The sequence below is a fragment of the Aotus nancymaae genome, unplaced genomic scaffold (genome assembly GCF_030222135.1).
Source record: "Aotus nancymaae isolate 86718 unplaced genomic scaffold, 86718_ANA_hifiasm-v0.15.2.pri h1tg000033l, whole genome shotgun sequence".
NCBI lineage: Eukaryota > Metazoa > Chordata > Mammalia > Primates > Aotidae > Aotus > Aotus nancymaae.
The window spans coordinates 62946417-63523132 of record NW_026988447.1 but is presented as its reverse complement, the minus strand read 5'-3'; the positions used below and the strand labels follow the sequence as shown (position 1 = coordinate 63523132).

The 576716-nt window shown below is 36.1% G+C and overlaps 1 protein-coding gene and 2 pseudogenes across 5 annotated transcripts; 2 read left to right on the top strand and 1 right to left on the bottom strand.

Moving 5' to 3' along the window:
- Positions 1–111050: 111050 nt before the first annotated feature.
- LOC135277770 (uncharacterized) lies at positions 111051–142667 on the bottom strand (annotated as a pseudogene).
- A 68517-nt stretch (positions 142668–211184) lies between these two features.
- LOC135277846 (U6 spliceosomal RNA) lies at positions 211185–211285 on the top strand (annotated as a pseudogene).
- A 50840-nt stretch (positions 211286–262125) lies between these two features.
- BANK1 (B cell scaffold protein with ankyrin repeats 1) lies at positions 262126–563662 on the top strand. Of its 5 annotated transcripts, none has more exons than XM_012436540.3 (18): positions 262126–262244; positions 295776–296174; positions 318502–318659; positions 327162–327300; positions 336777–336916; positions 360285–360390; positions 380272–380468; positions 381396–381428; positions 505835–505913; positions 509640–509948; positions 514902–515207; positions 534140–534208; positions 548932–549110; positions 551809–551872; positions 560047–560076; positions 561110–561165; positions 562459–562523; positions 562779–563662. In XM_012436540.3, the coding sequence occupies exons 1-17, from the start codon at positions 262175–262177 to the stop codon at positions 562516–562518; spliced, it is 2394 nt and encodes a 797-aa protein (XP_012291963.2). In that variant the 5' UTR covers positions 262126–262174; the 3' UTR covers positions 562519–562523; positions 562779–563662. The 5 variants fall into 5 exon arrangements, with proteins under 5 accessions (XP_012291963.2, XP_012291962.2, XP_012291964.2 ...); XM_012436539.3 differs by having other exon boundaries at positions 360282–360390; XM_012436543.3 differs by lacking the exon at positions 262126–262244 and adding an exon at positions 263879–263894 and having other exon boundaries at positions 360282–360390.
- Positions 563663–576716: the final 13054 nt, after the last annotated feature.

Genomic DNA, 576716 nt, shown 5'->3' with positions numbered 1-576716 from the left:
CTGTGTCTATTTTCAACCCAGCATCCACAGCAGTCTTAAAAACGAGGTCACCCTTTGCTCAAAATTCTTCAGTGTTTCCTTACTTTGCTTATAGAAAAAGCTAAAGTCTGTGCCTCTGCCTGAAGAGCCTGGAAGGCCCTATGTGACCTGGTTGCTCACCATCACCAGCTCTCCTCTCCTCCTCGTCTCCCTGCCCCACCCACTCTTCCACCCACCCACATCATCTTCCTTGTTCTTTAAACTGGCAGGCAAGATCTGACACCAGTGCCTTTGCACTAGCTTTTCTCTTGCCAGAAATCTTCACATTACTGTCTCATCTCTTTTTTTTTTTTTTTTGAGACGGAGTTTCGCTCTTGATACTCAGGCTGGAGTGCAATGGCGCGATCTCGGCTCACCGCAACCTCCGCCTCCTGGGTTCAGGCAATTCTCCTGCCTCAGCCTCCTAAGTAGCTGGGATTACAGGCACGCGCCACCGTGCCCAGCTAATTTTTTTGTATTAGTAGAGACGGGGTTTCACCATGTTGACCAAGATGGTCTCGATCTCTTGACCTCGTGATCCACCCGCCTCGGCCTCCCAAAGTGCTGGGATTACAGGCTTGAGCCACCGCGCCCGGCCTCATCTCTTAAGCATTTGTCAAATGTGCTTTAAAAAAATATTAACCTGGCTGCCTTAAAGTGCAACCTACCACACATAATTTCTTATCCCCTTTATCATTTCCCTTTTCCCTTTATGACAATTTTAGCTTCTAAGTTGCTATATAATATTATTATGTATTGTTTTAATGGTTTATTGCATTTCTCCTCTGCTGGATAAGTAACTTAAACTGTTTTGTTCATTGATGTATCCTAAACCCTTTAGAACCAGGCTCAACACGTACAGTGAAGTTTTTGTTGGAAAGACAGCTTGTTTACACTGAGAGCAGGTTTGGCAGGTACTCTATCAGTTCATATAATGCTATAACATGATTTGAGTAAGTCAGAACTCAACCAACGGATTCCTTTAGCCGGTCCATCAATAACACCTCATGATTCCCACACTACCAGGGCTTGTCTTTCACAGCCCACCAGGAGGGAGTATGATATACTGACAAAGGTTTGGAGTCTAGCACTCTCCAAATTTTAACTCTACTAGCTACTGACTGAATGGTCTGCAGGAAATTAGCCTTTTTTATACATAATTTTTCTCATCAATAAATGAAGATTCTATTAATTGGGTCTCCCTCATAAAGCGATTGTGAAAATTAAATGAGACAATGCGGGTAAGATGCTGAGCATTCAGTACATTGCTTTAGATAAATGGAATTATAAACCACTTAGGACAATGCATTTAGAATGTCATTCGTTCCTCTATAATTTTAGCTGTAGTTTTAATTTGCTTAGTAAACTTTGATTAACATGGGTGGTACAAAGATAAACTTTATCCAAGCTCTGATCTGAATTATCAAGGATACTAATATTAGTATATGAATTATTTTATTGTACTGTGAACTCTTAGAAGTAAAATCGCTCACGCCTGTAATTCCAGCACTTTGTGAGGCCGAGGCGGGTGGATCACGAGGTCAAGAGATGGAGACCATCCTGGTCAACATGGTGAAACTCCGTCTCTACTAAAAATACAAAAAATTAGCTGGGCATGGTGGTGTGTGCCTGTAATCCCAGCTACTGAGGAGGCTGAGGCAGGAGAATTGCCTGAACCCAGGAGGCGGAGGTTGCAGTGAGCCGAGATCGCGCCATTGCACTCCAGCCTGGGTAACAAGAGCGAAACCCCGTCTCAAAAAAAAAAAAGAAGTAAAATCCATATTCAAGTGAAAGTATACAATGTAATATATAATTACATATGAATGAATTTGGATGATCTATTTAGCTTTTCCATATTATCAAGATATGACTTAACTATATTTCTAACTGAATCATATTTTCTTAAAAAATTATAGATAGATAATTAGCCTTTCACAATTTTATCTTTCAAATACTAATTTATTGTTTGGTATTTCTATTTTTAATAAAGTTATTCTCTTAGACCATTTGGATTGTGCCAGTTTAACTTTTAAAATTTTTCTTTTTGATAGAAATGATGAAAATGCTTTATTTTCTTTCTATACTTTTAGATATATTTTTTTAACTGCATTTTAGGTTTTGGGGTACATGTGAAGAACATGCAAGATTGTTGCACAGGTGCATACATGGCAGTGTGATTTGCTGCCTTCCTCCCCTTCACCTATATCTGGCATTTCTCCCCATGCTATCTCTCCCCAACTCCCCATCCCCCGCTGTCCCTCCCCTATTTCCCCCCAACAGACCCCAGTGTGTAGTGCTCCCCTCCCTGTGTCCATGCGTTCTCATTGTTCAACACCCGTCTATGAGTGAGAACATGCAGTGTTTGATTTTGTGTTCTTGTGTCGGTTTGCTGAGAATGATAGTTTCCAGGTTCATCCATTTCCCTACAAAGGACGCAAACTCATCGCTTTCGATGGCTGCATAATATTCTATGGTGTATATGTGCCACATTTTCCCTGTCCAGTCTATCATCGATGGGCATTTGGGTTGGTTCCAGGTCTTTGCTATTGTAAACTGTGCTGCAATGAACATTCGTGTGCATGTGTTCTTATAGTAGAACGATTTATAATTTTTTGGATATATACCCAGTAATGGGATTGCTGGGTCAAATGGAATTTCTATTTCTAGGTCCTTGAGGAAGCACCACACTGTCTTCCACAATGGTTGAACTAATTTACACTCCCACCAACAGTGTAAAAGTGTTCCTATTTCTCCACATCCTCTCCAGCATCTGTTGTCTCCAGATTTTTTAATGATCGCCGTTCTAACTGGCATGAGATGGTATCTCAATGTAGTTTTGATTTGCATTTCTCTAATGACAGTGATGATGAGCATTTTTTCATGTTTGTTGGCCTCATGTATGTCTTCTTTTGTAAAGTATCTGTTCATATCCTTCACTCACTTTTGAATGGGCTTGTTTGTTTTTTTCTTGTAAACCTGTTTTAGTTCTTTGTAGATTCTGGATATCAGCCCTTTGTCAGATGGGTAAGCTGCAAAAATTTTTTCCCATTCTGTTGGTTGCCGATTCACTCTAATGACTGTTTCTTTTGCCGTGCAGAAGCTGTGGAATTTGATTAGGTCCCATTTGTCTATTTTGTCTTTTGTTGCCAATGCTTTTGGTGTTTTGGTCATGAAGTCCTTGCCTACGCCTATGTCCTGAATGGTTTTGCCTAGATTTTCTTCTATGGTTTTTATGGTGTTAGGTCTTATGTTTAAGTCATTAATCCATCTGGAGTTAATTTTAGTGTGAAGTGTCAGGAAGGGGTCCAGTTTCTGCTTTCTGCATATGGCTAGCCAGTTTTCCCAATATCACTTAATAAACAGGAATCCTTTCCCCATTGCTTGTTTTTGTCAGGTTTGTCAAAGATGGGATGGTTGTAGATATGTTGTGTTGCCTCCGAGGCCTCTGTTCTGTTCCATTGGTCTATATCTCTGTTTTGGTACCAGTACCATGCTGTTTTGATTACTGTAGCCCTGTAGTATAGTTTGATGTCCGATACTGTGATATCTCCCACTTTGTTCTTTTTTGCGAAGAATTGACTTGGCTATGTGGGCTCTCTTTTGGTTCCATATGAAGTTTAAGGTGGTTTTGTCCAGTTCTGTGAAGAAAGTCTTTGGTAGCTTGATGGGGATAGCACTGAATCTGTAAATTACTTTGGGCAGTATGGCCATTTTCACGATATTGATTCTTCCTAACCATGAACATGGAATGTTTCTCCATCTGTTTGTGTCCTCTCTTATTTCATTGAGCAGTGGTTTGGAGTTCTCCTTGAAGAGGTCCTTTACGTTCCTTGTTAGTTGTATTCCTAGGTATTTTCGTCTATTTGTAGCAATTGTGAATGGCAGTTCATTCTTGATTTGGCTCTCTTTAAGTCTGTTATTGGTGTATAGGAATGCTTGTGATTTTTTCACATTGATTTTGTATCCTGAGACTTTGCTGAAGTTGCTTATCAGTTTCAGGAGATTTTGGGCTGAGACAATGGGGTCTTCTAGATATACAATCATGTCATCTGCAAATAGAGACAATTTGACTTCCTCCTTTCCTAATTGAATACCCTTTATTTCTTTTTCTTGCCTGATTGCTCTGGCTAGAACTTCCAGTACTATATTGGATAGGAGTGGTGAGAGAGGGCATCCTTGTCTAGTGCCAGATTTCAAAGGGAATGCTTCCAGTTTTTGCCCATTCAGTATGATATTGGCTGTTAGTTTGCTGCAAATAGCTTTTATGTGGAGATATGTTCCATCAATACCTAGTTTATTGAGGGTTTTTAGCATAAAGGGCTGTTGAATTTTGTTGAAGGCCTTCTCTGCATCAATTGAGATAATCATGTGGTTTTTGTCTTTGGTTCTGTTTATGTGGTGAATTACATTTATAGACTTGGGTATGTTGAACAAGCCTTGCATCCCTGGGATGAAGCCTACTTGATCATGGTGGATAAGCTTTTTGATGTGCTGTTGCAGTTGGCTTGCCAGTATTTTATTGAATATTTCTGCATTTATGTTCATCATGGATATTGGCCTGTAGTTTTCTTTTCTTGTTGAGTCTCTGCTAGGTTTTGGTATCAGGATGATGTTGGTCTCATAAAATGGTTTGGGAAGGATTCCCTCTTATTGGATTATTTGGGATAGTTTCAGAAGGAATGGTACCAGCTCCTCTTTGTATGTCTGGTAGAATTCGGCTGTGAACCCATCTGGACCTGGGCTTTTTTTGTGTGATAGGCTCTTAATTGCTGCCTCAACTTCAGACCTTGTTATTGGTCTATTCAGGATTTCGACTACTTCCTGGTTTAGGCTTGGGAGGAGGCAAGTGTCCAGGAATTTATCCATTTCTTCCAGGTTTCCTAGTTTATGTGCATAGAGTTGTTTGTAATAATCTCTGATGATGGTTTGAATTTCTGTGGAATCTGTGGTGATATCCCCTTTATCGTTTTTTATTGCATCTATTTGGTTATTCTCTCTTTTCTTTTTTATTAATCTGGCTAGTGGTCTGTCTATTTTCTTGATCTTTTCAAAAAACCAGCTCCTGGATTTATTGATTTTTTGAAGGGTTTTTTATGTCTCCATCTCCTTCAGTTCTGCACTGATCTTAGTTATTTCTTGTCTTCTGCTAGGTTTTGAGTTTTTTTGATCTTGCTCCTCTAGCTCTTTCAATTTTGATGATAGGGTGTCAATTTTCAATCTCTCCTTGCTTCTCATGTGGGCACTTATTGCTATATATTTTCCTCTAGAGACTGCCTTAAATGTGTCCCAGAGATTCTGGTATGTTGTGTCTTCGTTCTCGTTGGTTTTGAAGAACATCTTTATTTCTGCCTTCATTGTTCATCCAGTCAACATTCAAGAGCCAGTTGTTCAGTTTCCATGAAGCTGTGCAGTTCTGGGTTGGTTTCTCAATTCTGAGTTCTAACTTGATTGCATTGTGGTCTGAGAGACTGTTTGTTATGATTTCCATTCTTTTGCATTTGCTGAGGAGTGATTTACTTCCAATTATGTGGTGTATTTTAGAGTAAGTGTGATGTGGTGCTGAGAAGAATGTATATTCTGTGGATTTGGGGTGGAGAGTTATGCAAATGTCTATTAGGTTTGCTTGGTCCAGGTCTGAGTTCAAGTCCTGGATATCCTTGTTAATTTTCTGTCTCGTTGATTAGTCTGATATTGACAATGGAGTGTTAACATCTTCTACTGTTGTTGTGTGGGAGTCTGAGTCTCTTTGTAAGCATTAAGAACTTGCCTTATGTATCTAGGTGCTCCTGTATTAGGTGCATATATATTTAGGATCGTTAGCTATTCTTGTGGCATTGTTCCTTTTAACATTATGTAATGTCCTTCTTTGTCTCTTTTGATCTTTGTTGCTTTAAAGTCTATTTTATCAGAGATGAGAATTGCCACTCCTGCTTTTTTTTGTTCTCCATTTGCTTGGTAAATCTTCCTCTATCCCTTTATTTTGAGCCTTCATGTATTCTTGCATGTGAGATGGGTTTCCTGGATACAGCACACCGATGAGTTTTGGCTTTTTATCCAATTTACCAGTCTGTGTCTTTTGATTGGGGCATTTAGTCCATTTATGTTTAGAGCTAATATTGTTATGTGTGAATTTGATACTGCCATTTTGATGCTAGCTGGCTGTTTTGCCCATTAGTTGATACAGATTCTTCATTGTGTTGCTGCTCTTTACCATTTGGTATGTTTTTGGAGTGGCTGGTACTGGTTGTTCTTTTCTATGTGTAGTGCCTCTTTCAGGAGCTCTTGTAAAGCAGGCCTGGTGGTGATGAAATCTCTGAGTATTTGCTTGTTCACAAAGGATTTTATTTTTCCTTCACTTATGAAGCTTAGTTTGGCTGGATATGAAATTCTGGGTTGAAAGTTCTTTTCTTTAAGGATGTTGAATATTGGCCCCCACTCTCTTCTGGCTTGTTGAGTTTCTGCTGAGAGATCTGCTGTGAGTTTGATGGGCTTCCCTTTGTGGGTAACCCGACCTTTCTCTCTGGCTGCCCTTAGCATTTTCTCCTTCATTTCAACCCTGGTGAATCTGACGATTATGTGCCTTGGGGTTGCTCTTCTGGAGGAATATCTTTGTGGTGTTCTCTGTATTTCCTGGACTTGAATATTGGCCTGCCTTGCTAGGTTGGGGAAGTTTTCCTGGATAATATCCTGAAGAGTATTTTCCAGCTTGGATTCATTCTCTTCGTCACATTCAGGTACCCCTATCAAACGTAGATTAGGTCTTTTCACATAGTCCTATATTTCTTGTTGACTTTGTTCATTCCTTTTTACCCTGTTTTCTCTAATCTTGCCTTCTCGTTTTATTTCATTGAGTTGATCTTCTACCTCTGATATCCTTTCTTCTCCTTGGTCAATTCGGCTGTTGAAACTTGTGCATGCTTCACGAAGGTCTGGTGTTGTGTTTTTCAGCTCCATCAATTCACTTATATTCCTCTCTAAGTTGTCCATTCTCGTTAGCATTTCATCAAATCTTTTTTCAAGGTTCTTAGTTTCTTTGCATTGGGTTAGAACATGTTCTTTTAGCTCACGGAAGTTTCTTATTATCCACTTTCTGAAGGCTGATTCTGTCATTTCATCACACTCATTCTCCATCCAGTCTTGTTCTCTTGCTGGTGAGGAGTTGTGATCCCTTGTAGGAGGAGAGGTGTTCTGGTTTCGGGTGTTTTCATCCTTTTTGCACTGGTTTCTTCCCATCTTTGTGGATTTATCCACCTGTCGTCTTTGTAGTTGCTGACTTTCTGATTGGGTCTCTGAGTGGACATCCTGTTTGTTGATGATGAAGTTATTTCTGTTTCTTAGTTTTCCTTCTAACAATCAGGCCCCTCTGCTGTAGGACTGCTGAGGTCCACTCCAGGCCCTGCTTGCCTGGAGATCACCTGCAGCAGCTGCAGAACAGTAAGGGTTGCTATGTTTCTTCTTCTGCTTTGTCCCAGAAGGATACCCGCCAAATGTCAGTCTGAGCTCTCCTTTATGAGGTGACTCTTTGGATATATGGGGGTCAGGGAGCTGCTTGAGGAGACAGTCTGTCCTTTATAGGAGCTCAGGTGCTGAGCTGTGAGCTCTGTTGTTCATTCAGAGCTGCTGGGCAGGTACGTTTTAGTCTGCTGCAGCAGAACTCATAAACCCCTTTTTTCTTCCCAGGTGTTCTGTTGCAGGGAGTTAGGGCTTTATTTATGAGTATCCGCTATGCTGCTGCCTTTTCTTTTTTCAGGGCTGCCCTGCCCAGCAAGGAGGCAGCCTAGTCACTGTCTGCCTGCAGAGGCTTCACTGAGTTGCTGTGGGCTCTGCCCAGCTGCCGTGTGAACTTCCCTGCAGTCCTGTTTATATGAGTGTAGTTAGAACTGCCTCAGCAGTGGTGGCCCACCTCTGTAATGACGGACTCTCTCTGTAATAGTGGGTTGCCTCAGCAATGGTAGACCGCCTTCGTAGTGGTGGAGTGCCTCAGTAATGGCAGATGCCCCTCCCCCACAGAGCTGGACTCTCCCGGGTTCAGCTGTGCTTGCTGTGAAACTCTCAACCCAGAGCGTTTCCAATTGCTGTTTTTGTGTGTGTGTGTGTGGGGGGGTGGGACCAGCCAGGCCTGATCACTTGGCTCCCTGCCTCAGAGCCTTTTTTTTTTTTTCAGTTGAATGGTCAGCTCTCTCCCAGGTGTTCTGGTTGCCTGTTGAAAAGGCGCCGGGATCTGTGTGATTTCCCGTGCAGTGACCCACTGTGCCGGCTGAAACAGTGGCGCTGAGATTCGTGGCACTTTTTTGCCCAGGAATCTCCTGGCCTGGCTCCCTGTTTCAGTCCCCCCTCCTTTTTTTTTAATCAGATGAATGAGTGACTCTGCATTCCTGGAGCTTCCCGGAGCTCCCCTTGCTGGCTAACAGGGGACCCAGTTCCGTTTACTCTGCACTGGGAACCGCCGTGCTGGGGCGCCAGCAAAACAGCCGCACTGGTGACCCGTGGGCCAAAACAGCTGTGCTGGTGACCCATGGGGCTCCTCTGCCTGGGAATCTCCTGGTCTGTGGGCAATAAAAATCCATCTGGAAATGCGGCGTCCACTCACCCTCTGCGCTTTCACTGGGAGCTGCAATCCTGAGCTGCTCCTAACCAGCCATCTTGGATCTTCCTCTAACTTTTAAAATTTGATATTTTCAATTAGCTTCAATTTGTCAGTCACACATCTGAATTAAATAGCTATCTAAATTTTAATCACCGTTGGATAAATATTTGCATAATTGATTAGCAACTCTTGATGTTGTAGTTAATTTTTTAAGAATATCCTTTCATGAAATGTGACTTTTAAATCCATTGGAAATGATCTCTTTTGTTATATAAATCTGGCTTTCAGTTTTCGAACCCATTACCTTAATGTTCAATGCTATTTCCTGTTCTGAAAACTCATTTTGTGTGTGGGTATTTGAAATGATCAGAGATATTATCAAGAACATGACCAATAAGCCATAAAACTGCTCAATTCATTACTAGTACACTTTGTTACTTAGAAAATTTCATTTCGGATTACTTTGGAAGAGAGAGTGAGTATATATGTAGCAGTTCTTTGAGCATAAGGTTGTATTTTCCCATGCATAATTTATTTATGCTGTTAGGTAAGTATGAAACTAAGGCCATTGTGTTTAGAAAATGTATGACAGGAAGCTGAGCATTCAGTGGATCAGATAAGAAGCTGGAGAAATGTGCCCAACGGGCTAAGTGTTCATTTCATTCTCCTGACTTGCAGTCCACCTCAGGGTAAGACATTCGCATCCACAACAGCTTCATCAGCATTGGAATAGCATGGAAAAACACCAAGAACAGCCTTCTGAAAATAGGCTTTCCTAAATAGGGTATACTAAATTTCTCTTCCAAGACTGAAGGAATTAAACCAAAACCAAGAACTTAAATTAAGGCTAACTAGGGTGATTTAAATCTGAATTTCAACTTTTCATCATTTTTTGATTCCTGTAGTGAATTTTGAATCAGTTACAGGAGATTGTAGTCAAAGTCTGCTGTATAAAAAACTCCTTTAAAGTTGTCAATCAAGGACAAAACAGGCACATGGCAGAGTAGTGCTCTATGACCTTCTATTGGCTAGAAAGGAAGAGCTTGTCTCTTAATCTTTAGAAGGCTTCAGACAATTACTGAAACAGATTTCAGGTACACTTCAAAGGACATTTACTTTTCACCTCTGCCAGTAAGTGGCATGATGGTATAGCCTATTTTTCTTTGGTTTTCAGTGGGATTAAAAGCTCACCTTGAATGTTTTAAAACCTTGCAAGAAGGTGCTTTGGAGCAGGTTGTAAGATATATGAGAATATAGGAAAGCTTAGTTTGTTGTCTTTTATAAACACTTTAAAGATCTTTGGATTAAAGGAATAACCTGTGGAGAACATTTTTAGTTGCTAAAATAAAATGTGTGTTCATAGCTGGATAGTCTTTATTTTAGACCATCACTACTCTTTGTGGTGAATAAGAGAAAAGCAAAAGATGAATGTGGAGATGTTCCTTTCCTGGAAAGCAAGTGTTGAGGGTAGAAGCAGTTTCTAGAAATGAGGAAGTTAAGGTGGAAGCAGCAGGCTTTTGAATGATTTAAGCCGTAAGCAGACAACAGTTGTCATTGTTAACTGTGAATTCACAGGGCCCAATCAAATACGATATGGCTGTTAATCATGTATGAAAAGGTTACAGATTTGGATGGTAAAAAACTCAACCCATAATGTCCAGAAAAAGAGGACACAAAATAGTTTCTTTCTCCAGGGAAGTTTCATAATGATACATAGGAAGTAGCAATGCTTCCAAGTGTTTCCTAAAGTGAGAACTATTCTCAGCTTTTACTCCTATCAATAAGTTATTCTTCCTGACAAAATGAGTGGAATACCATCTATTCCCTCACTGTGACACAGAATAACATAGCAGAAAAGACAAAGGAAACAGGATTTTTCAGTTCACAGTGGCGAGAGAAGCACAGAAGTGTGACTTCAAAGTGAAAACAGAAAAAGCGTTTCCAAGTAATAGGTTGCATATTTCTTTGGAAGAAGGGGGCAGAATATAAGGGCCAAGAATGATGGGTCAACTAAAAACAAGATGAAACTTTTTTTAAAAAAAGAACGATGACTTTAGGAAGAGTCAGACTTGCATTTTTATGTTTTTATTCCAACTTGTGGATATAGGCAGGAGCCCTAAGCCTCAATTTTGTCATGTATAAATCGGAAATAATAAAAAGGTAATAAACTAACTCAGATAGTTGTGAGAGTTCAGTATTTAATGTAGTTAATGGAATGCTAGGCATGTAAGTGCTCAAGAGTTTGCTACGGCCATCATTCACCCCCAGAAAATCATCGATGAAGTTTATTGGAGCAAATACATGCGTAGGACCTGAAAGAAAAAGGCTTTATGTGAGAAAACAACACGTAAGTATCAATCAGTAAGAGGAAAGAAGTGTGTGGTAAACAAGTGTCATCAGGTTTAGAAGGAAAAACAACATGGACTGAACTGGAGACAGGCTTAAAAGTTGTCACAACGTTCTTTACAGTTGATGTAAGATTTGTCCTATTTGTTGTCTATATTTATGACAAGTAATTGCAGAGTAACCTACAGATGATTAATTCCAGTCATTACTTGACATCTGTCTTAAATTAATAAACCTCTCCAGATCTGGAAGATCCAATTCTGTTTCTTTTGTTTTGTTTTTCCCTGTATGCTTGCAGCAGTCTAGATTTTGGTGCCCAGAGAAAGGAAGGGCTAAAAAGTGACACTCCTGGCCGGGTGTGGTGGCTCATGCCTGTAATCCCAACACTTTGGGAGGCTGAGGTCAGGAGATTGAGACCATCCTGGCCAACATGCTGAAACCCTGTCTCAACTAAAAATACAACAACAAAAAAAATTAATTGGGTGTGGTGGCACACGCCTGTAGTCCCAGCTACTCGGGAGGCTGAGGCAGCAGAATTGCTTGAACCCAGGAGGCGGAGATTGCAGTGAGCTGGGATCGTGCCACTGCACTACAGCCTTGGCGACAGTGTGAGGCTCCATCTCAAAAAAAAGAAAAAAAAGTGACACTCCTTTATAAAAATTTTGCTTTAACAAGCCTCTATTCTGTCTGTGTTAAATACACATATTTACATGTATTTATCTTAACATGCTACAGTCTTACATATGGCTGAATGTTGTTGCAGATGCCTCATGAGCTTTCATTCAATACCATGAGTCTCCAAGGAAGCAAAAGAAAAACGCTTTCTTTCTCTGTTCAGCTCTCATTTTTCTAATAAGAGGAACTGTAAAAAGATATGTTGAATTTGTTTCTCTCTGAACACTTACTTTTTGGCTATAGTGCTCCTTTTAAGGGAGGTGCTGTTCTTGGATCAGTCTGATTTGGTCAGGAAAGTGGAAGCCATTTTAGGTATATTAGTGGAAAGAAAATTAATATAAAGAATTTGAGGCTTAGACAAACACTGGAAGAGCTGCAAAAGGAAAGATCAGAAAGTCCTCTTCCAAGGAATCTGGAAGTGTGAGGATTTCATGGAAGCCACCAGTAATGATTTTAGTTGCCAGCAGAGCTGAAATAGGAGCACAGGAGAATTTCCATAATAGGAGTGAGCCAGACCTCATCTCTTTTCCTCTCCAGATCTTGTCTTTACTTTCTCCTTCCCTGCCTTCTATCCCAGGAAGCTGACCATATGGACTAAATCGGTGGTCCACCTTGGCCTCTAGCTTCCAGCTGAGCTTGGCCAGTGGGGAGCACCAACAAGGTGATGAGAAGTTGTGGTTAGTGCAGTTATTCTCCTGTCTTCCTCCCTTCAAGTTTACTTCAGGAAGTCTGTGTTCCTTGATCGCAAGTGCTGTAAAGTTAGCCCTTTCTCTCAACATCTTCCTTCTTGGTATTGGTGACTGTTCCTTCCTCTTATCCTTTCAAGCTAACAGATGATAACAGCTTTTACCAACCCCACCATTCTGCACTATGCTTTGGAGTTCCACTACAAGTTCTTCCTGCAAGATCTTTGTATTGTAAATACTCCAGTTTCCTGCTGGGAACGAGACTGATATTATCATTTGTACCATGAGCTTCCCTAAGAAATGCATCTTTAAGATGGATGACTGGAACTCAGGAGTAACCTGTTTACCAGGATGAAAGGGACATGCATAATGCACGGCATGTTCTGGAATCTCCTTCTCACATGATCATGCTTGATAGCATAAGGTAAAGTAGAGGTGAGGGGCAAGACCTGATTGGAATGGCTGAGGAACTGAGTTATTTTATAAATAATAGAGAAAAATATAAGAACTATGGAATCAGTTATTTATCAATTTAAGCAGCAGAGAGCATATACAGAAATTAAGAGCCATAATCATATAATTAAGAATACATGTGAGAGATTGGAACCTCTCCTGAGGTTGCATATCTAGAAGCGTAAATGTGAGCACTGTATAGTTGCAGCTCTAGTTAAATGTTCAGTCCTGACAGATCTCTCATTTTAGAGCAAGGACACTGATGGAAATAAGTGGGACCTTGAGATTTGGGTCAGAGCTACTTGGGAAAATGGTGGACTGATGTTAGGATCTTTGATCTCCAACTTCCTCTAAAGTCTCCTTGTTTGGGAGGCAGCCTTGTCCCTCTGTCAGCCCTCCTCTGAATTACAGCCTTCAGTTATTACACCACAGGTAATTGTCTCAGGACCTAATTATGATCTCTTCCACACCCACCCTGATTTCTTGTTGCCTTTGCATCCTCATTAATTACATATGAACATAGCTCTAAGAAGTAAAAAGCCTGCTTTGTAGAGAGAGGTCTTTAAACCAATTGCCACAAGACCTCAACATCTGTATTGTCAGGGTCATTGGGCATATGAGTAGGAATATGTTTGAAAAATGATAAACCAAAAGTGAGGAAGTATGCTCAATTGGGCCAAAATTAATAAAGGTAAATTCATCAATAAAGGTAAATTTATAAGGTATTTAGGATTTAATATGTGTTTTTAAGCCTCATAGAATCATCTAAATATTCTGATTCCTTGGGTCATTGAATCCTGGAACTGAAAGGTAACTTTAAAGTTACTAAGATAAAGTGCAAGAAATTTCCCAGCACCATACAGGAAGGAATCTGAAGACTCAGGGAGGAACATTAGATGGATATATATATATATGTGTGTGTGTGTGTGTGTGTGTGTGTGTGTGTGTGTGTATTTTTAATTTATACTTCAAGTTCTGGGGCACATGTGCAGAACCTGCAGGTTTGTCCCATAGGAATATACATGCAATGGTGGTTTGCTGCATCCATCACCCTGTCATCTACATTAGGTATTTCTCCTAATGCTATCCCTCCCCAATCCCCACCACCCCCTGCTATCCCTCCCCTAGCCCCCCACTCCCTGACAGGCCCCAGTATATGATGTTCCCCTTCCTGTGTCCATGTGTTCTCATTGTTAAACTCCCACTTATGAGTGAGAACATGCAGTGTTTGGTTTTCTCTTCTTGTGTCAGTTTGCTGAGAATGATGGTTTCCAGCTTCATCCATGTCCCTGCAAAGGACATGAACTCATCCTTTTTATGGCTGCATAGTATTCCATGGTGTATATGTGCCATGGTTTCTTTATCTAGTCTATCATTGATGGACATTTGGGTTGGTTCCTACTCTTTGCTATTGTGAACAGTGCCACTATAAACATATGTGTGCATGTGTCTTTGTAATAGAATGATATATAATCCTTTGGATATATACCCAGTAATGGGATTGCTGGGTCAAATGGTAATTCTAGTTCTAGATCCTTGAGGAATCGCCACACTGTCTTCCACAATGGTTGAACTAGTTTACACTCCCACCAACAGTGCAAAAGTGTTCCTACTTCTCCACATCCTCTACAGCATCTGTTATCTGCTGATTTTTTAATGATTGCCATTCTAGCTGGTGTGAGATGGTATCTCAATGTGGTTTTGATTTGCATTTCTCTAATGACCAGTGATGAGGAGCTTTTATTTATGTTTGTTGGCCACATAAATGTCTTCTTTTGAAAAGTGTCTGTTCATATCCTTTGCCCACTTTTTGATGGGGTCATAAATTTGTTTAAATTCTTTGTAGATCTGGATATTAGCTGTTTGTCAGATGGGTAGATTGCAAAATTTTTTTCCCATTCTGTTGGTTGCTGATTCACTCTAATGATAATTTATTTTGCTGTGCAGGAGCTCTTAAGTTTAATTAGATCCAATTTGTCTGTTTTGGCTTTTGTTGCTATTGGTTTTGGTGGTTTAGTCATGAAGTCCTTGCCTATGCCTGTGTCCTGAATGGTATTGCCTAGGTTTTCTTCTAGGATTTTTATGGTGTTAGGTCTTACATTTGAATCTTTAATCCTTTTGGAGTTAATATTTGTGTAAGGTATAAGGAAGGAATCCAGTTTCAGCTTTCTGCATATGGCTGGCAAGTTTTCCCAACACCATTTATTAAATAGGGAATCCTTTCCCCATTGCTTGTTTTTGTTAGCTTTGTTTCTGAGACCTCTGTTCTGTTCCATTGGTGTATATCTCTGTTTTGGTACCAGTATCATGCTGTTTTGAATACTGTAGCCTTGTAGTATAGTTTGAAGTTGGGTAGCATTTTTTTTTTTTTTTTTTTTGCTTAGGATTATCTTGGCTATATGGGCTCTTTTTTGGTTCCATATGAAGTTTAAGGTTTTTTTTTTTTGTTGTTTTTGTTTTTAAATCAGTTCTGTGAAGAAAGTTAATGTTAGCTTGATTGGGATAGCATTGAATCTATAAATTACTTTGGGCAGTATGGCCATTTTCATGATATTGATTCTTCCTAACTATGAGCATGGAATGTTTTTCCAACTGTTTGTGTCCTCTCTTATTTCCTTCAGCAGTGGTTTATAGTTCTCCTTGAAGAGGTCCTTCACATCCCTTGTTAGTTGTATTCCTAGGTATTTTATTCTCTTTGTAGCAATTGGGAATGGGAGTTCACTCATGATTTGGCCCTCTTTAAGTCTGTTATGGGTGTATAGCAATGCTTGTGATTTTTGCACCCTGATTTTGTATACTGAGGCTTTTCTGAAATTGGTTATCAACTTAAGGAGCTTTGGGGCTGAGACAATCGGGTCTTCTAAATATACAATCATGTCATATGCGAATACAGACAATTTGACTTCCTCTTTTCCCTTTTGAATACATTTTATTTCTTTTTCTTGCCTGATTGCCCTGGCCAGAACTTCCAATACTGTGTTGATTAAGAGTGGTAAGAGAGGGCATCCTTGTCTTGTGCCGGTTTTCAAAGGGAATGCTTCCAGTTTTTGCCCATTCAGTATGATATTCTCATACTGATTTATGGGTTTGTCATAAATAGCTATTACTATTTTGAGATATATTCCATCAATACCTATTTTGTTGAGAGCTTTTAGCACAAAGAGCTGTTGAATTTCGTCAAAGGCCTTCTCTGCTTGTATTGAGATAATCATGTGGTTTTTGCCTTTGGTTCTGTTTATGTGATGGATTACATTTATAGATTTGTGTACCTTGAACAAGCCTTGCATCCCAAAGATGAAGCCAACTTGATCATGATGGATAAAGTTTTTGATGTGCTGTTAGATTCAGTTTGTCAGTATTTTATTGAGGATATTCACATCAAGGTTCATCACGGATATTGGCCTGAAATTTTCTTTTTCAGTTGTGTCTCTGCCAGGTTTTGGTATCAAGATGATGTTGGTAGGGAGGATTCCCTCTTGTTGTATTGTCTGAAATAGTTTCAGAAGAAATGGTACCAGCTCCTCTCTGTACCTCTGGTAGAATTCGGCTGTGAACCTGTCTGGTCCTGGACTTTTTTTGGTTGGTAGGATATTAATTGCTGCCTCAATTTCAGACCTTGTTTTTGGTCTACTCAGGGATTCAATTTCTTGGTTTAATCTTGGGAGGCTGTAAGTGTCCAGGAATTTATCCATCCTTTTAGATTTACTGGATTATTTGCATAGAGGTGTTTGTAGTAATCTTCGATGGTAGTTTGTATTTCTGTGGGATTGGTGATGAAAAAATTGCATCTCTTTGATTCTTCTCTCTTTTCTTTTTTATTAGTCTGACTAGAGGTCTATCTATTTTGTTGATCTTTTCAAAACACCAGCTCTTGGATTTATTGATTTTTTAAAAGTTTTTTTGTGTGTTTCTATCACCTTCAGTTCTGCTCTGATCTTAGTTATTTCTTGTCTTCTGCTAGATTTTGAATTTGTTTGATCTTGTTCCTCTAGTTCTTTTAATCATCACGTTAGGGTGTTAGATCTTTCCTCACTTCTCATGTGGGTGTTTAATGCTATAAATTTCCCTCTAGACACTCTTTAAATGTGTCCCAGAGATTCTGGTACATTGTGTCTTCATTCTCATTGGTTTGGAAGAACATCTTTATTTCTGCCTTCATTTCATGATTTATCCAGTAGTCATTCAGGAGCAGGTTGTTCAGTTTCCATGTAGTTGTGTGGTTCTGAGTGAGTTTCTTAATCCTGAGTTCTAATCTGTTTGCACTGTGGTCTGAGAGACTGTTTTTTTTTTTTTTTTTTCTTATGATTTCTGTTGCTGAGGAGTGTTTTCCTTCCCATTATGTGGTCAATTTTAGAATAAGTGTGATGTGGTGTTGAGAAGAATGTATATTCTGTTGATTTGGGGTGGAGAGTTCTGTAGATATCTACTAAGTCCACTTGGTCCAGGTCTGAGTTCAAGTTCTGGATATCCTTGTTAATTTCCTGTCTCATTGATCTGTCTATTGACAGTGGGGTGTTAGAGTCTCCCACTATCATTGTGTGGGAGTATAAGTATTTTTGTAGGTCATTAAAAACTTGCTTTATGTGTCTGGGTGCTCCTGTATAGGGTGCATATATATTTAGGATAGTTAGCTTTTCTTGTTGCGTTGATCTCTTTATCATTATGTAATGCCCTTCTTTGTCTCTTTTTGTCTTTGTTGTTTTAAAGTCTGTTTTATCAGAGACTAGGATTGCAATCCCTGTCTTTTTTGATTATTTTGCTCTCCATTTGCATGGCAAATCATCCTCCATCTTTTTATTTTGAGCCTATATGTGTTTTTGCATGTGAAATGGGTTTGATGGATACATTACACAAAATGTATGCAATATCTCCCAATCATAAAATTCCAAGAGGTTTGGAACTGTGAGATGCCACCTATGAACTTACACTGATCTCTGGAGATCTGAAACATTACTGTAATTTTCTGGTCAGAATGACAGCTTATAATTGTCAGGTGATAATGAAGTCTTGGCTTAATTCTAGGTAAAATAAGTCCTGTAATTACTGTATTTCTCAAGTCTTGGAATATATAGTTAAAACATATATACTTTATTTGAACCCGTGATCCATGAGATGAAGGCTAAATGGTAGGACTGTCTACACAAAAGTCCTGACACTGATTCTTCCAACAAAGATAATAAACCCACAACATAAACCTATCTTTTGTGAAATTGCTGAGATTGATATCACCATCAAATACTTAACTAATACAGTGGTACTGATTTCTACTACATCCATATTTAAACTTACCATTTGGCTAGTGCCAAAGCCAGATGGGTTGTGGGAAAGGAAAGCTAATTATCCCACACTTATTCAGTGATGATGCCAACTGCAGCTGCAGTTCCAGATGTGCTACTTATACTAGAGCAAGTAAACACAGCTTCTTGTAGCGATTAATCTACAACCTTTTTTTTCCCCCAGTTCAATCAGTGGGGAAAATCAGAAGCAATTTTCCTTTGCTGGCAGGGATAACAGTATATTTTCATAATTATGAGCTCCTACTCTATGTTGAGTTATGTTATGACCATCCTACTGTCTAGCATCTCTATCATATGAAGGGACCTTGATCATCTTAATATCCCATAGAATGTCATAGTGATCTGTGACATTGATAGGATTATGCCACCTAAAATTGCTGAACAAGATATAGCAAATTCTCTGAATGCCTTAATCAGACATATTTGAACGAGAAAGTGGAAGTGACTTCAGAGGCTTGTCACATTACTTGTTTCTAGGAGGAGTCCATGATTTGTGTTATAGTTTAGCTATTCCATTTAAAGTCGAGAAGTGGTATTTTTGCTGCTCATTGTAAAAAGAAATGCTTGATGAGCTTCTGTAGATTTTGGAGAAGATACATAGCTCAACAATATGTTCTTCACCTCACCAAGGCTGAGCTGCTGCTTATTCTTCTGTGTTGCCCATCTGTCAAAAGTGGAGGTCAATGCTGAGTCTTTAATATGGCATTATTCCTCAGTGGGGACAGCCAGCAAAATGGTGGCTATTGCATTATATTGTACCACTTCCATCATCAAGGAGTTATGCTTTGTACCACATGAATAGATTAACATGCTGGGATGAGTTCACCTTCTCTGTCAACAGCACCATGTGTATACTCATGGAATCCCTTATCTATCAATATCACTTCCAAGAAGAGGGCTGATTTTAGGTTAAAGAACATGCATTAATAAGTCTAACCCTCAAAATTATTCGATAGCACATTATACAGAAGCAGCTAGCTTGATAGTGTAATAAAATGGCCTGTAGTCGGCTCAGTTACATTGCTCACTAGTACGTAACTCCTCACTAGTACGTAACACGCATATGCACATTTGTGTATATATGTATTGTGTATATACATTTGTATACATGTGTGTGTGTTTGTATTCCCATAGTTAGAATGTATAGGTCTGGGATCCAATGGGTAAAAGTACAATCATCTTTGAAGATTGTTTTTGAAAAAATGATTAATATTAATCATTAATAAGCACCTTAATCATCATCAAGTTATGATTGAATAACTCTATTGAGTTTAATTAGCATAATACCATCAATGTCACAGACCAGCATGACATTCTGTGGGATATTAAGGTGATCAAGGTCCCTCCAGATGACTGAGATGCTAGAGTGTAGGAGGGTCAACATAATTCATCTGTTAAGTTTTAAACAATCCGCCTGTATTTTTTCTTGTCTTTAGATAATTATGAATTATATATTATCTTTTCTAATAACTATTTTTAAGTTTACAGCTAGCATATATATAATTTAGCACAAGAGGTAAACCAATTTCTTTTCCTCAAGATAAATAAATTCCTTGAGTGAAGTTAAAGAGCTCCTGAAAAGCACATTGAGTGTGTCTCAAGAAAACAAGCTACTGTAGCAAAGAAAACTTTAACTTAGATCCCATTGATGAAATGGGTTGTAAAAACCTTGGCAGAAGCATTTTGTTGACATGAAGTCAAAGTCTCATTTTTATCAGATTGAAGTTTGTAATATATGAAGTGATTCTCATTGTCTATTCTGTAGACCTTTTGTTTCCCCTCTTGTGTTATCAAATGTGATCCTCTCTATTGATGGCAAATCCTTCCGGTAGGCACTGGGTAGCATGTCCACCTCTATCACTCATGTACTTAATAAGCTTGCTCCAGAGTGGATGCAGTGGCTCATGCCTGTATCCCAGCAGTTTGGGAGGCCGAGGTGAGGAGATCACCTGAGGTCAGGAGTTTGAGACCAGCCTCGCCAACATGGTGAAACTCTGTCTCTTCTAAAAATACAAAAAATAGCTGATTGTGGTGGCGGGCGCCTTTAATCCCAGATACTCAGGATGCTGAGGCGGGAGAATCACTATTGCACTCCAGACTGGGTGACAAGAGCAAGACTCCATCTCAAATAAAAAATGTAACAAATGAGCTTGCTGTATTGATTTTTCCACCGTTCTCCCACTGCGTCACTCTCTCTCTCAGCCTTGGGCATACAAATGTGTTAGTCTCTCCCAAATATGAAGAATGTTACCAGATATTAAACCGTTTCTAGATTTTTCTGTATCTCTCACATTCCTTTAAAATGACACTTTCTGACTCTTCAGTGACTCCTCAAACCATGGCACCCTAGTTTCAGTCCTCATCACATCAAGCAAAAGTATCTTCATCAATAATTATTTGTTTCTCTTACTCTACCAGCTTCAGATATAATATGATTACCTTTCTTCTCCTACAAAATTGCTGAATCCAATATGACTCCTTGTAAAAAATAGTGTCAGTTAAGGGCAAAATTATAAAACTCAGCCTATAAATTATAAAAACATGTTTCAGAATCTAACTGGGTCTATTTCAAAGAAACCTAGTGGCTTTTTTTGATACTGTTTTTTGTAAGCTAATCATTCACTATTCAACTTGACCTCTAGCAGTTTAGGTGCAACAAGAAATATTTGCTATAGCACACATTTTTTTCTTTGGCTAAGAAGTGATCAATTCCCATGTAATTAACCATAACTCTAAGTAAGAAATGTAACTTTAAAATGGTTTGTTGGGCATCCACACAAAATGTGTGTCATTTGTTATATCTGCCACTTTCTGAATACGCTTTCCAGTTGTCCTGTCTTACTGTATTCTTTGAGAGAGGGCTGGCTATTCCTTCTAGAAGTTTCTCCCAAGTAGCCTATGTTTGCCTCTTTTGGAAGGTTTTTGAGTGTTATTTTTAAGGAAAAATGATCTACAGGAGGTTGGTGATTTAAACACTAGAAAATCGGGCAGTTATCCTGAATGCACAGGATAAGTTAGTTTGTGGCAGGTCAAGGTAACCTTGATGTCCACAAAATCTTGTGGAACAACTAGCTGAAGAGTGCTAAGGGTATTTTGCCAATAGAAGAATTTTTATGGCAGGGGAAACCACTAAGTTTAGTGGGTACTTTAAATCAATCACAGATTTCACAAGTTTTTTCTTGATGCTATCATTCTTAAACATGATGGATATGGCTTGGCTACCGAATTTAAAGTAACACTGAAATAAGTTGTAGATCTCTAATTACATACATACTATTGGCTTATACCCCTAATAACTTTTCAGACTTTAAATGAGCAAAAAAGAAGTTTTGTGAATCTAGAGTCATAGAAGTAAATCCTGTCAGTGACAGTTATTGTACTTATATTTAAGGTGAAATTAAAATATGCTTTTTTTATTTGAAAAGTTTTTCAATCACTAAAAGATATATTTACATATTTACTAGAAAGATAAACTCTTCTTGATTTTTTTCAGATTAAAAAATATGTGTTAAGTTTGGTAGACAAGAGCTTTTATAACTATTTTGAATTAAATAAAATTTAGAGCATTTTGAGATAAATCTATTTCAATGATTTCTTTTATAAGGTGAAGGAGGAAATTTTGTGTTATCTTATGCCCATTTTAGGAAACCCATAAGGTAGGTCTAAAAGATAATAGTTTTGTTTACTGAATTTGGTACCTACATTTGGGAAAGGTAAAACCTATTCATTTCAGTCTTGCCATCTGATAAAAAGACTGAATATTTATATTTATCGAAGTTATATTATGTGGGGTTAGTCTGTGACTTAGAAATATTCTGGTTACAAAGATTTCCTTACTACTACAGGACTCCTATAAAGTGGATGACTAATTAAAGAAATTTGAGCTTCTTTGCAATTTTCTAAGGAGATTGCCCTAATAAAAGTAGAATTTACAAAAAAAATGCTTCATGATATTAAGCACAATAGAAGAAATAAACTAACCTTTGTGGAGTTTGTGAGGGACTGTTGAGGATGTTTCCAACACGTTACCTGCTAATATAACCTGACTTTGGGAAGCCATAAAAGTAGGATGTGGACAGGAATGTGAACTTCTGGATTATCTCTTCAGTTTGTCACCAATAGAAACCTAAAGTTAAGTGTGACAGTTGATCTGGAAATTATAAACTTAAAATTTAGATGACAGGAGCCAGTCATGGTGGCTCATATCTGTAATCCAAGCACTTTGGGAGGCTGAGGTGGGAGAATCACTTGAATCCAGGAGTTTGAGACCAACCTGGGCAATATAGTAAGACCTCATCTGTACAGATAATCAAAACTTAGCTGGATATGGTGGTATGCACCTGCTAATCCTAGCTACTCAGGAGGCTGAGATAGGAGAATTGCTTGAGCCCAGGAAGTTGGGCTACAGTGAGCCATAATCACGCCATAACACTCAGCTTGAGTAACAGAGTAACCCTGTCTCAAAAAAAAAAAAAAAAAAGTAGATGCCAAAATCAGGAATAATTTAATTAACTTACTTAATTTACATAACTAAATTAAGTATGGCACTTTTGAGGTAGGAGACTAGGATGACTTGTTTTCTGGTCACAATGAGGCTGACCAAAACAGGATCTTGTCCAGAGATGGCAAAGTGAAGAAACCTGCAGAAACCAGCAGATGGTAATGAAAGCTTTCCCTAGCTTCCCTCATTGCTCATTACCATAAGACAGTCCCACCCACACCAGGACAGTTTGAAAATGCCATGGCAACAACCTGAAAGTAACTGCCCCTTTCCTGTACACTTCTAAGCAACCTGCCTCTCAATTTACATTGGCCCACCTTTTAATTTGCATGTAATCAAAAGAGTGTTTACATGAGTATAAAGAGCTCAGTGCACCCATATCTTGCCAACTCTGGGAGCACTGCCTATGAGTTATCTCTGTCTTGCAAGGAGCAGTACCATTTGATAAAAGATTATGATCTAACACCACAGGTTTGCCCTTGAATTTTTTCCTTGGAAAAGTCAGGAACCCTCCCAGACTAAGCCCCAGTTCTGCCTGAAGCAAACAGGTAGGCATCTGCTTCCTGAATTCTTACAAGTTTTGTATCCCTCCTTTACTCTAGGCAAAGAAGTTGTGTGATTATGCCTAAGTGTCTAGGTCAGAGCTTTAGAGGGCTTGGGTTTAACTAACATGTTATAGGCTGATAATTTTCAGGCTACACACTCAGCACTCAGCCTTAATCTTACTTCTCAAGTGCTTGCTGCACTTCCCAACCTGGATGCATCTGTATGGATATTTGATGTTGTCCAGAAACAAATTCAAGCCAAAGCATGCTTCTCAGCCTACATTTCTTCCTGCTTTTAGGAAAAACACCATACATTTAGGTACCCCAAGCAAAAACATCTCAATTTTGTTCTTCAATTTTTCTCCATCACAATATATATCCAATCACTTAAGTCCTCCTAAATCTTTCCTAGTTTGATCCCCACCATTTTATCTGTACACCAATACTTTTTAACTTTGGTCCTCAGAATCTCTCACTTGGACTATTGCAAATCTTTGCTGCTCCAAAACCTCAACTTTAATGTATATCCATGAACATGTGTTCTCCTTCATCACGCTGTAAATTTTATATGCAGAGAACTAACAAAGTGCATGGTACATGGTTAGCACCCAATAAACATTTGTCAAACAGAATTGAGGAAAAATGAGTGATCTCTAGCTGAGGAGACTCAGAGCTACCCTCACAGGTGAAAACTTGTCTTGTTAGACTGATATCAGTCAGCCTTATTTTCAACCTTATTTCTCACTCCTCTCCTAAACTGATTCTAATTGGACTTGTGCTCCAGAAATACCCATGATAGCATACATTCCCACCGAGCATAGCAGAATAGAATAATTACTGTACTTGTTTTAGAGTAAGACACCTGGAATGCTAGCCCACTTTAACCAATTTCTACCTTTATGTGCTTGAGAAAACTCTGCAAACCAATTTAATAGGTAAAATAATAACTATCTCCTTTATAGTATAAATGTGAAGATTGAGATTATATATATATATATATAATTATTGGCAAAAATTACTGTTTCATAAACTTTATTATTGCTCTAAACTTGATGGCCCTGCCCTACCTGCTCCTCTTTGTTTCTCTGAATCCTGTGTGCTCTTCCTATTCTTCTTGGAAAGTTCATTCCTCCTTTACAATGCAGTCTTCCCTGTTGGAAATTACTTTTTCCTCATTTATTCTGTTAATAATTGCTTGAATAATTATATTAGCTACTTAATGTTTTAAGGACACTTTATATATTATTTTATTTAAAGAAGTAGATATTATCTGTATTTGACAAAAAAACTAAGAGTAAAGCAAAGTTGATTGCCCAAAGTCACACAAAAAAAAGGAAAGAGTGAAATGATGATTGGAATTCATGAATAGCCACTCACAGGCAGTGTTACAGGCTTTTTCAAAACCAAACAGACTTCATCGCCTAAAACTATTCTACTTATTTTATACTCATGTATTCTATTATATTGTTGATCATCAAATGTGGAAGATTAAATATGGCCACACATTTTCTGCAGCTCTTCCTACAAGGAGGAGTCTATTTCTATACACATCTTGAATCTGTATTTGCCTTGTGACTTGCTTAGCCAATATACTGTAGTGTAAGTAAAGATGTATAAGTCGTGGAGCACAGGCCTCAAGAGACCTTGCAGATTTAGGTTTTACCCTCTTTAACTGCTTCCACCACTATCTAAGGAAACCAAGGATACCCTCCTGAATAATGAGAGAACTCATGAAGAGAGCTCAGCCAACAGCCAACACCATTCTCTTATTCCCTGGAATCTGCTAGCACACTGTAACCACATGATAGCCCAACAGAGAACTTTGCAGATAATTCAAGAATCATGGTAAAATAAATTTCATTTTAAGCCACTGAATATTGATGTGATTTATAAAATTTATAAATAGTTAGCTGATAGCAAAATTGGTACCTAGAGGTAGATTTCAGCTGTGATATTGACATGAAAATATGGCATTCATTTTAAGACCAGGTGGTGGGGCAATGGCAGAAAATGAGTTATGAGACTATTAGAGGGGGCAGGAAAAGTAGTGTAGACATTGCTATGGGAGGCTGGAGAATGGACATCCCTGTTATATAATTTCTGTACAATTAGCATAACTGTTGCCTGTGGTAACTTAGAAGATAGAGAATGTACCTGCCTAGTCAGTTCAGGCTGTTACAATGAAAATGCCGTGGACCAAGTAGCTTGAACAACAGAAACTTATTTCTCTCTCTTCTGGAGGATGGAAAGTCCAAGATCTTGATACCAGCTTATTTGGCTCCTGGTGGGAATCCTCTTCCTGGTTTGCAGATGAATACATTTTTATTGTATTCTCACATGGCAGAAAGAGATGATCTCTTTTGTGTTTCTTCTTGTAAGGGCACTCATCCTATTCATGAGGGATCCACCCTCATAACTTAATACCTCCCACCTCCAAATACATCACATTGGGAATTAAGGATTGAATATGTTAATTTTGTGGGGGATACAAACATTCAATCCATGGCAATACCTGAAGAATATATAGCTCTGGCAAAAGAGATCTAAAGGCAGAATACTGAATGTGACAGGTTGCTTCTCTTAGTATATGACAATATACAAGAAGAAAGAAAGAAACTATTAAGAGACTGTTCAATTTGCAAGCCAAAACTGTGAAGAGTATAGAAGCACCAGGACTTGCTGGGTTGGAAGACAAACCACATTTCACCCAGTCTCCTAGCTGGCAAAAAAAAAAAAAATTAAATGAGATCATTAAAAAATTATCAATAAAATGATATATATATATATATATATATATATATATATTTTTTTTTTTTTTTTTTTTTTTTTTTGAAACGGAGTTTCACTCTTGTTACCCAGGCTGGAGTGCAATGGCACGATCTCGGCTCACCGCAACCTCCGCCTCCCGGGTTCAAGCAATTCTCCTGCCTCAGCCTCCCGAGTAGCTGGGATTACAGGCACGTGCCACCATGCCCAGCTAATTTTTTGTATTTTTAGTAGAGATGGGGTTTCACCATGTTGACCAGGATGGTCTCGATCTCTTGACCTCGTGATCCACCCGCCTCGGCCTCCCAAAGTGCTGGGATTACAGGTGTGAGCCACTGCGCCCGGCCGTAAAATGATATTTTTAAAAAATTATATCAATTTAATTGATAATTTAAAAAATTATCAAATATATACATATATATGTGTATGCGTATATACATATATGTATATATGTGTATATATGTATGTATATACACATACATATGTATATACACACGTATATACACATACGTATGTATATACACACGTATATACACATACGTATGTATATACACACGTATATACATACGTATGTATATACACACATATATATACATACGTATGTATATACACATATATATACATACGTATGTATATACACATACATATGTATATACACACATATATACATATGTGTATATATGTATATACATGCATATATGTATATATGTGTGTATATATGTATGTGTATATCTATACACACATATACACCCATATATGTATGTATATATGTGTATATACACATATATGTGTGTATATATATCAGAGTTTCTTTATCCACTCATTCATTGATAGCTTTTAGGTTGGTTCCATGATTTTGCTATTGTGAATTGTGCTGCTATAAACGTGTATGCAAGTATCATTTACAAATAATGACTTCTTTTTCCCTGAGTAGATAGATACCCAGTAGTGGGATTGCTGGATCAAATGGTAGTTCTACTTTTGGTTATTTAAGGAATCTCCACACTGTTTTCCACAGTGGCTGTACTAGTTTACATTTCCAACAGCAATGTAGAAGTGTTTCCTGATCACCACATCCACCTCAACATCTACTATTTTTTTGATTCTTTGATTATGGCCTTTCTTACATGAGTAAGGTGGTATCGCACTGTGGTTTTGATTTGCATTTCCCTGATCATTAGTGATGTTGAGCATCTTTTCATATGTTTGTTGACCATTTGTATATCTTTTTTCGAAAATTGTCTGTTCGTGTCCTTTGTCTATTTTTTGATGGTATTGTTTTTTTCTTACTGATTTGAGTTCATTGTAGATTCTGGATATTAGTCCTTTGTCAGATGTATAGATTGTGAAGATTTTCTTCCACTTTGTGGGTTGTCTGTTTACTGACTATTCCTTTTGTCCTGCAAAAGCTCTGTAGTTTAATTAGGTCCCAGTTATTTATCTTTTTTAATTGCAATTGCTTTTTTTTTTCCAGTCATAAAATCATTGCCTAAGGATTTTTGTTCATAACATCCTTACCAGTGTCATCTTCTAGAATTTTTATAGTTTTAGGTCTTAGGTTTAAGTCTTTAATACATCTTGAGATGATTTTTGTATAAGGTGAGGTTTGAGGATCCAGTCTCATTCTCCTGAAAGTGGCTAGCCAATTATCCCAGCACCATTTGTTGAAAAGAGAGTCCTTTCACTACTTTTTGTTTTGTTTGCTTTGTTGAAGATCAGTTGGCTGTGAGTATTTAGGTTTATTTCTGAGTTCTCTATTCTGTTCTATTGGTCTATGTGCTAAGTTTTATACCAGTGCCATGCTGTTCATGTGGCTATGACCTTACAGTATAGTTTGAAATCAGGTAGTATGCTGCCTCCATATTTGTTCTTTTTGCTTAGTGTTGTTTTGGCTATGTGGGCTCTTTCTTGGTTTCATATGAATTTTAGGATTTTTTTTTTTTTAACTCTGTGAAGAATGATGGCAGTATTTTGATGGGGATTGCAAAGCCAAAAGAATAATAAAATAGACTTTGGGGATTCAGAGGTAAGACTGGCGGGGAGTGAGGGATAAAATATTACATATCAGGTACAATGTATGCTGATCAGGCAATGGGTGTACTAAAATCTCATAAATCACCATTAAGAAATTGTTCATGTAGCTAAACACTATCTGTTCCCCCAAAACCTACTGAAACATATCCTCTTGGATAATGTGCACAAAACTACTGCCTCCTCAATTCTCCTGCCTATGTGTTCTTGACAGCCTCCTTTTTAAGATTCCCCCTCTAATACTGTTTTGCTTCTCAGTTTTAATTTTAAGCAGAGGAAACCAAGAAAAGTGTTTGTATGGTTACAATAAACAGGATCGTAAAAGAGACTTGACTTTTCAGTGTCAGATGAGATGGGTTGTCATAGATAAAAGCAGGTATTTAAACGGCCTGGTGTTTCAGCCACATGTGGCACACTTCTGAGGCTGTTGGTACCATCTCACTGCAAATGAGCTGCACAGGCTTTAGTCAACTGAGACAAAGATGAGTATTCAATGATATTAGACCATTTTTATCATTATCTGTCTCTCTCTTCTTATTTTCCCCCACCTGTCTCTCCTCTCCCTAACCCATGCTCTTTCACACACATACACTTCTGTGTTACACTAGCATTTTTAAATCTTAGAGAAGAAAGAGTGCTAAGAAAAACACTTGCTGAATGATACTGTCTCTTAATTAATGTTTAAAATGCCACAATTGAAGTGATTCTTCCATGGTAGGCAATTTTACTGCCGGTTCTTCCTTAAAGTATTAAATTAATAGAACAAAACATGATGCATTATCATAATAAAAATAACAAAAAGTAGCTAAGTTACTGCATAATGAAAGTGACAACAAATGCCTTCTCTGGCAATAAGAAAATTAAATTTATAATTAACTCTGCATTAACCAATCATATTTTCTTTCTTGACATACCTCAGAAGCTAGAATTTTTTTCCTATGTCATTTTGAACATCTCTTATGCTGAATGATAATGAATTTTTGTTGCTTTCAAATAAATCAATATGTTCTTTAGATCTTATGTACTATTGACTTTGTTTTCTGACTAATCTCCACAAGACATGAAATGATATTTTCTTTACAACCAGAGTTTAATATTCCACTTTATAACCAGAGTGGCGCAAACATAGCTACAGCAACCAACACCAACATAACAATTTTTGTAAAAATTAGAAAAGAGGAAGTTCCTTTTTTACACTATCAAAACATCATGCTTTCTTCATTTCTTTGTGTGTGTGTATACATGTGTATTTCAATTTTATTTATTATTTCTTAATTTTTTTACTCTCCAGACTACAAGTCATTCAAAAAAGGGGCCGTATCTGTCTTGTTCATTGCTATGTCCCCATATATCCAGAATTGCTCATCAAATCAGAGAATGACATAATTCCTGCAATTCTGCCTAAATCCATGCACACACATACACTCCCACACACACACAATCTATCCATATATTTATTTGTTGCAACTACAAATTTAAATTTTTTCATGGAGTACATCCTCTATCCCAATGAAAGTATATAAATGTTATATTTAAGAGTTACAGGAGAGAAGGTAATGACGTAAAGGTGTGAAGGTAGGAATAGTTCAAGCCTGGGTATAACATGGTTTAATGAAATTCACAGCTACTTTACAATCTTTCTGTAAGCAATAGTTGCAGCATTTTTAAATATTTAAACCTCCACTTAGAATATTAAAAATAACTTATTTTCTAAATATTTCCACGTTTTCTCAGAAGAGGGCAATCCATTTACATGTACTATTGGTAAATCAGGGAGGGAAGGGAAGAACAAATAACTCTGTGCACGGCATGCAGTAGATTATCATCCCACTGGGGAACCTTAGCCAAGTAAACAGGAAAATACATAGAGTCTGATTTACATGTTGGCTATAATATACTTTCTAGTTGAAGAGTCTTGGTCAAATCACTCTGAGCTTCGGCATCCTCTTTGGCAAAAGAGGGATTATAATACCTTCTCAAGGGATGTTGTAAGGATTAAATGGGATGGAGGAAAAGCCCCGAGCAAAATTCATAACATATGGTAGAAAATTAATAATTATTCCTTTTTTGTCTCTTACCTTTGTCAAGGAGGAAGTTCTTTTCCAAATGTATTCAGTTAAGTGCATTGCTCATATTTTCTGATAAGTCTTTGAACACAAAGACTTACGTTTAGCAGTTTGTGTTACCTCTGTTATAGTGAGCATCACCTTCCATTGTAATTGTTTATTTGAGGACCCGCTGCACGGTCCACACTCTGAATGTCTCCAGGGCCACTTTCTGTATCCCACTAGCTGCATGCCTGCCCATGGTGGGTACCCTAAATGTACTTTAGGAAACTTTATTATAAAGAGAACTTAGGGGATATGAGACAAAATACATCCTTATAATACAGTGGTTTAGAAAGTTAGTTACATGTCAAAATGACATGAACTTCTGAAGAATAGAAATGGCATCCACATACAGTCCCCCGAACTCAACCAGGTAAACAGAATTTAAAACTCAAGGTTATGAGGCAAAATTATTTGTATTTTTAAAAACACCCAGGGTAATTCTGATGATCTTCTAGGTTTAGAAACCACTGCCCAGGGATTGATGATTATCAAATCATGCTCTTTAGACTAGCTGCTTAAAAACCATTGAGGGGATTTGCAGGTAGGAGGATGTTTTGTGAAATGTGGAATCGCGAGACAAGAGAACCAAAATCTCTGGGAATGAAGCCCAAGGATCTGCATTTTTGTGTGCTCAAGAAATTTGAAATACACATCAGGAATTTGGAGACCTATGTGCCAAACAATCAGAAGAGCTCTTAATTTCAGAGATTAATTATTCAATGAAGAGGAGGTATATTAGAATCTCCTGAAGAGGTTATCTTCAAAATAACCCCCTCCCAAATTTTAATGTGCCTTGAAAAGGAGGGGAGAGTCTCTATGTTGAATCGTAGAAGCCATTTAGAAGATTCTGATGACCTGCCCCACACTACTTTAGGAGATACTGGTTTTCAGTATCTTAATAAGTCTAGGAAGAAATCATATGACATGCCATTTTAAAAGTTTAGTCTTTCCTAATAACCACTTTACTGAAAAACTGTTCCTCTATATTTTAGTTAGCAGCTAGGATATAAATGGGATAAATCATTAGTGAAATTTGTTCTGCAGAGACAAATACTTTACATCTTTTAGAAATACTATCTATCCTAATAAACAATGTAAAAAATAAAGCTTCTACTGATTGATTGAAAAGGGATCTACAATTCTCTACATCAACTGAATTTCAACCTAAGTGTTCATCAATGGACAAATGGATAAAGAAAATGTAGTCTATGTAGATGGGAAATACTGTTTGGTCATAAGAATAATAAAATCCCATCATTTGCAGCAACATGGAAGGAACTAGAGGTCATTAAGTTAAGTGAAATAAGCCAGACACAGAAAGAGACATATAGCATGTTCTCACTCACATGTAGGAGTCAAAAAAGTTAATCTCATGGAGGTAGAGAGTCGAATGATAAATACCAGAGGCTGGGAAGGGCGTGAGTTAAGGGCAGAGGGATGAAGACAGCTTGATCAACGTGTACAAACGTAGTTAAATAGAGTAAGTTCCAATGTTCAGTAGCAGAGTAGGGTAACTATAGATATCAAAAAAGTATTGTGTATTTCAAAATAGCTAGAAGTACAGACTTGAAATGTTCCCAATATGTAGACATTGAATACTTGAGGTGATAGATACCCTAAATACCCTAATTTGACCATTACAGATTCTACACATGCAACAAAATACCAAATGTACCCCATAAAATTGTGCAAATATTAGTACATCAATATTTTAAAAAAAGACTTATGCTTAGAAATGAACCAACTGGCTGCGTTTGCAATGAAAACTGTCATTCCTAAGCTTGTAGATAACAGTGGAGCAACCAAACACTGTGCATTACTTATTAAACTCGTTATGATATAAAAGAAGTGACTGCCTTTTTCTCAAACACAATTTTAAGGAGGATCTGAAAGTGCCTCAAAGTAGCCACTAGAGGTAAGTGAATATAATGTTGGGTATTTTTCACCAGTAAAGTCAGTATAGATATACTGTTACAAAACTCTAAGCTCCTAATGCAAAATTCTCTGAAGCTGGATACAGTGGCTCACACCTGTAATCCAACCACTTTGGGAGGACGAGGCAGATGGATCACTTGAAGTCAGGGGTTGGAGACCAGCCTGGCCAACATGGCAAAACCCCATCTCTACTAAAAGTATCCAAATTAGTTGGACGTGTTGGTGGACATCTGCAGTCTCTGCTACTCATGAGGCTGAGGCAGGAGAATCCCTTGAACCTGAGTGGTGGAGGTGGCAGTGAGCTGCGATTACACTACTGCACTCCAGCCTGGGTGACAGACCAAGACTGCATCTCAAAAAAAACCCCAAAACCCAAAAATAAAACAAAACAAAACTCTCTGAGAACAATTCTTTTTCTTTTAATTTTTCTCTAAAAAAGATGAGAAATGAAATATATATTATAAACAAAAATATTAGTGATGATACATTATCATGGCAAATAATTTTAAATTTACATAGTATTTCTTCTTGAAAGTATGTATTTCCATGTCATTGACTTGTGTATATGTGAATATTTAAATTCATGTAAATATATGTACCGTCTATCTGGGTAAATATCTGTTTAGATTCATGTAAATATATCTACAGTCTATCTATCTGTCTGTCTGTCTGTCTATCTGGTCTTACCAATGTTTTTGGAATTTTGACACTCCATGGCCATTCCTGCATACAAATTCAGAATGTATCACAAGGCATTTATATATACTAAAGTAATTTAAAGTTGTTTTTGTTTTTTGAGAATGTGACGTTTGAAGATGATCTAAAATAATTGGAAATATCGAAGAATATTAAAGACTAAGCAAGAACCACACGGGGAGAATTCTGCATTGGGAATTGTTCCTTGATTCAACATACAAATGGGCTTCTCTTTTTAGTTACATTATCTGGCCTGCTAATGGGATAACGATCAATGTTGCAGTGAAGTCCATGCAGTAAAACCTCGCTGGGCTTCATACCTGCAGCTTTTTTGAATGCCTCCTATATTAGTAGAAATGTATTTGACGAATATTTATTTCCAAATCTAGGGTAAAAGTTACTAACTGGCGTTTGAGTGTGAAAGATGTAAAGCTGGATGATCTCTTAGGGACCCATCAAGTACTTTCCCCAGTCTTCTCTTTCTTTCTTTCTGGGTAGATGATATTGTTAGGCAAAGAAGAGTGTATGTTGCATTTCAGGATCTGGGAAATGGGAGGCAGAGAGGAAAGAACTTGATGTTGGATTGTTAATATGAAGATGCCTTTTCTTCCAGTCTGTAGCTTGTCTTGTCATCTCCTTAACAGGGACTTTCACAGAGCAAAAGTTTTTAGTTTTGACGAAGTCTAATTTATTGATGATTTTTCTTTTATGGGTATACTTTTCATGTGACATCTGAGAAGTCTTCACCAAGCACTATTTTCCAAATATTTTTTCCAATAATTTGTTCCAAAGGTTTTATGGTTTTACATTTTATGTTTTAATCTGTGATGTATTTTTCATTAATTTTTGCATAAACTGAGTTTTGGGTTAGGTTCGATTATTATTTTTTTCGCCAACGCATGTCCAATTCTTCTAGCAGTCTAGATGGCTAAAAAGACTAAACTCCATTGAATTGCTTTTGCATCTTTGTCTGAAATCAGTTGGTCATCATATTACTTTCCTACTGTTGCTGTAAAAAACCACCACTTTACAGCAGTGACTTAAAATAACACAAACTTATCTCATATTTCTGGAGATGCAAAATACAAAATGGACCTCTATGGGCTAAATAAAGGTATTAGCAAGGGTGGATTCTTTCCGGAGGCTCTATAGAAGAATCTCTTGCTTTTTCTAGCTTTAAGAGGCTGCCTGCATTCCTCGGCTGATGGTCCCTTCCTCCATTGTCAAATCCAACAACATAGCATCTCAATATTTTCTCTGACTCTGAACCTCCTGCCTCCTCTTTTCACTTATAAGAATACTTGTGATTACATTGGCCTTCCCTGACTAATCTAAGGTAAACTCATTCTTTTAATATCCTTAATTTAAGCACACCTACAAAGTCCCTTCTGCCATGTAACCTAACTTAATCACAGGTTCTAGGAATTGTATGTGGCTGCTGCAGAGGGAGGGGGCATTATTCTGATTACAATAGTTATACTTTTGTGACACTATTTCTGGGTTCTCTATTCTTTCCATTCATCTATGTGTTTATCCCTCTGCCAATACCACATAGTCTTGATTACTGTAGCTATATAATAAGTCTTGAAATCAGGTAGGCTGATTCCTACTACCTTAATTTTATAATTCTCTTTGAAATAATAATTTCAAAATTATTTTAGTTATCCCAGTTGCTTTGCCATTTCATATAAATTTTAAAATAATCTTGCATAAATATACCACTTGTTAAGATGTTGACAGAAATTGCTAATTCTGCGTTTCAGTTTGGGGGAGAATGCCATCTTTACTATGTTGAGTCCCCTGATCGATGAAGAAGATATGTCTCTCTGTTTATTTAGAGCTTTTTTTGATGTTTTACATCAGCATTTTATAGTTTCAGCATTCATATGTTTATATATCTTTTTGGGTTGACGTCTAAGGATTTCATTATTTTTGAACAATTGTAAATGGCTGTGTGTGTGTTATACACACACATGTATATTATACTTTAAGTTCTGAGGTATCTGCGCAGAATGTACAGGTTTGTTACACAGGTATACATATGTCATGGTGGTTTGCTGTACCCATCAACCTGTCATTTACATTAAGTATTTCTTCTAATGCTATCCCTCTTCCTCCCTCTCTGCCTCTGACAGGCCCCAGTGTAAGATGTTCCCATCCCTGTGTCCATGTGTTCTCATTGTTCAACTCCTACCTATGAGTGAAAGCATGTGGTGTTTGGTTTTTTGTTCTTGTGTTAGTTTGCTGAGAATGATGGTTTCCAGCTTCATCCATGTCCCTGCAAAGGACATGAACTCATCCTTTTTTATGGCTGCATAGTACTCCATGGTGCATATGTGCCTCAGTTTCTTTATCCAGTCTATCATTGATGGGCGTGTGGGTGGGTTCCAAGTCTTTGCTATTGTAAACAGTGCCACAATAAACATACATGTGCATGTGTCGTTATAGTACAAATGATTAATAATCCTTTGGGTGTATATTCAGTAATGAGATTGCTGGGTCAAATGGTATTTCTAGTTCTAGATCCTTGAGGAATCACCACACTGACTTCCACAATGGTTGAACTAATTTAGACTCCACTAATATTGTAAAAGCATTCCTATTTCTTCACATCCTCTCCAGCATCTGTTGTTTCCTGACTTTTTAATGATTGCCATTCTAACTAGTGTGAGATGATAGCTCATTGTGGTTTTGATTTGCATTTCTCTAGTGACCAGAGATGACGAGCTTTTTTTCATGTTTGTTGGCTGCATAAATTTCTTCTTTTGAGAAGTGTCTGTTCATATCCTTTGCCCACTTTTTGGTGGGGTTGTTTGTTTTTGGCTTGTAAATTTGTTTAAGTTCTTTGTAGATTCTAGATATTAGCCCTTTGCCGATTCTAGATATTAGCCCTTTGCCAGATGAATAGATTGCAAAAATTTTCTTCCATTCTGTAGGTTGCTTGTTAACTCTAACAGTAGTTTCTTTCACTGTGCAGAAGCTCTTTAGTTTAATTAGATCCCATTTTTCAATTTTGGCTTTTGTTGCCATTGCCTTTGGTGTTTTAGTCATGAAGTTCTTGCCCACGCCTACGTCCTGAATGGTATTGCCTAGGTTTTCTTCTCAGGTTTTTATGGTGTAAGGTTTTACATTTAAGTCTATAATCCATCTTGAGTTATTTTTTTGTATAAGGTGTAAAGAAGGGATCCAGTTTCAGTTGTCTGCATATGGCTCGCCAGTTTTCCCAACAACAACACTAATTATTAAATAGGAAATCATTTCTCCATTGCTTGTTTTTGTCATCTTTGTCAAAGATCAAATGGTTCTAGTTGTGTGGTGTTATTTCTGAGGCCTCTGTTCTGTTCCATTGGTCTGTATGTCTGTTTTGGTACCAGTACCATGCTGTTTTGGTTACCTGGCCTTTTAATATAGTTTGAAGTCAGGTAGCGTGATGCCTTCAGCTTTGTTTTTTTTGCTTAGGATTTTCTTGTCTATGTGGGCTCTTTTTTGGTTCCATATGAAATTTAAAGTAGATTTTTCCAATTCTGTGAAGAAAGTCAATGGTAGTTTGATGGGGATAGCATTGAATGTATAAATTACTTAGGGCAGTATGGCCATTTTCATGATATTGATTCTTCCTAACCATGAGCATGGAATGTTTTTTCATTTGTGTCCTCTCTTATTTCCTCGAGCAGTGGTTTGTAGTTCTCCTTTAAGAGGTCCTTCACCTCCCTTGTTAGTTGTATTCCTAGGTATTGTATTCTCTTTGTAGCAATTGTGAATGGGAGTTGACTCATGATTTGGCTCTCTGTTCATCTGTTATTGGTGTATAGGAGTGCTTGTGACTTTTGCACATTGATTTTGTATACTGAGACTTTGCTGAAGTTGCTTATCAGCTTAAGGAGATTTGGGGCTGAGATGATGGGGTCTTCTAAATATACAATCATGTCATCTGCAAATAGAAACTCTTCAACTTCCTCTTTTCTTCTTTGAATACCTTTTATTGCTTTCTCTTGCCTGATTGCCCTGGCCAGAAGTTCCAATACTATGTTGAATAGGAGTGGTGAGAGAGGGCATCTTTGTCTTGTGCTGGTTTTCAAAGGGAACGCTTCCAGATTTTGCCTATTTAGTATGATATTCACTGTGGGTTTGTCATAAATAGCTCTTACTATTTTGAGATATGTTCCATCAATAACGAGTTTATTGAGAGTTTTTAGCATGAACAGCTGTTGAATTTTGTTCAAGACCTTCTCTGCATCTATTGAAATAATCATTGGTTTTTGTCTTTGGTTCTGTTTATGTAATGGACTACATTTATTGATTTGTGTATGTTGAACCAGCCTTGCATTCCAGTGATGAAGCTGACTTGATCATAGTGGATAAGCTTTTTGATGTGCTGCTGGATTTGGTTTGCCAGTATTTTATTGAGGATTTTTGCACTGATGTTCGTCATGAATATTGGCCTGAAATTTTGTTTTTTGGTTGTGCCTCTGCCAGGTTTTGGTATCAGGATGATGTTGGCCTCATAAAATGGGTTAGGGAGGATTCTCTCTTTTTCTCTTATTTGGAATAGTTTCAGAAGGAATGGAACCAGCTCCTCTTTGTACCTCTGGTAGAATTCGGCTGTGAACCTGTCTGATCCTGGGCTTTTTTTGGTTAGTAGGCTATTAATTGCATAGTCAATTTCAGAACGTGTTATTGGTCTATTCAGGGATTCGACTTCTTCTTGGTTTAGTATTGGGAGAGTGTAAGTATCCAGGAATTTATCCATTTCTTCTTGATTTTCTGGTTTATTTGTGTAGAGGTGTTTTAGTATTCTCTTATGGTAGATTTTATTTCTCTGGGATCAGTAGTGGTATCCCCTTTACCATTGTTTTTATTGCATCTATCTGATTCTTCTCTCTTTTCTTCTTTATTAGTCTGAATAGCTGTCTATCTATTTTATTGATCTTTTCAAAAAACCAGCTCCTGGATTCATTGATTTTTTTGAAGGGTCTTTCATGTCTCTATCTCCTTTAGTTCTGCTCTGATCTTAGTTATTTCTTGTTTTCTGCTAGATTTTGAATTTGTTTGCTCTAGCTTTTCTAGTTCTTTTAATTGTGACATTAGGGTATTGATTTTAGATTTTTCCTGCTTTCTCTTGTGGGCATTTAGTGCTATAAATTTCCCTCTACACACAGCTTTAAATGTGTCCCAGAGATTCTGGTAAGTTGTATCTTCATTCTCATTGTTTTCAAAGAACATCTTTATTTCTGCCTTATTTTTGTTATGTACCCAGTAGTCATTCAGGAGCATGTTGTTCAGTTTCCATGTAGCTATGCAGTTTTGAATGTGTTTCTTAATCCTGAGTTCTAATTTGATTGCACTGTAGTCTGAGAGATTTTTTGTTATGATTTCCATTCTTTTGCATTTGCTGAGGAGTGTTTTACTCCTAATTATTTGATCAATTTAGAATAAGTGTGATGTGTTGCTGAGAATAATGAATATTCTGTTGATTTGGGGTGGAGAGTTCTGTAGATGTCTATTTGGTCTGCTTGGTCCAGAGCTGAGTTCAAGTTCTGGATATCCTTGTTAATTTTCTGTTTTGTTGATCTGTCTAATATTGACAGTGGGGTTTTAAAGTCTCCCACTATTATTGTGTGGGAGTTTAAGTCTCTTTGTTATATTTTTAGTTTTGATTTTCACATGTACATTGCTACTATACAGAAATACAACTATTTTTTACATGTTGATTTTGTACCTTGTGACCTTACTGAACTCACTTACTACCTTTAGGAAATTATTGTTGTTGTTTCCTTGGGATATTCACATCATTTGCATATGGGAACAGATCTTTTTAAAAAGCTGGGAGGCCTTTTATTTCTTTTCTTGCCTTTTTGCACTGGCTAGGTATCCTAGTATTATATTTGATAACTGTGGTGAGAGTGGAAGTTCTTTCCTTCTTCCTGATCTTAGGAGGAAAGTTCCCCGGTATTCCTAGTTTTTTGATAGTTTTCATCATGAATTGGTGTTTTTATCTTGAATCACAAATGTGTGTTTTATGATGAATTTTGTAAAATGCTGCTTCTGCACCAATTGATATGGTTATGTAATTCTCCTTTAGCCATTAATATGGTGGAGTACATTAATTAATTTTTGCTTATTGAACCATTTTTGCTTTTCAAGGAACTGGTCCATTTCATCTAGATTGAAAATTAGTATGTGCAGAATTATTGGTAGTTATTCCCTTACATCCTCATTTTATAGATTTATGCCTATCACATTTAACAAAATAGTATATATTACTCTATCATAAATATCCCATTGAAGTAACTGAACTGTGCAGGGTTTATATGATCTTTCCAACATAGTTGCCACGGAGCACTCAGTGGTGATTAGGAAAATGAAAAACCATGTTTTTATGTCTGGTATAGACAATACTAGATATAGCAAAAAAATTGTTACAAATACTGATGGCCAGAAGCATTTTGCAAAGACAAAATTCTTATGTATAAATTTGCTTTTTACGCTTGTATTCCAAATATCCCAAATATATTAATTTAATATCCCCCTTCCAAAAAGTTAAACCCTATCTTATTCAAGATGAAAATTTATTTAGTATTAAACACGATTAGGCAGAATGTATATATTTGGCTCTACAGAAATTATAAAAAATCACAGGGTGACATTGTTCTATGTTCTGCAGAATTTTGATTTTTATTATCATTTACAGTTATTTTCAGAATTGCCTAAGGGAAAATTGCTACCTTGGCAGCACAAAGAGTGTACACTTTTATTCAAGACCAGAAAAGTTGAAATTCTTTTTGTTATATACCATCCTTATCTTGGTGAGTATCTTAGAATGGAGGTGGTAGATTCATGGTATTTGGGCTTTCATTTCCCACTTTTGCACCCATTGGAAACATCATTATTCAGCTGTTCCCAAATAGTAAGGCAAAAGATTGTTATTCTTTTTAAAATAATCTTTCAGGCAAATGTTTTCTATCTAGCAATATAACACACAAGATGTAACCCATCACCCTTGCCTATCTTAAATGTTCTAAGAGGAAATTATTTAAAAATAAAATAAAAATCGTGACACAGTCTCCATCTGAAACTTATAGCTGGTCATTCATTGGAAGCATTTAATCAAAAGATTATTAGAAATTATATATTAAAATAATATAAAATTATTAAAAATATGTAGCAGAGAAACATCAGAAAAACATTGTTGCAGTAATCATTATTTTTATAGCCACATTATAAAAATGTGCTAAAAAATTTATGGTGCTACCTTCCAGGTTAATCTCTGGCTGTCTGTGGTTCAAAAATTGATTGATTATTATTATTTTTTGCTTTTCTAAATTCTTAAACAGCAAAAGTATTGTCTCTTTAACGTTAAAAGATTTTATTGTATTTAGGATATTTGGTAATCATTCATTTATTAATTCACCCATTCCACAAATATTTATGGAATACTTAATAAGTGTTGGCCACTGTTTTCAACTCTAAGGGTAAGTGGTGGAAAGTCATAATTATGCTCCCACAGAGGGAGGATACAGAGAGACAGAAATGGTTTACAGAAAACCATTCTTACACAACTTTACAGAGAATACTGATAGGATGTTTTTCCAGAGAGCACTTGGTGACAAATTTAGATTGATGGGTGACAGGTGACTTCTCAAAGAAGCTGGTAATTGATAAAAGACATAAATTACATGAGGGAGTCATCTTGGTAAGGTTATGGGCAGAGGAAGAACACTCCATACAAGCAGAGCTGGGTACATAATTTGCCTGGCCCAATGCGAAATGAAAATGTGAGATCTCTGCTTCCAAAGCCAGAAAAAAAGTACTATTAAGGTACTAAAATATAGAGTTTTCTCCTTTCTTCTCTCTACTCACGGTGTTTTGTTATTTGATATTTAAAGTCATTCTAAGCAAAGAAGATTAAAATTTCAAATTATCAGCCTAAATGTTACCATTTATCTTTATAGTGAGCACTGTACCAATTTTAATAAGAAACAAGAAACTTTTAAAGAGCATTTAACTCATATGTGTCATCACAAAAATGATTTTTAATTTTGTAACTTGTACATACGTAGGTATTTCATTCTTACCATGACAGTAGAAACATTATTCAAAATTAACAGATTTTTCTTTCACTCCTTGATAGACATACATTTGTTCCACACTCTCTACCTTTAGCTTACTTATGAGCAAGGAGAAACTAAAGGAAAATAAATTATAAACTGCCTTATCTTTCTTTTTCCTACTATGCCATTATTTTCACAATAGGTAGTTATTTAATACTGATAAGTTACATGAGTAAGAAAGGTTATAATAGGTTTCTTTGGTCATTCATGTTTCTTGGAATGCAATTTTCTCCTTTCTGTAGAAAGGAGAAATTATTGAAGAAAGTTCTGGTTCTTAACAGAAGCATGACCTTTCAGAGCTGTCAGTGTCCCTGCTTACCCAGTTCTAGACATAATAACATGATTACCTTGTATTCATTTTGCGTCATGATGAACTCCCCCATATTGTAGGTCCATCAGAATTCCTTGTATTTGGAATTGTAAATGCTGTATGCAAATGAGCTGGCAAAAAAAAATGCTAGAAATCTTGCATATATTTCCTCTGCTCACCTATGTGATCCATTGTCCCATTAGATTTCATTTAAAAATACAAATTAAAAACTAAAATTCTTAAACATCTTGAGACAGCAATGGCAGAGCATTAAACTAGGCCTGGGGCTCTTCTGAGCCCAGTGCACTTCTGTGAGTTCACAGGTCACACAGCCATAAAGCTGACCCTACAGGTAGGTCAAGACCTGGTGTAAAGGCCTTAAAGTAGAAATAAACTTGGCACTTTTGAGAATGAGAAAAAACTGCCATTTAAGCTTGATGGATGGAAAAAAGAATGGAAGAGTTGATGTCAGTGAGGAAGGAGAGAGCAGATGACAAGGCTTGATAGGTAAGAAGTCTAATTTTATTTTAATTTTGATGGGAAGCTTTTGAAATATCATAATCTAGGAGCAGTATAATCTGGTTTATATTTTTTAAAATTGGCTCTCATGTGGACTGCTATGGTTTTAATGTTTGTTCCCTACAAAACTCATGCTGAAATGTAATTGCCATTGTAGCAGTATTAAGAGGTGGGACCTTAAGACGTGATTAGGCGATGAGGGCTACATCCTCATGATGGGATTAATACTATCCTGAAAGAGCAAGTTTAGATCTCTCTGTCTCTCTGTTTTTACACCATATAATGATGCAGTAAGAAGATCCATTTCACATGCCAACATCTTGATATTAGACTTCCCAGCCTCCAGAATATGGGCCACTAAATTTCTGTTCATTATAAATTACCCAGTCTGAGGTATACTGTTATAGCATCACAAAACAAACAAAGACATGGAGTATGAAGTAGAGAAAAGTGTGGTGGTTTGAATTATGTTGGAAATAGTATAGGTGGAGCGATGTCCAAAATTTGGGATAAGATTTAGAATGAATGAACAGAGCTTCTGTTGAGTTGGATGTAGGGTGTGAGGGAAAGAGAGTAATAAGAGATGCCTGTGTGTTTTGTTTTGTTTTTTTCTTTGAGCAATGAGGTGGGGAGGACTAGTGGTAGGGCATGTTTGCTGAAGAGAGAAAAATAGTAGTTCTTTTTTGGCCATGGTGAGTCTGATTTGTCTGCTAAACCTATAAGTGATTTTGCCAAGTTGCCTATTTAGGATTAAAGGTATAACAGCCAATGAATAAATATAAATTATAGCAACATATAGAACAAACCTACAAGAAATACAGGCCATTTTCCATTTTTCTCTGCATAAAGAATGATTGCTTTTTCAGATGTTCAGGATCAGTGCACAATATAGGAAGATCAAAAATAAACTTCTTTTTTTCATCTTCCTAATGACAGGTCACTGTACACACCAAGGACTATCTGTTGGCTCATCCATTAGAGAAAAAATGCAATCTTAGTAGCAAATCACATACGTTCTTGAATTCATGAGTATGGTCTAAAACTTCATTTTAATAATCGCCAGCAGCTCATATACGATTCCTATGAACCTGTCCTCAGATGAGGTCCCAGAGCTGCTTTACCTTTCTTAGTCTTTTACCGTTCTTTCTGTTTTATCTCTCTGCTTTTTATATTTCATTTACGTGGTAAAAACCAATGGGTAAATGCTGACCTGCAAGATCACAGCCAGAAGACTATTATCCTGACTCCATCCCTAGCCCCTCGTGTTATGGATACTCAACCTCAATACGAGGTTGCTTGGAATTCACAGGAGTGAAATCTAGACCAAGAATGTTTCTTTTACTAATATTCACTACTTCTCATTCTACAGCATCTGTGAACCATTATGTGAAAAAATAGTTTGCTTACATAGGTGAAGATGTGAAGGAATGAAGAAGTGATGGAGAAGAGCATCATGTCATGCCCCAAATAGCTACAATTATAGAGCATCTATTATTATGAGCACTTTCAACACTCTCTTTTGTAAAACCTTACGGAACCCATGAAGAACAAATGATTTATTTCCTCATTTTATGGTGAAATCAAAATAATATTGACAGAGATAGGAGGCAGGGAAATTTGGGGCAGAAGAGTGTGGGTCTATGGTAAGGGCTGCACCCATCCTCAAAAGCCAGGAATCATGGTCCAAAGTGAGAACTGACATCCCTGTTTTCCCACTCGAACGTTGCCTTTTCCAAAACCAACAATGGCCCACCCTGCCCCAATCCTGTGCCCATAATATCTACAGGCTCAGCTGGCAGAGAGATGAGAAGCAGGTGACTGTCAGAGAATATGGTTGAACATAGGAGAGAAGTGGCTTGACTTCAGAGGAACAGCTTGACAGCATAGCTTCATGGAGAAATCTGGCTGGAGATAGCTGGACTCCAAGGAAAGATTACCTTCCTGCTTCATCCCCTTTTTAGCTCCTCCTCCCGCTGAGAGCTACCTTCACTGGCAATAAAATCCCACACATTTACCACCTTCAATTCATTTCTGAGATCTCTTTCTTTCCGGATGCCAGACAAGAACTCACGTGTGCATGTAAAACTCTGTCACATTGAACTGTTAACACTTAAGCTATCTGCAGATGGCAAAGCTAAGAGGGCGCTATAATACTCCTTCTGGGGCTTCAGGGGTTGCAGGCACTCCCCAGACATTGTTGGGGCCCTGCACAATTCAGCTCCTGCTGGTGCCCAAAAGCACTCTCCCTGGCTCCTGTACCTGCTCACCTGCACTCCCGCTCCTGAGAGGGGTGGAACACAGCAGAACAGGGTGAGTGGAGTCTACCCCTGCTAGCACCAAAGTGGCCAGCTAGTTCCAGCACCTGTGCACTCCATTGTCCACCCATAAAGGGGTGAGGGAAATATCCTGCTTCAATATTGCTAAAAAATTTCATTTTGGTGAATAAAATTCATATACTCAAGCTACAAAATCTGTCCTATTTCCGTTACACAACACTGCTTCTCCAAAGAAAACTTTACTATTTGAAAACTGCCTTTTTACGCCTCAAATATCCATTTACTTTTGAGTTCTAATGGGAATCGCTAGAATGCTACTTTTAAAGACTAATTCAGTATTCAATTTTACAGATGAGAAAACCAAAGCACAGAGAGGTATTTTCTTACATATATTAGACACTGACAGGTCTAAGAAAAGACCAAAGGTTACATTTAGTTTTCCTCCAGTCCCCCATATAAAATGCAAAGCTTATTTTACATAGTTTAAATGAATCTTGACAGGTGAAAGTGATCATAGATAGGTTTAGATTGTAGTGTGTCTTCTACTTAGCAGAACTGCATCTTGGAACAAATACAATTTGGCCTCTTATTTATGAAAACTAGTTAGACTGTAACCTCATTATGTAAATGGAGGCAAACATCAGAAAGTACACATCAAACATACAAAAGCCATTTTCTTTTTAACACAAAAACAGAAAAGAACATTATCTAACTCTCCTGTAACACAAATTAAACTGATATAATTTACTTGGGACCATAACTAGATACATGAGGATTTATATGTTCTTTTGTATCTGCAGTTAGGTATAATGTTAACCATGGATAATGAGGAACAGCAAGCGGAGGGTATTTGAAATGTTGTACAGCTTGGAATAAACTTAGAACATGCTTCTTAAGAAATCAGACTTAAAATTACTTTTATTATTTTTCAATGTCTCTAAATATTTCTGAGACATTGTTAGCACTGTTTTCAAAGCTTTGTAATTTTTAGGTGTCAGCTCTACAGGATGGGGACTTCTTGGCTAGAAAGTTAGAAAGAAGAAAGCAATATTTTGCAGCATTGTAAAATTCATCCAGAACAAAAGTGGATGAAAACAGCTAAGTATAGCACAATTTTAGTGGTTTATGTAAAATATAAAGTGAATAAAGTAGTATGTATGCTTCCAAAGCAGAGACATAAATGATGTATCTGAGACTGTTACCGAAACACCAATGCTTCAGTCTAGGTCCTGCTGCTCACCACAGAGAAAGCCAGTCGCTATGACAAGTATTGGAAAGAAAGAAGGCTTTTATCAGGTGCTGCAGCCAAGAAGATGGGAGTTCATTTTCAAATCCATCTCCCTGACTGATTAAAACTAAGGGTTTATACAGTAGGCAAGAAATGCAACAATGTGTAGGAAAACAGGAACTAGAAAGGGGCAAGAAAGCAATCATGATGAATTTAAGCCACATTTGGACAACAGTAGCCAAACATTGTCTTTGTTGTCTATATCATCCAAAAGCCTTTTCAGGCTATTGCAGCATACCCTCCCTATTGTCTGGATATGGTAATCTGGTGAGTTTTCAGTTCTTTGATACTTCTTTTGAGAGATGTGAAAGTCTTTCCTGAGGTAGAAACTCAGATAAAACAAATATAATTTTGAAGCTTTAAGATCAGAAAGGTCAATTTTTATGTTTATCAAAAAAAAGTATCTGTGTTTATCCCAAAAAAAAAAAAAGTATGTTTATCCAAAAAAGTATCTACTGGCTTGTCTTCAAGAACTCCATTAAAACAATCTACAAATAAACAATTAGGCAACAAGTATATCTCAAGAATCTGTGTGCTTACAATTGTGTTAAGTCCAGTGGGGAAGAAAATGGCTCATGAATGTTTCCTGCTCTCAAGGGGTACACAGTGTAGTCACAAATAAAAGATGCCAGCGGGTCACAGTGGCTGACGCCTCTAATCCCAGAATTTTGGGAGGCTAAGGCAGGTGGATCACCTGAGGTTTGGAGTTAGAGACCAGCCTGGCTAACATTGTGAAAGCTCATCTCTACTAAAAATACAAAAATTAGCCAGGCATGGTGGCAGACAGCTGTAATCCCAGCTACCCAAGAGACTGAGGAAGGAGAATTGCTTGAACCTGGGAGGCAGAGATTGCCATGAGCCAAGATTGCACCATTGCATTCCAGCCTGGGCAACAAGAGCAAAACTCCATCTCAAAAAAAAAAAAAAAAAAAAAAGAAAGAAAAGAAAAAGAAAAAAGATACTGCAACAGTTAGCCTGAAAAGGCTTTTGGATGATACAGACAATAAATACAATGTTTGTCTACTATTGTCCAAATGTGGCTTAAAGAGCTAGTTTGTAGTCAGTGTTGTAATCTCCACCATAGGAACTGTTTTGGAAAAATGCTCTGAAAAATGTCTAGAGTACATTGTATGGATGCAGTGGTTGTGTGATTGGGGAAAATAATGTCTCTGATCCTAAGCCATGCAAAAATGAGAATAATAACAGTACTTGCCAATATCGTTATGGGATTCAAAATATATATGTATGTTAATTCTTAGCTGTGACTGGATAATAATAGTTTATTATTAGATTAGGAACCTTCTGTTGAGATTTTGTTGATAGCTTGAGTTGATTGGGAATGAAAATAGAATTTTTCTCCTTTTTGTAGCAGTATTTATTTCTTCTGAGAGAAGACTGTGACTGTGTAAGTATCTTAATAGCGAGCACCAGTACCTGACCTTGTAATTGCATTCACTCCTTTTTTTAAAAAAAAAAAAACAAACCTATTTACAACCAGTTCAATAAACAATGGTGGAGCATGAGAATATGTCAGGCAGAGTGACATTATAATGAAAGGAAGATTACAGTAGGAACAGGCAGAAGGCTGCACAGTGAGATGACTTGACTAAATCTAAGCAAGAGCAATGGATACTGAACTAGGCAGCTGCAGTGGATGTGGAATGCAGATGACCCTGAGAAAAAACACTTATGAGACTAATCATCAGGACTTCATGACTGATGGAACGTACAGAGTGCAGAAGAGAGATGATAGGTTTTACATACATTGACTTGTTTCTGATCTTCTGAGTGTACCAGAAATTCCAGTACCAATTACCTTAATCATCTAGGATCAGGTTCATCTTTTTAATGTTAAGGTAGGTTCTAGATGCATTTTTGGACCGTACAACATTTCTCTTAAGGATTCATGTTATAAGAATCATGCCAACCAGGCATGTGGCTCACACCTGTAATCCTAATCCTAGCACTTTGGGAGGCTGAGGCAGGTGGGTAATCTGAAGTCAGGCATTGGAGACCAGCCTGGCCAACATGGTGAAACTCCATCTTTGCTAAAAATACAAAACAACCTGGCATGGTGTCGCATGCCTGTAATCCTAGCACTCAACAGGCTGAGGCAGGTGAATTGCTTGAATCCATGAGGTGGAGGTTGCAGTGAGCCAATATCAGGCCACTGGACTCCAGACTCTGTCTCCAAAAATAAAAAATAAAATAGGCTGGGTGAGGTGGCTCACGCCTATAATCCCAGCACTTTGGGAGGCCGAGGTGGGTGGGTCACGAGGTCAAGAGATGGAGACCATCCTGGTCAACATGGTGAAACCCCGTCTCTACTAAAAATACAAAAATTAGCTGGGCATGGTGGCGCGCGCCTGTAGTCCCAGCTACTCGGGAGACTGAGGCAGGAGAATTGCTTGAACCCAGGAGGGGGAGGTTGCAGTGAGCCGAGATCATGCCATTGCACTCCAGCCTGGGTAACAAGAGCAAAACTCTATCTCAAAAAATAAAATAAAATAAATAAATAAATAAATAATGTCTTCCTGCACTGGGCTTTGAGAATCTGTGTCAGGGCTATGCAATAGCTGAGTGTATTCTCTATTGTATACTGGTTTTTTTTTTCCTTTATATTAGTTTCCTTTCTCCATTCTTATTCATTTAGAGATGCAGTCTTGCCCTGTCATCCAAGCTGGAATGCAATGGCACTGTCTCGGCTCACTACAACCTCCCTCTCCTGAGTTTAAGAGATTCTACTGCCTCAGCCTCCTGAGTAGCTGGGACTACAGGTGTGTGCTACCATGCCTGGCTAATTTTTTGTAGTTTTAGTAGAGATGGGGTTTCACTGTGTTGGCCAGGCTGGTCTCAAACTCCTGACCTCTGGTGATCTGCATGCATCGGCCTCCTAAAGTGCTGGGATTACAGATGTGAGTCACCATGCCCCACCCATTCTTTATTTTGTGTAAGTCTTTTAGTCATAAAGAAGAACACATATTCTTGTGCATGTACACACATATATATGTGTATGAGTATGTGATAAACTCATGATAGACTTGAAAACGGTTGAAAATCACCCACACAGTACTAAAAGAGTCCAAATATATAGAGTCCAAATATTGTAATATCTAAATGCTGATATTAAGCACATTATTACCATCTGGTCAGATCCCTGTACAGTGTTATATGTTTCCACATAATTCATATTCAGTATGAAATTCCATTACAAGGTGTATTAGTTCATTCTCGTGCTGCTGTAAGGACACACCCAAGACTGAGTAATTTATAAAGGAAAGAGGTTTAATTGACTCACAGTTATGCATGTCTGAAGAGGCCTCAGGAAACTTACATTAATGATGAAAGAGGAAGTAAACACATCCTTCTTCACATGGCAGCAGGAGAGAGAGGTACATAATTAAGGGGGAAAGTCCCTTATAAAACCATCAGCTCTCATCAGCTCTCAGCACTCTGGGGGATGATGCTAAATCTATTTATGAGAACTATGCCCACATGATCCAGTCACCTCCCACCAGGCCCCACCTCCAATACTGGGGATTACAATTCGCCATGAGATTTTGGGGGGACACAGATCCAAACCCTATCAGCATACTATTGTGGGCATTTCCGTGAATATTAAAATACAGGCTGCCCACGGTGACTCATGCCTGTAATCCCAGCACTTTGGAAGGACGAGGCGGGAGGATCGCTATCACAAGAACAGCATGGGGGACCACCAGCATTTCTAATCACCTCCCAGGAGGTCCCTCCCACAATACATTGAGATAGCAATTTGGATTACAATTCATGATGAGATTTGGGTGAGGACACATAGTCAGATCATATAACAGGGCTTTCAAAATTAGCTTCTTATTAAAGCTCCTCAGATTGTTTTAATAGCAACCAGATAAGGAAGAATGTTTCCTGGATAAAGTCTGAATTCTTTATTATGACATGTAAGGCCCTCTACAATCTGACTCTTGCCTACCATCCTAACCCCAATCCCCAGTGTTGTCTGATTTCCACTTGCACCAAGTAACTTGCAAGTTTTCAGATACATCCAATGGGGTTGTGCCTACCTGAAACATTTGCCTGCTAAATTCATATTTCAAGAACCCAGGTTAGAATTGATACTAACTCCTCTCAGTTTCTCCTCTACCCTGTATGTACTCCTCTTACAGCTATCATAGGAACATTTTATATCAGAATATGCCATCTGAACATTGCCTGCAGGCTGTACCTATTGCACAATGACTGTTGGTAAAATGTGTCACTCAGGAAAACTACTCTTTTATTTGAGGAAAATATTTTAGTGGAACTTCTGGTTTTGCAAAAGATCCATATCCTGAATGGTTTTACGTAGGTTTTCTTCTAGGGTTTTTATGGTTTTGGATGTTACATTTAAGTCTTTAATCCATCTTGAGTTAATTTTTGCTTAAGGTGTAAGGAAGGGGTCCAGTTTCAGTTATCTGCACATGGCTAGCCAGTTTTCCCAGCACCATTTATTAAATGGGGAATCCTTTCCCCACTGCTTGTTATTGTCAGGTTTGTTGAAGATCAGATGGTTGTAGATGTGTGGTGTTATTTCTGAGGTCTCTGTTCTGTTTCATTGGTCTATATGTCTGTTTTGGTACCAGTGCCATGCTGTTTTGTTTACTGTAGCCCTATAGTAAAGTCTGAAGTCAGGTGGCATGATGTCTCCAGCTTTGCTCTTTTTGCTTAGGACTGTCTTGGCCATATGGGCCCTTTTTTGGTTCCATATGAAATTTAAAGTAGTTTTTTTTTCTTATTTTGTGAAGAAAGTCAATAGTAGTTTCATGAGAATAGCACTGAATCTATAAATTATTTTGGGCTGTATGGCCATTTACATGATATTGATTCTTTCTATCCATGAGCATGGAATGTTTATGCATTTGACCATTCAGGACATAGGCATGGGCCAAGACTTCATGATGAAAACACCAAAAATAATTGCAACAAAAGCCAAAATTGACAAATGGGATCTAATTAAACTAAAGAGCTTCTGCACAGCAAAACAAACAAACAAAAAACTAGCATCAGAGTGAACAAGTGACCTACAGAATGGAAGAAAATTTTTGCAATATACCTATCTGACAAAGGTCTAATATACAGAATTTACAAGGAACTTACATAAATTTACAAGAAAAACCCCATCAGAAAGTGAGCAAAGGATATAAACAAACACTTCTCAAAAGAAGACATTTATGCAACCAACAAACAGATGAAGAAAAGCTCATCATCACTGATTATTATAGAAATGCAAATCAAAGCCACAATGAGATACCATCTTACACAAGTCAGAATGGCAATTATTAAAAAGATGGGAAATAATAGATGCTGGTGAGGCTGTGAAGAAATAGGAATTCTTTTATACTGTCAGTGGGAATGTAAATTAGTTCAACAATGGTGTAAGACAGTGTGGTGATTCTTTAAATATCTAGAACTAGAAATGCCACTTGCCACAGCAATCCCATTACTGTGTATTTACACAAAGGATTATATAAAGACACATACATACGTATTTTCATTGCAGCATTATTTAAAATAGCAAAGACTTGGAACCAACCCAAATGCCCATCAATGATAGACTGAACAAAGAAAATGTGGCACATATACACCATGGAATACTATGCAGCCATAAAAAAGGAGATCATGTCCTTTGCAAGGAGATGGATAAAGCTGGAATCCATCGTTCTTATCAAACTAACACAGGCATAGAAAACCAAACACTGCATGTTCTCACTTACAAGTGGGAGCTGAACAATGAGAACATATGGACACAGGGAGAGGAACAACACACATTGGGGCCTGTTGGGGGTAGGGGTCAAGAGGAGGGAGAGCATTAGGACAAATACCTAATGCATGCAGGGCCTGTAACCTAGATGATGGGTTGATAGGTGCAGCAAAGCACCATGGCATGTGTATACCTATGTTACAAACCTGCACATTCTACGTATGTATCCCAGAACTTAAAGTAAATAAACAAAACAAAAAACTCTAGCCTCTGACTTTCGATGGGAGGCTGATTTGAGTAATAATAGAACTCTAATCTCCCCCACCAAAACAACAACAAGAAAAGAAAGATCCAGATTTTACTCCATGGGAAAATGGAGAAGAGGAGCAAAAGGTTTCAGGATAATAGGTCTGGCAGGACTCATGATTTTCTGGGGCAGCAGATGCTCTCTGCCATGGCAAGGGCAAGTTCAGAGTGACAGAGGGCATGCAGAGTCCTGAATTTCAAAGAGTTGTTAGAGTGTTTTGAAGCAGCAGGCTGAATTCTGATACCAGAGAAGAGGCTCTTAGTACTGCAGTCTGACTCTATGCTGACTGATGAGTTCAAACCCACAGGGATTTATTGGAGACAGAAGGAAATTAGAGACTTCCAAATGCCTCTTGTTTCTGGAGTCATAGACAACAGTACTAGAAAATGCTAAATTAACCATCAACTTTCTCTCTCTCTTTAAAAAAAAAAAAGCAAACCTATAAAAGACGATTCTTACCAGGTTATCTAAAACCTCTATAAGTCCCTGGTATGAGAGGCAGAGGAGGACCTGTAATCACACAGTGAATCAAAGCAGAGATATGTCATGGCATGGGGTTTGGTTGCATTAAAAATTAATATCCTTTATTAAGTGCTAACAATATACACTAAGGACTTAATGTGTCTTACCTCCTTTAATCTTCACCACAACCTATGTATTTTGTGCAATTACTATCTTAGAGTAGAATAAGGATGGGGAAATTGAGGCACAGAGACTGTAGAGACAAAACATCTATCAAGTGGCAGATTGAGTTTTGATCCTTGCTCTAAGTCTAGCCACGGCCCTCTCTTTTAAATACTATGCGACTTCAAACAATACAGTCTGCAATGACAAAGGACAGCCAAACCTGCTGAAAATGTTTATTCTGAATTGAAGGGAAAAAATTAGAATAGAAATTTTTACTAATTACAAATTTAAGTACCCCACTAGCCACTTACAAACTGGAAGAAAAAAAAACACCTTATTTAGGACCTGTCTCAAAGTCAGGAACTTCTGACCATTTTTTTCTTTGTGGCTAAGATTTTCTTATTCTAATAAATTTAGTTTCTGTTGAGTTAAATTACCTAGTAGTTTACCTGTACTGATACAGATTTTTATCTTGTTGAAATGTACCTTCTTTTGTGAAGATACATTCTTTTCCATTTAATGATGTTTACCAGCTTTAAGTATATTTTAAAAATTCTCTATTAAGTTAAACTTGGAGTTTACAAAAGAAATTCCTTTTCGATGCTAAGTAATTGATTTTTCTATTTTTAGGGAAGAAAATATTTCAGAAATTTTTTTGAAAAGAATCTACAATGTGATAGAATTCCTTTTAACTCAGGAAAGGTAGTTTTCACACTGAAAATACAAATTCCCATAATTATGATACAGTACAGATAAATTCTACTCACAGACCCCAGGCTTACATAAGTAACTTTTAAGAGACATTCATCATGTAATACTTATAAAATGACCTTTCTGAAGAAGCAAGGATTTTTGTCTTTTGGGTTGTACAAAATGAATTAAATTTGAATATTGTCTATTTAGGTTATTTGTGAGTGTCCATGGCTGAAACTAAGTACACAGTGATTTTGACAAAGCAGTAAGCTGTAGAGTTCCGATGGTGGTTCTGGTGAAAAAAAGCTCTTAGAAGGTACAGCGCTATCCATGGGTTTCAACTGATAAAATCAATAAAAATCATCTGTGGTCCACTCAGAACTGCTGGTGAATGGTGTGTAGAGTACTAAAGGGTAGGATAAAGAAAAATTGTCTTATTTCTTTACAGATCACACTCTTTAGCTAGCACAATACTCCAAGAGTTGGCTTTGGTAATTAAAACCATTCCCCCTTATTATTAAACTTTATCTTTATTTAAAATCTCAAGTCAGCCAACAGGAAGAGCTGAAATCATAATTAGTTTAATAAAACAATCATTAGCTGAGATATAGAAGAAAACAGCTCTAAACAGAACGTCAACAAGATGGTTTGGTCACAGCTTTGTAACTGAGACCTATGCTTTACTTTATGCCTCAATTTACCCTCAATATAATGAAGGCATTAGATTTCCCTTCATCAGAGGATGGGCAGGATATTCCGCGTTGACATCTTCACTGATGATTCTCCCTGACAGTTGATGTATGGTGGGAAGAGTGTTAAGGTTTTTCTTCTGTTTGTCCTAAGGCTGGTTTTCCATTTTTCCCCTTGCATACATCACCTCCCTGACACTCCTACTACATCACATTCACATATAGGCCTTATTCAAATGACTTGACATAAATTATTTTACTGTTGGAAAAAAAATATTTTATTTACCTTTAAAGATTTTTACATGGTTAATGTGTGGTCTAATACATTGTCAATGTACGTCAGTGTTTGGTTAATATGCTTGTCCTTGCGTCCCAGAGCCTGCCATATATTAATGCTTTTTGAGAAGCAGAACATTCTTTGGTACAGATGTGTAGTTAAGAATTCATTTTACTTTTATTTACTCTTTGCACACACACATGCACACACACACGCACGTGCGCTTAGATTAACATCGAAATAGATTGGTAAGTGATTATATTTATGAATATCCAACTGCTGGACAGATGGAGAAGGCAGTGGAGATTACATTGAGTAAACGAGTGGCAAATTAAATGCTGACATGAAAAAAGTGCCTGATTGAGAATAGACTTCAATGCTCAGATGAGTAAATAATAAATCAGTTAAAAAACCTGTCTTTTAAAAAATTTTTTTCCACTTTTAACAAACTTGGATATTACCTGTTAAGCCACACTTGTGGAAAATTCTTTGATTTTGGAGTCAGAAAGACTTGATTTTGAATCTCAGTTTTGCTTTTTTAGTAGCCATGAGACTTGGACAACCTACTTTTAATAATTCTCCTTCCTGTCACTGGGGAAATGAGAGTAATAGAAGGCTGCAAAATACAGTGATGCCATATAAAGTGTCTAGCACACGACAACCATTACACAAGTTGCTGCCCCACTCCCTTTCTACTCCTTACCCACCCACCACGCATACAAAGGTGTTGGGAATACAGAAATGATTATGACAACAGCCACCAGACTGTAGGTTTCTACAGGGCAGATATTGTTTCCTATTCACTTTTGTTTTTCCAGTCCTTAGCTTGGTGCCTTGCATATTATATACTCAATAAATGTTTGCTGAATGAATATACCATGTTTGTCTACAGGACTCACAATCTATGCTGGCTATAAATAGATATTCCTTCAAAAATGTAGAAATATTACACTAAAAGTCAGGCAGTTAGTGACAAATATGAATACTTAGGAAAGTGAAGTAGACTATTGGAAGCTAAGCTTCTTGAGAAGGCATGGGACCCAGATGAAGAGGTTACAGGAAGGTTAGGAGTTAATGTGAAAGAAATAAAGAATATGTGTCTTAACGATCTCTGTCATATCTTGATGAGGCGTCAGTAGAAGAAAACATTTTTATTTTATTTTTAAATTATACTCTAAGTTCTGTGGTACGTGTGCAGAATGTGCAGGTTTGTTACATAGGTGTACACGTGTCATGGTGGTGGTTTGCTGCATCCATCACCCCGTCATCTATATTAGGTATTTCTCCTAATGCTCTCTGTCCCCTAGTCCCCCACCCCCTGACGGACCCCGGTCTGTGATGTTCTCCTCCCTGTGTCCATGTGTTCTCATTGTTCAGCTCCCAATTACGAGTGAGAAAATGCATTGTTTGGTTTTCTGTTCCTGTGTTAGTTTGCTGAGAATGATGGTTTCCAGCTTCATCCATGTCCCTGCAAAGTACATCAACTCATCCTTTTTTATGGCTGCATAGTATTCCATGGTGTATATGTGCCACATTTTCTTTATCCAGTCTATTATTGATGGGCATTTGGGTTGGTTCCAAGTTTTTGCTATGGTAGATAGTGCTGCAATAAACATGTGTGCATGTGTCTTTAAAATAGAGTGATTTATAATTCTTTGTGTATACATCCAGTAATGGGATTGCTGTATCAAATGGTATTTCTGGTTCTAGGTACTTGAGGAATTACCACACTGTCTTCCACAATGGTTGAACTAATTTAAACTCCCACCAACAGTGTAAAATTGTTCCTATTTCTCCACATCCTCTCCAGCATCTGTTGTCTCCTGACTTTTTAGTGATCGCCATTCTAACTGGTGTGAGATGGTATCACATTGTGGTTTTGATTTGCATTTCTCTAATGACCAGTGATGATAAACTTTTTTCATGTTTGTTGGCTGCATAAATGTCTCCTTTTGAGAAGTGTCTGTTCATATCCTTTGTCCACTGTTTGATGGGGTGGTTTTTTTTCTGTAAATTTGTTGAAGTTCTTTGTAGATTCTGGATATTAGCTGTTTGTCAATTGGGTAAATTGCAAAAATTTTCTCCCATTCTGTAAGTTTCCTGTTCACTCTGCTGCTAGTTTTACTCTTCAGAAGCTCTTTAGTTTAATTAGATCACATTTGTCTATTTTGGCTTTTGTTGCCATTGCTTTTGGTGCTTTAGTCATGAAGTCTTTGCCCATGCCTATGTCCTGAATGGTATTGCCTAGATTTTCTTCTGGAGTTGTCATGGTTTTGGGTCTTACATTTAAATCTTTACTCCATCTTGAGTTAAATTTTGTATAAGGTGTAAGGGATCCAGTTTCAGCTTTCTGCATATGGCTAGCAAGTTTTCCCAACACCACTTATTAAATAGGGAATCCTTTCCCCATTGCTTGTTTTTGTCAGATTTGTCATAAATTAGATGGTTGTAGGTGTGTGGTATTATCTCTCAGGCCTCTGTTCTTTTCCATTGGTCTATATATCTGTTTTGGTACCAGTACCATGCTGTTTTGATTACTGTAGACTTGTAGTATAGTTTGAAGTCAGGTAGTGTGATGCCTCCAGTTTTTTTTTTGTTTGTTTTTGCTTAGAATTGTCTTGGCTATGTGGGCTCTTTTTTGGTTTCGTATGAAATTTAAAGTAGTTTTCTCCAATTCTGTGAAGAAAGTCAATGGTAGTTTGATGGGGATAGCATTAAATCTATAGTTTTGGACAGTATGGCCATTTTCACAATATTGATTCTTCCTAACCATGAGCATGGAATGTTTGTCCATTTGTTTGTGTCCTCTCTTATTTCCTTGAGCAGTGGTTTTTAGTTCTTCTTGATAAGGTCCTTCACATGCCTTGTAAGTTGTATTTCTAGGTATTTAATTCTCTTTGTAGCAATTCTGAATGGGAATTAACTCATGATTGGCTCTCTCTTAGTCTATTCTTGATGTGTAGGAATGCTTGTGATTTTTGCACATTGATTTTGTATCCTGAGACTTTGCTAAAATTGTTTATCAGCTAAAGGAGATTTTGGGCTGAGACAATGGGGCTTCTAAATATACAATCATGTCATCTGCAAATGGAGACAATTTGACTTCCTCTTTTCCTATTTTAATACCCTTTATTTCTTTTTCTTGCCTGATTGCCCTGGCCAGAACTTCCAATACTATGTGGAATACGAGTGCTGAGAGAGGGCATTTTCAAAGGGAATGCTTCCAGTTTTTGCCCATTCAGTATATTGGCTGTGGGTTTGTCATAAATAGCTCTTATTAGTTTGAGATACGTTCCATCAATACCTAGTTTATTGAGAGTTTTTAGCATGAAGAGCTGTTGAATTTTATTGACGGACTTCTCTGCATCTACTGAGATAATAAGGTGGTTTTGTCTTTGGTTCTGTTTATGTGATGGATTACATTTATTGATTTGAGTATGTTGAACCAGTCTTGCATCCTATGGATGAAGCCAACTTGTCCTGATAGATGAGCTTTTTGATGTACTGCTGGATTCAGTTTGCCAGTATTTTATTGAGGACTTTTGTATGGATGTTCATCAGGGATATTGGTCTGAAATTTTGTTTTTTTGGTTGTGTCTCTGCCAGGTTTTGGTATCAGGATGATGTTGGCCTCATAAAATGAGTTAGGGAGGATTCCCTCTTTTCGTATTGTTTTGAATAGTTTCAGAAGGAATGGGACCAATTCTTCTTTGTACCTATGATAGAATTCAGCTGTGAATCAGTCTTGTTCTGCCCTTTTTTTTGGTTGGTAGGGTATTGATTGCTGTGTTAATTTCAGAAAATGTTTTTGGTCTATTCAGGGATTCAAAGTCTTCCTGGTTTAGTCTTGGGAGGGTGTAAGTGTCCAGGAATTCATCCATTTCTTCTAGATTTTCTGACTTATTTGCATACAGGTGTTTATAGTATTCTCTGATGGTAGTTTCTATGGGATTGGTGGTGATACTGCCTTTATCTTTTTTTATTGCATCTATTTGATTCTTCTATCTTCTTTATTAGTCTGTCTGGCAGTCTATTTGGTTGATCTTTTCAAAAAAGCTCTTGGATGCATTGAATTTTTTTTTTTTGAAGGGTTCTTTGTGTCTCTTTCTCCTTCACTTCTGCTCTGAACTTAGTTATTTCTTGTCTTTTGCTGCCTCTTGAATTTGTTTGTTCTTGCTTCTCTAGTTCTTTTAACTGTGATGTTAGAGTGTCGATTTTAGATCTTTCCTGCTTTCTTCTGTGGGCATTTAGTGCTATTAATTTCCCTCTACACACTGCTTTAAATGTGTCCCAGAGATTCTGGTACATTGTGATTTCATTCTCATTGGTTTAAAAGAATATCTTTATTTCTGCCTTCAGTTCATTATTTACCCAGTAGTCATTCAGGAGTAGGTTTTTTAGTTACCACGTAGTTGTATGGTTTTGAGTGAGTTCCTTAATTCTGAATTCTAAATCGATTGCATTGTGGTCTGAGAGACTGTTATGATTTCTGTCCTTTTGAATTTGCTGAAGAGTGTTTTACTTTCAATTCTGTGGTCAATTTTAGAGTAAGTGCAATGTGGTACTAAGAAGAATGTATAGTCTGTTGATTTGGGGTGGAGAGTTCTATAGATGTCTATTAGGTCTGCTTGGTCCAGAATGCGTTCAACTCCTGTATATCCTTGTTAAGTTTCTGTCCCATTGATCTAATACCGACAGTGGGGTGTTAAAGTCTTCCACTGTTACTGTGTGGGAGTTTAAGTCTCTTTGTAGGTCTCTAAGAACTTGTTTTATGTATCTGGGTGCTCATGCATTGGGTGTGTATATATTCAGGATAGTTAGCTCTTCTTGTTGCATTAATCCCTTTACCATTATGTAATGCTCTTTTTGTCTCTTTTGATCTTTGTTGGTTTAAAGTGTGTGTATCAGGGACTAGGATTGGATACGCTGCCTTTTTTTTTTTTAACTTTCTATTTGCTTGGTAAATATTCCTCCATCTTTTTATTTTGAGCCTGTGTGTGTCTTTGCACGAGAGATGGGTCTCCAGAATACAGCACATGGATGGAACTTGGCTCTTTATCCAATTTGCCAGTTTGTGTCTTTTAATTGTGGCATTTGGCCCAATTACATTTAAGGTTAATATTGTTATATGTGAATTTGTTCCTGCCATTAAGATGCTAGCTGGTTATTTTGCCCATTAGTTTCTTCATAGCATCAATGCCTTTACAATTTGGTATGTTTTTGCAGTGACTGGTACCCATTTTCCTTTCCATGTTCAGTTCTTCCTTCAGGAACTGTTGTAAAGCAGGCCTGGTGGTGACAAAATCACTCAGCATTTGCTTGTCCCTAAAGGGCTTTATTTCTCCTTCACTTATGAAGCTAAGCTTGGCTGGATATGAAGTGCTGGGTGAAAATTCTTTTCTATATGAATGTTGAATATTGGATATCACTGTCTTCTGGCTTGTAGGGTTTCTGTTGAAAGATCCACTGTTAGTCTGATTGGCTTCCCTTTGTGGATAACCCAACCTTTCTCTCTGGCTTGTCCTTACCATTTTTTCCTTCATTTCAACCTTTGTGAATCTGACGATTATGTGTCTTGGGGTTGCTCTTCTTGAGGAGTATCTTTGTGGTATTCTCTGTATTTCCTGAATTTGAAGGTTGGCTTTCCTTGCTAGGTTGGGGAAGTTCTCCTGGATCATATCCTAGAGTGTTTTCCAACTTGGTTTCATTCTCCCTGTCACTTTCAGGTACACCAATCAAACATAGATTTGGTCTTTTCACATAATCTCATATTTCTTGGAGGTATTGTTAATTTATTTTCACACTTTTTTCTCTAATATTGTCTTCTCACTTTATTTCATTGAGTTGATCTTCAAACTCTCATATCATTTCTTCCGCTTGATCAATTCAGCTGTTGAAACTTGTGTATGCTTCATGAAGTTCTCGTGCTGTGGTTTTCAGCTTCATCAAGCTGTTTATGTTCTTCTCTAAACTGGTTATTCTAGTTAGCATTTCATCTAACCTTTTTTCAAGGTTCTTAGCTTCCTTGCATTGGGTTAGAACATGTTCCTTTAGCTTGGAGAAGTTTGTTATTACCCACCTTCTGAAGCCTGCTTTGTCAATTCATCAAACTCATTCTCCATCCAGTTTTGTTACTTTGCTGGTGAAGAGTTGTGATCCCTTGAAGGAGAAGAGGCATTCTGGTTTTTGGAATTTTCAGCCTTTTTTGCTGGTTTCTCCCCATCTTCATGGATTTATCTACCTTTGGCCTTCATGCCTGGATTTATCAGTGACCTTTGAAGGGGATCTCTGAGTGGACATCCTTTTTGTTGATGTTGAAACTATTTCTTTCTGTTTGTTAGTTTTCCTTTTAACAGGCCTCTCTGCTACAAGTCTGCTGGAGTTTGCTAGAGGTCTGCTTCAGACTCTGCTTACCAATGAATCATTAGTGGAGGCTGCAGATCAGCAAAGATTGCTGCCTGTTTCTTCCTCTGTTGGCTTCGTCCCAGAGGGGTACCTGCCAGATGCCGACCAGAGCTCTCCTGTATGAGGTATCTGTTGGCCCCTACTGGGAGGTGTCTTCCCGTCAGGATACACTAGGGTTAAGCAGTCACTTGAGGAGGCATTCTGTCCCTTATCAGAGCTTGAGGAGACCAGATCCACTGATCTCCTCAGAACTGCCATGCAGGGACATTTTAGTCTGCTGAAGACATACCCACAATGGCCCTTTCCCCTCGGTGCTCTGTCCCAGGAAGGCGGGGCTTTGTTTATAAGTCCCTGATGGGCTGCTGCCTTTTTTGAGAGGTGCTCTACCCAGCAAGGACATCTAGTGAGACAGTCTGCCTGCAGCTGAGCTGTGTTAGGCTCCACCCAGTTCGACCTTTTTGGCAGCTTTCTTTACACCGTGAGGTTGAAACTCCCTAGTGGAGCTTCACTAATGATGGACGCCCCTCCCCCCGCCAAGCTCCAATGTCCCAGGTCAAGCTCAGGCTGCTGTGCTGGCTTTGAGAATTTCAAGCCAGTGGATCTTAGCTTGCTGGTCTCCATGGGGATGGGACCCGCTGAACCAGACCACTTGGCTCCCTGGCTTCAGACCCCTTTCCAGGGGAGTAAATGGTTCTGTCTTGCTGGCATTCTAGGCAGCACTGGGATACAAAAAACCAAAACAAAACAAAACAAAACTGCTGTGGCTGGTTTGGTTTCTGCCCAAATGGCCACCCAGTTTTGTGCTGGTAACCCAGGGCCCTGGTGGCTGTGTAGGTAGTGGAGGGAATCTCCTGGTCTGCAGGTTGTGACGACCATAAGGAACGCACAGTATTTGGGCTGGAGTTCAGGGAACAGTCCCTACTGGCTTCCCATGGCCATGAGGGGGAATTCCCCAGCCCCTTGTACTTTCCTGGTGAGGCGATGAACCAACCTGCTTTGGCTTACCCTCCTTGGGCTCCACCCACCGTCCAACCAGTCCCAGTAAGATGAACCAGGTACCTCAGTTGGAAATGTGGAAATCACCTGCCTTCGGTGCCGGTCTCACTGGGAGCTGTGCACTGAAGCTCTTCCTATTTGGCCATCGTGCCCGGCTCCAGAAAACTTTTATTTTCAATTAAAACTTTGGCTTGTGTGGAGGAGATCTTTTTTTTATTTTTTTGAGACAGAGTTTTCCTCTGTTGCCCAGGTTAGAGTGCAGTGGCAAGATCTTGGCTCACTGCAACCTCTGTCTCCAGTGTTCAAGGAATTCTCCTGTCAGCCTCCCAAGTAGCTGGGACTACAGGTGCCCACCAACACACCCAGCTAATTTTTGTATTTTTAGTAGAGACAGGGTTTCACCATATTGGCCAGGTGGTCTTGAACTCCTGACCTTGCAATTTGTCCACCACCGCCTCCCAAAGTGCTGGGATTATGGGTATAAGCCACTGTGCCTGGCCAGAAATCTTTTATTATGAATTTTTGGCCACTGTTAATAAAGATCTTTAGACTAAATAACCTCAGACTAGACACAGAATCTAGGAAACGTGTGGCCTGATCTGGTCCTGAAGAAGCCATGATGTGTTGTAGAAATGTTCATAATCTGAAGCCTCATTTTGCTGTCTGTAAGTAGAGATTAATCGTTAGGCTTGTACATTCAAAGTTGTTTTATTGGTTGGGTGTGGTGGCTCATGCCTATAATCCCAGCACTTTGGAAAGCCAAGGTGGGCAGATCACTTGAGCCTATGAATTCAAGACCAGCCGGTCGAAGCAATATGAAGGAGCCCTGTATCTACAAAAAAAAATGTTAAAAAAAATCAGCTGAACATGATGGTGTCTCTTATAATTCCAGCTACTGGGGAAGCTGAGGTGGGAAAATCACTTGAGACTGGGATGTTGAGGCTGCCGTGAGCTGAGATTGTGTCACTGCACTCCAGCCTGGATGACCGAGTGAGACACTGTCTCAAAAAAAAAAAAAAAAAATTTTTTTATTCACTATAGCAATTTTTCTCTAAGGGCCCAAAGTGCTTATCTGCTCAGAGATTTTCTGAGAGGGATGGAGTTATTCTTCCAGCTATTAAGGGACTCTTAAAGCACTACAGTAACAAGAATAAAGACATTACTATTTCAACTGTACTATAATTTTTACCAGGACAGAGTTTATTCAATGTGTTAAATAATGTTTCGAATGGATTCTGTTGTTGTAAAATGAAAACAAGGATTCTTTTCCAATATGATCTCAGAATCTAAGCATAATTACTAAAGATATCACTATTACTAAATTGCTCAAGAATAAAAATACGGGATGGTTAAATCTGGGAGATATTTTACTCCCTCCGTGCTTTCTATTATCTATTTTAAAATAATTCTGCAGTGGTTTGACTTGATAATTTAATCAGTTAAAAGGCATTGATGGCCGGGCACAGTGACTCACACCTGTAATCCAGCACTTTGGGAGGCCGAGCTGGGTGGATCACTGGCGGTCAGGAGTTTGAGACCAGCCTGGCCAACATGGTGAAACACCATCTCTACTAAAAATATAAAAAAATTAGCTGGGCGTGTAATTACCCACACCTCTAATCCCAGCTACATGGGAGGCTGAGGCAGGAGAATTGCTTGAACCCAGAAGGTGGAGGTGGCAGTGAGCTGAGATTGTGCCACTGCCCTTTGGCCTGGGAAACACAGTAAGACTCTGTCTCAAAAAAAAAAAAAAACCAGGCACTGACTAGAGTATTTGCATAGAGGTTGACCATGTCTCTTCACCTTCACTGCTACTATTGTTGGTTAAGACACCACCACTTTTCCCCTAGACTGCTGAAAAAAATCTCCTTAACTGGTCTTTTCTTAATGCTTGCCTCATTCTCCTGCCTTTACTCTCTTTTTTTCTTTATAGTACACAGAGAAATAATAATATATTGTGCCATATCATGTCACTCCTTTGCTCAAAACCTACAACAGCTCCCCATTTCATTCTCTGTATAAAGCCAAAGGTCTTACAGGGTTTTATAAAAGAACATACATAATCTGCCCCCTAGTCATTTCTGGTTTTTCCTCCATTCCAGCCACACTGGATTGCTTGATGTGTCATGAGAACATCAGGAATTTTCTCACCTAAAGGTGTAGTGTTGACTGTTTCTTCTGTCTGGGATTCTCATTTCTTAGATATACACATTGTTTTTTACCTTCACTTCCTTCATGTTCTTGTTCAAATGTCATTTTCTGTTTGGTAAACCCTAACTATTTACAATTGGAAGCCTTTATCCTTGAGACTCTCCATTCCTTTTACTATGCTTTTCTTCATTTCATAGCATTTATTACCTTCTAACAAACCACAGTTGATTTTATTAATTATAATTTTTATAACTAATTATTATAATACTATAACCATATATAAGCTCATTGATGGCAGGGCTTAGTTCACTATTAAATCTTCACTGCCTATAACAGTTCCTGGCACAGAGTAGGTTATCAATGAATATTTTTAAACAAATTAATATTTTAATATTATATACAGATTTAATAAAATTCCAAACCATGAAATGTCAGTAATTAAAGAAAAGGGAGTTAGGAAAAGATGGCAGCTAAAAGACAAGGCTAACACTCAGCTCTCAGTTGCATGGACAGAACAGCATGTGGAGACTCACATTGTAAACATTTTCTCCAAGAACCACCACAAGATTGTACCAGGGAAACCAAAGAAGTCACAGATTATGTGAAAGAAGTGGCATGTCACTACAAATTCTGCAAGACAGCCAAAAATACTGTGAGTTCCCAAAGTATGAGTGGGGGAGCCTGCTTCCAGCCATACATCCCCACTGGGGAATCTAAAAATCCAGATCTTGGGAGAAGGATTTAACCTTACCTGGAACTGAAATGGATTTAGGCAGCTGTGCAAAATAGAAAAGTAGAAGTGGCAGTGGGGAATGTCTTGTCGGCACGCCCAGCCTCCAGCTTGAGCCTAGGGTAGCCATCCCTGACTATATCTCACAGAGCCCCTCGGGGAAGCAGCCAGTAAAATATTTAAGGAGGTGTCACAGGGATAAAGAAGCTTCCAACAGAAATTAGTAATAATTCTGACTGGGCACAGGCATTCTTGAGCAGAATCCATGGGGTGAATGGGAACTGTTGCAGATACAAGTGCAGGAGCTATGACTGAAAGAGTGAGTAGCTGGGGAGGGCAAGGTCAGAAAGCCATGCTTGCTTTCTCAATTTCCGTAAGTTGTCTAGGGTAAGTATTCTGGTTTCTTAGGCAGTAGGTAGGGTCATAAACCTCCCAAGAGTTTCGATCGTTTGTGTTCAGCTACCTGGATGAGTAGAGAGATACCATCAGGTGCGGGCAGGGTTAGCTGGGTTGGGGCTTGCTACAGCTACAATTGGGGTGGTTTTCAGGCACCAAATCAAGGGAGCACCCTGTGGGACAAAGGAATCTGAACAGTAGGCCTTGAGTTCTAGACCTTTCCAATGAAATAGTCTACCCAAATGGGAAGGAACCAGAAAAGCAATTCTGGTAATATGACCAAACAGGACTTAATAACATCTCCCAAAACATCACACTAGCTCCCCAGCAATGGATCAAAAACAAGAGAAATCTCTGAATTGCCAGATAAAGAATTCACAAGGTTGATTATTAAGCTAATCAAGAAGATACTAGAGAAAGGTAAAAACCCACCTAAAGAAATGTTTTTAAAAATACAGATACGGATGAAAAATTCTTCAGAGAAATAGATTATCATAAAAAACAATAAAAACTTCTGGAAATGAAAGATAAACTTGGAGAAATACAAAAATCACTGGAAAGTTTCAAGAATAGACTAGAGCAAGTAGAAAAAAGAACTTTAGTGCTTGAAAACAAGACTTTTAAACTAATCCAATCAGACAAACACAAAAAAAATTAATAATCAACAGGCTGGGTGCAGTGGCTCATTTTTGTAATCCCAGCACCTTGGGAGTCTGAGGTGGGCAGATCACCTCAGCTCAGGAGTTCGAGACCAGCCTGGCCAACATGGTGAAACCCTGCCTCTATTAAAACTACAAAAGAATTGGCCAGGCATGGCCTGTAATCACAGCTACTCAGGCAGCTGAGGCAGGAGAATCACTTGAACCCAAGAGGCAGAGGTTGTGGTGAGCCCAGATCACACCACCACACTCTAGCTGGGTCAACAAAGCAAGACTCTGTCTCAAATAATAATTGTTAAATTATTAATAATATATAATAACATAATTATTATGAACAAAACTGTAAGGGTTATTGCCGAGTTTAAAATGAAGAAACTGAGGCCAGCACAAGAAGATCCAATATGAATTTATTCAGCTCCCGGGCGAGGTTCTGCAGTCCGACAGGAGGGGCCGCAGAAGTTGCGTGGACTCCTCTCAGAGTGGGGTTTTATAGGGAGTGCAGGCGTTCCGATTGGCTATGGGAGAGCAGGACGTGGGCGGGGCAAGCTGCCATTGGCAGGTAAGCGGGATGCACAATGCTATTGGGCAGATTTACAAGGCTTCTTTTGCATTTTAGCAGGGTTTTCCAACGGCTGGCTAGGTGCTGAGTGCAGAGCCTAGTGCCGAGTGCAAAAGTGGGCGTGGGGTGATGATGTAGTTTCTAGGCTCAGAGAGGGATGGGCGTGTCCGAGCTTCTGGGGGTGGGGGGGCGTGTCCGAGCTCCCATCAAGGCAACCGGCCTTACAAAAGCCTCCAAGAAATTTGTGATTATGTTAAATGGCCAAACCTAAGAATAGTTGGTGTTCTTGAGGAAGAAGGCAAATCTGAAAGTTTGGAAAAATTATTTGAGGGAATAATTGAGGAATACTTCCCTGTTCTTACTGGCGATCTAGACATCCAAGTACAAGAAGTTCAAAGAACACCTAAGAAATTCATCGCAAAAAGATAATCACCTAAGCACATAATCGTCAGGTTATCTAAAGTCAAGATGAAGGAAAGAATCTTAAGAGCTGTGGGGCAAAAGCATCAGCTAACCTCTAAAGAAAAACCTACCAGGTTAACGGCAGATTTCTCCAGCAGAAAACCTACGAGGTTGAAGAGACTGGAGTCCTATCTTTAGCCTCCTCAAAGAAAATAATTGCCAGTAAAGACTTTTGTGTCCAGCAAAACTAAACTTTATAGATGAAGGAGAAATAAAGTCTTTTTCAGACAAAGAAAACTCTTACCACATGATATGATAGTATGCCTAGAAAATTCTAAAATCTCATCCAAAAAGCTTCTGGGTCTGATAAACGAATTCAGTAAAGTTTCAAGATACAAATTCAATGTATACAAAACAGTAGCACTGCTATATATCAATAGCAACCTAGCTGAGACTCAAATCAAGAACTCTATCCCCTTTAAAATAGCTGCAGAAAAACAAAATATATAGTTAGGAATATGCGTACCAAATAGGTAAAAGATCTCTACGTGGAATTCTACAAAATACTGCTGAAAGATATCATAGATGACACAAAGAAATGGAAATCCCTCCCATGCTCATAGATGAGTGGAATCAATATTGTAAAAAATGAGCATATTGTCAAAAGCAATCTACAGATTCAATGCAATACCCATCATGTTACCACCATCAGAACTAGAAAAAAGTAATCTTAAGATTCTATGGAACCAAAAAGGAGTCTACATAGCCAAACACTACAGAAAAAGAGCAAATCTGGAGGCATCACATTACCTGACTTGAAACTATAGTACAAGGCTATAGTTTCCAAAACAGCATGGCACTGGTGTAAAAATAGACACATAGTACAGTTAAACACAATAGAGAACCCAGAAATAAAGCCACATACTTACAGGCAGCTGATCTTTGACAAAACAAACAAAAATATAAAGTGGGGAAAGTACGCCTTATTCAACAAATGGTGTTGGGATAATTGGCTAGCCACATGTAGAAGAATAAAACTGGTGCCTTGTGTCTCATCTTATATAAAAATCAACTCATGATAAACCAAAGACTTCAATCTAAGACCTGAAACCATAAAAATCCTAGAAGATAACATCAGAAAAACCCTTTTAGACACTGGCTTAAGCAAAGAATTCATGACCAGGAACCAAAAAACAAATGCAACAAAATCAAAACTAAATAGATGGGACCTAGTTAAACTAAAAAGCTTCTACACAGCAAAAGAAATAATCAGGAGAGTAAGAAGACAAGCCACAGAGTTGGAGAAAATACTTGCAAGCTATGCATGCCACAAAGGACTGATACCCAGAATCTACAAGAGACTCAAACAAAACAGCAAGAAAAAAAAATCCCATCAAAAAGTGGGCAAAGGACATGAACAGAAAATTCTCAAAAGAAGATATACAAATGGCCAAGAAACATATCAAAAAAATGTTCAACATCACTAATTATCAGGGAAAGGCAAATTAAAACCACAATGAGATAAACCTGCAAGAATGGCCATAGTTAAAAAAATAAAAAAAATTATATACGTTGGTGTGGATGCAGTGAAAAGGGAAGACTTTACACTGCTGGTGGGAATGTAAAACTAATATAACCACTATGTAAAATAGTACAGAGCTTCCTTAAAGAGCTAGAAGTAGAACTACCATTTGACCTAGCAATCCCACTACTGGGTATATACTTTGGGGAAAAGAAGTCATTATATAAAAAAGACACTTGCACATGCATGTTATAGCAGAACAATTTGCAGTTACAGAATTATGGAACCAGCCTAAATGCCCATGAACCAATGAATGGATAAAGAAAATGTGGTATATATACTCCATGAAATATGTGGTAAAAAGAAATAATGGCATTCACAGCAATCTGGTTGGAGATCATTATTTTATTTTATTATTTTTTTGAGATGGAGTCTCACTCTGTTGACCAGGCTGAAGTGCAATGGCATGATCTTGGCTCACTGCAACCTCCGCCTTCCGGGTTCAACAATTCTCCTGCCTCAGCCTCCCGAGTAGCTGAGATTACAGGCATAGGCCACTGCACCCATGTAATTTTTGTGTTTTTAGTAGAGATGGGGTTTCACCATCTTGGCCAGGCTGGTCTCGAGCTCCTGACCTCGTGATCCACCTGCCTCAGCCTCCCAAAGTGCTGGGATTACAGGCATGAGCCACCACACCTGGCAGAGACCATTATTTTAAATGAAGTAACTCAGGATTGGAAAACCAAATATTGTTACATTTTCACTTATAAGTAGGAGCTAAGCTATGAAGACACAAACACTTAAGAATGATATAATGAGCTTATGTTTTCAGGGGGAAGGGTGGGAAGGGGTAAGGGATAAAGACTACTACACATTGGGTACAGTGTACACTGCTTGGGTGATGGGGTACACCAAAATCTCAGAAATTACTTATCCATATAACTGAAAACCCTCTTTCCCAGTACTGTTGAAACTAAAAAATAAAATAATTTATTTTAAAAATAGGACTGTATGTCACTTAACAGTTGCATGAGATCATACATGCTTTGCATTCTGTTCACTGATTCATGTCTGATATCTTGAGTTTTAAAGATTCTGTGTAGTTGGTGGGGACCAGTGGCTCACACCTGAAATCCCAGCACTTTGGGAGGCCAAGACAGGTCGATCACCTGAGATCAGGAGTTAGAGACCAGCCTGACCAACATGGAGACTAATTTAGTCTCCACTAAAAATACAAAATTAGCCAGGTGTGGTGGCGCATGGTTATAATCCCAGCTACTTGGGAGGCTGAGGCAGGAGACTTGCTTGAACCCAGGAGGCAGAGGTTGCAGTGAGCCGAGATCGCACCATTGCACTTTAGTCTGGGCAACAAGAGTGAAACTCAATCTCAAAAAAAAAAGGAGTTCTTGTGATACATAGGTGATCAAGGAGTGCACACCAGGAAAGTATAGAGTTAGAGCCAAAATCCCAATTAGCAATAGGATGCGATTGTTTGCCTGTAGTCTCCGTGTTATAACCAAGCACGTATATAGAAAAAGCACTTCTGGCCATAGTAGGTGGCTGATAAAAAAATCCAAGGACTTCAGAACATTGGCTGTCTTTTTGTTATTTTCCATTAATACTTTCCTTGCTTTTCCTAATAGAATTCATGGAAAGGGATAGGGCTAGAAATGGAGAAGGTGTCTGAAAATGAACATTGGGAATTGGTAAAAAATGTGGTCTGCAGATTATAATCAGATTTTAAAAAGGAGTTTGGATATAATATAGTAGGAAGCAGAGAAGTTCCTAAGAAAGGAGAGAATACAATATTGTTTTAGGAAGACTAATCTGGCAGTCAGTGGCATTTGCTTTAGCACTCATAAGACTTCAGCAAAATTAAATAGAATTGGTAGCATTATCTCAATTTATATTAAGCAACTTTCTAGTAACTTTTGTATCAAATGCAGGGAGAGAAATTTCAAAGACAAAGATAAACCAGTCTTTTACTTTCATCATAGATCTTTTTTTGTAAAACATTATGGATTCATTTTGTATCACACTGTAGTTTAATATTTTGGTAGTAACTTGAGGTCAGGTACCTCATGGTGTATCCTAGGAAAAATTTACGGGTATTCCAGATTATTACGGAGTTCATGTAGCGCACAAGGTGAGCTTTTCAAATAGTGCGTGTGTGTGTGTGTGTGTGTGTATGAGAGAGAGTGTGTGTGTGTGTGAGATTATGTGGCTAATTGTGTGTGTGTGCGTGTGTGTGTGTGTGTGTGGCTTAAAAAGAAATAGTTTTGGGGCTGGGCGCCGTGGCTCATGCCTGTAATCCCAGCACTTTGGGAGGCCGAGGAGGGTGGATCATAAGGTGAGACTGAGACCATTCTGGCTGACGTTGTGAAACCTCATCTCTAGTAAAAATACAACAATTAGCTGGTCATGGTGGCACTTGCCTGTAATTCCAGCTACTTGGGGGCCTGAGGCAGAAGAATCACTTGAACCAGGGAGTTAGAGATTGCAGTGAGCTGAGATCGTGCGACTGCACCCCAGCCTGGTGACAGAGTGAGACTCAGTCTCAAAAAAAAAAAAAAAAAAAAAAAGAAAAAAGAAAGAAATAGTTTCAAATTTGGAAAAAAATTAAAGCCTACTATATCCTTTTATATACATTTATTAAATGTATATATAACTGAATTAACTGAATTACAGGGTCTTTATTCATATTTTAAAGCTACATTTTAATGGCAAATAGAGAGAAGAGCTTGCTAAATGACTTAAATCTAATTGCATTAAAATTCGAAGTTAGATTCAAAAGATAATTCTTTTACAGGTGATGATTAATAACTATATTCATAAGCACATCAGAAAGTCAACCCAGATAACTTCTTTTTATAAACTCTTTCTAGAGATACTGTTATATAAAGGAACATTGATTTTTTAATCTACTGTAGTTGGTTTTCAGATATTAAATTGCTGTTCTGAGCTTTTGGGCTCCTGGTATTCAAAAAATGAAGAACTGCAAACAACAGCATTCTCTTGGTTCAAAAACACTAGCAGCTCCTCTATGACTGAGAGAAGTATTTAAGTCACATTTTTTGGGATTCATGGTTGGATTGAGTTTCATAAAAACATTTTAATAATAAAGATTTATTATAATGTGAATTTCTTAGGAAATTTTATGTGTGGTATAGGGCTACTGAAAAGTATATATAATATATCTATTTACGGGTTACATGTGATATTTTGATACATGAATACAATCTGTAATGATCAAATCAGGGTTTTTAGGGTATCCATTACCTCAAATATTTATAATTTCTTAGTGTTAGGAGCATTTCAAATGCTCACTTCTAGCTATCTTGCGATATACAATAAATCGTTATTAACTATAGTCACCCTAATGGTATCGAACACTAGAACTTATTTCTTCTATAAAACTTATTTCTTCTATCTAAGTTATTTTTGTATCCATTAAGCAACCTTTCTTCATCCCCTCCTCCTACCCTTTCTAGGCTCTGCTAACCATAATTCTGCTCTCTACCTTCATGAGATCAACTATTATAGCCCTCACATATGAGTGAAAACGTGGTATTTGTCTTTCTGTGCCTGGCTTATTTCATTTAACACAATGACCTCCAGTTCTATCCATTTTGCTGCAAATGACAGAATTTCATGCATTTTTTATGGCTAGATAATATTCCATCATGCATATTTATCACATTTTCTTTTTCCAGTTGTCCATTGATGGACACTTAAGTTGATTCCTTCTCTTGGCTGTTTTGAAAACTGCTGCAGTAAACATGGGGGCGCAGGTATACCTTTGATATACCCATTTATTTTCCTTTGAATAAATATTCAGTAGAGGATTGCTGGATTCTATAATTATTGATTTCTTTCTCAGCTAGTTCTTTATTAATGTATAAAAACACTAGTGATTTTTGTGTGTTTGTGTTAGACTTTTGAGAAACCTCCATACTGTTTTTCATGATGACTGAACAACTTTACATTCTCACCAACAGTATATAGGAGTTCTTCTTTCTCCATATCCTCACCAGCATTTATTTTTTGCCTTTTTGATAATAACCATTCTAGCTTGGATGAGCTGATACCTCATTGTGGCTTTTGTTTGCATTTCCCTGATAATTAATGATGCTGAACTTTTTTTTCCCTATACCAGTTGGCCATTTGTACATCTAACTTTGAGAAATGTCTATTCAACTTGTTTGTCTACTTTTAGATGGGATTTTTTCTTTCAGTTTGAGTTTTTTTTCATATTCAGGATATTGGTCCTTTGTTGGATGAATAGCTCACAACTATTTGTTCCCCTTTTACAGGTTGTCTTTTTTACTCTGTTAATTGTTTCCTTTGCTGTGGAGAAACTTGTTAGTTTAATGTAGTTTCTATTTTTTGCCTGTGATTTTGAAGTCTTGGTCATAAAATCATTGCCTAGACCAACGTCCTGAAGCATTTCTCCTACGTTTTCTTCTAGTGGTTTTATTGTTTCAGGTCTTACATTTAGGTTTTCAGTCACTTTTGAGTTGATTTTTATACGCAGAAAGAGTTAGGGTTGACTTTTAGTGTTCTGCATGTGAATATAGTTTTCCCAGCAGATAGCCAGATGACTCTAGCTTTGTTCTTTTATCCAGTATCGGTTTAGCTGAGTTTTTTTGTGTGTTTCCGTATGAATTTTAGGATTGATTGATCAGTTTCTGTGAAGAATGTGATTGACATTTTGATAAGGATTGCAATTGAATCTGTAGATTCTTCTGGATAATATGGTCATTTAAAAAATAATTATCTTGATCCATGAGCATAAAGTTCTTTCCATCTGTTTGTTTCCTCCTCAATTTCTTAACTAGTTTTTTGTAGAGATCTTTAACCACCTTGGTTACATTTATTCATAGGTATTTAATTTTTGAAGTTATTGTAAACAAAATTTTTAAATATCTTTTTCAGCTAGGGCTTATAAGCATATAGAAATACTAATGATTCTTGTGTGTTGATTTTGTATTCTGCAACTTTACTGAATTCATTGATCATTTCTAATAGTTTTTTGATAAAGTCTTTAGGTTTTCTGTATGTAGGATCACGTCATCTGTAAGGAGGAACAATTTAGTTAGTTTTTTTCTTTTTCAGTGTGAAAGCCTTTTATTTCCTTCTCTTCTTAGATTGCTCTGGCTACAACTTCTAGTACTATGTTGAATAAGACTGGTGAAAGTGGGCATCTTTGTTTTGTTCCACTTTTTTTGTTCACTTATTAGAAGAAAAACATTTAGCTCTTCCCCATTCAGTGTGATGTTAGCTATGGGTTTGTCATACGTGGCTTTTATTCTGCTGAGGAATATTTTTTCTGTACCAATTTCTTAAGCATTGTTAGCATGAAAGCATGTTGATTTTATCAAATTCTTTTCTCCATCTATTAAGAGAACATATTAATTCTGTTTATGTGATATATCACATTTGTTGGTGTGCACATTTTGAATTATCTTTGTATTTTGGAGACATGTGATCATGTGTATTGTTTTCGATGTGTTGGTGGATTCAATTTGAGGTAGCTTGTTGACAATCTGCACATCTAGGCTCATCAGAAATAGAGGCCTGTGGTTTTCTTTCTTCCTTGTGTTCTTGTCTGGTTTTGGTATCAGGAATTCTGGCTTTGTAGAATGAGTTAGAAAAAAATTCTTTTTCTTTTTTTCAAATTTTTTAAAAATAAATTGCAAAGAATTGGTATTAGTTATTCTTAAGTTTGATAGAATTCCGTGGTAAACCATCAGTTTTGGGGCTTTTCTTTATTGGGAGTTTTTTTTTTTTTTTATTACTGAGTCAATCTTATTACGTATTGGTATATTTCTTCTTGGTTCAATCTAGGTGAGGTGTATGTGTCCAGGAATTTATTCATTTTCTCTAGGTTTTCCAATTAGTTAGAGTATATTTGTTCATAATATTCTCTAATTATTTTTTAAAATTTCTGTGGCATCAGTTGCAATGTCTCCTTTTTCAGTTTTGCATTTATTTATTTGAATCTCACCTTTATTTTCTTGTTTAGTGTAACAGGCAGTTTATCAATTTTATTTATATTTTCAAAAACCAACTTTTTATTTTATTGATCCTTTGTATTCTTTTTAGTCTCTATGTTACCTAGTTTTGCTCTGATCTTTATTATTCCACTAATTTGGGGTTTGGTTTGCTATTCTAGTTCCTTGAGTTGCACTGTTGCATTTTTTATTTTAAATCTTTTGATGTAGGTGTTTATTACAATAAACTTCCTTCTTAGTACTGTTTTTGTTATATCTCATAAGTTTTGATATTCATTTGCTTAAAAAATTAATCAATTTCCTTTTTAATTTCACCATTGATCCAATGATTGTTCAGGAGCATGTTTTAAAATTTCCATGTGTTTATACCTTTCCAAATTTCTGCTTGTTACTGATTTCCTGTTTAATTCCACTCTGGTCTGAGAAGATACTTGATATAATTCTTATTTTTAAATTTAATGAGACTTGTTTTGTGATCTAACATATGCTCCATACTGTGGAATGTTCTATGTACTGACCAGGAAAATCTGTATTCTGTAGCTCTTGGGTGAAATGTTCTGCAAACATCTATTAGGTCCATTTGGTCTATAGTGCAGTTTGAATCTAATTTTTTGTTGGCTCTCTGTCTAGATTATCTGTCCAATGCTGAGAATGAGGTGTCAAAGTCCCTGACTATTGTTTTTATTGGAGTCTCTCTCTCCCATTAGATGTAGCAATATTTGCTTTATATATTTTGGTGCTTGGGTCTTGGGTGCATATTCAGAATTGTTATAACCTCTTCATGAATCGATCTTTTTAATCATTACATAATAACATATTTTGTCTGTTTTTATAGTTTTTGATTTGAAGTATGTTTTATTTGATATAGGTATAACTACTCCAGCTTGCGTTTGGTTTCTGTTTTTGTGCAATTTTTTTTTCTATTTCTTCACTTTACATCTTTTCAGGAGAGGTGAGTTTCATGTAGGCAGAATATAGTTGGGCCATTTTTTATTTCCTGTGCAGCTCGTCTTTATGTTTTGAGTGGAGAATGTAATTCTTTTACATTCAAAGTTTTTATTGTTAGGTGAGGACTTATTCCTGCCATTTTGTTAAGTATTTTCTGGTTGTTTGGTATATCTTTTATTTGTTTATTCCTCACTCATTGTTTATCATTGTATTTTGGTAATTATTTTTGTAGTGGCAACATTTGACTTCTTTCTTTTTATTACTTGTGTCTGTTCTACCAGTAATTTTTGTATATTTGCATGTTTTCTTGACGGTAGATATCATCCTTTCACTTCCAGATACAGGACTATGTTAAGCATTTCTTGTAAGTTCAGTGTAGTCATGATAAATTCCTTTAGTTTTTGCTTGTCTGCAAAATACTTTATTTCTCTTTTATTTCTGAAGGATAACTTGGCTAGATATAGTACTCTTGGTTGTCAATTTTTTTTTCTTTCAACATTTTGAATATATTATCTTATTTGCTCCTAGTCTATAAGGTTTCTGCTAAGAAATCTGCTATAAGTCTGATGGGGATTCCCTTTTTTCTGACTTGACATTTTTCTCTTGTTATTTTTGAAGTTATCCTTGTGTTTGAATTTTGACAGTTTGACTATAATGTATCTTAGAAAAAAATTTGGGGATTGAATCTATTGGGAAATGTTTAAACTTCCTGTGTCTGAATGTCTACATCTCTTGCAAGACTTGGGAGTTTTTCAGCAATTATTTCATTGAATTGCTTTACTATGCTTTTGTCCATCTTTTCTCCTTTTGGAACTCCCTAAATTCAAATATTTGGTTCATTTATGGTCTCTCATATGTTACAAAGACATTTTGATTGATTGATTGATTGATTGATTGAGATGAAGTCTTGCTCAGTAGCCCAGGCTGGAATGCAGTGGTGTGATCATGGCTCCCTGCAACCTCTGCCTCCTAGGTTCAAGTGATTCTTCTGCCTCAGCCTCCTGAGTAGCTGGAATTACAGGTATGCGCCACCATGCCTGGCTAATTTTGGTATATTTAGTAGAAATGAGGTTTCACTATATTGGTCAGGCTGGTCTCAAACTTCTGACCTCGTGATCTGCCTGCCTCGGCTCCCAAAGTGCTGGGGTTACAGGCATGAGCCACTGTGCCTGCAACATAGACATTATTCATTCTTTTTTATTCTTTATTCTTTTTTTTGACTGAGTTCTTTCAAAAGACCTGTTTTAAGACTGGAAATTATTTCTTTTTTTAAATCTAGTTTATTCTTGGAGTTCTCGGTTTTATTTTTTACTTCATTTACCGAATTGTTCAGTTCCAGGATGTCTGTTGGGTTGTTTTAAAATATATATATATAATTAATATATGTATAATTAATATATGTATATTAGTATATATAATTATATACATATAATTAATATATAATTATATATAATTAATAGATATATAATTAATATATATTTAATTATACATAATTAAAAATATATTTTTTCATTGACTTGCTTATTAGATCATGTATTGTTTACCTCTGCTCTTTTATATCTCACTGAATTTCTTTGGTATTATTATTTTGAATTTTTTTTCAGATGATTGTCTTTTTGTTAGAAACCTCTATTAGAGAATTACTGTATTTCTTTTGATCTGTCATGTTTCCTTGCTTTTTTATATTTTTATTACTTTTTTAACATTGATATCTGCACATCTGGGATGGCCACTGCTTACTCTTATTTTTGGATTGGCAATTTTGGGGAAAGAATTTTTCCTTCACATGTATTTACAGTGTTTTTTGGGTAGGGTATTTTGACTTTGATTCTGGGTGGGTAAAGTAATGCAGTCTTTGTATGACTTCTTCAGACATCATCAGCATCAGGAGTGTCTGTGAGTTCCTCAGTGGCTTAGGCTGTGGTTGTTAGTGGAGACTGTGGTGAGGCTTTGCTTGGGATGGAGCCATGAGATGGGTCAGTCCTTGGGCAACAGTGGTGGTGTTGGCAGACCCAGAATGCCAGTCCTTGATCTCCTGTGGGCATACATGGATTCTGGCAGTAGCAGATTTGGGCAAGCTGATCCTTGGACCTTCCGGTGGGCTGGCTTGTGTGCCAGCAGTGGATCAGATGAGCAGGCAAATCCTTTAGTCTCCGGGTGTTGTGTGTGGCATTGGCAGTGTCAATAGTCATGACAGGCCACCTTTGTGCTCCCAAGTAGCATGCATGGGAATACAATCTAAATTTTATTTTTACTTAGCATTTCCTACATATTTAAGCAAATGTTACACCTTTCTGTGAATTCATGATGAAAATAAATAGGTTGGAACTAAAGCATCTCACCTTCGGCTATGTGACCCTGATTATATTACCTCCCTTTTTTGTGCTTACTTGTTCTTTAAAGGTAAGAACTGGCTGGGTGCAGTGGCTCACTCCTATAATCCCACCAGTTTGGGAGGCTGAGGTGGGTAGATCACAAGGGCAAGAGATCGAGACCATCCTGGCTAACATGGTGAAACCCTGTCTCTACTAAAATATAAAAGCTGGCTGGGCATGGTGGTTCATGCCTGTAGTCCCAGCTACTTGAGAGGCTGAGGCAGGAGAATCTCTTGAACCTGGTAGGCAGAGGTTGTAGTGAGCCGAGACCATGCCATTGCACTCCAGCCTGGCTACAGAGCAAGACTCTGTCTCAAAAAGAAAAAAAAAAAAGAAAATGTAAAAACTATCACCCCAGACAGTGGTATACATGAACGAAAGCATCTGGTATATAATAGGGTCTTTGTGTATGAGTTAAATAGAATAAATAATATGAAAATCTGAATAAAAGAATGAACTAGCAAAATAAATCTTTTGCAATGAAGACAGATAAAGTGCCATTCTCCCTTACTTTGTGACCAGGTTTGCTGACACCACTTAAGAACCTCACAGTAGAGTTTAGTAGAGAACACAGTCTTAGAACTCTGATGATTGAGAGATTTAGGATCAAATCATTTTATAGCTATGAAAACATGAACACATTCTTAAAAATCTAACTATGTTTCAGTTCCCTCATATTAAAATAAGGACAATGAAAGAGTGTGTGTGTGTGTGTGTATATATATATATATATACACACACACACACACACAAACACAATTTTGTTGTAAGAATTACCTAAAATAATGTGTGTAAAGCACATAATACCATTCCTTTCTGGGTTATGATATTCCCCAAATAAATGGGTTATGGCATTTATCAAATAAATGTTAGCAGAGACTCTCAACTCTGTAGCCTGGGCTCATAGTGTCCTGGTTTTACTAATGGTCAACCTCAATTTAAAAAATATCAACTCCCCAGTTCTAAGCTTTCTTATTTTTCCTAATTTTTTTAAAATAAAAATGCACATATTTTTAAAAATAATTTTTCTGAAATTGGTAAAAATCATGCCAATTATTCTTTATCATATTCCTTTATAAAAATTACCCTTTTTATTCTTTATGAAAGAAAAGTATGTCTTTAATTTAAAACTTAGAAAGAAACATCTGAGATAGCTGAGCAGAGAGCATCGATAAATGTTTCACCCAGACATCCAATCTGTGTCTGCCTTCCTGATCTATCTTTCTCAGAGATGGAATTTGAAGTGATTCATTTTCATGGGGATTTTTATTAAAATGTTATTTTACTTGAAAAATGAAGTTATACTTTACATAATTGAAAACAAGTTTTATTGGTTTGACAGTGAGGACTGCATTTGTCCATTATATTTATTGGGAACATTTTATAATTCAGTGATCTAAATCTGTAATTCCACCTTTTTGAAAAATACAGATTTAAGTTGCAAGTTAAGTAATTTCTTAATATGTAATACACTGGAAAGTGTGTATTTAAAAGTAACAACTTTTTGATATTTCCAACCCTTTCATGATAATATAGCAATTTTAGAAAATGAGTTAGAAATAGAATCAGTAGTTATTTGGTAAGGTGTTTTTTTTTTTAATTTTAGTTTTGGTATATTTCCCAGAAATTGAAAAAGTGAATGATTCACAATGACTAAGAAATCATTTGGTGAGTCAGATGGTTTCTATTTTCCTTTAAAAGCAAGAATTGGTTGTCTACTGGTAAATCATTAAAAATATCTTTTGTTGAATGTTCACTATGTGATTTGTGATATATAACTCTGAAAGTGTTCAATAAATTATGCAAAACTGCTATAACAAACTTCTCCCATTTTCATTGACTTATTTATGTAAATATCTAAATATTAAAAATATCTAGCAATAGTCACAAACCTATAAACAAACTGAAAAAATCTTCATTTTAGTTACATTTACAATAAAAACTTACTATGCATATTTCAGATTTTTCAAACTCATAATCTGATTTTATATTAATGGCAATTTTATTCAATTAGAAGATTTAATATTGCATTATGCTGAAAAATAAAACATTTTAAACCTTTTAAATTTTGAAAAATAACTTCAGATGTATGTACGGGGAAGTTTGAAGACCACTGATCTGTAGAAACTACTCCTGCCCCACTTTTTTCTAATATTTCTCCCTAACAATATACAGGTATTATTATTTTTATTAGTTTTTATTGTATATTATTTAAGGTATACAGTATAGCTTTGGTTGTTGTTGTTTAGAGACAAGGTCTTGATCTATTACCCAGGCTGGAGTGCAATGGCACTAACCTTGCCCAGGCTGGAGTGCAATGGCACTATCCTTACCCAGGCTGGAGTGCAATGCACTAACCTTACCCAGGCTGGAGTGCGATGGCACTAACCTTGCCCAGGCTGGAGTGCAATGCACTATCCTTACCCAGGCTGGAGTGCGATGGCACTAACCTTGCTCACTTGTGCCTTGCACTCTTGAGCTCAAGCAAACCTTCCACCTCAGCCCCCTGGGCTGGGACTACAGGTACTTGCCATCAAGCCAGTCAATTTTTGTATTTTTTTTTAAAATAGAGATGGAGTGTTGCTATGTTGCAGAGGCTGATCTTGAACTCCTGGACTCAAATGATCCTCCTTTGTCAGTCTCCCAAAGTGCTGGGATTACAGGTGTGAGCCACCATGACTGGTCAACATGATGTTATAATATACATTATAAATAGGTGAAAGGATCAGTATAATCAGGCAAATTAACATATCCATCATTATATATATAGTAAGGGATATCTCGGGTATCATTTTTAAAGAACATAAAATATTTCTAATTCATGTAGGATATTTTTATTTGTAAAAGTGTATGTAGATTAAGTGTATTGTAAATTTAGCAATTATAATACCTACAGAACCTGCAAGAACAGTTATCAACTCTTCAGCATGGTATTTATGATATCCCCAGTTCTATTCCAGTTGTTTAAAAACTTTTCTTTTATTGTTTTCCAATGCAAATGCCGGGGGACCACTTAAATATGCTCTAGCTTTTGCTCTCCCACCGATATTTATTAAAATGCTCTTTTTTTTGCCTCTTGCTCTTTCCAAAGCCTCCTCTCATTAGAACATAGCCCAAACTTTAAACTTCTCAACCAATAGTGCTGATATCTCCTGTGGGTCTTTCATCTTATCTTCAAACGCCTTTGACTCTTGAATCCACAATTACACTCTGACATAAAAGTTCCACTGTCTCTCCTATCATGCTTCATAAGCACATCATGTCTTACCCGTGTGCATATACTCCCCATTTCTCTAATATCAAGCACATTTTCTCCCCCTAAAATGCCTTTTCTCTTTGCTTTCTATTTCTCCAGCTCTCAGAATTTCCATTCACCCTTTAAGATCTAGCTTGAAATATTTCCTCATTTGGGAAGACCTCCCAGATTATCTGAGATTTAGTTAGTCCCACCTTTGAGATTTCATTGAGTGAACTTACATTTATATCACTTATAACAGATATTATATGTATTCATTTATATTATTTGACTTTCCATTGTAAAACCAGACAAACATTTTAAATACATCTTTAGGGAATAAAAGATCTTATGCCCCTATCATTGAGTGTAGTCTGAATCATATAGTGGAAATTCAATGAATGTTAATTGAATTAATATCTCACAGGTAAATAGTAATTCACTGAATAAATGAAAATTTTTTGTTTTGCATTTATCTCAGGTATAATAACTCAGAAAATAAGAGCAACAAAAATGTCAAGGTTTGTGCAATGGACATATATGCAAATCTATATCTGCAGAATATACACAGCTTCTACAAAATTGTCTCAATATTTTTAAATAATTTTAGCACACAAACCACATCTTACTACCACGTTGCAATTGATTAAGGAAGAACAATAAAACATAACCAGAAAATAATTTGTCTTAAAAATCTAAAAATGTTTTTATCCTAGGAGTAAAAATCACCATGTAAGTTAGAGAATATTTGTAAGTAAATAATAATGAAAAAAATTATACATAAAAAGTTATGAGATACAACCAAAGCAGAACTTATCGGAAATTTAAAGTATTAATACTTGTAATAGAAAAAAGGAAAGTTTGAAATTAATGAGTCAAATATCCAACCCAAGGAGCAAAAAAATTAAGAAAGGAAATGATGAATAAAAGATTTGAAATTACTAAAGTAAAAAACAGAAAGAATCAGCAAAGCCAAAAAGAATTAAATTTATAATTTTTCTAGGAGGATATATAAACAAAAAGACAAAGGCAGAAAAAATTAAAAAGTATTATTAAGAATAAAATGAACAAAAATGTTTAGACTCTGAAAAGATTAGGGACACTGTCAGCACTTTGTGTCAATACATTTGAAATCTTATATAAAATATATACCTTTCTAGAAAGAGATATCTGCTAAAACTGACTCAAGAAATGAATGTCTGAATGGTTCCATACCTTTAAAAGAATTAATTCACCAGCTAACAGCATTCCAAAGCAAACTCAAGGACGTTTGGTTTTGCAAGAGTTCTGCCAAAGATTATTTTTAAATTCTGAAATTAAAAAAATTTTGCCAGAAAAGTGAAAAATAATTTTGCAAAATATTATAGTTGATAAAGGCAAGATATATATAACTTATGTATATTACATAGCATAGTAGTAAATATCTATGAACATATTTACAACCTTAGAAAGTTCCAGTATTGGCCAGTGAATAGTCCTTTTCTAGCCTATTCTGCTACCTCTCTCAGAGGTAAAATGTATCCTGAGTTTTATATTTTCTATAATAGACTATTTAAAAATAAAAATTGAGGTTTACTTTACATTTAATAAAAGGCATAGATATTCATACATTTTGACAAAAGAACTATATCTATGATAAAAAATTTTTATTACCCTCAATAATTCCCCCTCATCCCAGAAAGACAAGCAATGTACTCTACTTTTCTGATTTCTATCACCATAGGTTTGTTTTGCCTTTCTTGAGTTTTATATGTGTGTGTGTTTCTTTTGCAATTTATCCATGTCACATTAGTAATTTGTTTCTTTTTACTGTCAAGCAGTTTCCCACTGTATAAATATACCACAGGTTGTTCACTCATTTTTCTATTGATGGAATCCCAGGATGTCTCCAATTTAGTGTTTTTATGACTAAACTGATGCAGACATTTTTAGTTATTTTATTTTGTTTTGTTTTAACATTCTTGTGTACATATTTTGAAGCAGAAATACTGTATCAATTTGTAGGTGTACCTTTTATATAAGAAGCTGATGAACTGTTTACTAAGATGGTGGTACCATGGTACACTCACACTAGACATTTATCGGCGTTTCAGTTACATCACTTGCAACAGCAACTTAATTTTAGCCATTCTAGTGTGTGAGAAGTGGTATCTCATCAGAGCTTTAATATGCACTTCCCTGAAATAACGTGTTTGAACAACTTTTCATATGCCTGAATGGCTTGGGAAAGAAAGGGTATCTGGAAGAGGGCTTTGCATGTTTTCTACATAATATTAAAAAGTTAATCTGAGTGTGTTCAGATTTTAAAAATGGCTTCTAGCTTTCTGTAGCTCCAATACTCATAGAAATCTAGATTTCTGAGTATATGACAGTTCTCTCTTCTCTCTTACAAATAAAGAAGTCCTATAAAAATATGTGAATGCTTCACATCAAGTTGCGAGGGAAAGTTTTACATGCCACCAAGTTAATAAACTTTCAGCTGCACTCCTAGCAGGACCACTCAGTCTGACTGAACAGATGACACCAAAAACAGCATATAGTATCAGGGAAAAATAAAACTGTAAATTTCCACAGAGTTCTTTAGTTTGCCTGAGAGTTTGACAACAATACTTCATTATGTGATGGAAAATATTTTGTAAACAAATAGAATAATGTATAATAACCTATCTCCAAGGACAAATGGATGAATTAGATTATAAATGTTTAAACTTAACAGAGCTCATGTTTTCACTGGTCTTTTGAGACTAGATAAATTTAGAATGAGAGAATTCATAAATTTCCAGGAACATAAAAGATCTTTAAAATACTTGTTGGGCTATAACTCGAGGGAAATAGAGAACTTTAAAAACATGACTTTGATTGCTAAGTTGTAGGATGAGAGGCACAGAATGCGATTGATATCAGAAAAAACAGCAGGAAAGAAACCCAAAACTAAAAACTTCACTTCTTAAAAATAAACATTAAAGGATTTAAAAAATATATTTTTGGCATAAATGTAAAATAATTAAGGCAATATTACTTATCCAGGTGAATAACTGGATAATTTATACTGGTTTAATACTTTTGATTTAAAACAATATATTGCCATTGCTTTGTTTTCATTACAGTGTGAAGAAAATTACATTAGCATGTTCTATTTTTTATCAGTGTTTTATTTTATATAAAACATGTTTATTTGCTCTCACCTACAAAGGTTAATTTTTCTGAAACTTCTAACTTTCTACACTGATTATATGGGTCAAATTATGTGCCAGTGATATGTCTAAGTAAGATTTAAATGTAAAAGTAAACTAAAATTTAAAAAGATATTTTCCAAAATGTTTTAAACTTCTTATGATGCTACAAATCAATCAAACAAATTATTTAAAATATACTAATGCCATAGAAATTTTGCATAATAGAAAGTGGCCATCAGCTAGTAAATTAAAAATATATAAATAAAAAATATATTTTGTATTAGCTTGTATTAGTTGTACATGTTTGTTATTAACCTTCGCAAATGAGAAAAGCATGTAAATGACTGTACCATGATTCAGTCAAGTATCACCATAAAAATGCTGCATGTCTAACTCAAAACTCAGTAGATTAAAGGATTAAATATTTGTTTCCATGATCATATGTCTGCAGGTAGCCTGTACACAAGCTGAGTTAGGCTGGGTTCTCAGCTCTGGGATTCACGCTCCAAGCTCCATGATGCAATCGTTTTGTTCTGGGGTGTAGACTGAAGGGGTGTTGGCTACCTGGGGCATGTTTTTCCAATAGTGAATCATTGGAGTGTAAGAGAGCATGCTCAACTCTGAAAGAATACTTCAAGCTTCTGCTTATCTCATGCATACTAACCTTTTTTAAGATTTATTTTTTAGTAAGTTTTGTGGATACATAGTAGGTTTGTATATTTATGGGATACATGAAATGTTTTGATACAAGCATGCAATGGGAAATAAGCACATCATGGGGAATGGGGTATCCTTCCCCTCAAACGTTTATCCTTTGAGTTAGCACACTAACGCTTCAGTGGCCAAAGCTATGTGGTGCAGTCAATCCCAAATGAGAGGATGAAAAAATGCACTTTGCCTCACCATGAAGATGTGGCAAGGATGTAAAAGTAAATGATTACAACAAAGTAGTGAAGAAATGGGACCAATAATTTAGTCTGCCCTACACAGATGTGTATAGTGGTGTGCCGTTATTTCCATAACTTTGTTCTGCTAATGTGCTTCCATGTGACAGACAACTCTCTGTTTATTTTGTAGTATTTTCTGGCCTGTGACAGAAGTTAGTAACTTCAATTAATAGTTGAACTAATATTGGTGATGGCTCCCAGTTTCATTCATGTCCCTGAAAAGGAGAGGATTTCATTCTTTTTTATGGCTGCGTAGTATTCCATGGTGTATATGTACCATGTTTTCTTTATCCAGTCTATCATTGATGGACATTTATTCTTAGCAAATGAATGCAGGAACAGAAAAGCAAATACCACGTCATTACTTATAAGTGAGAGCTAAAATGAGAACACATGGACACATAAAGGGAAAGACCACATACTGGCCTATCAGAGGTTGGAGGGTGGGAGAGGGGAGAGGATCAGGAAAAATAATTGATAGGTACTAGGCTTAATACCTGGGTAATGAAATAACTTGCATGACAAACCCCCATACACATGTTTACCTATGTAACAAACCTGCATATGTACCCCCGAACTTAAAATAAAATGTGTGTGTGTGTGTGTGTGTGTGTGTGTAAATGAACCTCAAAAAAAGGAAAGTATGTCTTACAAATAATGGTCTCTTTGAAGCAAGAAAATGTATCAGCTTTCAACTAAAACGAAACTAATATTGGTAATAAAGACTTTAGTAAATTCAATACATGCAAAGATATAAATGCAGGGAGGATAATGGGTTTGGTTTTCATCTATAAAGGGGAAGAAGAAAGTAAAGTGGTTGGTGTGCTATATGAAAGACGATGGACTAGGACAAGTGAAGGCTTTACAGCAAAATTTAGAATATTCGAGGCAGTACGAATTACATTTGTCTTAGTTTATAGTACCTGTAATCATCAGTTTAAAAATAATAAAAGGTATTCAATTTTGACAAAGTTGGCTCATTGTTAATAAGTTTATTTTTAAGAAATTTTTGGTTCCCACCCACAACTGGTATCATTGTTCCCTTCTATTCTCACCCTTCAGGCTTCCTTCCCCCGCTTGCCTGTCCCAGGGTGAATGATCCTCTCTGTTGATTCCCTTAATCCTGACTACACTTTCATACATGAGCGCTTTATTTAATTTTTTATAGGTTAAGCCTTTGGAGGGTGACATCTGTATCCTGCTGGGACCTTGACTGCCACATATTTTTCTGTTTGTTTTGTTTACTTTTAATGTTGTCACACTTTCATGTTTGGATTTACTTTACATCCACTATTGCTAGATGTTGAGATTGGAGGGCAAAAGTCTAATCTTACAGTGTACACTTTTAAATTTTAAAAAGAGCTTCTGCACAGCAAAAGAAACTATCATCAGAGTGAACAGGCAACCTACAGAATGGGAGAAAATTTTTGCAATGTATCCATCTGACAAAGGGCTAATATCCAGAAACTACAAAGAACTTAAACAACAAGAAAAAAGCAACCCCATAAAAAGTGGGTAAAGGATATGAACAGATACTTCTCAAAAAAAAGACATTTATGCAGCTAACAAACATATAAAAAAAAGCTCATCATCACTGGTCATTACAGAAATGCAAATCAAAACCACGTTGAGATACTATCTCATACCAGTTAGAAAGGCGATCATTAAAAAGTCAGGAAACAAGGCCGGGCGTGGTGGCTCACACCTGTAATCCCAGCACTTTGGGAGGCCAAGGTGGGCAGATCATGAGGTCAGGAGATTGAGACCACCCTGGTCATGGTGAAACCCCATGTCTACTAAAATACAAAACATTAGCTGGGTGTGGTGGTACGTGCCTGTAGTCCCAGCTACTCAGGAGGCTGAGGCAGGGGAATCACTTGAACCCAGGAGACAGAGTTTGCAGTGAGCCAAGATCATTCCACTTCACTCCAGCCTGGTGACAAATCAAGACTCCATCTCAAAAAATAAAGTCAGGAAACAAGATGCTGGAGAGAATATGGGGAAATAGGAAAGCTTTTACACTGTTGAGAGGAGTGTAAATTAGTTAAACTATAGTGGAAGACTGTGGAGATTCCTCAAGGATCTAGAACTAGAAATAACATTTGACCTAGCAATCCCATTACTGGGTATATATCCAAAGAATTATAAATCATTCTACTATAAAGACACATGCACATCTATGTTTATTGTGTCACTGTTCACAATAAGAAAGACTTGGAACCAACCAAATCCCCATCAATGAATAATAGACTGGATAAAGAAAATGGAATGTGTATATGTGCCACATTTTCTTTATCCAGTCTATCATTCATTGATGGGCATGGAATATTATGCTGCCATCAAAAATGATGAGTTCATGTCCTTTGTAAAGACATGGATGAAGCTGGAAACCACCATTCTCAGCAAACTAACACAGGAACAGAAAACCAAACGCTGCATGTTCTCATTCATGAGTGGGAGTTGAACAATAAGAACATATAGACATAAGGAGGGGAACATCACACACTGGGACGTGTAGTGGGGGGCTAGAGGAGAGACAGCATTAGGAGAAATACCTAATATAGATGGTGGGTTGATGGATGCTCCGAACAACCATGGCACATGTCTACCTGTGCATTCTGCACATATACCCCAAAACTTAAAGTATTTTTTTAAAAAAAAGATGTTCTGGGTAATTATTCTGAAAAAAAGTATATATTTCACTGGGAGCTATTCAGTGACTTATGTTTTTCATTTTGTCATTTAAGACATGGAAAGTAGTTTCTGAGATTGAAATAGAAATAAACTCATTAAAGATACATCTGTCTTTTTTCAGAACAACAAAATACCTGCCAATTTCCTTGCAACATAGGTTCTTTTAATCAATGTTTTACTTACCTCATCCCTTTCTTTTCCTCCCAAGCATCTCTGTTCTGGTATAAAACTGTATCTGATAAGAAGTCCCATGCAGATATTTCCAAACCTGGATGAAAAGAGAGATCATATTTGGTTTTGCAGCTTCAAGCATTTTGTGATGGGTCTCAAACTTAGAGCTAGCACGAATTACTTAGGCTTCAGGATCTGTGGTGAAAGGAAATATTTCTTCATGTCCTGGGAGTTGATTTGATAGCCCTTTACTTCTTTGCCCTGAAGAAAGTAAGAAACAAATCCTTTAAGTAAAGGGATTTTTTTTCTCAAATTATTGATATATATCCATTAGAAATGTGAGAAAATAATGAATGTCTCATAATTTTGGGATATTAATATTTTTGCTATTATTGGAGAGTTATATATGAGTAACATTATTGAAACAGTGAAGAAAGAGAGGCCCTAAGAATTAATCCTGAGAAAAACTCATGCATAAAATGATCCCAAGAAGAAATATTTAGAAAACAAGATAATGCATTTTTTCCTGTGTAATTATTTTTCTCCATTAAGATTCCATTGTGCTACCTTAAAACTGGGCTCACCTCGATAAAACACCTACGAGGTGGGATCTGCCTGCCCTCTAAATGCCTGAAGATAAGCCTGTACTGGAGAGTTAACGAGAAAAGGAAAAGTCATTTTACCTTGGCAAGATAATTGCGTTCTTATATTCATTCTTAGTCTCCTGGATAATAGAATTACAACATTTATTTACCTCATAAAGATGCTGACAAAATAAATTAACTTATTTCTTCTGAGAAATACATATTAAAAATATAAGTTCTTACAATTGTTCATTACAACAAAAACAATCAATCTCTTCGGCTGCACACAGAAAAAAACATTCTCCTGAATCTCTTGACAGTGATTTTGGGGTTTTCATGAACTTCGGAAGTCTATGAATAAAGAAAAGGGTGTAATCACAGCAGTGAGTGGGAATTTTATGATGAAGGATGACATATAGATGGATGTCAGCAAGTATCAAGAAAGTTCAGGCAGAGATAAAGGAAGACAGTGTGTGAAAGCGGCTGGTTCAGCTCTCTTCGGAGATAGACCATGTTAAGCGTCAACCCAAGCCCTGGATCCTGCTGTATATTTTTTATCTATTAACTTTGATTTTAAAAAATCCCTTGGGGATCTTTAAAATATTTTTTATGTAATAAATGGAATCTCCTCCCTTCAAGTGACAGGATTTTAGAGCTTCTTTGAATAATAAAACAGCAGCAAAAAAATGAGTTAATACTGTCAGCTCGATACATTGCCCTTTTGTGCCAGGCTCTAGTCATGTCACTGAATATCATAGCATACTTGTGGGAAAGATACTGTTACCCTTATCCTATCCCTACCCATGTGTCGTAATGGAGACTCATGGAGGTCAAGACATCTTAGCATGGTCACAGAGATTGCAGAATATAAAACTAGCATCCAAACCCAGATCTGCATCCTTTCAAAGTGAAATTTTAAACCACTCTAGATGCCATTCATATACAACGGATTTATAGTTTCCATTTATTTATCAAACAATAATTTTATAGTGCTTTATATAGGTAGCAGCCCAGATGGTCTAGCTGTAATAAGAACAATGTACATAAAACTCATGTACTCTATTGGTTTTGATTGCTACTGCTTATTAATCCTGTTAGAAAATGTTGCAAGAAAATTTGCCAAAAAGATAAGCTGCAAAAGAAATAATTTATACAGTATAGAATATTGGCTAAATGTGATTATAAAGCATTTATCTTTCATAATAAACAAGTCCTAGTTATTTTGTTGATGTTGCGGCAGTCTCCCTTAATTCTTTTCTTTCTTGTTTTCCTCGTAGTCCCTAAGTTTTAGACTTTCATTTCTAAAATACTTGTTACTAACTTTGCTTGATGTAGAAAGGCAGGCTATAGTGGCAAGTATTTAGTTTAGAGCCTTAAATATGTCAAGTACATATAAGCATAAGTGTGGTGAGTGAGTTTTCATGAACATCTATGGTGTCTTTATTATCAGCCTCAGAAATCCTTCTAGGCTATAAGGATGGTTAACATAGAAAGAACCAAATGATTTAATATATACCCTCCTTATTTGACTTACTGAAGCCTAGGAACAAAGATTATGAATATTGATTTATTCTCAATTGAAATTATAGGCCTAAAAGAGAACAGCCTTTATTTGATACCTTTTAATTTTCCTTTTTAATTTTGAAAAAGACCATTATCTCCATAAGTATGTGTGCAGAATAACCTTCCCTTTAAAAAATTATCCCTTAAAATAGTCCAATATTTGGCCTCTGTCTTCAGGCTTTCTGCAAACATCTCAGAAGAGATGTTCCCTTAGGGTATTTATTTTCTCCTAAAATAAGTTTTTAAAATTATCTAAAATGAGCTTTAATCAACTGAACACACTTGTTTTTGATTGTTGAACCACTTAGTGAATCTGCCTCTGAGTGCAAGCAAAATAAAAAGTGAAATAAATTTGAATAGCAATAGGTGAGGCTGCTCTTAAAATGTCAGTCTTTAAGGTAAAAGTCACACGTTTAAGCTGTTTTTATTGTTCTTGAAGGCCCAAAACTATCAGGAGAAAGAAGGCAAGGAATTATATAAATAATACAGCCCATTCTATATTTGTTAATAGTTAGGATTGAATGTGCCAGTTTCAAAAATGGCATGTATTAATGACTGCTTTGTTAAAAAATTCTAGGCAAATTATATTCATTTTTGACAAAAATAACTTATGTATGTAAACACAAATGTAAACTATTTTGACCTAAAAAAGGTCAGCAATTGCATGGTAATGCCAGGTAGAAGGAGGATGGTTGGCAAAGTGGCATGAAGAAAATTTGGGGTAATGGAAATGTTTGCAATGATGATTATGCCTCATATATGTGTATATATGTATGTGTGATATATGTGTATATATATATGTGATATATATGTGTATATATTTATGTGTGATATATATGTGTGTATACATATATATACATATGTATGTATATATTTCCCACAGTGGCAATTCTAGAATTGTGGTAGAAAATGTGCTGAATAAATGTTGTGCATTCCAGCCATAGGGCAGAAAAAATTGAGGCAAACTTTGTGTGCTGAGAGTTCGGAGGTCCAGCTGCCCAGAACATTAGACAGCTTGATAACATACCTCTCTACTGGTTTTCCTTCTTTCCCTTTACATTCTTTCCTATTTGCTACTTCTCTTCCATGGGATCACTTTCAGAAATAAACTACGTACATGTAAGCCTTTTTTTCTAAGGGTCTCCTTTCTGCGAGGTCCCCAGGGTAACAAATACATCTTTTCTTCAAAGTATCTCTATACTCTAAATATGGCTGATACTATAAATGGTGAAGGTCTGGCAAGATCTTAATGATGCCTTCAGGGAAAAAAGATCTGTTTTCTGCAGATGTCTGCATATGTTCAATTGAATTATTCATTTGAAACTTTTCCAACTTCAGGTTGTTGCTAAACTTTATTTTGTGTAAATTTAGTGTGATGTTAAGACAAATATTGCTAGCCAATCTGAATGAAAGGACTCACTTAAGCTCCTGTGTTGAATGAGAATTTGCAAACTTGCAACCTACTTTAGCAGGAAGTGAAACTGAGATTTGTTTTGTGCATTTCATTTACGGATATTAGTTTGCACTTTTATTTCCCCCAGGCCAAAACAAATGGGTACTGTGTATCTTTTCATCCAAATAGGAAACTGTTTCTCAGCAAAGATTTGGCTTGGTTTGTTGTTACGGCATCCTTTTAAACTGATACAAATATTTTTCATTTGTAGCTTAAGACTAAGACTGGGATGTCGAACATGGAGTCACAGGTGTTCTGGGAATGTGGTCATACCAGTTCCTGAGAATTGAATTTGTAGATATCTTCTGAACTTTGTGTTCATTCACATCACATAGGCAGCTTGAAACTGGCAATGATGGGAATATTTACACCATTGAAACTGGCAAATATCACAGATGAGGGTTTCCCTCCTCTCCCTGGCGGTGAGTTTACCAGCTCATCAATGCTATAATCCACCAGAAGGCAAATGATACACACTGTCAACCATTGTCAGTTTATTTTCTCCAACTGGCTAATTACTGAACTACCTATATGGAGTCCGTAGTTTAGAGGTTAAGGGGAATGAAAACCTCCTTTAAAATATTCTTATGTTGTGGATGAGATAATGAATATCTGGAGAGGTTAGATGATTTACTTAGCACACAATTAGTTGCAGGGTTTGGGTTAGAATCAGCTCCTTATTCTTAGCTACTCGGTGGGAAAACAACTCTGTAATTATCCAGAATTGTAAGGTACCCTTGTAGTTGGGTGAATTCAACTTGACTTGAACATTCCAACAAAAGCCATATACGTATTTGCATCTAAACCAAAATAAATAGTGAGAGAGAGAGAGAGAGAGAGAGTGTGTGTGTGTGTGCGTGCGTGCGTGTGTATTTTTCGTGCTATTTTTTATGGCAAACCCTAAACAAGCCTGTGGAGATTTGTGCTCATTTGTTTCACTGGCAATTTTAAGTCTCGTGAGAGTTAAAGAACTCCAAGTTCACTTTCTTAAGCACTAACATAATGCAGACTCTAGGATTGAAAATTGCGGTGCTGGTCTATGTATATTTCTTGAATTAGCTGTTTTTAAACTCATGCAACATATTAGATCTAATGATAAGAGAGCTATAAAATAGATCTGAACTTTAAACATCATAATGCTTAAACAAGTGATATATGACATAAAGTATCTTATACTAGAAAAACACATTTGTAAATATGTAGAGGCAAAATGTAAACCAAATATTCTCAGAATCTTGGACTCATAGCAAAAAAAAGAATTTTGAGAAAACACTTGGTACAACTTTATTAGTGATTCACAAAATAGATATTTCTTAAATTTAATTGAACCCCAGAGGACAAAATTTAACTGTAGCAACTTTGTTAGCACATTCTGTTGTTTCCAAATGTTTATACACTATGGGGAAAGCTTGCAGGCTGGAATGAGAATGTTAATTCCCATGACAGGGTTATAGAAAGAATAGCAGTTAGTCAGGGGAAGGCTTCTTGGAGGGAGTAGTGTGTTTCTTCTCCTTATCTATGGACTATGTAAGTTCTTATCAGTGTTGCTTGGATGGGCTTTAGATCTATGTCCCTTATCCCACTAGTAAAATTTTGAGCTGCAAATGCTGCCGGGTACATTTTTGGGGGAGAATATCTACATCTTTCACTGGATTTCTAAATAATTATGTTAACCTCCATAAGGTAAACCTTAGGGAAAAGATAATTAACTACTTCTCAGCATCTGTGTTCAGCACTGTACATTCCTACATTTCCATACATGTATTTACATCCATGATTGTATGTATTCAATCTTCACAGTTTGAAGAAAGAGCTTTATCTGACCGAGATTGGTTTGAACTGTTTTCCTCCAGCATACTCTTATCCTCTTATCAGTTTATGCTGATTCTAGAGCTAATTGGGTGGATTAATATGTAGGATGATAAATAGTTGCTTTTTCAAATCCTTATTATCCCGTTTGCTTCCTTGGGTTTGTCATTATTTCCTGCATTAGTCAAGGTTCCCTAGAGAGAGAGTACCAATATTATATATAGATATACAGAAAGATGTTCATTATGAGGGATTAGTGCACGTGATTATGGAAGCTGAGAAGTCCGGCAGTCTGTTCCCTGCAAACTGGGGGTCCAGAAAAGCCAGTGGTGTAATTTCAGTGGTGTAATTTAAGTCCTGAGAACCAGGGGAGTCAGTGGTGTAAGTCCTGGTCAGAGTCCAAAGGCCCAAGAACCAAGAGCACTGATGTCTCAGGGCAGCAGAAGGTGGATGGCCCAGCTCTAACAGAGAAAGCAAACTCACCCGTTTTTTTTTTTGCTGTATTTGGGCCTTCAATGGATTAGAATCGTACGCACCCAAGTTGCTGAGGGTGATCTTCTTTACTCAGTCTACTTTCTTCAGGAAACACCTTCTCAGGCATACACTAAAGTAATATTTTAGCCCTATTTGGGCATCACTTAGATTAGTCAAGGTGACATAAATTTAATGATCACATTATCCAAAGTGTTTTATAGAATAATGTCATCTTCTATCAGGAGCTCTCCTGAGCAAAAATATATATTCAACTAAAGAAGGGAAGCATCTAACTGTTTATACAGATAAAATTTTCTGTAAACTTTTTGTAACCAGTCTATGAAATGAACTTGTAAAATTCTAATATTTACGTGGCCAGTTGTCCCTTGAATATTGGAACTTTTGTGTTTATGGGCAAAATAGGTGGCAATAGTTTTCCAACATTCATTTGAAGGCTTTTGTTTGGCCACAAAAATCAGTAAAAACCTACTTTGTAGTTTCACTTGAAGTTTTCATCAATTGAGCTGATGAGAAAAGCAGGTGGTTACAATGAAGCAAGACAAGCCTTGGATTGCTGCAGGTATGACTCACTATGAAATACAAGTGAGCAATATATAAAAGCAGCAAAGAATTGAAAGGATGGAATAATTTCATATTTCAACACAAAAGATTGCCTAGGATTTTTTTCCTATTCAAAAAGGGAAATATGACCTTCTGTCCTGGCTCATAAACAAATCTATTCAACATTTTCAGCATGCCTACTTCTTCCTGCCTTGCTGAAAATGTATCCTCCAGCCTCAGGAGAGCACAGTGAGCTTAGGCCTGATAAATACTCTAATCCCTCCCTAACCATTTGAGAAGAATCTAAGATCCCCACATTCTACTTCTGTTACTGCAACAGTTTTCAAAACTCAGTGAAAAGCAACTGGTTTTCTTTTTTTTGTTGTTAGAAGGGAAGTGGAAGGTCTACTGAGTGAGATATGGGCACAGAGGGGGTTTTCATGTTGCAGGTGTGCCTGACAAACTGTGAGGCAGAACGTAGAAATAAACATCTATCATGAATTGAGTCAGAATGCTGAATGTCAGGCTGCTGCAACCTTCATGGTAGTTAAGTCCCTTTATAATAAGTTAGATCATTGGAGAATCATGCTACCTTGATAATCTTAATGACTTTTAGAGATTTACTGGCACATCACCATCAGCATGAGGAAATCACCATTAGCATGAGGAAATCCTCATGTGATCAGGCATAGGACAGTGCTTTAAGGCAAGTGCTTCTGAGTCAGAAATACCTGAATTCAAATGTGGCTCTGCAGCTTGTTAGTTGTGACTTCTTAGGCAAAACCTGGTGACTTGGAACTGGTGTAGGTCCTAGTTTCTTCATGGATAAGATTAGAATCATAAAAGGTTATTTGTTGGGATCGTGTGAACTAATGGATGCAAAGTTCTCAGCATGGGACCTTGCGTCTAGTAAGATCTCTTGCTACTAGCTGTTCTCTTGGTGTTAGGAAGAGACAGTACTGAGAAAAGTCCTGGCATTCTGGTTCTGCTAGTAACATTGTCAAATTGTCAAGGCAGTTATACTCTTCGAGCTTCATGTTTCTCATCTGCATAATTAAGGAATTAATAGTTCATATGACAAACAGTAAGGAAATGTGTAGTAGATTGTAGTATAATTGAATACTGTTTTGCTGGGTGTGGTGGCTTAGCCTGTAATCTCAGCACTTTGGGAAGTTGAGGCGAGCACTCACCTGAAGTCAGGAGTTCAAGACCAGCCTGGGCAACATGGTGAAACCCTGTCTCTACTAAAAATATTAAAAAAAGAAAAGAAAAGAAAAGAAAAGAATTAGCTACTTGGGAGGCTGAGGCAGGAGAATCTCTTGAACCTGGGAGGCAGAGGTTGCAGTGAGCTGAAATCGCATCACTGCACTCCAGCCTGGGTGACAGAGCGAGGCTCCATGTCCAAAAGGAAAAGAAAAATACTATTTTAAGCATTCCACATACATCTACTCATTTAATCCTCATAACAGCCCTGTGAGATAAGGACTATTGTTAAAGTCCATGTTACAGATGAAGAAGTTAAGACAGCAATTAACTAATTTGACACACAGTTAGTAGTGGCAGATCTCAGATTAAGTGGGCCAAAAAGTAGAAGTATAATATGATCCCATTTTTGGTAAAAGAAACTATCATATACATTCATATATACAGTCATGCACTGCATAATGATGCTTTGCTCAACAATGGACCAACCAAATGTACAACAGTGGTCTCATAAGACTCTAATAGAGCTAAAAATTCCCGTCACCCAGTGATGCTATGGCTGTTGTAACATCATAGTGCAATATTGTAGTGTCATTATTGTAGTGAGGCCGGTAGAAACCAACCTGTGCCACAGTCCACATACAATTGTGTACTATGCGTGATACTTGATAATGATGATAAATGACTATGTTACTGGTCTATGTATTCACTATATTATATGTTTTATAGGTCTTTTAAGAGTGTATTCCTAATACTTATATGTAAAAAAGTTAATTGTAAAATAGCCTCAAGCAGGTCCTTCAGGAGATATTTTAGAAGACAGCATTGTTGTAACAGGAGATGACAGCTCCATGCATGTTATTGGCTCTAAAGACCTTTCAGTGGAACAAGATATGGATGTGGGAGACAGTGACATTGATGATAGTTACCATCTGTAGGTATAGGCTAATAAGTGCTGGTGACTTATTTTTGTGACAAAAAAAGTTTAAAAAGAAAAAGTAGAAAAGAGCTTACGGAATGAGCATATAAAGAAAGAAAATATATTTGTGTCTCTGCACAATGTGTTTTTGTTTTAAGCTAAGCATCACCACAAAAGAACCCAAAAGTTAAAATTTAAGTTTATGAAGTCAAACAGTTACAGTAAGCTAAGGCTAACATTCTTCAGGAAAGAAAAATGATATAGCCTAATCATTTATGAAGTTTAGAGTAGTGTACAACAATGGTCTGGGCCTTGATAATCACTCACCACTCACTCACTGACTTCCAGAGCAGTTTCTAGTCCTACAAGCTCCATTTGTGATAAGTGCCTGATATAAGTGTACCATTTTAAATTTTTTATACTGTGTTTTTACTGAATTCAATGTTTAGATACACAGATGCTTGCCATTATGTTTCAGCTGCCTACAGTATTCAATACAGTGACATACGTGTAAGTTTGCAGTCAAGATGCAATAGGCTAAACCACATAGCTGAGCTGTATAGTACATTATACTAGCTGGGTTTTTGTAAGTACATGCTGATGTTTACACGATGACATAATCGCCTAATGATACATTTCTTACAACACATTCCTTTTGTTAAGCAACACATGATTGTGTGTGTGTATTAGTCCATTCTCACACTGCTATAAAGATACTGCCTGCAGCTGTGTGTGGTGGCTCACACCTGTAATCCCAGCACTTTGGGAGGCTGAGGCAGGTGGATTACCTGAGGTCAGGAGTTTGAGACCGGCCTGGCCAACAGAGTAAAGCCCAATCTCTACTAAAAATACAAAAATTAGCCAGGTGTGGTAGCATGCACCTGTAGTCCCAGCTACATGGGAGGCTGAGGCAGGAGAATCGCATGAACCTGGGAGGCAGAGGTTGCAGTGAGCCCAGATCATGCCACTGCACTCCAGTCTGGGTGAAAAAGCAAGACTCCCTCTCAAAAAGAAAAAAAGATACTACCCATGACTGGGAAAGAAGTTTAATTGACTCACAGTTCCACGTGGCTCAGGAGGCCTCAGGAAACTTACAATCATGGCAGAAGGCAAAGCAAGCACATCTTACATGGTGGCAGAGAGCATGTGAGAGCACAGGATAGATACCATTTATAAAACCATCAGATCTCGTGAGAATTCGCTCACTATCCTGAGAACAGCATGGAGAAAACCTCCCTCATAATCTAATCACTTCCCTCCCTCCACATGTGGGGATTACAATTCAAGATGAGATCTGGGTGAGGACACAAAGCTAACCATATCAGTTACATATATATGGACACACATATATAAAATGGTTGGAGATATTTTTCTCCAAAAAGTTAAGTGAAATATTTTTAAGGGGTAAAATTTAGGATTACCTTATGTTTCTTTTCTTTGATTGTTGATATTTCTAATCTTTCTATAGTATAAATACTTTGAACTATAAAATAATTTTATACCAAAATAAATAGGATGGGCTAGATGAGCTTTTAGCTTCTTCCAGAAAATTATGTTTTATGATTCTACATATAAAATAAAGAAGTAGGGCATTTTTGTTGTAGGAGGGTAGACCTCCCTACCACCTGTCTATGGGAGACTCCAGGGATATAACCATAAGGTGTTACTGTTGCCCATGCTGTTGGCATCAGGAGAATTGCTGATATGAAAAGACTGTTAACTCTTTTGTGACTTCATTGCAACCTGAGGCTCGCTCTGCCTCTTTGTGGGTTTGCAAAGCAGCAGTGGAATGACAGGAAAGGGTTGGGAGCAGTTCACACAGTGTGTTTCAGAGAATTATTATTCAGTGGCACATAGTTCCATCTCACATAAATAGCCAAGTATGCTTTAAATTATTCTTTTAAAGCTTAAGTCTTAAAAGGCATTTGGAAGCAGGAGTATAAGGAAGAATAGGATCCTTAGGTTAGAAGAAAAAGAAATGTATTCAGTTTTCCTGTGTCTTTCCTCTTGTCTAAAATGTGAAGAGACAAAAAGGGAAGCAACAAGTACTAGCAATCGATAGCTGCTCTAATGGATGAAAAGATATGTACAAGGAGAAACAGGCTTGCTACAGACAATCGAGATTTTAAGTGAAGCATTTGACAAATCTTTAAGGGTTAATAAAGAATGATAAAAGTGGAATAAATTAACTTTGTTTTACTTTTACCATGGTAAATGATTTGTATACACTTTGAAGGAAAAGACTGAGTTCAGTATTCTCCTGGGCTTCCCTTCATTTTCACTCCTTGGAATAGCAGCTGAGTCAAAGTAGCTGAGCATGGAAATCTTGCCTGCTTGAGAGAGAAAGTGAATTCTTTTCATAGCATCATAACCCCAAAAGAATTTGGAAAGAATACATTTAAAACTATTTAAATGGAGACAGAAAGAATTGACAGAGGAAAGATGATTATGGTAAAATGGGCTTGCTCTGTCAATGGTGCCAATGACTGTTTATTTCATAATGAAATGAGGCCCTAGCATGGCAATACCAGAGCATCAGGGCCTTACCTTTTAGATGATAGCACTGAGGTCTCAACCTCTGTTGTTAGTAATTCTTTTGCCCTGCCTAATTGAAAACACAGCTTCTTAAAATTTCAATCAAATATCATTCATTTCATAAGTATTTATGGATACTTCTTATACGGTAATAAACCAGTTTGATAAGTATTAAAAGTAAAATAAGTGAGATTAATAGGTCTTCAAACATGGGGACATGCGTTCTTCCCTTTATGTAATTCTGAAGAACGTTTCTGATTAGACTTTTTGTATGCCCAATTAAATAATCATAGAATAATTTTTGTCAATTTTGACATAGATATAACACAGGAATCCCAAAGTTTCAATTTTCTCAAGTAGCCATTTTTGATTCAATATGATTGTGATTTTTTTCTGAGAAATTCACTAAGTGAATATCCCAGAAATAGGATGTTACACAGTTGGTTCACAAAGTAAGATTAATGAAACCATGTAGTTGGTGATGACAAGGTCATGCTGAGCAGTCATTGGAGATTAGGCTGTTACCATCTGTTTTTCATGTGATGTCTTAATAAACACATTGAGGAGTTATTACAGTAAGCCTCCTGAATATTTGTAGATCGGATGACTTAGGCACAAGGAAGGAATTTTTGATACCCTTGAGTTATCACAAGGAATGTCTGTGGCCTACATTTTAAAAAGTGGTCCCATGTTAAGGTTCTTGGGGTTTTGTTTTGTTTTCAGTTTTAAGGAACATTTGGTTAAGGGACTCTGACCATGAAAAAGAAAGAATGAAGAGGTTACTTAGAAAGTAGAGCTGAGAATTCAGAAAAAAAAAAAGTAGACAAAAGAAAAGATATCTTTAATCTTTGATAGGAAGACATTGACTAGAGAAAATCATAGTTATGTATTATGCTGGATATAAATGCCTTAATAATAACAAGGAATTCTTATGATGACATTCTAGTTCAAACTGCTCACCCACATTAAAAATATGTATAGACATATACAGGTAAACACAAAATATCAGCATATCATGCATCCATTCAGTGAGTATTTATGGAAACCTATATGCCATGTAAAAGTTTTTTCTAAAAGATCTCTCTCCACTGACTTTTAATTTAAGAGAGATTTAACTTCTATATCTAGGTCCTTGAGGTATCACCACACTGTCTTCCACAATGGTTGAACTAATTTACACTCCCACCAACAATATAAAAGTGTTCCTATTTCTCCACATCCTCTCCAGCATGTTGTGTCCAGATTTTTTGATGATCGCCATTCTAACTGGCATGAGATGATACCTCAATGTAGTTTTGATTTGCATTTCTCTAATGTCCAGTGATGATGAGCATTTTTTCATGTTTGTTGGCCTCATGTATGTCTTCTTTTGAGAAGTGTCTGTTCATATCCTTCTCCCACTTTTGAATGGGTTTGTTTTTTTCTTGTATATACCCAAAGGATTAGAAACCATTCATTATAAAGACACATGCATACATATGTTAATTGTGGCATTGTGTACAATAGCAAAGACCTGGAACCAACCCAAATGCCCATCGATTATAGACTGGACAAAGAAAATGTGGCACATATACACCATGGAATACTATGCAGCCATAAAAAAAACGATGAGTTTTGTCCTTTGTAGGGACATGGATGAGTCTGGAAACCATCATTCTCGGCAAACTGACACAAGAACGGAAAATCAAACACCGCATATTCTTACTCATAATTGGGAGTTGAACGGTGAGAACATGTGGACTCAGGGAGAGGAGCATCACACACTGGTGTCAATTGAGGGAGCTCAGGAGAGACAGTGGGGGGTGGGGAGGGTGAGGAGGGATAATGTGGGGAGAAATGCTGGATATAGATGAAGGGGGAATGGCGGCAGCAAACCACCTGGTTACGTGTGCACCTATGCAACAACCCTGCATGATCTGCACACGTACCTCAGAACCTAAAGTACAATAAAAAGAAGAGAGATTTAACTTGTCATAGAAATATACATTATAACATACAAAATGCAATGACTTTGTCAGAGTCTGCTTTTTAAAAAAATAGAGATAATAACGCATGTGTCTGAAAGTCACTTACCCAAAACATCACTTAACTAATGAATGCAGATGAAAAACCAGGCTGAATTAAAAAGAAGACGACCTGCATGTGATAAAAGATACACACTTGAGTTTAAGTTTATGGACCTTTTTACTTTACTGTAGAGGAACTCTCAGCCCTTCACTCATAACATTTTTTTAAACTACAGACATGATGACAGCTTTGATTACTAGCAGATTGTAAATGGGCAATCTCAGATGGAAAAAGTTAGTGTGAGACTAGTAATTGAGAGGCAACCAATGACAAAAGGGAGAGAAAATTATTAAAAGCATCACAGTAAGACAAAATACATTAATTTGACCCATCTAGTTTAGGGATAATGACCTTGTCTACTGAAGAAGTGCTAGTAGTAGTAGAATTTTTCCAGTACTGTATTATAACTTCTGCTTTAAATAATAGATTTGAGCCACCTAGGAAAGGTTGTTAGGTTTATTTGTGTAGTAAGACAGAAAATATATAATTACTTTATATGTATTTCTAATTAAAATTTGAAGAAAAGTTAAACGTTTACTAAATAATATTTTTGAAATTGAAACCAACTCAATAATCCTATAAAAAGATTTTTTGGATAAATATAGAAATTGACCCTTAAAGCTTGAAAATTACATTTGTTTTCTTTGAGTTCCTTCCTCAAAAAAGGCTCCTCAAGACTCTTAAAAAAGTATTAGATAACTGATATTTACCAGATCATTTCATCCAGTGAAACTTTTTGCCCCTCATTCATCATGGTTACTTCCTCAACCCTCCCAAGTTCCTGTTTTCTCACATGTAGTTACATTTCTTCTCTGCTTTATAAATCTCAAATTTTAGTCAGGGAGATGGATTTTAGACTGATAGCCCATCTCCTTGGCTGCAGCACCCGATTAAAGCTTTCTTCCTTGGCAATAATCATTGTCTCAGTGATTTGCTTTCTGTGCAGTGAGCAACAGGACCTAGACTGAACCCATGGTGTTTCCTCTAACTGGGAATGTGTTGTTCCTGGCTCAGTGGTGTGGGCCAGAAGTCTTAGAAACTCTCCTAAGCAGCTGCCTGCCCAATTTTGGCTGGAGATGAGTTTGGATTTCTCTCTGGCTCTGCAGAACCTGGCCCCTACTGTGTTCCTAATTGCCTAGGAAAAACTGCCTTTGAAATTAGATCTGCCTTGAGGGTGAGTGTCTTTGTGGTTCTAGACAGCAAGATCTCCTCTGCTCAGTTTGGAAAATTTTTAAAGGAATTTTCATTTGTAGGTTGAACAAGTCTAATCAACTAAGAGAGGGAAGCAAGCACCCTGTTTTAGTATGGACACTCTTGGGGACTTGTTTATAATTATGTGTTGTGGTGGGTCTGGGTAAGTGAGTGTCTTTTGTGGGAACCAGATGGAATCAGCTCCTCTCAGTGTGGGAAATTCCTAAGGGATTACTGTTTGCAGGTTGATGAAGCCCAACACACAGAGATAGGAAGCACCCTGACTGTTAAAGTTTGAACGCTCTTGGGGCTTGTTTGGCACTGTAACAGTTGGATTGTGTTTTGGTGATTGTGAGTGTTTGACATAATTATGGTAAATTAGAATTTGGTAAACTGAGCCAGGTGCAGTGGCTCACACCTGTAATCCCAGCACTTTGGGTGGCCTAAGCGGGCAGATCACTTGAGGTCGGGAGTTTGAGACCAGTCTGGCCAACATGGCAAAACCCTGTCTCTACTAAAACTATAAAATTTAGCCAGGAGTAGTGGCACACACCTGTAGTTCCAGCTACTCAGGAGGCTGAGACATGAGAATTCCTTGAAACCAAGAAGAAGAAGTAGCTGAGTTGGGATCAGGCCACTGCACTCCAGCCTGGGTGACACAGCAAGACTGTTTCAAAACAAAGAAAAACCAAACAAAACAAATAAAAACTGATATGGTATGGCCCAAATCTCATATTGAATTCCCATGTGTTGGGGGAGGGACCTGATGGGAGTTAATTGAATCATTGGAGTGCTTCTTTCTGGCTCTGTTCTCATAATAGTGAATGAGTCTTATGAGATCTGATGGCTTTAAAAATGGGAGTTTCCCTGTACAAGTTCTCTTTCTGCCTGCCACCATCCATGTAAGATGTGGCTTGCTCCTACCTGCTTTTCACCTTCCTCCGTAATTGTGAGACCTTAGAAGCCACATGAAACTCTAAATCAAATAAGCCCCTTTCTTTTGTAAATTACCCAAACTCAGGTATGTCTTTATCAGAAGCACAAAAACAGATTAATACAGTAAGTTGGTACCAGGACTGAGGTGCTGCTGAAAAGATACCTGAAAATATGGAAGCAACTTTGGAACTGGGTAACAGGCAGTGGTTGGAACAGTTTACAGGGCTCGGAAGAAGACAGAAAAATGTGGGAAAGTTTGGAACTTCCTAGAGACTTGTTCAATGGCTTTGACCAAACTGCTGATAATGATATGGACAATGGAATCCAGGCTGAGGTGGTCTCAGATGGAGATGAGGAACTTATTGGGAACTGGAGCAGAGATGACTCTTGTTTTGTTTTAGCAAAGAGACTGGTGGCGTTTTGCCCCTGCCCTAGAGATTTGTGGAACTTTGAACTTGAGAGCAATTATTTAGGGTATTTGGTAGAAAAAATTTCTATGCAGCAAAGCATTCAACAGGTGACTTTGGCACTGGTAAAAGCATTGCATTTTAAAAGGGAAACAGAGCATAAAAGTTCAGAAATTTGCAGCCTATATGATAGAAAAGAAATTCCCATTTTGAGGAGAAATTCATGTAGGCTACACAAATTTGCATAAGTAATGAGGAGCCAAATGTTAGTCACCAAGACAGTGGAGAAAATGTGTACAGGGCATGTCAGAGACCTCTGTGGCAGGTCCTCCCATCACAGGCCCAGAGGTTTAGGAAGAAAAAATGGTTTTATGGGCCAGGCCCAGGAATTCTCTGCTGTGTACAGTCTAGGGACTTGGTGCCCTTCATCACAGCCACTCTAGCCATGACTAAAAGGGGCTAAGGTACAGCTCAGACTGTTGCTTCAGAGAGTGGAAGCCCCAAGCATTGGCAGCATCCATGTGATGTTGAGTCTGCACATGCACTGAGGTCAATAATTGAGGTTTGGGAACCTCCACCCACATTTCAGGGGATGTATGGAAATGCCTGGATGCCCAAGCAGAAGTTTGCTGCAGGAGTAGAACCCTGATGGAGAACCTCTGTTAAGGTGGTGCAGAAGGTGCAGAAGGGAAATGTGGGGTCAGAGCCCTCACACAGAGTTTGTACTGGGGTACTGCCTAGTGGAGCTGTGAGAAGAGGGCCAGGGACCTCCAGTCCCCAGAATGGTAGAGCCACTGATAGCTTACACCATGCACCTGGAAAAGCTGCCTGCACTCAATACTAACCTGTGAAAGCAGCCAGAAGGGAAGCAATACCCTGCAAAGCCACAGGGGTGGAGCTTCCCAGGACCTTTTGGAACCTAACTCTTGGATCAGTGTGGCCTAGATGTGAGACATGGAGTTAAAGAAGTTCATTTTGGAGCTTTAAGATTTGACTGCCCTCCTGGATTTTGGACTTTTATGGGGCCTGTAGCCCCTTTGTTTTGGCAAATTTCTCCCATTTGGAACAGCTGTATTTACCCATTGCCTGTACCCCTGTTGTGTCTAGGAAATAACTAACTTTCTTTTGATTTTACAGACTCACAGGCAGAAGGGATTTGCTTAGTCTCAGATTAAACCTTAAACTGTGGACTTTTGAAATAATGTTGAATGAGTTAAGACTTTGGGGGACTGTTGGGAAGGCACGATTAGTTTTGAGCTGTGAAGACATGAGATTTGGGAGGGGCCAGGGTTAGAATGATATGGTTTGGCCATGTCCCCACCCAAATCTCATCTTGAATTCCCACATATTGTGGGAGAGACATGGTGGGAGGTAACTGAGTCATGGGGGCAAATATTTCCTGCACTGTTTTTATGATAGTGAATGAGTCTCATGAGAACTGATGGGTTTTAAAATGGGAATTTCCCTGCACAAGCTCTGTCTCCTCTTGCCTGCCACCTTCCGTGTAGGATGTGACTTGCTTCTCCTTCCCTTCACCTTCCACCATGATTGTGAGGCCTCCCAGCAATGTGGAACTGTAAGGCCAAAAAACCTCTTTCTTTTATAAATTGCCCAATCTTGGGTATGTCTTTATCAGCAGCATGAAAATAGACTAATACACCGACTGAACAAAAATAATTTGGTAAGTTTATATTCTTTTATAATACTCTTTGGCCCCAATATTCTTTAGAATCTGAAGTTTGCTGTTGAATGGGAAAGCAAGATGTAGGTCATGCTGTCAGAGTATTCAGGGTTTTATTTTGCTGTTTTAAGCAGGGATGGACTTGGTTAGTAGGTTCGAGGTGGTTCTCTGTTATGCTCTTTGGCCCTAATGCTCTTTGGAGTCTGGGGAAATTGGGCCTTTAAAAATCAAACTGTAATGGAAACCACTTTACTCAAAATTTTGGGTCAGCCATATGAACAAGTGTGTATACTGGTGAGTATGTATTGTTATACCATGGCTAGGGTTTCAAGGTAAAAGCTATTGGGTCTTTGTCTGTGTGCTTGTATACGTTTCTAGATGTGTTTATGTGGATGTACATATATTATACGTTGTCTCTACCAAATTGACTTGTAAATAAAAGAGCATTCATAAATTAAGTAAATAAGTCCAAGAAATTTTCACATTCACTTAAGTAAATCTTGACTAAATAAGCTGGCTTTAAAATTATTGGTAAAATAAAAAATAGAACTGTCTTGAGAATTGTTGGCATACATTTTTGTCTGTGTTTTATATCTCTGCTAGATATTTTGAGGAATTAGGGTTTGGCACAGAAAGTTATAAAACTATAAACTCAACCAAAATAAAATGATCTTTCTGTGAATTTTTTGATATGCAAGACTAATTTAATGTTATTGGTTTAATGAAAACAGCTGAATCTTCTGAGTTATTGGTGAAAATAACTTTAATGTTAACTTTAAGGTTCTTATTTAGATGAGCACCTCATATCTACAGGTTATAAAAATGTTTAACAAGAAAATAAATGATAAATAATAGTGATAAACTGCTAAAATAATTAAAATATAAGTGGATAAATGCCATAGGTGAGTTTTTAATAAAATTTAAAATTTTTAAATTATTTTTGATGCTCATTAGATGTATGAAGCATTCCCATTAAGAAAGGGTTATGATATGGGAAAATAAGTTTCAAAAATTGTATAATTGTTCTCATCTTTAAAATTCTAATATCTAATAGTTTAAAATGTCTTGCTTCCTGCGGTTTCACTAAAATTTAAGGTTACTATGGATAAGAATTATAGTTACTATATAATTCTGTACTATATAAAATGTACCAATTAGATATGTTCTCCGTAACAAAGAATAGTTTTTTATAATCCAGAAGTTATCTAAAGGTTAATTCAAATTACATGCCTGAAAACATTATTTCTGAAACAAGATAGAAAGAAACGAGTAAATCAGGGAGAGAGATGTGAATAAAGTTTTGGATATGAAGATATATTTTTGGTAATTAAGATTATGAAGAAAAGAATACTTTTGTATGAGAAATGATCTTGTATGGTGTATTTGTGTCTTAAAATAAAATGACAGGTTATTGAAAAAAAGAAAAGAAAATTTAGGACAAAACAAAGTTAAAGCATATCACAGATGGTCTGTCTAAGTCATGTAGTTTTTTCCCCTGTTTCTCTGTGTTTGTCATAATGCACATACAGAGAAAATAGAAAGTTAAACTGTTTAGATAGTAAAATATTCTTAAAACCTGATAAAAGCCTGGAGAAATTTGGTGAATGAACACTGCTCATAGTTAAAGCTTTTAGTGTTGATGAAATTAAATTAAGAAATGTAATAAAATACTCTGGCAGTTTGGCAAGTCTTTTTTAATATAATTAAGCATGAACCCAGATTTAACATAGAGTCAAATTTTACATAAATGTTTGCATCACTTCGTTTCACACTGTATTTGCTCTCCTGCATTAATCATACTAGCACTAAAGTAGTTACTGGTCATGTGCCTGAGGTGAATTTCTTAATTGCACAAAATGTGTGGTGATGTCTTTAAGTCTATTGCTAGACTTCAAGACATTAATTTGTGTACCAAGAACAAAAATATCTATCATGTGTATTTTAGGCTATGGGTAAAACTTTAGTCCCAAGGTTAACTGAATAGGAAAATTTGGGGTCGGTTCTCTATTTGTTTTTGTTTTAATTTGTATTTATTTGCTGTTTGTTCTTTTTGGGTTTTACTTTATATATACATATAAAACCACTGTTGGTTTTAGTTTCAAATGAAAAGCATTTATTTGGTTCTGTGAATAGCCATTTTGTTTCCTATGTATTTCTAACAAGTCATCATTTGTTCTATTTATCTTGAATTCCTAACTTAGCTTTGTCAAACCTGCAAAAATTGAGAGAGCCACACCAGCATTTAAAATCTGGTTGATTTTTCTTACCTCTGATTTAGAAAACTACCAGAGCTTTAAGGTTCATGTTCAAAGAAAAAAAAGCTTTTCCTAAAAAATTATTATTATTATTTTTTAAATTTCTGACCAGAAACAATACCTTATTTGTTTTGTGATTTGAAAATGTAGATAAGAATAAAAATCTTTAAATGGTGTTTATTTCCAAGGAAATTTAATTCAATCAACAATTTGAGTTGGTTTCAGATCTTTTCCTTTAGGTAATAAAGAAAAACTGTAATATTGGTATAAACATTTAATGTTTAGGAAAGATGGCCTTGTCCTTAAATTATATTGCTTGGGATTTCTCACAAACAAATTTAGTTGATGTTTACCATTATTAGAATAAGGTGACATTCACTTGGATTTAGTGATAGAAAAGTGACACTTCACATGTGTACTTGGCAACAATATGTATTAAATGTTGCACTGGTTTGATGATTTTAGTGATCAAAATTTCATAATTAGTTGTCAGTAGTGTATCCAGAAAACAATCGTGGAGATATTTGATGATGCTCTTTAAAATATTAATAGCTGAAAAGAAATTACTGTGTGTGTGTTCTTACTTTGTCCCTGTTTCATTGTATAACATTTAAGTGAAAGGAATTTATCCTCATATTGAATTTCCAAAACTGATATTTTCATTTACCATTTTTTAAAAATAATGGAGACAAAAGCTAGTTGTCTTACTTTGATAATTTGGAATAAGACTTAACACATTTCAATGTTTTTGGTCACAGTTCTGTCATTAGAATGCTAGCAATTAGATATATGCAGTGAGTTACCTACCTACTGAAATAATGGTTTGAAGTGCTGCAGGTAGGAATTTTTAGACACCAAATAACCATGTTTTAATTTGTGACAATGTTAGAGAGAATAATATCTTTCTTTAATATATGTATTCTATTGAATAATCTTTGTGCTGTTAAGTTACAGGGCTTTGACTCTTTGGTCTGAAAAAGGCACTGACCTTTGCTGAGTCTTGAGCATTGATGCCATTTGAAGCCTCATCTTTAGACCTGGGAGAAAAGGACAATCAATATGATTTGCTTTTGTAAGACACGGGGCCTTAGATTGTAAGAGTCAATTTTGAGAGATAAGATTAGTTTAGAGTGTTTCCATGAATACTAATATCAAAAGTACACTGATGCAAGACCAGCATCTGGACCCATGTGTCGGAATAACAGAGTTCTCCTGGTGTAGTGATCTGCTTTTTAATAGAAAATTGTAAAAAGTTATTAAAATTTTATGAAATCTTACCTTATGGTCAAACTGATTAAAATTTGATAGATTTGGGCCAGGCATGATGGCTCACACCTGTAATCCCAGCACTTTGTGAGGCCAAGGTGGGCAGATCACTTGAGGTCAAGAGTTCAAGACCAGCCTGGCCAACGTGGTGAAACCCCATCTCTACTAAAAAATACAAAAATTAGCCAGGCATGGTGGCACATGCCTATAATTCCAGCTACTAGGAAGGCTGAGGCAGGAGAATCACTTGAACCCAGGAGGCAAAGGTTTCAGTGAGCCAAGACCATGCCACAGTACTCCAGCCTGGATGACAGAGCAACATTCCATTTCAAAAAAAAAAAAAAGATTTTTTTTTAATAATGTTTCATTTCAATTAGCTTTAACATTAATAATACATCATACAAAGGTAAAATATGGAACAAAATTTTCACATAAGAGATAATAAAATATTTTTGTTTATATCGTGAGTAAAACTACAGAAGAAAAAAATGGAGGTAGAGACAGATTTAGTTAGTCTCATGCTGTCTTTATTAGATCTTTGTTATTTAAAAAACTGAGTCTCCACTCTATCAAAAAGAAAATGATTTTTTTGAGAGGAAGTCTCTATCACCTAGGCTGGAGTGCAGTGGCACAATCTTGGCTCACTGTAACCTCTGCCTTCCAGGTTAAACTGATTCTCCTGCCTCAGTCTCCCTAGTAGCTGGGATTATAGGTGTGTGACAGCATGCCCAGCTAATTTTTGTATTTTTAGTAGAGATGGGTTTTCGCCATGTTGGTCAGGCTGGTCTCGAACTCCTGACCTCAAGTGATCCACCCACCTCAGCCTCCCAAAGTGCTGGGATTACAGGCATGAGCCACTGCACCAGGCTGATGATTTTGTATATGTTGGCTAAATGAAGGAGTGTTTCATAGTAACTTATGATCATATTTTGTGATATCAAGTGTCTTAAACCTTTGATATTTGACATACTTTCTAACAGTACAATTTCAGGTTCAAAATTCAGTCTTTTTCACCTTAAACTTTTTTGGATATTAGGTTTCCTTAAGTCCAAGAGAGACATATTCGGCTTATTAGTGATGTTAAAATTATACAAGAAGCATTGTCAATTGTGAGATGGTATTTAACTTTCTTTGAATTGTATTTACATAGTATGTTCTTAATATGTGTTCCAGGATTGTATGACATTTTGGAAATTCTGATTATGTCTTAATATATGTTGTCAATAATGATTATAATGTTAAATTATTGTATGCCACAGAAATAACCAAATTTCTTGGTCAATTATGTCTTTGATTATGGCTACCCTAAGACTTTTGTCAGCCACAATTGTTGTTTTGCTTTAATTCTTCTCAAAAAGTGATTTATAATCAGCTAAAATCCAGTGTTTGTGTCTTTGGGGAGGTTCAGGGAAAGAACTCTTGAATGCAGGTTTCTCATAACTTCAGGTTGTGCCACTGGATTAGAGAAATCTTCCACAACTTTAATTAAAAGGCTAATATGGGCTAGGCATGGTGGTTGATGCTTGAAATTACAGAACTTTAGGAATCTGAGGCAGGTGATCACTTGAGGTCAGGAGCTCGAGAACAGCCTGGCCAACATGGCAAGACCCTGTCTCACTAAAAATATAAAAATTAGCCAGATATGGTGGCACATGTGTGTAATCCCAGCTACTCAAAAGGCTGAGGCATGAGAGTCACTTGAACCTGGGAGGCAGAGGTTGCAGTGAGCCAAGATTGCACACTGCACTCTGGCCTGAGTGACAGAGGGAGAATTCATCTCAAAAAAAAAAATGTTGCTGAGATGTTCATAAAGATTGCTAACCCCATATGAAGAAGAGCAGGAGCTGACTGCATGGACTGAACTAATAGAGGACTAAACTAATTTTTATGACTAATTTTGTTTGAAGTATTGCTGATTCTTTTTTGTTTTTCAGTGTTTGGAGGGTTTTGTTCTTTTGAGCTACTTATAGTCTTGAAATATACTTTAAGTGTATCAAGTAGAATATACTTTGGTAAACAGAATTTAAGTAATATTTCTCTCTCTTTGATTTCTTCAGAATTTGTGAACTATTTGTGAATATTCTTAATTCATGGCAATGTGTTTGTTTGCATATGGGACACAGTTAGAGGAACTGGTTATTTTTCCAGGTGCATCAATCAGGGTTCTCTAGGGGGACAGAACTAATGGAATAGATATACATATATAGAGAGGGTATTTTATTAAGTATTAATTCACACAATTACAAGGTCCTACAATAGGTTGCCTGCAGGCTGAGAAGCAAGGAGACTCAGTCTGAGTTTCAAAACTGAAAAACTTGGAGTCTGACGTTTAAGAGCAGGAAGCATCCAGTACAGGAGAAAGATGTAGGATGAGAGGCTAGGACATTCTCTCTTTTCACATTTTTCCGCCTGCTTATATTCTAGCCATCCTGGCAGCTGATTAGATTGTTCCCCCTTAGTTCAGGGGTGAGTCTTCCTTTCCCAGCCCACTGACTCAAATATTAATCTCCTTTGGCAATACCTCCACAGACACACCCAGGATTAATGCTTTGTATCCTTTATTCCAATCAAGTTGACACTCAGTATTAACCATCATAAGTCCACCCCTTCAACTTGAACCCATACACATCTCCTGAGAGAATACATAATCTTCAAATAAAGACAATAATTATGCTTAACATAATACAACTATCCTTTGTACAACCAGAAACGCACCAATCCCCAACCCAAATACTATTACATAAAGTTAACAATACTTACATACTGATGTGAAGTCAATAAATATTATGTCGCATGATAAAGGAGAAAGGAAATAAAATGAAGATATTTTCTTAATACAAGTGTATACATGTACAAACATGTTTTAACAAAAGAAGGAAATACTCATGAAAATTACTGTCCCATTTCTGTGATCACGTGGTCATAGCAGGTATTGATGACTACCTTTTTCCACTACACATTCTGTATTCCCTTTGCCTTCAGCAAGCACCTCGGCAGGTTGTGGGTTGTTTTTTTTTTTTTCCTGGTGGAGTGACCCAAACCTTCATTCTTGAAGAGTCTGGGTCATTTGTAGTCCTTTCTGGATCAATCACAGGGCATGGTAATAATAAGATACCCTAATGGATCTCCTGTATTCCATGCATATTCTTCCTTACATCTTTGTGGAGTAACAGGCTGATTTCATCTTTATAGTCCAGGTCAATCACTCCAGCCAACATTGTCACTCCCTTTTTAGCCTGTTGACATAAAGGTACAAGGATCCCAAAGTGTCCAGGTTGCAATCTTCTACTTTAATGGAATTGTTGTATCTTCTGGTGGTAGCATTCCTTCCTCTGGAACTAAGACCTCTAGGCCATCAGACTGTAATGTCATGGGAACAGAAAGCAAAAATTTTGCTAGTGGATCACTAGGTGTGATGGTGAGTGGTGCCATTCCCACTTCCAACACTTGATTCCTGGATCTATGAATCTTGGATATGAGAGAAACTATACCATATATTGGAGGCTGATTCAGAGCATACATGGCCTTCTGGAGAACTTTGCCCCAGCCCTGCAAAGTATTGCCATCTAGTTGGCATTGTAATTGTGACTTCAAAAGGCTATTCCACTGTTCTATCAATCCAGCTGCTTCTGGATGATGGGGAACATTGTAAGACCAGTGAATTCCATGAACCCGAGCCCACTGCCACACTTCTTCGGCCATAAAGTGAGTGTCTTGGTCAGAGGCAATGCTGTGTGGAATACCATAATGGTGGCTAAGGTATTCTGTGACTCCACAGATGGTAGTCTTGGCAGAAGAATTGCATGCAGGAGGATAGGAAAACCCATATCTAGAATAAGTGTCTATTCTGGTAAGGACAAACTTCTGCCCTTTCCATGATGGAAGAGGTCCAATATAATTAACCTGCCACCAGATAGCTGCCTGATCACTCCCAGGAATAGGTGCCATATTGAGGGCTCAGTGGCTCAGTGTTGTTCTCTGCTGCTGGCAAATTGAGTAATCCATAGCCAGGTCAGCCTTGGTAAGTGGACGACCATGTTGCTGGGCCCATGTGTAACACCCATCCCTGCCACCATGGCCATTTTGTCCATGGGCCCATTGGGCGATGACTGGGGTGGCTGGGGAAAGACTCAGTGGTGTCCACAGAATGAATTATCCTATCCATTTGATTATTAAAATCCTCCTCTGCTGAGATCACCCATTGGTGAGCACTCACATGGGATACAAATATATTCACAGCTTTTGACCACTCAAAGACGTCCATCCACATACCTCTTCCCCAAATACCTTTGTCACCAATTGCCAATCGTGCTTCTTCCAAATCTCTGACCATCCAGCCAAACCATTGGCTACAGCCCATGAATCAGAACATAATCTCACATCTGACCATCTCTGCCTTCCATGCAAAGTGCACAACCAGAGGCACTGCTCAAAGTTTTGCCCACTGGGAAGACTTTCCTTCACTGCTGTCCTTCAGGGATGTCCTAGAAAGAGGCTATAGTGCTGCAGCTGTACACTTTCAGGTGGTTCCTGCATATCATGGAGAACCATCTATGAACCAAGCCCCAGTCTTCTCTTCCTCTGTCAATTGATCATAGGGAATTCCCCATGGGGTCTTCAGTGCAGTCTGTGGGAGAGAGGGCAGGGTGGAAGGGGTGGAGGTCAAGTACAATTGAGCCACTTCCTCATGTAACTTGTGCCTTCAGGACCTGCTTGAGCCTGATCGCATATATACCACTTCCATTTGATGATGGAATGCTGCTGTGCCTGACCCACTTTATGGCTAGATGGGTCAGAAGGCATCCAATTCATGATAGGCAGTTCTGGTTGCATGGTGATTTGATGACTCATAGTCAAATGTTCAGTTTTCACCAAAGCCCAGTAACAGGCCAAGAGCTGTCTTTCCAAAGGAGAGTAGTTATCTATAAAAGACGGCAGAAGTTTGCTCCAAAATCTTAGAGGACTTCAGTATGATTCACCTATGGGGGCCTGCCAAAGGCTGCAAATAGCATACATATCTGCCACCGACACCTCAAGCACTATCAGATCTGCTGGGTCATATGGCCCAAGTGGCAGAGCAGCTTGCACAGCAGTCTGGATCTGTTGAAGAGCCTTCTCTTGTTCTGGACCCCACTCAAAACTGGCAGACTTTTGGGTCATTTGATAAATGGACCAGAGTAACACATCCAAATGAGGAATGTGTTACCTCCAGAATCTAAATAGGCCCAATAGACAGTGTGCCTCTTTCTTGGTTGTAGGAGGGGCCAAATGCAACAACTTATCCTTCACCTTAGAAGGAATACCTCAACAGGCCTCACACCACTGGACTCCTAGAAATTTTACTGAGGTAGAAGGTCTCTGAATTTTATTCAGATTTATTTCCCATTTTCTGGCATACAAATGTCTCACCAATAAGTCCAGTGTGTTTGCTACTTCTTGCTCACTGGATCCAATAAGCATAATGTCATCAATATAATGGACCAGCATGATATCTTGCAGAAGCAAAAACTGAAAAATATCTCTCAGAATAAGATTATGACACAAAGCTGGAGAGTTTGTATGCCCCTGAGTTAGGACAGTAAAGGTATATTGTTGGCCTTGCCAGCTGAAAGCAAATTCCTTCTGGTTAGCCTTATGGACAGGAATGGAACAAAAGGCATTTGCCAAGTCAATGGCTGTATGCCAGGTACCAGGAGAGGTGTTAATTTGCTCAAGCAATGAAATCACATTTGATACAGCAGCTGCAATCGGAGTCACCACTTGGTTAAGCTTACGGTAATCCACTGTCATTTTCCAAGATCCAGCTCTCTTCCACACAGGCCAAATGGGAGAGTTGAACAGGGATGTGGTGGGAATCACCACACTTCTGTCTTTCAAGTCTTCGATGATGGCACTAATTTCCACAGCTTCTCCAGGGATATGATACTGTTTTAGATTTACTATTTTTCTAAGTAGAGGCAGCTCTAATGGCTTCCACTTGGCCTTTCCCACCATACAAGTCCTCACTCTACCAGTCAGGGAACCAATGTGGGGGTTCTGCCAGCTGCTAAGTATGTCTGTGCCAATTATGCACTCTGGCACTGAGGAAATGACCACAGGATGAATCTGGAGACCCACTGGACCCACCATAAGTCAGACATGAGCTAAAAGTCCATTGATTATCTGACTTCCATAAGCCCCTACTTTAACTGAAGGACCACAATTATATTTTGGGTCCCCCAGAATCAATGTCAGCTCACAGTCAGTGTCCAGTAGTCCCTGAAATATACAATTATTTCCCTTTCCCCAGTGCACAGTTACTCTGGTAAAAGGGCGGAGGTCTCCTTGGAGAAGAATGGGAGAAAGATTCACTTCATAAATCATCAGTAGTGTAGTGGGGTCCTTCTTCAAGGGGACCCAGCCTGCCCTTTATTGAAGGAGTTCTGAGTCTGTAAACTGGCTGAAGTCTGGAAATTGATTGAGGGGCTGTGATTCTCTGTTTTTATAATTCAAATTAGTCTTTTGTCCATTTAACATAGACTTCTTTTCTGCTTGTACAAATTAAATAGGAATGAGGTAGGGTTCCCATCAGTTTCACTTCTAAAAACGCTGTGATTAGCCAATGCCAGAGTTCTACAGAAGTCAGATTATTCTGATTGCTGCTTTGTCTCTGCTGTCCATTACAATAGCTACGCCCACCTTGCCTTTGACAGTTGAGTGCCACCATTTAGCCTCTGCCACCTCACCATCCAATTATTCCCATTGTATTTAAATTTTGTAGTTCAGTGACTGTGGTTTCCACCATTAGATCTGACATACAGAGAAGAGTAATCACTGTCTCTTCAAAGATGCAGGTGCTGCCCTCACAAATCTATCTTTCAAAGCATTGGTCAAGGGTATATGTTCTGGGCCCTCCTAGCCTGAATGAATAGGTTTAAAGTGACTAATCCACTCCATCATCCCAATCTCCCTAAGTCTTTGGATCACTTCCTCTAACATTAAACCAAGGGAGATCTGGCATTTCCAGCTCGCTCACAGTGGGCCAACTTTTAACCCACCTTTCAGCTAACCAAGCAAATAAACTATTGGAACCTTCTTAAACTCCCCAAGCTGCAACATTAAATGCAATGTCCCTACTTAGTGGGCCCAAATTAATAAATTCAGCCTGATCCAACTCTATGTTCCTTCCACACCCTTAGTTATCTTCTATGTGATCCTACACCCTTAGTATCTCTTTCCATGCCTGTTCTCCAGATTTCTATTTATATAAATTAGAAAACTCAAGCAGTTCTCTTCAAGTGGAGTGCACCTCCTCAAGGAACACACTCTCAGTCTCACATATAGGGGTCTGCCAGGACTTTAGTTATAGGTCTAGAAGCAAACAGGGTGTTGTGGGTGGCTACCGGGGAGAATCAATCAATATTACCTTGCCTGGTGGCAGCCTCAGGGAAATCCATCACTGTCACCTCAGGTAGTGCAGAGTTTATTTCCTCAGACAAAGGTGGAAAGGCTGATGGCAGCATGGGTTGGGGAGAGGATGTTGTCACTACTACGGATGGAGAAGCTCTTTCTTCTGGCAAAAAACTTTCATTGGAGTTTACAAATTCAGTGTCTCCAGCTTCATCAGAGTCCTCCTGTATGTTCCCGTTCCAAGTTGCTGGGTCCCATTCTTTTCCAATCTGTGCCTTCATTTTAACAGTAGACAGCTGGGGAGGCTGTGCGTGCACCTTTCATTGCAGGTCAGCTCAGATGATGAGGGCTTGTGTCTGTTTTTCCATATTTTTAGCTGTTTCTCTATAGGAGTGAAGACTTTCACTCAGGGCAATCTTAGCAGAGGCTTAGTATCTTCTTCTGAAGTTGGGAGATAGAATCTCTGAGTTCATCATTTTCTTCCATCACTTTGTCCACTGAACTTAAGAGCAACCAACCAGCTTCATTATGTTTCCTGGTTCTCCACATATGGTCAGAGTTATGTATAGAGTGACTAAACCCTTTGCCTCTCATGAGCAATGAATCAGGAGTGTTAAATGCATTTGTTTTGCATAACTCTCTAAACAGTTTATGCCAAGGGCTATCAGTGTTCTCCATACTATTAGAAGTAGAGTCCTTATCATTTTTTATTCTAATTATATTAAGCAGTCAACTCCAGAAGCCCCAAAATCAACAAAAGAACTCTGTCCTTTATATTCTGTCCCTCTAGAACAATTTCTGGTAGCAAAATCTGTATTAGGGTTCTCTAGAGGTACAGAACTAATGGAAATATATACATATATATGAGTTTATTATTTATTACATATATATGAGTTTATTAAGGATTAACTCATAATCACAAGGTCCAACAATAGGCTGTCTGCAGGATGAGGAGCAAGGAGAGTCAGTCTGAGTTCCAAAACTGAAGAACTTGGAGTCCAGTGTTTGAGGACAGGAAGCAACCAGTACAGGAGATAGATGTAGGCTGGGAGGCTAGGCCAGTCTCTCTTTTCACATTTTTCTGCCTGCTTATATTGTAGCCAGGCTGGCAGCTGATTAGATTGTACCCACCCAGATCAAGGGTGGGTCTGCCTTTCCCAGTCCACTGACTCAAATGTTAATCTCCTTTAGCAACACCCTCATAGACACACACAAGATCAATACTTCAAATCCTTCAATCCAGTCAAGTTGACACTCAGTATTAACTGTCACACTAGGGCTTAGACTGAAATGGCCTTGTGTGAGTTTTCAGCAAAGCCAATTTAGGAGAGTCAAGTATATGAGACTGAAGCATATTTTGCAGGTAGGGTGGTCCTGCTATAATTTTTCTTTTGTGGAAGTGGGGGCTGGAGACAGAAATACAGTGTTTTAGAAGAAAACTATAGTGTTAGATGAACCTTTGGTTCCTGGGTGGCCATGTGGTCACACATGGTATGGAGCTGCTCATAATGCCCCTCCTCAGCAGGAGGTAGCCAGAAAGATTTCCAGATTCCCCATGATTGAGGAATTGATAAAGAGAAAGTGAGGACTGCAACAAATCCAGTAGTCCCGTGTGTGTGTGTGTGTGTGTGTGTGTGTGTGTATGTGTGTACGTATGTGTGTGTGTATATATGTGTCTGCGTGTGTATATATATATATACACACACATTAAACATAGAAACGGATACTTCTGGTCTTAAAGCTGGAAACTTACATTTGTTTAGTCTGAGTTCCTTCCTTAGGAAAGGACTTCCAGGACTCTCAAAGGTACCAAATAACTGAAACTCACCAGATCATCCCATCCAGATAATGAAACTCCAGGCCCCTTATTCTCATTGCTTCCTTAGCACTCCCAAATTCCTTTTCTCTCATGCATAGTTATATGTCTTCCATGCTACATAAACCCCTAATTTTAGTCAGAGAGGTGGATTTGAGACTGATCTCTCATCTCCTTGGCTACAGCACTCAATTAAAGCTTTCTTCCTTGGTAATAATCATTGTCTCAGTAATTGGCTTTCAGTGTAGCAAGCAGTAAGATCTAGACTGTTTCAGTAACAAAATTTGCTTATTTAGAAAATTTTGTCTATGGCCATGTAAGATAAGTGATTTTTTTTTTTTACTATTCAATACCCAATCATTAAAAACAAAGTTTAAAAAACTTTTTATTAATAACCTGTTTTAGTCTTCCAAATTAAAGGTATTTTAGATATGAATTCAGACAGTGTTCTCGCTAGCACACATTTTCTCACACTGAGTCAATAGAATGCAGGTCCACTTTTGGAGCAAATTTTAAGAAAGCCTATAGTTGCAAGGTCCTAGATTTGGCGGTGTTACAGTTTCATGTCAAGTGGCCATTGACACTGACCACTTTCTGTTCTAAAAATCCGTTTCAAATGAGAATACAGGGAAGGCAACTGAGAAGTAGAAATTTTGCTGTATTATTACCTATATTTAGACATTCTGTATGTCTTGCAAGTTCTTTTGTTTAACCCTTTCACATGTATGCACCCCTCAATTTTTTTCCCCTGCTCAATTGAATATTTTTTGGCTGTTGCTCTAACTTGGTACAGTGTTCTTTTTTTTTTTTTTTTTAGGATGTAAAGAGAGGTGAGGTGTGATCAGAGTAGGTGGTGTCTGCCTCTCATGCAAAGTTGGGACGATTGAGGAGTAACATGGCTTGAGATGGAGGAGAGGGGAAGGAGGCTTTTATAGGGAGAGTGGTGCCAACTCGTGTCCCCTTTGACAGATTCTGGTGCTTTCACACTTTCCAGGTAGTTATCATGTCAGAATATGTTTTTAACACTTTAACTTCCAAAATCAATTTGGTGGTTTTGAAAGATATAAATACATGTTGATCGCTTCTCGACCTTTTGGCTAAGATCAAGTATAAATACATGTCGAAGGACATTATCCAGATTCAGAAGTAACTCTTTAAATCACAACAAATAAAGATTATTATAAGAAAATGGCTGAAACTTTTATTTAACTACTGTGTTAGATTTTTATTGTCTCCATCCATTTTTTTAAATGAAAAATAAATTCTGTTTGACTTGAGCAAGACCGTTTACCAAGCTCTTATTTTGAAATGGATAGACACTGATTTTGATTATTTGGGCAGAGATAAACAACTTAACTTTTTAATACTGTATGAGGTACAGATTAAGGTGACTCATAAGAGAAGACTGTGAAATGAATATGTAAAACTTAAAATATTACATCAGTTTCTTAAAATTTTTATGGTATTATGATATTTTTTTTTTTGAAAGAAAGAAAGAAAAAGAATAAAGAAGAGGAGGAAAAAGGAAGAGAAAGAGGGAGAGAGAATGGGAGTATTGCTTTCTTGCCCAGGCTAGAATGCAGTTTAGTGATGGGTATTGAAAACCTCTTTTATACCAATAATTATACTTGATGTAAACAGGAAGGAATAAGGGAAGAAAATAACAAACGAGCAGCCAACCAATATTTCATTTAAACCTATGAAATGCTATGCGATTACTGAGGAGTGATTTACTTCCAATTATGTAGTCACTTATGGAATAGGTGTGAGGTGGTAATGTATGTTTTATGTATTTGAAGTGGAGAGTTCTATAAATGTTTATTAAGTTTACTTGTTCCGGGTCTGAGTTCAAGTCCTGGATGTCCTTGTTAATTTTCTGTCTCGTTGATCTATAAAATCGTTAGCTCTTCTTGTTACATTGATCCTTTTGCCATTATGTAATGTCCTTCTTTGCCTGTTGCTCTAACTTGGTACAGTGTTCTTATAATAATGTTTTAACTCCATTGTTTTAAAGGACATTTCAGTACTAAATTGATTCATGTCCCAGTAAGAAAATGCTAAGTGCTCTGCTGCCTTTCTGGGCCTTGCCTTCCACATTTCTTTTTTTTTTTTTGTCTGAGACAGAGTCTTACTCTGTCACCCAGAGTGGAGTCCAGTGGTGTGATCTTGTGATCTTGGTTCACTGCAAACCCTACCTCCTGGGTTTGAGTGATTCTCCTGCCTCAGCCTCCCAAGTAGCTGGGACTACAGGCACCTGCCACCCAGCCCCACAATTTTTTTGTTTTTGTATTTTCAGTAGAGACGGGGTTTCACCAAGTTGGTCAGGCTAGTCTGGAACTCCTGATCTTGTGATCCGTTCACTTCAGCCTCCCCAAATGCTGGGATTACAGGCATGAGACACCACACCTGGCCCACATTTCTTTAGAGGTGAGAAAACAGAGCCTAAAACATAAAGCCCACTTAGGAGATTGAAAGAATGAGGCCTTTATTCTGATGAACAATTGACTGATTATGGACTGCTGTTACACCTGAAGAAATTGGTCACTGTTTTCACTTTCATAAACTCTGAAGTGTCTATGTGTCTTTTGAAAAACCCTCAGCCAAATTCCAGTGAAATCTCTTAGTCATGGCCCAGATTAATTCAAATGGGAAAAGGAGAAAGTAAAACTAAGTCAGCCAACTGGGAAAATATCAGTGGGTGTCTTGAGGCTCTGAGATAAGCTAGAAACAGATGTACAACCTGCAATTCATGTGTAGGGTACAAAAGAAAGAGTTAGAAAGTTTTCAGATTTTTTTTCCTTTGTATATTTAATTTGTATTCACAGTTGATATGGCAAGATAAATGCAGGGAAGGTAGGGGGAGTGTGTGTGCGTGTGTGATTTTTTTTTTTTAACATGTAGTTTCTTGTAGGTATCTGGAAATAACTAGTTTCCTTTGTTCTTTGTGTCGTGCATGACTGCCTCCTTGGAAAGATAAGCCCAAAGTTCTTTTGGGAAATGGGTAGCAATGTTTTCAGCACTTACGAGGAAGCTGCTGTAAAGACATTGGTAACCTGAGCTGAACAAGCTGACTTTTGTATGGAATGCAGTGCTGTCATTGAGGTCCAAGGAATTGCCTCCAGTCTTTGCTAAGATATCAGCTCCTTCTGTTGATAATTTTTACCCTATTAATCTTGAGTACAATTCGTAGTGCTTGGAGAGCATTATAATATTACCTCTCTCTGAAAAAATAGAACTCTTATTATCCTTATGAAACTACTTCACTAAACAAGGATTACTGTGCTTTTTTATGGATAATTCAAAGTACTTCATTTATGGTATTTTGTGAAAACATGTTCAGGGAATGTTTTTGAAGTTAAGAGATCAATACCTCAGCATATCTAAAATCTAGAATAATGTTTTAAAAGATTTAAAATATCCCTACTTGTTTTGATATTCTATAGACTAACAAATAAGAGCTATCATTCCAATTTTATTTTAAAATTACTGAGAATCATTAGAAATTATTGTAGTGTTGCTAAAGGCCTTTTAAAGCCAAGCCAGGAACTCACCACCAGACTTTGCCTTCAGTACTTGTGTGTTTCGATGAATTACTCTCTTCTCAGTCTCAAAGATATCTCCAGATTCCTGCACCTGCTGGGAAGTGGTCCTCCTCACTCACCTGTAAGAATGGAAACACTGAGCTAGATACCGGGCTGGTTTTCCAAGAGGGCTTTGTATATACTGGTTCAATAAAGTCAACCTTAGTTTGTTGGAGCAATTTGGTCATATCCAATTCTATGCACATCATTCTCAAATATGGTTGTCCAGTCATGGTAAGCAAAGTTTCCAATTTTGTCCTATTATAAGAAGAATGGATTCTTATTAAAATTATATTCTTATTGAGTTCAGAGGTATGATTTTACAGTTATCAGAAACATACTCTGGAGTATTTATGTGGCATACAACATTTAAAAATAGTAATTGGAATTAGGACCGATTATACAGACAGTAAGAACATTGATAAATTACTGGTAATTTTATATAATTTCTGAACTATTTATATTAATAATTATCTACACAAAGACAGTTTACTTATTTGATAGTGCTTTCTATATATCTTAATATATTAAATAAACTTAATAAGTTTAAATTTTTCTTTTTACATGGCAAGAAAATTATTTTGAGATTTTTCAGGGGGCCTGTAAAAAAATATGAAAGTCAATTTGTTGTCAGAAAGACTCTTTTAGAATTTGATTTAGGGAAATAGTAAAAGATATCAAAAGATTTGAACAGTTGATTAAATAGGTTTGAATTTATTGTTATGTATTTAGAGTATATTCTTGGTTCCAGGTCAATTACTTTTTAAAACAAACATAACAGATGAGCATTTAAGTAAACTTTATGTGTATGGTAATAGAAACTTTGTGTCTGTGACTCTCTGCTCACATTATCACAAAAATAAGAAGATGTTTGAGATTTATTTTCCTCCAAATGTTATGTTGAGTCCAGTTCTATAGGATATATTAAATGTTATAAAAATTAAAAGTTCCACAATCTGAGTTTTGAAAATGCTGTGTAAAATTGAAACTGAGTATTTAATATAAAACTTCACAGTTCTATTCATGTGTTGATGTGAATGGTGAATCCACAGGAGAATGACTGTCTATGAAATTTGTTTGATGATACTTTTCTTATGATATATTCATGGAATCTCATGGATATTCTTCATAAGTTGCTGGCATATGCCCCTACCCCCAAATTATGAAGGAGCTAAAATTTGCCATTAAAGTGATGGAAGTATTTCAATTATAACATTTTAGATAACTAAATAAAATAATATATATCTCCTTTTTAATAAGACATTTTGATTACATTTTATGTCGCATCTTTTTTTCAGCAATTGTTTGTTGATCACCTAATCACCTATTTAAATTTAGCATTTACCTGTATGTCAAAGTATATTTTTCTACACATTAAAAACGTAACTTCTGTTAAGTGTTTACTACTCCAAGACTAAAAGAAATAATCTGTTGAGCTCGGGAAGCTAAACTTACTAGATTTATTGCAGTTAAGGAAAATACCAAGTTGACAGAATCTTAGAGAGAAATGACAGCCCCTACGTCAAGACGTGGCACTGAGCTGTCATGGGTAAACACATGACTTTGGCCCAGGGAATCTTCACTCAGGAAACATAAGACAGCAAACAATAAGTACTTTTACTGATTGCTTCAGAAAATTCATGTAAATGATATTTTTTCCTGAAACAGTCTGCTCATTTGGCTAAACAGCTCACTTATCAAATGCCAATTTACTTATGAAGATTCACTTCAAGATCCTTATCTCACTGCATCTAACTACTCCACATTACCATGTTAAAAAAATGCCCATTCTCAATAATTTCTTCTCCGTAACAAACCTTTAAAACACCAACCTTAAACCACTTGAGCTTAGACGTCCAAGCTATCAATATCTCCACCTATATGCAGTCTGCTGAGACACTACTAACACCAGGTGTTCTGCTTTACTGTAGTGCATTCTAATAAACTTAGCTTCATTAATGATTGTTTGGTGATATTTAGGAAAATTTAAGTGGTGTCTCAAAACAGGCAATGTAAGAGTAGTTCTAGGGTTTTAAGTCCTGGGCTGGGTGATTTTAAGATGAGATTTGTAAGGCATGGATTGGACAGAGTTTGTATATACGGCTTTGAATTGGTTAGCACGCAAATCGAGGGTTTTGAAACAATCTTGATAAGTTATTAGTCTTAATAAGATGCTCTTTTTATTGGTTTCTAGTCTTTTAGGAGTGAATACATATTTCATTGAGCTGACAGATGATAGGTTTTTTAAAAAACTGGTATTGACATAGGGACAGAAGAGCATCCTTACTCTTATGGGCAGGTTTTAGTTCTCACTCTCACATACATATGGAATGAACACATGTTTGGACTAATTCATTACAAGAATATTTAAGGAACAGAGTTTTAATAGGCATTTACAGAAATTTAAGTTAAAAGAATATTTCTAGGTTAGCTATAAAAATTGGATAATGTTTTATGGAATAATAAAATTGTGACTTTTCTACTAGACAGAAATCTTGTAACTTCATAATAACTGATTTTTAAATTAACAAGTAAATACCAAGTTAAAGGCATATTAACCTAGATAATTAGATAATCCTAAATTTGGCCTTTAAAAAATGTTTTAGTATGGCATTAGAAGCACATGCTGCCATCTGATTTATTTCAAGTTTTAGATAATTTAAAAAATATTGATGTGTAATCTCAAAAATCCCTCTTTTGACTATCAGTTCTACGAAGTCTTTTTTATCATTGAATGGTTTAGACTACTGCACATAGTAAATGCTCAAGGAATTACTACTGAATTGCCTTCCCTTTGAGCTCTAAAATTCAATGGTCCTATGTATTTGAATGCAGGCCTTTTGATTTTGAGATTTATGATTCAAGGTACTTACTATTTACTGTCTCATTTTATGCTTCACTTTTTGTCTTCTCAGTGACTGCTACAATAGCTAGTATAAAAACAATTCTTTAGCATGAAGTTATAAAGAGAGAGATATGAATGAATACTAATGGACCTTAAATTAGTCAAATTTTAGAATTAAATCTGAATAACTAAAATAAAATTTCAATAGTGAAGACTGTAAATTAAGTGGATAGTAATCTGAATATTTTAAGTTAGAAGAAATACTCAGGCATTAACTGTCACTGGTATGGGTACCAAAGTGTATGGTAGGGTTAACAATGATTAAATGGACTGGAAAGAGAGTGAAGTAATAGAGGTAAAAATTGTCTTAAAGAAAAGAGATTTTTTGTTCTATAAGATGTGGATACATAGTTTTAGTCTGAAAGAAATACTGAAAACTTGAAGACAAGATTGAGCATTGAATGTATATGATTGTGGCGGGAAGGAAATATTAGGTAAAAATTAGGAGAAGTGAGAAAACATAACTGGAGAAAATTTTACGTTTCAAAACAATGGAAGTTTGGAGAAGTAAGTGAAACTACCTTTTTATAAGCTCAAAAACCAGGATTAAAAACTTGATTTGATTTTATAAGTGTTGAAAATAGGACTGTCATATATTAGAAAACTAAATAGGACACAAAGTTCAGAATGTAGATAAAATTAGATTGACGAGTTGAGAAGCCATTGCAATAACTCAAAAAAGAAGGTATGAGAGTTTGAATTAAAATGAAAGGACACATCTTAGACATTTTGATGAATATGTTTACAAGATATGATGACTGATTGGATCTAAGAAATGAAAAGAAGATAAGAATCAAAGATAAATCTAAGATTTTTAATATAAGTCCCTGAAATGAGGAGTTTGGTATGTGGAGATAGAATAGGGGCAGAATTTTGAATTTAATTTATACACACCGAGTTCATGGTTTGGAGCATCAAATTGTCAGGTGGATGATTGGAAAAAGGCTCTAAGCTGACAAATCTGAGCTTAAGATACAGATTTGAGAATTAGGCATCATTCAACCTGTGAAAGTGTGAGATGTTTCTATGATGGAAATAACACAGAGCAATAGGATCCGACAGCAAAGTTCAAGCCACAGGAGAAGATGAAAGATCAAAAACAGGTATCAGTTACTATATGGAGGAAGAGAAGGAAAGGACCTGGGGAAAGAATTTAGATTTGATGAGAAGAAAGCTATTCTTGGCCACAGAGATAGAGGTTTCATTCAGGGAAAATAGAATGCAAATAAATTAAGAAGAAATGAAAAGGTGAGGAAGTAAAAGCAATAGATACAGATATAGGCAACTCATTCAAGAAACCTGACAGAGAAGTAATGATGAGGGTATGGGTGTGCATATGGGAGGTGATGTTGAACGAGTATATTATGAAAAGTGTCAACAAGGACAAGATAGTTGAAAGAGAGCATTAAGTTAGAGAAGGAATGAGCTAGTTTCCTCAGCAGTTAGAAAATAATGGGATCTAGATAGTAGGATTAATTTTAGAGAAAATATTCTTTCAAATGGGATGGAAACTGATATATTGATGAAAAATCAGTATATGGATATTAGTCCTTTGTCGGATGCGTAGTTTGCAAAAATATGTGTTCCCGCTTCGTGGGCTGTCCATTCACTCTGCTGATTATTGCTGTGCGGAAACCTTTTAATTAGGTCCCATCTGTTTATATTTTTGTTGCATTTGTTTTGGAGTTCTTCGTCATGAGCTCTTTGCCTAAGCCAATGACTAGAAGAGTTTTTCTGATGTTACCTTCTAGAATTTTTATGGTTTCAGGTCTTAGATTTTAAGTCTTTGATCCATCTTGAGTTGATTTTTGTATAAGGTGAGAGATGAGGATTCAGTTTCATACTTCTGCATGTGGCTTGCCAATTATCCCAGCACCATTTGTTCAATAAGATGTCCTTTCTCACTTTGTTTTTGCTTGTTTTGTCAAAGATCAGTTGGTGGTAAGTATGTGGCTTTACTTCTGGATTTTCTATTGTGTTCAACTATTTATGTGCCTGTTTTTATGCCAGTACCATGTTGTTTGGTAACTATAGCCTTATAGTATAGTTTGAAGTTGGGTAATTGATGCTTTCAGATTTGTCCTTTTTGCTTAGTCTTCTCTTGTTTTGCCTGTGTGGGCTCTTTTTTGATTCTTTATGAATTTTAGGGTATTTTTAGTTCTGTTAAAAATGACGATGGTATTTTGATGGAAATTGAATTGAATTTGTAGATTGCTTTTGGCAATATGTGATAATTTTCACAATATTGATTCTACTTATCCATGAGCATGACATGTGTTTTCATTTGTTTGTGTCATCTCTAATCTCTTTCAATGGTATTTTGTAGTTTTCTTTGTAGCGATCTTTCACCTCCTTGGTTAGGCATATTCCTAAGTGTTTCGTTATTATCATTACTGCAACTGTTGTAAAAGGGATTGAGTTCTTGATTTGATTCTGGTCTTGGTCATTGTTGGTGGATAGCAGTGCTACGGATTACATTGATTTTGTGTCCTGAAACTTTACTGAATTCATTTACCACTTCTAGGAGCTTCTTGGGTGACTCTTTCAGGTTTTCTAAGTGTTCAATCGTATAATTGGCAAACAGAAACAGTTTGATTTTCTCTTTACGAACTTGGATGCTTTTTCTTCCCTTCCGTTGTCTGATTGCTCTGGCTAGGACTTAACAGTACTATGTTAAATAGAAATGATGAACGTGGGCATCCTTGGCTTGTTCCCGTTCTCAGGGGGAGTACTTTCAACTTTTCTTCATAGTATAATGTTGGCTGTGGGTCTGTCATAAACGGCTTTTATTTCCTTCTGGAATCTCAAACAAATCAGCAAGTAAAAAACCAAATATTCCCATCAAAAAGTGGGCAAAGGACATGAATAGACAATTCTTAAAAGAAGATATGCAAATGGCCAAGAAACATATACAAAATGCTCAACATCACTAATTTTCAGGGAAATGCATGTTAAAACCACATGAGATACTACCTTACTCTGCAAAAATGGCCGTAATTTAAAAATAAAAAATAATGGATCTTGGTGTGGATGTTGTGAAAAGGGAACACTGTTACACTGCTGGTGGGAATGTAAACTAGTACAACCCCTGTGGAAAACAATGTGGAGATTCCTTAAATAACTAAAGTAGAACTACCATTTGATTCAGCAATCCTACTACTAGGTATCTGCCCAAAAGACAAGAAGTCATTATATGAAAAATAGACTTGCACACACATATTTATAGCAGCACAATTTGCAATTACAAAAATATGGAATCAGCCTAAATGCTCATGAACCAGTGAGTGGATTAAGAAAAGGTGGTATATATACACCATGGAATGCTTGTCAGCCGTAAAAAAGAATGAATAGTGGCATTCTCAGCAACCTGATGGAGTTGGAGACCATTATTCTAAGTGAAGTAACTGAGGAATGGAAAACCAGTTATTACATGTTTTCACTTGCAAGTAGGAGCTAAGCTATGAGGACACAAATGCATGAGAATGATATAATGGAATTTGAGGACCTGGGGGAAGTGGTGTGAGGGATAGAAGACTACACATTGGATAAAATGTACACTGCTCAGATGACTTGTGCACCAAAATCTCAGAAATCACCACTGAAGAAATTGTCCATGTAATCCCAAATCACCTGTTCCTTGAAAACTATTGAAATAAAAAGAAAATAAATCAGAATATGGTTTCAGAGAAAAATTATGTAGACTTCATTTAGGTTGGCAAGCTGTTCATTTATTATGGAGTAATGTGATGTTTGGGAAGTCAAAAGAGATGGGAAGTAAAAGAGAGTTTTTACATAGTGACAATGTATCTGGCCATGGTTTGTAAATCAGCCTGGAGAGATAACCCAACGCCCTTTCTTTCTGCTCATTGCTATGGTGAACTGAATGTTCTTGGTGAAAACTTACAAAGATTTGTTCTGTGAGCAAAAATTTTTGGGGGGCAGAAATAGATTAAGACCTGAAGCACCTTTGTTACCATTTTAAATTTATAATGAATCTTTTGACAAGATTGGATGGTAAAGAAAGCAACAAGGCTGCTGAAAGTAGAGAGAGAAAGAGGAACAAAGGGCTGGTGCCTGAGCTGAGAGTTGGGAAGTTGGAGGTCTCTTAAGTGGCTTCCACTGTCACATGGGTTGACCCAGCAGTCTTTCGGTTACCTTATGTGCTAAGGAGGAACCATGCAGATGAATAAATAAAAAAGGTAAAACCCAAGTTATAAAGACACTGAGGTTAGACCCACGGGACACTTGTTGTTGAGCATAAAATTGAAGACAGATATGTTCTTTGATACACTGAGAAAACACTGCAAGACCATCAGTTGCGCTGAAAGGGCTTTGTGCCAAACTTCTGTACTGTCCTAGTTTTAGAAATGACATTAGGCCCTATTCTTTACAAGTATCAGAGCTACACTGGACTAAACCAAGGTAAGCCAGCAAGGGGTGATGTGTACATTTCAGATCTGATAGAGATTGTCTATAATGGGCACAAGAAATTTGGTGCGATAGAGAAGCCCTAGAAGACTCTATGCAAATGATTACTTTGGGAGTAGGTTTTATGAATCCTCAGCAGAAAAACCTAGCAAAAGATTGTTTTTTTCCTGCCTGATTGAACATGTAGAAACTGAGTTTTTATATATTGAGCATCAGGAAAATTGTGACCTTTTTGGTTATGTTTTGTTTTGAGACAGGGTTTGACTGCGTCGCCCAGGCTGGAGTGTGGTGGGTGATGAAGCTCACTGCAGCCTAAACCTCCTGGGCTCAAATGATCCTCCCACTTCAGCCTCGCCAATAGCTAGACTACAGGTGTGCGCCACTACACCTGGCTTATTTTTTTATTTTTTATTTTTTGTGGAGACGGGATCTTGCTTTGTTGCCTAGGTTGGTCTCAAACTCCTGGCCTCAAACGATCCTCTCATCTCAGCCTTCCCAAGTCCTGGGATTACAGGTGTGAGTCTGTGGGCCACTGTGTCTTGTGAGTGACCTGATTTTGTATTTCACAATGGAGAAGTGAAACGAAGGTATGGGGAGTTTGTGTTATTACAGCAAAAAGCTTGTGTGTGTATATACAGTTCATATTAGTGACATTTGTTTACTTAAATCTGATAGTAACTTCAGAGTTCATTGCAATTCCACTTCTAATTTTTATACACATCAAAGAATAGAATGCTCAAATATCTTCATTTTTTCAGCTGATAACTTTGCTCTGCATAAATCACAGTGCTGAGCACAACAAATCTGGGGATCAAAAGAATTTTAAATTCTACATACTGTAAAAATTCATGTTCTTTTAACCTGCTAGTGTCATTCATGCAGTTAGTTGCATGACTACTTAAGTACAGCAGACTGCTTTAAGTTGTAAAGGCTACAGTAGGCCCTCAAAAAGGTGGGAGAGCTATTCATTACGAATAAATTATTTTCTAATCACTTAGATCAAAGGCTTTGTTTTGACAGATGATGATTTAAGTTTTGGCTGGACTCTGTACTAGTTGTGTGGTTTTCTGTGAATTATTTAAACTTTATGGAGATTTAATGAGAAAAATAATACTTTTTCCCTAAGATTTTCTACTAAGTAATATAGGAAGAAGATATATCCTGGTGACTGGTACAATATATGGTAATGGTGATTGTCACGATGCCGACTATTCTTATCGTTAATTCTAACACCGTGTCAACTATCTACCACATTGAATAAGTCTGTTTCAGCTAGGGTGTCAATTTTGGAATTAAGTGAGGGAATTTTTAAATGTAAACTCGTCTAGGTTCTTCAGTTAAAATGTATGCCAACAAGCGGCTCGTCAATTTATTACTGTTGGGTGGGGGAGTACTTCTTCCCTACTCTTGATGTCTCCTTTCATGCAGAGATAATCTTTAATAATGGAATTCTGGCCGCTCTCTACCTCCTCGCACACTTTGTCCTATGGAGAATGTGTGACTTAATTTGATGGGCGAGTTTGGTAGCAGGAATTACGTATGCGTATCTCCTCCTTGGAAAGTGGGCTGCATGCAAGGATTACGCGTTTTCATTTCTCCACCTGTGTTGTTCATCCTATGAGGCACCCCTGCAGGTAGGGAGGTCTAGTCAGGACCAGTACTGATACGCTGGTGTGTACATGTCTGTCTTGTTCTGGGTGTCTATTTTAGGTAGCCCACTTGCCCACACATTTAAACCACATTTTTCAGTTTTTATCTCACTCATATAAATTATAATATACTTTTTGAAGTATTCACCCTTATGTGGGAGACAAATAACAGGTGGTCAGTAATCAAAGATTCACATATTAAGGAAATTAGAACATTTTTTAAAAGCCACAGATGAGTGAGAAAGCTTGGACTATGAAAGCATACCAGCTTTCATACTGAGAAACATACCATTGATGTTCTTCCAATGGAAAGTACTTTATACTCCACTGTGTGTCTCATGTAAACGTGGTTAAAACCTCCAGCCGTGGCAATCTTGTGCTGCCATTTTGGCCACGGTTTAGAAAGTACAAAGTTGGTCTGTAACTGCTGATGTCTTTTGGTATTAACTATATTTCTTCTAAAAAGGCACAACAAAGGTAAGTGAATTGATAGGTGACTTAATCAGCTGTAGTTCTATTTCTCTGGTTTCTATAAGATTCTGCAACTTGGAGAGTGTGAATCCCATTTTACAGACACTGAAGCTAAGGCCTGGACTGGTTAAATAACTTTAATAAGGAGATAAGTCGAATTTCAGGTTAGGATTTTTTAAAAACTTAGACCTGACCTGTGTTGTTTTGCTATTTCCATGCTCATCTTCTTTGTATCGTACTTTCTCTTTAGAATTAATATGCCGTGAATTCAAATCCCATTCTATTTTCATTTTGGATTAGGGCATTGAATTTATTTTCATATTCATGACATTTCTTTACTTTGCTCTGATAGTAACTTCAGAGTTAATTGTAATTCCATTTCAAATTTCTATACACATCAAAGAATAGTAACATAGAATGCTCAAATATCTTCATTTTCTCACCTATTAACTTTGCTTTGCACAGACCACAGTGCCGAGCACAACAAATCTGAATATCAAAAGAATTTCAAATCCTACATGCATTAAAAATGCATGTTGTTTTAACCTGCTAGTGTCATTCGAGCAGTTAGTAACATGACTAGTTTAGTACAGAGGACTCTTTTAAGTTGTAAAGGCTTCAGTGGGCCTTCGATAAGGTGGGATAGGTTTGCATGACAGAGAAATTATTTTCCAAGAGGGTTATCAAAAGAGGGATACAAACTAATGGTTCACAAATAAAAGCTGTGATGAATTTAGGATCTAAGGCTGCCCACATACGAGTGAATTTCTTAAGAGGAGTGTATAGGCTAAATACAACCATAGTTCTGAATTCTAAATATATACTCCATTCAAGAAGTAATAAATACAAGTAATATCCCTTTCATTTAACCTTTTAGAATGCTTTCATTTCTATTATCTTATAGAAAATAAATGAAAAATACCTCTTCCGGTTTGGTGAAATATTTTGAAAAATGTGATAGGGAGAAATGTGATAGTTTTATCATTCTTTCTCTTATCAATTTTGCTGTTCCCCGAAAGGGAACAGCAAAGCTGCCTCTGGGTGGGAGAGTCTTGAACAGCTAACAAAACAGGTTTAAATCATCTTTATTTTTCATAAAATGAGTGTTTCCTTCCTTTGCAAATGTATGTTGAGCCAGTAAGTTGAACATAAGCAGGGATACCAGGGAGTATAGCTTCCAAGAGGACAGGGAATGGCACAGTTTGGGCGCCTGCTCTCTCCTTAGTGATTACGCAGCCCAAGACAAATTCCTTCTGTTCTCTGAAGCTTGTTCCTCAACTGTAGAATGAAAGTCATGGTATTGCTTATTTAATATTTATGTAGTTATTATCAAGAATGAATGGAAAGCATCTAAAATCTCAAATACATTGCAATGACTTCAAAACATCTTGGATATTACGATGGTAGTTTTAGGCTATATTGTTCAAAACTGCCTTAAAACTGTTATGATTTATGAAAGCTTTAAAGAAAACTATAAAATTCAGTATCTCTCAAAGTAATCATTAACTTTCATCAACTTATCATCATTGATATTGTTATTTATAATCCTTGACTAGGATTTATGTTTACCAACCACACTTAGATGTCTATATCTGACTGTTTCCAGCTAACACAGGAAATATTTTCACGTGAATCAACTTCACAGCTTTCCTTTGGCCTCTTCCCCAAGTGTATAAGACTTGCAGAATATAACAAACCCTAGGACAATCTTCCCTAACACAAATTTCTTGGCTCCTTTACCTTGTTGGAATATAAATGACAGACCACATTGTATTCTCACTTTAGCTTTATCTCCTTTAGCTAGAAATTTGCATATGACGAGGAAACTCATTAGAATTGGCTCATTTGTCCAAATTTCTTCCATTTAAAGATCAGAAAAGAAGGACTGGAGCACTAAGAGGCTTTGCCAAGGCCATGCAGCCAGTTAGTGAGGGAGCTGAGGTTAGGCCCAAACCTTCCCGACTGTCAATCCAGTACAGCTCCCAGGAATTCCCTGATGCCACTCAGCTGGCTTCCAAGCTGCGTTTTACTACTAGATATGGCGTAGACACATTTTTGTTAAAACTAGACAAACAAAAGCAAAAATGTTGTCTTATCCACAACAGTATTTGCCACCTGTCCCTCTCTCTTCATACCATTGTCTGCTGGATATGAGCATAAATTAAGTTGTAGATCTTGAAGGTAGAGCTAACGTTTGCTCTTCCAAAAACTTAGGAATTCTAAGGATGCAAATATAGATGTTTGCTATGGCTCTGAGAAAGCTGCTGGCACATTAAGTTGGTCTCTATACCTGATAAGATCCCGTACAGCCTTGACTCTCTTCATCCCCTTTCCTTACTATAAAATCCTCTCAAATCACTGATCAGGACAAATTCTCCCAGACTAATTAATTAAAAGAAATCTCTGTCCATGTATTTAGAACAAATGCATACAAAATTTATCTTTGGGCTTTGGATCCTAATATATTTTTAAAGGCAAAATAATTTATGGAAGGAGCCTCTGGTCCTCCCAGCCTTAAACATTTCTTGGGGAAGACATTTTACATTTTTGTAGTCTGTGTAAAAATTAATTAGAAAAATCAAATTGTTCAAAGTTAATAAAAACATTGCATTCAACTTTTAAATGTTGGTATGGGTTGTTGAATTTCCTCAGCCAGGTTTCTGAGTCAAAACTGAAGGACATCATTTCCCAGTTAAGGTTTATAACACCTCTTCCTCATAAGGTCTTCCTTCAAGAAGAGAAGCTACCCAAAATGAGAAGGGAGGAGTATTTAGTAGAAATGATGATTCATTACTGCAACTCCCAGAAATAGAATAATCCATTCACACAGTTCTGTTTTTCTATGCCATCGTGCTAATGAATCACTGCTGTTTACTGGTTGGGGAGTAGCACCTTTCAACACCTGTAAGAAAGAAATGCTGTTTGAAAGTTTGCTTCTTGGGTAGAATGCCAAGATGTTTTGTGACATGCCCTACTTCCAAAAAACCTCATAGCAGAAAGGACTACATTCATATTCTCCACTTGCAGACTTCTCTTAGAGAGGGACTGTGTTCCTCCTGGAAGTGTCTTACTGGAGTGGGGTCTGAACGTGTTTGCGTCACTGTCACTGTCAAGCAAAACAGACTTGATTGGGAATGAATTTGTCCATATTGAATCTGGCCTTTAAAAAATAAGTACAAATAAGGAGGTATAACATTAATGGTTTTTCATCTTAAAGAGAATTTATTATGTTTTGAATTTATTCTCTTGGCAATATTTGTCATTCATTCTTTGAATTTTCCAAGAAGTTTTGGACCAAGGTAGTAGTTATCTCTTTCCTAGCTAATCTTCGTCTGCAAATTTGCACATCTGAAATTAATTCTAGAAGCATCAAATTTAAAAAAACAAGTTGAAAAATAAAATGATTTGATATCTGGGAACATCACATTTAGCTATATTAACCTAGAATTGCTTGGTTTTGCTCAGATACTTTGTTCCATCATTTTGTTTCCTGTGATTATATGAAAAAAATAGCAAACGCTGTCAGATTCTTTGGAACTGATGAACAGGGTGTTTTGCTTCACACTTTGACAGTTGATCAGAGGATGGTAATTCATTATGATGTTTCTCTAATAATGTGTATTATTATCTCAATAGAGCTTTTGGTAAGGAAACAGGTCATCAGCATATAGATATTTGAGAATTCTATCTATGTGAAAGTAAATATGAGTTAAGATATCCTCTTTGAGAGTAGGATGTGATCTCCTCAAAAGAAATACATAAGTTTGGAATACAAAATGGGAGATCAGCACAAAACTGTGTTTCCTTAATGATGCTGGGGCAGTCTAGTAGCCCTAGAATCCTGACCTCCCGAGTCCCACAACTGGCAGAAACAATTCTCCTAGAGAAAGGCAGTATCTCCAGTTGGACAAGAAAAAGAGTTAATAATACAATGAAATCATTGGGGATTAAATGGCAGCTCAAATAATCTCTTTCCTTTTAGGTTGAGTACTTTTGTTTTCTAAACAAACAAATGGAAAATTGGTCTTAGAAATATTATTTTATCTAGTGGGGTGTTTCTACTTAGAAACCATTTTAAGCCTAGTCATAGTTCCAGATGGCCATGATGGAAATCATTCAACTAAATCAAGAGGTAAAAATAAAATATACAGCTGGGCGTTTGCCAGGATTTTGTTGTTTTCTGGAAATTCTGAATGTTTTGCGAGCTCTAATACGTGTGGATGTGGTGTGGAGATATAGTACATAGGGATGATGTGGCTATGTTATGACAAAAACAGCTACATGGACACTTGGTCACTCCTAAACCAAGCGGATCGATGGAAACGTAACATAGTCTCCATTCGTGCGCCATGGGTGGACTCATTCTATGAGGGACTGCTGGCAACAGCAGCAACAAAAGACTGAAATATGACCATTTCCATGGAACCGTTCTTAGTTCATTGCTGTAGCCCCGGTGCTCTGGGGATAATGAAAATAGATGGATTTTTGTGGCTCTTGTTCACTGGAAATCTGTGATAACACAGTGGCACATCTAAAATTAGAATAGTTTAAATCTTGCTTCTTCATGTGCTGGCCGGAGACTAATTCATGTCTAAATTTTCCATAATCACGTGTCATTCCAAGACACATTAAGGCATCTCATATACTACCTTTGAAGATTACATCTGGTCAAAATATAATGTTCCTCCATAGTCCGGAGTTCGATTTTTTCACTGAATTTAATATTTATTTAAAATAAATACATACCAGGTATTTGTCAGGTACTAAAGCCACAACATAGGTCTCTGTATTGTGAATGCACTAGAGCGTAGAGTGAGTGAGGAGGAGAAGCTTTTTGTCTTCAGAATAGATGTCTTCGTAGGAGTTGCAGGGGCACACAAAACCTCTAAGACATTTTTGAGCTACAGGATCCTTAGTTTTGTAAACTGTGGAATATTCTTTCCTTTCTCTTGACCTCATGTTTCTTTGTAAAATGGAGATAACACCTATGTTACATGGTGGTTCTTAAGATTAAATTTAATGTACATAAACCACCCAGTGCCATAATTAACAGAAAATGCTCAATGGAAGATATTTATTTCTATTGTTACTCTGTTTTTAGAGAGGAACATGCTTATCTAGAAACTGTAGGATGTTTTTAATAGCGTGTCAAGATTTTGATTTGGTTGGAAGTCTTTGGGCTTATTAAGTCAGATGTGAAAATTCTGTGGGGCAGCAAGGACCCTGACACCAGCCCAAGTCCCTCAGAAAAGGAAAGGGGGAGAATTATTTTAGAGACTGCCTTATTTAACAGAGGGACTCCTGCTGAGTAGAGGAGATACAAAAAGATACGTTCCCCTTTGCGGAAATCAAGTGAAGAAGTGCTGCTGATACCAAATGGAAGAGTGACACATCTTTTGCTCCTGTTCCAGCTCCTGGGGTCTCATGCATCATTTATTCAGTCCACAAATCTTTGTTGTATGAATGCTACCTACTAGGCATGGTTCTTGGTGCTGAAAGAAGTAAAAAGACAATTGAAAAAAATCACTGTCCTCATGAAGCTTACATTGTAGTGAAGGGAGATATAAACATGATAAATAAATAATAATGTATGAGGCTGGGCACAGTGGCTCACACCTGTAATCTCAGCACTTTGTGAGGCTGAGGCAGGTGGATCACTTGAGCGCACGAGTTTGAGACCAGCCCGGGCATCATAGCAAAACCCCCATCTCTACCAAAAATACAAAAAATTAGCCAGGCATGGTAGTGCGGCCCGTGGTCCCAGATACTTGGGTGGCTGAGGTGGGAGAATCACTTGAATTGGGGAGGCAAAGGCTGCAGTGACTGGAAATCGCACCACTGCACTTCACCCTGGGCAACAGAGGGAGACCTGTCTCAATAACAATAATAACAATAATGTATGAGGCATATTAAATGTTATAATTACTGCTTAGAATAAAATTTGAGAAGGGAGTAAGGAGTGCTGGCTTCCAGCTTTAAGTGGAGTGGCCAGGGTGAGCTTCAGTGAAAATGTCTCCTCTGAGCCAGAATTTGAAAGAAACAAGAGGATGAGCCAGGCAGATGATCAGAGTGAAGAGTATTCCAGGAAAAGAAAATGGTCTGGATGTGAAAACCTTGGGGGGTAGGCATGCTAGAGTATTCCAGGAACAGGGCTGAGAGAAACAACTGTAGGGTGAGCAAAAAGGAAGATCGTTGGAAGAGGTGATAAGAAGCCAGAACACAGGAACCTGTGGACCCTCGTAACGATTTGAATTTTCCTCTCCATCATGTGGGGAGCCATTGAAGGGAACAGTTGGGCGTCATGCTTTGACATTTGTTTAAGTGTTGCACTAACTACTGTATGGGAACAGACTTAGGTGAGGGTGCGTTAATGGGATGAAGAGCAGAAGTAGGGAGATCTCTTGGGAAGATATCGTTTCTTCTATAGAAGAAATTGTCACCCGCAGTCGCCAAGCTATCTTGATATTGTATTATAGGTCAGACCATCTGATGTTGGTAGAAAACCTATCCCACTCGAGCAAAATAGTTGTGGCTTGCAGGAAACATTGAGAATTAAAATTAAATTCTTGAGGGCCATGATGTTTGGAGTCCTGGAGGACCACGCTGAGCAACAGCGGTTGCAGTGCCTCCGTGCTGAACAGCCACTGGCGCGGTGCTAGAGAGCGAGCAGTGGAACGGGAGGGTGATGGTGACTTTGCAGGGAAGCAGAGCCAGCAGTGTGACAGCAGCCTTGAGCTGTGCACTATCTGGCCCAGGCTGTGGGTGAAGCTCAGATCAGCATCCTGTTTGGATGTATCAGTGTGGTTAGTTTTAGAGTAAATGGAAACAGACATTGTGGCAGGATGGCATTTTGTAGTACTAACAAGTCATTTGGGTATCTAGGATGTGCAGCATCAGTTGCCTTAGGGAAGGAATGTTACAGCAGAAGCTCAGTGGAATTTCAAAAGCCCTGTACTCCAGGAGAGCAGAGAGAGTACTGGGTGAGTCAGAACAAGATTTGCCACTCACTGAGGGTGTGTGTGTGTGTGTGTGGTGTGTGTGTGTGTGTGTGTGTGGTGGGGGAGAGTGAGAAGAGGCATAGGTGAAGCAAGGGGGGCCACAGTGTGGGTATCTGAGAAAGGGAAGACCTGTTCCCTGCTCCACAGCAGTGTGCTGAGATTCAGCAGGCATGACCAAACCCTGGGGAAATTCGGGGAGGAATGTGATAGCAGTTTGTGTCTCTGCCAGATAGTGCCCAAGGAGATGAGAAGACCGCTGAGAGGAAAGACTTGAGCAGTGTGTTTAGGCTGACGGGGTGGTGGGGGGTAGGAATAGGGAGAGACTCAGGGAAAGGGAGAGACAGAGACAGAAAGGAAGGGAAGAGAAGGGAAGGACCGCGAGAAAGGGAGAGGGACAAACAGAGGAAATGAGGAGGGTAGTAAGAGAGAAATTCAGAGGGAGAGAGCTCTGAGCCCTGCCATGCCTCCTGGGTAGAGAAAAGGAAAAATGCATGTGTGACTTTGTGAGACAGTCACTGAAGTCCTGGATGGTGGCATCTCAGAAAGTTGTAATCAATGGTCTGATGTCTCTCATCTCCCAGAATATAGATCCTCCTCCTCCCTCTGCCCTGGCCTGTCTGCCCTGCCCCACTTCCCCCTCAAAACAGGAATCCCATGGGGCTGGGATGAGTGTCAGATTTTCCCCTCCCTGAGGTGAAAGGGCTTCACCTAGACAAAGAATTTCTTGTACAATTAAGTTTTTAAATTAAGACTTAAATTTGTGATACACTTGTAGAACTCAATTGCATTTTAACCCTCAGGACTAATAAATATGGAAATAGAAAATATCTTTTTCCTAACTATTCACATTTACCACATAGAACCTCAAACCAGCCACTACTAAAAATAAACAATAGAATTGGGTGGATGCTTCAGGCAGAGACTTCATAGATTATAATTTAGGCTTTGATTTTTTTTTTCCCAGAAGTGGGAGAAGAGGGTGGGGGTGGTGGAAAGAAAGTGTGACTCAGTTAAAGGTAGAAAGCACATGGATAAGGGAAGTCTGGAGATGCCATCGGGGAAGGGTAAAACCGGGGCGCTCTTGTCTGTGGGGTGCGCTGCCTTTCCCCCTCACCTGGCCCAGTACATCGCTTTTGTCTCGTTTTGAGCAGATTCTAGGAAAATGTGACTTATCTGCACCTACATTTTTAAGAGTGGCGGAAGAGAGCTTTAATACCGGTTTGTACTTCCTCTTTGAATCACAGTTATCTTAGGAGTCCAACATTCCCCACTTGCTCATACACGCCCTTCCTCTGCTCACTTCACAGACCTGCCAAGTCCTGGTCTTTATGCAGCTTGCTTTCATTTGAAGGCAAAGTAACATTGAAGCTCAGCCTGTAGCAGCTCATGACTACACAGAGGAAGCCTTTGGACTGGCAAATCTATTACCCTCAGTTAGTTTCCAAAAGTCACCGGAACTGACAGGGAAGACCGAAAGCCTCTAAAAGCTTTATTAGAAACAAAACAGTTTTTTATTAGAGCTGTTGCTGTTTGATGAAGAGAATTCTGCAAAATGCCTTGTGAGTACATACTAATAATGTCTACTATGTAAATAAATTTTACCTAATAAGTTCTCAGAGGACTATTTGCTTCTCTCCAATCTAATCAAAGTTGCCTATACTTGCACTGGGCACAAATGATGATGTTCCTTGGAAATTTTCCAGGTAAAATAGTTTGGAATTATGGAAAGGGCTCTCATGGCATTGATAATGCCTCCCATTAATTCTGGGAAATTCTTGTTTTACAGCCACCTCTCTCTTGACTAATTAAATTTTTTTTTTCTGAAAATACATTGAACGTAAGTCAGATATCTAAATAACAGCACATAAAAATGTTTATGATATAGTAAGTGCAAGAAAAATAAAATTCTTCTATGCCATCATTACAACTATTTAAAATTCTGCATGGATAAGGAAAAGGATTAGAAGAAAGCATTACAGGTCACCAGGGACATAGAAGGTTGTCAATAAATATTGATGAGTGAATTCTTAATGTACATAAAAAAAGTATTTGAGCTGATAAAATTCAGTTTTCTCTTGAATATTACATTTATAAAATGAGTAAGTTCTTAAAAACTGGTAAGAAGCAGTTGTTGTTAAAACACTCTATCTTCTTTATAACTTCCATTTTTTCCCTATCTGAAGTTTTCCCTACCTATTCATCTTATAGTTATTCTCCAGCAATAGAAAAGTAGATCTGAGCATTGTAAAATTGTCATGATTGTTGAGCTGATGCAAGGCAGAATAGCAGATATTATCACTGTCCTCTCAAATCCAACACTGGCCAATAAGATGACCTGATTCGGGGGCTGTGATTTCAAAGAATGTCGTTCCCCTAACTACCTACCAGTAATTTAATAGTTATGCTTAAATTTAAACTTCTGTAGATACATTCCATTTTTAGGGTTTGGTCCCCCATAAATGCAATTACCTGGAGAAATAATACTTCAAAGAATCTTGGTTATTTGTACCTGAGCTTAAAAAAGATTGCTAGATACTCTTGACATTAAGTTTTGGTCGGGGGGATGAAAGACAGCATAATTCTGAAGGGGGAGGTGGGTTTCGGAGAGGGCTTTTAGAAGGGAGAAAGTGGCAAAGAAAGGAGAGATGACCAACGTGCCACTTGCTGAGGCCTGCACAAAGCTGACCCTGCTGTCTAAGGGTGGGTGTCATGACTGAGGGGCAGCTGGGACTGTTCAAGTGGCTGCCACAGTAGTCAGTTGTTGAAAACGGGAAATCAGGTTTGGCTGCAGCTGTGACAATGGGTGAGGGCAGTCATATCCAAGCTGCCATGTGGTCTGCGAGATTCCTGAGCCAATAGTGAGTCTATTTAGGGATTAGGACCTTGCATTCTCATATGAGATTTAGTAATCATAATACACAGCCAGGATCATGGCACATTTAACAGCTATTAAGGGAGTACTAGGAGAATATGAAGATCAAATGTCAGAGCCTTTAATCCTTTTTTTTTTTTTTTTTTGCTGTAGATAGTGAATATATAGATTCCAACTTTTCACTCTTGATAACAGAAAAAATATCTTTGATATAAATTACAGAGTTTGACTGCATTATTAACCAGTCTCCAAACAATCCAAATTGTATCCTTCTAGTAATCCTTCATCTGTACTTTTTTAAAAATTAAATGAACATTTTCTGTTGAACAGAAACAATCTGTTGTCTTTACTTGCAAGCAATTCATACTTACAGCTGGGCGCGGTGGCTCACGCCTGTAATCCCAGCACTTTGGGAGGCCGAGGTGGGTGGATCACCTGAGGTCAGGAGTTCGAGACCATCCTGGCCAACATGGTGAAACCCCCACATCTACTAAAAATACAAAAATTAGCTGAGTGTGGTGGTGTGCGCCTATAGTCCCAGCTACTTGGGAGGCTGAGGCAGAAGAATTAATTGAACCCAGGAGGTGGAGGTTGCTGTGAGCCAAGATCACACCCCTGCACTTTAGCCTGTTGACAGAGCAAGACTCTGTTTCAAAAAAAAAGAAAGAAAGAAAGAAAGACTTACCTGCTTAATTAATGATGTAACTGGCCCTTGTTTGAAGTAATCAAGAATGAGATATGGGGAAAGCTCACGTATCAAGGAGCCTGTTAAGAGTTGTGTTCCTTGGTTTAAAGAAAGTGAACGTATATTCAGGTCTATGTGAATGCACACATATACACTCAAAAATGTGGGCGTTAAGATGAGAACACAAGACAGATGTAATATGTGGTAATATTTTCAGTGCTTACCATTTGCAAGATGTTTTAAGGGCTTTTATCATTAAATTTTTAGATTATCACCACAAGTAAATACTATTTCATAAGTTATCAAAGTGAATAGTTAAATCATGTGAGTATTTTTTTTTTTTAATTACAGAAAAGGAGAGAGAAAAACAAGAGAAATTAGAAGGGAAAGAGAGAAAAAAACTGTTATTTTCTGTCTTTCAGACCTGTTTCTAATCATGAGAAAAAGACAGCAGATTTTCTCGGAGCAGCAGCCCATCTCATGGTCAATATTGAAAAACTAGCTGAGTTCTACATGGCTTCTGAGTTTCAAGTTGATTTTCTTATCCATTTTATTTAAATGCCACTGAAAATAGCTCAATAGTTGTTTTATTTCTTTTGTGGTAGATGATACTGCTTATGACATGACATTAATCCATACCAACTGAGAATGTTGCCATACTCATAATGTTGCTTTTGATAGAAACGTCCTATATGGCTCTGAAATAAGTGAAGTATTGCTTTCAGAAAAACAAAACACCTTGTATTAATGTAGTGCTACATAAAAAATTGTGTCCCAAGACTTCGCTTCAGGTCTGTAAATGTGGCATTTAGTGAATATGTTTTGCTATTTATTGTCAGACAAGCAAGCATATATATAATCAATAAATATATACTGTTTGATTCCATTTAACACACAGCACATACACGTATACACATATGTGTGTGTGAGTGTGTGTGCCTCTGTGTGTGTTTACCTACAAAAAAAGACTACACCATCCAAAACACTGAGTGGTTATTGCTAGGTGGTGAATTTGATTTTTTTTCCTCTTTCTGATTGACTTGCTAAAACTGTCCACAGCAAACAGGCCCCAATTTTGTAATAAGACATCTTATTGAAGTCAGTCAACCAATATTGATCATATGGCCACCAAATAAATGATACTGTGCTAGGATTTTAATAGATGACACAATAACATATTAGGTAAACTTCCTGTTCTAGAAATTGTTTATATATTGTGAAGTTAGGCATGACAATTGAAGGCATTACGTGAGTGTCATGAATAACTTATTTCTTCATAAGAGGAGGGAGCAACCTCTAAGAGTTGGGTTGTTGGGGAAATTTCAAAGACGGAAATGAATCAGATTAAACTAGAAAGTTAGGCCCAGTCCAAGGTGACATGTGAGTAGGGGACAGGGAATTCCTGCTTGATGCCATGACTTTTATTTAAAAAGAGATTAACAAGTACTATATTTCTTTGGAACTGAGAAATGGAATTAGTGGTAAATAGAAATAATAGATTGGTTCCAAAGATGGCAGCCCTTGAATGTCAGCTTAACATTTTCTAGGAGCAACCTTTTAAAATACTTCTAGCATGCCCTCTTCAAGAACACAGACACCAGATTGGATAATCCCATATTCTCAGAAGTATTCTAATCTCGATCTACCCCACCCATCTCATTTTTAAATTTTCTCCTTTGTCTTACTCTGTTTTGTGTATTTGATAACAGCATGTTAATTTCAAATTGTCTAGTTTTTCTTCACCTGCAACTTCCTTAAGATACTGCTTCTTGAAGCCCCACCTCGTCACCGCAGGTTATCAATATCATACTTCTACACTTGGCCCAGGATGGTAAGATGCTGCACACCAGCCAAAGCCTCATTTTGTCCTAGCATTACTTGCCAAAGGAAGGAGATAAGAAAATGTATCTGTTTTTTTTGCTATGTAACAAAGTACCCCAAGACTTAGCAGTTTGAAGCAACACATATGACGTCACCAGTTTCTGAGGGCTAGGAATCTGGGGGTGCTTTTTACGTGGGTGGTCGTGGCCCTGGTCCTTCAGGTTGCTGGTGTTGCCTGCTATTTCTGGAGACCTGACCAGGACTGGAGGATCTGCTTCCAGGTTCATTCAGGTGTCTATTGGCAGGAGTTTCAGTACCTTGCTACATGAGCCTCTCTATAGGGCTGCTGAAATGTGACATCTCCCAGAACCAGTGAATGAGGGGGAATGTACCAAGAGAAGCCACAAAGGTGGAAGCCACAGTATCTTTCATAATAGATTTTTAGAATTAACATGCCACTACTCTGCCTTATCTGTGGGTCACACAGATCAAGCCTGGAACAGGATAAGAGGAGACTGCACGCCAGTGTGAATACCAGGAGGCAAGGATTATCAGGTGCCATCATGGGGCCTAGCTACCACAGACAGATACTTTGTCTGAACCATATAGATCGTTTAGAAAGATGAGTGTCACAACTGTGTATGCTATATTTCTTCATTTAACATGAAAGAAAGTCTTTAAAGAGTTATTTATCTTATCTATTTGATATTAGTTACACTTAGAGACACATTCTCCCTGAAAATACCAATTTCCAGAAGAGTGACCGTGTTATGTGCAAAAATGTCCACTGTGAAGGAAAACCTACATTATGGTGCGTATCTAAGCAAAAGAGCTTCTGAGATGGAGCTGCCTCCTGAGATGGAGCATACTTTATGGGAACATGGACCTGGAGAAAGTCTGATTATTTAGCACAGCCCATGGAAGCATGCTGCACTGTGACAGAGCATGAGGTCAGGAGGTCAAACTCCATGCTACTCTGTGACACTTAGTCAGCTCATAAATAACTCGAGTTGACTGGCATAGATAAAACATTTATTTCTCTAACTGCTTGGGCTGTCTGCCCTTTCTGCCCATCAAATGACCTTTGTAGCAGAGGATTGGTTTCTACGGTTTTGGAGATACATGAATCACCCAGCAGAGCTGATGGGGCAAGTAGGCTGCCCTGCTTATTCTTTTGGCTTATGAGTTTGATAATGGAAGTAAAAATTGAGAATTGAAGAAATAAGAAATTCAGAGAGATTAGATTAGAATAAGGTAACTTTTTTTTTTAAATGGAGTCTCGCTCTGTTGTCTAGGCTGGAGTGCAAGTGACGCAGTTTCAGCTCACTGCAACCTCTGCCTCCTGGGTTCAAGTGATTCTCCCATCTCAGCTTCTCAAGTCGTTGGGACTACAGGCATATGTAATGATGGCTGACTATTTTTTTTTTTTTTAATTTTCATGGAGATGGGGTTTCACGATGTTTCCCAGGCTGGTCTCACTCGAACTCCTGAGCTCAGACAATCCACCCACCTCAGCCTCCCAGAGTGCTGGGGTTACAGGCATGAGCCACTGCGCCTGGCTGGTAACTCTTGAATTTCAAACTTTAAAGAGAAAAAAATACTACAAAGAACTTCTTACATTCAAAGAAGTAAGTCTGTTAGATTATAAACAAGTTATTTCTAGTAAATTTTTGTAAGTTTATTATCTACTTGAATAAATAACATTTATTTTTATATATAATTTCCATAAAAATAATGGCTTCAAAATAATTTCTACCTCATATATATAATAGAGTTCTGTGACTAGGTTAAGTTTTGCATTGTCAGGGATTAATTTATTCTTAAATATTTGCAAAAATATGACTCGTGGTTCTATGCCATATCTCATTTGGAAAGCTAGTATCTTTCCTCCAATTTCTGGATGTTTTCAGGAACTTGCATGCCCCATTCCACTTCCTAGTCTCCACTTCAGTCTAACCAGCATGTCCTTCTGTGGGTCGTGTTGATCTCTCCATCCCAGATCAGACATGGACCACGAGCCCTTTGCTGTGATTTTTCCAAAGCATACAGAAGACTCAGTATGCAGTATGGGTTTTTTTGGATATTATTTGGAAAGGAAAGGGGATGGCTGCAAACTGGAGAGGTTAGATACCATCACATAGCTGGGCCAAAAACTTAAATGTAAGAGTTTTCTTAAAATATTCCTCAGGGATTCCTACTACTAAGGGATCCACTGATGGCAGTCTTCTGCATGTAACCAGGCCTATTTCCTTTCAGCTACTCATCGTATGCCCCTCACTTGTGCCTCTCCTATTGTGACTGTTCCTATGTTTTTCTTTTTTCTTTTCTTTTCTTTTTTTTTTTTTTTGAGTCGGAGTTTCGCTTTTGTTACCCAGGCTGGAGTGCAATGGCGCGATCTCGGCTCACCGCAACCTCCGCCTCCTGGGTTCCAGCAATTCTCCTGCCTCAGCCTCCTGAGTAGCTGGGATTACAGGCGCACGCCACCATGCCCAGCTAAATTTTTTTTTGTATTTTTAGTAGAGACGGGTTTTCACCATGTTGACCAGGATGGTCTCGATCTCTTGACCTCCCGCCTCGGCCTCCCAAAGTGCTGGGATTATAGTGAGCCACCACGCCCAGCTCCTGTGTTTTTCTTGACTTTTCATCTCTCCCTTGTCCCCATGTTCATCCTTCTTTTTATTTTTAAGAGAAAGGGTCTTGATCTGTTGCCCAGGCTGTAGTACAGTGGCCTCAAACTCCTGGGCTCAGGTGATCTTCCTTTCTCAGCCTCCCAAGTAGCTGTGACTACAGGTGGTCACCATGTCTCGTTAATTTTTAATTTTTTTGTAGAGACAGGGTCTCAATATGTTGCTCAGGGTGGTCGTGAACTCCAGACTTCAAGCAATCCTCCCACCTCAGCCACCCAAAGTATCGGGGTACAGGCATGAGCCACCTGCACCTGCCCCTCATCCTCCTTTTGTTCTGTGTTCGTTTTCAAGAAGAGTGAGCAAATTCATGAAAGGCTTCTTTTATACCATACAATGCAGCCACCAAGTATTCTCCTGAATAAAATTCCCTTTCTTCTTAAATGAACTATACCATTCCACAGTATACTGAAATCCACTGAATCCACTGCAATTTATTCTTATAGAGCAATTTTTCTTTATTCTCAAATGTAATAGAAAATGTAAAATTAGAAGCAAAAATTAGGATACATATTTATATACATGACTAAAGTTCTATTATTCATAATATTGGTACTTAATACTATTATTTCATTTTATCAATAATAATTCATTGAAGCTACTTAGGCTCATTGGAAGTACAGCACTTTGAACATTTTACCTGGTTTCACAAGAATAAGCCTTTTGAACAGTTGACAACTCATGTAATTGCAAGTACCTATAAACTTATTCCCATTTTGAATAATCATGCATTATTACTTTAAATCCAGTGTGTGAAGTCACACAAAAGGAAGTAATTGACAGTGAAATACCATAGAACAGCTTTTTATTATTTGTTACAATAATTCTTTTAAATGTGCAGTCACCTGCTAATGTATAGCATTTATTCAGTACATTTCATCTTCCAAATACTTCATCCATATGAATTAATTTATTTCCATGAGCACGTCAGTGAAACAGATGAGAACTTTTATCCTCTTTTCCAGGTGGGAGTGTGAGACAGAGATAACTGTCTAATATCAAACAAAGAGAGAATCAGGACAAAGATATGAGCAAGGCTTTCTACTTTATTCTAACATTGGGTATTATACATATAGTCTTCTTTTACATAAAGGAGAGGGTTAATATGGAGATTAGAGTTTTGCACAGAGAAGGTGATGTTGGCTTTACGTTGTGATTCTTTCTTGGATCTTCTTTACAATATTGCTTAAACCCAGCATTCACCTTGCCTTCATTAATGTGGAAGGGTAACAGTTGTAGATCCTCACGCACGTGTGTTTACCTGGGAACATAAAAAACAAAAGACAAATGTGATTACATTTAAAGCTTCCAAAAACATCCTAGGAAACTCCCTGTGCCTCAAAATCTCTTGGGGAGCCACTCAAGAGCAGACGGGAAGACCCCAAACCTGGTGATCGCTAAGTTCTAGCCTTTCGTAGCTGTGCTTCCAAATATTTTTTGTATGACCTGAAACCTTTTCTTCATTTAATTTCAGTAATTCTTCAACTATCAAATTGTAATTTTTATTGTGTAAGTAAGTGATTTCAGAGAGAGAAAAGCTTATAATGTTTTTACTCAGGTAGCTAATAATTGATTGTTTTGAACATTTGATATATTTAATACATTTCAAGTCAGATTATCTTATTCTTCCCCAAATCCTCTGATGTTTTACCATTTCACCTAGAATAAAATTTATACTTTTTTCACAGCCTATGAATTCCTCCCACGTGTCTCTCTTTCCCTCCTGCGTTATGGTTACATAGATTTCTTTGCCCATCCTCAAAAATGAAGAGCAAATCCCTCCTCCACTTGGTTTTCCCTTGGCTCTGATTCTCTAGTAATGGTCTGTTTTTAGGGTACTCTGAACTCTCATGAGTGAGCCTTAACTAAATTCATGTTGAGCCCTGTTTCCTGACACAAAGTGCTGATAAGTAGTCCTTAACTTTGACAATCGTACTTAGGTCTGGTTGTCTAAATGTAAGGCTATAGACTTGTAGTATAAACATGCCCCTAGAAAGAACAGCATTTCCACCTAACTGTGAAAGTCTTATCCTTTTAAAAATACAAACAGGACACTTAAATTGTATATACAATTTTCCTCTTAACCCAAATTTTGACATCCTAGGCATAGAAAATACTAGAAGGGATTTTCTAGTTCATCCTCAAATTCTGTAAAACATTTGCAAGTGGGCCAATCAGTCAATCTCTGCATGCAAATGAGAATATTCTTTGAACTCAATGTTCAAAGCAAAGAAATAAAGCCATAGGTCTGCCTTCAATGTCTATTTCCCTTTCAAGTTACTGTCCATTCAGAGACAACATAATAAGTACATATATAATCAGAGATTCTTCTACCCTTCTCCTCTAATCCCAGTACCAATGATAAATAATGTTCTAATATTCTTAGATTGACTTTATCTTTGAACATCTGTCAAAGATAAAAATTGCCTAGGCTTACTCATTCAAGTGTTTGAGACCAAAACCGTGTAGAACAGATTTAAAGAACTTTTAGACAATTTAATATAATTTAATTGGGAGGTTTGCTTCTAGATATTGTGGTTGTATTGTATCAATATGCTTGCATATATTTATAATGTCCTGAAAATGTGAATTCAACACAGTAAAAAATGAGAATATCAATTACCATAATGTTCTAACTACACTGCACATAGTACATGGGCAAATGACTGCACAGATACTTGTAAAAGTCAAGTTAGCAATAGCAATAGCTTCTTATTCATTCCTACAAATCCTAACGGGTGCTGTAGCTGTAATGTAATGCCAAGTAGTCTAATGCTGTTCTGCCCTTTCCTTGAAATTACTGCCATTATAGACCCATTAGCACTACAGGTATTTATATTCTGCTTTTCAAAAGGCTCAGAAGATGTGTGCCAAGAGTTCCTTGAATGAACTGAGCAGCATCTTCCAGCATGTTTCAGAATGTCTGTTGTAATATGATAGATTTAATTGTTCAGCAAAGTAGAAATGTTTACGTGGTTAATGATGTTTCTTTAAAGGTAGATCAGATGTAATGTGGAATTTTTCTTGGGAGCCTACCCTCAGAAACAGAATAAAAGTCCTAATTTTATTAGTGGGAGAAGGAGTTATCAGCTCTGATATCTTCAGAAATTAATCAATTGTAGAGTAAAATTTCTCAACTTTTGCTTTTCTCCATTGAGACCTTAATCATATCATAGACTGGGATTAAGAAGATGGGTTCAGGCTGGGCACAGTGGTTCACACCTGTCATGCCAGCCCTTTGGGATGCCAAAGTGGGTAGATCACCTGAGGTCAGGAGTTTGAGACCAGCCTGGCCAACATGTTGAAACCCCATCTCTGCTAAAAATACAAAAAATTAGCCTAGCATGGTAGCACATGGCTGTAATCCCAGCTACGTGGGAGGCTGAGGCAGGAGAATCACTTGAACTTGGGAGGTGGAGGTTGCAGAGAGCCAAGATCGTGCTACTGTACTTCAACCTGGGCAACAGAGTGAGACTTGATAAAAAAAAAAAAAAAAAATGAGTTCAGGCAGCAAGATTCAGTGATAACTACTCTGTTATGATCTTCCCAGAAGAGCTGAAGAATGGAAATATTGGCGGTTTTAGGGTCATGCAAATAACAATGCCAGGAATCTCATCTATAATTCATAGGTTGAAAACAAAATAAAATTATATCTGAGACAGTAGAACACAGTATTTGCAAAGATGGCAGTGGTTACCACATTCCTCCTCTTACACTTCTTTTTCAAAGTTTTGCTCTAAAAACAAAAGAATGAATATTTTTTACTAGATAGTTTTAGTTGATTTTAATGGTATTGCCTATCTATACTTCATAAATCCATTTGCTTAATAAATCAAAATGAAATTGCTTTAACAATGAATTTAGCACTGGAGACTTGTATCTGACAAGATTTCTGCAGTTTCAAAATATGGCAAAACCTCTCTCTGAGATTCGATACCACCTGTGGGTTGAGAATATCATAGAAGTGTTGGAGATCTTACAATTGTGCCATTATGGCGTTTGCTGAATGGCCATGTAGAAGAAATGATGATGAGGTAATTCGATGGTGTATTTAACTGGAGGAAATTTGGTAGCACAGTTTCACAGTCATTCCTAGGCGTGTGTTGAAGCACACCATAAATAAAGTCAGCAGGATAATAACAGAGGTAAAAGAAAGAAACTCTAGAAAAGTTCAGGAGCTATTTCTGTTAATTTTTGTCATTTTCTCAAGGATTCTATTTATGTGGTTCTTATGTCATTAATAGGGTTGGGGTTCTTGAAGAAATTTGCCAATGTAGACAACCCTGCACACTGGGGAGAGATCCTACGCAGTGCAGGATAGAACAAAATTTCCTAGGTGTTTCATGGTAAGACATGTCAGGAATTGGGAGGGGCAGGTGCGGCTGCTATATAACACTGGGTGTCTCTTGGAATCTTGGCTGAGCTTCAGTCTGTACCAACCTCCCAATCAGATAGTTCACCTGAATTCCACAATCCTAAGAAAACGAATATGAAGCATTCTAAATTTCTTTCTTCAAGAGACAGAGTGGTTCATAAGAAATTGATTAGGTTGCTTTAGGCTGCAAGTAACAGAAAATCCATGTAGTAATGACAAAATGACAAGGAAATTTAGGGGCGTGGCATTTCCAACGTTGATTAATTCAGCAGCTTAGGGCAATGTCAAAGACCCGGGTTTTCTCCAGTTTTTTTTCTTTCTTTCTTCTTTTTTCTTGAGGTGGAATCTCACTCTGTCACCCAAGCTAGAGTGCAGTGGCATGAACTCGGCTCACCTCCACCTCCTGGGTTCAAGCAATTCTTCTGCCTTAGCCTCCCGAGTGACTGGGACTACAGGCCCATGCCTGGCTAATTTTTGTATTTTTAATAGAGATGGGGTTCCACCATACTGGCCAGGCTGGTTTCAAACTCCTGACCTGTGATCCACCCACCTCGGCCTCCCAAATGCTGGGATTACAGGTGTGAGACACTGTGCCCGGCCTGGCGTTCTCCATTTTTACACTTTGTGATTTTCAGCTTGTCATCTACCTCTTCCATGGTGGCAAGGCATTTGCATCAACTCAGGTATCACATCCCACAAAACAACATCCAAAGGTCAGAAGAGTAAACAGTGCATCCTGTTTTTCAGGAGAGTGGGAAATTTTCCCAGAGGACTCTCAGCATATCCACTCTTGCATCTTATTTAATGGGATTTTACTTTTTCCCTTGTAATAGAAAAGGAACTGGTAAAATTGGCATAGACTAGTCAAAGGGCCCAGAATCCACTGAAGTTTTTCTTATATCTAAGAAAATAAGGATTCTTCTGACAGAAGTGAGGGATCACATGGATGCTATGGCAGCTAACAAAGGCAGCAGGCCATAAGTTTAGTTTCCATTGTTCTCAGCCTAACAAAGAGGAGCAGAAAGATATAGGGCAGGATTTCTCAACTCTGGCTCTGTGGACATCTTGAGCCAAATAATTCTTTATTAGGGGGAGTGTCCTGTGCATTGTAGAATGTCTAGCAGTAGCCCTGGCCTCTACTCACTAGGTGCCAATAGCATTCCCTACCCAATTTGTGACAGTCGAGCTATGTGCCCCAGGAGGTGTTAGGGGACGAAATCACCCCCAGGGAGCTGCACTGATGTAGTAGATAGACATGGGCGAGAGGAACTGCCAAGTGGTAGAGTACCGCACTAGGCTTGATCATGAGTCTTTTACCCTGAGCATAACCTGGACTAGGTTATCGATGAGTAACCTGAGGCAAGGTATGCCTGGTGTGTCCTCCTGAAGGCCTCTGGCTAATGTATGGGGCTTGCTGGTCACAGACTCACAGCTTTCTTGACCCATGTAAGGTGACCTAAGAACCCACTCGTGTGGGGAAATTTTCCATTTAGTAGTCAAAGTCGGTAAACGTTCTAGTGCAGGGGTCAATGGGGGAAAAGGCAGAGGCTGAAATCATGATTTCTGGGGGACAAACATACTCTGGATGGGAATGTAAAGTGAATTGTTATAACGTAATTCCATTTAGGGAAAGTGTTTGTCCTGCTTAATTTATCACTAAGAGTCATTGTACTTGATGAATTCTCCTAGTAAATGATATAAATGCTGTAAAATGGCCAGACCTGAACTAAAGAACTTTAAAAATGCACTTCCAAAATTAGAGCATGACCTGGTGTTTTTGGTTTGAGGCATCTAAAATACAATTGGTAGAGTTTAAAAGTTCAAATTTCTTGAGCTTGTTGGTGAAAATAGTGAATGTATTAGATAAACTGAATAGCTAGAATAAGCCTGTTATTTAGAGGGGATTTCACTTCAAACTAATAACTCTGACTGCAATGGATTCCCTCCCTTTTTAAATGACATTTTATCTATTATTTCAATAGAAAAAAGCAATTTAAGTTTAAATTTTCACTTCAGGAGTGTTCTCTACTCTTTTCAGTTAAGAAGAGAAACACTAAGTGTATATTCCATTAGTGGAGAGTGTTGGCATAATTGTACTGACTGTACATAATTGTGGAGAATTGGAAAGGGAGACATTTGGAGAATAGAAAACAGCAGAGATATCCCAAGGGGAAAAGAAAAAGAAGAGGAAAGAAAAGGAGGGAGGCATAAAAAACAAATAGAAAGGATGAGAGAAGATATATGGAGACGTACATAGCAAACTAATGATGGTACCAGCCAGTGCTTAATTTCTTCAGTTACATTCACATATGGTTTTAAAATGTTGGCATTTGTATTTTACAGATGATAACCCACTACGTGTTCTGTGCATCGGCAACAAAGATAGTCACTCCATAAATTTGTTTTAATATTCAGTTCTGTATGGAATAGTGGATGAGAGTAGGAGTGTAAAGCAGTGTCATCACCACTTAATAGCTGTGTGACACTGGGAAAATTTCATGTAACCTTGTCTGAAGTCTTTCATTTGTCAAACGAGGCTGCTAAAACAACCTAGTCCATAAGGCGGTAGTGGGCATTTCCTGAGTTATTTCAGGGTGAATTACTTATAACACTGGATAACAGAGAAAATGTTTTAAAATGTTGTCTGTGATTTGCTATTTTTAAAATACTTTCTTGATTCTCGCAATCCAGCTGACCTTGATACTTATCTAAATTTAATCATAGCTAAAGGTGCCAGCATTCTCCACAAATCAAATATATACTTAGTGTTTCTCTTCTTAACTGAAATGGGTAGAGAACACTCCTGCACTAAAAATGTCTAAATAGGAAGTACTGAAATTCACAGAATCAATAGTAATTAAAGTTTGGAACACAAACCAAACTTTGGTTTGACTAAATACCAGTTTGTGAAGAGGTGATAGAAAGAATTATTCTGATACTTAGATAACTGAATATATATGTGATATATATGTAGATATATACATATATATATACACAGTATATGTGTGTATATATGGTAAAATATATATGCAATGCATATATATGATATATATAAGGTGCAAAGACTAATAAAACCAGCAAAACCCATGTTCTCATAATACAGTTTTAAAAAATAATGCATAGCGTTATAGTTCAAGACCCATGTGTTCCTCACGGAATTTTGTGCTTGCCATTCTGTTGCTTTTCTTTATAAATTTACAATATATTAGTAACCCCTAAGTGACTTAATTGCTTCATTGTATTTTTATTTGAACTTTGTATAATGGTATCTGCTCTATGCATTCTTCTGAAACCTGTGATTATTTAAAAATCAACATTATATTTTTGACATTTATCCATTTGGGTATGTAAAGATGTCATTCATTCATTATTACTGCTATAAGTATTTTATTTTGTGACTATGCCACTTCTCATTTATCTGTTCACATTTTGATGGACATATGGGGTGTATCCAGTTGTGTGTTTTCACAAAGATACTGTTCATGTCTTTTGGAACATATGAGCAAGAGGTTTTGAAGTGAAACTGCTGGGCCAAAGAATGTAAACATCCATTTGGCTATAATGTCAGTGTTTTCCAGTGTGATATTTTGGCTGTGTCTCCACCCAAATCTCAACTTGAATTGTATCTCTCAGAATTCCCAGGTGTTGTGGGAGGGACCCAGGGGGAGATAATTGCATCATGGGGGCCAGTTTTTCCTAGACTTCTCATGATCGTGAATAAGTCTCATAAGATCTGATGGGTTTATCTTTTGCATCTTCATTTTTCTCTTGCTGCTACCATGTATGAAGTGCCTTTCACCTCCTGCCATGATTCTGAGGCTTCCCCAGTCATGTGGAACTATAAGTCCAATTAAACCTCTTTTTCTTCCCAATCTTGATGTCTTTATCAGCAGTGTGAAAACAGACTAATACACAGTGTAAATACACTAATTTACACTCTCACCAGTAATGTACTGAGTTTCAATTTCTCCACATTCTTATTAACACTTAGTATTGTGAGACTATTTAAGTTTTGCAAATATGAAGATGTGATATGCAGTCTTATTTTGGTTTTTCTGTAATAAATTTGACCTTTTTTAAAAAAATCACTTGTGTATTTTCTTTTCTATGAAATGCATATCTTTTTGCCCATTTTAAATCATATTGTTTGTTTTCTTATCAATTTATAAAAATAATGTTTTAAAAAAAATATTTGGGGGACTAATTCATTGTTATATGTGGCAAGTATCTTTGCCCAAATTTTGGCTTGCTTTTCGTATGGCTTGAGGCGTGTGTGGTTGATAGGAAAATTGGTGCCAATTCACCACTCTCCCGTAATACAGTTGTAGCCTTTTCCACGTAACTGTGTGCCCACCTCTAAAGTAGTGAGAGTTATGACGTTCTGCCACATGAATGTTGACTTGGTCAAATATCTTGCTTTGGGTGATGAGATATAAAAGATGTTGACACAAGAAGAGGCATTAAGTGTGCATATGAGATTCAGCTTGACATCTTGTTTTCCTACCATTCTCTATAAGAACATGCCCTGGTTAGCCACTGGTCCAAGGAGGACATATGGAGCAGCCTCAACCCAGGTCCAAGTCTGGAACCAAGCCCAGCTGACTTGGAGCCTGGCCCATGGATTGAGGCTACAGGCCCATGAACAAGAAAAATAATGCTTGTGGTTATAAGACATTCGATTTTGATGTGATTTGTTACACCGCATTATTACAACAAAAGCAGACTAAGTCAGAACTAATGGACAGAAGTCCTTAATTTAATATGGTTGAATTTATCATTCTTTTCCCTGAGAGCCTGCATACTTTTTGTGCTGTTTAAATTTAGTTTTTGGAATTCTTCCGAAGTCATAAATAGGTTATTTGCATGTTTTTCACAAACATCTTTGCTGTCTTAAGGTTATCAAGATTATGCATTAACGTTTACTAACAACGTGGAATTGAATTGATTTTGTGTTTGTGTGAAATAGGACTCAAATTTATTTATATTTTTACATGAATACCACAATTGTCTCAGCGCAGGTGTTCATGCATTCCCCACTGATACACAATGTTATCTTATTTCCACAATGTGTTGTCTGTACCTGTGCCAATACTGCGCTGCCATCATTCCTGTAGCTTTTTAGTAAGCCTTTCTATCTTGTCGGGCAAGTCCTCTTTTCTTCTTATTTCAGGATGTGTTAGCTACATTTGGTCCTTCATTTTTCATATGCAGCTTAACTGACAGTCAAATTCCTGAAAAACGCAGATACATGTTGGATCTATGAATGTATTTGGAAATCTGGGACAATTTTGTAACATTGTTACACCATCCAGAAGAATCACCTTCTTATGTTGTTCGTTTATATTTTACTTAATGCCTCTTCATAAAGTTTTATAATTTACTTAAGTTCTTACACATTTTATTTCAAAAGATTTTTTCCTAGTTACCTTATATTGTGTCTCTATTTTACAAGGAATCTTTTTAAAGTTACTAAATGTTTGTAGTTATTATATGCAAAGAAAATTTTCATATAAGTTTCATATTGATTTTTGTCCAATACTTTTCTTAAAATTCATGATTAATTATAATTTATCTGTATAGTCTTTTCAATATTTCTGATCAGAAATTTATGTCATCCAAGGTTAATGACTAGATTTTTAAAACTCCTTTCCAATATTTATAATGTTTATTTCTTTCTCTTTTTTTCTTACTTATTATCAAGGGACCCTCCAGTACAATGTTGAACAGTAGTGAAATAGTGAACCTCTTTCTTCATAAATTTAAAGAAAGTGAATTTAATCTTTTACTAGTTAGTATGTTTGCTGTATGATTTTTGCTTTTTATATCAAATTAAGAAAGTTATTTTGTAGGCTCTCTGTATAGTTGATGAATTTTATTAAATGCTTTTACTGCATCTATTCAAGTGATGGCATAGGTTTCCGCCTTTAATTTTTAAATATGGTGAATTACATTAACAGATGATTTTATAATGTTGACTCAACCCTTCATTCCTGGAATAAAATTAATTTGGTCATGACATTGTCTGTATGTTATATATATATTGCTGAGTCTGGTTAAATCAAGTTTAACCTAAAGCTATCTTACATATTTTAAGTTTGGCTTAAAAGTTTCTCTGTGCATCGTGAACTATAGCCTAAATAGAATTGTAAACAGATGGTCGTCTACTCTTGTGTCAGTCACCAAGTTTTGGCCAATCAAATGTGGTCAACTGTTTGAAACATATTCAACTAATGCAAACATTGAGCCATAACCAATCCAGCTGTTTCTGTATGTCACTTCCATTTTCTGTACATCACTTTCCTTTTTTCTGTTCATAAATCTTCTTTCACCCCATGGCTGTGCTGGAGTCTCTGAGCCTACTCTGGTTCCGGAGGCTGCATGATTCATGAATTGTTCATTGCTCAATTAAACTCTTTTAAATTTAATTCAGCTAAAGTTCTTCTTTTAACAGATGGTGTCAGAAGTAAGATCAGAGGAAGAGCTTCTAATGACCCCCAGACACACTGAGTGACCAAGTGATGTACCTGCCAGGCCCATTGTGTCCATTGCTCTCTCAGAGCACCTGCGGATTGTGGTAAGTTCTCTCAGATTCCAAAGCTCTATGGATTTGTGTTTTGAGCTCTCTGAATTTCTTTGAGAAAATTTCTAACCCAAACTGGGTTTGGAATTCATGACAGAAACTCGACTAGGTTCAGGACTGGACTGGATCTATTAATTAACTGACTTGGATCCAGTTAGAGGCCTCTTACATCTGACTGGGTCAGAAAGAAATCGGTGGTATATGGCAGTGTGGCATAGGGTATAAAATGTGGCTTTTAGAGATTCACAGGAATTTTTGTGTTCTACCCCTTTGTTTCATTTTTCATGTGTACTTAGGTAGTAAAAAAAAAATCACTGGCAAAATTGATCAAGGAAACATGAGAGCAAAACCAGTATTTTAGCTAAAAATGGGATCCTTAATATTTGAAGAACTATTTTCCTTTTGGCTTATACATGCATAAGTGTTAGGCCCTGGAAGCAGCAAAGTCTTACAGAAATGGCAAAATCTTACTAAAGATAACTTACGGGGGAATGTTCCAAATGTACCACAGTGCACTGAAGTGCATTTAAAAATGAGGGCTCCCAAATTAGTCTAATCTAGGGATGCCTACTGATATGCAGAAGCTACTAAAAAGATTTCAATATTTCTATTTAAAGACTTTGCAGAAAGCAAATGAAAATCTTAAACAACTAATTGATTTTAGAAGATTAAACTGCTAAACGTTTGAGTTAGTTACTATCCTGACCCAAAGAAATAGACGGCAGCTTCAATTGGCAGACTTTGGGAAAGTGGTGGGGTACGTTTTACCCAGGTAAAGGATGGGACTGGATCAGAGGCCCAAATTAGGACGATTTAGAGTCCCTCCTAAGATATAGTGGGGGTTAGAGGGCCCTCCCCTCAGTAAAGTATCTGTTGGTTAAAAATGGTTCTGACATTATGGGAGGTTAACCGCTATTCTTTTTTGATTAATCTGCTTTGCATTCTTTGCTGACGGCAGCAGATGACAGGATTAGGCAGGTACAGGATCACGGGACATGGGGAACTTTTTCTCCCCAAATGGGAAACTTGAGAGCTGATGGGACTGCTAGAAATGGTCCCTCGCTTCGTGACAGACAAGCAGTTGCCTGAAATTTTCAGTGTTGTAGCAATGAGTGCATCTTTCTCTGGCCTCCCTGAGCTCTTTGCTTTCCCCACCACACCACAGAGAATGCTTTTCTTTTTTCCTTTCTCCCACTTCCCTTTCCCATCTTTTCTGTTATTCAGGGCAACCATCTTGCCCAGAGACCACATGTTGAAACTTCTGGCTCCAGGTCATTCCACCCCACTTTAAATGGATTAAAGATGACAGAGTCCAACCAGGGGCAAGTTTGAGCATTGCCAGTTTGATGGGCACCAAAAGCAGTGGCTAATGTCTGTTTTGTTACCCGTGTTTTGCTCTTGCCAGAATGGAAAATGTTTATTTGGTTACCCCATGCAGTCCCTTGGGCTGCATCTTACAGAATCGAGAGGCTTTTGCCTATGGTTCCTCGAAACGAAAAAGGCTGATTTTCCTTTGCGCTGCGGCTTGGCTCCCAGAGCTGTGGTGCAGAAGGCAGCATCGCTAGGGCTGCCTGGGGAAAGGGAACCCAGAAACCTGGCATGCTGGCAAAGGGTAAGGATTTCTTGCCAGTTAGACTTCTGGCCTCTCTCCTTCTGTGCAGAACCAATTGTAGAAATGGTAAAAATTACAGTTTCCTCTGTAAAGTTGCAATTAATGAGAATAAGGATTTGTGAGGCCAGTGTTAAGTTGTAGTGAATCTGGTGTACTTTGTGCTGTGAATTTGTCTTTCTGTGTTTTGTCATAAAAAAGAGGGTACCATAGGGTAGAATGTAGGCCTAGGACCCCGATAAGCCCCCTGTTTAAGCCAGCCTGACAAACTCGTCAGTTACAAGCTTTGCGGCAAGTCTAGAGGTCTTGTTTTATGTCATTGGGAGCTTGACCTTGTAACCACATGGCAGTACTTTCTCTTGGTCTCCTCCATCAAGGGAACAGGAATTTTGAGGTTCATGTCATAGTTAGCTCTAAAAATTATCTTGAGCAGTTAAAAGTCATTGCAAGATCAAAACTGACCGCTCCAGAGTCCTTCTGGGAAGAGCAGTGGAAACTGCCCAGTGCTATAGCTTAGTGGCTAAGGCTGTGTTTTCCCAGTAATGGTCAAGGTTTAATTCCTGGCTTAAGGAATGAGTCCTTTCTGGTTTGATATCTTTGTGACTTTTGTCACTTACTCATTCTTTTCCCCCACCGTGAACAACTTCTGTCTTCCCATCTTGAATTTTCCTTTCTCTGAGCACCTGAGAGGTTACCTTTGGTAAAGGTCAAAAGCAAGAAATATTTGCTTCTTGTTCTGGTTAAAGTCGGTAATATGATATTTGGTTTAAAACTCAGCTTAATTAAAAACAGGTATTCAAACTATAAATATATTTAAAAGGCCTTTACAGTTTATTCTCTTCTTAGATCTTGTTTTTCTGGGAGAAAAAATAGTTTTTTTCTTTTCAGTAAATTGAATTGTTTTCCTCCATTTTGCCTTTTGCCATTCTTGATGCCCACAGGAGAGGACCCAGGATCATTTCTCACACACTGGGACTTTTTGGGAAAAACAAAAGAGACACCACAAACCCCGTTTTGGGAAAAACCTCTGTTTTCCTCATGAAACCCCAGGAATTGAAAGCAGATAAATCCCTCTCACACTCTAAAGCTAAATAGACTTTTGGGGATGGCAAATGGCAGTTACTGGAGGATACTCAGCTCTTTGCTGGTTTGGATCAGAGAAGCATGCTCTTGACCACCTATTGAAATGTCCCCAACCCCATCCCCCATTGAGAGATGAGACCTCAGAGGGAGATGGCCTGATCACAGCATGCACTAACTGGCTTTGGGATACTTTGCAATGAAATGCGCAGTAAAATCATTGTACCATCTTGTTCCGTGGCATTTCTTTTTTGGGGATCTAGGATGTGGTATAAAAGTGGGACCCTGAATTTTGGGGGATCTATTTTGCCTTGCATCTATGCATACCTATAGGCCCTAGAAACTGTGTGTTTTCCTCATCCTGTTTCTCAAAGAACTCCATCCTGAAGCCAGTAATCCAATTAAGAAATTTAAAAACTGGCAAATAAAAAATCTTACAAGTACTGGATCTTCTTCTGTGTGTGTATTTATATGTGTTGTGCGTATGATGTTTATATGAAAAAGGTCTGACTAATTGGCTTAAAAATAATAAGCAATTAAGTCAAATATTTTGTCAGAAAAATAAAAACTGTACTGTCTTTAAGTTCACATAACTTTAATAAGCTTTGAGAAATAAAGAGTTTTAAAGATTAGTGGTAAAATGAAGACATTTGGTCTAAATTAGGCAGGTCAGATATTCGGTTTCCTAAATGCTTAAAGGTCATGAACTGCCTTTTTGACTTCAGCTTACCTGCTTTGGGGCATTAGATTCTAGGTAAGACCTGGGGACATGTGGAGTTAGCCCTGTCCCCCGGCTCTGACGGAAAAAGTAAAATCTTACCTGGATTTTTCCCTGGTGTCCTAGGCTCTACACCTACTACGCTTTTAAATTACTTACCAGGTCTTTCAACAAAGATAAAAATTGCTTAGAATTAACATTGTAGCAAGTAATTGAGATTACTAAAATAACCATTTTGCAAGCAAGGTGTGTGAGGAAAGTGAAATGTGCTTTTGGTAGAAGACTATGAGAAGGCATGGGAAATGGACTTATTTGGCCTAGATTAAAACGTTAAAGGATTATTTTAAGTTAGGTAGAATTAAGCCGAAGGCTAGAGCAAGTTGTGGAAATTTGTGAAAGATTAATCTTGTAAAAGAAGTTATGTATGTGAGCAGATTGGTTAAAGTTAAAAAGGTATTACTCAGCTTTCTTGTAAATTGAACGTTAAGTAAATCACACTGATGCAAGGCTCGAATCAGGGCCTACTTTTCTGAATGACAGCGTTTTCTTAGAGCATTGTTCCGCTTTTTAACAGAAAATTGTAAAGACTTATAAAAGGTTTATGAGAATCTTACCTCATGGTCAAACTGATTAAAATTGGATAGATTTTCTATAAGGTTTTATTAAAAATTGGGGTTGAAATTTAAAGTACACTAATCCAAGGGTGAAATTTGGCTTTTTCTCTTGAACAAGATTTTCATGTCATATTAAAGGATAATGAAACGCTTTTGTTTGTCTTTTGAATAAACTACAGGAAAAAGGAAGGAAAGACAAGAGAACTTGTTTGGAAAGTGAAGTCTTCCCTGTATCAATGAGTAAATGTTTTTGCCTTTTTAAGATTTTTGAGTTATCATTTTGGCTAAATGGATGACTTATGGTGGCCTGGAGTTCTGTTTTATATCATCAAGTGTTTTAAACCTTCAACATATTCGATAGGCTTCCCATAATCAAATTTTAGCTTCAAAATTAAGTGTTTTTTGACCTCTAACTTTGGGATGCTATGGAGGGTCCCTGAAGCATCCAAAAGACAGATAAACAGTATTTTTTGACATTTAAGTTCCATGGGAAGCATTGTCAAAATAAGAAATAATAATTAACCTTCAGATAATATATATACTTTTTTTTACACATAGTCTTACTCTGTCACCTATGCTGAAGTGCAGTGGCACAACCTTGCCTCACTCCAACCTCTGCCTCCCAGGTTCAAGTGATTCTCATGCCTCAGCCTATCCAGTAGGTGGGATTACAGGAGCTCATTGCCACCACTGGAAATTTTTTGTACTTTTTTAGTAGAGACAGGGTTTTGCCGTGTTGGCCAGGCTGGTCTCAAACTCCTGGCCTCAAGAAATCCACCTGCTTCAGCCTCCCAAAATGCTGAGATTACAGGTGTGAGCCATTGCACCCAGCCTAGGTTATATTTTAACAAATGTTATTAATACATGTTTCAAAATTGTATGAGATTTCTAAAATTCTAATATGTCTGAGTATATGCTATCATAATTACAGTTATTATGTTATTACACAACACAGAAATAACCAAATTTCCTTGTCAAATGTGTCTTTAGCTATGACTATTGAAAGTCATTTCTATAGTTAATTTCTTAATTCTGATGCAGTTTCTGAAAACTTCAAAGCACGTAAAATCCTAGAATATGGTGTCTTTTAGGAGGTTCCTGAATGGATAGAAAGGACCCTGAATAGTATACTATACTATACATTATAATAGAATACAGGTTTCTGATAACTTTAGAATCATATCATTTGGACTAGGTAAGAATTCCTGGAACTTTTTTTTTCTTGATTTTTTATTATACTCTAAGTTCTGGGGTAATGTGCAGATCGTGCAGGTTTGTTACATAGGTATACATGTGCCATGGTGGTTTGCTGCATCCATTCTCCTGTCATCTACATTAGGTATTTCTCCTAATGTTACCCCTCCCCAACTCCCCCACCCCTGCTATCCCTCCCCTACCCCTCCTGCACCCTGACAGGCCCCGGTGTGTGATGTTCCCCTCCCTGTGTCCGTGTGTTCTCATTGCTCAATACCCACTTATGAGTGAGAACATGCAGTGTTTAGTTTTCTGTTCTTGTGTCAATTTGCTGAGAATAATAGTTTCCGGCTTCATCCATGTCCCTGCAAAGGAACCGAACTCATCCCTTTTTTTATGGCTGCGTAGTATTCCATGGTGTATATGCACCACATTTTCTTTATCTAGTCTATCTTTGATGGGCATTTGGGTTGGTTCCAAGTCTTTGCTATTGTAAACAGTGCCACAATGAACATATGTGTGAAAAGGAGGTCTGTTGTATGCACTCATGGAGTATACTTTTATTTGTGAAGGATTTTGCAGCTAGCCTTATACATGGATAACCTTATACCTTGATAGATGGAAGATGAAGGCCTAATGTAGGCAAAAAATTTTAATGCTACATATATTGCCTTATAGTCCGTCAAAAACAGAACATTGATTCACTCCTCTTAACCTACAACATAGGTTAAAGAGAACATTGCCATGAGGCCTTCATTCTTCTAGAAGGGCAGCATTCATTAGGTCCTTTTTTCCATGGTTTGGAGAAAAAGAGGCAATGATTAGAAATGTATCCCTCATGATAGGCTCTATAGCAGTTTCTACTGTAAAGGCTATGGTTCCATAAGAGACTTTAAATTCTCTTGTGAGAGTTATGCTAAATAATAGAATTTCTCTAGATCACTTACTGGCTAAACAGATAAATATCCATGTGGCGGCTGGCACTTGTAACCTAAGGAAAAATATATCACATCTGGTATTATAGGGATTCAGTTGTAAGATATTAATGAAGAGACTGTTTAGTTAAGTGAGTAGACTCTTCAGCTAATTCTTTGATTCATTTGATTTTAGGCAGTTTGGTTTATGGGGACCCTGGGTAAGAAGCATGCTCCAAACTCTTGATATTATTCTCCTAATAGTAATAATATTAGTCTCCTTGGTGCACTGTATTCTTTCAAAGTTTTTAAATGTCTGCATGCAGCCATCTCTAGAATGTTAAATGATCTCTCTTCAGTTGAAATGACAAGAGCAGAAAGAATGCGTGACCATGAGGGTACTGTAACCTATGAATGATGGGAAACCAAAAATGGTGGTAACTGAGAGTGACGCTAAGGGCCTGAGGTTTGGTCACACTCTCACCTTATGAGAGCCTGATAAAAGGGGGGATTTTTAAACAAAATTATGGAAAGCCATTGTTTTGGACTGAACTCATACACGAGGCCCCAAAAGACCAGACCAAACCAAAATGGGGTCGCTGGAGCTAAGTGTGACATAATCATACTAAGACTTTAAGGAAACTCCTAGATCTTGGAACAAACCAGGTTTTGTTTTTTCTCCTGTAAACAGGCTGTTCCAGCATAAGGAGGTACTCTCTACTCTAACCCTTGAAAAAATAACCTTAAGTGTTCCCATCTTGCAAAAACCCACTGTTCTACTTACTGTTTCCCAGTGGGTGTCAAGACCAAATAAGGCAATAATGACATCAGTGACTTGAGTCAGTTTGAGAGGATGACCACAATGGGGGAATTGCTAAATCAGGTTTAACCTGAAGCTGCCCTTTTACATATTTTAAGTGCAGCCTAAAGGTTTTTCTATACATAGTGAACTATAGCCTAAATGGAAGTGTAAACAGACTGTAGTCTATCCATACCAATCACCAAGTTTTGGCCAATCCAATGTGGCCAACTGTTCGAACCATGTTCAAATAAACAACTGAGTTATACCCAGTCCAGCTGTTTCTGTATGTCACCTCTGTTTTCTGTCCATAAATCTTCTGCCACGTGGCTGTGCTGGAGTCTCTGAGCCTACTCTGGGTCCAGAGGCTGCCCAATTTGTGAATCATTCTTTGCTCAATTAAACTCTTTTAAATTTTATTCAGCTGAAGTTTCTCTTTTAACAGTCTCTTTTGCTCATATGTTTACAATATTGGCTTATAGGTTTTTTTTTCTTTTACTGTCCTCTAGTTTTTGAATCAGAGTTATGTTAGTTTAACTAAATAAGTGGACTCTTTCCCTTCACTTTCTAGTGCTGAGAATAATTGGTGTCAAATTGAAGTTATTTCTTCCTTGAATGCATGGTAGAATATATTTGTAAAAGTCATTTGGGCCTGCTGTTTCCTTTATGAAAATATTTTAGAATATCGATTAAATATCTTTAAAGGCTATAGGATTGCTCAGGTTTCCTATTTATTTTTCACTATTTTTAATTAAATCCTATTTTTCTAGGCATCTGTTCATATCATACTAATTTTTAAATCAATTGACTTCAACTGATTTAAAAAAAATTTGCTACATTTGCAATTATATCTTCAATTTACTCACCAAATTTTGTTTGGCTGTCCAACAACTTTAATATTTTTCCTCTAAAAACTTGACTTATTTGATATTGCAATTTATTTTATTTCATGTATTTTATATTTGGTTTCTATTTCATTAATTTCTCCCAAGACCTGTTTTACATGTATGTGCTATAAATATCACTTAGCTGATTCTTACAGTTGATGTAAAATTTCTGAGAATCTTAATTCCTTACCCAAAATAATTACATTTCATTGTGATCTCTGATTTGCTTGGACTAATTTCTATTATTTTATGCTTTCTGATTTTCTTCCTGCTTCATTTTTTCTCAGTTTTTCTTGCAGAGATTATTTTGCACTAATATTGCCATGCTGGCATTACATTTTTTCCTTCTATTGGTTTGAAAGTTATATAGTATTTTAAATATGTCTTATGGGTTATGCTAGAAATTATAATGCTTCATAGATAACTCTGTGAACCTAAATTTTATAAACGTATTTGCCCTTTTTTCTAGAGTGCTTTATGTACAAATAACTTATCTAGACCTCTAAGCTACGGTTTTATAATTCAGTTCTACTTTTTAAGGCCCATAATTTTTTTATTATTACTATTCTTATAGTTGCTTTGGATTTAACATTATGCATAATTTTTTAAATTCACCATTTCTTCTTGCATTACAAACTTATGTCCTGGGATCATATTCTTTCTTCATGAAGTGTATTTCTTAGAAATTACATTAAATGGCTTTTAGTGGTAAACACTCAGGTTCTGTATTGTGTTTCTTATTTACAAATATCTTTTGTTGTAGATGTTATTTTAGATTGACAGTTACTTTTTTCCCAATACTTTAAAGAAATGTTTGCATTGTTTCCTAGTTTTCATGCAGTTAAGAAATCAGCTGTTATTCAAATTTCGATGTTTTGTAGGTAATCTGCCTTTTATTTCTTGCTGCTTATAAAACCGTTTACTGGCTTGGTGCGGTGGCTCAAGCCTGTAATCCTAGCACTTTGCGGGGCTAAGGTGGGAGAATCATTTGAGCTCAGGTGTTCCAGACCAGCCTGGGCAACACAGTAATACCTTGTCTCTATAAAAATTAAAATTAATTTAAAAAATAAAATGCTTTACTTGTTGTTTGTGTTTTGCAATGCACGCTACGTTATGTCCTGGTGAAGATTGTTAAAACATATATAGACCTTGCTAGGTAGGAATTTGCTGTCCTTTTCTAAATTTAAACACATACTCTTTAATCAATTACGGAAAATTACTAATCTCTCAAATGTTACCATTTTTCAAATTTCTGCATTATCACTTTCCAGATCCCCAGGCAGCGGTTTGTTAGATCATTTTATGTACTTTTCCTGTATCACTTAATCTCTCTTCCATGATTACTACTGTTGCTGTTTTAAATTCTGGGTTATTTCTTAAAATCTAATCTCCTGTTTCCTTATTATTTTTCAGATATGTTTAATCTGATATTTAAGATTTTATTGAAGTAATACACGTATTCAAGGAAACATACCAATTATTGATATTCATTTCAATAAATTATCCCATCCAGTAAATTTTTTAAAATAGACTTTATTTTTTAGAGCTGTTTCAGGTTCACAACAAACTTGAGCACAAGTTACAGAGATTTCCCACACACTCTCTATGCCTGTGTATGCACAGCCTCCCCTATTATCAGTGTCCCCCGCCAGAGTAGTACATTTGTTATGTTAGATAAACCTACACTCAGACATAATTATCACTGAAAAGTCATAGTTACTTTGGCATTCACTTTCTTTGGTGTTGTGCACTCTATGGATTTTTACAGACATATAATGACACATATCAACCATTACAGTATCCTAACAAAATAGTTTCTCTGCCCTAAAAATTCTCTGTGCCTCTGTTGGGAATATTGATAATAGAGGAGACTAGGCATGCTTAGGGGTAGGGAGTATATGGAAAATTTCTGTACCTTTCTCTTTTGCTGGGAACCTAAAATTGCTCTAAAATTAAAGTCTATTAAAAAAAATCTCGGTGCCCTGCCTATTGATCCCTCCCTTCTCCCTGATCCCTGGAAGCTGCTGATCTTTTTACTGGCTCCGTAGTTTTATCTTTTCCAGAATGTCACATAGTAATAAGCAGTGACTTTTACAGTATGCAGCCTTTCAGATTGGCTTGTTTCACTTAGTAATAAGGATTTAATGTTCTGTGTCTTTTTGTGGCTTGATACCTCATGTCTTTTGCATACTGAACAATATTCCATTATCTAGCTGTCCAAAGTTTCTCCATTCTCCTACTGAAACGCATCCTGGTTACTTCCAAGTTTTGGCAAGAATGAATAAAGCTTTTCTATAAACAATTGTGTGCTGTTTTTGTGTGGTCAGAATTTTTAATTTGTTCAGGTAAATACCAAGGAGTACAATTGCTGAATTCTATGGTAAGAATGTTTTGTTTTCTCAGCGGGTGTGGTGGCTCATGCCTGTAATCCCAGCACCTTGGAGGCTGAGGTGGGTGGGTGGATTACCTGAGGCCAGGAGATGGAGACCAGTCTGGTCAACATGGTGAAACCCTGTCTCTACTGAAAATACAAAAACTAGCCGGGCGTGGTGGCGCAAGCCTATAATCCCAGTTACTCAGAAGGCCGAGGCATGAGAATCACTTGAACCCAGGAGGTGGAGATTGCAGTCAGCTGAGATCATGCCTCTGCACTCCAGCCTGGGTGACAGAGTGAAACTCTGCCTCAAAAAAAAAAACAAAAAAAAAACAAAACCTGGTATTTTCCTTCCTCCAGGTTTATTAGGCTCTGATAAAACCCCAGTAGTTTAAGCTTGATAAATAGTTTGCCATTAAGGCAGGCCTTGTTATGAAGAATAGAATCTTCTGGTGTATTTCAAAGTAGTATTGGTGTATTTCTTTCCTCCTGATAGACACGAGAGGACTTTTCTTCATTATTCACTATGACAGCCTGGTTGAGTTCCTGGAGGTAAAACTCACAAGTGTGGGGATATCCAATGTCTTTTCTCTCTCAGTCTTGTCCACATGAACCTCTAGCAATTAATTACAGTTCATGTATCCCTACTCTGGCATTGGCTCCAAAGGATATTTCTGCCAGGGGGTTGATGTGGTGGTTTGTGGTGGGGTGAAGGAGTATGTTCTGCTTCTGCAAATTATGGTTCCTGTATTCGCTTGTCTGCCCTTCCACCTGGGGTGGTGGCTTGATAGATGACTTCTCTGATGGACCTAAGACGTGTTTATTTTTCAGTTTCCTCAGCTTTTTACTTGTTGTTCAGTGGAGGGACAACTTCCAAACTTCTCCATGGTGGACTAGAGCCTGGAAGCCTGGAGTTCTTTCCAGCCAGTAAATTTTCAATTTCACATATAGTTTTTATTTCTAAAATTTCTATTTGTTCCTTTTCAAAATTTTCCTGCTCAATTCTTATTGCATTTTTATTGCCTTATTATTTTGTTAGACATCATAAACATGTGAATATTGCTTTCAAAATGTAATATTTTGGGAAATCTGAAATGTTTCTGGCTCTACCTCTATTACTTAATGTAGTATCCTTGCTCATGTACTCTTGTCATCTTGTGTCTTAAAGAAAACCTCTCATCTCATTACAAACCTATGGTTATTGGAACTTCATTTGTGAGGATTTTTGAGACTTTGATTGAGTGTATATTCCTGCAGAGATGATTTGCTTTTAACTTCTGCCAGCAACATGGATTCCTTTCACATTTGGGCCACCTTAATTTCTTTCCTGGATATTTTTTTAGGTCATGCAGATACAGTGATTTCAGACTACAATTACTACATAATGACTGATTTATATCCCTACAATTTCAGAGATTTCCTCAGCTATTCCATCTTTCCACCTCACATACCCAGAGCTGAAATTACCATAGACAAGATTCCCTGCTGAATTCTCTCCTGAGGCAGCTTTTTTCTAGTTTATCATTTCACAGAGGATGTAGCACATTAGGCCTTCCAGATTTACGGGCAAGTCCCCAGAAGAACACTCCAAATATCCTTTCTTTTGTCTCTCATGTGGCTTTTGAAATTACGACTCTATGTTGCCGGAGATTGACAGACGCCACTTGGCAGCTGCTGCTGGATTTAAAGCCTGCTCTCCTCTCTGATTCATAATGCTGTTTCATTTTTGGCCTTTGAGAATTAATTTTCTTCATTTTCTGCTAGATATATAGTTTTGATGTAGACTAAAAATAGTTTAAAAAGTATTCGTACACCAATTTTAGATCTGTGATAGTAACAATGGTTTTCAGATAATAGTGATATATTTAACTTGAAAGGAAAACATGAAAATTTAATTTTGAGCTTGGGTATTTCCTTTTTATATAGTAAAGAATAAATCATTCTATAAAGCAGGCATTTAAGCAGAGTAGCTCCCTATGTACCAATAGTTTTGGAGGTATTTTGCATTTCCTTCTGCTTAACTCTCTATATGCTTAAGTAATTGCTTCTTTTTTTCCAACACACACACACACACACGCACACACATGTGAAGGCATAATTTTTCCCCCATTGATTTAAAGTACTTCAATTACTAGAGCTGAATAGAGTTGACTTTTTGACCTGCATTTGTATTGAACGGTACTTTGGCTTTCATATCTCAAAATCCCTAGTGCAAAATTAGATAGTTATTGAAAACTTTTATGTATTGAGTACACATTTTATGTGTTTAACTGTGGAGCTAAGAATAATTAGTGTGTTGCGCACAGTCGAAACAATTAATTTGGAGTATTCTTATGCCTCCAACATTTAAGTAAATTAAGCGGATAGTTTAAAATACAGAAATGTAATGCTTCGTTTTACTTTTTTTTGGCCTTGTTTAGTTTGGATTGTAGAATTTAATGTGTGAGAGGAATTCTGTATATATTTCTTATAGAAGCAGTAATACAAGATAGCAGCATTTAAGAGGGACAGGGATGATTAATGTAGAAGAAATTAGTATAATTTTTATGGAAATGCAATTGGAAAAGAGCAGAAAATTTCCTTTCCTTAAAATCTATTAAGTATTCTTTAATATATGTGATAAAGAACTATCAAAGAAGATTTTTACATAGATTATATTTTTAGAAATTATTTTCAATGCAGGCAAGTTTAATGATGTCTCATTTTGCAATCTGATTTTGTACATATTTTTATAGAAGCCACTACGTTGACTACCCAGTATTTGATAGTGTGGTAGGCATTCACCAATGTCAGTTTCTCTTCTATTTCCTGGCATTGGAAGACTTGGCTTTCTCACACTCTCAAATTTATACAGGACAGATGACTTGCCTTGGCCAGTAACATGTGCACAGGAACAAGTTATGTCACTTCCAGGCAGAAAAGTTGAGTTGCTTGCGTTCTCTTTCCCCTGTCAAAAGGTGCTCATAGGAATGTACAATGATATCCAACTACCATAGATGGGTACAACCCGGAATTCTGAACCAACACAGCATAGCCACCCTGGGAGTTACCCGGATCTGCACCTTTGCCTGGGAAGTAATTATACTTTTGTCATGTAACAGCACAATTAATTGAAGTTGATTGTAACTGCAGCATAACCTAGACCACCCTGGGTAATACTAACTGGTAAAATTTGAAGTATTTTAAACAAATACAGAAAGAACAATTGGCACATGTAGACAAAATGAGAACAAATGAAGTATTTTATACTGAGGCATTATCCAAGTCTTAAAATGCACCAAATTTCAGATGGGTAAAATTAGTTTATTTTTTAGAGTGCTCATTAATGCAAGTTGAAATCTAGTTCATCTTATTTTCTCAACATGATTAATTTAAATTTGCTTTTTAGTATATTGTAATATTTTATTCTGAGATGAGTCTTAAGAGTATGAATTAAGTATTTTATATGCTAATTTCTTTGTTAAGCACTGTAATTACTTATTGAACTTAATTATTCTGATCTGTCACTATATATCATATTCGTTCCAGCCTGGAGTTAACATTGAAACAAACCTCAAATGAAATTTTGGAGGGTGTGTAGGAAACAATATGATTTTGTAATTATGTACAGGTGGAGCAGACATTTATTTTTACTTTGTTTTATGTTTTGCTTGTTTGCTTGCTTGGCATTTGAATCTCTTGTTCATGTTGGAAACTTCTTCACCCTCAGTGTCTTGCTGGGAGAGATTTATTTGCAGGGGAAGCACGGTGCCAGCTAGAACTTAGAGTGACAAACAGCAGGACAACACTGTTCCTGTTGTTGGAAGTCAGCTATTGTTTCCTACTATTTCGGCCTCCCCTCCATCTGCCACCTGTTCTTCAAGGCTGCTTCTCTAGCCATGCAAATGGTTGTGGAAGCCTGTTCTGTCAATAAATTCCACTTCTTAGTCAATTTCAGTTTTTTTAACTAAGCACACTTACTAATAAAAGATAGCACTCATAATTTCTTTCAGTTTCTATGTTGACAAAATACTGCATTTTTTCCACTTTGGTGCAGAACTGATAAAGCTTTGGCTTTTACAGTTATGTGTCTCATTTCACGTATGTCACGTTTCCCTTATTTAACATTTCACTTATTTTGTCATATATTGTGATGGTCTGTTGGCACACAAGAATGGCATATTGTATATATTATATAATAATATATAATATGTAATTATAATGTGGGTAAGAGGGGCATGTGTGACCATTTGGAGAAAAATCCTATATGTGTGTGTTTGTGTGTGGGGGTCATTACATGTAGCACCTTCAGTATTAATATGATATGATAAGTTCTTTATTAAGTGGATCTCCATTTAAAGTGAGAAAATGATCTTTAACCTCATACAAATTTCTAAGGACATAGCTACCCTCAGGAGAGACCCTAAGCTCTAATTGGGGCAGATTCGATTCAGTTCTCAGTGTATTTGTAAAAGCTAATACAAATCAGTGAAGAAAATGTTAATAGTCCTTAGAGACATGACATTGAAAGAGCAGAACTGTTAATGCTTCATATTAATTGGAGTTCTGATTCCATGCTCTGAGGAGAGAAAAGAAGTAGGAAATATAATATCATAGTAAAATCTAGTGCTTCAGTTTAATTCAACAAATATTTATTGGTTGCCTGCTAAGTAAAAGGTACTGTTCTGAGTGCTATGGGAATCAAAAATGGAAATAATCCCTGTCCTTGAGCAGTGTATTATTCAATTGAGTAAGTGCTTGAGCCCTATGTATGTCAAGTACTAGTTTGTGGCAATACCATGATAAATGAGAAAATATCTCATCCCTCAGAGAGCCTACACACTACGGGATGAATAAATACATAAACCAAGATCTATAACGTAAAGTGATGGCATTATTGTAGACATGTCACAGCTATGGGGAGATCTTTAACTGCTAGATATAATTACTATACAATAGTAAGATCAATAAAATAATTTCTCTCCAGCTGCCAAAGGAAACGCTGGATATAGATGCTGCTGCTTTTCTCAGGCACATACTTACTTGCTAGCTCATTCTTTCGTTCATTCATTCATGTGTTTATTTAAGACTATGTGTTAAAGACCCACTAAATATATTTTTTATTGCGGGTAAAATGATGAACAAGATAGACAGGCTGGCGTTTACAGATTTTTTTCAGGTTCTTAACAGTGCTGTTTTTGACTTACAGTGTATTCGTATGTTACACCTTCTACTTGTACTGTCTCTGTACACCACTGCCATTTTTGTCTAGGCTTATTTATCTAGGCTTATGGTGCTTTGTGCACAATGTTTCTATCCTTGTAACTGGTAAACTCCATTTCATCCATCAAATCTTGGCAGTAAGGGAAACCATTCCTAATGGTTCATTGTGCCCTGTAAATTTCATTTTTAGTACTTTAGACATTCTTCAATTGTACACATATGGATTATTTTCTATTCCCTTCCACGTTCCCTTTTGCTCATCATACCCTCTCTACCTAGTAAAATAATAGCTTTCATTTCATAAGTATGCAAACCATTTTTATTCAGAAAACAAAGACAATAGACAGTCATAATACATGCTATACTACAGGGTCCTGTGGATTCACATAGATGGTCATCTAATCCAGACTTCAGGGATCAGTGATATATCAAATGAGAAGTAAGTAGTGAATCAGTCAGGTAAAGCCAGTGGAGTTGGGGAGGAGAGGAAATGAATGTGTCTTCCAAGTAAAGGAAACAACAACATGCAGAAAGGCCAGGAATGAGACACTTGGAATTTCATGGCACTCCACAGAACATACCATGTTCAGTTACCCCGGGGATATACTTTGGGCAAATGCTTGGGGTCAGTGGGTGGGAGAGTGAGTTCACATGCCCATCATAGACCCCACATTCATTTTAGTACAGTGTATAAACAAATGTCCTAGATCAGTCCCAGCCAAGTTGCTGTGGCTTCTCCCTGCAATGATTGCTTTTGCTTTCTCTGATCTCACTCAATGAAGTTGGGAAAAGACAAATAGCTGTAGCTATGAAATTGCTAGCAAAGGTGCAAAGCTGGCTAGTCCTCTGCCTCATGAGAGAGCCTAAGATTCTTGCTATACTTCTTCAGGGTGACATGGTGATTAAACTATTAGAGGTCCTTTCCTTCAGCACTGCACTTGCTGTCTCAGGCAGACATCAATGCAGAGTTTAGGCATCCCATACAAGTGAATGATGGTGGTTCTTGGTCCCCATCTCCTTCTCTTCTTTTGGAAATTCTGAGATTTATTTTCCATTTAATTCCTTTCATGTATCTATATATGTTGTATATCAAAATTTATGGTTCATATTTTAATAGTGGCATTTCATTTTGAATTTTATTTCTAAATTGAAGTATTGAACACATAGTAATTATAGTGTGATTTTTGTTTGGTCAGGCATCTTAAATCTTCCTGTCAATTTATTGACCATAGTAAATGTCCATGCTACAAGTCAGAAAGCCTGTAATTGACTCAGAGTTTTTAGACAGTGATTTCCCAGTGAAGAATAAGCAGGAGGGTTTTTAGTGCAAGTAGCCAAATTCTTTACTTATTGGCATATTTCACCTGGTATTCTGAAGTTTACCAATGTCTTCTATATGCATGTTGAGTGTTCTATTTCCTTCTTTACAAAGGGAGGCAGGGTTGAGTGATTAAATGAGTAGTGGTTTTTTTCTTTTTTTTTTACTTAGTTTTTGTTGTTCATTTTAAAATTTTCACTTACTGTATTGGTGAGGCTTTATAGCATTCTTTTTCTTTATTTTTCTTTTTTTAAATTATACTTTAAGTTCTGGGGCATATGTGCAGAACGTGCAGATTTGTTACATGGGTATACATGTGCCATGGTGTTCTTATGCACGGTGTAATCTTTGTGAGAGGGTGTGTGCTAGGATCCTCACTTCTTTTACCTATAGAAGAGGTAAGAGAATAATCCTTCTCCTGTCTGCATCATAAAAATTAAACGAGATACTGATTTAAAACTTAAGTTCTAACACATGGTAGGTATATTAAATATTAACTAACTTGTTGCCTTCTTTATCGTATTAATATATTAACTAATTCACATATAAAATTTACCAATATGAGCATTCATTTTGTCAAAATTAAAAAATAATTCATCACAAAATATATTTGCAGACTTTCACACTGTGGTTATGGATTCCTCAGGCTCTTAAGTAGAAGATTCATTGTTAAAAAATAGACTCAGTCTCAGTTTGTCTGGAAGAAGGTTCTGGTAATTGAGATGTTATTTTTTTTTAACCCTCCCACTTTTGGGGGGCACACTTTTCCATGATTCATTTCCATGGCTTTAAAGACCAAGTATTGATAGACAGAATCTTTATTTCTGTACCACTTTTAACCCTACATTTCTTTAAGCCTGATCCTGATTGGCAAATACATATAGTAGTGAAAAGGTACCTTATTCTGAGAAAAAGAGCCTCGTTGGATACATTTAATCTTTTTCAATTAATAACAAATAGAAAAGACATTTGTGTTTAGAAGACCTTTGTTTCAGACTCAGTCTCCTTCTTAACCATCTCTAAAACAACAGACACATTCCCACCCTCTCTGAAACTCAGTTTCTTTCTCTGTATGCTTAGCACTCATGCAATTGTTTTAAACAAAGTAGTATAGATCAGAACTTTGACTTAGAAATTACTACATAAATGTTAGTGTCTATTATGAAAGTAAGCATTGCTTATGTTGTTAAATAAAATGAAAGTAGAAAAAGACTGAATTAGTCTTTTGTTTGGTTAGAATATTGTTCTGATCACAATTGCAAAGCAAGACCAGTGAAAAACTTATTACCAATTTTACATTTTCTCAATTTTCCATTTTTATTTTGTTTTAATGGAACTAGGATTTTGTATTTATCAGAGACGAGGTCAATTGTAAGAATGCTGTAAGGCTAATTCCGTTTCTGACCAGTGCCTTCAATCTCCATTTCTTTTTGGCTCGTTTACCCTGGAATACTAGTATTTTTAGGCATACTTGCATTCCTCAGGATTTTCCACTCTGGCACTGTAACTGAAATAATATTCTTTCTTTTCTCATTTGGTGAACCAAAAATTAACCTTTCTATTTGGAAACTGAGATCTGATTTAGTCAAGTAGTCTGTTGGATGGGCTTTATTAAGGTCTTAAGACAGGCTCAACATCGAGATACAGAAAGCATAGTATTGGTGCAGAAGATAAGTCCTACGTAAGGGTGGATGTGGTGAATGTTGGTAAAGGTTATTGAGATTCATGGAGAATGTGAGGAGATCTAGAGTTTCTAAAGGTAGAATTGTATTTTAATACACTTTTATCTTCTAAATATATGATGGTTAACATCTCGTGAAGATGGAGAAAAAATATTTTATCAGTGGAAAGTATAAGAGAATATTGTTGAAACCACAATATCATTGAGAAGATGCTTTACTAAGTCTGTCTCAGGGGTAGAAGCTGAACCACCAGGCTTTTTTTTTCTTTCTTTCTTAGATTTATACCTAACTATTTCATTTATAAGGGTGCTAATTTGAATTATATTGTTTTGTTTCTGATTTTAGTTGTTTATTGCTGATATAAAGGAAAATGATTGATATTTGTGTATTGACTTTGCGTCTTGCAACCATGCTATAATCACTCATTCGCTCCAGGAATTTTTTTTGATTTATTCAGATTTTCTACATATACAATCATGTCATCTGCAAATAAAAACAGTTCTATTTCTTCCTTCCCAATGTGTATATCTTTTTTTTTTCTTGTCTTATTTCATTAGCTAGGATGTTCAATATGATGTTGAAGAAGAGTTGTGTGCGGGAACCTTCTTGTTTTGTTCCTGATATTAGTAGGAAACCGTCTGGCTTCTCACCATTAAATATGATGATAGATGTCGAGGTTTTGTTTTTTTTTTGTAGCTGTTCTTTATCAAGTTGAGAAACTATTACTAGTTTTCTGAGAATTTCTTTTTAAATCATGAATGGGTGTTGTATATTGTCAAATGCTTTTTCTGTGTCTGTTGATGTGATCATGTGCTTTTCCTTCTCTAGCCTGTTGATGTGATAGATTACATTAATGATTTTTTGGAATGTTGAACTAGTCTTGCATACTTGAAATAAATCACACTTGGCTGTGTGATAGCATTCTTTTTATGTGTTGCTGGATTTGATTTACTAATAGTTTGTTGAAGATTTATGTAACTATGTTCCTGAGAGATACTGGTTTATAGTTTTCTTGTAAATGTCTTTGGTTTGGATATTGGTATAACTCTGGCTTCATAAAATGAGTTAGGAAGTATTTATTCTCTCTGCTTCTATGTTCTGGAAGAGATTGCAAAGAATTGATATAATTTCTTCCTTAAATGTAGAATTTACCAGTGAACTTATCTGGGCTTAATGCTTTCTGTTTTGGAAGGTTATTAAGTACTGATTAATTTTCTTTACTAGATGTAGGCCTATTCATATTATCTATTTCTTCTCTTGTGAGTGTTGGAAAGTTGTACCTTTATTTATTTATTTATTTATATATGAGAGAAAGAAAGAGAAAGAAAAAGGGGGAAAGAGAACAGGATTCTTGCTCTATTGCCCAAGCTGGAATGTAATCTAAAAATAGGTATTAAAAACCTCTTTTATGCTGATAATTGTGCTTAACAATGGAGACAGGAAGGAATAAGGGAAGAAAATAACAAACAAACAGCCAACCAATATTTCATTTAAGTCTGTGAAATGCTATGCAAATGCTGAAGAGTGATTTACTTCCAATTATGTAGTCACTTTCAAAATAGGTGTAATATGATACCGAGAAAAATATATGTTCTGTGGACCTGGGATGGAGAATTCTATAAATATTCACTAAGTTTACTTATTCCAGATCTAAGTTCAAATCAAAGATGCCCCTATTAATTTTCTATGTCGTTGATCCGTCAAATATTAACAATGTGGTGTCAAAATCTCCTGCTATTATTGTGCAAGAGTCCAGGTCTCTTTATAAGTCATTAAGAACTTGTCTTATGTATCTGGGTGCTCCTGTATTGGGTGCATATATATTTATAATCATTAACTCCTGTTGTTGCATTGATCCTTTTACCATTATATAAGGTCCTTCTTTGTTTCTTTTAGTCTTTGTTACTATTAAAGTCTATTTTGTGAGAGACGAAAGTTACAACTCCTGTTTTTTTTTTTTTTTTTGCTCTCCATTTAATTGGTGAATCTTCCTCCATCCCTTTGTTTTGAGTCTTTATATGTCGCTGCTTGTGAAATAGATCTGGATACAGCGTACCGATGGGTTTTGACTTTTTATTCAATTTACCTGTCTGTGTCTTCGATTGGGGCATTCAATCCATTTAAATTTAGAATTCATATTAATATTTGTGAGTTCAATATTGTCATTTAATGCTAGCTGGCTATTTTGCCCATTAGTTGATGTAGATTCTTCATTATAGAGATACTCTTTATGTTTTGGTAAGTTTTTGGGATGACTGATACTGGTTGTTCCTTTCTGTTTGTAGTGCTTCTTTCAGAAGCTCTTGTAAAGCAGGCCTGGTGGTGACGAAATCTCTGAGTGCTTGCTTGTTCGTGAAAAATTTTCTTTTTCCTTCGCTTATGAAGCTTAGTTTGGTGGGATATGAGATTCTGGGTTGAAAATTCTTTTCTTTGAGGATATTGAATATTGACCCCCACTCTCTTGTAGTTGGTAGGGTTTCTGGTGAGAGGTCTGCTGTGAGTCTGATAGGCTTCCCTTTATGGGTAACGTGACCTTTCTCTCTAGCTGCCCTTAGAATTTTCTCCTTTATTTCAACCCTAGTGAATCTAGTGATTATGTATATTGGAGTTGCTCTACTTGAGGAATATCTTTGTGGTGTTCTCTGGATTACCTGGAGTTGAGTATTGTTCTGCCTTACTAGATTAGAAAAGTTTTCCTGAATAATATCCTGAAGAATATTTTCCAACTTGGATTCATTCTCTTCATGACATTCAGGTATACCTATCAATCGTAAATTAGGTGTTTTCACATAGTCCCATATTTCTTGGAGACTTTGCTCATTCCTTTTTACTCTTTCTTCTCTAATCTGGTCTTCTCGTTTCATTTCATTAAGTTGATCTTCGATCCCTGATATCCTTTCTTCTGCTTGATCAATTCGACTGTTAAAACCTGTGCATACTTCACAAAGTTCTCATATTGTGTTTTTCAGTTCCATTAATTCACTTATATTCCTCTCTAAGTTGTCAATTCTCGTTAGCATTTCGTCAAACCTTTTTTCAAAGTTCTTAGTTTCTTTACATTGGGCTAGAACATGTACTTTTAGCTCACTAAAGTTCCTTATTATCCACTTTCTGAAGCCTAAATCTGTTATTGCAACGCACTCGTTCTCCATCAGGCCTTGTTCTCTTGTTGATGAGGAACTGTGATCCCCTGTAGAAGGAGAGGCATTCTGATCTTGGGTATTCTCAGCCTTTTTACGCTGGTTTCTTCCCTTCATTGTGAGTTCATCCACCTGTCGTCTTTGTAATTGCCTACTTTCAAATTAGGTCTCTGAGTGGACATCCAACTTGTTGATTCCCAGCGCCGAAATCTGAGCAACCCACTGCACCAGCCAAAACAGTGGAATTAAGGTTCGTGGTGCTTTTCTGCCCGGGAATCTCCAGTCTGGCTTCCCTCTTGAGTCCCTTCTTCAATCAGGTAAATGGGCGACTCTGCCTTCCCAGAGCTCCAAACATCGATCAAAAGGGGACCCAGTCCCATTTACTCTGCACCAAGAACCGCTGCACTGGGGTGCCGGCAAAACCACGACGCCGACCACGAGAGTCACCCTGGTGACCCAGGGGGCTCCTCCACTGGGAATCTTCCAGTCTGTGGGTAACAAAAATTCATCTGAAAGTGTGACGTCTTCTCATTCTGTGCGCTTTCTCTGGGAGCTATAATCCCAAGCTGCTAGTGATCAGCCATCTTGTATCTCTGTCTGAACCGCCAGGCTTTTAATGTGAGCTGAACCCTTTTGCTTGAGGCCAGGTGAATGATTTGCTTGTTATACTAGAAGACAGAAGAGAAAAGTTGGGAAAAAGTGGGAGTGTGGCTAGTAGGGTAGAAAATGGGGAACTTCTACACGATGCCTTTGGTCCTTCCCTTGTGTTACTGAATCAGGTTACTAAATTTACAAAATGCTTGAAGCTTTGAGGGTTAAGACATAGATCCTGCACTTAGTCTAATGTTGCTGATCTGAGGCATCATGTCCCTACCCACCCAAAAATAGGAGTCAGAACCATGAGGAAGTTAGTGGCTGAGAACTCACAAAAATCACAAGCCAAGCTCTTGACTTTTCTATGGAAGGAAGACCAACTAATTAGACGGCAGGCTAAGTTTAACCAGGCCATAGGGAGCCAGAGGACCCCTAGATAGCATCCAAACAACAATCGTAAAAGTTATTTCTGACTACAGGTTGCAAGGTTGTATCTATTTTTTAGAAGACAAGACAATGGAGACCTAAATGTGTAAGTGACATGTTTAAATTCACAACACTGCACTTCTGGACTAGAAATACAATGAAGGTGAAGCATAATCCATTCATGCACTTTTTCAATAAGGAGAAGAGTCCTGTAGATGGTGGTCCTCAACCCTCATTCCAATTTGGAACTAATGTTTTGATACCCCATTGTTGTTCTCAAAGCACTATGTCTCACATCTTTATCCTTGAGGCACCCTTATTTGTCCATCACTGCCCCTCTCTCAGGCCCTTTGTGTTCTTCAGTTCTCCTTCCTAGTTTGGCCTCAACATGTTTTCCTTTCTCCTCCAAGCCTTTCTTTTCATAAGTAAGTCCCTCTTTTGCGGTGAACCAATGTTCCTGAATCTGAAAACTTCCCTGAATCCTTCTACTTTCTGCCTTAACCAACTTCTCTCCTCTGTTATACTTCTCAGTTCACTGCAACCTGGATTCTACCCCATTCTACTGGAATCATTCTTACAGAAATCATTGCATTTTCCATAGAAGCTAACAACTATTCTGTAAGTTATGTATCATTATTCTTATCTTATCATGGGGATAATAATAGAACTGAATTCATAGGGTCTGTGTGAGCTTCAAATAGTATGCACGTAGTTTACAATGGTTTGAAGTTGGAAGAAAGTAATTCTTCAAACTTTGTTGGGAGTAGTATGGCTTGCTCTGATATTGCCTCTAAAGTTTTGTAATGAATCAGTTTTTCATTGTGTTGAAGGATGGAATTTTGCCTGATGATTTTTCAAGAGTATTCTGGAATTACCAACCTAACTACTAACTCATTTTTTGTCTCTTTGAGCTATTTCTCCTGACAGTATATATTTTCTTTTCTGAATTTCATATCTGGCCCTATTCCCTTGAGCCAAAAGAAATGACTCATTTCTTCCTCATTTTAGCTTTTTTGTAACATATAACCTGTTATTTTACCCCTAGTTTGCTCTACCTTAACCAAACTCCTCACATTTAGGGATTGAATCTTCCCTTATTTCCTTCATCGTCTTATTTTTTATTTATTTATTTTTTTAATTTTTAAATACTTTTTCATTGTTTTATTCTTGATTGTATTACTGGTACTACTGATACCTACGGTATAAAATGCACAGAGTTTTCCAAGTTTGAAAATTAATTTGGTAGCTATTGTTGCCAGGGAAACTACTTTTACTGGATATCAGTTTTATTTAGCACATAGAGTCCACTATGAGATTTTAAAGAATCACTGCCATATTTGTCTATTATTTTTCTTTTTCTTTTTTTCTGTAATTCAGAAAATTAGGCATTCATTCCAAGAAGCAGCTGAGGAAAATAATAACTTCCCTGAGCACCAACTTTAAATATACACATTGTTTATGAAATACTCAATGGTAAACTGAGACACTTGCTGGTGAGATTCCTAAAACAGGAGCTGGGGAACCCATATTTAACACTAGATAACTGAAGGAGCCTGTAAGGATTTAATCTTTGCAATTTAAGTTTTATTTTACAATATGGTCAGTCTCAACAAACTATACTCCACAAAGGTAACCCATTCTTTGGCATAAGAGCAGAATAGTCTTCCTCATAAATACATGTTTCCTGTTACTAAATTTTAGAAAATGTTAAATTATTATGAAAATGCTATGTAATTATATATTTGCATATTTATGTTTATATACTACACTCATTAATTTAAAATTTACTGTGCTTAGTTTCAAATTAGTTCAGTTAACTGACCAGATGGAAATAATGCTATTTCTGTCAGATCCTTAGGATTTGGAGAATACTTGATACATCTAAGAAGATGCATCAAACACCTGAAAAAAATAGACATTTGTTGACTGCAGTGCCTTCTCCTGAAACAAATCTCTATTTTCAGCCTTTAGCAGCCCAGATTTTTAGTGTATCTGCCTCAAATAGCCAGAGGCAGACAGGATTAAAAACAAATGAGATCAGCCTTCTTCATTTATCTCTAAACATGAGTAGCTGTTCACCACCGGCTTGTGGCTTCTTGCAAAGCTGAAGTCCCATTCTGCCATCCTCATCACACCTCCCTCCCTTTATTATTGCTGTTAATAGGCTTGCATGAACAGTCAGGCAGGGAGGATATTTTTGCTCACAGCATCTATTTGTTTTTGCACAGATGACTGTTTAGATAAACCAGCAGGTCCTTGTTAAAACTGTGAAGGAGTTGATATTTATCCATTTTCTTCCTGCTTTGACTCGTCTGTGGCACACCCATCTCTTCTGAGTACCTTCTGCCAATCCATCCCCCTAATAAACAGGAACATTTACACTTTGGTTGTCATACCTTCACGCCATACAATACAGTTACCCCCAAGGTATTTGCCTTAAATTAAATGTTTACTTCTCAATACCAGAAACAGTTCACTTCACTAGCTGCTTTGTCACTGATCCTTCACATCCGTTTATCAGTGAGCTGATGAGGAAATGGTTTATCTCCACTTAAAAAAGGTAATACTTCTTAAAAAAAAAAAAAAAAAAAAAAGTAATACTTCTGAAAATATTTTTCAGAAGCTAGCAAACTGTAGGCACCCAAGTAAATACTTCTTCCTTTCTCCTGCTTTCCCTTTCCTCAGAAACTCAAGCATCTAAGTATTTGGGTGGTTTTTGGGAAAATGCACCTTCTAATTGTTTTTGCCTTGGTTTGTTTTTTAATTTATTTTTTTGAGACAGAGTCCCAATCTGTCACCCAGGCTGGAGTGCAATGGTGAGATGTTGGCTCACTGCAACCTCCTGGGTTCAAGCAGCTCTCCTGTATCAGCCTCCTGAGTTGCTGGGATTACAGGCACACACCACTATGCCTGGCTATTTTTTTTGTGTATTTTTAGTAGAGACAGGGTGTCACCATATTGATCAGGGTGGTCTCAAACTCCTGACCTCAGGCGGTCCACCCACCTCAGCCTCCCGAAGTACTGGGATTACAGGCGTGAGCCACTGTGCCCAGCCATTTTGCCTTGGTTTCTTAGGAAACTGTAGAGGGGTGAGTAATGTCCTCTGAGTCTCTCCCTACTTCTGACTGGGAAACTACTTCCCAGGGAATGATAAATCTCAGATGTGACTGTTTATGGCCCACTTCCCTGGAGCTGATGGATACCCAGGAAGATATCTTAGCATCTAGTCTCAGAGTGTTTTTACAGGGCCTCGCCCTTCTGTTGTCTCTTTAAATCTGTATACCCTTATATGTACTTACTCATTCCCTTTTTTCTCATTTTTCTGGGCCAGACATCTAGCGGCATTTATTCACTAAGATCTTGCTTCAGGTACTGTGCTGAGCATTGGCAGTTATAAGGACAAACAAGAAAATTTTGTCCCAGCCCCCATGAAATTGACAGTATAATGGAAGACAGACACATAAATAGGTATTTACAATGTCTTATACGATGATAGGAATAAATTCAGAGAGCTATGGGAACTGACTTGCTATAAGTCATGGAGCATCAGTCAGAGCTAGCAAGAAAAGGGGCAGAGAACTGGGGGGCCATGGTCAGGAGGATCCTGAAGAGTGACATAACATGTACAACTGCCTGGGGGTGAGTCAGTGAGCAAACTGGCAGCAGCTGGAGGTATTTCACCATGGCTAGGCTTCTGCATTTTGCCATGAGAGAATATCAATGTGAGGATGGTAACGATGATTAATTACTGATGTTCAAAGTAATTGCAGATGCTAGAAAAAAACTTTAATCTAGAGTAGTTATACAAAAGTAATACTAATTATAACTATAATAACTTTTATACTTTGTATAATAGAACATATATGTTTAGAATGATAAGGTCTAAAAGGGGCCTTGTGGCTCATCTAAGCCACTTATTCATCTTATAGATAAAGAAAATGAGAGTCAATAGTAGTATGTGACAATTTCAAGGTTGGCCTGCTAAAGCAGAGTGAAGATACTGGATTATTTAACGTGTACACTATTAACTTAGTTGTAGTATAATTATACTGTAATTATAAGCTCCATTTATACTTACTTTTAATAAATGGTATTATTCATGGGGCATGTTTACTTGTTCACTTTCAGTTACTCCAGTACTTCAATTGAAGTTTTCAGCATTTTGGTTATAAAATAATGATCAGCTATAGAGCCTATTTTATGTTATTCCTATTCGAGTTTTCTATATATGAATTTGGATAACTAAAATACTTCCACTAAGTTTTCAGAAAAAATGTGAACTGTGACTTATCAAAATAAATCTGTATATATATAGAAGAGAGAGAATCCACATAATGCAATTCTGAAATTAATCAGCCCATTGGAGGGCTTTGTAATGATAAAAACTAGTGTTTGTATTATGTAAGCATTATCATCATTGGCAAATGTATTATAATGTGCTCCAAACAGGACTCACCCTAATAGACAATGAGTAACCATTTATTGAAACAGTAAAGACAGTACTGCACTAGACAGAACAAATGGAAATCTCAAGAGAAACCAAATGGGTATTACACAGGCCGATACCACAGTTTAATCCTCCACCGTTCAATCCCCAAATGCAAATGGAAAGTTGTTTTAAGGCAAAATCTAATCTCTTTTGCATCTGTTCTCTAAAGCCTTGTGTTAGACAGATACCTCACTGCAGAGCTGACCTCCAAATAGATCCAGGAGAATGCAAATCTAGCAGTAGAATTAAAACAAAGAATTCTGAAATTTGGTTATTATTTCCTCCATTGTAATATTTCTGATTTCAATTTCCTGAACTAAGGAAGCAAGACAGCACAATTCTCAATATTGTCGTTAGTGAACAAGGTTACATACTCCGGGAATGCCTTTTCCTCAGTAGAAGTATGTTGAAAATCTAGAGAGAGAGGAACACAAGACCTGAGATACAGAATAGCAGAACATCAGGTTTCTGTCCTTGACTAGCCACATACCACCTTGTGCAGTCTCAAAGTATATGTATACACACAAAAAAGATAGGAGTAACACAATGCTTCATTGTTAGATGGGACATCACCCCAAGTCCCAATTAAGTTTCCCAAAAGCTAATCTGGACCATGTGGAAACCCCTTTTGCTTTGATAGAGATGCTTTTTACCTAAAACCAATTTTTTCAATTGGAGTTCTTTGTATTTCTTCTAAGCTCACTCTGAATCTCAACTCCTCTCATTCCAACTGTGAGGAAAAGCTGGCCTAGAAAGAAAAAATTGGTAGCAAGAGAGAACACCAAAGAAGTGCAAAGGAGCTGGGACAGATGCTAGGACTTGTCTCAAGTGTGACTTCTTTGTAAGGCACTAGAGTGCTACCCTGCTGAAAAGGAGGGCAGTCAGAGAGCCAGAAAGAAACAACTGGCTTCACACAGGCTTCCTTGTAGCTATAGTACTTTGGTCAACAAAATGTTCCTGGCATCTAACCACGATTATCCTCAGGGTAGGAAACAGGAAGAGCCTCAATCTCTCTCCCCTAAGGACTACTGGAGTACAAGATGTGATCAGCAAGATGTTAATTAATGGTTATCAAAATCTTCCGCCTGCAACTTTGTTTTACCATAAGCTAAGTTTGCATAAGATCTCTAGCACTGGCTAGCATCTGGTGTGGGGGCCTGTGGATCACTCTTCCACCTACTTACTTCTGGAATTAGAAGCACAGGTTCACAGTATGTCGGAGTTGGAAGGGACCCTGGAAGGTAGTTTAACTTATTAAATGCTTTAATCCCTTTCACTCCCATCTGGTAAGGTGGTTATCATTACTCCTTGAATACCTCATGAAGAGTGAAGAATGGAAAGATGGAAGGAAAAGAACATTGATTAATGGATACTCTGTAGCAAGCTGTGTGCCAAGAAGTTGTACATATTTTCCCATTTAAAATTTATATCAGTTCTGTGGATTATTATTTAATAAATATTAACAGGTAATAAGAAAAATTCAACTTCCCAAGAGGTCCAAGTATAAGGAGTCATTCTAGGATTTGTTATCCAGTCTTTCTAGATTCCAAAAGTCATCATTTTTTATATAGCAACTTTTACATTTTTAATCCAAGGAATATCATTTACTTGGCATGTTTAAGGTATTGTTGAAAAAGGATAATGAAGCAATTTTGATAAACACTGAGATGAACACATTGTATATATATTTTTTAAATCACAGTACTTATTAGGTTAATGTTCTCTGTGTTTCTCCCTATTTAACATTTGTTGACTGTTTATGAAGGTACTGTTCTAAGGATTTTAAGATTGTAATTTCATTTACTATTCACTACAGTTTTATCGTTAGGTTATGTCATCACAGGCACAGGGGTTGATTAACTTGCTGGGCTCACCCTGTTGGTAAATCGTAAAGCCATGATGTTAAACCTAGAGTCACTCAGGAGTCTAAATTTTAGCTTCTATACTTTACTGACCCCCCTGGATGTATTCTCTGTTTCCTCAGCTCAGTGTACCACCAATATCATGAGTACTACTGTTCCTATGTCACCTCCAATGACCAAAGTGATTCCAGAGAAAATCTTGAAGGATAGAAAATCACAATATATTCAATACTATCCATATAAGCTAGCAGAGACTGTGTGATAGATACTTATTATTTAATATTTTATATAATGGCTGACCATTTTTAACAGTCTCATGTTAATAGTTACATTTGCAGAAGAGAAAATTATTGTGATAAAAATTAAAAGGAGAATGCTTAATGTAATGATTAAGAAAGCAAATATTTTCTAGGTACCTATTCTTTCTGCTATGATTAAGAACTTTTAATTTTAATAAAAATGGAGGCAAGTAGTGATTTAATTGTAACTTCTAAAAGATTTTTTTTACTAAAAAAGTGATGTAAGTTTATAAAGTTAAAAAAAATCCTACTTCTACAATACAAAGGCAACTGCTTCAAATCTACTTTTATTTAATACATAATAATAATTATTATAACAACTATTTGTTGAGCCCTTACTAGTTGCAAAGCATAATGAAAGTTGCTTTCAGAAAATCTCTATAAAGCTCACATTTTATCCCTGTTTTGCAGATATGGAAGCAGCCCAGATTTTTTGTTTTGTTTTGTTTTTTTAAATAAGTCTGAGGGATAGCTGGGAATCAACTTCAGATCTCTTTGAGAGAGCATTTAAGTTCGTCTTCTGAAGGAAAATTGATGACCTAAACTAAGTAATAGTAGTGAGAATGGGGAGAAATACATACATACATACATACATACATACATGTAAACACGTGTAAATAAAAATAAAAATATTCACATAACTGTACATGTATTATATATTTTTTGATAGCAGTGTACAGAGTCATTCATTACTAGGATCTATTAAGTGACCTGGTGAATTGGAATTAGGGAAGCAGAAGAGGTTAAACTCAACTAAGAATAAAAATGGAAGAGAATTGGGAGTGGAAGGTGCTAAATTTAATTCTAAATGAAGTGTGTTTGTGGTTCATGTGAAACTTACTGGTGGAGATCCTTAGTGGGCATCTGAAATGTGAATCTGGATTTAGGAGATTGTTTGATGAGTGCTTAGCATATAAATGGTGATATAAACCATGAGTTCAATTGTGAGAATCAAGAGAAGTGTGGGAGCAGAGATGAAGATCAGACTCTAGGAAGAATGAACTCATTAAATTGTATCCTTTCATTTAGAAGAATTGATGAATCATACTATGTATAGATAGCGTGCAACCAAAGAGAAGCTGGTTACAATATGTAATTCATGTTACATAAATATATTGCATAATTATTTTATTCACAATATAATATGCTTAGGAAAGAGAACATATGGGGTTTTAATTTTCACACCCAGTAAGTCTTCAGTAAAATCATAAAAAGATAAAAGTTCAATATCTTTAATTCATTTTCAATAAACCATATATAATCAAAGTAAAAATGTAGGTGCAGTTACATCAACCATGACCGGGTAACATATCTTAAAATTTCAAACCAACATTGGTGTGAGATAACCAAATGAAAGAAGGCCTCATTTTACAATGTTTTTAGTTTTCAATGCAAATCGTAAAATAACAGCAGACCCCTTGCTTGAATCTAGCCTAATCACAACACAATAGCCAGAATGCTTCTTTTAAAATTAAAGATCTTCTCACTCCTTTTCTTCTCAAATTCCTTAGTGGCTTTTCTGGCTATATCCGAAGTTCTTACATCTACCTATCAGGCCCCACCTAATTGGCTTCCCATTACCTCTTTGCCTCTGCCGCCGCCGCCGCCTCCTCCTCCTCCTCCTCCTCCTCCTCCTCCTCCTCCTCTTCTTCCTCCTCCTCTTCCTCCTCTTCTCTTCCTCCTCTTCTTCTTCCTTCTTCTTTTCTTTCTTCTTCCTTTTCTTCTTCTTCTTTCTTCTTCTTCTGTATTCTGTAGTTACAGTGCTGAGTTTGCTGTTGTCTCAAAAATGTCAAGTGTGTATTTGCCTGAGTGCCTTTCCCCTAGCTGCTCTGATGGGCTGAATTATCTTCCCCAGGGATCTGCTTGTCTACCTCCTGTACATCTTTAATGCTTTGCTCACATGTCATTTTTTTAAAAAAGTCAGAGTAAGACTTATTTAAAAAAAACCCAGACCACCACTACAAGTTGCCCCTTCCATCCATCTTCAGCTTTGATCCCCTTACCTTACTCAACTTTTTTTGTACCATTAATATCTTTAATATACTATGTAATTTATTGGTTGTATTTTAGCAAATCTAAGAATCAACAATTTTAAGATGTATTTTCATTTTATGTACAACTAAGGAAGAAAAAAAACTGCCTATGAAACCATGATATTCCATCCACGTTTAGATAAACCTAGATTTTTTAGATGTTAAAATATGAAAAAAAAAATTCATCTTGGACTTAATGAAGTGCTTATTTATTATGTCTTGCTTTTTTCTCCATTTCTCTATGCCGGAATATAAGTCCATAATGGCAAAGATCTTTGTTGTTGTTATTTTAATCCACTAATATATATCCCAGATGCTTAGAATAATGCTTGGCAAGTAATAGGCTCTCAATAAATATTTATCAAATGAGTCGTTATTTAGAAAGAAGTCCCCCTGGACTAAGTAAAGATCAAATAAGAGGAAGAATAGGGGTTATCCAGAGATTATAAGCTAGTGGCAAAGGGGCTGCAAGATACTACTTTTCGATGAATCAGCTCATGACTTTAGATAATTGCCTTATAAAGTGAGGATGAGCACAGTTTTATAGTAGTAGATAAAAATGGTGAATCATGTTATCTACATTAGACATCTATTGCTACATAACAAGTTGCCCCAAAACTTAGCAACTTAACACACATTTCTTATCATATACTTTTGTCGGTTATGAATCTGGGCCTCACTAAGAACATGGTGGCAACTTGCTTTATCAAAGCATGCAAACTGAGGAGATAGTAGAGAGAATCTCTTGGCAAGATGAAAGTCACAATCTTGTGTAATCTAATTATGGAAACAACATTCCATTGCCTTCGTTTTAGTCTATATGTTAGAAGCAATTACTAAATTCAACTTACATTCAAAGAGAAAGATTATACAAGGCCATGAACAGCAGAAGGTGGGGATCATTGGGGTTCACCTTAGATGTCTGCCTAAAACATTAGATAAAGGCATCCTTGGAATTATATGTACAGGAAGGAGGATGCGTTTGCCTATGGAAGTTCTAGGAAGATGCTTTAGTAGACCCATCCTAGAGTACATATTGAATATGTTCTAAGTGGGCCTCTTCTCCCTCACTTTCCATCCTTCGCAGTGAGTTTCTGATAGTAATCCTTCTCAGACCATATTGATTGAATAATGGGTAGATACCTGACCTATCCAGGTCGTTAAATTCTGGCCCATAGATTTTGAATTCAAACTAACAAATTCTAGTTCAGTATTGCTCTGAGAGATGCCATAAATTGGGGAATTGTGACTTGGTCATCCTCTGTCACATGGAATGAAAAGCCAGAAGAAAAAGATTTGCAGAAAGGAAAAGATAAAAATGTTTAGAGAAACCCAGAGACCAAAAAAAAAAAAAGTGTCTAATGGATTTCCTATTCACATTTTTAGCTATTTCTGTAGTAAGTTTTCATGAGATCCTTATATGTTGCTATAACTTTTCACTTTCTTTTTAACTAAAGCAATCTCAAGTTGGTTTTGTAACTTACAACTAGAGTTCACACTAATTACCCCTTTAGGAAGAACTTCAAGATGCCTTTGTTACCATGACTGTGAATATGACACACTGTGGTGCCATTCTCTGAGAAAGGCATAGGAAAAACTGGAAGAGAAATGAAGGCCTTGAGTCTTCAGTCCAAATTACAGCACAATTTAAGTTCTCAGCAAAGTGGTTATTTATTTTTTCTCTACTTCACTCTTTATAAGATTTTGAAAGACAGCATGTCAAACAGGAATAGGTTAATAGGTTTTTAAGACCCCCTGTGAAATTAAATAGGCAGGAGTCTGAATGGTGGAACTGTCTCAAGACACAACTAAAGCATAATGCTGTTTAGTCATCTCTTATGCATGCAATACATTTGTTTACTCAAAAGTTGAAACAAAAGGAAAATACCAATCTATAATATATGGTTCTTAAAAGATTGGCTTAAACTGACAAGATAATATTAGTAGAGTTGAATGCAAATTTTATCTGTAACCATGATTCTGTAAAGGTTTTTCAGATTTTCTGCATGCAGGAAAAAAAAATCACAGAATGTTCTAGGAATCTGAAAATACTTAGACTATAAAAGAATGAGTAATACATGAAGTGTTGCCTGCATTGCCATTTCCATTTGAGTTGTTTAATCAGCCTCTAATCTCTTTCCAAGACACTCTTAAATACCAAGTCACCTCTCTAACCAATATTGAGCTAAAAACTGAGTTTGGAGCCATTATACTAAAGTGTCAACTCTGTTTATGTTCTTACTTTCATATGTGTAGCTCATACTTTATGCCCAGTTCCCCTAATGAATACTACGTGCAGTAATCTTCCATATCTTTGGCCAGTGACTTCTAAGTCAATGATAGCTGCATTGTATTGATGTGCTTTTACATTGTTGACTCAGATAAAATACTGAGAAGGGGAATTTGTTTAAAAGAACACTTAGAACTCAGGGAGACATGTTAGCTTTTCCCATCGTTCATATTCCCGTTTAGGACAACAGGGTTGTCTTTGGTGAAAGGGGTCAACTAAGCCAAGAGCTGAAGTTTCAGTTAACAGATCCTCTACTTACTGTGTCTTCCTGAGCAAGTTACTTCAGGACAAAGGTTTTTGTGGAAAAAAAAAATCTCTGGGCTTAATTCACTGATGATTGACAAATCATATTTGTGGAGGAAATTGACCATCTGTAAGTGGCATCCGCTGGGATGTGTAGGTGTGTGTGGGTTGCCCACAAGCCTCCTGGGCAAGTTTCTGCCAAGCTGTCTTCAGCTCAGAGTCTAACTAAAGATAAGAAACTGTAATATTGAAATAGAGCCATGGACAGATCAGAAAATATTATTAGCTTCATCATAAATCAAAATTGTTATGGAATATAACAACGTTTAATACAATAGTATCTTGAAGCTTATAATGGATTTCTGTAAATTCACAATTTTCTATCAACTTCCAATACTACCACTTTAGTTTAGTTTCTGGTAATTCCATATATATGTCACTAGAGACATCCTAGTGGTTATATCTACCTTTAGTTTCTGGGGTTTCTAGTGCATTTTACAGGATTCTGCTAGATTATTCCACATTTATGAGAGCTATTTCTCAATGAAGGATCACCACTTACTTTCAAAGAATAACTGGCATCATACCCAAGGGCTCGCCTTTGTATTAAATTCCTATTTTCTCCTCCCTGTTCATGTCACTTTTTCTTCGCTGCTCATCTTTCCCACTCCTTTTCCCCTTTCCTCTTCTCTCCTCCCTTTTTTCCTTTTCCTTCCCTTTTTCTGTTATTTCCACTTAGATTATGTATTGTTTCTTTCCTCTTTTAAGTAATATGATCAATACACAGCCACCATTTTTCAAAATTCTAAAACCGAGAAACTGAAAACCAAAATAATTTTCCAAAAAGTGCTTTTGGAGCAAAATTAAACCGATGTGTCTATTTTTCATCCATATTTATCTTGGTAAGTGTAAATAGTCAGACAGTATTCCTGCAGAAATACAGATATGTTTGACTACTTAAACTTCGCTTAAGCCTCTGAGGTAAGCACACTCTACTGCCTTTACAAAATTGAAAAAGATCTGAATTCTAAATGACATCTGGCCTGGAGAATTTGATAGTAAGTTTTAGATCTATCATCCAAACAGTTTTTACAATTGTTACTGCTATTATCACGTATCACTTAGTGGTAAGGATATGATCTGAGAATGCAACCTTAGGTGATTTATATGATGTCTTGAGAACATCATAGAATGTACTTCCACAAACCTAGACGGAATAGCCTGCTACTAACCAAGGCCACATGGTACAGCTTATTGCTCCTAGGCCACAAACTGTACAGCATGTTACTGTACTGAATAGTATTTGTGTATCTAAACACATCTAAACATAGAAAAGGTGCAGTAAAATACAGTGCGAATGGTTAAAAGTCATACAAATATATAAGGCACTTACCTTGAATGCAGCTGGCAGGACCGGAAGTTGCTCTGGGTGGCGGTGAGTGAGTCGTGAGTGAACGCGAAGGCCTAAGACTTTACCGTATTCTACTGTAGACTTTATAATACTATATGCTTAGACTACATTAAATGTATAACATATTTTTTCTTTAATAATAAATTAACCTTAGCTTACTGTAAATTTTGTATTTTATGAACTTAAATTTAACTTTTTGACTCTTTTGTAATAACATTTAACTTAAAACACAAATGAAAATACTTTATATCCTTTCCTACAAGCTTTTTGTCTATTTCAATGTTTTGTTCCTTTTAAACTTTTTTTGTTAAAAACTAGGACACCGACACACATTAGCCTAGGTTTATACAGGGTCAAGATCACCAGCATCACTGTCTTCCACCTCCACATCCTGTCTCACTGGAATGTCTTCAGAGGTAGTAACTTCCATGGAGCTGCCACTTCCTGTGATAACAATGCCTCCTTCTGGATACCTCCTAAAGGACGGCCTGAGGTTATTTTACAGTCAGCTTTTTTTTTAATTGTACTTTGGGCTCTGGGGTACATGTGCACATCCTGCATCCTGCAGGACTGTTACTTAGGTACATACATGCCATGGTGGATTGCTGTCTCCACCCACCCCCCTCGTCGCCTACATTAGGCATTTCTCCCATTGTTATCCCTCCTCATCCTCCCTGTCCCCTGCTGTACCTCTCCTCCCCTCCCCTGCACCCCCCACCACCACCTAGCCCTGTGAGTGTTGTTCCCTTCCCTGTGCCAAGTGTTCTCATTGTTCATCACCCACCTATGAGTGAAAACATGCAGTGCTTGGTTTTCTGTTCTTGTGTCAGTTTGCTGAGAACTAACACCATAAAAACCCTAGAAGAAAACCTAGGCAACAGCATTCAGGGCATACGCACAGGCAAGGACTTCATGACTAAAACACCAAAAGCAATGGCAACAAAAGCCAAAATAGACAAATGGGATCTAATTAAATTTAAGAGCTTCTGCATAGCAAAAGAAACAATCATTAGAGTGAACCATCAACCAACAGAATGGGAAAAAATTTTTGCAGTCTACCCATCAGACAAAGGGCTAATATCCAGAATCTACAAAGAACTAAAGCAGAATTACAGGAAAATAACAAACCCATTCAAAAGTGGGCAAAGGATATGAATGGACACTTTTCAAAAGAGGACATATAAGTGGCCAACAAACATATGAAAAAATGCTCATCATCATTGGTCATTAGAGAAATGCAAATCAAAACCATATTGAGGTACCATCTCGCGCCAGTTACAATGGCCGTTGTTAAAAAATCTGGAGACAACAGATGCTGGATAGGATGTGGGGAAAAAAGAACACTTTTACACTGTTGGTGAGAGTGTAAATTAGTTCAATCATTATGGTAGACATTGTGGCGATTCCTCAAGGATCTAGAAATAGAAATTCCATTTGACCCAGCAATCCCATTACTGGGTATATACCCAAAGAATTATACATCATTCTATTATACAGAAACATGCACACATATGTTCATTGCAGCAGTGTTTATGATAGCAAAGATCTGGAACCAACCCAAATGCCCATCAGTGATAGACTGGACAAAGAAAATGTGGCACATATACACCATGGAATAAAATGCAGCCATTAAAAAATGACAAGTTCGTGTCCTTTGTAGAGACACGGATGAATCTAGAAACCATCGTTCTCAGCAAACTGATACACCTACAGTTAGCTTTTAAAAAATGTACATAAGTTGAAGGATTATGCTCTAAAATAAAGATAACAGTATAGTATATTAGATACATAAACCAGTAACACAGCTATTTATTATCATCAAGAATTTTGTATTGTACATAAATATAGGTGCTGTAGTTTTATACAGTAGGTTGTTTACATAAGCATCACCAGGAACAGGTGTATAATGCCTTGTGCTACAACATTAGGGTGCCCATGATATCATTAGGCAACAGGAATTTTCCAACCTCATTATAATCTTATGGGACCACCATTGTTTATGCAGTGCGTTGTTGACCAAATACTGTTATATAGCACCTTACTGTACTTGTAAAGTGTCCATTGCTTCCTCGTTTCCACTAACATATTACATTTCTATCCAAACATCATTTACATTTGAAAATGAATTAACATCTCTCCACAAACTTAAGGGGGAAAACACCCATAATTACACAACATTTTAATAATAAGTAAAAGTCCAACATGGAAATAATACAAAAGAGAGGAGGAGGAAACTTTTGGACATGATATCAAGCTTTATGGCATAGATTATTATGATGGCTCCATGGGTGTATACTTCTCTCCAAACTCATCAAGTTGTATACATAAATATATACAGTTTTTAATATGTCAATCATAACTCAATAAAGACTTTTTTTAAAGGCAAAAGGCTGAATGCTACCCAATCAGAGTAATTACTGCAAGAATTTGGAATATAGCCTTCCAATTTCCCCATGTTTGCATAACCATTTGTCTATGAATTATACATACTCTAACATATACACATATTTATAAAGAAAACTTATGACTTTGCTATTTGTGTTTTCATCTGATATTATTTTATAATCTTTGCAGCTTAGCACCCACAGATCCACACAATTCCTTTTAATAACAGCACAGCATTCTAAGATTGTGGTTGTAGCATAATTTATTTTATTTTTTCTCTCACAGATGAACAGAATATATGGTAATACTGTGTAAATACTCTTAAACATATATATCTCTCTAATAAGAATAAACTTAGGAAAGCTGCTTAGTCAGAGAATATTTAAATTTTAAATGTTAACTAACATTTAATTATAATATTTCAAAATATTGTATTAATTTGCATCCTTACAAATAGTATGTTAGCAGGCCTATGACCCTGAAAGCACTTGATGTTGTGAAACATTTTATTCCTTGCCAATTGATAAGTGGAAAAAGGTGTCTCATCTTTATTTATGTTAGCATTTTCCTGTTTACCAGTCAGGCCAACCATATTACCTTTTTTTCTGCTCCTGTTCTTGTTCTGTCTCTTCTTCTTTCTTGCAATTCTAGTTTCTTTACCAGAGAGTTCCCCTTTTGCTTTTTTTTAAAAAAATTTAATTTGTGGAAGGACTTTGTAAAGTACAAATACCAACTATTTTCCATTTTTTGCAAAATAAAATTCTCATAGACTTTCTGTTGCCATAAACATTCTTCATGTTGTTCCTTATAGATACTTTCTTGTGACTGACAATAGTCAAACTCTCTATTTTTTCCCCTTGATAGCATGAGGATTTTCTGTTTTATTTGAGATCACTTCTACTCAGAGCTTATATAACTATCCTCATATATTTAATTCAAATATATTTTTAGTTTTATTTTTAAAATTTGGACTTTTATCTGGAATTTAATTTTTTATATTGTGTGAGGATTTTTTTTTTAAACAGCATGAGCTGGAGGTTTAGATTTTTCCAGTCTTCAAATCAATTATCCAGCTGTCCCAATGATATATGAAACCAACCCAATAGTTCTCTAGACATATTTTTGAATAAACATAGAAATAAACCCTTCTGGTCTTAAAATTTGAAACTTACATTTGTTTTACCGAAGTTCCTTCTTCAGGAAATGACCTTCAGATCTTTCAAAAAGCATTAAATAATGAAACTCTCCATATCACCACATCCAGACAATGAGATACTAGACTCCTCAATCATCATGATTACTTCTTTACTTCTCCATAGTTCCTGTTTTCCCACACATAGTTACATTTCTTTCTTTCTATATAAACCCCTAATTTTAATCAGTCAGAGAGATAGATTTCAGATTGATCTCTCATCTGCTTCACTCCTGCACCCAGTTAAAGCCTTCTTTCTTGGTAATACTTGTTGTCTTAGTGATTGGCTTTCTGTGCAGTGAGAAGCAGGACCCAAACCTAGCCCCTGGTAATTCAGTAACACATATATGGAATAATCCAAATTTCTTTACTAATTTGACTTGCCACATTTATGAAGTAATATATTCCCTGCTACAATTATTTATTTGTTAGATCTTTTTTGGGAATCTGTTTATTAGGATAGCTTCATAGAGTATTTTACAATATGTTAGGTCAAATTGTTTTTCAAGATTTTCTTGGGATTCACATATATTTATAAAAGTACAAAGATAACTTTAATAAAAAATAGAGAATTTTATTTAACACAGTGTTGTGAGTATATATATATTTTTAATTTTTGATATTTTTGTGATAGAATAATATCATTTTGTAATTTTTTTCAGGTCATGCTTTATGTACTTAACAAATTGCATAGTTTTTCTCTTGATAAATATTTATTAATTTTAATATATTTAGTTTTTTATTTCTGTTGTAGAAGTGATCTTATTTTTTGACTGGCTATTAAAAGAATAAATGAAAGCTGTAGCTACTTATAAATGTATTTTATATATGTTTGTATTATCATATTCCTTAAAGTTTGATTTTTTTGTTGTTTTAAGTCATTTAGATTTTCTAGCTATATAATTTGATTGATAAGAATGTATAATGATTTTGCTTCCTCCTTTGCAAACTATATGTTCCTTGTGGCCAACAGAATATCCTAGTTTACTGTGTGGTAACAAATAACTACAAAATTTCAGTGACTTAAAACATCAAAAATATATTTCTCACTCCAGCTACATTTCCATTTTGAGGAGCTGAGGGCCGTGCTTGGTATCATTTTCACTGAGACTTATGTAAAAGGTAACCACTATCTGGAATAGCTTTGACCTCTATGGCAGAGGAAAATAGAACCATAAAGAGTCATGTGTTTTCTCTCAAAATACCAGCTGAAAGTAGTATATGTGGCTTCTGTTCACATTTCATTAGCTTAAGCAAGTCACGTGTCCATATCTAATTTCAAGGTTGTAAGAAATCCAGTTCCTCAAAAGAGAACTTGATAATTAAAGCAGAAAATATTTGAGAGTGAACACAAATGAATACATTGCCTATTATAACTTGTAGATTGCAGCTAAATAAGAATTTACAAGAAGTATTTCTTAGGTAAGCAAATGAATTAAGCATTTAGTTAAAAATCTATAAACTCAAAAGTAATGAAAACAGGTGTCCATATAACAAATTGTATTGTACATGTGTTCTGGTCAGTATTATTCATAGTAACAAGAAGTAAAAACAACCCAAATGACCATCAACTGACAGAGAACTAAAATGTGGCAGATTCATATAATGCAATGTTGTTTGGCAATAAAAAGAAATGAAGTATTGATATATGCTATAACATTAATTAATCTTAAAAATATATGACAAGTGACAGAAGCTATATTCAAGCTAAACCATATATTATATGATTTATTTATATGGAAGTCTATAATTAGAAATCTATAGAGATAGAAAGTAGATGGCAGTTACCTAGGGCTGGTGGAGGTTGAAGGGAATGAAGAATGACTGTTAATGGATTTGCTTTTGGGGTGACAAGAATGTTCTGAGATTGATTGTGGTGATTGTTGTACAATTCCAAATGTATTACAAGCCTATGAATTGTATACTTTAAGTGGGTAAATTGTATGGTATGTAAATTATGTCTCAATATATCTGTTATGTGAAAACTGTAAAAGGGATAGTTATATCTAAATAAGGTAGATGAAGGATACTATAAATATGACATGGATAATAAATAAAACCAAAGTGCACTGCTTGAAAAGATTCAGAATGTAGTCTAACAAGACTGAACAAAGTAGGGTAAAGAAGAGAAGACACAAAGAAAAAACACTAGAACTTAAAAATAAGAGTTGGAGAGCTAAATGGATAATAAACATATAAACTATGCTCAACTTCATTAGTCATCAGGGAAATGCAATTGAAAACTGCAATGTGATACTATTATGCATTCATGAGATTGGCTAAAATGATAAAATAGTGTACCACATGTTATTGAGAATAGAGAGAAAATGAGACTCTTATATACTGTGATGGGAGAGCAAAGGCATAGCTACTTTGGAAAATTTCATCAATATTATATGTTAAAGCTAAAATATTTGCATAGCCAATGATCCAGAAAATCTATTCTCAGGAGTCTATTCATTTTCCTTTTAGCCTGTGATTTAGGTTTTTTTTCCCTTTCTTTTCTCTTTTTATTTAAATTTCCAGATATATACATTAATAAGTATATTATTTTGATTTCTTTTTAGTTTTATAGTATAGAAATTGGAGAATGCATTCTATATTACCTTAATTCTCTCGAATTTATTCTCTTATAACCTAATACATGATCAAATTTTGTAAAAGTTTCATGTGTTATGGAAAAAGATTTATCTTTGTTGAGTAAAAGATTCATTATATAGCTATTAGATCAAACATTTTCCTCCTCCAGTGTTACTAGTTTTCTGTTTTCTCATTGGCTAAAATGATTTCCTTCAGAAATAGTGTTGGCCAGGTGCAGTGGCTCAGGCCTGTAATCCCAGCACTTTGGGAGGCTGAAGTAGGCAGATCACTTGAGGCCAGGAGTCTGAGACCAGCCTGGCCAACATGACAAAACCCTGTCTCTACTAAAAATACAAAAAATTAGACAGTGTGGTGGTGCACACCTGCAATCCCAGCTACTCGGTTGGCTGAGGCATGAAAATTGCTTGAACCTGGGAGGTGGAGGTTGCAGTTTGCTGAGATTGTACTACTGCACTCCAGCCTGGGAGACAGAGTGAGACTCTGTCTCAAAAAAAAAAAAAAACCAAAAAAACGAAAGTGTTAAATTGTTACCGTGATTGATTGTAGTTTGCCCTTTGTTTCTATTTTCTTATTTTATATCCCCAGATTATATAGTTGGGAATCATTTAACTTCATGTTTTCTAAAAATTCTTGATGTATTATCTCCTTTATTGATATTATGAAAGATCCCTCTGTCTCCCTTTAAAGGCCATTCAACTGCAGTTGTTTTGTAATTATTACATTGGTATTATTGTATAAATGTATATATGTGCAATATTTCCTGGCATAGTAAATATATATGTATAATATATTAGTTTATAGGCAAATATATGCTGTTCCTGCATATATAGATATGTATGGGGATTATACATATATATTTTTTTCTCCTTTTATACATAAACATACATGTATGTGAAAATATGTATATTTCCCAAAAAAGATACATTTTATACATTACAAAATATACATTTCCCTCTCCCTTATTTGTCTCCTACAAATAGCAAAAGCTGGATTTTATCTTTTTATTTAGCTTTAGAAGTTCTATCTTTTAATTGGAAATTTTACTTAATTTGCATTTAATATTATTATTAACACACTGAGGCTTATCCCTAAAAGTTTATTTTATGCGTCATATTTGTCATATTATTTTTTCTTTATTCTCTTTATTTCTCCACTTCTAGTTGAGAAATTATGCATACTTTTAATTCTTCTAGTATCATCTCAAACTGTTGCAGCAGAAATATTTAAATTTGTATTTATCTACTCAAATCTAAAGTTTATAAATATCCATATCCTTTTCCCAAATAAACGAACACTTTAGCAGTAAGGTTTAATAGCTTCAGAGCTCTATGTGACGTTGACTAAGTCTGCTGTTGCAAAAGAATTTCAGCTCAACTTCGCCCCAATCCTACTTTCATTGCTTCCTCATGGCACTTTGCAATAAACTTCAAAACACAAATCTTAGCATCTCAGAAAATGCCTTCTAGAGAAGCTTACCTGAAATGTTCAGGATGTCTTTAATCTGAGCACATTTTTATACTATGCTTTTAATGATTTGCACCTATTTCAACATTTGAGTGCATTCCCTAAAATACATAATTTTCTGCTTTGAAGTTTCTTCCGTAATTTTAGTTTTTATTTCAGATATAGGAGGTACATTTATAGGATTGTTACATGGATATATATTGGACCCAGATAGCAGGCATGGTACCCAGTAGGTAATTTTTCAATCCACATACCCCTCTCTCGTCCTCCCTCCCCCAGTAGTTCTCAGTGTCTCTCGTTCCTATGTTTATGTCCGGGTCTGTTCAATATTTAGCTCCCATTTATAAGTGAGAACATGCGGTATTGGGTTTTCTGTCCCTGCATTAATTTGCTTAGGATTGTGTTTCTAAGTTTAATTTGACATAAATTCTTCAGATTTGATGGTTTTAGTTCATGAACAAAAAGAAAAAAAAAACTACGATTTAAGATATATTCATATTTTAAAGAACTTGTTTAAAGATAAGTTTATTTTTGTTTAACATTATTTTTAAAGATTTAATGTTGCACTCAAAGAACATATAATAGCAGAAAATCAGCGAATATATAAAACAAAATATTTTGATTTACAATAATAGCAGATGGTGGCCACCTGCTGTTTGTTTTAAATATGAGTCGTGTTCAGCAATGCCATCATTTATGAAACTAGAGATAGTCCCTATTTTCTATTTCTAATTTGCAGAATAGGCATAAATGAATAAAGACGTGACAGTTTGGTGATTAAGAGTAGCAGAGTTTTAAATTTATTACATTAGTGAGTTCATTATGAGTTGCTTCTTTGCAGTTTAGTGATACGGGGACAGTTGGCATGGATTAAATTGGATATTGTATAGTTACCATCCTTTTGACATAGGTCTCTCTGGTGGGACAACACCTGCTTGACTTTATTCAAGGAAATGTAAAGAAAATATGAAGGAATAGGCATAAAAACATAGTGAAAACTAAACAGTAGATTAAACATGATTTTAGTCATGCTACTTGGCATTTGGAGAGCAGTCAAGCACCAGGGGGTGTGATCATTGTGGTTAAGATGCCAGAGTAGTGGATGTCAAATTACCCATAATATAAAAGATCTTCAAAACATAAGTAAAGTCTTCCTGTAATAAGCCTCAATTTTACTATGCAGATATAAATGAATCTGAGTTAATTCCGAAGACGGCTGTTGGTGGATTTAATGATAAGAGCATGGGACTTTGCAGTTCTGCCCACCAAGGATAAAGTTCTGTTCCACAGGTGAATTTCACATCTCTGACAATTCGTTTACTATAAAATATATGGTACCTAAATTACAGCAGAATTTTAGTGGGTGAAATAGTATAGTATGTATCACACTTCGTACAACAAACTGGCGGCCCATCAACTGTTTGTTTAAATAATGTTATGAAAATTAGGAAATATTTATTACCATCCTTTTTCCAGAGTAGGATTGTACTTTACACTGATGCATAAAATATGAACAGAGAGCATATAGTGGAACTTAATGAAAGATATTTAAAAAAAATAAGAAAATGGGGAAAAAGAGAAAGCAAGAAGAAGACTATGATAAAAACTTTGGAGGTCTACAAATAACCAATATGTATGACTCAAATTTTCTGAAGTTTACATGCAAAAGGAGACCTTGATGATTATACGATACAATATTATTTGCTCAGAGGCAGTACTGAATATCTGTTCTTGGTGTAACAGCTGGCAAAAATTTCTCCCGAGGTTCTTCATAAAGAGAACATTGTTGGAAATCATAAACAGCATTCTTAAAGGAATCCTTAAAATAGATGCCGTGGCAAGAGCTTTATAGAACTGTTCTGAATAGGTTTCTTGAGTTATTTCAAGGAGTAGCTCAATAAACATACTTATGTACATGGAAAGACAAGGGCAAGTCTAAGTCTTGCTTACCTGCTGAAGGGTACTAAGAAAGGGGCAAAAGGAGCAATCGCAGTCTAGGCAACTGGCTTAACATAATATCTTAAGGAGTGAATGACTTGTGTCCTGCATATAATTTATCATGAATTTGTTTCTTTCACAGATAAATTTTAAACAAATTTAAAAGGGCGGTGAGCTTAAAATTGTAATTTTTGGAAAATTCAAAATGAGGAGCTACTCTTTGTTGCTTGTTCTTTTCATTTAACAAAAGTTTGAGATGTAAATATCTATATCCTTTTAAAGTTTGATTCCCTACTATAATCCACGTGCTGTGCTGGGGATATACAGGACAATACTGTAATTTTGAACACTGTATTTATATGCATGTGCACATATGCTTACATATGTTGATCTGTATCTATGCATCTACCACCCACAGATACCCCAAAACCCCTGCCTTTGTTGTCCCAGAAAGCTGAAGTTTTGTAGCCTTTGTGTACCGTATGGCTGTTGTCCCGTTTTTCACTACTGTCATATGAATCGCCCTGGGAAGTCAGGCTGGGAAATCAATAGCAATCTTTTAAAAAACATACAAAATGGATTAGGAGGATCTAAAAGAACATGGAAGAGGCTTTTTTGTAACAGCAACATGAGATTTGTACATCAATATTGACTTCTCAAAGAAACTTTATATTTTCTCATTTGATGGGCTCTAATCTACACAGGTAATATGTATATGCAGATAGAAAAACATATTAGATATAAGACATTTAGGTCATTTAAGTTTTATCCTTGTTATAATTGCATATTTTTCTTCTTTAACTTTGAACTTTGTTACTTATTTTGCTAAAGATTAAAGAATGAAATTAACACAAACTTTTACAGAATAGAAGTTGCTAAAGGAGATATGTATCATGCGTAATATTATAATATATAATTATAATGAAATTGATAATGATGGCCAGCCTGTGTTACACATAATAGTTTTCAAATTTTCATTTAATTCTCCCTCAATATACATATTTGTATCATTTGTCTAAAAATGTCTTTATATTGTTCTCATTCTCAAGGACAGTTAGTTACTCAGTATACAATTCTAGGTGAAAGTTATTATGCGTTAGTTTTGCTGAATGTAAAAATACATATCTCTTATGGCCAATGTGTCCTATTGTCCATACAAAAGATGCATACAATAAGGCTTTTTAAATTCAGCAGATGGCCTCTTTAATTCAGTAGAATCTTGTGAGACTTATCTATCTTATTGCATGTATCTTATTGATGAGCAATGTTTCATAAGAATATATTACAATTTTTTTTCGTTCTTATGACAATAGATGTTTGAATTATTTCTAGTTTCTAGCTATTATGAAAACAATTTCTGTGAATTCCCAATCTGCCAATTCACTATGAGACCACATCCATGGCCAGAGAAACAGTTCAATAGAGCTGCACTCACAAGTTGCCAAATAGCTATGCGTCCATGCCCCCAGCCAGAGAAAGAGCCTAGTGGTCTCACTCTATAAGCCAGTTCCCAAAGACTCACCATGTGTATATTTGTATCAGTGGCCTGAGAATCATTATGGCAAGCCCACCCCTAGCAAAGATGTACCACCATTGCCCAAAACTCCCACAGCCTAGGCCACTGAGGCACTCATAAATAGAGCTAGTATATGTTACAGCTGAAGAAACTACACAGAGAGCACATTACTATTTGCATCTAGAAACATAGCCAATTCATCCTACCAAACTAGATCATAGCACGCATCTACAGGAATAAGTCTTTCTCTATGAAAGCTACTCTTAAAATTGGAAGAGGTAACTTTTCCACCAGTCACACAGATATCAATTAAGGGGCACAAGAAACATGAAAAGGCAAGAAAACAATATACCTCCACAAGAACACAATATTTCTTTAGTAACAGAATAGGTAACGCCCCCAAAGGAAATTTACAAAATGACAAAAAGGAATTCAAAATAATGATATTAAAGAAACTCAGTAATCTACAATAGAATAGATACAGAAATTCAACAAAATTAGGAAAACAATTCATGATCTGAATGACATGTCATTAAAAAAACTTCAGAAATCATGGAGCTGAAGAATGCAATAAATGAAACAAAAAATAAAATCAAGAGCCTCAACAATAACTAAATCAAGTGGATAAAAATAATTTCTGAACTTGAGAGGTCTTTTGAAATAACGCAGGCAAACCAAAAAAGAAAAAAAATAGAAAAAATTTTTAGAAAACATGAAGAAAGCCTACAGGGATTGTGGGACACCATTAGATGAACAAATGTTTGTATTAGTATGAAAGTTCCAGAAGAATAGCAGGAAAAAAAATGTATAAAATCTACTTGATAAAATAAGAGCTGAAAATTCCTTTTGTCTTAAAAGAGATATGGATACCCAGATCCTGAAATCCAAAATAGAATCAACACAAAAATGTTCCCTCTGAGGAACATTATAGTCAAATTGTCAAAAGTCAAAGACAAAGAGAAATGTCTACAATAGAAAGAGAAAAGTGTCCAGTCATATATAGGGGAATTCCCTTTAAACTTAGAGCAGATTTTACAGCAGAAAATTTACAGGCCAATAAATGGGATAGTATGTTCAAAATGATAAAAGGGAAAAAATCCTGCTAGCCAACTATTATCAGCCAAGTTATCTTTCAAAAATGAAGGAGAAATAAAATCTTTCCCAGATCAGTAAAAATTGAAGATATTCATCACCACTAGATTTGCCTGACAAGAATTTGCTTAAGGGAGTCTTACATATAGAACAAGAAGGACTGTAACTACCATCATGAAAATGCACAAAAAGTATAAAATTCAATGGTAGAGCTGATACACAAATGAAAAAGAGAAAGGAGTTATGCATTGTCACTACAGAAAAACACCAAACCACAAAAATAAACAATAAAAGAGGAAGAAAGAAGCAAAATATATACAAAACAACCAGATATGATAAAATTAAGTCCTCATCCATCAAAAATAACCTTGAATGTGGCTAGACATTGTGGCTATGAGCCACATTCAAGGTTATATTTGATATGTGAGGACTTACTCCTATCAAACACTTTGGAAGGCTCAGGGGTCAGGATTGCTGACCCAAGTAGTTCGAACCAGCCTGTGCAGCATGATGAGTTCTCATCAAAAAATAAAAAATTTAGCCAAATGTGGTGATGCATGTTTATAGTCCCAGCTACTCAGGAGGCCGAGTTGGGAGAATTGCTTGAGCTGATAAGATCATCAAGGCTGCAGAGAGCTATGATTGTACCACTGCACTCCAGCCTGGGCAGTGAGGTGACATGCTGTCTCAAACAAACAACAAAGCCTAAAACTTGAATATAAATAGATTAAATTCCTAAGTGAAAAATATCACCTAGATTAAAAAAAAAAAAAAAAAAAAAAAAACAGGACCCAACTATATGCTGTCTATAAGAAACTCACTTCACCTGAAAAGATACAAGCAGTCTGAAAGTGAAGGGATAGAAAAAATATTCCATACAAACAGAAACCAAAAACAAGCAGGAGTAGCTATACTTGTATCAGATAAAGTGAACTTTAAGTCAAAACTGTAAAAAGTGACCAATGATGTCATTATATAATCATAAAAGAAGCAAGAGGATATAGCAATTGTAAATATATATGTACTCAGCATTGGAGCACCAGATAAATAAAGCAAATATCATTAGATCAAAGGGAGAGATAGATTTCTATACAATTTTAGATGGGAACTTCAACATCCCGCTTTAAGCTTTGGACAGATAATCTAAACAGAAACTCAATAAAATACATCAGTTTAGATGGCACCATAGAATAAGCCCCTCAAATGGAAAGATTCTATGTTCATAAATTGGAAGGAATCATGCTGTTAAAATGAACATACCCAAAGAGATTTACAGATTAAAGGCAACCCCTAATAATTTACCAGTAATATTTTTCACAGAAACAGAAAAAACAGTCTTAAAATTTGCATAGAACCACAAAAGACCTAAATAGTCAAAGTCATTCTGACCAAAAGAGTAGAGCTGAGACATCACTCTATCTAACATTAAAATATACTACAAAGCTGTAGTAATCAGAACAGCATGGTGTTAGCATAAAATCAGACACAAAGACCAATGTAATAGAATAGATAACACAGAAATGAATCCACGTATTTACAGCCAACTAATTTTTGACAAAGGTACTAAGAACATTCATTGATAAAGGACAATTTCTTTAATAACTGATGCTGGAAAAACTGGATTTCCATATGCAGAAGAATGAAACTAGGGCCCCATCTCTCACCATATACAAAAATCAACTCAAAATGAATGCAGACTTAAAGGTAATACGAGGAACTATGAAATGACTTGGAAAAAAAAGTAGAGGAAATACTTTAGGGTATTGGTCTGGGTAAAGATTTTATAGACAAGACCTCAAAAACACAGGAAACTTAACCAAAAATAGACAAATGGGACCTTATAAAACGAAAATGCTACTGCATAGCAAGGAGAACGATCAAAAAAGTGAAGAGACAACCTTCAGAATGGGAGAAAATATTGTAACCTGCTCATCTGACAATAAATTAATATCCAGAATATATGAAGTACTCAGACAACTCAGCAGCAACAAACAAACAATCCAATTAAAAAATGGGAAAATATCTTAGTCCATTTTGTGTTGTAATAACAGAATACTTGAGACTAGGTAATTTATAAGGAAAAGAGGTTTATATAACTCATGTTTCTACTGGCTGGAAAATTCAAAGGCACGCCCTCGGATTCTAGAGAGAGCTTTCATGCTGTGTCATAATATGGTAGAGAAGGTCAAAGGGGAAGCAGACACTTATGAAGAAACAAAACCCAAGGAGCATCTTGACTTTATTACAACCAACTCTCACAGAAACATTTCCAAGATAACTCATTGAAGAGAGAGAGAGAGAGGGAGAGAGAATTCACTCACTACCAGAAGAACATCACAAGCCATTCACGAGGTATACACTCCTATGACTCAAACACCTCCCATTAGGCCCCACATCCCAACACTGTCACATTAGAAATCAAATTCCAATCTGAGTTTTGCTGATGACAAATGTTAACCATAGCATGATTGAATAGACATTTCTTAAAAGAAGATATGCAAATAGCCAACAAGCATATTAAAAAATATTCAACATCGGTAGTTGTCAGAGAAATGCAAACCAAAACCACAATGAGATATCATCTCACCCCAGTTAGAATGGCTATTATCAAAAAGACAAAAAAATAACAAATGCTGTCAAGGAGGCAGAGAAAGAGGAACTCATATGCCATTGGTGAGAATGCAAATTAGTGTAGCCATTATAGAAAACAATATGGGGGTTCCTCAAAAAGCTAAAATTAGTACTGTCATGTGATCCAGGAATCCTAATATTTGATATGCCTCTTAGAAAATCAGTGTTTTAAAGAGGTATCTGTGGTTCCATGTTTACTGTAGGACTATTTACAATAGCAAAGATAAGGGATCTACCTAGGTGTCCATCAAAAAATGAATGGAAAAGTAAAATGTGGTGTATATATATACACAATGGAATACTAATTAGCCATAAATAGAATGAAATCCAGTTATTTGTAGCAACATCAATGAGCCTGGAGGACATTATATTAAGTGAAATAATTCTGGCACTGAAAAATAAATACTGCATATTCTCACTCATATGTGGAAGTTAAAAAAGTTGATTTCATATAAGCAGAGAGACAAGTGATTACTAGAGGCTTAGAAGGGTAGGATTAAAAGAGATAGAGAGGTTGGTTAATAGATGCATAATTATAGCTAAATAGAAGGAGTAAGTTCTAGTGTTCTATAGCACTATAGAGTGATGATAGATAACAATTTATTCTATATTTTCAAATAGCTAGAAGCCAATATTTGAATGCTCCCAACACAAAGGAGTGATAAATGTTTGAGGTGAGGGATTTTCTAATTACCCTCATTTGATTATTACACGTTGTCCGCATGTATCAAAATATCACGCTGTGCCCTATAATTATGTATAATTATGTGTTGATTAAAAACAGTATTTTTAAAAAAGAATAGTAGGTCCCACTTCAGAAAATTGTGTGAAAATAAAGTGACTGAATATTTGGAAACTGCCTGATCTATGCGTAGATAGCACATCATATTATATAATTATATATCCCTTTATTTTTGTGGAGAAATTTTAAATGAATTCTGACTACTGTGAAAACATTACTTATTAGATTCTACATGACAATTAATAACTAAAGATTTTTTGAATCAATTATGCTTTGAGTCCAGTCAGGCGAATCCATACCTAAAAGAGTAATCAGAAGCTAACACGTATCAGCATTCGGTGGACCCTAATATTTGAAATGGTACTAAATCGGTTCGGGGAGGAAAAATCTTTTCTTGGTTGCTTATTCAAAAAAATGTTAATATCAGTTGCATAGCGTGAGGGACGCTTATGAAAAGCTGATGGGACTTTACAAAAATGGTGCCCGATTGCTTTGGTCTCTAGAGGCTGGAGTGCTAAGCCTACCAGATATCAATGATCGCAGACTACCATTTCACTCACTAGGTTCGTGTTTTGTGTCACTATGACCCCAAATCTGCTTTAATTGCCTAATTATTTGGTTGCTGGCATATAACCCATGATACAAGAATAGCAAAGTTTTTGTTTTTTCTCGTTTGAGAGATAAGTTTATAGTTAAAATCTGTAAAGTCTGAAGCAATTACTACTGACTTTTGTTTCAAATGGAATCATACTGAAGTTTTTGTTTGTGTTTTCGCTTTAAATGAGTCAAGAAATCTTTTCGAACAAGGACCTGGGAAAGTGAGAGTAGTGTTTTCAGTGACATTTAGGGCTCACTTGAGATATTACATATCTCTGAACTGCTGAGGAAACAAATAACAACTTTGTTTGAAAGCCAGATTTTTATAGAAACTGGGAATATGGGAGTTAATATAAAACTCCGGTTTCTTATAAGCATATATAATGTTAAATTCCTTCAAACAGTCTGAACTTGAGGTCCTTAACTCTGGGTCCAAAATTGATCACATTTGAATAGAAGAATCTTAATCTTTGTGGCAAATACTCCAGTAGATTTTAAAATGTGCAGGTATGGATGGATATCTTGTCATTTTTCAACTCCTGTATTGTACAGAATGTCACCTTTTATTCCTTCAAACCCCATCTTTGCTCACAAAATCCCAGTTTTGTTCCTGTATTGGAAAACTCTGTTCTGCAAGGGGAGCTGGGATATGGATCAGTCCTTAGGATGTGGACCTACGTTAGTCTAACGATCAAAACAATCCCACAGTAATCCTTTTCTCTTTTCTGGTGACTGGTTTAGGTGTAGGAAAGTGAATGGAATGCAGTTATGCCCACTGGAATGTAAAGAGAAGTTTGGTGAGAGGCTTCTAGGAGGTTTTCTTTACTCTTGAAAAGAGACTAAAGCCAAGTATTCACTGTCTTCTGGCCTTCAGAAATGACTGTGCAATGAACTGATGCCCCAAGTTGCTGCAGCCTTCTTGCATCCGTGTAAGAATTAGCTATTCGGTTTCAGATAGCAGAGCAGAGAGGTCAAATGACGACATTGTGGAGTCATTACATGTTGCATTTTTCAATTGTTTTGCATTCTGGACTCCTTGTTATGTTACGTTTTTTTGTTTATGTACTATAGTCCCTGCTTATCTAGTTCCACTTTCTGCTCATTTAGTTACCCATGGTCAACTGCCATCTGAAAATAGATGAGTGCTATACAGTAAGATATTCTGAGAAAGATAGAGGGACCACATTCACATAACTTATTTAGTGTATTGTTATAATTGTTCCATTTTGTTAGTAGTCACTGTTGTTAATATCTTGCTGTACCTAAGTTAAAATTAAACTGCATCCCAACACTATGCAGTTCAGTCCTGAACACAGGAAACTTAATCAAAAATAGACAAATGGGACCTTATAAAACCAAAATGCTACTGCATAGCAAGGAGAACGATCAAAAAAGTGAAGAGCAACAAACTTTTGCTCTTAATAAGAGTTCAGTACTATGCCTGGTTTCAGCCATCCACCAGAGGTCTTGAACTGTATCCACCTGGGATAAGGTCTTTTGCTTTTTGAAGTCAATTGCATTCTAAATAACACAAAAATAACAAAGTAACTCTGTGTCTTATACTATATGTAGGGAAAATGAAAGGCAAGTCCTGTCCAAGTCAGTTATGTGACAGGTTTTGAAACTTTGCATAAGCTTAAGGAACTTATTACATATAGCATACTGATACAGTCATAAGTCTGAAAAGCATTTTAATAAATATTAAAGCATTTAATGTAGGAAATAAAATTTAGAACAAAAAAGGAAGATTTTATTGCTTATTACATTTTTAAGGAAGATTTTCTTTGAAACAATGGCAGCAAAATATTGGGGATTGTCTTTTAAAATTCAGTCTTGAAATATTTGGGTGCAACTGGATACATTTAATATCGTGATTAGGACTTTTATCTCTCTCCAAGAACATTGAAATTCTCATGGGCTTTTTCTTGGTCATGATCGGTTTTAGGGATTTCCCAAAGTCTTACTTGAGGTTAAGGGCTGCACCAGATAATCAGAGTTGCATATTCCATTAGGCAAAATCAGTCAGGCAGATTTCACATAAAAGCTTCAACTTTAAGTGAAAAATTTAAAACTGAAGGGTAATGATAAAATGAAACTCCTCCCTTCACACCACTCCTTGCCATTTCTACCACTGTAAAAAAATGTTAATTATGTAGACTTGGTGAATGGATTTGTAGAGATTATAGGAACCTGTATATAGCATTTTCTGCTTATGTACCACAATAGACAGTAGCAGCAGTAATGGTGAATGGATTTATAGAGATTATAGGAACCTGCATATAGCATTTTCTGCTTATCTATGACAATAGCAGTCTATACCATACAAAACCAAGTTGATGATCGTCAGCCCAACTTTCAAAGTTTTCCACAATTTAAATTGTATTCATCTATCCACTTGAGAGAGAGAGAGAGAGAGTGTGTGTGTGTGTGTGTGTGTGTGTGTGTGTGTGTCCTTTCCTACAGCCCATAACTCCACGGTCACGTCATCATCTCACCTCCCCAACGTGCTCCTGAGCCTGTTGTCCTGTCATCCCCATTAGCACACATTGAAGTTCTATCTTAATGAAAGTTCAGCCATTAATTAAACTCTGTTTTCAGGAAATACCGTTTATAACTTATTTTCATTATGCAAAATTATATAGACAGTTTGGGGGCAGCAGCAGAGAGAAGTCGTGTTGAGAGATTTGCCATCATTGGGCGACCAAAGGAGATTCATAATAAAGCAATTTAAAAATGTATAAACAGTTAATCATTAAGAGTTTTCTATTTTTGTTTACTATTGTTTGCTGAACTTAGCTTATCAGAGGATGGAATCATTGTTTTTCTTTCTAAATAAAATGAAGAATTTAATAAAGAAGAAATTCCAGGTTGCTCAATAAATTATTGATCACAAATAATATGGATATATGAGCAGATGCTATATGCCAGGAATATGTTACAATTTATAAAACAATCTGTTTTCCATTTGAAAGCAGGTTAGTCTTCATTGATTTACTTCTTCCATGGTTTTTCATATTTAAATACCGGAGAATAAAAGGAAACGTTGAGCACATTACATCATAAGCCCTCCCTGGCCCTGTTTACTGCATTTACTACTGCTTGTTTCTTCAGAGTCCAGAGATCAAAAACAGAAAAAGAAAAGAAAAGCTTTCCTTGTATTGGACTAACAGGAACAATTAATAGTTTTTTATCAGTAAAGTCGTAGGCATCCATGGAAATGTAAACCTCCTATTTTCATTTAGAAATAAAATATGTAACATGTAATTATTCTCAAGTGAGTTTACCATTGAATTTCAGAAACTTAAAGTCCAATATTTTATCTTAAAGTAGGTTGTAGGAACAAATTTAAGAGTTATCCATAGTTAAAAATTGAAAATACCAAATCCTTTGAGTGCCACTTAAATCCCAGATCAAACAAGGCCTGCTGGTCCAAGAACTAAAATTGATTTTGTTACACGTATCAGAGGCAGCTCATGATTCTTTCCATCCTTTGCTGAAAGCAGATAGTATAGGTAGAAGATAATTATTCCTTTAATGCTAACTTCGATTGCCTAGATGGAATCAGTGCTTCAAACAATTTCTGTGTTTCTTATTTACATTTGTAAATGCCCTTTGCCCCTAAAGTCACCCCATATGTAAGAAATAAAATCCTTTACAAACAAGCAAGTACTCAGAGATTTCATCACCACCAGGCCTGCTTTACAAGAGCTCCTGAAAGAATTACTTTTAATTTAATAAGGAGAGTGCCCATAGCTCTACAGAAAAAGATTTCATAACAGTGTTAGTTGTTTATCTGTTACCTTATTCCGAGAAGTTTTATTGTAGCTTGGTATTATTAAGAGTACAATGAAAATTGTAACAATACAGAAAAGATTAGCATGGCCCCTGTACAAGAAGGACATGCAAATTTGTGAAGTGCTCCATGTTTGTTAAGCAAAATATAAAATTATTAAAAGAAAAAAGAGTGCGTTGCAGCCACGTAACTGGGGGATGGATGAAGTGACACAATCTAGGCTTCAGACAGCAAAGGTAATAGAGGGTTATGCTGGTTGGTAGCAGAGCTATAAACTGGACTGGGACGGTGCACATCAATTCCTCTTCCTTTTTCTGAAGTTGTGAAGAGTGGCAACAGGGCTGTCAAAGTCAAGGCATTGTTCACAGGGTAGAGGGAGGAGCATGTTTGCAGCTTGTCAGGAACACTGAGCTGTCAGTTGAGGAGCTGTCTCAAACATTATCAGCTGCCTTAGAAAATGAAAGCTTAACTCCCACCTGTGTTTCAGGAAGTGATTTCTTCACATTTTAAATGTCAGTAAGGTGTGATGTCAGTAATGAGGGCTTGGCCCTTTCTTTACTCTGAATGGCTATGAGACAGCTGAGAAGAGATGGCTATGAACAGAGAGAGCTCTGAGCAAAGTTGTGTATTACAAGTGTATCTTCAGTACAGTTTTCTCACATTCTTAATGCTGTGTGTTCCAGTGTTCTTCCTTGCAAAGCCCCATTCAAGCTTATTTCTTACCCATCAGGTGACCTCTACCATTTCTAAATTCCCAGAGCCCCTGTGTCTTCCACATACACTAATCTGTCGAGAATTATTAATAAATATTTGCATTCATGATTCTATTACTGCTGGAGGGAATTTAAATACTCTTTAGCTCCACACTCTGATTTTACAGGTAAGGTGAGTTGGTATGCATATGACTGGGTGGCTACGTGAGAGGGGAAGGGAATGGTTATTAGTAGTAGCAGCAATATCATAGGTATATGTAGTTAAACAATAACTTGTTGAAATTGAAAGAAGGCAAGAACAAAATTAGATGTTATCAGAGAAGGTTGATGGAATGGCTAACCAGAGACTCTCTCATACCTGATACATTTTGTTTAATTAGTTAGTGGCAATACAAAGTCTTCTTAGCTTTGCAGAATATCAATGCTGCAAGGGTTAAAGAATTGACTGGATTCAGGGCTTCTGGGTTATACCTACAAAAATCACAGAAGACTCAAGTAGAAAGCTGAATGTCAGTGTATTAATTAATAAACAGAAACATAACTGTAAAGTCAAGTGGAAAGAATCATTGGTCTGTCAGAGAGTATGAGGTGAGTGAAATTAGTCATCATATTATGGTTAATTCCAAATTTTAATAAAACATTATGTACCAGACCTTGATTGCTGTGCTTTATAAAAGTTGTCATCTAATCTACTCAACAACCCTGTAGAGTAGATGTCATTCTCACCACTTTATAAATAAGAATAGCTGAAGCACAGAGAAGTCAAGAAACTTGACCATAGCCGTACAACTAATAAGTGACACAGTTAGACTGTAATCTGCTTTACCCAGTCTTCATGGTAATTTAGTAGATAGCTCAGTAAGCACAAAAGCAGAACCATTGTTTAGATCATTGATTCAACTCTTTAGTGATTTGTATAAGGCAGTGATTCTCGAGCTGGAGAGAATTTGCTCCCCAGGGAACATCTGATGATGTCTGAAGACAGTTTAGATTGTTACAACCAGAGGAGGGGATTGCTACTGACATATAGGTAGATGCTTGGGATGCTATTAAGTATTCTGCAGTACGTAGAACAGCCCCCAACACCAAAGAAATATTCAGTCTAAAATGTCAATAGTACTGAAGCTAACAAACCCTGGTACAAGCCAGCGGGAGCTGCATCCCCTGCACAGTGGGGATTTGGTTCTCATTAGGGTTTGCTTGTTGAGTTCTTGGGTTACAGTGCCCTATTATTGGTATAGTGCTTGAATGCACACTCTAAATTTGTTTTTCTGACTTGTTTTCTATGTTTCAACATCGTTAACTCTCATTATTGTCAATAATTCATTGTATTAGATATATATAAGCAATAGTGCTCCCCCTCCATTGCCCTCCTGAAATTATTTGCGACTCAAATGCCGAAACTATTAAAATCAGCTACAGACACTGAAATCAGCTATATGTACTATGTGATTTAAGCCACAATTTTTTCTTCAGGATAGAAAAAAATTAACTCTTTAACAACATTCAACCTAGGACATTTCATCCATGTAATCTATAACAGGCTGGTGTTTGCCCCTCCAGACTACAAATTCTTGTTGGCTCGTACTGCGACCTACTCGGCTTGACGTCGTTGTTTGGTGCACAAATGTACTTTTCTGCTCTAGTAATCTAATATTGCTGCTATGCTTAATTTTGATTGCCTTTTTAAAAACATTATTTTTAAATGGTGGCAAAAAGTGATATAATTTTCACCAAAATTTATAAAATTTTGTTTAGTGAGTCAAAAGATTATGTCAAATTGCTCTCAAAAAGATTTCAACACTTATATTTCCCCTGAGAGTACAGAGAAATATAGTAAGACTTTACTATGCTAACACACATTATTAATCTCTGAAAAATAGGCATATTTTAAAGCGTTTTTTCAGGTTTATTTGACCATAGAATCATTTCACCACTGGATGCTTATTAATATTTTCAGTAAGACACATGATCTCCAGGACATAGTTTGAAAATCATTATTTTAATGAGAAATAAAAAAATCCTGTAATAGTCCTGTTACTATTAACACCTTGTAGATTATTGTTCCATCCTGAATAGACTAGACAAATTTCAAAACATTTATAAGCTAAGAAATGTTATAACCTTCAGGACTTTAAGTACTTTATTTCATTCTCATTAAAAAAATTTTTAATTGATACATAATTGTACCTATTTATGGGGTACAATGTGATGCTTTGATATTTGTAAACATTATGTAATGATGAAATCAGAGAATTTAGCATATTGATCACTTCAAGCATTTACCATTTCTTTGTGATAAGTACATACACAATCTTCTAGCTATTTTGAGAAACACAGTACCTCATTGTTGACTGTGGTAACTCTTCTATGCAATAGAAGGCCAGCATCTATTTTTCTTTTCTAATTGTACCTTTGTACTCCTTGACTGTACTCCCCAAGCTGCCTTCCACCCACCCTCCTCAGTCTCTGGTAGCCACTGTTCTATTTACTATTTCTATGACATCAACATTTTAGGATTTCGCATATGAGTGAGAACATGTATTTGTCTTTTTTGTGTCTGGCCCATTTTGCTTAACATAATGTCCTCTAGGCTCATTCACGTTGTTCCAAATGACAAGATTTCATTCTAATTATCATGTAAATTAAAATCAAAACCACAATGAGATACCACCTTACTCCAGATAGAATGACTTTTTTTGTTTTGTTTTTTGAGATGGAGTCTCACCCTGTTGCCCAGGCTGGAGTGCAATGATGAAATCTCGGCTCACTGCAACCTCCATCTTCCGGGTTCAAGTGATTTTCCTGCCTCAGCCTCCCGAGTAGCTGAGATTACAGGCACACACCACCATGCCCAGCTAATATTTTCTATTTTTAGTAGAGATGGGGTTTCACCATGTTGGCCAGGCTGGTCTCGAACTTCTGACCTCATGATCTGCCTACCTCAGCCTCCCAAAGTGTTGGAGTTACAGGCGTGACCCACTGTGCCCGGTCTAAAATGGCTTTTATAAAAAAGAGGAAAAGAAGGTTGGTGCAAAAATAACTGCAGTTTTTTGCTATAACAATTGTTAAATAACAAATGTCAGCAAGAATGTGAAGACAAGGGAACCTTTACACACTGTTGTTAGGATGTAAACTATTACAGTCATGGCAAACAGCACGGAGGTCCCTCAAAAAATTAAAAATAGAACTATATGATCCAGCAGTCCTACTACTGGGTATATATTAAGGAAATGAAATTAGTATGTTGAAGAGATATTTGCACTCCTATGTTTATTGCAGCACTATTTATAATAACCAAGATAAATAAATCTAAGAGTCCCACAATGGGTAAAATTGATTTTTTAATATGTGGTGTATCTATATATGTATACATGATGGAATATTCAGCCTTAGAAATAATTAACTAGTTTATTTTAACATGACTTTAAAACATACAACTTCTGGAAGTTTTATCAAACACAGAGATGACTGGTGAATGGAGTATTTTGTCAGTATCAGTTTTCAAATTTGAGTTAATTTCTATATAAAGTGCTAAGTTTTACAAAATATACTATTACAAAAATATATTTAAAAAATAAGTTTTACAAAAATGTAAGTTTTACAAAAATACATTTAATGGGCTAAATGATAAAGATTATAGTTTTTCTTTCCATTTAAGAGCTAAAAATATGCTTTAAAAAGTACTTTGGCAGGCCGAGGCGGGCAGATCACCTGAGGTCAGGAGTTCGAGACCAGCCTGGCTAACGTGGTGAAACCTCATCTCTACTAAAAATACAAACATTAGCTGGGCACGGTAGCACGTGCCTGTAATCCTAGCTACTTGGGAGGCTGAGGCAGGAGAATCTCTTGAACCCAGGAAGTGGAGGTTGTAGTGAGCCAAGATTGTACTCCAGCCTGGGCGACCATAAAACTTCATCTCAAAAAAATAAAATAATCTGAGATAACAACAATTTCAAAATTATTTGATAAGGTAAGGGGAAGAAGTAGATCAAAAAGAATCTATATTCTCCAGATTCATCTACGTTGTTACAATTGACAGCATTTTCCTCTTTAAGGGTTGCATAGTATTTCGTTGCATATATATACAACATTTTCTTCATTCAACTGTTGATGGACACTTAGACTGGTTCCATACCGTGGCTATAATAAGCCAGAAACATAAAGACATTACTGCATAGTCTCACTTATATGTGGAATCTAAACATGTCAGATGTGTAGAAACAGAGTAAAATGATGGTTATAAGAGGCTGGGAGTTGGGGGAATTGAAAACACAAAATTCACAGGAGGAGTAAATTCAATAGATCTATGGTAAATCATGGTTAAAACAATATATTGTATACTTGAAAATTGCTAAGAGTAGATTTTATGTGTTTTTACCACACACAAAAAAATGACAAGCAAGTGAGGTAATCCATGTATGAAATCGCTGGATTTAGCCATCCTACAATGTATACATATATGAAAAAATCACACTGTACACCATAATTATACAAAATTTTTATTTTTCAATTTTTTAAGTCTTTAATTAGGGATGTTAAAACCAAATTCTTCCCTTAGAGCTACACTTTCAGCTTTATGGTAAATTAGTTTAACTGTAAGTCCCTCTCACTACAAACCACTACATTCTGAATAAAATATACCTCTTAGTACCCTGCTAAGGTTACAAAAAGAAAGGGAAATCTCAAAGCTCACCCCCAAAATATTTCTGTGAGTAGAAACCAGAGCTGTGATCTCAAACCAATGACCCCACAGAAAAGGCAGGGGTGACCTTAGCTAAGCACTTGAGCAAAAGCAAGGTAAGGAACTCAGCCTCAGACTCACATTGAGCCTGGATCTTCACAGAAAGAAAAGTGGTCCCAGAACAGCAGTGTCCTCTGACTATAAAAAAGCAAATTCAAGTTCAAATCTTCTTACAGAAAAGCATTTCCAATTTCAACTCTAGGGATTTCCATAGATTAAGAACAAATAACTGTCAGCTCTAAACAAAATAATAAAAAGCATAAGGAAGTAACTTTTATCTCTTTTGGTTTTTCTTAATGGTTTTTGGAGCAGAAATGCTACTTAACATCAGAATATTTTTTCCCCGTTCTCTTCTGCCCATAGCTAAACTTAAGTTGCCAGCCATCCTCCTAGGAGTCAGTTGTGGCCTTGTGATTATGTTCTAGCCTCTATAGCATGAGCAGAAGCAATTTATACAATCTCTAGGCCTTCCATATGCCCTCCTCCATGTTCTTTTTTTCTCCAGCAGACAGTGATACCAATAACCAGATGACCTTAAAAGCCACCAAATATAGATAACAAAGGCTCCATTTCCACTTTCCTGCCAAATGATCATGTGGGTGCAGAGCAGGGAGTCTTCACAATACCTACTCAGCAGATGGATGTGACCAATGGATATGGTTCATTCTTCCCTCGGGGAACCTTCATTGTGTTTATTCTCCCCATACTCACCCATAATCAGCCCATAAGGATCCATTCCTGGACCTGATGCAGAGCAGTAATGGTTTCAAAGATATCTGAATATTTGGCTGAATGGGGTGGCTCTTCAGGACAGAGTGAATATGTTCTAAATGAAGTAAGAAAAGCATGCATAGATTCTGTTGGCTAGAGCTCTGGCAAAGCCTGCTAGCTGTCCACTGAAATCTTTCAGTTAACCTTCTTGAGCATACAGTGAATTGGCCCTTCCAAGCATCCCTGGCCACGTAGCCTTGTGACTAAGTTCCCACCCCATGGGATGGGATCAGAGGTCATGCGTGCCACCTGCTGGCCTGACCTATAATAACCCCCTACATGCACTTGTCAAATCCCAGGGTGAATTTGAAAACTACTTGTTTAAAATGGTACAATCTCTATCATTAAGCAGAGCTGCCACAGACTGGGAACCTCTACCACTGATCTGGGGACTGTACATTTTTTTTCCATTATTTTACCTAACAATATATTTCTGTTGATTAAAGCTGTTTAGTTTTCCCTATTGAATACAAACTTCTTACCTACACTTATTATGTGTTATGTTTTCGTGGAACTCAAGTTTCAAGATTGTTTGGCTTGTATTCTAGCTTAAAATACAAATGCCTTACATTTGTATATTACTCTTAGATTTCATAAATTCTATTTTTTGATGTATACCATAGCCCTCTGAGGTAGGCATGAATTAACATCTGTATTTTAACATGTGTTCATTATGATAAATGTTTAAGTAACTCAGAAATCTACATTAAAGCATATTACCAATCAGAAAGCATGTTACCTAGTCAGATATTATGCAAATATTTGACCACACATTTTTAGTAAAGTGAAGCCAAATGCATGTAATTAAATGTATATGTACTTTTACTTAACAATATTATTTTCAATATTAATATTCTATTCCACTATCTGAATGCTTAGTATCCTAAAAATGTAATCACAAACATTTGTATACATACATCTTTATTAACTTATCTATTTATTGTTTCTTAGGCTATCACAAAATTGTAGGGTCAAATGGCATGTTTACAATTGTGATGTACATTGCCAAATTGTTCTGTAAAAAGGCATGAGTCAAAAGTCCTAACAATGTTGCTATATTTCCTTGTTCCCTTTCTAATACTAGAAATTATTAATCATTTTAATACTTGGCAATTGTTAGAAGATAATACTTATTTTTCACTTTGAATTTTTACTATTAATAATTCTGCATATTATTTCTTTTTATTATTATACTTCATGTTCTGAGTACATGTACAGATTGTGCACGATTGTTACATAGGTATACACATGCCATGGTGGTTTGCTGCATCCATCTCCCCATCACCTACATTAGGTATTTCTCCTAATGTTATCCCCCTCCAATCCCCTCACCCCCTGCTATCCCTCCCCTAGCCCCTACCACCCCCAACAGGCCCCAGTGTGTGATGCTCCCCTCCCTGTGTCCATATGTTTTCCTTGTTCAACACCCACTTATGAGTGAGAACAGGCAGTGTTTGGTTTTCTGTTGTGTCGGTTTGCTGAGAATGATGCTTTCCAGCTTCATCCATGTCCCTGCAAAGGACGTGAATTCATCCTTTTTTATGGCTACATAGTATTCCATGGTATATATGTGCCACATTTTCTTTATTCAGTCTATCATTGATGGGTAGTTGGGTTGGTTCCAAGTCTTTGCTATTGTAAACAGTGCCGCATTGAATATATGTGTGCATGTATCTTTATAATAGAATGATTTATAATCATTTGGGTATATACCTAGTAATGGGATTGTTGGGTCAAACGGTATTTCTACTTCTAGATCCTTGAGGAATCGCCACACTGTTTTCCACAATGGTTGAACTAATTACACTCCCACCAACAGTGTAAAAACGTTTCTATTTCTCCACATCCTCTCCAGTATCTGTTGTCTCCAGATTTTTTAATGATTGCCATTCTAACTGGCATGAGATGTTATCTCAATATGGTTTTGATTTGCATTTCTCTAATGACCAATGATGATGAACATTTTTTCATGTTTGTTGGCTGCATAAATTTCTTCTTTTGAAAAGTGTCTGTTCATATCCTTTGCCCACTTTTTGATGGGGTTGTTTATTTTTTTCTTGTAAATTTGTTTAAGTTATTTGTAGATTCTGGATATTAGCCCTTCGTCAGATGAGTAGATTGCAAACATTTTCCCGTTCTGCTGGTTGTTGGTTCACTCTAGATATTGTTTCTTTTGCTGTGCAGAAGCTCTTCAGTTTAATTAGATCCCATTTGTCTATTTTGTCTTTTATTGCCATTGCTTTTGGTGTTTTAGTCATGAAGTCCTTATCTATGCCTATGTCCTGAATGGTATTGCCTAGTTTTTCTTCTAAGGTTTTTATGGTGTTAGGTCTTATGTTTAATTTTTTTAATCCATCTGGAGTTAATTTTTGTTTAAAGTGTAAAGAAGGGGTTCAATTTCAGCTTTCTGCACATGGCTAGCCAGTTTTCCCAACACCATTTATTAAATAGGGAATCCTTTCCCCTTTGTTTGTTTTTGTCAGGTTTGTCAAAGATCAGATGGTTGTAGATGTGTGGCATTACTTCCAAAGTCTCTGTTCTGTGCCATTGATCTATATCTCTGTTTTGGTACCAGTACCATGCTGTTTTGATTACTGTAGCCTTGTAGTATAGTTTGAAGTCAGGTAGCATGATGGCTCCAGCTTTGTTTTTTTTGTTTTGTTTTGTTTTGTTTTGCTTAGAGTTGTCTTGCCTATGCGGGCTCTTTTTTGGTTCCATATGAAGTTTAAGGTGGTTTTTTTCCAGTTCTTTGAAGGTCAATGGTAGCTTGATGGGGATAGCATTGAATCTATAAATTACTTTGGGCAGTTTGGCCATTTTCATGACATTGATTCTTCTTAACAATGAGCATGGAATGTTTTTTCATTTGTTTGTGTCCTCTTTTATTTCCTTGAGCAGTGTTTTGTAGTTCTCCTTGAAGAGGTCCTTCACATCCCTTGTTAGATGTATTCCTAGGTATTTTATTCTTTTTGTAGCAATTGTGAATGGGAGTTCACTCACAGTTTGGCTCTCTGTTTGTCTGTTATCAGTGTATAGAAATGCTTGTGACTTTTGTACATTGATTTTTTATACTGAGACTTTGCTGAAGTTGCTTATCATCTTAAGGAGATTTTGGGCTGAGATGATGGGGTCTTCTAAATGTACTATCATGTCATCTGCAAACACAGACAATTTGACTTGACAATTGATACTCACTTTTAAAATTAATTTCCTAATATTCCCAAATTTCATCAGCTTTTTTCATTTCTGTAAATTTATTTGTTTTTATGGTTAGTTTAATGTAGTTCTGTATACTTTAGGAATAATAAAAATCTTTGCTTTTTGCATATCACAGATTTCATCTTTGACTTACGTAAAACAAAGTAAGGTTTAAAGAGTTTAATTGCCATGTCTAACATACATGCTGCAAAATCGTGACTCTGTGCTAGGTATTCTGATCCATGTTTTGCTTTTAATTAACCTTCATCATTACCTTTCTTAAAATGAGGCAACTACAAATGTGGTAAATAGATGCCAGAATCATTGCACTTTATGTATGTGTTCTTTTGCTTAGTGCATTTATTCAAGAGGACTTTATTCTGCCCCATGGGAAACTAATCTTTCTTGCTTTTTCCTGAAGACCTGATATAATTCCTGGCACACAGTATGTACTTTACAAATATTTGTGAAAAGATGAATGAATATGCTGTAACCTGTGGTGAGAGAAAAATAAGACACAGTCTCTGATTTAAAATAACTCTCAGTCTTGTGGAGGTGAGGAGATAGACAAAATAGTACAAAATAGAAATAGGCATATAATGCATCTGATGTCTAAGTAAATGTTAGAAACAAAGCCTCCTGAATGCCCTTCCTCAAATATATTAGCCAGGAGCACATTATCTTATAATGTGACTTATTTCTTCTTGCTTAAGTGAGAAGTCGTGACGCGGTGGAAATCATACTGACTTTCGCGTTGAATGTACTTGGGATTATGATCCAGCTTTACCACATTACCATGTTTTATCTAATCATGGATGAAGTAGTCTCTGTGAATCTGTATTTTTCTACCTGCAAATATCATTAAAAGGTCTAAATTCTCAACAGTTGGGGGGTCTAATTGTCAGTGTACACAGAGTGCTTAGCTCTTACCAGGTACTCTAGAGGCATTGCTTCTTTTCAATGTTCCTCAGATAGACTATCTTATAAGTCACACAATATTAAAGATTACTTGCCATTTTATGCCCAAGATCATAGCCTTTTCCAGTCTATTAACAGTTTATTATCCAAATTTAATCTTAATAATCAGAAGAGCTTTGAACAATCAGCAGCATACTTTTCCCATGACACTGTATACCCCTGTCTTAAACAGAACAATTTAAAGAAAGAAATTATGTGCTGAGTTTAAATTCTTAAATATATATATATATATTTATCATATATATGTAACATACATGACATAAACTAAGTTTCCCAGAACATGGAAAACACCATATAAAAATATAAAATACTGATATGTTGTTTATTTAAGAGAAGTTATACATAAATCCTGAAGAGATGTCTTTTAATAAAGATTATGTGGTATTACATTGCCTGTTCTTAGACCATAATTTTATTTTCCAAGTGGGTGTTAGACACATATTATTGATTAGGGCATTCTATTCAGAATAAGTAACAATTGGCAATTTACTGAAGCTTGTGTGTGTTTTGAAATTGTGTGCCCTTCCCTGCTGTTGAGAGTGTGACAAGGATAGCCCTTGGGAGTCAGTATTCACATTCCCTAAGATGTAATTCTTTTAACTCATGAGGAACTACTTTCTGTCCCGCTTTGGTACTGGATAATGACCAATCTTTTCTAATTTTTGTCAATTTTCTAGCAGACTTTGGACTAACCTGATTTATGTTATGCTCAATTACTTGTGATTCATGTTGCTATACTGAAAACAGGAATTGTATCAGCTTCACTTTTAGAGAGTACATCGAGTGTTCCTGATATCACTAGTTTACTAATTTAGTTACAGAGGAAATAAAGATAATGTTTTTTTAAAAAAGCATGTAACTCATTATCTTAAACTGAGCTGGTCTTATCATATTTTCTATGTTCAATTTTTCTTAAGCTTCACAAGCCTTAATTTTCAAATTATTTGCTTATTTACTGAAGGAAAGTTGTTCTGGATTTCTTTCTCTAGTATGATATGGTTAAAAGAGTTACCGTTGGATCTAGTACTTATGAAATATTTCAAAAATTGTGTTTACAAATATAAAAACATATGCTGTCTTCATACTTTGAAATAATATCAAAGATATTTAAAATAATATTTCTTCAGGATATTTCATTTTTTTGGTTTAAATAAACTTCATTTACAATAGCCTTAATACCCCAAATTTGTGATGAATATACTGAGGTTTATAAAGTAAGAAAAGATTATGAAACTGTCCTTCAGAAAAAAAACTTAAAATTTCTTTTGACCCTTTTATATGAAGACAGCAAAATGAATTCCTTCAATGACAAAATTTTTTTAAAACTTCAATTATTGAAGCAAATGACCAGCTTTCTTCTTTTTTGGTAAAGAGAAAGTATCAGAAATACAAGCAGAATGAAACCTTTTTTCTTCCTCTATCACCAACAAACAGTACAAAAGTTATAAACAAGTAATAAATTATAATGCAGTCAATCAGACCAGCACTAGGACCATGTGTCACATGTAAATCTTTTTCCTCTGTTACTAAAATAAAAATCTTGTCCAGTTTTCTCCGTAATGTAAGAATTAGCTTTCCCTACTTCTATTTGTCTTTCCTAAATTTAACTTGAGTTAGAGTTTTTTTTTCTAAGCTAGAAGAGCTCGATAAAGCAGGTAGAGATGGAAAAGCTCCAGATCTTAATTCATAGCAGTTGTCTTGTCCTGGGTACTACCCAGAGGAGGTGGAAAAATGGGACTTCTGAAAACTTTGCAATGTAAAAACTATCAAAAAATTAAGCACAAAGAGAAATAGAACAAAAATTGAGAATGGAGTCTCAGTGCTCTGGGACGGTATCAAGTGCTCTATCATGTATGAAATTTAAGTTTCAAGTGTGAAATGAAGAGTGGAGAAAGAGAGTCGGAAAAGTTTATTTGTAGAAACAATGAACAGCTGAAAATTTTCCAAATTTTATTGAAACTGTAAGCCCACAGATCCAAGAAGTACAATAAATATCAAGAACGAACAGAACAAATAGCATACCCAAATATAATGTAATCAAATTTATGACAAACTCTTTATCACTGTACCTTTTAGTGATAAAAAGAACATATTGAAAGCATCCAGAGGGAAAAGAGCACATTACAAAGAAAATAACGATCAACTTCATGTCATAAAACATACAAGCCAGAAGACACATCTATCATTCAAGCCCTGAAAAATACTATTAGCCTATAATTCCATTTCCTGCAGTTCTTACAAAGTCTAACGTAGTCCAACCATTTAACCAGCAATTGTACACCTAGATTGTGTCTTTGTGTTGTTTTCTTTCAGACGGAGTCTCGCTCTGTGACCCAGGCTGGAATACAAAGGTGCAATCTCATTTCACTGCAACCTCTACCTCCCAGGTTCAAGTGACTCTCATGCCTCAGGCTCCCAAGTGACTAGGATTACAGGCATATGCCACCACATCCAGCTAATTTTTGTCTTTTTAGTAGAGAGTTTCCCCATGTTGGTCAGGATGGTCTTGAACTCCTGACCTCAAGTGATCCACCCAAAGTACTTCTAGGTTATTTTTGTTGAAAATTTATTTCCACATAAAAATCTTCCCTCCAATGTTTATAGCAGCTTTATTTATAGTTTTTCTAATCTGATAGCCACCGAGCTGCTCTTCAATAAATGAACATATCCAGAAACTGTGGTATGTACATAGAATGGAGTATTGTTCAGTGATAACAAACACAAATGCATTATCAAGCCATGAAAGAATATGGAGGAACCTTAAATGCATATTGCTAAATGACATAAAATCAACCTGAAAAGACTACACACCACATCACTCCATCTATATATCTACTGCTCTGGAAAAGGCACAACTATAAGGGCAGTAAACAGATATATGGTTGTCAGGGCAGTGGTGGTGGGCTTGGGATGAGTGTTAAAGAATCCCAGGGAATGTTCAGAGTGGTAAAACTAATCTGCATGATACAGTAGTGATAGATAAATAATGTGCATTTGTCAAACCCCGTAGAACTGTACAACAGTAAGAGAAAACCTTAATATTAGCTATTGTCTTTACTTAGTGATAATATATCAATATTGGTTTATTAATTGTAATAAATGTACATCACTAATGTAAGAGATTAACATCAGGGCAAACTGTATGTTTGGAGTAAGAGTGGATATGGTAATTCTGAATAGTCTGCTTTTAAATTAAATAATCATTTAAAAAATAATGAGAAAGGAAGTTTTAGGTTCACTGTGCTAGTATGAAGGTAAGGATTATGACTTCCTTTAGAATTTAGTAAAACTTTGTCATAAATCCACTTGAATGTTACTTCTTATATATATTTTGATTATAGATAGATCTTTGACAATCATTGATCTATTAAAGTTTCTCATTACAAATAGAAATTTTTGGTAATCTACACTTCTTCTAAAAAACAAAACAATACAAAAAAAAATTTGTTCTTTGAAAGCCCACCATGAAGAAAATGAGTCAAGCCACAGACAAAGAGAAAATATTTATAATACATGCATTTTGTATTAAATAACTTGTTTCCAGAATGTATAAAAAAGTACAAACAACCAAGATTTTTAATAAATGGACAAAAATTTAGAAGAAAACACACAAGAGGCCAAAAAGCATGAAAAAGCGCTAACATCATTACTCACAGAAATTAAAGTAAAAGCCAAAAGTGGGAGGCCACGGCATGCCCATTGGAACAGCTAAAATTAAACTTGACAATACCAAGTTTTGATGAAAATATTCAACAATTATAATATTCATACATTTTCTATGGTAATATAAAATAACAGAGTCTCTAGACAGTTTAGCAGTTTCTTCTAAGTTACCATATGACTCCACAATTCTACTCCTGGATTCTTACCCATAGAAATTACAGCATATGCCCATACAAAGGTTTACATGAATATTTGTAGCTACCTTATTCATCACAGTCAAGTGTTGGAAGTGACTCAAATGTTCATCAACAAGTGAATAAACAATAACAGAATTTTAATCATCTGTAACAAGGAGAAATAATTAACATATACAATAGCATAGATAAATCTCAAAAACTGAATGCGGAGCCAGACAGAAAAGAATACATACAGTGTAGTTCAATTTACATGAAACTTAAAGGAAAGCAAAATTATTTTTCATAATAAAGAATATATCAGTGGTTAACTGAGTCTAGAAGAAGGAATTGATTGGCAAGGGGCACATAAAATCTTTTAGGATGGTTTTGGTAAGAGTTACACAAGCGAATTCTTTGTTAAAACTCATCAGACTTTGCACTTATTCTGAGTTAATTTAATTGCATGCTAATTTTGCCTCAGTATATTTGATTTGATATAGGCAATCTAACAGTATTATTTACATCTTAGATTGGTAATAAAGGTTTAACAATAAGCAGCAATATCACAATATGGGAAAACAAACACTTTAATACATTGATGGAGATGGTTGTATGGGGACTATTTAGCAATATCTATCAAGTTAGCTCATTTTCATTTTATTCTAAAATAAAATTTTATGATATTGATAATGATTGTTAATCATAATATTGAAGTTTCAGATATACTTTGTATGGACTTTATATATACAAGAATGAAATTTAAAGTTACAGCTCTAAAAGATATTTTAATCTAATAGGGATATTTTTAAATGGTTAGGAATAGTCTTGCACTTAGAAAGTAGTGGCTGGATGAAAACATAGAGCCAGCACATGAAGCTTCAACTTTGATATTTGGAAAGCAAGGACATTCTAGCTATTAGAAAGTAAGATGGTTTATAAACGTATAGATGTAGATGTAGGGAAAAAATGACCTATTATTGCATCATCCTTTTTCACCTGAGTTCTGACTTTCCATAAAGCATAATAGCTAACATATGGATAGTGATTACTTGAGACAGGCACCATGCTAATTCACTTAAATGCATTTTATCTCACTCAACTTTCACAGCTCTGTAATATACTCACTATATTCTTATACCTATTTTATGCATGAGAAGTAGAAGCTCAACTAAACTCTATAACAAGTCTAAGAAATCACATTTATAAAAGTGGCAGAGCTGTTGTTCAAATCTCAGATGTGTGAGCCTAAAGCCACTGCCCCTAAGATGATGGCTCATTGCTATCATTTCTCATCCTAAATGATCAGACATGCTGGTTTAAGAGAAGAGGTAAAATAATGCAATGATGAATTCATGATTATAGGGAGAATAGTCTGTGTAAGTTGTGAACTTCTAGTAAGGCCATATTTGTATCCCTAGGATTTCATATGGCAACTAATATTATAAAGCCACAGTAACTGGGGGAATTGTTGTGTTTAGGATTGCATTTAGTTTTCCTTCTTTATGTTCTCGTCCCAGTGTTCCCTCTAAATTGACATTGATTAAAAATGTTAACTGATACTTCCAGATGAAGCCCTATTTCTAAAGCCATAAAACTAATAATCTTTATTAGATTACTAAAATAAAATTTGTATTAAATTTTCAAGTGATTTATATTCAAATTAGGTATATTTCATTAAAGTTCTATTCAACTGTTTGGGTTTTTCTGGCTCTATAATCTTTCCATTATCCATAATTTTACGGTTTATTATGATAATCCATAAGCCAGAGTCCCAAAATAGAGATAATTCATTTTGCTAGTTATGAAGATTTAATATATTTATGCACTTCTCTCCAAACTGAAACTAAAAAGTAGAATACCAAGTATATTGATAATAAGCAAGAGACTTATTAGCTTCCTGTCGAAGTTTAGAGAAAATTTTTAAATTCTTTTGTTATGCAGTACTTAACAGATAATTAGATTATATCAGACACCTTGAAACTCTGATTACCTCACTTAGACTTGTGCAATATTTAATCTATTAAGATACTTTACTGAGTCTTTTTCCAGTAGAAAAAGTGTAACAATTTGAGTAAACCTTTTAGTTCAAATCTAATAAAGTACATCACCAAAAAATTCTTTTTTTAAAAAAAGGTGTATTTCTTTTCTAAAAATTACTTTTCACTCAACTTTTACTACTTTTAATCATGTTTTAAATTTTGTATTTCTCATCAAATGAATTGTATGAAAAACCATAATAAACAAGGTATCAGAAAAACTGGGCAAATTACAACTATGTAATTTGAATCATTTGGGAACCGTTAGATTCCTAGATTCTTAAGAGTTCGCCTCAGTTTCCTCTCTTTTTCTTTACTGACCTCTGAGCACAAGCAGTTAAATAAGTGAAACTCAAATCCATCCATTTTTTTTCAAGATTTTCTTATACATTGCACTGCATTTCCTAGACATATATAGTCACTTGCCTGTTCTGATCTGGGTGAACTCCTTAGAGAATCATTTTAACTAAAGTCTCATCATCATCACTCTTTGCTTTTCTCTACTGGACTCAGTGTCTTTGTTCTGACATCGAGTAGATTCCCACCTGGGCTTTCTCTTCCTTTTGACTCCTCTTTCCTAAATAGCTGCAAGTTGACTTTCTTTCTCGCTTTTCCTTTTGCCGATGGGTCTTCATGGCTATAGAACACACAGGTGATTCAGACCTTCTGTACTGCTCTGCCTCATAGTGTTTATCCAAATGCTGGACCTTCGTTTCTGTTTTGCTCAGTGGACTTCCAGTTGTGGATCTGGCACTTTTCTGCCAATTGCCTTGCTTGAGTGCTTCCTTTGCCATTACTAACTGGGTTCATTCATTGTCTCTTTGGTCTTAAATACTAGGTTTCTTGACAAATCGTAGCAAAAGATTAAATTGTAAAATGATGGGTTGAAAATAACAGTTATCATAGATAAATGAATTTTCTTGTTTTCATAAATGAAATTCGGACTTTGGATGACACTGATGCTGGTGGAAATTATAGTTATTTCTTCTCCAGTTGGAATGGCCAGATTCCTGGCAATGTCCTGTGGTACAAAAACATAGTTGAGAAATATAAGATTTATGATGAAGAAATAACAGTAAGAGATTAGACATTATAAATGAAACCTTTTAGCGTATTAAAGTTTTATTTATAATCATTAAAAAGATAGTACAAAAAATCAATATAATGTTGACATTTCATACATATCAGATGACGAAAAACAAGAACTATAAAATTACTACTATTTTTCATCTCTTGCTTTCCATAAAACATAAAGATTTATTCTTCTAAAGTCTGCATTGCTCCTAATAAAGTTATTCCATTATAATGTTGTTTTCTTAGATATTGGGAGGTTTCCATTATTTTTTTTTCTATACCTTTTGTTTAAATATTCAATGCTTATAACAGCTCTAATCTTCATTAGTGGGCACTTTAAGTGCCTTTATCAATAGTCCAGTGAGTCAATATTAAGACAATTTTACTATTTCTTGTTACAAATTTATCCTCCAGTTCAACAATAGAGTTGCCATAATACCTTAATTCTGTGACCGTATACTCAAAAAAAAAAATCCCAGGTCTATGGATTGAATTTCTACCTTATTCTCCTTGTGCATGATTCTGGACTTTTATAACCTGTTTGTATTCTTTTATTTTTGAAATTTGGTCCTATCTTGCTTTCACCAGGCTCTCCTTGAGCCTTCTCTTTGTTGTCGTATGTCCTCTATGACATGTCCTCCATGACTTCTTAGATAATTGCCCATTATCTCCACCAGATCTGCAAATACTCTCCTCCTCACCGTCATCTCTAAATGATATGGTTTGACTCTGTGTCTCCACCCAAATCTCATCTCAAATTGTAATCCCCACATGTTAGGAAGAGACTTGGTGGGAGGCAATTGGATCATGTGGGTGTTTTCTCCATGCTCTTCTCATCATAGTGAGTTCTCGTGAGATCTGGTGGTTTAAAAGTGTGGCACTTCTTCCCTCCCTCTCTCTCTCCTGCTGGCTCTTGAAGGAAGAGCTTGCTTCCCCTTCCCCTTATGCCATGATTGTAAGTGTCCTGAGGTCTTCCCCAGCCATGTAGAAATGGGAGTTGATTAAATCTCTTTTATTTATAAATTATCCAGTCTCACGTAGCTCTTTATAGCAGTGTGAAAACAAACTAATACACTAATCCTGTTGCAACTCCCTTCTCATCTATTGGCAATGCACATACTAGTGCCTTTAGATCACACTGGATTTAGTCTACAGCCATGAGAAAATACCCCAGGCTTCAGACAGAGGGAAAATGAGATTCAAAATCATAACCATTTTGGCTTTCTCACATGCTCAAGATTCTTAGGCAGGAGCTGACTCTGGCTTTTCACTATATTCCAGTGAAGTGATAGCAGATATGAAAAAAAAGAGGATGGATTCAACTTCTGTTTAGGATGTTACATTGACAGAACTTGGTGATGGTTTCAACGAAGGAGAGGAAGAAGTTGAGGATGACGCAGGTTTCTGGTTTGGGGAACTGGGTGAATATTGGCTCACCTCTTATCTAGGATGTGACCTCCTATTTAGTGTTGCCCTCTACTAGTCTTGTATTATCTTTCTAAATCACATTTTTTGCATTTCCTTTTTAAATCATATTTTCTGCATTTATACCTCCCATGGTTTCATACTTGAAGGATAAAATCTAAATTGTCTGTAACAGCTGAGTTTCCCCACAATCCAGTGCTAAACATAATGTCCTACCCCACAGGCATCATTATACTCTGACCAAATCACCTTCTGGGTGTACACTTTCATATCTTTGTGCCTCTGAACATGGCCATCGTTCTGTCTGGAATATTCTCACCACTATCACTGCCCCTTCTTCAAATCCTTGCCATCTTTCAAGGCCTAGTTCAAGTGTCACTCAGGTAGAAGTAGTGTCTCCATCATATTCTAATAATTCTGTGTGTAGAGCTTTTATTATTGGTTTTCTGATATTGCATCCAAATTATTTTGCTTACATATCTCTACTATTATAATGTGTTGTAACTAATTTGTAATTTTATTCTAAAAGGGAAATTTTAGACCCTTTTTTTTTTTTTTGAGACGGAGTTTCGCTCTTGTTACCCAGGCTGGAGTGCAATGGCGCGATCTCAGCTCACTGCAACCTCCGCCTCCTGGGTTCAGGCAATTCTCCCTCAGCCTCCTGAGTAGCTGGGATTACAGGCACGCGCCACCATGCCCAGCTACCATTTTTAGGTCTACTAGTCCTGTACTATAATATGTTATTAACAGTTTCAAATATATAACTAAATGGCTCATTCAACATTTTCAAAACTTAAATATATAAATTAATGGACTCAGTGTAATAATATAATTTATAGAATTATTTATTCTCCTTTTATATTTTGGATGTTATTGTTTGCTAAATAGTGTGGGAATAGAGTCACTGATTTGTCACATAGGGAGGATAGTCTTTGGACACCTCAAAGAGCAACCTCCAAATAAGATGGGCCCCTTACCCCATTTTGTGTAGCTGGATGCTGAGAAATAGGCCTATCTGTGAATCCCTATCTGTGAATCCATAATAATATATTTGTAGTAGGATTACTCTGCACCTGAAAGATATGGAATAAAGGGGGATTGAAGCAAACACTCATATCTAAAAAAATATGTGAGGAGTCAAGAAAAAATGCAGAGTTTGTACTTGAGAAAATTGAAGCAAATAGCTTTAAAAAGGCAAACTTGAATTTGTGCTGGGAGAGATTTTTCTGAAATTTCTGATGAAGGAAACCAATTTATAGAGTGTTTTCAATGCTCACAGATGAAGGAGAGTGAGCTGCTAAGGAAGTGATCATGCAGTTCACAAGAGGTCAAGAGTGACATATTTCTGTATCAGGAAGGAAGCTTCCTTCATTTCTAATGGCAAAGTGTGCTGTAAGCATTAATTATGATTTTTGGGCGATTTGATGTTCCTGTGGCTTCATAAAATTTCTCCCATTCTTTGGTAAAAAATAGTGGCTTATTACAATTACCCAGGCAAGAGGGGTAAGAGGTGGTCTTGAATTGACCTAGAATGTGGCAAAAGCAAGTTAGAGAAGTGGTTCAAGTCAAGAAATATTTGGCAGTTTTAATTCACATAAATTGGTGATTAATTGTATGTATGAGTGTGTATGTTTGTATGAGTATGTGTGTGTATATATATATATACACACACACATATTTCTCTCACATATATATATATATATATATATATATATGAGAAAGAATGAAAGAAGTTGACTTATGCAATTGTGAGTGCTGGCAAGTCTGGAATCCAAAGGGCAGCCCAGCAGGCTGGAAGCTTTCAAATAGTAGTTGATGCTTCAGTCTTGAGGCAAATTCTTTTCTTCTCTGAGAAACTTCAATTTTTGGTTTTAAAAATTGATTGGATGAGGTGCACACACATTATTGTGGGTAACTTCCTTTATACAAAGTCAACTGACTATAGATTTTTAAATGTGTTTACAGAACACTTTCACAGCAGCGCTTAACCTGATTAGTGTTAACTAATGTTAACACTAATGTGTTTACAGAACACTTTCACAGCAGTGCTTAACCTTAGTGTTAACTAATGTTAACACTAATGAAAGATTAGTGTTAACCTGATGCCCATAAACTTGTCCTTAAACCATATGTAGTCTCCAAATAAAGACCATAACAAAGTCACACTTCCTCCTAACATGATATAACTACCCTTCTTACAACTAAAATTTCATTATCTCTTTCCTCCATAGAGAATGCAAACTCTTTGGCTAATATTCATTCTTCTTGATAGTCTATGACTTACATACTGTGATGTTAGCTACTATTCATACATCTTATATGATAAGCTGATAAAAGAGAGAGTAAAACAGCCTAATATATATGTATTGATTTTGGAAAAACTCTTTTTTATTTTTTTCTCCATTGATTAAATAAAAAAATTAGACATAAGATTCTATAGTCAGATATTTTTTATTTTTGCACAGTAGTTTGCCCCTCATATCAAACAAGGAATTGCAGTCAATTAAAACATGCAATGATAAATAGTAAGGCTGTCTCCAGAACCTAAGCAGAGCCCAGCCTCATGAGACATGAAAAGGAAATAACACCTGAGGATATAGCAGTGAACGAGATAGGTTTGACCTTATGAAATTCTGCCAAGAGTTTGGGGATGCTTCAGACCTCGTGTAGAATAAGAGTGCAGGCTGGGCGCAGTGGCTCACACCTGTAGTCTTAGCACTTTGGGAGGCCAAGAGGGGTGGATCACCTGAGGTCAGAAGTTCAAGACCAGCCTGGCCAACATGGTGAAATCCCATCTCTACTAAAAATACAAAAATTAGCTGGGCTTGGTGGCAGGCTCCTGTAGTCTCAACTACTCAGGCAACTGAAGCAGGAGAATTACCTGAACCTGGGAGGTGGAGGTTGCAGTGAGCCATGATTGCACCACTGCACTCCAACCCCAAGTGACAACAGGGAGATTCCATCAAAAAAAAAAAAAAAAAGAAAAGAAAAGAAAATAAGAAAACAGAAAGCACATGTGAAATTAAACTTTGTTAGTGTCATAACTGATACTTCTGTTGGTTGTGTTTATTTTCCTTTGGTAACCGCTTGGATGTTATAGAACTAATTAGAATATTTCATAAGTTTTCAAATGTGCTGAATATAAGAAGAGTTCATTAGTGCTTAGGCTGGAGATGTATAGGGTGTATCACACACCATGGAACTTTAGGTACTGGGAACAGCAGTGATCACAGTAGGATTTTCAAGGTAAAGATGAAGTTCAGAGGACTGAATTAGGAATTAGGAGAGTCTTCAGTATTTAAAATGTGGGATTTTGCTTAAATAGAGGGCCTTAAATTGATTTCATCATGGAAACTACCCTAGTTCAGAAATATAATGAAAATGGACTATAGTATTATTGAACATACTGTGTTCAAATTTGGGTGAGATTTATTCCAGGGATGGCAACAGAGAGAGTGAGATGAATGTTACCAGAAAAGGTGAGTTTTTAGATCAATCTTTAAAGAGATGTATTACTGAAAAGAAATAGCATAGGCCTTGACCCATCATGGATGCCCTAAAAGTTCACTTTATTGCCTATAAAATTCAATCCCCACTGTTAAGATACATGGCAGCCTAGATACTATGATAAATTTTTCAATATAGATCTGATATTTATTTTTTAATCAATAATACATGACAGCAATATCTGAAAGCTGCTCCATCATTTATGTATCTCTTTCAAAGAGTCATTTATAGATTGCATGTTCAGACAGAAAAGTTTCCAATAGAAAATACATTAAGATGTTATCATACACCCTGCAAAAGAAGATAGGTATGCTGAAATTCACAATTTCTTTAGATATATACATGCCCAGCATGCTGTTAGTTGACAAATTAAATGATACAGACTGAACTCTCATAGAGGCATTTACTTAGTGTCAAAGATTTTTAAAGATAGGTGAGTGTTTCATGTGTCAATTTAGAGCTAGAAACAATAATTAAATTAAGAAAAAATAGAGATAGATTTTTAAAAAATTATTTTCCTAACTTATTTGTGTACTCTTCCAGTGAAAACTAATATGATTATCTAAGCACTGTGCACTTATAAAAATGTCTTAACCATTCTATGAAAATTCAATTCAAGTTGTATTCACTAACATTTAAAATATAAAATGGTTTACTCAATTTTGTCAATACACAAAGTCTCTGTGAGGCTCTTCAATAACTTACATAAATTTCTTTTAAACAAAAATCATGTCCTGTTATTATTAATTACTTTTCTTAGTAAAACTTAGTAACATTGAAGGGTAAATTAAATTTGAAGCAAACATAAGATTGGAGGAAAACAATGGGGAAAGGATACTGAGAGAGAACAACTTAGTAAGTACTCACCTTTATACCATTAAAACTACCTCATTTATTCAACAACATTTGTTTAACCATACTATGGGCAGGTTACCGTTCTAGGCACTCGAGTACATCCTTGAAAAAAAATAACTGTCTCAGCATTTTCATTCTAGATTTGATATGGTTGGAATTTTGATATTAATAATAAAAAATTCAACTTTTGTTCTAATATGGGTAGTAGGAAAATGTGGAGTGTCTTTTGTGATTATTATAGTTACTTTTTAAAAGCTTACTGAACAGTGGCTTTTCAGAAAGTGTTATAATACACATATTACATTTCCCTTATTAAATTGAGAGGAAGAATTACTTAGATTGAGACACTTCCATTGAGTAAGCTCTTCTTTAACAGTCTCTATAGCACCAGATACCAAATTAAAAATGAATGCATTCAGTCAGTATTCAGAGTTTTTTACCCATTCAAATCAAATACAAGAAGAATGGTATATTAGTTCATTCTCACACTGCTATAAAGACATACATGAGACTAGGTAATTCTTAAAGAAAAGATCTTTAATTGGTTCACAGTTCTGTGGTCTATACAGGCTTCTGTTCCTGGGGAGACCTCAGGAAATGTACAATCATGGCAGAAGGCTAAGGGGAGGCAGACACATCTTCACATGGCCAGCAGGAGAGAGAGACAGAGAGAGAAAGACAGAGAGAGAGAAAAAAAAAATATATATATATATATAGAGAGAGAGAGAGAGAGAAGGTGGAGGGACAACCAACCTCCATGATTCAGTCACCTCTCACCAGGCCCCTCCTCTAATGCTGGAGATTATCATTTGACATGAGATTTGGTTAGGGACACAGAGCCAAACCAGATCAAATAGTGTCATTAAGTATTTTAGGACCTAATGGATCAGTTGTTAAATAATTCTTTGAGATGTTGAAGAAGCTCCAAATGACACTTAACAAAATATAGGTTTTTCACAAATGCACTTGAATTTTTATTTTTCCATATAAGTCAGAGAGTGAGTCAGCCCTATGATGCTTCATAGGGGAAAAATACAGTTTTTTAAATATATTTATGTTTAAAATTTGTGACTTTTCTTTCTTCAAGAAGATCATAACCTGTATTTAAATGATTCAATCAAAATAACATTTCTTCTTAATAACTAAAGTAATATGTACATAAAACAGAAAATTTCAAATATAATGGAAAGCACAAAGATGAGGAGAAAACTGTAATGCCTTTCATAGGCATTGTTAGAGTTTTGGTGTGTTTTTTTTTTTTTCTGTCACTGCTTTTGGATATACAATTTTAAAATAAATATATATAATACCATATGCAATTGCAAACGGCCTTATTTTTCCCTCTTTACTTAGCTATCTCAAATATTTTCCTACATCAGTAAGTATTATTCCACTTATGGCATTTAGATTTTTCCGTAAGTATAAAAATACTTTGAAATATTTAAAAATATCTGTAGAAAAATTTTAAAATTTTCTTAAGGATTTAAGACACTCAAGTCTTTATCTGAGAGTCTGGTTTTTGAGTAATTCAATTTAAGATTTACTTTCTCTCTTCCTGCGCCTCTAAACTTCTGTTAGTTATATCATTTCTGCATTGTCGGGCATGTTACTCATTTTTATTTTAGTCTTAGACTTACAGCTATAAACAGAGGTAATGCTTACCTCTTTAATATTTTATCTCTTATTTTGCTAGAGTTAACATACAACTAGTTTCTTCAAGCAGGTCTCAGTGCAGCAATACTACCTAAGTGCTTTCATTTGGACAAATATGTATTTGTTGCCTTATATTAAGAATGGTTTCACTCTGTTGACATTTTTGAGTCAAAATTAAATGCATAGCTCCATTGTCTTGTGTTTAACATTGCTGAGGGAAGGTATGAGGGCAGCCTGATATTCTCCATCCTGTTTTCTTGTTGTTGTTGAGACTGAGTCTTGCTCTGTCGCCAGGCTGGAGTTCAGTGGTGCCATCTTGGCTCACTACAACCTCCGCCTCCTGGGTTCAAGCAATTCTCCTGCCTCAGCCTCCTGAGTAGCTGGGATTATAGGCGCCCACCACTATGCCCAGCTAATTTCTTGTATTTTTAGTAGAGATGGGGTTTCACCATGTTGGCCAGGGTGGTCTGGAACTGCCGATCTCATGATCTAGCCTCCTCAGCCTCCCAAAGTGCTGGGATTATAGGCATGAGCCACCGTGCACAGCCCCTCCATCTCTTTTTATGTGTATTAGTCTTTTAAAAAATATCCTTGAAGTTTAAAACTTTTTTAATTTTATTATAATATAATTAATTTGTATTAGTCTAAGACATGGTATGCTATTTAAATATGTAGCTTCAACACTTCTTTGAAATTCAGATTTTTTTTTTTTGAGAGAGTCTTGTTCTGTTGCCCAGCCTGGAGTGCAGTCACCCAATCTCGGCTGACCACAACCTCTGCCTCCGGGGTTCAAGCAATTTTCATGCCTCAGCAACTACAGACGTGCACCATCATGCCCAGCTAATTTTTGTACTTTTAGTAGAAACAGGGTTTCAACATGTTGACAAGGCTGGTCTCGAACTCTTGGTCTCAAGTAATCCATCTGCCTTGGCCTGAGAAAATGCTGAGATTACAGGGCGTGAGCCATTGCATCCAGCCCAGAAATTTTCAAAAAGTCCTTCTTTGTTAATTTACTTTGATTTGATTCCTTTGGAGGTCCTCTTATGCCTATATTTGAATATTTTTCTTGTAGATTCCCTAGTTAAATATTTTCTTTTACATTTTGAGTCTTCATCTGTTCTGTTCTTTATTTTTCTTAATTCTGTCCTAGATGTCTCTTATATATCTTCAGCAGTTTTTTCTTTTCTTTTCTTTTTAAGACAGGATCTTGCTGTTCCATTGTCTCCCAGGCTGGAGTACAGTGGTGTGATCATAACTTCCTTGCAGCCTCGAACTCCTGGGCTCAGCAATCCTCCCTCCTCAGCCTCCCAAGTAGCTGGGACTAAAGGCATGTGCCGCCATGCCTGGCTTTTTTTTTTTTTTTTGACAGAGACAAGGTCTGGCATTGTTGGCCAGGCTGGTCATGAACTCCTGGCTTCAAGTGATCCTCCTGCCTCAGCCTCCCAAAGTATTAGGATTATAGGCTTGAGCCACTGCACCCAGCCTAGATTCTTTCATTGTATTGCTTTTAATTTTACTTTTATTTCTATTATGATTTGTTATTTTCCTCCTACCTCTTTTCTTAGCATAAACAGCCTCATTGTATCTTTTCCTCATATCTTAATACCTCTTTTCTGGGGTTTCGTATCCATTCATTGTACTCTTAATATATAAGGGAGATGTAGGTGTCTGGAATATTAATGACAAGATGTCTGGTTTCAATTTTCATTTCTCTCCATAGCAATATTTTCCTAATGAGTGTTTGCCATCTGTCTTGCTTCCTGGTTCTTTCCACCTTTTTTTTTTTCTTAATATTTTATACATACTCAGCTTTACTTGATATAATTTTTCTTGTTTAAATATTTGAAGAATTTCACTTGAGAAGTGGCTTAGGCTCTGGTTCACATTAACAGTTATTTTCTGTCTGACATAGGATTAACCTTTATTTCTCCCAATGCAATAAATAAAAGGTATTTAGGCAGATTTCTTTTAATGTGTAAGTCTTATTTCCCCTTCTCCCATTTACCATGAGGACAGACTATTTCTTCTTAATATGAATTCTCAAAATAATTATTTGTTTGGACCTGTGTCCTCGGTTTTTCCAACACATTCATGCCAGGGAAAATTTTTACTCCTGATTTATGCATCGACATCCTGCAGTTGGAAGCAAGAGAGTAGTTTTGTGTTCAGTATACACCTTTTACCTTAAAAATGCCTGCTGATTCTTTGATGACCAACTACCGTAAATATCTTCACTTTTTTTCCTGAATTACTTCTACCAATTTGTGGTTTGAGGTTTACTGACACATTGTGTTTTGAAGCTGCGTTTTGCCTGTTTCTTGTTTCCCTGGTACATTAATTGGTTGATGTACAATTGGAGAAAGGGAAATTGTTAACTTTTCGTCATCACCTTCAAATTTGATGTCTGATATGCATTTTAGTTCTGGATTTTAAGAGACATAAAGGAAGCATAGAAAATTCTGATCCAAGCATCTGATGTTATAGAAGGTGAAATTCTAGAAAAATAAAATTATTTCCCAAGGTCAAGACCAAACCTAATATAAGTAGAAAAAGTACCCCAATCCTAGATTTCTTGATTCTCAATCCAATGTTATTTAAACTATACAAGTTATTCCATTTCAAAACTTCTAATGAAACATGTCTCAAAGCAAGAAAGTTATTAAGTTTGGAAAATACCAGCAAATATTATACACAAGGATGAATTTCTCAGTAACCAAGACATATTTTTGATCCCAGGTATCTTTGATTCTACTAGAATAAAATATTTTTATGTAACTCCGTATAGAGTATTACTTTAGTTTTAGTGCTGAGTGGTCTAATGATCCCAGCTGATGGAAATGATGGTGGGATTATATTTCTGCTGAACACAATAGTGGTCAGGGACCAGTAATGTCTGATGCTACACTGCCTGGCAACACTTTCTCAGGAGTTGACTAGGAGAAGCAAAGGCCAAAGATGGTTAATTTTGCTTGTGCTGCTATGGACTTATTCTGGACATTTGCACTACTCTATGCCCTGGAATAAAACCTAAAACCTAATTTTTCTCCTTAAATACAGTTTTTAATTTCATTAGTCCACAGTCTATTATACATCTTTGCTAGATGTGGTTGTAAATGAGTGCTTGATAAAAAGAGTGATGGGAAAGATGATGACAAGAAAAACAGACAAAAATTTCTGCTTTTGAGGAACTAACATTGCAGTGTAGGATACAGATGATAATCAAAACTCATAGGTAAACATGTCAGTAGATAGATATTGATTAGTGCCCTAAAAAATGAAATGTAGCAGTGAGTGAATGTGACTCCCTTATGCTTCTCCTGCTACTTGGAGAGGTAAGCCCATATTTGAAGAGCTATTCAGGCTGTAAGACAATAGGTCCAAGGATGCTAGAACTGTGAGTTTATTGCCTTTATACCACTTCAGGCTGAAGATGTCTCATAGTCCATTTTGTATGCTATAAAAATTCCACAGACTGTGTAATTTATAATGAACAAATATTCACTAGCTCATGATTTTGGAGGCTGGAAAGTCCAAGATTGAGGGGCTGACATCCTGTAGGGCCTTTTTGCTATATGGTAACATGGTTGAGAGAGAAAGGGAAGTGGGCAGAAAGCATATTTTTATAAGAAGCCCATTCCCACTGTAAGATAACCCTCTTTTGCATAGCAGCATTAATTCTTTTATGAGGGCAGAGCCCTCATGGTCTAATCACCTCTTAAAGGGTCCACTTTTCAGCATCATTGCATTGAAGATTAAGTTTCCAACACATGAACTTTGGGTGATACACTCAAGCCATAGCAAGGTGGGAGGCATTTAAGCACTCAAGGGTCTATGTTCTTAGCATTACGAGGACTTCATGTTGCGCCATAGTTGTATATTTTAAAATGTTATTTCACAATGTATTGCTATGCCAATGGGTCTTAGGGTTCCAGTGTAATAGCCTTTGCCATGAACTACTACAGAAAGGAACTGGGATGGGGACAAAATTAGATATGATGGGAAAAAGAACCTTCTGGAGACATGACATTCAAATTAAAATGAAATTGATAGAAAACTGAAGGAATGCAAAGACCTTTGGTTACACCATTGGAACAGCAAGTGTAAAGGCTCCAGACTGCAACAAGTTTGACATTTTTGAGTCACAGAAAGGAGGATGGTGTGGCCAGAGTCATTGATGTTTTTTCTTTTTGTTGTTTTTTGTTGCTTTCTTTTGTTTTGCTTTAAGCAAGAAAATGACATGATTGGTTTGGAAAAGCATGGAAGCAGAAAGAATAGTTACAGGGTTTCAGAGTAATGCAGTCTTGTTCTAATCTGATGGCAGTGGATATACATCAATGTGGCTATATGCAGGAGATATATATATATATACACACATATATATACTTCAAAATATCTGAAAACATAGCAGAAACTGTTAGTCATTTTTCTTATATATTTTCAGATTAATTGTTGTACTCATGACTTTACATTCAGAAGTTTTTCACTTGCAGAATTCGCTAGAAGTTGAAGGAAACCCTACACAATATATTATTGGAAATTCTATCTAATATGTTATTAAAATCAATCCTTCTATGTGTTTTTGGCTTCTTCAGAAATGCTGAATGTTGACAGAAAGACCACAAGATTTGCTGATGGATCAGATGTGCAATGTGAGTTAGCTCAAGGAACTATGTTTGTGATAGTTCAATTCTCTAAGAGGAAATTCTGAATGAGAAACAGGGAAACAACCTTTGGTTGGGGCTGTACAGAGTTTTCTTTTGAACGTGATAAAGGATGACAAAAATAATTAACATCTTTATGTGGTTTTGATGTATTTGGGGAGATTTAAAAATGCAAAACACATTGATACAAGTTTATTAAAATTAAAGAACAGTATACAATGTAAAAAAAATACATAAACTGTCACGAGGTAGAAGTGTTTAAATTTCAAATGTGCAGTTCAAAAAATAAAGGCGAGAGATAAGGAAAAATGTTTCTTTGACTGGATAGCATGGTAACCTCTTCTGATTATTGCTGACCTTTCTGGCCCAAACAGTCTGGTTGCCAATGTGGTTAGCATTCAGTTACTGGTTTTCAGTCAGGATACTTGTGTGTGGACACTTTGGAAACCCTTATGTGAGGTCTCCCAACAGTAAAGTTCCTTGATGAGGGAGATTTGGCTGTGGCTTTAACTCTTCCACAAGCCCTCACCCCTAGCTTCAGTTACAGGTGGTCCACCCATAGCCTTTCCTTATTGGGTTCTATCACCTAGTGGGCAACTTTCTTGAAGGGTAATGGAACAATGGTTTGAGCTCCACTCAGATCCTTGACATCCTTTCAACTTTGGCAAAATTTTGCTTGTGTAATAAACAGACAGAACTCAGGATGCTTCCTTGTCACCCCTTCTTGACACCTGCCTCTTGTGATGCCTTATCCCAGTAGCATTAGTCACTCTGCAGGTTGACTGATGTGCCACATTTCGAAGGGAAGATAACCACTTGCCTTGATCTAGTAGAGGACAGAAGTGATTGAGGTTTTCCCATAAAGTAAGGGAAGGAAATACAGTTATGTTCTTCCTCTCAGTTCTTTATTTTTTGGAGTGGGAGTGGAGTGGCGATGAGGATGATTGGGGGTGGTGGGACCAGTACTCTGCCCAAGTACATCTCAGAAAGCCCAGCTGAGTGGTGGAGTTGCCCTCAACTGTTCAAAACTCTTTGAATTTGTTACTTATGCTACTTCTCAACTTGACACTATGTAAGCAGACCAAGAAACAGCCTTCACAGTGAAGACCATGCAACAGCGGACAGTATCCTACGTCATTAGGTAGATGCTGCATACCCCACAGCACCCTCAGGTCACCTGCCTGATAGAACAAAACAACAGCATCTGTGATGGGAAACACCAGAGTGCACTTTCTAAATACAAACATATGGCAGAAGGGAACCACAGCAATAGATGACTTGCTGGTAATGAAAGTAGGAGTAGGGAGGAGAGGCCAGGTCCTGTCTGTGTGTGAGTCCTGTCTCCTACACTCAGTATCCCTACTTTTTTCTTTTACCCTCTGACATTGAATAGGAACAGATGAGTAATAGGTGCTTCTAGTGGCAACCCTGGAAGATAGCAGAGTCACAGCCAATCTAGAACTCGTGCTACCTGAGGGCATTTCTCTGCTCTGTACCCTCCACACCCCAAGAAAGGATCTATGAAATGTCACAGGAAGGAAGACATTCCTCACAAGGCCAACTGAAGGGACTGACTGCAGGTCCAGTTATGGGGTATGTTGAGGTGGTTAGCAATGTTAACCTGGTAGGCCTCCAGGATCACAGATGTAAGGTGTGGGTATGCATGGTCAAAAGGTGGGAACCCAGTGAGGTCATCACTCCCTGATAAAGCCGAATAGACCAGACTGTGCAGAACAGCTGGGAAATCTCCACATTGTTGGACAGAACACCTGAGACCTCGGGAGGTGTGTGTGTGTGCAGGGAGAATAACCTTCCACATCCATTTTCCTCCAGGTTCCCTTGGATTAGTCATGGTGGGACAAAGCAGTGGTTAACATTAGGCAATAGTGCAGGAGGTAATCAGATGAGGTGTTGGGTTTGTCACCTTTGGATCCAGGGGGTGTTGCCAGTCTTCCTACTGTGCTGGAATGGCCAATCATCAGCATCATTGGTGTCTCCCCTGCCATCAGCGGCTTTGAGTGATGTGTGATGCTTCTGCTTTGCATCCACGTTTAATGACCACCCAGCAACCTATTCATTAATACCTTTTGAGGTAGGGCATAATGCTGAGGAAGACTTTAAACATTGTTGACACTTGGTGAAGACCAATACTCTTCAGAACTTTTTAATGCCCACCTGTGTATGGATGAGTGCCTCTATAATTGGATTAGTATTATTTATAACAACTGGTCTTTTATCGGGGTAATGGGAGCTCCTTTTGCTATGTGTTTCTTTGGAGAATACATCGGCCACAGAGTGCTTGTCCCCAGAGGAGGAAGCCTGTTGTGTAGGGGTTTGGTGACCCAAGGTGTTGTACACAATAACATTTATTGGTAAACGTGGCCCACCCTACTTGCCCACTGGGTGTCCTGCAGGTTCCACCTCCCTAGGGGGCCAAACTAATAGCTTTTTACATTCCACCACCTTTTCATACCCAGGATAGGTGCCCATACTCTGGAGACTGTGGTGCAGAATCTGTCTCTAAGTATGACAGCTGTGGCTAGCACGGCAGCTGATGGCAATGCAAAAACAACAGGACTCATTGAAATTCCTAACAAAAGTCATCTTGGACAACCACATTGCCCTAGACTAGTTTCTAGTTGAGCAGGAAGAGGTATGTGTCAGAGCTAACACATCTTGCTGCGTGTACTTCAGTAACACTGAGGTAATTAGCATTAATACATAACACCAAGGTGCTAAGGCCACAACATTTTTTTTTAAAGAGCAAAACAGCCACAGTTTATGTCCTTAAGTCCTTGCACTCAAGGACATAACCATCAGTGACTTTATTGTATAGTAAAAACTACGTAGGTCATTTTCTTTTTGTTTCTACACCAAATTAAATGTTTTTACTTCTTTTTTAATGACTGTGTATGCTTATGTATGTTAAATTATTAGAATACAAAAATGAATTATTTCTTTTTCTATGATTCCATCTTATTGTTAAGTTTCCTTCTCCCTGTGATGTTTCCCCAATTTCACTCGTGGCCCTCACTAAGGAACCCTGTTAGACAAAGTCAGAAATAGCTCCCCTGGGGACCAAGGGTACCCACGGGACTCTTCCTGCTGTTTCTACTACCCTTATATTTTGGTTGACGCACTAAATTCATCTCGGCTCCAAGAAAAATCAAATCCTTCTCTTGTGATCTGGACCTTCAGGTTCCCCAGTGAGGATGTGGGTTCAGGGGTAGACGTTCCCCCCTCACACTTTCGGCACTCACAGTTTTTCAGCCATTTCCTGGATCCTGCAGTGTCAAGCCACTTCCTTCAAAAAGTCTGTGGATTCTCTTGGCTTTCCTGGTATGTTGCTGTGGTAGCTCTTGGAGCAAAAGTTCATGACATGAGTCTCCACGTGTTGTTCTGTCTATCTCAGTGGGAGCTGTAAGTTAGTCCTGCCTCCTATTTGCCATTTCTCCTTTAGCTCCTTCAACTATGAAAACTTGATATGATCATGCAGGATTCTCTCTCTTGGGTATATGTTTCAGTTAGATAGTTCCAAAGCTGTTAAATGGCTCAGTTCTAAATATTATTTTTCTTTAATATAGTTGGAGCAATTAGAAGTATGAGCAATACGTTTGTCAGCTATTTAGCTATCTTGTTTCAAAAACTCTGTGTCTGTTAACAATCTCCATGTTAGATTAAGCTCTAACCTTGCTGCTAATTAAAATTATTGTGCCCATTTGGCTTGTGATGGCTGAAGTACTGGATTGATTATTTTAGGATCCTATCATCCCCTTTGATGTCTAGGATTATTGTTATGCGAAAGTCCTGAAATACAGTTAATTGTTGCTACAAAGCTACTGAAGAATTCTCGTTTCCTTCTCAGTGGGGCATTTTTTTTTTTATCACTTTGATAAGCAGAGCATACTCTGGGCATCCTCATAAGATGTAATCATCTCCTGAGTTTTCTGTTTTCTGTAATATCTCTTCTTTAGCAATTTTATCTGAAATTTTAATCTCCTTACTCTGCCATTTGCCTTAGCAGTTCTACTTTATGGAGTAGGGGTCATAAATTTTTCCAAGCTTCAAAGTGCCAACTAAGCAGTATATTAGCACTGTCTCTCCCGAGACATTGCCAGAATTTTAAATTCTATATTACAAGAAGGTGATCCCATTGGATAAACCCTATATTATTCAACTTTATGTTTCACTTGACTTGATTCATCTCCTTCAGGATCCAGTCCCTCATATGCTTTTCTGAATCTTGTGGGACATGTTGACTAGATCTTTCTACTTTGATGATTTATAGTCTTTTTTCCTTTAAAAGACCCAACTGTTTCTTTACCTGATTATGTTGTAGCTGGTAGTGAATTATTAATCTGGTGTCCAGGAGGGGAGAGAGGAAAAGAACTGAGGCAGGAAGGTATATTTATTCTTGCAAGGCACAGCTTCTGCGTTGGTGTTAAGGAGGAAGTGCTGGCATTTCACATGGGGAAGAGGTGCCCTTCAGGCACAGACTTTGGAGAAATCTGGGCATAAAAAGTTTTCAAGTGCATAGACCCAGTGACCCAGATATCATCACCATCCAAGTTTCAGGATCTATTCTCTTCCAATCAGGGCCCTGATCCTGGCATAGCAGGCTCACTGTGGTTGAGAATTTGAACTTCTCTAGAGCTCTGATACCCATAAAATTAAGTCTTGAGCCTGAGCTTTAGCCTTTTCCGAACTCCAGCTATAGGGAGAGAGGATCTCTTTATTTTGTATTTGCTGCCAAGGAGGCTCTCTTTCTTTCACAATTTGGTGTACATTGGTGATTATTCACCCTTAGCCATTTGTTTTCTTTCTCCATGAGTGGCCCTTACCATTGCCATTCGGTCCCATAGTCCTTATTATCACTATTTTCCCCAAACCTCTCATATGCCTGTGTTACTGGATCTGTCAATTCATTTCTTTCCATTTGGCATCCCATCCTCATTCACCACTGTAAAAAGTTATATCAATGACACTGAAACCATATGCCAGGAGCTATCAGTGCCAGCAATGATGTCCTGAAGGCCAACTGACTGGAGTGGGATGCAGCTCCAAATCTTATTATAGAGTCTGCTTCCTAATACTACACCTGCTACCAACTGTTGCAAGTTCCCTGGGAAACAAATTCTGATCTTTACATGCAGGAAATAGTCTGAGAAATATTCTCAGGAACAACACACGTAAAGGGTAAAGGAAGTAGTACTGGGCAAAGGGAAAAGTTGAACAAAGAAGCAGTTGCAATAGAGACCACAGGCCATACTTTGGAGGATTCTTGACCTTTCAGAATTATCTCAATTGGGTAAGGGACCTGGCAGTTGTTGTCCCATATTAACTTATTGGATGCAGATTGCCTCATTGGAAAGTAAGTAACCCTGAACAAGGCAGCTGCTTTTGGTCAAGGGCAATTTATGAAGAGAACACAGTTGTGAGACGTCACTAGTCAAGATTCCCAGGAGCTAGAGTTGAGTAATGGAACTGCAGAGGTGCCTATGCAGTATGCCACAATATGAGTTCCTTGAATCAACTGCTGGAGTCGTATCTGGGCTTTTCTAGTTGATGTCTTATAGTGCAAATCTATTTTTAAATCTGGTTGGTATAGTCTTATAGCTTCTTCTCTCTTTTTTCTGTTTATGATCAAATTTTTTACTGGAAAAATGTTTTTCTCCTAATTTAACTATGTGCTCTGGGTTTATGAGGCCATCTTCCTATATATCTTACCCCTCCAATACAATCACTGTTGATGGTCTCAAAGATGAACCCTTTGACCCAGCAAGATAAATCAGCATGCTTCACATCACCTCTTCCAATGGAAAAGATAGGTTTTTGGATCAATCTAGATCAATTAAAGTCTTTCCTCATGAATTTTTTTCAGCTTTCATTTTAGATTCAAGGGGTACATGTGCAGGTTTGTTACATGGGTATATTGCACTCAGGTAGTGAGCATAGCACCTAATAGGTAGTTTTTCAACCCATTTCCCCTTCCCTCTCTTCCCCTGTAGTCATCCACAGTGTCTATCGTTCTCATGTTTTTGCCCATGGGTTCTTAATGTTTAGCTCCCACTTACAAGAGAGAACATCCAGTATTTGGTTTTCTGTTCCTGTGTTAATTCACTTGGGATTATGAACTCCAGATCCATGTATGTTGCTGCAAAGGACAAGGTTACATTCTTTTTTTATGGCTGGGTAGTATTCCATGGTGTATATGTACCACAGTTTCTTTACCTAATTCACCATTGATGGGCTCTTGATTCCATGTCTTTGCTACTGTGAATAGCATGGCAATGAACATACAAGTACATGTGACTTTTTGGTATCATGCTCTATTTTCCTTTTGATACATACTCAGTAATAGCATTGCTGAGTTGAATGATAGCTCTCTTCTACGTTCTTTGAGAAATCTGCAAACTGCTTTCCACTGTGGCTGAGCTAATTTACATTCCCATTCCCTTAAACAGTGTATAAGCATTCCCTTTTCTCTGCAACCTCACCAGCATCTGTTCATTTTTGACTTTTTAATAATAAGCATTCTGACTGGTATGAGATGGTATCTCATTGTGGTTTTGATTTGCTATTCTCTGATGATTAGTGGTGATGAACATTTTCTCATGTTTTTTGGCCAATTGTATGTCTTCTTTGTGAAGTGTCTGTTCATGTCCTTTGCCCATTTTTATGGGGTTGTTTTTTGCTTGTTGATTAGTTTAAGCTTCTTATAGATTCTGGATAGTAAATGCTTGCCTTCCACTGTGGTCATGAGGCCTCCTCAGTCATGTGGAACTGTAAGTCCATTAAACCTCTTTTTCTTCCCAGTTTGGGGCATGTCTTTATCACACTGTGAAAACAGACTAACACACTTGATTAGGTTTTAACTTTCTCCTGAACCTCAGTGAGTTTGCTTGCCATCCAGATTCTGAATTTGTCTCTTATTTTAGTCATTTCTGACTAATTAAGAATCATTGCTGGAGAGTTAATGAACTCATTTGTAGGTAAGGGAACACTCTGGCTTTTTGAATAGCCACAGTTCTTGCTCTGATCCTTCTTCATCTAAAAGGATTAGTGTTCTTTGAACTGTGGTATAATTTGAGTATAGTTAGTTGGCTTCATTTCTGGTTGTTTTCAGAGGGCCAAGGCTCTATGTAGGGTCTCTATTTGCAGCTAAATTCTTGCTGTTGGTATGACCTCTTCTCTCTAGGGCAGCAGTGGCATGCTGGAGGTGTGAGTAAAGCACTCAGGCTCTTTTATGTAGTATTTTATAACTCTTTTACTTGGTGTGACATTTTCATGTTGTAGCCGGTATCAGTATTATACTTCATTCTTTTTCATTGATGAATATATTTATTGTATGGGTATATCACATTTGTCTATCCATTCATCGATTGATAGACATTTGAGTTGTTCCCACTTTTTGACTATAAAAATAATGCTGCTATAAATATTTCTGTCTAATTATTTTTTTTTATTTGATACCAGATAAAACAACTCCTAATGTTTCTCAGTTTGCCTCAGTTTAAACATGTTTTAAACTTTTTGAGGGAATTTTTATAGAAGAAGGAAAAAAAAAGTAGAGGAAGAATTTTTATTTGTTTCCCCAAGGTCCAGATACATCATTCTTTTTTCATAGATTAGTTACATATCTCATTATTAAGTCTATTAAAATACCCCACTTTGGGGCTGGGCACGGTGGCTCACGCCTGTAATCCCAGCACTTTGGGAGGCCGAGGCGGGTGGATCACGAGGTCAAGAGATCGAGACCATCCTGGTCAACATGGTGAAACCCCGTCTCTACTAAAAAAACAAAAATTAGCTGGGCATGGTGGCACGTGCCTGTAATCCCAGCTACTCAGGAGGCTGAGGCAGGAGAATTGCCTGAACCCAGGAGGCGGAGGTTGCAGTGAGCTGAGATCATGCCATTGCACTCCAGCCTGTGTAACAAGAGCGAAACTCCGTCTCCAAAAAAAAAAAAAAAAAATACCCCACTTTACATAAGCTACTTCAAAATGGCTATTATGTACATACAAAAATTCATACTCATACATGACTTCTGATAAAACCTTTAACAACCCCACAACAACTGAAGCTACTTAAATAATGAAAGTCCAAAGTTTAGAAGTAACTCACAGCCATTCTCATTCTACCCACTGTTATCTCTCTATGGAAATAATGTGCCTATGATTGCCTCTCTATGGAATCTGCCTCTCTATGGAAATAATCCCCAACATAAAGCAGCAAACTCCAAAACCTACTTTGCTCTCAGAAGGCTCCCTAATGATATTTAATTACCTCTTCTGTTTTTAAGCTTAAACAATTTGCTTTACTCCCTTCCCCAGAAGAGAAGATTAGGTCTCTGGGTGATGTTTACTCTTCCCCTGATATGCAATAACTTAAATACTATAAAGTAAAATTAACAGTACAGTCATATATAGGAAATGAGGTTGTGGCCAACAACGAACCACATAAATGATGGTGGTCCTGTAAGATTATAATACCATTTCTATAATTATATATGTTTAGATATACAAATATTTATCATTTTGTTACAATTGCCTGCAGTATTCAGTACAGTAACATGCTATATATGTTCATAGCCTAGGAGTAATAGGCTATATCATGTAGCCTAGGAATGTAGTAGGCTATGCTGTGTAGGTTTGTGTAAGTTCACTCTGTGATGTTCACACAATTACAAAATCATGCAAGGACACATTTCTCAGAACATATCCCAGTTGTTAAGCAATACATTATTATATATAAATACTTACATTGAATCAACATATTTTACGTTACATGATAAATGAGAGGAATAAAACCAAACATATTTGCTTAATATGATGGTTAATACTGAGTGTCAACTTGATTGGATAGAATGATGCAAAGTATTGTTCCTGGGTGCTTCTGCGAGGGTGTTGCCAAAGGAAAGTAACATTTGAGTCAGGGGACTTGGAGAGGCAGACCCACCTTCAATCTGAGTGGACACAATATAATCAGCTGCCGGTGTGGCTAGAATAAAAGTAGACAGAAGAATATGAAAGCTAGACTGGCTGAGTCTTTGGCCCACATCTTTCTCCATGCTGGATGTTTCCTGCCCTCAAACATCAGACTCCAAGTTCTTAAGCTTAGGGAGTCCTGGACCTTAGACCACAGACTGAAGGCTGCACTGTTGGCTTCCTTACTTCTGAGCTTTTGGGATGTGGACTGGCTTCCTTGATCCTAGCTTGCAGATGGCCTATTATGGGACATCACCTTGTGATTGTGTGAGTCAATACTCCTTAGTAAACTCCCTGTTAATTCTGTCCCCCTAGAGAACGCTGACTGATACACTTAATACATGTCTATATACACACAAATATATTTTTAACAAAATGTGGAAGAAATTACTCGTGATACAGTTTTTATTTCTATAACTGGTCACATGGTCATGGTTGGTATTTATAACTACCTTTTTTCGCTACCCATTCTGTATTCCCTTTGCCTTCAGCAAACTTCTCAACTGGTCATAGTTCTTTACCTAGTAGGGCAACCCAAATCTTCATCCCTGAAGTGTCTGGACCAGTTGTAGCCCTGCCTGGATTGGGTTGTTGTAATTTCCTATTAACTGTAATCATGGGGTATGGTAATAATAAGAGATACCCTAAGGGATCATCTGTATTCCAAACATACCCTTTCTTACCATTCTGCAGTAGTAGTCCAATTTCCCCTGGGTAACCTGGATCAGTCACCCTAACCAGTACCGTAACTCCCTTCTTAGCCTGTTGACTCAGATGCATGAGGAACTCTAGTTGACCAGGTGTCAGTCTTAACTTTCAGACAATGGATTCATTGTTGTGTCTTCTGGTGGCAGCGTTCCTCTCTCTGGAGCTAAGATTTCTAGGCCAGCAGAGCACAGAGTTGTAGGAACAGGCAGCAAAAATTTTGCTTTTGGGTCACTAAGGGTAAGAGTAAGTAGTACTATTCCCATTTCCACCCCTTGACTCCCAGACCCATAAATCCTGGATATGGAAGAAACAGTGTCATACATAGGATGCTCATTAGAGAATACACAGATTTCTGGAGGATGTTGCCCCAGTCCTGTGAAAGACTCTCACCTAGCTGGCACTTTAAATGTGAGTTCAAAAGGCTATCCCACCATTCTATTAAGCCAGTTGCTTCAGGATTATAGGAAACTTGGTAAGGTTAGTTAATTCTATGTACATGAGCTCATGCCACACTTTCTTTTGGCTGCGAAGTGAGTTTCTTTGTTAGAAGTAATGTTCTGCACAATACCACAGTAGTACAGAAGGCATTCTTTAGGTCCATGAATGGTAGTTTTTCCAGAAGCCTTGCATACAGGGAAGGAAAATCCCTATCTTGAGTAAGTGTCTATTCCATTAAGGACAAAATGCTACTCCTTCCTTCATGGAAGTGGTTCAATACAATCAATCTGCCACCAGATAGGTAGGTGATCACCCCAGTGAATGATGCCATATAGGAAATTCAGTGTTGGTCTCTGCTGCTGGCAGATCAAGCACTCACAGGTGGTCATAGACAGGTTGGCCTTGGTGAATGGAAGTCCATGTGGCTGAACCCATGCATAACTTCCATCCCTGCCACAATGGCCACTTCGTTGATGAGCCCACTGGGTGATGACAGGAATGGCTGTGGAAAGAGGCTGATTGGTGTCCACAGAACCTGTCATCCTATCCACTTGGTTATTAAAGTCTTCCTCTAGGGTTCACATGGGACAGAAATATCTTAGCATCTCTTGCCAATTCAGAGAAGTCTGTCTACATAGTATTCCCCAAATTTCTTTGCTACCAGTTTTCCAGACGTGTTCCTTCAAGTCTCTGATCATCTGGTCAAACCATTGGCTATTGCCCACAAATCAGTATATAATTGCATGTCTGGCCGTTTCTCCTTCCATGCAAAGTGCGCAAGCATGTATACTGCTCAAAGTTCTGTTTACAGAGAAGATATCCTTTTACCACTCTCCTTCAGGGATGTTCTAGAAAGGGGCTGTAGTGCTGCAGCTCTCCACTTTCAAGTGGTGCCTGGATATTATGTAAATCAGGCCCTAGTCTTTTTCTCTGCCAAGTGATCATAGAGTAGGTTCCATGAGGCTAAAGATGCAGTCTGAAAGAGAGAAGGCAGCATAGCAGAAGAAACTGTGGACAGTTGGGCCACTTCTTCACATGACTTACTGGGCCTTCAGGACCTACTCAGTCCCTATCATATACATATACCACTTCCACTTGATAATATAGTACTCCTGTGCATGCCCAACTTTGTGGATTGATGGGTCAGATAACACCCAGTTTATGATAGGCAGCTCAAACTGCATGGTAGCTTAGCAACCCATGGTCAAGTGTTCCATTTATACTAAGGACTTAGAGCAGGCCAAGAGCTGTCTCTCAAAAAGAGAGTAGCAATCTGCAGATGATGGCAGGGCCTTGTGCCCCAAATCCTAAAGACCGTCCCTGTGATTCACCTATGAGAGTCTGCCAAGGGTTCCAGCCAGCATCCCTATCTGCCACTGACATCTCAAGTACCATTGAAACTGATAAATTATACTGCCCAAGTGACAGAGAACCTTGCACAGCAGCCTGAACCTGTGGAAGAGCCTCTTTTATTTCTAGACTCTACTCAGAACTAGCAGCTTTTTGAGTCACTAGGTAGGTGGGCAGTAGTAACAAACCGAAATAGGGAAGGTGATGCCTGAAAAAAAACGTAAATACGCCTTCTGGGTACTGTGCCTCTTTCTTGGTTATAAGAGGGGTCTGATGCAACAACTTATCTTTGACCTTAGAAGGGATAACTCAACACGTGCTATACCATTGGACCACCGGAAATTTCACTAGGGCAGGAAACCTATGAATTGTAGTTGGATTTATATTCCAGCTAAACACACAGATGTCACCAATAAATCCAGAGTAGTTGCTGCTTTGTGCTCACTGGGCCCAATCAGCATAATGTCATCAGTGCAACAGGCCAGTGTGATATCTGTGGAAATAGAAGGCAATCAGGATCCCTGCAAACTAAAGTGTGATTTAGAACTACAGAACTGATATGCTCCTGAGGTAGGACAGCAAAGGTATATTTCTGGCCCTGACAGTTGAAAGAAAATTGTTTCTGGTGGGCCTTATAGACAGGTATGGGGAAAAAGGCATTTGCCTGATTAATAGCTATATTCCATGAGGCAGGTGATGTGTTAATTCACTCAGGCAAAGAAACAACATCTGGTACAGCTGCAATTTGAGTCACCACTGATTAAACATATGATAAAACACTGTCATTCTCCACGATCCATCTCTCTTCTGCACAAGCCAAATAGGATAGTTTAATGGGGATGTGGTTCGATCACCAACCCTGCATCTTTCAATTTTTTGATGGTGACACAATTCTCTGCCATCCATCCAGGGACACGGTATCATTTTTGATTTACTGTTTCCTAGGTAGAGGCAGCTCTAATGTCTTCCATTTGGCCTTTTCCACCATAATAGCCCTCACCAAACAGCTCAGAGAACCAATGTAGGTATTCTGCCAGCTGCCAAGTGTGCCTATTTCAATTATGCATCTGGAACTGGGGAAATAATCATAGATTGGTTTTGGGGACCCACTGTGAAATGAAATGGAGCTAAAACTCCACTGATCACCTGACCTCCATACACCCCTACTCTAACTAGAGGGCCACAGTGACACATCAGGTCTCCTGAATCAATGTCAATTCAGAGCCAGTGTCCAGTAGTCCTCAAAAGGTCTGATTATTTTCATTTTCCCAATGCAGTTACCATGGTGAAAGGCTATAGGTCCATCTAGGGAAGGGCAGAAGAAAGATTAATAGTGTAAATTTTTTTTTGTAATTACTAGGTCTTTCTTGGCGGGGACATGGCTTCTCTATTCAAAGAGTTTGGGGTCAGTAAATTGGCTCAAGTCTTGGAACTGATTGGGGGTTGTAATTCTCTGTTTTTATGATTCGCGTTTGGCTTGTGTTCCCTTGACGTGAAAGTTTTCTGCTTATGCACATTAAGTAAGAATTCGATAGTTTTTCTATTTCACTTCTAGGAGAACAATAGCTAACTAGCCAACTCCACAGTGACAGTCAGACTCTTTGAATTGTTGCTTTGCCTCTGCTTTCCATTATGGTAACAACATCCACCTTGCCTTTGGGTTGAGTATTGCCACTTGGCTCCGGCCACTCTGGGATTCGATTACTGCCATTGCGTTTAAGTTTTCCAGTTGAGTGACTGTGGTACCCACTGTATGATCTGGCTTACAGAAAAGAGCAATCACAGAGCTCTTCAGGGATACTGCGATTCCCCTCACAAATCTATTTCTCAAAATACTGTTGAAAAGTATGTCTTCAGGACTCTTCCAGTGTGGGTGAGTAGGTTGTAAGTGACAGGTACATTCTAGTCTTCCAATCTTCCTAAGCCTTTGAATCCTTTCCTGTACATTAGATGAAGAGACATCAAACATTTCCAACTGGCTCATAGTGGACCATCTTGATCCATGTCTTAGCCAACCAAACAAACTCTTAGCACCTTTCCTAATTTCCCAAGCTGCAACATTGAATGAAATCTCTGTGTCTAGTGGGCCCATATCAACAAATTCAGCCTGATCCAACTTTATGTTCCATCCACTGTTATTCCATGAGATTATTATACACACATATTCCATGAATTTCTGCTTATATAAATAAAAAAAAAACTCAGGTAGTGCTTTTGGAGTATGGTTCAGCTCCTCCTGGGCCACACTTTGTACCTCATGTTAAGGTCCTGCTAGGATTTGACTCCAGGTACAAGTCCAGAAGCAAATAATGGTGGTGAGGGTGGGTCCTGAGGAGAATCAGCATTGTCTTGCTTGACAACTGACTCAGGGGAGGCATTACCATTTCTTCAGGCAATGCAGGGTTAAAACTCCTCACAAGTGGAATGGCCAATACCACTGTGGGTGGATATGCTACTGGCACTTGGGGTTAGGGAGGCCACTTCTGCTGGCAAAATAGCCTTATCAGAATATAGGATCTCATTGCCCTCAGCCTGTTGAGGCTCTTCCCACACATCCTCACCCCAACATACAGGATCCCATTCTTCCCCAACATGTTAACAGTAGACATCCTGTAAAGCTGAGAGCCCATCTTTCATTTTAATTCAGTCACTCAAATGACAGGGGCTTGGATTTGATTTTCAGCAATTTCAGATCTATGACTACAGGAGAGAAGATTCTGGATCAGGGCACACTTAATAAACTCTTAGGCCATTTACATGGGACTAGAGCCAGAAACTTGAATACGTGAATTCATCTTTTTTTCCCATCATTTTTTTTCCAATAACATTAGAAGCAATCAACCAAAATAATTGTATTCCTTGATTTTCTACAAATATTCAAAAGTGCTGTATATAGTTACCAAGTCCTTGCCTCTTGTAAGTGGCTGATTAGGTGTATCAAATCCAGATATTTTATATTTCCATAAACAGTTCATACCATGGACTATGAGTGCTCTCTGTACTGTTAACAGTAGAGTCCTTAGCATTTTTAGGTCTAATCAGACTAGAGAGCCAAGTCCAGAAACCCTGAAACCAATAAAGGAAACTCATTCTTAAATTCTGTTCCTTTAGATCACTTTTGGTACCAAAATCTGTATTAGCCAGGGTTCCTCAGAGAGACAGAACCAATAAAATAAGATAGATAGATAGATAGATAGATAGATAGATAGATAGATAGATAGTTGATAGATAGATAAGAGGAGATTAATTAGGGGAATAGGTTCATGTCATCGTAAAAGCTGAGAAGTCCCACAACAGGCTATCTATAAGCTGCAAAACCAGGTATTTTAGTAGCATGACTCAGCAGAAGTCTGAAAGTCTCAGAATCAGAGAAGCAGATGAAGCCGATGGTGTAATTCTCAGTTTGAGACCAAGGCCCTGAGAACCTGGTGGGGGAAGGGGCTGCTGGTGTAAGTCCTGGAGTCTTAAGGCCAGAGAGCCTGGGGTTCTGATGTCCAAGAGCAGGAGGGAGAGTGACCTAGGCCCAGGAGAGGGAAAGAGAAAACCCTTCTTCTTTTTTGTTTTTTGTTCTATCTGGGTACCCAGCTGAACGAATGGTGCCTGCCCACATTGAAAGTGGATCTTCCCCACTCAGTCCACAGATTCACATGCCAATCTCCTCTGGAAACATGCTCACATACATATCTAAAAGTCATGCTTTACAAGTTATGTAGGTACTCCTTAATCCAGTCAAGGTGACTTCTAAAATTAACTATCACAAGGGGCTTGGCTTGTACTTTATTACAAGAAGAGAATATTAAACAAGTAAAAATAAACTACATAAAATCATCATTAATTACAGGGGACAGGAAAGTCACCAGAATGGAGGTCAGCTCACTAAGATCATAGAATCTTGGATTTAAAGGCAAATTTGCTCTTAAACCCATGGAGGTAATCCTTTAAGTTTCTGACAAATGTAATGTACTAAAAATATAATGCTTAAATCAGGGTTAATCTGACTAGTTCATTTCAGATTCAGAAAGTGTCCACAAGTCTCAAACTTATCTCTACTATGATTCTAGTTAATCTGGATACCTATCAGAGAGTGAGATCTCTTTTGTGTCTGTATGAGAACTAGTTAGCTAGGCCTCCTCCTGAGAAGAGGAGGCTCACTGGTTATATTTGTGTGGGAGGAATTACCCTGATCCTTGAGTAATATGTACTTATGCGAAGGGTGAAAAAAAATGACAAACTTATCTCACATGTTAGTTCTTCCTGTCTCCCTTAAGGTACTATTTCTGATTTTTTAAAAAGTGACAGACAACATAGAAATTGCAGTCTATAAGTTAGTAACTGAAAACAGGCATTTTTACAAAGGATAAAGGGCATAAAAGGAGAGAACTCCCAATATAGTTGGTATTTGTCTATTCTGCTTCAGAATTCGAAGAAGGCTGAAGAAATAATTACCCCTTGCTATTGTACTACAATAATGACAAAATACAGCAAATATTTTAAAAATAACATGCATGAAAGTCTTCTATGTAATACCTTTAACAATTTATTACACACATACACAAGCACAAACACACACTAGTGTAGGTTAAAATTCAATGGTAAAAAGAGTTTTGATGTATGAAGGGGCACTTGTCTTTTCCTGAATTGAGACTATTTGAAGTGACTATATTTTAATTAGTTTAAATTGTTCCCCAGTAAGGAACACGGAACATTTCTGTTATTCTAAGGCCAGGCTAACTGCTATTTATCCTTCCCTAACCTGCAAAATACTCTATATAATCCAGTGCCTTCGCTATTATATTATCCTTTGTCTATTATAATATTGGAATACTCTATTACAATTACCTTATTACAACTGCTATTTTTTGTCTTATTTTAAAAACTCTAAAAACTATGGCACATAGTAAATAATATTTAATTCCAGAATGGCTACATAATAATCTCTCATAATTGTTTTAAATATTTTTTTTTTCAGAATATTGTAGTGTAATTTCATAGCAAGTATTCATTGGATCTACAAATTGAGATTCGTTTATTTTTAAGTGAAATTTTTATTAATTATGTCTAATGATTATACTATTAAGATTTCATTATAAATTGTGTGTTTTAGTGCATAAAATGTCCATATTTTATATGCCATTTTTTGAATATTATACACATAGAAGATGCTCAGTAAATACAGAGTAAAAAATTTCATTTTTAATCTTAAATTTCTAAATTTTTTTCTATTACTTTTAAGTATTATTTTTAGTCTATTCCAACATTTTTTCAACAGGAAACAAATGTAACACAATGTATACAAAATATTTTCAATAGCATTCATAAAATTATGTTATTTAGATCCCTCATGAGAATTTTTCAAAGTGCTCTCCCACTCACATTTCTAGCCACTAAACAAATTCACTATACCCTTCAATTTCTCTGTATTTTTACATATTCAAGCTACCTGAGAGGTAGCTAGACATTTATCTTTTAATGTAATTTTAAACATCCTTCTCCTGTGTACATTTGACCTAGACTCAGAAAGACATCTCCCCTAAATAATGTCTTCTCTTTCCTTCACATACATACATGTTTCTGGTACCAAGGTCTTTATGAAGAAGTACTTTTCATTGGTCCCAATAGAGATGGCCTGAGATTTTCTTCAGCATTCCTCAATGGCTCAGCATCCATGAACTAGTCTACATAATGTCTTGCAACAGGGTATAGAGCCTGAGCCACTGAGAGCCCTCCATCCTGATGTCTTATGATGGCTTCCTAGGGCAGCAGGAGTTTTCCATAGGTGCCCTCTTCAAAAGACTAATTGCTGCCACACAGCTGGTCCCTCAGAGGGTGGGGAATGGACTCTAAATGAGCCACAGGAAAGGAGCAAGAGAAGCATTCAGAAGATCTGCAGGAGATGCTATTTTCTTGGCATTGGCTTTGTGTTTCAAACATTTCTGTAATTTGCTTTCAGTGAGAATTTTCACCATAAAAATGTCACTTTCTGCTTGTATTTCTTAGTGCTTTGGAAAAGCGTTCATTATGCTGTGTTTTTTTCTCTGAATGGGTGTTTCAGATATTGCCTGCAATAGCTTTTGTTTTTCGGGTCATAGTTCATGATGACTTGAAAAGAAACTAACTTCACTTGCCTCAAATAAATGTTTGCATTTTTGTCTTCTAAACTATTAACAGGCGACTCACTACCATATGAGGTAGATATTCTGTATTCTATTCCAATTCTTAGATCATGTCAGGGGTACAGTTCTGGGAACCTGCCCTAAGCGCAGCTGTAGCTGTAGTTACATCACTGACTGAAACATTATCTTTGTTTCTCTTCCTGTTGAAATTTTTCTCCAACCACTTCCTGTTGCTATCTTCTGGTTCCAAACACTTCCAATTTCAATGTTTTTTTAGTGTGAATTATTTATAATGGAACCTGCTCTAACAATCGCAATAGTTAAAAGAATATTTTTGATTCTTCTAATGGTCTAAAAGTATTTTTCAATTATCATAGAACTGTTTAGTGTTATTTTACCCTGCACAATTTTCCACAAAAACTAAAGCAGAATTTCTAGAAGGAAGATATTTTTGGAAGCAAAGGGTATATCTTATTATCATTGTATGCTCAGTGCCCAGCATATAGTGGGTATTTACTAAACTTTTTGAATTAATTAATGAATAATAAAAATATGAAGAGCAATGCTGTTTTATTTATCCTGTCGATGAATGAAGCTAATAAGTTTGGATATGGAGAGATCTGTGTTATTGTGTTAGGTAAGGAGTGGGGCTGAAACTCCAATGAAATCAATAATTATAGGGTAAAAATGGAAGCAGCTTACCATATTTTACAAAAAATATGGTAAAAAGAGAAATGGAGAATTTCAGCTTTCTTGACATTCAAGTGTTTTATAGTATTGGCTGTTAAAAGTCAGATCTACTGAGCAAGCTTCCTTCCAGCAAACTCACGTTTGCTCGTTAGCACAGGCAGGGGTCTGACTGGAGGGGTAGTGGTGGGGATGTGTGCTATGGTATAAGCAGAAAACCTGCTTACTTCTACAAGTCAGACTCAATACAACTGAAAAAAGAAGAATCAGCAGATTTATGCAATCACTAGAGAACAAAAGCAAGTACATGATGCAAGCAGCCATGCAGGAAGGAGTATCACAGAACTACCACAACCACCGATTATCAATGAAATACTGCTCCATGGGGACTTAGCACATTGATGGTGAAGGGATGTAAATATTCTTTAATGTATGTTTAGTTAGAAGAATGTACATTTACCCTATTAATGAATCATCCTGCAAACTCATCACTGTGAATTTTGTGTTAACTTCCTATCACCATAAATTGGCGTGTTAGTTAGCTGCTGCTGAAACACATTACTACAATTTAGTGCCTTAAAACAACCTGAATTTATTATCTTAGAATTATGGAGGTAATAAGTCCAAAATTAGTCTCAATGGGCTAAAAGCCAAGATGTCAACAGGGCTGTTTCCTTTCGTAGGCTCTGCAGGAGAATTCATTTCTTCGCCTTTCTCAGAGTCTAGAGTCTACCTATATTCCTTGGCTTGCGACCCCTTCCTCCATATTCCAAGCATATTACTCCAATCTCTGCTTTCTCGTCACATCTCCCCTCCAACTTTCACTTTTCTGTCCCCATCTTATAAGGACTCTTATGATTACACTGGGCCTACCTGGTTAATCCAAGATAATCTTCACATCTCATGATCCTTAATTTAATTCCACCTTCCATGTAAAGAAATATATACACAGTTTCTGCAGATTAGAATGTGGACCTCTTTGGGGGGGTTGCTATACAGATTAGTATTAAATAATTCAATTAAATGTGAGGAAGCAAAAGAAAATAGAGCCTGCAAGTAATCACACACAAAAAATTATTGCTAAAAATTCCTTCAGACATTCCTGGTATTTGTTTTAGTTTTGAGGCAATAAATAAGAAGTGTAGTAACACCCTGGGGGAATAATATGATTCAGCGTCTAAAAGTCCAGACATGACTGTCAAGAGGAAAACTCCCCAATTAACAAAGAGCCATGAAGAAGCAACTATTTCACTTTCACAATAGATTATTGCTTTAGAAAAGAACTAGTTCGTTTCTTTAAACATACCCAGAATCTAAAGGCAGAAGTAAAGCCAATAGCATGCACAACAGCACCTAGTGTGCAAAGGGCACAACAGATCAGCCATGGCAAGTGCAGGGCAACACCAGACAGCTTTAGCTGTCCATTTATTGGAACACAGGGCCAGCATGAGGCTCTTATAGTCTTCACAGAATGGGGTAATAATATTGAGGCTGCCAATATGCTGCTAGGAAACATAATGCAAGGGAAGAAGTCAATGGACCCAAGAGTTTGATATATTGAGAAACAAGAAACCTCCTGTGGCTAGCAGTTTTCGTCATTCTGTAACAGAGGTAAAATCAGAAACCTGCGATTACACACTGCTGGTGGCATGCTGCCTGAAAAAGCCTCTCGGTGTGAGAATTACTAAGTGCCTCTTCCCTGAGAACAAATATGAACCAACAGATAACCCAACATTCCAGATGGTATCATCTCCTGAAGGGAGAAAGCAGGGGAAAAATAAAGTCAACTGTGATTAAAGATGTGCTTGACACAGAAACAAGACCAAAATGAGTACAAAAGTCTTCTGAAATGTATTTTTATACATGTACCAGCAAAGTTAGAAAACATGTAGACTTAGGTTATTGTGTGTGTGTGTGTGTGTGTGTGTGTGTGTGTGTGTGAACATCTATATATCCTCAACCAAATAGCACCACAATTGTAATAAATTATAAGTACAGTTCATACCTATTTTTAAGGATATTTGTGTTTAATTATATGAGCTTATAGCTCTTTGAAAAAGTGGGTAGGGAAACAAATTTTTCCAATGGGTATGTATGAATAATCTATCCTATGATGTTCATGGAATCTTTAGCAAGGGCCTTATGTGATCTTAAAAGGAAGTGGGGCAGGGGGTCCAGTTATAATTAAGAGGGCAGCCTATGAAGTCAGATCTAGAATTGAATTCCAGCTCTACCATTTACAATTTCCAAAGACCAAATTTCTCATTTGTAAAATACTGTTAAAGCTTCCTTGTTTTGAGAACCAAATGACATGAATATTGTGAAACGTGTGCATAAAACATAGCATATAGAATATTTAAAAAGAGTAGTTGATGGCCGGGTGTGGTGGCTCATGCCTGTAATCCCAGCACTTTAGGAGGCCGAGGCGGGCAGATCACGAGGTCAGGAGTTTGAGACCAGTCTGACCAACATGGTGAAACCCCATTTCTACTAAAAATACAAAAATTAGCTGATCATGGTGGTGCACACCTGTAATGCCAGCTACTCCGGAGGCTGAAGCAGGAGAGTCACTTGAACCCAGGAAGTGGAGGTTGCAGTGAGCCGAGATCATGACACTGCACTCCAGCCTGGACAACAGAGTGAGACTCCGTTTCAAAAAAAAAAAAAAAAAAAAGGAGTAGTTGTTGACAGTAAAACAAAAGAATAAATAAGTCAGCTATTGGGGTAGTCAATGTCTGTTTCCTTATTCAAAACAAAACTAAAACGAAGCTAGAAAATTTTTTTTCAATTTATGAACCTAGCCTAGAAAGTAAAATAAAATATTTTTAAAATTACAATATTATCTGTATCTTCATTTCTATATCCATGTATCTATCATCTGTGTATCTACCCATCCATCTATCTAATTATTCCCTCTTTCCACCAAACGTTCACTTCTGGTATCCCTACGTCTGCCTGGAAGTGGGGGCAGTATGGAACACCTAGAAAGGGACAGGAAGAGCTACAGTAAGGGCGGCCTAAATAGGTCCTAGGTGAAAAGGTGAGGAAGGAAACAGGAGCAGAAGTGTTATAAGAAACCAAGGCAGCCTTTTGAAAAGGAATGCAAAAGCAGGCCCCGATCAGTTTCACTTCCTCTGGGCGCCAAGCAGAGCGGAGCCCCGGCCTTGCGGGCAGGAGCCCTGGGGCTGCGTTTCCTGAGACCTGGCCGCAGCCGCCCCGGGTGGCAAGCGGGCTGGGGAGAGCCGATTGCCGAAGGAAGAGAGAAGAGTCCTCGGCTTCAGCCGCCACGATGCTGCCTGCAGCGCCAGGCAGGGGGCTTGAGAGCCCGGACCAGGCCCCCTGCGGCCCAGCGCCCCCAGGTGGGTAGTCGCGCGTTTGGACGGGCTTGATGTGGAGACCCGGACGGCCACGGGGTTCTGCGGAGACCGCGGGCCAGCGCCAGACAACTCCTGCACTCGGGCACGGAGGCCAGGGCGTCCCTGAGACAGGGCTTCCCCTTTTCATCCTGCCGCGGGGCAGCCCAGAGGGTTCTGTCCCTGACTTCTCTGAGGGGCATCTGGAAGCCACGAAGAGGGAGCGCGTTTTGAGTTCTGGCCAGCGGGCCACCCTCAGTGTCTGCAACTTCTGAGGAGCTGGAATTTTACCGAGCACCAAGGACAGGGTCCTGTCGTTTCTAAACTCACTTTGCAACCTGTTTAAAAGCAATGTGTGTGTTTTAAAATTATACATAATCATTTTCAACCTTATATAAACACAGCAAAACCGCCCATCTGTAGCATCACCCATTTAGCTGCCAGGTCTGACAAAACCCAGCCTGGTGAAGTGGTAGCGTGGACTGTAACTGCCCGGCTTCTCGGGCAGGTGGCTTTGCAGAGAAGCTCTCCCAACACCACCTCCCTACTCCACTCACTTTACTAACTTGGTCAAAGGAAAACAGTCAACTTGGTTGCAGAAGTAGATGTACATTTTCAAATGGATGTGAAAGCAGTTTTATTTAGTTCTTTTTGAAGTATTTCAAAAGTATTTGCAAATTACATAGTGATATAACAATGTTGTTTTTAAAATTTAAAAAGCTTCACTTAGGTATTAATATTACTGGAGTGTTCGTGGTGAGAAATGGAACAAGAAAATATATTCTGAGTGAAATTCTCTTAATTTGCTGAATAGAAATAAATTTCTCATAGTTTTCCAGAATTTTTTAGGTAATGTAATTTTGGTTTTAGCTATTTCTGTTGGCTAGTGCATTTTTACCTAAATAAACTTTAGGGATTGCTTTATGGAATAAGTTAAATAAGAAGTATATTTGTGTCAACGAAAAATGACAGGAAAGGTTTAGAGCACGTGATGTCTTAATATATTAATATTTTAACTATTGCACGTTGACATTCTTGAAAACTGTGGCTCTGCTGCTCTGCTGTAAATAGACCAACCGTGTCTTTCAAACTTTGAGCAGATTACCTCTTTTGTAATTTCAGTCTAACAATTTTGTTAGAGAATGGGATATAGTTTGTTTCAAACTTCTAGATTGAGCAGTTTAGGCAGAAAATGGTTTTTATTTCACTTGATACCAAGCAATATTTTAAGGCACTTGCCATTGCAAATAATGCAAGAGCCATGTGAATCAATATTTGTAGCATTTCAATTATTCTTGTTCCTCCCATGCATTTCCCCCACCCCCCATCTCCGTGGGTCCTTCTCTATACAGTATTTATCACTTGCTTCAGTTACTTCCTTTTCTAACAACGAGTTGTCTTTTGACATTATCCCATGCCCATATTCTTGATATGAGTAATCGTCTAGCTTTTATTAATCCAGTATTTTTTTTTTAATGGCGAGCTCCCTCTTTCTGTCTCTGTCCCCCCACCTCTCTCTCTCTGGTCTCTCCCTCTCTCTGTCTGTCTGCTTTGTGCATGCTTCTCCACAACAGCAAAGAGTATCTTAATATGGCACATTGGGAGTCAATTGGTCCAACTGCCTCATTTAGAGAAGAGAACACTGAGATCCAGAGTGTGAGTTGCTCATGATTTCATAACTAGTAACTATATGAAGATCACTCATTCATTACTTACAAACTTTTATTCCCCCCTCAAGAGTCACGTATAATAATAAGAGTGTAAAATGGTAAATGCTGTTTCCTGCCTAGGAAGATAAATTTCTAGAAGTAGATAGAATGTACTACTGGACAGCGTTAGTGTATATTGCCATCAGAGATTTATTAACTGTTGAGTGTCCAACGTGTTTTTTAATGGAAGCAAGAAAAATATAATACCCAGTTCTAAAACAAGGTAAAAATGATGCACAATGGGTGAAAATTCTACTTAGCATGTATTTTCTGGTTTGTATTTAACTAGATATTGCTTAGCAATGTCCAAAAGAGAGATTATTCTTGTTTTGTTCTAAAATTAACGATTTTTAAAATTTAATTTTAACTGCTATTTTCATTAGGGAGTGATTATTTATTAAAGCACAGATTTTTCTCCACCCCATATATATATTTTTAATTTTTATTTATATAATTTGATGCATCTGATGAAAGTTCAATAACTAATTTGCTAAGAACAGAAAGCATGAAAGGGTGGGACTAGCATTTAGACTGTCTCACCTTATGCTGGATGCATAGTTTGTGAGGAACGTGATTTGTCTAGATCTCTCCCCTCTAGCTTGAAGTTCTTAAAGATTTGAAGCTTTTTGCTTTGACTGCAATCTTCCAACATAGTCAATGTCCTATATTTGTTCCACTAAGGAAATAACCTTTATCTGAAAGTTGTTTTGGGGATTAAATGAGAAAATGCAGGTGAAGTCCTTTTCAGGTCTCATAACAAATAGTAATTGCCTTATACATGCTAGTTGTTATATTAATTCTTAGGTCATTGATCAATAGTGTCATATTTGCTTATACAAGGGTGAGAGTTCTTATTGAAAAACTGCCTTGTACTGATTGCCTCATACTGACTTGGGGACAACTTAATGGATGAAGCAATCAAGCTCCCACATAAAAAAAAAATTAGGAGGTACGGCTTCTTGTCTAAAGATACTGCCATATCCTTGGGGATATAATGTGGTTAATAGTTCTGAGAGGAGAAAAAAAGAAATTTGTAATGGGAAGAATTAAGGATAGGTTGATTAAAAGTGCATTAAACTAGAGAAGTTGCAGGAAAGAATAAAGAAGGAATTTAATAGGACAAAATGTGAGCAGGCTGCATTTTTTCGTATCTCAGAGTACCAGTTATGACTCAGTTTACATAATATACAGATATATTTAAAAAAATAAGCAGCAAACAGAAAAATTGCAGAATACTTCAACTTAGAAGAAGAAGAATCTATTTTACCAAAATAATTACCTCAGGGTTAAAACAAAATTCTAATCTAAAATGAGGAACATCATTACTGACAAAAGAAATCACATGTTTTAAGAGTTTAAATGGTTGTTGCTTAATCGCTTAAGTTACATTTACTAATCTATTGCTTTCTTCATAGAATATAGAGTATTTTAGAATAATTTTGGAGATAGCTATGAAATAATAGAAAGAGCAACATTTCATTAATTATTATTTAAAAAGTAAGTTATTATTTGGCCTTGTGATTCTTTCCTGTTTTAAATATAAAGAATGGTATCTAAGTTTTAGTGCAAATACTGAAATAGTCCAGGTCATGAAAATATCAGATATCATATGTAATTATACCCCTCCAGTAATTATTTTTCAGTCAGTGAAAAATAATGAGCCCTTTAGACATTTACCCCTGAATTGAAATCTCTTTGTTATTTCTAAGTGTTCTGCAATGAAGTAATCCAGAAAGATGACTTTCCTCTGTAATCATGAAGAGTAATCAATGCTTGTGATCTTTAACAAGATTTCCTTTATATTTAGTTTATTAAAATATGTTTTTATGTTTTATCATACTGTGTGTCATATCTCTGTTTCTTTTAAGTGTCTCTGCCATTTTCCTGTATTATTAATACCCACTGCTTTGTTTTTCTATGTGTTCCACGTTGTAAAGACACGCTGGAAAGTGTAAGAACAGTCCCTGACTTGGAATTCCATTTACTATATGCCTCATTTTTTTGATCTGATACATGCTGAGAACAAAGCTTTGCCCTTTGGTCAGGAACAATATTCTCATTCCTTTTTAGTTACAGGATCATGTCTAAATTTCAGAGGCATAATATGGTGTCAAGACTACTTGAAATTTTGGCCTTCTTGTAATAGCTTCTGTTTATTGTGTTTCTACTTTGAATTCATATGAAATGGGAATCATACTAGTTGATAAGTAAGGGTGTCAGAAGAGTAGTGTCTACTCTGGACAAGAAGTCCTATTGTTCAGTATAGTTATATGAAAATATTTAATAATTCACCATGTTCTTGCATCTATAAAAGCTTTTCTAAACTGTTAAAGGTGACATTTTTAAGTCACCATGTTTTTTTCCTGGGATGGGGGAGGGAGAAACACAAAGGGCATGATTCTGTAAGATCATTGAAATGGCAGTTGTAGAATATTTCTTGTTACTATCTGAAGAATCTCTAAGATTACACATTTTCTGTTGATCACATTTATTTAGAGTTAATATATTGATACGGTTTAAAATATTGGGAGATGAATGTGTTTTTAGTACAGTTAGTAAGTATTAGCTCACTATTGTAAAAAGTGAGTGAGATAAAATTGAGGCAAAATCTACTCTGGTTTCAATTAATGCGATAATTTCCTTAATCCTCTCATAGTTTCCCAATAAAAGCTTAGAACTTTCACCACTTTAAGTACTTATTTGTAGGTCAGAGACCTTTCCTTTATCATGTCCTATAGACCCTCAGCCATGTAAATCAAGTAGAACAATGACAGTCATTCAGATTCCCAGAAACAGTCAGCTGTGCCAAGAAAAGGCACATGATGCAAGCCAGACAACTGGTTGCTTAATGGCCAGTGCCACGTGTTGTGGGACTTACACAGATTTGTGAGATCTGTCTAAGAACAAGCCACATATCTTGTCTGTATAAGCCACAAAGTCCTTTTGTCTTATTAAACAAAAGAATAAAAGATTCTTGTCAGTAGAAGACAGATAAAAGATGAGATGATTTCCAATGGAAGATCCAATATACAGTGTAAGATTGAGATGGATAAACAGAAAGAAGCTGTGATGAGAGAACTGAGGAGACTGAAAGACAAAGGGAGTGGTCTCAATTTCTGACTTTCTGGTTACAGAGCAGCTGCACTTGTTTTTCTGGTCTTATCTGTCCATGAAATTACTTATAGTATCCTTATAATTATCTTCTCCTTACATGAGCTACTTTGAGTGGATTTCTCTTTTTGGGAGGAAAAAATGTTTGGGCTAGTGTGCCTTTATTTCTCAAAAACTGCCACTTCTGTTCCTATCACCTTCTCTTTTAGAAAGTTGTCGTTATTGTTAAAATGAGTCTGCTACATATCTTCCACTGAAAATTAAACAGTCTGAGACTTAAGTCTATTCCTTTCATGCGCTAGGAACAGAGTATGAGTAAGTCTGGTGGTCCTGCAGATGAGCACATCTAGAGTGTCCTGGCTTTATTAGTGAAATTTGAAGAAAGTCCATGCATTTATTTTTAGGTTTTCTAACTTAAATCCCTAGAGCTGGAGAGAAAATAATTCACTCAAAGGTTGATATTACAAGAATTACACACCATTAAAAGGTTTAGAGCTTCGAATTTTGTAGCCATAAATTTATAACAACATTTTCCCATGTTTTGTTAACAGGATATTTTTACTTACCTGAATATTTTATAGGATACTATTTCTGGCAAAATTTAAAAATATATTTAAATTGAGGCATACATTAGTGAAATAATGGTTGAGGCATTTATCTTAGTAAATGTCACAAAACATATTAGTAAAAGAGGAAGCTGAGATATAAAACTAGGGATCATCTTCAACGCCCCCTGGCATATGAAGAAATAATGGCACCATGAACAGGCCATTATGAAAACTTTATATACAATCTCATTGCATTAATATCAGTATGAAGCAATACAAGCACTGTGTATTAGAGATTAGTCTTTTACCAACATATTTTTCTGCAATGGAGCAATGGAGTAGAAAGTATAGTATCTCCATTAAGTTATACATGGTATGTTATTAATGTTCACCTTTGAAGACAAGAATTCAGTGTGCTTTTGCTAAACTTCTCAGACAGGAACAAATTAATGTTCAACTGTGATCAGTTAAGTCCAATGAGATCAGTGAAGGAATGAGACACAGAATGACAAAAAGTTTTCAAGATGTGACAAGGTTACACTCACAATGTTATTATAATGAGTGAGGAGAAGAATCTGAAAAGTAAATCCAAACCTAATTGCATAAATTTGTGCAAAAATTCCCCAAGTATAATGAGGAGCTCTTGAAGAGTTTTTAATGAGGGACGGCATGATTAGATTTGTGTTAGAAGGTCACATGAGCTGCTATTGATACAATTATTTGGAAAAGGGCAGTGATGGAAGTTGGCGAACAATTAGGGGTTTGCAACCAGTGAAAATACAGGGAGAAGTGGACGGATTTATTAAGAACTATGACTTGCATACCTCTTGTGATATAGGAGATTTGAAGTCTGAAGGGGAAAGAAATGTAAAGAATGATGCCTAGGGTTGTGGTCTGTAAACCTGGGAGGATCATGAATGTGTCATTTACTCCACTGGAAAGGATTGAAGGAGCAAGAGGACACCGGGAGGGCATGAGAGAACATTATTTCAATTTCAGATCTGTTACATTTGAGGAGCATGAGAAATAGTCGTTAAGATATCAAGTAAGCAGTTAGATATTAGGATCTGGATGTCAGAAAGGGGGTTCACGCTGGAGATACAAAATTAAGAAAAATGTTGTATTTAAAACTCCAACAATAAATAGGATAACATAGAAAAGATGACTTGGGATAGAGATCTGTGGAAAGCAAACAGTTCAGTGTCGGTAGAGAAGGAGGAGTTGTTCCATATGACTGGGGAGAGGCTAAAGAGAAAAGAAGGAAAACAAAAATATAGTGACAAGAATTCAAAAATAGAAAGTTTCAGGAAGGTAAAAATAGTGAACTGGACCAAATTCTTTTGATAGGTCAGGCAAATTGAAGACTGAAATTTAGCCAATAGATTTGGCATCATGAAACTTATACATAACCTTAGAGAGAAGTAAGTAGCTTTAATAAAGGGGATAAGAGCTGAATGTGAATGAGTGGAAGAAGGTAAGGTGGTGGAGGCCATCGAGATTCCCTTTAGAAACATGGCTGTCTGAGAAGCAGCTGGAGATACGGTGTCAAGGAAAGGGCTTTACTTTCATTATTGCTTTATGATCAGTGTCACTGAACCAATTTCATTGTTCTCGAAAGCTGATGGCATCACACCAAAGGGGGATTTTTCTGCTATGAAAACTTTTAGAGAAGAGCTCCATGAATTCCATTAGTAATACATTTTAATATGTTTGATCTTAATGGAGAATAAACAGCTGATACTTCTTTCTGTGAAAACATTGGTACAGTGTTAAATTATTCCTTAGCTTTACTTTCTACATATCATCCCTTCCTTTTTTATCCAAATTGGAATCCATTCATTTTCATTAAAATCCTGTCTTTGCGTTTGCTTTGACTCCTTGATCCATCTATTTTACTGTCACAACTACTTGATAAAGCTCTATCCCTGAATAAGTCTTTCTAGCTCTATTCTTCCTGTCTGAATCCAAGAGACTGACTATTGCTAGATACAAACACATTCAAACAGGTTGATAATATATATTCAGTCAATTCTTGTTACATGTTGTTTCATACAAAATTTTTCTTAAAATTTTTTTTTGTTTTTTTTTTGAGACGGAATCTCACTCTTGTCACCCAGCCTGGAGTACAATGGTACAATCTCAGCTCACTACAACCTCTGCTTCCTGAGTTCAAGCAATTCTCCTGCCTCAGCCTCCCAAATAGCTGGGAATACAGGTGCCTGCCAACACGCCCAGCTAATTTTTGTATTTTCAGTAGTAGAGATGGGATTTCACCATTTTAGCCAGGTTGGTCTCAAACTCCTGACCTCAGGTGATCTGCCTGTCTCGGCCTCCCAAAGTGCAGACGTTTCTGTCATGTCAGATTGCTATAATCTTATATGTTTTCTATATTCTGATGGGCAAAAACTGTTTCCTTTGCTACCTAAGACTGTAGCCACTAGACATGTGGCTGTTGAGAAATTAAAATATTTCTGGTTCAAATTGTGATGTGCTATAAATGTAAAATACACACCAGTTTTCAAAGACTCAGCACAAAAAGTAGAATATAAAATCTCTAAAGAATTTTTATGTTAAGTGCATGTTAAGAGGATACTACTTTGAATTTATTTGATGAAATAAAATTAGTATTATTATAATTTACTTTTTATTTATTACAATATGGTTGCTAAAAATATTAAAACTACATATGTGCCTTGCATTTGTGATTTGAATTAAATTTTCTGTTGGATAGCAATGCTCTCAGCTTTCAGAAAAAAATTCCAATGAAATAGAGATTTTATTTCTCTCTCATGGCATATTGTTGAATATATATTATCAGATTACTCTCATAAGAATATGAGCAAAGTTCACAATTCCTCCAGCAGTTTACAGAGAACCTCTGTGTATTCATGCTCACCACACAAGGCATTTTCGTAGTGATAGTTTGCTATTATTTTAATTAGCATTTAACTCTTGAAATTCAGCCATTTTCATATATTTCTTTGGCATTTCGGTTTCTTCTGTGTGATACATATTCACACCATTTAGTCATGTTTCTCTTGTGCTTTTTGTCTTAAAAACTTGTGACACCATATTGCATATTTAAAATTTAAACTTTGTTTTATGGATCACAAATATTTTTCTTAATTTGTCACTTATTTGTTAAATAATTTTGATTGTTATGTTTACTGCTATTGAACATTTTTTAACACTCATTGTGTCAAATATACTTTTCTTTCATAGCTTCTGTTTCTTATCTTGGCTGAAGACACCAGTGCATCCCTCTCGAAGTCCAGCCTCCTGTGTGTCTGCCTGCCAGGGTCTTGGGGGTCTTTATAGGCACAGAATGAGAGTGTGGCAGGCTAGGGTAATCTTGGGAAATGCAATATTTGCGCAGGAAAACAAAAATGCCTGTCCTTACGTAGGTCCATGGGCACAGGCCTGTGGGTAGAGCCCTAGCCAGGGAGCACACCCTCCTCGCCCAGCACTTCCCTTCCTGCTTTCTGTATCACTTAAAGGGACCACACCCTTCCCAGTACTTCCCTCCTGTCTTAATGATTTTGGTGATGATGGCATTTCTAATATCATCATACAGGTAAAAGAGTAATAGTTGATATAGTTCTATGAATAAAGCTTCAGTGACATATTCAGAATTGCCTAAATGATGCCCAAAGTAATTTATTCTCTATGGGGTATAAATATATACAATGTCTCACCTAGATCTGTGCAGGTCAACAGAAATAGAAAGTTTCCCTTCCACAAATTTCTGTTTTGGAGCAACATATGGGTAATTATGAAACATTTATAATTATGGAAAGAAAACAGGGGCAGCTTTTATACCTTTTATGAGGACTAGTCTGCTAAGAAGTTAGCAGTTATCCCACATTACATTTCTGCTTTCACTTAGGATGTGTTTTGTGTTTGTATGTAGTGATAATCTCTTAGAATCATATTCTGATCTGTCGCAGAAATGATCTAATGGATACTTCACTTAGTGGTTGTAGGACCCTATGTAACTTCATTATAAGGCCTCTGTATACCTCATGTTTTTTCCTTGTGGAAAGATGAAAAATATACTTGGAATAAAATTGGTGCTCTGTAATTGATAATTATGGCTGCTGCCGGGTGAGTAGGTCACTTGTCATGTGGGACGTTGTGAAAGTCAACTCACACTCTTCTTAAACGATAGTCAGTTCCTGAGATATGTGGACGCAGACTTCCAGGGCTTCATTCCTTTACTCTCTGCTGCCCAAACCATGTTCTGTAGCATATACTGTATGTTCTCTGGAAAAACATTTCTGTGGTGAAATATTCTGAATAAGCATATTAGAATATTTCAGTGTGTGAGAGATTTTGCAACTAACAATGTCTGTTCAGTTTCCTCTAACACGTTGTTTCACAGATATTTATTTAACTATCGGATGCATTGTTGTCTCAACATCGATAGAGAAACGGTTTTTTGAACAAATCGTCGTCTCTGTTAAATGGCAACCAGTTCTTGAGAGAATGATTCTTTCAGCCAGAAATTGATAGTACTGCTTTTAGTTATATTTTCTTTAGTATTATGCATACCATAGTGTAAATAAAGTTTTGATCAATTATTGGTGGCCATATTTTCTTTGAGTGAGAGGGAGGGAAACTAATAGGAACAGAAAATCGAGGGGCTATAGTGGGTAAGATGGCATTGGTAGGCTGAGTAGGGCATATGCAGTTTGCTTATTTCTTTAATTCCTTTATGATTAATTCTAGTTATTCAGTTGGGGTGAGTGAGGGTTGTGCTAGTGAAAATAAGAGGAAAATGAGAAAGTGGTTATTAGGGAAAATGATGTGTGTATGAAATGGAAGTAGGAAAGTACATAGAGATTTGTAAATACACTTGACTCTTGAAAACACAGGTTTGAACGTCATGGGTCCACTTATATGTGGATTTTTTTCAATAAATATATTGGAAGTTCTTTGGATATTTGCAGCAATTTGTAAAAGCTTGCTGATGAACTGGATAGCTTAGAAATTTTTTTAAAAATAAGAAAACGTTATGTCATGAATGCATAAAATTATGTCAATACTAGCCTGTTTTATTATTTACTACCTTAAAATATATACAAATATATTATAACAAGTTAACATCTATCAAAACTTAGTCACACAAACACTTACAGACCATACATGTTGTTATTCACATTTAAGAAGAATGTAAACAAATATAAAGATGCAGTATTAAATCATAACTGTATTAAATTAACTGTAGCACATACTGTATTGCTGTAATAATTTTATGGCCGCCTCCTCTTGCTGTTGTAGTGAGATCATGTGTTGGGAGTATCTGCTTAACATGATGTGTGATGACAGTCATCTCTGAGTGAGTAGTTTGTCTGTCTAGTAAATTGCATGTCACAGTATGGAGAGATGTCTCATGGTTCTGTGTGTTTTTCATCTTGTTCAGTGCAATACTATAAAGCTTGAATAATGCCGTGGGACTCATAGGAAGTACCACTAGTGATGCTGGTAGTACTCCCAAGAGAAAGAGAAAAGTCATGACATGACAAGTAAAAGATGATTTGCTTGCTACATACTGTAGATTGAGGTGTGTAGCTGCAGTGGCCCGCCATTTCAAATGGTAGGCAATTCATCCTATAAACAGATGATGTAAACTTACACATCGATAAATGCAGTACAGTATTGTAAATGTGTTTTATCTTATGACTTTCTTAATAACACTTTCTTTTCTCTAGCTTACTTTATTGTAAGAATATAGTGTATCGTACGTATAAAATACACAATATCTATTGATAGGTTGTTTATGTTATTGGTGAAGCTTCTAGTCTGCAGCAGTTGAGTTTTTGAGGAATCAAAAGTTATATGGGGATTTTCAACTGCTCAGGGGTCATTGCCCCAACCCCTGCATTGTTCAAGGGTCAACTGTGTAAGAATATTTTGAATGTGTGTGTTTATGCAGTTAAATAGCACGTGTGCATCTCAACTAATCAAATTATTTTGAAGGTACTTCACGTTAGACTATATAAATCTGCCACCATGTTAATAATCACGTAAACCATGTAAGTGACCTCTCATTTAAATATTGGGATTTCATACATCAACGTATTCCAAAATTAAGAGCAATTTGACTACAGTGCCTGTAAACAGATTTTTTTCATGTTAGAAATGTTTGTCAATGAAACATGTCTGAAGCAAACATATGGGCTGTTAAGAGTCATCCAAGTAAATTATTGTTGAAATATTTTTCACCTAAAGTGACATTAACTTAAATAAATGCAAGTAATTTAGACAAGAATGAATTTTGTGTCTTATAAGTTGACTAACTTAGCAGGACATGTAAAACATAACATTAATATGGCAATAGCTTTATTATTCAAACAGATGCAATGTTCTTTAAAGAAAAGGGTAACCTCTGGCATCAATTCAGTGGATATAAGCACATTAATAGATGCTGGTTGATTAGTTAATATCGAGAGTGACATTATAGAAGCTTATTAAGTATATAAAAAAGGACAAATAATGTTGTAGCCATTTCTGAATGCCACATGTCTGAACAGCCTTAGAGTTCTTATATCCAATCTTAAACTAATACCTGATTGTAGTCATCTTTTGCAAATTCTTTGGTTTGCAGAAGGGCTTCATTTGATTATGAAAATATATTTAAAATTCATGAAGCCATTTACACAAAGATAATTTTAAGATATTTTCCAATATGAAATTAACTTTTAATCTGATAACAGTATGGTTATTTTTGCTAAGATGCCTATGACCTTTTAATATAACTTTGAATATTTAACAAACTATAGTATCTTCTAGGGCAAGTAGAAAAAGTGTCATTAGGGTCTAAATGCAAATGAAATTTAATATCCTCTAAGTATGCCTAGAATATTAATATGTTTTATATTATTTTTCTTTTTCTAAAATAATACATGAACAAAATTATATATAATAAAGACAGCAAAACTAGAAAAAAACTGTCATATACTTCTAGGTTTTTAATACCTTTTATTAGTTTTACTTGTTCAGTTATGTAGCTTTAATATATTTAATATTTGTACATGCTTTAATGTTACATTTTCATGGCTGTTTGGTGAGGTATCATTTTTCAATATTTTAGTTTTGCTCTTGCTCCATATCAATCTATTATACAGTGTTTAAAAACAAAATAGAAATAAAAATCCTCAATGATTTGTTGAATAATGGGATAGATCTTCCTCCATGTAAGGCTATTATTAATCTACAGATGAGTAGTTTTTAATAACATAGAAATACAGTGTACTGAATTTGAAGTTGAATAAGCACAGGTTGAAGGCTTGGCTCTGTCACTAACAGAACTTCACCTTTTGCCAGGTATGCAACCTCTCTGATGCCTAGGAGAGGCAATATTATGTATATTGATACTCACATTAAGTATCCATGAGAATACTTGGTTCATAATACATGGTGCAGAACAGTAATTCAATTAATCTTTCATCTTAACAAAATAACACTTCAGAGATGAAAATAGCTTTTGCTCAGCCTTTGGAATTTAGGATATTCCTTGAGAAAGAGTAAACTAAAGGCCCCATAATCTTATGCAGGGATAATTATCCATCACTCATTTATTCTTCAACCATTTATTCTTGTACTCCTGTGCTCAATTCAGGGGATATACAAAAGGTGGATACTGCCCTCAGGGACTGTATTTAAGTGAAATAAGAACAGAACAAGTTGAACAGCTCTATTTTTTTATCTTTATCTTAACCCAATATCAGATGACTCAAAAACTCTAAGCTTAATAATTCAGCCTTGAGAACTAGTTAGCAAGGACAATCAACAGCTAAGAGTGTTTTCTTTAGCTACCAGAGGTGACTCCTGATGCATAACTGCTATTCCAGAAAATCACCAGTCATTTCAGAAGGCAGTCATGAGTACAGTCCCCTTGGGACTGTGCTTTGCAAATTTCAGTTATTCTCATAAGACCTTCCTCAATTTTTGGTTATTCTACCTGTAATTTTGTACAAGAAAAATTTTTCTTAGACTGACTTTTTTTTTAGCTTTAATTTCATATATTTTGAAGAAGCACTTTATATCACTACCATAAATGAGAAAATCATTACTGCCATAATTAGAAGGCAAATATACAAACATACAGATTGAAAACAAAATGGTGTTGAAAAAATTATAGCTAAGAACAGGTTTTGGGCATAAAGTTCACTCTCTTTGATAGTGTTGAAGTTCATGGGGAACCAGGAGCACCAAACTGAGACATTGTCCTGGAAGTCATCAGGATTGGATAAATATTCTAAAAGAGACTGACTTTTTCCCTCTGTGACTCCCTGTTACTGTGTGGAGATTACATCCCTCCCACTGTTCTCCAAAAGGAGACTTCACTTTCCAGAAAGTTGAAACAAAGTTTTGTTAGCAGCAGGATATTTTATCTTCCTTAATTCTCACAACACCATTCCATAGGTAGTGTTATCCATGTGTTACAAGTGGGAAATCTAGGCACAACGAGGTTCATTATTTGCTTCAGGCCATATAGTCAGTCAGTGATAGTGCTGGATTTTTAAAATTCAAGGCTGAGCACAGTGGTTTATGCCTGTAATCCCAGCACTTTGGGAGGCCAAGGTGGGTGATCACCTGAGGTCAGGAGATCAAGATCAGCCTGACCAACACGGTGAAACGCCCTCTCTACTAAAAATACAAAAAAATTTAGCCGGGTGTTGTGGTGCATGCCTGTAGTCCCAGCTACTTGGGAGGCTGAGGCAGGAGAATCGCTTGAACCCTAGGGGCTGAGGTTGCAGTGAGTGGAGATCACGCCACTGCACTCCAGTCTGGGTGACAGAGCAAGACTCTATCACAAAAAAAATAAAAATTAAAAAAAAAATAAAAATAAAAATAAAAAAATTAGATTAAAAAAAAAATAAAATGCAGGACAGCCTGACTTAAAAGCCTGGCGTCTTAACCACTATATATTTATCTGAAATAAACTCATTTAATTCTCCTGCAAATGTATATTTATACCCATATCGGAAAGATTTTCCTCCCATGTAGGCATTTTTGTTTTTTAAATAAGGTTCTAGTTTTTTGATAAAAAACATGCAATGTAAAATATGATATTGTCACCTGCTAATAGATCAACATAGAGACATTTTTCCAAGGGACAGAACAGACAAGCAAAATTTCCAAATGATAAAAGTAAAAATTTATAGAGTTTTGCTACTTTCAAGGTCCTTGTAGGTGAGTGAAGTAAGAGGAAGTGAAATATCTACAATGGAAGCTAGAAAAATTGTGTCTTTAATGATTATCATTAGGGCATATAAAATAATCAAAGTTGTAATACAGTTGTGATTAATCAGCAGAGTAAACAGAAAATCCACAGAGTAGGAGAAGATATTTTCAAATTATGTGTCTGACAAAGGACTAATATCCAGAATCTCCAAGGAGTTCAAACAAATCAGCAAGAAAAAAAAAATCCCAACAAAAAGTGGGCATAGGACATTAATAGATAATTCTCAAAAGAAGATGTACGAATAGCCAACAAACATATGAAAACTGCTTAACATCACTAATTATCAGGGAAATGCAAATTAAAACCACAATGAGATAATACCTTATTCCTGCAAGAATGGCCATAATTAAAATAAAAAAAATAGATGTTGATGTCAATGTGAAAAGTGAACACTTTTACACCGCTTGTGGGAATTTGAACTAGTACAACCTCTATGGAAAACAATGTGGAGATTCCTTAAAGAACTAAAAGTAGATCTACCATTTGATCCAGCAATCCCACTTCTGGGTATCTACCCAAAGGAAAAGAAGTTGTTATATGAAAAAGATACATGGACATGCATGTTTATAGCAGCACAATTTGCAATTGCAAAAATACGTAACCAACATAAAATGCCCATCAATCAATGAGTGGATAAAGAAAAGGTGATATATATACACCATGGAATACTATTCAGTCATAAAATGGAATGAAATAATGGCTTTTCCAGCAACCTCGATGGAGCTGGAGGCCATTATTCTAAGTGAAGTAACTCAGGAATGGAAAAACATATTTTATGTTCTCACTTATAAATGGGAGCTAAGCTATGAGGATGCAAAGGCATAAGAATGATGGACTTTGGGGGCTCGAGCGGAAGGGTCGGAGGGTGATGAGGGATAAAAGACTACATATTAGGTACAGTGTACACTGCTTGGGTGACAGGTGCACCAAAACCACTACAGAGCTTCACCATGTAACCAAAAACTACCTATTCCCCGCAAAACTACTGAAATAAAAATATGTAAAAAAAATAAAGATACTGTTAAAAATGCATATTACAAAAGCCAGTAATAAAGAGTACTTTAAAAATGGAAAGAATAATTAGCATTTGCCTAATGCTTTGCATTCTTGAAGGAACTTTCAAACTCCCACGAATTGACTTTTAGAAAATTTTTCTAATGTGCCAGTTGCTTTGACTCATGAAAAAATCTAAACAATGATCATTAAGCTACTTAATCAGGGCTAATCTACAAACACTGTGTGAAGAGAAGCAGATACACACATGTATCCATTTTACTTCAAAAGGCTTTAGGAAAGGAAGAGAAGGAACTATAGCTGAAAGCATTGTTCAGATGGTGTGGTAGACAGAACAGTGGTACCTCAAAGATGTCTGTGTCCTAAGCCCCAGACCTGTGAATATGTCATGCTATATGGCAGAGAAGAATTAAGGTTGCAGATAGAATTAAGATTGCTAATCAGCTGACTTTGAGATATGGAGAGTACCATGGATTGTCCAGGTGGGCCCAATTTAGTCACAATGAACTTTATGAGTGAAAGAGGGAGGCAGAAGAGTGAGGACTAGAGAAAGGGCAGCATGAGAAGGACTCGGCACAATATCACCGGCTTGAAGCTGAAGGAATGGGACCACGGGTCAAGAACTGTGGGTAACTGTCAGAAGCTGAAAATGCAAGTAAATATATTCCTTCCTAAGGCCTACATAAAGAATGTAGCCCTGCAAATATCTGGATTTTTGTCAAGTTGAGACCTATTTCAAACTCCTAACTTGCAAAACTGTAAGATAATAACTTGTGTTGCTTTAAATCCACTAACCTTGTGATTAATTTTGTACAGGCGTGTTAGGAAACGTACATATATTTAAATACATGTGGGCTACGCAAAGGCAAAGAGTACCATAAATACTGCAGACAAGACCCTCCTCATTTATACACCATCAGTATAGTTTAAAAAAACAAGAGGTAACCGTGAAGAAATAAACTTTTATCAAATATGAAGAACATATCAATGTTACTCCTAGGTAGTCATCTTTGGCAAGATGTATATTTGTTCATTATTAGAACATCTTTTAGGAGTTCACTGTTTTATTAGCCAAACAAAATAAAAAAGAAAATCCCATTGTTTATTTACAGTCAGTGGTTTTACCAGTTTAATTATTCTTGTCAATAATACTATTGGCTATTGCTGCTATTATAATTCCTGCTAGTACAAATATTTGTTTATTTTATCATTGGCTCATTTTCCGCAAGTGCCAAAGGGAATAAGAAGAGCACAGGATTGTTATGAAGTTAAAGTAAATTAATGCTCATAAAGCATCAGAACATTCATTAGCTTATATTAGGCATTTACTGCATTTTGGTAGCCTTCATTATAGGTATCATCATGATTATTGTCATTTTCACTGCTGTACATATCAATGACAAATGGTCACCAGGTCTTAAACCAGGCATGCAGGCTTCATATTTTATCTCAAGGAATGAGGAATCAGTATCTCCATTACTTCAGGTCAAGCAACTGAAGCTCAGAGTATAGAAAGGCACCCAACTAAAGTTGAAGAGCTTTTAAATGGCAGGGCCAGGACTATTCCTGAAATGTTTTATGAAACTTCTGTAAGTCTGTGTACTAGGTGCTGTGTGCTTCCATTAAATAAGGCCCCATTCCAACCCAAGCCCCCAAACCAAATATTCTAAGAGAGACAGCTTGTTAGATGCACAAGTATTATTCTAACCTTTTAAAAAGATCAGTCATATTATTTTATGGTCCTGTTTTATTTCAGTGTCTTAGATAATGAACCATTTTTAACCCTGGTAGGCAATTTTTAAAAATTAAAAATCTTTAAGGGCAGTAATTGGGCTTTATAATCTTTTATCTCTTAAAATCTGAAAAATTCTTCTTTATAATAATCATTAACTGTTACATAAACATATAAACAAAGATTTAAGTGATTAGGGAATTAATATTTAGGTATTTTATCAACTTTATAATACTTATAAATGATTATGGTAAATTATCTTGTTGAATTTTAAAATACCTAGTCTGGAAATTCCAGTGATGAGTAAGAACTAAAAAATGTTAGGGTAATGAAGATTAGAGTCATATAAGGATAAAGAAAGGTTATTTTATGAAATATGACTGGAAGGAGTATGTTCCAAAGAATAAACTGTATCTTTAATTGTATATATTTTTAAGTGTCTGTTACTGATTTTCAACTTTGATTACAACTATAAACCACATTAACATATAGTAATATCTTCAAGTTCAAGTGGTAAAATGTTAATAATAGTATCTTATTTTTACAAACTCAGATTAAAAATGTATACCTAGGGAAACATTTAATATTTGGATTGCTATTTCTCTATACTATGTTTAAAGGTAAATCAGCAATGAGATTCATTAAATACATTGAATTACTAATATTTAATAAATATAAAACATTTATTTTTATATGTTCTCTACATAGCTCTCTCTTTAAAACATTTATATGATGTAGAGCTTAAGTTTTTGATGACAGTATTCTATATATTTTAATAGGAGAGAAGAAAATATAAAGAATTGGAATATTTCTTCCTGATTCTTCATATTCTAATATCATTTTATAGAGGTTCACATTTTTATTAAAAATATGCATAGATTTTACTATATTGTATAGTAAATGTCAAATATTAATATTGTATGTAAGTGTCAAATATTAATAAAAGCAACCCTGCCAGGAATTTCCAGTGCTTCATTATTTCAGTTCAGAAAAGGGTTTGGTATTCAATTTCATACACAATGTCAGCCATGGACAAAATAATTGAACATTAACTCTTTTAACTTTGGCTTTTGTAAACAAGTTAGTACCTAAATTCTGAACTGTGAATTTTCCTGATGTGACACCTGTGATGTGGGAATAAATAATAGTAAAGCAATCTTTGTAAAAGTTAGTATGAATTTAACAACACTTTCGAAATTGCTTTTGTTTAATCACATATCATATTATAACCCCCCCATCACCATCTATATTATTTTTTATACTTTTAGATAAACATCATAACGTATTTATATACAATATTCACTTCAGAATTGCAATCTAACTTTTAGATGCATATTTTTAAATACTATGTTCTTTGCCTTTAAATAGGTGTTTTGGCCTTCATCTAACAAAAATCACTGGTGAATTAACGTGGATTTGGGGCAAGTTGATGATTTTAGTGAATTTAATAAATCACATGTGTTTGGTTCCTTAATAAATAATATTTGAGCTATTTCAATTTCTTTTCTTCAAAGAAAAAACCTAAAATCTTTATTTTCTTTTTTTACATTAGCATAACTTGAGAGAGAAAAAAATTGTGACTGTAATCATCTACTATGAAACTGGAAATATTGTCAGTATAAGAAGACAGTATGGTGGTTTGCAAACTTGAGTAGACTTAAGAATTACCAAGATGCTTAGTTACTTGACACTCCTTTTCTGAACCCCTATTCTGGAAATTCTGATTTGATCAAGTGCCCAAAAGTGGTTCTGATGGGTGTACATCCTTGGCCATATTGTGAAAAGACAGTGTAGTCACTGTAGGAGAAATGTGGTTCTTACCAAGTGCTGCCGCAGAATTGAGGATTGTTTCAGAGTTACCTAGAATTTTTAGCATTTGCTTTCTTGTAAACTCTGTGCAGAAGTTTTGTTTACTGTGAGCATAGGCCACAGGAGGCCTTGGGGAGCTTCTACGGGTGGCAGGAGACACACTTTGCTAGATCTGCAATTTCCTTTCTGGCCAAGAAAGGCTGCAGAGGATGCATACATCAGGAAGAGGGTGGGGGACTACCAGCTTACTGGTTTTGCTTGCATCCAATAAATAGAAACCATCCTATTCTTTGTTTTGATATGCACATATTTTCTAGTATAAGCTATTTCTATGATATTTTACAATTTCTACATACAATATAAATTTTGAGATGAAATTTCTTTAAAGGGATTTGCTAAAGTTGTGTTTTAATCAGTTATATTTCCAAAATGTGACATCCTGTGTATTTCTGTACATAACAAGACTCTTGAAAGAAATTGGTGCCACTGTAGTAATGAGATACTTGCCAATGTAATTAAGTTGCAAGATCTCATTACAGTTAGTCAGGAGGGCATTTGTTACATCCCTAACTTATATACTTTAGTAATACGGACAAAAAAGCGTTCATTGTACAGTTAGATCTGCCTAAATCCCATGAAAGGAATTCAAGCAGGAAAAAGACATTTTTAAATCCTTTAAGTATTCCGTTTGGGTCATTGCTCTCAAGTCATGATGATGCATACTGTCTTTTTTCCACCACTGCCACCATCTTGTGTTCTGGAAAGAAGCGTTTGAATTGAGGAATAAGAGAACACAGTAACAAAGGAAATGCCAACACGGTTTTCTTTTTCTCAGAACTAGGACAGCAAAATTAGATTTGCTGGTGAAACTGAAGTTTTTCTCTTTTTAATCTGATCAGCTGGTCCTATGCTGTTGTCCGTTGGGAACCTCAAGAAAGGGACGGAAGTTTTATTTCATTTTGTCAATAATATTGCCTGCAGTATGGTTGGATACTTGAAGTACAGTTGGCAGTAGATGATGTGAATTTAAGTCCAGCTTAATGACTTACTATTGGTGTGACCTTGGGCAAGTCTCTTAAACTTTCTAGCTGTGGCTTTTTAAGTTTAAAATTTTTGTTTTCTCATTAACTTGAGTTAAAATTATTTTTCTTTAACTGTAATACTAAGAATGCTATAAAAACACACCATGATATTCATGTGAATGCACTTTGTATATTATTACTGTTGAATGGAATCCAGTCTACTTTGAAATGTGGCACATTTATTATATAATGGAATGTAAAGCTACTTTGTAGCATAAGAGTTCATGGACATGTATTGGGTATAGGGGTGAGGATTGAGCAATAAATAACCCTCTTCAGTGTTTGAGTTGTTAAGCAATATTAAGAAATATGACAAAAGAATAAGGGAAGGTAGAAATCAGATACTGCCTTTATTGCTGATGAAGCTGATAATTGGCTCACATGGCTTATATCTGTGAGAAAGTAGAGTTCATAATGTGAAATCCTAAAATTAGAGAGAGATACCCACCCAGCCACGGGAGACCCTGGGCCATAGATCAAGAGCTGTCAGAACATATGCCCTCATGCTACAGAAGCTTAGCAAAACAAATACAGGTAAAAATTGGGACACTGACTTTAAGCATATACTGAATCCTGACCCTCCAGGGTATTTGCCTTCTTTTGTAGAGATGTAATAAAACTAGAAATATCAAAATTGAGGAGTAATTAGAAACTACTAATTTATCACAAAATATGTGAAAAATGCACCTGGGATTTTTAAACATATTTCATTTTGAGGTCTGAGTACTACAGTCTACATTTATTACTGGTTAAAATGTCAATTATTTCTTCAAAAAATAATTTTGATTTTTCAATTATACCAATATCTACTAAGTAATTTAAAGGAGATTCTATTTTCAAATCAGAGTTGTACTGAAATTATTATTGTTTGATATAATAGATTTGGATCAAGTTATGATATTATATATTTTTAGGATTAAAAAGATATCTAAAAATTAATTGACTTTAAAATGTATTTCAAATGTTTTAAGTACTCTGTTAAGGAGTTGCTACCAGAGTTCTAGACATGTTTTTTTGATCAGATTTTATGATTTTTACTAATTTTTTGTCACACTCTTGTTTTTTATACTGAAGAGTTTCAAGGTACAATCTACATAAATAAAATGTGTTCTTCTAAAAGATTTTTAGAAATTTATACACTTTTACAAACTATTACAGGTATTTAAATTTAGTCCAGTAACATAACAATAATGTCTCTGTTCCATGTCTTCAAAATATCTACCCTAACTACCCTAACTTTTATGTAATTTTATGTTTTTCCTTGAAATGAAATTTATGTTTGTGGAAAGTGCTTTGCCACAGGACAGAGAATTTCCAAGATGAGTTTTCCTCATCTTGTGAGGTTTTCCTGTGAAAACCTGTGGTTTTGATTCTTGTGCTTTTAGTTATCTGTTGTCAGCCACGATCCAAAAACAGTAACATATTGTGAAAGAAAGAGAAAGAGAAACCACATTCACATAACTTTTACTATAATACATTATTACAATTGTTCTATTTTATTAATACTTATGGTTGCAAGGCTCTTACTGTGCCTAATTTATAAATTAAACTTTATCATAGGTATACATTTATAGCAAAAAGGCTTAGTATTTATAGAGTTTCATAGTTTCTATCTGTAGTTTCAGGGATCCACTGGGGGTCTTAGAAGGTACTCTCCATGAGTAAAGAAACATTTCTATATTTTTGGCTTTTTTTTTTTAGTTTACTGTGACGATACAATTCAGCAGTTTCAGATACATATATTTTGGCTTTCCTACCATAATAGTCCTCATTCTCTGTTAGGATTCTGACATTTGCTATGGATACGCATTTTCACCAAGCATTTCTTGCTTAAAAAATAACCACAGGATATCTCTGTGGTACTCACATGGACCCACTGGAATTATTATCATATATACACAAGGCAAGATGTCATTTGTCATTATATCTGAATTCTATAAATTCCCCCAAAATACCACAGTGGTATTCTCAGTCTTTGGGAATTTTTATCAGTTAAGACCAGTAACTAATAATTGCTGGAAGATATTCCTGAGTATTCTCAGTATTATTTTTTCCCTAGTACACATGCCTTCAGGTCACTCTGACAAAGGCTTGGAGGAAGATTTATGGTATCCATGTTTAGCAGCATAGAAAAACCCTTTTTCAAAGGGAACTGAGCTCCCCTCAGTGAGAGTCCTCTATGTCTATAGGGAGCAGTTTGTGAATTTCCATTATGGCAACTCAGCTAAGTTTCTGCACCGCAAACGGGAATTGTTTTGCTTATAAAGATGATATAGAACCTTCATAGGCTGTACATTTTATGTTTACATTACATTTGTAATCTGTATTACAAATATGTACACTATGTATTTCATTCCTAAGGACCCTCTGATCAAGATACCACCACAACACCTGCAGTGAAAAACACTTTGATTAATTATATTGTCCCTAATGATTGAGTGTTACCATTTGTTCTCTATCAACCCAGACTTCATTATTCTCCATCGAGATCAAAAGTTTAGTTCAAAGGTCTAAACCTAATCATTGTGTCTATGCTACAGAAGACAAACAACACAGCACTTTTCATAAATACATTTCTTAATGCCAGCGAAGGGAACATCAGAACACTCTAGAGTAGAGGTCAGCAAACAGTAGTCAATAGATGGAATCCAGCTGGTGTCCCGTTTGTGTATTACCTGTGACCTAAGAATGGTTTTTACAAGTTTAAAGTTGTAGAAAAGAAGAAGAGGATAAAAAGTAGAAGAAGGAGAAGGAGATTCCAAGAGCCCTACAAAGTCTAAAGTATTTACTATCTAGCCCTTTACAGAAAGTTTGCCTACTGACCCCTGCTCCATGTCATAGCAGGGAAATTCGGGCATTGCAGCCTCGTTGACTGTAGGCCGCCATGGAATCCAAGCTTTAATTAACCATTCTAATAGGCTGTTAATACCACAGCAGATACTTGAGATAACACATTAAATCCTGAATGCTGTGTGAATACAACCATATGGATAAATTCAGTCAGATCCAATCTTCTGATTCATCTTTCTCAGTCTAATAACCCTTAAAATTTATTCCATACATACTTTCCAAACTCATGCTGATACATATTGGCAATATCCATGAACAATTTCTGAGTATTAAATAGTTGTGGAATTTTCTCCCTTCACTTGTGGGATCTAACTGTAGTCATTGCTTCAGGAGGCAACCAGTAAGGGATGTTGGCGTATGTACTAAGAAAACTTGACATTATTGTAAGACAATTGCCTTAAGTGAAATTTTTAAAAATGTTCCTTTTTTCAACTTTTATTTTAGATTAGGGGCTACATGTGATGGTTTGTTACATAAGTAAATTCATGTCACGGGGGTTTGTTGTACAGATTATTTCATCAACCAGGAATTCAGCCCAGTACCCAATAGTTATGTTTTCTGCTTCTCTTCCTCCTCCCACCTCCACCCTCAAGGATACCCCAGTGACTGTTGTTTCCTTTTTTGTGTTCATAAGTTCTTATCATTTAGCTCCCACTTACAGGTGAGAACATGTGGTATTTGGTTTCCTGTGTCTGCATTAGTTTGCTGAGGATAATAGCCTCCAGCTCTATTCATGTTTCCACAAAATATATCATTCTTTTTTATGGTTGTATAGTATTCCATAGTGTATGTATGTGTGTATGTGTGTGTGTGTATATGTATATATGTACATATATACATATACACACACATATGCACACACATATATAAGAATGTGAGATATATATATCTATGTGAGATATATATATATCTATATATATACATCTCACATTCTCTTTATCCAGTCTCTCACTGATGGGCATTTAGGTTGATTCCATGTCTTTGCTATTGTGAATTGTGCTGCAGTGAACATTCATGTGCATGTGTCTTTATGGTAGAATGATTTCTATTCCTCTGGGTGGGTCAAATGGTATTTCCGTCTTTAAGTCTTTGAGAAATTGCCATGCTGCTTTCCATAATGGTTGAACTAATTTACATTCCCACCACAGTGTATAAGTTTTCCATTTTCTCCACAGTCTCACCAGCATCTGTTATTTTTTGACTATTTAAAATAGCCCTTCTAACTGACGTGAGATGATATCTCATTGTGCTTTTGACTTGCATTTCTCTAATGATCAGTGATGTTGAGCTTTTGTTCATATGATTGTTGGCCACATATATGTCTTCTTTTGAAAAGTGTCTACTCATGTCCTTTGCCCACTTTTTAGTGGCATTGTTTGGTTTTTCTCTTGGAAATGTGTTTAAGTTCCTTATAGGTGCTGGATATTTGTCCTGTGTCAGATACATAGTTTGCAAAAATTTTCTCCCATTCTGTAGGTTGTCTGTTCACTCTGTTGATACTTTGTTTTGCGGTACAGGAGCTCTTGTTTAATTAGATCCCATTTGTCAATTTTTGATTTTGTTGTGATTGCATTTGGTGTCTTTATCATGAAGTCTTTGCCCATTTCTATGTCTAGGATGGTATTGCCTAGGTTGTCTTCCAGGGGTTTTATAGTTTTGGGTTTTATATTTAAGTCTGTAATCCATTATAAGCTGAGTTTTGTATATGGTATATGTTTGGTTTGGGTTCTTTTTGTTTGTTTGCTTAATTTTTTGCATCAAGGAGGGATAGTGAGGCATTCAAATAACAGCAAAAATTTTTTACTACACCAGTGAGATAAGAGAAAGGAAGATGGTTACTGGAGTTGCATGAAAACTGGAGCCATTAAAGAAAAGTCATAGAAAAATGGCCACACAGGAAAACAGCCACTGTCCAAACTAAAATGGAGAAGTGGGTGGGGGGGGCCAACAGAAAACCCTATTATTCTTTCTTCTCATCTGATATTCTGATGGTACTTTCAATCAAGGTAGTCAGGAGAGCCTGAGTGATGTAATCCATAAGAGCATGGTGGTGCATACCTGTGGTCCTAGCTACTCAGGGGGCTAAGGTGGGAGGATCATTTGAGCCTGGGAGGCAGAGGCTGCAGTAAGCCGAGATTGTGCCACTGCACTCCAGCCTTAGTGAGACTATATGAGATGATGACATTACCATATTTTATTGATTCTATTATTCAAAGTCTCTAAACTTAAAATTTATCTTTAAAATTTGTAGTAAATTTAGTACAAATTTTTTTTGTAAGTTTTTGATCACAGCATTCTTTTCCTAAAGAAACAAAATAATGGGTAGTCTTATGGTCCGTGTTGTCTTGGAATCAATAATTTTATAGAGTAATAGCAAAAGATACAGATATTGCAGGAATAGAATTCCTCAAACTTGCACTAAATACAAAACATGTTTAAATCTTCACAAAGATCTAGAGTCTTTAATGTTTATTAAATAAACTATTAACAACGTGTACCAGTTGAAGTCTCAATAGTTTAATCTACTGTATTCTTGAGTGAGTGTGTAAGTAAAATGTCAATGCCCAAAGAACTGTAGAAATGAAGAAAAGAAAACTAATTTGGCTATTCTCTATTCTAGATAATGAGCTATTGGTGCAGTTAAAATGATCATATTATAATGGAGACTTTGAATGATTCATCCTAAATGATTAAGTGGACTACAGAGGCAGTATAACAGTTGTATTGAGCTAGGTGGCCTGCATTTGGATATCAACTGAGCTACTTACTATCTGTTAATCTTGAGCAAGTTAATTAATTTGTGAATTAATCATCTGCAGTTTCCTCATCTGCAAAATGATTATAAAAACAGCACTTACTTTATAGGATTTTTGTGAGGATTTAATAAATCTTTTAGAAAAATCCTTAATACACAATAAGAGATCACCCAGGTAGTAAGCCTAGTACCCATTAGCTATTTTTCCTGATCTCCTCCTTTGACCCACCCTATTAAAGGCCCCAGTGTGTGTTGCTCCCCTCTATGTTTCCATGTGTTCCCATCGTTTAGTTTCTACTTACAAGTGAGAACATGTGGTATTTGGTTTTCTTTTCCTGCATTAGTTTGCTAAGGACAATGGCATGGCCTCCAGCTCCATCCATGTCCCTGCAAAGGACATGATCTCATTAATTTTATGACTACATAGTTTCCATGATGTGTATGTACCACATTTTCTTTATCTAGTCTATCATTGATAGTATTTAGGTTGATTCCATGTCTTTGCTCTTGTGAATAGTGATCCAATGAACATATATTTACATGTCTTTATAACAGAATGATTTATATTATTTTGGGTATACACTCAGTAATGGGATTGTTGGGTTGAATGGAATTCTGACTTTAAATATCTGAGGAATTTCCACACTGTCTTCCACAATGGCTGAACCAATTTACACTTCCACCAATAGTGTATAAGCATTTGTTTTTCTCTACATCTGTTATTTTCTGCCTTTTTAATAACAGTCATTCTGACTGGTTTTGATTTGCCTTTCTCTAATGATCAGTGATGTTGATCTTTCTTTTATTTGATTGTTGGCTACATGTATGTCTTTTAAAAAGTGTCTGTTCTTGTTCTTTGCTTACTTTTTTAAGGGGCTTTTTTTTTAATTATAAATTTGTTTATATTGCTTACAGATACTAGATATTAGATGTTTGTTGGATGCATAGTTTGCAAAAATGTTCTCCCATTCTGTAGGTTGTCTGTATACTCTGTTGATAGTTTCTTTTGCTGTGCAGAAGCTCTTTAGTTTAATTTGATCCTATTTGTCATTTTTTTGTATTTGTTGCAATTGCTTCCTAAAAGCCATTTCTGACACAATTCCTTTCTCAAATTGTCACTCACATTTCCTCTTCTTTTAATACAAATTATCTTGTAAACGTGGAAAGGAGTAAGATGTTCTCACCCATGATAATGTATATCTTGATAAGAAAATATTTTCAAAAAAACCTTTTAATTCCCATTCCACTGTATATAAATAATGCAGACAATATAGAAACTTGGGAAATAATCACTTATTTTAGGAATATATATATTTACCTCTGTATACCTTGTTGTTGTGGTAACATTTTGAGAAACGTTTGAGTATGGACTTCCTGCTTTCAGATGTGGACACCTTACTGGAAAGATCTACTATTTCCTAACTCTTGTTTTCCATGCTTTGTGATAAGCACTTTGTATGATTCTTTTCAGTTAGTACTTTCAAAAGCCCTATTAAGTACTTTTGTTTTATTCAATTTTATGAATGGGCCAACTACACCTAAAAAGTGATCAGAGATGAGATTAGCACATTTTTAGTTATATATCCAGGGTTAGGAAGACTTCACAAAATAATACTGCAACAATTAATGCCATGCTTTTTTACGTAGAAAAAAAATTCCCTCCTCTGGTTGCTCTATGAAACATAAAAGTATCTATTTGCATCTTAGAAGAAGAAAGTGCAAAATTCTGAATTTGCATAAAAAATTTTGCTGGTTGTTCTTCACCATAGCTAAAAAGCGTAATCTTAAAATTATGTGTTGGTACCTTCCTGCATTTGAAAGAAAGAACTAAGTTAAATAATGCATGTGTATAGAACAAAAGTCCTGTAGAAGACTTGGAAAAATTGACTTGAGCATAGGTAGTTTGAGGATGAGTCCATGAAGCACTAGTGAGAGAATGGAGAATGTGAGATAAGAAAGAAAGAAAGAAAAGACAATGAAGCAGAATAATGCAGTGAGGAGGTACATTCAATACCATTGGGACTCTCCGATTACTGTATAGAACAAACTTCAGAATTTACCCATTGCAGGTCAGATAAACTGAGTTATTTACACATTTACTTCTATTCCTCATTGTCTGAAGTTGTCCCTCTATTCTTGGTGAACTAAATCCTTGGCTGAGGAAGTACCCTTAGCACCAGAGAAAGTCCCCAGGCAGTAAAGCAGAGTTCAGAAGTGGTCAGTGTGCTTAATAACTGACCACTAAGCTATAGCTGGTGGTCCAGGAAGATGTGGGATGTGTATCCACAGCACCCACTACACAGATATATACAGATTATACAGGAAACACTTCATATATGAATGTCTCACTATGAATAAGTGGAATTAGCAACTCTCCTAGAGGAGAAATATGACTTATGGTCTGTTTCACTACATTAAATCCTTTGAAAAATCCTGTTTTGTTCCCATATAGTAATAGAAATAACAGCACAAAGTTGGAATGTAAAACCAATTGAGTAATACTTACAGTAGAATTTAAATAATGATATGTGTGTATTTATCTCAAGTGTAATGTTCATGTTGCTACTACTGAATCCATTATGGCTGTAACTCTTTTTCTTTTCTTTTTTTCTTTTTTTTTTTTTTGTAATTTTCTGCTTTCTTTTCTTCTGTCTTTTGGTTACCAATTAGAAAAATGCAACATTGAAAATATGCATTATGCAATCTTTTTCCAGTATGCACAGTCAAAACAGGGGTATGAAATTGGATCTTATTCAAAAAGAAGAAAATCTGCCATTTGAAGCTGTGCATATGGAATAAGAAGAATTGTAATTTATGTTTAGTCTCATTCTTTTGGTAATATGTAGTGTAATCTGGTTTTGATGGAAAAGCAATTATTGATATAAATTATTGATAAAGATTTCTTTCAGGTTTAAAAATTTGTTATAGTATATTTAAGATAAATAAGGCATTGAATCTAAAGGAATATAATAAATTTATAAAAATTAATATAGCTGTATTTTGTTCCTACAGAACCATTGTATAATGCTGTTACTTTATGATGCAAGACTGAAGATGTACATTTAAAATAATTCATTTGTAGATCTTGATTCCATCTTCAATAGTAATGTCCTTTTATTATGATGAAGGTTTCCAGGAATGGAAATTTTATATTCCTGTGTTTCAAGTTTATCATCTAGTGTTTGATTGATAAAAATTGACCAATCTTAATGACAGTAACCCTCCTTAAATGGGGTGAATTACTTAGGGCTGATGGAGTTCAAGTGTATAAAATGTAGTGCAGTGCAAGGCCACTGAGCTACTTCTGAGAATTTATAAAGAACTGTTTTTGGGTCTGTGGTCCTAAATATTATTCAGGTACAAGCTTCTATTTTCTAGAAATAGTGAAAAGAAAGCCATGGCTTATTAAGAGAGTTTTTTTTTTTTTTTTTTTTTTTTTTTGAGACGGAGTTTCGCTCTTGTTACCCAGGCTGGAGTGCAATGGCGCGATCTCGGCTCACCGCAACCTCCGCCTCCTGGGTTCAGGCAATTCTCCTGCCTCAGCTTCCTGAGTAGCTGGGATTACAGGCACGCGCCACCATGCCCAGCTAATTTTTTGTATTAGTAGAGACGGGGTTTCACAATGTTGACCAGGATGGTCTCGATCTCTTGACCTCGTGATCCACCCGCCTCGGCCTCCCAAAGTGCTGGGATTACAGGCTTGAGCCACCGCGCCCGGCCGAGAGTTTTTATTAACTTTTATATTTCAACACAATTTAGTTTCTTATGAAAAGAATAAAAGTCAACATAAAGATCAACGACTGTCTTGTGGCTCTGACAAGTAACTTAACCCATCTGAGCCTCAGTGAGAACATCAGTAAGATAAGACTAACAGGACCAACTGCATGCATTTCGGTGAGGATTAAATGAGGTGATACATGTCAACTGCTTAGCAACATGCCTGGTACATAGAAAGTCTCAGTAAATAATAACTGAGAAAACTAAAGATTAAAATACTGAAATGATTTCATTTGTAGAGAAGAAAGGAATGATATTTGATGTCAAATTCAGGTTTGTGAGAATTGTCGCATGAGGTTATTGACAAAATATAAGTCAAATACAAGTTTTTTAAAAGGCTTAATTTTCAACATAAGTAAAATGCATCTAGAGTATTGAAAAAGACTACCTGTGCCATTTTCTTGCACTTTGAAAGACAGGTTATGATTGTCTCTAGTTTTGATTTCATGTAGTTGTCTGCCTATTATGATACCCAGCCGAGTGACATAGGAGTATTCATTCATTACATTAATATATACTCATAGCTTATTCTACAATTTTCTTGATTTAAATTTTAGAGTCAAAAGGTTATTTCTGTAAATTCTTCATAGATTACTCTACTCTTGGAGTGCATGGAATGTTCTGATTCCTCTTTCTCCTTGGTAGAAAAGTAGACTCCCAGTGAGCCTTCACATACTGTGCATACTTAGTAATACCCCGTAAGCTACTTGATATTGACTAATCTAACTCATATCCCTGCAAATAACCTACCATAATCTTTTAAATAATGTTACTGTGTCCTTTGCTGTTAGAAGTGAGAAGTATAGGGTATAGGCAGACTGCCTGCATTGGAGTCCCGATTGTAATACCACTTCAGTTTTCCCATCTATAAAATGGGGATAACAGTACTTACTTAATAGTTAATTGTGAGTATTAAATGAAACAGCATATGTGAAACACATAGAGTCCTAATTTAAGTGCTTGATAATTTTAATGATTATTATTTTTATTCCCACTATTTTATAACTGTAGACCAGCTTACTCTGGCTATGTGTAATATGAAGGAAACCATTCTTCTACTGTTCCTCAAACATAAAAATACTGAATTATGGCATAATATTTCTGTTTGTTAAACAAGTCATTTATTTAGCATCCAGACTGGGTGAGATACTATATACAGCATAACAGAACTATATTGATGATTCATATACAACGTACATGTGATTCCCATATGTTTTCTGCCAGATGTTTTTTTCTCATTCTACATACATAAATATGTAAAAAAAAAATTTGAGTATCTGTTCAAGAAATTGTGCTTGGCATTGTGTAGGAATTTGGAATGAAAAATAAAGCATCTGCCCTCAGAGATAATATTTATATCATGAGAAAAGACAGAAATACATAAACTCAATGGTTCGATAAAATACAAAAGCTCTCAGAATCATTACGCCGCATCAGTGTTGTAGAAAATGCATGCTCTGTTTTCAGAGGAAGACGATGACAAGAGTTTGGTGTTTCATTCTTTGTGCTCATGATAATATGGCACCAACTGATCTTTAAAAATGATTATGTTTCGTAAAATCATAAAAGGTTGTTATAAAAAGATAAGCAATATGGAAGAGCAAAGATAAAGGAGGCCATATACCTCTGAGTCCTCGCTCTCATAAACAATTGTTGCTAATGATAGAATTATTTTGGGTAGATAGGCATGAAGCTACTGTTTTATTAAAAATGAGATTAGACTTTACATGCTATCTATAAATATAAAGTTAATTTAAAGTAAAACTAATGAGATATTTATTTTAAAAATAAAAATGTCTTTGAATACTGTTTAGATTACTATTGTTTAGGGAAAAATGATAACAAAAATATTAAATGAAGTCATTATTTTAAATTAATGTTTCAAATTTAGGCAGTGTTGAAGGACTAAATTATATGAAAGATGAAGTTAGTGTGTTTTCCTTTCTCCTCCCCAAATGCTCGGTTTTCCCACTGTGTAGTCACTTCTGTTTCATCAGTTAACATGTGCATTTTGTAGTGCAGTCATAACGCCATCAGCATTTAGTTGTTCCATAGGTACAGATATTCAACTCACCCTGTTCTTTTTCCGGAGTTGTTTACATTTCCGTTTACTTCACTTACTTTGGTTCTCCTATTTTTTGCTGGATTTTTCCCCGTTATTTAAATTTTGATTAGCTATACTTTCATAAAACAAAGAGAAAACATAGTGAAAATCGACAGTCCTTTACCTTCTATTTCCCCAAATACCATTCCACCCTTCTAAGAACCTTAAGAACCATAATTTTTTCAAAGTTTCTTTTTTTATTCTATTGCATATTTTGAAAATATACATTTTTATTGAGATTTTTAGATTTACTAATTTTAGCTATTATCCACTGTCTTCTTGTAATATAAAAGAGAAGGATTTTATACTTTTGTTTGTCTGACTCTTCTGTGGAATAAATCTCAACTTGTAGTTAATCTGTTTTTACATTGTTATAACTGTAAACACATGCATGCTGTTGATCCAAATCTATAATTATTCTGCTTTCTTTCATAACTTTTGGGGCTTTTTTCTGTTAATATTTACTTCATTTTTTGTTTTTTGTACAAAACATTGAAATGTACCTATCTTTCTTTTTGTAAATGCCCTATTAGACCTGCCAAAGCTCCATTATTAGTGTATTTTCTCTAATTTTCAAATACATGTGATAATGTTACAAATGTCTTATTTATTTCCTATGGCTTTCCCTCCCCAAATCATCTAGCTATTATAGTTTTATTGCAGTATAATTTACATACACAATCTAACATGTATAGATGAATGAGAACTACCAACTAGATCAAGATACAGACCGTATCCAGAACTCCAGCAGCCTCTCTCATCATGCTTGCTTTCATTATTAATTCTACCCTAAAAGTTTCAGATCTGTATCACCATGAATCAAGTTTTCTGCCATGGAACCTTATACAGATACAATTATGCAGTATATACTCTTTTTTCTTTCACTCAATATTATGTCTTTAGATTCACCAATTTTATATGTATCATTGTTTCATTCTTTTTCATTGTTATGCAATATTTTATAGTATGAATATACTGTAAAAATTAGTTTTGTAAAAACTTTCTTATAATTCATCTGGCCCTTAAATTGCTTTGAAGAAATCAAAACCAATCTCACGTTTTTCGTATTGTGATTAATTGGTTTTCCTTCCTGGATATGTGAAGAAATTTTATGATTGTCATTAAGTCAAGGGCAATTTATTCAAGATCGGTTTTATTTAACAGTTTTAGTTAGATCCTGATTGTTTCCCATTGATCCATAGAGCTGGTTCCCTTATCTTTCTTATTTCAAGGATTTTTTAAATTATTAAAAATTATATGTTTTACAGTATTTTAATGTGTGTATTTTTCTCTTTTACTTAAGGTTTTTGGATCATCCTTACACTGAATCTTTTCTGTTTTTGACTCTTATCTAGATATATCATATTTAGAACAATTGTGTTAACCTTGTTCTATTACTCTTCCTTTAATTTTTGCATTTTCTATGAAAATATCAAGTTTTTCTTTTTGGCCAGAAATTAAAATATTATCTCTAATATTACGTATGTTTAATCTGCTCATTTCTTTTTCTAATTTATTTATTATTTGGGTAATAGTATTGTTTGGCTCACAACTTCTTTTCTTATTTATTACAGTCTTTCATGTCATTCTTTTTAACAATTAACATCTTTAAATTCTGGTTTTATTTATGATTTTTTTATACTATGAAGATATTTTTTATACTATTCATAGAGTTTTTCTCTGGTATATGCAAATTAATATATTGCCTAATGAACATATTAAAACTTCTGATAAATAATAATTTAACCTACTGTTATCATTGCAAATGTAAGAAAATATTTTTTTACTTTTTCCAGGAAGTGCAAAAGACATCGTAATGATATATGAAGAAGATGCTGAGGAATGGGCTCTGTACTTGACAGAAGTATTTTTACATGTTGTGAAAAGGGAAGCAATCCTATTATATCGCTTGGAGAATTTTTCTTTTCGGCATTTGGAGTTGCTGAACTTAACCTCTTACAAATGTAAACTTTTGATTTTATCAAACAGCCTGCTTAAAGATCTAACTCCAAAGAAATGTCAGTTTCTGGAAAAGGTACTTCATTCACCAGAAAGTGTAGTTACTTTGCTTTGTGGAGTGAAGAGTTCAGATCAGCTCTATGAATTATTAAATATCTCTCAAAGCAGATGGGAGATCTCAACTGAGCAGGAGCCTGAAGACTACATCTCTGTAATCCAGAGTATCATATTCAAAGGTACTGTTGCCAAACCTTCGTTTGTTTTATTTTTATTTATTTTTTTTTGTAAATAAAAAATGCAAGTTTTTTTTAGAAGCAATAACTGATGTTAGGATAAAAGTAAGAAAAATGAGAGCTGATTTTGTTCAACAGTATGTTGACTTTCTACAAAATACATTAAGGTTCTTAATTTGTAGCTCTATTCCAATCAAGGCTTATTCATTGTTCTAAAAATGACTTATAAATATACCCTTTATGGCAGCCTGGATGAGACCGTGGCAGAGCGAGTATGGTATGCTCAGCCATATGACAGTTTGGCTTTGGAAGCTGGTTTCTTATGTAACTGGTGAGGCTTGAGTTAATATACTTTAGCAGTGTTACCAGTCAGTAGCAGTTCAAGGTTTGAAGGTGTGGGTTACAGTTACAGAGCTTTTACAATTTTAGCATGTAACCTTTAGATAAAAGAGAATACAAGGTCCCATTAATTAATTAATTAATTAATTAATTAAATTTCCATGCAATAATCAAAATGCTGCAGCTTCCTAATGTTAAAGCTTCTCCCTTCCACAGTTTATTCTAACTGGTGTGAAACGGGTGCTGTGGTCAGGAAACCTAGTTTCCTTAGTCTGCACTTTGCCCTCCACTCCCACTCTTCCAACTATGGTTTCATCCCTTAAAGGGAAGGAGAGAAGCTATTATTTTATCTTGGCCACGTCAGATTAAAAGTCCGTTCTTTTTCTTGGAGCAAATTTCTGAGTTTTTGGAAACCCCTATTCACTGGGAATGTCTTTCCTGCAGTTTCTTAATGAGCCAACTATTTCCTCTTCTCCAAGATCGTAGCTGTGGTTGTCTCACACATACAGACTCTTGCTGCTGAGTTTTGTGGCTCCTTCACATGTCTCTCAAGATCAAAATGGCACTGAGACATCTCCTGGCTGGGTGCTTCTCCTACCTTGTCCATAACTCTCTGAAGATGAACCTTCCTTTATCTTCATTTATCTTTTTCCTGACAAACTTTGGGCATACAAGCCATTTCCAGAGTAGCTGTCGCCATTCTGCCCTCAGAGCAGCAGTACAGCCAGTCTCTGGCCTTTAGTAATTGCCTGTATCAACCCCAAATGGTTCACTGGAATCTCTTCTCACTATACCTGAGGAGAGTAATATCCCTCATTCTTCCCTGGTAGGAAACAATTTCCTTTTTACCAAAATCCCTTCTTATTTTCCAGTATTGTAACCTCTTCAAATTCAATGTTTTTTTTTGTTGGGGGGAGTTTTTTTTTTTTTTTTTTTTGGAGACAGTCTCTCTCTGTCACCCAGGCTGGAGTGCAGTGGCATGAACTTAGCTCAGGGCAACCTCTGCCTCCCAGGCTAAAGCAATTCTCGTGCCTCAGCCTCCCAAGTAGCTGGTATTACAGATAGGCAGCACCACCCCCTCCAGCCGGCTAATTTTTAAGAGATGGGGTTTCACCATGTTGCCCAGGCTGGTCTCGAACTCCTGACCTCAAGTGATCCACCTGCCTTGGCCTCCCAAAGTGCTGGGATTACAGGTATGAGCCACCATGCCTGACCCAAATTCAATAGTGTTTAAAAGCCTCGTCTTAGTTGTCTATTGTTGAATAACAAGTTTCTTTAAATTTTAGCAACTTAATAAATAATGGTTATATTAGTTTCTATGGTTCAGGAATCTAGGAGAGGTTTAGCTAGGAGGTTCTGAAGCAGGATTTGTCATGAGAATGCAGTCAAGTTGTCCAGAGCTAAGATCCTCTGAAGGCTCCACTGAGTGAGGATCTACTAATAGGACTTACATTGTTGACAGTTTCCTTTGTTATTGTGATTTTAATAATCCCTTGGTTGTTTGAAGGTCATTTCTAGTTATTCCTGGGAAAATCCCTTGGAAGCGATGTTTCTGAATTTCTGCATGTTTGAAAGTGTTTGTCTCTCTTCTTACACTGGAGGAAGAGTTTGTCTGAAGACAGTATTACTCTTGCTCTTGTCTCTAGCGCTGCAGAATTTACAGAAGTTTTATTTGCCTAGCTGACTAAAGGATTTTTCATTTATAGTTGAAGTTTGGTGACTTCACTAGAATGTTATCTTAGCGCCGACTGTTCTGGATTATTTTTCCCAGGGACATGCTTTTTTGTTTTTGTTTTGATCTTTTTCCCAAAATGTAGATTCAAGTCTCCTTTTATTTTATGAACAATTTCTTAACTTATATCTAAGTTTATGGTTTGTTTCTCAGGGATTCCTTTTTTATGTATTTTGGATGTCTTTAGTCTGCAATGCACTCTACATTTTCTCTCTAATCCCTTTTAACTCTATTAATATCTAATTAACTTAGTTTGCATTTTCACTTCAACATCTGCTACCATTTTATGCTTTCAGGAGTCTCTCTTCCTCTGTATTACTTCCAATCTCTTTCATTTTCATTGTAATTTTACTTCTCATTGTACCATTTGGTTGAGCACTTGAAATTTAATATTAATCTCTTGTTCTTACTTCACTCAGCTTTCACTAATTTATGTCTGTGCTATATAATTGCTTCAAAAGGTGATTTCTAGTCATTACATTTAAAAAATTCATGGTGAAATGTTTGGTTACAGTTTTCAGCTTTGTGTATGGTCATGTTTTTAACCTTTGCTCCTCCATTGATTTTTTCTTCATTTCCTCTTTTCTTCTCTCCTTCCTTTCCTTCCTTGCTTTCTTCCTCCTTCCCTTCATTTCTTCCTTCCCTCCCTCTCTTCTTCCCTTCATCTCTTTTTCTCTTTTAGTATCTTTATATAAATTCTATGCTTGTTCAGGTTATCTTATGTGTCACTGAGAGAAGTGAGTTTTTTTGGTCCAGCCAATGGAGATGGACTGAGTGGGTTTTACTGTTTGTTCTGTTGTTGTTGTTATTTTATAATAAAAGACTTTACTTCTCTGCTTCCACAGATGTAGACTGCTTTCTGTGGTATGTTTTTTCTGTATCGTTCTTTGTTTAGCCTCACTTTGTCTGCTTTTTAGAACCAAACTACTTCCATAGATGCTTATACCTCAAATTGTTGCCTCCTGTCACTGTGACCCTAGGCTTAGAGGAAGTATGTTTGCTGGCTGTTCTTGAAATCTGCAGCTTCTGAACTATTTCTTCAAACTGTCTGTTTTTCCGTTTCCTCCTGTATACCCTTATGCTCTATTATCACTGTTTTAGGAAACATTTCACTGAATTTGGGTTCCAGGATTTCACTGTTTCCTATTTCCTCTAAATAGGACATTTGCATAATATTTCCTCATTGCGTTGGAATGATTTCCAAGAATAAAAACGGGAAATATTCACAATATGCCACAATGTTCAAACTGGAAGTTTTCCAGTTTCTTATGCTTTATTTTTCCTCTCTCTTTTTAGTATTCCTCAAGTACATTAAACTTTTTTGAGTGAAAAGAAAAAAGTGTTACCGTAGGAAAATTATTATTAAAAATCATAATAAAGCACAAGTAAGTATATGCTACTTTCTCCCTGAAGATTGTTAGCAAAGTTTTAGTTTGCCCCTTGCAGCCATAATTTCTGTTTATTCAAATAATTCATGTTATTTTGGCCACTTGAGCTGTAATGACACTATTACATAGAAATATTGAGACACACCTTTCTGTTGTTTTAGTTGTTTTGTTTTGTGATGAGTATTTTTGGGTGGATGTGAAAGTGGTATTGTGCTATATCTTCAAATTATATTTCCATTCATTCTTGATAGGAGAAAAACTCATACCTTAAGACAACACAGCACTATTTTGGAGACACTATTATCTCTCATCTTCCCACATTCAGATTTTGGACTCTGATTTCTTAGAGTAACTTAGATGTGCCAATTGGAAAATATAATCATCTTATTTGGAAAAGGGTATTCAGGTATAGTGTATGTTTTGTCTGAGGTCCAAGAATTCTACCAGAAGCATATAGATACATTTCCAAGTCCTCAAATGGTGGCAATTTCCAAACTGCATAAAATAACTTTTATATGTGAGTTGTATCCTTTGACAAAATTGATTCTAATTGCTGTAGTCTGTGCAGTGATAGATTTGCTTAAGTGTTCTGCTAAATTATTTTATGTTTATGTTGCCATTCATGTGGAAGACAAAAAGTCTCATTTTTAAATTGTGGGCAGCACCAAAAAAAATGGGTGAAATAGGACAAAGAATGTGGAATTCAGTTTTTACTGTCCCTTTTCTTCTTTTCCTCATTCTGTAAAGAATTATATGAAGAATAAGGAAAACTTCTTATTCAGAAACATGCTATAAAAAAGAGAATAATAACTATGCCAAGAAAGTCATGGAAATAATTAAATGTTCTCATATATTAATATAAGACAAAAATCAGAGGAAATTTTATAATATTTAATGAAAGAGAAAAATATTTTATAATTAAGGCTCCAGAGAAAAGTTTTAACATTAAAAAAGTTTTTTAAATGATACAGTAATTTATGTTTTGTCTGAGTATTTCATTTCTTTTAAAGGAATTAAGAAAATAAATTTTCTGTCTTCTTAATTCCCAAATTGGGAATAACACAAACCCAGATGCACTTCCTCTTTTCTCCGGGTATTACAATCATTTGTATGGTAATGATATTTCTTCCTGTTTCTGTCTTCTATTTGTTATTTTATTTTATTTTATTTTATTTTATTTTATTTTACTTAATTTTCTTCTCTAGTCTTTCCACATTTATAGACTTTATGCAGCATTGTTTATATGTGATATAAATAATCTGATCTGAAATTGTTATAAAATCAACTGCCATTTCTTAGTATCACCATCATGTACTTGAATCCTCCTGGATTCTGGTTTTCCGGATCCTGGCACCTCTACGGCGTCTTTCCTCCCTTGTTCTGTGTTCTTGACTCTGCCCCCATCACTCTGGATCGGGCACCCTGGTTTGCTTGCAACCCCTGAGCTGCCCTTTTCCAGCCGCTCTCTCCATGGCTTATTTTCTCATATTTTCTTCATTGTCCAATAACAGGAAAAACCGTTAATTATTTCTTGAAGAACCTTAACATTTCCGTTTTGTTCTTCTGTTACCAAACCAAGGATTTCAAATTTTTAGCTTTATTACACATTTTAAAGGAAGTAGAAAATGAAGAGTAGTAATGTAACAGTAGAATTATTGGAAAGGCAAAACAAAACGAACACCACAATAGAAACAAACTATGTAGAAGCGTTGTTGTCCTTTATTTCCCTCTGTGCTGTGTACTGCTTAAGAACTCTGACTCACTGGACCTGCCTAGAACTGGTCAATGAGATGTCGTAGCCTTTCAAATGAAGTCCTTCCTTTTTGCATCGGTCTTTCAGCTCTTTGAAGTATGGCTGCAGCATGAGTGTCCAGGCCATTTCTGTCATCAGCATTAGTATAGAGACATACTGTATACTAGGTTAATTGCATCATTCACCATTGGACAAACACAGCCTTTCCATTTTTGCCTTCACACCATTGTTCTTTCACTTCTCTTTTCATCTGGAGTATCCTTCCATATATTTTCAGTTGAAATCTCAATCATCCTTCAAAATCAGTTGAAAAGTTGCTTTACCAATAAATTCATCTCAGATCATTTCTGCTTGAAAAATATTTTCCTCATCTAATTCTATTAATTTTGATTATTGCTTACTTATGACTCTCACCACATTCTATATTCTCTGTAACTATTTTTGACCATTTCTTTTCTTCTCCTTATTGGTGTTTTAAAAATGGAATGTTATTAACTTTGCTTTATCCCTGGCGCAATGGCTCACGCCTGTAATCCAAGCACTTTGAGGAGACCGAGGCAGACAGATCACTTGAGGTCAGGAGTTCGAGACCAGCTTTGGCAACATGGTGAAACCCAGTCTCTACTGATAATACAAAAATTAGCCAGGCGTGATGGCGCACACCTATAATCCCAGCTACCCTGGAGGCTGACGCATAAGAATCACTTGAACCCGGGAGGCAAAGGCTGCAGTGAGCCCAGATGGCATCACTGCACTCCAGCCTGGGTGACAGAACAAGACTCCATCTCGAATAAAACAAAACAAACAAAAACAAAAAAACTTCGTTTTAAAAATATTTCAGCATTCTCAACATTGAAAAAAAAACCAAAACCCAGAAAAGACAAATTGTGTCTTTAAGTGCAGATTTATAAATGTTTATGGTACAGTTTGGTTTTTCTCTTTGTTGAAACCTCTTGATGAAAAGGTTTACTTTGGAATTCTTGTTAAGAATACATAACCTCTCTAATCACGAGGAGATATCAGACAAATTAAACTGGGAGATTTTTGTGGAATTTAGGGAGATTCCATAAAATCATTGCTCTGTACTCTTCGACACTATTAAAGTCAAGAGGCTAAAAGAAAGGGTGAATTATTATTCCAAAATAAAGTAATCCAAAGCCATCAGCTCGGCAGTATCCCAGGGCTTTCCCCATCTTCCACATTCAGTTAAATTCTGTGCCTTAGAAAGTATCTCTGTTCCCATTTCTCATCCATTGGCCTAGATCTTCATCGTCCATTGTAGAGTCTACTACTAGAACCTCCCAGCTGGTAGCCTCTTTCCTCCCTATTCTTCTAAGACACACACTATATTATGGGGCTCTACATCACCTATGGAATAAAGTCAAAAGACCTTAACGTAGCAGACAAGGCCTCTCATAATCAAATATTATGTAAAATAATTTTGAAATTAGCAAGATTTAAAACACTTTGTTCATAAATTTAGACAATAATTAATCAATTCTAACAGTCAATGTATAATGATAATTTAGTATATTTAGGACTAAGAACAGTACAGCTGTTTTTGTGCTTCTAGAATTTATTAAGGCTTGAAAAATTATTAGCTGCCAACTTTAAAATCCAGGATTGAATATTGGCTTTTTTTCTTTATCTGAGAAACAAAAAGTTCATTATAACTTCAGAATTCCAATTAAAGTGATGGATTGTTTGAAAATAATATTACTCAAAAAGTCTGAGTTATAAATTTGAGTTTGGGTATCTGATATTTTACACGAGGGTTTGTTTGTTTGTTTGTTTTTTGTCCCAGTTTCTCTGGCTTGCATGATTTAATAAAGTCATTGGAATTATTTCTGAGACTGTAAGGACTAAGGTTTCAAGGTTTTTTCCCTCAACATATGATACATATTCAATTTCTCTTTGAATAAGCTTTTTGCATATTGATTTATCTTTTTAAATTCTATTTTTAATTTTTGTTTTTTAAACAACATGTTTGGCCATTCTCATATACATTGAAGAATGAAACTCAAACAACAAAATGGTTAGTAAAAATTTATTAGTTCTAGACCCCAGAATGTAATTATGATTTGTTTATTGCTAATAAAATAAGATAAAGGCATTTGATCAGGATATTTTTAGCTGTGTTGGTAATGACATTCTGTATATGACTCTGGGTAGCTTTTCCCCTCCCTTCCCCTGCCCTCTGCTCCCCTCCCCTCTCCTGCCCTCCTCCCTCTCCTTCTTCCTCTCTTCCCCCCCCTCCTTTCCTTCCTTCTCCTCTCCTTCTCCTCTCCTTCTCTCCTCTCTCTCTTCTTTTTCTTTTCTTTTTTTTTTTGAGACAAGGTCTTGCTCTGTTTCCCAGGCTAGAGTGCAGTGGTGGTACCTGGGCTCACTGCAAACTCCATCTCCAGGGTTCAAATGATTCTCATGCCTCAGCCTCCTGAGTAGCTGGGATTAAGGTATGCACTACCACACCTGGCTAAATTTTTTTTCCTTTTTTTAAAAAAATTATACTTTAAGTTCTGGGGCTTTGGTATTTCTAGTAGAGACAGGGTTTCACCATGTTGGACAGACTGGTTTCGAACTCCTGGCTTCAAGCAATTGACCTACCTCGGCCTCCCAAAGCGGTGGGATTACAGGCATGAGTCACCACACCTGGCCTCTGGGTAGCTTTTAACCATATTCATATTATGAATGTATGCACCCTACTCCTGAGTTCTACTGCCTCCCTTTTTGAATCAAAAACTAAGGCACACTGTTTCGTATTACTCAGGATTATTGTGTTATTAACGACATTGTGTTATTAACAACTTCTTGCTTTGCTTTCCAAAAATCTTACCTTTCTTTAGATGGTTTCCTCTTTATCTTTGATAAAAGCTGATTTGTTTTTCCCTTTCAATTCCATGTGGGAAATGATCATCTGCTGAATAAACAGCATGATTCCAAGGCTTTTCTGAAAATTAACTCTAGTGTTAAAGAGAAGAAACTATGTACAGAGCCCATGAAAAAACAAAACGTTACTGTCTCTTATTATAAAATATCTAGTCCTGAAATCTTTGCCAAGACACTTGGTATCCTGAGGTCTATCTGTAATTCAAGGTCCAAAGAAATCTACTCTTGTGTGACAATTGAGCCATTGGAGGGAGATTATATCTTTGAGCTGTGTTTGACTTGAACATGCCCTCCCTTAGCTGGTGACTAGCGCTTGGTAACCTCAATAATTATTTTTCAAGACAGACACTTTAAACTTTATTTTCTTAACATCAGTAACATTTTCTTGTTCACACATATTTATGCTGGAAATTAAGGTATAGGATCATACAAGATTAGTTAACAGCTTGATATGAGATGATGTCTCTGACACTGTTATGCCATACTCTTATATTTCACACAGGGAATAGAATGAGATTTTAACTTTATTCGTGACTTAGAAATACAATAGGCAATTTAGATTAAGAAAGAAAGATTTTAAAAGTCAGACATTTTGTGATATAACCGAATGAGAATTCATTTACACTCATTTATGGAGGATATGTATTTTTAACCTTAAGTTTTCACAAGTGATTTCAAATTACTTTTACTAGTGTCTTAATTTTCTTATATATTCAAAGAGCTGAAATTTTGAATATCCTATTTTATAAGTTGCATAATAGAAGGGTTGAAATTCCATGTTTTTATCAGGCACTATATTCATTAAATGTTTATGGTTGTACTCCTTACTAGGCAATTATGATTTCTTTTTGATTATAAGAGAAATATTAAGATATATAGAAATCATCACAAATGCTCCTCTAAAGTTCATCTCATACTTATATTTTTTGACTGTTAATAGTATCATAATGCTGCAAAATGTATTTCTAGGGAGGTAAGTAGTGCTCATCAATCCATTTAATAGCTTCCCATATGAGGAAGCTTAACTCTTATTCAACATTACTTCTTATTCAAGTACTTTTACAGGAATTCAATTTGACTAACATGGAAATCGAGAACCTGTGTTTTTCAGCCCTGCGATTATGCTACTCCATCCCCTAATAAATGCTTTATCATCCCTTCAATATTTAAGCAGGGAGGATTTGTCTGAATCATTGCTCCATTTTCACAATGACCAGCACCATATACAATAATTATTTTTTTATTCAACTGGCCAAGTTCTTTACAACTCATTGAGCTTCTCTTGGAATATGAGGAAGTGTGATTTATATCTAATGTGTAATTATTTCATGGGCTTTCATAGCTTTTTAGAAACTAAGACAAAGGAGATATACAATTGCTTTTTCCACATTCTTTCCAAGATAGCTACTATATAATTTCCAATATTTATTTTTATAATGTATTTAATTACAATAAATATATGATACCTGACTTTGGTGTCATATATTATGGACATATGGATAATGAATATATTATGGATAAAAATTATGGATAATTTTTAAATTTAAGGAAAAAAATATGTATTTTGAAATAGGGTCTCACTCTAGAGTGCAGAAGTGCAATCTCAGCTCACTGCAACTTCTACCTTGCAAGATCAAGCAGTTCTCATGCCTCAGCCTCCCAAGTAGCTAGGACTGCAGGAATGCACCCCCCCCATGCTCTGTTAATTTTTGTATTTTTAGTAGAGACAGGATTTCACCATATTGGCCAGGCTGGTCTCAAACTCCTGGCCTACGTGATCCACATGCCTCAATCTCCCAAAGTGCTGGGATGACAGGCATGAGCCACTGTGCCCAGCCTAAAATTTAAAAAAATATATATATACACACATATACATATATGTATATATTTTAACATGTATATACATATATGTATATATTTTAATATGGATATATAAGTATGTGTATATATACATATACGTATATATATTTTTAGTATGCATATATACATATATGTATATATATAAGCTTTTTATTTTTCTAATTATAAAAATAGTACATACTCATTGTAAAAAAAAATCTGAATAGTACAAAGAACATAAAAGAAATAGGAAGAAAATGTCACTTAGAAGGACAATACTGAGAGACAATCACTGTTAACATTTTGGCATATTTCATTCCATATATAATTCTGATCATGCAGAATATAAACTGTTTAGAATTTGAGAGATTACTTGCCAAATATGTACATACAAACATTTTAAAACAAAATCATAATTTATGTTACAGGAAAAAAAGCATAAATTATAAGTATAGGACTAAACTTAAATGAATATGTGAATTCTTAAAAATGTTAAACAAAATCTGAAATGATAACCAAGATTTAAAATTTTGCCTTTGGCTCAGAAATGATATATTGACAACTATTCCATGAGAAATGAAAATCTCACCAAAATCAACTTTGCACTCCAGTGAAAGATTCTAGTTTGGAATGAATAATTCAAAATGATGAAAGCATAGATTCAAATGGTAATAATAATCTTAATTACACAGAATTGTTCAATATGTTGATGGAGGGAGGAGCAAAAATTTTATAGATAAGCCACTCACAGACGAATTATCATGAAAAATAGAAGTTATAAATGTATATGAAAAATTTTCTGGTACCTCATATAAAGAATTTTAAAAAACCTTTCTTTTTTAATTGTACTTTAGGTTCTGGGGTACATGTGGAGATAATGCAGGATTGTTGCAGAGGTATATAGATGGTAATGTGGCTTGCTGCTCCAACCCTCCCCAACCTCCCCACCCCTGCTGTTATCCCTCCCTTATCTATCTCCCCACCCCGTGTTATCTTCCCCAACCTCCCCAACCCCTGCTGTGCCTTCCCTAACTGCCCCAACAGACCCCAGTGTGTGATGCTCCCCTCCATGTGTCCATGTGTACCCATTGTTCAACACCTGCCTATGAGTGAGAACAGGCAGTGTTTGATTTTCTGTTCTTGTGTCAGTTTGTTGAAAATGATGTTTTCCAGATTCATCCATGTCCCTACAAAGGACACAAACTCATCATTTTTTATGGCTGCATTATATTCCATGGTGTATATGTACCACATTTTCCTTGTCCAGTCTATCATCGATGGGCATTTGGGTTGGTTCCAGGTCTTTGCTATTGTACACAGTGCTGCAGTGAACATACATGTGCATGTGTCTTCATAAATAGAATGATTTATAATCCTTTGGATATATACCCAGGAATGGGATTGCTGGGTCAAATGAAATTTCTATTTCTAGGTCCTTGAGGAAGCACCACACTGTCTTCCACAATGGTTGAACTAATTTATACTCCCACCCACAGTGTAAGAGTGTTCCTATTTCTCCACATCCTCTCCAGCATCTGTTGTCTCCAGATTTTTTAATGATTGTCATTCTAACTGGCGTGAGGTAGTATCTCAATGTGGTTTTGATTTGCATTTCTCTAATGACCAGTGATGATGAGAACTTTTTCGTATGTTTTTTGGCCTCGTATATGTCTTCTTTTTAAAAGTGTCTGTTCATGTCCTTTGCCCACTTTTGAATGGGTTTGTTTGTTTTTTTCTTGTAAATCTATTTTAGTTCTTTGAAGATTCTGGATATTGGCCCTTTGTCAGATGGGTAGATGGCAAAAATTTTTTCCCATTCTGTTGGTTGCTGGTTCACTCTAATGATTGTTTCTTTTGCTGTGCAGAAGCTCTGGAGTTTAATTAGGTCCCATTTGTCTATTTTGGCTTTTGTTGCCAATGCTTTTGGTGTTTTAGTCATGAAGTCCTTGCCTATGCCTATGTCCTGAATGGTTTTGCCTAGGTTTTCTTCTAGGGTTTTTATGGTGTTAGCTCTTACATGTAAGTCTTTAATCCATCTGGAGTTAATTTTAGTGTAAGGTGTCAGGAAGGGGTCCAGTTTCTGCTTTCTGCATATGGCTAGCCAGTTTTCCCAACACCATCTATTAAACAGGGAATCCTTTCCCCATTGCTTGTTTTTGTCAGGTTTGTCAGATATCACATGGTTGTAGATGTGTGGCATTACCTCTGAGGCCTCTGTTGTTCCGTTGGTCTATATCTCTGTTTTGGTACCAGTACCATGCTGTTTTGATTACTGTAGCCTTGTAGTATAATTTGAAGTCAGGTAGTGTGATGCCTTCAGCTTTGTTCTTTTTGCTTAGGATTGTCTTGGTTATGCAGGGCTCTCTTTTGGTTCCATATGAAGTTTAAGATGGTTTTCTCCATTTCTGTGAAGAGGGTCATTGGTAGTTTGTTGGGGATAGCATTGAATCTATAAATTACTTTGAGCAGTATGGCCATTTTCATGATACTGATTCTTCCTAACCGTGAGAAAACCTTTCTTATAAACAAATTAAATAAATTCTAGCATTAAAAATGGTCTCAAATAATATCCCCTTAAACATTATCATTTGACAGATTGTGAAATTGAAATATGACACCTTGCATTCTTTGTGTAAGACCCATAGTCCAGAAGTGGGGAAGAATCTGGTAGAACCTATGTCGAGTCAGAACACTGGCTTCTCCTTTCCAAAGTTCTAATGCCAAATGGCAGTAGCCCTTAGACAAGAGAGTATATTATTTACCTTCCATTATTTGTTCATGATCGATCCATTACTTTATTCCTTACATTTAAAAATTAATTTCTAACCTTCATTAATAAATTTCTACAAGCCAAACACCGATGTAAGAACTTTCTACACATTTTAAAATTTAATTGCCTCTAAAACATTAGGTGCAGTTACTACTACTATTCTCATTTTTAAGTAAAAGCATAAACAGAGGAGAGTAGGCAACTAGAAAATAACAGAGTTAGAATATGGACCAAATACTTTCAGCACTCCTATTTCAAATAACTACATTATCGAACAAATTTTGGTTTTACTTTGAAAAAATGTTTAGGGTACTTAGAATTAGATCATTCCTGATTTCCTAGATATATACATACTCAAGTCTAATCTATGTGTGCAGGTTTTTATATTTCAGGGTCTAGGATGAAATCCAAGGTGACAGTATTGTCATCCTGAAATATAAAAACCTGGACACATGGACAGCTGAGTTAACGCTGTCACGGGTGGTGAATTTTCCCTTTCCTCATCACCTATATTTTCAGTCATGAGAGATTCTCAGCTTTTGTTTAGCACCTCTGCATTCTAGGTTTAACAAGAGTGTAACAGTTTAACATATTTAATGTCTTGACATCATATCTTGATTTATACTTATAAACTTGCAATTTATTTAAATTCAATTTCAGTTAGCTTCTCATGCTAAGTGAGCTTTAGAAAATTTTTCCGTCTCTAACAGTATAGTAATACTTAGAAAACTTAAAACTTTTAAAGTAAATAATTTTCTGAGTTTTCTATTGGAAAAATTTTCTTTTTCATATAAAAATCTGTTTTTTTTAATTTTAGACTTTATATTTCAAAATTGTAAACAAAAAATGCTACCTACTTTTTAAATATACCATCTTCTTAGTACACCTACTTTGGTCTTATTATAGTAAGATTTATTTTCACTCTTCCTTGTCAGTATTACTTCCCTATTTTGTACTTTTCTGATAAATATTCTACTATATTAATCTTGATTAAATGACGTAAAATGGTGTCCCATAGTGACTTCTTCAAGAGCATGTTAATTGTACCAAATTACTCTGATCATAATGCATTCAGATGCTTTCTTCATCTTATCCTTTTGATCTCTGGGATGTATTTTCACATTGTTAATTGAAACATTAGCATTATACATTTTATCATTTTTTTCTTTTATTGTTATATTCAAATGCTAGGAATGCTTTCTCATAACCCTGAAACTCACTTAGATATTAGTGATACTTTTTCTATAAACCAGAAAAGTCTAGTATATTGTTTTTGCATAATTTTCTTCTAAGTATATGGCTACAAGAATAATTATATTGCTTTGGAATCCATGTATTCCCCTTTGGTTTGGCTGCTTGTCCACTAAATAATGGTTTTAGCCAAATCAGCGGACTTTTACTGAACTTTTTCTGTGTGGCAGGCCTTTAATCCATGGACTTGAGGTGGATGCAAATATTATTGGTTATGGACATCCAGAGGCCACTATCTAATGAAAGGGACGGGAAAGTAAATAACATGTAAATGATGTAGTGCAACGTGACAATAGTTCTAACGAGGTGCAGCGCATCCAAAGAGCTATTGCCACGTGGAAGTTGGGAAGGATCTTCCACTAGAAGCAACCACTGTTGTGAGTGTTGAAAAGTAATTAGAAGGAAAAATGGGGTCAGGCCCAACAGGCAAAAAGAGAAGAGCGTGCATGAAGGAATGAAAGATTGTGGTTACATTCCAGAACTGGTGAGAAGATTGGAATGGCTAGAATGGAAGAGCATTATCACACATGAAGCAAACCAGGTGTGTCCTGAGGCCCCTCCTGTCTCAGAACACAAGCAAGTCTGCTGACAAGGCCCACTTGCTAGAACTTCTCCTGTGAGGCTGGGGAAGGACAAGATGTAGGTGGATCTGCTAAAGGCCTTTTACCCTCAGTGCAAAGAATAATTTTATGACCAAGAGCCAGAGGGTTTGGAGTTAGACAGACCTGGGTTTATGTGAAGCTTTGTGACCTATGACAGTTAGTTTAACTTTTTAAAACCTTAATGCTTCTCAGTAAAATCATAATTCTCAGAAAATAATGGTTGCATCCCTTGGGATGAATGTCAGGATTAAATCTGATTATGGATACAAATCTCTACATAGGGCATTTGAGACATAGTCAAAACTTAATACCTATTTATTACCTTACTTTTACACCAACCCCAAACAAGCTTCTCTTAGGGCTTTATCTATCAATAGAGGAATCCTCAAGTAACATTTTCCTAGACCAATTGGAAAGGGACCTTTTCCAACTTAACATATCCTAAAGAATAAATGGGGGTAAAAACAAAACTTATTTCTGTCTCAAAGGTAAGTAGACTCAGTTTGTATAAATTTTGAAGTTGAGGATAGGATATACTTATATATACTATTTCTGAGAAAGTGAAAGGAAATTAAAATATCATTTAGAAGTTTGCTTTATATGGAAGCAAGCAGTTTCAAAATCATTTTATCTAGTCACATGAAAATAGGAAACTAAAAATTATTCCATTCCATGATGTGATTTTTATTTATTGCATGCTTGAAGCAAAACATCTCACATATCCCATAAATATATATATACCTACTATGTACCCACACAAACTAAAAATTAAAACACTTAAAAAGATGCCATATCACTAAGTTATTTGTGTACATACAGCAGTAAGATATTTTAAATGTACAAGTTAAAATCCTCAGATATAGCATCCCTGAAACTTTATGAAAATATTCTTAAATATATTAGATTAATATGTCGATTAATATTTAAAATGTGTAAAATGTTGGTGGACATTTTTTGAAAAACATGCCAAAAAAAGCCTGCTGTCAAAACTCAAGTTCTACTTCTAGATAATTGTAAATAATTTGAAGCTACTTGAGGGAAAACAACTGAGATACTTACCTGTCTTCTTCAAACCTGTTTTAGACCAAGAAGAATCATTATTACCTATTGATAAGGATTCCACATTTGACACAATAAATAATCATTTTCTCTAGCAGTGAAAACCAATTGACAACATATAACTGCCTCTGAGAATTCTTTGTAAAGTAAATCATCTTTGTGAGATAATTGAGTAAGCAACAAGAACTGATAAACATACTTACACATAAATTGCCATTTCTATGTAAATTAGCAATCCTAACTAAAATATCAGTGTAATGTCAAATAAGGTATAATCTTATGCTATAGTGAGAATTAATGCCTCAGATGTTTTCACTAGAGATTTGGGCCATATGTTGCTTTTATCAGCTCTGAAAATTTTGTGTCTTTGAATGTATCAGATAATTCCTGTGATAAATTGACTGCCATATGCAAGGATAAAACTGTGGGTTGGGAAACAGTATAGGGTAGTGTACATGTCTGTTTTCACACTGCTATAAAGAACAACCAAGACTGGGTAATTTATAAGTAAAGAAGTTTAATTGACTCACAGTTTCACATGGCTGGGAAGACCTCAGGAAACATAATCATGGCAGAAGGGAAAGCAAGGAATATCTTACTTGGTACCAGGAGATGGACAGTGCAAGGGAAGTGCTACACTTTTAAACCATCAGATCTTGTGAAAACTCACTATCATGAGAACAGCATGGGGGAAACCAACCCCATGATCTAATCACCTCCCTCCAGGTTCCTCCTTCAACACTGGGGATTTGAGTGAGAACACAGAGCCAAACCGTATCTGGTAGTGATCAAGGTCCTCTGAAGTCTGACTAGCTAGGTGTTTTCCTGATTTCAGCAATAACTAGCCTCGTGGTCTTAAAAGAGTTCATTTGTTGCTCAGAACCTTACTTTCCTTATTTAAAATGGCAGCACCCATCCCCTTTCCTCACACTCCCTGTCAGCATCTGCTATGCCCCAGATTTTGCCTCCCCTTGTTAGATTGCAAGTCCAATGAAGGAAGGCTTACCACCACGTCCTCTGCATTCTGAATAGCACCTGGTACATAGTTGAGTGGTAAATATTTGTTCAAAGCAATCCATATAATGAGGATAATATTGCCTGTCTCTTGGGTTGGTAGAGTGTGTGTGTGTCTGTGTGCCTGCGAGCAAGCGCCCACGCACAGGTAGCGTATTAATATATGCAAGGCACTAAGAATATTGGCACACAGTCAATGTTCAATATTTATTAGTTGTTATTAATAATCCTGAGAAGTTTGTTAATAAAATCATGGGTATTCATTTTATTTTTTTATTTTGTCTTTTCTTTTAGTTTTTTTTACTATTATTATTTTTAATTTTTCCATAAGTTATTGGGGTACAGGTGGTATTTCGTTACATGAGTAAGTTTTTTACTGGTGATTTGTGAGATTTTGGTGCACCCATCATCCAAGCAGAATACACTGAACCATATTTGTAGTCTTCTATCCTTTGTCCCTGTCCCAGTCTTACCCCCAGGTCTTCAAAGTCCATGGCATTATTCTTATGTCTTTGTCTCCTCACAGCTTACCTCCCACATATCAGTGAGGACATACAATGTTGGGTTTTCCATTCCTGAGCTATTTCACTTAGAATAATAGTCTCCAATCTCATCCAGGTCACTGCAAATGCTGTTAATTAATTCCTTTATATGATTGTGTAGTATTCCATCATATATGTATATCTCACAGTTTCTTTATTCACTTGTTGACTGATGGACGTTTGGGTTGGTTCCACGATTTTGCTGGATTCATGCCCTCCCCTGAGTTCTGGCCAGGAGGCTTCTTGCCCCGTTCAAATTGTGACAAAGTTCCTCTAGAGAATTCCTTCTCCCTGTGGAGTTTTACCTCCTGCTCCTCTGGATCCTCCTGATGGATCCCTTTGGTGCCAGGGAGGAATGGCTGTTCGGGGACCCATTGAGCTTCCAGAGCTTTTCTGCTGCTTCCTCTACCCCTGTCTGTCTCTGCCCCCTTTCTCTGTCTGTTGTGGTTTTTGGTGACAAATGATCTTTGGTGTTACCATTGTGATTGTTTTGGGTGCCAAGGACTGCACCATACAAGACAGTGAACAATAGATGTTTGTTTGTTCCGACTGCTCCACTGGCTCGTTATTCACCCATCGGTCTCCCTCTACTTGGGCCTCCCTATTCCATGACACAAAACACCATTGAAATTAGGCCAATTAGTAAGCCTACAATGGCCTTCAAGTGTTCAAATGAAAGAAAAAGTCCCACATCTCTCAATTAAAATCAAAAGCTAGAAATGATTAAGCTTAGTAAGAAAGGTGTGTTGAAAGCCAATACAGGCAGAAAGCTAGGATTCTTTCTCCAAACAGTGAGCCAAGTTGTGAATGCGAAGGAAAAGTTCTTGAAGAAAATTTAAAATGCTACTCCAGTGAACACACAAATGGTACGAAAGCAAAACAGGCTTATTGCTGATGTTGCAAAAGTTTGAATGATCTGTATAGATCATCAAATCAGCCATAATATTTCCTTAAGCCTTTTTCAGAGCACGGTATGTGGTAGATAGAATAAATTACTGTCCTTGAGATATAAGCCATTTTTTAAAAAAATCTAAGTACTCATGGATTTATTTGATTAAGAAAAAAAACTAAGTATGCATGATTTACTTATTTAAACCAGGCAACAAGCATTTATTAAGCGTCTACCATGTGCCAGGCACAACTGTATGCACTAGAGATACAGAGGTTGAAAAAAAAAAGGCTGACCTAAAAAATTTGCATTCTAGATGAGGTGGACAAGAAACAAGGAAACAGATAAATACATCATATAATTTCAGTTAATGGCTGTTGCTAATATAATCTTATGGAAAGATATACTAAGATATAAATTCTTACTATACACTGCTGTTCACAATTCAACTCACTGGCAATTCTTTAAAGTGCAGAATCTGACTCAGTAGGTCTGGGATGGAGGTTGGAAGTCTGCATTTTTAATAAGCTGCTGGTCCCATGACTACACTCTTGAGTTGCAGGTATTGTACCATTTCTGTGTGTCAAGTTTGACTAAGGTGTTGGTGGGAAAAGGTGCCTTAAAGGAAGAATGAGTGAATTTGGGTGGGTGATAAGGTAGAAAGATAGGGTATAAATCTTGGGTGATGGTTTATATTTTTAGTTGAGAATCACTGTCACTTAATAGTATTTTCTCCTATTACCCTCCTTGTCAAAACGCCTACACAGTAGACAGCCAGCCCTACAAATTGAACCCTTAGAAAAAAAATGCTGGAGTTAGCCTTTCTCTTACCAGTTTTTCTTTCTCTGCTGTCTTTGGGAAAGGTGGCAAGTACATTAGGTTCCATTCTGTTGCCTTATCTAGTCCCAGTATTAGCGAACTGTTCTTTTTTTAAAATAGTCTAGTTTTATTCTTAGGGCAAAAGCAAAACTTCCTTTTGCTCAGTAGAAATAGCAACTGGGAAAGTCCCAGTTATCTCTGTTCCAAATTAGGTTTTAACTTGTTATCTTTGTCCCAGGACCTTCTTCTGCTCTTCAAATTTTGAGTTGGTGGTTTCTTAAGTTTTGGAAAGTAATTAGTTTTGGAAAATGAATTTTCTATTTGAAGTTGTCTTTCCCAAACATGTTTTGGTCTCTGTTTTCTCTTCTGTGATATCTCTGTTCATTTAATTCCAGATTAACTTTTATCTTTGAGAAACCCCCAAATGTTTTCTTACGTAATTGCACCATTTATCAATTTCTAGTGCTCTAATACATTCATTATCTTAAAAACAATCTTTTCTATTATTGAATTTATATGTTGTAGAGAAGAAAAATAGATACGTGTTCTCAGTCTGCAATCTTCATCAGTTCATTTCTCTACTTGAATTAAATGTACATACATGATTTAACCCTATAAAATAATACATTTTAATGTAGAAATATCGGAATATGTATTACATATACTGTATTAGTAAATGTTAGTAATATTATATATTTATATCTCTCTAGTAAATTACATATAACCCACGAGTTAGAAATAACCACTCAACATTTTTGGTATATATACATATATATATGTCTAGTCTATTCTCATTCATTCAAGCCTATGTCTTTAATTCCTACCACATAGCTCTGTATATGTACAGTTTTTATTTTACTAGAATGGGTACCTACTAAATTGACAATTTTGTAACTTGAATTTTTTTCAGTTATATCATAAACTTATTCCTGTTGTTAAATAATCCTTGATAGAATTTTTATTAGTGACAACTTCTATCACATAGCATATTTTTATCTTGTCCTTTTTCTTAGATTGCTTCCTATTTTCTGTATTACAAACAGTACGGCTGTGAATATTCATAGAAATAAATCTTTTTGTATATCTGTGATTATGTCCCCAGAGTAAATAATATAACTATTTTTTACCTAATATCACAGAAGAATTGGCAGAAAATCCTAGGTACTGTCATGGTAGAATGACTTCTCCTTCTTTTAAGGTGTATTAAATAAAATCTGTTTCTTAGTTTTTCTACAAACTCACAAAATGATTGAGTTAGTTTTACACAACTTTTCACTATTTTGATTTGCATGTGTGTGGGGGTGGGGGGGGAACTTGTGTCTATGTATGTGTGTATGGGGGGTGAGAGAGAGAGAGAGGGAGGAACTTTCGTCTATGTATGTGTGTATGGAGGTGAGAGAGAGAGAGAGAGAGAGAGAGAGAGAGAGGGAAACTACTTATGAAAGTGTTTTAAATTGTTAATGAAATAAGGGCTGTTTTTTATTTCAAACAAGACTAGCACTGAGAAGAAGCTGGAAATCCCAGGTGGGCATGAGTTTACAGATGTGCCATTCTTCTTTCAAGAGTCTTAATTTTAGCCACATTGGTTCTGTGCCTTAGTTCTGCAAGTTTCATAAGACAGAAGAACATTTTTTTTCTCAGACACAGCATGGAGACAGCTCCTCCCTCTCAAGGGAGATTCTCTTTTGTGACTCTGCTTTTCTGATAGAATTATCTATATAGAGCTGGTGACTTGTCCTCTTTTTTTTTTTTTTTTGGATACAGTGAGACCAATATTTCTAACTGCTTACAAATCTACTGCCTTTGACTATTTCCTTTTATTCTGTCAATGCTGCTTAGCCAAAGACTACCAGGAACATACCTGCACTTGAAATATTTGGATTTTTTTCCTGTTGCAATAAAGAGAAGGCACATAGGAATAACCACTGGGTATCTCAGGAAAAGAGCAATAGAAAGGACTTGGAAGATTTAGACTTGTGTTAAGTGATTTGAGGGAGAGTTCAAGGAAGCAGGGCTTGGATATAGTTTGCCTTCTATCAAGAAGCAGGGGTAATTTTGTTATTTGACATATTAATGGTATATTCCTGACTCTACCTGGAAGTAAGGAACCAACTTTTCTGGTTTGCTTGAGACTGAGAGGTTTCCTGGGTCAAGATATTTTCAAAGCCCAAACCAGGAAACTCCCAGACAAGCTAGGAAGAGTGGATCACACCACGTAGAGGGCAGGAGGAGAAATAAAATGAGGCTGTAGCTGGAATTAGTAAAAAAGCAGTCATACATATTAGCCAGGAGTTTGGATGTCTGGTCATTTTTGTGGTTTGGGCAATGTTCATTATTTTGCCTAGATTCTGACATGATTACAACATGATCTTGTCACTCTCATAGTTCATCATGGTGACAGAGTGACCTTGTCTAATTTTGATGTCGTTGGTGCTCATTAGAAAACCAGCTTCCACCTCTGAGTGCCAGGCTGGCTTCTGGAAAACCAACACATTCTTATGATGCCAGGCCAGTTTCTGTCAGGGGCTGCTTCTCTTTTTTCCAGTTTCCTTCTGGGGGTTTGAGGTATGCTTTTGGGTGGGCATGAGTTTATAGATGTGCCATTCTCCTTTCAAGAGTCTTAACTTTAGCCACATTGGTTCTATGCCCTAATAAAACATTTTGGGCTTTGAGACATTACATAATGACAAATAATAAAGAATTATCTATTTCTCTTAACACGTTTCTTTTCCAGTGGAGAACAATGTTTTAATGATTAAGACTAAATGCTAAATTACTGTTAAAATTTTTAAAATCAGATACTATGCTCCTAGTTTCAGATTCAAAATTTACATTAACATATTTCAGTCTTCTTAGTAATACTGCTATAAAGAAATCCAATTTATTTGATATAGACACTTGTTTTCATAGAATATATTAACATTTTGATGAGCACTAGTATTTTACTATTAAACTAGTATTTCCTTGAAATAAATACTAGATTAATTTATTGAGTAATTGTCCCATAATTATGCTTTTTGTTTTTCAAAATTAGAAATATATATACGGCAAATAACTAAATTGATTTAAATAGTTACAACTTAAAATAAATGTCCTTAATAATCATAATGGAAAACAAATGGTTTTATGTTTTACAGATTTACAGTTTTAATATTAAGAAGAAGTATAAATGGTGACTGGATTCTATTTTTTGGAAAACACTTAACTAGTAGATGAATATAGTATTATATAGTTGATTTAGTTTGGTCATAAAGGTTATAAAACTAGTTACATTGTGAAGCATTATTTTAAATATTATTAACATTGGTTCAATTATTTCAGCTATATTAAACTCAGCTCAGTTTTTCCATATACGAATTACATTGGTTGTTTGGCAATTAGTCTTTATAACAATAATGGAAATACTGTAGCTTTACTTATAATCTACATTCATAAAATTTTCTCTAGATTCTGAAGAAGACTACATTGAGGTCAACATTCCAACAGAACTACGAGTAAAACATTCTGGGGAAATAAGCCAGAGAAAGGACATTGAAGAACTGTCAGAAGCTTCAAGAAACGCCATGCCACCAGTAGTGGTGCTTCCCGCTGAAATTCCATGTGAGGTCAGTTAAGATACCTTGTTACCTACGTGACCCCATTGTGTTTTGGTGGCTGTTGTTTGTAGAGACAGGATCTCATTATGTTGCCCGGGCTGGTCTTTAACTCCTAGTCTGGAGCAATCCTTCTGCCTCAGCCTCCCAAAATGTTGAGATTATACGTATGAGCCACCACAACCAGCCCAACAGTTATTTTTTAATGGAGATCGTATTTCACAAGAATGCAAGCTCCGACATAGCTGGCATTTTTGTCTACTTTGTTCATGGCTATCCTCTGAACCTAGACAATTAGTAGGCATTTGATATATACTGGGTAATAATTGAACTAATAGGCATTTGACACATAATTGTTGAAAAATTAAATAGTGAAGGTTATATGGAAGCTTAATTTTATCAACTGTTACTTCACATTTTGCAAATAGATGTACAATTGTAATATCTATCACGCTAATTAAAAGAGGATCTGTTTTCCTACAGGGAAACATACCCTTGGATAGAATTTTAAAATACTTTATTTTTAGGACCACACCAACTTTTCAGTGATGAAACTTGTATCAAAGGCTGACATAAAGTGGAAATACCATAAAAGTTAGAAGAGATGGTCCTTCAAGAAACAATAGTATCATGTGGGAGGGTGATTTCTGGGCAGGTGACTGTGAGAATATATGTTCCTAGCATGTCTTCCTCCTAAATCTTGCTTGGAATGAACCATTAAAATAAGCCTTTCCAAATCCCTGACTACATAATTAGGACAAGAACAAGATGCTGGGCCTCAGTTTGTGGCATCCTTGAGCTGAAAGAGCCAGAGATACAGGAGAGCCTTATGGGAGCTGCCTGAAGGAGTCTTTCTGACAGAAGCCAGTGGCAGGGGCTCACTGACCACTTTGGGTGGGTCTCCTGATCTTCCTAGTACCAGTGGTCCCGATGGAAGTGGAATATCCTGTGTAGATGGGTAGAGTTTAGTTTCCTCACCCTCACTCTGTAGACCCTTACTGTTAGACTTCTCGTCGAGTTCAAGGAGGAAACAGAGACCGGAGTGAGGAAATTAAAAGCCAATTTATTCAGCTCCCGGGCGAGGTTCTATGGTCCTGGAAAGGGGCCAAAGAAGTCGCGCTTCTCTTCTTGGGGCGCGGGGCTTTATAGGGAATAGAGGTAGCTGACTGGCTACGGGGGAAACAAAGACAAGGTAGTTCTATTGGGTATTAAAAGACTGGGGACGGGCGAGGTGAACAAAGCGGGGGCGTTTCCATTGGGTATGAAGGGAGTGAGCACGGACGAGGGGCTGGCCGAGGACGTCCGGGGAGCTACCATAGGGCAGGTTCTTGGCGGGCCTTTTCAAAATTTCTGGCGGGTGCGGGGCTGAGATTGGAATGCGGAAATGGGCAGGGGGAGCCCGCGTGGAGAGGGCAAATGCTGAGCCATGCGCTCAGGATGATGATGTAGATTTTAGGGGCGGAGAGAGAAGGGCGTGTCCATTCGGCTCCCAAGGAGGCAGCGGCCTTCCACTTACCCCATGCCTGAGCAGAAGAATTGCTGTTTTAAGCTACTTGCTTTTAGTTCCAGAAGAACAAAAAAATGTTTTGACACCACCTTTGAGACCCCAGGAAACTGAACTATACAGGTCTGAAGAAACTGATACAGATCATCAGGCAAAGAAAAAATTGCAAGTATTCAGAACTTAAAGGAAGGAGATCAGACTAAACAGCCAGAACTCATGGTTCCTGCTGAGTCAGAAACAATGGAAAAGACAGAGAAGAAGTGTAATAAAAGAAAAATGGCAACTGCTCTCAAGTAGATGAAGTCAGAGAAAAAAAGAAAACCCTCCGAAACTAAAAGTAGCTCAACAGGAGTTATGCGTTGAGTCTACGTTGCTGCTTTTAAAAATATCTGCAATAGTAAAATTTGAACACTATAAGACCCCTCTCTTACTAAATTTTCAAAGAAAGCAGTCCCAGAGTCAAATCTCACTGCTATCTAAGCAACGATATATTATGTAGATGGCTAAAGTTTTTTTCAATGGGAGAATTGTTGACTGTTTTTATTGACATGGATATTATTCTTTCAGACTCTTGGAGTTAAATTATTTCATATAAAATTTCTTTTAGGTGCCCCACTTTTTAAAGGATCCTAAACATTTAAAAGGTATGCAAAGTTATTTTAGTGCCAGCCTCACATTCTAAATAAAGTAAGCTAATACTTGGACCAAAAATAGGTATCCCTTGCAAGAAGTTTTGTTCTTAGAACCTAGATTTTAGTATAGTCCGAATCCATAAAACTATTGCCAAGCACAATAGAAAAGACCACTTTTATTCACTGAGTGAAAATCGTGTTTCAGATTTGCCACAACGACTTTCAGTCTGTGTCAACTGTCTGAAAGCACAACCTTTCAACTCAAACACATTTCCAAGAAGTCTTCCAAGTAGTCCATGAATAGAGACCACTTAAGACTGCTGCCTTAAAGAAATGACAGTTGAGGCTTCCCTGTCAACCTAAAAAATCTAGAAATATACACTACCATCTCAGTCAGTCACCAGGTCTTCCTTAAGATGTGGCTGATTCACACCCAGTTAATTTCCTCTGTAGTTTTGTGTTTCCAGAATCCTAACACTGGATCGACTATAAGTTCTTGATAGTTGCGTAATCTTCATTTTCCCTGATGAAAAGGGAATTAGTTTAAATTTTTCCTGCTGATGCCTCTTGCTGTGGAACTGCTGAGGTCTATGGACCTGCCTCCTAGAGAAATTCTCTTCTCTGTGCCCTCATCTGTTCTGGAGCATTAACTTTAGTCTATTGTGAATTAAGGCAGTGGGTGCTGTTGTCAGTGCCTGTGACCCTTGGAGCTTGAGAATATTGATCCCTCTGCCTTGTCACTCCTCCTAGCACTGCTCTTTTCCACATATTTGGATTTCCTAGACTTTGAAAATTTTGTGCCACTTCTCAAACAGCAAAAAAGTATTTCATTTTCTTTTTTAACCCTTTTCCCCATGCACTAGTGGAGCTGTCCCTCCACCGTCCTATTTATGTAAGTTATTATCGGTGTCTTTGAGAAATACCTAGGTGAGTTTTAGCAGTTCCAACCTGCTTTCTTAATTTGGCCTCCTCATTTACTTTCTATAAGACTGGCATACTTTTTTCTATTTAAGTATTTGTTTAACTTTTCTTTGTTTATGGGCCAAGACATTTGTTTTTCGTAGCATATGCCTCTTGTTCTGTGTGTGTGTGTGGGTTAACTGATCATAAGTGATGTGAGTTCTAGGTCTCCCAGATGCATCCATTATTCAAACAAATCTCCTCCAATTTTACCTCCCTGAAGAAGAATCTACCTGTGAGGTATTCTCCCATTGGAATTACACCAAAACCAGAACTTGACCTTGTCTGTGTTTTTTAGTAACTTCTCTTCCCTGTACAGCCCGTTACTCTGAAGTCCCAACTTTATAAATTTCTTAGGCAAACACCCTCAAAGCAGTGGCTTTCCGCTGCAGGTGATTTTGCCCCTTTCTACCAAGGGGACATTTGGCAAAGTTTGCAGACATCTTTGGTTGTCATAACTGAGGGATTTTTACTAACATTTAGAGGGTTTAACTCTGAAAGCTGCTAAATGTCCTAATGCACACAGTAGCTCCCACAACAATAATGTATCTGGTCCAAAAATATCGACAGTGTCAAGGTTAAAGCTGTAATTTTTGTGATCCCTAGTCACAGATTCAGAAATGACTTCTATATTTTTTCAGTGGTAGTTCGATCCTAAAGAACAATTAAGAGTGAGCTTATTTTCTTTACGTTGTTTTATCTTCATGCCCAGATCTTTTAATATATCATTCTCCCTTCCTTTTTGTAGAATCTGCCCGCTGTAATCTCAACTTTCCTTATCCCCATATCTCTTACTTCCTTTAGTATAATCAATCCTAATTCCTTTATTTTTTATTGTATTCTCCCACTGCTGCTATCCTGATGTTAAGACAGAAACATTTAAAAAACGCATTGAGTCACTTATTGATTTCTTGAGAAAATTTTATTTTGAAAGTCATCATGCAACCACAAAAGACCTTTCAAGTGGATTTATCAGCATTTGGATCCTTATTAATTTTATCGAATGTTTTTAAAATCAAAATCCTACAACAGGGCATATTCCCTCATAAAGGTCTTTATTTTATGTGACCTGTTCACTGACACACTTCAGAGGCTAAAACTCTAATATGAGTCTTCAAGCCCACATGGATTATGGCCCCTTTCCAGGACCATAGAACCTCGCCCGGGAGCTGAATAAATGGGCTTTTAATTTCCTCACTCTGGTCTCTGTTTCCTCCTTGAACTCGACGAGAAGTCTAACAGTAAGGGTCTACAGAGTGAGAGTGAGGAAACTAAACTCTACCCATCTACACAGGATATTCCACTTCCATCGGGACCACTGGTACTAGTAAGATCAGGAGACCCACCCAAAGTGGTCAGTGAGCCCCTGCCACTGGCTTCTGTCAGAAAGACTCCTTCAGGCAGCTCCCATAAGGCTCTCCTGTATCTCTGGCTCTTTCTACGCAAGGATGCCACAAACTGAGGCCCAGCATCTTGTTCTTGTCCTAATTATGTAGTCAGGGATTTGGAAAGGCTTATTTTAATGGTTCATTCCAAGCAAGATTTATAAGCAAATCTAGAGATAAGCTGAGATGACATGAAAGAATGTGACTCTTAAGGGCCATAAGAATCTCAGAGATTACCTTTTTACCCCTTCATCCCTTGACTCTGAATACAATTTAAAACAAAAAGTAACAGCACTACTCACTTACTTCTGACACCGAATTACAAACTAGTTTTTGGTAACCAACCTTAACCTAAAGCCCAATCCTGTGATTTAATTGAAAAATATTGTAAAAGCAGCAAAAGATGATTGTGTGCATTAATGCCTGAAATGTCCATATTGTGAAGTGTCGCCTTCTCAGAGGTGAAGTTTTACAGTGACCAGAAGATGTCTCTTTCCTTTAAGTAGGTGGTTATCAAAAACTAAGCTACATACAGGAACTACTTGGGGAGTTTTCACACACAAAAAATAATGCCTTTGTCCTATGTCAGAGATTCAGATGTAAACGCAACATTGCAGATCACAATTTCACCCTTTTTGTTAGGTCTCAAGGCTTATGACCAATGTAGCCAAGCTTTAAAGTTTGGAAGTGATAATTGTCATAACCTTTGTTTCCCTGAATGCTCAGACCCAAAGAAAGGATGCATAGAGAAGTCAGAAAGATTGGGAGCAAAGCAATAGCTTCATAAGTGCTAAAACTAAATTAATAACCATTTGAGGGTTCGAATATTTTCTCCATTGAATTAAATTTACTGATATAATTAAGAGCCAATGCTTACTCCCAGAAGTAGAGGAAGCTTTGAGTACCGAGAGAGGTTTGGAACAGAGCTGAGCATGCTCAATTAGAAAATATCACAATTTGGCCGGGCGCGGTGGCTCAAGCCTGTAATCCCAGCACTTTGGGAGGTCGAGGTGGGTGGATCATGAGATCAAGAGATCGAGACCATCCTGGCCAACATGGTGAAACCCCGTCTGTACTAAAATTACAAAAAAAATTAGCTGGGCGTGGTGGCACGTGCCTGTAGTCCCAGCTACCCGGGAGCCTGAGGCAGGAGATTTGCTTGAACCCAGGAGGCGGAGGTTGCAGTGAGCCGAGATCGTGCCACTGCACTCCAGCCTGGTGACAGAGCTAGACTCTGTCTCAAAAAAAAAAAAAAAAAAAAAAAAAAGGAAGAAAGAAAATGTCATAATTTTACAGACTTACTCCATCTTAATTTAAAAATATATATACGGAATGTCTTTTACGTGAAGAAGTTTTGAAAGGTGCTACAATAATATAAGAAAATAAAAACACCCTTAGGATGTTTAAAATCTAGCTAGAAAGGCAAGACACAGACCTGAAAAACTAATCAGGAGTAGCGGGCATGACTCTTAGAAACAGTCAAATGATGGTTATGGGTATGTAGTGCTCCAGTGTTCCTTTGAAAGTTCTAAAACTCCTTGTGAGCTGAAGTTGCAGAAGGATTTTGTGGAACTGGTGAAACCTGAGTTGGACATTGTTGGAGAGGATAAATATGGGGATATTAAAGGAGAAAAGGAATTAAATAGCATGCCAACGTTTTATTCAAGCAGGCCTGGCTATCTACTTTGCAGTGCAAAATGAAAATGCAAAGTACCATTTTCAAATTATTAAGCATGTCAAGGTAATTACACCACAGCATTAAACCGAATACAGGGCCTTCTAAGTGTAGGGCCCTGTGTGACTGTAAGGTTGTGGGCCTGTGAAGCTGGCCATGGGTACAAATGAAGATGGGAGTGCCTCATTTGGGGTGGTCAGTGTGCTTGTCTTTTGTTTAGAATTTTTCTCAGGAAATGGTTGAAAAGTGGAGTCCTGCCCTTTTTTTTTTTTTTTTTTTTTGAGATAGAGTCTTGCTCTGTCACCCAGACTGGAATGCAGTGACGGGATCTTGGCTCACTGCAACCTCTGCCTCCCGGGCTCAAGCAATTCTCCTGCCTCAGCCTCCTGTGTAGTTGGGATTACAGGTACCTACCACCATGCCTGGCCAATTTTTATATTTTTAGTAGAGATGGCGTTTCGCCATGTTGGCCAGGTTGGTCTTGAACTCCTGACCTCAAGTGATCCACCCGCCTTGGCCTCCCAAAGTGCTGGGATTACAGGCGTGAGCTACCGCGCCCGGCCCTGAGTGGGGAATCTGATGTGTCAGCAGCAGTCTGTTGGCCACTCATGAGTGAGGAGTCGATTGGGTTGATAAAACACCGGGAGAGTGTACGTGCACTTGCCAAATGTGGAAAGGCATAAGTCAAAGTTAAACAGGAATGGTGCACACACAGAAGAGATCTCGAGTAACTGAGCCCAAGTGAAATGGAAAGACATTATTTGGCTCTTAAAGATTTGAGGTAAAGGGGCAGATATGAGAAACAAAAGGAACAAAAGAACTGTGCTAGAAGCGAGGCCCTGTGAGGAGGAGGTTGCAGATGTGAGGAACAGCAGGGCTTACATTCCCATTCTTCTGACGTGTTGCCTGGGGCAAGAGCAACAGGTGGAACGGTAGGAGTTCCTCTGAAATAGGATCCTTTCCCGATGAGCACTGTAAATGGTGAGGAGAAGATTAGTTCAAAATGCCTATGGACAAATATTTGGAAGTATTAGACACTGGTGGAAAGTGCCTGAAGTAGATTTGTGTGTGAGCTGGAATGATTCTGTAACATCAGCATAATTAGAAACTCTTCGGCATAACGCATGAAGATGTAAGTTTTATTGGTGAGTAATTTGTACTTAGAAGAATTTAAATAAGATAATCTTGAAATTAATAACTTTTTGATAAACATGATTTTATAAGAGCTTATAAATGGGATCCCTGTATTTTTTTTTAGCATGGAATTGAAACTTAATATGACTTTGAAGAAAGCTTTTGAAAGGTGATATCTAAGATAATCATGAAAAGAATGTGTTACTTTAGTTTTTCCCTGGGGTTCGACAGAATGATGTAAGGAAGAGTGCGGACTTGGGAATTAAATTTTTCTGATTAGTCTTCAGAATGTCATTCTGTATATTAGTTGTCCTTTTCCTAAAAGAGAAAAAGAAATAGCCTTATCCATTTATTTTGGGATGTGTGTATGCATTTCTCTGTCTTTATGTATATATGTGTCTGTATTTATCTGTTTCAGTTAGAATTAGAGGAAACATATTTCTATAAATGTGCTGAGTATAATTTCTTGTATAAAATATATAATAAATATATTTTCTTTTCTTTGTGTTAACTCCAATATTTCATTCCTACTATTTTTTCTCAGTATTTTTCAAAAGAGTTATTCAATAACCCTTATTACCTTATACATATAAATTTGGCTTTTCCATCTTAATTAAACCTAGAAACTTTTTAGATTTATAACCTTTAGTCAGCTCAGAAACCATCACAGAGACTTATCATAAATAAAGAATAACCACCGAACTTCTACTATATAAAACCATTGGATTTTTAAAAGGAAAAGTCATTGTATTTAAATTGTAGGATATCTTAAACATAAACTTTTCAATTCTGTCATTTGTACCTAAAGAAACCAAGTTATATAAAGGTGTAAAAAGAGGAATTTGGAAAAACGATTTGGTTAACAGCTGAATTAAAGTCTTCTGCTGGTCTGTGAAATGATACTTATACCCTGTGACAGGGAGGCATGTTTAAGAAGAGGCAAGAGGAAAAGAAAGAGGCTATATTCATACTGTTTCTCTAAGTTGCAAAACATGGCACTAGGGAGAAAAAAAGAGCATACAATAAAAAGAAATTTGATAACATTTAAAATGTAGTGAGGATCACATTTACGTATTTTATTTCTGGATACAGTTGAAAATACAAACACCATAGAATACTTATTCAATGATGGTGTATTACCTTAATTATAAAGAGATGTAATAGGTTCTTTGGTTAATGTAAAATTTTTCAAATGCTTAAATGGGTTACATTTTCATCTTATAGAATCCTGGTGAAATATTCATAATTTTGAGAGATGAAGTAATTGGTGATACTGTGGAGGTTGAATTTACATCAAATAATAAGCACATTAGAACACGGCCAGCCCTTTGGGATAAGAAAGTCTGGTGCATGAAAGCTTTAGGTAAGCATGTTTATGATTTATAAGTATAAAACATCACCCTGAGTTCCTTCCAATAAATTTATGATAAGTGGTTTCACTTCCCTACAAAAACTAATATGGTTCTGCAGGTGTTTCCTGTGTTTAGTTTTCACGTACTCAAAGTTGTTATTATTAATCTAGATTTGCAAAGGTAAGAACATGTAAATTATGAGAAATGAGTTTGTGTACTGTGTAGTGAAATGACATTCAGTAACATCATACATTTTTAAATATGTCAGCAGAGAGCACTTTATGGCAACTACCGAACATATAACTAAAATTGTTTGCTTTGTTGTGACATTTGGATGAGCAATTTATTTTGATTTTTATTAATAAAGTCTATTTTTTTTCCTTTTCTTTTTTTTCCTCCAAGTCTCTGGTATATTTTTGTTGCTCTGGAAAGTATTTTTCCCATTATTTTATCAGTTTGGTGCAATTTATACATATAATCTTCTCATCTTTTCCTCATTTCACTTACAAAGCTAATCATTTGATTATCCAGCTTTGCTTATAGCATAATAAATTGTATCAGATTTAAAATTCCAGATGGACTAACCATAGTTGCCACAATAGTTGTACTAAAATCAAAATCTAATACGAATCTGATACTAATTTCTGGATATTTTCATATAAATGTGAGACTACATGGTTTTTACATTATGATGTCTTTTTATGATCAGAGAATAAAATAATCTTATAAAACCTCATAAATATGAACTCTATAAAATATTTTGAGATAAAATGATGCTCAATCTTATGAATTTGAAAACATAGCAAAAATATTTAAAATTAAAGATCATGTCAAACACATCCTGAATATTTTTTCCTTTTAAAATATAGCTATTATGCAGTCTATTTACAAAACATTTACAGACTTTTGTTTGTTTGGAAAGCATGTGTACCCTATATGGATTTCCTTGCACAGCTTAAGCTGGAGTTGGATTATAAAAAGGAAAGACTTCATACCAAACATTTATAAACATTTCAGACACTGCTTTTTGTCATGGATAAGCATGTGTAGAAGTGAAATGAGAAAAATTCTCTCTCTTTTCTTTATTTCTTGTCTCAATGCCCCCTACTTCATTGTATCACATTATTAAGTGGTTTAATGAATAAAATTTTCTAACTAATTAGTTTCAGAATTTAAATTTAGTTAGACTAAAGTCAGTATAGAGACATCAATATTGCAAACTAAGAAGCAATTAAATGATATTTCCCAAATAGCAGATCAAGTAGTCAAAGATAATTATTGACATTACTTAAGAATTTTTGCTCAGTGTACCTAATGGCTAAGAACAGTATAAAGAATAAAACATGTCAAAGTTTAAATTAATTATAAGAAAAGCAGAAAACAAATATGCCATGTTTTCCAAGATATAACAGGACATAATATTGTCTCCATGATTAAACAACAAATCTGTAGTAAACAGATAAATAAACAACTATTTACCAGCTATCATAATTAAACTTATTTAAGTCTTTCTTTCAACTGCTGCATTATCTAAATTGATGAGAAATTTTTTCCCAAAATGTTGGCTGCTATGTAGCTATATTCAGGATGGTTGCATTAACCTGTTTGGGAGTATGGATGGAAAATGCCTCAGCAGAAATGGGCCCAGAGACTTATTTTCTCTGCTTCATGTCACTGTATTTTGAAATGTTTTGAACGCTACTAAGAACAACTAGTAAGAACTACATTTTAGATCATGACCCAGTACATATGCAGAGATAAGGAAAACAAAGGTTTTACCAGTAATATTTAGACTAATGGTTTTAGCCCCAACATGTAAAGAGCCTATTTTTACAAGAAACAGCTGAACAGCTACAAATCAACCACGTTTCTTGGACCCGTTAGAGAACTAAAGTTACAAGGTGTTAGTTGAAGGTGTGATACATTTTCTCACCACCATAAGGCTTACAGCTGTCACTCCTATAATAAAAGACAGATTAAGAAGAGAAAAGCATAACAAATTTATTTAATCAAATGTGTATGGCAGCCTTCAGAAATGAAGACCCAAGGACCCAGAGAAAACTTTCCGTTTTCATGTTTAGGTGCCACAAAGAATAAACAGCCGTGTAGAACAGTGAGTGAGCAAAAGAGTATGAACTAGTGGCAACAGGCTTGAGGGGAGGAGGATCCAGTAAGGCCTCTCCATCCAGATTTTCCTTGGCTTCTCTGTGTGACGTGCCTTCCTACCAGGTGTGGAGCAGGCTTTCTCTGAAATGAGGATCTTTAAGGGAGAAGAAAGAAGGGAGACGTTTTTTGGTTTTGTGGTTTTCTTTGGGAAAGAGGAGTTCTAGTTTCTATGATGCACCTATGGGAAGGGGAATTCTGGCTTCTCTGACTTGATCAGGGGCAGAAAGACGGGTGGGAGACAGGAGGATGGAATGTCAGAAAGATCTTGCTTCTGAAGCCCTTTCAGTCTTCTTTAGTTCAAAGTGCAGCACACCAAGACGTTATACTCTGAGCTCTGACAAGGGCAATCTGCTATTCCAAAAGCTGGAGACAAAGACGAATTAAGAGAGTGCCATTTGAAATCTGCTTACCTAAAGCAGAAGCCACTGGAGTCACGAACTTGTGGGAGTACTTAAGTGCTAATTTTGATGAATGTCTGCAAGCTGAGTATGGATCAGTTTGAGAGTGAGAGGCTCCTGGGGGCAGTAGTTTCAGGAGGTCCCCACGCTTTTGCAGGATTTACCTCCATTAATCCCATCAGGTTCTAACAATGAAGATCTGAGAAAGAGCCCATGGTACCTCTTTCTCAGAGGAAGCCCGTGGAGTCAGAGGAAGAATAATCATTGTGAAATACACCCAGCATGTTTTTCACAGCACAGGCCTACTCTCCAGAAGAAAACACTTCACCAGAGCCTCATTCCAGCTGGAAAAGGACATCATCTCACTATGGCTCCCTCTAGCCTTCGTATCTCACCTAATGGGGGTTAGGGGAAGCCATGCCACAGCAAAAACACTTGTAAAGTCACAGCCAAGAGTCACTAAAAGACTAAGACTTAAGAATATAGGATGCTTTCCTTCCCCACTACCTTATGGTTACCACAACAGGATTCCATCATAATGACAGTGGATTACTATTTAAGAAAACAAATAAACAAACTAAAAAAAAAAAAAAACAAGACTCAGACTCTCTCTAGGTAAAGTACTTAGAAAAGTACAAGAAACAAAAATGGTAGAGGAATTTGAAGCCACTTGTACTGATAGCTACAACAAACCTTAAATACAATCCAACTCCTAAACAGATTCTTATAAATTCCTTTGCTACACAACTATTTACCGTATGTCTAGTTATAAACCAAACATTGCAAGGCATTCCAAAAGGCAAGATAAAATACAATTTAAAGAGACAAAGCATGCATCAGACTATAATTAGATGTGACACAGGTGATGAAATTTTCAGAGAGATGTTTTAAATATGGTGAAGATATCAAGGGATCTTACAGAAAAAGTAGACAACATTAAAGAATATATTGATTATGTAAACAGAGAGAAATTTTGAGAAAGAATCAACAGGAAATGCTAGAAAACAAAACCACTGTATCCGAAATTTAAAAAGTAACTTTAATAGGTTCATTAGTAGACTTGACAAAGGTGAGATAACAATCATTGAATTTAAAGATAGGTCAATGAAAACTTCCCAAACTTAAATGGTAAAGAGAAAAAAAGTGTTTTTTTTTTTTATTTTTTGAAAAAAAGACAAAATATCTAAGAAATGTGTGACAATTTGAAAAGGTATAACATACATGTAATTGGAATACAAGAAGAATGAGAAAATGAAGCACAAGAAATATTCACATATTAAGGACAGAGATCAAAACACAGATACATCAACCTAATACCATGCTAACACTTCTCAAAGTAGAGCTGGAAAGCTGTACTAATTTCACACAAAGAAGACTTCAGAAAAAGAAAAGTGATCATGAATAAAGAGAAGCATTACATAATGATAAAGTTGTATTCTCCAAGAAGACAGAAAACTCTTAAACATGTATGCACTTAACAGCAGAGTGTCAAAATAAGTAAGATGAAAGCTGCTAGAACTGAAAGCAGCAATAGACAAGTCCACTATTCTATAAGACTCAAACACTGTCTTTCAGTAATTAATAGACCCAGCAGACAGAATATTACTAAGTGAATTGAACTGAATAGTATTATTAATCAACTTGATTTAATTGACATTTATAGAATACTCCATCCAACAACAGTAGAATGCATGTTCTTCTGAAACTCATTTGGAGCATTCGCCAAGATAAGCCATCTGCTGCATCTTTAAAAAATACTCTATTCAATATAAAAGAATAGAAATCATACAAAGTGTGTTCTCAGACCACAATAGAATTGAAATAGAAATCAGCAACAGAAAGAAGTTGGAAAATCCCCCAAATTCAGAGCTTAAATAACGTGCTTCAAAGGCAAAATTAAAATAATTTGAAATAAATTAAAATGCAACTTAACAAAGTTTGTGGAATGTAGAGAAAAAGTATGTACAAGGAAATTTTTATCATTAAAAACCTATAATAGAAGAAACATATAAAATTAATAACCTATGCTTCCATCTTAAGAAATTATAGAAAGATGAGCAATTTAAGTGTAAAGCAAGCAGCCTAAAAAAGATCATAAAAATTAGAGCAGAAAACAATGAAATGGAAAATAAAAGAGAAATTTAACAAAATCCAAAGCTGGTTCTTTTAAAGGATCAATAAAATTGATATGCTTTTAGCCTGGTTAACAAGAAGGAAAGAAAAAAGACACAAATTACCAATATCAAGAATAAGACAGGGGTCATTACTATTGATCCACGAACGTGGATTATAAAAGGATAATAACGAGTCTGGCTACAAATTTGATAACCCAGACAAATGGCCAACTTCCTCAAAAGACAAAAACACTAAAAGTCACACAAGGAGAAATGGATAATCTGAAGAGGTCTGTGTCTCTAAAAAATTGAATTATTAATTGTTGGCCTTCCATAACAGAAAGCTCCAATGCCGGATATTTTCAGCTGGTAACAATGTAGAGATAAACAAAACTCATGGTGAAATCCTAAGATGTTCTTTTACTGAGTAGCATCTTTCCCTTTTGACACATGGAAACATCTTAACCTGATTTTTTTATTTGAGTAAATATCTTCTAGTTTTGCCATCTCCCCTTTCCTTTCAGCTTTATAACTTACCACACCTATAATTAATTTATTTTCTAGAAATCACACTTACGTAATGGTGTCCATAGGTTTGTCACTGACAGGGACTGTTTTGTGCTAAACCAATTTGAAGTTACTATAGTCTCAGTTTTGTAAAAACTTATAACAAATATATATGAAACCATTTAACTAGAAATACTGACTAATGTTATACGAACGCAGAGAGTATTTCTCTGGTACTTACAGTACAGTGAGAAAAAAGTTTAATGCAACAGGAGTACAACCAATTAAAAGTTGAACGGAATGCATAATGCATCCACAAAGATACAGAATTTCTTTATTAATTAAGAAACTGCCCTGGATAATGTAAATTATAACTTTATATTTCATTAAAAGAGCATGAAAAATACTCCAGGATATGCCAAATATTATGCTGAACCTGCTTAAGAAAATAGTAACAATTGATAATACTTTTTTATGATATTGTAATTCAGGAAAGCAATTTTAACCTATTTTATACTGATATTAATTTTTAGGCATAGCCTAGATTTTGAAGCCCCTTATCTTTATTTAATAATACCTTTCTTTTATTATTATTGAGACAGAGTCTTGCTTTGTCTTCAGGTTGGAGTGCAGTGGCTTCATCTCGGCTGTTTGCAATCTTCGCCTCCCACGTTCAAGCAATTCTTCTGTCTCAGCCTCCCGAGTAGCTGGGATTACAGGCATGTGCCACTGCACCCAGCTAATATTTCTGTATTTTTAGTAGAGACAGGGTTTCACCATGCTGGCCAGGTTGGCCTCGATCTCCTGACCTCATGATCTGCCCACTTCAGCCTCCCAAAATGCTGGGATTACAGGCGTGAGCCACTGCATAATGATAATATTCTAATCCAAATAGAACCATGTTTATTTCAGTTCTTGTGGAAACACTAGTGGGTTCATTTAAGGTTTACTGTATGGGAAAAGGCTAAAATGGGTTCAAAATGAGCACAGCTTCTCAGACAGTACTCATACACAGACAAAAGAGCTCTAAAATTAGTAGATTTGAGAAATACCACTTTTATAGAATTAGTGAAATATTGTAACTGTTCAGAAATACCTTCAGATTATATTTTTCATAAATTACTTCAGTTTGTACCTCATGCAGGACAGATCCCTTAAGTATAGAGAAGGGGAAGATTAACAAAGATGTTTGAATGTCTTGGAATTTGAGATCTGAAATGATGGGAGTAAGGAGTTCCACTTTTCCCTCCCATTCTGTGCCTGTTTTCCTCTTTACGGGTGTCTCAGTGATATCCTTGCTTGGTTTGGTGATCTTGACCTATATTTGTGTGTACTTACAGGGTTAGGTGTTGCTTGACTACTTTAGATAGTAAACAACAGTTAATTTTACTCTCTTCTATTTGAGTCCTTCCATTAATTGGTTTTTATTTTTACTGAGAAGCTGTAAAATACATTCATTTTAGTGAACCAAAATTAAAGTAAAATAATACTCGAGCAGTTCAGGGTACTGTTCATATAAAGGTCAGTTCAATAATATATTATTGAGGAGGTCTTCCAACCAGATGAATCTATAAGGCATTCTCTCTGACATATAGTTGGGAGCAGTAATTAGATATTGATTTAATAACTGCCATTCAACAGATATGATAATGTATACAGCAAATACAATATTTTAAAAGGCATCTCTTTGGAGGATTACTCTAAAATTGATGTCATTATCAGTAGATCCACTGGTAAAATTGAGTTATCTAAGGACTCAATATATGAAAAATAAATCAGTTCAGTTTCATATTAGATTCTTAAAAATATGTAGAATATTTTAACTACTCTGCATCAAAAACCTATCAACCAAATCTTACCATATACCTCCCATGATTCATTGCCCAATTTTCTTTCGAAAGGTTAACTCTCCATGGTAAAACTCCTCATCTCTTTTGTGATAAACAAAATTAATATCTTCTTTCAAAATGATTTTTGTGACTTATAACATTTAAATTTAAATTTAAAATTATTTTTATAAAATCTACTGAAATTGATTTCATTTGACTCCAATAACTCTAGAACTGCTTTACCATATGCATACAGCTTTAGCTGATGAGATGTGCTTTAAAACTTTCATTTTTTTGTTGTTTAGTTTCTCTTACATTCTCTGTTGGTTGGATACTTCTTTGGGAAGAGAGAGCTCCTATTTTTATTTTTTTATTTTTAATTATACTTTAAGTTCTGGGGTACATGTGCAGGTCATACAGGATTGTTACATAGGTATACACATGCTATGGTGGTTTGCTGCATCCATCCTCCTGTCATCTACATTAGATGTTTCTCCTAATGTTATTACTCCCCAATCTCCCCACCACCTGCTATCCCTCCCCTAACCCCCCCAACCCCCAACAGGCCCAAGTGTGTGATGCTCCCCTTCCTGTGTCCATGTGTTCTCATTGTTCAATACCCACTTATGAGTGAGAATATGCAGTGTTTGGTTTTTTGTTCTTGTGTCAGTTTGCTGAGAATGATGATTTCCAGCTTCATCTGTGTCCCTGCAAAGGACATAAATTCACCCTTTTTTATGGCTGCATAGTATTCCATGGTGTATATGTGCCACATTTTCTTTATCCAGTCTATCATTGATGGGCATTTGGGTTGGTTCCAAGTCTTTGCTATTGTAAACAGTGCCACAATGAACATACGTATGCATGTGTCTTTATAACAGAACGATTTATAATCCTTTGGATATATACCCAGTAATGAGATTGCTGGGTCAAATGGTATTTCTATTTCTAGTCCTTGAGGAATCACCACACTGTCTTACACAATGGTTGAACTAATTTACACTCCCACCAACAGAGAGCTCCTACTTTTCTACCTACATCTTCCTTATAATACAGGCAAGGTATCTAGTCAAGCAATATGGGAGGAAGAAATTTCAGCTCCTTGACCTAGTTAAGCTTAAAATTGCTTTTGTTGCATTTAAATTTCCTTCAGCAATATTATAAGAAGTTCTTTAACAGCTTCGTGAGATAGAGTGAAATTAATACTTAAACCTTAAGAACTTATAAATATTCAATGCTCTTATATTTAATGACTTATTCCTAACCCCAGATATTTGAGTGACAGTTTTCTGGGAGACTTTGGGAACTGTCTCCATGAAAAATTAAAAACTCTTAAAATTTGTTCCACAAATAAATTTAAAGAATTACATTTTGTTTACTTTTCTTATACTAAAATATAATAACTTTTTACTGAAATGATTGTTTATTGATATTCTTTCATAGAAAGCCCTAAATTCTTATATAACTTTAATTCTGCTCATATATTACAATAGAATTCCTAATGTAGTATATGATTCACTTTGAACAATTTGTTCTCAAAAAGTCTTTGGATGAATGTATGATGTAAATAGAACTTCGGTATCCGTGCATTTAAACCTTGTCTTTCCCGGGGTTTTTCATTGTAGTCAATTGAATACAAGTTATATAATTTAAATCAGATGTACTCTTTCAAAAACACAATTTTGAGAAAATTGCCTGTATTAATTGAATTGTTTTCATAGGATTTATAAGAAATACTGGTCCAGGCATGGTGGCTCACACCTGTAATCCCAGCACTTTGGGAGGCTGAGGTGGGCAGATCAGAGTTCTAGACCAGCCTGGCCAACATAGTTAAACCTGCCTCTACTAAAAATACAAAATTAGCCAGGCATAGTGGCAGGTGCCTGTAGTCCCAGCTACTCAGGAGGCTGAGGCAGGCGAATCGCTTGAACCTAGGATGCAGGGAGCTGAGACCACGCTACTGCACTCCAGACTGGGCAACAAAGTGAGACTCCATCTCAAAAATAATAATAATAAATACTTAACTTTTGATAAATGGCTATACTTTTCCAAATTCTTAAGAATTATATAAGGATGATTATAGATTATTACAAAGAAAAGTTGTATGAGTAAATAAATAGGGACAAATAATTTAGTGCTTTATTTTATTGTTATTTTAACATGTTTTTATATTTTAAGGTTTTTTATTATTATGGTACTTGAAGTTCAGGGGTATATGTGCAGAATGTGCAGGTAGGTTTGTTACATACGTAGACACGTGCCATGATTTTTTTAAAGCAATTAAGTCCAAAATTGTACATTTCATTTTGTGGTTTCCAACTACCAAGAATTTTAAAAAACGATTTTAAATGCTAGAGATTGTAAAAGTGTCACGAATTTTTAAAGGCTTCCTTTATATTCTCTAAAAGATGGAGTAGTATGAATATGCATTATATAGTCTGCCCCTAACTCTTGTCTGTTTTTTTTTTTAAAGAGTTTCCTGCTGGTTCAGTTAATGTCAACGTCTACTGTGATGGTATCATTAAAGCCACAACCAAAATTAAATACTACCCAACAGCAAAGGCAAAGGAATGCCTGTTCAGAATGGAAGATTCAGGAGAGAGTTTGTACCAGGTAAGTTGATCTTTCCATGAAGTTAATCCTAATGTAAGCTGAAGAGCTAATGAAGGACAAGAGGATTCATGCTTTGGTATAAGTTTGAATGTTGATTGAATAAGAATGAATTATACCAATCAATAGGAGGGGAAGAAGCAACCTCTGTTGTGCAAAAATACAGACTAATTACTTTGCCTAGGTCAAAAAATCCAGACAACGTCAATGGAAAACAGCTTATTAATTACAAGGTCGCTATTGTGATGGGCTCATTTTAAAGCTGTTGCATGCAGATAAAGAGAGAATAATTAGAAAGAACTCCTAAGAAATGAATTTCTTCTTTATTCAGACCTGCATAACACAAAGTAACATGAAAGTCAAATCATCTCTATGATGCTTTGAGATTAAGGAGTTAGATAAACCATAATACCACCAAAAAGGAAATGTGTGGTGTCAGCCTAGAAATTGTCACTTTCATGTGCACACTTCCTAGCTCAGTGTATGTTTTTCTTACTTTCATTTATTATTGTTATCTGATTGTGAAAGTTATTTTTTGTTTGTGATGTTTATTAGGAATATGTGCTTATTCCATCAAATTTTGGGAGTGAAATAAATGTCATTTCTGTTTATAACTACTTAATAATTAGAATTATAACTTTGTTTAATTGCCTCATTTTTTTGTGTCGGTGAGGGTAGAAGTAGTTAGAAGTGAAGAAAGGAAGTTGAAGTATTCAAATTTACCATAAAATATCCTGTAAGGGTTTTAGCAAAACTATCAGTGATAATGGAGCTGACAAGTTGTCATGAAGCTTTATGTGTTTAAACTAGTTTAGAATTGGAGGATTTGTTATTATTTCATGTGATACATTTTTCTATTAGACTTTTATTTTTGAATTATATGAAAGACATATTTTAGAGCAATGGAAAAGGTAAACATGTCTTACAAAAGGACAGGGGACAGGGAGGGAAATAACTTGTCAAACTGGGGAGTCTGAGGACATTTGACAAAATGTCTATATTGTAATTGCAAAGCAAGTAAAAAAGTAATAGCTTGAAAAACAGATTGTTTCATTTTCTTGTGATAAGTCCACCTTATCCTCTACTTAAATATTATTCATAACAAAAGAGATTCCTAAAGGGAATATGTTGCATTGTGGCATTCAGTCGGTTTGGAAGTAAAGTAGTCCCCAAACATATTTTCTGTTGGTCTTTCTGTTGCGGGAGAGGATCTTTGAATATAGTGAAAATTAAATGTAATTTATGACTCCTAGACAATTTTTCAGGATGCTGTAAATATGCAAGTCATGATTTCTTTTACAGATTGACGTGAAAACAAAAAGTGATTTTAGATAACTAGAAAATGCCATTTCATTGTTAACTTCTGTATTGGAAATGAGGGGGCAGAAAGGGTCACGGCTGTATATTAGGGTTTTTCTCTACCACCAAGCTCTGGTGGCCTGGAGAAGGGACGATGTTGGGCAGGCACAGTATGATTCAGGTTTTACCATCAGGAGAGAGCCATTTTAAGTCTGAGGTCTGGGTACTGATGGACAGAATTATGCTAACTTGGTGAAAGCAGACCATGGCACGGCAAGGAGATACATTAAGAGGTTGTTTAATTTATGTAATTTAAGGTAGGTTTAAAAGTTTTGCAACTGTCATGAGGGCACCTAGAAGTATTGTGGGATTAGATAAAACAAATTCTGAGTCTGGGATCTCAGACCAGATCGAGCTGTACTATAACAGGCTGGAAAGAAGGAAAGGCTGCACTTCAGTCAGTCTCCCAACGTCTTGGACTAAGTATGACACGTGGTTCATCTAAACCTGCTAGCATTTGGACCACACAATGGCATTTGTATCTGTGAATTCACTGAGAAGGTGAAAAGAACACGCTACTCTTGAAGAAGAAATTGCAGAGGCATTGCCATGATATATTTTAGATTTGTTTGATCTCAGAGAAGGTGTCCCAGCCCACACTGTGCTTCTCCTTCAGGGTATTTGGTTTTCCTTTCTATATTTGGCTTTGCTCCCACATAGACTATGCATTTAAGACATTTTGTGGTCAGGCATGGTAACTCACACTTGTAATCTCAGCACTTTGGGAGTCCAAGGCAGGTGGATCACTTGAAGCTCAGGGTTCAAAACCAGCTTGGCTGACAATGGTGAAACCCCATCTCTACTAAAAATAAAAAAATTAGCTGAGCATGTTGGAGCGTGCCTGTAATCCCATCTACTCAAGTGGCTGAGGCAAGAAAATCCCTTGAACCTGGGAGGCAGAGGTTGCAAATGTCCATTGTAATTTTATTTACCATAGTTACTGTTTATATGTCAGAATATATGCCAGAAGATTTGAATTTTTAAAATAATCTACCTGCTTAGCTGAAATAGTATATTGTAAGAACTTTGCTGAGTTTCCCAGTAAATTTTAATGGCAAATGTAATTTCAGTAATCCTAAAAATTAGTAATAAGATCTTTCTTATAAGCATTTAAAAGCTATTGAGCATGTAATAACATGAACATTGTGTGAATGTCAGGAAAGAATTATTAATGAGAAATCTGTGGGGTTTATGTTTTAGCAATTGTTGAGTTTTTAATAATAGTCTTTGTATTATCATTTAAAAGAAACTGGGAATATAGCAAAATGAGCATTCTGTGAATTTGAGAAAAGAAATAATGAGAAATCTGGTTTTCTAATTTAATTTGTAATGACGTCTATTAGGTTTTGGAAAACCTAACCTGAATAGTTTAATTATCTATCTGCTTCTTTAATCATTTCATCTTTGTTGGATAAATATGAAATCCCAGAACATAGCCTCATAAAGGTGAAGTTTCCAGAGCATCACTTAAAACAGTGAATATAAGAGAGATTCAAATGAAAGAAATCCAAAGCCCTGTTTGGGATGATAATTAGAATTGAAGTGCTAGTGTTAGAAATACTCCTTAAATAGGAGTTAAATACTAAGATAATTAAAACCTTTGAGACTTTGACTTTCATCCTATTTACAAAAATGTCTTTGGGAAATAATAAAGTTAACTTTGTAACTAGATAACAACATAAAAGAAAATAGGCCAGGTGCAATGGCTCATCCCTGTAATCCTAGCACTTTGGGTGGCCAAGGCGGGTGGATCACCTGAAGTCAAGAGTTCGAGACCAGCCTGACCAATATGGTGAAATCCCATCTCTACTAAAAATACAAACACTAGCCAGGCATGGTAGCAGACCCCTGTAATCCCAGCTACTCAAGAGGCTGAGGCAGGGGAATTGCTTGAACCCAGGAGGTGGAGGTTGCAGTGAGCCAAGATCATGCCATTGTACTCCAGCCTGGGTGACAAAGTGAGACTCCAACTCAAAAAAAAAAAAAAAAAAAAGAAAGAAAAAGAAAAGAACATCAAAAGAAGAAAAGAACACAGCAATTATTAATTTAAGTAGTAGGATTCTATTCAGTAAAAGAATTTTGAAATGATACCAAGTAATTCTTCTTAGTTATATTGCTTATTAGTAAAAAGGTATCTTTATTTTGCATATATTTATCTTTTTGGATATTTTACTTTACACATGTTGAAATATTATTTTCATATTCATGTCAGGTACACCTTATTTCTGTTTTCATTAAATTGTATGCACTATTCAATCTTTGATTTGCTCCCTGCAAATATTTGAAACAATGTAGAGCCAGATGGGGTTTGAGTAAGGAAAGCTACGGACTTACGGAACTCTCACTGTGAGGAATTTCTCACTGTGCTTCTCTCTGTTAATAGTTTCCTTAAAATTAATCTCTTCATTGCATTAAAGCTTAGATGTTAGTAGTTGTCTCCCTTAAGGAATTCTTCAGGAGATTCTTTCCATGGAGAGATACTGGTAACTCTCCTGTCTTTCAGAAATGCTTTTAGGTGTCTGTCTTTCCCAAAAGGTTAATGGAAATCTTCCTTCCTCTTCACCAGCTCCTATTGATAAGAGGTACAAATGCATCTAGTCTCTAAGCTTTACCATACATCAGTGTTATCTAAGATACTTCCTTGATATAAACTTTTAGTGGCTCACTAGATAAGAAGGTTCAAACATCTTTGAGTGGCACACAGACTGCAGGTTCCGAAGTGTTTTCCAGAATCAGCTGCTTTCACAGCAGCATCTTTTCCATGTCTTCATAACTCTATGATTCCTATGTTCTAGGCACTAGAGCATAGGTGTGCTGTTTTCTTCAGCCCTCTCCCTTCTTTAGTGCATAAGCCCTGTGTTTTTCATGTTTGCATGCCCAGTATCAATCACACAACTACTACCTGATACAAGGGGGCAAGTAATATTTGTTGCTTAAAAACTGGGGAAAACAGAAGCCGTTGCTTCGTACAGTGTTAACTGAATACATAAGTGAAAAATTGTAGAATAGGTATTTAAATAAGGATAGAAAGTGAGAGGAAAGGGTGGAGCAAATTGGCAAAATAGAAGGCTCTACCAATGGTACCCCCTGCAAGGTCACCAATTTAACAACTATCTACACATAAAAACACGTTTATAAGAAGAAAAAATCAAGTGAGCACTTAAAGAATCTAGTTTAACTTTATATCACTGAAAGAGACATTGAAGGGGTAGGAAAAAAAAATCTTGAGTCAACAATGCCAACCTTCACTGATCCTCTGGGAGCAGTTGTGGTACGGAGAGTGTTTTTGTATGTTGGGGAGAGGGAGAGCACAGCAATTGTGAGGCATTGAACCCTGGGCTGCCCTATTATAACAGAAAATAAAACTGGACCAAACTCAGCTGACACTCACTGTATTAATCCATTCTCACTACTATAAAGAACTACCTAATACTAGATAATTTATGAAGAAAGGGGTTTAATTAACTCACATTTTTTGTAGCTGGAGAGGCCTCAGGAAACTTATAATCCTGGTGGAATATGAAGGGGAAGCAAGGTACATTTTACATGGTGGCAGGAGGTGGTGGGGGGGCTGCTACATATTTTTAAACCATCAGATCTCATGAGAACTCACTATCATGAGAACAGCATGTGGGAGAAACCATCCCCATGATCCAGTCACCTCCCAGGGAGGGATCCCTAGATACACAGGGATCACAATTCAAGATGAGAACTGAGCGAGGACACAGAGCTAAACCATGTAACCCATTTGTGGAGAGAGCATGTAAACCAGCCCAAGCCAGAGAGTTAATGGATTCTAGCACTCGGAAGTTGGTAGAATCAACTGCAAACCTTACCATCACGGGCTAAAGTGCTTTGTGGCACAAAATAAACTTGAAAGGCAGTCTAGGCCAAAAGGACTGCAACTCCTAGGCAAGTCCTAGTGCTCAACTGGGCCCAGAGACAGTGGACTTGGGGACACACAACCTGCTGGAACACAAGCTGGAGTGGCTAAAGGATTGGTGGTATCACCCCTTCCCTAACCCCAGGCTCAACAGCTCGTGGCTCCAAAACAGACCCCTTCCCTCTGCTTTAGGAGAGGAAAGGGAAGAATGGAGAGGACTTTGTATTGCATATAGGATATCAGCTCAGTCACAATAGGATAGGACACCAGTCAGAATAGGGAACCCACTGCCTTGAAGGAAAGGATCCAGTTCTGGCAGCATTCATCACCAGCTAACTGAAGAGAACCTTGGCCCTAAATAAACACCAGTGATATCCAAGTACTGCATCAAAGGCCTTGGGTGAGCCTCTGAGACTTGCTGCCTTCAGGTAAGACTCATCAGATTCCCAGCTGTGGTGGCTACAGGGGAAGACTTTTTTTGCGAGGGAAAAGTAAAGGGAACCTTGTCTATCCCCAGGTCCAAGTGGCACAGAACAGAGAGAGGGGTTGTTTGAGCCAAAAAAGGGGAGGAGAATAAGAGTCTCTGCCTGGTAATCCAGAGAATTCTTCCAGTTCTTGTCCAAGACCATGAAGGCAGTACCTCTATGAGTCTGGAAGAACCAGAATGTTACTGGGCTTGGGTGTTTCCTAAAACAGATACAGCTTAGATCACAACGCATAAGCCTTTTTAAAATCTGGAAACCCTTCCCAAGAAGGATGGGTACAAGCAAGCCCCGACTGAGAAGACTACAATAAAAACCCAACTCTTCAATGCCCAGACACAGACAAACATCTATAAATATCAGGACCCTCTAGGAAAATATGACTTCACCAAATGAACTAAATAAGACACCAGGGTGACCAGTCATGAAGAAACATACATATGTGACCTTTCAGAGAACTCAGAATAGCTGTTTGAGGAAACTCAAATAAATCCAAGGAGCACAGAGAAGGAGTTAAGAATTCTGTCAGAGAAATTTAACAAATAGGCTGAAATAATGAAAAAGTGTGAGAAGAAATTCTCGAGCTGAAAAATGAAGTTGGCATACTGAAGAATGCCTCGGATCTTTTAATAGCAGAATTGGTCATGCAGAAGAAAGAACTAGTGCACTTGAAGACAGGCTATTTGAAAATAGACAATCAGAGGAAAAAAAAATTTAAGAAGCAACCATGACGTATACCTACGGTATCTGGAAAATAGTCCCAAATGGACAAATCTAAGAGTTACTGGCTTTAAACAGGAGATAAAGATACAGCAGTAGAAAGTTTATTCAAAGGGGTAATCAGAATTTCCCAACCTAGAGAAAGATATCAATATCCAAATATGAGAAGGTTATAGAACACCAAGCAGATTTACCCAAAGAAGACTATCTCAAGGCATTTAATTCACAAACTCCAAAAGGTCAAAAATGAGGAAAGTATCCTAAAAGCAGCAAGAGAAAAGAAACAAATAACATGCAATGGAGCTCCAATACATCTGGCAGCAGACTTCATTGGAAACTTTACAGGCCAGCAAAGAGTGTCATGACACATTTAAAGTGATGAAGGAAAACAAAACGAAACAAACAACTTTTATCCTAGATTAGTATATCTGGCAAACATATTCTTCAAACATGAAACAATACTTTCCCAAACAAACAAAAGCTGAGGTATTTCGTTAACATCAGAACTATCGTATAAAACATGCTAAAGGATGTCCTTCAATCAAAAAGAGAGGGATGTTAGTGAGCAATAAGAACCTGAAGGTACAAAACTTACCAGTAATAGTAAGTACTCAGAAAAACACAAGAGTATTGTAACATTGTAAGTGTGGCGTGTAAACTACTCTTATTTCAACTACAAAGACTAAACAATGAACCAATAAGAAATAATAACTACGTGACTTTTTAAGACATAGTCTAATAAGATGTAAGTAGAAACAACAAAAAGTTTAAAAGCAGGGGATGAACTTAAGGTGTAGATTGTATTAGTTTTATTTTTGCTTGTATGTTTGTGTTACATTATTATTAGCTTTAAATAATGGGGTATAAAATACTACTTGCTTTGGGAGAGAGAGGCAGGCAGATCACTTGAGGTCAGGAGTTCAAGACCAACCTGGCCAACATGGTGAAACTCCATCTCTACTAAAAATACAAAAATTAGCCTGGCATGGTGGTAGGTACCTGGAATCCCAGCTACTTGGGAGGCTGAGGCAGGAGACTCGCTTCAATCCGGGAGGTGGAGGTTGCAGTGAGTCAAGATTGCACCACTGCATTCTAGCCTGGGTGACAGAGTAAGACTCTGTCTATAAATATATTAATAAAAAGTACTTTTAAGCTTCATGGTTACCTCAAACCAAAAAAATAAAAATAAAAATACAATGGACACAAAAAAAAACACAAAACAGGAAACTAAATTATATCGCAGAGGAAATTACTTTCACTAAAAGGAAAAGAATTAAAGAAGGATGAAAAGGCCACAAAACAACCAAAAAATATATAAAAATAGTAGGAGTAAGTCCTTACCTATCAATAATAACATTAAATATGAATGGACTAAACTCTTTAATCAAATGACAGAGTGTCTGAATGGATAAAAAAAATAAAAAAGAAGACCTAGGGATCTCTTGACTACAAGAAATGCATTCAATCTATAAAGACACACATAGATTGAAAATAAAAGGATGAAAAAAGACATCCCGCGCCAATAGAAACCAAAAAAGCGAAAGGATAGTTATACTGATAATAGACAAAATAGATTTCAAGACAAAAACTATGAAAAGAGACGGAAAAGATCACTATATAATGATAGAGGGTTCAATTCAGCATTTCTATATGACAATTTTAAATATATTCAGCCAACACTGGAGCACTCAGATATAAAAAGCAAATATTACTAGAGCTAAAGAGAGAGAGAGGCCTCAATGTAATAATAGCTTGAGACTCCAACACCTCAATTGTCAAAAGTTGGAAATAATGTCAGACATTTTCTCTGACTACGATGGAGTAAAATTAGAAATCAATAACAAGAGGAAATTTGAAAACTATATAAATACATGGAAATTAAACAGTATGCTTTTGAATGACCAGTGGGTGATTGAGAACATTAAGAAGGAAATTGAAAAATGTCTTGAAACAAATGATATGGCAGTACAACATACCAAAATCTATGGGATACAGAAAAAGCAGTACTAAGAGAAGTTTATAGCTTTAAGTGAGTACATCATAAAAGAAGAAAAACTTTAAACACTATACCAATACATCTTAAAGAACTAGAAAAACAGGAACAAACCAAACCCAAAATTAGTAGAAGAAAGGAAATAATAAAGATCAGAGTAGAAATAAATGAAAATTGAAATGAAGAAAACAATACAAAAAATAAATGAAACAAAAAATATTTTTTGAGAAGTTAAACAAAATTGACAAACTTTTAGCCAACCTAGCTAAGAATACAGAGAGAAGATACTAATAAATAAAATCGTAGGTGAAAAATGAGATACTACAACCAATACCTAGAAATTCAAAGGATCATTTGTTGCTACTATGAGCAACTATATGCCAGTAAAGTGGAAAATCTATAAGAAATGCACAAAGTCCCAAATACATACAAACTACAGAGATTGAACCATGAAGAAAATCAAAACCTGAACAGACCAATAACGCGTAACTAGATTAAAGCCTAAGAAGTTTCCCAGTAAAGAAAAGCCTGTGACTTCATGGCTTCACAGCTGAATTATACCAAACACTTAAAGAAGATTGAATACTAATCTTAAACTATTCTGAAAAATAGAGGAGGAAGGAGTACTTCCAAACTAATTCTATGAAACCAGTGTTACCCTAATCCAGACTAACACACATCACAAAAAGAAAACTATACGCCAATATCTTTGATGAATATTGATTCAAAAATCCTCAACAAAATACTACCAAACTGAATTCAACAATACGTTAGAAAGATCATTCATCATGACTAAATGGGATTTATCCTTGGGATACAAGGATGGTTCAAAATATGCCAATAAACCAATGTGATATATTATATCAACAGAATGAAAGACAAAAACCATATAATCATTTTAATTGATGCTGAAAAAGCATTTGGTAAAATTCAACATTTTTTCATGTTAAAGATGCTCAAAAAACTGGGGATAGAAGGAACATAACTTGAAATAGAAAAGCATATATGACAAACTTACAGCTACTATCATACTGAGTGAGTAAAAACTGAAATACTTTTGTCTAAGATCTGGAAGATGACAAGGATGGCCACTTTCATCATTGTTATTCAACATAGTACTGGCAGTCCTGGCTAGAGCAATAAGAGAAAAGAAATACATAAAGGGCATCCAGACTAGACAGGAAGAAGTTAAATTATCCTTATTTAAGATGAAATAATCTTTTCTTTCAGGAAAACTAAAGACTTCACCAAAAACTATTAGAACAGATAAACAAATTCAGTAAAGTGCAGGATACAAAATCAGCATACAAAAAGCAATGACATTTCTATAGCCAACAGTGAACAGTCTGAACAAGAAATAAAAAATAGTCCCATTTACTGTAGCCACATATAAAATTAAGTACCTGGGGATCAACCTAACCAATTTAAAACTATAAAGCACTGATGAAATAAAATGAAGAAATGAAGAAATGAAAAGGTGGTTCATGCTCATGGATTGGAAGAATTTATGTTGGTATGTCCATACTACTCAAACCTACAGATTCAATGAAATCTCTATGAAAATGACAAAGACATTCTTTACAGAAATAGAAAAAAATTTTCCTAAAGTTTATATGAAACCACAAAAGACTCAGAATAGCCAAAGCAATTCCAAGCAAAGGAAATTGGATGAATAACATTACTAACTTCAGATATGCTACAGAGTTATAGTGACCGAAATAGCATGAAACTGGTATTAAAACAGGTACATTGACCAAAGCAACAGAATAGAGAACCCATAAACAAATTCAAACACCTACAGTGAACTAAAGGTGCCAAAAACATACAGTGGCAAAAAGACACTCTGGTCAATTAATGGTGCTGGGAAAATTGCATGCTCATATGTGGAAAAGCAAAACTAGACCCGTATTTCTCACCACATACAAAAATCAAATCAAAATGGATTTTAGACTTTAAGAACTCATATCATGAAACTATCGAAAGAAAACATTGGAACAACTCTCTGGGACATTGGTCTGGGCAAAACTGTCTTGACATATATCCTACGAGCACAGGCAACCAAAGCAAAAATGGGAAAATATGATAATCTTAAGTTTAAAAGTTTCTGCATAGCAAAGGAAACAACAAGCTGAATAGACTACTCACAGAATGGGAGAAAATGTTTGCAAACTGCCTGTCTAACAAGGGATTAATAACCAGGATATATAAGGAGCTCAAACAACTCCATAGGAAAAAAAATCTAGTAATCCAGTTTAAAAAAAGGGCAAACCGTCTAAATAGACTTTCTCAAAAGAAGACATACAAATGGCAGACAGGCATCATTGATAATTAGAGAGGTGAAAATCAAAACTACAATGAGACATTATGTCACCCCAATTAAAATGGCTTATATACAAAAGGCAGGCAATAACAAATGCTGCTGAGGATGTGGAGAAAACTGCTGGTTGGAACGTAAATTAGTACAGTCACTATGGAGAATCGTTTGGAGGATCCTCCAGAAACTGAAAGTCAAGCTACCATGTGATCCAGTAATCTCACTGCTGGGTATATACCCAAAAGAAAGGAAATCAGTATTTCAAAGAGATACCTGCACTACCACGTTTGTTGCAAAATAGTCAAAATTTGGAAGCAACCGAAGTGTCCACCAACAAATGAATGGATAAGGAAAATGCCATACTTACACACGATAGAGTACTCTTCAGCCACAAAATAGAACGAAATCCTCTTATTTGCAGCAACATGGATAGAACTGGAGGACGGTTTGCTTAGTGAATTAAATCAGGCACGGAAAGACAGACATCGCATGTTCTCATTTATGTGTTGATTTAATATTCAAACCAACTGAACTCATGGAGCTAGAGAGTAGAAGCATGGTTACCAGAGGCTGGAATGGTTAGTGGGGGTTTGGGTGGGGGAGGTGGGGACGGTTAATGGGTACAAAAAAAAATAGAAGAATGAAAAGACCTAGTATTTGATAACACAACAGAGTGATTATACTCAATTTAGTTGTACATTTTGAAGTAACTACAAGAATATCATTGGATTGTTTGTAACACAAAGGATAAATGCTTGAGGGGATGGATACCCCATTTTACATGATGTGATTATTACACATTGTATACCTGTATCAAAACATCTCATATACCCCGTAAATATATATACTTACTTTGTACCCACAGAAATTAAAATTAAAAATTGAAAAAACAAAACAAAAAACTAAAGACAGAAAGTGAAATGAAACCTGCCCTCTTAGAATACTTTGTTTTTTATTTGTGAAATTTAATAAGTAATCTGATACTCAAGAAAGTGTTGAACTCTAAGAAGTATCAGATACTAGAAAAATTAAGAAATTATTCTGTAAGCTTTTCTTTATTTTCTACCTCAGAAATACAGCATGTTAATACATTTCTTTACTGACTTTTAAGAGCATACAATTCCAGTCCTGCCTTTAAGGAAATATTTGCTATTCAAAAAGGCCTGAGATAGCACCACTCTTTCAAAAGACTGCACGTTATTTTTCCTTTTCCTTTAAAGGAAAGTGGCTGCATGGCAGAGGTGCATTAGTTCTGAATGAGGCAGGAGCAAGAGTTAGATTCTTTTACTAAATCAGCAGTCACTTACTTCACGGAAGCTCTGTTTTTTAGGGCTAAAGGAATGTCCTTATGTGTACAGTGAAGAAGCTAGAATACATTATCACCAAGGTCACTTTAAACTCGAGTATTCCATAATTCTATGCCAAAAAAAAAATTCTTAGGTTGGGAATTACAACCACTCTGTATTCTGGAAGATTGACTTGCAAATATGTGGGCATTCCATGTATCCTTTATTTCACTTTTATTTGCATTTCTTCTTAGCTCTCCATCTGTAGAAGAAACAAGTTCCATCTATCTTCCATCACCTTTATTACTTGTTCCATATTCCTGATGAAAGGTTTGAGATGAGTAGAGAAAGAACAGTCAATAAAATGTCATTTGGAGATTCATTTTTGGATTCACTTTTTCATATTGTTTGTGTTCCTTATTAGAATGGATCAATAATAATAAGATATATTGATTGAAGCTTGTATTTTACTGATAAAATAAGTGACATTTCTTTTGTGTTTTCACCTGTAATAATAATCATAGAAAAATAATTTCAAATTGGGGTTCAGATTAGTTACAAATCATTGAACTAAACAGGAACATGTCACTTAGTACACTTGTCAATTTATTAAATAAATTGGTTTACTTTAACAGCAGATATACTAGTTCTTGTAAGAAGACTATATGTAGTTTTGAGTACAATTACTTAGCCATTAGTATAATCTTACTATTGATTCTCTCCAATGTTTTAAATCTTATAAGCCATCTCAGTCTGTTTTCATAGTTATTGGCCCCATATGTTTTAACTTATGTTTAGTTATTGTTAAGAATATATTTCACTAATGACTTATTAATTTATAGTTTCTTCTCAGTGGCAATAAATACTCTCTTCATTTTTAATTTATCCCAGACTAAAGCATCTTCATGCTTCTTTTTTTTTTTAAATTGTACTTTAGATTCTGGAGTACATGTGCAGATCATGCAAGATTGTTGCGTAGGTACCTTCGTGCTTCTTATGTGGGCCTGTCTCACTGGCTGAGGCTGGCTTTGATCACCTTTGATCATCCTAGAGGATGATTGTGTGCTGAGGCGAGTCCTGCCTGTAACTAACCCCATTCAAGGGAAGGCTCCGCTTTTACTACCTGCTTCTTTAGAGGGTTCATGTCTTTAACCAGAAGTAATGTTTTAAAACAATTCAAAAAAATAAAGCACAAGTCAAATGCAGTTAATAATGTTCCTTTATGACTATTACTCATAATGGGGTACTTAGAGAAAATTAGAGGATCTGCTTCTCATAAGAAGAAACCTCAAATCATCAATAACTCTTTGGAAATTAGAAGACTGAAACATTTCTGTGCCAAAAATATGCTTGCTTGTATTTTCTAAAAGTCACCATGCAATCTTGTGGGCCTCTGTACTAATAACAGTTATAGTACAATATCAATAATAGGATAAAGAAATAAAGTAGATATACAATTTGGGAACTCTAAACTATCTTCAGAATTCTTAAAGTAGGCTTTTACAGTAAACCAAATCAAAACATAGGAAATAAGTAAAATAAATGTTTGAAAAGAAAATGTAACTTCCAGGAATGCCCCCCACCCCCACCAATTCCCCATAGGTCAGCCTTTAATTTTGTTAATCTTGGTACCTTAGGTAGCAAAACACAAAGAAGCATACATCAATTATGCTCAAGTCCCTCCTAACAAATCTAATGAACATTTTTCTTGTTGATTTAATGAGTTTCCAGCAGCAGTTAACACTGTTGACCAAAGTTCCTGTCCTGATTCCATTTTTTTGTGTTCTTTGCTTCCATGAGCCGTCTTCTCTTGGTTTCCCTCTACTTCCATAGTGTTTCCTTCTCAATATTCTTTGTAGTTTCTTCAATCTGTGACCTATAAAATAAAGTTCCTAATTGATCAAGTTTTGATTCTCAGACTCTATTTTTTGATAAATATTCCCTCTGCATGTTATATCATTAATTCTTAAGATATATTCCAAATGTGGTTTCCCTTTAAATCTCATTTTTTTCAGTGCTCTTCTACTCAGGAAATGCATCATCATCAGTCCATTTTAAAAACCACAGACATAAAAGTCTCCTTAAAACTTCTTACATCCTTGCTCTACAAATTCAATTCATACTAATACATATCAATTTTACTTACCAAATATTGCTCACTTCTCTTCATATCTCTCCAGGTCTCACACTTTAGTCCATCACTTTTTCTTTTGCCTAAACTACTATAATAGCCTCCTTATTGGTCCTCCACCGTAAGTTCTTACACACCTCCTACTATCTCAAATTCATAGTCTGGGAGGCTTTTGTTTTGTTTTGTTTTTGTTTCTTGAGACAGAGTTTCACTCTTGTCACCCAGGCTAGAGTGCAATGGCATGATCTGGGCTCACTGCAACCTCCATGCCCCCTTCCCGCACCCAAGGGATTTTCCTTCCTCAGTCTCCCTAGTAGCTGGGATTACAGGCACCTGCCACCACTCCAGGCTAATTTTTTTATTTTTAATAGAGATAGGGTTTTGCCATGTTGGTAGGCTGGTCTGGAACTCCTGATCTCAGGCTTCCCAAAGTGTTAGGATTACAGGCCTGAGCCACCACACCCAGCCTAGGAGGTTCTTTTGAAGAGAAAGATCTCGGCATGGAATTCTACTCCAGCACTTCTATGGATTCCAACATGAGCCATATAGCCCTGCAGAGACTGTCTCTTCTCTTTCTCTCCAGTTTAATCTTACTTTTCTACATCCCTATGTATTCTAGGCACATTGGTCGGCTTAGTTCCTGGACCATGCCATGCAGTTTACTACAGGGAACTGTGCGTTTGCTCCTCTAGCTAACTGAAGCACTTTTCCAGTTCCCCTTTATTCTCACTATTTTTGCCTAGTTAATTCTAATTCCTCTTCTAAATTTTAATTCTAGAATCTCTTCCTCAGTGAATCCTTCCCTGATCTTCTACAACTCCCTGTATATCTCTTTGGAAAACTAATCATATTCTAATTTGACATTTATATGAGTGACATTTCTCAAATTAATGACTGCCTTTCATTATTACAGTCAATAAGGGCAAAGATACCATCTACAGTTTTGCATTGGCTAACAATGGGGAAATGTTCTAAGAAATGCATTGTTAAGCAATTTCATCATTGTGCAAACATCACTATGTGCAAAGATCACTCAGTGTACTTATCCAAACCTAGGCTAGGAGTATAACCTGCTACACACCTAGGCCTGGTGTACCCTGTTGCTCCTAGACTACAAACCACTGTTCATTGTTCCACTGAATAGTGTAGGCAACTATAACACAAGGGGAAGTAGTTGTGCATCTGACTATGTCTAAACACAGAAAACACACCAATGTAATATAAAATATTTTTAAAAGGTGCATCCATGTGCAGCTCTATTATAATCTTTTGGGACCACTGTTGTATATGAAGTCTGTCATTGACCAAAATATTCTTATTCAGTACATGGCTCTATTTGGTTCTCTGTTTTATCTCCAGGACCAAGGACACTATAAGACACATGTATGCTCAATAAATATTTTGTTGGGTGAATAGGAGGTGAAATAATTGTATACGTTAAGTTTCCCACCCAGTTTCAAGTGACCCACTTATTAGAGTCCTTTGTTCTAGTTGCCACTGGCACAGGCACAGCCCCTTTTTGAGGAGGCAGCGGGACTACTGGCTGAAGCAGAAACAGCAAGGCAAAGAACGGAAGTACCAGAAAGGAAAGAATCAAATGAATATAAACAAGATGGATTCTGTCACATAGCTTGGAAACTAGCTCCCAAAACAAACTAAAAAAGAAATTTCTAAAGTATTTTCAATAAATCATGGCATCATTTGTAGAAAGCATCTTTGAGAGACATTGTTTTGAGTATGTTATTGCTATATTTGTTTTAAAATTTTGTCTGATATTTAACAGGACGTTGTTAAGAAATTGTTACTAAAAAGAGGCAAAGGTGAGAAAGGGCATGGTTCTTATACTTCATTTAATTCCCACCATAGAAACACTTTGGTTTGTCTCTTACATTATGAATGTCATTAAGTATCTCCATTAATGAGTCTGTTCAGGTTTGGTCAAGTTAAAACTTTGAGACCTTTTGACATTATGAATTAACAATATGTTGAAAAATTTAGCACAATCAAGTTTCAGTCAATACTCTAGAAGTGTATTAAGAAAACTTTTATCAGATTGTCCTTACATAAATTATGATGTTCATGCATTTTGCATGATTGATGGGGATGTTAGTCATTCCCCAGTATTTCTTTTTCCTTTCTTACAGTGTAATGTAACATTTATCTGAGCACATGGAAATGTTGCATTTCCTCCCTTGCAGCTAGGTGTAGTCAAACCACTAAGTGGTGCCCAAAGGCACGGCACGTCAGTGGAAGCAATATGTGCAAATTCATGAGCATGTCCTTAAAAGACAGGTAGAGTCATGCTCTCTCCCTCACTGACTTTTTCTTTTGACTGGTTTGAATTTCAACAAGGAAGTGATGGATGAACCTTCTTGTACCGTAAAGATAACATATAAAAGTGAAATGAGACAGAAAGGGCCTGGGGTCCTAAATCTAGGGCTTCTTTCTTGTTTAAGCCACTATCATTTGGGTCTCTGTGTTGCAATAGCAAAATCTACATTCTAACTAATGTAAAAGCCATGTGTTATGTAATTTAAGAATTTAGAAATAATAAACAGACTATGTGTTTTGTCAGCGGAAAAGCCAGTTTGGAGGGTCAGGCCTCCTTGTTGCTAGACTTACGTGCTCTTCTTAAATCATGATTACATGTCATGAATTTTTATATCCCAGAGTTCACATAATAGTATTTAGAGAAAATTGAATTAATTTTTACTGGAAATTGTACATAGCTACATTTATAATATTACATTTAAACTTGTAAAACATTCTGTCAGTTAATTGTTATTAAGATTCATACCTAATGAGTCCTGGAGCAGTCATTTAAATGCAGGCTTCTTGAATCTCAAAACGTATCTTCTTTATGTTATAATACCACTTCCAAATATTTAAAAAGATTCTGTGGCTTTATGAAGACCTAATCAATAACACATATAAAACCATTTGCATTGTTTTATGTTTGTTTTTGTATTTGTAGTCACAGATATTGCAATTCAAATAAATGATTCATTCAAAACAGAAATTAAGTTGATAAAAGAAAATATATTTTTTAGATTTATACAATTAAATTATTATTTTAAATTAACTGCTTTGGGTTGAGCACTTATAAAGTTTAAATAAAAAAAGTCTTTGCATAACCCTAGAAAATACTTGCTTTGCTCTTTTGCTTATCATTTTCTTTACAAGTTACAGTAAGAATTTTTTTTAAAGATATGTGAACTATCAAATTTCACTTTAAATGGCTGTTTTGGCGCTTTCATGACACACGTTTAAGAACAGTGGAACAAACGAGATGACCTTTCTTTTACTAGTGAAACTTAAACAAGCGCAGCAGTTTGTTGTAAGAATAGCAAGGCTGTTTTCAGCTCAACCATTGACTTTCCTTTTAGATACTTGAAAGTAAAGAGCAAAAATGCTACAATTATAAAATGGGTTTTGTCTCCTGTTACGAAAATTTCACAATTCTCCTATGGTTATTTTACTAAAATTGTGTCTCTTGTTAATTAAGGCTCTTTATTATTACTGTCTTTCTCTACTGCATTTTTAAAATTACATTAATACTCTGTGACTGGACTTAGAGGTTTCTTTGCCTATCATCAATGCTTAAAAGCCCTCTTCTTGGCCTACCTCCATTTATGGAAGCTTGAAAGACCAGATTCCAACATTTCTAACTAGCCTTGCAGTTAGACATGTCATGTGAGAGGGTTTTCAACAAGACACAAGGGGCCGTCTTTGGAACTTTTGCTTTTCTGATTAAACAAAGAAAAATAGTAGGTATGTTTGGCTGTGGCCCACTCTCCCAGCACCCCCACTTCCCACACACATCACTTTCCTTGCTCTTTCTGGCTAAACATCAATATAATGTTGGGAACTGCAGTGGTCATGTTGAAGCCATGGGAGCATAATTTATTGTTTAAGTACTATTTCAGATTTTATTCTTCTCTCCATGATTAGAATGTAGGATTAAATTTAGTATGTTTAGAATGTAAAGATGTAAGTTAGAACCCTTATTCTACCACTTATTAACTCTACAAATTTGGGTGTTACTGAATTTTCTGTACCATGATCATCACCTCTATAAAAGTAGACAGTTAGAAAAATCTACCTTGCAGGATGTGATAAAAGTTAGATATAGATTATATAGACAGCCTGGCATATTAGCAGTGCTCCATATATGGTAGTTATTACTACTAGTTAAACTGTCTGAATATGCTCATTGCATACTTATGCCTATAACACATATCCTTTCCCAGCACTCCAATGATCTGAAATACTTCCCAACTACTTACATTATGTGATACTGCCCTAAAATGCCTTCAAAGACAGCCTCTCGATGCCATTGTGATCAGCGTTCACACCCCTCATCAAAGAGAGGAGCGAAATTCAACTTCAAATGGGGTGCTTCTATGTAAATATCTATATATTCTCAAGGAATTAAGTTTTGTGTAACAAATATTTGGGGGGATTTTTAGTATTAAACTTAATTTTTAGATAAACATTCATATATAGTTGTAGGATACATAGAAAACAACTACGTGATATGGTAGTTTGTGCTTTTCAAGTATTTTGTTCATTTCATCTAAATCATTGAAACTTACATTTGCAGAATTGTTCGTAGTACTCCCTTTTATTGTTTTGATGTCTGCAGGGTGTGTACTGGTATCTTTTGTTTCATCTGTGATATTTGTAATCTGCATTTTCTCCCTATTTTTCTTTGTAAGTCTTGCTAGAGGCTCGTCAATTTTATTGATCCTTTAAAAGAATCACTTGTTATTATGATTTTTCTTCATTGTTTTTATACTGTCATTTTTGAGTTCTGCTGTTGTATTTATTGTTCTCTTCTGCTTGCTTTGAGTTTATTATATTCTTTTTCTACATTCTTGAAGTAGGAACCTAGATGATTAATTTGAGACTTTTTCTCTTTTACAATGTATTATAAAATTTTCTCAGCCCTCTTTTAGCTATGTTCCACAAATTTTCATATGTTGTATTTCACTTTCATTCAGCTTAATGTATTTTTAAAATTCCGTTCAGAGTTTCTTTGACCCACAGATTACTTAGTAGCATGTTGTTTGGTTTTTTAATGTTTGAAGACTTTCCTATGATCTCCCTGTTATGGATTCCTAGTTTGATTCCATGTGGTCAGAAAAGACACTGTATGATTTATTCTAAATTTGTTAATATTTGTTTTATGTCTCAGGATATGATCTATCTTGGTACACGTTTCTCAAATCCTTGGAAATAATGTATTCTGCTGTTACTGGATGGAGTGGTCTATGTATGTGGATTGATGCTGATTGGTTAGATCATTGGATGATGGTGTGTTTCATTTTTTACATTTTTTTTCTGATTTTCTGTTGACCAGTTGTAGAAAGAGAGGTGTTTAAGTTAGCACTGTCATTGTGGAGTTGTCTGTTTCTCCCTTCAGTTCTGTCCATTTCTCCTTCACATTTTTTTGAAGCTTTGTTTTTTGGGCATACATATTCAGGATTACTATGTCCTCTGGATGGATTGATTCTGTCACTTCCTGGGATTGATTCTCATCTCTTCTTGGGACTCTGATCACAAGAATGTTCAATCTTTTGTTACAGTCTTACAAGTCCTTAAAGCTCTGCTTATTTATTTCAGTATATTTTCTTCCTATTGTTCCCATTGAGTAATTTTTATTGTTCTGTCTTCAAGTTCACTGATTGTTTCCTCTGTTCTCTTCATGTCACTGTTAAGCCTACCCAGTGAGGTATAATTTTGATTATTGTATTTTCAGTTATAAAAATTCTGGTTGGTTCTCCTTTATAGCTTCTATTTATTTGATGAGACTTTCTGTTTTCCTGATAAGGCTTTCTATTTTTTATTTGCTTCAATCCTGATTATAATTGCTGGCTGAACTATTTTCTTTTTTTTTTTACTAGAGCTGTTTTCAAACTTTTGACAGACAATTCTAATATCTTTGTCTCCTTGATGTTGGCATTTTTATTGGTTATTTCTTTACAATCAATTTGACATCTCCCAGGTACTTCATATAAAAAGTGATTTTCTACTGAAAATTGAACATTTTTTTTGTATTTAGGAAGAGAGAAAAAGAAAGTAGGACTACTGTATCTTTCCAGAAGTGAAGTCCATAATTTTGAATATTATTTAAAACAAAATTTATATCTTTATTATTATATTTTCTCTATAGGAAGAAATAATCATCATAATAAAGTTGTTTATCAGAAATAACTATAAATTTATATAACACTCAAATTCAATAAAATTGTGATTTAAATACATATGCAAATTATTCTTAAGTTACATTCATCAATCCATTATTCCCACATATGGAACTAAAAAAGGTTTCTTGGGAGTAGTCTTACACTTTCTTCACACACATAAAGCATTGCTTTTTAACCAGCCTTCTGGCTATTTCATGTCTCCGTTTGTCTTCTGTTTTCTTTTTCCAATGTTCTCAATAAATACAGATACATATGTGCATCCATACATATGTATTTATTATGGATATATAATATTTTCTATAACAAAGTAATAACACTAATATAACTTCATCATTTTATTCTATTCTTAATTTCACATCAAGTTTATTAATAAAATCTTAGGATAAATGTGATTTGTGCTTAGCAAACTTTACACTGTTTTATTTTACTCTTTCTTTTTAAAAGATTGGTACAATTGTATCAACTTCATCAAATGTTCTTGGGGTTGTACAATTTATTTTAAGAAAAGAAAAAGTCTAATTTATGGCATTTTAAAATTTCAATGTCAATGTTTAGAAAGGATGCATATTGTGTCTTTGAAACTTTTAAAAGGAGCATAACTACTCAAATCAGATATTTTTAGTTAAGTTGTCATTTAGGGAGAAATCTTGGGGTTAATTTTCATAGCCATTTCTGTGATTTTTCACATCTTTGTTTTGTGTTATATACCGCTTATTTATATGCAAGCATAATACTAGGAGTATGATTAGTAAATTAAAATAGAGGTGGTATGATTCAACTGACTATGGTGGGCTAGAATATTAAGAGTTATCCATATTCTTTCCTAATTAATTGTCTTTGTCTATGTGGTGATCTTTTTTTCTGATTCTCAATACATTGTTGCTACTTTATTTTTAAAATTCAATTATATTATCTGTAGCATTTTTCATGTTAAAGTGCCGTGTTACCCTGCATGAGAAATGGTAGTTTTCATATTCCTGGTGGGAACTCTTGCTCTTTTGAATTTGCATCTGTGTTTTAAAATCTCAGATCTGGAAGGAATCCCAGAAACTATTTTACACCTCACTTATATGTGAGTATAATAACTCTATGCCACACCAACCTCTACCCACTAGATTTTGTATATTTTTAAAAAGAAATAGTGAAAGTATCTCCTCATGTAAAAATGACAATGGCTAGATAATATGCTATGCAGAACTGTCATGGCCATTGACACAAATTTTAAAGAAAATTTACAAACTAGTGTTATGATTTTCATATATTTAAAATTGATTTCATCAGTTTGTATTCCTGATACACATTTTTTAGCTTCAATATAAAGTGTGAACATATTACCAATAATTTTTTGCCCCTCTGCTCCTTTCAAAGGCTTCCTGAAGAGATTAAAAGAGTAATAATAGCTAATATAAAATTGTGTCATCTTCATTTATAGGATTGGTTCCACTGAATATCAGTACTCAACTCCATAAACAATCATAATCATGCTAAAACCTAAATAAGTTTATTTCACATAATAAATGTTTCCACATTAAGCATTAATAGGCATGAAACAATTACTTATTACATCCAAGATGAATTGCAAACTTAGCAGGTGTTCAAGACCCTATTTGAAATGCGCACCTCCTTTTTATCTCTCATTCTTCTGTATTCTTATGGAAGTACCCAGAGTCCTTAACCAGGCTATGCATTATGATAGCTACATGACTTTATGCAATTTGCTTTTCAGTCTAAAATGCTCCTTGTGTGCATGGTAATCTCAGCTTGGAGCATGTCTTCTATAAAGCCTTTGCCGGCCAGTTCTTTCTCTCTGCAACTGAGGCAGTTTCCTTTTGCCCACACTATACCTAACTCATAGTGACTTTCAACATGGTACCTGGGACTCTTCATTGCCCATGTGTGATTACATTACTGAATTTTTAGAAGTCAGAGCTTGTTGTCACATGTTTCCTTTTTCTTCTTTTTAAAAATATATTCCAAAGCTAAGGGCTTTGCACAGTCTGTGGTGTTTGCTACATGCTTATGAATGTTGGGTTCGTTCTGCGTTACATAGTTACAAGTTGAGAAAAGGATTTTTCAGTCCTTCTTTACACTTCTCAGTAGGACTTTCAAGAAATCCAGGGAGACCTAAACCACTTTATTACTTGCACCCAGAATTCTGAATTTAAAAAGTAAAGGAACAAAAATATCCTTTTGTTCAATCCAGTTATTTAATTTGTGATTATATATTGACAATCTTTCTAATTTCATTTTTGGAAATTCTTTCAAAAGTCTGAATTAGGAACTTTGGTTCCACAGTGTCCTCCTTATCCCGTGACTTTCTTGATTGGTCCACCTCCTTAGCTGAAATCATCTGTATCTTGAGCAGTTCACTCCCAGTCATAGCATCACATAACACAACTGGAAAAGAATATTGGTCTTTGTAATAGGTTATATCATGGACAGTAGAACATTTGAATACTGGATGGCTGCTCCAGAAATGCTCGGTTAGGGAAATAGAGTAGAATATAGTAGTTCTGTATCTGCACGGGAAAAGAAAGGCCAAGATAAATATTTTTCCTTACTTAGACACAGCAATAATACAATTTAAAACCATCTCACTTTCAATCCTTAAGTTGAAGAAAAAGACTCATCATTTTATTATTTCACTTGTTAAACTGCAAAATATATTTTTACCAAAATTTATTACTGAAACAAATTTCCTTATTACCCTTGACCTATTGTAATTCTCTTTTAAAATTTGTATTTGAGCAAAGTTATAGTTATTTATCCAAAAGCAAACACTTTTATTTCTTGAATCCATTTTTCTATTATCTTAATAATTGATTTTTAGGCAAGGCCCTAATGTTCTGACTTATTCTTTCTAAAAAGGTGTCAGTATTACTGAAGATTAGCCATTGTTTACTCCACTTAATAAATTTTTGTTAAATTGCATTAAAGTGAGTTTCTATGTAAATAATTAACCTAATGAAAATTTTCTTTTTCCCTTGAAAGCAGAATGACATTGAAGCACTTGACGATGTCCTTACATCCGTATTCAAACATGAGATACCATATTATGAGTTCCAATCTCTTCAAACTGAAATTTACTCTCAAAAAAAATGTGAGTATTTTCCAGCTGCATCAATTATTCTTTATATAACATTCCATTCTATATAACCCTTTAATAAATGTTATAGCCCAAAATATAGGTAGCTGCACTGCTGATGAGATGATTTAGACAACTCCTGACTCCTGGTGAAAAGGTACCTTAGTACAAACTTCTGAATGTTCATTTTTTTTGTTTGTTTTTCAATACAAGCCCCTAAAAATGCACATAACTTTTGCAATTAACAAGTCTACTTCTTGACTTTTATTCTAAGGAAATGTTTGGGCAACTACTCTTATGATAGAAATTGTTCATCATATTATTGTTTATAATAACCAAAAAGTGGAAATAATATTACAAAGATAAGTGATTGTATATATATTCACACACCTATTAATGCAACCATTAGAAGTTAATATTATGATAATGTATTTGCTTGCCAGAGTGAAGTTTTGATGTATACTTAAGTGAATTAGAAGCAGGCTATGTAGCAGAGAGAGAGAGTGTGATCATCTGTGTAAAAAAGTACATGTACATTTAACAGCATATAGGTTTATATATATAAATTGATGGTCTGAACAGATTTGCAGCTAGTGTTCACAGTAGTTATGTTTGGGTTGTACAATTTCAAATATGACATCTTGTTTCATTTTATTGAATCTGTATTTTCTACAACAACTATGTATTATATATGTGGTTAAAAATACAGATATCAAGAAAAGTATATATAGGAGCTATACATGAAAAATTCTATTTCCAAATGTCATCGTGAAATCAGTAGTATATTTTAGAACTTTTTCTGTTCCCGCATAGTTTGTTGACATACTGTTTCTAACTCATTGATATGCCACCTATATGTGAAACACTAAGGCAGAGATGTAATGGTGAATATGACAGACATGAAGCTAAAGAATATGAGAAGTTAATGTTGATATATTAAAAACTAATGAGCAAAGTTTTATTTTCTGTAGGGTTTTTGTGCTACTTAAAGCAATTTTTTCATCAGCCTGGCAGGATTCAAGACAGAAATAAAAAAAGAGTAGGAGTCCTAAGGCATAGCTGCTTGTGATTCACCTAGATACGTGAGAAGCTGTATAATGGTGAGGTTCCATTAGGGAGTAAAGTCAATGGTATGCTAGCTGTGGATAAGTACTCTTGTGAGATTAGTGACATTTTATTTTTGTTTCCAATATACATTTTAACAATATGTAATTCACTTACAAAATTAAATGCTAGATGAGAATAGAAAAGGGACATGATATGATTCTTTACTTACAACACATAATATTATAGGAGAAAAATAATATACAGGTATTTATAGAAAGAATCAGTGAGATATAACTTTGTGGTAGTGATTATATTAACCACATTTTAAGTAAAGGGTACATTATTTTTCAGGGTGCGCTTCAAAAAGGAAGAGGGATTTTTACCTAGGTCTTAAATGATTATGGTTGCCAAAAGAATGCAAATAATCTTCCAAAGATAGATTGATTATGTAAATTTTGGCACATCTATTAATACAACCATCTGAAATTAATGTTACTATAAATGTATTTCCTGGCTTGAATGATATTTCAATGTATACCTAATTGAATAAAAAGCAGTCTAGGTAACAGTTCAGTTTTATTTGGAAGTTATTTCAAAAGTCTTAATTAGAACTTTTGTTCCACAACCCACTCCTCACCTTATGGCTTTATTAATTGACCCATCTCCTTAGCTATAATCGTTTGTGTCTTGAGCCATTTGATTGTAGTCATAACCTTCATTCAAGCTAGGGAACCAATGAGGACAGAGAAAGGGAAAAGAAATTCTAGACAAGAGAAAGTGCATACAATGTTGTGAAGATGGAATTACGACACAATTTTACAGATTTCCTCAGCATTATATTTGCTTAGGTTTCTGGATCAAAATTCTGGAGATGGAGAAGATGGAATGGTTTTGGTCTCTTGTTTTTATAAGTAAAGAATTCTAGATAAGATTAAAACTTCCTCTCAATATACTGTTTAGATTGTGGAATACAAATTTTAGAGCTAAAAAAGCTGAGACAATTTTGGTCTCTTACTTTTGAGATGAAGAACTCTGGATGGGTTACATCAGAGCCCCTAAAAACGTGAATCTGGTTCAAAAGGGCTGGGGAACATTCTAAGTATCTGCCTTTCTAAGCAGCTTGCAGGTGAAGCTGATGCTCCTCCACCTCAGACCTATCAAGACTTCAGAGCAACTGTTCTCAAACTTAGCCGCATATTGTAATCACTTGTGTAGCTTTTAAACATCCTATGTCCAAGTAATACCCTATACCAATTTATTAATCTGAGAGTAGGTCCCAGCCATCATTAGTTTTTAAGTTTCCCAGGTGATTTCAATGGGCAGTCAAATTTGCTAACCCATAATTACTTCAGACCAGCAAAATAATTCATCTTTATATTGAATTTTAGCACAGAAAAGATTACCCTCTCTTTACAAAGGTTATAAAGATAGTAGTATATGAAAGTTTTGAGCCACCACTAGAATTTAATGATAATTTTTATCTGAAAAAAATTCCAAAATTAAAAAAAAATTTAAAGCTAAAAATGAAAAGTTGATATAATCCAGATAACTCATTCAGAATCATTATTGCTGGGTATTATTGTGTAACAGACGTTATTAAACCTATATATAATAGAGCCAAAGAATCTCCATAACGTTAAGCTCTAATTTCTAATTAAAATACAAAATAATATTTGTAATAAGAATATGCAATAACGACGCGAATATGACTGAGCTAAGGTTTGACTTGCCTCCTCGACCCTAGTCTTGGATCAATGTCCGCTTCAGAATATCTAGTATTTAATACTATGCACTTGTGTTTCATCATGTTCAAATTGAATTGCTCATACAGTTTAAGTTACCTTTATATATATATTAATTAAGGGAATTGGAGAGAGAAATGGTAAGTTGTTGAAGAAACTACTGGGGGTTTTCTGAGAGGTAAATTCAGCAAACCATGAGTCAGGTGTAACCCCAGGTATCTATCCCTGAGGACAGGTCTCTAATTATTTGGTGAAATATTTTATTTATTATTATTTAACAGTTATTTATTTCTCTATATTTTAGCTAACATAAATGGGAAGTTGGGTCAGTCTGAGAGAACACAGTCATAAGGAATTGAGAAAGTTTACATTGAGTATTGACCTACCCTAAGGATTTGTCATGGAATTACCTGCAGATACCTATGGTTTTTTTAAATTATGGAGTGAAATGCTATAGCCACCAAAAATCTTATTATTGCCCCATCCTCTCTTTAAAGTTATTTTGGTAAATTCTGGGTTTAGTTTTCTGCCACTTCATTTATAATAAGTAAAATATCCTTCCATGTCATTATGTCTTAGTTATTTTTTATTCCTCTCTAGACAATAAACTCCCTTATTTAACATGTTTTCCTGCCTTGTAGGAGTGGGTGGAAATAAGATGGAAAGTACACAACAGATAAAATCTGCTTTAATGCTCTCTTACCTTGGAATGCTTCATTATTGATTTAAAATTAGTGCTTTCCATTGACACGAATTTCCCATGCAAAGAAATTTTCTCTAGTAGTAGAATGTTATCAGGTTTCTAACTAAACTTGCTATGCTAATGTAATACAGGACTTTTGAACACTCAAGTCATAGAACTAATTCATGAACAGCTTTCTAGTGTGTGAATCATCAGCAACTGTGAAGTCAATATAAAAGATTGTGATAGACAATTCTTTGCTGATGTATACAGCACTTGAATAGTAATATCAGAGTGTATCACTTGAAGTAAGAGTATTATTTTAAACAACTTCTGTTTTGGTTGTAGATGTATGTATAAACTCACATGCTATGAGTTGTCATTTAAAAAATTTGAATGCCACTGACTTGGTGTGACAGTGAAGCAAAACAGCACACTTAGACAAACACAACTGCTTTAGCCCTTCTGTAATTCTCACCTATTCTGAGTTTCAAGCCTGCTGCAGAGTCTTGTAAATCTCACTGCAGCAGATCCAAGTATTTTCGTAACTTCTTTTCAGAGCCCTTCCAAAGCCTGGATAATGCAGAGACTCTCTTGTCGTGGACAGGAAAAATATAGTTTAGCTTGTTTTGATTTTTACTTTTTACAGTCTATGCATTTAACAGAATTTCACTTTGTACCTCATAACTGTATACGAAAAGAGCTTGTTTTTAAAGGGGCTGCAGTTGCCAGTTCAATTATCATAAGTGGCAATTAATTTAGGAAAAATTAAACTAGGTTATTTTGCCCAGAATATCTACCTTCACTTAGAACTGGCTCAGTAGAACCCATGCCAGTTTATAGAAAGATGTCAAAGCCTATATTCATTTACAATTGGTAGCAGTATTTTAATCTGAAAGAGGACAGCAGATGATCACCCAGGACTGTGAAAGTATTAACTCAGAATATTATCTCTGAATATGTCTTTGAAATATGGAGCATGTAACTGGATAGTCAATACATAATGTGGTGGTAACTGTAGCTCTAAGATTTGTCTAGGACTGGTAATATCTTTAGGGTCACAGAAAATAGATCATTTGCAGCAGAGCCTGGCAGCTCAGCCTGTAATCCCAACACTGGGAGGCTGAGGTGGGCAGATCACAAGGTCAGGAGTTTGAGACCAACCTGGCCAACATGGTAAAACTCTGTCTCTACTAAAAATACAAAAAATAGCTGGGTGTGGTGGCGCATACCTGTAATTCCAGCTACTAGGGAGGCTGAGGCAGGAGAATCGCTTGAACCCAGGAGACGGAGATGGCAGTGAGCTGAGATCATGCCACTGCACTCCAGTCTGGTAACATAGTGAGACTCCATGTAAAAAAAAAAAAAAAAAAAAAAAAAACACTTGCTAACTCAGTGGAGGAGAACTAAATGTCCATTGGATTGTCTTTTTTACATCATTAAATAATTTAAACATGCAGAAAAATATAGAGAATAATATAAAGAACAGCCTGTAGCTTTGTCAGATCTTAACATTTGCTTTACTGTAGATCTTTTTCTCCTTAAGAAATAAAACATTACAGATCTAGTTGAATTTCTCTATTTCACTGTATGATTCTATGCCTTGAAAATTATTACTTTGGTTAAATTTCTTTACCATCATTTCTGTGCAGTTCTTCATCCTTTCACTATGTATATTTATTTTCATGATTAACATATAGTATTGTACAATTTTATAAATTTTATGTAAATTCTATACTTTTCCTTCAACTTATTTTTTATATAATTTTTTATATCTATACATGTATATATGTAGATCTAGTTCATCATTTTAAATGTTCTATAGGATTATTTTGGTTGATTACAGCACAATATGTCTCTCTCCTATTAAATATTAATGTTGTTTTTAAATTTTTTATCATTACAAGTAATGCCACAATGAACAATCTTGCATATGAAATCCTATGCATATGTGTATTAATTTCTCAGGAGATACAATTACTTTGAAAACCCTGGTTAGACTTATTCTTCTTTATCTTATGAGTTTGTTAACATCAAAAGTCTTATTTAAAATTATATTTTAAAATTATTTGTGGCTGCTCCTTTCCTTGATACCTATGAGATGGAACTATGTATCAGTGAAATTTCTGGTCTAAATAGTTATGTACATATTCTACAGTGCTAGATATTTTGAAATTTCTAACAAAAATGTTTGCACTGATTAACAATTTCACTAGCAGTATTGTGGCATTGTTCCACATCTTCTGTATGTTGATAATTGTAAAGCTATTTATTTTTTGCCAATCTGACAGCTGTTAAGAATCTCACTCGTTAAATAATATTTTAAATGCAAACATAGTTGAGCATCTTCTGTTTATTAACAGTTTCATTTTTCTTTAGTGAATTTCCATTTACTAGCCTTTATTTATTTCTGTTGTTATGCTTTTCTTATTCAAGTTTGGAAATGCTTTTTTCTTTTTCAATTTACCTATTCTAAATAGTAACTTCTTTTCAGTTTTTCACATTTGCAAATGTGTACTTAATTAGTGGCTTGCCTTTTATGTGGTATTTTATGTGAACGTGATTAAAGTTTATAATAAATCTTGGTATGTATTAAAGCTAAACCCTGATTTTTCTTTAAATTATTTTTGTCCCACTTCTTCATTTATTTGTCCTATGGTATTTAAGATCAGAATGTCATTTTTCCATGAAAAACTTTATGCAATTGAAATAAAATTATAGATTAATTTGATTTAAAAAAAGCATGATACTTTATTTGTATCTGTTCACATCTTTCAAACAATATTGTACTTCATAAAACTTATGTCAATCTTTGTTAAATTTTATTCCTATTTATCTTAAGGTTTTCTAACATCAAAAATTCTTTTTTAAAAATTATGTTTTAAAATCATTGGCAGATACCCCTTTTCTTGATGTTTGTGGGATGAAACCAAATATTATATAATGTACAATGGCTCTACAGAGAAAGAAGACTTTTAGTAAATGAGGAATTACTACTTTCTGAAAAGAAAAATAGGAAAAGATAGAATCAACAATAAGAAGATTTTATAAGAAATCTTTTTGAAATGATTTTCCAGTATATAAATTTCACAAAGCATGAAGTTTTAGGGACCTTTTCAGTTTACATTTTAAATCATCTGAGAAGAAAATTGGAAGCTGTGAAGAAATCAATGTAAAAGAAAAAAAAATGGGCAAGAGTATTTTTTCTGGGATGAAAAGTAATAGATGATAGGGGAAAATGTAGTCATGTGAATTCATTTCAAATTAGTAACCAACACATCATCATTAAGTAAATATACTAAATTAGGGATTGATTTACACATAAGACATTATGAAAACTTCTAGTAATTAAATTGGAGATTTGGCACGTAAATTGACTGTAAAATTATAGATTTTTCCACTTCATTTTTTTTTGCTAATACAACCCACAAGTACAAATTTTCACATCTCCTGCCAATAATATTTTTAGCATATTCTCAAGCTAATGAACTGATGCTTCAGTCTGGATCAAATAATATAAAATAAAACAGCCAGTTTGAATATTTCAGATTTTTTTTACTTAAGTAACCAAAAAAATATTGTTTTTCAAAATTATACTACTGTTATTCATGTTTACAGTGTTTCTTCAAAGATTCTATATTTCTTCAGATGTGAAGTTTGAAAAGATATGCTTACAAACATACTGTGGTTGGAGGCTGTTGAGTATAAAATAGGAAGGAAAGAAGAAGGGAGAGAAAGGAGAAAAAAAATAAACAACAAGGTTGATGCCAGGATGAGAATTTGTCCTTCTTCATCCTAGAATCACTTCCCAGACAAAGAATTATCTCTGGCCTGAGTATACCAGAAGCACAGATAGGGAAGACAGGACATTATGTCTTACAGAGTCAAAGAAATCTTTTGACTTAGGATGCAGACTAACTGTGGAGCATAGGCAATGTGCTATCCTGAGTCTGGCTTTAAGGAACCAGCATTTAGGAATGGTAAACCCTTTTCCACCTTTCAATGAACTTTATAATCCCCTCTCACCCCATTTCCATTACCATAGCAACACATATTCTGAAATAATAAAGGACTATGTAATTATAGATGGAAAAGGTAAGCCTGTGAACATAGTATATTCTCCCAATTAGGAGAACCTTGATGTGAAGGATTAGTAAGCAATCTTATTCATTCATTTATGTAACAAGTACAAACTAAGTGCCACTCTTCTAGGTGCTCCAGGAACAGGTGGCCTGTATAGGAAAGTCCTTCTTCATGGATCTCTTATTTAAGTCATGGAGTTAATAGAGTAATAAAACAGCAATGACAAAATAAACAAGACTATTGCAAATAGTGATATGGATTATGAGAAAAATAAAGTGAGAAGATAGAGAGTTAGGAAGTGATGAAAAGCCATGTGAGGATTTTACACATGGCTTAATATCATCTAATTACATAAGACAAAATATTACTCTTGCTGTTATGCAGAGAATAGATTGTAGGTGTGTAAAAATGGAAGTAGGGACACCAGATAGTAGGCTGTCCTAGTAGTGGCAGGAGAGGCTTGATGGTGGCTGTCACCTGAGTGGTAGGAGTGGAGGTGATGAGACTTGCTTGAGCTTGATAGATATTTGGAAGTAAGGATTGTGAGACATCCTGAGAGATTGCAGGTGAAGGAAAGAGAGGACTGGTCTGTGTGTAACAAAAGACATGTTTATAAAAATACAAATAAAATAAATATCAATGCTGTTAACTGAAATAGAGGTCCTATGGCAAGAACAGTTTTGACAGTATGATGACCCTGTTTTGACAGTGTGATCAAAAGTTCTAGTTCGGCTATGTTAACTAAAAGACAATAAGGTGGTTAGTGTTAAGTATATAAGTCAAACACCCAAGAAGGAGCTCGTATGTGATATTTGCAGCCATAGCCTTGAATGAGATTATTCTGTAGAGAGTGCAGAGCAGGGCAAAGGTCTGAATCTTAGCACTGTTGTATTTAGAGGCTTCGGAGAGAAATTCCCATAAAGAGACTGAGAAGATGCAGCCACTGAAGTAGGAGAGAGGTCTCTTAAAAGCCAAAAGAAGATAATGTTTCTAAGAGAAGAAAATTATCAACCATGTCACGTCCTACTCCTGAGAGAAGTAAAAAAAAAGCCACAAAATAACTTGTGATATACACAAAGCCATTCATAATGCTAGAAATGTACCCCCATGGATCTAGGTACTCCCAATTCTTTTGTGCCATGAAAATATTGTAGATATATTGATTTCTCCTGAAACTAGGTATCAATAAGCATTATTTATAGAGCAAATGCCCAGGAAGATAAAGAATTATAATTCTGATTCACTATGTACCCCAAACCTAAAAAGCCACAAAATATCTAAAATGAGATAGAAATGCAGACTGATTGAGACAATGCAAGATGTTAATGAGTGAAGAGGAAAAAGAGCTATCCAGATAAAACATAGAAGAGGTCTATGAAAAGTTTCAATTGACTGCTTTTTTGCTCGTTTTCCAGTGTAGTGAACCTCAGTTTTACTTGCTATATACTGTTTAACTATTTTAAGCATCTCCAGAGTATGTGTCAGATAAATGAGACTGAGTTAAGATGTACAAATATTGAGAAAGGTATGACTGGAAGCTATAGGACAAATTATGAACAAGTTCATGTGAAATACAAAGGACAGGATAGCAGATGTATCAAAAAATGTAAGATTAGGCAAAGAACTCAGAAAGTGGGAGAACACCAGCATCAAGAGGCAGATTATAAAGAGCAAACAGGCCTTGAAAGCTGAAGTAGTTTGGCTGCATTATCTCCAGCCACTTTTATACCATTCCTATCTGGCTAAGTATCAGTTTCTGACTTGAGTCATCTTGGAAGCTGAAAAGGCAACCTGGAAAGAGAATTATTCATACATTCTTAGAGAACAAACTTTTGACAATAATGGAAATCTGAAAAATAAGTACGATCTCTTCCCATTGACATCTAGTTGACTATAAGAAATTGTACTCCTCATGATCATTATCTACAAGATGCAAATGGAAATTACTTCTGTAGCAATTTAATGGATACTCTTTAGTTGAAATATTATTTTAACAATACTGTTTTTCTCAAAATGCTATTCAGATTATATATTTCTCTAAGAAATAAATTATAAATATTAGCATGTAATTTTTAATTTGTTTTGTATAAAGGGTATTTGGAAGTTAGAATGACATGGGATTTAGTTGAAATTTCAATTTTGAAATTTTTTTTAAATAGATAATTTTAATCTATACTTACTGATTTTGACTGATGTTTATTCCCTTTTTACTTTCATCTGAAATTTACAGAGGTCTGTGCTATTGTTCTAATGGTATCTTTTATAATTGCCCATGTATATACCTTTTTATATCTTTGAAATTTATTGAGCCTTGCTTTAAATTCAAAATACAGTCAGTCCATCCAAGTAAATATTCCTTGTGTACATGAAAAAATATCACTCAGTTGTCAGGTACAAATGTTTTATGTATTTCTTTACATTAAGCTTGCTTTATTCAAATATTCTGTGGCATTATTAATTTTGAGTTTTCTTATTCTACCACAGTGAGAAGTATGTTAAAATTAGTCACAATTATAATGAATCTGTTTCTCCTTAACTTTCTTACCTTCCTTTTTATGCTTTATATATTTTAAGCCTGTATTTGTAGGCACCTAAAATGTTTATGTCTTCTTCATAAAAATCATGCAAGTATGACCTTCTAATTCCAGTAATGGTTTTTGCCTTAATTTTTTGTCAAATATTATTATAGCTACCCTAGCTTTCTTGATTACTATATGTGCAGTTATATCCTTTTCTTTCCATTTGCTTTCAAACTTTCCATGTTTTGTAAAAGATGTCCATTGTAAAGAGGATATAGTTGAATATATTTGTGTTTGCATTTGATCTTATCCATACTGTCAAGCTTTGTCCCTGAACTACAACATATGAAAAAATTCTCAGCGTCACTCATCATTAGGGAAATGCAAATCAAAACCTCAATGAAATATCACCTCATCCCAATCAGAATCGCTATGATGACAAAGATAATAAATAACAAATGCTGGGAAAAATGTGGAGAAAGAGGAACTCTGATGAACTGTGGAGAAGAATATAAATTAGTACAGCCATTACGTCAATTTTGAGGAGCCTTGAAGCTCCTCAAAAAATTTAAAATAAAACTACCATGTGATGCAGCAATCTAATTACTAGGTGTATACCAAAGGAAATGAAATCAGCATATAAAAATATATATCTGTACTCTCATGTTTATTGCAGTGCTATTCACAATAGCTAAGATGTGGGATCAACCTAAATGCCCAACTACAGATGAATGGATAAACACAATGTGTTATATATCACAATGGAATACTCTTCAAGCATAATACAGAATAAAATCCTGTAATTTGCAAAAGCATAGATGAACCTGAAGGACGTTATGTTAAGTGAAGTAATCCAGGCACAGAACAACAAACATGGCATGATCTCACTCAGATGTGAAACCTTAAAGTGTTAATTTTATGGAAGTAGAGAGAATAGTGGTTACCAGGGGCTGCAGATGGGAGAAGGCAGGGAGATTAGGAACGAGTGGTAGATGGGTACAAAGTACAGTTAGACAGAATAAGTTTTGGTGCTCAATTACACAGAAGGGTGACTATAGCAAATAACAATGTAATATATATTTCTAGATACCTACAAGCGAAGATTTTGAATATCACCACAAAGATATGATAAATGAAAAGTGATGGGAATGGTAATTTCCCTGATTTGACCATTATGTAATGTATACATGCATTGAAAAATACACTGTACCCTATAAAACATATAATTATGTGTCAATTATAAATAAGTTAATTTTAAAAATGTTCCAATGTTTACCCATCATAAAAAATAAAAACAGAACTGCAATATGATCCATCAATGCAACGTTGGGGTATATATCCAAAGGAAATAAAATCAGTGTCTTGAATACATATCTGCACTCCCATATTCATTGCAGCATTATTCACACTAGCCAAGATATGGAAACAATATAATTGTCTGTTGATGGATGAATGGAAAAAGAAAATGTGGTATATATCTACAAATGAATATTACCCACCTTTATAAAGAAGGAAATTCTGCCATTGGCAACAACATGGACAAACATGAAGGACAGTGTGCTGAGTGAATTAAGCCAGACACAGAAAGAAATACTACATGATTATCTCATTTATATTACAATCTTTAAAAAGTCAAACTTACAGAGAGTAGAATGGTAGTATTAAGGGACTTTGGGGATGGGATAAAAGAGGAGATATTGATCAAAGGATACAACCTTCAGTTGTAAGATGAATAAGTACTGGAGAACCTAATGTACAGCGTGGTGACTGTGGTGAATGATAATGGATTGTATACTTGAAATGTACTAGAGGAGTAGATCTCAAGTGCTCCCACTACAGACGACAAAAATGGTAAATGTATGAGGTGATGAGTATGTTAATTTTCTTGATTGTGGTAATCATTTTACGATGTGTACATATATCAAAGTATCATGTGCACACTAAATATAATTTTTATTTGTCAATCATACCTTCATAAAACTGAAAAAAGTGATGGGACAAATATAATACCCATAACTTTCACTCCTATTATAGTCTTTTCCATTGACTCTATAAAGAATGTATTTTAAAGCATGTGAACCATGAGAGAAGAAGGAGGTTTTTTACAGAAGCTGTGAGCAGAACGGAGAGAAAGTCTATGACAGGCACACTTTGTGCTTTGCAGTTCTGTTTACCTTTCTGTGAGGTTAACCCCAATTTTGTTGTCTATCTACTTTTATTTAATTATGAGAACCAAGCCCGTATTCTTTTATTTAATGCTGTGGCTCTCAAACTTTAGCAGGCTTCAGAGTAACTCGAAGGATATGTTAAAATTCAGATTGCTGCCATCTCTCCTCAAATTTCTGATACAGTATGTCTGGGTTGAGTACAAGGATTTACATTTCTCACAGATTTTTATATGATGCTGATTCTACTCCTCTGTGAATCACCAATGAGAACCACTGAGTGAACATACCGGTACTGGATTGGCATCATTATTATGTACATAAATAACATTGACATAAATCAAATTAAAGTCAAGATAGATTTTTTATTCCGTCACTCTGTGTCCTTAAATTAAAATCATGGTTGCAGAATGAAGTAGTCTTAGAGTGACTGTTCATTTAAAAATGTTTTCCCATACATTATTAAAAAACCAAAAACCTCACCAATGCTTACAAAAAGTTTAATGTACTCCACTTCATAGTAGGTTCTCTTCTAGATACTAAAGGAAGGTAAAAGAATGTGGGATAAACAGGACACAGCCCACACTCTCAAAGGGTACAGAAGCCAAGGAACAAGACAACGAAACGACAGAAACAAGTGTCATTAATACAGTGTGTTCTCTACACATGGTACTTAACACATGTTTTGCTTACTCTGCCAAAGGTCTAAGCACTTATGTTGTCATTTACTTCCTCTCAATGATCCTGAGGTAGGTACCATTTTAATCTCTACTTTACAGATGAGAAGTTGCATACTTTCCCCACATGGTAAGTGGCAGAGCTGGGACTTGGATCCAGGCACCCTACTCCCATGGCCACTTCGTTAGTCCCTGGACAACTGTGCCCCTGTACACTATAGTGAGCAGGAGCTCAGGGTTTCTCGGGAACGAAAAATAAAAGAGGACAGTCAGGCAAAACTTCACAGGGCAGATTATCCAAAATTTAAAGGAAGGCTTCTCAAGTGTTTCTGCCTAATTATATAAATTACAATACAATGAATAAGTTATAATGGCAAGTTTGAAATAACCTCAAATACTCTTTTCATTATTTTTGCAATCCTAGAAACATGGCCATTTTTGTTTCATAGTGTGTGATTTCCTCCATATCAGCCATTTTTGCCTTTAAGGGTAAATACTACCCTTTAGGAAGAAGCCCCATTTTGTTCACAGATTTATTCTCAGTGCCTAGAAGAATTTCTAGTGCTCAATAAAAATTTATTATATTAATTACTTAGCTAATGGTAACTAAGTAAACCATAGACCAAAATAAAACCCTGGTATCAATCGATACAGATTAGTAATATTTGAACTCCCCAAATAACATGATTCTTCTTTGTTGGATTAAGGCAGCAATTTAGATTGTCATGATTTTTTCATTTTATTTTGTTGTTCTTATTCATGGCATCTGCTATTAGCAGAATGAAGAATTGGCATGTGTGCCTTCTGAATATGCTGCACTGAACTGTCTGTGCTCAAGTACTGAGGCACATATGTTTGTCTTCTCTGGGCCAACACAAAAATTGTAGGTTTTTCAGGGTCAACAGGAATAAGCATCTATAATTATAGGGTTAGGAAAAGAAATATAAATAGTATCTATTAGTAACTGATAACAGGAAATAGGCTATCTAATATCTATTCATTTTAGTGAGGAAAATGTATGCATGGGTTGACCTCAATTAGACATACACACATACACACACACACACAGACACACACACACAGACACACACATACACACACAGACACACACACACACACAGAGGGGAGGTGGGGCAGAATGGGCTTTTTAATTACTGTCTTGAGTAAGTTACAAGTTAGGAAGCTCCGTCTTACTTTTGCAGTTGTTATGCAGTAATGATCCTCAAACCTCTGAAATTCTTTGAAATTCTTGACAGATTCAGAAACCATTATATACCACACTCTACTATTAATGACCCTAAAAACACCTCCCTCCCCTTTCTAAAAGGGTTCATTTGCTTACTGGATTCTGCCATTACCAAATAGTTATTTAAAATAGCTTCAGGTTTGAAAATTCACATTGCATTATCTGAAAAGGAAAGCTACTTAGATGTAGAACTTGCTTTTATGCCGTATTTCTATAGGTTATGGTTTACTAAAGCCACCATAGTCATCTTTCTCACTGTATTGGTCAGGGTTCTCAAGGGAAACAGAACCAACAAAATGTGTGTGTATATATGTGTTGAAAGATAGAGACAGGTTGATAGAAATATATTATCTATAATAAATCTCCCTATAACATAAATATATAAAATGTATTGAATATAGACATTCAATTATTAAATATATATGCAATAAATAATAAATATGTATATAAATATTGGCAGCTCTGAAGTCTGTAAGGCAGGTTGGCACTTAGGGGCTTCCCTAATCATTCAGATTCCATTTCCATTTTGTCCCTACATTCCATATGGCAGTGTTTCCAAAGGCATCTTAAGTTCTAGCCACTCCTTTTATTGCCCAAAAGATTTCCTAGATTTACCTCTTTGCCTTTGTACATTTTATGATCAAATCGTTTAATATTTTAAAAGTATAACCCCTGCGCTCAAGACTATCGGAATTCCTTTTACAATGCTGAAATAGTCCTTAGCAATGAGGTAAAGCTTCCTTGCCTGACATGTTGATTTACTGCTTTGCAGCCCTCATTTCTTGAATTTCCATGAGACCCATATAAAGGCCAACAGGTAGCATTCCACCTGTAAGGCATGGCCCCTGTGCTAGAGTGCCCAACCATCTGATCCCAACCCAGCCTATCTGGTTTGTGTACTTTTACTGTTCAACTTTTTCTGAATCTTTCTTAGTTCTTAGTTCTTATCAAGACACAGCAGAGACGAAGTTGGTAATTTTCAAAAAGAATTATTTTTAATAAACACAGAGGAAAAGAATGCAAGCCCATGTATGTAGAAATAAAATTTCTAGAGAGTTCTTTAACCAGAGTTTAGCTACATACACATTGGATGGACTGGATAAACATGAAACTGTCCAGCTCTTTTTATTGCCTCAACATTGTATGGGTTTTCTAGTTGAAAATGGGTAATAAACATATTTAAATGTTGTGAGATTTAATTTTAATTGATACCAATTCTAGGAACTTCTAACAAATACTTCACATCTCCCTGTGCTTCCTAGAATTACCTCCAGACATGGACTCCAAGCTCCCAGGCTGTTCGTCTGCGGCCTCAAGCCCTGCTTCAACCTTGTTCTGTACCTTGCCTGCTTCTCTCTGGCCATTCCTGGCCCACACCCCTAGATAAGAAGGCACTTCACAGCGTGTCCTCACAAACTCTTTCTGAAATCAGAGTATCTTGCACAACCTGCCACATCCTTGTTCTGTTGCTCTGCTCTTACTCATTCTGCCACTAGGTACCTAAAACCCTACCTCTCCAGTTCCATTTGTAAACCACCATATTTTCTTCTTTGTTTTCCTCCTCCTCCTATCATTACTGTAGCTAATTTTAGGGTAGATTTCATCCACTGGGGTATTCAGTAAGCAATGAGCCCCTTCTGGGTTTGAGGTGACATGCTCCATTTATTCTCATACTTCTTGTCCACTCATCATGCAGGTCCTTTGAATGACAGAACGTCAACATTGTAGAACTCAATTTTTACAATTTTACAAAACTTCCAAATCTTAAGCATACAATTAGAAAATAAAGAATTTCTATCAAAAATTTTTAAATGTACAGTCTTTCAAAGGAACCATCTGAGAACAACAGAGTAACCATTCACCTACATCCTAAGTTTTTCCTGTTTCCTGACAAGAATAATTAACAGAGAATCAAGGCTCTAGGACTGCTGTTTCTACTTGGAAGATGGTTATGGAAGTGGGTTTTAACCATTCCCAGTTTGACTTTTAATTGAATGGGCCCAAAACACAGAGACAGCCCAGGAGAAACTCTCACAAGTCATGGACTTGAATGCTCACAGTTGCCTCCCCCAGCTCCACAGTTTTTCTGGCCTCACCCTCTGGAGCAGTACACAGGGGCTGTAGCTTCTCTCAGAGCCTCCCTGAATGTATGGGAGCAAAGAAAATAAGGCACCATAAGTTTGAAAATAACTGGCCATGCTGCAATGGGAAACCAACTCTGAACTCTCTTTCCAAAATGAGAAGGGGCCCATAGAGTGCTTTAAAATGCAGTTGATTCTCATTATTTCCAGAAGTTATGTTATATAAAGTAATTGAATTATTCAAGTCAATACTGAAACTTTGCTCCCAGTAGAGGTATAGAGTTAGGTTCCTGTGAGCTTCTGGTAACAATATTTTTATCAACCAATTGATACATAACCTTGCTTTATGTGTATTTCTGTTTTAAAAATACCTTATTTCATATATAGTGTTGTTTCAGACTGAACTCACCATCAACACTGTTACTCATGCCTAAATGAATTCATCTAATACATGTATTTTCTCCATAAGGCATGCCATAGCTTTCTTGTGCTTAGAAATACTACACACCACTTCAATACTATACATGGGGGGCCTTTTCAAACAGTTAAATCACCAAAATAAACCACAAAAACTGTGACAGTTGTGGCACCAAATGGACTGCAAACAGGACATTTGTTTATAGTATGAAAATTGAAATAAGAAGGTAGAGTTTGACCTCAGCTGGGAATCTGCTTTGGGTGACTCAGATTTTTCATTGCTATACAGTGTCTGCAAATGACTGGGAAGTGCCTTAAGGGGTTGCAAACAAACCTTACTGTGTAAATGAATTTGCAGAAATAGAGTTCCCATATAATGAGGACCAACAGTATGTATTTGCATGGAAGAATACATTGGGCATAGGCTTAATAACTGATTGAGCAGATGTAATGGTAATCAATTGAATATTGAGAAAATTAAGATGCAGGAATTTCAAGTAGCTTGTTCAAATCACACTATGACTAAATGCTAGAGTTGAATTGTAAAGATTTAATTCCAAGTCCTCCAAAGTCCTAATGCTTAAGTGCTACATTATATTCCTTCTCATGAAAAGTAAATATTAAGTTTTAGAATGTTGGTATTTAAGTAATAAAAGGCATTATTTTGAAATTTATGTAGTAAGAAGAAATTAAGACTCATTTGAATATAATGCAGATTAGGCCCTAACCTAGTCAACTAAAACATTTAAAAGAAAAAGTTTCTTGTAAGAAGTTTCTTGAGACAATTAACAAGAGAAATACCAAGTGGATGCAAATTCTAGTTTTTTTCTCCTATTCAAGAGAATATTTGAGTAAGAAGAATTCAGTTGCAACAGTTAATGAGGCAGATTCAATACTGAGGTTAATAGTAAAGTATATATCTACTTACGCATTTTTCACTGCCACATATTACGTAATATTAGAGGTAACAACAAAACTGTAGCATAGGACTTTGATGGACTATTTCTTTTGTGCATTTTGTTTATATTATCAAGGTTTTAGAAACATGATAACCTTGGCAGCATTTTTGTTTCTTAAAATTCTAAATAGAATGATGCCTAATGTTTGACGGGGTTGGAAGAGTGACACCTCACATGTTATATAATGGTTCTCCTGTCAGAGACCAAAAAGTTTCATAAACACAGCAATGCTCCGTTTTTACAGATCCACAGAAATAATAACATTTCATCAGATTTCAAATCCTATTATGAAAGGAATGAAAATTATTCTGTTTCTTCAACCTTTGCAACTATCTTCCCTGCTCTAATTGGTATCTAATTAAAACCCAGGAAAAAATACCTTCCAGAGAGTTTCTTGGCTTAAAGCATTTGTGGCATGGCCTCAAGCCCAAAGGAATATGAGAAGTCCTATAATTTTACCCCCAACCCTTTCATTTTAAAAATTAGGAGACTGAGGTCCACAAGATGAATTCTTAAGAACCACAGATTTAGTGGCTGAGCTAGGATTAGAGTGCAGAGTTCCTGATTTTAATCTTCTCTTTATTGTGTGCGTTATCGTTTCCCCCCGGAGTGGCCACCCGGTCATCCTACTCTGAATGAATATTTACTATTCCAGATAATGATTTATGAGAACAAATGGATTATGTGGTTATGAATTTCTAGTTTCAATGCTCATATTACTGTTAAATTCTTTTTTAATGCTTATATTCTAAACTTGGGTGTATTTTTATTTTATTATTCTAGTGAGCTAGGTTAATCTTTTGAAAGCTTTGGTTTTATTACTTCAATTTCATTATTAGCCATCTTTTCTAGGGATGGCCTCAAAAAGTTCAGAAGCAGCTCTGCACAAACAAATGTGTGACTTGATTTCTTTGCTATGTGCCAATTCACCTGTTTATTTGCATTTGTAAAACAAGTGTCATTGGACTTTTCCTTAAAACATTCTCCCCTCCTCAGACATTTTATTCTATTCTCATGAAATTACTGTTTGACAGACATTGGCTGAAATAACTGAAAACTAAAAATTGATTTTGTCTGGGAAAAAATCAAAAGTAAATTTGCCATACCTTGTTTTGAACTAGGGCTTCTCTATTATATCTTGGTAATAAAAATAGTTGCAATGAATCTAGATTAATTAAATGAAAATTGCCATGACATGAGACAAATATACACTGTAGATTAAACACATTCTATAAGTTTCTTGTATTTCCTTAACAAATCTATTATTTTAATCTAACAAGTGATATTGTAACTTGTTTGTAAAGTAAATGTGTGCGTTTAAGAAGATAACTAAATAGTGTATAAACTAAGATGATTAAAGCAAATTCACAGCTTTCCAAAAAAGTAAAGAGATGACAGTTTCCCATTGCTTTAAGTTTGCTGGAAGACTACTAGCTTTGTTTTGATTCCTTTAATTCTGCTGCTGTAAGTCTTCACCTTACTTCTGATAATGCCGTAGCTATCATGTTGGTGTGTAATTTCTATCACATTTTTTTCTCAGCTAAGTGCAAAAGTATAGAATAACAAACTGTCATTCATTTTTCTGTGTTTTGTTTTGTTTGACATTTGGATACAGGTTACATTCATCATTTTATAGTGATATAAAATTAATAATTGTCTTCTAATTGATAGTTAATAATTATGAAAAATCAAACTCTAACACATTGATATAAAAGTTGTAAAATCCAGATGGAAATTTCCACACTGAAGTTGTTTATAAAAGTGCTCACCTGTATTTTCTGTTGCAGTTAGTTTTTGAAAGAAAAATTTCATATAGAAATCTAATATAACCCCTCAAGGAATTTCATGTTTATTTCAACTTTAGAAGGAAGCAAACTAAGCAAGGAGGCAGAATGAAAAATGATTTTATAGATGAATTTACAGAATGTTGTTACTTAGTGCTTGGTTCATATCTAAGTACATTGAAAATGAGTTATTACAGTGTGTTTTTCTTTCATTTCTTTTTCATTTAGGAGGTTGATGTGGCTTTTTAAGTTAAATTTACCTTACAATTAAGAGAGGTGCATTAATGCTAGTAAGAATATTAGTTTATATTTATTTTAAGATAGGAAATTGAGGGGAGAAAGATTCTAGATTGCTAAAACTATTGATGGTTTCTTACACTAAAAGTCTGAAGTGCTTTGTGGGAATTACTTTTAGGGGTAGATTATGTTAGCATTTTTAATGAGATTGCCAATAAAATCAAAACGTTACATCCTACTACTACTTATGCTTACAGATAATCATTTCAAAGAACTTCCAACTCTTCTCCACTGTGCAGCAAAATTTGGCTTAAAGAACCTGGCTATTCATTTGCTTCAATGTTCAGGAGCAACCTGGGCATCTAAGATGAAAAATATGGAGGGTTCAGACCCCGCACATATTGCTGAAAGACATGGTCACAAGGAACTCAAGGAAATCTTTGAAGACTTTTCAGTAAGTTTTTTTCTTTATTATGTCTCTCTATAGTCTGTTTGGTATTGTTAAATAGACTATAAGGAAAGAAAACCTTTTACATTTACTGTTTTGTTTAAGACTCTAGATGAGTCACTATTAGGCATATGAAAACAGATCAATAATTGTTAGGTTGCAGAAAAACAGCTTGATAATAATTCAGAAAGTCTACTCAATAAAAAGTTAATTTATGTTGTTAAATTTTTCTTATGTGATTCCTTTTTTTTCTCCCTGTTAAGTCTCAGCTCTGTCTTATGTAGGTTGAAGCCCCAAATTTCAGAACGCTTTTTGAAGAATATTAGTTTTGTAAGAATGTAACCAAAAGAAGATTTTAAGGAGGGGATACTATCTCAGTACATAAAACGCACTTGGTGCTTCCATAATTATGTTTAGAAGAGCAATTGTTTTTCTGTTTATAACAAAGATATACACATTTTGCTCCAGCAAGTGAATTATACTCTGATGGCTCTTAGGAAAATATAATGGGACAGTGATTTTGATGCTAAATTACCAAAATTTGTCTTTGGGTATTTAAAACAAATAATTTTATTGTCAAATTTTATTCCATATTGTTATTGTGGAGTATATAACTGCTGTAACCTTCTGGTTATTTTAGCATTTATTCTGATTGTCAGATTAAGCCAATCTAATTAATATTGGACTTCAAAAACAATCATTGGTATTTGAGATTTCCAGAGAGTATATTTAAAATAAATACAGACTATGAAGTTTTATGATAAAATTAATAAACTACTCATTTCAGTCTTATGTCCTTCAAATGGGAAATAAGCATTATTCATATTTCTGGAAGAATTTTAAATAGTGATGGTCATATATGCTAGTTTTTGACTAGTTAGCATACTTTATCTGATGAGGGCATTTATTTCCATAATTATTCCCTGTACGCAGGCATTAAACAGAGCAGCATGGCATCTATCTCAGGTAAGTCAATAAGTCAATTCAGCCTTGGATATTTTCCATAATACTGTTATTTAATACATTTTAGGTGGCTGTCTTTAACTCTGCCCAATTCTATTCTTTAATTTTTGTCCACTGGTACACTGGGTTAAAATTTTTCCTAAAAGCATCTAGGGACGCTTTCTAGGATAATCCCTGATTTTCAAAAAGTGATGCTTCCACTTCTTGCTTTCCAGTAAAGACTCAGCTTTTGACAGATGCAACCCCATGCATACTTCAGGTGCTCCATAAGTAACAAAATACTACATAATGATGACAGTAGATATGAAAGTAGGTACAGTGGTAGGAGGTGAAGGTTGATGGATGTGGGATATGATATTTTTTCTCTTACGCTCTCTCAGTATTTATGCCTCTGATCCCGCAATAACAGCACTGATAGAAGTTGATTGCTATTGTTGTCTCTGGGTCACATTCACTCTTCCATAGTCGCTGCATTCTAATTTTACAGTTGTACTTGATAATCGTGGGAAATTTGTTACATATTTTTCTATCCTATCTTTGTAAGCTGTTATTTCTGCCTGAATGTCTATAGTAAATATTATTTTATAGTTAGAATAGATTAATTATTTTGTCGATGTTCTGCTGTCAGTAAGGAATTGACTGTGGCTGTTGAAAGTGCCAAAAAATCTGTCAATGCATTTTCATGACTATGGATAATTTCATATACAGTAATTTTGCAAGCTACGAAGGCCTTTTGGCAAATGTGTGGTTAAGAAAATGAAATGTATGTATTATATTTTGACCCACATGGAAAAATGTTTCCTGTCAATATGTATGACACAAAAAATATTCTTCTAATTATCAGTTTTATTTAAAATAAGTTTAGAAGTCATATCTTCTTAGTGAAGGTATGCTGGATAACTGGATGTTGACATTATCTATTCTAAATATTGTTAGTTAAGTCTTTTAAAGAGTGTATATAAACCTGATGGAGAAAAATAGAATCTCATTATGCTACTAAAATACTTTATTGTTTCTTTAAAAGTATCTGTATCACCTCAATGTTATAATGACTTAGATTCTGGTAAATCTAAGATCATCACTTGTGCATTTAATATTTCATGAACTATTGTTTCAGAATGGTTTAAAGGAGCAGATATCTTTAAGTTTGAGTTTTACAGTCTACCAGTGGACTATGCTTCTACTGAAGAAATATCTATTTTCAATTCCAACATATTTTGCTCTCAACTAATTTACTAATTTGTTCAATTCTTCCTAATCCCCCATCGATGAAACATTGCTCATTTTAGAATTTCACAGGGAGTTACACTACAGTGAGTTGGGTCATCACTGAATAAAGTGGGTAGAAGGGAAATGGCAATTATGATTTTAGAAAAGTACAGAGAAAACACAAAGGCATTAGAAAGCATTCACACACCAAGTGGCACCCATGTCTTATTGTCAGCTATGTGAAGGAGGAGGATGAGGATGGAGGGGAGGAAGAGAAAGAAGAGAAGAAGGAGAGTAGGAGAAGGAGGGGGCCTTATACATTTCTTACATTGGTTCATGCCTTTTTTTCTTTGAGAGGTTAATAATTTATACACAGTCTATGAAAAGAGCCTCTTTATTATGAAATAATAGCTTTCATGTTTTGATAAAGTTATGTAATTAATATCTGTACTTCATTTACGTTTTCAGTGCTGTTACTGGATGATATTGTATATTTCTATAATCCATAAAGTCTTTCAAATAACTCCTCATTTTTCAGTTTCTAACAATGTCACCTGAGACAATTAATATGAAAAGTGGATGGAAAATGGGCAGAAGATTTGGTAATTAAATTCACAACTGGGCATGAACAATGATTTGCTTAGCATAATTCATAAGCAAAGCCCAGGACATTTCAAATAGCAAACAGTGGCACTGATGATTGATTCAGTGCTCCAGAAACTTACCTCTTAAATAAAAAGTACATGAAAAATTGAAAACAAACTGGAACCTGGCCTCAGATTGAGGTACTTTGAGATTTAAGAGAAAGTATACAAGACTAGTCTGTATTTTAAGCAAACAAATATAAATAACATTCCATTGTATTAGCTCAGATATGTCACCCATCCATCCCCATCAGTTTAAAACCCTTAACAAAATGATTACATCAATGTGTAAATAGTCAAGAAAAAGTACATTCTCCTCTGTTGGTCAGCTATGGAATTTGAGACAGGTGTTCACTGATCTTAGAAACAATATCCAGAAAATATCTTTTTCCTTTCACCACTATGTTCACTAGTAGTTTGGTTTAAATATTAATAAGCTGTTGTTAATTATAAACATTCATGAAGAAAAGTTAAGAAATGGGAAAATTAGCTTTCCATGCACATTCTCTAAATGGCTTTTCAGGAACACTCCTGATTGGGAATCTTTCTATTGCTCATGTGTGGGATGGGTTTCCTGTGGCATCAGGCTCTCCTTAATCTATCCCTACACTGCTCTTTTTCCCTGTGGACAGTGGGCCCGTGTGTGTGTGTGTGTGTGTGTGTGTGTGTGTGTGTGTGTATGTGTGAAAGAGAGAGAGAGAGATTTTGATGCCCTCCAGTATCTGACTGACAGGCCCTGATCTTTTTCAGAGAGTCAAGGGCTTGGGTTTGAAATGCAGGTATGGAGGGGTAGGTGTTGAAGCACTTACAATATCCCTAATATAAAGCAATAATTGACTGGCTAATATTGAGAACCAATTACTCAGAAGTTGGGTTTTGTGTTTAAACTAGTAAACATTCACTCTTCTTAGCCCTTTATTTCTCTCATTCTTGGCATTCCCATCCCAGTACTTTACAAGTAGATTGTTCCATTTAATTCAGTATATAACAGTGTTATATAATTGCGTTTAAATGGCAACATATCCTGATTTGCCTATGTAATACTCAGCATGTGTTTTTCTCATTGATGGTGCAGAAGGTCAGTGTTCAATTTAAAGACTTGTCTGATTTCACTTTCCCAATCATATACTTAACAACATCCCATATGGCAAATAAAATAATTGGTCATATTTCCTATACTTAGAATTTTTTTAAGTTTAGTTTCAGAGACTTCATAGACAGCCCTACTGCTGTTTTCAGCATATATTTTAATAGGCCCAACTAGTATGAATTTTGGGATTCTGGCCTTTATTCAATATTGATGTTGTGTTCTGTTAGAATTGAAGAAACTAGAATAAGTCACATAACTGCACTTGACTGCATACATTATAAATTTATGTGTCAGTTATGTGCTTGAAACTACTTAGGAATCTCTTTCAAAACTCTGGCTATCACAGCATTTTTCTTTGCTCCGTGTCCTCGTGACCAGTTTTGATGCCCTAACTCTGCAGCTCTGAACATGTTATGTAAACTCCCTTAAATTTCTTTGCTTTGTTGTCAAATTTTCCATTTTCTTTTACTCCTAGAGTCTTGGGAGTCAGTCATGTCTGGATTTTAAACCTAACTACATCAAAAACTAAGTTTACATCCTTGGAAACAAATAATTCCTTATAGAGCACTTTAGAATTTGATGAAATAAATGTGAAATTATTAAATATATAGAAGTCCCACAAAAATGATATTGCACTTACCTAATTTTCTGTTGGCTTATTGTTATTCATATCAAATTTAGACTTCGTTATCAATCACACCTTCTCTTTTCTTACATCATTAATCTCTCCTGTTATACTGCCGCTTCCCTGAGCAAACATGTTTCAACAATATCTATGTACATGCTTTGCATAGACATACAGTTTTGCACTGTTTAAAGACTATATGTATATATATATACGCTTTGCATTTAGTTCACTACTAAAGCTGCTCTGTCAAAGGCCGTAAAGAATCAACCATGTATCAGATCCAGAAGATTTCTTTCAGACGTCTTTTGGCACAAGCTTTGACATTGCTTTCCTTGACCCTGCCCTCTTCCTGAAAGTCCACTGACCCCTTGTGACTTTCTTGTCTTACCCCATCAGCAAAGGTTCTTTTTGAACTCTCTCACTTGTGATTAGAGGGCAGTGTCATAATTGGAACAATTGGAATCAGGTGGAATTTGTATGAAGCGGAAGAAAACTCATAAACAGGATTATAAATAAGAAGAACTTAATGGGGAAAGGTGAAGGATGCATAATGGTGACAGGAATGGGTTATGCACTTGTGTGAAGAAGGCAGAGTAGGTAAACCCCGACTTCTTAGGCCAGAAAACTGAATCTTGTTACTGACTCTTTTCATAGAATGCATATTATTCTGTAACTTATGATAATGACCTATAAAAGATCACACAAGTATTAAAAGAAAACTTAACATTTTATATGAGATTTTGGTAAAATACCTTCTAAGAAATGTTTGTAAAGCCCCAAAGAGCTCATACACAACTTAATGGTAAGTACCTAAAAATCTAGTTGTTTGTAGTATTTTTGCCTACTCTCACTCTAAGAAAATATTTGATTTTTAATTATTTATTTACACAGTTTACACAGGTTATGTATATATGCTTAATCCAACTTTATGATATAGCTAGATTCAAATAGAAAAAAACTGTAAACATAATTTTCCCAAGTTAATTTTATTAGTCGTATGATATCATTTAGGAAAAGTATCTTTAGTCTATACATCAGTAGAATGACCTTTAGGAAAGACATTTCTCCCGTCCACTAGGCCCGGTGTGTCAGACTGCGTAAAGTAAGCTCTTTCTCCCAGAAATAGTGTTAGTTTGATTTAACAGAGTCAAGCAAAAACCCTTTGTATTTCTCAGAAATAACTATTCTCAGATGTCACAGTCACTGTTTTCTCAGTGTTTTGCTATGTAGTAAATGATTTATATTTTCATAAAGTTGCTAGAATAGCTACCAGTGTGCATACATACTCTTTCCATACACACAGAATATAGTTTTTTAAAACGTTTTCCTGGGTTCTCATTTGTTACTCTGCCTCAGCAGAGGAGGAAACAGAAGCAGAAAGGTTCAGGATGATGTAGAGCTAGCCTCCATAGCAGTATAATCATTTGGCGGTGAGACGGCAGAGGGGAGGGAGCAAGCATCACTGGGAAAAGCAAGATGTGTAAAATATCTGAATAGTCTTTGAACATTATGTGCAACTCAGACACACAACAGATTATTGCATCATCAATTTACATCACCGAAAGAGCTAAAGTTCAACAACATAGAGGTTTTGTAAGATGAATATAGTGTGTGATCTGTGTTTCCATTTCTTGAATAAGCATAATGTATTATATTCATCATTCAGGTTTTTTTATATCAGAAATGCCATATTCTCATAAAAACAGGAGACACACATTTTTCATAATGTAGACATTTTTTATCCTTCTCATTCCAAAGTCTATTTACTCCTTTACTTCATAACTTCCTTCAGTTGAAAAATTAGTATTTAAAAAATAATTTATTGTTAAAAATTGTTCTATGAATAATGACTCCTTTCATAAACCTTAGGGGGCACTTCGTCCTAGCAACAGCTAAACTCTGAAAAGCCACATCTCATTTTCCCAGGCAGAAGGGAATCTTAGCGTTTTCAGGAGATATCATAATTTTAATCTCAAATGAGATTTATCTTGCAATATTTATTTTAATATCTATTTATCTTTACTTTTGGGAAAATATTCTTTAGAGCCAGGGTAAGGCCCTCTATCTGTACTTTAAGTCTATTTCCCACTGTTCTCATCTCAGAATATGAAACAGAGCTGGGTGGAAAATTTAGATATAACAACTATATAGTTCAGAAGAATTTATAGTATCTTTGCTTTTATCTTCATTGTACCAAATGCCATAGCTGCTGTGAACGCAGTCATGGGATGAGGACAAGTGATGATATGAAGTTGATTACTTATTGCCTCAGTAGGTAATGATTTTTGTGCTTATTGCGTTAAAATTAATTCAATACCCACAGATAACAAGGCAATTTATGAAAGTAATAGAGGGAAATAATATACATGTACTTAAAGTTCTTTTCCAGTAGAGAGCTTTAATACATCATTAATAATTTTTTAAGGTTGAAACAGTATCATATTCTAAATAGGTAAATTATCATCTTTTATACATTTGCTTCAGATGCTGGCAGTCTCCAGGATCCTAATAAGAGTCACATCCTTGCCTATGGTAGTTAAATGGTCTTTAAAGCCCCTTGGAAACCTAAGTTTTTGTAATTCTTAGAGTTATGATTTCTCAGAAACCTTCTAAACTTTAGTTCTTTCATTTTTTGCTGGCTTCTTTCAAACCAATTAGCTTGTGTAGAACAGGGTAGTCTAGAGCTGTCATTTACACGCCTGTTGGTCAAAAGGAAATACAGTTTCAGAGAATGCAAAATTAATCACAAATGGTTATTAAAGCAATCAGTATTGACACCATAACTGTAGAGTGTGGCCCTCATGAAATAAACACAATGACATTGTCCTTTCAGAATGAAAATATGCAAACGCAAATGAATTAAAATTTCATTGGAAAAATATGGTTCCTGGAAATTCTTCTCAATTAATTGGCTTTGAATTTCCATCATTGTTGATGCCTAAAGATAAAAAAGGTATTTAATATAATCCAGTGTAGATTGGATATATACTTTTCTACTAGTATTATGAAATGGTTTTTACTTTAAATTTGTATAAAGGCCTCTCCAGGCATATGAAAAGAATCAGACCTGTATTTTAAAAATAAAAAAGGAATATTCTTCAAATATTGTAGCTCTGAGCCTGAGAAATATAATTTCCTTTTCATTTCTCCTTATATGCCAACACTCTCCCTGTGATATATGGATGTGAGAAATTAAAGATTATGACTGACTTATTCTGCCTCCAAAAAATACAATATAAAAGAAAATAGATGGCACCAGTCGAAGACGAAATTTTGGGTTTGTTCTACATAATTTAATCAAGTCTCACTTGAGCCATAAAAAGTCTCCAATTTTAATTTAGCAAATAGATTGACCGATTCAACAAATATCTATTGAATATCTATTAGGTGCCAAGCATTGTTCTAAACACTGGAAATTCAGAACAGACCAAAAATCCAACCCTAATGGGAAATGAGACTGTGAATAAATAAAGACATATAATGTGACCAGTGGAAATTAATGTTTAAGACCAGGAGAAATAGAAAGAACCACATTGTGTAAGGTAGTTTGTGAAAGGAGTTGGGAGGGGGACGCTTTTGAAGCACGTAGTTGGGAGTATTCACTGAGGAGTCGTTTTTGGCAACTACCTAAAACTATGAAAGAGACAGTCATACGTATCTGTGAACAGGTATTCCAATAAGAGAAAATGGCACAGCAGGGCAAAGGCTCTGGTAGGATGTGGACATCCTACCGCAAAAGAGCCAGTTGACCAATGTTACTGAAGCAAAATAAATAAGAAAGAAAGGAAATAGTAATAGATGGTGTCAGAAAGATAAGTAGGGCCAGATCTATAGGCAATGATGAGAATTTTGTATTTTGGAGAAAGCCATTAGAGAATTCTAGGACATATTGTATTAGTTTGTTTTCACACTGCTGTAAAGAACTGCCTGAGACTGGGTAATTTATGAAGAAAGTAAGTTTAATTCACTCACAGTTCAACATGACTGGGGAGACCCCAGGAAACTTACTGATGGAAAGGGAAGCAGGAACGTCTTACATGGCTGCAGGTGAAAGGAGAGAAAGAGGAATTGCCAAACACTTATGGCATCATCAGACCTTGTGAGAACTCATTCACTTTCACAATAACTTCATGGGGGAAAACTGTCCCCATGATCCAATCACCTCCCACAGGTCCTACCCTGGACATGTGGGAATTATGGGGATTACAATTCAAGATGAGATTTGAATGGGGGCACAGAGCCAAACCATATCAAGTATCATATGATTTAAATTGATCAGAGTCACAGCTATATTGATCACAGACTGTAAAGGGCAGGAAGGGCAGATAAGACCTGACTGGCAGCTACTCCCATGATCCAGATGATAGATGATAAAAAGATGGTAGTTTGCACTAGGATGACAGCAGCAAAGGCAATCAGAAGTGGTTAGGTTTGAACTATGCCATTGTTTTATAGTATAGGCAAGAAGATTTACTGACTCTAGTGGCGGAATATAAAAGAAAGTGAGTAGTTACTGATATTTCTAAGTATGTTGGCAAAAGCAGAGAATGGAATTAATTGCCATTTATTGAGATGGGAAGACTGCATGAAGAAATGGTTTGTTAGGAAGAATCAACAATTTGGCTTGAAACACATTAAATTTGAAATGTCTACTATGTTCCAAAGTTTGGAAGTAGAGGTTATAGGTTGTACCAACAGAAAATGCCAACAATGAGCAGCATTTGAGGTAGGAAGAGAACCAAGAAATCTATTTACCTGGATGCCAAGTAAAAGAAAGATTTTCACAGATGAGGAAGTAGACAGCTACATTGAAGGCTCAACTAAGATAGGATAATCAAATTTTTTATTTAGCAACATGTGTATGCATATTTGTATGTGCATATTTATATATTTCTCTCTAAAAATTAGTCATCATAATAATAAGCCTTTCCAAATATTGGAAAGATGATTTATTGTGAGAAGAGAGAGATTAAGAAAAAATTTTCTAATGAAGCATGAGCTCTATGATACTTTGGGGACAATTCTGATGAATATTTTGCTCTAATTTAGTTTGTCCCAAATATGTCTTATTAGCTGTTTGTGGAAACAAGAGTGAAGCATGATGTTATTTTAGAAACACATTTCCTGACATGTGGTTTGGAATCCCTCATGAAAATCTAGAGGAGGAGACAACATTCAGTCTCCAGCTGGTATGAGTGTCTTGGGGAAAAAGTGAACTGTCAGGGGAAAACAATCAGAGCATGTTTATCTGTCGACATTAATGTCCATTCACACTGACAAATCATAAACCCAGATCCCTGATTCGAGCCTGTGGCTGAGATTTCAGCCTAAGCAAGAACATTTCTCCCTTTATTAGTGTTTCATTTTCTTTTGTCAGTACTGCTGAGTTCACTTGCTCAAATTTGGCTCCTGGTAAAATATCAGTAAGCCAATTAATCCATTTCTTTAATGAGAACTCTCTATTATAAGAACGGGTAACTGCATAGACTTTTATTGAACCTATCCATCTTGTATTTGAAGGGGAGAATGCCAGTTATCCAAGCAGTGTGGTTCATTACTGCAGTATTGGACCACGTTGCTAAATAAGCCACAGGGCAACACTAGCGCCGGAGGAGTGGGGGGCAGCGCTGGGCGTGAACATTTGTTTAGGGCCTGTTATGTGCCAGATTGGGTTAGATGCTTTATGCACACCCTCTCATTCCATATTCTCCACCACCCTATGAGGAACTTCTGCTTGGTTTACATTTTGAGAAACTGAGTCTAACAACTTGAAGAGTTAGTGAACTGCGAAGCCATCAAATAGCCTCCAAAAGATGGCTACTAATAACTAATAACAACCTACTAATTTTATGGTCTCGCTTCTTGAATTCTGTAATGATCTGAATGATTCTTTCCAATTGTAGCATGGACTGTAAAAGTGGAAGAGAAAGAGAATGGATTTTTTTATCAGGACAAGATGAGCCAGACGAATCTAAACTTAATAATAAGTATTCACGGAGGGAGCCAGGTCCTCACCTCTAATCTTCTCCTTTCTTTTCTTGACATTCCAACCTGATGGCCATACAATGCCTCTGAATAAAATATCATTCTCATCACTATACTATTATCATAATAATTCCCAAATATTTGGCAAGCACTCAGTCTACATCCGATGTGATAGGAATTGTTGGAGAGAGAGGGAGAAAGGAGGAAGCCTTGTACTTTACTCCTCTCTAAAATCTATTTCATGAAACATCAAGATTGTTGTAAGGTCTAAATTATATGCATGAAAGGCCTTTGGCATTTGTAAAGCTTCAGCAATGTTTTTAATAGTATCACCATTTTAAAACTTTCCATAAATATATTTTAATATTTTAAACACTTTGAAAGTGAATTATTTTAATGCTTAAGTCATTTCTTTCTAATTTTAAGAAACTCTATTTTACATGAATTTTTCTATTTTCTACTGTATATGGCTTTCAAAACAAATGTGGGAAACAATATTCATCAAATTTTCTCCTTAAGCAGGTTAAACTCTAACATTCTCTCAGACAGGGAATGAATATATGTACTATGCTTTATTTTTGTCTCTTTTCAACTTATTAAGTCAATGGAGTTTTTTGAGTCTCAGAAAAATTTAAGTTGCAGTCATTTAAAGTAGCCAAAGATTGAATTTAGCAACACTGAGCGAATGTTGATAACCCTTCCTGGTGCTTACATTGTATTAATAGTTTGTTGCGGGGGAGATAAAAAATGAATAAACACACAACGTAATTTCAGAAAGCAATTTTTCGAATCAATAAAATAAAATTTAATTGAAGTCTGGTTACAAGAAATAATGATACATTTGTCACACCACACTCAATGTCACATGTTATGTAAGTAAAACATTCATTTAATATTAGTTTTTCCTTCTCTCATGGTATCTTCAAAACACTTCTAATCAGGTATTAATATATAATAATAATAAATTCAAATCTAGAAGGTTTTCTTTATTAGACTATAAATTTGATGAAGACATATCAGACTTTATAGTTCCATAGTAACTATATATATATATATATATATATATATATATATATATATATATATGGATATTGGTTAAATATCTCTCCCACAGAACTGTAAATTTTAATGAGTATGTTTTCATCATTGTATCTTCCATGCTCAGAGCTGACTGTCTCCAGGTAGATGCTGTCTCCAGGTAGATGCTGTCTCCCTCCCCCAACTCTGTGTGTGTGTGTGTGTGTGTGTGTGTGTGTGTGTGTATACATATATATATTCATATATATTCATTCTTTTGTTGCATAAAAAGAATAAATTCTTCTTAAAATTATTGGGAATGTACTATTTATTGGATATTGTTACATTTACAGTAATATAAGACAGACAAATGACTGCTTTCATGAGCTCACATTTGAAAGTGATAAACAAGGGAGGGAGTGTTCTTTATTATCTGCCCTTCTTTAAAATTCTAACTTTACCCGCGTAGTCGTTCACCAGTGAAATATCAGATAGTAGTTAAGTACTTTGGAAAAAAGAACATGTTTGTAAAAAGCCCAAAATTCAATTAGCAAAAAGTTATATAGAACTTGCTACGTACTTGCATCTGTTTTTGCCGCTTTATGATAACAGCTCAGTCCTGTTACCTGTGTTTTACAGATGAGGACACTGAAGCACAGAGTGTTTAAGTGATTGCCCAAGGTCACAGATTTGGTAATAGGTAGAGCTGGGATTTGAACGAGGCAGCATAACTCTAGCTTACATGCTTTAAATGGCACTAGATTACATCTAACACTTAGAAAAGGCACACTTAACCTTTTTTAGTATATTCTCTAATAGTCTGTCCCACTACAGATCTGTCACACAATCTTTCTGTGTAAAATCATTTCTAAACATCACAAAGGATTCAGTTCAGATAGAAGTCTGGGTCTAAATTCAGTTTCACCTGTGTTTTATGCAAATGGACTAAAGCACCTGTAAGAATACAGAAAAGTAAAATACCAAATTCTAGTTTTTGTAGGTCAAGCTAAATTTAGGTATGGCTATCATGTATTTAACTTTTTAACACTGTCCTTTGCTCTGCTCTCTGACTGCCTTATTGCTACAGTTTTATTGACTCTCACGAATATTGTAATGGTTAATTTTATGTACCTACTTGACTGGGACACAGGATGCCCAAATATTTTGTTTCTGTGGGGATGATTTGAATGAGATTAACATTTAAATCTGTAGACTGAGCAAAGCAGATTGCTTTCCCAAATATGGGTGAATTTCATCCAATGGGTTGAAAGCCTGAATAGAACAAAACAGAAACCTTACCTTGAACTGGAATATCTGTGTTTTCCTGCCTTTGGTCTTGAACTGAAGCATCAGCTTTCTGTATTTCCTTCTGCTAGCCTTTAGACTAGAACTATACCATGGGCTCTCCTGGTTCTCAGGTCTTTGGACTTAGATCAAAATGACACCACTGGCTTTCCTGGGTCTCTTGCTTGCCAGCTACAGATTTGGGGATTACCAGTCTCTATAACTGCAACAGTCAGTTCCTTATAATTAATCTCTTTCTATATAACATATGTCCATCCTATTGGTTCTGTTTCTCTGGTGAACTCTAATACAAGTACTGATTTGATTTTAAATCTCTATGACATTTTCTTCCCTCAGTCTTTCAATGGGAAAAGCAAGATGAGGAAATAATATGAATGCTAATTTAATCATATCGTGTTACAGTTTGCTGTTGGAGCTGAAACTGAGTGTGGAGTAGTGACGTGGAGAGAGAGGGCTGGAGGGTTAGAGATGAAGTGAGACGTACGCAGAGCCCTAGAAGAGGCAGCAAGAGAGAAGCAGACCGATAGGCCACAGGCAAAGCTATAAAAATCCGTAACAATTCAGGAGTAACTAAAGTTATTTTAGGAAAATAATGTGAAAAATGATTAAAATATGCCTTTACAAGAAAATGCAGTTTAAGATCTTGTGGTGAATTTCAAGTACTTCCTAGGAAGTAAGGACCTGTTTTAATGACTGAAAAGTTCTGACTATTAGTAGATGGATATTAAATGCCTTGTAATGTGGAGGACAATCAGTCCCTGTGAAGAACTGGCCTATCCAAAATAGGATCTTTCCTTAAGAAATATTAGCAAAAGATTTTCTGCTAATCCCACTCTAACCTGAATAAACCCAGAATTCAACTTTTTCCATATTCTTTCTGATTTCCTTATCTTTTTGACAAGTAGATTTATTAAATATAATTTGAATAATGTTTTTATATATATGTGCATATGCCTATATATGTTTGAGTATGTATATAAGATTTCTATTTTTCACTAACTATGAAGTCAAAATTTAGACTTTTTAAAAGGGACTTTTCTTTAAATTTTACCTTAGTTGTCCTGTTGTAAGTTTGTTTTCTTAAAAATTTATATATAAAAATTTTAATAAGTTTTAGTGTGTCAGAAAATGGAAGACGTCCATGTTGCTAGAGAGAACTGTCACCCTATTACCAGAGAGCACAGCTTGGATAACTTCTAAAAGGAAAACTGAGTATGAAATTATAGCTGATATATGTCATCTGCTAAATGTCTATTTCCTACTTTAATGAGATATTTTTCTTCCTTGTGAGTAAGATTTTTACACCTCTGAAAGAAGAAATATTGTGAGACCACTCATTCCTCTGGGAAAATAACATGTACTGGAGGAGATGGAACCCAGAGTTGTTCTTTTCAAATAGAATTAAACCAACCTCTCACAGATAGATTCAAAACCAAACAATAGATTTTGTCCATGGGTAATAACTAGAGTAAAACTAAATTTGTATTTAGTATATAGCTTTATAGCTACGTTTTAGATTTGTAAAATGGACCTGGCAGAGGTGTTTATATGGTTGTCTGATATTATTGTCTTTTTCCTGTAGTTTTAAAATGATTGATATTTTGGCAATATCATATCATCACCTGGAGAATGTACACTAAAAAATATTCCTGCTTCCACAACTTGTAATGTGATTAGTTTCACTGCAAACTCTCTTCCCGTTCAAATGCAAGCGTGAGTTTTAGGCGTGATATGGCGTGAATACTTAGCAAACGGCTATTATTAAATTTACCAAAAACAATGGCCCATGGTAGGGATAGGACTATATAAAGGGGGATTATTTGGAGAAACTAGTGGAAATAAGATTTAGAGTTTTATTTATGTTGGAGTAACAGGTAGCATATTCAATGGCCACATGAGAGTCCAGTAAGAAAGAAAAAAAAAAAAGCTAAGCTTGAGAGCATTCTCTGGCAGTGATTTCTTTTTAGAAAAAAACAAGTCATTGGAAGAAAAGCACAGTAAATGGGTCTGGGGTTTTACACCTTCTGCTCAATATAAAAAGGTTGTTATATCTGAAGCCTAATGAAGCCGAGTCTTTTCCAGGGCAGCGGTTCTCACTATTGTATTGCACTCTCCGCAAGTATGTTATCACATTTGATTCATAAGTTATTTAAAAATATAATTTAGCATATATAATGTTATACTGATGACTGTCAAAGAAAATATTGAGCCTGGTAGCACAATGCAATGTACAGACAGGAACAAATTATCACAAAAATCAGCATTAAGGAAGTAGCATCAACTGTGTAGCAATGGAAGGTCAAACATTTATTGAAAGAGTGAGAATTCTGCCTCAGTCTAGTGGAAGGTGGTCAGGGCAGTAAACAGCTCTATTCAGATCTCATGAGAATGCTGACAGGCTACCAAACTGATAGTGCTATAACTGTGTACAGCTTTATAAATTCTGTGAGACACTGTCATTTAGCAGTCCGGATTCCCCCATAATTATTTCTCACTTTTTTAGAGTGATTTGAAGCTTTTCATCCATTTGGTTTGCTGCCAAAACAAAACAAAAAATAAAAACCATGGTGTCTGAATGCATATTTCCCTGCAACCATATACACATTGTGAACCCTTCCTTAGGGTCTGGGTGCCAACAGCAAACTTCACAGGGTGTGAAGCCAAGAGATAGGGGTTAAGCCGTGAGTATGTGGGATGGGATCTTTTACTACTAGAAATAAGACCAAACATGTATTAGCAATAACTGATGAAATTTCTAGAGTAGATAAAAACCCCCATTAGCAGACTAAAGGTATGCTGAACATTTTGAAACAGCTTAGTATTAATTACAGAAAAAAAAAGACTGCAGTCTTACAATTTACTTGTTTGAAATGAGCCTCTCAATATCTTTCTACCAGTGGTTTACTAGGGGACGAGACTGAGTTGTGTACGTGACGTGCTAAGAAGCTACAATGAGAAACAGCCGATTGGGAGGAGTAGAGGGGAAATGATGACTGTGGTTGTTGAAGGAGAAACTCTTCATCCCTTTGATGGAAATAAAAGAAGATTATGAGCAGTGAGAACCTCCAGCACATGCATCCCAAATGAATTTTAGAAACCAGAGCTACTCCTTTGTCTTGAGATTTATCATGAGATCTCTTTGTGTCATTTCTGTCAAAACAAGACAGTTGAGGATTAGTAAACCTTCCTAATAAATATAGTCAGTGACCTTGTGACCATAGCTGAAACACAACCAAACAAAAAGCCAAAACAAAACCACTGACTTACCTATAATCTATTAGAACAATTCATAAACAGATGATTTCCTATGCAGCACTGTAACAAGCACTATTATGACTGCACTGATACTCTAATGCCATTTCAAAACAGTTTTGCTAGGGGAACTTATGTGAATCTCATAATTTACCAATGCCACAGTTCTTCATTGCACAATTATTTTATGAGCCCTGTTTACCTGACTTTTTCATAGAAGCACCATGGCTGACTCTTTTGCTGAAATGTCATCTTCTTCCTGAGGTCTGCTCTGACCACACTACTTAAAATTGCCCATGTCCACCCCACTTTATCTGCCATTCTAATTAATATATATATATTTATTTATATTTATTTATTTATTTATTTATTTTTTTTTTTTTTTTTTTTTTTTTTTTTAAAGGGATTGAAAGAAAGCAGAGAGGGTGACTAAGATACTAGGATGTCTTTGAATCATGGAATTTAGTATAAGCATATGCTTTAAGAAAAGAAAGACATTTGAAAGAGTATTTTTTTTTTTTTTTTTTTTTGAGAAAGAGAGAGAGAGAATAGGAAGGAGAAAAAAGGAAGAGAAAGAGAGAGAGAGAATGGGGAGGAGGGAGAAGGAAAAGAAAGAGGGAGAGAGAATGGGAGTATTGCTTTCTTGCCCAGGCTAGAATGCAATTTAGTAATGGGTATTGAAAACCTCTTTTATACTGATAATTATACTTAATGATGTAATCAGGAAGGAGTAAGGGAAGAAGATAACAAACAAACAGCCAACCAATATTTAATTTAAACCTATGAAATGCTATGCGATTACTGAGGAGTGATTTACTTCCAATTATATAGTCACCTTTGGAATAGGTGTGAGGTGGTAATGTATGTTTTGTGTATTTGAAGTGGAGAGTACTATAAATATTTATTAAGTTTACTTGTTCCGGGTCTGAGTTCAAGTTCTGAATATCCTTGTTAATTTTCTATCTCGTTGATCTATAGAATCGTTAGCTCTTCTTGTTGCATTGATCCTTTTGCCATTATGTAATGTCATTCCTCGCCTCTTTTGATCTTTGTTGCTTTAAAGTCTACTTTATCAGAGGTGAGAATTGCATCTGCTGCTTTTTGTTTATTAGTTTATTTTTACTCTCTGTTCAATTGGTAAATCTTCCTCCTTCTCTCTGAGTCTTTGTGTATTGTTTCATGTAAGATGGGCCCGGATGCAGCATACCGATGGGTTTTGGCTTTTTATCCAATTAAAATATATGTAAGTTTAATACCAGCATTTGATGCTAGCTGGCTGTTTTGCCCATTAGTTGATGTGAATTTTTTATTGTGTTAAAGTTCTTTGCTTTTTGATATATTTTTGGAAAGGCTGATATTGGTTGTTCCTTTATATGTATAGTGCTTCTTTCAGAAGCTCTTGTAAAGCAGGCCTGGTGGTGGTGAACTCTCTAAGTACTTGTTTGTTCGCAAAAGATTTAATTTTTCCTTCGCACATAAAGCTTAGTTTGGCTGGATAGGAAATTCTGGGTTGAAAGTTCTTTTCTTTAAGGATGTTAAATATTGGTCCCCACTCTTTTCTGGCTTGTAGGGTTTCTGCTGAGAGATCTGCTGTAAGTCTGATAGGTTTCCCTTTATGGGTAACCTGAACTTTCTCTCTAGCTGCCCTTAGTATTTTCTCCTTCATTTCAACCCTAATAAATCTGGCAATTATGTGCCTTGGGGTTGGTCTTCTTGAAGAATATCTTTGTGGTGTTCTCTGTATTACCTGGAGTTGAATATTACCCTGCCTTGCCAGGTTGGGAAAATTTTCCTGAATGATATCCTGAAGAGTATTTTCCAACTTGGATTCATTCTCTTCATCACATTCAGGTACACCTATCAAACGTAAATTAGGTCTTTTCACATAGTCCCATATTTCCTGGAGACTTTGCTCATTCCTTTTCATCCTTTTTTCCGCATTCTTGTCTTCTCGTTTCATTTCACTGAGCTGGTCCTCGACTTCTGATATCCTTCCTTCCGCTTGATCAATTCGACTGTTTAAACTTGTGCATGCTTCGCGAAGTTCTCGTGTTGTGTTTTTCAGCTCCATCAATTCACTTATATTCTTCTCTAAATTGTCCATTCTCATTAACATTTCGTTAAACCTTTTTTCAAGGTTCTTAGTTTCTTTGCATTGGGTTAGAATAAGTTCTTTTAATTCACAGAAGTTTCTTATCACCCACGTTTGGAAACCTGCTTCTGTTATTGGAATACCGGTGTAATCTATTAAGCCTTGTTCCGTTACTGATGAGGAATTGCAATCCCCTGTAGAGGGAGAGGCATTCTGATTTTGAGTATTCTCTACCTTTTTACGCTGGTTTCTTCCCTTCATTATATATTTGTCCGTCTGTCGTCTTTATAATTACCGACTTTCTAACTGGGTCTCTGACGTCCAACTTGTTGATTCCCTGCGCCGAAATCTGAGCAATCCACTGAGCCGGCCAAAAGAGCGGTGTTAAGATTGATGGTGCTTTTCTGCCCGGGAATATCCGGACTCTGCACCAAGAACTGGCGTGCTAAGGCACCAGCAAAACCGCCACGCCGGTCACAAGAGTCGCCCTGGCGACCCGTGGAGCTCCTCCACTGGGAATCTCGTGGTCCGTGAGCAACTAATATTCGTCTGAAAGTGTGGCGTCCTCTCGTTCTTTGCGCTTTCACTGGGAGGTACGTGCCCGAGCTGCTAATCATCAGCCATCTTGGATCTCTCTCTCTATATTTATATATAAAATACATATTTTTATTGTACTTAGGCTCTGGGGTACATGTGCAGATCATGCAGAATCGTTGCATAGCTACATACATGGCAATGTGGTTTGCTGCCTCCATCCCCCCATCACTTGTATCTGGCATTTCTCCCCATATTATCCCTCCCCAACCTCCCTACCCCATGCTGTCCCTCCCCTATTCTCCCACAACAGACCCCAGTGTGTGATGCTCCCTCCCTGTGTCCATGTGTTCTCATTGTTCAACACCCACCTATGAGTGAGAACATGTGGTGTTTGATTTTCTGTTCTTGTGTCAGTTTGCTGAGAATGATGGTTTCCAGATTCATCCATGTCTCTATAGAGGGCACAAACTCATCATTTTTTATGGCTGCATAGTATTCCATGGTGTATAGGTGCCATATTTGCCTTGTCCAGTCTATCATCGATGGGCATTTGGGTTGGTTCCTAGTCTTTGCTATTGTAAACACTGCTGCAATGAACATACATGTGCATATGTCTTTATAATAGAATGATTTATAATCCTTTGGGTATATGCCCAGTAATGGGATTGCTAGGTCAAATGGAATTTCTATTTCTAGGTCCTCAAGGAATCGCCACACTGTCTTCTACAATGGTTGAACTAATTTACACTCCCACTCATCTTTATTTTTGTTCAACTTTTTCTTTTTGCAATAGCACTTACCACCTTCTAGAATACCACATGATAACCTTTATTGTCTGCCTTCACCTCACCGTAACCCATCCCCAGAATATAAGTACCTTGAGGACAGGGATCTTTGTTTTGTTTTTATTGAATTTAAAACCTTTTTATAGTTAAAGAAAGCAGGTTACCGAAATTAGCATAGTAAAACTGAACACCCATGCTGTACTTCTAAAAGCAAAGCAATGAAAAAAGTTGTAAGAAAAGTTCTTAAGTAGTCAATCAGGAAAACAGCTGCGTCAGAAAATTGCCTTGTGAATGTAAATTGAAATGTAAATCTTTCTGTGTGCTGTTCATTTGCTGAAAAATACATTTGGCTCATTAGTGTTAAACTGGGACTACTCATTAGTGGAGTCGAGAGAAATATACCATTAATGTTTTAACCCAAGAGCCATAATCTACTTTTTGATAAGGTATTTATTTTGACTTTTGAAATCACTTCAATAATTTTTTAAAAGTAGGGGAGTTAAAAGGAATCTTTTTTTGAATTTAACACATTTATTATTTAGTTTATCATCAAATGCTATTGAAAATCTTATCTATGTGTCACACTATAATTGATAGAATCTGTCATCTTGCCCTCAAGTAATGAGTTTAGGGAGGGCCCTAGGGAATATATGAAATATGGAACAAATCCTCTCACTACATTCATACTAAGAAGTTCAATTACCAGAAATAAATCTATACATCTAGAGTGAACTCATTTTTGACAAAGGTGATAAGAATATATCTTGGGGAAAAGACAATCTCTTCAATACATAGTTCTGGAAAACTGGATATTCATATACAGAAGAATGAAACTAGACCACTGTCTCTCATCATATACAAAAATCAAATCAAAATGGATTAAAGACTTATATCTAAGACTTCAAGCTATGAATCTACTAAAAGAAAACATGGGGAAACCCTCCAGAAAATTCATCAGGACAAATATTTCTTGAGTAATCCCCCCATAAGCACAGGCAAACAAAGTAAAAATGGACCACATCAAATTAAAATGTTCTGCACAGCAAAGAAAACAATAAGAAAAATGAAGGGACAACCAACAGAATGGGAGAAAATATTTTCAAACTACTTATCTGACAAGACATGATAACCATAATATTTAAGGAACTCAAACAACTCTATAGCAAAATATCTAATTATCTAAAAAAAAGAGCAAAAGACTTAAAGATTTCTCAAAAGAAGACATACAAATAGCAAAAAGACATATGAAAAGGTGTTCAACATCATTGATCATTAGAAAAATGTAAATCAAAACCACAATGAGATGTTATCTCACTCTAGTTTAAATGCCATATATCCAAAGGACAGGCAATAACAAATACTGATGGGGAAGTAGAGAAGGAACCCTCATACACTGTAGGTGGGAATGTAAATTAGTACAAGCATTATGGAGAACAGTTTGGAGGTTCCTCAACAAACTAAAAATAGAGCTACCATACGATCCAGCAAACTCACTGGATCATAAAAGAAAGGAAATCAGGGTTTTGAAGAGATGCTCCCATGTTTATTGTAGTACTATACACAATAACCAATATTTGGAAGCCACTTTAGTGTCCCTTAACAGACAGATGGATAAAAAAAATGGGGTATATATTCACAATGGAGTACTATTCAGCCATAAAAAAGAATGTAGTCTTTTCCTTTGCATGGATGAAACTGGAGGACATTATCAAGTGAAAGAAACCAGGCATGAAAAGACAAACTACATATGCTCACACATTTGTGGGAGCTAATTAAACTAAAGAGCTTCTGCAAAGCAAAAGAAACTATCATCAGAGTGAACAGGCAACCTACAGAATGGGAGATAATTTTTGTAATCTATCCATCTGACGAAGGACTAATATCCAGAATCTACAAGGAACTTAAACAAATTTACAAGAAAAAACTCCATCAAGAAGTGGGCAAAGGGTATGAATAGACTCTTCTCTAAAGAAGATATTTATGTGGCCAAGAAACATACGAAAAAATGCTCATCATCACTGGTCATTAGAGAAATACAAATCAAAGCCACAATGAGACACCATCTCACACCAGTTAGAATGGTGATTATTAAAAAGTCAGGAAACAACAGATGCTGGAGAGGATGTGAAGAAATAGAAATGCTTTTGCACTATTTGGGGGAGTGTAAATTAGTTCAACCATTGTGGAAGACAATGTGGTAATCCCTCAAGGATCTAGAACCAGAAATACCATTTGACCCAGCAATCCCATTACTGGGTATATACCCAAAGGATTATAAATCATTCTACTATAAAGGCACATGCACATGTATGTTTATTGCAGCACTGTTCACATCGCCAAAGACTTGGAACCAACCCAAATACCCATCAATGATAGACTGGATAAAGAAAATGTGGCACATATACACCATGGAATACTATGCAGCCATAAAAAATGATAAGTTCATGTCCTTTGCAGGGACATGGATGAAGCTGGAAACCATTATTCTCAGCAAACTAACACAACAGAAAACAAAACACTGCATGTTCTCTCCCATAAGTGGGAGTTGAAAAATGAGAACACATGGACACAAGGAGGGGAACATCACACACTGGGGCTTGTTGGGAATGGGGGTTAGGGGAAGGATAGCATTTGGAGAAATACCTAATGTAGATGACAGGTTGATGGGTGCAGCAAAACACCATGGCAAGTGTATACCTACGTAGCAAACCTACACGTTCTGCACATGTATCCCAGAACTTAATGTATATTTAAAAAATTAATTGAATGCATGGAGATAGGAAAAAAAATTATGTTTACCAGAGACTGGGGAGGGTAGTTGGGATGGGGAAAGTGGGGATGATTGATGGATAAAAAGATATAGTTAAATAAAATGAATAAAATCTAGTATTTATTAGCACAACTGGGTGACTACCATCAACAATAATTGTACATTTCAAAATAACTAAAAGACTATACCTGGAATGTTTATAACACAAAGAAATGATGAATGTGAGGTGATGGATACCACATTTAGCCTGATATTATTATGCAATGCATACCTATAACAAAATACTTAATATACCCCTTAAATATATATACCTACTATGCACCCCAAAAAATTAAAAATAAAATGTTACCAGGAGAAGTAAACATAACAACACATATATCAAGCATGAGTACATGAATGAAAGGTAGCTCTTGAAGAACTTCAGTCCATAAAAGCTATTGACTGTAATGATAATGACTAATGGCAATGCATCCCAAGCTGGTCTGCAAGACCTTTGCATTCAGAGTGTGAATTTATTTTCTCTGTTCATATCCACGTATTTTATGAAAATTATACAAAGCATCTTATACTCCATCCCCAAAGTACTTTACATTCAGTCAAGAATCATCTCTCCCTACCTCAGGTAATTAACATGAGTTGGAAAATCTGTGGTTTCTTCATCCTGAAGAAGACATTCCTAAAAGTCACAGACCAAGCGGTAGCTGTGATGTATCACCCCTCTACCTGAGATGCAGCATTTCCTGAAATACTGTCTGATGAACCTTAATCTATTGCCAAAATCCTCATTCTTCCAATATTTTGAATTTTTGTCATTTTTCCTACTTTTGCGAGTATACATTTCTTTCCCAAATGGATTCTACAGTCAGAACTATTTCCAGTCAACACTTCTAGATGTGTTCCCTTTTAAATTAGATGTTTTAGATGGGATACAGTACTGTGATTTTGGATCTGTGGCAAGCAATCCTTATAGTAATCTCAAAAGTTACTTGTGACTACCTATACCAAGACTATCTAAAATGCAATATTTGTTTCTTAACATACATGCAATTTGCATTGCAAGTTGTAGAATAATTAACACCAAATATAGCAACAAACTCCAGTGACTTAGAACATCATACAGTATGTAATATATATTACATGCTCTACAGAGGTTGGCAGGATGTAAAGAGAGGTGTCTTCCCAACACAATTAACTCAGAAACTTGGGCTAATGGATGCTCCCATCCTGTACCAGCATTACCTGGAAACACGGCAACGTGGCGTGTGAAGTTGCAAATGGCAGGGGAGTAGAGAGATAGAGGTTGAGAGAGGTGTGTCCTTTTAACTGCCTCTGCCCCAAAATGAATAACATGACTTCCTCTCACAAATCATTCACCTGAACTAGCCACATGGTCACAACTTAGCTATAAGGAATTCTGAGAAATGTAGTGGAGTACAAGGAATATTTGATAAGAACTATCTCTGCCACACACAATTTGTACATCAGCTTTGACAAAATAAATCAAACTTCACAGTTGACAAGATTTTAATAAAACTACATTTTGAATGTGCCCAGATATAAGCAAAGATAAAATACATCAGTAAGGAAATGATTTTCAAATATTGTATGAAAATTATGGAAACAGAGCTCCTCTGATGAGTTAGTTTTTCTGGAGCTACTCAAATATCCTCTAAATGACACCATTAACTTAAGCAGAGCAAATTCATCTCCTAGCATCCCTACTGACCATTTGATGCATCCATAAACCAAAGTACATAGAGCGCATTCATCTCTTGTCAACTCACTCTAACTCATTTCCTTGATTATTGTTCCTGAGAGATGTGTTCTTTCAGGTTTCTTTCCCTTGGACATGATTATGAGATATTTACTTATTTCTCTAGATAAATGAATATAATTAGAATGATTAATGTTTTGTATATTAAATATTGCAGTGGTAGGGACTTTTCCCTTAACTTTTCTAAGTAGAAAAAAAACTTACTTGAAAGTCTTTAAGTTTTTTAAAAATCAACTTAGTATTTTAGAATAGTTTTAGATTTAAAGAAAAGTTATAAACATAGAACAGAGTTTCCATATACTCCCCATGTATATTTTTCTGTTATTAATATCTTACATTATTACAGTACATTTGCCCATATTAATGAACCAATATTGATACATTACCATTAACTAAATTACACAATTCACTTAGATTTCTGTCATTTTTACCTATATGTTTTTCTGTTTCAAGGTCCCATTCAGCATACCATATTGCATTTGTTTGTCATTATCTCTTTATGCTCTTCTTGTCTGTGACAGTTTCTCAGACTTTCCTTGTCTTTGATGACTTAATACAGTGTTAAGGAATGCCAGTCAGATATTTTATAGAATGTCCCTACAGAGGGACTTGTCTAATATTTTTCTCATGATTAGACTGAAGTTATGGGTTCTGGTGAGAAAGATCATGGAGGTGGAGTACCATTCGTATCACATCACATCATGTCAATGGTATGTCCTATCAACATAACTCATCATTGCTGATGGATGTTATCCTCAATCACCTGGATGAGGTAATGTTTGTCAGGTTTCTCCACTGTAAAGATATTCGCCCTGCTCTAACCTTTTCATGCTGAAGTTTTTGGAAGGAAGTCACTAGGTATAATCCACACTTAGGGTGTCGGGGTTTATGCTCCACGTCCTTGAGGACAAAATTTGTAAGGCATATGGTATCCTTCTACACAGGAGGCTTCCCCCATTTATTTATTTTACATAATCATTTATGTATATCAATGTGAACTCATGGATATTTATACTTCGGATTATAATCCAAAACTACTTTATTTTTTGCTCAAGTTTTTCTAGCTTTGGCCATTGAGAGCTGTTTCAGTTGGTTCCTTTAACCTTCTGATATATCCCATTATTGTGTTTGTGTGTGTGGTGGGGTAGCGGTGGAGTTGGATAATTCTTATATATATATATATATATGTGTGTGTGTGTGTGTGTGTGTGTATTTTTTTAAATTGTACTTTAGGTCTTGGGGTACATGTGCAGATCATGCAGGATTGTTGCATAGCTACATACATGGCAATGTGGTTTGCTGCCTCCATCCCCCTGTCACCTATATCTGGCATTTCTCCCATATTATCACTCCCCAGCCTCTCTAATCCCAACTGCCCCTCCTCTAGTCCCCAACAACAGACCCCAGTGTGTGATGCTCCCCTCCATGTGTCATGTATTCTCATTGTTGAACACCCGCCTATGAGTGAGAACATGCAATGTTTGATTTTCTGTTCTCGTGTCAGTTTGCTGACAATGATGGTTTCCAGATTCATCCATGTCCATACAAAGGACATGAACTCATCGTTTTTTATGGCTGCATAGTATTCCATGGTGTAAATGTGCCACATTTTCCTTGTCCAGTCTATCATCAGTGGACATTTCGGTTGGTTCCAGGTCTTTGCTATTGTAAACAGTGCTGCAGTGAACATACATATGCATGTGTCTTTATAAATAGAATGATTTATAATCCTTTGGGTATATACTCAATAATGGGATTGCTGGGTCAAATGGAATTTCTACTTCTAGGTCCTTGAGGAAGCACCACACTGTCTTCTACAATGGTTGAACAAATTTACACTCCCATTAACAGTGTAAAAGTGTTCCTATTTCTCCACATCCTCTCCAGCATCTGTTGTCTCCTGATTTTTTAATGATTGCCATTCTAACTGGCGTGAGATGGTATCTCAATGTGGTTTTGATTTGCATTTCTCTAATGACCAGAGATGATGAGCATTTTTTCATATGTTTTTTGACCTCATATATGTCTTCTTTTGAAAAGTGTCTTTTCATGTCCTTTGCCCACTTTTGAATGAGTGTTTTTTTCCTGTAAATCTGTTTTACTTCTTTGTAGATTCTGGATGTTAGCCCTTTGTCACATGGGTAGATTGCAAAATATTTTTCCCATTCTATTGGCTGTTGGTTCACTCTAATGTTTGTTTCTTTTGCTGTGCAGAAGCTCTGGAGTTTCATTAGGTCTCATTTGTCTATTTTGGCTTTTGTTGCCAATGTTTTTGTGTTTTAGTCATGAAGTCTTTGCTTATGCCTATGTCCTGAATGGTTTTGCCTAGGTTTTCTTCCAGGTTTTTTATGGTGTTAGGTCTTATATTTAAGTCTTTAATCCATCTGGAGTTAATTCTAGTTTAAGGTGTCAGGAAGGGGTCCAGTTTATGCTTTCTGCACATGGCTAGCCAGTTATCCCAACACCATTTATTAAACAGGGAATCCTTTCCCCATTGCTTGTTTTTGTCAGGTTTGTGAAAGATCAGATGGTTGTAGATGTGTAGTGTTGCGTCTGAGGCCTCTGTTCTGTTCCATTGGTCTATATCTCTGTTTTGGTACCAGTACCATGCTGTTTTGATTACCGTAGCCTTGTAGTATACTTTGAAATCAGGTAGTGTGATGCCTTCAGCTTTGTTCTTTTTGCTTAGGATTGTCTTGCTATGCAGGCTGTCTTTTGGTTCTATATGGAGTTTAAGGTGGTTTTTTCCAGTTCTGTGAAGTGAGTCATAGGTAGCTTGATGGGGATAGCATTGAATCCATAAATTACTTTGGGCAGTATGGCCATTTTTGCAATATTGATTCTTCCTAACCATGAGCATGGAATGTTTTTCTGTCTGTCTGTGTCCTCTCTTATTTCCTTGAGCAGTGGTTTGTAGTTCTCCTTGAAGAGGTCCTTTATATCCTTTGTTAGTTGTATTCCTAGGTGTTTTATTCTCTTTGTAGCAATTATGAATGGGAGTTCGCTCTTGATTTGGTTCTCTTTATTCTGTTATTGGTGTATAGGAATGCTTGTGATTTCTGCATATTGATTTTGTGTCCTGAGACGTTGCTGAAGTTGCTTATCAGTTTCAGGAGCTTTTGGGCTGAGATGATGGGGTCTTCTAAATATACAATTATGTCATCTGCAAATAGAGACAATTTGACTTCCTCCTTTCCTATTTGAATATCCTTTATTTCTTTTTCTTGCCTGATTGCTCTGGCTACAACTTCCAATACTATAATGAATAGGAGTGGTAAGAGAGGGCATCCTTGTCTAGTGCCAAATTTCAAAGGGAATGCTTCCAGTTTTTGCCTATTCAGTATGATATTGGCTGTTGGTTTGTCGTAAATAGCTTTTATTATTTTGAGATAAGTTTCATCGATACCTAGTTTATTGAGAGTTTTTAGCATAAAGGGCTGTTGAATTTTGTTGAAGGCCTTCTCTGCACTGTTGAGATAATCATGTGGGTTTTGTCTTTAGTTCTGTTTATGTGGTGGATTACATTTATAGACTTGCGTATGTTGAACCAGGCTTGCATCCCCAGTATGAAATCTACTTGATCGTGATGGATAAGCTTTTTCATGTACTGTTGCAATTGGTTTGTATTTTATTGAAGATTTTTGCATCTATGTTCATCATGGATATTGGCCTGAAGTTTTCTTTTTTGTTGATTGTCTGCTGGGTTTTGGTATCAGGATGATGGTTGGTCTCATAAAATGATTTGGGAAGAATTTCCGCTTTTTGTTTTGTTTAGAACAGTTTCAGAAGGAGTGGTGCCAACTCCTCTTTGTATGTCTAGTAGAACTCGGTTGTGAACCCCTCTGGACCTGGGCTTGGTCAGTAGGCTATTAATTGCTGCCTCGACTTGAGCCCTCGTTATTGATCTACTCAGGGTTTCAACTACTTCCTGGTTTAGGCTTGGCAGGGTGCAAGTGACCAGAAATTTATCCATTTCTTCCAGGTTTACTGCTTCATGTGCTTAGAGTTACTTATAGTAATCTCTGATGGTAGTTCGTATTTTTGTGGAATCGGTGGTGATATCCCCTTTATTGTTTTTTATGTATTTGCTTCTCCTCTTTTCTTTTTTATTAATCTGGCTAGCTGTCTATTTTGTTGATCTTTTCAAAAAACAAGCTCCTGGATTTATTGACTTTTTGAAGGGTTTTTTGTGTCTCTATCTTCTTCAGTTCTACTCTGATCATAGTTATTTCTTGTCTTCTGCTAGCTTTGGAGGTTTTTTAAATCTTTCTCCTCTAGCTCTTTCAAATTTGATGATAGGTTGTTGAGTTTAGATCTTCCCTTGCTTCTCATATGGGCTTTTATTGCTATTAACTTTCCTCTAGATACTGCTTTAAATGTGTCCCAGAGATTCTAGTACATTGTGTCTTCATTCTTGTTCATATCGAAGAACATCTTTATTTCTGCCTTCATTTCGTTGTTTATCCAGTCAACATTCAATAGCCAGTTGTTCAGTTTCCATGAAGCTGTGTGGTTCTGAGTTAGTTTCTGAATTCTGAGTTCTAACTTGATTGCACTGTTGTCTGAGAGACTGTTACGATTTCTGTTCTTTTGCATTTTCTGAGGAGTGATTTACTTCCAAATAAGTGGTCAATTTTAGAGTAGGTGTGATGTGGTGCTGAAAAAAATGTATATTCTGTGGATTTGGGGTGGAGAGTTCTATAGATGTCTATTAGGTTTGCTTGGTCTAGATCTGAGTTCAAGTCCTGGATATCCTTGTTAATTTTCTCTCTTGTTGATCTGTCTAATATGGACAGTGGAATGTTAACGTCTCCCAGTATTACTGTGTGGGAGTCTAAGTCTCTTTGTAGGTCATTAAGAACTTACTTTATGTATCTGGGTGCTCCTGTATTGTGTGTGTATATATTTAAGATTATTAGCTCTTCTTGTTGCATTGATCCTTTTATCATATGTGTCCTTCTTTGTCTCTTTTGATCTTTGTTGGTTTAAAGTCTATTTTATCAGAGACTAGGATTGCAACTCCTGATATTTTTTTCTCTCCATTTGCTTGGTAAATCTTCCTCCATCCCTTTATTTTGAGCCTACATGTATCCTTGCATGTGAGATGAGATTCCTGAATATAGCACACTGATGAGTTTTGACTTTTTATCCAATTTGCCAGTCTGCATATTTTAATTGGGGCATTTAACCCATTTACATTTAAGGTTAATATTGTTATGTGTGAATTTGATCCTACCATTTTGATGCTAGCTGGTTGTTTTGACCATTAGCTAATGCAGTTTCTTCATTGTGTTGATGGTCTTTACCATTTGGTACATTTTTGGAGTGGTTGGTACTGGTTGTTCCTTTCCGTGTTTAGAGCTTCTTTCAGGAGTTCCTGTAAGGCAGGCCTGGTGGTGACAACATCTCTCAGCAATTTCTTGTTCATAAAGGATTTTATTTCTCCTTCACTTATAAAGCTTAGTTTGGCTGGATATGAAATTGTATATTGAAAGTTCTCTTCTTTAAGGATGTTGAATATTGGCCCCCACTCTCTTCTGGCTTGTAGGGTTTCTGCCAAGAGATCTGCTGTGAGTCTGATGGGCTTCCCTTTGTGAGTAACCTGACCTTTGTCTCTGGCTGCCCTTAGCATTTTTTCCTTCATTTCAATCCTGGTGAATCTGATGATTATGTGCCTTGGGGTTGCTCTTCTTGATGAATATCTTTGTGTTGTTCTCAGAATTTCCTGGACTTGAATGTTGGCCTGCCTTGCAGGTTGGGGAAGTTCTCCTGGATAATATTCGGAACAATGTTTTCCAGCTTGAATTCATTCTCTCTGTCACATTCAGGTACACCTATCAAACGTAGATTAGTTCTTTTCACACAATCCCATATTTCGTGGAGGCTTTGTTCATTTCTTTTCACCATTTTTTCTCTAATCTTGCCTTCTTGTTTTATTACATTGAGTTGATATTCAATCTCTGATATCCTTTCTTCTGCTTGGTTGATTTGGCTATTGAAACTTGTGTATGCTTTGTGAAGTTCTCGTATTGTGTTTTTCAGCTCCATCAAGTCATTTATATTCTTCTCTAAGCTGTTTACTCTCATTAACATTTTATCTATTCTTTTGTCAAGGATCTTAGTTTCTTTGCATTGGGTTAGAACATGTTCTTTTAGCTCAGAGAAGTTTCTTATTACCCACCTTCTGAAGCATGTTTCTGTCAATTTATCAGACTCATTCTCCAACCAGCTTTATTCCCTTGCTGGTGAGGAGTTGTGATCCCTTGGAGGAGGAGAGGCGTTCTGATTTTTGGTGTTTTCATCCTTTTTTCACTGGTTTCTTCCCATCTTTGTGGATTTATCTACCTGTGGTCTTTGTGATTGGTGACTTTCAGTTGGGGTCTCTGAGTGGACATCCTTTTTGTTGATGTTGAAGTTATTTCTTTCTGTTGTTTAGTTTTCCTTCTAACTGTCAAGCCCTTCTGCTGTAGGACTGCTGGAGGTTCACTCCAGACCCTCTTGCCTGGGGATCACCTGCGGCAGCTGCAGAACAGTAAGAGTTGCTGCTGGTTTATTCTTCTGTTATCTTTGTCCCAGAAGGGTACCCACCAGATGTCAGCCTGAGCTCTCCTTTCTCTTTAGATATACAGGGGTCGGGAGCTGCTTGAGGAGACAGTCTGTCCCTTATAGGAGCTCAAGTGCTGAGCTGTGAGCTCCGTCTTTCCATTCAGAGCTGCTGGGCAGGTACGTTTAAGTCTGCTGCAGTGGAACTCAAAACCGCCTTTTTCCCCAGGTGCTCTGTCCTGCGAAGGTGGGGCTTTATTTATAATTTCCTGACGTGCTGCTGCCTTTTTTCAGAGACGCCCTGCCCAGAAAGGAGGTAGTCTGGTCACAGTTTGCCAGCAGAGGCATTTCTGAGCTGCTGTGGGCTCTGCCCAGCTGCTGTGTAAACTTCCATGTGGTTTTGTTTACAGAAGTACAGTTAGAACTGCCTCTGCAATGGTGGTCTGCCTTAGTAATGGCAGAGTGCCTTGTAATAGTGGACTGTCTCAGTAGTGATAGACTGCCTCGGTAATGGCTGACACCCTTCCTCCCACTGAGCTGGACCATCCTGGTTCCAGCTGCACGTGCTGTGAAACTCTCAATCCAGAAAGTTTCAGATTGCTGGTCTTTGTCAGTGGTGGGACCCACTGAGCCAGATCACCTGGTTCCCTGTTTCAGCCCCGTTTATTTCAGTTGAATGGGTGGCTCTGTATCCCAAGCATTCCAGACGGCTGTTGAAATGGCTGCCTGGCTTTGTGTGAGTTTTTGTGTGGAGACCTGCAGCGCCAGCTGAAACAGCTGTGGTGGAAACTGTGGTGCTTTTCAGCCCAGGAATCTCCTGGTCTGTGGGCAGTAAAAACTCATTTGGAAACGCAGTGATCAGTCACCCTCTGCATTCTTCTTGCTGGGAACTGCATTCCAGAGTTGTTCCTATTTGGCCATCTTGGATCTCTCTCCAGATAATTCTTTACTTTCCAACATTGTGTTTTGTATATTTCACATGTGTATTTCCTTCCCCTATCCTAGTTTCAGTCATTTCTCAAGGAGCTCTGGTTTCTTTAATTGGAGAATATTAGAAATTAAGATCTGGGTGCTAGAGGTGCTCACTGCTACTAGGTAAGTATTGCTTCTAGACCTTGTCATCTGACAAGGCAAAGAGAGATATGTATTTTTCATTCAGTTTGATTGAGGTCACCATGAGGCTTACTGGGATTTCAAACATTCCTTGTCTGGAATACAACTTTTTCAGCTTATCTGAGTTATGTTGACAGTAGTGAAAACCTACAAGAGCATAAAAAATTGCCAGTTCTGAAAAATGAATGTGGGAGCTTTGTCCTGGAGGCTGACATCAATCATCAGATGTATAGGTGGCTCTACATTAATTAAAGAAAGTGTGAAAAGTCTGATCTCTTACTATACATATGTGTGTGTGTGTGTGTGTATATATACCCACTATAAATATATATATGCTTCCATATGCATGTATAAACATACAGGGGTGTGTGTGTGTGTGCGCACGTGCGTGCGCACGCGCGTGCGCACGCGCGTATGCTTTCTAATAAAAGTTAGGAGGTTTGAATTCCATATTTTTCATTTTGACAGTTGAGTATTGCTATAATTTCCCCAGTGTTTCTTCACCATTGATTTTCTCCTTCATTTTGTTGTTTTTGTTACTGACCCTCATGGTGATCCACCTGTGTGGGGTGACTGAGACTGAGACTCCTCAACCATAAAAATAGACCAGTAGAACACATTTTCTGTTGTACTGTTTTGAGCCACTTCAGTAATTGGACTTCATGAAGGAGAGTAAGAACAATAGCCATTTATATCAGGAGTAAGCCCAAGAACCAAAGCGAGATCAGGAAGAATGAACACTGATATGCCAGTCAGCAGGACTGAAACATCTGGGTGACTACCAGCCTCAGCGTTTTGCATTTTTCTGCTATTACTAAAATTGGCAACCAAGGACCCTATTCAGCCTTAATTGATTCTGCAGCTGCATCAAACAAAGTCATTCCATAAAATTTATCTTACTTCACAAACTTAGAGCCAGCTTTTAATGCATACAAAAGTTCTATGCCACCAGGCATGTTGCTTCATCTCCACAGTGGGAAATTCCTCTAATAAACTACAGAGCACAGAGCCTGTAGTGGGCATCTCGAACCTGTTCTATCTTAGAAAGGCCCAAAGTCCTCTGTAGACGATTCTGTGATAAGAGTTGAGATAGAACGTTAGAATTGAGAAAATAACGTGAATAAGTGCACACATCTTGGCCATACTCTCTATGGAAAACAAAAGTGCAAGCTCTACGGAATTCCGAAATTGTGTTACATTTTTTTAGTTAGGTCACTGTACAGAGAAACATTAAGGTCTTTCTTTAAAAAAGGAATCCTGAAGATTTACAACACTCATACTTACAATTCTATAATTTAGAGTCAGTGTCAATGTAAAATCAGACTTTGTAGCTAATTCCATGCACAGACAGGGGAGATCAAGTCCTGGGTGGTAAATGAAAGAAAAGGTGGAAAAATAGCAAAGTATCATTATAAACATTTAAGATGTTGTGTCTAATAAAAATATTTACTTTTTTTAGAACAACTTTTATTTATTTTTATTTATTTATTATACTTTAAGTTCCGGGGTACATTTGCAGATCATGCAGGTTTGTTACATAGGTATACACATGCCATGGTGGTTGTTTGCTGCATCCATCGCTCCATCATCTACATTAGGTATTTCTTCTAATGGTACCCCTCCCCAATCACCCCACCCCCTGCTATTCCTCCCCTAGCCCCTTACCCCTCAGGCCCCAGTGTGTGATGTTCCCCTACTTGTGTCCATGTGTTCTCATTGTTCAGCACCCACTTATGAGTGAGAACATGCAGTGACTGGTTCTCTGTTCTTGTGTCAGTTTGCTGAGAATGATGGTTTCCAGTTTTATCCATGTCCCTACAAAGGACATGAACTCATTATTTTTTATGGCTGCATAGTATTCCATGGTGTATATGTGCCACATTTTCTTCATCCAGTCTATCATTGATGGGTATCTAGGTTAGTTCCAAGTCTTTGCTATTGTGAACAGTGCCACAATAAACATATGTGTGCATGTGTCTTTATAATAGAATGATTTATAATCCTTTGGGTATATACCCAGTGATGGGATTGCTGAGTCAAATGGTATTTCTATTTCTAGATCCTTAAGAAATTGTCACACACTGTCTTCCACAATGGTTGAATTAAGTTACACTCCTAACAACAATGTAAAAATGTTCCTTTTTCTCCACATCCTCTCTAGCATCTGCTGTCTCCTGATTTTTTAATGATCACCCTTCTAACTGGCATGAGGTGGTGTCTCAATATGGTTTTGATTTGCATTTCTCTAATAACCAGTGATGATGAGCTTTTTTATTTATGTTTGTTGGCTGCATAAATGTCTCTTTTAGAAAAGTGTCTGTTCATATCCTTTGCCCACTTTTTGATGGGGTTGTTTGTTTTTTTCATGTAAATCTGTTTTAGTTCTTTGTAGATTCTGGATATTAGCCCTTTGTCAGATGGATTGATTGTAAAACCTTTTTCCCATTCTGTTGGTTGCCAGTTCACGCTATTTATAGTTTTTTTGTTTGTTTGTTTTTGCTGTGCAGAAGCTCTTAAGTTTAATTAGATCCCAGTTCTCTATTTTGGCTTTTGTTGCCCTTGCTTTTGGTGTTTTAGTCATGAAGTCCTTGCCCATGCCTATGTCCTGAATGGTATTGCCTAGGTTTTCTTCTAGAGTTTTTATGGTATTAGGCCTCACGTATAAATCTTTAATCCATCTAGAATTTATATGTGTGTGTGAGTGTGTATACATATATATAATTGTACTTTAGGTTCTGGGTTATATGTGCAGAACATGCAGGACTGTTGCATAGGTACACACATGGCAATGTGGTTTGCTGCCTCCATCCCCCCATCACCTACCTCTGGCATTTCTCCCCATAAGGTGTAAGGAAGGGATCCAGTTTCAACTTTCTGCATATGGCTAGCCAGTTTTCCCAACACCATTTATTATATAGGGAATTCTTTCCCCATTGCTTGTTTTTGTCAGGTTTGTTAAAGATCAGATGGTTGTAGTTGTGTGGCATTCTTTCTGAGGCCTCTGTTCTGTTCCATGGTCTAAGTCTCTGTTTTGGTACCAATACCATGCTCTTTTGATTACTGTAGCCTTATAGTATAGTTTGAGGTCAGGTATCATGATGCCTCCAGCTTTGTGGGGTTTTTTTTGTTGTTGTTTTTGCTTAGGATTATCTTGGCTATGTGGGCCCTTTTTTGGTTCCATATGAAGTTTAAGGTTTTTTTTTTTTTTTTTTGCAATTCTGTGAAGAAAGTCATTGGTAACTTGATGGGAATAGCACTGAATCTATAAATTACTTTGGGCAGTATGGCCATTTTCACAATATTGATTCTTCCTAACCATGAGCATGATGTAGTGTTTTTCCATCTGTTTGGGTCTTCTTTTATTTCCTTGAGTAGTGGTTTGTAGTTCTCCTTGAAGAGGACCTTTTCATCCCTTGTTAGTTGTATTCCTAAGTATTTTATTCTCTGTGTTGCAAATGTGAATGGGAGTTCATTCATGATTTGGCTCTCTTTCTATTATTGGTGTATAGGAATGCTTGCAATTTTTGCACATTGATTTCTATCCTGGGACTTTGCTAAAGTTGTTTATTAGCTTAAGGAGATTTTGGGCTGAGACGATGGGGTTTTCTAAATATACAGTCATGTCATCTGTAAATATGGACAATTTGACGTCCTCTCTTCCTATTTGAATACTGTTTATTTCTTTCTCTTGCCTGATGGCCCTAGCCAGAACTTCCAATACTATGTTAAATAGGAATGGTGAGAGAGAGAATCCTTGTCTTGTGTGGGTTTTCAAAGGGAATGCTTCCAGTTTTTGCCCATTCAGTATGATATTGGCTGTGGGTTGGTCATAAGTAGCTCTTATTATATTGAGATACTATCCATCAATGCCTAGTTTATTGAGAGTTTTTAGCATAAAGAACTGTTGAATTTTGTCAAAGGCCTTCTCTGCATCTATTGAGATAATCATGTGGTTTTTGTCTTTGGTTCTGTTTATGTGATGGATTACATTTATTTTATTTGTGAATGTTGAACCAACCTTGCATCCGTGGGATGTAGCCAACTTGATCATGATGGATAAGCTTTTTGATGTGCTGTTGGATTTGGTTTGCCAGTGTTTTATTGAAGATTTTTGCATCAATATTCACCATGGACATTGGCCTGAAATTTTCTTTTTTAGTTGTGTCTGCCAGGTTTTCATATCAGGATGATGTGGGTCGCATAAAATGAGTTAGGGAGGATTCCCTCTTTTTGCATTGTTTGGAATAGTTTCAGAAGGAATGGTATCAGCTCTTCTTTGTACCTCTGGTAGAATTTGGCTGTGAACCTGTCTGGTCCTGGACTGTTTTTGGTTGGTAGGGTATTAACTGCTGCCTCAATTTCAGATCTTGTTATTGGTCTATTCAAGGATTCACTTGCCTCCTGGTTTAGTCTTGGGAGGGTGTAAGTGTCCAGGAATTTGTCCATTTCTTCTACATTTATCGTTTTATGTGCATAGAGATTTTTGTAGTAATCTCTGATGGTAGTTTGTATTTCTGTGGGATTGGTGGTGATATCTTCTTCATCATTTTTTCTTACATCTATTTAAATCTTCTCTCTTTTCTTTTTTATTAGTCTCGCTAGTGGTCTATCTATTTTGTTGATATTTTCAAAAAACCAGCTCCTGGATTTATTGATTTTTTTGAAGCATTTTTTGTGTCTCTGTCTCCTTCAGTTCTGCTTTGATCTTAGTTATATCTTGCCTTTGCTGGCTTTTGAGCTTGTTTGATCTTGTTCCTCTAGTTCTTTTAATCATGACATTAGGGTGTCATTTTTATATCTTCCCTCACTTCTCTGGTGGGCATTTAGTGCTATAAGTTTCCATCTGGACACTGCTTTAAATGTGTCCCAGGGAGTCTGGCATGTTCAGTCTTCATTCTTAGTGGTTTTGAAGAACATCTTTATTTCTGCCTTCATTTCCTTATTTATACAGTAGTCTTTCAGGAGCAGGTTGTTTAGTTACCATGTAGTTGTATGGTTTTGAGTGAGTTTCTTAATCTTGAGTTCTAATTTGATTGCACTGTGGTCTGAGAGACTATTTGTTATGATTTCCATTCTGTTGCTTTTGCTGAGGAACGTTTTACTTCCAATTATGTGATCAGTTTTAGAATAAGTGTGATGTGGTGCTGAGAAGAATGCATATTCTATGGATTTGGGGTGAGAGTTTTGTAGATGTTTATTAAGTCTGCTGTCCAGGTCTGAGTTCAAGTCCTGGATATCTTTGTTAATTTTCTGTCTCATTGATCTGTCTAGTATTGACAGTGGGGTGTTAAAGTCTCCCAATATTATTGTGTGGGAGTCTAAGTCTCTTTGTAGGTCATTAAGGAACTTGCTTTATGTATCTGGGTGCTCCTGTATTGGGTGCATATATATTTATGATAATTAGCTCTTCTTGTTGCATTAATCCCTTTACCATTATGTAATACGCTTCCTTGTCTCTTGATATTTGTTGGTTTAAAGTCTGTTTTATGAGAGACAAGGATTGCAACCCCTGCTTTTTTTTTTTTGTACTCCATTTGCTTGGTAAATCTTCCTCCATCCCTTTATTTTAAGCCTATTTGTGTCTTTACACATGAGATGGGTTTCTTGAATACAGCACACTGATGGGTCTTGACTCTTTATCCAATTTGCCAGTCCATGTCTTTTGATTGGGGCATTTAGCCCATTTACATTTAAGGTTAATATTGATATGTGTGAATTTGATCCTGACATTTTTATTCTAGCTATTTGTTTTGCCTGTTAGTTGATGCAGTTACTTCATAGTGTCAATGGTCTTTACAGTTTGGTATGTTTTTGCAGTGGCTGGTACTAGTTGTTCCTTTCCATATTTAATGCTTCCTTCAGGAGCTCTTGTAAGGCAGGCCTGGTGGTGACGAAATCTCTCAGCAGTTGCTTGTTCATAAAAAATTTTATTTCTCCTTAGCTTATGAAGCTTAGTTTGGCTTATGAAATTTTGGGTTGAAAATTGTTTTCTTTTAGGATGTTGAATATTGGGCCCCACTTTCTTCTGGCCAGTAGGGTTTCTGGCAAGAGATCTGTGAGTCTGATAAGCTTCCCTTTGTGGGTAACCTGACCTTTCTCTCTGGCTGCCCTTAGCATTTTTTTCTTCATTTCAACCCTGGCAAATCTGACAATTATGTGTCTTAGGGTATTCAACAAATATTAATTAAATATCAAATTGGGCTACTGGTACTGTGGCATGCTTTAAAGACACAAACATTAATGAAATGGACTCTACCCTGAATGGCATGATAATCTGGTGTGATTGCAAGAAGTAGGATAAGGAATGTTAATAAGGGTATGTTGATGGAAGACTCAGAAATGCCATTCTACCTCTAAACTGGATTCTAGTGAGCCAATGGTAGTTAGCCAAGAGAAGTAAAAAATGGACATTCCAGGCAAAAGGAGTAAGATGCCTAGAGGCCAAAAGTGAGAGAGAATGTGATGAATTTGAAAACCTTCAAGTAACTTTAATAGCATTTAAGTAGATATGTGGCATGTGACAGGAGAATTTGCAGGAAATAAGGTCATAGAAGTAAGCTTTAAGTCATATTCACAAATGAATGCCTTGTCCTCAAGGCAATGGAGAATATTTAAGGGGTTTGTGCAGGATAGTGACAGGATAGTAATCAAAACTTAGAACATTCTAGCCACAAGATGGAGAATGTCAGGGAACATCAAGTGCAAGAGATCCATTAGATGCCTGCTGCTGAGGAGCTGAACCGAGGTCGTGACCGAGGGGCAGGAGGGAAGCAGTCCAGCCAGAGAGCCACGAAGGTGACAGGATAACAGGTCATGGTGGGTGAGCTGGTGTGAGGATGGAAGGGACAGAAGGCGTCTGGCTTAAGTGCTCAAGTAAATAAATGGTGGAGCTCCTAACTGGGACAGTGAATGAAGGGGTAGGAGGAGATCTGAGAGACAAGCATGAGCTCAGATGAGTTGCGACGCTTATCTCATATCAAATGCAGATGCTAGTAAGCAGATGCAAGTAGAGGTAGAGTGGATGTATAGGAAAGACAGCAGGGACGGGCGGGTAACCTTAGCAGAGCACAGTTTTAAAGAGTTATTTTTAAAACCCATAAAATATTTCATGGCATTTTATATTCGTTGTGATTAAATGCTCAAGCTTTGAAACTATACTGCCTGATTTTCTGAGTTTGAAGACTACTTGATGGTTTTTATTCTTTAGATAACTACTTAACATCTTTAGTCTTTAGTGTCCTCCGTTAAATGATGATAATAGTTAAGAGGATTAAAAAATTAGTATGTGCGGTTTGCTTTAAATAGTGCCTGGTATTGTAGATAACCAATAAATTGATGTATGTGTGTGAGAGAGAGTGTGTGTGTGTCTAAGTGTGTGTGTACAGATCCAACTGATTTAATACTCCTCAGTAAGCCAGTTTTCCTTATAGTCAATGTGTCAGTCGAGAAATTTTAACATATGGCATGCTGGTAAAAGCTACGTGAGGAGCATAAAACATGCAAAGTAGTCAGGAAACTCACCAGTTACAAGGGTTGCAAAAAGAGTATGTAAAACTGTAGTGAATAATAAGACATTCTCCCCTTCTTACCTCAGTTTCAGCCATTTGGATGTCCCTCGGCTCATCCAATATCTCCATGATCTCCCTTTTCTTGTGTAAGGGCCTTAGGATGTTCGCCTCTGTTTTCTAAAATTTTTGCTAACCTTTTACACTTGGTCAATTTCCACCATCCATCTCTTAGCTTAAACATCACTTTCTCTGACCTCAGATTACATTAATTCCCCTGGTAGATTTTCCATAGCACTCTATTCTCTCTGAAAGTACTTTTGTTTTCATAGTTATTCAAGAACTCTAGAGAAGGGAAAGAAATCAGTGGGAACAAAAGCGACCAGGAAAATCTTTCAAGAGCTGAGCCCTTGGAAGGATATATACATTTATGGACAGATTAGGAACACTTTCCAGAGATTGTAGAAGTGATTAATCAGAGCCAACAGGTTTTGTTCAGCTATGATGCCAATGGATAGCAGCCTTTTTAAATATTGGACAATGTGCTGAAGAGTTGAATGCCATTGTGCGACCTTATGGAGAAGTGAGATCACAATGTACCCCCACGGTAATTAAAGTTTACACATGGAGTGAGTGTTTGCATTCCAAGGACCTGATGCTGAGAGTGCTCTTGTGCATAACTAAACAGAAGCAAGTGTGTGAAGAAAATAAAAGCATTTTAAATGAATAGTAGTACTCAAGTCCTAGATACTTTCTAAAAAGACACTTCAGTATTCTAAAGGGTGGGGCATACTTGTAAAAGGAAAGTTTGTCCAAGTGCTTATAAGGGTGCTTTATCATACCTCTCCTCTAGCTTTCGGATTTGGGTGCTGTTGATATTTGTATAATGCATCTTTTGCGTTTTAGTTAAATCAAAAGATGCCCCTTTTGGAAACTTTAAATAAATATAATACTATGATAGATCATGACTAGGCTTGACTCATTCATGGTTAAACATAACATACCCTAACAAATCCATTATGACAAATGGATTTAACTTGAATTGATACTAGAAAGGCCACATCTGTCACTGATTAACTTTAATTTTTTTCCTCTATCATTGCTCAGGTTATTACTGTAAACTTTCTTTTGTTTTTGGAGCGTGAGGGGCAAACATTTCTTGCATCCTTGCCATGTTCCGGGTAATACGCTATTCACCGTGCACATGCCATTTTACTTACTGTTCAAAAAATAATGTTGAGGTTTTATTACCTTAATTTTACAGATAAAGCTCACATCTTTTCTTAAATCATGTAGCAGTTATACTGGAAAGATTAATTATTTCAAGTAAAAACTGACTTAGTAGACCATGAATCAGTAGAACCCATAAATCAACAGAAGACAGGAAACGTAGCACCAGAGTGAGTTGTGTGGGCTACGTGTTCTTACTCAACTCAAAGAAATTCCACAAGTGCAGAATTCCTGCTCCTTCATGTTCACTGTTGTATCCTGAGTATTTAGAACAATGTCTGGCACAGAGTTGACTCTCAGTACATATTTGCTAAATGAATGGATGAAAATGAAAAAGCTGAGTAGACGCCAATTGAAACATATTTCAGTGAACATAAAAGAGGACAGAAATACCAATGACATCAGGACATATAGTACATACCACCCAATCAGAAGAATGTGCAATATGCTTTTCTAATGAATATTACAAAACTGGCAAAAATGCAAGTTAGTGAGGGGGACTCCATTTATGCAGATATCATTGGGAATCTGCTCCTTTAAAAGTAACACAGGATATAGTCTTACTTTACCTTGTAGAAAATTCATCTCTCAGAAATTTGAGCCAATAAGAATAAGTATACTTAATTTTGGATTATTAACTTTGGATCTTGACAATAATCAAACAAATGATAAATGTAATCCAATAATAAACATAAATCAATAAATTTTTAACTTTCCACACAATAAAAAGACATCAATTATAAAGAAATAAAGTTTTAGAATGTTATGCAATGAGATAATATTTAAAAAGAACAGTAGAAAAGATCATAGGAATAGTGACCAAGCCATTATGGCCAAATATAAATAAAAATTCATGATATGAGTCTATGTTTGTTCCACCTTGTGTTGGCACCTAATAGATACTTTGAAAGATTTGTTGTTATATTATTTAATCCTATGTTTGGGAAAATATTAAAGCTGAGCAGAGAAAGTTCTTTACCTATGTTTAGAATTAGAATAATAAAGAATGGCCAGGTATCCTGCATGAAGTAGTTATGCACTAGTATTAGCAGATGGCAAAATACAGAGACCTTTTGCTTCCATCCTTCCTGAAATGAAGCATATGCAAACTAGAAAAGTCAAAGCAACATTAAGGATTTGAAAACCTAGATGGAGTAAAGACCATCTCACTCTTTAAAATGAGTCCAAGTTTGCAGCCTCAGTCATATTACATATCTGGTCATGAAAACAAAGGAACTATTCCTGGTGATCCTCGAGAAATCATGGACATGTGAAACCTGCCAAGTTAGATAAATGTCTTGATTGTCTGAAAACAGATGAAAGATTTGCCTTAAACCTATAGAATAACAGATTTAATACCAATCCCCATTGAAATTCCAGAAAGTCATGTGACTTATGAATATTTAGGAGAGAAGAGCCATTTGACAATGAAGTCATTCTCTATAAAATTAGAAATGTAAAACAATGTATTTTCTTTTATGATGAACTTAGTAGTTTCATAGACACTCTAAGAGTTGGGAATTTTTCCCCAATTGCATTTTGGACAAGAAAGAGAAGTAAATCATGAAGGAAGTTAGTTCCAACTTTGTCTCCAAATGTTCTTTCAGGGAAATGAAAGAAAACCTGGCTCAACACTTACAGGACAGATGTGAGATACCATACCCACCTGAAGACTAAGCATTTCTGCAATGTGCTTGAGTATTTGCTGGTGGAGAAATGTGTCCTAAATGGATGATCTCAGGAACTTCTGAATATTCATTAGAGTTTTCCTATTTTCTCAAATGTGGGTGTACTCTAATGAGAAACCTACAAAAATTAAGGACAGGTTTCGGGGAAGTGAGAGAGGGTTGTGTTTGAAGAAGCTGTAAATACATATTCTGTATTATATTCTTCATCATTTTCAGGAGTGACACTCTCCACCTTGTAACAGATTGAATTGATCAGTGCATGAAGCCTTGAGTGCCCATGAGTCTAGAAACTCTATGGGCACCTAAGATAGCTGAAGAATGTATCATTTAATTGAATTTACTGAAGATGTCTGATAGGTTCAAGGAAAAGCATAGATGCTTGAAGTCTAATTTACTAAATCTCCAGGTGGTATTATTTTACATTATCTTTCCATATGCATTTTAGATTCAGTGTTGGCAAATGTACTCTTTATGAGTTATTAATTCAGCCCATAAACCAATAAAATATAATCCATAGATTATGAATACCCAAAGATATATATATAATTATGTTTATTATCTATTTTTCTTAATAATCCCACTGACCTTTGCTCTCCAAATCATTTTCTTTTACCCCACCAACTAAATTTGTAAAAGAATTCCAAGTTTTTTCATGTTCGCTTATCATTCTCTTTCATTACAACAAATGAATCAATAGTATAAGATATTTTTGAAGAATTCATTTCTCCCTTTCTGTGAGAGATTTTCTTTGAAAATTTCCTGAAACTGATGTAAATTCACAGCCAGTATTTCTTCTAAGCAATAGTTCTTTCCTTCTCAGAATTATTCATCCCTCATTAAACATGAATATATTCTAATATATGCTGGATACTGCAAATAATCATAACTGTAATTCTATTATTAATTTTGACACTGCAATTTGACATGTTAAATAAAACAGTGAAGGTATGTTATTTATTACTTTAATAAGTGTACTTGATTTTTAAGAAATCCTGTTACCAACATTTTGCAAGGAAAAGAGCAGAGTATGAGACTAGTCCTACAAAAGAAGATCACATAATTTTTAAATTATAGTAGTAGTGGGGGTGGCTACCACCAGACTGACACTCAAGGCTTCCTGAATCTGTACAGTGATGCTGTTGCTATCATGCTCAGATATTATTTCCCTGGGCTGTGCACAATCCTCAGCAGAATTTCCCCGTGAATGAGAACTTCCTTTCTCAGGAGGTTAAATAATCATGTAACAGGCTGCAGAATTTCCTGCTTGATACTCAGATCTGTAAATAATACATTTGATTTAAATTTTATCTTCTTTATAGTGCCCTCATCTCAAAGGGCAAAGAAGGGAGTGATTTATTAATGTCCAAAAATCAAAGCGATGATTTTAGAAAACTCATTCTCTATTGAATGACTCTGTTGTTCATATTTTCTCCCCACCCTTTTTCTTCTGTCTAAAATGGCATTTCAATATCTGGGAGGAGCCGTGGATATTGCCTTGTCACAGTAGAGGTAGACTAGAATGTTAGTTCACATATTTTTTTCCCAAATATTATTGTGAGACCTTGAAATTAATCCCTATGAGTATGCTACTAATGTGTAAGAAACCTCCCAAAATGTAGTAGCTTAGAGCAAAAATCATTTGTTATTTTTCTGAGTTCTTGGGTTCACTGGGTGGTCCTGCTGAACAGTGCTTTGCCATCCTGTATTGCTATCTGACACAGGAAGAAAAATAGTAGTATTCACCTTGCCTTTATTTAAAATTTTGATATTTTGTTCATCATGGATGACTTCTTTCATTAAATTTTATTTTTATGAACTTCTGCCTTAAAATACTATTTAGTCTTATTTTTGAGTTTGTGAGTGACCCCTTAAATTTTGCAAGCGCTTCATTTGTCTCACCTTGGTCCTGATACTGTCACTGTGGCTTGGGCTTGCTCTTATTTCTGTGGCCAGCTGATAGGTCAGCTGGGAGCTGGCTTGTTAAAGATCGTTTCAAGATGACTCTAGGATGACGTGGTTCTGTTCCATGTAATCACTCATATACATGTGTCCCCTGTATCTTCCCAGCAAGCTAGACAAGCATGTCCTCATGCTACACTGGACATGTTATCCTGAAGAACAGAGAAAAGCAAAAAAGAAAGCAAAGACATGCAAGCTCTTTTTCTAACCTCTGCTTTGCCAGTGAACTGTGACCAAACTAAGACACAAGGGCAGAATCAGTGTGAGAGGGGACCACAGAGTTACAAGACAAAAGACAGGGATATAGGGATGCCTTAATTAGAACCAGAATGCAGTCAACCTGAGATACTCTCTAAGCCTTGATGTTCTCAAATGTAAAATGAGAATACTAATAGGACCTACTACCTAACATTGCTTGGGGGACTTAATGAGAGATTATGTAAAGCTCTTAGTATAGTTCCTGGCATGTGGTAAATTTTCAATTAAACTATTATTTTATTGTGTATTTAAATATATGTTAAACTCCGAAATAATGTTTTGAACAACAGAGAACAGAATTCTCCCCTAATATGGGAAGAGAACATACTGTGCCTCTATTTTCTGATCTTTATTAAAACAAGCAATAAATATACCAGATCAGCATGTTAGATTTAAAAATACAGGATAAAAGTACAAAAAAAGTCCATCAGAATGCCTCGCATTATACAAGCACTCAATGTGAATTAAAATTGAGCTTGACTTTCTTTATCAATAAGTACATGTGACTTATCAAAGTTACATTCTAGAGAAAAGTAGAGTAAGAATATTGCCCACAGGAGAGGCCTTGACCTACCTAGCATCACACTGTCTCAAGAGCATCTTACCGGTTTAACTATGGACAAGAATGCCTATAAACTACATTTAGTCTAAGGAAGTAAGAGGTGTGTATGTGTATGTAAGTGTGCATGTGCCTACACAAATGAGACCCTAGGAAATACCGTTTCTGGTGCTTCTCAGATTGCTGGGCTCCTTGCCTCTATATAAGCTGACTGATAAAGAAAGGAGATGAAGGATATGACTGGCTGGATCTGCTGGTGGAGGTTTTCTATTATTATTCTGTTTCTACTTCTACTTTCTTGCAGTAGTAGCTCTAAAATATATAAGCCACACAAGACAGGCAATTACTATTCAATTTACGAAAGATGATTGTTATAATGTACACTGTGGGTAAATGGTTGAAGAGTAAAGGAAGAGGTACTATATGCATATAAAAACTCTATGTAAATTCCTGAGATTCTGCAGATTTAAAGAGAGCTATGATTTAAATGAATAAAATTCTTGAGAATGGAAATTATCCGATGAGTCCTATCACTATTTGGAATATCACTCCCAGCTGAGTGCTTCGCTCAGGAAGGAGACCATTCTCTTATGCATGAATTTTCAAATGCTCTTTCTTTGAAAACCAAATCTTTCCAAATTTACTTAATGATAGCTTCATATGGGGAAAAATTCATAACAAATAACATTTATGTAAGCTCTACATAATGACTTCTTTTCCAAGAGTACAGTTTGAAGGGAGAGGTGGACACCACCTTCACAGTGGAAAACCTGACGAACACTGCCTCAGCCAGGTGATCAAAGGTAAGATGAAGAATGATGAGTCATGCTGATAATATGTAACATTGATGTGACGTGATAGGTTAAAAATGGTGGCTACGACATTGAGGTCTTCCGCCCCAAAACCCATAACCTCAGTCTAATTATGAGGAAAACCTTAGACAAGTCTCTCTGATCAGACAATACCTGACTAGCACTCTTTAACACCGTGAAAGTCATCAAAGACAGGGAAAGTCTGAGAAACTGTCATAGACAAGAGGATCTTAAAAAGACGTGACGACCAAATATAATGTAGCATCCTGGATAAAACCTTGGAACAGAATAAGGCCATTAGGTAAAAACTAAGGAAGCCTGAGTAAAATATGGATGTTAGTTAACAGTATTGTATCATTTTTGCTTTACTCAGCATTACAAAGGTGGTGTATTTATGCAAGATGCTAATAACAGGGGAAACTGGGTATGAAGTATAAGGAACTCTGTGCATTATCTTTACAAATTTTCTGTGACTCTTAAAGTAGTTTAAAATTAAAAGGTTATTTTAAAAAACCTAATTTATAGCTTGGTTAAGAAGTCAAAACTTTTTAAAAAACAGAAGAAATGTCTTTTTATAAGAATATGAGCAATTTTATATTGAATAATCAGTTATTTTTCTATTCAAGGACTGTTTTCAAAAACTTTAGCCCAAACATGAGTTTACAGGGCAAAGTCAGAGATAACTAAAAACAGTTGCTTTAACAGTTAATAGTGAAAGTTATAACCTCATTGTTATTCCACAGTTCCTTGAACAAAATCACAAACATTTTTGTGATTCAAAGGATTTTAGATTAGACCGTCCCTTTGTAAGGAAAACAAATCCTTAGATTTACTCAGACATATAATGCAGATGTCTGGACTAAAATGAGAAATTAAACAAAAATGCTGATTTTTACATTTTCTTAAAAATTTGGTTTTTCTCTGATAAATCCAAGTATACAGGATACCTTTAAACTGCATATGAAGCAATAGAATTAAACCTATAAATATTTTGGGGTGTACCTTCAGCAATCTACCTTAAATTAAATAACTATCAATATAAACAATTCTCATTTTTAGTTTTTAGTTCTTATACTGAGAACCCATTTAGATTTATAAAACAAAACAAAAAAAATCAAGAACATGTGCTCATAAGTAGAAAAATGTGAAACTCGTATGACCATCCTTAAGCTCAGCACATGGCTCAGGACAAGAAATGGCCATGTGCTGTTTTACTATATTTTTCTTGATAAGTATTAGAGTAGAGTAAGTCTTCACTTGATGTTGTTGATAGGTACTTGGAAACTGACTTTAAGCAAAACGATGTAAAGCAGGTCCTTGAATAATGTCATTTTGTTCAGTGTTATTTCGTTGTAACATTGTGAGAAAAAGTAAAAATGACTTGGTTATATATATTTTTTGCTTAAAGTAGCAATTTCCAAGACCCTATTGACAACATTGAGGACTCATTGTAAATCAAATCTAAGTATGCCTTGTGTACCAGAAATTTTCTAGTTACTGTGACTACCTGTGTAAGAAACATCTCATGCATGCAATGGATTCTCTGCTGTCAATGGAAAATAAAACTTAAGCAAAAGGACATTTATGTTTAGTAATTCTATAGTTGTTACAATGAACATAACTATGGAAATAACTATAATTTATGGAGTGCTTGGCATAATGATTATAATTTTGGTAAAACATCCATTATATTATAGACTCCAAGAAGATAGAAATTTAACCTAAAACATTGACTCATAGTAGGTACTTAGTAAATATTTGTCAGATCAATCAATGCCAGACCTTGATTACAGCAAATCCATGAGGCAGGAGTCATATGCTGGGCCTATTAGCAAAAGAGGCATGAGAACTGTTAATAAACTTTTTCACAGTGAAGAAATGGCAAAGTAGATTTTCAAATCCAAGACTCGAGTCTGTGTCCTGACTACGGTCCTGCATTGCCATGTCCCATTCCTTCCAGGAGCTATTAGGATAAAATTAGTAAAACAAAACCAGTAATTTTGACATTACCAGCTTTTTTTCTGTCATGAAATAATAACCAACAGAAAATAACAAATATCCTTACAGTAATGATTAACGATCAGTGAGAGGAACTGGACAAGTGCTTTTGCTGACATCCACACCAATAGAGGGCGCCCTACACCTATATAAACAGGTGAAATGGTGAGGGTAGAGGTGAGCCAAGGTGAATTCTAACACCAAGGCTGAGATGATGAAAATGAAATGAAAAGAGAAACTGTATTGCCTCAGACTTTGCTATGTGTAAGAACCCTGGGGGTGATCGTGCTCTTTCATCCATAAACTTTATGTTTATCTAGCTGAGAGCAAAGGTAGCATAAATAATAGGTATGTAGTGGTTGAAATGTTCCCAACTGTTTTTTTTTCCAACTTTTGTCATATTTCTAGATAATGGCTTCTACAGAACACTTAATGTTGAAACGGTGAACAAAAAGCAACCTTACCATAGCTGAGGTATTTCTGTTCTTGATCAGTAAATATCAAAATTAGTATATGGCAGCAGAATTGCATGGAGAGAACAGAGTGACATGAAGAAATGTGTAGAACAAATTATTCTAGTACTTGGAAATTTTGCAGCAGACTTTCTACCCTGCATCATTGCTTGTTTTCTGGATCTATTTAGCAAAAAAAAAAAAAAAAAAAAAAAAAAAATCAAGTGTTTCAAAGTAGAGTGTACAAAAAAGTATGGTGCTAAGTATCTTTCTGCTGTTACAACTACCTCCCTCCCTGATGCTCACTTCACTGATAGTTCAATTTTCATATGAATTTATAAGTTGTGACTTTTCTTTTAAATGCAGAAATTGCCTTCTGGAAATCTCATGGTTTCAGTGATATTTTAACTAAAACCCCACTGAGTCACGAACTTAAATTGTATTGTCATTTGATATGTTTTGTGAATGACAAGCTAGCATATATATTGCATACTGGGCTGAACATTTCTTGTTCCTCTAGTTATCTTGTACCTCTTGCCTTCTGTATTTGTTTCCTAGGGCTGTTGTAACAAAGTACCACAAATTAGGTAGCCAAAAGCAACAGAAACTTGCTTTTTCATCGTTCTGGAGGCTAGGAGTCTGAAATCAAGGTGTGTCTGCAAAGCTTGCTCTTTCCGGAGACCCGAGGGAGAATCTATCCTTGCCTTTCTCCTAGCCTCCAGTGGTTGACAGCAATTCTTGACATCCCTTATCTTCCAGCTATGTTGCCTCGGTCTTCAGGATGATTTTCCCTGTTTGTATCTCTATGAGCGTGTCTTCACAAGAGTCTCTTAAAAGGACATCGGTCAATGAACTCAGCACATTCTCATCTGCTGTGACCTCATCTTCATTTGATTACATCTGCAAAGACTCTATCTTCAAATAGGATCACATACGGAGGTACCAGGAATTAGGACTCCAGCATAGCTTTTAGGAAGAGACAGTTCAACTTGCAACATGTGCTCAGGAAACCTCACTTAGGAGAAATGAAATGATTTTTATATTCTAAAATAGTTGGTGTTCATTTGTAGAGTCCACTCTTCACACATAGCAAGAACATCAAATCCTAACAAAGCCCTGGTAAACATTAGTAGACTTAGAAAAGGTGGGGGTAAACCCCATGATTCCAGAACTCACTTCTGTCGAGCAGCCAACCAGTGAGATGACTGGATGATGAGGGGAGAGACGTAGTAAGCACTTGGAGGGCTGGCATGTGGATAAAAAATGTACCAAGATAATAGTAGGGAAAAACATATACCCGGGAGCTTACAGTCATGGAATTTTGTGAATTGTTGTAACTTCATTGTTACCACAGTTTGCCAACATGCAATCATTTTTTAAGTAGAATTAAAAAAAAAATGTGCAAGTACTGAAATGTAAGTCTTTTATTTAATGCTACATACACAATGAAATTACAAAGGGAGGAAAATTTGTGATTCACCAAAAAGGAATCTTTTACTGCCAGATGAGACAGCAGTTTTGAGCACCATAGGAACATTTTCCAAATTTTTGTTCATTTTTCACAGAGAGCAGTGTATGGCTTTTAGAGGCAAACATTAGAAATATACAGGTCAGTGATAGGTAGGCATGAGTTAATTAATGAAAAGAAAAAACCTTTCTTAATAAAGGATTATGTTCATATATTAGTTCTACAGGCATAAGCTATGCAGCCCTCATTTACAACTCATACAAGCTACAGTGACAGGTGCTATGGAAAGGGGATGACAGATTAGCTGTTGCTCATGCGAGCAATGAAGCAGCAAGAGAGAGCACATTAGTCCAAGCGAGCAGTCAGAAACAGCAATAAAATCATTACTAAGAGAGACGATATAGTTAACACGGGAATATATATCTTTCTGGCACTGGCATTGAATTTACTGGTGTACCACACATTCAAATAGATTGTTCAAAAGATTCATTTCTGGATTGAGCTAAGAAAATGGAATTTATCAGGTCTTAGACTAGATCTCTTCCTTGTCTCTCAGTGTTGCTGACGTATACTTGATTCTCATCTCCTAGTGCAGTTTAGATGCCCTTCCTCTCTCTGTAACACTGCCACACAGAGCCGGTGGCTTTCTCCTTTGATGCTGTGAATTTTGCCGCTTACATTGTTATTCCGTCATATAAAACAAGACAAATGATGTCCTGTATATTAATTTTACCATCAACTTCTCGAAAGATAATGCAGCATACTTATGTAACAGGAATTTGATAGTTTCTTGCTCAGGGGAAAATTGTCTCTTTACTGATCCTTTTCTTGGTTAAAATTACTGATAAAAGACCACTAACGTTTTTGAGTAGTAAAATTCTCCCCCCTTTAAAAGTAACATTGAAAATCTATGTTTAATGAAAAATAAGCCAGAAATTTGTTTCATAGTAGCTTAAGCTTTATGATTATGAGTCTTTGCTTACATCCAAGTTCCATCCATTAACCATAAATGTTTCCTGACGCAAAGCACTCCGTTTCTTACTCTAAAATGGGCACAGTAGTGTAGTGCTTATTTATATCTTGTTGTGGAGATTAAAGGAAATAATAATTGATGTAAAGTGTACAGCACAGTATTTGTATGGTGACTGCTATGTAACTTTCAAGCCAAAAAGAAAAATAAAATATTTCCAAAATACATGTTTTCAGAATTACTCCCATGGAGTTTTTTTTTCTTTATTTTTATTTTTTATTTTTATTTTTTAAAGACAGGGTTTCACCATGTTGGTCAGGCTGGCCTTGAACTCCCGACCTCAGGTAATCCGCCCACCTTGGCCTCCAAAGTGCTTGGATTACAGGCGTGAGCCACCGCGCCCACCAATACCACTACCCTTTTCATTAAACGTAAGATTATTTTAAAATACAATTTTCTATATGATCTTTTGGAAATACAAGAAATATAATTTCGGACTCAACACAAGGAAGACTGTTTCTTGACTATGTTTTTTGTCACTGGAATGTTTGAGCAAAGGCAGGCAGCCACCTGTTGGACTCCTGCATGGAAAAAAGTGAACTAAGTGACCTCTACTTCCTCAAGCCTCTATCCTATATTTCCATGGAAACCGGGCATATCATTTTGTTTCTTACCATTATCTTTGCCCTCAGAATTCTCACTATGCAGGCAATTGTAATACTACACCATTTTTTTTTGTTTTGGTTTTTATTCTTTTTAATTATGGTTTGCAAACTCAGAGCAGAGGGTTAAAATAAAAGATCCTCACTCACCCTAAAGTCCTAGACATCATCTATTTCAGACAGTTTGGGCAGTCCCCTTGGTAATACCCCAGTCTCTAAAAGCACATCATGCTGGTTAACAGATCTAGAATGTAGCACTTGAAGATGATATCCAGACCTGGAGAAGTGCCAGGCTAACTATGAAGCATAAGCTTTCTGCCTATCTGGAGAGGAAACAAGAACATTTCAGCACTCATCCCTCATCCTTCAGTCCTTACCTTGCTATGCCTTACTGCAAATGTAGAACAGAAAGAATAAGAAAAAATATGCTCACTTGAAATTTGTAAAGAAACTGATTGATCATTTTGTTTGTTTGTTTGTTCTCCTCTTGACTATAGAATTATATAGAAGGAAGAAAGTCAGGGTCTTCATTAGTGCAGATAGAAAATTGACAGTTTAAGGAACGCAAGTGAGTTACTCAATGTCAGATAACTTTAAAATGGGATCATTGCAAGAACCCAGTTCTCTTCATATCTTCATCTTTCCCAGGTCTCACTGCTGCTCAATACAAAAAGACTATGCCCATCATCTCCTTCCTAATCTCCCATGGCCATGGTTATTTTCCTGTGATAGTATGGTGGGTGAATCGATTCCCCTCTGTCAGTTATAAGCTTAATTTCACCAGAAAACATACTTACTAATGAGAAGATACAGAATCTCCTTTAGTTTTGTGTTATTTTGCTTAAAGCAAGAAATGCCTTTGCTCATCTAACCTGTCTAAGCCGTATCTCTGCATTTTACCTTTCTTTAGGTTAAGTAGAATGGCTACCTTGGTCTCATCTGTTCATCGTTTTCCTCCTTCAGTCTCATAGTCACTCTCAGGATTCAACTGACTGGGAATGTTACTACTTAGCTGTCTTCGCTGTCTTCCTGTGGCTCCTGGGTCCCGTTACCTACCATTAAAACAGGCTTCATTCTTCTAAGAAAAGCAAACTACTCCCTTGTGATTATTTGGAGCCTACCAGATACTACTCTCTCTCAGAAGAAGCCACGATTTAGGTAACACACAGCCCTTTCTCGATTGAGTTCTCATCTATGAGTCCACAAAGACTCACGAGCTTACGGGAAGTTTATACAACATCAAGGAAATATTGGTTGAACTCATCCTGGAAACTTAGAAGGGAAAACTGTTGGGACACTGTCCTTCCACTTTTTGAATATTTCCAAATTATTGGAAAAATTGAAAGTGTTTCAATTTTCCACTTAAAATAAGAAAAAGTTTTGCATTTTACTTCATTTACTAAGTTTTGGTTTGAAGATCCTGATGCTGTCATCATAACTGAAGAATTCAGTTACTTGAAGCTTTGAAGCCAAATTTCTTTCTCCACTTCGTATCTGTGAAAACTATCTTTAGGTTTGTTATTTTGGCATAAATGTTTGTTTATACTTAACTATCTATTTATCTGATATGTGCTGACCACTATGCTAGGTGTTTGATTTACTGAACCTTTACAATAATTCTTCAAGAAAGATACTACCATCCCCATTTTATAGATGTTTTGAAAAAACTGAGACTCTAAGTTGCTACATAGTTTCCTGAAATAGAATAGTAAATTAAATAGCTGGTTTTTAAAAACAAGTCTGAGATGAAAATCCATGCCCTTTTTACTATTATGTTAAAAACACTGTTTTTTTGGTCTTTGCTTTGCAGAATGTCCCCAATACTTTTTTTTTTTTTTTTTTTTTTTTTTTTTTTCTTAAAATATTTCTTGCTGTTTCTGATAGTTGGATGCCAGCTTGGCCCATCTGGTGCTATTTTTCTAGAATTTCATAAGACTACTTTCCTAGTCAGAGATATACTTCATCGTTTCCTTAAAACATTTATCGTACTCACCTGGCAATGATCACTCTACTATGGCCACCTTGCTGCAAACTGAATTCTGATGAGCTAAGTGTGTGGGCATAAGGACGTCAGCAGGATCCCAAGCAATTGTGTGGATAATGTATACTGACATCCATCCTCTGCACATGCTCAACTCAGCAGAGTTCTTGATGCAGAAGTGCTCCTTTGCTGCTAGCACAATGGCTGCATTCCAGAACTCTAGTGGTAGACTGAACGACAGTGCAGGTATTTTGGGAAACTTTTACACCTCAACTAGCTGAGAAGATATATGATCAGGTATTTGAGAGGACTACGTGAAAGCTTTATGTGTGTCGATAATTTCACTCTGGTGTAAAAAAACTCGTGGATTGTCCTGTAAAATCAGCTTTTCCAGATGGATTCATGATTATGGCAGAAAACTGGAAGGCACTCTGCAGCAGGGAAATGTTATGTCCAGCTGAAGATGTTTACTTTCAGTACTAAAAGCTATTATTATTCTGCTTCTTAGGGAGTAGATTTCTTATGTTCGGATGTATACAGACAAGGAAAATTGAGATAGGACATCTATTTGGAACTTGAAAAATCGACTACAGCATGAAAATATTCGCAATGCCAAGGCAAGGCAAAAAGTACAACAAATAGTGGCAATATCCATACAGAGATTGTAAAAGTATCACGAGGAATTTCTCTAATCTATTCACCTGTGTTATCTGCAAGCAGCTTTCGCAATAATTGGAAAGGCAGTCTTATTGGCAAGTTAATCAAATGTGGTCAGCCAGTTGGCAGAATGGAAGTGATGCCTGCTCTCCCAGGATTTCTTTGATCATGACTGGAGGAGCAGTGATTCATCTGTCATGAGCTAGGTTGACAAGAAGAAATCGTACACGCTAAACTGCTATACAACTTTTTAAAAACCATGAATTATGGTTTAAGTTGTCAGAGATTTTGAAGTTCAGTATCTTCTGTCTCAAGTAGCACTCAGTGTTGTTTTTAGAAAATGAGGTCATTACCTTCCCTGATCTCATCCTCAAGCGTCAGGAATCTGACATTGACCCATTTACATTAGCAAAGGAAGTGACTTGAGAAATGGGTGAATGTACTCCTTCACTTTATGGATGAAAAGCATGAAGAGCAGAGGAATGATTATAGGCAGATCTAGAAGCAAAAACTTCAATTCTCATTTATCATTACTTTCATTTTAAAAAAGTAGGAAGGCATTTTTACTGGAAATTACCAAATTGCAATAGTCTAAAAATGCAAGTGGAATTTATTAAAGGACCTCTGGGTGCACAGAACTATATTGACTTGTAAGGAAAATGGATGAAAAAAGTTGGGTCATCATGGTCCTTCTGCTTAAGGACCTTATTCTGTACTATAGATAATTTACAATCATACACGTTAAAAATCGATAAGATTAAAGGCCAAAAACAGTAAGAATGATTGGGTTGCTGAGATTTTTGTCACTTGGCTAAGAATGCTAGACGTCACAATGAATTCTTTATTGATGTGTGTTTTCAACCCACAAGTAGAGTGTTTGACAATTATACAGCTAACTGTTTAGTGGGCAGTGGAGAACTAGAAAGATCTGAGGTGGCTACACGCTGAGATAACATGCAATGGAGAAATTAATAGGGGGTAAACAGAAGAGAAGGGAAATTGTTTTTAACTGTGGCAAAAGAACATGGAGATGGGTAGTGGCGTCTGTCTTCCTCATCTGATTCAAAGCCTTCTTTTTGTTGTTTTGTCTAGCTTTGCTCAGACATATCAAAACTTCATGAATCAGTAAGCAATTTTAAAAGCATAACTATGTGAGATTAAGTCACCAACAAGTTAAGTAACTGTTCAATTAATCCATACATGTAAGGAGAAAAGACTAGTGGTAAAACAGCAGGATTGTTAGCTCGGCCTCTTCTAACAAGGTGTCTGATTCCAGGTAAGTCACCTCTCAGGGACTCAGTTTCTCCAAGATTAAAGGAATTAATTAGATGATCACTAAAGCCCTTTTTAAAAAAACATCTTATCTCCATCTTTCTGACTTGAGAAGCAAGAGAAAAGGAGTTAATATTGGTCAGATGCTGAAAATATGTGAGGGGGGAATAATGATGTTTCTTCTCAAATCCCCTTTCCCAGTCGTTGATCACTGAATTAGGATTACATGGAGAAACGTTATCATCGGCCAGTAAATGCAAATAAAGGTATTGAGTGGAAGATATCCAGAGATGAAGCTAAAATCTTTCATGATGAACAGAATTACATTGAGATTCTATCATCAGTATACAATATTTAAGGAAATTCTGATTAGGTGGACACAGATGTTTAATAAAATGGTGACAGTGATGTCATTCTTGTGAGAGGGAAAACAGCGTCAACGATGTCCAGACTCCCATGTTCCTGACTGAGCCTGTTATGCTGAGTGTATCCGTGTTAGCTTACTCAGCCACTCTAGGGAGTCTCACATATAAAGGGCCACTGGCATTAAGCTGCCAACTTGGAGAGGACTTGACATATTCAATTCCCTGATGAGTGAAATCATATTTGTTTTGGTCATTCTCCTTTCATTTAACTAAGAACATTTCTACTTTTCTTAGAAACTTAATCCTCCTCATTGTCAGTTTCCCTGTTTTTCTTGTGATCACATTGGTTTTACTGTCAAACTAATATTTTGAAGTCATTTAAGGAAAATCTACAGTGAATAAATGAAACTTTTGAAAGTCAGCCTGCTTTAGGTAAAGAAGGAAACCAAAGCTTTCAGATTAGAAAAATGTATTTCATATCATTTATGTTCTTTACTAAAGAGAGCAAGTCAATACTTCTCTTGCAGTGCTATTTAAAATATTGTCATCCTTTGCCTCACCCTTCATCTCTCAACTCTATCCAATGGGGTCCCTTAAAGATGGGAAGCAATTTATCCTGCTAAGTGTTATCTTAAAGTATTTACCGAACAAATTTGAAAATTTTTAGGTAGGCCTATAAGTGCTTGCTTATGTATGTTCAGTCACCAGGGATAATTTCACTGTCATTGCTATTTCATTCTTTTAATTTCAGTTCATTTTTTGGTGCCTCCCTGATTAAATAATTAGAAAGATTACAAAGCAAGTTGGAGATATAAATCAAATGTATAGTGGAGTGCTATCACCCACTTCCTTGCAATCTGTCTTTTCTTATCACACATTCCTGGAGATTGTTTTCTCACAAATTATCAATAACTCCATGTCAATCACCTTTGCTCAGATTGATTTGTGATGAACTTCCTTCTACAGCAAGTGACATGGTGATGATTTTTTAATCTTTTTGGACTTGTGGTATGATGAGCCTTTACTAAGATTTTCACCAGAGCCATATAATCTTATTTCCTGAGCTTTACTCTCTCGTATTAATCTTTCTTCCCAAAAACTCCATGGCTATTATCACACTTCTGTTCTCCCAGTGAAAGTTGGGCCTTTCAGGCTGGGCGTGATGGCTCTTGCCTGTAATCCCAGAACTTTGGGAGGCCGAGATGAGCAGATCACCTGAGGTCAGGAGTTCAAGACCAGCCTGACCAACATGGAGAAACCCCATCTCTACTAAAAATACAAAAAATTAGCGGAGCATGGTGGCACATGCCTGTAATCTCAGCTACTCGGAAGGCTGAGGCAGGAGAATCACTTGAACCTGGCAGGTGGAGGTTGCGGTGAGCCAAGATCACGCCATTGCACTCCAGCCTGGCGACAGAATGAGACTCTGTCTCCAAGAGAAAAAAATAATAATAAATTGGGCATTTCTAAGACTGTATAAGTCTTCCTGCACTTACAGCTACCAATTAACATTCTTGTTTACCTGTATTAAATTTAAATATTTTGGATTTCATTACAATATGAAATCTCTCCATTGATAAATAAGATATTAAGATATTTATTTATCCAATTATTTGACTTGTCTTAACACCCCTCAATAATATTTATAATTTTCTTCCCTTCGGCTTTGGACACCTAGCAGAATCCGCTCTGCCAACACTGTTGTTTACACAAATGTCATTTTTATTATATTTTCTAACTGGGTATTAGTAGCCAGCTTTTGATACTACCTGTTTAATTTTAGATTAAAGATTTGTTATATGGATCCACCACTCAACCAAAGTGTATTATTTATTCATTAATTCATTTAGGCTTCCATATTTTTCATTATAAGATTTCTGTGATATTTTAATTTGAGATACGATGCTTTTCAAACAGTAAACATAATGGAAAACTTTTCACTTTGAGAGAAACGTATCTTCAGCCAAGTCATCTACCAGAGGCCTTTCTCTCACCTGGTACTGAATTGACCCTACTGCATCTGTGCACTCCATCCACCTTGCAAGGCTTTCCCTCACTTCTCCATTTCAGTCTGCCAACAATCTGTCTATTCTTCTCTTTCTGTCTCTTCCAGAACTACTTTCCTGATAATCTTAATATCATTTTAGTTTTTCCTCCTCAGAAACCTCCTCCTACACTGACAGCTCCAATAGCATGTTTTTTGTGCAGATCATTTGGTATGAACTGTTAGACTGTACATGCGTTGGAAGTGGGAACTGTCATTTCGTCATCTTGTATCTTCTGCAGCATCTAGTGCTGCTTCTTCACATGTTGTTAACGAGCTCCAGATATATGCTTTTATTCAATCGAATATATCAAGTGTGGAGCCTAGAATTGTAGCTAGGGGGTTTCATTTTCTCTTCATTTCATTGTTCTGTATTAACCATGGATAGACTAAAATTTGGTGGGCCATCTGTCACTGATGGGGTCAACAGAACATGGGGAAGTGGCTTCTTATGTGCTTATCAACATGCTATTTGATTTCCTCCTAACAAATGGTACTGCCACTTTGCCACCATCACACAGCCCCACAGAAACAACAGAATTCTGAAAAAACTGTAACTAATCTATAGAACTAGAGTTGTAATTGCTTTCTCTTCTGGCTGTTAGAATGTCCTACTTTGGGGAAAAAAGTGTTCAGTTTTCAACACCCGCCTATGAGTGAGAACACGCGGTGTTTGATTTTGTGTTTTATTTTTGTAATTTAATTTTATATTTTATAGGTCCATAGTGTTATTTTATATTACAGTTTTAACTAGTATGTACCTTGAAGTTCAATTATGAAACTTACAAAATCCATTTATATTAAAAGCTATAACAGGGTGTCATTTTTCACGAGGCTCCTTATTAAATGACTTCTTTGCAGAAACAATTTTTTCTTTTTTCTTAGGGATGGAGAGGCTTAGCTATCTTTTCCATTAGAGATGAAATTAACTTAAAATAAATGAAAAAGAAGTATTCTAATGAAAGAACAGAACACAAAATACTGACCTCTTCCTATGTCTAATGTTTGAAAGGCATCCACCTTTTAATCTGCACTTTTACTCAAAAACAGAAAGAAAGAATTTTTGGTCTGAAATGATAGGCACTTTGAAATCCAGAAGAAACTAAATGCCTTTTACCACCCTCCATTGCAATTTTTCTACATTTGTAACTACCTAAATAAAAAAACAGTGACACAAAATTAGTATACAAACTTCTAGGTCTAGATTCAAGCAAATGTGACATGCACTGTTATAAACCGTGGATAATGTTAAATGCTGTGTATTCTTAATTAAAGGGCACAGTACCATTAGAAAAAAGTTTATCTGAGATCTAAAGAGTATTTCAGACTGATTTTATTTATGTTAAACTTTTGTCACTTAAAACAGCATCCTGGCTAAGACACTGAAAAAACTAGGCCTACATCTCTGTAAAGTCATGCACAGTGCCTGTAAAGCAGCAACCTTTATGGTGTGTGGACTTCATGTCTCAGAAAATAGATCCTATTATACCATAGTATTATGGAACTTTTCTGCAAAAACACAGCTCTCATATTGGACGTCCACTGAGATAGGCCTAGGTGCTTGGGTACCACTGAATTTTCTATTTTCCAATGTATCATAGATATTCTAGTAATTCCCAGTTTTTGTACTGATATGACCTTTCTTCAGAAATTTTCATTTGATAATAGTATGAAACATGCTAAACTACACATTTTAAAGTAATTCATAGCCTTACGATATTCAGGAAGGTTTGATAATCCTCTTGCCCCCATGGTCAATGTCTGTTCACTTTGTGGCTTGCTGCTTAATCAACCCCAAATGAAGTAATCAACATAAAATGCCATGAGAAGATTTGTTTTAGCAGAAGCCTTTTCTTAACCTAAGGTTATTGTTCTTGATCGTTTGTTCTTCTGTTCTATTATTGGCAATGAGGTTTTTAAAAAACAAATGTATTTTTTGTGAACCACTTCAAGGAGGCTATTCAAACACAGCATCTGTAACCGTTTCCTTAATGGTTTATGCTACTTTTCCTTTTTCTAACAAATATTTTCTTCATCTTACCCTCCTCTTCCTTTTCCTTTTTTACAAAATAGAAGACAAGTTTAGGGAAGCTTTTAAAAAAAACACCTGACTTTGGTTTTAGAAAATTTTTATTAAGCCTCCTTTCAATGCCAGGGAGCAAGGCAATCGTTTGTTATCTGTGAAAATAATAGTTGGACCACAAGTGTGTCATTTGATTGTCAATAATCATAATAAGTTATTGAATCTGGTTGTGATAGACATCTTGGAGAGCACTTAACATAGAGTATGGTTATAATGGTTATAATGAATGGAACTGAAATGCTGCCATCAAAGGGGTCACAGTTAAATGGGAGTCATGTTTACTAAGCAATTACTGTGTCTGACACCTTTTTGTCTTTTGTACGTGTTACATAATTTATTCTTACAATAGTCATATGACATCAGTACTACTGCAATTCTCATTCTATAGATGAGGGAACTAAGACATAGAGTCCAAGATTATTACAAAGGATATTTAAAAATTTAGATCCAGGATTTATACCCAAGTTTATGTCTCCAGAATTCATATCACAATCTGTTCTGTCTCTAGAGAAATAATTACAATACAATGGCGTCTGTGTAGAAAACCTGAAGCGTACAGAGCAGCACATAAAAGGGAATCATAGATTTCAACAAACTGGGAAAGGGGTGTGGAAGAGGTATTTAGAGAAAATAAATAGGTGGGAAGTTCAGAGAACATTACATTCAACTCAATAAACCCACCAGGCCTCTACTAAATACTAATGTTGTTGCTTTTTTACTGAAAAAAAAAAAAAAAAAAGATTCTCTGAAGGATTTAAGGTCACACAGCTCATATAGAGCAGAATCAGGTTTCATATCCCAGACTTTCTGAATTCTACTCTTATATGCCTCTTCTTGTGGATTAAACCTTAAGAAAGGACCGATCTGAGGTAGTAAGTATGAAAGGTAACATGGGAAATAAAAAGAAGAAGAGTATTAGAAGAAGTGAGGTTGAAATTAAACAGTCATACGGAAACAAAGGACTTTTATGATGACTCAGAGTGAGATTCAAAAGCATAAAAGTTTAACTGTTTTTAATCAACCAACTGCAGTAACACAGCATTAGAAGAAGCAAGAGATAGGAAAAATCTGGCCAAGGCTTGGTATGGGAGGAACGAGAAGTGAAGGAAAGCATGTGAGTCTCTGAAGGAGGGAAGGAAATATGCACACAAAAGTGAACAATGATTACTTATCCATGCAAGATACCCGCAGACGATAAGAAGAAATGCCCACAAAAAAGGTTATGGAGGGGAGGGGCGGGGCATTCATTACTCATTGAGTCTTACATCAAAAGATTTATTTACTGTAATTTAGATTGCTAGAAAGAAATAGTTTGATTTAATCTTTGAGGATGGAATGTAATATGACAAATGTTAAAATAAGTATATGAGCAAGCCACAAAATTGCTGGGAGGCATTTGCAGAGAAACAAACAGCCACAAGACAAAAATGGCATATTCAATTTAGGCAGAGAACATAAAGAACATTGTGATGTGTCTGCTGAAATGGCATTCTAATATTACAGATTGTCCAAAGGAAGTTTCAGATAGATTTGTGTCTACATAGAAAAATTCAGGCGTGAAGTGGAGTTGTACAGAAAACTTGTTGTTTGTTGTTTTTTTCTAGTGTCTGAAATGTTGTCTCAAAGGGAGGTGCAGAGTGGACAGTAACGGAATGCCCTGTTGGTTGCAGTGAGTTAGAGGGGCAGACAAGCAAGAAGGTGATGGGTGGAGCTCTGATCTCAGAGAACAAAAGTATGAGGGCACTGCTGAAGAAGAAAATGAGGCCAATTCAGATGTGAAATGAAATGCTTTAAAACTGCAGGGGATTACAGATAAAAAGATAAAAATCAGTAAGAATTCTTCCCTCATGTATCGTGCAAATGTTAGAAAATTTCTCATGTAGAAGGTGGAGGAGAGAAATCCAAACAGACACCTTACTCATGAGAAGGAAAGAGAAAAGTTGACTGCAACATAATGGAAGATTATTTTGAAAATGATATGATGCTAAAAATGTTATTGAGAATGGGAACACCCAAAGGTGACGGTGGTAATACAGTCTAGATTAGAAACCATGCCCCTTTCCCAGACGTTTGTTAGTTTCAGGTTTCAGAAAACGGACAAAGAATGCTGTTGTGAGATAATGTCTGAGATCTGAGCTCATTAGAAGGGTAGCTGTCTCTACCACAGACTGTTCTCAGTATGCTTTAGTATGACTTGGAGCTTCTTGTATTTGATAAAGATTGGATGCTGTGCTTCTTCTGGGAATCAGATCAAAACACAGAGAGCCGGGTCAGACCAGAGTCCTGAACTATAGCTTTCTCTATACCTGACCTTGAAGAAATGGAAAAGAAAAGGTCTTTAAAAAAAACAAAAATCTAACTAGAAAGCTAAGTCATCTGAAACACATAAGGAGTTCATACTATACCATTAGCTATTATAAGTGAAATGGGAAGGAAATTGTGTCTCTGGCTAATGAAAATGTCTAGGCAACTAATTATGAATTAGTTTAAAAGTTTGCATAATGAGAAACATTTGATAAAAGTGAAGTTTTAGATATTACTTGATTGATGTGCATAGCCAAAAGAGTCTTGATAAATGTTACATAAACTAAAAACAATTCCAGTTAGTTATTAAAATTTTTAGTAATTTTATAACAACACACTACCTTCCATTTTAAAGTAAAATATTTCCAAATCCCTAGAAGTTTCTTGGTAAAAAATGTTTACTGACGAAAATATTTATTGGAATAAAAAATGACCTTCTCACTAAATTTGGCATCCAAATGTATTTGGGCTAAGCATACATGTGTACATTAAGTCTAAATAATTATAGGATGAATGAAATGAACACCCTATTTGTTACTATGGATAGACTGGAAACCAGTATTCCTTAGCAGGTGGAGTAAGAGGGAGAGAAGTGGTGTTCCCCTGCTCCACACCAGCAAAGCAAATGATAGGAGACCATTTCAGATTTCCTCTTATCAGGGTAATTTTCAAATAAAATTCATATAATCAGAGATCAGTAAAATTATTATTTTTCCAATGAAGTCTTCCTGTAGGGAGTATTTAGGATCCATTATTGTATAGAATGGTTTTCAATGCTACAATAGTATCAATAAGATATTTGTTTTGCTCCTGCAAAGTCAGTAAGACAGTCTTGAGTTTCGAAGGATTTTACTAGTTGCATGACCTTGGGTAAGTTATTTCACCTCTCTAATCCTCTCTTTCCTCTTCTAAGTTCCCAGCATTCCAGCTGACTCTAGGTTGAACTTTTGATTGAATTCCTTCCGTGTGTCAGTCACTGTTTTCCCGGAGGACTGTTGTGAAGATTAGAGGAGCTGGTGCATATCGGGATTCAATAAGTAGCTACTCTTTACCATGTTATGGTTATAGTCAAGCAATTGAGATTGGAGTTTCAGAGTAATGCGGACAGTAATGCAGACAGCTGAGGAAAGAACGTTTGGCAATTGTGTAATGAAATAGGGTTTGAATATTTAGGAATTACCTGTAAGAATCAGAAGTGGGGAAGTTAAAGTAATTGTGAAAAAGTTTCAGAAATGAGAAATCCCCAATTTCTTTCATTTTATTCTTTCTTTGTCCTTGAGGAGAGAGGAAGCAACAACCAAACAGCAAACAAGCCTCATTTCAGGCGAGGATTCACTTTAGGAAAGTCATGTTAGCTTGCACATCTTGGCATTAAAATTAATCAGAAAATGAGAGAGGCTATGGTGGGTGTCAGCTCATTCACTCAGAACCTTCCAGCCAGTCTCCACAATGACCACTTGAGAAATCTGTCGTGCCCCGTCATGCTCCCTGGATGGGTGTTTACTTAGAGAAAACCAAACAGTGGATAAGAGAAGATCAGTAGAATCTGGTTTTTTGTTCCTTAAGATCAACCCAGAGTGAGATATGAAAAGGAAACATGATTTTCTTAGGCTTTCAGCTATAATCATTTTTAAAAAATTTATATTTAGCAGGATTCTAAACATACAGCCCCAAGTAACTGGTCCACAGTTTGTCACATTTGTGCCATAGCATGCAGGTGTGTAATAAGCCTTCACAGATGTGCTGCCAAAGATGACCAGGTGGGATGTTGAGATGAACTCTTCATGCAACATAATATGAACTGTTCTGTGAATTAAGAAAAGGAAACAGCAAGAAATATAGCATAACTTAAAGTGTTACCTGATACATTTTGAACTTCCTCAGTATACAGATTGCTCTCTGGGCAATAAATCATTCTGAAGGACAATTAAGTAAATTAGGGTGAAAACTGGATGCCTTTGTAAACCTCACGGGATACCGAGGTATTTTGCGGCTTTTAATCAAGTGCGTCTCCAAATGTTCTATTAAGAAAATGTATCAAAAACAGAAAAATTCGTGAGAATCTATTTGGTGAAAATTCTGATAACAACATAGACATATGGTAAGACTCAGGAATCAGCCAGAAATCTTCTCTGCTTATAAAAAACAATAATACCAATGTAGCCAGTATCTTCCCATCTAAAACTATCCTAGGTCAACTCTCCACACTTAATTATTTCCTTTGCTGTGCAAAACCTGTTTAGTTTGAGGTAATTTGTTTGTTTATTTTTGCTTATGTTGCCTGTGTTTTGGTGGCCAAATCCAAAAGAATCATTGCCGAAATCAATGTCATGTAATTTTCACTATGTTTTCCTCCAGCAGTTTCACAGTTTCTGGTTTTACGTTTCAGTCTTTAATCCACTTTGAGTCAATTTTTGTATATAGTGTGAGATGAGGGTCCAATTTCATTCTTTGGCATGCAGCTGTATCCAGTTTTCCCAACACCATTTATTGAAATGACTGTTTTTTTCCCATTACGTATTCTTGCCGCTTTGTTGAAAATCAGTTGATCATACATGCATGAGTTCTATTCTGGGCTATCTGTTCTGTTCCATTGATTGATACTTTTGTTTTTTTTTTGTTTTTTTTTGCCAGTACCATGCCATTTAATTACCACAGATTTGTAGTATAATTTAAAATCAGGTAGTGTGATACTTCTGCTTTATTCTTTTTGTGCAGTATTGCCTTGGCTATTTTGGGATCTTTGTGTTTCCATATTAACTTTAGGATTGTTTTTTCTACTCCTATGAAAAACGACATTAAATTTTGATAGGAATGGTATTGAATCTGTAAATTGCTTTGGATAGTATGGACATTTTAACAATATTACTTGAATCCATGAATGTGGGATGTCTCAATTCTGTCTTCCTCAATTATTTTGTAAATGTTTTATAGTTTTCAGTGTATAAGTCTTTCACCTTTTAGATTAAATTTATTATTAAATCTTTTTTTTAGCTATTGTAATTGGGATTTTTTTCCCCTTGATTTCTCTTTTGGATAGTTGATTGAATACATTTATTCATTGGCTAGTTCCTTTTGGGTAGTTTATTCTATACATTCCTTTGTACAGAAATGCTAATGATGTGTGTTGATACTGTATCCTGTAACTTTACTGTATTTATTTATTGGTTCTAACAGAGAATCTTTACTCCAAAAACATTGTTATTGAAGCTGCAAACATGTCACATACTAACACCTGAGCCCTCTTAATTACACTCATTTCCACCTCCCTAAAAGCTGTCTATAGTACTGGAATTATTTTCTTTGCATTCTTAGGACAACATTGCTTCACAGCCCTATTTGTCATCAATGAGAATAATCCCCCTCCTAATTAACTCAATTAAATGTTTAGCAATCAGGAGTATTCTTGTCAGATCTCTCATCTCCAACAACATTACCCCCATATCAATTCCCCAAATAACCACGATCTTATGCCTAAAATGCACAGCTCTTGTCATAACTAGTCTAGAATTTACAGAGGCAATAGAACTTAACCTTATAAAAAGTAATCTCAAATTTTAATCCCTCTCACGTGCACATAAAGTAAGATTTCCAGCAATGGACTGATAATTACAAACTTCCACTGTGGCAGATAATTCTGTGTTTTGTTTGTTGTGCGGTAACAGAAATAAGCCAAGCACTGGAAGACAAATACTGCATATTCTCACATGTGGAGAGAGCAGAATACTGGTTATGCAGGCTGAGGGTTGAAAAGGGCAGATGATGGTCACAAGGTACAAAATCTCAGACAAGAGGAATATGTGGTGGGTTTTAAATTTTTTTAGCTCTATCACACAACATGGCAAATACAGTTAATAACAGAATATTGTACATTCCAAATTAGCTAAGAGAGTAAATTTCAAATGTTCACCACAAGACAGTGTTAAGTATTTGAGGTAATTGATATGTTTAGTTTCTTAAATTATTCCACATTGTGTTAATAAATCATAATACCACTTTGTGCCTTATAAATTTACATAATTGTATATTATCTATTTATAATTAAAAATTAAAACCATAGATCTGCCCGGCGCAGTGGCTCATGCCTGTAATCCCAGTACTTTGGGAAGCCAAGATGGGCAGATCACCTGAGGTTGGGAGTTTGAGACCAGCCTGACCAACATGGAGAAACCCTGTCTCTACTGAAAATACAAAATTAGCCAGGCATGGTGGTGCATGCCTGTAATCCCAGCTACTCAGGAGGCTGAGGCAGGAGAATCGCTTGAACCTGGAAGGCAGAGGTTGCAGTGAGCCAAGGTTATGCCATTGCAATCCAGCCTGGGCAACGAGAGTGAAACTCCGTCTCCAAAAAATAAATAAAAATAAAAAATAAAACCATCATAGATTTTTACTTTATTTATACGAATACTTAACCTTCAAAAAAATTTACAGAGTAGATTTTATTATCTTTATTTTACAGAATAGGAAACTTCAGCTTATATTAAGTAAGTTGCTCAATGTCAATACAGTCAATACATTGCATTGTTGAAATTTAAACATGACTGAGTCCAAAGCTTCTTTCCTGAGCCCCTGAATTCTACTGCCTTTTTCACTAAACTTTTCTGCCTGAGGTTTTTTTTTATAGGAATAGATGATCAGTAAGTAACTATTTTACGATGTAGAAATTCGAGGAAATGCTAAATTTTCCTCTAATGGTGGAAAATAGTCATTGCATTACTTTCATAAGTTTTTGAGGTCACTGGCAATTTTTCACATTATGAAAGCATCCCCAGAGTCACATATAATACAGCTCATTTCAGGGTGGCTAATGTTATAAAATATTATTGAGTTTTATAAATGGAAACAAAAGTAATATTATCTTTTGCATATAAAACATTTCTACATAGTCTATGGAATAAAAAAGACAATAATATTATAGTAGGTCCATTTTTTAAATGGCAAAATTGAGTCAGAGGGCTGATTGACTTCCCTAATCCTAACTAGCTACTCAGTTTAAGACCAATGTTCTATAAAAAGGGATATTCCAATTATTATAAATCATTTAACATTGAAAGGTTTTAACAACATAGTTTTTACTTGGTATTAATGATTATTGTTGTGTTAATTGAACCTAGTAGCTGGCGTGGGGTACGTGTTCAATAAATGCCTATTGTCTCAAGGAGAGAAAGAATATCTTATTAAATGAATTTAAATAATAAATATTTCTACTCAGAAATATTTAAATGCTTTCTCTGCTTCTTTTCCATGTGATAATCCTGGGTTTTTTTTTTGGTTTTTTTTTTTTTTTTTTTGTCAAAAAACCCAACTGAGTGGGGACAATTCAACTGAAACAACTATTTGTTTTCTATTCCTCAGTCATGAAGGGCAGCATTTAGCTACTAGCTTCTTTCACTGGTTTTACTATAAACAATCACCTCTCAAAATTATAAACATGTTTCCAAACAAACTACCTAACTAGTATAAAATTTCTACCACACTGGATACAAATCAGAGAGATGAGTTGGCATGTTCATAATACCTCCTCCCTTTTCATCAGTTTAGTCACTAGAGCAGTGAAAGTTTAATCTCATGTCATCACTAGCTTCTGAGCTTGAAAGTAAGATTGCCAGCAATGGACTGATAATAACAAACTTCCACTGTGACAGATAATTCTGTGGTCTCCAATAGTTTGTTGTGCAGCAACAGATTTTTCTCAGTAATGTTATATGGCCCTAAATCTAATACGCTTTAAACTGTAGCTCTTGTGTTATGTCTTGTTGAGATTCTATTCTACTCGTGGTGATATTGACTTTTTCATTATCAAAGTTTCATCTTGAGAATATAGCTCTGTACTTGAGGTCAGGAGTTTGAGACCAGCCTAGTCAACATGGTGAAACCCAATCTCTACTGAAAATAAATAAATTTAAAAAAATTAGCCAGGCATGGTGGCAGGCGCCTGTAATTCCTGCTGCTTGGGAGGCTGAGGCAGGAGAATCACTTGAACCTGGGAGGCAGGTTGCAGTGAGCCAAGATCGCATCATTGCACTCCAACCTGGGCAACAAGAGCGAAACTCCATTGCAAAAAAGAAAAAAAGAAACATTTAGGTGCAGTGCTCATTGTAACCTAGAAGCCAAAATAATAAACATGGCTTCCCAATTACTTAACAAAAGAGAAAGAGAGATATACTGGGGGAAAAAATCAGCTTTATTCTAAAGCCATTTTCAGAAATGTCGGTGGAAAAATTCTCCAAAATCTTAAGAAGGAAGAAGTGACTTCACAGGTAGATACTTCTATGATAGGAGAGTTCATCTAAGCTTGTTTTAAATAAGTTATATAAGTAGATTTGGAGATAACATTTACATTGTCATTAAACACGTTTAGCTATTTTTTTCCTTTGATGCAGACCAAGAGCAGTGATATAAATTATTTAACTTCATCAGATCACCAATTAAAGATGAGTTGTTCATGTAAGTCTAGACTATCTAAATTATGCACATCATAAAGGCTTACTGCTTTTTATATTTCCTCTGGTCTTAAAACTATTACAGTTCATTAGAAAGATTGTAGAATATGGTGGTTAGAGCATGGGATGTCCAGGCAGACTGCTTTGGTTTAAAAATTTGCTCTGACTCTTACTACTTATTTTCCAGAGATGATTCTCTCTATCTGTTTCCTCATCTATAAAATGGCAGTGCTAATAATAAAATTGCCACCTTCATAAGATTATTGCAAGGACTAAATGAGTTAATGCATTAAAAGTGGTTTTATTAGTGGCTAGCAAGAACACTCAGTGTTAGGTGGAATTATCATTTGTTTTATTTGCTGGATTTTCTGATAAGCTGAAATCTTTGTGAAGACTGTTTCTGCTCTTTATCCGTGGTAATGAGCACAGATCAAGGATGTGGCAAATGATCAATCACTCTTTATTAAATGAATAAATAAATGAATATTTATATTGTTATAATGAGAATGGAACTAGTGACTGATTATAACAACTAATGGTGTTTGATAATGTCTATCCTTTTTCTCTGCCAATTTCCACATTCAGATATGCTATTCTTTCTTTTAGACTCTTTTCAGAAGGTCTTTTCTCAAAGACCTTTTTGCACAATATATCCTCCCCAAACCAGGGGAAGAAACTGATTAGACATTAATTCATTCAGCAAATAAATTTCAGCACCTGCTATGTGTATAAACTAGCACTGAAGGGCATTTAAAGAAACATCTCAGGTTTTCAGTTTGTCCAAAGATCTAAAGTTCCTGTGGTCATAAGCAGTGAATTAGAGATATTGCTCTTTGTTGCCTCTTTTCAGTATTCTAAATACAGCTTGGCTGTCTCTGGATCTATACTTCAATGCCACAGGGAAAATCAATAGTAATAACACAAGATGCTGAGAGTAGGGGTTAGGTTTCTCCTTTTTCTAAACTAATCTAAGTCTGAGACTTTCCTATGAACTGGGAAAATATTGAACTATCCAGGATTCTGATTAATGCTGGCAAAGAATACATAAAAATAATACACAAAAAGATGGCTGAAGAGATTTCGTTTGAGTTATTTTAATGGAATATTTAATTCAGTGAGTAGATGTAGAATTGGCATCTTGACATTTTCTTTAATTTTCTAGCCAGAGTAAAGTATTGATTTGGCAATTTTCTGCTTTGAGCATAAATATATCTAAATGGAAATTTTGGATAATAAAGAGTCCAGGTTTGCTCCCTTCACATGCCAAATAAACATTGCATTTTAATTTGCAATTATAAATTTAATTTGATTATCACTAGAATGCCATATGCTTCCTATGAATATCATAAAATTTATCTGAGTTTAGTCAATTTTATAACTTCTGCTTCTGAAAATCTTATTCTTTAGAGCAACAGCGTTAAGAAAATATCCGCAAACTTAGTCAAAACAGGCATTTCATGTGGGCAACTTGTAAAAGATTTAGAAGTATCAGAGTTTTTGTATGCAACCTGAAACTTACTGGAATATTCAGGTAGGATTATTTTACAAAATGCAGTATTCAATTTACTTCTATTATAACAAGTAATAATATGAATCAGCAAATATTATGAATTAGAAAGTAAAATTACTTTAGTGTTATGACAATCATCCAGATTTTGTGCATTTAATTAAGTCTGATGCATGTAGTCCAGGAGGAAGAAAGTCTTGAATTCCGAGAAATGCTGTTTCAGTCAGGATAGGCTAGCTGCAATAAGAGAAAACATATAACTCTCAGTGGTTAAAAATGACACTTAATGTACACTGCACATTGAATGCAGTTCAGCTTGGAGATCCTGCTTATCATAATCACCAAGGACCCAGCCTGGCAGACTTCATCATTACTCATATTTCCACGCTTCTTGCAGCAGAAGGAAGGGAATGTGGTGAATCACGCACTGGTTCTTAAGGTTTCCTGACAAAGCAAGGCACATGGCCAAGCCTCACTCGAGGAGGAGAGACAAGTGCAGTCCAACTTCATGATGTGCCCTAAAGAGAAGCATCAAAATATTTTAAACAGCCCTAATGCCACAGATTAGCTCAAAAATTGTTTTTGTCACTGTGGTCAGTAAGTGCAACTATTTGTATCCTCTTCATCATAAAGTTTGTTGTTATTTGTTAAATCAAGATATTCTTGTGATGTGGCCTGTTCCTCCACCTTATTGTCTGGTAACTTAATTGGGGGATCAGGATGGCAATTCTTAAGAATCCAATGATTTCCAGATGAATGCAGTATTGGAGTTCCTCTAATTTCTTACTTTCATCTATTTTCTGACCTTATATCAATAAGATACATGAATTATCATACTGAGTGAGATCTATGGTCATTCCAGACAAAAATCCTATCTTTAACAAAAAATGAGTCACTTCTATTATTTCTCCATTGTTCTTAAAGAAAAAAGATGATAGAACTATTGTAAGAATTGCTACTTTAAGAATACCTGATTCTATTTAGGGTGCATAAAGATGTATATTCACCAAAAATCCGATATTTCTTTCTCAAATTTCAACAAATCCCAATGACAATTAGTATTAAATATATTAAAATTTAGTTTCAAAGAATCATTTCCAAAACATTTTTCAAAGTAATAATAAAAAAGTGGGTACTTAAAAAAAAAGGTAAAACAATGAAACTCTAATGATTTCATTTCCTGGAATTTGTAATTCCAGATCACAAAATGATGAACTGTATTTTTAAGATTACAGTATTTTAAAGCAATTCTTCAAAGACCCTACAACTTAACCTGATCATTTTATAAATGAGGAAACTGAAACCTGAGAAATATAGTAATCAAACTAATCTACAGACTAAATTCTTGTCTTTATAATATTAAATTCTATACAGGGAGATGTTAAATGATTTAATTACAATAATATATATGATGTGCCTGGAAGATAGTAAGTACTCAATAAACATTAGTTGCTATTATTGTGGTTATCTTTTGGAGATAGTCCCCTATTCCAACTTTTCTCCCAATAGTTAATTATTAGGCATTATTGATATATACATTTAGGTCTTGATCAAATACTTCCAGATCTATAGAACTTTTCATGACACTTAGAAAGCTTTCTTGTTGTATTTCTGAAATATGTTTGGAGAACTTAAATATCAGTGACCATAATTTGTCACAGTTTCTTTCCATTAAAAAAAAAAAGAACTATGGCTTGACCACAACAATATTTTTTATTAATTTATGATTTAATGCCACAGATTTTTGCTTAAAATATCTTTCACATTGAAATACAGACTTAAATACAATATAATCCTTAGAAACACCAAATTTATGTCGCACCTAACATCACAAAATTTAAAAAATTAAGATATCACGATATTTGTTTTTATCAATGTAATGATATAGCCTTTAAGGTTTAGCTTTCCTACATATATTTAAAACTGGTAGATATCATTTGTCAGAGAGGTTGGCTGATAATTACTTTGGAATAACACATGACGTTTGCATCTTATTGTCTTTATTATAAACTGTCATTGAGTATATAGCACATGCAAAAAGAAGCAGCAATGCAAATGTTAGGCAGAAATATGAAGATTCAATATACCCGTGAAGTTATATTTCACCGGTATATTTTCAAGGTAATATTTCAAAGGTAACATTTCAAAGGTAATGTTTGCAAGGTAAGAGCCAATGTAATGTTCTATTCTCTGAAAAGAATGGTAGCATTGTTGTATTTCACTGCAGCCAAGGCTTTCTTAAGAACAAATCAAGACTGCCTCTGGTAGTGTTTAAAATTTTATAACATTAGTTTTTGACCATAAAAAATTAATTTGTATATATGATTCCAGTGGAAACCAATAAAGCTGTGAATATAATCCAGAAAGAGAAAGAACAGTGAACAACCTGTTATTGTTCTGAGTAGAAAAACTCCCTGGTTCTTATTTTGCAAATGACTCACATTACTATTAAATGTTTCCTTTTCATTGGGTCAATTATCAACATATTTTGAGAATAAGTTGTTTTCATAAAGACATATAAACTGACAGAAAATCATAAAGGCTTAATAAATTAGATGAAATTTGCTTTTTCAGTTAGATCACTAAAACAAAAGCTCAACTATTTATGTATATCTTTCTATATGTATGATTTTGATTCTCACATTCTTCAGGACTCCTAACATATATTTACATACATATATATGTAAGAAATATAGATTTATGTAAGTATGTGAACAAATATGTATATTTTGATAGGGACTGCCAAGTTGCCCTCCTAGATGGTGAACCAGTCAACACCTTTACAAATTAATCAAGAATAGTGTCCAATTTTTTTGCTATGAATTGTCAAACATAGAATTTTGCAATTGTTTTGTAGGGGTAAAGTGGTATCTGACCTCTCTTGTTATTAGTGAGATAAAACATCTTTTCCTATTTTTTAAACTATTTGCGTTTTTTTTCTATCACACTCCATATTCCTCGCCCATTTTCATGGTTATTTTGCTGACTTGTTAGATCTTTCATTCTTCATTTTGATAAAGTCTTTAGGTTTGGGGGAAATTACCACTTTATAAGTGGCAATTTTTTTTTCTTATTTTTCTTTTGAGTTTGATTGCACTGTTTTTTTCCATTGAAGAAATTTATCATTTTTGTGTGGCCCAGTTTATTAACCATTTTTTGTAGTATATAGACTTTTGTGTAAAAGTTAGAAAATTACTGAAGAGACTGTAAAGAATTCTGCCATGTTTCTGATAACTTTGTTTTCATTTTTAACATTTACATCGTTTATCCATTTTGAATTTATCTTGGTTGAGTGAGGTTTGAATTTTATTTTTTCCCTAATTATCAATTGTTCTGACAATTGCTAGTTTCATCATTTTCCCAGCGATTTTTCCGTGTCCTTATTTTTACATAATAAAATACCATATGTATTTAAGTTAATTTTCTTTACTTTCTCTTGTTCTTTCTGTTCACAAATGACTCGTGACAGTGTGTTTTAATCTGCTAAGGCTGTTCCCCTCCTCCCATTGTTCTTTTTCAGAACTTGTTTGGATATTCTTAGTTATATTTTCTTGACATTCAAACTTTAGAAAAACCTTGTGTATTTATGAAAAATTAGATGTTACTGTGATTGCTTTTATTAATAAATAAATTGAAACAGTTTATGTCCTTGTGATGTTGAGTTTTCCTCTCCAAAAACACAGTATGTCATCCCACTTACTTTCATCTTCTTTCATATTTGAAAAGATAGTTTTACATTCTTTCTTTTCTGTTTTTGCTCATGTTTCTTAAGTTTATTACTCAGTATTTGATTATTTGTTGCTATCATGAATTAGGTCTTCATCAGTATCTTATAACAGATTATTGTTTACATGTAATCAAGGCTATTAATTTACATGCATTGATACCAGTATCTTACTAAATAACTTTGATAGTTGTATTATATTTGTACTTAATTTTCATGAGCTTCCCACGCATATGAAGCATCACCTGCAAATGGTGGTAGTTTCCCCTCTTCTTTCCAATTTTAATATCTCTAATTTTGTCCTCTCGTGAATCGTAACTATTCTCTCAGTGAAGTGCTATTTAACAGTCGATAGTGGGCATCCTTGCCTTGTTTCCAACTTCAGTCAAAATGCTTCTATTATGCTCCCATTGAGCCTGATACTGTCTTTGGGACTGAAATAGACGTGTTTATCAGGTTATATCAATTTTCATTGATTATTACTTTGAGAATTAATTTCTATTTATCAAGAATGCATGTTGAATTTTGTCAAATAGCATTTTAGTATCAATGGAATATTGATACTAAATAATGGAGAGGAATATTCTTTTTCTCTTTAATTAATAATTGGATAGATTTAACAATATTGATCTGCTTTTGTGTTCTGGGAATAAATTCCCCTTGGTCATGATATATTTCTCTTGTAATGTGCTGATGGCTTCTGATTGATAAATTTTATTATTTTAAAAATCATTGAAGTGCATGAGTTAAAATGTTCTGTAGCATATGTTTTTCTGAAATCATTGATGGTTTTTGCTATACACGGTTCAAACAGAATTTGGATATACTTTTTTTATATGCCTTGGCACATTTTAGTAACACTGGAATTATATATTTAAAAATTTATCCTGATCTATGACAGAGGGTTCCTGGTGAAAGTTCCCTCATCTGTTAAAATGTTCTGCTTTCTTCATCATTTTTTCTTTCCATACCTTTTCTTAGCTACTAGTTCTTTCATTAATACTTGATATTCAGTGAGTCAAGTTTAAAGATATTCATCTACTTTCAAAGGAGCCAGGTTGTTTTACAGCTCACCAAGTTTTGGTTGCCACAAAGTAAGAAGGCTGCCTAAAAGCACCGCTGCTTAATGTGCTTCCTGTTGTAACCCTGCCCGCCTCTGCTTTTTGAAGCTAACCTACACATGGTAGGGTGCATGCGGGTAGGGATTATGGTCCCACTCAGTTCCCCCATGCATCTTTTATTACAAGCAAGGCTTTAACGCCCTGGATAGGCCCCTCACCATGAGAAGTGTATTCGTGCTCTTCCTCTCTGGGGTCTGCGGCAGCTGCACTCTTTTTGCAGGGATCTCTTTTAAGCTTCTCTCGTTTTCCTTCTGATGGCTCCTATGATGAATTAGTACCTTTTGGCAACCTTTTTATATTTTATGGTGTCTTTCTTCTAGTTTCATTAACAATATTTTAAATATCTTAAAGATATTGTAATATATAATATATGTAATGAAAAGATATTTTAATAATAATATTTTAAAGACAGAACTTTAACAACCTATATGAATTGGCATTAATGGTCTATGACTCTGATAATGGTCAATCTTCTTGTGAAAATAAAAAGTATTAGGCCTATTAGTAGCCTGAAACTCCTATCATTGTGAAATCTAGTAGAGAATTGTTTTTCTGTTTATTGTGCTATTTATCATACCTAAGGAATACTTCAACCAAATAGGTATGTATTTATTTGACAATAAGCAAATATGATTTATTTAAATATTAGATTATCTTTAACACAAGTTGTAGGTAATCAGTAACTTTGTAATACAATTCTTTATTTGGCAAAAGTACTTACTATAGTACTTACAATAACACTTATAAAACATATAGCTCCTATCACACCTTAGGATTATCATATATTTTACTTTATCTGATTTGTTTCTGATATTTCAAGATTACATCATTACTGTGTAAAGAGAGCAGCAGTTATATTTCATTCCATTGACAAGTATATTTAATGAATATAATCATGAAGTATAATTTTAAAATGCCACCCAACCAACGCAACAGGTTTTACCAGTTTTACATATTTAATAATCTTATTCTAAGTATGTTCATATATAAACATATACATATATGTATACATGTATATATATACACATATACGTGTGTGTGTGTGTGTGTTCATGGAATTTCACCAAGATTATGTAGACGCTTTCCCTAAATTCCCTAAAATTTAATCTCTTTAAGTAATGGAAATTTGTCACTGAAGAATTTTCTGATAGCAATTTTTAAAGACTTATTTTCCTTTATGTTTATGCTATTGTTCCCCCAGGTACAGTATAACTATTCTCTAACAAATTGTACTTTGGTTGGGCTTCAAGTTTAGTTTTAGATTGCATTTTCTTATGCCTAATGAGTAATAGAAATACCCATCTTTGCATTTTCTTATGCCTAATGAGTAATAGAAATACCCATCTTTAAAACTTTCTGTATGTGAAGTACAAAACCAAGTTATGGATAAAATGAAGTTAATATTTAGACTTTAAAATGCACATTTACCACTTACTCTCAGATATGGTATTGACATTTAGCCATATTGTATACTAGAGGAAAACTAGATAAAATGTGTGGAAATCTTTTAGAAGTTATTAGCAATTTAGTGTAGTGTTCAAAAGAGCAGACTCTGGAACCAAACTATCTGGACTTGAATCTTGTCTCTACCACTTAATAGCTGTTGTGACTTTTAAGCAAATCATTCAAGTTCTGCACCTTAATTTCCTCATCCATAAAACAGTCTCTTCTGCAATTTGTTCAAACTGTTGTGAGGATAAAATGAGTTAATATAATAGAGTACTTATGACGATGCCTGGTAGCTATTATAATTTCAGTACAGCCCCTTCAGATACTTGCTGGAAGACCAGATTATGAATAACTGACCTTTCTGTGGTGTAGCGTGGTCTTTACAGAGATTTAAAAGCTAACCATACGATTAAAGGCAATAAACAGACCTGATTAAAGACTTCCTACCACAAAGGATTTTTTGGAAGAATGGAGAAAAGATGTTCCAGATATTTAACACAGAACGAAATTATTTAGCTGAAAGCAGTAGATTTGTCAGTGCTTCAAAGTCTCCCAAAATTATCTTATTTACTTTCAATATTATTTGAATTAATTTGTCAAAAGGTAATCCAAAAAAACATATGGGACAGCATTAATGTTTTGGCAAAGGCATAATAGCAAAGAATAGTACTCAGAGGATAATATAAAAGCCTGAAGTGCATGCGAATTAAACTTTCAGTCAATCATAATATATTCTCACTGTATTAAATCACAGTGTTTACACAGATAAGAGGGGAATGTACAGCTAGCTCAAGTCATGCTGATATCAGATATGAAATGCATCTAGTATAGATGAGCAGAGAATTTCGTTTATATTACAAGAAACTAAACATTTATTAGTCATAATTTTACTAAAATACTGTGTAGGGCTTAAGTTGCCACACTTCCAAAAGAACTGAAAGACCTAAGAAAGCTTGAAAAAGAGTAATGAAAAATTAAGAAATCTTTAGTAAAGAAGTCCTAGGAAGAAAGTTAAGGATTAGGGTAGTTAGCCTAAAAAGTAGTATATTCTTTTAGAATGTGGTGGGATTTTATGAAAATGGCACTAAGTAGTTATTTCTTTATAGCAAAGATGGCTAGCTTCAGCTTTAAGACCACTAACTTACCAGAAAAAGCTTTTTGTTTTGATGAAGGTTTTCTATCCAGAAAATAAGGATATTATATCATTTACCAGTGACCTCTCAGAATTATTACACACATAACACAGAATTTGCAATAAAAGTGCTAAGTAGTTTTGAAGTAAAAACACTAAGAGATGTTATTATTGCTGTCATTGATAGTGTTATAGAATAACAGTAATTCTTAGGAAACCAACTTAATTAAAGACAGAATTTCAATTAGATGTAAGAACAAACTTCCTGATTATCACTGTGATAAATGTGAAAATGAGATTCTGTGGGGAGGAATAAATGCCATCTTCTTTCTCAGAGACCTTTCAAAACAAAAAGAAAACCATCATCCTAGGTTATTTTAAAGAGTGATCTGCATAAGAAAAGGGGGGCAGGTAGAACAAAATCCTTTGAGGCTTTCTAGCGGTTCTGAGATAATGTAATCATGAATACAACCTGAAGTGACAACTACTAGGAAAAGATAAAAGCCTGTAACAATCATTGATCCTATGAAGAGTGGAGCAGTATATTTAACCATGTATACAACCTGTATTAGATTAGGTTCTTCAGAGAAGCAGACCAATAGGAGATTTCAAAGAGAGAAAGAGATAGAGAGAGAGAGAGAGATTGATTGATTCATTTACTATGAGGAATTGGCTCACATAATTATGAAAAATGCAGTCAGCAAGCTGGAGACCCAGAAGGAGTTGCTAGTATAGTTCTAGTCCAAATCTGAAGATCTGAGAACCAGGAGAGCCTGTGGTGTAACTTCCAATTCAAGTTTGAGCCTGAAGGCAAGAGAAGACCAACATCCCAGCTCACAAACAGACAGGCGAGAGAAGGAATACTTTCTTGTTCAGCCTTCTATTCTGTTCAGCTCTCAACAGATTGGATGTGGTTCAAACACACTGGAAGAGGGTAATTTGCCTTACTCAGTCTACCAATTCAAATGTTAATTTCATCCAAAAAACGCCCTCACAGATACACCTAGAAATAATGTTAACCAACTATCTGGGCACGATGTGGCCTAGGAAAGTTGGTACATAAAATTAACAATCACTGAATCTGTTTTTTTAATTTCATTTTCAAAATTTATTACTACTTAATAGTTATTAAATCCCCATAGTAGGATTTCATAATATTGGATAAAGGGTGTAAATTTTAACCTATGACCTGGAAATGAGTGCTACTTTCTAATGTTACTATTTAATTGCTGCAGTATTCATTGACTTGCTTTATACCTCAGAAACATTTTTCAAATTGATGCATGTAAAAATTTTGTATGTTAAAGCATGTGTTTCCATTCATGTCTGTAATAATCCATGTAAAATTTCTTCCAAAATGAAAATAACATGAAATTTTAAAAAATCTATATTCAACATCTAATAGATTTCCAATGTCAGATTTCTGACATTATAAATAACATCTACCGCTAGCAAAATGAGTCTTTGTATATTTTATGCATTTATTGAAGATTTATATTTTGTCAGATTTCAAAGGATTTGAGAGAGTCCTTAGTAAGCTAAGAGTCAAGGAAACATTTAAGGATAAAAGAGAACTGCATTCTGAAAGCATTAATTCTCTTACTCCATTCAGAAAATATTTACTTAATGTCTACCAATCATTGTAATGGGATCTCAGGGATATGAAGGTGAATAAAGCATAGTTCTTCCCTTGGAGAAATTAAAAACTCTCTTACTGATCCATATACAAGTTACTTTAAAGTGCTCCAATAAATATACGTGTAAGGGCTAATGTATGTGAGAAAGGCACCAATAATTGTGTATATAAAGTGCTACGGGACCTTTGAGACAGGTACTTTAGGCATTCAAGACACACATGTTCTTAATATAGAGCTTAAGTATTAGACAACAGGAACATATAGTTTCGGTGCATGGAGTTTCAGTCATGCAGTTTCAGTGCATTTTTAATTACATTCCTGCCAACTCCCTAGATACCAAATGGCTCAAGCAAACCAGATTGCTCACTGTTTCCCAGTCTTACTCCTTACCTCCCTCCCTCTTCATGAAATAACATAAATGAAAAAACTCACTGTCTCTGGGGTCAGATAAAATAAGATTCAGATTACATGGATCTTGCTGAACTTCAGTTTCCTTATTTTAGGCATGTGGGTGATAATTTATCTCTCTGAATTTTTTGATGACAAGAAATAATAAGATTAATGTACTTGACATTTTTAAGCATTCAGTAATTGGTAGTTATTATTCAGATGCTATCATGCCAAACTCTCTGAACTGGACTACCCTATCACCAATACCACGTAATAAAATTATTTCTTCAAAAGTTGTTTTGAAGCTCTATATTTCATGTCAAACTTACTTCTCACTCATTCTTCTAATGAGTGATTGCTCCCCTGCTACATAGGACGGTTTTAAATTATATATATATTGTAGGATTGCTGGTAAATATATTTTAAGTTGAGTTAACATCAACTAGTCTAGAAAGAACAAAAGAAAAAAAATGAAAAGAAAGGATATGTCAAGACAATATTGTGTTCTACCAAAAGTTGCACAACCAGTGAGAGACAGAAGTGTGGGGGTGGAGCTGGTCTTCCTGATGCTCCATGTACATGCTGTTGTCTTGGGAAAGACAGCTGCTTATCTTTACAAACAAAATCTTCCCTCAAACCTTCACTTACCCAGTCCTTGTAAGGAATTAGCCAAATGGGTAATCAGTCCAATTAATTATAGAAAACACTTAATATCATATTTACTAGTGATTACTAAGTGGTTTGTGTGTATACTCGTTCAATCTTCAAAGAATTTCATAAGTCAGATGGACATTAATACTATATTCTTGTTTATAAATGAGGAAACTGAGTCACAGAGAGGTTATGTTACTTTTTCAAGGTCTTGCTGATAATAAGTGGCAGAGCCAGGATTCAAACCCAGCCTTGATGGTTCTAATCACCTAGTATATTCCCTCTTATTTTTCATGTCTTCTGATATACTCATTTAAAGTATATAATTACTAAAATATTCCATACCAATTAAGTTTATCTCATTGGGAATTGTTCTTCCTTAACAACCTTGGCCGGAATGTATCTTTATATGATCAATCCATGCTACTTGTCCAAGTAATTCTTAGAACTTTGTAAGTGCAAAGGAGCCCTCCTCTTCATGATAAATTTTAAAAACAGAGCAGAAATCACATTCTACTCCTGTTATCTTACTTTCATTTGCATCCGATGCAGGTTTGTGGTAGTCATTAGACATCTTTATCAAAAATGTCCAATCTTCTTTCTGAACCTATGATATCATTATACCTCCTACATCCTGATGTTGATGTGGACACCAGGGTTGGCTTGGAAAACAAAGTATGACTAGCAGTCATGTGCGTTGCCTGTGGGAGAATGCATGAAAAGCCAGTGCAAGCTTTTCCACATCCCCTTTCCACTGCAGAGGTGATTGTAGAAGCATAGATTGAACTAAAGCCTGAGTCCCAAAGAGCAGAGGCCTGGTGGCACATCACAATGACACATTGAGTGAACAAGGAATAAATGCTTCTTGAGTAAAGCCCCTGAGATGTTTGTGGTTACTACCAAAACCTAGCTGTTTCTATGTCTTTCAAGGATCAGTTATCGTTAGAGATCCTTTATATGGTTTATATGTAGCTAAAATAGCTTAATTTTATAATAGTTCTCAAATCCCATGGCATTGTTTGACTCACATTTTATGTTTTGTGAGTTTTCACAACATATGTTTTCTATAAATGTAAAGCATGAAAACATTTCCTAGGTGTTAAAACAGTTTTTGGAGTTCTAATTAGCATTGAAATTGCCTATACTTTCACTTGTAGGGATGCTCCCTTAGAAATCTGAAGTTATTCATAATTACACATATGGTAGTGTCATTAATGTTTTGTTTTTGTTATTGAATGTTTAGTTCACTCTTCCCCTTTATTTGTAGGCTACTGGACCTAGGGTGCCTCAACAAAGTATCTTTGAAAATATTTTAATGCAACTCTTGATGGAGTTTTCAACTACAGCATTTCCTTCCAACTGTTACACTAGCTGTTTACTAAAGAGGTCACAGACAATATGTGTATGTGTTCATCACAGTCTCTAAAGAACTATATTTTCATAAGTCTTTAGGAAACTTTTCCAAGACTATTAGTCTTTGAATCATTCTAGCTTGGATTATTCTTGAATTTCATTTTTATAATAATCAAGCCCTTGATTATTCAAACTCACAGAAGGAAACAGCATGGTACATAAATTCAAAACCAGAACTGATCCAAGATATTAATATTTGGCTCTGAAAATCATTATGTAACATTTTATTAAGGAAGCATCTTACATTTCAGACTTACAGAAAGTTACAAAAATATACTAAGAAATTGCCATATGCCCTCACCTAGCTTACTAAAAGGTTAACATCTTACATAACATTACTACGATTTCCAAAACCAAGAAAGTAGCTGGCCACAATGATACCCGCCTGAAGCCCAGCTGTTCAGGGGGATGAGGCAGGAGGACTGCTTGAGCCAGCCTGGGCCAACATAGCAAGAAGCCCTGTTACTTAAAAAACTTTTCTTAAATTTAAGAACCAGATAAGTAATATTGATACACTATTATTAATTAATTTAAAGAACTTATTTCAATTTTGTCAGTTCCTACTAATATACTTTTTGGGGGCTGACGTTCAAACTGGACGTTTAGCTGTTGTGTCTCCTGAGCCTCCTTTCATCTGGGACAGTTTTTTTTCCTTTTCTCTTTCATGACTGACACTTTTGAAAATGGTTATGCTGTATATCCTCTCCATTTAGGGCTGTCTGACATTTTCCTCATGATTAAATCCAGGTTATGCATTTTTGATAAGAATGCCAGAGAAGTGACGTTTCTAAGTGCGTTCTATCAAGAGACGTGATGTTGTTATATCTCATTACTGTTGATGTGAACTTTGATCAGTTAAACAACATACCGTGTGCTAGATTTCTCCACTACAGAGTTGTTTTTATTCTAACAAGTATATTTTTAAATGGTTTCCCATGCTTTCTCTCCCACCTTTCTTTTTTTCCCCTCCTTCCCAAATATCATGTGAAGTGGCAATAGTGGAAAATTAGAGAGACACTAATTAAGCTGATGGATTCCCAGTATTAATTCTCCAACCCATTTTGAATTTTTCAGAATAATGATTTACTCTGAACAAAAGATTCCATTTTATAGGAAAGGTCTATATTAATATTTTCTTCTAAAAGTTGTCCTGGGTAATTTTGCCAACGGGCACATTTAATATCTTCTTAAAATTTTGATCCTAAATATACCCCATTCCCAGAAGCAGCCATATGGTAAAGAGTGAAAGAAAATATAGTTGTACTTTGCTCCGTTCTGGACCCTAAAGCCCTCAGAATAAAATTGGAATTATATATATTTCTAGTTATTTCATTAACAAAAAGAATTGCACGAAGACAATTGCATGCTGTGCAACATAGAAATTCACTATAAATTTCCTGTATCTGCTTAAATACTCTTTTCCTTTGGTTTTCTTTTTCTACTAAAGCATTACATACTTGGCCTCAACCCAATCTTCAATTCTTGAACAATTTAAAGAAAGTACCTTGAAAGCGGAATCACTTAGAATCCAATATACATTTGGCAGTGCAAGATGAAAGATTCAGATTTTATACTTGGATAACTTGAGTATGACTGAGCTCGATCCAAGGTTCACAGAGGCCAGAGCAGTGATCTCACACCTCTCAGAAAATGAGCAATTAATGGCACTTAGGCTTACTGCAACTAGAATACAGTCTGACAAGAGGAAAAGTCACGTGCTTCGCAGCCATGAAGCGTGATGTCGAAGAATGCCTACAGGGACCAGAATGGGCTGGATTACTCTCTTGTACACAGCATCATGGGCAAGGAGTGAGAGATGGATGGAGGAGCTGACAGTTGTATTAGAGAGTCATCACGTGAGAGCCTGAGCTTAGAGCTCACTCTGCCTAATTAATAAAGAATAAAACATGAGTGGCTTTTGAGCACAGTGACTAAAACTTGCCTGCCTTCTTCCCCTGAATAATTCCATTTAAGTAACTATGTCTTAATATATTATTTTGAGCTAAAAAACTATTAAAATGGGAACGTTTTGACTTAAATATTTAAAACTAATAATGAATTATATTTACTTCATGCTCAATGTTTTATATAGCACTCTCATACTTAATATATTGCTTAATCCTCCCAGCTCCAGTGTGAGTTAAAACTTTCCCCCCATTTTAAAGATAAGGAAGCTGAATTGTGGACAGACTGTAAGTGGTTCTATAGATACATAGCCAGAATAAAATGGTGGCAGAATAAACTAAAATTATCATGAGTTTTGCACATACATTTTACCAGTGATAACAATTTTTTCTAACTCAATGGAGATTGGAAACACTAAGTTTGTAGGCAAGTAAAATTTGATATTTTACATTCCAGATTATTTTGGAAACTTAAATACTGATGCAAAACTCCTTAGCCCACTTAAAAAAAAGAAAATTTACAAATTCATATGAGAAACCTATGGATTTTTATGGATACCAAAATTTGGTTAACTTCATTGTCTAGAAATTAAATTATACAATTAAAAATCAAATGTTATTAAATCATCAAGCATCGATGCTTTTAATATAATTGTAATTGGCAGAAAGTATTTGAAATATGTAAGAACAGTACAGATGTATATAACTTGCCCTCCCTTAAAGATTCCTTCAGAAAGTGGTTAGGTCATGCGGGCTCTACTATCATAAATGGGATTCATTCCCACATAATAAAGACCTGAAGAATCCTGTCTGTCCCCTTCATCATGTGACGGTACATAGAAGTTGCCATCTTTGAAGAAGAAAGCAAGCACTCACCAGACACTGAATGTGCTGGTGCCTTGGTCTTGGACTTCCCAGACTTAAGAACTGTGAGCAATACATTTCTGTTGTTTTTAAATTACTCAGTCTTAAATATTCTGTTATAGCAGCCCAAACTGACTAATGTGCTTGGCTTTCAAAATTGGTTCAGAATAAAGACTGATAATAGCAAATGGGTCGAGTGACCAGGATTTGATGTTTGTCCTGGGAAGGAAAATTGTATGACTAGAAGAAATGCAGTACAAAGGGCATTTTCTCTGAGTATGAGCAAATCGGAATATTAACAGAATAAGAAGCAACTGAGCACTCCCTCATTTTGCAGATAGGGAAGCTGAGGCACAGGTAATTAAAATGAGTCTTTGCTGAGGTTACACAGCCTGTGAACTGCACTGGAACCCGATCCTCTGACTTCAAGTTCGATGTGATTTGCATGCCACCACGATGCATCTTTGCCCGTGTGTTAGCTACGTGATGTATAGAAAGTCTTCTGAACATAGCATGTGGCTCTACTAATTACATATGATACTAGTTTGCTGCTTACTAAATATGACATATGTGATACCGTTCAAGTCCTACAAATGACAAAGCTATACACACACACACACACACACACAAGTACGTGCTTGTGTGTTGTCTAAGCCACCATCCAGTCTATGGCATTTTGCTACACAAAATAGGGCTAATGCAAACAGGAAGTTTGAATAAAACACTCACCAATGTATTACACATTTAATTATACTCTAGGCACTAGAGTGAGAAAGCTGAGCAAGGTCAGGCCCTTTCTTTTGGTAAGTTCATCTTCTAATAGAACAGACACATAAACAAAACCCACTAATATAATGTAATAATTAAGGCAAATTAGAGTTATCCAGACTAGTAAAGAGCAGAGCTAGAAGACATTAGGAAGCTGACGGTAGTGGCAGTGGAAGATGGAGCCAACAATAGGTTAAAAAAAAGTGTCTGAAGCTTTGAACTTCTGAGTTTGGAATCTAAAAATACGTTGTATGCTTGTGACAAAACAGAATGGTGATGGGATGGACAGAACAACACCAGAAACACAAGTAGAAACCATATAATTTATTTAATAAAAATAATGTGGAAACTTAAACACAAAATGTACACAAATAGGAGACTATGAGATGGTAACCAATTCCCCACATCCTCATAAGGACAAAACAGGCTGGTGAAAACATCTAAGCATCTACACAGACTAAGGATTCTACGAGTTAAAGAAGTTTATCTTTTCCATATTTGTCATGGAGTTTCAATGACTTTTTACCCTGTCCTCTATCTAATTGTAATTTACCACTGGGAAGACTGGCTAAATTCCTACATATATCCTACAGTAAAGCAACCCCAGTACATCTCTGAGTTTTTATTCGTGAGATTGGATGAATTAAAGGTAAATTTCTTAGGCACAACATCTCCTAGAAAACTCAGGCTTCAGGCCTGCCTAAAGTCTGTCTCACATACGTAGCCACTGATTCTCACATGTATTCAAATTTCTTTTGAATGATAATTAATCAATACAAAGCCATCCTATTTTAATATAATGGGAGCAAGATGACTTTAGGTTGTGAATTAAGATGAGTGAGAAGTTAAAACCTTAGGTGGGATAAGGTTAACTTCTGAGAGCACATGGGTAGGCTACAAAAATCTTACTGGAAAAACAAAAACAGGATTAAGAGTGTGTGTAGTTGGTAGGGCACGGGTTAGTCCAGAAGTGGGTGTCAAATGTAATCTGTACAAGCATTAGAAGTAGATCAAGACATATAATCTCAATTTAATGTTGATAGGCTAACTTTGGAAATGGAGTCAGGTGACTTTACCAGATGACTTCCCCCATGACATAACTTATTTAAGAAGAGTTTCATCTCTAGATTTACACCTGGTGGTTTGCCTTCACCTATAGTAAAGGCATGGCCTGTCAAAGCTGGCAAGGGCAAATGATCAGATTGGCAGTAAATTGGCGAATGGCTGCCTAGGCACGGGGGAAGAAAAGGAGACCTCCTTGGAGAGTGCTGAGAAAGGAAGGCAGAAGTCATTGGCTCTGGGATCTAGATTGTTTGATGATTATGACATAAACCATCATAAGTGGTAAAATTGACGGAGAAGAAAGGATAGTTGAGGGATTAGACATTTAAATGAGGTTTTCAGCCAACACAGAGGAAAAGAGTTGAAAGAAGATAGGAAGATACAGTTTGAAAATAAAATTTCAGAGATGAAGATGAGGGACAGGCTGAGAGGGGCCGAAGGAACATGGCTAAACAAATTATTATCAGATTTTAGTATAATTCAGTCAATAATTTTATAGACTGAATGCTCCATCCTCATCCTGCCACCTCCAAATTAACTGCATCCACAGAGTTACTGCTTAAAATGGCAAAACCAGCAGAGGACCCAAAGGCGTGACACCACTACCTACCACTTTCCTAGGGTTCTATCTACATGATTTTGTCATTGCACATCCTTGGGAAAGCTTTCACAACAGCTCCATATACTCTTTGGCCCTAGACTATAATGACTGCATTAGTGAGAAAGCAAAATGTTTGACTACGAGTTTAGAGACTGTTGGCATATAATCAAAAAGCATCATAGGTACTGTTTGGATTTACAAGACAAATCTAATTATTTTCCTGGTTCAGCTTGTAAAAAAACAAAACAAGCAAAACAGCAAACAAAGGCAATGTTCTTTGGCTCTAACTATGAATTAGCATGAGTGACTTTATGATTATACATTGTTCTCATATAAGGAATTTTTGTTTTGATGTCCTTCAGTGCTTCAAACTATATTGCATTCTGTGGTTACTCTGCAAATCGAATAAACATGAAGCCTTTCCCCTGTGGCTTCCAAGATACCTTCCTTAATTGTCACCATGTTTATGTTGAAACTTATTGCTATAGTATTCTTCACAGATCAAGCATTGTCATTTACAAACTTTCTGAAAAACAAATTGTCATTTGCAAACTTTTTTGACATGTGAAAGATGGAATACATTTTTCCATATAAATCTTTTTCTTCGGAGAATTATAGGAGCTGCTGGAACAGTCTACCTGTGGTAAAGCAAGGGACATCTACGTCCAAATATCTCACGTTTGAATTTTGGCTGACTTCCTACAAACTGCTGTTATACCTCTATCAGCTTTTGCAAAGTAGACAACAGAAAGCAATATATTTTGAAACATTCAACATCATCAAAATATAAGTTCTTTATGCAAGAAAATTTAGGCAAGTTATTTATCTTTGCCTTCACTTTCTCATAACTAAGATTGCGATGATAATGGTATTTAACTCATACCGTTTTGTGAGGATAATGAGTTAAATCACATAAAGTGCTTTAACAGTGCTTGGCATGTAGTAAGTATTCAATAAAATTAATAAATTAATAATAAAGTTAATAAATAAAAAATGCTGTCTCTTATTATAGCTTCCATATATTAAAGACTTCCTCAATGTAAGGTGCCATGCCGGGAGTTTTCATATATTAGGCTATTAATCTTTATTACAACCATTAGCTAAACAGTATTATCCACATTTTGTATATGAGAAAATGAAGGCTTAGAATAGTCATGTAACTCACCAAACCCCAGACAGTTGGTGAGGGACTGAGTTGGGATTTGAATCCTGTTCTGTGAGACTCCAAAGCCAATCCTCTTAATCACTATGCAATACTTGCCTTCCTTAGGCTGTGAACCTGTAAGAACCTTTCTCATTTGCATCTTGAAAGAAAACAAATCTAGAGTTGATTATAGTAGCTTTTAAAACTGTAGTGGATTACAAGTTAAAGTATGAGTGATTTGCAAGACAAGTACTACTAGCAGACAAGCCTGCGCACACTGTCTCACATAAGCTTTATTTTCCTGGGTGGATAAGTTCTTTTTGATTTTGTTTTGTTTGTTTTTTACTTTTTACACGAGTAGATTTAATTGTTTAAGGGTTAAAAAGAGACAAAAGGTGAAAATGTTTTCTGCTACATTCCACAGGATTATCATTTTTTGACACTCTGACTTTAAAAATGAGCCCAAGAAATGGCTTAATTGACCTATGGACAAGTGGCCTTGTAAGACTGTATCTAATTCATGCCAGCCTCATGCCATAGGGCCCTGTTAGCCTCTTCAAGCATTCCACACGTACCTTACACAAACCAACTCCATGTAAATCTGGGGGCAGTGGGGGCGGGGAAGAACCAGCAAGTAAGACTTTTCAAAGATGAACAGAAACTATGCACTTATCTATGTCTGTGTTTGTGTGTATACACATATGTGTGTATTTGCACACACATACATGCATGTCTGCTTGGGTCATCTCTTTCTCATAGCAGACCTAGCCTTTATGGGATATATAGAGAGAAAGTTTCCATAAAATACCACCACCTACGAACATGTAAAATTCTGTCTGAAGCCTGGGAGCAAAGGAACCACTGCTTTTTGGTTCATGTAGGTGTGAAGGACATAAGAAATACTTTCAACCCATGTTATGGAAACCCTTCAATTAGCAAAAACAGGAGGCTCAGGGATGTTTAGAGGCTTGTTAAAAATTATATGACTAGTTGGTTGTTGTGCTAAAAATTGAACTCAGTTTTTATTGTCACTCTAATCATGTGCTTTTCTTACTGAATGATGTTGCCATTTTAATTCAATGGGAAAAACAGAGCAACGACTTTTAAAACTACAAATCAACAGGAAAGTTTTTGAAATCATGTGTTGATTACCAATGTATTTCTCAATAAAATAAAATATTATTATAATTGAAAAAGAAGGGCTACAAAATAATGTGGATATTTCTAAGTAAATCCTCCCAACCAAAATCACAAAATGATGGCATAGGAGGTATGGGCATAATAATACCTTTTTGTTCACACAAGAATATCTTGGATTACATAATTTAAAATTCAAATTCTTTTTTTACCATTATCTTATCAGTCTTTTAATACAGCTTGTATTTAACAACATAAGTGTGATGGGTGCAGCAGTTCATAGAAACTGTAGTAGAAAAGCACATAGAAGCATTGTTCAGGATTTTTCTTTTTACATATTTCTTTGGAGTATGACTAATTCTGCACATTACTTCTCCCCACCTGGCTTCATTTAAATTGCAAATAAATAAAGAACAAGATGATACATTTCCCAAAGTTCATAACATATGCTACATGACCCGTTAAATATAAAAAGATAATGGAAGTAAATACGTATCACTTAAGCTTCAAGCATGCTTTTATTTTGTGTCAAAATACCATGTTACGATTCCTCACATACTAGGAGATCTAAAGAAGGTACTTGAGAAGCAGCATCACCACAGTGATGAACCAAATGTCCCTGTCACCCAGAACGCAGGGGTTTCCTAGGATTCAGGACCTTCAGAGCTAAAGTTTATACAGTCTCAGGTTGATCACTCTACAGTCAGCCCAAATGTGTAGATCCACAGGCCCATCAGGAACTGTTGTTGATCCCCTGGATGGCTAATCCAGACCACTCTTCACAGCACAGTTGATTCTCATGGAGACCTTAACTTATTTTCCATCTTTCTGGGTCACAATTTTATGGAATCTGTTAACTGTGAATCTAGGCACTAATTCTGTAATGGACCTGCCTAAATGAGTGGCTGTAAGTATGCATGTCTGCATGCTCTAGTTTTTAAAGAAATGGGAAGTAATTCTGAAACAAGAGGCCTAAAACAACCGGAAGAAGTTGTACGTCATTTTCTAATACTTTCTGGTTAGGCTTTCACCATCAGTAACAATCATCAGTAGCTTTTTTTTTTTTTTGGCAATTGATTATCTCCTGAACTACTAGCCTAGTGAATCTCTATGAAACTCTTCCATTTTTCTGATTCTAGAATGCTCTGTTACAGAAAGCAAGCAAGAGGGAAATACAGCTGAAGGAATAAGTGTGGTAAACTGGGACATGGAGGTATACAGAGTTTTAGAACCTGACGTTTTTAAGTAATTTGCCAAAGCTGACCAAGCTTATTTCCTTTCCAGCATTAATAATTGCTTGGGACTGAAGAAATGCCTGCTGATAGAGCATTTTATGGAATGATACTTTATTATCTCTGTCTTGGAAAATGGTAGCCACTGATAATCTAATAGAGAGGAGAAACTCACTTCATTAATTTATTATAGCCCAGAATCCTGGGCAGGCTGTTTGATTACAGAGAATATTCCTTTATTTCTTCAAAATTAAAAAGCTGGCACAACACAGCAGATGATGTAATGCTTTTGGTTAAATGCCTTCCGGATTCCATTTTCTGAAAGACCTGCCAAGAATTTGCAGTTTAAGTTTTTCCTACCATTTTGATATTTGCTGGGTTTCTCCTGATTTTCTTTTTATTTTAATAACAAGCTCACACTGGCTATATTAGGTATTTTTGTCTCTACATGATGCCATACAGTCAGAGGTCTAGGCCCTGACCCTGGCAGCACTGCTAATCCTTGAGTCTGTGACCTTGGGCATAGCCCCTCATCACACTGGGCTTCTGTTTCTTTATCTATGAGATGGAGTATTTGCATTAAGGTCTCCTCCAGGCTTAATATTTTATGATTCATTTTGGATTAAAAGTTGAGGAAAAATAAGTATTTTTCAGAGATTTTCACAAAAGAACTGTATCTAAGTTTTGTTAAATCCCAATTAAAGAATGAGTTCTTTAATCTAGCCTTCAGTTTGCAGCGTACAGTATGTAGATCCCAGGAGCTATTGTGATGGATGCTGCAGAAATGCTTATTGTGTTCACAGACTATTCCTGATGGAAAAAAAAAAAACATCTGGAGGATTTCTGCAAAGGCAAGGATTCACTCATAAATGACACTTTTGCTTTTGGACAGAGTTGTACATTATTTTGTCTGCTCTACTTTGAGAGAATTTCACCATCTGTCTAATGTTAGCAATTATTTGTTTTTCTAATTAATTGATAGAATCTATTTTTTAAAAAAATAATTGCATCATGTCAATTTAAGAAAAAGGATGTGGCTACATGCTGTTGTACATAGTGCATGAAAATGGAATCAGAGAAACTGTGTGTTAGAGCTGATGGGGCCTCAGGCATCAATTATTCCAACTCCCTCATTTTGTAGATGAGGAAAAACACAAGCTCATTGTTAGCGAAGCAGGAAACCTGTATCTTTTGATTCCTATCATATCTTTCTCATTCACGGTAGTACATTTCTTGTGATATTTAAAATCTGTCAATTTCAAAATGAAAATGAAACTAGAAGAAACAAAGTTTTAAAAATCACTTTATCATACAGGGAAGTTTCATGGGGTCACATCAGAGAAGCCAAACATTTGACAAGGTCCATAACTACAACAAAAATACATTGTCTATTTTTTAATTCAAAATTTTGAATTTTTATTGTCATAATTTACATTTCTATGTAGCCTCTCTCTCTCTCTCTCTCTCCGTTTTTTTAATTATACCTCAAGTTCTGGGATACATGTGAAGAACGTGAAGGTTTGTTACATAGGTATACATGTGCCATGGTGGTTTGCTGCACCTTTCAACCCATCATCTTCATTAGGCATTTCACCTAATGCTATCCCTTCCCTACTCCCCACCCTGCAACAGGCCCTGGTGTGTGATGTTCTCCTACCTGTGTCCATGTGTTCTCTTTGTTCAACTGCCACTTATGAGTGAGAATAGGCAGTGTTTGGTTTTCTGTTCTTGTGTCAGTTTGCTGAGAATGATGGTTTCCAGTTTCATCCATGTCCCTGCAAAGGACATGAACTCATCATTTTTTGTGGCTGCATGGTATTCCATGGTATATATGTGCCACATTTTCTTTATCCAGGCTATCATTGATGGGCATGTGGGTTGGCTCCAAGTCTTTGTTATTGTGAATAGTACTGCAATAAACATGCACGTACATGTGTCTTTATAGTAGCATGATTTATAATCCTTTGGGTATATAAGCAGTGATGGGATTGCTGGATCAAATGGTATTTCTGGTTCTAGATCCTTAAGGGATCGCCACACTGTCTTCCACAATGGCTGAACTAATCTACACGCCCACCAACAGTGTCAAAGCTTTCCTGTTTATCCACCTCCTCCTCAGCATTTGTTGTCTCCGGACTTTTAATAATCACCATTGAAACTGGCGTGAGATGGTGTCTCGTTGGAATTTTGATTTGCATTTTTCTAATGCAAAGGATTTATAATCCTTTGGGTATATACCCAATAATGGGATTGCTGGGTCAAATGGTATTTCTGGTTCTAGATCCTTGGGGGATCACCACACTGTCTTCCACAATGGTTGAACTAATTTACACTCCCACCAACAGTGTAAAAGTGTTCCTATTTCTCCACATCCTCTCCAGCATCTGCTGTCTCCAGATTTTTTAATGATCGCCATTCTAACTGGTTTGAGATGGTATCTCAATGTAGTTTTGCTTCCTGACTTTTTAATTAACACCATTCTAACTGGTATGAGATGGTAATACATTGTGGTTTTGATTTGCAGTTCTCTAATGACCAGTGATGATGAGGGTTTTTTTTTTCATATGTTTGTTGGCCATATAAGTGTCTTATTTTGAGAAGTGTCTGTTCATATTCTTTGCTATCTTTTTGATGGGCTTTTTTTTTCTTGTAAATTTGTTTAAGTTCCTTGTACATTCTGGATATTAGCCCTTTATCAGATGGATAGATTGCAAAAATTTTCTCCCATTCTTTAGGTTGCCTGTTTACTCTGATGTTAGTTAGTTTTTTTTTTTTTTTTTTTTTTTGGCTGTGCAGAAGCTCTTTAGTTTAATTAGATCCCATTTGTCAATTTTGGCTTTCCTTGCCATTGCTTTTGGTGTTTTGGTCATGAAGTCTTTACCCATGCCTATGTCCTGAATGGTATTGCTTAGGTTTTCTTCCAGGGTTTTTATGGTTTTGGGTTTTACATTTAAGACTTTAATCCATCTGGAGTTAATTTCAGTTAACTCTAGCATGTTATCACTCATAAGTGGGAGTTAAACAATGAGAACACATGGACGCAAGCAGGGGAGCATCACACACTGGGGCCTGTTAAAGAGTGGGGTCTAGGGTCCAGTTTCAAATTTCTGCATATGGCTAGCCAGTTTTCCCAACACCATTTATTAAATAAGTAATCCTTTCCGCATTGCTTGTTTTTGTCTGTTGTCAAAGATCAGATGGTTGGAGGTGTGGTGTTATTTCTGAGGTCTCTGTTCTGTTCCATTGCTCTATATATCTGTTTTGGTACCAGTACCATGCTGTATTAATTACTGTAGTCTTGTAGTATAGTTTAAATTCAGGTAGCATGATACCTCTAGCTTTGTTCTTTTTGCTTAAGATTGTCTTGGCTATACAGGCTTTTTTTTTTTTGGTTCCACATAAAATGTAACATAGTTTTTTCTAATTCTGTGAAGAAAGTCAGTGGTAGCTTGATGGGGAGAGCAGTGAATCTATAAATTACTTTGGGTAGTATGGTCATTTTCATGATATTGATTCTTCCCCTCCATGAGCATGGAATGTTTTTCCATTTGTTTGTGTCCTCTCTTATTCCTTGAGCAGTGGTTTGTAGTTCTCCTTGAAGAGGTACTTCACATCCCTTATAAATTGCATTCCTAGCTCTTTTATTCTCTTTGTAGCAATTGTGAATGGGAGCTCATTCATGATTTGGCTCTCTGTCTATTATTGGTTTATAGGAATGCTTGTGATTTTTGCACATTGATTTTGTATCCTAAGACTTCGCTAAAGTTGCTTATCAGCTTAAGGAGATTTTGGGTTGAGATGATGGAGTTTTCTAAATATACGGTCATGTCATCTGCAAACAGAGACAATTTGACTTCCTCTCTTCCCATCTGAATACGCTTTATTTCTTTCTCTTGCCTGATTGCCCTGGCTAGAACTTCCAATACTATGTTGAATAGAAATGGTGAGAGAGGGCATTTAGTATTGGTTTTCAAAGGGAATGCTTCAAACTTTTGGCCATTCAGTATGCTATTGGCTATGGGTTTGTCATAAATACAAACCCATAGATACGTTTTTGAGATACGTTCAATCAATACCTAGTTTGTTGAGAGTTTTTAGCATAAATGGGTGTTGAGCTTTATCAAAAGCCTTTGCTGCATCTATTGAGATAATCATGTGGTTTTTGTCCTTGGTTTTATTTATGTAATGTATTACATTTATTGATTTGCATATGTTGAACCAGCCTTGCATCTCAGGGATGAAGCTGATGTGATCGTGGTGGATAAGCTCCTTGATATGCTGCTGGATTCAGTTTGCCAGTATTTTATTGAGGATTTTCACATCAATTTTCATCAGGGATATTGGCCTAAAATTTTCTTTTTTGTTGTGTCTTTGCCAGGTTTTGATATTAGGATGAGGCTGTCCTCATAAAATGAGTTAGGGAGGCGTCTCTTTTTTAATATTGTTTGGAATCGCTTCAAGAGGAATAATACCAGCTCCTCTTTGTACCTCTGGTAGAAATTGGCTGTGAATTCTTCTGGTCCTGGGCTTTTTCTGGTTGGTAGACTATTACTGCCTCAATTTCAGAACTTGTTATTGGTCTATTCAGGAGTTTGACTTCATCTTGGTTTAGTCTTGGGAGGTTGTATGTGTCCAGGAATTTATCCATTTCTTCTAGATTTTCTAGTTCATTTGTGTAGAGGTGTTTATAGTATTCTCTGATGGTAGTTTGTGTTTCTGTGCGATCAGTGGTGATAACCCCTTTATCACTTTTTTATCGTGTCTCTTTGATTCTTTGCTCTTTTCTTCTTAGTGTGGCTAGTAATCTATCTATTTTGTTAATCTTTTCAAAAAACCAGCTCCTGGATTTCTTGATTTTTTTGAAGGGTTTTTCATGTCTTTGTCTCCTTCAGTTCTGCTGTGATCTTAATCATTTATTGTCTTCTGCTAGCTTTTGAATTTGTTTGCTCTAGCTTCTGTAGTTCTTTTAATCGTGATGTTTGGGTGTTGATTTTAGATATTTCTCACTTTCTGCTGTCGGCATTTAGTGGTATAAATTTCCCTCTAAATATTGCTTTAGTTGTGTCCCAGAGATGTTGGTACATTGTGTCTTTGTTCTTATTAGTTGAAAAGAACTTATTTGTTTCTGCCTTAATTTTACTAACCCAGTAGTCATTCAGGAGCAGGTTGTTCAATATCCATGTAGTTGTACAGTTTTGAGTAAGTTTCTTAATCCTGAGTTCTAATTTGATTGCACTGTGGTCTGAGAGACGCTTTGTTATGATTTCCATTTTTTCTTACATTTGCTGAGGAGTGTTTTACTTCCAATTATGTGGTCAATTTTAGAATAAGCGTGATGTGGTGTTGAGAAGAATGTATATTCTTTTGATTTGGGGTAGAAAGTTGTATAGATGTTTGTAAGGTCCACTTGGTTCAGATCTGAGTTCAAGTCCTGAATACCCTTGTTAATTTCCTGTCTCGTTGATCTGTCTAATATCGACAGTGGGGTGTTAAAGTCTCCCGCTATTATTGTGTGGGAGTCTAAGTCTCTTTGTAGGTCTCTAAGAACTTGATTTATGAATCTGGCTACTCCTGTATTGGGCGCATATGTATTTAGGATAGTTAGCTCTCCTTGTTGCATTGATCCCTTTGCCATCATGTAATGCCCTTTTTTGTCTTATCTTTGTTGCTTTTAACTCTGTTTTACCAGAGAATCCCCTCTTTGCCTACTTTTAACTTATATTTTGATGCCCCAAAGCACACACATTCAGTTCTTTAGCTGTTCTTTGTTATTTGCTTTCACAATGATAAAAAAAGTATTTTATACTATTGGCCCTTGAGTACTGGTTTTCTCTCTGATCTTTGAATTTTGTTTTCTGGGTCCCATGCCTTCCTGCTTCCGAGTTTATTTTCTATTTGGAAGAGCACATTCTTTATTAACATCATGATAAAGGGTATAAAAACCATAGAATATTTTGAAAAACATAGGGTTAAAAATATCTGTATTCTGAGCTCACCCTTGCTTGATAATTTGGCTGAACATAAAAATCTAGTTTGGAAATAATTTTTTTGCCTAGAAATAATTTTTGCCTAGAAATTTTATGACATTTTCCCCATTGTCTTCCACCTTCCAGTGGTGTTCCAGATTTCATTGTGAAATGCTGTGGTTTGTATCTTTACTAATCACTTTTACCGGACACTCAGTTGAATACTCTCAATATTAAAGCTCATGCCCTCCAGTTTTGGCATATTTTGATGGATTATTTTGTGAAAATTCCTCTAGCTGCTAACCAGAGCTTCATCTCACAGTGCTGGCAGACGAGTTAGAGCATAAGCAGCAGTGTGCAAGCATTTTATTTTGTCAGCCTCTGCGTGTGTCAGTCTGCTTACACACTGAACTAGTTTTCTGTGGCTGCTATAACAAAATCACAAACTTCATGGTTTAAAACAATATAAACTTATTCCCTTATCATTCTGGAGGTCAGAAAGTCTGAAATCAGTTTCACTGGGTTAAAGCCAAGGTGTCAGCAAGTTACATAATAGTAACTTTATACACACTGTGAAAAAATTAGCCATTTCTCTCCTTCCACACTGGCATTCTCTCTCCTTCCAGACTCTGGCAACCACCATTCTGTTCTTGTGATTCTAAGAGTTTGACTATTTTAGATTTATGTTTTGATCATGTAAGTGGAATCATGCAGTATTTGTCCTTCTGTGCTTGGCTTATCTCACTTTGTATAATGTCCTCTAGATTCATTTGTGCAGTTGAAAATGGCAGAATTTTCTTCTTTTTAAGGGCTGAATAATATTCTGCTGTATATAGACTTGCCGTATTTTCTCTATCCATTCATCTGTTAGTGGATATTTGAGTGGTTTCCATACTGTACTATCCTGGAGAATGTTGGAATGAATGTGGGAGTGCAGATGTATCTTTGAGATACTAATTTCAGTTTTTCAGGACTTACACCCAATAATGGAATTGCTGAATCATATGGTAGTTGTATGTTTAATTTTCGAGAACTCTCCATACTGCTTTTCATTGTGGCTGCAGCATTCTGCTGTTCCACCCACAGTGTACAAGGGTTCGTTTCTCCACATCTTAGCCAACACTGGTTTTTTGTTTTGTTTTGTTTTTATAGTAGCCATCCTAAAGGTATGAGGTGATATCTATTGTGGTTTTAATCTACATTTTCCTGATGATTAGTGATGTTGAGGACCTTTCCATATGCTTTTTGGCCATTTGTATGTCTTCTTTGGAGAAATCTCTATAGTAATTTCCTTTACAACACAGTACCTATAGTTAACAGTTTGGTATTGTGTATTTTCATGTATGTTAAGAGGATAGATCTCATGTTAAATATTTTTACACAGATATACATATGAAAGAATACAAATAACTTTTCAAAGGTGATGGATCTATTTACTAGCTTGGTTGTGGTGATGGTACCCCAGGTGAATGCATATCTCCAACTTCACTAAAATGTATATATTAAATGCATGCCATATCAATTTGTATTAGTCTGTTCTCACATTGCTATAAAGAACTACCTTAGACTGGGTAATTTATGAAAACAAAAAGTTTAACTGACTCAAAATTCCATAGGCTTAACAGAAAGCATGATTGGGAGGTCTCAAGAAACTTACAATCATGGCAGAAGGTGAAGGGAAAGCAAGCACCTTCCTCACATGGTGGTAGGAGAGAGAGAGAGAGAAACCAAGGGGGGATGTGCCACTCACTTTTAAACCATCAGATCTCATGAGAACCCACTCACTCTCGTGAGAACAGCAAGAGGAAAATCCACCCCCGTGATCCAATAACCTCCCACCAGCCCTCTCCTTCAGTTCAACGTGAAATTCAGGCAGGGACACAGATCCAATCTACATCACAATTATACCTCCATAAAGCAATATGAATAAAAAGGATGTCAGCAGAGCTGCAGGCGCTACAAGATAATCTGTATCCTTGCCTTTTCCAACTTCTACCCTCCCTGTACTCCTGCATTCTTTGGCTCTTTCTTTTTACTTCACCTTCAAAGCCAGCAGTACAGCACTTCCAACTTTCTTTCTGCTTCTGCCCTCATACTAATATTAAGTGCGGTCTCCCTCTTTCATAGAAAATGGATGTCAATAAAGCACTGATGCATCAGCAAATAGTTTTAAACACCCAGGATGTATATCTAGTCTTCCAGAATACCTCTCTTCTCTACTAGAGTTTAGATTTGTTCGTTTACTCATCAGTCAATCATTTAAAAAACTCTTTTTTTTTTTTTTCTCGGAGACAGACTCTCACTCTGTTGCCCAAGCTGGAGTACAGTGGCATGATCTTGGCTCACTGCAACTTCCGCCTCCTGGGTTCAAGCAATTCTCCTGCCTCTGCCTCCTGAGTAGCTGGGATTATAGGCACATGCCACCATGCCCAACTAATTTTTGTATTTTTAGTAGAGACAGGGTTTCATCATGTTGGTCAGGCTGGTCTTGAACTCCTGACCTTGTGATCTGCCCGCCTCAGCATCCCAAAGTGCTGGGATTACAAGCGTGAGCTCGGCCTAAAAAACATTTTCTAGGAAACTATTTTGCCTTAGGGAGTGCCCTAGGCACTGGAATATAATAGTGAGCATGACGCTATTTGAACTTTTAAAGCAGTTTACAGTTAAGTAGGTGAAATTAATAAATACGCAAGGACTTTCCGTATAACAAATGCTTTTGTAGAGCTAAATATGGAATGCAAAAGAGAGGAAATAGCTCAGTCTTGGGGGAAAAAAAGATATCTAAGTGTCCTGAGACACCTGAAGAATAAATAGGAGTCATCCAAACACAATAGGAAAAGCTGTCTATATAGCATGTACAAAGACCCAGAAGTGAAAGAAGGTGTAGGATTTTCAGAGAAATTAGTCACATAATCTGAGGCTTAGGCAAGTAGAGATGAGTCTGGAGAAGCAAAGTAATGAAGGACCTTATAAATTGGGTGACCATATAATGTACTATCCAAACCTATACACTTTTGAAAGTGAAGGAGATGATAGTAATAATTATCACGTAAGTAAACAAATTGAGAATTGCAACAAAAATTAGGTCTGTCCTAGGCAAGCCAAGACATATGACCACCCTACTAATAAATCATGTAAATCATCTTTTCTTTATCCAGTTGAAGATACTGAGGAATGACTGAAAGGTCTTCAGTAAGACAGTAGGAAGCTGACATAGTTAGCCATTCATTTTACAAAGATTACACTTGCTGTAGTATGGATTGCTTGCAGATTAGGAAGTGGGTTATGCAAACGGAGAAAAAGAAAAAAGGAAACAGATACATGTGTTGCAATAATTCAGGTAAGCAATTAGCCTTCTTCTAAACTGGCAATGTCAAAAAGTTGACGAAGTCTATGCATATTTAGGAAGTAAATTAATAAGGTGTGCCGATGGAGTATAGCAAAGAAATAAGTTGCAAATACCAAGCACAATGTCCATGTTTTCATCTTGTGAAAACTGATCAGACTCTAGGACCCAACACACAATGGACCATCCCCTGATGATGTTGCACTGTGTTTTGTGTATAGATTTTTTGAGGGCCAGAGTAGTGAAGCCTTTTCTGTTGTTTTTCCAAACTATTAAAATAAGCTCCAGGTGATCTGAGCTGTCACAGTGAATGGCTACAGCTAGTGCTGGAATGGGAGAGACAAAGACCAAATCCGATTGGTGGACTACAAAGCCCATGAAGAACACTAAAAAATAAGAGCACGTAGCAGCAGCAGAGTGTGCGTGTATGGTCATAGGCTGCTTTCTAGAATATCAAAGGAGCAACGCTGAAGTCTGTATGAATAAAGATACTACATTTATTTCCCTGGCATGGGGACGGTTCAGGAAATCTTAGACAACATATACTGAAGTCTCTTAAGAAAGTCCAGTGTTTTTTATTCTGTTACCTCTTCTTCTTTTAAAGATACACGAGACTATAGAGGTATAAATAACAGATATCAAGAAACCATAGCAACAAAAAAATTAAGTATCAGAGTGAAGGATGTGGTCAGCCACAAATGATCATCACGATCCTCCAGTGAGGGTGGGGCAGACTGTACAGAGTTAAAAATCGTGGAGAATTGTGACCAGATTGCCCCAGAAGCCAGGACTTGCGGGGGTAACACGGGAGCAGCAGGGACAAAACATGGGGCAGCATTCACCATGAAATCAGTCTCGGTAACAGGGTGCCACAGGCTGACTCCAGCCCGAAGCCTAAGAAACAGAATTTGGAAGCTTAACAATGTTAGTTGAGTAATTTGTACAGTTGTGGTAAAACCAAGATAGGAACACTGTGCTTCATTTTTTGTATTTGTTCTCCAGCCCAAATCTGAAGCCCTGCTCTTCAGGCTGCCTGTCTCCCAACACCTCCGTGTTTTTTGCTTCATGCCATATAAAGGTAGTATTGGCAGTGCCTGCAGCACCAGCCTTTCCAAATTCTCATTTCATCTCCTGTAACACGTCTGCTCCTCCTGTATGTACCATCTTGCCCTGCCGCCTTGTCTGTTCCCATGTTTTCAGCACTTTACCTCTTTCACACATATGATCTTATTAGGTGTGACACAGCGATTATGAGACCTGCCTCTGCTAGCAGAAAGACTTTGTTTTTAAATCCCACTCCAGTAATTCATGTTTGGTCTTGGGCAAGTTACTTAATCTCTTTGTAAGTCAATTTCTCCCTTTGTGGGAAAAAAAAAGAGGTAACAATCAAAGAAATTGTGTAGTTTTGAAGAAAAAAAAATGATGTGTGAAAAGCATATACTGCAGTGCCTACTATGTAGTGTGCACCCCAAAATATTAGTCATTATTATCAATATTACTAAGCCTCACAACTTCTTGTGGTAGACAATATTAATACAAATACACACACATACACATAAGTACTCATACACAAAAACACTTTCAATGGTAAAATGACTTGTTCAAGATATACACCCATAACTCGCAGAGTTCAATCCATAGCTTTTGACCTCAGAGTCAGTGTCTCACTAGACAAACCTGGACAGAGAACTCAAATTCAGGGAAACTATTCAGACCATCTGTCCAGATTCAATCTGACAGAGCCATCAAAGCATGTGATTCTAGTAAAATCGGCCATACTGGAGTGCAGTGGTACAGCCTTGGCTCACCACAACCTCTACCTCTTAGGTTCAAGTGATTCTCATGCCCAGCTTCACAGGTAGCTGGGATTATAGGCATGTGCCACCATGTCCGGCTAATTTTTGTATTTTTTGTAGAGATGGGTGCCAGGCTGGTCTTGAACTCCTGGCCTCAAGTGATCTGCCTACCTCGGCCTCCCAAAGTGCTGGGATTACAGGCGTAAGCTATCGTGCCCAGCCTGCTAGTGTTCTTAATAGCTAAGGCTGGCAGCACAATGATCCCTTTCTCAAGACACCCAAATTAGTTTCAAGTTGGGTATGTATTACCCTGGCTATACATTGTTGTGTAAAAAGACATCCTAAAACTCGGTGGATTAAAACCATGACAGTGATTGATTTTTACTGATAATCATGCAATTTAAGCAGGGCTCAGCAGGGGACGCTCATCTTTGCTCCCGTTGACTTCAGTTGGGGCAGCTCAAAAGGGAATTGGAGGATTACACTTTCAAAAATGGATTATTCTCATGTCTGGCAATTGGAGGTCTGGGTTGAGCTCAGCTGGGACTGTGAACTGGGGACTCTGTTTCTCTCCATGTGGTAAGGCTCCACATTTTTCCTGGACTACCTCACAGCATGGTGGCAGGGTTCTAAGGGTGAACATTCAGAGAGATGGAGACCAGCAAAATTTGTATCACTTCTGTGACCTAGTTGCAGAAGTCATACAGAGGTACTTCTGCCACTTTTTTTTTTTTTTTTTAGTAAAGTTGATCACAAAGGTCCACCCCCTTCTCAAGGAGAGAAGAAGCGAGAATATAAATACTTGCTGTTGGTGGGAAGTGGCAAGGCTCTGGAAGAGTATGTGGAAGGAGAAATAGAGGGGTTGGGAAATATACATATGCATACACCCAGATATATAAATATGTAAATATATATTTCATATGCATATATACTTCTGTATTTATATGTGTCCATTTCATATTTAAATATATTTCATGTTCCTATATATGTTTATATATACATATGCACATATGTATATATAACCTATTTGAGCTATGTAAAATGATAACCCCAGTCTGGCACTCCCTGTCCCTTTTTGTATTATTTTTTTCCACAGCAACTATAATCACCTGGCCTATTTTATATTTATTTGTTATCTATCTGCCCTATACTAGAATGAATTACCACAAAGGCAGGAAATTTATCATATTTTATATACCGCTATATCCTTATTACCCAGAGCATTGCCTGCACATAGTAGGTGCCCAATTTATTTATTGAATGAATGAATGCATGCATGAATAGATACAACCTACACTATCTAGGACTGTAAATTCACCAGCATAGATGCTGGCTCTCAGGCTAGACTCTGAGGCATAGATAAGAGAGATATAAACCTTGTCCCCGAAAACTTTATAGTTCACAGTTGGTTCTAGTGGGCATGGTGTGGGAGAACAGCTGAGAAGATGGAAATGAAGTATAAGTGATGGAAATGAAGGAGCTAAATGAGGGGTTCATGAAACTCTCTTCCATACATAACACACTTTGCACATGACAACAAAAAAATGTCATTGAAGCTCTTGACACCTGCATTTCCAATCACATCGAAAATGTAGCTTCTATAACCACTTTTCTTCTGCATTTTATTTTTCATTGAAGATCCATTGCTAGAATCTTCAGCAGAGAGAATTTTTAGATAGCAGCTGTGACGTATTATGAAAAACTCAGTGCCAGATGTAAGGATTTTATTTGCCTTCCACAAGATGGAATCTGTAAAGCCTCATAAAGTCATAGTTAATAAGTTGGCTGCTTTGCCTTAAGGCAGTTTCAGTAGCTCATAATATCATTTATTTCAGAAAGCATGGGAGTTGTTATTCATAAATATCTTTTGGCACATTAAGGGTCAAGTAAAAATCGTGAGAAAAGACCTCGTGTGGCTTTAGAAAAATTAAAGCCCTCAAAGCATAGAAAGCAATAAAATATTATTATGGGCCTTTTGTCAGGTATGAGATATATTATATGAATCCCTATGACAAGTACTTCCACTGCTTTAGTTGTAAACACCTTATATCGAATGCTAAGTGCAATATTCAGTTGGGTCCTTGACACGAATATGTGATCTCCTCCATAGACATCATTTTGTTTCTGATAAAACACTATTTAATAGCTAGAGTGGAAATAAACAATTAGAAAATTCATGAATTGCACTATGTTTCTGTGGTACAGCATTTAAAAAATCTTAAATTTTGATTACAGAAGCCAAAAGAATAATATTAAATGCTAAAAGAGATATTCAGCACTATCTGGGGAAAAGCAAACTTCTCTATACCTAAAATGTTATCAAGAATATTTCTATTGGCATCTTAAAAGAAGCTTTTTTATAAGAATTGCAACATGACAATAATTATGAATTTTCTTAATTTTTTTCTGTTACCAACATCAATCTATGATCACATAAAATCATATGATAAATGATAAAAAAATTATAAAATAAATGCATGAACAAAGAAGATGCTACTTGTTAACCATCAATAGGACATGATTTTTCAATCTATTTTTAAGAAGTGGTTATGGATAAGAATCATCAATTCCAAAAATTCTGTGAACTATCAGATAAATAAAAGAGATGTAAGCCTTGTCCTTGAAAACTTTATACTTCACAGTTGGTCCTGGTGGACATGTATAGAACAGCTAAGAAGGATGGAAAGACCTGGTTGGCACATAGTTAGATTTTTTTCACTCATGGAAAATAGACATCTATGGTTGAAATATCAGTAAATTAGTTCACTAATACCATTATTATTTGCATTATGATAGAAAATATTTGTTGAGCTTTTACAATGAGCAAGAAACTTATTACATGCTGTGTATATGGTAATGCACTCACTCATCACAACATTCTTTTGAAGCAGGTACTGTTTAATAGCTCATTTTACAGATAAACAAATGAGGGAAAGAAAAGTTAAGTGTTTGCCCAATGTCACAGAGTTAACAGATTGGATTGTTAGGAATAAAACTTGGCTGTTGGCTCCAGAATTCATTCTCTCAACCACACTGTTGTGTTTCTTCAAAAAGGCACAATGATGCCTATAAAGAAAATTTTTAAGTTTTAATCAAGAATATAATAATGAAAATCTGGAATGCCATCAGATGTTGGGCCACAAGAACTACATTGCAGTTTCAGAGACTGGCATACACTACTACACTTTACCTGCACATGAAATGTCTTTTCTCCCATTGTATAATGCTAATGACATCTAATCTATGCCAAGAACTAGTTCAGCTAATCCTTGAAAAACCCAAAGAAACAGATGAAAACTAGTTCTGAAAAAGATTAAATAACTTCATCATCAATCATCAGGAGCCACTTTGAATTTAGAATATCTGATTCTAACTAAGTCTGTGTTTTTAATCTCTGTTCTCATGTTTCTCCCTCATGGATGCAAAGTAGAATTCCCAGCAGAGTTATTAATAATTGCCATTGACTGGGTCCCACCTCTAGAGAATCTAACTTAATTGGTTTTGAGTGGGGCTTGGGAATAGGTAGTTTATAAAAGCTCCCCACATAAATTTAATGTGCATTCAGGGCAAAGAACCACTACACTATCTGATGCTGTTCCTCATCTTAAAATTGTCTTTGGCATCAGCCTCCTAAAACACAACAATCTCAATTATTCTTTCCAGGATGGCGTAAGGTTTGAACAGGAAACTTAAGTGATTGGAAGCTTTACATGTTTTCTTATATGGGTTTTAAGACACAAGACATGGATGTTAAATGTGAAATGGTTGTCTTTACCCATTCACAGACAGTTAGTTAGTTCTGGGTAGGATTTCATATTTTTTAATTCTATTTTTCTCACATTCATGACAGACAGTCTTTCATAAAATATAATCTATTTAATTTGCTGGCCCTTACTGTAACTTTATCTTCAGTAAACCTGGCCCACACTTGTTTAGCTGGTGCAGTTCTGATTCACAAAAGCATAACAGGGGACACCTGAATCATGCCACATGTATCTCATCAATCCACAGTGTGAGTGGCAATGAAGATTTGTCAAGTTGTTATGCAAGACAACATATTTCTGTGGCCTGTATTTATTTCTTTTTAAAGGAAAAAGAAACATTGAGCTAGTGGACAAGTCTGAAAAAGAATACTATCTTAATTATATATCTGTGTGTGTGTGTGTGTGTCTGTGTGTGATGTGTGTGTCTGTGTGTGTGTGTATATATACACACACACACACATATGAAATCCCTAAAATAGAATGCCTGACATTTAGATCACAATGTGTTAAGTACCTGAAGAAACAAATGAAAGTGCGTATCTGGACAGCTTTTTTTGACCAGGTGAAAAGAACTGGAAGAAACAAGCGCAGATCGACAACTCTGTTTTAGCAAATGAGCATCAGTAGGCTTTGTTCTAGAAGAGTTATAGCGATTACGAAGGTTTGTCAAACAGCAGTTGGGTATTGTGTTCAAGAGACAAATCATTGGTAGAAGTCTAAATTCTTTGGCCACTTTTGAAATGTTGGCTAGAAATTCAGGAAATAAGAAAGAAAGTATGCGTATAAAATTTGCTGTGTTAATGGGGGGCCAGGGAAATAAGGTAATCTGAAGTCACAATTTAAAATGAGTTTTAGCTTTTCTGTCACAAAACTTAGACAAATGTAAAACTAATACATGGAATTTTCCTTTTCTCTTTTTACTACGTCTATCAGCAAGTAACTAAAATCCACCTGATAAAAAATGTTTCTCTTCTGAAAAGGGTAACACGTTCTAGAAAAATTCAGCTGCTGTAAATAAAGACACAAAAGTATAGACTTTTCTATATTTCTGTTGATCAGGAATATTCAGATTCATATTTTAATGCCCTTGAAGTCATAGTGGTCATCCTTCATCCTGAACTGTATCATATGATTTTAAATGATTACTAAATTTTGTTGAATTAATTCCATAATTTTCTCACTTATTCAAACTCTGTAGAATATTACACTATTAGTCAAAGCTGGAGGATATGAATTTCAAATACACTTTTACCAGCAACATAAATTTTTAAACTTTCATTTTCTTTTATAGAGTAGAAGAACTTAAAACTGTAGTCAAATATGATTCTTTCATTGAGTAAGAAGTTTCTATTATCTTTTATGTCTCTCATGTGTCATCTGCCCACAGTGCAGATGGTTTTGACAGGGAAAGATAGCACCATGTTGTAGTACAAAGAGACGTGGACTTGGATTAGAGACATGTGAATCCCAATGCCCCAAATTATCCTAGCTTCAAATCTCAGGCTTATACACTGTGAACTGTAGACAAATCAACATCTCTTCATCTTAATATCTTCATCTGTAGGACTTCCCCTGCCTGTCTTGCTGGATTCATATGAGGATCATGATATAGTTGAAACTCTTTGGACAAACATGAATTGCTTTATAAATAAAGAGAACCGTAATCAAGATCTTGCATCATGAATCTGCATCTCTCCTTATTTAACAGCAAATCAGAGAGGACTTCTGCTAGCTGTATATCACATATGTCTTAAAAAGGAGTTGTACATAAAACTGTAATTACAAGAAACACTCCATCTAGTGACCATGAACACATCATTTATCTGTTTTCCCATTTGTGATATGAGTATAGTAAAAGGTAATTGGTATATTGCTTCAGGTAGATTTAGAAGGAATAGCCAGACACCTTTTAGTTCTATCCTACCAAGGAGAAACAGCCCATTAAGTTATCAAACTATATTATTGTGAAACTTGCATTTTCTTACTTGTAACATTTTCAGCTTACAACATTTTTTGAACTACTAGTCCTAAAGCCACATTCTCTGATTATAACATATCTCCATTCACCCCATTTTTTATTTCTCAGAACAAAAGAAACATTTATTATACTTTTACTGTATTTGTATCCAAGCCAGATGTCAAAATGTAGCTGTCTCCTGTCTCTCAAAAAAGCACGTAGCTCTTGTGCAAACAGGTTCAGCAGAGGAAGAAACCAGGGATGCCTGAAGTCATGTTTGCTGACGTTCTCCCGTTTTCTCTGCCCCCTGGCCCCAGGACCTCCATCAGCACTTGTCTGTTGGCATCCATATGACATAGTTTTATAATGTCTTACTTGTGCTTTCAAATGCCAGTATTGCTGTTTTGCCCATCTCTTCGTTGGGGATTGAGAGTACCTTCTGTTTTTCTCATAATTCAGACAACAGCCAATTCAGTATTTATCCCCATGTGTGCTCTACAGGCAGCTTTGACAGACAGCCTGACTCCTGCTGCCTGACTTGAGTGTTGGAAAGTGGTGAAGAAAGAACTATGCTACTGGAGTTTCCCTGTGCCCCGTAGGCAGATATCTGTTGCCCCTACCCTCTAGCCAATCTGGGTGACTTGTTTCCCAACTGAGAACAGCCTATACTCTCCCACATCCACAGTTTGATTATTCTAATTATGTTGGACTGCCCAGATGCCCCACCTCTGCCTCTATTCCTGCTTTCGAATGTTGCATTGTCTTTCAAAGATGTCTCAAATGCTGCACTCTGAGGCTTGCACATTCTTGCAAAATTTTGTCAACTGTCTCTCTTATGAACACGATTCTTGATTTATATTAACTGTTAGGTGACTTGCCACATTCCTTTTTTAAATTCTTGCTTCCTTATTTTTCTTATTGTTTGGCCACTCCACTAAAGGATACTAGCTGTGTAACCTTTGATAAGTTATTTAACCCCATCGTGGCTTTTTTTTTTCATTCATTAAATGAGGATTACAAATAGTAAACCTACCTCATAAAACTGTTTTAAAATTAAATGTTAATATAAGTACAGAACTTAGACCAGTGACTGGTATACAGTAAATGTTATGTAAGTTATTGTTTTTATAATCTTATTATGTATAGCATATGAATTATATACACATAGATGTGCATGTCTGAGTTTTCTAAGAGAAAATTAACTTATCCTTTCTTATATTCTCATTTGCCTAACCTACTCTCTGATATTTAGTAGATTCTGAATAAATGTTTTTGAATAAGTAAATTAAAAATTAAAGCCCTTTTACCATTGTTGCAATTCTCAAGAGATTGAGCTTTGCCTAAACAGAGTTGACATTGCTTTGGTTTGATGAATTTCTAAGCACTTCAACTTTTTAGTGAGAAACAAATCATTGTAAAACCAAAATATCTACAAATACAGGGCATAATATTTACTTTTTTATTCATTCATTTAGTTTATCACCTAATTCACTTTATTCATTCACTTAGTTAATAAATGTAAATTCCAGATAAAGTAACTGAATCCTTACTTTACTGTTTTAATTACATGATTCCTAACAATCTAAAACTGTTCAAATATCTAAACAAAATGTTAACACAGTATGCTAAGAAACTAGATAGCCCACTGTTTCAATATTATGTTTCTATGTGCAATTTTAACTAAACAATTTCAGAAGCACTTTCAGACAAAATAAATAGCATGAAATCCTCTCTTATAGGAATTTTGTTTTTAATTCAAAGAAATTGTTTTAAACTTACATATATCTTACTATGAAATCATCCTTCCATCAAATGCCTCCACTTTATCTTCTGAAAATGAATAGCTTTCTACATTTGGAACAAGGAAAATCCCCTCAAACATATGTAAAGCTAAAGGAATACTGCGGTAGACAAATTTATTTAAACTTTACATGAGGCATTCACAGGAGTTGCTTCTAAATTAAAATGAATATGGGACACTCCCTGATTTCAGTTTGACTAGTCCTGATTTCTTTTAGACGATGGCTATGAAGATTAGAAATGATCTTGACAAAAGACTGAAATCTATCTAATAAATCACTTGAAGTTTTAAATACTAAGCTATCACTTTACAACAAAGAGGTATGCAGTTCTTAAGGGCAGAATGAAGTAGGACGAGGCTCACTGTGCAGCACTGATGGAATGGAACAGCAACACCCTTCATGCCTTGGGTAGGCCCCACAAAATACAATTTAAATTGTTATTATAGGTTAAAAACATTTTGATTTCTGGAATGAAGAAAAGGATGTTTACCTTCCAAAGTGAGCTATTGGTTTTATTTATTCCCTTCTATTTTGATTTTATATGCAGGTGTGGGGGTAAGTTTGATTCTTTAATAACAATATTGTTTCTTCTATCACAAAAGTTTTCCATTTTATGTCACCTTAAATACACATCAAATTTACATTTTAACAGGTTCATTTTTTGTCAACTTATCACATTTATTCTACTACAGATTTTCTCTGGTTTGGGTGCATGAAATGCATTTCTTGTCTAGAAATAATTGCTAGTAGGTCTATATTTAGGTAAGATCTAAGTGTGTGCTTCTTGCTGATACACTCATCAAAGTTCAGTGAAATATAAAGGTCTTCTGATAATTGATACAAATGGAATCTGGCAAACTGAGAAGAGATGAATATGATGGCTTTTAATATGGAAAATTATTCATTAAGGATATGTATGTGTGTCTCCTAGTTTTATTTTTTTTTAAATGAGATACTTCTCTGCTCAATGATACATGTATCCTTACAAGTTAAATTTCATAACTTAAATGTAAAATTGTAAAAGGAAAAGAAATACTTAGGGTACTATAGTGTATTGCATTGTATCAAATATAATATTGAATACACTTATGAAGGTAGGTTTGTACACTTTTATCTATCTTGACTTACTTCATAGGAACAACCTCCACTGAATTGTTACCTGCTCTTAAGTTAAAGGCTTCAGGCTAAAAACTTTATTTTCCCACCATGTTTTCATTGAATTTGTAATTCACATTTTCCATTTTTAGGTCTTTTATGTTTTAAATACTTTGGTCAGTACAAAATCAACTCTCCTAATTCTGTACTTGGAAGGGAGGGATTATTCCAGCCATATAAACACCTCCTGGGAATGGATTTGCAACAATATAAACTTTAAGGCTCTGTTTAATTTGTCAAATAAGACTTATTTTCTGATAGTAATAATAGAAACTTGAAAGATCTTTTGTTTCATTTGTCAAATAACACTTATCTAACAACAAAAGAGTATAATCTGTGTGGGAAATTGCTAGGTGTATGAGTAGTAGTATATGTTTGCTTCTAGCTTGGATTTGGAAGTCAATTTTTCCTCTGTGTTTAGATAAATGCAATGTCCAACAGTTTGTGAGGATGACAATTCTAGTCTCTTGTTACTCAGCTTTTTTTTTCTTTTTTTTCTATTTGGTTTTCTTTGACTCTTACTCAAATTATCAAAGACTTGGAAGAAGAAAAAAACAAAAAAAAAGCCTCTTAGTAATAGTCAACATAAATGTAAATCTGGGTTCCTCTTCACTAACTTCAATCTGCCAGCCCGGAAACATGTAAATTCATTCATTATTTACTTTCTATGTAGTTTTCCTCCAAATTAAAGTGACTTTTGAACAATTGTATTGAAGTACTCAAAGCAGCAGAATGATTCGTTCTGTGGACGTACTGCTACTTTGTATTTCTTCACCGGACTTTTATTAACATATGATTTTGAAACTAAAACTAACTTCTAGATTTTAGCATGCTCAATAGCGTTTTTTTTTTCTGTCTGGTACACTCTGTTGTTATAGGAATAGAAAACCTGAGTTAGGTTCTGAATGCAGAAATTATAGATTGATGTACTGAGCCAAGTTACTTAATCAAGTATTCGCTACTCACTTGTATGCTCCATATATCATCCATAGCCAATTTCTTTTTCCCTACTCTTGGTGCTCCTGGAATGAAGCACCCTTCTGAGTCCGCACCGGTCCTCTCTCACATCATTTTATGCTGGGAGAAGGCAAGCTAGTTTTAATGTTAGCCTAAAGAAGTTCCCGTTATAATATCAACATTATAATATCAAATATAAGCGATTTGGGAATTAAACCCCTTCTAGAATCATCTGAAAGTCTTCTCCCCCATCCCTGCTGACGTTCAGCTCTTATGGTACCTTACATATCATAGTGTATAGGAATGGTGGACCCGGGAGAATTTCCATTTACAGCTCTGCTTAATTTCTGCTACTTCAAATGGTCCACTACTGACCCATCATTACATCCATCTTGTGATTTCTCACACCTAAAAATAGGAATAATTTTTTTAAATCATAGTAAGCTATGAAAAGGAGGAGGTCTTTATTTTTAATCTTTATATTCTAGCTTGAACACAACTGATCTTTACTCAACATTATAACTGAATATAAATTTTTACATAAACACAATTTGGTAATATTAGAAAATAAGGCAGCATAAAAATTATTTTTTAACAAAATGACAATTTTAATGCAGATAACAGAATTTTTGAGTGCTTTCTATGTACTAGGGTCTGTGCTAAGTATTTGATATGTCTTATTTGATTTTCACAAAAACCCTGTGAAGTAAGGTACATTTATGCTCATTTTCACATCAAGGGAGGCCAAGAGAGAAGGATGTCCTTAAGTTCATGTAATTAATAAAAGAAAGAGTAAGAAAGATTTGAATCTAGATCTGTCTGACAATAACTCTAATCTCAAACTCTTAACCTATATAACCTAAGGATGTTTAAATGGGTTATTTAATAGCAATTCAGTTCTGATTATCGTCGTCATCGAGATACTTCTAATACTCCACAATGAGGGTATAGGAAAAAATATTGACTTTACTCTTTCTATCAAAATGTACATGTTCTCCCAAAAATCCAACTGCTTCTTTGATTGAGTAACTTTGCTCTTTGCCTTTTGCATGTGGCCCGCTCCAGTCTCCTTACTGAGAAAACCCACATCATTCCCTCTTCCACAAACTCATGTACTGTCTGTTCATCCATTAGATAAACAAACATGCATCTGCTGCTGGAACCAGATTCAGAATTTAGCTCTTAGATTCCACTCATCCTTCTAAACTCAGACCTAGTTATTCCAAGTAGAATTATTACATCTTTACTCTCTATTGCACTCTTTAGTCAAACTAGTCAATTTTAGTCAGAATTAAAGGACTATAATTGCTTCATGCTTGTCACTTTGATTTTCCCAGCTAAATATTCAGCATCCTGGGAGTATTTTACATCTCTTGCATAACCCTGGAAACTTGCCTAATATTATCATATTATACACACAGAAAACATTTACAAGGTACGTTTGACTAGTTAGCAGTGTTGGTGTTGTCATGCCTGAAAACGTTAGATGGTATGTCTAGAGTACATACTAAGACTTTCCCAGGTTCGGTTTTTGCATGTTTTGGTAAAGTTATCTGCACCAGAAATTCATTCTTAATATCTTATTTAAAGTGTTTTATCTGACTTCTGAATATCATTCAGAGATCAAGGCAGGCAAATTGAGAATGACTCTTTTAGCTTTGACCTTTGACATGTAATTATATCCTCTTTTCATCTCTGATATTTTTCTATCTTTCTTGTTTTCCTTTTTACTAAACTCCTTCTTTTTCCCTATCTTCTCACCATCCAACTTTATTTCTAAATGGTAGATACAACTATGTGGTTTTTGTTTGATCTTAATGTATTGTTTAGGAATGTCTATTAAATTAATTCCATGGCAGGCTTATTTAAAATCTTTTAATTTTTATAAAGGAATATAGTAATATTTGAATAAATATAAAATTTGACATTCAGTTGCTTGTATCTATGCAGTTTCTTGGTACGTTTATAACATCTTCATACTCAAATATATCCTTCCATGCAACCCAACCAAACCAATTAAAACCATCCACCAAGTCTTCTTGCTGTTTTGTTCATGGTCCCCCATTGTCCACTAATATTTCATCCTTTCCTTTGCAGATTAAAACTATACTTATATGATTTAATACTATCTATTCTGTGAATTTTTCTTTTTTTTTTTTTTTTTTACAAGATAAACATACATTTATTGTATTCCTGTATACTAGCAATGAACATATGGACACTGAAATTATAAATGCAACATCATTTATAGTCAATCAAAAAAAGAGGAAATAGATGTAAATCATGTATGCAGAAAACTATACAATGCTGATAAAGAAATCAAAGGAGATCTAAGTAAATGGAGAGGCATATACCATATTCCTGAATTGGAAGACTCAACAAAGTAAAGATGTCAGTTCTCCCCAAATTGATATACAGGCTTAATACAATTTCTATCAAAATCCCAGCAAGAATTTTAGTAGATATAGACATGATTGTTCTAAAATTTATATGGAAAGGTAAAGGAACTAGAATAAAACTAGAATAATTTTGAAAAAGAAGAAACAATCAACCCTTTGACTTCGAACCTTATTAGATAGTTACAGTAATCAAGATTGATATTATTGGTGGATAACTAGATACAAATCAATCAATGGAACAGAATAGAGAACCCAGAAATAGACCCATATGAATATGCCTGACTGATTTGTATATATATATATGTATTTTATTGCATTTTAGGTTTTGGGGTACATGTGAAAAGCATGCAAGATTGTTGCATAGGTACACACGTAGCAGTGTGGTTTGCTGTCTTCCTCCACATCACCTTTATCTTGCATTTCTCCCCATGTTATTCCTCCCCAACTCCCCACCCCGCACTGTCCCTCCCCCAGCTCCCCCCACAGACCCCAGTGAGTGATGCTCCCCTCCCTGTGTCCATGTGTTCTCATTGTTCAATACCCGCCTATGAGTGAGAACATGTAATGTTTGATTTTCTGTTCTTGTATCAGTTTGCTGAGAATGATGGTTTCCAGATTCATCCATGTCCCTACAAAGGACGTGAACTCATCATTTTTTATGGCTGCATAGTATTCCATGGTGTATATGTACCACATTTTCCCTGTCCAGTCTATCATCGATGGGCATTTGGGTTGCTTCCAAGTCTTTGCTATTGTAAACAGTGCCACAATGAACATTCATATGCATGTGTCCTTATAATAGAATGATTTGTAATCCTTTGGATATATACCCAGTAATGGGATTGCTGGGTCAAATGGAATGTCTATTTCTAGGTCCTTGAGGAAGCACCACACTGTCTTCCACAATGGTTGAACTAATTTACACTCCCACCAACAGTGTAAGAGTGTTCCTTTTTCTCCACATCCTCTCCAGCATCTGTTATCTCCAGATATTTTAATGATAGTCATTCTAACTGGTGTGAGATGGTATCTCAATGTGGTTTTGATTTGCATTTCTCTAATGACCAGTGATGATGAGGATTTTTTTTATATGTTTGTTGGCCTCATATATGTCTTCTTTTGTAAAGTATCTGTTCATATCCTTTGCCCACTTTTGAATGGACTTGTTTTTTTCTTGTAAAGCTGTTTTAGCTCTTTGTAAATTCTGGATATTAGCCCTTTGTCAGATAGGTAGATTGCAAAAAATTTTTTCCATTCTGTTGGTTACAGATTCACTCTAATGACTGTTTCTTTCGCAGTGCAGAAGCTCTGGAGTTTGATTAGGTCCCATTTGTCTATTTTGGCTTTTGTTGACAATGCTTTTGGTGTTTTAGTCATGAAGTCCTTGCCTATGCCCTGAATGGTTTTGCCTAGATTTTCTTCTAGGGTTTTTATGTTGTTAGGTCTTATGTTTAAGTCTTTAATCTATCTGGAGTTAATTTTAGTGTAAGGTGTCAGGAAGGGGTCCAGTTTCTGCTTTCTGCATATGGCTAGCCAGTTTTCCCAACACCATTTGTTAAACAGGGAATCCTTTCCCCATTGCTTGTTTTTGTCAGGTTTGTCAAAGATCAGATGGTTGTAGATATGTGGTGTTGCCTCCGAGGCCTCTGTTGTGTTCCACTAGTCTATATCTCTGTTTTGGTACCAGTACCATGCTGTTTTGATTACTGTAGACTTGTAGTATAGTTTGAAATCAGGTAGTGTGATGCCTCCAGTTTTGTTCTTTTTGCTTAGAATTGACTTGGCTATTTGGGCTCTCTTTTGGTTCCATATGAAGTTTAAGGTGGTTTTTTCCAGTTCTGTGAAGAAGGTCAGTGGTAGCTTGATGGGGATAGCATTGAGTCTGTAAATTACTTTCAGCAGTATGGACGTTTTCACAATATTGATTCTTCCTAACCATGAGCATGGAATGTTTCTCCATCTATTTGTGTCCTCTTATTTCATTGAACAGTGATTTGTAGTTCTCCTTGAAGAGGTGCTTTACATTCTTTGTTAGTTGTATTCCTAGTTATTTTATTCTCTTTATAGCAATTGTGAATGGCAGTTCGTTCTTGATTTGGCTCTCTTTAAGTCTGGTATTGGTGTATAGGAATGCTTGTGACTTTTGCACATTGATTTTGTATCCTGAGACTTTGCTGAAGTTACTTATCAGTTTCAGGAGATTTTGTGTTGAGACAATGGGGTCTTCTAGATATACAATCATGTCATCTGCAAATAGAGACAATTTGACTTCCTCCTTTCCTAATTGAATTTTTTATTTCTTTTTCTTGCCTGATTGCTCTGGCTAGAACTTCCAGTACTATATTGAATAGGAGTGGTGAGAGAGGGCATCCTCATCTAGTGCCAGATTTCAGAGGGAATGCTTCCATTTTTGCCCATTCAGTATGATATCGGCTGTGGGTTTGTCATAAATAGTTTTTATTATGAGATACTTTCCATCAATATCTAGTTTTTAAAGAGTTTTTAGCATAAAGCGCTGTTGAATTTTGTCAGAGGCCTTCTCTGCATCTATTGAGACAATCATGTGGTTTTTGTCTTTGGTTCTGTTTATGTGGTGAATAATGTTTATAGACTTGCATATGTTGAACCAGCCTTGCATTCCTGGGATGAAGCCTACTTGGTCATGGTGGACAATCTTTTTGATGTGCTGTTGCAGTAGGTTTGCCAGTATTTTATTGAAGATGTTTGCATCTATGTTCATCATGGATATTGGTCTGAAGTTTTCTTTTCTTGTTGAGTCTCTGCCAGGTTTTGGTGTCAGGATGATGTTGGTCTCATAAAATGATTTGGGAAGGATTCCCTCTTTTTGGATTGTTTGGAATAGTTTCAGAAGGAATGGTACCAGCTCCTCTTTGTATGCCTGGTAGAATTCAGCTGTGAACCCATCTGGACCTGGGCTTTTTTTGGTTGGTAGGGTATTAATTGCTGCCTCAACTTCAGCCCTTGTTATTGGTCTATTCAGGGTTTCAACTTCTTCCTGGTTTAGTCTTGGGAGGAGGCAAGTGTCCAGGAATTTATCTATTTCTTCCAGGTTTACTAGTTTATGTTCATACAGTTGTTTGTAATAATCTCTGATGATGTGTGTGAAATTTTCTATCCCAGCCACTCAGTGGAAATGATTGCATGTTTCTATCTTATAGTATTTTGCAAATATATGCATATTTTAAATGTGTGTTTCATTTTGCCTAATTTCTATTGTTTGTCTTCTCCATTCATTATAAAATATTGGGGAGCATGAAAAGGTCATATGTATTTCCTAGTATAGTGTTTTGTTCATGCAAACTCCAGATATTATCCCTTTCCATCTCCTTAGCCCTTGCTTGAATGAAGCACTCTCTTTCCAATATTTTTAACTCATTTTTGAAAAATCGAATCTGAAGCAAAATTTTCCTATACCCCCTCTTCACATTATGGCTTCTGAAAAGAAACTCTATACATGATGCATTGGATTCATCACCCCTATTTAACTCTTTTAAGCTTCATCAATCCAGTATGAATTCACAAGATTCCATTGTAATTTCCCTCACCAGGGTCACCAGGGACTTGGATTGGAAGACTTGATGAACTATTTCCAGGACTTTTCTTTTTCACACTTGGTGATGCATTTAACATTTGTGACTTACTTAAAACCCTCTCTCCTGATGTTTCTGACATATCTCTTTTTCAGATTTTTCCCTTTGCCTCCATAACTATTTCTTCAGGTATCCTTTATCCAGATCCTAGGATCTAGACCTCAGAAAAGCTTGGAGTTAAAGACATTCCCATGAATAATCAGGATAGAGATATAAATTAAGGGCAGCAGAGTGGATAAGATTGATCTTATCCACTGTGGATAAGAATGGATACAGGGAGAGTGCATTCTTTAAGAAGAAAAGAGGGACAAAGATGAAACACAGGAAAAGCAAATTTATAAAAACAGCTAGGCAATGCAGACCATAGACTATATTTATAAACAAATTTATCCTGGAAAAATATCCAAAGTATTACAAGTTTTAGTGTGACATATTGTTTTAATAATATATCAATGTATGAAAAACAGAATAAATGGTTTGTTATCTACAGGTTCTTTTCAGACTTGGGGTTCTATCATTTTAAATGAAGATAGTTATTTTTCACATTTATAATCACAGTCTTAACAAAGAACTGGATTTTAATTTTATTCCATTTTAGGTCAGCTGGATGGTGGTCTCAGAGTGAGAGAAAAGCCTAGGGTGAGCACAGGTCAGAATGAGAGATGTACCAGTTCTAGAAGGCAACCCTCCCTAGACATTTTGAAAGTTCACCATTTTCAATTCTGTCTTCCTAAGATTGTAGGACAAGGTCACAATATGCCTACTGCTTCTTTCTCCCTTTCTACAAAGCAGGAGATCAAACCACAAGTAGAAATTTGCATTTCCTATTGTGCTGAATGAGACTGTTCACCTGATCACAGTATCTTTTTATAACTTTAATTTTCTATAAGATCCTGTCTGAAAAATAGAGGTTGTATACTCAGGTTATTCTAATGAAATTTTCACCTATACAAGGAAAATTTCTACATTTATTTTCTCTGAGTTTAACAGCTTTATTTCTATTTTATTCCTTTTCATTCCTCTCCCAACTGTTGATGGAGTTCCTACTTAATTTTTCACTCAGCACTTCAATGCCTGTAATATAAAACGAAACTTTCATGTGAAATTATATGAATCTGCTTTTAGGTCATATCCCTAAATAGCCTAAGGAAAAACATTAAAAGATGTAATTAGAATTAAGACATTACTCTCCTATAATGTACTTTACAAGTTTCATTTTTGAGACTGTTTGCTGTTATTTATGGTTTTAGTATAACATTGGTCATTATTTTCAACATTTAGTAAGAATAATATTCAGTTTTCTATTCAAATATTATCTCTGATTCTTCTGCCTAGTACATTTATTTGGGGTAATACATATAATATTACAAGGTCAACTTGTCACTCTTCCAACATATATTTGTCTTCTTATCCCATGGGCTGTGATGGAATAAGAATAAGAAGACAAATATATGTTGTCTATTCTTTCTAAAAGCTGGTAAAAATCACTCATAACCAACACTGAGGAAAGCTGTGCAAGAGTTGGGCCAATTACAGTATCTTTAGAATCTCATAAAATGATTTGGAAACCACCTGCCATGTGAAGACTGTTTTTATTCACTTCCTCAAAATCAGAATATTATGATCAATTTGTACAGGACCAGATGTCAAAGCCATGTGGAGCTTCATATACCTCAGTCAACAAGACGTTCTCTTTTTAGTTTATCTTTGATAATGAATGATTTTAATTTTATTACATTAAACGTTCTGTGCTGCAACAACTATCTATGGGTTGAAATATTACATTAAGCATGTTAAACTAATAGATTCTGTCATTTTATATTAATCTTTCATTTAGAGAAGTGGGAATCAATATGGCAAGATAACTTTTTAATCCAATCTCCAAAAAAAAATAATGAACCAAACATTTGCTCTGATCATCTATTTCTTAATTATCTATTTCACCTGTAAGGACTGAGTCTGTGGTTCTGAAATAAATAAAATATTGTATTCTAATAATTTTTTGTCTCTTCCAATAAAAATGCAATTATTTTTAAAAGTAGGAAATATATCTCTTTTTCTATTTTTAACTCCTTTCTCTAATAGTTAACAGATTATTTAGCAGATAGGCCTACAAAAATATTTGACAAATGAGTAAATAAAAGAAACCATGCTTGCTTAAAAGTAGGCATATATCTTACAGGAAGATCAAATGTGCAGGTTACATTTATTGAGCAGTTACTATGTGGTAGATATGATATGTGTCTTGCTTACATTATTCTGATTTCATTCTCCCAGCAAACTGATGGGATAGATATTAATATCCACATTGTGCAGGATAAAATATTGAAGCTTAGAGTTAAGTGTCCGGCCTCATGTCATACAGCTAATAAATGACAGAGTGGTGATTTGTACTTAAATTGACTCCAAAGTCTATGCTCCGTCTACCATACAGCCAAGGATTAAAGTGATTAGATGTCAAAATGCCATCAGACTCATCTTAGAAGCTATTATTGATTTTAATGAAGAATTATTAATATATTATTAAATCTAGCATGTTTTTCAAAATAAATATGATTTGTTGTAAGTGTAGTGAACCTAAGTAAGAAGCATTGGCTTTTTAGCATAAATATTTCTCCAGAGCATTTTATTCTGGAGAAAACAATTACGCCCTGCATAGTCTCATTATACAAAATATCAATTGTACTCATTGTGAAAGTTTTCAAATCAACCTAGACTTTTTTTTTTTTAATTTAGAGGAAGATTTTTTTATTGGGTTCAAGGTGTTTGGGTTTTTTGTACAAATATCATATGGTTTCAGTTATGACACACAAAAAAATTCCATTAGGTTTCAACCACAGTACTTACACATCCATTCACATACTTACCTAATGTCAGTTTATTAATTGACAGTGATTTCTAATTAAGTACGAGTCATGGGTTTTTTAGCATAAATATTTCTTTATTTTTATTTTTATTTTTTTATTTTACTTTTTAAGTGCTTACTATATCTGGCATTTCGAAGGCCTTCTCTGCATCAATTGAGATAATCATGTGTTTTTTGTCATGGGTTCTGTTTACGTGATGGATTACGTTTATGGATTTGCGTATGTTGAACCAGCCTTGCATCCCCAGGATGAAGCCTACTTGATGGTGATGGATAAAATTCTTGATGTGCTGTTGCAATCTGTTTGCCAGTATTTTACTGAAGATTTTTGCACCAATGTTCTTCATGGATATTGGCCTGAAGTTTTCTGTTTTAGTTGAGTCTCTGCCTGGTTTTGGTATCAGGATAATGTTAGTATCATAAAATGAGTTAGGGAGGATTCCCTCCTTTTGTATTGTTTGATACCGTTTCAGAAGGAATGGAATCAGCTCCTCTTTGTATGTCTGGTAGAATTCGGCTGTGAACCTGTCTGGACCTGGACTTTTTTTTTTTGGTTGGTAGGCTATTGATTGTTGCCTCTACTTCAGCCCTTGTTATTGGTCTATTAAGGGTTGCCACTTCCTCCTGATTTAGTCTTGCTAGAGTACAAGTGTCTAAGAATGTATCCATTTCTTCCAGGTTTACTGGTTTATGTGCATAGAGCTGTTTGTAGTAATCTCTGATGGTAGTTTGTATTTCTGTGGGATCTGTGGTGATATCCCCTTTATCGCTTTTTATTGCATCTGTTTGATTCTTCTCCCTTTTCTTTTCTATTAATCTGGCTAGCGGTCTATTTTGTAGCTCTTTAAAAAAAAAAAAAAACAGCTCCTGGATTTATTGATTTTTTTGAAGGGTTTTTTTGTGTCTCCATCTCCTTCAGTTCTGCTCTGATCTTAGTTATTTCTTGTCGTCTGCTAGCTTTTGAGTTTTTTTTATCTTCCTATTCTAGCTCTTTCAATTTTGATGATAGAGTGTCAATTTTAGATCTTTCCTTGTTTCTCATGTGGGCATTTATTGCTATAAATTTCCCTCTCAACACTGCTTTAAAGGTGTCCCAGAGATTCTGGTAAGTTGTGTCTTCATTCTGATTGGTTTCGAAGAACATCTTTATTTCTGCCTTCATTTCATTGTTTATCCATTCGACACTCAGAAGCAAGTTGTTCAGTTTCCAAGTGGTTGTGCAGGTTTAAGTGTGTTTCTTGATCCTGAATTCTAGTCTGAATGCACTGTGGTCTGATAGACTGTTTGTTATGATTTCTGTTCTTTTGCATTTGCTAAGGAGTGATTTGCTTCCAATGATGTGGTCAATTTTAGAGTAAGTGCAATGTGGTGCTGAGAAAAATGTATATTCTGTGGATTTGGGTTGGAGCATTCTGTGTATGTCTATTAGGTGTGCTTGGTCCAGCTCTGCATTCAAGTCCTGGATATCCTTGTTAATTTTCTGTCTCGTTGATCTGTCTAATATTGACAATGGAGTGGTCTCCCACTATTATTGTGTGGGAGCCTAAATCTTGTTTTAGGTCATTAAGAACTTGCTTTATGTATCTGGGTGCTCCTGTGTTGGGTGTGTATATATTTAGGATAGTTAGCTCTTCCTGTTGGATTGATCCTTTTACCATTATGTAATGCCCTTCTTTGTCTCTTTTAATCTTTGTTGGTTTAAAGTCCATTTTTTCAGAGACTAGGATTGCAACCCCTGCTTTTTTTTGTTCTCCATTTGCTTGGTAAATCTTCTTTCTTCCCTTTGAGTCTGTGTGCGTGTGTGTGTGAGATGGGTTTCCTGAATACAGCACACTGATGGGTCTTGACTTTTTATCCAGTTTGCCAGTCTGTCTTTTGACTGGGGCATTTAGGCTGTTTATATTCTATGTTAATATTGTTATGTGTGAATTTAATCCTGCCATTTTGTTACTGGCTGATTTTCTTTCCTGTTAGTTGACTCATTTTCTTCATTGCATTTTTGGTCTTTGCCAACTGGTTTGCTCTTGCAGTGACTGGTACTTGTTCCTTTCTGTGCTTAGTGTTTCTTTCAGGAGCTCTTGTAGGGCAGGTCTGGTGGTGACGAAATCTCTCTGTAATTGCTTGTCTGTAAAGGATTTTATTTCTCCTTCACTTACGAAGCTTAGTTTGGCTGGATATGAGATTCTGGGTTGGAAGTTCTTTTCTTTAAGGATGTTGAATATTGGCCCCCACTCTCTTCTGGCTTGTAGTGTTTCTGCCAAGAGATCCACTGTGAGTCTGATTGGCTTCCCTCTGTGGGTGACCTGACCTTTCTCTCTGACTGCCCTTAGCATTTTTTCCTTCATTTCAACCCTGGTGAATCTGACAATTATGTTGCTCTTCTTGAGGAATATCTTTGTGGAGTTCTCTGTATTTCTTGAATTTGAATGTTGAGCTGCCTTGCTAGGCTTGGGAAGTTCTCCTGGATAATATCCTGAAGTGTGTTTTCCAGCTTGGATTCATTCTCCCCATCATATTCAGGTACACTGATCAAGCGTAGATTAGGTCTTTTCACATAATCCCATATTTCTTGGAGGCTTTGTTCGTTTCTTTTCACTCTTTTTTCTCTTGTCTTGCCTTCTCATTTTATTTCATTGAGTTGATCTTCAATCTCTGATATCCTTTCTTCTGCTTGATTGATTCAGCTATTAAAACTTGTGTTTGCTTCACATAGTTCTCAAGCTGTGTTTTTCAGTTCCATCAAGTCATTTATGTTCTTCTCTAAGGTGGTTATTCTAGTTAGCATTTCATCTTTTTTTAAGGTTTTTGGTTTCTTTGCATTGAGTTAGAACGTGTTCCTTTAGCTCAGTAAAGGTTGTTATTATCCACCTTCTGAAGCCTGTTTCTGTCAATTCGTCACACTCCTTCTCGGTCACGTTGTGTTCCCATGTTGTTGAGGAGTTGTGATCCCTTGAAGGAGAAGAGGTGTTCTGGTCTTTGATGGTTTCATCTTTTTTGTACTGTTTTTTTCCCATCTTCGTGGATTTACCTGGCTGTGATGTCAGGGAGCTGCTTGATGAGGTCTCTTGTCTGCCTGTGGAGGCACTACTGGGTTTCTAGGGACTCCTTCAGGTTACTAGGGAAGCTTCCTGTGTCTTTTTTGTTTACACTGGGGGTTTAGGCCTGCCTCTTCCCCTGACCTGGTGGTGCTGCTGGGTGGTCAAGAATGCAGTCCTGTTGCTATGTAGGCTTCCTGTGTTTTTTGTTAAAACATGTAGCCCAGTCCCACTCCTCTAATGGTGGATTGTGCCCTTCCTCCACTGGTCTGGATCATTTTGGGTTCAGCTCAGACTGTGGCACTGGCTATGCAACCTGCTAGAGTCAGAGCTTCAGCCCTCTGGGGTTTGTTGGGGATGGTAGTGACCCGCCCAGCTGCACCAGGTCATCTCCCCCTTTCAGCTCGGGCGTGGGGAGGGAGCAATAGGTCAGTCTGCAGACTCTCCCAGCCACCTTTTTTGGTTTATGCGTCTGTTTAGGTCTGTGTGCCAATCCTGGACACCATCCTGGATTATTATTCACTTCTGTGCTTGTAATTCCTGGCACCTGACTGGCAAATATCCCCTGTTCTGTGTATTGCTGAGGCTTTGGGGGAAGTGCTGTATCTGGACCAGAGTGCCAGAGGGGGAGCCTCCAACTCGCTGGTCAGATGCACTTTCTGGGTGAAGCAGCACCTCTCCCCACCTCGGTCTGCCCTGCATGGGCTTTGCTCACCATCAGACCCATTGAAATGCACCTGGTATCTCGGTTGGAGCTCGGAGATCTCTGGATTTCTGCATCTCTCTCGCTGGGTGTTGTGGGCCAGAGTTGTGTCTAATCGGCCATCTTGGAGAGACCTAGCATAAATATTTCTAAGGAGCATTTTATTCTGGAGAAAACAATTACTCTCTGCATAGTCTGATTATACAAAATGTCAATTGTACCTAGTATTTATGAAAGTTTTCATATCAACCTAGACTTTTTTTTTAATTTGGAGGTAAATTCTCTCTCTTGAGACATTATTGGGTTCAGGGTGTTTGGATTTTTTGAACAAATGTCCTATGGCTTCAGTTATGACACAGAGAAACAATTTCATTAGGTTTCAATCTCAGTACATACACATCTATCTACCTACTTGCCTAATGTCAGTTTATTAATTCACAGTGATTTTGAGTTCATAATGCCCAAACTTGTGAATAATATATAGGAATTATTGCATAATTCCCAAAATCTTTGTTAACCATTGCTACTAATAAATTAGTGAAAGAAATTCCTTGAAATGATTTTGGGAGTCCTGTGGGTTTTTAAAATATATTTTTGACCTACCTTATGAAATATATAGGTGAAGCTCATTGGAAACAAAGATTGGCTATATTAAACAATGATTTTAATACCAAAGCATACAAACATCAATCAAAATGTCAAGCCACCTACTAAAACTACATAATTTTTCATATTAGAATTTGGCAGAGTCCATCAAAGGGAAAACATAAGTGAAATATAAAATGAGTTACTGCATCAGGCTCACTAAAAAATACTGAAAAGATTTTATATTTTCAAAATTCCTTAAGGAATTAGGAACTGTTTGTTTTGTTTCTCTGGATAGCATTAGTGTTTTAAAGAAAAATTAATGAGTTCTATTGGGCTCTCTTTGGCCAAACTGGGTGATAAACCTAATTGATGAAGTCGGTATGCAGGTGAAATACCTTTGCATATCAAAGCTACTAGAAATTTTTAAATGCTTTCATATGGATGCTTCTAATTTTTGAAGGGACATTTCAAATGCAGAGCAAATGGCCTAATCATTTCAATCAATTGTTTTAAGAACAGAAATGTAAATCATTTGAATAATCCCTTGGAGTTCACCTTAACAAAACATGTTCTATGTTAAATACAGTCAGTCAATCTCCATCCCTTTTCCGAGATGCTTCTGCAGAAATAGAACTGTCACTAGTATTAGCTTTCTCTGTGAGCACTAGTATGCACCACAACTGTAGACTCTGTGTCTCTTTCAGTGATTATAAACAAAGACTAGCAATTCTGGAGATAAGAGGTTTCTCTCCTTTCTCAGTTAATTCTGCCTTCGAAATACATATAGTGAAACTGTTTTCAGAAAGACAAACAGAAGTACCCTTACTGGATTTCTTTTTTGTAAAGATGGAGAATAAACCACTTTATAATATCATTGTCTTTCACTGTATAATAGTAATTGTTGTAATTAAGAATATCTTTTGAACTGTAAAATATACAGAAATGTTCAAAAGGAAGAAAAGCTTACAATTTTCAAGAGAAATAGTTGTGTTCAATTTTTATTCAGAACTTCTTTATTACACTTAAATTTAATGATTATTGCCTTCTTTGCATCTTAGAGTCATTTTAATACATTTTTAAACCAATTTATTATTATACATGTACTATTTCCCTCATTATACTTTTAGTACTATGTGCCATTGAGCATTTGTTATCCAAGATCTATAATAAAGTATTTAAATAAAAACAGAAACTATTTCTTATTTGCACAGACATCCAGTGCATATTTATTGAGATTAATGCATATTATTGAAAATTACATTCATGTTTTTCAGATCCAAGAAACTGACAGAAATAATAAGCAAGAAAATGATTATGAAGAAGCTATTGCCTCATTTTCCACATATATTCCCTGTAAGTTTTTCTGTTTTATATACATGTGACATGTTTATATATATATACAGCACATATATATAGCACATATATATGTGACTTATGGAATATGTAACTGAAAAAGTAAGACTGAAGAGAAATGTGGAAAGGTATTTAATTAACTGACTTAATTTGTAATAGAGATACTACTACATCATATTGCTAATTTAAATACTTTTAATAAGTTCAAGGTTTAATAATCAAATATTGATTTTTCCGACCCAGTGGGAATACACATATAACTCTGTTATGACTATTTGGACTATTTGATAACTACATTTTTAAAGTTTTTTTAAAAACACATAACCACATTCTTTGCAGACCTCAGTTTTCTGTTATGAAATGAGAATGTTGAACTAGAATACTCTCTAAGGTCCTCCGTGGCTCTATGTCTGAAGAATAATTCAGCATGTTCCTACATGTATATAAACATATACATATATAAACTCTACCCATTATGCCAGGTTTTATTGGCATACAGCTCAACATCTTCACCAGCATGTCTGATAGGAATCTCACACCCAACATTTTTGAAAATTCTGATTCCTGCCATTGCCAAAGCTCTCCACCTGACTTCCCCATCTCAGTAAGTGAAAACTCCTTCTCTCCTTTGTTCAAGTCAGTTCAAAATCCTTGAAAGTCATCCTTCACTTTTTTACTGTCTCCTACCCCATACACAATCTGTCATACAATACTGTTGACTCTACCTTCAAAATATTACCAGCATTCAACCATTTCTCTCCTCTTTCATTGTTATTTATCCTAGTCAACAGTGTCATCAGCTCTCCCTCTGTTTACTGCAATAATACAGTAGATAAATTGAGGGCCATTGTCGCCCCCTAAATTGCAGGCTTGGAAATGAATAGAAATTTTTCTATTGGTACGACTCAGGAGAAAGGATTGCTACTGGTATTTATTGGGTAGAGACACCAGGAATGCTGCTAAATAATGTATAGGACAGCCTCTCACAATAAGAAAGGCTTCGATAGCAACTTCTACATTTGCTGCTTCTGATATTCTATGCTTCATGAAAGTACTAAACACTTTTCTGCTTCAAATCCTCTAATACCTCCCCATTGTACTCACAATCTTTCTCAACCCCTACAAGGCCCTAATCTTTGTGTTCCCATCTCTCACCACTCTCTTGTTCACACACCAGTAATGTGCCTGGCTCAAGGCATTTGCACTTTCTATTCCCTCTATACACCTTCTCCTTATATGCCCAAGGCTTGCTTCATTACTTCTTTTTTCGCATTATGACACTTCCTTCTACCATTGCACTTTATTTCACTTTACCTGCTCCTTTTCTTCATTCACTTATCAACATTTAACATAATATATTATTTATCTGGTGGTTGTTTATTGCCTGTATTCTCTTTCTAAAGCACATGCTCAAATTCATTAGGACTTTTTGTTCACTGTTTTGATTGTATCCCCCACACCTGTAACAGAATATAGTCTATACCCAACAAACATTATTCACCACAAGTTTTTCAAATGATGGCGAACTGCAAATCAAATGACGTTACATACCATTAAATGCCTTCACTAGCATACTTTGGCAAAAATCAGTAGACTCTTCAAATTATTGCAGGACATGAAAAAATGCTAAATATTAAAGCAATGGATTAATGCATCAAGCTTTAAAGGTATATATCTTATTTTAATTATAATGATTATAATTAAAATGATCATTGAAATGACCATATATTTATCATAATGCCTAATTTTCAGTAGAATTGACTGTAATAAGAAAACATTATTTCAATTCTTTATAAAGAAAAATTTCACTTTCACAGTTTGGAACTAAAACTCTCTTGTATATGAAACCGTGTATGACTGGACTCAGGCCAGTCTCTTTCATGAGAGAGAGGATGAAGCACAGAACCCTAGCTCAGCAGATTTCCAGTGGTATTATCATTTCTACGAAGCATGCTAAAACATACTAACTCATTAAATTTGACTTTCCAGGGCTGGAAACCAATTTTGGGCATATTGGATGACAAGTACTATACAGATTCTGTTGCTTATTCAGTATTAAGAAACACTGAATATATAAACAGAAGTATGGCTAAGAGTAATTTCCTATAGCAGCAATGTAATTCTGAGTTGATGACTGATTTGCCCATACAGAAATAATAAAGTCCCTTTGCTAGCCTGAGCAATAATTTTTTTCCATCCATTCCATCAACATTTCTAGAGACTACTTAATTTCAGGCTCAGTGTTTAGTATTAAGGATAGAAAGATGAATGAGATCTGTGCAGGCAGTATACAAAAACAAAAAGCTATCTACCCTCCCCAGGCTGGTAATTAAGAATCTTGGTTTACTTCTAGCACTGGAAACTGTATGTTTCTTTCTCACATGAAAGAATAGAAAAAGAAAAAAAGAAAATTCCATATAGTAATATGAGCTACCACCATGGGCATGATTTTTCTACTTAATTCTTCATTATAAAAAAGTCTTTCTTCTCTACATTCTGCTGTTTAACATTTTAATAAAGCAATTTCTTGCCTTGACAAGGACAACAGTTCACTTATTCATAGGTCTGTTACAGAGGTTCCAAAGTCTGTTTAGAAATCCCAAAAGTCTGTTTTAAACTTTTTGAATCCTTTCTTTAGAGAATACTTTTATAAAGAAAATTTAATGAAAGTTTTTTTTCTGAAGATTTAAAGTCATTGCATTATAATTTCTTTTTTTCTGTTTTCTTCCTGAGTGTTTGTTTAAAGAGCATTTACTGGATATGATATAAAAACAAATAATTACATGGTTCTTAAAGTAGAGGTGATCTGGATTATCTGGTTAAATGGTAGAATGCATTTATAGGTTAAGGAATTGAGCCTGAGAAAGATTTACCTACCATTGGTGATTTAGATGCCTTCCCCACCAAAAAAAAATATATATATATATATATGTATATTAACTTTTCCCAAGTAATAGTTTCAAAGTTAGTATAGTATCTGTAAATGATTTATTACAAGGAATTATAAAATTATTATAGTTATCTATAAAGATAACTATAATTATCTATATATAGATATATAGATAACTATCGTTATAGTTATCAAAACATGATAACTATAATTATCTATATATAGATATATATAGATAACTATCGTTATAGTTATCTATAAAGTTAATTATATGTAGATATATAGATAACTATAATAGTTATCTTTATAGTTAACTTTATAGATAACTATAAAGTTAACTATAAAGATAACTATAATAATTTTATAGTCTCTTTATAAAATTATCTATATATATTAACATAACTAAATAAGACAGTCATAGATTCATTTGTATTCATTATTTACAAGCAAGTAAATGTGTCTTTTCTTTTGTACCTTTTCCATCATTTATTATTTTGTTGGGTCAGTTATATTGTTTTCTAATAAAAATGCAATGATGCTATCAAATATAGGAATCTGTTCAAACAACTCTAAAGAATCAGAATATCATTATCTGCATGAGTGTATCATGTACACAGGTAGCAAGACATAATAGAGCTTTGATTGTTCATTCAAGTACTTTAAAAGCCCAGAAATAAATGACTGCTCACTAAAAGTTATATATTTAACAGCTTTTCATTATATCAGGTCATAAAAGTTTTATTAGCAGTACTACTATTTCTGTACAAATTTACAAAATATGAAATGCCTCCAGATGGTGTATTTAAATGATATTGTGCAATCTTCATCATAAACAGCCACACAGAACCCAGGATTTCATCATGACAGCAGGAAGACATACAGGCAGAGTGCAGATGGAGCTGAGGCAAATAAAATGGAAGGGGAAGGAAAAGAGAATGGATCAGGCCCGGAAGCCAAGCACAGCCCAGAAGAGGTTGGCAGTGAGAGTTCTGAGGACCAGTATGATGACTTGTATGTGTTCATTCCTGATGCTGACCCAGAAAATAATTCACAAGAGCCACTCATGAGCAGCAGACCTCCTCTCCCCCCACCGCGACCTGTAGCTACTGCCTTCCAACTGGAAAGACCTCACTTCACCTTACCAGGTAAGTTCAAGGTTAGAACAAAACAAAACAAAACAAAAACCTTTGACAGGCTTACATAGGAAATAGTGCAGTGGCAAATCTATAAAGAGCAGATCAGCTTCTGAAACCAAGAGCAACTTTCCTCTTATTCTTTAAAAACTAAGGCCTTGGAAATGAGGCAAGAGATATACCTACCTCTACCTCATTCTTTTCTTCCTTTCTCCCTCCCTCACTTCCTTCTTTCACTTTTTCTTTTTTCCTTGTCTCCTTACAAAGCCTTAAGAAAATAAAACTTAGAAGGAGTCTGTCGTTCTTCACATAAATGAACCTCAGGCATGCTGTGGAAAAGGAAATACAACATTGCTTTTAAAACATACTCTTAGTCTTCAGAGAAAAGTGAAATGCTAATGATTGACAATTTTCAGATGAACTTGGGCACATCATGAACTACAGCACTTGATTGCTGTAGGAGAATTAAGTACTAAAGGGTTTGTCGCACACTACACTGAGACCAAAGTTTGAAAACACTTTATACACTATCCAAGTGGGAGAAGAGTCAACATACTGTCACTGGCATTTGTTCCCAGATGCAGGAATTGGGGTGCAGAAGGTGGGAGTGGGGATTCTGTCCTCGCAGAGGGCACGAAGAGGAGCTTCCACGTTAGGTTTATCTGCCTGGAGTGTTCAACGCCCTGACAAACTCTCAGCTTAAGGTTCGCTCTTACAATCACAAATTATCATCTACTTTTTGATCATTATTTCATATGTACTTTCCTAATTTATATTTTTCCATATAAAACATTCTTAAGAAGACAATTTAGTTAAAAAAAAATACTCCTTATCAAAACCTCATTTTCACTATAATTTAGTTGTTGAGTCACAGAAGGCTATAAAGTAGAAAAACATGAACTTGTTTCAAAAAGTAAATTTTTAAGCAATGAAATTTAGCATTTGGGCCAGGCACAGTGGCTCACACCTATAATCCCAGCACTTTGGGAGGCCAAGGCAGGCAGATCACCTGAGGTCAGGAGTTGAAGACAAGCCTGGCCAACGTGGTAAAACCCCAACTCTACTAAAAATACAAAAATTAGCTGGGTGTGGTGGCATGCACCTGTAATCCCAGCTACTCGGGAGGCTAAAGCAGGAGAAATGCTTGAGTCTGGGAGGCAGAGGTTGTGGTGAGCCAAGATCACCCCAGTGCACTTCAGCCTGGGCAACAAGAGCGAGACTCCATGTCAAAAAAAAAAGGAATTCAGCATTTGTGTCCTTGAAGGCTCTCTGTGAAGACCTAAGTTTATCATAATAAGGTTTATTAAGGTTATGCACTGTATTTAGAGACAGAAAGTACGGCTTAATGGAAAGCTCTGAAGCCTAATGGATATTCCTTTGATTCATTCATTCATTCAACAGATGTTTATTACCTACTGTATTTTAAGCTCTTGTGGATCCTTAATATTTATCCATGGAGTAAATGTATTAATATTTAGGGGTGAGGGGAGAAAACATCTTGTTAGTTACATTGACTACAACATTCTGGGATTTTTTTCTCATTTTTTCAGATATGAATAATTTGTTATAACAAAATTAATTGTTAAGACGACAAAATTGTCTTGTGTCAGATTAATTCTCCTAAAAGAACTGGCCTGGCACAGTAGCTCATACCTGGAATCCCAGCACTTTGGGAGGTCAAGAAAGGTGAACCACGAGGTCAGGAGTTCAACACCAGCCTGACCAACATGGTGAAACCCCATTTCTACTAAAAATACAAAAGTAGCCGGGCATGGTGGTGGGTGCCTGTAATCCCAGCTACTCAAGAGGCTGAGGCAGGAGAATTGCTTGAACATAGGAGGCGGAGGTTTCAGTGTGCCGAGATTGTGCCACTGCACTCCAACCTGGGTGACAGAGCAATGCTCTGTCTCAAAAAAATAAAAAGTGCTAATATTAAGTCAAATTTTTCCTAATGTAAATTTTTATATATGATATGTTGGTTAGCAGGTCTAAAACAACTCTACCCAAGATCTTCATGAGACATCTGAAATTAGAAACATAATCTTGGCTAACATATCTCCTGAAAACTAGCAAATATAAAAAGCAAAATAAAACAAAAACTCATCATCTAATTTAAAAACTCTCTTTTTACATTTTATATGCAGTGTTACTTTGATCTTATCTTTTCATAACAACACTGATATTAGAAGTGGATAATAAAATGCCGGTATTTTTTCTTAAAATTGTTTTGTTGGTCTTTAAATGCAAGGCTGTAAGCTATCAGTTATTTTTTTGCCAGGGGCTTTTTATGTCTTTGACTTTGGCTAGTGATACTGTCAGGAATTGTTCTTCAGGCGTAGCTTCCATCTGCCCTCAAGTTACTGAAGGGGGAAAGAAAAGAGCCATCTCATCAATGTAGGCATCACATTCCTCACAATGGATTTATGGCCATCTTCAGCAGAGAAACTAATAACATCATATAATACTATAGAGCACTTTATAGTTTATAAAGAACCAACTGTTTCTTTTTAACATCCCTGAATCCTGAAAAGTAATTATCGGCTCCCTCTTTGACTCAGTCCCAAGAAGCCTGTAATTAGAAAGTGCCAGTTACTTACTTCTTTTAACAGATTTCCAAGGCTCTTAGGATTTTTCTCTTTTTTATACACTTTTGCCCCAATTACTTCAAAAGTTGGAATTATAGAAGTGATTTGTTTTCATCTCTCTTCATTGATACACCACCTGAATTGAGAAAGCTCAGGTTCCACTCTTAAAAGTATAATCTGATGCCCTGGAAAATAAAAAGTAAAATATATTATTTCTAGTGCAAGCCCAACTTTAGAAATAGTTGGGAAGAGAGGTGGGTGGGGAAACAAAGAGAGTTAACAGCTCAGGAAATCAGTTCATAAACGTAAGATGGTTGACACATCCTGCTAAAAATGAAGCACTGAAAAAGTGGTTCCCACACACTTAATCTGGCTTTACCTGTGTTGCTGTCAGGGAAACAGAAGTCATAAAGTCAAAATCTTAAAGCCATGTTATTCATAGGATAAAAGGCAAGTCGTGGTGAATTGAAAGTTAGTGCTAGGCACATGGGTAATTAATATTTCTTAGGTTAAACCAAATGAAACCATAAGAGTTAAGACGCTGTTGGGAGATTAGTCTCTCCTCATAAACCTACCCAGGACAACTGCTGAATCTTTCTATAATAATATCCTTTAATTCTGCTCTGCTACTTCTCTTTCTCCTTTCAAGTTTCTCCACTGAAATCTTTATAAGAAATCTAATTCGGGAAGTATCAGATTCTCACCAAACGAAGGGCAAATTGAAAAAGAATGAAAATGAAAGAAAAAGCCCTCTCATTGGCCTGGTAGAGAGAGAGTAAAATTCTTTTGAATTTACTTGTTAATCAAAGCATATATCTTTCTCTTATTAATAACTGCTACAAAAATATTTTAACATATTCTTATATGTTAAGATATTACTGAATGTAAAAACCATCGAAGACTCTGAAACCTATAATTGTATTCTTTTCACGTGAATTAATTCTCAAATCACTGATCATCTATGCTCTCTTTTATGTCATCAACTCTACTTTCAGTGTCATTCATCCATGTTTTTTAATTTTTTTTTTTAAATTTTTATTTGTGATGCACGATCTCACTCTGTTACCAGGCTGGATTGCAATGGCATGCTTACAGCTCACTGTAGCGAACTCTTGGCCTAAAGCAATCCTCTCTCCTCGTTTTCTGGAGTAGCTGGGAGTACAGGTGCACACCACCTCGCCTGGCTAATTCTTTCATTTTTGTAGATATTAGGTCTCACCAGGCTGCTCTCAAATTCCTGGCCTCCAGCTATCCTCTTACTTCAGCCTCCCAAAGCATTGGGATTAGGCACAGAAGCCACCACACGTGGCCAGTGTCCTTTATCTATGAATAAGGTTCAAGTTGGCTTGTAGAAAGCAAGAGCTGCATTTTTGAAGGTCAGTTTGTCATATTCAAAGACCGACTGCTATGAAACCAACTAATGGTGCCTTTAGCTATTTCTCCCTGTCATTTTCAGGGAAATTAAATTTTAGGTGAAATACCCAGTGCAAGCAATATGAAACATGAAACAACTTCAAATGAAAAAAATACATATAAGAATATTATGCTTGAAAAACACAAGTTTTCAAAGCCTGTGGAGTTTGAGACTTAGATTTGTAACTCAATTTCCTGATATGAAATCATTCTTTACATATGAAAGTATATATAATACATATTTTATATATATATAAAGATTTATATAACATATATTTTATATATAATATACTTATATTTTATACATTATTTTATAGATGAAATAATATATAAAAATATTTATATTGGCTGTGCACGGTGGCTCATACCTCTAATCCCAGCACTTTGGGAGGCCGAGGCGGGTGGATCATGAGGTCAAGAGTTCAAGACCAGACTGGCCAACATGGTGAAACCCCATCTCTACTAAAAAATACAAAAATTAGTTAGACATGGTGGCTCGTGCCAGTAATCTCAGCTACTTGGGAGGCTAAGGTAGGAGAATTGCTTGAACCAGAACCCAGGAAGTGGGGTTTCAATGAGCTGAGATCACACCACTGTACTCCAGCCTGAGCCACAGAGAAAGACTCCATCCAAAAAAAAAAAAAATTGTATTATTTATACACACACAAAATAATATGGAAAATATTTAAATGTTTTTTAAAAATCCATGTCTTAAGCAAAGTGTTTTTCTTAATTAAATTTAAATTACTGCAGGATGATTTATTAGTAAGTTACACAGCTCACTTTTCTTTCTGCATTTATGGGGTAATATATAAATTATTATTCTGGAGTCAGGAGCTCCTCTCTAATATTATTTCCTATGGCACTTGACTAAGCCACCTTGGGAAGCCCAAAAAAGTGACAGATGGACACCGATAACACTGCATATAACAGAAGAGTAAACAAAATGTAAATATTTCATAAACAGGGACAATGATGGAAGGCCAAATGGAAAGAAGTCAGAACAGGGGTGATCCTGGTGTTAGACAAGAAACAAGAGATGAACTCAAAGGAGAAAAAGAGAAGAAAGAAGATGAAAAGGATCAGGAGGAGGAGGAAGACCCATACACTTTTGCTGAGATTGATGACAGTGAATATGACATGATTTTGGCCAGTCTGAGTATAAAGAAAAAAACTGGGAGTCGGTCTTTCATTATAAACAGACCTCCTGCCCCCACACCCCGACCCACAAATATACCCCCGAAAGAGGAAACCACACCTTACATAGCTCAAGGTAATGTTTTATCATTGTTGTGTGTTTACTTGTTAATTTTGTATGTCCAAAATTTTGAGTATGGGAGGAGGGAATATGGTGATTCAATTAGTACTCTAAAATTCCAAAGATTAAACATTTTTTTTCAAGTCACAGGTAAGCTCTACAGGCTTATTTTTTAATTTAGAAACATAATGAGTAAAGAAAATAAGAATAATGGATTGGGTTCAGGTTTCTAATTCCTCATTAAGAAGGATAATGACAAGTCATTCAGGGAACATGAAACCATAGCATATATGTAGACATTCTACTTGATACTTCCTTCCTAATTCTATAAGAGGGAAGCTCAAGTCCTATAAATAATATGCAACACAAGAACATTTAAATATATACCATAGATCCACCTAAGAGAAACGTAATTACTTATATATACTTAATATTTTCAATAGAAACTATTCTGTTCCTTAAGCTGCATGTATATATTGAGAGATTCATATAAGAAAACTTAGCAAGCATATATAAAGTATTTACCGTATAAAACACACTTATTTAATGGTGATGTACTCCTGATAATCTTCAAGAAACTATAGCAAATCAGGAAACTATGACAAATTAATCAACTGCTTCTGCTGAAATAAAATGTGAATTGGAACAGTCGTCTAGATTACAAAGGCAGGGAATGAGCTTTTGTTAGAAATTCTCAGGTCGTCTCTCATAGTTAAAATCTCTAGGATATTACTGTCTCCTTGACAAAGTTGATAAATGCCAGTAAATACTTTGAAAAGAGAAAATATATATAGCTTGATACGAAACATTAGTTATATTCTAGAAATCTTTGAAGAGATACCTCGTCTTCCATACCCAGTGCTTAGGGGCTTTCTCAGGACAAGTATGGAATCCCATGTTGTGTTGCTCTACCCTGTGGCCTTTATCTTCCCATCCTTCTATCAGTCGTCATGTTCTTGTTTTTCAAGATCTCCGACACATTCCCTGTTGTTCTTTTCTCTTTTACGCTCTATGGGTACAGAGAGGTATAATTCAGTATGTTTGTTACTGATTTTGTTTTGATTTGTTTTTAAATTTCTTTTGTTCTTATTTTTATTTTTCTTCTGCTCTCATATTGTCTCTGTTGTCTTGTTTGTTTTGCCTGTAACATTTGATAATTAATTCCATCAAATATGGCTATTCTTAGCTATGCTTTCATGTTTAAGAATAATGCACTGGCCGAGCATGGTGGCCCACATCTGTAATCCCAGCACATTGGGAGGCCAAGGCAAGTGGATCACCTCAGGTGAGGAGTTTGAGACCAGCCCGGCTAACATGGTGAAACCCCAACTCGACTAAAAAAACAAAAACATTAGCCGGGCATGATGGCAGGCGCCTGTAGTCCCAGCTACTCCAGAGGCTGAGGCAGAAGAATTGCTTGAACCCAGGAGGCAGAGGTTGCAGTGAGCCAAAATCATACCACTGCACTCCAGCCTGGGCGACAGAGCAAGACTCCATCTAAAAAAAAAAAAAAGAATGATGCACAAATGCCTCAATGAAAACTCTACTTGTTAACCTATGGACAGCACTGTAGGGTAATTAGAGTTAGCCAATTTTTTCCTTGAATGGCCCCAAAATATTATTTATGTAACTCTATTCTCCTATGCTTTTCACTTTTTCTAGAATACTTGTCAACTAACTATAGTCTGCACTTACATACCCAGTCGCCAGCACACTGAGATTAGAATGCTGGAAGAAGACTGGGAAATTTCAACATTCAGAACACACAAATTTAATTTGTTCTCCCTGTTTTCAGTCTAGTGTGTAATTGCTGCCACCCAGTGTGCCTTGTGTCCCATGTCCAGAACTACTTCTGTTCAATTTCTCTAATGAAGACAGCTCCCATCAAGGATGAGTGCATCATTTCACAGGACTGGAGAAAGAACGAACTTGGGCTATGACTGCTTTAGACTTTCAACCCATCCCTAAGTTAAGAAAGTGCATTTGGATGGTTTTCCTTCTCATTGATTTATTTAGTAGTTACATAAACATCCACTGAGTGCCAATGATAAAAGCTGTGTACCAATCATGTAAATTCTCAACAGGCAATGTTATAATTTGTCCTGTAGGTATATGCACACATAGAAACACTGAAGAATCTTAAAGATCTTGAGTTTCTAATAAATTTTAAAGTTTACTAATCTCACCCATCCCAAGCATGTCACCCTTCGATATTTATATGACATCTTTCTAATTCAGTGATACAATATAATTTACTCTCATTATATTTGTATTTCATAGAGATGAGTGTTATAATTTTTTTTGCAACTATGAATATAAAATAGGTATGGTTATTTACTCTGTATCTCAAAAAAGTATCAAAAGCTGGACTATAAATAAGGTCACCGAAAACCTCTTCCATTTTTTATTTCATTTTCCCTTTCACTGGGATATATTTGCCTGCCTTTTTCTATTATACAATTGATTCTTGATCATTCTGTTCCCACATAGGAAGAGATTACCTCATCAGCTAATTCATTCTTGATGTTCTTTGCATTTCACAGGATAAGAATCTTTCCTCACATCTTTCCTTTTTTATCCCCTAGCTCAGGCAGATCTATTAAGTCAAATTGCCACCACTTCCCAGAAAACAATCCACTCAATTAATTAGAAGATTAATTTCTGGCCTGCCGGAGCCCAAAGGTGGTATCAGTATATTCGTATATTCAGGGTGTGTTAACGTAGGCAGAATTGAAGAACATGGAATAGGAGATAGGGGAAAAACACAGGAATGCACAATCCCAGCTTACTATTTCAGAAACTCAAGAAGTAATGGCAAAGGGACTAGGCAAAGGAAAACCATGCTAACTTTGCAGAAAGATTTGTATTCAAATTTAGCTGATATAACCTAAGTAGGCAACTTCACATATTTGAGACTGAACTTCCCCACTGTAAGTTTGGGATAAAAATGATATGTATTTTAAAGATTGTTAATCTCTAAATGAGATAAAATTAGAAAAAAACCCAGCACAATACTTGATATGTAGTATATGCTCAATGAATTAAAACAATTCTATTTTTTCTTTTCTCAGTTTAGTGTCTGTGTATTTCCTGGGTTCTGGTGGAGTCAGAAGTTAGGAAAAATAATAGTGCTGGAGTGTGTGAGGGAAGAAAGACACCATGCTCTAATAGGGCAAGTTGGCTTAGCAATATTCTTACAATAATTATTATTAGGCAGCTTTCATAATAATTTCTAATTCACGCAATAACGCTGCATAGTTGGCATTAATGGCCTCATTCTAAAGATAAAGATACTTATGCTTAATGAGTTTCAGTCTCTTGCTCAATGTGATAAAACCAGGAAGAGGAAGAGGTAGGATTTGGAGATCCCAAGCCTGAGCACATGGCACCACAAATCTCCATCACTGATATATTTATTTCTTCCTTTTAACCTATAAGATCCATGAAGGAAGAGACAAAACTAATCTGTTTTTCCCCATTGATCTCTGGTGCCAAGGTCAGTGCTGAATTCACAGTAGAAACCATGCATATTTGGTGCATATTAACTGAATGAAATGATAGAAGTGACAAGATCCACATCAATGTGGCTAAAACAGAAGGCTTCATTAACACACTGGAAGGTAATCAGAAGAATATATCAGTCTACTAATTCCTAAGTCTCTCCTGCTTTAAACCATCTTATGTCCCAAATTGCTAATTTGAAGGGAAGAGCCCACACAGAATTGGACAAAGCTCTAGGTTACTCATATATTGCTAAGCACTCTAACTGCTTTCACAAAGTTTAAAACATGTGAGAGAGAAGCTCTATATCCACCATCATCATCATCCCTCTACCCCAGAGACATAACTTATTAATGTAAAACTGAACCCATGTTGTTTCATTTTATCAAGAGATAGGTTTATGATTTTTTATCCCATTGCTGTTGTACTAAACCTGATCTTATGTTAACATCCACAACAAGAATAACTCATTTTTCTTAAGTAAAATTTTTTGAAGTTTGCCTGTTTTCAGATATATCTTTTCTATTTTTTTCTCCCTGTAATATTGAAGAGAATCAGGTTCATTAAGCTTGAAGAATATAGAGGAATTAACACAGATTTATGGTCTTCAGTGACAGAATTCTTGATTTAAGACAAATCAGGGAAAGAAAATGAGCACTTGGCATGGCATAGATAGATTGGTAGTAAAACTATGTCCATAAATCATGCAAAGAGGTGAATGCCTATTGGGTAAAATATTTCAGCATCAATGGGCAATTTTCTATTTTCCTCTCACACAACTAATAGAACAAAGATCCTTCTTCAGAATCCACATGACTGATTTCGGGTAGAATATAATTTCACTTTCAATTTCCAATTGCTACCGAGTTGCCCTTGGCATTTTGCAATGCAACAAAGTTGTATATGACCTTTTTGAGAGCTACTCAGCTACAGGGACCCCAAAATGTCAAGTGCAACTCAGCTGCTCTCAGAAATTTTCCACTTGCAATTCCCTTGTACTTGAAATTGATCACATACAATGCAACTGAAATGCAAAAAGAGAAAAAAGACCTTGTAGAAACTCTCAGGAAAAATTATTCATATCATTGTAAATGTGACAGGGCGTAATGGTCTCTGTCTTCATTAGTAAATATGGTCAAGTGGATTGAAGTAGGTCTCAGATCAAGTGCCTTGGAGCTTACTCCCTGACTAGGTGACCTGGTCCAAACCATTTAGCTTGAGGTCATAGTATGTGTATCACAGGTGCTCTCGGAGTAGTGGCATATTTATCATTCTTTGTAAGCCTCATGTTCCTGTTTTTCTCCTCTGACTCTCTGCCTCATTCTTTTCCATGACAGAGTGCTGGTGTAACTCTGTAAAGGAGAAATTGTTCTGACCTGTGTTCACACTGTCCTTTGAAGAGGAGCAAGTCAGCTTGTGTAACCCAGGTGTTCTTGTTTGCTCTGTCTGTCATTCTCACAGTAGAACATCATGATCCCCTGGCTCCTTCACAGAAATACTGAATGAAACCTGAGAAGGGCTTTGCAGACCATCTGTTAGCATGTTGACCTAATGGTGATGAACTTTTCCAGCCTCCTCTTCCAAGAACTCAATTCCTTTATATTAGTGAAGTGGAAAGGAGGCAGTCATCAGCTGTGGTGTGAACTGACATTAAAGGATTTTCATTATACAAGATGATGAATGCAAATATTATCAAGCAGTTAGGTATTCATTTGACAGCCGGATGAATTATGGTCGTTTTCCACTTATGATGTTACTAAACTATTTGTTAAATGCATCTGTAGGAAGAAATTTAATTGACCTATAAAAGCAGTTCTTAAGTGGCAGTGATTTGCCTCTCAAAAGAGATTTGGCAGTGTCTGGAGACATTTTGACTGTCAGAACTAAGAACAGTATTAGTGGCATCTACTAGGCAGAGACCAAGATTGCTGCTAAATGTCCTACAATGCACCAGACAGCCCCATAACAAAGAATTATCCAGTCCCAAGTGTCGACAGTACCACTGTTATGAAACTCTTACCTGATTTCCATTGTTAAGCCTGAGTAAACAAATACTTTAGAGAATGATTGTTTAAAGATGAAATCAGATGCATCAAACAACCATATCAAACAGCTACCCACACCTGCTATCTTTTGAGTCACTTTAGATTTCTTGAATTCACTATATTTTCCACCAGAACTTATAACATGTGACTTTTTGCAATCTAAATAAGTAGCTATTCGGGAAAAATAAAATGCTTCCTGACGTTAGAAAATTGGAAAAAGTCTCCCCTAACAGACCAGCAGCACTGGGTAGTGAAATTCATGAGGATTATGAAGCCAGATGGAACTGAATTTGACTAAGACTGACACAGTTGTGTAACTTTGTGCAAATTATGTAACCTTGCTTCACTTGTTTTTGGTTTTGGTTTTGGTTTTAAAGAAATGGTAATACCTACTTCACAGGGCTTTCATGAGAACTAAAACTATGTCCGTACAGTGGCCTGCACAGGGCAGCATGCAGGAAACGGTTGTTGCTGTGATGGAAGGTATTCTGTAGGCGCAGAGGTGAAGGTAGACCTGGCATATCACACCAGTTAGGATTTTTGCGTGGGTTTCATATGCCAACACATCATCTTGCATGACTTTTCCAAAGTATGTATTAACTTCCAGTATTGAATACTATCTAGAACAAAGGGGCCAGCCCTATCCTTCTGGAATTTTCAATCTGCATTTATATAATTTTCAAAATTATTAGCAGAATTAAACTGTTTGTTTGAAGTCAGCATAACCAAGTAGCTTATCTTTAAATTTAGGGTAGATAAAAATATTAAGAGTACCAAGTTTTATCATCCTGTGAAATATAACACAAGGCAAATCATGATCCCACTGCTCCTTCTTGGGATAGCAACATTTCTTGATTGAGGGAGAGGAAGGGAAGTTATTTTTGATAATCACTCAGCATGAACAAAAAGTAAACTTATTATAGTTTGCACAGTCTTCCATTGGCTGCCCAAACTACTTTTCTTTGAAACAAAAGAAAATTTGCTCAGAATATTACTATATTTATGTCCATGCTTATACCATTTTCTTATTGAATACAAATGAGTAGTGAGAGAAGTAAAGAGATGATCCCAAATGAAGTCTGATGAGAGGAGACTAACCTCTTAGTCCAGTGCGATACAAGCAATACTTATTCAATGCATGCTGCCTCCTGCCAACAGGAGGGAGGAAGACTGCCTACCCAGTGGTGAGTGGAGATTTTACTAATAAATTTATTGCCATGGTCTCAAGCTATAATTAGAGCAAACTCCACAACCAATTGTCCTCACTCAGAATGTCTCACCTTCCTGGATTATAAACATTTCTAGGATGTAAATATATGTGTTTGCATCAGAAAGAATACATATGCAAATGAAAACAGTTTGTGTTCTACTTTGGTAAAAATTAGGTTCCTTACTAGTAGAAAGAAAAATTTATAGTGAAATTTCCCAAATCTTCCTTTAGGAGATGATTTCAACGATAGCACTTCTATCAAACAAAGTTTTTGTTACAACTTGAAAAGAAAATTAATGTTTTCTCCTTTGGAAACTAAAGCATTTATTAATACCACCACTGAATTAGAATTTTTATGCCATTTTCCTTCATATAGCAATGTACTTTCCAACTTTCCATCTCTGCTTATCTGACTAGTAAGCCATAACCCGTGTTAGTGACCTCATGTATTCTGGCTGACCATTTACAGATTCTTCTTAAAATATAATGCCACAACTCCAGCTACATATGTCTGCTATGCAGTAACCTACTTTCAGGTGAAAGATTTTTATACTATGTGGCGAATGCGGTTGTCTATTTGTGTCCACAACTTCTTGAATGTACCCGTTGAAATGTGATGGCCTGTATTTGATAAGGTCTCTGAAATCTTAACAGTTTCTCAAACCTGTAACTATCGATAGCACAATTAAAGGGTGGTTTTCAACTGACTGGAGCACTCAGTCTCTCTTGGTCAGTTTTCGAAGAGGCTACCTACGTACATCTTTTCCCCTAAGCTTCAGATTAGTCAGTGTGACTGATTATAGGGTTAAAACATTGTTTCCTGTATTTGCTGGCTAGACAAAGGGGTTGTTTACACTGTGGTTGGTTGCTTGTTTTTTACTTTATTGTGTCTTTTAAACAGTATAAGTTGGGAAACTGGGGCAACAAGGCAGGGAGAATAGAGAGCTACAAGGATTGAGTTATGATTCTGGCTCTTCTTGATGGTTTCTCATCCCTATCCTCCCTTATCAGTGGGCACTAGTGGCACATTTGACCTTTACCGAAATGAGCACACCAAAATAGAGGACAGCATGACAACTATGGCTGTGTCTTATTTACCTTTGCATCCTCAGGACTTGCCTTTGTAGTTAGCAACCAAATGATAGGTGTTTTGGTGAAAAATAAAAACACTGCTACCACCCTGTACTGTAGCACTCCCTGAAACCCCAGAACACAATACAGATGTGTGTATTTTATTTTATATCAAATCTCTAGTTCCGAGCATTATCATCACTGATAGCTGTACAGCTCTAAATAACATTTCACTTTTCACATCTAATGGACAACCATCAAGGGTCTTGTGGTTTATAATCCACATCATGAATGCTGTTGTTATGGCATAGGTTTTTATCACTATAGCCACTTATGAAATAATTCAAAATAAGATTTATCAGATTTTCTAAGGACAGCATTGGAAGGGTCCCTTTGCTTGAAATAGACCACAAATGAGGTTGACATGAAGAATATACTCGCAGATGCAGCCTGCAAAGATGAATAGTGCAAGTGAACTATTTAAACTTCAACTTCTCAAAGGTGGCCAAATAGGAACAGCTCCAGAGCACAGTTCCCAGCGAGAGAGATGCAGAAGGCGAGTGATCTCTGCATTTCCAACCAAGGTACCAGGTTCATTTCAATAGGACTGGTTGGACAGTGGCTGTAGCCCAAGGAGGGCAAACCAGGGCAGGGTGGGGCACTGTCTCACCCAGGAAGTGCAACTGACTGGAGGATCAGGGACTTTCCCCTGCTCCCCCGCACTTCGGTTCAGATACTGTGCTTCTCCTATGGCCTCTGCAACTCACAGACCAGGAGATCCCCACCGGGCTGAAAATTGCCACAAGTTAACAGCACAGATCTGAGTAGCAGATCCAGCCAGTGCCACGGGTTGTCAGCACAGATCTGTGCAGACATTTTGACTAGCACCAAGAGTGACTGTGCGATGGTGCTACCTGCTCCTAAGAAAAAGGGGGAGCTGAAAGCAGGGAGACAGGTGACACGGCTGGGTGAGTCCCACCCTCACAAAGACCAGCAAACTGAAGCCCTCTTGCTTGAGAGTTTCGCAGCCAGCACATCAGTTTGAGCTTGACCCGGGACGATCAAATTCAGTGGGGCGAAGGGCGTCCACCATTGCTGAGGCGGGTCTAAACCTACCTGTGTAAACAAAAGCCAGAGGAAGTTTACACAGCAGCTGGATTGAGTCAATGACAGTGCGGCAGTGCCTCTGCAGGGAGACAAGGGACAGATTGCCTCCTCAAGTGGCTCTCTGACCCCTGTATAACTAAAAAGATGCCTCATTCAGGAGAGCTCTGGCTGACACCTGGTGGGTACCCTTCTAAGACGAAGCTACCAGAGGTAAAATCAGGAAGCAATCCTTGCTGTTCTGCAAACCCCACAGGAGATTCCCAGGCAAGCAAGGTCTGGAGTGGACCTCCAGCAGTCCTACAGCAGAGGGACCTCACTGTTAGAAGGAAAACTAAATAACAAAAAGAAATAGCTTCAACATCAACAGAAAGATGTCCACTCAGAGACCCCATCTGAAATCACTAACTTCAAAGATCAAAGGTAGATAAATCCATGAAGATGGGAAGAAACCAGTGCAAAAAAGGATGAAACCATCAAAGACCAGAACGCCTCTCCTACTCCAAGGGATCATAACTCCTCACAAGCAAGGGAACAAAAAAGGATGGAGAATGAGTTTGATGAATTGACAGAAGTAGGCTTGAGAAGGTGGGTAATAACAAACTTCTCTGAGCTAAAGGAAAATATTCTAAACCAATGCAAAGAAACGAAAAACCTTGAAAAAGGGTTAGACGAAATGCTAACTAGAATAACCAGCTTAGAGAAGAACATAAATGACTTGATGGAGCTGAAAAATACAGCACGAGAACTTTGCGAAGCATACACAAGTTTCAATAGCCAAATTGATCAAGCAGAAAAAAAGATATATGAGATTGAAGATCAACTCAATGAAAACAACAAAAAGGAAAGATTACAGAAAAGAGAGCGAAAAGAAATGAATGAAGCCTCCAAGAAATATGGGATCATGTGAAAAGACCTTATCTACACTTGATTGGTGTACCAGAATGTGAGGAGGAGAATGAATCCAAGCTGGAAAACATTCTTCAGGGTACTGTTCAGGAGAACTTCCCCAACCTAACAAGGCAGGCCAACATTCAAGTCCGGGAAATACAGAGAACAACACAAAGATATTCCTCAAGAAGAGCAACCCCAAGGCACATAATCATCAGATTTGCCAGGGTTGAAATGAAGGAAAAAATGCTAAGGGCAGCCAGAGAGAAGAGTCGGGTCACCCACAAAGGGAAGCCCATCAGACTCACAGCAGATCTCTCAGCAGAAATCCTACAACCCACAAGAGACTGGGGGCCAATATTCAAAATCCTTAAAGAAAAGAACTTTCAACCCAGAATTTCATATCCAGCCAAACTAAGATTCATAAGTGAAGGAGAATTAAATCCTTTACAGACAAACAACTGCTTAGAGATTTCATCACCACCAGACCTGTCTTACAAGAGTTTCTGAAGGAAACACTAAACATGGAAAGGAACAACTAGTACCAGCCATTGCAAAAACATACCAAATGGTAACTACCAATGATGCAATGAAGAAACTACATCAACTCACAGGCAAAACAAACAGCCAGCAATAAAATGGCAGGATCAAATTCACACATAACAATATTAGTGTTAAATGTAAATGGCCTAAATGCCCTAATCAAAAGATACAGACTGGCAAACTGGATAAAAAGTCAAGACTCATCAGTGTGCTGTATTCAGGAGACCCATCTCATGTGCTAAGACACACCAAGACTCAAAATAAAAGGTTGGAAGAAAATTTACCAAGCAAATGGAGAGCAAAAAAAAAGCAGGGGTTGCAATCCTAGTCTCTGATAAAACAGACTTTAAATCAACAAAGATCAAAAGAGACAAAGAAGGGCATTACATAATGGTAAAAGGATCAAGGCAACAAGAAGAGCTAACTATCCTAAATATATATGCACCCAATACAGGAGCACCAAGACACATAAAGAAAGCTCTTAATGATCAACAAAGAGACTTAGATTCCCACACAATAATAGTGGGAGACTTTAACACTCCACTATCAATATTAGATCAACAAGACAGAAAATTAACAAGGACATCCAGGACTTGAATGCAGATCTGGAACAAGCAGACCTAATAGACACAGAAATCTCCACCCCATATCCACAGAACGTACAATCTTCTCAGCACCCACATCACATTTATTCTAAAATTGACCACATAATTGGAAGTAAATCACTCCTCAGCAAATGCAAAAGAATGGAAATCATAACAAACAGTCTCTCACACCACAATGCAATCAAATTAGAACTCAAAATTCAGAAACTCACCCAGAACCACACAACTACATGGAAATTGCACAACTTGCTCCTGAATGACAACTAGGTAAACAATGAAATGAAGGCAGAACTAAAGATATTCTTCAAAACCAATGGAAACAAAAATATACCAGAATCTCTGGAACACATTAAAACAGTGTCTAGAGGAAAACTTATAGCAATAAATGCCCAAGTGAGAAGCAAGAAAAGATCAAAAATCAACATCCTGTCATCAAAATTGAAAGAGCTAGAGGAGCAAGATCAAAAAAACTCAAAACCTAACAAACGACAAGAAATAACTAAGATCAGAGCAGAACTGAAGGAGATAGAGACATAAAAACCCTTCAAAAAATCAATAAACCCAGGAGCTGGTTTTTTGAAAAGATCAACAAAATAGACTGCTAGCTAGACTAAAAGAAAAGAGAGATGAATCAAATAGATGCAATAAAAAACGATAAAGGGGATATCACTCCAATTCCACAGAAATACAAACTACTATCAGAGATTGCTACAAACAACTCTATACACATAAACCAGTAAACCTGGAAGAAATTCATAAATTCCTGGACACTTACACCTTCCCAAGGCTAAACCAAGAAGAAGTTGAGTCCCTGAATACACCAATAACAAGGGCTGAAACTGAGGCACCAATTAATAGCCAACCAACCAAAAAAACTCCAGGTCCAAATGGGTTTACAGCCAAATTCTACCAGAGGTACAAAGAGGAGCTGGTACTATTCCTTCTGAAACTATTCCAAACAATACAAAAAGAGGGAATCCTTCCTAACTCTTTTTATGAGACCAACATCATCTTAATGCCAAAACCTGGCAGAGACACAACTAAAAATGAAACTTCATCCATAATGAAATCAATGCAAAAATCTTCAATAAAATACTGGCAAAGCAAATGCAACAGCACATCAAAAAGTTTATCCATCACGATCAAGTAGGCTTCATCCCAGGGATGCAAGGCTGGTTCAACATGCACAAATCTATAAATGTAACCCATCACATAAACAGAACCATAGACAAAAACCACATGATTATCTCAATAGATGTAGAGAAGGCCTTCAACAAAATTCAACAGACCTTTATGCTAAAAACGCTCAATAAACTAGGTATCGCTGGAATGTATCTCAAAATAATAAAAGCTATTTATGACAAACCCACAGCCAGTATCATACTGAATGGCCAAAAACTGGAAGCATTCCCTTTGAAATATGGCACTAGGAAATGATGCCCTCTCTCACCATCCCTATTCAATGTAGTATTGGAAGTTCCAGCCAGAGCAATCATGCAAGAAAAAGAAATAAAGGGTATTCAATTAGGAAAAGAGGAAGTCAAATTTTATATTCAAAGATGACATGATTGTGTATTTAGAAGACCCCATCATCTCAGCCCTGAATCTCCTTATGCTGATAAGTAACTTCAGCAAAGTTTCAAGATACAAAATCAATGTGCAGAAATCACAAGCATTCTTATACACTAATAACAGACAAACAGCCCAATCATGAGTGAACTCTCATTCACAATAGCTACAAAGAGAATAAAATACCTAGAAATGCAACTAACAAAGGATGTGAAGGACCTCTTCAAGGAGAACTACAAACCACTGCTCAAGAAAATAAGAGAGGACACAAACTGATGGAAAAACATTCCATGCTCCTGGTTAGGAAGAATCAGTATCGTGAAAATGGCCATACTATCCAAAGTAATTTATAGTTCAATGCTATCCCCATCAAGCTACCATTGACCTTCTTCACAGAACTGGGAAAATCACTTTAAACTTCATATGGAAACAAAAGAAAACCTGCATAGCCAAGACAATCCTAAATAAAAAGAACAAAGCTGGAGGCATCACACTACCTGACTTCAAACTATACTACAAGGTTACAGTAATCAAAACAGCATGGTACTGATACTAAAGCAGAGATATAGACCAATGGAACAGAACACAGGCCTCAGAAGTAACATTGTGAAAATGGCCATAGTGCTCAAAGTAATTTATAGATTCAATGCTATCCCCAACAAACTACCAATGACCCTCTTCACAGAACTGGAACAAACCACCTTAAACTTCATATGGAAACAAAAGAGAGCCCTGCATAACCAAGACAATCCTAAGCAAAAAGAACAAAGCTGGAGGCATCACACTACCTGACTTCAAACTATACTACAAGGCTACACTAATCAAAACAGCACGGTACTGGTACCAAAACAGAGATATAGACCAATGGAACACAACAGAGGCCTTGGAGGCAATGCCAAACACCTACAACCATCTTGTCTTTGACAAACCTGACAAAAACAAGCAATGGGGAAAGGATTCCCTGTTTAATAAATGGTGTTGGGAAAAGTGACTAGCCATGTGCAGAAAGCTGAATCTGTACCCCTTCCTAACACCTTACACTAAAATTAACTCCAGATAGATTAAATATTTAAATGTAAGACCTATCACCATAAAAACCCTAGAAGAAAACCTAGGCAAAACCATTCAGAAGACAGAGGCATAGGCAAGAACTTCATGACTAAACACCAAAAGCATTGGCAACAAAAGCCAAAATAGACAAATGGGATCTAATTAAAATTAAGAGTTTCTGCACAGCAAAAGAAACAATCATCAGAGTGAACTGGCAACCAACAGAATGGGAAAAAATTTTTGCAATCTACCCATCTGACAAAGGGCTAATATCCAGAATCTACAAAGAACTAAAGCAGATCTACAAGAAAAAAACAAACAAACCCATTCAAAATGGCAAAAGATATAAATAGACACTTTATAAAAGAAGACATTTATGAGGCCAACAAACTTATGGAAAAATACTCACCATCACTGGTCATTAGAGAAATGCAAATCAATCAAAACCACATTGAGATACCATCTCATGCCAGTTAGAATGGTGATCATTAAAAAATCTGGAGACAACAGATGCTGGAGAGGATGTGGAGAAATAGGAACACTTTCACACTGTTGGTGGAACTGTAAATTAGTCCAAGCATTGTGGAAAACAGTGTGGCGATACCTCAAGGATCTAGAAATAGAAATTCCATTTGACCCAGCAATCTCACTGCTGAGTATATACCCAAAGGATTATAAATCATTCTACTATAAAGACACATGCACTCATATGTTCATTTCAGCACTATTTACAATAGCAAAGACCTGGAACCAATCCAAATGCCCATCAATGACAGACTGGACAAAGAAAATGTGGCACATATACACCATGGAATACTATGTAGCCATAAAAAAGAATGTTTATGTCCTTTGTAGGGGCATGAATTAATCTGGAAACCGTCATTCTCAGCAAACTGACACAAGAACAGAAAACCAAATACTGCATATTCTCACTCATAGGTGGGTGTTGAACAATGAGAACACACGAGCACAGGGAGGGGAACATCACACACTGGGGTCTGTTGGGGGGTGGGGGCCTAGGGCAGGGACATCAGGGGGTGGGGAGGTTGGGGAGGGATAACATTGGGACACATGCCTGATGTAAGTGACGGGAGGATGGAGACAGCAAACCACCATGGCATGTGTGTAGCTATGCAAGAATCCTGCAAGATCTGCACATGTACCCAGAACTTAAAGTACAATTAAAAAAAAAAGAATTCAACTTCTCCTCCTCCTCTGCTCTTCTGCTAGTTCTGCTTGTTCTGCTTTGCAGAACATTTTGAATATTTAATAATATGCTAATTTTTCCATTCAATGTCATATCCTAGAGAAAATTTTACAGAAGTCATTCTACCAATATTTTAAATAAAAAAGGGTATTATTGGGGAAATTTATATTGTTTGGGATTATTTTAAACCTCAAAAATTGTTCTGTTTTGTCCGTGGACTTTTTATGTTCAAAAGGTAGTGACAATAACTGATAATGCATTCATATTTCTTTCTTATCAAATTTCAGTTTTAGGAGGAGAATAATAACATTTCACTGGGGCAGAGAGTCAGCAAAGTTGATATATATTCTAATTACTTTGATAGCGTTTTTTAAGATTCATGAGATAAATTATTTAAGAATTCAAACACATAGGGAAAGGATTGTCTTAATATATAATAAAAAATTAGCACTTGTCTGTGATTTTAAACTTTCTAGTTTTTATGTTAGTCTAAGCCCCCAGGTTATAAATAATATTTTCCTCAAAACATAGCATTCTACTTAAATTCATACCCGCTTAAGAATTTTTCCCAGCACTTTTGAACCTGGAGTTACTTGGGAAAGAAGAATTGGTAACATCTTGGAAAGTTAGAGCTGAGTGAAATATTAGAGATAATCACATCTAAGCCCTAATTTTATGGGCAAGAAAATAAAGGCCAGAAGGCAGTTAGGGAGAAAGAGGGAAGAGCCCTTTTTCCATGTCACTCATGTGGTTGGTGTGAAGAGAAAACTACTCACCATCTTCTGTGCCAAGTTGGCTAGCATTCTGGTATACAACTCTTGCTTTACAAAATAATGTACTTTTGTATATAAGATCCAAGTGACCCACACCCTACACTCAGTTCTCACTCTGTGATGGATTTTATATCTACCTCTTGTAAAGGTGGTGTAGGGTGGCTGAACATGGTAAATATAAAGTACATAAAGCTTTTTAGAACAAAGATTTTGCTAACTGAAGCAATTTTAAATGTTTCCGCTAATAGGAACTGTAAAAATAGAAAGATGAACAGATTCTGAAATTTGACATCTATTTATTCTTTCCGTAAGGCTAATCGAATATGTGTCCTTGACAGGTGTGTTTGCTTCAGGGATAACTTTGATGGGCGAGTGCTTTCTTCAGAAAATAAGATAAAATAGGTCTTTTCCCAAGTTGCCTCATATTTAAACATACCTCCCAAACTCAAAGTGAGAGGAAGACGGTGTGTTTGAAATATGCTAATTGCTAGTTGTTTTCTTTTTTTTTTTTTTTTTATTTATTTATTTTTTATTATTATTATTTTTTTTTATTGCATTTTAGGTTTTGGGGTACATGTGAAAAACATGCAAGGTTGTTGCATAGGTGCATACGTGGCAGTGTGATTTGCTGCCTTCCTCCCCTTCACCCATATCTGGCATTTCTCCCCGTGCTATCCCTCCCCAATTCCCCACCCCCCCGCTGTCCCCCCCACTCCCCCACAACAGACCCCCATGTATAGTGCTCCCCTCCCTGTGTCCATGTGTTCTCCTTGTTCAACACCCGCCTATGAGTGAGAACATGTGGTGTTTGATTTTGTGTTCTTGTGTCAGTTTGCTGAGAATGATGGTTTCCAGGTTCATCCATGTCCCTACAAAGGACGCGAACTCCTCGTTTTTAATGGCTGCATAATATTCCATGGTGTATATGTGCCACATTTTTCCTGTCCAGTCTATCATCGATGGGCATTTGGGTTGGTTCCAGGTCTTTGCTATGGTAAACTGTGCTGCTATGAACATTCGTGTGCATGTGTCCTTATAGTAGAACGATTTATAATCCTTTGGATAGGAAGTGAGACTCATCTTTAGATGGGAGAAAGGGAACCTGGAGGTATGGGTGCAGCTGCAGGTGACTTAAGAGAGAATTCCAAGGGGGTAAAACAGGTAGAGAGGACCTTTAACTATGGGCATGATTTGCTACATGACTGCTTTTAAAGTCCTATTATCAGCATTTTCACAATTACCTGACTCATAGTACCCTATGGTCTCATCCCAATTTTCTGCCCTTGACCCCAGCTGTTCCAAGTATAAGCCCTGGTGAAACTTGACAATAAATACATACACTCCTTGGAACTTCTTAATCTAGTAACTGAAAGAGAGCATCCACTGTTATTTCATAACAAATGCTTAGCCAAAAGGATTGTTATCAGCAAAAAGGATTCCAGTAACATACAGGGTCCAAAGTGATTTGTAACAAATTAATGCCAAAAAGCTGGAAAAATAATTTCATTTCCAAGTACTTTGTAGCTTCAAACCTCAGCAGAATTTTAAAAACTTATCAATTAATGTAATTTTTATTTGAAGAATTTATTGTCTGAATGGCTCTTTGGATTCAGGTCATTTCCCATATTAATGATGCCAGCTTTCAAGTCTGAAACGCTCTCAGTTATATCTTAACAATACTGGCAAAAAAGCACAAAGGTTGCATGTTATTAAAATTTTTAAAGCATTGCATTTTAAAGACTTTTACAACTAGCAAATAGAAAAAAATCAAGTACCTCTTATAACATTTAATATCCTCACATATATTTATACACTATATATTTCTCAATATATTTTATTTTAGGAAAAATGTAAGTAAGCCAACGAACCCAGAACTTGCCAGTTACTTATATTTAGCATGTTTTCCAAGTACTAACTTGAAGCAGAAAACTGGTTTTCAACCAAAAATATTATTTTATGTGTATACTTTTATTCAAACACATTAAACCTTGAAACATGATTTGCCTCTTCTGTTTAAAGGAGCACAGTTAAACAGAGTACCGTTTCTCTTTACAGCATCTGGCAAATTGTATATGCTTAATAACTAATTGTTGATCTGATGTAGGGGAAGTTTTCATTTAAAAAAAAAAAGTCTCCGGGGTTAATCACAGATATGACCTTGGTGTTATATTGGCTTAAAGAATATTAAAACCAAAGACAGAAATCTAGGGTAACTGTTGGGATGCTTCTGCCAGTCAGTGGTCCAGCACCATCGGGCTAAAACACATTCACTCCCACAGGCCTCATCTCAATTATCCCAGGAAATTCGGTCGAATAGCTAAAAGGAACAAGAGATACAACTGTGTTGGAATTGTTCTAAGGTCCCTTTTAGTCCTCTCTCTCCGTCTCCCTCTTTACTTTTATAAGGGAAGAGGCAGTAATGCTGTAAGGAACCAAGCAACAGACTGAAGTTCAAGGCTTGTGGGCTCAAATCACATCTCCGCTAACAACAGCTCTGAGATCATTGCAAAATTACTTAGACTTTTTACAAGCTAGTTACTTCCAACTCCCTCATCTATAAACATATGAGGTTGGACTAAATCACCAAAGCTGTTTCCAGTTCCCAAACCCTGTAATTCACACTGCCTATAAAAAATAAATGTAACTCTGGGATGTTCATTTTTGAAAGTAAAGTTGTAAAGAGTTTTGACTTTTTATTAACAAATGCCAGAAGCTATATGGAACATTGTGGGTGCTCAATAAATATTAAACAATCAATTTTATCTTTCATCTGCAAAATGGGGTGAGTAATGCTGACTTGTCTCCCAGAATTTTGTGTGAGAAATAATAAATGAGAACAAAGCACTTTTCAGATAATGAAGTAATTCGAATAAGCTGTTTTAATAGGTCTGCGGTCTAGATAGATGATGCAAGAATAAAGTGTCTTTTTTATTATTACATCTATGAAATACAACAGTCTTTTCATCCATTTAAGAAGAAACAGTCATTATCCTTGCTTATCATCAAAAAGTCAGCATGGATAATTTCTGTGCAAATGGAATTTTTCATATGATTTTAACATTTATCGCTTTTAACAGAATGCAGCTTTTATTATTACCTGATATCAAAATGGAATCATATCTTGATTTAAATAATTTAATGAGGCATTCCATCAACATTATACTACTCTGCTCAATGAAAATGCTTTCTGAAATGACTGATAAGCTGCACAAATAAGAAAACTGTAAACTTAATAATCTTCCTACTCAAAGATAACACAATTCAGGAACTGATACTCAGGAAAATGAGATATTGCATTCTGGCTTCCTGGAACCTTCTACAGTATGGATTTTTTGAACACTTATGTTCAATAAATAATATGTTCTGTAATTTTTACAGTGTTTCAACAAAAGACAGCCAGAAGACAATCTGATGATGACAAGTTCCGTGGTCTTCCTAAGAAACAAGGTACTAACGCTAACTTCAGTCTATATAGAAATCTCTAAGTAAAATATCAAGAAATCTTATGCATACCGAATAAAGCCTCTAAGGACAGAAGTATGTAACTGTGTGCTTTATAAATTTTGCTCTTAATCTCACATCATGTAATTTTGCCATAATACAATTAAAGCAAGAAAATTATTTTAATTAACAGAGGCATGAAATGGCCTTGTCAGAATGTCTGTGGTAATGTTGATGTTATCATGAGGACTCTAGGAAGGTCAAGGAAGAAAACTTCTCCAAGATTCATCAGAGGCCATGTTTTCATAGGGAAACATGAAAGGGAAGCCTCTGGAACCTAACTTGGTAGGAGTGGTAAATGATTTGATTCCTCCAAAGGAAGGAGCTAGCATGAGTTTTCTGTGCTCTGCACTAAATGTCAATCAAAGACTGCATCCTTTTCAACTGTTCTATTGCCTTCGGCATTTGATCTAACATTTCTTGAACAATTATTTGTTATGCAGAGAAGAGCTGAAACTGTACCCACAGAACATCTTCCACAGACAGAATATTTTCTGCCTCCAGTTTTCCCTGAAATATTTTTCTTCTATTGAAAAGACACAAGACACACTCTAGCAGATTATTTATCATAATACTTTATCTGACAATAAGGCCTTATTCAATGTTCAAAAATGAAAAACATTAAAGGTGGCAGAGGTGGGGGGGTAACATTAGCTGCCCATGATAATGACTGTGTATATACAGGCCCATCTTTGAAATAACTTCAGTCCAAACTAAGATTTCCTTGAAACTGGTGCCAGTAAATTGTTGAGAGAGATGCTGGAATAAAACCAGGAAATTATTTCACAGCAACTACTAACCACTCCCAGTCAGGCTCCTTTTTCCTGTTGTGAAGATGGCTGGGAATGGATTGCACCAAATTCTAACAACCACTGAACTATTAAATACAGACCCTTAATGAGCCTACTCCTAGAACATTAAGAATCATCCTTCAAACAAAGGTGTATTCTTAAATGAGTGATCCTCACCCATCACTTCAAGCAGCATTTTTCTCAACAGCAAGGTGGTACTTAGATCATTCTTCCAATTAATACATGGCGTTTGAATGCAACACGTGATGAAGCTGAACTTCTATTCTCTCATGAAACACTTGAATACGCTGCTTGCAAATTTATATGCAAAAAACTCTTTGACAGTTTTCCCTTTTTAGTGATTTCATATTTAAGGAGGAAGATAGATCTTTTTTTAAGTCTACTATTATCCTCCCACTGTGCCTTTAGCTCTCTCAAGAAATAAATGCAAAGCTCCATCTGAGATCATTGTGCAATTAGGATTAGAACAGCTACTAAAGATTTAAACGAAGTAGATTAAGATTATATCTACCTGGCCTCCCTGACATACCTCACAGAGCTTTGGAAAGAATAAAGAGAGGAGATGCTTTGAGCTTTTTGGGAGAAAAATCCCTGAAGTGTTTTTCTTATAAATTGTTAAATTACCATGGTTTTAATTAAATTATGTTAGAATTAAGGAGAAAATGTGGAGAGGGCCACAGGAGATGAAGGGAAGTGACAAGTATCAAGTGTAATGAAGAGATCCTTGGAATGTTTGATCTTGTCATTTATGCTTCTGGCCATCCCACAGAGAGCAATGCAAGGAAGGGTTGCCAGTATCTGTTAAGCCTAGAAGAGCCCAGTAATTATTCTACCGTATGCATAGATAATTAGTACCCATCTGCACACAGAAAAGGGGGAAGAGAGAGTGGTGAAGGGAAACAAGATCCTAATTATGCAATATTTACTGATTACTATCTGTCCATATCTTGTTAACTAATGTGTATAATCAAGGTCAATTATCACTAGATTTTTAAAAATTTGTTGGGGACTCAGATACTAACATTTTAATCATATATCATCTGTAATATTTTTTCTCCATACATACTTAAATCCAACTTATTGATGATGTTTTTGATTAGTCATCTTAGAGCAGTTTCCTTAGATTCCTTTATTCTTGGACATCAGTAATGTACCAGAATGGAATAGAATATTGTTTTATTTGTAAGGACTAAGGGAACATCAATCCTTATCAAACGTTTCTTTAAAAGCTTTCCTGATGACTAGAAGATGCAGGGAAATCAGCAGTTAGCATGAGAAAAAGATAATTAGGAATAATTTGGAATATTTTGAAATAAAATAACTAAGTACCTAAGTACCTAAAAAGGCTGATTCCATCCAAACATATTTCTCTAAACCATTGCAGATATGATCATTCAGTCCATGGAACATACTAGGCAAGGAAAACTGCTTATTACCTAATTAATATATATTCTTTAAATATCCTGAGATTTCATGGTGTACTAGGAAAAGCAGTACATATTTCACCAGTGATAATCTCTTTATTTGTAGAAAAAAATAAAAAGGGCCTTTTATATAATGTTTTTCAGAGACAAGATTTTCTAAAGGGACTAGACAAGTTCTTTAAAGAAGATAAAAAGGAATTATTATTTAATTCTTCCTCTATATGCTGGAGGGAAAAGGGATTATGAGAGCCAACTACTTTCCCATTGAAAGTATTCAGCATTTCAAGTGCACTAAGTTTAAGACTGCCAAGGGACTGCCAGGAAGTTACAATATTGCTAAGTCAAGGAATTTTCCTAAGGAAGAAAAAAATAATTAATTGGCACCATTTCCATGGAAACTCAACAGATTTCTTCAACTCAGTTTTCACATCTTTAGAAAATGTAAGAAAAATGCTGAGGACTTTGGATCACAGATAAAATTTTCCATCAAAACAGTTTTAAAGTCATTTTTCCCAATTTGGATTTGAAATTAGAATATGCTAAGGAGTGTTATCATGGATGAATAAGCTGCCACTGCACTTCCATCCCCCTTCCCAAAATCGAGCTTTACAGAGCAGTCAAAGTTCTGTTCTTCAATATTACAAGTTAGAGAACTGCGTTTTGTCAGTGTGTTTGGGGTTGATCAGGATTTTGAAGTCTGGGTTATGTTACCCAAGCTCACAGAAGACTGATTCATACCCCCAATTCCAACCATTACACCTATAATAAGGGAAGATTGCTTTCCAGTGACTAGATTGCTTGCATTATTTGGTTTCTGCCAGATAATAAAGTTTCTATAAAATGTGCTTAGTGATTAGAAGACTTCTAAGTAAACATGATCAAGTCAAAGAATGTTGGGAGAATGTAAGGGCTCCTTATTCAAAAATGGAGATACTGGCTAATTTTCTCTGTTTTACAAAATCATATATAGTCTAGGGTCAAGTTTGTTCACATCTTGGACTGTACAGAAGGGCCTTTTCTATCTATATCAAGATCATCCCCATCTTACTCACATAGTCTTACGTTGGATATTATGCTTGGCTGGTCCTGGGACTCTCAAGTAAAGCTCTACAATGGAGGGATGGGAAGGTCAAGAAGGTCAAAGTTCAAGCATTCTTAACAAACTGCCTCCCTGTGATCATGGATTACATCCACAGATCTCCTCAGTCATATAATTAAATGAACCTTATCAGGGGTGTGTTGTTGCTTTCACTCTTACGGGGCAAACTGTTAGAGTGGGCAGCTAGGCCGACACGAGCAGGGCAGGAGAGGGCCACCCACCCAGGACCACCAGGTGATGGTCAGGCAGTTTTTAAACTGTCTCTTTAAAACCATAATTGGTCACAGACAATGGCAGTGAAATGCAGTCTCTTAATAGAAAACACCTGAAGCTGGTGATCAGCAGCTTCCCAACAGGATCTCAGGAGTTGGGCAAGTGAGCCCAAGCATGTGCACTGAGAGGCAAAATGGTGGGGTTTAAATGGTATATAACTTTTCTCTAGGAACGCTCAACTGGTAAGGGAAAAACACCGAAATGAGCATATGCACAACTTCAGTAAACATACTGCACACACGGCTCCTCCCAAGTGCTGGCAGGCCACTGTGTTTGCAGACAGCCTGCCCCAAGGAAAAATCAAGGGACGAGAGACACAAACCCCAGAACCATACCAATGTATAAAACTCCATGTCAAGCATTGAACAACGCACTTGGATCTCTCAAATTGCCCATTCGGCCGTCTTCCAAGTGTACCTTACTTTCTTTCATTCCTGCTCTAAAACTTTTTACTAAACTTTCACTACTACTCTACCTAAAACTTGCCTTGGTCTCTCCTCTGCCTTATGCCCCTCAGCCAAATTCTTGCTTCCAAGGAGGCAAGAATCGAGTTGCTGCAGATCAACATGGATTAGCTGCTGCTAACAAAACCGCTTCTTTGAAGGGTAAGGTTCGGTGGGTAGGGGGAGCACAACCACCCTAACCAACTGCCTGTACGGGTCACTTCCAACTGTAGATGAACATAGGAATCATTTACAGAGCTTCTGAACTTTGGTTGCCTAAGTCCTACCTTAGATATGGACTAAAAGTCAAACAGATGAGATAGTAATCATCAATAATCTCAAAATCCACATGTAAAAAACAAAATCTCACCAGAGAAACTATGTTTCAGAGATAACATGTGGTCAAATTTAGCCCGAAATTAATTATATTTTAACAATAACCCACACAATATAATTTAAAATTTTTGCCAGCATTTAAGACCATGGTTTCTGAAAAGTTCAAATTTCCAACCATTCCCTGCTATATAAATGTATAATTTGCAACAAATGACTATTGCCATTTATTATCATGCTTTCCATGTTGCTTTGGGACACATTTCTCTAAGGTCATAATTCTATCAAAAGTGAGAAAATAAAAGGGATATCAAGAGAGTCATATTATGAAGAAAAAAATGAAATAACATTTATTGTTGCTAATGAAAACGATTCAAATGTATTTACTAAGTAGGTACTAAATCTTATTTGCTCAGTAATTGTATCTGCATGTCCCCTATAGGCTTATGAGTTTGTAACCCCTAGTATAGTCCCTGCCCACCAATTCCTCACTCTGGCTCGTCTTGCGTGGGAAAGAGATGATCAGGCAACATACCCTTTCTGTGTTCTCTAAGTGTCCATTGCTGTAGCACTTTGATAAATAATAAAACTGTCTAGAAGCAGGAGACCTGGAGATATGGGGAAGATATTACCCTTACATGGGGAAAAGAGAAAGCTATCTCTGAGGTATTTTCATCAGGCTGTTTTTGCCAGTACTGGATATATTAAACAGAAGAGGGAAAATTGTCAAAATGTGGTCATCTGTATGCCATAAAAGAATAGTGGCCTCCGTTCCCTTGTCCAGTATATTTACATTTCCATTCCTCATATCGCTCACAAAAGTTTCTTGTTGTTGTTAAAGGCATACCTTGAAACTTTGGCGTAATAGCTCAGTTTTTGTTTAAAATAAGCAATATGTTACCAACCCACAGTGTTGTCTCTCAGAAATGAAGTCAAAGCACACATGCAAGAGATGAAATTCTTAATAATAGGGAGAATAAAGATTGGAAAATAAGCTTACTGGAAACTAAAACTAATTCATATTAATTCTAAGGTTGAGAAAATTGAGACAAATTAAAAAATCAGTAGTCTACCCCTACTGTCTATGAAACAAAGCAGTCCTTTGCTCATAATAGAAGGTAGAAAGATACTTAATCCCTCCCTTACCCCCTGACCCCAGCTACCTCTCTGCTACACAAATGTTAATTTTTACAAGTGCTCTGTGTCCCAGCTCTGGTCTTTCTATAAACATGCAGAAAATAGTCCTTCCAGTTGAAAGTGGGGGGTAAGAGGTTAATGCTACATTTGGCTGGTCCTGGGACGCTCAAGTAAAGCTCTACAACGGAGGGATGGGAAGATCAAGAAGTCTGTAAGAAATTTATGCACAGACTTAGATACGTAGTGCCAGGGAATCATATCTAACCTCTGTGATGGTAGCTGCATTAAACAAAAGCCTGCTAAGTCCTGGGATCTTGAGTTGTGAACTGCACCTATTAAAGTTCTCTGCAGTCCTGGGACTGAGAACAAAATTTGACCTGAACACAAGGAAAGAACCAAAGGACATATAAACACCAAAAGTCTTGGTAAACAATGATTCCATAGATGTGTTCTCTTTTAAGGATTAAAGATGAGAAGAAACAAGCAATATGAGAATTTCATAAACTAAAACTACTCCAGAAGAAGGGAAGGAAAATTTCTTTGCAAAGACTCAGGACAATTATACTTCTGTTAATGATTTGTTTATTTAATGAGTAAGGTTGCCAGATATCTTCCCAAAAAGCACCAAGTTATCAACATAGAGCTAATGAGAAATACACACACCCACACACACATACGCACATGCATGTACATGTACATACACAAAGGAATTTTTAGTTAACAATTCATGACTGCTAAAATCTGAAGCTTTTTACAAACATTTTAACTTTTTCAAAAGTTCTAAGGCAGTAACTATAAAGAAGTGTGTGTTTATTTGTATTTTCATTTATTTAATTTCAACTAACATGTCCCACTTTCAGGTTCAGTATTAGGCAGTTGGTGACAAAATGCAGGGGCCAAAAAAAATCAGTCAGAAAATGTTGAACTCATAAACAAATGGAAAATATAGAGAGAAAATAGCAGCAGAAAGTCATGGGTCAAGGTCAGGCTGAGATGAATAGCAAAATAGGTGAAAGACATTTTAGATGAGAAAACAGAATGAGATTAACCATTTGACATGAAGAAAACGTATGACAAGAGGAAGTGTGATAAAAATAAAATAAACTAGGAAGCTAAAGTTTCAACAGCAAATTAAAATCCAAATTGGTCACAAAAAAAAGGGACTAACACTAGGTGAAAATAAATCAGTGGAGTAGAGAACTTCTGAAGAAGGGTTTGTCCTTAGTACACAGAAAGATGAAAACAGTAAGAAGACGTGGAGAACACAGATACAACTCGAGTAGGACAGGGTTTTTAAAACTAGAACAGAAAATACAATCAATGACTTTATTAAGCGGATCTTGGGAGAAGTGGGAAGTTGGAGAATGAATGATGCAGACTGAGTGGGCTCACTATGAGACAGGAAAAAGTAAGGAAAGTTGCTCATGTTTAAAAGCACTTTAGCAAATCTTTTTGATTATAAGGAAAAATAAACAATCTTAAAGTATTGAGCAAGTATTTTAAACTAGATTTCCTGCTAAAATAAATCAAAATCCATTTAAAAAATAAGAGAATCTGTGTGACACAAACTTGAGATAACTGACTATCAAGTTTATGTGAGAGAAGACTGCAACTTAAGAAAGTTTATATTTAGTCAGGCATTTTGTTCGGGTAAGAAGAAAATAAATATAATAATTTTTGGATATACAAAATTTTGGAAAAGATAGCCATTCTGTCATTATGAAAGTATTACCCAAAACGTATTCTAACTAATGAGGAATTAAACAAAATAAAAAGCTTAAAAGAATGATGGTATAAAAATTGTGGAGGTAAACTTAAATACTCTAAATTTATTTATGGCATGAATGTGAAATATTGGTGATAAAGAAAATATATGTAATGCAACATAATTATTGCTGATATAGTAGCAATAATCTGGTTATGATGACCAAATAATATAAAAGTATCTGGGAACTAGAAAAAAAAACATGTCCTTTCTTTCATGACTTTATTAATAAAAAAGATAAAAAATCTGAAAGTTTAAAAAGTAAACACTACTTTCAAATTCCTTCATATATATGTATATGCAAATACATATATATGTATAGTCTTTATAATCTCATGCAAAACAAGATTATGTATAACAGGAGTCATCACAATAAATTCCTATCATATAAAACACTCTCACAGAGCAGTAACGGTCATTGAGGACAAATGGTGCTGTATTAATCACCTGCATAACAATAGTGCATTAAAACCTCACAGCTATATTATGAGATAGGTACTATTTGCCTTTTTAAAGTGGATTAATTATTTGTAACCAAGGACAAAGAGCTAATAAATGGTAGAGGTGAAATTTGAACTCAACTCTGTTTTACTCTGAAGGCCAAACTTATAATCAGCTTCTGTATTATTTTAGGTAATCATATTAACAACTCTCATTACAAGTAACACAAGCCTGAAACATGACAAGGCACGTTACTCATATTAGCTCCTTTAACTCTTGAAACAACTCTTTAAGAAGGGGATTATTTACCTTCATTTTACAGACAAACTGGTGTTTACAAAAATGGAATGAGAAAGAGCTTTGAACCCTCATCTACCTGGCTCCAAATATCATGTTATACAATCGCCCTCATAAAAAGATATAGACACAAATATGGACAAAAGACTACAGAGGCAAAATACTCCACCTCTATCTTCTTATCGTACCAGCCAGGACTGAGAATTAAGTTGATGTAAAATAGATTAACAAGAGAAAAGCATAATAGTTTCACATGGCAGTGGAGCCCTCATAGAAAATGAAGACCCAAAGAAGCAGTTAGCCAGTTATTTCGTTATTGAATTAGACAAGGAAAAGTAAACTGAAAATGGGAGGCTTAAAAGATAAAGAGTTATTCTAACTAGGTCTGTACAGAATTAGTCTCAACTTCTCCTCTTTGAAGATAAGGATATTGCTTTTCCTTCTTGTATAGAGTGAGTGTCTTTCACATGGGAATTTAGTCTTCTGCTTTTGGGAAACAACTGAAGGTCAGAATGATCTTCTTGCACCTGCTATTTTTCAATTTAAATAGTTAATGTGCCAGAGTGGTACATTTTCAACTCCTTCAAGCTAAAATAGAACTATATTCTGCTTTAAAAAGATACATCCCCCAAAATACTAAGGAAATAGTGGTTAATAAAATTACGTCAAGTGATAAAAATTAAAAATATCACTAGACTAATGACCAAGGAATGTTTGTATACACTTTAATTGAAAAGATAACCAGGATAAGTTTTGCCAGTGAGTTATTTCTAATTCAAATAAAAGATAATTTTTATATTATATGACTCATCTCATGGAATAGAAATATTAGTGTATTGTACTTATTTTATTTTAAAAAAAACATGATTTCAGTTGATGAAAAAGAATTATTGTTCAACTATTCATAATTTTTTTAAAAAATCGTACAAAATAAGAAAGAGAATAATTTCTCTACATTATCAGAAATACCTTATTAATTCAGAAGCAGAAGTATTCCTGTTAGGGATAGGAACAAGATAAGGATACCCATTATCAACATTTTTACTTACAATTATTCTGGAAGTTTCTAGCAACTGCAATAACATGCATCAAAAATAAAACGTGTAATTATTGTGAAGAAGATACTTTCTCCATTATTTTTAGATGATATACATACATACCAGAAAACTTGAAAAAATCAACTATAAGACTCTTAAAAATTATTTCAACTAGCTGGATATAATTGATAAATAATTCACTTTTATATACAAGAATATTAGCTTGGTGACATCATGAAAGAAAAGAATTTATTCACTGTAAATTCAAAACATACACAAAAGGTACCTATTAAAAAGATAGAATAATGCTATTTTCCTAATGGGAGATTAAATACTCTCAACTCTTTCTATAATAACTTACACATTTAAGGGAATCCCAGTCATTTTGATAGGATATTTTTCCTTTAGGGAAAGAGATGACAGTTTAAAAGAATGTTTCTAAATTGATATAGAAGATAATTAAGAAGAACTGAAAGGTAATCACTTGGGGAAAAAAAAAAAAGATTAGGGCAGAACTGGTGGCCATATGTAATATTAAAGTCTGTCATTCAATGCTTTAAGCTGCAGCACCCAGTGTGATAATAACACAAGAATCACTGGCAATGAAAGGTTTAGATTATAAAACTATTATAAAGTTTGTGTACTTCTTTGAATTAGATGATGCAAAATATTATCAAAAGTGAAACAGTACAAACACTCCCTCATCCTACTGGTGAGAGTGTATATAACAACACATTCCAGGAAAGAGATTGGCTCTAAGTATACATCAATAGCTTTAAAAGATATCATATTCAAAAATTATATTTTTATGAGTCTATGCCAACCAAATAAATAATGCAGCCAGTGATTCACATAAAAGGCTTATAAGCTCCAACAACATATAATTGTGGAGAAAAATGGAAACAATAAAAAATCCCATAGTAGGAGAATAATTAAATACTTTATCGAATATACAAATTTTAGAATATAATGCCCCCTTTAAAAACCATTTTTCAAAGAATACTTAATGGCATGGAAAGATTCTTAGACAACATGTCTAAGAGAAAAGAGCAGGAACTATATCAGTATAATCCTAATTCAGGAAAAAAGGAAAGAAACAGATACTTAAAAAGGAGAACCACCAAGACATTCATGGTACCTCACCGAGTACTAGCTCGGTCGGGAGACCCCCACCCAGGTGGCACTGAGGGTATTGAGAGGCAGACACCCAGACAGAACAGAGTGGATCTATCCAGGGGACCAACAGCCTGCGAGCTGAGAGGCTGACAGCTTTCCAGGCTGAAAGCCCTGAGCAGATTCTCATCCACATATTTATTTGCTCTTAGACAGTGATTCTTATCAATACACAGGTGTTCTATATTTACTCATAACTCAAGAATATACCAAGTAGACAGCTGTTACCTGCCTACCACTAATTACAAACTAAAAGGTACCCTCCACAGAGGAGCCGTAGGGGCAGGGTAAACAATGTTTCTCAACAGTACCTGTTTCTGAAGACCATAATAATGAGTGGCAGTTATTTCAGTTTTCAGTACTCTTCTGTATTTTCTAAGTGGTGGGGAAAAAATCATCTTCTAAAATCACAATCATTAAAAGAAAACACTAAATGCTTAGTGTGGGGGCTCATACCTGTAATCCCAGCACTTTGGGAGGCCAAAGTGGGCAGATTACTTGAGGCCAGGAGTTTGAGACCAGCCTGGCCAACATGGTGAGACCCCATCTATATTAAAAATACAAAAATTAGCCAGGTGTGGTGGCATGCATCTGTAATCCCAGCTACTCAAGAGGCTGAGGCATGAGAATCGCTTGAACTCAGGAGGCGGAAATTTCAGTGAGCCCAGGTCCCGCCACTGCTCTCCAGCCAGGGTGACAAAAAGAGACTCTGCATCAAAACGAAAACAAAATGAAACCAAACAAACAAATCTCAAAGAATATATGCAACCCTAAAGTTAAGGGGATGCAGAGGCCTTACTTGGAACTTACAAATAAATCAGTAGACCAAGCATCTTCTAACTTGTCTGTATGGACCTGAGCTTATATTCCTACCAATTTCCAACCAAGCTAAATAACAAAAAATAACTTTAGGTTTAAATGTTGGTCACTAGTTTCTCCCTCTCTCTCTCTCTCTCTCTCTCTCTCTCTTGCTGTTTCTCTCTTTTTTTTTTTTTTTCCTTAAGCCAGGATCTGCTCTGTCACCAGGCTGGAGTGCCGTGGCGATCTCAGCTCACTGCAGCCTTGATCTTCCAAGCTCAAGCAATCCTTCCACCTCAGCTTCTTGAGTAGCTGGGACTATAGGCTAATTTATATAGAGATGGGGTCTCTCCATGTTGCCCAGGCTGGTCTGGAACTTTTGGGTTCCAGCAATCCACTCGCCTTGGCTTCCAAAAATGCCAGGATTACAGGTGTCAGCCACCACACCTGGATCCTAGTTCTTTAAATCCTATTACTGAGAAGTTCTTTCCAAGTGCCACAAACTAATTTGGTGTGATGGTACAGTATAGTGTGACATCACATGGTACTTATTGCATGACATGGTGCTTACAGCATGGTAAATCTGGCATGGATGGAAAGGGTATGCATTCCATGGGAAAGCCTACTACTAAGGCAGGGGAAATTGTTTATATAGTAAAAGCAACATAGTATTATGATAGAAAGTTGGAGATCATAAGAAAATAATTACATATCTAATATGATGGCATCACAATAGAACAACTTATATTATCTTTTAAAATGTATTTTCATGCTTTATTATGTATACAACTTTGATACTGTTAAAATGTTAATGTGTGTATAGTTTCATATCCTGCTTTTGTACTTGTTATAATAAGCACTTTCTATGTTGCTACAGTCTTTATTATTTTTCTAATGACTACATGATTTTTATTAAGTAAATATTTCCTATTTTAAACTACTTTTTGTTGAGCAATCAAGTTTTCTTTCAAATTTTCAATAAGGTCCTTCCAGCCAGTCACCTAGTAATATAATCTTAATGAAAAGCCCAATTTACATTCTTACCTAATCTGGAGATTTATATACTTACCACAATAGGTTGACATTTATGTGACCAATATTTGATCAAATGGAAAATCTTGTGAAGAGAAATTTACTTAAAAAGAATTAACTTTAAAAACCTTAGTTTACCTTGAAGCTTTTACACTAAAATACAAGAGTCTATAATACATAGTTACCAGTCTGATAAATGCTTTTTAATGAAAATTATATTCATGCTAACTCTTCTGAAGGTAACCTAAAAATGTGTAGAATTGAGGAGGACAGAAAACCTTTCATTACCTCCTTTTCCCCATCAAATTTTTATCTAAATGCAATAAAGTAATCTTTAAACTCTACCAAAAATTAGATACGTTAGATAAAAACGTAGTGAAATGCCTAAATCATTTTCCTTTGCAACTTGTCGTGTCTAATCGTAATTTATCAAGACAAATGCTTTAATCTCTTTACTCCTAAAAAAAGGTAAAAGCAGATTCACTTTAGTTGTAAACAACTCACTCTCAAGATAATATCTAAGACCTCTGTTGCTCCTCACTTGTTCTTTTGTTCTTTCTGCACAATCATGCAGCTGAACACCATATCCCCAAAAAGTCATCTAACTTATATGTTAATAGCTAGATTGAGTCATATGAGAGGGTAATTGAAATAAATGCTATTAAAAGGAATTAGTATTCTTTTAATTAAGTTAAACTGGTACATATAGCAAAACTGAAACTGGTAAGGTTTTCTGGGAAACCTTTCCTTGAGCTAACTTCCAGAGGAGCAGAAAATCCAGCTGCCTGGGTTACTTGAGATAAAAATGGATTCATACTTAGGCAAAAGGATGACACAGGTGAGGTGATAAATGGCATCGCTGTTAAATGATGCTGCTCAACATCTCTCCTCTGGCAGGGCTGGCACACAGAATTCCACTGCTAACTGCATTTCACGAACTATCTTTCAGTGTAGAGGCCTATAAAAAGATTTGCTTTTTACAGGCAAGAAGGTATAAGAAGCAATATGTCAATTGTTATCTGTGCTTTTTGCTGCTGAACCAGTTAGCCCTCTGGCTAACTTGTGCTTCTCCAGTTCCTCTGGGATTTCATGCTCCATCATCCTTGAAGGAAGATTTTGAGTATAGAATCTGTTGACATCTTAGTTCTGGGGGAATAGATTCTGAAGGGAAAAGACAAGTCAAGAAAGCCCCTGTGTTGAATGGAAATGGTGAAAAGGGAAAAAGTACAAAAAAACGAACAAACAAAGCAAGCTCCTGTGGGAATCAGAATGACTGGCCACAGCGACATTTTTATGTGCATATGGATCTTTTTGAAAAGAAACCCCGTCCGTGTCCCTGTTCCAAGATTCACTGTTATAGACCTTCTCAAAACTCAGAGGAACATGAAAGGTCATTCCAGAACAACCCCAAGGTTCAAGTCATGTTCAGACACATAACATTTGTTATTGAATACTTGAAACCTCTTTTTCCAGAATAATCAATCCTAATTATATCAACAAGTTCTTATTACTGTAGAATTTGAATGCCCTCCCCATTTCCCAAATCCTTGTTAATATTGTTTAGATAGTCAAGTTCATCTGTTTCTTTCTTGAAGACACACTCCCAGAAATGGGCAGATCCCTCCAGAGTCAGCTCACTGGTATACAGTTAGAACTGGCAATTCTCTTCTTTCAGACTCTGTGGGCATGTTTAGGTTTGATAGTATATTAAGACATTTTACCTACCCTTTCTGAAATAATACAAAAAGTATGTTTCACTTAATGGAAATAAGTAATTGATAAGGTACAAACTCAAATGAGTTCCAGCAGCCAGGCAGGTAGCAGACATGCGTTGTCATCTAGTAACTATGAAGTGGGGCAGGGACTGCAGTGATCTAGAGAACACACAGCATCCCTAAAGACATGCAGGCCCATTTATGTCTCTAAACACCATGGTGGACAAGGGAAGCACTGAATTCACCCATGGTCTGCCAATTTGCTGCCACTGTGCTTCAAGCCAAGCCATCTACCATTCCTTTTGTGCTGAGGAAATAATGCGTGGCATGCTCCAAAATAAACTCTTTTGAAAAGGAAGCGTTTCACTACAAAATGACCAATTACTTATTTTAAATCTTTCGGAAATACATTTTTCAAATGATCCTAAGTCTTTTGTGACATTTGGATGTTGGTTGACATCTCCTTTCCCAAAGTTGGGAAGACTGTTTATTCTACAGATATTTACGGTTAATATTAACGTTTATTTAGCTTACCGTGCAGCAGGCACCATGCTAAGTATTTTGTGCACATGATCTCCGATAATTCTCAGAAAAAGAAGACAAAATCGGCACTACCCTCAACTAGCAAAGTATGTAACTTTTGCCTCTGTCCTTTCTCCCCTTGTCCCCTTCTGTTTCTCAGTAATGGGACACACTTTTTAACCCAGAAGACGAGGTTCCAGCCACCTCCATCCTTAGAAAGAAACTCATTAAAAATGTACTGGTTGATTCTTTAATTGCTCATAGAGAGTTCAGAAGAAGCTACTCCAATGGCTTCTTTGTAGAGCGCTTTTGCTCCCCGTTGTCTACACCTGGACTTCCTGTTAATGCACCCTCCCCTTGTATTTTAGAAAGGGCTCGGATGGAGAGTCCAGCCTATTCTACTCTGAGGGGCTGTCTAACGGCTGGTCAGGAAGAACTCATCCTCCTGCAAGAGAAAGTCAAAAATGGGAAAATGTCTGTGGATGAAGCTCTGGAGAAATTTAAACACTGGCAGATGGGAAAAAGTGGCCTGGAAATGATTCAGCAGGTAATACTGACCCCAGTCTTTTCTGGGACATTCCCTCACTTGTGGAGCCCCTAGATTGTTTGTTAATGTTTCATTTTTCACAAGGAATACAAGTAACTGTTTTTTTTTAACCACTAAAAAAGATACTTTAAGCAATCAATTAAATGTTTGAAAATATCCAGATATTATGTTCACCAGCCATTGGTGAAGTCAATCCTGAAATCCAGTATACCAAAGCTAATACCTAATCAGCTTATAGTACCTGTCTGTAGTATCGTGACTGTTTTTTGAATCTCGTTGCCAAAATTAAGGTAAAGCATCTTTACACTGAAGAGTGTATTACGTATTCCAAGCTTAAAAGGAAAGGAATAAGACAATACATTGAAATCACACTAAGCAACCGTCCTAAACTGCAGTAAGTCTTATATTCTTTCTCCTGAAACTTTTACTTATATATATGTACACATACACGCACACATTTACACACACACACGTATATATATCTCAGTCACAGTTTGTAGAGCAATAGCAAGAATATTAAGTTCAAATAAGCTTGTCTTCTGTAAATATAATTTACGTCTTGAGATGGAATTGGAGGACATGGTTCTGAGGTGAGAATGAAAACAAAATATACCACATACACCCCTTTACATTCCTCAGTGAGAGGTAACATAGGCATATTCCCATATTCCATCCTTTTTATTCCAAAAATATTTTAAGTTTTTTCTTCTCATCACAGAAAACCCATTGCTTCAGAACCCAGTTCTAGATAGCTGTTTGATTAGACACATTTAATAAGCTAATTTAGGCCAAAGTATAAATAATTGATAATGGCTTAATATTGTACCTTTCCCAAGAGATAATTTTCATTTAAAAAACAATGCTTATGAAACAATTTTAAACAATAAAAAAAGAACCAATATGGAGAAATTTCAAACAATATAGCATATGGGCCAGGGGACTTTCCCAGTTCATCTGAGATCATGCCTTGTTAGAAACCACCTGTCTCTAAAGGCAGTTATGGTTGTGGGTTGGTGGCTGAACCTCATCCAGATTTTGCAACACTAAGCAAAGGCAATTATTTTGCCAAATAAATGCTAAAGAATGCTGATTGTAGAGTTCTGCAACTCTTCATTGTCAATGATCAGAATTACAACATTGCTTCTCAATCATGTCAATGTCATCACCAATACACATGTGTTTAAGTGCAGACCTACAAATCACTTTCCTAGCAATGTTAGATTGTATAGATTTTGCTGAAATAAGTCAATTGTATTTCATCCTCCTCAGACCCTTAAATAATAAAGTTTTCCATTTAGAGTTATCCAACCTAAGTATCATTTTGGAAAATATTTTACTACTTGTTTCATTAAACCTGGTTGTTTCTCTTTTGTTTGCATATTTATATTTAATCTTGTTTTAGGAAGAATATAAGGTGCTTCAAACTAGTTAGAGACTGATCTGACTTACCTAATTATAAGGTGATAATGGGATAATGAATATTGTTCATGTTTATTTAAAAAATAATATTTTAAAATGAAGGCCAACAGATGCTAAGATTACTTTCCATAGCATCAAAGTTTAATGACTTGGTCTGAATTCTGTCAGAGAAATCAGTCAGTCCTTAACATAGGGGACTGGGCCAAAATCCAAACAACAAAAAGACAAATACTCCCCATTTCCTCAACACACACACATGCAAACAAATATGCATTCCTATGTACTTTTCAGTACTTCTCTTTCAGCTTGCAAAAGTATTTGTTTGTATCCTATGAATATAAGTGAAGTAATAAGAGGTAACTGAAGTCATATTATTATTGATGAAGGAATTATTCTAGGAAACTAAGAAAAAAATATGGAGTTAATAGAGGCTGGTTTCCAGAATAACTAAGAATTGGGAAGGATCCATGGCATTGAGGATGAAATGGTGGGGAAGGGAAAGCCTTGCCCTTCACTCTCCTCACTCCTACTCACAGTCACACAGGACCTGAAGAAGAGTTTGGCACCACTGGTAGGAGAGATCTGTAAGGCAGTGGAAACCACTAAATAGGAAAAGGGTTCTAGGTTTCTAGGAAAACCCTGAGGAAAAAGTGCTACTCTTAAGTTCTGTTCTAAAATAGGGTTATTGAATGTTAGCTTGTTTTACATGTTGCTTAGAAAGATGATGTTCAATATTTGGAAATCAAAGAAAGATCACAGATGTGCTAAGAACAGGAATTCTGTTATGTATCATCTGCTTTTAAGTCTCTAAATTTTAGAATTAGAACACTGGGCAGGAATGTGCCACACAGAGGCTGGAGGTGGGCTCAGGAAGCAGCAAACCATCACTGTGCAGCCCTTCTGCTTTTGCACACTAAATAGCCAATGTAGACCCCACAAGCATTGGGTTGGGAAAGCAGCTTCCCAAAGAATTGCACTCTAGGATCCAGTCTTGACTCTACCACTTATAACTATGATTTGGGAAAGTTACTGTACCTCTCTGTACCTCAGTTTCCGTATCTACAAAACAGAATGACGATATTTTCCATTCGCTTCATTAAGCTGTGAGAATTAAGTGAGATAATATGTGGAAAGCATCAAGGATGGCAATTGGGACATCGTAAGTAGCAAATTAATATCAAGTAGCAGCATTGGTATTGCTAATAGTAGTCAATGTTTTCATCTTGACCCATAAAAAATGTGAAAATTGTAACTATGTCCTGGTTGTTTCCACATTAAGGAGAAATTACGACAACTACGAGATAGCATTATTGGAAAAAGGCCAGAAGAAGAAAATGTCTATAGTAAGTACGATGTGCCTGCTATAGAGTGATTAAGTTGAATATTCAGGGACTGTGGAGTTGAATGGGCCTGATTTCAAATCTAAAACTCAGCAATTCCTAGCCATCTAACAGGAAGAAAGTCAATCTCTGGTAGTCAAACTCGTTGTCTACAAAATATGCATCTATAACTATACATGCATCTGAGAGTGCTTGGGTGAGTTAACATAAAATACTTATATTCTCTGGTTCAGAATGAAAGTACATAATGAAAGTTCATAATGAACCAGAGAATATAAGTATTTTGTATGTTATAAATATAATAAAGGCTTGTTACTCTCTTTTGAAGTCTATGTAAGTTGCAAAAAAAAAAAAAAAAATACTGCTCCATTTTTTAATAATCCATTACATAAGAAATCAAAGCCAGGCGTGGTGGCTCACACCTGTAATCCTAGCACTTTGGGAGGCTGAGGCAGGCAGATCAGTTGAGGTCAGGAGTTCAAGACCAGCCTGGCCAACATGGGGGAACCCCATCTCTACCAAAAATATAAAAATTAGCCAGGCATCGTGGTGCATGCCTGTAATCTCAGGTACTCAAGAAGCTGAGGCAGGAGAATTGCTTGAACCCCCCAGGATGCACAGATGTTGCAGTGAGCCGAGATCACACCATTACACTCCAGCCTGGGTGACAGAGTGCCACTCTGTCTCAAATTAAAAAAAAGAAAAGAAAAAGAAATCAAATGATTAAAGAGACACACTTTTTAATAAGTTTGAATATTCTTCATATGGTGAATTCTCACAATTGTCAATATATGTATCATTTTAAATTTCTAATAATTAAAAGTGGCTCTGGCAGTGGAGGTTAGGGGAGGGGATACTCTGTAGTAAGCAAATCAAAATTATTAATATGGTAAGTCTTTTGCAATAATAAACAACACATTCCAAAATTAAAAATAAATTTTGTTGTCACTATCTGACCACTCTTTCCCCAAGACTCTACCCCTGCACAGATAATTAAAAACTTACAACCAATAAAAGAGTGTGAAAACTTCCATCTCTTCCATTTTCATTAATACTGCATAGCTTTTAACTAGTCCTTCATGTTGAAATTCATTTCTCCTCATATTATAGAGTTGTTATTTTTCTAGGGAGAATTTTTTAAGCTCCTTAAAATGTTTTCTAAAACACAAATATACTTTCTAAAATAATTAAGGTCTTAAAGACAGGGCCATCTTATGGGTAACAGAAACCTCCATTCTAATATGAATAAGATTAAAATTTTAATGATTTATAAAATTACAAGTTATATAAATAATCTTACCAAGGAGCCTTAAAAAGCTAACATTTATTGTCTCCTATACATTATTGTTTCTTACAATAACTCTATGAGGTAGGAAATATTCCCAGTTTATAAATAAGGAAACTGTGGCCCTGAGAACCTGAAGTTAAAGGACAAACATAAGAAGTGACAAGCCATTTCTATTTAACTCAAAATCAGTGCTCTTAATCATCAGTGCCTTAATTATGACTCAGTTAGTTTTCCTTTCAGCCACACTGGAATAAATACCAGACAAATTTTTCTATTGCATAGGACACTAAAACTGGGCAAATATATGAAGCAAGTGATATTAGGAGGCAGACAATAGGTAGCCAAGGACTATAAATAATTCTAGAGACAAGCAGTACTCACGGAGTATCTCTCATTATGGCCTAGGTCTCTGCCAGAGGAATACTTCTTGACTATACTCTGAGCAAAGCAAAGTAGTCCTATTGAACTGAGAAGGCAGACATCCCAGTTCAGGGCAGCTGAAGCTGCTAGAATGTGTGTGGTGGGTCACTGAGAGGAGGTGGCTGTGTAGAGAGGTAGCATAAGGGGTCCACGTGAAGGACTCCACAAGTCTGTGGCTGAGAGATGAGCTGTACGTGTGCAAGGTGAGACAGTCAAGACATGCAAGATAGCAACTTCTAGGACACTGAAAGCAAAAGAGAGACACTAGAGGTTGCACAGAGTTGAGGAAAAGCCAGTCTGGGAATGTTTAATTTCTGTCCCTGTTAAATTAGAGAGACTTTAATACTTCCTTAAAATGCCTGACATTCTGCTGTGACACCCAGAAGAGGTAATAAGTAAAGACCATGACTCAGAGTAAGAGCTACTGTAGACATGCCCTATCAAAATCCCTAACCAAGCCCCAACAAGATCTATACGGGAGACAGAGTTTGTAGGCTGACTGAACCTACGAACTCAGGACCTTAAAAAGAAAACACCTTGGGCTTTCTATCGCAAAAACTCCAAGGTGAAAAAGAATAAAATTAAGTCTATACAAGTTCTTGCCAGTAACTGAGCTGCCTACTAAAACAAGAACATTCTGTCATCAGAAGAATATTCTAGAATACAGAATATACAACACGTTATCTAGAATGCCCAGTGTTCAATTAAAAAAAGAAGACATACAAAGAAATGGGAAAGTGTAATCTTAATGAGGAAAAAGAAACCATAGACAGAATCTGAGATGTTGGATGTTGTTGATCTTAGCAAACAGACTTTAAACACCTCTTATAAACACTGAATTTAATGAAAAACATGATTTTAAGGACAGAATAAATAGGGAATCTCAGCAGAAAAAAAAATGAAACTAATAAAAGAACTAAGTAGAATGTATAGAAAATAAAAAGTACAATAAAATAAATAAAAATTCATCAGATAAACTTATTAGCAAATTTGGAGATGACAAATTAAGAGTTAGGAAGCAAACTAAGACAGATCAACAGAAATTATCCAATTTGATTTTCAAAGAGATAAAAAGACTTTGAAAATGAACAGAACCCAAGGACATTTATGACAATATAATGCATTCTATAATGCATGTAATTAAGACCCAGGAAAAAAGAATAAAAAGGGGCAAAACACTTTAAAAAAAAAAGACCAATAACTTGCCAAATTTAAAGCAAACCACTTGCATATTTTTGCAAAAAGTTTTAAGAACCAAAATTAGCATAATTTTTAAAAGAAGAACTTCCAGGCAACTTATTTTTTCAAGCTACTTTAAGCCAAGGTAAAAAAAAAAAAAGAAAAGAAAAGAAATTCTTGAAAGCACCCAGAGAAAAGACACATTAAATATAGAGGGAAAAAGATAACAATATCCAATAATTTATTATCAGAAACAATGGAGGATTAAAGACAATATGATCAGATCTTTAAAGTCCTAAAAAAAAAATTGACCACTTAGAATTCTAAATCCAGAGGAAATATACCTCAAAACTGTGATAAAATAAAGACATTTTTAGATAAATGAAATGAGATAATTCATAGCAAAATTACAATAGAATAAATGTTTGAAAATCTCACAGAAGGTGAAGGGATATTAACAACTCAGATTCTCACTGAGGGAAGCTATGGGAAAAAGAATACTGAAAATTATACAAAGAAGGTAGATATAAAACATTATGTTTTCCTTTTTCTAATAAATTACTTCATAGACAACAGTTTAAAGCAAAAATAATAAAACTTATGTTAGAAGTTATATAATATGAAGAAGAAAATATGAAAACAATCATGCAAAGGACAGTGGAGGCAGATTAAATAGAATTTTATGTTTCCAAAATGGTTACATGGTAGAGTGTAAAGGGTGAAGATTGGGCTATAAAGTAGGAAGAGGAGAGGGTAAAGTAAGAAACATGACGTGTCGTGTATAAGGCGTGAAGTACTACAGGGTATACTACTGTCTCAAGAACTAAGTTGAAGATGCATATTTTAGAAATAGTCAGAAAGCAACCAGTATAAAATTAGATAAAAACAAGTATTCTTAGGAAACCTATAGAGGAAATAAAATAGATCATTAAAAAACTGTTTGATTCACCAAAAATAAAGAAGGAAACTAGACAAAGAGGAACATAAACAAAATGGATAAGTGAAGAACCAAGAACAAGATGGTAGTAGTTAACTAAGCCACGTCAATCGTTGTATTAAAGGTAACTGAATCAAATGCTTCTTTTAAAAAGCAGGCATTTTCAGACTGGAAACATAAGCAATACCCAACATTAAGATGTCTAAAAGACATATATTTTAGATATAAAACACAGATAGTTTGAAAGTAAAGGATAGTAAAAGGTCACTATGACAACAGTAATCATAAGCATAAGAAAGCTAGCATGGCTATATCAACATAAGACAAGATAAATTTCAAAATAGAGAGTATTACAAAAGATAAACAAGGATATTACATACAGATAAAAAAGCAGTTCACTAGAAAGATATAGCGATTCTAAATATCTATATAATATAAAATGATTTTATATTATATATATTTAGGAGTTTTACTAAAACTCCTGAAACAAAATCTGACTGTACACAAAGATGTTTCCACTTCTTTCTAGTAGAACAGACAAAAATCAGTAAAGCTACAGAAGACCTAAACAACACTATCAGCTAACTTGACCTAACTGACATTTACAAAAAAAAAATTTTTTTAAGTCAGAATACATATTTATTAAAGGTATACATGGAGGTTCATCAAGATGGAACACAGGCTAGATGAACAAGAAAGTTTCAGTAAATTTCTAAATACTGAAATCTTCAGAGTACAAAAAATTTCAGTCTTTTAGGATCTTATATTCTCTTACCACAACAGAAGTAAATTAGAAATCAATTAAAAATTGTATATCTAGAACATCTCCCAATATATTCAGAAATTAAATACAATATTCAAAATAATGTGAGGGTTAAGTAAGAAGTCATATGAAAGTATTTAAACCTGAAAGTAATGAAGAAAACATCAAAATTTGTGAAATGCAGATAAAATAAGTATACAGTTAACAGCTAAAGGGAAATGTATTACTATAACTATTATACTAGAAAATAACAAAAAGCTTGAAGTCAATGATTTAACTTTCCACCTTAGAAAAATAGAAAATGAAAAGCAAACCTCCAAAAAGAGAGGAGAGAAATAATTAAGATCAGAAATCTGTAAAAAAAGGAAAGAGATAAACAAAAGAGAAAATAAAATTAAGTTGTTTGAAAACATAAATAAATTTGATAAGCCCATGGGAAGAATGATCAAGGAAAACAAAAAATAAAACAAGATACCTAAATTAGCAATTAAATTGGGTTACTACGACAGATCCTATGGACATTAAAAAGATACTAAGGGCCAGGTGCTGTGGCTTTGGCCAGCCACCATGGCTTACACCTGTAATCCCGGCACTTTGGGAGGCTGAGGCAGCTGGATCGCCTAAGGTCAAGAGTTTGAGACAAGCCTGGCCAACATGGTGAAACCCCATCTTTACTAAAAACACAAAAATTAGCCAGGTGCCTGTAACCCCAGCTACTCTGGAGGCTTAGGCAGGAGAATCACTTGAACCTGGGAGGTAGAGGTTGCAGTGAACCAAGAATGCGCCACTGCACTCCAGCCTGGGTGACAAGCAAGACTCTATATCCAAAAAAAAAAAAAAAAAAAAAAGATACTAAGAAAATATAATTAACTTTGTCAATATATTTTACAACTTATACCAAAAAGAACAAATTACTTGAAAGACAAAACTTGCCGAAACTGACTCAAAAAATAAAAATCCACACTCCTCTAAGTATACCTCTTTGTACAATTCTCACTTTTAGAACTTTGTTAATATTTTACACATTCAGTGAATGAAGACAAGGCAGAGATAGGAGATAAAATGGAATATAAACAAAAAATGTATTATGGATAATAAGAGACAGGTTTTTTATTGTCTGAGAAACCAGTTATATTAAGGAAAAAGAAGGGCTAGAATGAATGTTATGGTATTGCACTGGAATTGGAGATAAAAGTATAACAAATCATGACTGATAATATATAATTACACAGAGATAAATGTAGAAATATAGTTGTGTGTACAAATATGCGTATTTCTTTAGCTCATTCTGCTGAGAGGACCTAGAGGCAGTGACAGCCCAGCACCAATGAGCACATCTAGTCCCCAGGTCTTAGTTTATGATAGTAAATGGCCCATAAGCATGTGAAAAGATGCCCAATATCATGAATCACTAGGAAAAGGCAAATTCAACTATAATGATTTACCAATACACAAAATGTATAATGAATTACAATTTTAAAAGACTGTAGGTTAGGATGTGGAACTGGATATGCACTATATGCATTGCTTATGGAAATATAGAGTGGAGTGAGAACTGTGGAGATGTCAAATATACACTTACCATGTGACCTAGTCATTCCACTCCAGGGGTGTGTGTGTGTGTGTGTCTGTGTGTTTGAGAAGGCTTCTCACACTGTTGCCCAGGCTGTAGTACAGTGGTGCGATCTCGGCTCACTGCAATCTCCACCTCCTGAGTTCGATCAATTCTCCTGCTTCAGCCTCCTGAGTACCTGGGACTACACAGGTGTGCACCACCACACCCGGCTAATTTTTTTTTTTTTTTTTTTTTTTTGTATTTTTGGTAGAGAGGGGGTTTTACTATGTTGGCCAGGATGGTCTCAATCTCCTGACTTCGTATCTCCTGACTTCGTGATCCGCCCACCTCGACCTCCCAAAGTGCTGGGATTACAGGTGTGAGCCATTGCACCCAGCCCAGGTTTTTCCCCAAGACAAAGAAATGCCTGTGTTCACCCAAAGACTTGTTCCCAAAAGTTCATGGCAGTTTTATTTGTAATATCCAAACTGGAAACAATTACACTAAGTTATTAAAACATATCCAAATGTCCAATAGAAGAATACATAATTATATGGAATGCTACTTAGCAATAAAAAGGAATATCTACTATTATAACAAAAATATAAATGAATCTCACAGACATTACACATACTGAGTGAAATATATCAAATAACAAGGATGGATCAGACACAAAGGAATATTGCATGTTGCAGTATTCCATTTATCTGGAATTCTAGATAAAACTAATCTAGACAAAATTATAGAAGTAGAAATTGTTAGGGGTGGCGAATATCCAGGTTACCAACAGCAAATCCATATAGGTCTACAGCAACCTCAATTCTTGTCTCCTTAGAAGGAAGAATTTGACAGAGGGGCATAAGGCAGAAAAAGAGACTGAGGCGAGTTTCAGAGCTGGAGTAGAAGTTTATTAAAAAGCTTTAGAGCAGGAGGGAAAGAAAAGTACACTTGGAAGAGACCCCAGCAGGCACTGTGGAGGTCAAGTTCCCTGTTTAACCTTGATCCTAAGACTTCATATGCTGGCTCACTTCCAGCGTCTTGCACCCCTTTCCCTTCATTCTTCTCTACGGGTGAGCTGCCCACATGCATGGTGTCCTCCTTACACTTGGGAGGTGAGCATGTGCATTGTGTTCAGAAAGTTGTGTGCATGCCCACATGACGCTTTCTTTCCTTTTCCAGTGGAATGCCTCTGGAAGGTCATACTCCACCATTTTGTCTCTTAATGTGCATGCCAGAGCTCACTCACCCAATTCCTGAGAATTTATTGGAAGGTGATTACCAGTTTCAAGTGTTTTTATCTGTTTAGGAAATTGCCTCTGCCTGGTGCCAGTGATCAATTATCGTTTTAGTGTGACAACTCTGGACCATCAGGAAATTGCTTCTCTCTGGCACAGGCTGCCAATTACCATTTTTAGAAAGGCAGTGCGATAACTGCCGAACCATCACGTGATGGTCACCTGACATTCCTGGTGGGTGATGGGGAGCCCTCTCCTGCCCATTCATGCCTGGCTAGCTACCTACTGCAACGAAATCAGATCAGGGGTTGCCATGAGTAATATTTGGGTGATGACTGATGTGAGGGAGAATTAGGGAATATTCTGTGGAGATAAAATGGTCTCTATCCTAATTGAGTTGGTGGGTACATGGCCATATATACATTTGTCAAAAATTAACCTCTTCCCTTATAAATGGTTGAATTGTATGTAATTATTCCTGAATAAAATTGAGTTTTAATAAGAATGAAGTAGCTCAAGCTAAGGGAATATCAAGACAGAGCAGCAAGCTTGTATTAAATGTTAAACAAAACTAAAATCATAATATCTTGAGACAAAGGTTGGGAGAGAAAAAGACAAAAGTAATAAAAAGCATTGTTTCACTCATAGCTGGAGGTGAATTTGGGGTTGGTATTTTTAGATCAGACTGTGAGATTTCATAGTGACCTCAAAGACAAGTAGTAGTTCAATAATTAAAAAAAGAGAGAATTTAAGATAAATATTGGACAAAACTCAGTAGAACATGCTTTTTTGTCTTCTAGATAAACTCACCATTGTGCATCATCCAAGTGGTAAGTACTTGGTATTTACTGAAGGATTTAAGACTAAAAGAACAGAGTAAATGAACTTCAATACTAATGTAAACCTAATAGGATTAGGCAAGTCAGTGTAAAAATTCTCACATATTTTATATTCATATGCAAAACTACTTGACATCCAAAATAAACGGGAAGCGACTATAAAATAGCAACACTGAAGACATCATAATATAATAAAAGGACCGTGAATTTTGAATTCTTGATTGATCCTACTGTTCACAACTTACTAATTGTGACCTATGGCAAGTCACTTACGCTCTTTAGGCCTGTTTTCTCATATACAACATGTAGATAAGAACTGTACCACGGGTAATTGCTATAAAGACTGATAATGACATATGTAAATGGAAGCTTGTGTTTGATACTTGAGAGTTACTGATAGAGCAAATGCAATTTGAGAAACACTTGAGGAAGTAACTCATTTCCATGTGATTGGGGGAATGTGTGCTGAATACCGAGACAGTAAGGAAGAGCTAGAGGTCAGCTAGGGAGCTATGGAATATTCTAGAAGCAACTGTCCACAGCCTGGACCAAAACACTGACTGTGAGAATGAAGAAGCCATAGAACTGAGCCCTGTGGCTGGGATGAGAAATGCAAAGCCAGTGATAAAGGCAGGAGGAGCAGTAGTCTAGGAGAGCAGGGAGTAGAAGGATCAGGTGTTCGTGCAGAAGTGTGTTTTGTAATTGGCCAATCCTGGTGAATGTGGAAAAGAAAAGGAAGAAGGAATAATCAAGTAGAGGTTGTTACTCAGTGGTGTTGGAAAGATTGTAAACTCAAGTGACTCCTGTGGGTCCTCAGTAGCCTACCCAAGTCAATCCACATGGGCAGGAGAAATTAATAGAATATGCCAGAGGGCCTTTTCAATATCCCCCTTTTATCTTTCTAGTAATTTTTCTCTTCATCCATATCCCACCTTTGTAGAAATCATTTTTAAGGAGTACTGAATAAATGAATCATCAAATATGTAAATGAATAAAGAGGTAATAACAGAGTTTGTATTTCTAGGTAAGGAAACTGCCCACAATGAAAATATGTTTTATGACATACCCTTCAGCAATAAGGTAGGTTGTATTTATTTTGATTTTTATAAAATGCAAAAAAAAACTTGGTTAAAAAAGAACATGAAAACCTATTCTGTCTGTGCTTTTAAACATTCCTACAAATATGAACAAAATAGGTTAGGTGCACCTTTATATACAAAATCTATGAACATTAATTTAAGGAAATTAACTATTCAGAAAAAAACAAAGAGGGAACTCAAAGGAAAAAGCCGCTGAGGCCAAAGTGTGGCTAAATTCAACATGCACAGGCCAAAGAAAAAATTAGAGGAATTTTCAATACATGAGTTTCAACAATAGAAATATGATGTCTACTGTATTTGAATCACAATGTATACAGTCCTTAAACTCTGGGATGTTAGTAGGGGAAATATAACTCCAAAATATTATCAATGTAAATACGCATTACTTCACATCATATAGTTAACTAGAAATAAATTCCTAATGAGAAGCTAATAATAGCGTCAAGCAAAGACAGCAGCAATGGAAAACTAAGACCAATTCAAGACAACATTGATAATGTCCTGACTACAATTTTTTTTCATAAAAATGTTATTCCAGCTATCTGCATATATGATGTAACACACTTGCCCTGCTACTAATGGTCCTGTAGCAACTGGATTTCTTGCTAAAATCCTGAATCAGAGTCTTTGCTAAGTTCTTATAATGAACAAATTTTAATTTTCCAAAGTGTAATAATCCTTTAAGCTCTTTGTATATTTCAAATAAGTCATAAGTAATCATAAAAATCATTCACCCATAAAAACTAATTGAAGTATTTGCATTTTTTATTCTTCTGTAGCCTACCATCAACCTGTGTGTATGTGTATATATGTGTGTTTGTGTGTGTGTGTGTGTGTATATATATATATATAGAGAGAGAGAGACTCATTAGACTCATTCAAATGTAGCAAAATTGTGGGGTGCAGTATGGCTTTAAGGCTTACGAAAATATCAACCAAAGATTATTCTACAAGAGCTGAAGGACTGCACAAACATGGCAGTTTTGGAAAGGAGATTTTGAATAAGAGGAAAAGAATACAAATACCCAATGCTTTGTAAACTGTTCTCCCTCAAAATGGAAATAAAATTTGAATTCAAGAACTTGGATGCAGTTGAACTTTACAATGATTCTGTTTCCTTTTAAAATGGAAGACTGTCATTCCAATTGTCTCTGCAAAGCTGTTTTTCCATGGCTGTGAAAGGCAACTATAACTTTGTCATATTTCTTTGTTCAACCTTAAAATAGAAACAAAGAGAAATGCTAGCTCTGTATCTTTTTTTTTTTTTTTCCAGCTTCCTGCTCGACCTCAAGTTGAAAAGGAATTTAGTTTCTGTTGCAGGAAAGATCATTAAAGAAGGTAAAATACTAGCTATGTATATTTTTTAGAAAACCTATAACAGCCTAGATAGGGACTTGAAGGAATCGTTTGTCTAAAAACAGAATTCTTTAAATATTTCGTTGTATTCTCCTGAAAGGATTAACGTGTATTTTTCAAGCTAAAGGTGATTGCTCCGTAGAAAGATTTATGTGTAGGGGTGATTTAATGCCAGCTAATCAATTTACATTGATAAGCTATTATTCACTAATAAATTTTCTATTATCTCATTTCCAGGTTATTATAATGAAACTCAAGAATCTACAGACATTTTGCTTTCAGGGTGAAGCAAGCTTGCATTTGGATTGCCTGCTCTCTTTAGAGCAAATCTATACTATGAAAGCAGAAACAAGCCTTCAGATTTCAGAAGTTGTTATTGGCAGAATTTATTGTCATTATACCTGCTTAATATGGGTACATTAATATTAAAACAGAATACCATAGAGCAATTGCATTATTTGAAAATTCTTGCATTTTACAATGCACTTTACCTCTGAAGCAGCTAAATCCCATTTTAAAAATTAAAAGAAAACAAGCAGAGAGAAATTAAATGCTGTGTAGCAAAGTTATGGGGTCTGCTTGGGCGCACTAACCTCAACAGATTATTCCTCCTCTCCTAAGAATAACCATGAAAATACAAATTTACTGAGCACCTATTTGCTTTTTACATAGCTGGTCCATTTTCTGACTTTCTCACATTCAGAGCTGCAGTGACTATTGCTGCATCGTGTTTGCAGAAACCTTGTCTTATTTAGTACCTATCTGCATATAACCCTGAAAGCATTATTATTTGAAAACTTTTCTATATCTCAAATTAATATACATTTTTACAACCTACCTTTTTATTAAAAGACTTGCAATTTTATCAACCTATTTTTTTAGAAACAATTTACTAGCTTAGAATAGAATGCACTTTTATCATACTATAATTTTCATGTACAAATGCGACAAATAAATTGAATGTTTAAAGCTATGTATGAGTTTTTAAAGTAAATTTATGATAATTAGCCAATAAGAGTGGTTTCTTGGACTATTGGCCAATAAATTTTTCTGCTTACTGGTTTAAAGGTGAAAGTCTACCAAAAATAGTTTAAAATAAATAAACTTGATTAATAATACTGTACAGGGCTCATATAGTAATTTTTTTCTAGCTTCTAAACAATAAGAAAATATATTTAAAGTCATGCTATAAAACATTTATCATGGGTTTCTTATAATTGTTAACATTCTCAAAATAAGCTCAACTTTCAAAAACTAATACAGTAGCTTGATTAATCCCTAACAAAAAGTACTTTTGATGAGATTTGGAAATTCAGTCCATAGTTTTACATGAAACATTTCAAGAACTGGCATGTCCTTTCACACACTCAGCCCCCATTTCTGTGGCCTGTCCCAGCCAAAGATCAGAAAAAGAAATAAGACATTTCCTTGGAGATGTGGAGCATTTCTAAAAGAGCCATAGCCACTGCCAGAAAGGAAAGGCCCAAACATCTTCTGAAGATTTTGAACTGAATTTTCAGAGTTCGTTTATCTTATCTTTTTCATCATCCCTTCTTCAAATTAAATATATTCCCAAGCCATTGCTCCTAACTTAAGCCAAGAGCAATCCCCTTCCTTAGGTTATTAAATTTATTAGCACTATGAGTTCTAGAGAAGTTTGAACTGGTATTCAATGTTATCAAAAGAGTTTTATTTTGAATATTATTAACTCACTTATTTTCTACCTAGTCAATTTTCTAGGATAACAAAGAGGAAGCATTTAAACCAGTGGATTCTTAAGTGAGATAATTATGCTGCTCCAGACATTTGGCGATATCTGGAGACATTTATTATTTTCATGACTGGGGGAGAGATGTTCCTGGCATCTAGTGTGTAGAGACCAGAGATGCTGATAAACATCCTACAATATGCAAGACAAAGAATTATCCAGTCCAAACTGTCAACAGCTCTGAGATGGGGAAACCTTAATCTAGACTATGAAGTAAAATGGGACTCATACTTAAAGCTATGTTGTTAAAATAAAATCAGTTAGCTTTATACAGAGTTTTCTGAAGGTAGAAACCCCTATGATAGAATTAAGTGAATGTCATTATTTTGACGTGCATATGGCTTAAACTTAGATGAATCATTACAAATAATATTCAAAAGAATGGATGAGTCTAATACATTTTCATAAATCAACATTAGAGTTTCATTAGGTTCTGCCAATGAAACCTCTAATTTTTAGAAAATGAGACTATTCTCAGTATTTTCTTATTAGAACGACCTTATACTCTGAGTCATTATGTTTATTTGTGTACTATTTGCTCATCTGAGTTCCTTCTTGTTTTCTCTAATGCTCAGGGTGTCTGATTCAATAACTTGGACTTACCTGAATTTTCACTTTATGCTGCTTTTCTAAAGGATAAATATTTAGGATAGTGCTCTGCACCATAAGCCTACTCTAGTGAATCCCAGCTGATTAGCACAGAGCTAGTAGGAGCCCCTCTCTGTAGCTATACCTGCCAGCTATACTTGCTGGCCTGCCTTATTTTGTGGAGTCCACCTTTAAAAGTAGAGCAACCACATAAAAGAACGCAAAGGGTAAGATCTCAATATCTTAGACCTCAAATTTATAAATGGTAATGTATCATTTCCTCAATATTTTCATCTTTACAATGCAGATGATAATGTCCCTTACATAATTTTGTGGGTATTTAATGACTATGTATTTAAATGAGCAGTGTACTACTACATTCAACAGCATGAACTTTGAAGACCAAACTAGTTTGCATCTTGCCTCAACTATGCACTAGCTGTGTTAACAAACCATTTTTTCCATATACTGAGCCCTATTTTATCATTGATAAAATGGGATTAATAATATCAACATTAGCATAAATTGTTTGAGAATTAAAGGTAGGGAGGTAATTTATCATCCAAGGAAGACACTTCGGATCATAAAATGAAGTATCATTAATGATTACGATGAAAATCCAGGCATAAAACTGGGACTGCGTAAGAGAGGAGGGGGCCGCCAAGATGGCTGAGAGAAGCCAGTGCCTGAACGCAGCTCCCAGCAAATGAGGTGCAAAGGGCTGGAGGACTTCACAGTTCCAAACAAGGTGCTGGGTTCTTTTCTGTGGGACTGATGGGGCACTGGAATTCGGCCCAGGGAAGGAGCCACAAGGCAAGAGCCACCCAGGAGGGCAAACCAAGATAGGAGGGCCACGTCCCACCTGAAACATGCAGCCGGATTGGAGGGTCAGGGGACTTGACCCCCTTGGTGCTCCATTTTGGATCCTGTGCTCACCTCATCACTCCTGCAACCTTCGGTCCATGAGAGCCCTGCCAGCCGGTGGGGCACTGTTGGTAGTCGATGCAAATCTGAGCAGCGGCTACCGCTGGGCTTGGCAAATTGTCACAGGGACCTCTGCAGGAGTTTGGGCTAACACCAGCGGGACAGAGCGTCCCACAGAGGGAGGGAGAGTTGAAAGCAGGGAAACAGGCCATAAGGCCAGCAGGTCCCACCCCCATAGAACTCAAACTGAAGTGCTTGCTAGAGAGGTTGGCAGCAAATACACCAGCTTGACCACAACCAGGAAGATCAAGCTCTGGGAGAGACACTATTGGGAAGGTGGGGCCAATCTCACCTGCAAACAAACTCCAGGAAGGACCACCCACCCAACAACCCGACTGAACCCGAGGGAGCCCAGCAATGCCCTCTACAGGCCAAAGAAGATACAGCTCCAACCTCAACAGAAAAAACGTCCACTCAGACTCCTCCTGAAATCACCAACTTCAAAGATTAAAGGGAGATAAATCCACAAAGATGGAAAAAAAAAACCAGCACAGAAAGGATGAAACCACCAAAGAACAGAACACCTCTTCTCCTCCCAGGGATCACAACTCCTCACCATCAAGGGAACAAAAAAAGACAGAGAATGAATCTGATGAATTGACAGAAGCAGGCTTCAGAAGGTGGGTAATAACAAACTTCTGTGAGTTAAAAGACCATGTTCTAACCCAATGCAAAGAAACTAACAACCTTGAAAAAAGGTTAGACGAAATGCTAACTAGAATAACCAGCTTAGAGAGTAACATAAATGACTTGATGGAGCTGAAAAACACAGCATGAGAACTTTGAGAGGGATACACAAGTTTCCATAGCTGAATCAATCAAGCAGAAGAAAGGATATCAGAGATAGAAGATCAATTCAATGAAATAAAACAAGAAGGCACGATTAGAGAAAAAAGAGTAAAAAGAAATGAACAAAGCCTCCAAGAACTATGGGATTATGTGAAAAGAACTAATCTAGGCTTGATCAGCATACCGGAATTTGACGGGGAGAATGAATCCAACTTGGAAAACACTCTTCAGGATATTATCCAAGAGAACTTTCCCAACCTAACAAGGCAGGCCAACATTCAAATCCAGGAAATACAGAGAACACCACAAAGATATTCCTCAAGAAGAGCAACCCCAAGGCACATAGTTGTCAGATTCACCAGGGTTGAAATGAAGGAAAAAAATCCTAAGGGAAGCCAGAGAGAAAGGTTGAGTCACCAACAAAGGAAAGCTCTTCAGACTCACAGAGGATTTTTCAGCAGAAACCCTGCAAGCTAGAAGGGAATGGGGGCCAATATTCAACATCCTTAAAGAAAAGAACTTTAAACTGAGAATTTCATATCCGGCCAAACTAAGCTTCATAAGTGAAGGAGAAATAAAATCCTTTACATTTCTCTAATGACCAGTGATGATGAGCATTTTTTCATATGTTTGTTGGCCTCATATATGTCTTTTGTAAAGTGTCTGTTCATATCCTTCACCCACTTTTGAATGGGCTTGTTTTTTTCTTGTAAATCTGTTTTAGTTCATTGTAAATTCTGGATATCAGCCCTTTGTCAGATGGGTAAGCTGCAAAAATTTTTTCCCATTCTGTTGGTTGCCAATTCACTCTAATGACTGTTTCTTTTGCCATGCAGAAGCTGTGGAGTTTGATTAGGTCCCATTTGTCTATTTTGGCTTTTGTTACCAATGCTTTTGGTGTTTTGGTCATGAAGTCCTTGCCTACGCCTATGTCCCGAATGGTTTTGCCTAGATTTTCTTCTAGGGTTTTTATGGTGTTAGGTCTTATGTTTAAGTCTTTAATCCATCTGGAAAAAAATCTGGAGACAACAGATGCTGGAGAGGATGTGGAGAAATAGGAACACTTTTACACTGTTGGTGGGAGTGTAAATTAGTTCAACCATTGTGGAAGACAGTGTGGCGATTCCTCAAGGACCTAGAAATAGAAATTCCATTTGACCCAGCAATCCCATTACTGGGTATATATCCAAAGGATTATAAATCGTTCTACTATAAGGACACATGCACACGAATGTTCATTGCAGCACAGTTTACAATAGCAAAGACCTGGAACCAACCCAAATGCCCATTGATGATAGACTGGACGGGGAAAATGTGGCACATATACACCATGGAATATTATGCAGCCATCAAAAATGATGAGTTCGCATCCTTTGTAGGGACATGGATGAACCTGGAAACCATCATTCTCAGCAAACTGACACAAGAACACAAAATCAAACACTGCATGTTCTCACTCATAGGCGTGTGTTGAACAATGAGAACACGTGGACACAGGGAGGGGAGCACTACACACTGGGGTCTGTTGGGGGGAAATAGGGGAGGGACAGCAGGGGGTGGGGAGTTGGGGAGTTGGGGAGAGAGATCATGGGGAGAAATGTCCGATACAGGTGAAGGGGAGGAAGGCAGCAAATCACACTGCCACGTGTGTACCTATGCAACAATCTTGCATGTTCTTCACATGTACCTCAAAACCTAAAACACAATAAAAAAAAGAATATAAAAATAAATAAATTTTATTTTACCCCCCTCAAAAAAAAAAAAATCCTTTACAGACAAGCAATTGCTGAGAGATTTCGTCAATACAAGACCTGCCTTACAGGAGCTACTGAAGGAAGTACTAAAAAGGGAAAGGAATAACCAGTACCAGCCACTGCAAAAACGTACCAAATGGTAAAGAATAACGAGGCAATAAGGGAGTCATGTAAATTAATGGGCAAAACAACCAGCCAGTAACAAGATGGCAGGATCAAATTCAAATATAATAATATTAACATTGAAGGTAAATGGCCTAAACGCCCCAATCAAGACACAGACTGGCAAACTGGATAAAAAGTCAAGACCCATCAGTGTGCTATATTCAGGAGACCCATCTCACATGCAAAGACTCACATAGACTCAAAATAAAGGGATGGAAGAAGATTTACCAAGCAAATGGAGAGCAAAAAAAAGCAGGGGTAGTAATCCTAGTCTCTGATAAAATGGACTTTAAGCCAACAAAGATCAAAAGAGACAAAGAAGGGCATTATATAATGGTAAAAAGATCAATACAACAAGAAGAACTAACTATCCTAAATATTTATGCATCCAATGCAGAAGCACCCAAATACATAAAGCAAGTTCTTAAAGACCTACAAAGACACTTAGACTCCCATACAATAACAGTGGGAGATTTTAACACTCCACTGACAATATTGGACAGAGCAGCGAGACAGAAATTCAACAAGGATATCCAGGACTTGAATGCAGATTTGGACCAAGTGGACCTAACTGACATTTACAGGACACTCTACCCCAAATCCACATAATACACATTCTTCTCAGCACTGCATTGCACTTACTCCAAAATAGACCACAGAATTGGAAGTAAATCACTCCTCAGCAAATGTAAAAGAACAGAAATCATAACAAACAGTCTCTCAGATCACAGCACAATCAAATTAGAATTCAGGATTAACAAAGGCACTCAAAACCACACAATCACATGGAAACTGAACAACCTGCTCCTGAATGAAATGAAGGCAAAAATAAAAACGTTCTTTGAAACCAACAAGAATGAAGATACAATGTACCAGATCCTATGGGACACATTTAAAGCAGTGTCTAGAGGGAAATTTATAGCAATAAATGCCCACATGAGAAACAAGGAAAGATCTAAAATCGACAACCTATCATCAAAATTGTAAGAGCTAGAGGAGCAAAATCAAAAAAACTCAAAAGCAAGCAGAAAACAAGAAGTAACTAAGATAAGAGCAGAACTGAAGAGACAGAGACACAAAAAACCCTTCAAAAAATCGATAAATCCAGGAGCTGTTTTTTTGAAAAGATCTACAAAATAGATTGCTAGCTAGACTAATAAAAAAGAAAAGAGAGAAGAATCAAATAGATGCAATAAAAAACGACAAAGGGGAGATCACCACTGAGTCCTCAGAAATACAAACTACCATCAGAGAGTACTACAAACAACTCTATGCACATAAACCAGTAAATCTGGAAGAAATGGATAAATTCCTGAACACTTGCACCCTCCCAAGACTAAGCCAGAAGAAGCTAAAACCCTGATAGACCAATAACAAGGTCTGAAGTTGATGCAGCAATTAATAACTTACTGACCAAAAAAAGTCCAGGTCCAGACAGGTTCACAGCTAAATTCTACCACACATACAAAGAGGAGCTGGTAGCACTCCTGTTAAAACTATTCGAAACAATACACAAAGAGGGAATCCTGCCTAACTCTTTCTTTGAGACTGACATCATCCTGATACCAAATCTGGCAGAGACACAACTAAAAAAGAAAACTATAGGCCAATATCCATGATGAACATTGATGCAAAAATCTTCAATAAAATACGGGCAAACTGAATCCAACAGCACATCAAAAAGCTTATCCACCACGATCAAGTAGGCTTCATACTGGGGATGCAAGGCTGGTTCAACATACACAAATCTATAAACATAATTCACCACATAAACAGAACCAAAGACAAAAACCACATGATTATCTCAATAGATGCAGAGAAGGCCTTTGACAAAATTCAACAGCCTTTTAATGCTAAAAACTCTCAATAAACTAGGTATCCATGGAACGTATCTCAAAACAATAAAAGCTATTTATGACAAACCCGCAGCCAATATCATACTGAATGGGCAAAAATTAGAAGCATTCCCTTTAAAAACTGGCAATAGACAAGGATGCCCTCTCTCACCACTCCTATTCAGTATAGTATTGGAAGTTCTAGCCAGAGAAATTAGATAAGAAAAAGAAATAAAGGGCATTCAATTAGGAAAAGAAGAAGTCAAATTGTCCCTATTTGCAGATGACATGATTGTATATTTAGAAGACCCCATTGTCTCAGCCCAAAACCTCCTTAAGCTGATAAGCAACTTTGGCAAACTCTCAGGATACAAAATCAATGTTCAGAAACCACAAGCATTCCTATACATTCCTATATATCAATAACAGACAAACAGAGAGCCAAATCATGAGCAAACTCCCATTTACAATTGCTACAAAGAAAATAAAATACCTAGGAATACAACTAACAAAGGAGGTAAAAGATCTCTTCAAGGAGAACTATGAACCACTGATCAAGGAAATAAGAGAGGACACAAACTGATGGAAAAACATTCCATGCTCATTGTTAGGAAGAATCAATATTGTGAAAATGGCCATACTGCTGAAAGTAATTTGTAGATTCAATGCTATCTCCATTAAGCTACCAATGACCTTCTTTACAGAACTGGAAAAAACCACCTTAAACTTCATATGGAACCAAAAGGGAGCCTGCATAGCCAAGACAATCCTAAGCAAAAAGAACAAAGCTGGAGGCATCATGCTACCTGACTTCAAACTATCCTACAAGGCTACAGTAATCAAAACAGCATGGTACTGGTACCAAAACAGAGATATAGACCAATGGAACAGAACAGAGGCCTCAGAAGCAATGCCACACATCTACAACCGTCCAATCTTTGACAAACCAGACAAAAGCAATGCGGAAAGGATTCCCTGTTTAATAAATGGTGTTGGGAAAACTGGCTAGCCATATGCAGGAAGATGAAACTGGACCCCTTCCTTACAACTTATACAAAAATTAACTCCAATTGGATTAAAGATTTAAGCATAAGAACTGACACCATAAAAACCCTAGAAGAAAACCTAGGCAACAGCATTCAGGACATAGGCACAGGCAAGGATTTCATGACTAAAACACCAAAAGCAAAGGCAACAAAAGCCAAAATAGACAAATGGGACCTAATTAAACTTAGGAGCTTCTGCACAGCAAGAGAAACAGTCATTACAGTAAACAGGCAACCAACAGAATGGGAAAAAATTTTCCCAATCTACTCATCAGACAAAGGGCTAGTATCCAGAATCTACAAAGAACTAAAGCGGATTTACAGGAAAAAAAAAAACAACAAACAAACCCATTCAAAAGTGGGCAAAGGATATGAACAGACCATTTTCGAAAGAAGACAAATCTGCGGCCAACAAACATACGAAAAAATGCTCATCATCACTGGTCATTAGAGAAATGCAAATCAAAACCACACTGAGATACCATCTTACGCCAGTTAGAATGGTGATCATTAAAAAATCTGGAGACAACAGATGCTAGAGAGGATGTGAAGAAAAAGGAGCACTTTTACACTGTTGGTGGGAGTACAAATTAGTTCAACCACTGTGGAAGACAGCGTGGCAATTCCTCAAGGATCTAGATACAGAAATTCCATTTGACCCAGCAATCCCATTACTGGGTATATACCTAAAGGATTATAAATCGTTCTATCATAAAGACACACATACACGTATGTTCATCGTGGCACTGTTTACAATAGCAAAGACCTGGAACCAACCCAAATGCCCATCAGTGATAGACTGAACAAAAAAAAATGTGGCAGATATACACCACGGAATACTATGCAGCCATAAAAAACGATGAGTTCGTGTCCTTTGTAAAGACATGGATGAACCTAGAAACCATCATTCTCAGCAAACTGACACAAGAACAGAAAAACAAACACCGCATGTTTTCACTCATAGGCAGGTGATAAACAATTAGAACACTTGGGCACAGGGAAGGGAACAACACTCAGGGAACAACACTCACAGGGCTAGGTAGGGGAGTGGAGGGGAGGGCAGGCGGGCACAGTGGGGGGTGGGGCGGGGAGGTGGGGGAGGGATAACACCTGGAGAAATGCCTCATGTAGGCAACTGTGGAGGGGGATGGAAACAACAAACCACCTATGCAAAATACCTATGCAACAGTCCTGCAGGATGTAGGACGTGCACATGTACCCCAAAGCCCAAATACAATAATAATAATAATAATAATAAAAACCTGGGACTGCCTCAGGCATAAGCGGAGATGTCTGATCACTCTACTTAAATGTGATATAAGTTCTTAGCACACTTTCACTCAGTGTAAATGGTCAAGAAAGATAGTTTGCAAAACATAATCCTCTTTGAAATGTTAATACTGTGTGACATTTTAGGCTGGTTTGTTTTCTGAGTAGCTCTTACATACACCTTATAGCATTTGATTCAAATCTATGCCATTACAAAAAAAAAGATTTTAAAATATTGAATGACCACGTGGATCACCAATAAACATCAGAAGCCACAAGTGGAAAAATGCAGGACTGGTAAGGTACTCTAGCAATATCTCCAAAGTTGTGTTCCAAGAAATTGATGGACATGGCAGGTGGCAGGTATTGCATTAAAATGGGGTTCTATGATCACATGGGTTTGGGAGGTACTAACTATTTTATTTGATCATAAATATATGATATGTACATAAAAGTATTGAAAACTAAATAATCCTGAAATAAAGAAACGATTAAGTTTGAGAAACACTGACATTTTATGTATATGTAGGTTGGTCTCACTTTCCATTGAGTGAGAAAAGAAAGACCGGCTGAGGGGTGACTGGAGTGATGTGTCAAAATGGAGTGGGTTCAGTGGGAACCTGTGCCATGATCAACTAGTGATGTCTGCCATGGATAACAGTGTGGAGAGTGGGAGGAATGGTGGCATGCATGACATTTATTTTTGGCATTCAAGATTGGTACCTGGTTAACATAAAGTGAAAGACTAAGTTCTGAATTTTGCAAATATTAAAGTTAGGTTATCTCAGAATAAAATTAAGCTGATAGCTATCTTTTACCTTCAAACAAATGAATTAGTAAACATGTTCCTAGATAAAACACTATAATTTCTGCTATATGATCCTTTTTATTATGTCTTCAAGTCAACATCAAGCTTGGTTCCACTCGGACTTGGTATAAGACCATTAAGAAATGCTCTACATTGAAATGTAGAACACAGTGTTCTTCAGTGTTCATCAAACAGTGAAACATTTTTCCACTCCATGGAATCCAGTGTCATAGTTGCTTTGTTCTGATTGCCTTTTTGCCCTCTATAGCAATAGATGACCCTCAGAGAAAGGAATATTCCATCCGCAAATCAATCAGTAATTTCTGAAGGATTGTCTCTTTCATTTCTTAAGATGCAGTTGGATATGTCATATAAACAATGATAAAGAGGCCTCAATTTTGCCCCTAGTGCTCTCTCTTAGCTTTATTCAAGCAAAAGAAAGACAAAGAATTCAGGGAAGTGTGAACTGATGTCTTGGCATTCAGCCTGGCGCTAAAATGAAAGCATCTGCTAAGGACCCCTGAGCTCTCTTGCAAGACATTGGCATTTGTCATAATGTAAAATGAGGTGTTCAGTAATTCAGATATGGCAAGTCATGCCTGGTACCTCCCAGATCTTCTGCATCAGCTGACTAGAGGAATCCTGGCAGATGACCTGCCATTAACAGTGACACGGAAGGACATAAGAATCTTACTTATGATCTCCATTTGTACTTCTCACTCTAGCTTCCATAAACTGTGTTACCGTGACAGAAATATTTAAACACCTTCACATTTGAATATTGGTCATAGATGATCTCTTTGTATTTAACATAAAGAACCATGCCAGAAAATAATGGCAAATAATCCATCTATGACGATAAACACTATCTGCTTCCTCACCTTTTTGAAAAAGGTAACATATATGCAAGCATTATGCTTTCCCGAAAAACAAGCCACTTCTTCAACCAGAAAAGCCAATTTTTGTGAAATTTCAGTCTCTAAAATGAGAATGGAAAAAACAGCAACCTTCTTTGGAAAATGACAAAACATTTATTTGAAAAGTAGTTGAAACCATGAAAAATGATGGAAGAAGAACCACTGGTCCTAGAAAAAAGAGATACAGAGAGAATACTCTATATGATATATATGGGATAATATATATAGAACATGTTTATTTCTAGGAACAATGGTGCTACTTCTATTATTTACATGTATTGTAAACATGTATAAAAGTAAACTTCCAATGTATTAATACAAACTATATATCTACATATAATACATTCTTCCAGTCAATAGGAAGGTAACATCCACATGTCTCAGGCAGCTGTGCTCATCAGGCTGTCATGCAAGTGAATAGACAACAAATCCCCTCCAGGAACACACCGTGCATTCATTTCTACTTAATATATATGTATGGAGCACCTTCCACAGGGGGAAGCATGAAGTACGGGCAAATCCTCAGGTATGTATTTAAATAATGATGTAAGCTGCAAATGCCTGATCTCAAATCCCAACTCTAATACTTATTGGTTGTGTGCCTTGGAAAATTGACTTATTCTCTTTCTATTTCAATTTCTAATCTGCAAATATTAATAGTATATTAACCTCCAACTTCCTTAAAGATATTTATGTGATTAAAGTCAGTTGATATGGTTCTTAGTGAATGCTATTTATTACTATAATTATTTGAATATTTTATTAATCTTTGCAGAGCAATATACGAGCTGCTAGTGGTACAGGAATAAAATGGTAAACCAAAACACAAACAGTTGCTTGCTTTCATGGGAACATCAGAAACAATAGGTACAATAATGAATGGAAAATTTTAGTTGTATTAATAGGCATAAAGAAGAGTACATGATGCTATGAGAGTTATAGAAGTGGGGAATGACTAGTTAGTAAATTCAGGGTGCTAGTCTCCTGAGGAAAAGACAGTGGTGATGAGATATGAAGAAAGGATGAGAAGAATAAATGATAATCAAGTGAGGGAAAGCATAGAAAAGAATGTTGCAGCAGAGGAAACAGCAAGTGCAAAGCCCTTGTGGCAGAGTAAAATAAAGAGCATCTAAGAACCTAAAATAAGACAATTGTGACTAGAGCACAGGTGGCAAAGGGAAACAGAGTGTAAGGACAAACCATTCAGGGCAATACTGAAGTTTCTATTTTCTCTGGAAATCATAAATGAATTTTAAGAAAAGCAGATGTCATAGTTGCATTTTTAAAAAATGAACACTCCAGCTACACTGGGCAAAACAAAGTGGAGAGGATGTAGCAAACCAGATGAGAATCAATTGTCCAAGTACAAGGCCTCACATTTGCTCTTAATTTTGAAGCTATGCATATTAGTTTTCTATGCTGGATAAAAAATTGTCACAAAGTTAGCAGCTTAAAGTAACACATTTATTATCTCAAAGTACCAGGGGTCATGTGTCTAGGAATGGCTTACCCAGATCCTCTGCCCAGGGTTTCACAGGCTGCAATCAAGGTGTTGACCAGGCTGAATTTTCATCTGGAGGCTCAACTGGGGAAATACTGTCTATCAAGCTCATTCAGATTGTTGGCAGAATTCATTTTTTTGTGGCCATACGACTGAGTGTTTCAGGTTTTGGAAACCATCCTCAGGTCCCAAAGACCTTGTGGAATTACCTCCCACACATGTGGGCTCCTCAATATGGCTGCTTACTTCATCCAACTCGTAAGAGGAGGCCCAGGCCTGGCCACAGTTAAATGCCTTTTTTATTATTCTAGACTCAACTAATTTGGAACCTTAATTACATCTGAAAAATCCCTAGATACTCTGTCATCTAGAAGCAAGTCAAAGGTCCCACCCACACCCAAGAGGGAGAGTTTACAAGGGGATAAATACCAGGGAGCAGGAATCAGGAGTGCCACCTTAGAATTTTGCCTATTTTACTATAAAACACTTAAATTTTATATTACAAACTTCTGAAATTAAGTTCCTAGTAACCAGTGGGACCTTCCTACACAGATCTTATTTTTACATGCTAATGAGAACACTGCTAAGAGAAGATGCCTTTCTTTAAGATATTCATAAAGCCCTCTCCATACTACCAATCAACTCATTCAATCTCTTACAGCGTTTACCAAGAAATGTGTGAATACTCTGTAATCCTATGCTATTTTTCAGTACTGTAAATTGGAATATCTCCTCCAGTATTTTCTGGTTC

What these genes read in the sequence shown, in the direction of transcription:
- BANK1 (XM_012436539.3), top strand. Translation starts at nt 262,175, where the DNA reads ATGCTGCCTGCAGCGCCAGGCAGGGGGCTTGAGAGCCCGGACCAGGCC. An exon ending in CTGGTGCATGAAAGCTTTAG is followed by an intron (nt 327,301 to 336,776) that starts GTAAGCATGTTT and finishes TTTTTTTTAAAG; the next exon opens with AGTTTCCTGCTGGTTCAGTT. An exon ending in GCCTGGAAATGATTCAGCAG is followed by an intron (nt 549,111 to 551,808) that starts GTAATACTGACC and finishes TTCCACATTAAG; the next exon opens with GAGAAATTACGACAACTACG.